At 40.9% G+C, this 576,716-nt stretch overlaps 2 protein-coding genes across 5 annotated transcripts; both read right to left on the bottom strand.

The window, feature by feature from the left end:
• Positions 1–108,464: 108,464 nt before the first annotated feature.
• PPARGC1A (PPARG coactivator 1 alpha) lies at positions 108,465–480,048 on the bottom strand. Of its 4 annotated transcripts, XM_055797048.1 has the most exons (14): positions 173,380–173,473; positions 170,864–170,898; positions 169,123–169,302; positions 139,517–139,711; positions 138,439–138,561; positions 137,341–137,545; positions 133,218–133,263; positions 133,036–133,109; positions 124,269–125,181; positions 123,602–123,706; positions 123,345–123,465; positions 114,527–114,648; positions 114,021–114,172; positions 108,465–111,104 (listed from the first exon to the last, which is right to left on the bottom strand). In XM_055797048.1, exons 1-14 carry the CDS (start codon positions 173,471–173,473, stop codon positions 111,001–111,003), a joined length of 2,469 nt encoding a protein of 822 aa, XP_055653023.1. In that variant the 3' UTR covers positions 108,465–111,000. The 4 variants fall into 4 exon arrangements, with proteins under 4 accessions (XP_055653023.1, XP_055653020.1, XP_055653022.1 ...); XM_055797045.1 differs by lacking the exons at positions 170,864–170,898; positions 173,380–173,473 and adding an exon at positions 479,886–480,048; XM_055797047.1 differs by lacking the exons at positions 170,864–170,898; positions 173,380–173,473 and adding an exon at positions 235,381–235,631.
• A 14,418-nt stretch (positions 480,049–494,466) lies between these two features.
• Positions 494,467–540,661, bottom strand: DHX15 (DEAH-box helicase 15). Its single transcript, XM_055794631.1, has 14 exons — positions 540,429–540,661; positions 534,087–534,435; positions 529,494–529,687; positions 528,373–528,532; positions 527,743–527,961; positions 515,727–515,894; positions 511,656–511,742; positions 510,251–510,400; positions 509,978–510,086; positions 508,612–508,803; positions 505,517–505,639; positions 503,057–503,247; positions 496,262–496,431; positions 494,467–495,032 (listed from the first exon to the last, which is right to left on the bottom strand). The coding sequence occupies exons 1-14, from the start codon at positions 540,494–540,496 to the stop codon at positions 494,915–494,917; spliced, it is 2,298 nt and encodes a 765-aa protein (XP_055650606.1). The 5' UTR covers positions 540,497–540,661; the 3' UTR covers positions 494,467–494,914.
• Positions 540,662–576,716: the final 36,055 nt, after the last annotated feature.

Genomic DNA, 576,716 nt, shown 5'->3' with positions numbered 1-576,716 from the left:
TAATAAAATTACTACAGTTGCATAGAGTGTTAGGATAAATTTTTTGGAGAGATTCTAGATAGATTAAAGTTTCTTTTTAATAATTTGTTAGTTGAACACTGTATATAACTGTACACATAATTATTCTATTCTTGATGAGCTCTGTATTTTACCACTTTATTCCTATTAGTAAAATAATCCATTTACTTTCTTGATTCTGTCCCGAGGGTTTGGTTAGACCTTGTTGGAACTCAAGAGACCATAGAAATAGGGTGTTGGTTGTTGGTTTTTTTTACATTTGAGCACAAGTTTCACCTTACATTATATTTTTAGCTTTTAAGTGCATTTTTTTGATTCACTTTAGAAGATGAATTAAGTTATGCCCAGGAAATATATTTACAGTTGCTAAGTATTTCCCCAACAAGGGAAAAAAAAACAACAACTGGTTTTGGTCCATTTAGCTGTCAGTAAATTTTGATGCTGTCACCAGAATAATATTGATGTACTTATGATATTGATATATTTGAAAAGTATATGTTCTTTGGACCTTGTGGCTTTTTAAATATGCTTCCCAAGATTAGTTAAGTGTTTCCTATGATGATATATAATACAATTGATGTTATAAAGTACTTTACCAGGTCCTCTGGGGACCTACAATGACTTTTAGCACCAGTGTTTTCTAACTATGCACTGTCTCTGTGCTGTTTACTCTTTTTAAAATCAGAAGAGGGAAAACAGCCCAGGAAGAGCTGCGTACACTGGGAATCACATTACATCCATGTTCATTGTACTCTTGAAGGCAAAGGTAGGATTTTGTTTGGTACATGCAGAATTAGTTGCCAATTATTTATTTAAAACTTGGAATGCGTACCAGAGAGATTGAAGGCCTTGGCTAGTAACATATTCCCCAGCAAAGAAAACACATAAAATAAGTATGTTTGGAATTATATTCAGTGCCTTGAATAGAAATTGAATATGCCCTAGTTTAGTCCTGATCTTTGATTCCCAGAGCTGTCCAATTCCAAGAGGAACAGAAGATTGCCCACATATCAGGCTAATAGCTATCCTTTAGGTATTCAAGTTATTTACTGATGAAAGAATTCATAAATTCCTCATTAATGACAATATTTTAGGGCCTACATTTTTAATGTTAGATCTGATCTTCCACTGGGATCCAATGGCTTTGACCTGTTAGAAGCCCAATCATCTCCATCAGTTTGGTGGAGCAATGCACTTGGATTGCTCGTAAGTATCTATTTATCCAGATAAGAATGCCCCAAACTGAGCAATATAGATTAGCTTCAAAAAAAATACATGCAGTACTTACCTTGTTAACTTCTTAATGTCATCCTCATTTTTGTGCCGACATAACTCAGACAAATCAGAGGACTTCAATAGTATTTTCTTAATTCAAAAAACTTCAAAATAGGATTCAAAAAACCATTATATTAGCTAAATTAGCCTTTGTCAGGGACACGTTACTTACAGATTATTCTTCTGCACAGTCAGTAATGGGACATTTACTGTGTTCCTTGGGAAACTTTCTAACGATTTAGTGAATTTTACCATTAATATACTTGTTCAGTTTGCCCAGGTTAATTTTTTCTCTGCACAATTTCACTGTTACACTCAGTTGTATCTTCCTGCATTTGACTAAAAATTATTTTTTTTCTATCCTTTATACATACTTCTAAGAAATCCTTTGGAAATCCTTTTAAAAACAGTTTTAAAATCCTTTTAAAGTAACAGATGAGCCTTAAGCACTTAAGTCTTTTGCATACCTTAGCTGGGTGTTTTCATAAAATTTTCTGTGTTAGACAGATCTGGTACTCACTGAATATGTTCTGTTCTCCTTTTCAAATTGTTTCTTGTTTGCAGCTAGAAGATGCATTAATTTCAGTTCAGAGCAGTCATCAATAAAAAGTCATTATTCTTATGAAGTTCCTTTTACCTGTGTATCTCGGTGTTTATGACAAATATTATACAATCAATTCCTTCTGTGCCTGACTGGCAAAGATGTGTAATACTTCACTTGTAAAGCTGTGAAACAAAGCACCTCTTAGAACTACAGCCTTCTACTCTGACTTGAAATTGTTCAGTTTGAAAACCTTTGACAATCAGGTCACATGGTTTTCAAGCTGCGTATTGAAAAAGGCAGGTCAAAGAAAAAAAATTTCCAATTTGGTTCCATTCATCTGTTGTACTCCCACACACAAAATCAAGTAGGCATAATGCTTACACTTTTAAAAGTGTTTATAACCCATTGACTTCAATAGGACATAAACACATTCATGAAGTAAAAGTACATTTCAGATCAGAACCTTCGCTACTAAATGCCTGACTGCATAGACCCCTAGTATATTCACTGGGTACATACTATACCAATTCACACATTACTGCCACATGAATAAAGTTATAATATTGCTTTTTAGCAGAAATGTGAGTATAACTTCTTTTCTGGTCTTAGATAGGAATTGAAAGGGACCAAGCCCAAAGTCTCATTAGAATTGTTTCTTTTCATTCATGACATAAGTGACCCAGAAGTGTGAAAGCAAGCATTCAGAACGCAGTGGTCAGGCTTTCAGGGGTGACTATATCAGTCCTCGGTGAATGACAAGCGTAAGTCTCACCACTTCTAGGTGACAAACAAGAGAAATTAGAGTGATCCTCCATCTCTTACTTTAAGCAAGCATCCCTCACCACTGTAATTGATGCCCCCTGGTTATTATCTACCCCTTATTTTAAGAGCTATCCCTTAATTCATTCAGCTGTATTAGGGGTACAACAAAGGCTGAATGAATTAATCAAAACTTTGCAGATGTTGCTTACTTTCACTGCAATAATTCAGTCTGCAAAAAAGCTAGGGTCTTTTGACAATATAAATCAAACCATAAAAATGACAACAATTGTCTTTCTGAGCTGTCCTGAAGAATTAAACAAAAAACGATACAAATACAAAGCCCTGCTCTGAGCTCACAGTTCCTTCAATTTCTTCCCTGTATCAATGGAGGTCTGTCCATAGTGGAGCAGGCTAGAAAGTGTCTGGTCATCTGTTAGGTCACAGGCTTGTATGTCATATGGTTTTGGATTGTGGGCCATCACTGAAGAGCCTTAGCTGCAGTGTGATGACGAGCTGTCCTGAGAAGCTGAGGCATTTGGGGGAGAGTCCAGGCTTTACAAGTGAGCTCAGGTAACAGCAGTTATGCAGCACCTCTGAATCCAGAAGACACTAACAGATGTACTTGCAGAAACTACAGATATGCTATCAGCTGCTACATAAATGGAAGAAGACAGTTTTGAGACACATTTCCAGAATAGCAGCCAGCATCCTACACAGTAAACTATTTGGTTCTAAAGATTATTTTGTTCTGTGGATTTATCACAGGCTGAATACTGGCTGTATGGGTATTTAGTGTCCACTGGCCTCCTCCATATAGGTACAGAGCAGACAGTGAGCACGGTCTCAGGTAGCATTTAAACATTATTTATGTGTTTTTAATTGACTGAATTACAGCCCAGTACATGGCTTATGGCCATGACAGCAACCCTGAGGGAACAGTTCTTCAACAAATCAAGATACAACCTGCTAGCTGTCTCATAAAGATAGGGACACCCGCTCCTTTATTCATTCTGTGCCTCTGAAGACATTATTAGAAAAACATTATTCCTCCCTTTTGTAGATGTGCACAGCAGAAGTCAAACAAGACGCGAGCTAGCTTTGTCATTCCTAAACCAACAGAAACACACAAACAAGCAAAACCACTTACCAGGCTGATATCACAAAACCTTCAATTTGGCAGGACAAGGCAAATAACAGGAACCAAAGATGCCATCTTCAGAAAACATACCAAAAAGGTTGTCTTTTAAGCATGCCTTTATAGTCTCCAGTTCATTCACTTCACCTCTCCGTTTTCCTAAACCATACATGAACATGTGCCCCCAATCTTACTGGTTTGTTTCACTTCTGTATTAATATAATTACAATGATTGATTATTATTTTAGTAACTTAACCTTGCAGGTGTCTTAACACTATGTCCAGTACCAAAACAACACTGTGACTTGGCCTTCTTATGCTCCAGTATAACAGAAAACCTTTTTATAGTCTTTTCCCTAATTAACAGAAAGTAAAATTGCCCTTTGTGGGTAAAAACCTACATGTACTGTCTTTCCCACAATTCATTCACTTCTGCCATGTAAGAAACTTCTAATGAACCAGGCCTCTCAAGGGCCTGGTTAACTTCTACTTGCAAAACTGTATTGCTGAAAACCATAATATGGTCAACAACTCCCTAAAAAGAAGAGGTTTTGCACTTTCTGGAATGAGAGAAGAAACGGTTTTGGGAATGAGAGAAGAAATGGTTTTGCATGGATCAGTAAAGATAGTAATAATTGCCATAAGGCTTACTGTAATTTATGCAGAAGTTTCTCAATTGCTCATAGTGGACTGTCAGATGTAAGACAGCATGCAAATGGAGCAGATCATAAAAATATATTTATTTCTAATTTCTAGCCTAGTTCCTAAGAACAAAACTCTTGAAACCTTCCTTTATTGCTAAGAAATGTAGGCATTGAGAAAACAACATGATTGCTAGAAAAGTAACAGAAGTGCATATTCTATTATTCATACTTTTTTACAGAGCTGCAACAAGGTCAATAATACAGTTTTCCAAGATTTATACACAGCTATATCTTGGTGTACAAAAGGTTCATAAATTGCTGTCTTCTTTCAGTTTAGACAATTAAAATTTTGGTCGAAAAAGTGTATCTTTTTCTGGGGCCACTGGTGCCTTAAGCCATGGAAATACAGAAGTTTCTTGTACTTGTTGGTTACCATGCAGTTAAAGGTAAACAAGCCATTGTCTGTTTAATTAATTTCAAGACAGTAACAAAAATACACTAGGAATATTTGGAAAAGTAAAAATCATACTGAAATGATGTACTTTAAACTTTGCCAGTTATGGTAGCTATTATCCTACATTTTTTGCAAAGAAAATTAAATACTTGCTGAGAGGTGATTGTCTAGCTCCTTTACTGTGCACCTTAGTAGAGTACAGTATAAATTATATCGAATACAGCATTTAAAACACTGTTCCATTTTCTGTCACCTTCCCAACGGCATCCAGTTTTCCAAGACACAGTTCACTTAGGTAATTTTGAACACATAGAGGTACTGAAACACATCCTTCCAAGATGGCTACCTGCTACCTGGCATTTGAAAGGATCTTAAAATGTTTTTTAACTACTCATATTTATCTATATGCATTAGATGTGGGACTCATCTCATCTAATTTTAATGGTGCTAAATCATACAATGTCTAAGCTAGTTGTCTAATGCAATCATCTCAGGGGAAAGAGAAGTGCTTTCAGGGAACTGTTCATCTCTCATGCTTAGATAGTGCCTACCATGGTTTTGAAGTGAAAAGGAAAATATGGAGTAAAGATTATATTGGTGTGGTGTTCTAACATCTCCTGATACTGATCTGTGACAGTTTTACAGCATCTCTGCACTTTTTCCTCAGCCATGTTGTGGTCTTCTCAGAATCCTGCTTCACTCACAGCAAGAGCCTGTTTTCTTTGCCCTTGCAGCACAGGTTGCATTCACAGGTCTGTAAACTCAGTACCTTGCTTAGGGACTCATGCTCTTGATATGTAAAAATAGAAAGGCAGATACCTGATGCAAGTGGTCTGAACTATTCTGGATGGACTGACTGCAGGGGTTCTGGACATCTCTCATGAACGCCTTGCCGAGGTATGTAAAAGTGGTGAGAAAAGTCAGGTGTTCCTGTTCAGTTCCCCAGGTTTTTATAATGGTCTGCTAGCAAGGGTGAATGAGAAGACACTGACTGTGAAAAAAAAAAAAAAAAAGGAAAGAAAACCATGCTGCACACCTGCCAGTGACCCGTCTACCGTCTTTTCTTAAAATGCATTAAGGCATGACAGTAGACATCCCTCTTTCTTTTTCTTTTAGGAAAATACATTGCTACTTCACCTGTTTCTCATCTTATTTTACTTATCTTTAAGAATTATGTCTTGGAGGGATTTTCTGTGCTATTCAGATCTTGACTGCTGAAGATCAGTGGCTTTAACATTTGCCTGTCAATGGCAGATGTTTTTGTAATCCCATGTTCCATACTCAGAGTGCTGGACGTTACAGCCTTGACATTTGGCCTAAGATTGAGGATTTGCTATTAGTATTTCCCCAGGAAACTGACACTTGACAGACAGGCTACATAATCCATGCTTGGATATGTTTCTTAGTGAATTGATCTCCATTTCAAATTGACGTGGGCAAAGACACAAGTGTAGTAGATCGCCATCTATTCCCTACCCACAGTGTATTTTAATAAAATGCAACATGCATCGCAGCATAAGCTATGAAGCATATAAATCTGCAACATGCAGTTCGAAACTTGCTTACAAAATACCATGAATGCCTTCCACATTTCCCTAGTGTTTATTTACTTATGCAGGAAGCCTAGAAAAATATTTTGATGTATTGCATGCCGTAATTTTTAACATTACTCAAAATGTTTCAAAAGATTTTTAGTGAAAGTTAACCCACATCAATCATGACCTTGACATGAAAAATTACTGCCAACCTTTAAATAAAAAAAGGAGCAAGAGCTCTAATACTCCTTACTGATGCTGTATTGTTGAAAACATTCAAAGTGTTATGCATGTACTCTGTCTACAGTGGAACTATATAAAAGGAAGCCAACCTTTTATTACCATGGCAAACATAATTAAAGATCTTTTATCTTTTCAACTTATAGGATCCCAGAATGTGCACTTTATATAGTAAGAATTATATTTAGTAACTATTGTATTAGTAACTATAGTAACTCTTTCTACTTTAGATTAACATAGATGCCAATGAATTCCCTGGGAGCTTTTCAAAGCTAGTAAAAACACGCATTCAAGCTATGACTACGTACCATATGTTGCTCCTTCCCCACTGTATTTCCAACTGAAGTTGTACCTGTTTTCCAAACAAAAGTTGAAACTAGACTAAGCACGTTGACCTGCTTTTCTAGTATTATCATTGTGAAGAAACAAGAAGGAACTACATGCCAAGACCTGGTTGTCCCACAGGATCTGAATACAGAAAACTTTCTATTTGGTAAGCACAAACAGCATTGCCTCCGGCTCGGTGCCAAAAACTCATTAACAGGCCTCACAAAGATGGCATATATCCTGTAATTTCTCTGAAAAAAAGTTAACTTGATCAGAAGTCACAGAGTTACATGGTCATATCAAATTCCCTATGTCTATGGAGAGTTTTGGTCAGTCTGATGTCCTTGGCTGCAGAATTAAATATGATTTAAATGAGGAAATGATTCTTTTCTCTGTTATGGAAAATTTCAGCCTTGAAATATTTTAGCTACATTCCTCTAGACTGGATACTTTATAAAACCTTGTTATTACAAATCCAGCTTATTTCAAAGCCTTGATCCGCAAAGCCTCTTTATATACAGATTTCTGATAGTTTTTGCAACACATCTAAATCATATCATCTAATTTATTTGAAGTTCTGACTGTGCTTCTCAGTCTCTTACAGCATTTCAACAAGTTGTGCAAACCATGAAATTTTATGAAAATATTGCATCTACCTGAGGATGTGAAAACTGCTCTTCTCCATCCAACTTGTTATTCTACTCTCACAGTGGTCAGATTCACCTATAAACATCCTATCACACCTTTAAATCATGCAGTTCAGTATATCATAGGGAAATAGAGGAAGGCAATTTCCTTCTGCTCACAGTGGTAGTTTTACATGCTTAACTTGAACTCTTACTGTCAAATGAACTAGAAGCATTTTAACTGTGCTAGTAAAAGACCTAGAAATGGCTAGGATTCTTGAAATAGCTACCCCAGGACAGAAATAAATTCTACTTGTAATTTAAAAAAATTAGTTTCCAGAAAATATGAATAACGATTGCAAATAAGAAAATAAAAGCAGATGCAATTAATCAAGTTCTTTTTTGTGATCTCTTCTTACTGCCTGAAACATAAATGTAAATTTAGTATTTGTCAGCTGTAGTTAATGAGAAGCTGAAGACTGAGTTTGTAGCTATGAAACTTCAATACAACCAGTAAATGAAAAATCTCTAAAGGAAAAAAACCTTATGAAGAAGAAGATGAGATCTGTGTGTACACTTGTTTCTCCTTGTCTTATTTCTCACCAGCAGCTGCTGGTTCAGCTCAGTGACAGCTCCTTCCCAGCATCTTAAAGAACTGGGCAACCTTGCAGCTCTCTTTCTTGAAGGAAATAAAGGTGCCTGATAGCACAGACACAAACAGCTCTCAGTTGCTCATAGAGTTGATCTCCTTTGCTTTAAAGCAAAAGCATCTCATGAGTTTAAGTTTTCCCATTTGTCTGCTTTTGTGGAAGATGCTTGTGCTGGTTTTGGCCTGGCTAGACTTAATTTTCTTCCCAGTGGCCAGTTCGAGGCCATGTTCTGGATCTGTGCTGGAGCCAGCGCTGGTGGCTCAGGGAGGTGCCGGTGGCTGCTGAGCAGCGCTGACCCAGAGCCGAGGCCGTGTCTGCCCCTCACCCCCCAGCAGCGAGCAGGCTGGGGGGCACCAGCAGCTGGGAGGGGGCACGGCCGGGACAGCTGACCCCGGCTGGCCAAAGGGACATTCCGTACCGTATGGCGCCATGCTCAGCGGGTAGAGCTGGGGAAGGAGGAGGAAGGGGGCACGTTGGGCGTGATGGCGTTTGCCTTCCCCAGTCACGGTTACCCGTGCTGGAGCCCTGCCCTCCTGGGGGCGGCTGGACCTGCCCGCCGGTGGGGAGGGGGAATGAATCCCCCTGGTTTGCTTTGGTTGTGTGCATGGCTTTTGCTTTACATATTAAACTGTCTTTGTCTCAACCCACAAGTTTTCTCATTTTTACTCTTCTGAGCCTCAACCCCATCCCACTGGGGGCAGTGGGTGAGCGGTTGTGCGGGGCTTAGCTGCCAGCCAGGGTTAAACCACGACAATACTGAAGGCATCTCCTCTTCTGCCTATTTTCAGTAATTGCCTCATAATAGCAAGGAGCACTTCAGGAGAATCTATTGGCCATGTTAGATTATGTCTGACCACTAGACTGATGCTCTGAAGACTTTAACTCATGGGATCCTGTGCCATAATTTTTCTTCCACTTCATTTACAATATTCCTATTTTTAGCATCAACGTGAGACAGACCCAATTATACCTGAAGTTCAGAAGCATATAATAGGTGTCTGAATTTGACTCTTGAGTTATTCTAATCATCTTTTTCACAGTTTAACATCATTTACACAATGCTATTTGGTTTTAAACACCCTGGGCTCAAAGTCATGTGCTTAAAATTATGGTTTTTCAAAAAAACCCATAAATTACTAGGAAATGTATTATAGTTAAGGACCTGTGATATACTACTTTTAGCAAATATAGAGTAACACATTAGATCATATTTTTAGTGGTTGTATTTTCCATTAATATTTTTTTTTCTGAATGCTGGGAACAGTAATTCAGAGTGAACATGCACTCCATAGCTGTGGAAATTTGAAAAAGCTGCTGTAAATTTGAGTTTTCCATTCCTGCTGTATTTAAGTTAATTTTGATCTGTGTTTTGTTGCATCTCCATTGGCTCCTGTCTTCCAACAGCAATTCCCAGCCTCCTTGCAGCTGTGCTCCACTTGACTGTGTCCATTATGTTCCAACTGCAAATACATGGGGACATGGAACACTGTTTTTTCTCTGACATGTCTTTCCATGTGAACAATCAGCAATGAGATTGAATTTTACAGCATTATTTGACAAACCCTAAGCATCTGCCTGAAATCCACTCTCCTCAGAACAGGTCTATCAACCTTTGTCTGGGATTCCCCAAAGGATCTTCAGATGCACGGTGAAGTAAGCCTGATGCCATTATAAAGTAACTGATGTTTTGCAGACTGGTTGGATTTATTTTATTGCATATGCATAAAACAGCTGTGCAGTGCAAATACAGTTAGTGTCTCAGAAGCCTCTCTGCAAATTTGCAGACACCTGGTAACCCTGTAAGTTAGAATGCTACTATGCATACACAGCAGAGCTAGCCAGGCTACTAGATGTCAACAAATCCCACAAGTTCACTGCAGATGTGCTGATCAGTAAGGAGTTACAGGCATTCAACAGCCAGATTCATCTTACTATGTCTGTTCAGTAGCAAACAAATTCACAATGATGTGATAGCATCATGAGTAAAAATTATTCTGTAAAAATGAAAAATATCTTCTCATCCTTTGCAGACAAGTTTTCATCTGGAAGAGGATATGTCCCAGTCATGTGGTAACTCTGGTTAAATGAATGAAAATAAATAAATAATAACAAAAAACACCCCATCAAAGTGCAGATACATTCAATCACCTTTAGTTAGGCAGGCTAATGGGGAGCTGGGACAACCTGGAGGTGGGGAAATGGTCCCACCAATTCACGTTTAATGTAAGACTTACAGACAGCACATTTTACAAGAATTTTCATCCTAAAAATATTTTTAGCCCAGAGCATTTTGGACCCCTTCAGATAGGTGTAACCTTGAAGCGCTTAACCGAGCCATATAGAATGATATCTAAAACATCCTTCGAGACACTAAAATGTCACTGCTTGTTTGAAGTACAGATGTGGAAGAGAAAACATCACTATTATTATCCTCCCAGAACCTCATGGTAAATTTTGACTTGCATATGTGTATATATGTACTGTACGCGTGTATCCCATTAATGTCAGTAGCACATCAGAGTTGCAACCTGCTGTATATGTGAGAGGAAACTTTTGTTACTAGAGAAGAAAAGATAAAGAATTGTTTCTGATAAGCTTTGCTCATTGTTCCCAGAGCTGCATAATTAGTTTTAAATGTTCTAGTTACAATCTTGCTGTGGATTTGTGTGTTTAACTCCTGGTGATCAAAACAGGACATGAAGAGCAGAACTAAGCTTTTGCTCTATGTGGGAAGCAATATATGAAACTGCCCACTGAAATCACTGAGAGTATTTTCTCTTTGCTGGGTCAGGGTTTTCTCCCGTGTCTGGCTAAGCACTCAATAGATTCATTTTCAGAGATTCTATTCCCTATTCCTTGGTAGGTAAAGTATTTTCAAGAAAAAAGCAAAAAGAGTACTAACCCAAATAAATGCATAATTTTGATATCCTACTTTGTCGTGGCATAAAAGGAGAAAGAAAGGGTTTATGTTCCTACTGTAGTTTCAATTCCAAATCTAATGTAAATACAAAATTAATTGTAAATCCATTGATCTTTTCTGTTGCAAATTTTACAACATTTTTAATATTGATTCAGCTATATGCTGCAAAGTGTCTTTCATTAAAAAATCCATAAACAGTTGAGGAAGGGGTTGACGTGATGTCTTAGTGTTTGCTAAAATTTAAATCCCTTTTGTATACAGCCAAGTGAAATCCAAAGTGGGCAAAGTGACGTAAACCACGTCCTTCTCTGATCTCCAAGATTTTATGACATGCGCGCTTTTACAATTCTAACTCCGTGGTTACATTTCAATTGAGTTCTCCCTCACTGTGTTGCTGTCTTAAGTATTTTTCACTTTTCTAATGTCAATAGCTCTTCTGTTGAGAGGACTCAACAGGAAGTGGATGCAGGGAGTATGAGCTCTGATGAGATCCTTTAATCCACCCCTAATCCCACTCAATTAAAACTCCATTGACGACAGAAAAATCATTAAGTGTTGAAGAACAGGAAAATGAGCGAAAACAACCCTGCATGAGAAATTAGATGCACAGCTTTTAACAGGGGTGTCCTGCTCCTTCCCCAGCACACCTCTTTTCTGTGCCATCCCTAGCAAGCCAAGCTCTTAACACTTACAGCTGAGCAGGTAAAAATGTATAATCTAGTTGGCAATTTAAGTGATGCAGCTCTCACTGTTCACGGAGAGTTATGCACAGAATACCTAACATCACACGTCCCGCTGCTGGGGGAGTTGAAGGGATTCAATGACTGCTCTCTTCTTCTGTAAACTATAAACACATAACGCTAGTAAACTGCATCCCCATTATACCTATGCACTGCTGCTTACTTGTATATTTCTGTAATTAATTTTCAGAGAGGCAGTTTGCAAAGATAGGAGAAAAACTGTAAGTAAAATCGAGGAAAAAATCATCATTCTGTTTATACATAAGTTTTAATTGCATTCTTCTTGTTTTCTAATGTGAAACACAGAGGGTAGTTATTGTTCGATATCTTTACATTTAGCATGTCTATTTTCTGCTTTACGTCTTTTCTAATGAAGGGGAGGGGGGGGGGGGGGGAATGAAGCCACAAAAGCAATATTTGATGTTACCTCTCCCCTTTGCATGTCCTTCTCCTCTGATACCTTCAAGTGTTTTTTAGGTCGTAGAGAAATAAGCATAGTAGAGCATGTACAAAGAGCTAAGGAGCAGCAGGTCTGAATGGTATTTTCCACTGGGCAATGTGGGAACCATATGCTATAAATGTTGAGTACAGTTTACGTGGCTTGGAGTAGCATTAAATCCATTTACACTGCATGAGCCCCCTCTTCCCAGAGTGCACACATGGGTCATGGAGCCAAAAGCAGTACAGCAGCCAGCTGGACTTTGTTGATGGTTCTGGTGATGGCCAGAGGAAAGCCTTTGGAAAAAGTCTTTTTGCATGTCTGTGCTGAGAATCTACAGCACTGCAGTCTTGATTTCTCATGAAACCCCAGCCTTCATTTTCTTCCTTTCTTGGCCTGAAATAGCCCTGTTAGGAATCTCAGTCAATCTCACAGGCAGAAGACCCAAATAATTGTAGACTTCTTGGGCTCATTTTGTTCCCCTTGTGTGATTTTACACTGGAAGGAAGTATGTAGACTTTCATCTTTCTTCTTCACTAACTTAAAAAAGGAATGGCCTGGTACTTTTCCAGGCAATCTGTGTGCACCTATAAACCGAAATGCAGCTCATAAACATTAAACATGTTGAAACAATACACTTGCTGTTTGCAATCACATTATAAACAACTTAGATGTAAGACACAATTTGTAGACATCTGTAATGTCACTGCATAGGGAAACCCAACCTCCACACCTAAAAGACAGAGTAATTATCACCACATATATATATTTTGCCTTGCATATAAGCTTTTGACCAATATGTATATCATCCATATGATGTTGCTTTTAATAAGTACTTCTTCATCAAATAGTGCTGGTATTTAACCTCTGACCACCTTTACACTCCTTTCATGCCTCTTCTCCCTGTTTCTCTGGTACATTGTCACTGCTGTCTACTTCAAACTGCAGATTGCCAGAACTTCGCTACGTGCTTAAGTGCCTTGTTCAACGCCTTGTATTCTAATTCCTATTTAGTGCCCCTAGGCATTGCAGCACAACTAAAAACTCATAGGTCCTGACCCTTCAGATACCTTCTAGTACAAGTAATACCCACTAAACCTGGTAAGCATGTCCAAGAGCGGGCTGATGATTTGTGCAACTGGCAAACAGAGGCTCAAGAGATTCTTTAGAGGTTTCACTTGATAAACTGGAGGATGTTGCCATGCTTGTATTCCCTGACATTCATTTTGATATAACAAAAAGCTTTTGAAAGATAGGCATTTTCCAGGAATTGAAGTACCTTGCAACTTGCTTGTAGATCTCCTTTGGACAGCTTGGAGTCATCCCGTTTGCTCATCAGCCACCAGAGCCACGGTCAGCTGCCAGTAATCAGCTTCAGCTGCAAAATTACAGGATCTGCACATCTTCCACAACTCCTCCGAGTTCTATTCTTAGAAATACACTATGATCTACACTCAGTGGGTCTGGTGCCAGAGATAATTTTAGAGGGGGACTTGGCTGGTTTCTGCTGTCTCCTTTTTTGCTATATTTTGATACAGGTAACGTAAGGTCAGAGTCAAGACCTTGCGGAACAATTTCTCTATCGTATTACACTGCAGACCTGTTGTTTTTAGCACTTAGTCAGTGCTGTTGCAGAGCAGTCCACTAGCAGACACTCTCTGTCAGTTTATTTTGTGTATTGAGAAATAAAAAACAAGACAGCTCTGCTGGGTGTTTGCAGGAGAAAAGGCTACATAGTTTTACTAGCCTTATGAATAATATTCTAGAGTCTAACTGATTTAGTCAGACAGAATTTAGTTGCACAGTCCTCCTCAGGAGTCAGAGAACACACATGGGGAACAGGACGCTCAAATGGGTGCCTGAGGTGTTGGTTCCCTTATCAGCTGTATTACAGACAGCCTGATTCCCCTCCTCTGTTTTCCCATTTAGATAGGGGTGAAGCTCCTGATCAGCTGTATGAAGATACTGAGGTCTATGGGTAGTCAAACTACTATGATCAGATAAATTGTGGTCAGACTTTAGCCTCTGAAAGAGCCATTTGCCTGTTGGCATGAGGTTATTACTGTTGACCTGTAAAATACCCACATAATCCAACTTTTCAATAAATACAAATTTCAATACTGTTCTAGAGCAAGCCTAGATCTCCAAAAAGAGATGTGTTCATCCATCTGATATCTACTGTTCTTGGACACTAGGATCCATGCACCGATTACAACGCTCTTATCCTGCATTCCTCTAGGAACATGAATTACGAATGTGAAGCCACATATGCTACTTTGCAACCATGGATAGATAAGGACTTTAAACATCTAAGCAACACCAAGGAAAACAGTACAAGCTGTAGGCTCCTCAATGGCTTTGCCATTAGTCATGTGTATGAAGCAAAGTGTTTGATATACTGCCCTGGGGGGCAGTCCAGGAGTGTCTGCAGTGTGGGAAAGCCACAGTCTGCCCCTGCCCAACAGCTACCAGGGATGCCACCACTGCTGCCCAGAGCCATGCCTCAGCAAAAGGAAAACAAGCTTCTGCAGGTTTTCTGTCCTCTCTTCCTTTCTCCATTAGCCTGCACAGAGAAAGCACTGGCTCTCAGGCAGCTTTTCCCACCAGCTATTGCACTCGAGGAAAAAGAGATTTCAAAGTACTTGACTGAGCATGCAGTATGAGTCTCTATCTAGCCCTATGTAATACAGGGTAACAGGCTGGTATCTTCCTCCCAGCTGATGTTTTTTAAAGCACAGTTTTGCCAGAGTCAGCATTTCTGGTGTCAGGCATTTGTGTCCAGTCCAAGCCAGAAAAGCACCTACAAAATTGCTTGACTGTGGGAAACGTGGGTCGAGGCAAAAGAGGTGTGTACTTGTAAGACAGGTAGTAAAGTAAATCAGTAGGCTGTACAAAAGCCAGAACAAACAGAAAAATCAAATACTAATCAGAAAACTGAAATTCAGGTCTCGTCTGGTGTCTTCATGGAAGAAAGCAGAACCTATTCCAGAGACAGTCGATCAGGCGCATTTGACCCTGTATTTGCTGAGTGCGGGAAGACACAGTACAGCACTAGTAGCTGATGCGCAGGATAATGGCAGACTTCTAAAGTCACAGGTATTTTCTCCCTGTCACTGTAGATGTAAGACTGGAAGTGATCTGGACAAAATCTGTGAGATGCTACCATTCACTCAGTGAATTTAAAATGGTTTGAATCGTTCCCAAGATACACTCACTTCGTGAGAATAGAAATACTGGGTCACTTTTGCCTGTGTTTTGTTCTCATTTCTTGCAATTAACACCACAAGCCTCACAGGCACTGTACCCACCAAGCAGTAAGGAAGTGAGACCACAGCCTTGACCTAGCACTGACATCATGAGTGATATATAGTCCTATATACCTACCTCAGTTTCAAAACTTTGTTTAATTCAGGTGAAATACGGGAAGGTAACACTGCTGTACCTGTATTTGCTAATTTCCACTAGTTTGAAGAATTTGTCTTGTGAAATTTAACTTGAAGAGAGAGCAGAAGCCTTGGAGAAAGGTTCAACTCAAAGTAGTGGGAAAGATCTTGTTTCTTCAAGAATACTTAATGAAAAATAAATTCCATTGAAAACATGAATGTTCCTAAGAACTTCTAAAATGGAAAAAAAAATTAATGTCTGCAATTCAAGAGGTCACTGCCAAATGTCACTAGTTCATGTAGAAACATCCAGAGCAGAGGTTTTTTAGAGACTGCTAGACAATTTTCGTGCAGATTCCCAGCTGAAAGTTTTATAGAAAAGTCACTGAAAATACTTATTTTGCATTGTTGTATAGTGTCATTATTTTGAAAATATTCGTTTTGTTTGGACTTGAAATATCAGGGTTTGGTGATATAAAAACAAAATACATCAATGGGCTTTGGATATTCTATTTGTATACTAATTTGGAAAACCCACCTTCTTTTTTATTTCTTTTTTCTTCTGAAACTCACATTCTTCTGGGAAAACTAATGCAAGTCAAAAAAATTTTGCCAAAAAAAAGAATTTTTTTTAAAGTAAACTCTTAGAAAATACATTTCTTATTTTTTTTTTTTTCCTGGAAAAGTAACTGTATTTACTATCAATAGGATTTCAATGCTGTCCAGCTAGTAGGGAAAGAAATTACAAGCATCTTGCCAATATGTAGTCAGATACAAAGAATAAGGAAGGATTAAAAAAAATTAAAAAAATAAAGAAACATATATATATATAAACAAATTTTTGAACAGAGAATAGCTGCATTATTTGTTCTTACGGATTGTTGTATCTTGCTTCTTTATGAGTTGTTGAATGACAACTTAATTTGTACGTGGGAGAGCAAAGAGTATAATGTGATGATTTATCTCCAAATGAAGCTAGAGCAGTAGCATACACAAAATGAATCAGCCTCCTTCACAGACCGATATTTAAAAGTCTTCCAGTAAAAAGTAGTTTAGTATTTTTAAAAAAATAGTTGTAGCCAGCTGAAATTAATTTCTCTTGTCCTTTTAATATTCTTTTTACATGGGAAGCTAATGTACCACTTGCCACTTGATAGGGCAGTATATGGGTGTGTTTAAGTTTGAGCGAAGGGGGTATTTTAATATGCAAGTCTAATGGTGCTGTTGGATTTTTAAGAATCAGAATGATCTATATTGCTTCCTAGAGTCTGTATATTGTGTTATTCAGAGATATGTTGTGTCTTGTTAAATTTTTTCAATAATATAGAACAAGAACACAATAGCTTCAGTAAATCAAACTAAAATGAGTGATTAAGTACCTGATTTAATACTGCATATTAATTTTAGTTTAGATAGTCCTTGCTTTGTTGTATAATACAATTGCATTCAAGACTACATCATTTGCATGCTACAGCAAGGTGCATTATAAAAATAATCTTAAATTATCAAGACCTGAAAGAGAACAATTGTTAGGATACAGTGTCCATATATCAAAGACAAGCCTTTAGTGAGGCTGCTCCTTGATTCTTATTTAAGAGCATGTACTTCATTGCCTTAGCAATCCTTCCTTTTTTCCTAAAATCCAATCACAGTGGCATCCCTTCAGGTTTCTAAAGGCTTAGCCTCTACTGCTCCTTCTGCAAGCTCTCGGTAACCTCTTACTTAGCAAATTTTAAATTTTCCTGCATCTTTCTCAAAACTACAGGTGTAGTGTATCACATCCTTCCGAAGGATTCAGAGCTAAAAGGAGAATTTCATTCTAAATTACTGCTTTAATGTACTGTAGATCTACCCATCTCTCTGCAGGGTCTTGCTATCTCCATTCAAGCGATTCTTCCACCTCTCCAGGCTTTTATCTTGGCTGCTAGTTGTTCATTGCTCCATCTGAAATCTGCAGCTGGCTTTGGAAGCAAGGCAAACAGTTCAGAGGTAAACACACAGTGTATTAGTTATATTGGGTGTAATTAAAACAAAAATGGACAATTAAGAAAGGTGATGTCTTTCTGAGAGCCTTGTGGCCATCTCATCACGTGAAGCCCGTCCCATGTGTATGATTCTGCCTCCCTGTGATCCTGCCGCTGCTGCATATGGCTAATATGAACAGGGCATGACAGCAAACACAGCAGCCATCAAGAAGAGTTTCAGCACTGTTGAAAGGAACCTGATCTGTGCTTTTTCTAAGCCATCTAAGTATTTTTTTACTGTAGATCTTTTAAGCTGCATCTTGGCTTTTCCCCATGCTGAAAAAGCCGGTATGTCAAAGCCCCTTGCTGTTGAGAAGGGCTCCTGAAGCCTGAGGGTCCCTCCAGTGCCTCAAGGGATAGCCATTCAGCTTGGTAAGAACTGCTACCCTCCACTTGCCACCTCAGGATGATCCTTGAGATCTTCCTCAAGATGCAATAGAAAGGCAAATGCATTGGGTTGTTAAGATGAGAAGAGGAAGGGCCTTACTGGTCCAACCTGAGAGCATGGAAAGGTAAGTTAGCACACATGTGCCTGTCTCCATGTGCAGGAAAAAGGTATCAATGAGTACCAGGAATGGCTATGGTGACCAGCTCAGTGCAAGGCAGTGCATAATGGTACAAGCTGGAAATAATGGACAAACGTGTGGGAGGGGGTAAACACTAAGGAAAGTACTGCAAAGAAAGATACAGGGGTGACTACAGAGGTATATAGTTTGATGTTTATTAAGCTATGTAAATCTTAACTAGTCAGTAACAAACTATTTTTTTAATTATATGCTATTATCATATGCTTAAATCATTAGAGTAGTACTGAGTGTACTAACAGATCAGGAGCAAATTCATGTTCATTGTAACTCTTCTTCCTCTGCATATGACCACCCTATTCTCTGTCCTCTTGGTAAATACATATTCCAAAAGAATCACAGAAAGGAGAACAAATCTGCATTCACAGAAATACATGTCTTGTCACACTAGGGGAGAGCATTGCTTCATGCTCTTTGGTGATCTGTTTCTTATAAACACAAGGATGTTAACACAAAAACAGCAATGACCTTGTTCAACTGTTGATTGTATTCTATTAAAGACAACAATCTGTACTGACCCCCACAGATCAACAACTTCAGGTCTGAAGCATCAGGCTTCATTACCCCTGTAACTCCTTGGTAGTAAGGCTGCAGAATTGTTCCTGTCTGTGTGGACACCTAATCCCTTTTTAATCCTCCCAAAGGGCTTGCTTCAGCCATTTCCATGGCAGTGACTCCACCAGCGGTTGGTGACACACTGCACAAAAGTGCTTCCTCTTCTGCCGCAGTTTGCTGACAGTGATGCTCACTTGGGGCTTGCCAGTTTACAAATCAGAGGAGGAAGGTCTCCAATTTGTGGAGATCTCCAGGTCCTAGTGTGTTGAATTGGAGTTATGGGGTGTTAAGCCTACCTGTAAATCAGCCTTTAAGTGGAACGTCCATTCTTTGATAAAATATTAAAAGCCTGTAATTAGTGCATAAATTGTAGGAAGTGTTACAGTTCCTCCAGTCAAACAACATAAACTCTCAGAATTCATCCATAACTATGCACAGCTAGACATACTTAGATGTTTCTTGCACTTTCTATTTATGTATCTATGTTTCTGTAATGACAATTATTAAAGAAATATCATCTAGCAGTGGATACTATTGAGTCTTTTTCATGGAAGCAGCTACATCCCTGTAAAGAAGCAGCCAATTTGGCTAAGAGAAAACTCTCTCATTAGCTTGTTTTCAGTTCTTCTTGCTTGAGAAACTTCCTTTGTTCTCATCAATGTGACTTTGAAATGAAACTAAATGGAAAGAAGCTGGCTGACACTGAAATTTCTCTTACACACTACTCCAAGTCTTCATAGCAGAATTTTTAAAGACTGCATTCTTAGGAGTCAACGGTGTAGTTGAATGGTTTCATACAGATGCCAGGTGTCCAAAATACCATAAATTTAAAGATCACACCTTAAAAACATTTAAGCCCCCAAACCCACTAAAATTATGTAGTGGGTTTTACCTTGAAGTAACCTTTTCATGAAACTTATCCCACATGACTTTTGTCAAGTTGAACTTTATTTTCCCACTTTCTAGCCTCTCAAGATTCTATTATATAGTCATCTGCACTGGTATTCATCTTGTCTCCTAATTTAATAAAACCTGTGAACTCAATCAGCAGGCTACTTTTCTGCTCCCACACCTCTAATAAAAATGTTGAATTAGTCTATATCCAACAAAGATCCTTGTATCACACTCCTCGTACCTCCTACACTCTTACCTTTCATAATGTCTCAGAAAAAGGCTGCATGCTTCTCTTTACTAGGTATGGAAAACTGAACTGGAGACGCCTATGAGCGAATACCTTAACTAGCCTACATTACGGAGGGAAGGAACAAAAGAGCTAGAATTGGTTTCCCTCTTTTTTCTGGCTGTTATAAATAAGCCTCTTCTTATTTATGTGTATTTTTCAGTCCTTATTTTCCTATACCTTGTTTCCAGCAAACTCACTGGAGATCATTCAGAGCCTGTGTTTCTCTCATGTTTATATATTAATCATTTTATATGACAGTGGGAAATATCTGAGCAACAATAAGAGCAGATTGTAAAACAACTATATTAAAGATAAAGGACCAAATTCTAATCCAGTTATATTAATGAGCTGTGCACTCCCATCCAGCAGGACTCCCTTTCAGCTTGGTATACTGCCTAGAGACTTTAGCAAGAGAATAAATGGCGTGAAGTTTCCTCTTGGTTCATGTAAGCCTCTACAAGTATAAGTGCAAGACACCTCGCAATAGACAATAATGCCAGAGAGAACAGGCAGCACCTCAAAAAAGTCTCATTTGAAGACTACTTGCTGAAGGCAGGGAACAGGCTCCATCTCCTATGGCAAAACTCCTGGGAACTGAATGGCCCAGGCTAAAGCTGCCTTCTTTCTCCAACAGATTCTCTAAGGAAAACTGAAGGTAGCATGACCTGCCTCTCCAAGGACATACTAGTTCCTCCGGGGAGCCAGGGATGTGTCTGGTGGAAGAAAGTCATACCCCAGCAGGGGGGGTTTGCATGCTCTCTCCTAAACTGTAAGTTAAAATCCATCAGTCATTTTAAATGTGTCATACACAGAGCTCTAGCCTACAGCATTTGAATAAACAGCGTGATACTGGTTTTGTATTATTTTTCTTTCATCTACTAAATAGCATTGGAGTGCATAAGAGAGACTACAGTAATAGGCTCTGGATAATAACTTAAACTGAAAGAGTTAGTCTTTACCCATATTGCAGTGTTTGTCCTTACAATACTGCAGCACCATGGCATTTTACAGCAAAACATGAGGGAAAAAGTGATAATGAACAAATATGGTTGCATCATGTTAGGAAACAATAAGCTAAACGCCAATCTTCAAGCATTTCTAAGTGATATCCGTGTGTTTATACTATTAGTTCAACCAACATTACTCTGCTTTGTACTAAAATAACAACAAGAACAGAACCGTTTGTTCAGCCTGACTGCTGGAAAAGGAAAATGACGTGTGTAGAACTGCAGGAAATTATGTTGACTGATAACAAATATAATTATTTCTGAATTATTATGATTGTGTCACAATCATTCCAGGAATGCAAAAGATTTATTTTTTTCCCCACTCCTCCCTTCCCCCCTACAGCACAACTCCTTATCTTCCCTCTTTGTTCTTACCTTCTGCAGCAGTTGCAACACTGGCACTGTGCCCCAGCACATGAAAGCTATAGTATTGTGGATTAGCAGAGTTTTTCGCTGGAATAAGATGGATGCAGAAACGCTCTGTTTAACAAAGGCCCCACTTAATCTTTGCCCAGTCTTCTTTCCCCTGCTCTTTGAAGCTCCGGTGGGGTGTACTGTGTCGTGGGGCAGCATAAAGGGTAGCTACCTTCTAAGAGGGGTTACAGGCTGCGGAAGCAGTTCAGTTTTAAGAAACAATACACATCAAACAGAAAAATATGTCAGATGTCACTGTAAAAAGGCTAGTGATTCATGGTTGAGGTGTTGGTAGGAAGAAAAGGTTCATGAAGTGGATTCTAACAGGAACAGAACAATAATTGGAGAAGGCCTCAAAACTGGCGAGATATTGAAGAAGATTATAGCTGATCAAGTACATTATAGAGCAAGTGAAGAGAAAGGAGATTATTTGTGAAAATTAGACCTAGATGAGGAGAAAAGTACTGAAATGAAATACTAAATTAGAATTGATTTACAACAGTCTGTTAAATAATATTGGAAATTGGAAAAGTTTACCTGAAATGGGGGAATAGTTCAGCTGCTGAATTCCGGGTTTGCATGAATTAAACCATGGGAAATCATTTGGATAAGAAGCTAACATCACCCAAGACTGTTCCAGCTGTGTCAGTGAGGAAAAAAGGTGGCAGCTTCAGTTGTGAAAACCCACAGGCTACAATACAGAAAGCCTCCAGCCCACTGTATTCGAACAAGCTCTTAGCAGCACCTAGACTAGCTACCAGAGCCCGGGAAATACCCGAAGGGGAAGAAATATCCAAAAAGCATTGCTAAACTTTTGATACATTCATCTGCAGTGGCTAAGTGGCAACAGATAGGACAGTTTACAGAGAATAATTACAGAGTATGTCAAAGCAGGGCACAGACTTCTGTACGGAAAAGATCATTAGTCAGTAGCAGGGGCCAATGTCCCATGACATGACAGTTCTAGTAGTCCCCAGCCACCCTTTCGTTGGGCTATGAGCCATAGGAGCTGGAGGATGGGAGGCAGATTTGTTTATTCTATTGCTGTGCTGCAGAAGGCTGGCAGTAAGCTGCTGGCACTGCAGGCTGGTCACTCAGAGCCGTGAAAAGTCTTTCTGAAAAATGCAGTCATGACTGTCTGCCTCACACAATGTAACCAGTCACATCTCATCAGAGATGTCTGATGTCCTAATGATGTCTGCAGCTCTTATTGACTGTGCACGAGTGAAAAGACTGTCTCAGACAAGGAGACTTTGTCCCAAGCACTAGCTCTGGACTAAGCCTGCTTAAACAGGGTTTAAACAAACTCAGGTTAACTGTAGCTGAAGATTGCTGTTTTGAAGAAGCCTGTGTTTATCCCAGGTGCTTTGGTGTCACATCTATGTCTTTGCTTTGACTGCCAGGTTCTGGAAACCCTGGATCATAGCAGCAGCTCCTAATCGGGCTTTTCAACTTGGTGAATCTCTGGTTGAGCTAATCCTGCAAAAGGAGGGTTTCAGGCAAAGCACGAGACAAAAGTGCAGCCACCGGCTCTTTGAGACCCTGTCTTTTGTGGAAAAATTATAGATTTCTAGATTTGCCTGGAATGTAAACTTGCTTTGTAATAGCTAGCCCAGAAGGCTATGTCCTACAAAACTCCCCTGTCTTACCCTTCAGACTGCCACGTGGAAGGGAAGAAACCACGGTCTGATTCTCCGTGTCACACAGCACACGGGGACTAGTGGAGTAACACAGACATCTGCATAGCTTTATTCTATGAATCCATGAGGCCTCTGACCAGGCTTCACATCCATTCCTCTATTTATAATGCTTCACTCTAAATGTCCTGGGTACCTCCTGCATTTGCTATCTTTATAAAGATACACAGCAGATCTACTTCTTCCTCCCCTCCCTTGATAACAGTGAAGCCTACAGTATCATCCCCAAATTGCCCTGCTGCTTTGACCCCTTAGGGTACATTTTAGAATGTACGTATCTTGCAGTACATGAGATGAAGACGGCATTGCCAGGATGAAGAAGTTATTAGAAGTTAAAGAATATGAAACATTCTGAAACAAGTATAGCCTTTTGCTCCAGAAAGTGATGGATTAGAACTATTTTAGCTGCAACCTGCCAGAGAAGAAATTATCACAAGGTCTTATATAGGGAAACTGCCTGTAAGCAACATTAAAGGAGATGGGTCGGTAACTCCTCAAATAACAGTGTCTTAAAATAATGAAATGGAAAAGAAGAAATTTGAGACATCCAAAATCTGGAAGCTTATCTATGTAGATAAACAACTGTTACTAGCTACCTGTTAAGCCAGCAAATGTTTAATTTCAGTAACCTTGAGTGAAGGCCTGTGTAAGAAGTACAATCAGACAATAGACCCAAAGGAAGAGATAAGAAAAAATATAAAAAGATTATCAAGGAGAAAGGCTAGTAGGGGATTTTGTCTGCTAAAAAACACATAATGTTCTTAATGGCGAGAATCAGACATAAAGGATACTGGAACACACTAAAGACAAGAAAGCTGAGCTTTACAAACTGTACTATGCAAACGAACTCATTAATAAATATTTAATTACAAATATATATACACATACATGCATTTTGCAGAGATATGAAAAGCTTTATACCTTGAATCACATTCTAATCATACTTCCGCTTTCTGAAATCTGCACGCTTTGATGTTGGCAATGCAATTACACTATTTGTGTTCTATTTATCTATACTGCATAAAACCATGTTAGATATATATTATGTTACAGTCAAGGCTTTGATACCCAGCAGTACTTCCCCTTTTAAATTATTACCATTCCTTTTTACTCATCAGGAGCCTCATCATAGCTACCTGCCTCTAAGAGACCAGATTTATGCAAAACGTCTTTATGCTTTATATTGATGTCCCAGGCAATTCAAAAGGGCTAAAGTGGGGCATCTGCCTGTGCGCACCTGGCAATAGTTTGCTGAAAAGAGCAAAAAACATAAAGAAACCTTGTTCTAGACCCCATCAGAAGATCCAAGTACAGGATTGGGAAGAGACTGGTCCAGGCTTCCTTTCCCAGCTGTGAAACACACTGAGCAGGCAGCCGGGGCTGCATTGCTGTCTAGTAATGAAAGCCCTGGGCTACTGCAGCATATTTTGATGGATCAGCCATCTCTAAACTAGATCACGAGCTCAGTCCATTTCTGGACTCTTTTCAGGAAGCCTAGAGTCAGTATTTCCTACCACCTAGATATTTCTAAATATTTCTAAGGATTCCACTGGTTACTGGAAAACACTAGGTATTTTACAGTTTACTGTATTATTTAGGTTTACTGGAATTTACAGCATCTGAATATGACCCTATCTGATCAATCCTCGAAGTGCAGAAAGAGTACAGAAGGAAAGAGATAAAAAAGTGGGCATTTTGTTTGTCCAGATTCCATCAGCCATTGCTCAGGTGGTGACATCAGGGAGCAAAAGGATCATAAGGACCCCTCTGCTATATTTCCTTTTGTGCACATGGACATTTCTGCTACGTGCAACAGCCACAAAGGGTGAAGGGTACTTCTGATCTTAGTACATATATCTGTGTTCATGTAATTCTACATGTTTGTATATATTATACACATTTTATATCATGTATGTAGTAAACATGTAATGTATACCGCATAATAATCCTACTACTGACATGTATGTGTATATTAAGATAGATATATAAAATATATATCTCTCAAGAATGGTAGTAGTATTACTAGAGTGCATAGGAGTCAATTTTTTCAGTTTTAGACTAAAGAAATACGCAGAGAAAAGACAACTGTGAAGTGCCCGAAAGGAACACATAGCATGAGGGACACTCAGGCCATAGCATCATAAGCATAACAATAGCAGTTAAGCTTGTCGGGGTTTTTTTGCCAGGTGAATTTTAACCTGGATTGATTCCTTCATCTGGTTCAAAACCTAGCATAAGTACCTGTGCTGACAGCAGAGGGGAGAGAAGGCATGGGGTAGGAATGAGCAGTCTAGGAAGGAATGTATACTAGCTTTGCTGGTTCAAACAGCATGTGAAATTCTGGCCTCAGCAGCAGCAAGCATCTGGGAGTGCCGTGCAGACAGGTTATAAGAAACCACTTCTGTTATTATATTGCTGCATACAACCAGAGCCATATGTGCATATCAGGGCATTATAAATAATGCATTCTTTCAATTTTGTTACCAAAACAAACAGGCCATTGTTAAAACACCCTGCCAGAAACTCTCTTGTTTCCACTGAAAATATTCCTTGGACTTTCAAGTTGCAACTGTCAGCCTCATAAAGCAAAAGGCAAAGGTCTCAGACAACTTGTTAAGAACAAGATGTTAGTGGAAAATTCAGGGTAAAACATATTTTAAAGACTCACCTGTTCAAATCATACTTTTCTTCTATTTCAGTGTTTTACTATTAGCCCACTGGCTAATAATAACTTCCTGCATGCTTATTGGAAGATGGATGTGTTTTATTTGCCTGTTTAAGTCCCAGAAATCTGCCCTATTTCAACCACATATGAAGACAAAATATATTGGTTGGTGAGGTATGAACAGGTTGCAGCGAGGGCACAGTCTGCTGGGATGAGACATTTATTCTTCCCATAAGAGGATATATCCAGTACCTTCCAAGTTTCCACAGGTGCTTCTGCTGTAATGAAGACAGATATTTCAATTTATCCTAGTTTTAAGGAGGGGAAAATAGAAGTATTATGGTTAAAGACCCTTTCTGGCATTTGTGTATTAGTTTTGGACAAAGCCCTTAAGTCTTTGCTTAGGGCTAAATCATCATAAATGGATATGCCCATGGATGGGGATGGGGGGGAAGGATAAGTTTATTTAAATAGAACACTGGCCACAGAGGACACAGAGAGGAAGGGCAGGGATGAACATAAAACTCACCATCCCTCCTTCCCTTGAAGCACAATGTGTTGTGAAGCTTTGGAGGTGGCCACCCAAATTACCACTGGCAGTATGAGCTCCTCCGTACAGAGGAACTGTGGGGGTGGTAGAGGAGTCTCCCCCTTTCTCATCGCCACCTCTGCAGGTGTACAAGGTTTCCTCCTCTGGTGTGCATAGCTAGCAGCAATTTGAACACTGTCCTATGTTATTCACAGGGCCAGAGCCCCCAGATCAAATTCCTCAGATAGGTCATAGATGCTTTGTTACCGTTTATTTATACTACAGCATAAGTAATGGTGTCTCTTTGCCTGAGGTATTTATTTGGTCCCTATCATTGCTGTGTCCAAGTTCCTCCCAGTCTTAAAATGTGTTTATTCTCACAACAGCACTGTGAGGGCAGTGCTATCACCCCATCTTGGAGGTAGGAAGCCAGGACACAGGACAGTTAAGGCCTGGGCAAAGGTATGCAAACATCTGACTTCCACTGATTCCAGTAGCATTTAGACATCTAAACAGAACAGGGTGACCAGGCCTGAAGTCAGCCCACCACCCCTTAGTAAAAGATGGAGCAGGGGACTCAAGCCAGCTCCCACCACCCAGCAGATGCCTGTCTTTTCCATGAGAAATGTATCCAGTGAAACAGGGGACTCACACTGCATAACAAAACCACTACCTGCCCTGAGGGGTAAATATTGTGGTCCCTTATTGCTGTGTAGATGAGTTTCAGAGATAAAAGTGGAGGAACACTAAAGTAATGTGAAAAAAGAAGTAACTGTGGGGTTAAGAGTTAATCACTTCTTCCCACAGCCTCAGAAATGTCTTTCTAAAGTTACACCTTCTAGAGGCAACTTTTCCCCTGGTGGGTATCCTGGTAGGAGAGTCACATATGAGTGATGGAGTTTTCCTGCTGTGCTGTGGCTTTTCCTGCTCAGGATAGTCTGTGGTTCTGAATTTTTCTTGCCTAATGATTACAGAATTTGGTCTTTTAATTGGTTTCTGTATATTAATTGGATCTGAAAAGCTAAGGTATTTATCTTTGTAAAGCAGTTCTGAATGCTGAATAACCAACTATTTTTCATAAGGCATTTTACTATACTGCCTGAAAGGGAACGCAGATTTATACAATAAATACAACTGCTCCAAAAGAGAGGAGATTTATCTTAGCAACTGGCAAAGTCTCTCTAGGATTCATCCCCAGTGCCAGCCTATCAGTCAGTGTATCTTTCTTCCAAGGCTTAAATGCAATAAAGCATACTCTTTTATAAATTATAAAAGTTTTATTTTGTCAGAGACATGAGGAATTCCTTCAAGTGAGAGGTTTTATCCCTTAATGGATCATGTTAATTGCAGTAATATTAATAATTTACCTTATATCCTAATCAGAATTGTAGCCAAATTATTAGGCGTGTCCTTGACCATAAACGAGCAAGGGCAAGGGCAATTTAGGGTGACAAGGCTAGCACAATCTCTAGACCCGTATAAATAAATAAATAAAAATCTTACCAAGAAACAGCAGAATCTTAACAATTGCCGAGCCAGCAGGACGGCTGAAATCGTCTCGAGTTCACCCTTTATGGCCCAGGAAAAATACATTGTTAAGCAATTTTGTTGTTCCTACCAGCAGACCTTGAAGTGGGAATTAACGAGTGGTGGTATTCTCTCACACCCAATCCCCTGTACATTTGCATTCATTTGCATATGAATGCCCGGCTAATTGTTTTGAAGTAACAATTAAGAGAACAATAGAGGAAAGAAAAGGGACTCCAGGCAGCAACTGACACCTGGGAGTCTGTATTAAGAAAAGCTTTTACATATTTGAATTAAAAACAGACAAAGGAACAGAAACAGGCAGGCATAAAATTCATTACCGAAAAAAAAGTAGCGCACCACATCCATGCATGCTGTCACGCTCCAGAATATGTTTCACACTCATCCAGCCAAGAGATGTACAATATACTGGATGGTAGAGACGGTATTTCCTTCTTGTGTGCATTTTAGGAAAAGGTTGCTTTCTCACATTCCCCATGTGCCTAAACTGAAGAGTTTGAGTTCAGAGGGAACGGAGCATTTTGCCAATTCGGCATCAAAGTGGATTAGCCTTTCCTAAGAAGTTCAGGTATGCACAGATGCAGCAGTGCCTTTAAACCATTTGCCTGCGGTTAGAACTGGATCCATTGGAATATGATAATAGAAGTTTAATTTCTGTTATAACACTATTGGTGCCATCTGAAATTATTACTCATGCTACATTTCCAGTAGGGATCCAATTACCCGATTGTTCCTGCAACGTGTTTTGTTAGGCTCACTCCTCCCTCCTGGTAATGACGACGTAGCTCTTTTTATCTGGAGCAATTTTTGTTGCTAACTGCATGACCAGCAAACGCTTGGGCTCTGCTGTCCCCTCCTGCAAAGAGAAGCATACTTTGGGAAGTGGGATAGAAATGGAGGAGGCACAGTTTTGCTCAGTAATAACCCGAACTACTGAGAGATGTATTGACTGCCACTGATTTTTAAAAGCACTTTTGAAACCAATAGGATCATCTGTGCCCTCCTGTAGAGAAAAATGCCAGCACACAGCAGAAGGGAAGGAAGCTTGAAGCTGTGAGGAAGGCCACATGGGTCAAAGAAATGGGGGTGATGGGGTTGGACACTGGGGAATGGAACAAAACTGTGGATGAAGAAGCTACAAGCTGTGGGTTTGCTGGGGGAGGCAGACACAAGTTCCTGAAAAAAGTTGGGAGCTCAGCCTAGGGGCTGCTTTCACAGGATGGTATTTTCTAACCTAAAACTCTTTCAAAAAGGTTTTTTTTTGATGGAGCAAAGAGGAGGCAAATTGTATACTGTGTACACTTCAGGAAATTAAAAAAAAAAGGGGAAAAAAAAGGAAAAAAAAAAGATAGGTTCACTAGGAAAACCCAGGCTTGTGACCACCTATTCCTGATCCAGGTGGGACCATAATCGCTAAGGATGCCTGGAAGATATTCTTAGTGCAAAGATGAAAACTGTAATATGACCATAAATTACATTTCTTGAGATGTAAAATTACTAGCCCTGGGATAGTTATGAACAAGGTTATATGCTGCAGATAATAGCATCTTGGTACTCTGACGCTCATGGGTGGCAAAATGTTCCAGAATGCACCATGCCTTTTTAAGTGAAAGGTCTTATTATTCAGAGTAATCAAAACTTACTCTCTTGCAATTAAATAGTTTATTTTAAATGGAAGAAACGTACAATTACAGAAGCAGGCTATCTATCTTTTTTATTGTCCTTCCTTGAATATCTGTAATTTCTGCTTTATTTTGATAAAAATGATTGTGAGGTACATACATTATAAACTGTATATGTCACACCACAGCTAAGGCATGTGAATGTAGAGCATTATATTTGAAGATGATCCTAATCATGAGATGAAATATTCATAACATATTCTTCAGTATTGTCATGTTCGAGTTGTCTGAATTGCTGGAAAAATAAATGTCGTATCTATATAGGACTGCAATGGCTTTTCTCCTACCTGATCACAAAGATAAGTAAGATAGACCCATAGAAAGACTGATAGAACTTTCAGTATAAAGGAGTTGAAAATATGCAATAATCCATCTCTACATTATTTGTCAAAATGCTGTGCAGTAAGGCAATTCTTTCTCTTCCTGTTGTTTTACTTTTCCTGTTTTTCCATTCTTTTCATGTACTTCTAATACATTAAACAGAATGTTATGGATTGAAAAATAAAGGTCTCTGTTATGGATGAATTATTTTTTTCCATCAAGTTGTCTGAAGGTTAGACAGTCAACACCTACAAATTACACAGATGTGTCATATTCCTAAATGAATTGTATTATGCTGGCACACCTATGAATACTAAAAGAGATCGGCCACAAATCTCAGTATAAAATGCACCCCTTTAATTTGTCTGGGGGTATAGTGAAATACAAGAACATTCTTCCACTCTAAAAAGCAACAAGTTGTGGGTGTTGTTCTTTAGCAATTAGTTGCATTTGGTCTCCATTATTTATTTCTTTGTTGAATTAGCAGCTCTCTTTCCAAATATGAGAATAAAGGACTCACTACATATTGGTGACATTATTACACTGCTTTCTTATTGAAAGCCATCCACATGTGTGCTGTGGAGTGAGGGAGGAATGTGCTAGCAAGAACAAGGATGACTCTACTGCCCAGTTTGAAGGCAACTGTTACCTCAAAACGTAGTGCTACCTGTATGCTTTTAAAAGTTCCCTTTCAACCATAATCCCATATCAATTTCAGTGAACAATGTGGTGGGAAGGAGAAAACTACTTGCCATTTTATAGCAGCAACAAATGTTAACACATTGTGCAAGGGAACCAACTCTGGAACTCTTGATTGAGGAGCTAAGGCATCTGGCAAGGCGCTGATCGGCCAAGACTGCAATGGGGACAAAGGGAAGCAATTAGCTTAATAGCTTCAACAGTCATTTTCCTACAAGCCTGGTGAGAGCCATGGTGGAAGAGGTTTGCACCAACTTCAAGGACATTGGCTGTTGGGACTGATTTAGCGGAGGAAAGACAGAAAGACAGGGGAATGCTGACATGTGTGAACTAGCAAGTGCAGGATTCAGCCACTTCTTTTGACATTATGGGAAGATAAGATGAATAGGTTGAAAAAAAGATTTTAAGGGCACTTCCTGGGACAGGTGAGTAGTGGAACATTTGGAAGCAGCACAGTTAAAGGGTGTTTAGGAATTGAGAAAGCAGCGAAAGACTGGTGCTTAGGTAGGGCAGGAAGAACGTAAATACAGATAAAACTGTTATTCAGTGTCTAGCACAGCTGGGCCCAAACCTTTAGGCACTTCTATAATACAAACAATAAGTAGTAATAACAGCTTACCATAGAAATCATCATACCATAAAATGTTAGTTTTAAACACATCATGCCATTATGACTGGGATTTCTTCTAATCCATAGTTATTTCAGAACAGTATACATTTATTTGATCATTTTATGCATTACGATTGTTAATTTAGTATTCAGCATACTAGAAAGTGCCCTATTATTTCATATTTATCAGTGAAAACTAACCTAAGGTGTCACAAGTTGTAATTTTGTGGTGGACCTAGTGAAAAGTAGATTCTATTTTCAACATTAAGCTCCAATGGCAGTTCAGTAGTAAAATAATTAGAATGTATACATGAAAACTGAAATAAAATGATACCCAGTGGGCCAGTGCTAATGCATATGGTAGTATAGTAGGAATACATAAAGAAAGATTATACACTAGGTAGTCCAAAGAGATTCTAGTCAATCTACCATGAACAAGAATCATAACTGCCATAAACCACAGCAAAATGTGCACCTAGTCAGGGGTCACTTTGTAGCACAAAGAGGACAAAGATAATGAAGTGTGGTCAAATCATAGAACCCACCCTGCAGGGCTTCGATTAGGGCATTTGCTAATTCTTTAATCTTTAATTGTGCATGTGTAAGGTATATGCTCTGCCAAGACAATTCAAAGTTGCATTTTCTTCTGAGTGAATGTGTGAATCAATATTAGTGATTGAGTAAGACAAGCTCATCTGTTCACTCTGTCTTGAAACATGACTTATGTGGTGAGACTACATCTAGTGGGAGGGCAACTGAAATACTTATAGCCAAATGAGTGAGAGCTTGCCAAACAGGTTTTCTGATCTGTAACAAAAGCATCTGGACAAGTGTTAGTGCTAAAATTGTCATTTAGTTTGGGATCAAAGAGGTCTGCATTTACCATGGCTTCTGCTGTTTTGTTTGCCTCGACTGAGTTGTTAAGTGAAAATCAGCTGCGTCCATATGCCTCCTTGTTGTGGAGCCACAGAAGCAACAGTTTCATGTTCTAGGAGAAACATTTCTAAACACCTGCGGGTTGCTGCTTGCACATTTCAAGGAGAAAGGAGGCTATAACGCAAGACTTTTAAGATAGTGGGTTTGTGCCCAAAGTTTGTGAAGCTGGTATTTCCTGCTCTTACTCAAACCAATTTCTGTTCAACACTGTTTATGCCAGCATTTCATATCCCACAGAGAAATATGCAACCATGCAGAGCAAAGGCTCAGCCAGCCTCTGAACTGTTTCAGGTTCTTACATTTTGAAGAACTGTTACTTTCTCTCAGCTGATGGATGCTGCTTGCATTTTGCTTTGCTAAATCCAAGCTGTGCCCTGGTTTACATAGAGAGAGTGTAGAGCATTCCCCAAAAACCAAAGAGAAAGGAGAGTCAAACTCAGAATCTGAGAGTATATAGGCAAGAGAAGAATTACAAAACTTCATTAGGTACAGTAGATTAAATGTTAACACAGCATATGGAACTCGGTCACTTTACATTTATTGACATTTATTTGTCCATTCCATTTACATCTTTAAGGTCACCCACTTGAACCATGGCACATGGAAGAATCTGTCCTCTGAAGGCACACTTTCTACTATTGATGCTGGTGTAGTTTATTTTTTTGCTTAGAAAAGAAGACATGACTGATGATTGTGAATTAAATGTAACCCAGTGAGTTGTCAGTGACAGATATGCATTACGTGCACTAGTACTAGTCCAGATGTCATTGCCACACTCTAGTATTCTCCCTTTAGCGGCTTACAGCCCATAATTAAGGTTTAACTTTTTTTTTTTAACACTTTCAGATCCCAAAGACCCACATAATAAAGTGAGTTATTTGTATAATAAAGTTAGGTATTTGAGAAGAAAGGGGGTGCAGTGACACATGCTCATAAGTATGCAATGATTTTGAAAAAAAATATGTTTCTTAATAAACAGAACCAGTCATTTCGATAAGTATAGCAAAAAAAGGAAAAGAATGCCACCTCCTAAGACATGTTAGACTATCATTTGTTTTCTTTTCAAAGTGTTTATGTGGTGAAAATCTAAGAGCAATCTATAGCCACAAGCACGACATTCTGCTGCATTCACTTCAGATTTTTTCACCTTATTTTAATTCAGTTTCTTGATTCTATAGTATTAACCCCTATGTTTCTCAAATTGCACACAGCATTTTAACAACATGACTCCCACTGACTTTAATGAATCTTGATGCTGAAGATTATGTAGTTGACTGATGACTGTAGTCTACATGTACAGTATGCAGTCACAGATCATTACACTGCCTTGTCTCTCTTGCGAGCTGTAAGCAGTAGCTATAGTCTCTAGGCAATCAACCTAATTTGCAATGGGTTTAACAAAAAATATCATGAAACTGGAAGGAAGCATTATGCTTCCCCACCCCATGCTGAAAGGAGAAGGCTTGATTTGGTATTATCTGATAAGAGCAAAACTGCCTTCCCTCAAGAAAAATGACAGTTCTTGTTTGCTTTTTAATTGAGGAAGAGCTGAACTTTTTGCCAACCTGGCTCACGAGGTCACCAGCAAATTCCTCTTTCTGTGATTGCACATTGACATTTGTCAGGTTAAAAGTTTTCAATTGCAGTCTAATCCACTATAGAAAGGTAATGTCTTAAGAGAAAATGTGTCGGAGTTGTATGGGTCCTGAGACTTTCCTGTCAAAAATGGATAGGAAACTGGTGTCAAATGCTTTGTCTGCCTGCCTCCACTGTCACCTTGGAGAAGAATGGAGAAGCAACGGGTACTCCTGGAAAGCAACCCCACGTTCTCAGGCACACAAAAAAAGCCTGGCATGTGTGACTCTCCTGGGACTCTGGGAGAGTGCTGTATAAAAATGATGATTCTTCCCTTTTTCTTTCCTTCATGTGGCCTATTTTTTTCTGCCATGGTCTTGAAAAGAAAGTCTGGCTGGCAACACTACTGCTCTGTTGTCGTCTTTGTTCTCCAAGGAAACAGCTTCTGACAGGAGAGGCAAAGTTGCAAGTAATGAATGAGGGCTGCAGTCATTTGGGACTGGTGCACTAAATGCACAGGATGAAGCCAGAACAAGTGTCCTGCTTGATCTTGACACTTTTGCCTTGTCATGGCTTAGTTACTTCAGTAAAAGCACCTGCAGATTTGTTTGTCTCACAATCACTAGCCCTTGTTCTCATGGGGGACTCCAACTTACCAGATGTCTGCTAGAAATAAAATACAGCAGAGAGGAAACAGTCTAGGAGGTTCCTGGAGTGTGTGGAAGACAACTCCCTGACACAGCTGGTCAGTGAGCCAGCTAAGGAAGGTGTCTGCTGGACTTGTTTTCGAACAGAGAATGACTTGTGGGTGATGTGATGGTTGGAAGCCATCTTGGGCCTGTCATGAAATGTCAGTTTTTGATTCTCAGAGAATAAGGAGGAGGGCCAGCAAAACTGCCACCTAGGACTACTGGAGGGGAGGCTTTAGCCTGTTTAATAGAGTCCCTTCGGAGTCAGTCCTGAAGGGCAAAGGAGGCCAGCAAGGCTGGGCATTCTTCAAGAAGGAAATCCTAAAAGGTGCAGGAACAGGCTGTCCCTATGTGCTGAAAGATGAGCCAGCGGGGAAGATGACCGGCCTGGCTGAACAGAGAGCTTTGGCTGGAACTCAGGAAAAAAAAGAGAGTTTATGACCTTTGGAAGATGGGGCAGGCAACTCACAAGGACTACAAGGATGCCATGAGGTTATGCAGGGAGAAAATTAGAAGGGCCAAAGCCCAACTAGAACTTAATCAGGCCACTGCCATAGAAGACAATACATTTTTGTGTCTATAAATACTTTAGCAAAAACAGGAGTGCTAAGGAGAATCTCCATCCTTTATTGGATGGAGGGGGGGGGGGGGGGACAGGACACATAGTGACAAAGGATGAGGAAAGGGCTCAAGTTCTTAATGCTTTCTTGCCTCAGTCTTTAATAGTATGACCAGTTGTTCTTCAGGTGCCCAGGCTGCTGAGCTGGAATACAGAGATGGGGAGCAGAATGAAGCCCCCATAATCCAAGAGGAAATGGTCAGTGACCTGCTAGACCACTTAGACACACACAAGTCTATGGGGCCAGATGGCATCCACCCAAGGGGACTGAGGGGGATGGTGGAAGCACTCTCTGAGTCACTTTCAATCCTTTATCAGCAGTCCTGGCTAACCAGGGAAGTACCAGCTGACTGAAAGTTAGCAAATGTGATGCCCATCTACAAGAAGGGCTGGAAGGAGGATCTGGGGAACTACAGGCCTGTCAGCCTGACCTTGGTGCTGGGAAAGGTTGTGGAGCAGATCATCCTGAGTGCCATCACACAGCACATACAGGACAACCAGGTGATCAGGCCCAGCCAGACTGGGTTTATAAAACGCAGGTCCTGCCTGCCTGACCTGATCTCCCTCTATGACAAGGCGATCCACTGTAGAGGCATGAAGCTGGGCTAATTAACATTGATAATACACAACTGTGGGCTGGCTTCAGGGGCAGCGTATTGGCTGATGTAGACAAGGTGCAGCTGTGGCTGCTTCTGTTAAGAGGTTAGGCAGCCAATGAAGAGAGGAGGAAGAAGCGGAGAAAAGAGAGAGCATGTGCCTGGGGTGAGGAGAGACAAGAAGAAGGCAGCAGAGGGACTGACATGAAGGGTATGTTGGTATGAGATGGTAAAAAGACTACTGCAGCTGGCTAGTTTGGAGAGTGCTGTGACAATCCACCTAGTGGATGAGGCAAAGGCTGTAGATGTTGTCTACCTAGACTTTAGTAAAGCCTTTGACACCATTTCCCACAGCATTCTCCTGGAGAAACTGGTGGCTCATGGCTTGAATGGGTGTACTCTTCGCTGAGTAAAAAACTGTCTGGATGGCCAAGCCCAAAGACTTGTAAACAGAGTTAAACCCAGTTGGCAGCCAGTCATAAGTGGTGTTCCCCAGGGCTCAGTATTGGCACAACTCTTGTTTAATGTCTTTACCTGGACAAGGAAATTCAGTTCACCCTCAATAAGCTTGCAGATGACGCCAAGCTGGCTGGGAGTGTTGATCTGCTTGAGGGTAGGAAGGCTCTGCAGAGGGATTTGGACAGGCTGGATCAATGGGTTGAGGCCAGTTTGTATGCGATTCAACTCAACAAGGTGAAGTGCCAGGGCCTGCGCTTGAGTCACAATAATTCCATGCAGGCTTGGGGAAGAGTGACTAGAAAGCTGCCTGACAAAAAGGACCTGGAAGTGTTGGCCAACAGCTGGCTGAACATGAGCCAATAGTGTGCTCAGTTGGCCAAGAAGGCCAACAGCATCCTGGCTTGTATCTCAAATCATGTGGCCAGCAGGACAAGGGAAGTGATTGCCCCCCTGTACTTGGCACTGGTGGGGCTGCACTTCAAATACTGTGTTCAGTTTTGGGCCTCTCACAAGAAAGACATTGAGGTCGTGGAGCGTGTCCAGAGAAGAGCAACAAAGCTGGTGAAGGGTCTAGGGCACAAGTCTTAAGAGGACCAGCTGAGGGAACTGGGGTTGTTTAGCCTGGAAAAAAAGGACATTCGGGGGAGACCTTATTGCATTCTACAACTACTTGAAAGATGGTTGTGGCAAGATGGGTTCCCGTCTCCTTTCCCAAGTAACAAGTGATAGGATGAGAGGAAAAGACCTCAAGTTGTGCCAGGGGAGGTTTAGATTGGATATTAGGCAAAAATTCTTCACTGAAAACGTTTTCAAGGATTTGAACAGCCTGCACAGGGAAGTGGTTGAGTTGTGTTGATGTGACGCTTAGATGATGCTAAGATTTCCTTAGATGGGACATGGTTTAGTGGTGGACTTGGCAGTGCTAGGTTAACAGCTGAACTTGATGATCTTAATGGTCTTTTCCAACCTAAAGAGTTCTGTGATTCCATGGTGCTGTTAGAGAATCACATTTTTGTATTTGTCCTTCTTTTTGTCCAACTCTTCTCAAATAATCTTTCTTGAGATTATAATTGAAGTCTTTTCCTTCCAATTCATTCTAGTCTCACATTAGCTTCACAAACAGGAATGAAACTAGAGGAGTCATGAGCACGTTTTTCTTGTGCAGCAGTATTAACAATTAATTTAATTTTTAAATAAGTATTGTAAGGAAGTTAGCAAATCAGTGATATTATTGTTTCTAACAAATGATATGTGAGAAATGTATGTTTCTGTTGTACAAAACAGAAAGGTCTTTAATTGGGACATTGCAAGTAGGGTTTAACTTTGGTTTCAGCCAATAGAATACTACCAAAATAATCCAAAATACACAACATGAATGGATGTGCTATTACTGGACATTATACAGAAATTTGCAGAAAAGGACTAAATAATAAAATTCTTATCTATTTGTAATGTAAAAGGGCAGGTAGGTAGTAGATACGTATATGGTCATATCCTCAACGCATGTAAAATGCTAATTCTTCTAGTTTGTATAAAAATAATGAGTAATGATTATAATAAGCTGCTAATGAGAATGTGATTAAACTTTGTTCCTGTAAATAGTATTATGTAGTTAATTGGATGCTATTTAATCATTAACATCTAGACACATTCACCAAAAAAAGGTAAACATCTGCAGGCAGGTATAGGTATGGTGTATGTATGTCTAACCTGATCACATTTCAGAGCATTCTTCAGTCATCAGAGTGTGTCAGACAGCACTGTGATAGGTAAGTGCAATTACACACAGACATTACACATACTTTAAAAATTGGGCATGATGCACAGAGTAAAGGAACTGAAGCGCACACAGGAAGTCTGTGATGGAGCACTGAACTCAAATCATCTATCCTGGGCTTCTGTCTGGAGCTCTAGTATTCTGAAGAACCTATCAGTCTGGGAAATACCTAGAAATACTTATGAAATTGCAGTATTTATAAATCTATAAATTGAGTTTAGATCTTGCACAATGTAATTTGTTTCAGCTATTCTAAAAATTGTCTTGTTTATAATGATTGAAAAAAATAAGAAGAAAATTCTTACCAATGAGGGTAAGCAGCTGTTAACATTGACCACGGGCTTATAAGAAATGGATTAGAAAATGAGTGAGACTATTTTATCCAATACCCTGTACAACATAGAACTTCCCTAGATTGCTTTTAGGGAAAAAAACAGTAATACTAAAGACCAAGACAACAACCTTGACTCCAAGACTATCTGTAAAACCTTTCTGTTAAATTGGTTTAAGTGTATGCTTGGGTCAACTTACCAGCCTCCTAGAGATGCTTTTGTGGACATCACCCCTTCTTCATCTTTTGTCTCTGGAGTCTCAGGGATATGCTCCAGTCATTTGGCTGCCTTCAGCATTGCCTTTCTGTAGTGTTCTGTTACACCTAGGCAGAAGCCTACCTCGTGCTCAACCTTTCAGATCTGATGTATCGCTTCCCTCTGTCTGTCAGGACTCTGTTACAGTCAGCTTTGCAAAACGCCACCTCCTCCTCAGGTATCATGTTGAAGCTCCAGCTGTTGCATGAGTACCTTAGCACCTCAATTGCTTGTAATTTTATTTATTCTTTCAAGTACCCACTTCAGGTTCTTTTACAAGTCCCATGATGCATCACTGTGGTCTGTTTTAAGAGTTCAGCAGTATCTGAAGGGCATAGGCAGAATGTGAACGCTTACTGAAAATTATACAAATTCTTCTTCACATCTGCTGGCCTGGGCATTTTCTTACAGTTTCACAGTCCTCAGAGCCCTGAAAAAAAACCGTCAGAAAATATGTGGTAAAAGACAATCTCAGTTCTTCTCACCTTAGTTTGACTGTTTGTACTTTAATATTCTCTTATTACTATTTGCTAAGAAGTTGCTTTAGTTTAACTCCATGGACCCAGATTGCCTCAGCAACCCCTTCTTCTATGACAATCATATCATAAGCTATACTTTTTACCTCTAAAAGTCCATTTTCAGCCCATGTCAGGCCTAGCTTGATGCCCATATGCCCAAAACACCTGCCAATAGCTATGGCAAAGATTGTCAAGAAGCTAGATGGCTCACCAGCTTAGCATGCCAGAACCTGTTCCTGACATCACAAGCAGTTTAACCATGAATAAATCACAGCAGCATGTCTCCAGTAAGTGGCAATGGATACTGACTTCTTCTAAGTGCTCTGCTCAGTGGTTTTGGCTTAGAGCAGATCCTTGGTTTACCTGAAGACTTTCTAACTATTTTTTGGCTGCTGATTCACTCTGTGCTAGTTTCAATGAGCATAATAATACCTCGTTTGCAGCCTTGTCAGTTCTTCCTTCAGCAACCTCATCACAGCTGATAGTACTTTGCATTTCAGTAGTTCCCCCAGCTGCAAATAGGGATGCATTTCTACTTTGACTTTGCCCTCAGGGTGCATGTCCTTAGGTTTAAATTCTTCTCAGACCCCAAGACAAATGCTCTGGTTTTCTCTGGATGTTGTAAATCGGTCATGTGATGAGCTCTGTGCCTTGCTCTGTCTTGTTTCTCAGCAGCCACCGGTATCCCTTTGTGTCCCCAGCTATATGCTCCAAATAATAATGTTGCCTGTTTCAGGAATTTTCATATTGACAGCCTGCATGTGTCCAGTGGCCTTAGGAAGCTTTTGCTAAATATCATCAGTCCTTTGTCACATTTCTGAAGTCTGACATTAGCACTTACATGTGATGCTGGAGCTGTGCTGCAGTTGGCTCCACAATTCAGCTGGCTTATTGAACAGCAATAGGCTGGTGATTATTTAGTAACCCAACCAATATGACAGCTTTCAGTTGGCAGCCTTCTTCTGCAGTGTATTCATATATTTGAATCAGCACATACCTTTGAATTTGCCAAAGTCACTTTGCAGACAGCCTTCTCTGTATTGGAAATCATTGTTCTCCGTCACTGTGTGTGCTGCCATTTTCATTTTCTCTGGTAATGGTGAGATTAGGACATGACCTTTTTTCCCCACTTCTCTTAAATGACTGCTCAAAAGGCTGAGCATTCTTATTTGTCTATTTTGAGTTGCTTTACAGACAGTTTATGCTGCTTGTAGATCCTTGCACACTATATCCTTTCTCTTTTTTTTTTTTTCCTTTGAGGTTATATGAACCTCTCTGTTCTGTGTTATCAGCTGTCACTGTTCCATGCTCTTCAGAGAAAGTCCTCTAGGATTCAGACCTTACCCTCCCACCACTGTCACCCAAAGACTCGACCAGCAGCAGGAGGATCTGTTTTTCCTTCAGAGACATGAGTAGCTCTCATCTGCAGAACCAGAGTTCCCAACTCTGCAATATAAATGTTTCTCTTCCTTGAGGTTTCTCAGATTCAGGTGTAAAAAGAACTTCTACAGTATCACTCCATACACATACCAAAATTTACCACTGATTAATTTTTAATGTATTTTTCCAGCCAGACAGTGCTATTCCAACATGCTGACCTCTGTGTGGAGGCTCAATTCTCATTTCCAATATTTTCATTCTTGTGCAAGGGCTTTTGTAGAAGGCAGTGATTTTATGGGAGGACATTTCTAGTACTACTTTCATGCTGCCTCTTTGGTTTGCTTTTTAGCTGATGTTTATGCTTATGTTTGCCTGCAAACCAGACGGTTTCTCACTGTGAGACTCAGTGGCCTGACTGTTGCCAACATGTCTCACATACTGCCTGCTGAGTTGAAACATGAGAGGCCTCCATGTTTTAAAGCTTTCCTGCCTCACCATGATAAGTCATGTCCACAGTGATGCTGCAAACACAATCAGCGCTTCAGGCCAGGCTTCCCTGTGACACCCCCACAATTGCTTGCACCAACTGCTTTAAATCTTTCCTCCCATCACACTTAGCCCAAGCAAGATGCTGACAAGTGAATTTGTCTGTAATGCTACTCCATATATAGTTAGCTTAATCAGGAGCTGGGTGACACAAAGCTATTTGGCCGAAAAGATCCAGTAGTATCAAAATGCAAGTACCAGAATGGAGAGAGTAGAAATCTGTTTTATGTCTCTAGCTTCTATAAAATAAAATTAAAAGACTTATTTTAGTCATACTCGCAAGGAGGTCACAGTGTGTGCATATTTGTGTCTATCAGTTTGTATCTCTCTGCTAATAGCTTCTGACCTCATTAGTTGGTTTCAGCCAAATTTGACTGAAGGGTACCTTTACCCTTCATTCTCTAAAATAATTAAATCTGCATTTTATTAATAATTAATTAATATAATTAGGTGATAATTAATGAAATAATAAACCTGTAAGTTTTATGAAATTATATAACCACACAAATTAAAAACCCCATGCAAGTGTTCCCCACATGAGAAAGAAAAATTGCCATGTGAGCATGCTTATCCTTAACATGCCTTAGACACTGACAAATCTATGTAAAAGATACAGTTTATAAATACTCCCAGGAGTATTGTTTAAATATTGTCCTCTTCATTTCAGTGCGCTTTCCAGGTTTGTCTACATGAGGGAGTTGTGGACTACTTGGACAAGTTAACATATTAGTGATCATACACAGCTGTTAACGATGTAGAAGAGACAAGTGCCACAATCAGAGCACGTAAAAGCTAATTGCCGATACAGCTGAAGGACTGCTGTATTATATCTGCACTCTTCAGACCACCTTAGAGCATCTGAAAAAGGATTCATGTTGTCTGCTTGCCTAATAGAAAGTTGATGCAGTGACAAGGGATATCTTTTTCAGTGCTCTTATACTCCTATTCCCACTGACTGTAACTAACTGACACAAAATCAAAGGGGTTTTGTTTATGCCAAAGAGTTTTTGTCTATTCAGGCTGTTAAACCATGCTTAATGTCAGTGTAACTTCACTCATCTTCTAGCACAATGCCATTATCTAGAAAAGGCTGCTTTCCTACTAGTATTTACAGTGGATAATAATCCTCAGTAACTCACCTCATATAAAACCAGACTGTGAATGGAACATATTTAATAAAAAAAAAACCAACCCTGTCCTTGCACCTCAAAGAGTATTTGGTGATGAGATTCCCACTGTCTATTTTGAAGAATAAGACTTGGTCACAGCAGCTACAAATGTAGACTATATTATTTCGTGCCTGCGTAGCTGCTGAATCTGCTTTGATTTTCCATTCCTTGCCTCAGAATAAAGTACTAGAATTTAACCTTCATCATATGATTGTCTGTACTTCTCATAGTAATTAGGTGACCTTCCAGAACAGTGAACAAAACTTTCAGGCTGAGAGATTAGTTCTGAGAGGTGTGAACTGTTCTGTTCACCCAATCCATGTTAAGTCTGAAGCCTTGCAGACAGTTTACACTTCAGTCTCATTAACTATTTCACTGCTGGTCACTTTAAATGAAAACACTTGCTAATACAATTAAACCCCAAACCTAGCTTCTACCAAATGACTGAGTATCCCAGACCCACCAGCTCTCTCTTACCTACAGCACCTATAATGCAATAGTTCGCTACCAGGACAGGAATCTGTAGCATGCTGAAGTGGAAGACCAAAAATGTGGGGAAAACAGATAATAAATTACATTTCATAGTAAAATAAATAAAGCAGGGGCCTCTGGCCTGATGTTATTATTAATGCTCATACTCAGTTCAGGAAATACCTTTCTTAAATGTAAAGGAAGCTGTTGCAGGATTTTTAGGCTGACTCCACAGGAATGGAAGAGAAGCCAGGTATACTGCAGCACACAAGTCTGGCTGGAAAAAGCATATGTTGAGCCCTTATCTTAGCCAAGCAGATTAGCACCAAGATAGAGCCAAATTACTTTCACACTTAATTCATATTTACAGCTATTCAGAAAAGCAAGAAGGTGACTGTTCCCCTTATTTCTGGGTACATTTAACTCTTGGAAATACTCAGCACTTACAGCAGTAGTCCCTCTGTTACTTTTTATGCCTTATGTACAAAGGCTTGTCTCCGCTTCTAAGTTTTGCCAGGGTAAAGTCAAAAAGGAATGCAAAACATCTGAAATAGCTCCTCATGTATCCTCTCTTACTCAGTAACACTTTTGACTGCAGATTAAACAACCTCCAAAGTTGTTTCTCAGCAGCGCTGCGGTGTCCGCCTGTCACCCGTCTGAAGCCTGAGCCACCCAAGTGCCGAGTCCCCCAGGAACAAATGCCTGGGACCCAGCCTGAAGTGTTTGGAGGTGCCCACCCCTCTGCCACGCCAGCCAGGAACTGGGGTGTGTATGGAGGGCGGGGGGCGGGGGGGGGGGGGTTGCAGAGAGACAACTTGATACTAACCATGCAAACATTCCTTCCAGGTTGAAGAGTATGGTGCTTATGGCTGTGATAAGGTCAGGTTTAGCCAGTTCTCAGGCGGAAAGAACTGGACAGAATGAGCTTGCTGAAATCTAAACACTGCCTTATGAAATTTCTGCTGGCACTGCTGAAGCTAGTCAGCGTTATATAGTTCCTGGATCACCAGGGACTTTACGATCTGTCTTAGTCTATTTGTGTGCTAACAATAACTCTAGCTGCTAGTTGCATGAGTTCTGCTCTTCGCAGGAAACAGTAAACTGTGCCTGAAAATCAGTATGTAGAATACAGTGTAAGGGAAGGGAAGAAAAGAGGGCCACACACAAAAATGACAAAAGGAGGTAGAAGATTAATAAAACTTAACTGGTTTCCAAATACAAAGAAATAAAACTACTAAAATAAAACTGAAATGAGTTTCTTAAAAAACATTCTTATTTCAGATCTGTTGCAAGGTTATATTTGCTGACAAGTCTGTAGCTTGTTATTTTGTTATTTTCACACTTTCAGGTTTCCATCACTTTACATCAATCTGGTGAAAGCTTATTAAACTCTTATTTGAATTTTTGTATCTCTTTCTGCCTAAACCTTTACAGTGACTCACATAAAAGTAAAGTAATTTTTAAAATCCATATATAAAAGCTAGAGTAGTAGCCCAAGTTTTAGCAATGCATTTTGAGTTTATCAAGCCTTGCTAAGTGAATGATTGGGAAATAAAATGTTATTTCTCTCCTGAATATTTAGATTAAGTGAGTGTATTTCATGGCTTCTGTGGAAGAAACAGGACTTCACTGACACTCCAGCCTGAGAAGTCTCCTTTGCACTAGGGTTTTTCTGAAGATAAATTATTTTAATTAACTATTCCTATATAACTCAGCCGCTTGTCAAACTTTGTTCTTCTCAAGTCTTCTTCATCAAATCTCAGTGGAACAGATATTTCGTCATCCTGTATATCCATATTAGTTGTGTTGTGCTCAGAGTGAGTAAATGCATTAGTTGGTTTGGTGAAATATCAGTCTATCCACACTTTATTATCTGAATGAGATACATCAGTTCAGCACAGGTAACTTGTATTCATGTACACATTCTGTCATGAGGAATTGTTTGAAGAAATTTGGCTTGTTTTCAGTAATGGGGTTGGCTTGGGCAAAGGTGTCTCAGTTTTTTGTCCAGTTTTTCTTCAACCACTGCATGATTTAGTACTTCATCTGCTGAATGTGCCAAAATACTTGAGTGTTTTTGAAATTAAGATTCCATGGAACTGTTTCTCCGTCAAAGAATAATTTCTTTGTTTCTTCAACTTCCTTCACTAAAATCTTAGCAACATCAGCAGTGACTCACTCAGACTTTGCCATTTGTCTAGCAGCATTGTAATGATGTTGCAATATGGGATAAATCATATTCTTTGACATATTCTACCAACTCATGAAAAGTCATCCAAGTTCCGTTATCTAAATCCAATCAGTTGGGATGGTAAATTGGGGGAGATGCCAATTATTTGAGGTGGTCACTGTAGTGATTTCCAGCAGCTTGTCTGATTTCCAAGAACCTAAATTTTTCAGTATTAACAAGATTCACGGTTCATGTTGAAAAGGCCTATCCCTGCTTTTCTTCACAGTCCTGCAGGAAATCTGTAGATTTACATTCACTTTCTTTTTTTCTTTTCTTTTTGTCATTTGGGCTGCTATTCTAACAGGTTTCAAAATTATTATTTGTATTTGTCATGTTTGGCCACTACATCAAACAGACTTTGCTTGTTCCATAATAGCTTCATAGCATTCCAGCTCTGGACAGTTTAAAAATGTGACATGGCTACCTTTATGTGTGACATTATCTGGTGTCTTCAACAAGTTAGTTAGAGTTCTTCAGAGGCAAATGGACCGTCCTTCCAAAAGGACATACATGAGCATCTGGTTTTGTGAATTTCTTACAAGTTGTCTAATATTTCATCACAGGTTCTTTTTAGCTCCTGCTCTTAAACTGGCATAGAGGTAGCCTGGTTGATGCTGGCTGTCACTTCTAAATTGCTACAAGGTCAAGATTCTCATGTTCTCTGTCCTGTAAGGCTGTTCTGGATAGAAAACCTACTGACTATATATTGATCATTTTCTCGTAGTATTCATCTAAAATATAACACTAAAGCTTCAACAGCAAGCACCAGAGATGTCCAAAAGCTGTTAGCAGAATTGTGTAGAATTCTGTGCAGTGGGCATTTTCCACACAAAGAGTTTCCTAGCTTTGAAAAACAGATTAAAAAATTCCCCATTTAAGAGCAATTGGATGTAATTCTTCACATTAAATACATTTGCACGGGTCTGCTATTTGGTGTAACTGTCACAAGTTTAGAAGATGACAATTTTTACCAGAATGCTTTGATTTTTTGAAATATCCTATGTACAATTAAATTACCAGATTAGATTGCTTCTCAGGGTTTTTAAAACAGATTTTCAAAAAAGTGGAAATAAAGATCTTAAATGAAATGGTTATATTTTCCAGAAATGTTCTATATTAAACCTGGTTAAAAAACCACCAACAGACTGACACATGGGTTTTATTGGTAAACTGTGCTTTTGGCTAAACATATTTTTCTGTGGTAGTGTCACTACACTACAATATAATGCTGTCTTGCTAAAAATTAATACCATTCCTACAGTAATGAAGGAATTTAAGTGCTGCTTAAATCACAGCTATTTCTGTCTCGTGTAGAATCACATAGAACCATAGAATGGTTGAGGTGGGAAGGCATCAAGTGCAACTCCCTGCTCTGACCAGAATCAGGTGGAACAGGCTTACAAGGGCTGTGCCCACTTGAATTTTGAGTATCTCCAGGAACACAGACTCCATGACATCTCTGGACAACTTCTTCCAGTGTTTGACCACGCTTACGGTAAAAATATTTTTTTTTTCTTCTGTTTCTCTGGACCCATGGATGTGTGTATGTACCATTTAAATGTTCTCTAAACTGATCCTCCGCTAAAGGTAAGTCTTCCTTGCTCCATACGTTCTCTCTGGTCTCAAGGCCCTGGGATTGCTGGAGGCCAGTCTTGGCAGCAAAGACAGAGGGAAGGAAGGCACTGAATATCTCAGCCTTCTTCCTGTCCCCTGTCCCCAGGTCCCCTGCCCCAATCAGCACACATTCCCTCATGCTCCTTTTGCAGCTGATAGACCTGTGGAAACCATTCTTGTAGCCCTTCACATCCCTCGCCAGATCCTACTCTGAATGGGCTTTTGTTTATCTAACCTCATCCCTGCACACATGAACAGTGTGTCTATACACCTCTCCAGTCAACTCCCTAAAGGCAGCTGCAGTACATGGGCTACATATCTGTCCTGTGAGACTTAACCAGCTGTTTTAAGTCTAGTTTTCTTGATACACTTGACCCTTGAGACTCCTATGATGTCACTTCCAAATACAGAGGAGGAATATCATTTTTTCTTTTCAAAAGGATGGAAAAGTATCTCTAAATTATCTGAGGGAGCTGGCCACCAAAACAGTTAAGACATTTTGTGGAGGACAATGTGTCTTCCAGTAAGATTCAGGGAATTTCACAGTTTCTACTAAAACTAGTGAGAGCCTGGAGAGGAGTATTTTCTTGGAAAATGTGAGCAGCTCATTTGTCAATGAAAACTGAGGGCTCTTGAAAAACTGAATTTATTGTGAATGTGATGCCCTGAAATTAAGAATCGTAACTACCAACTTCAAGAGACTGGCAGCAAAGTGTGTTCCTTTCACAGTGTAAAGTATAGCACTTGGACAAGCTGCACTTCTACGGAATGTAAAAAGAGCCTCTTGCAGCACCTTACCTCTGAGGTCACTTGTTCTTTTCATCTAAAGATGCCACCCTACAAGCTTGGGAAATCCTGTGTCACAAAATATCTGTGGGTTGGCCAGAGACTTTAAATCATGGTTTGCAATTTGGGATGTTAGCCAATATGAATGAGACCATTCCCTTTATATAAACAATTTGGTATTTTTTCCTGTCCATTATGCCGATGCTAAATATAACATACTAATGGGTTCTGTAGGCTTGCAGTGGATTTCCTCTTGAGGTTCAATATTTTCAGTATTAATTTATTTTTTATGTGTTCCCACTCCTATTCCTAGCAGCACAGCATGTGTCCTCACTCTCATAAAGGAAGGAAGGAAAAAAAGGAAAAAGAAAAAGAACAAGGAAAAGAACAAAAACAAGAACAAGAACAAGAAAAAAGGAAAAAAAAAAAACAAGAACAAGAGAAAGGAAAAGAGAAAGAAAAGGAAAAGGGGAAAAGGAAAAGAGAAAAAGATTGAAAACCACAATTTATCTTCTATTTGAAAAAAACATCTGCAGAATAAAATGAGCCTCTTGATGCCGGAATTGTCATCAGTGATGACTTTGACAAAATGAGCAATACATAATTTGCGAGCTCCCTTGCGAAGCTGAAACAGATTGTCAAATAAAACACTGGAGGAGATGCATATGTGGTGAGTAGACCGGTTTTGAATATGAACACATGCAGGTGGTCATTTAGTAGTGGTTCTAAGAGGCAGGACATCCCTAATTTGGAGGGTCATTTGCATTTGGAAATGCTCACTGATAAATAGTGATGTATTCCCTATAGTAATGCAGGACTGGTACTGCCAAAACTACAGCTATTTCTGTTCCAGGGTAACTTGAACAAACCAGACAGCCCAAGGCAAAGCAGAGAGTGGTTTACACTCCAACAAACCTGCCGTTAGTGGTGGGTTTGCAGAATACAGATTAGTGAGATTTGAAAAAGTGCTTTCTAAAAACTAGAAAACCAGAACTTCTCTCTCTGGTAAGAAATGATGGATTTCTTGTAAGGCAGGCACTGCAGTTGTATTGACTTAAATGCTGTGTAAAATAGGCAACCTTCAAAAATGTTTTATCACAACCTCCAATTTTGAGTACAGCCACTACTCTGAATTTTCAAATTACTCACTCCACTGTCAGTCATTTGACAGAAGCTGCAACATGCAAATATATATGTTCCTGTATCTTTCTTATTTCTCTTCTTGACTATGTGTCTGTGTATACTGCTAGATCAGGAAAGACACTATTTAAAGAATACGTAAAATCTTTAAAGAAATTTTGCCTTATGTTTAAATTTACGCTACTTTGAAGAAGGGTGGTATATGATCATTTTGACTTACATTCTATTCCATTCATAGTACTTGCCTGTGTCAGCCAAATTAATTAAAATATTTCATTAAGGAATTGTTAATCTACACATCAAGAAAGATTTCTTTGAGATGCTATTCCTGCAAAAACCTTTTCTTTGTATGTTTGAAGCTCCCCACTAGATGTTCTGATTGCCTTCAACACCAATGAGGTTAAATGACATTGTGATGTTTTTGGGACCGAGGACATTCTTCCAGTTTGGACAGAGGATGATATCAGAAGGCCTTACTTCTGACTAGGATCTTCAGATACTAGTGTGCTATAAATAACTAATGATGATGTCAGCTTGGGGGCACTTAGCAATGTGTAAAACCATGTTGCTCCTTCAGCAATAGTTCTGTAATCTCAGCCTTTTAGCGTATTACTTCTAAAAGAACATAACTTCCTCTGGAAGCTTCATTTCCATTTAACCAGCCTTGTCCTTTTTTCAGATATACTCCCCTTGACATGTGTAAAGGAAATGTGATCCAATACCCCAATGAAATCTTGTTCAGAATTGTTAATTACCTTTGATCAGACTCCTTCCTCCATACCTTGGTTATTAGTGTAGACTGGAAAAAATAACAGCCAAATCTGTTATCCCAGCAATTATTGAGAAACGAAAGTGACAATTTGCTTACTTGCCTGAAAGATCAAACAGTAAAACCCTAATTTCAGTCACTTGACACTGGATTATATATATTGAACCTGGCAAGCACACTTTATGCAATGTCCAAGCAAAAATGACCTCGGGCTTCCATGGACTAAAGCAGAGCATCCTCAGAATAACTCTGCCTACTGACTGCCTGGCTTTTAGGGGATGCCTTCTTTTTTCCTTTTTTTATTCTTAAAGTCCATGATAACTATACACATATATAATATACATACACACACATAATCAATTTTTTTTAAAAGGTGAAATAATGAATATATCATACATCATACAAGTACAGTGTAGTGTGTCTTGACACTGACTGTTTAATAGCTCATCCTTAGAGACAGTGGAAAACTACAGTAATTGAAGAAGGAAGTATATTCGACTCTTGAGTATGACTTTTTATGAACACTATATAGTTCATAGTACACCAGGGATCTTTTAAATGCAGAACATTGGTGTACAGTACGTTTACCTCTTTGACAAATGATTATTTTACCACATACTCAGATAGGCAGCTTTTACTACTGCAAATGAACAAATACAAAAATCTGCAGAAAATTCTCATTCCCCTTTTTCATGTGTCCCCCTTTCTTGGATCTATTCTCCATGTTGTCTTTCAAGTAAAAAAACCCCAAAACAACAAAACCCCAAAACAAAAGCTTCAGGTCTAGTGTGAGTTGATTTAGTTTGCTAAGGTCAGCATCATCAGATTTTCTTTGGCGTTACAGTAAGGTGGTTGTTTTATGGACACCTGCCTTGCCTTTACTGCTATGCACTCTGAAACTCAAGCATGCACCACTCACAGTGAATTCACTAAAGAGTTAACTAACCTGATCCTACAACTCCTGCTTATGGGAGAGATTCTTAGTTCATTGAATCTACATAAATATCAAACCATTTTTTACTAAAAAGGGCTGTGCACAGCTCTATACAGCTAGGTGAATGCTAAAAAATACAAATACAGTGCCTCAGTAAGAAACAGAAACCCGAATACATTAAAGAGGTCCTCTGCAGAAAAATGGATCATCAGTACTGCTTAAGCTTTGCACAATGCAGTTTCTTTTAAAGCCAAGTGATCCACAAGGCTATACATACACAACTAAAAAAAGTTCTCTGGCGATTATCTCGTATGGAAATCATAGTATACTCCATTAATTACCTTCTCTGAGGAAAAGAAAGGTGAAATTTGTTATAGAATCAGACCACAAGACAGAAAATCCCAGGCATCCATTATATAATTTACTCCTGACATAGCACATTAAAATCTGAGAAAGGAAGACCATTTTACTGTGAAGTCAGCAAAATGCCACAGAACTGAAAACCTGCTGCCTGCATGCCACTAACTGTATCTACAGTGAATAACTACTCTAACGATCACATTGGCATTAATGCTATAAGAATTTTACGGTGGCTTGTGCCTTCACTTCAGCCTCATATAGGCATTTCTGTTGCTCCAGCAGACGTTTTAAGCTTTGACATCTTGGTGAAATATTAAACCTCCTATTTACACCGTCAAGCCTTTTCAGTCTGTGACCTGGTATGCCAAAGGCACACCTGTTGAATGAACATGCCCTCCTGCTAGCCTTTCCAGAATCTGTTTGCCAACTAGAGAGCAAACATACCAGGCAAGAGTTTCCAGGAGATGGCTGGTGGTAATCTGTGGCTTCAGGCACAGCTCTGAGCTGGCAGAGCTGCCTAGCCTGGGCTGTCCCACCAGTGACCTGGGGAGCAGCATGACTCCCTGCTTGTAGGAGAGAGTAATTTCTAAACCCCAGCAGTGGCCACGCTACTTCACCCAGCAAACAGAAGGATGAAATCAAAGTCCTGCCCTTTCCCCTCTTTCAGGTGAGAAGGAAAGGTGAATCTGGCTTGCCTCTAAATGCATGGCAGGGAAATGTCAAATTCTATATTTGCCATTGATTTCAATGAGAAATTAGTCAGTTATTTGTTTATAGTCCCTGGTGTCAAAGTCCTAATGCTCAAAGAGGGGATCACAAGAGGTGACGACCTGCACTGCCTTCTTACACAGTCTAAATCAAGGTGTAGCCCTGTGTCAGAAAGGGGAACACCATTTGGCTCACTGTGCACTATTAATTCATTTCTGCAGTGGCATCTGGTGAGCAGCAGTGGAATGGATTTAATGATTCTTGCCATCTTTATAAACTGCCCAAGAACGTGCTGCGTGCTTTGGTCACCCGTTGAGTTTTGGTCTCAGAGCCTTTGCTGTCCTAAGCCTGTGTTTTTCCCACTCATGGTTGGCTGCACAACATGGAGCAGCTCAGACAGACGTATTCAGCTGGGTATTTACTTAATTTACTTTCTCATACAACCTCTGATTTTAGTAAAATTATGAATAAATTAGAAAGCTACCACATGGCTTGCCCACCAGGACAGCTCAGGTTCTCCTATTTCAAATCCAATGATCTGTTTCTGTGCTAAAGTTCACACTGAGGCATCAGTATCTGATAACTGGTCAGCTCAAAGTTCAAAGATCAAAATGCGACTGTGTGTGGGTCTGTTTTGAGAACAAATGCAGTATAGTAATGGGGACAGTATATCCTAAAACAACAAAGAGAATATTTGTTTTCAGCGTGCTATTTGCTGAGTGGGGTTTTATCCAAATCCATAAAAAAGCACAGCTAACAGCACTGCTGTGGCTATGAACACCCTTATGCAATTGTACTTCATTACGTGTTAGCCCTAAGAGGCCTCAGTAGGCTAAACAAGTACAGCTATACTGGGGGATGAAAGGATCAGAGATCAATTTATAGGAAAAACAAACTCTCCCTATACCTCCTCCTTCTCAGAAGCAGGTCATTAGCTGCTGCATAAGGCAGTTCAGCTGGGAAGCCAGCTAACATCAGCATTGTGGTATACACCCCACTTAGTACATCTCACAGATCATAATCTCAGCAACCAAAATTCATGATTTCACAGCAGCAGGTAAGGCTTTCCTTGCTTTTGACTAGTAGACTGGTGTTAAAAAAAATGCTTCTGATTATGAAGTTATTTGTTCTTTACCACAGAGAGGCATGATTTGCATCAGCAAAACTCTCCTTAGCTCAAGAATCTACCAATAACTTCCCAAAGTCCACACTGGCCTTTATCACAGAATGGTCAGGGTTGGAAGGGACCTCTGGAGATCATCTGGCCCAACCCTCTGCTAAAACAGGTTCAACAGGATTGTGTCCAGGTGGCATCTGAATGTCTTCAGAGAAGGAGACTCCATAACCTTTCTGGGCATCCTGTTCCAGTGCTCAGTAACCCTCAAAGTAAAGAAGTTTTTCCTCGGAGTCAGATGGAACTGCTTGCGTTGCAGTTTGTGCCCGTTGCTCCTTGTCCTGTCGCTGGGCACTGCTGAAAAGACTCTGACCCCCTCCTTTTAGCACTCACATTTAAGATATTTGTAGACGTAGATAAGTTCCCCTCTGAGTCTTTCCCAGGCTAAACAGGCCCAGCTCTCTCAGCCTTTCCTCACAAGGGAGGTGCTCCAGTCCCCTGATCATCTTCACAGCCCTCTGCTGGACCCTTTCCAGTAGTTCCCTGTCTCTTTTGAACTGGGGAGCCCAGCACTGGACACAGCACTCCAGATGTGGCCTCATCAGGGCAGAGTAGAGGGGGAGGATCACCTCCCTCGACCTGCTGGCCATGCTTCTCCTAATGCACCCCAGGATACCGCTGGCCTTCTTGGCCACAAGAGAACACTGCTGGCTCATGGGCAACTTGGTGTCCACCAGAACTCCCAAGTCCTTCTCTGCAAAAGCTGCCTCCCAGCAGGTCAGCCCCAGCCTGTACTGGTGCTTGGGGTTACTCCTCCCTGGGTGAAGGACCTTACACTTGCCTTTGTGGAACTCCATTAGGATCCTCTCCACCCAACTCTCCAGCCTGCCCAGGTCTTGCTGAACGGCAGCGCAACCTCCTGTTGTGTCAGCCACTCCTCTCAGTTTTGTGTCACCAGCAAACTTGCTGAGGGTACGCTCTGTCCCTTCATCCAGGTCACTGATGGATAAGTTGAACAGGACGGGACCCAGTACTGACCCTGGGGAACACTGCTCGAGCTACAGGCCTCCAGCTGGACTCTACACCATTGACCACAACCCTCTGAGCTCTGCCATTCAGCCAGTTCTCAATCCACCTCACTGTCCACCCATCTAACCCACGCTGCCTGAGCTTCCCTGTGAGGGTGTTGTGGGAGGCTGTGTCAAAAGCCTTGCTGAGGTCAAGGTAGACAACATCCACTGCTCTCCCCTTGCCTATGATGAGCCAATCATTCCATCATAGAAGGCTAATCGGTTGGTTTCCCCTTGGTGAATCCATGTTGAATACTCCTGATAACATCCTTTACTTCCACATATTTTGAGATGGCATCCAGGATGAGCTGTTCCATCACCTTTCCAGGGATGGAGGTGAGACTGACCAGTCTGTACTTTCCTGGGTTCTCCTTCTTGCCCTTGTAACAGACTGGAGTGACATCGGCTTTCCTCCAGTCCTCAGGAACCTCTCCTGTTCTCCATGACCTTTCAAAGATGATGGAGACTGGCTTGGCAATAGTATCTGCCAGCTCCCTCAGCACTCAGGGGCACATCCCATGGAGGCCCATGGATTTGTGGGTGTCACATTTGCTTAAGATCTCTAACCCAATTCTCCTCAACCAGGGGAAAGTCTTCCTTTCCCCAGACTTTCTCTCTTCCCTCCAGGGTCTGGGATTCCTGAGGGTTTGCCTGGGCAGTAAAGACTGAAGCAAAGGAGGCATTCAGTAACTCCACCTTCTCTGTGTCCTTCATCACCAGGGCACCCACCTCATTCAGCAGCAAGCCCACATTTTCCCCAGTCATCTTATTCCCACTGCTGGACTTGAAGAAGCCCTTCTTGCTGTCCTTGACATCCCTTGCCAGACTTAATTCCAAACGGACCTTATGAGCCTTCCTCATCATCTCCGTGCATGTTCTGATAACATCCCTATATTTCTCTCAAATGGCCTGTCCATTTTACCTCACTCTGTAAACTTCCTTCTTCTGTTTGAGTTTTGCCAGAAGCTCCTTGGTCAACCATGCAGATCTCCTGCCCCCTGTGCTTGATTTCTTACCCATAGGGATGTACCTATACAGCTTTCTTCTGCTTACCTTTAGTAGGAAGAAAAGTCCATAAGTTCAGAATAATACAGGAGCTGGATGGCTCAGAAGTGACCTTCTTGTTCCCATACAAAGAAACACACCTTAAACTTTTATCATGAGTTTGGAGCTTCCTGCTTTTTAAAGAGTTCAGTATCTCAATGTGTTTTTCAACAGACACTGTTTCTTTGCTGAGTTTTTCCTTGGTGTGTATCTAAATAAGGTAGTCTTTTCTGCTTCTACAAGATATAATTTCTTTTTTGGGATTACAGAGTCATTGTTGGCAAAAAAGAAAAGGAAAGAGTCAGAAAAGAGAGAGATGCCAAATGCTAGTAAGCATCTAACTGCAGCACTCTCTGCCAACAATAAAGGTATATTTTACTTCAGAGTTCTGGGAGAAAGTTATTTTTGAAATATCCTTTTACAGCATGGCCTGCAGTGAAAGCCTTCTGAATTTATCACCCCAAATTTTTTTTACAGAGCTGTTTCTACCTGAAATTCTTAAAAACAGCTCAGTAACAAGCTATCAAGGTTGTTCATGTTAACAGCATACATAAAAATTCTTGAATGGATACTTGAAAGAGATGTATCCAATTTAGCAGCTTGTGTTCAGTGTTTAAAAGGCAAGGTCCATGTTAGGAACCAGAGCTTTCCTTGTGTCCTTTCCCCTCATCTGCTACCTTCAGGAGAATACGCCATGAAAGCGTAAGAAAAGCATACCTTATGCTCAGAATAAATTATTTCTTCCCTTGGTAATAATCCAGGCTGGTCAGAAGAATATGTCCTATTGTCCTTTGATTTCTGGAACTTGCCCAAGAAAATAACCACATATAGTGGCTCCAAATGCATTACATACGATTCAGGGAAGTCTTATCAAAACCAATTGAAGATATTCACATAAGGCTTAAAATCTTGGTGCTAGTCCCATTCATTCAAAACCTTATAACAGAGTTGTCGTTGCTTCGTACTGGAAATTAAGTGAGCTTTAAGGCATCTCCCTTACTCAGTGAATGTGGACAAATTCACAATAGCTGAAAGGCTGAAAAATCAGTGTTACCGTGTATTCCATCAGCACGACACATAATGGTGATTGACCTACTTCAGTTCTCTTGTGAATATGAATGAAGCATTCTAAAATCCTTAAAAATCCTGCCAAACATATCTGTGACAGGGCACATCCCTTTCATTCTGTGCCAGGATAGCAACCTTGATCCTCAGGTCTCATAAAATAGCCTCCAAGACTTTTTATATGCAAGTTTTCTGCATCCCCATGAGTCAATATAATCTTTTCTCAACCATCACATTTTATCAATATTAGTAATTTTTATTTAAAAATATTTAAATAATGTCTGGAAATAACAGTAATGATTTTTGAGCAGCTACAAGAAATGGAGGAATATGAGACAGGCTGCAGTATTTACCTCTAAGAAAATATCTTATAATAAATGAGTGTTAATACTCTAAAACATGGTTATTCTGAAACAAAATTGATATGAAAATATGTTAAAATCAGCAGCTCTCCTACTTCTATATCTCAGAGTTGCCTTTTGAAATCATTCCTCGTGGGAAGCTATTATGCTGCAGAAACCTTCCTGAAAGCTGCTCCCACACGAGAGCAAGAGCTAAAGATGTTGTGTAATACAACAGTGCAATTACAACAGCAAAAAACAAACAGACTCCAGCACTCTCCCATGTATTGTACCCCTGGTGCTCTCTGTTCTGTGCCATGGTCAGTTACTTTTTGCTGGTATTTCTTGACTCCTTCCTGTTTTCAAGACAAATACGCTTGCAAAACCAACAAATAACCCTACATGGGATAACCCCACAGCAAGGGTTCACCACAGCTATAGCCAACATGTCATTCATCTGAGCTGCCCAGCAGAGTGTCTTGGTTCTGCCTGTCAATGTCCAACTTTATCCTGGAAGCAAAGAAATCTTTCTGAAACCACCATCTTCGCCAATTTTGTTAGAAAGCCTCTGCATGTAGCTTGTGAGACAGTGGGGAAGGGGTCTTGATGTGGGGGACTTTTCCCATCAGAATTCCTGCACTGAAGTACATTAAAAGCTTTTTTTAGCCAATGACTTCTGCCAAGATTCGTTTTGGTTTGTTGTCTGCTGAAAATACAAAAAGTAGAAATATATATTTTTAGTCAAAAAGAGAACTAATTGGCTGCTTTAATGCAAAATCAAACACCTTTTATAATTGCTTTATGTACACATAAAAGTTCCCTGCTAGCTGTGCCAGTGAAGCCTGTGTTTTATCTGCATCATCTGCTTCTTTTGAGATCAGAGGATTTCTGACTCAAACCACATACCCTCTGTCTCAGTATCTCTCTGTACGTATATTACTATTTCCTCTTTCATATAATCTTACAATCTTCTAGAGATGTTATAATTGTACCTTAAGCATCTACATTATCTGAGTGGAAAAACCTCGTAAAAAGATGGGGGAGGGTGGAAATGTTTTGTTTCAAAACCGTGTTTGCACAAAGCTCAGTTAATTCGTATCTCTGAAGGCTTCCTGTCTCTAACCTTCATATATGGGCATCTTGGTCTATTTATCCCTTCTGAAATAACACAGCGGGCTTCCATTATTGTAGCTTGTAAGCACTTAAGACTCCTTATTTATTCCTAGGAGGAGGGAGAGCCTTATTATGTATAATGCATTATTATGATTAACATCTGGAAGGTGAATGCTGTATGTTCTGCCAGTCTCATTCTTTATAATCCTAGTTGTAAACGTGCTAGATGTACACCTTTATATTTCCTTTCTTGGGAGTGCCAGCTTATCCTTCTTGCAACTGAAGAACTAAGCATTGTTTGACCCAAGCATCTGTGAAGAGCTGTTTGGATAAAAGATCCACAACTCACATAGAGAAAGCAAATATTCCTTCAGTGCAGTTGTACTAGCAACCAAGTATTTTCTAATTAGCCATTTTCTGTTTATAATAAGGAAAACAACAATTTGGCTCCACCTCCTGGTTTCTAGGCTACCAAAAGAGGTTAAAATTTGGCATTCTGTAGCGGCTGGTCACAAGGTGGCAGTGATCACAAGATGGCAGCAACTAAACTGATTTACAGGGTGACCAGAGATGACTGGAGTTGATCTTAGCACATGGTATTAGGAGGAAAAGGAGTTTTACAGTGCACAGAATTAAATTTTATTAGCTGGACAAGTCCTAGGATCTATGTCACGTCAAAACGGGAGTGAGCAAGCCAGGTGGAGTATCAAGGCATTGCCCAAGCCTGCAGGGATGCAATTAAGAAGGCCAAAGCTCAGCTGAAGTCGAAACTAGTAAGTGATCTGAAATGCAAGAGGAAAAAGGCTTCTAGAGCATACTATTAGAAAAAGTAAAGCCAAAGAAAATATGAACACGCTGTGGGGCTGAGTCCCTAGGGACAGCAAAAAGGATGAGATAGTGTTTTGCCTGCTTCAGCTTTAACTGATAAAGCCTGCACATACATCTCCTGGCTTTTTAAGTCTTGTGAGAGACCGCAGGAATGAGGCATTACATGAAATAGAGAAAGGTAGGCTTAGCAACCACTTTAGCAAACTGGATGTTTATGGGATGGGATGCTGCAGATGCCAATGGTGCTGTGGGAGCTGGCCAATGTCGTTGCAAGCTCACTCTCTACCATCTTCAAGAGGCTGTGGCACTCAGAGGAGGTTCCTGGTGTCTGGAATAAGGCAAACACCACGTGTCTCTCACAAGGGCGAGAAGGAGGAACTGAGAAACAACAGAGTAGTCACCTTAATCTTGGTTTCCAGGAAAGCAGTGGGAGCAAAATCTCTTGGAAGCTATGTCCAAACACACAGAGGACCAGAAGGTGAGTGGGAACAGCCCACGTGGATTTACCGAGGGCAGCTCATGCCTGACCAACCCCAAAAGGACTAAATGCCCTGTATGTGGTATTGCACAGATGTGGTTGGAGGGCTGGAGCAGTTGAAACCATTTCAGCTAAAGGACAGTGCGCCAGGGTACAGTGTCTACAAAGCAGGAAGTGCCTTAGACTTCCTTGCCTTGTAGTCGACTAGGACTGTAAAGGCAGTGACTCTGATGGGAATCTATGGCTGCCAGTCTGGCAAACCCCATAAAATGTGGATTAGAAAATGGTTTAAAATGGAGCTGGTACTTGGTTGTGCTTAGTTTAGCTGCTTCTATTTTGTTTCAAAAAGAATTGTAAAGTGGTTCTGAAGCTTTGGTAAATTTATTCCAGTTTTTGGGATGTGATGTATCCAGGCAAAGAAGCAACATCTAAGCACTTCACATATCCCTCTACACTTGTAAGATTTTCAGTTGTTATCCCCATACATTTTCAAACGTGTGCAATAGGTTTCATATCCACACCTGAATTAACTGCAATGAAGTTGAAGTGGGTAACCCCAGCCTTGCCATTTGGTGGTTATCCCCAACGAAAAGAAGGAATTTTACACTTTTAAGCAAAACAAAAGGGAAGGGCTGAGCTGGTTGTTCCTTTCCCTGCAAAGACTTCTTTTGGAGATCTTTTCAGCCTGAATGACTTCCACTGATTAATATGCCTTAGCAGATACCTCTGGTTCCTCATTCATAGCCTATTGGTATACCTGTGCCCCTCCAGGCCTACTGTTGTGATTAAATGTTCTGTGTGGATGTACAGCTGTAATGTTGCTGGAAAGCCTGAAAACACATGGTTGTTTTCCACTATTTCCACTGTTTTCTTTAATTAAAGTTAAGTACTTTAGCATTTTCAGATTTTCATCCAAGTGGACACTATGTAACTTTTCATTTCTTATCAAAAGTCACTTTCCAAATCTATTATTGCAAATTTGTAGGCTTTGGTTAATCTAAAATGCAGTTAGGAAAAAGTTCCGTTCAGACAGATCTTTAACAATTCCCAACTTATGAAGGGAATTAACTCTATTAACAATATGCAATCTAACACTTTTCTGGCTCTCCAAATGATGGAACAAGGCTGTTATTTTTAGTATTTTCATGTGGCTGTGCCCAAAATATTCCTGTAGAAATTAGGGAACGATTTGCAATAATATCAATACTGTAAATGCAATAATACATTATAATCTTCCATTTCTAGATCTTCGTCCCTGCCCAGCATCCCACAGCAAATTACAATCGATAGAAGGCTAAACTTAGCACTGTTATGTCTGCCAAGTGATGGCCAGACACAGGGGCAGACCTATCCAAATTAGGGACTCTCCAATCTAGTGGTACAACTCTGTGTGTGTTCATCCTTCGCATTCCTGCAGGAGCAGCTCAAAACAGAGCTGTCAGCTGACTCAGCCCTGCTCTTGCTTGATGCCAAGGAGAGTTTTGACACTGATTTCAGAGGGAACATACTTGAAATTTAACATATAAAAAAAATTAAAAAATTCAAGGTTGGACTTTCTGAGAAACAGCAGCGTATTCTGTTCTCAACCAGAGCCAAGAACTTGCTATATATTAGAGGTCTCAAGCCACAAAACAACACATAAATGACTTGAAGTCATTACGTATGTAACCTCAAATTCCTAAGGAGATGAAAAATAGGTGGGATTGGCCACTCTCTGAAGGAATTTCTGTACCAGGACCCAATATGACTAATTTTGCTAGTGCCTAGATCTCAGAGAGGTATTTTTCAGGTGGCTTACAAAAACTACTGCCAGTTCACGACCCAAATTAATAAAACCCATGGAAATTTGCTCTTTCCTAATGGTTATGCCCTACAGGCCCTGTCTGTACACTTAACTAGTGTAAATCAGTATCATCTTTGAAGCCAATAAGGTCTATAATGATTTATACTAGCTAAGAGTTTGGGTTATGATCGGTAGTACCTAAAAGGCATTCATTTTAAAAATGCCAAAGATTTAATATTTTGCGTGACAGAAGTGTCTTTTCTGTTCTTGCACAAGAAACTTTAGAATAGGGAGAGAGCAATGGAAACCTCCATTACACTATCTATCCCTTACATGAAATTTCAGTGTCATCTTCTATCAGAGGTGTCACTGCTACTCCGCTGAAGAAGTTCAGGATCCATTCACCTTCAAAAACAGCCTGTACCCAGCAGGATGCTTACACTACACAAAATGAAAGTGTGTTTAACTAATTGCTTTGCTATACACAAGAATCCAATACAAGGATTATAAAAAGGGGTCTTTTGTATACTGAGCAGGGCTAGGGAAGGTAAGAAACATGACAGCAGCATTCATAAATGTCTAAAGGCACTGAAGACCTTCATCAGTGAATTTAGTTAACAAACAACATAGTAAATAATTCCTGTAGATGTAAAGAATGCAGCTCTCTTTCCAAGTCAGGCTCATAAACCATGGAACTGCTGAGTTGTATTTCTGCACTATTTAAAGGACAATGGCATGGGGCCTTCCAGTCTGCAGAAGAAAAACAAGAATAGATGTGAGTGTGGAAAAGAAAAGGAGCAAAGCAGCTCTTCTGCATGTTGAACCATGTCCCAGGCCTACTGAAACTACCAGAGGACTACCAAGCACCTGAGCTTCTGTGGAAAGGGCAGAGAGGAAGGCTCTATCCTCACTGTTCCCAGTATTAAAATTTTAAAATCTTGGAAGAAAAAGGAGTTGGGACCTATTTTTCTCTATCCTGACCTCACAGGCACATTTATATGCTATGAGAGGATAAAATGCCTATATTCAGTTAGTATTACTTCATACCAATTTTTTACAACTAGAAGTAATTTTACAAAATTCAATGCCATGGCAGCAAACGGCTAGCATAGGACCATGATTTCTTTGTTGGAAAGTGCTGGTTGCTTCCCCATCAACAGATTCAGCACCTTGCAGTGTTCGGGTCCAGTGTTAACATGAATTGTGGATGAAAATATTGACTCAGCTCCAACAAGTTTCCAGTTGCATTGGAGAAGGATCTCTTATAGCTGCCAGAAGAAATCCCAGGAGAGCCAGGAAGCAGTTTTGATAAATTAGTGAAGTCAGTTTTCAGCATTTCTGTTTTAACTTGAAAAAGGTTCGCTGCCATATGCATTTGTACTTTGGCAGTGCTTGCTGACAGAACAGAGGCTGTCTTGGCACATCACTTGTAGGAGCAAAATAGATTTGGCTGTCATTTCCATAATAAGCATAATTCATATTGCAGCGTCTAAAAACATATGGAAAGGGAGGATGTCAATATGAGACGAATATGCCGTAAAAGAGCTTGTAGGAACCTCCCAATCAAATAGATACAGGGCCAGATGAAGTTATAATATAAACAACTCCTCCTCCTCCCATTGTAATGGCATTTGTTTTGTGTTCATTTAATGAATAGGTTAACCGAACATGCTACTTTGAACATGTAGGGCCCAGTTTGTCTGTTCACACAAGCCTCATACCTGTGCAATGCAATTAACCTCAGCAATTCATACCAAAGGCAGTTCTATAAAACATTAATAGAGGAGGCTTCTGTGCAGATAAGGCATGACTTTTGTTTACCTCTAGTGTGTGCGTGTGGTATTTTGCCTGGAACTGTTAGCAGTTTCAGCTGAGCTGTCCAGCAGCTATCGTTAGGAAATCAAGAAGCCCAAGTTTGTGCAACCTGCTTCTGACTGCTGGTAGGCAGCTGATTCTTCATATTGCATAAATCAAGATTGCTCTGCACCCAGATTGTTTGGAGGAAGAACAAAGTGAGCAAAGTATGAAAGAGTTCTTAACTGCCTACAAAGTACTGTTTAGATAAATTTTTAATATAAGTAAGTATATGGTCCTTTTATATATTTTATGGGAGCTTTACAGATCTAAATCTCGTTTATATTAGTGTAAACAACTTATGTTAATTGCTACACGGATATAAATAATTGCACTGATACAAAGAGCCTAAACCCATGATCTCGTGGCTGGTAGCAGCATGGAGCCAGGCTCATACAAGTTTAGAGTGACACAGAACTTCTTGCAAAATGCACTTGCACCTAGTTGAGAGCCTGTAAGTATAAACAGATCAGAGTACAAATGAGAATCATATATAATTTACAATTTCTTCATTGTCTTTTAACTGTTTCTACTCTTTAATCTAACCGATTTTGCAGTGTGCAAGGATTTATAATATAAATAAATGGGCACAGATGACATTTCATAGCACTGATGTCTGGAATACTAACATTATGTATTTCAATAAAACAGAATAGCTGGTCTTCAAAAAGCACTGGTAGATAAATAAAATGTGATCCCCGTATCCCAATCTCAAAATGTTAGAAATGTTACTCAGCTTTTACATGCAGGCTAGAAATCAAACAAGTTGGACTTGTGCTATAACTGTGCTATAAATTCTTTCATTTTTAAGTTTATACATGGAGCATGCTAAGTACAAGGAATAGCTGGAAGGAAAGCAAAAATATCACATTTCAAAAGTCAGTGAATTAGGAAACTTGGGCCCACTTTCAGAAGTGAATTAAACTTTTGGACACAGACCACCTACCTACCTGCTGTACTAGCTAATTATATCTTTCATGGTCTTCATGCTACATTTAGAGGTGTTTCCATTGCTAAAGGTACAGAGGGGTACTTAGAACAATTTTTAAAACACCTTGTTATTAAAAGCCCTTGACATCTTCAACATTTAAATCCCTTTAAAGGTCTGACACACGTTGCCCAAGTCACTTCAGAAGCTGTAACAAGCTCCCAAACTATGTAGGGCTTTTTCTATAACAGGTGTTCTAACCTTTATTTTTCAGCTGTAGCCTCTAGGCTCCCTGTAAACCATAAAGGAATAAACGTTACACTGGGCTTCTCAGTGCCAACAGGATGTCCAAGCCATAGCTTATATCAAGGAGAATGTAAAAGTTAAGGTGTAGCTGCAAGTGTAGTTTGGTGTCTAATTCTGGGATGAGAGGAAGTGATAATCTCTGATCCCAACCCTCAGATCTAGGCCCTTTCTTTGAATTAAGTATATAATTCCTCTCTGCAAATTTAGAGTAACCATTTCACAACTCCACCACTAGTGCAAAGAGGCAACCTCGTAGTTTCCTCCCTTTCTTTCTCTCACTCAATTAGCACGTTGCAGGTGAATGAAAGTGTAATTACAACAGTTACAAACAGAAATGAAGAATGTCAGGATAGTCTAGCCAGGCAGAGATGAATGACATGAAGGTTTTTTTCAGACAGCCTTACATCAGAAAAAGCAATTTTGTCAAACTCAAATTTTCAGTCTAAACTGGAACTAAAATATTGTTTGAATTATCAGTGTTTCTATGCAGTGGAAACTGTGAGTTTTGATCAAGTCTATTAAGACCTTGTTTTTAAGATCTGTCCTCTACAAGAGCCATTATATCTTCCAAAAGCATTGTGTAGAATTTGAATAAGAACCACTCATTGATTAAAAAAGCCACATTCTTCCTGCAACACCTTAATGATATTTGAAGGTTTCCACGCAAGCTCTCAAACAGCCTAGTCTTCATTAATATGTAAGAACTTTTGATCTCAGAGATATATTATTTTAGGTCAGAGGAAAAAAGAACTCTATCAAACAGAAAAATACATGAATTATTACTGTAATAAAGACATACAGAACTTATCTAAAAAAAGTGGGTTCTGTAAACCTTTCTTAAAAGCAGAAGGAATGAACTAGAGAAACAAAAGTAAAGTTTTGAGGATAATATTTGCTGTGTTAGACAAAATTAGTTTTAACTTTGCATAACTCTATAATGCATAAGTTTTAGATTTGATTTTACAACATTCAGCAAAGGGACTACTTATCATCATCTTGACATAGAATAACAGTGGCAAGAAGAAATAATAGAAACTATGTAAAACCTGCTGCAAGTGGATACATGCTTCATAAATGCCACAGATATGAAAAACAGAAGTGCTTGGAGAACTTTCGCAGAGCCCTGAATCAAAAGGCACTGCAATGAGAATTGATGCTCTGTTTACAGTTCTGGTTTTGTTTATCTACGTAGTAAAACGATGTGAACCACGGTCCTTGGCATACATACTCCTCACAGAGTACTAATATGAGCTAATGATACTACCAGTAGGAAGCTAGAAATTCACTCCGATCAAAATCTCAGCTTCACAAAAGATGTAACTCTCATGCTCGAGTGTGAATCAAAATAAATTTCCAATTTTAGCCATTTAAAAATCTTAGTCTCCTTTGATGAATATAAAATAAATCAATATGACAGGAAATGTAATTCTAACAGGCCTGACCAAATAGCACAATGATGGGTGTGAGAAAAAGCAAACTTCATATTCAATATATCTGATGGATCATGATCTCAGCTACAAGATATCGTTAGGCTATGGTTAGTGACTATCAGAACTTTTAAGAACTTAAGAACTTTTTAAAAGTCTACATAATTCAGTTAGCCACTACTGACCCAGCTCCCGGTGATCAGCAAGGGACTAACCATCAGATGTAAGGCCAGCTCTGCTTCAACTGGCTGTACCTCAAATCCATACAAGTTTGCAGGCAGATATTGTATGATATCTGCCAGCACCTGTGCCAAAATTCCCTCTTCCAAACACCAGGCCATTCTGCTCTTTTCCTCCTCTCTTTTTTAGTGCAAGAAGGAGGGACAAACCCAGAAGGGGAGATGAGCTATGTGCAGACCGGTTCCTGTTAGACCTCTGCATTGCAAATTAATTGTTTTGGTGCAGCCATACACTCTTATATAGAGAACAGTAGGGCACCCTGAGGTCAGTCTCCAAATTGAGGTCAATTGCTCTCCTGTGGGGCAACCTGAGGTCAATCTCACAAGTGCCTTTAAAACATCCACACTGACTTGCTCTTTGTAAAAGCAATATTCTTTTTTGTTGCCAGCAGTGGATGTCTACCTCCTGGCCACCCACTTTATTTTCTGAAAAAATCAGTTCTTTCATATTTCTTGGAACGAGTAATATTGTTTCACTGTCGTGCCCAACACTAATGCTGAGAAAATAAGTTAGATTAAACACAAGTCAATTACAGAAGAGTAAGTTTTAATATTGCCAGTCACAGCAGCCTTCTGGGGTTTTTCCTTAGTAAATTAAAAGGCTTTCCTTTTCATCTAGAACCATCTTATCACTCACTTCACTATCAGAAAAACACTCTAAAGATAATAATGAGAGATTCTTTTAAAGGAAAATATATCTAGTTTAATGTCATCTCAATTTTAAGAGGGAGGATTGTTCTATTTTGTTAGTTATTTGGGTTCATGGTTTTTGTTGCATACAGTGGTGATAACAGCAAAATTTATATAAGGTGAGTTGCCTGAGAATTGTGATTTCACTTGCTATGCTCACCTAAGACTGTCTCAAAATAAAGCCTGTCTTCTTTACATCTGTGCCTCTTACATGGCTTGTGTTTTGTGTGATGTTTTTTTGGAAACTGGCAATCCGCTCCTGCTGTCTCCTAACCCCTTACGCCCAGACTCTGTGCTTTCTTCAGGACTCAGCAATGTTACTCATTTTTGTTATGTCACCCATTTGTTCAGCAGGTAATTTACTACCATCCTTTAAGAATCAGGATACCATTTCAGGTTTAACTTCTAACATTTAAGGCACTTAAACTGCCAGATCCAATTTACTTAGAGCTACTGATTGATGTCTACTTTCTCTCTTGACTTGAAACTCAGCTCTGGATTGCTTCTTGTCTGTGCCCACAACGTCCTGCATGCAGCGTGGATGTGAGCATTTCCCAAATGCAGTAGTATCCTTAAATGGATCCCCAGCTTTTACTGTATTTGTTTCAAATGGAGAAACTGAAAATGTTCTCAGCAGCCTCATCATCTCTAAATGTGTGGATTTCCTTTCTCAGTTTCAGTTCATTTTCAAAATATAACAAGGCATTGATTTTGCAAGCCTGTTTTGTGGCAGTCCCAAGACAGTGTAATCAGACGTTCTTCTATCGTGTAATCAGAGGGGAGGATACGACCTAATTCAGCTTCTTTGCATTATGCATTATGATACCTGACCACATACCTGAGACCGCTGCCTTCTTCACAGCAAGATAAGGCATCGGAGCAGTCACGCAGCTCCGGAGGAGGGTCCTGCCAGCCTGGTACTCTGCCTCTGGCAGTGCTGCAGACGGAGGCACCCCAGACAGGGTGCCATGCAGAGAGAGCACAGTCAGCTCTCCCCCAGCAGTCTCTCAGTGCTTATATTTCTCACCTGGGGGGAATCCTGCACCTGTTGTAGTTTTTCTGTTTTGTCACCCACAAGACATCCCCACCCAAGTGCTTCCCCTGTCTCCTCTTGAAGCTTCTTAAGCACGCAGCATCCTTCAGTGGGGAGCTTTATTAGTCTATTGCCTATGACTGAAAACAAGTCATGGACCCTTGATTTCTGTACTGGAAGAGGCAGTGAGCAGTCAGTTCCCAGCGCCACCTTTCCTACAGCATTCATGACTTCCAAGACATTTCTTCCCCTACACTCAGGTCCTCTCTTTTCCAGTCAGAAGAAACCCATTTCATTTCACCTTTCCTGGTACAGACGCTGCCACGTGACTCTGATCACTCCCTATTCCCCTCTTTAGATCTTTCTCTGTCCTACCATACACTTCTGGAACAATGGGACAAGAAGGGTACACAGTATTCAGGGTATAGTTGGACCATAGCTACAGAGCTGTAATGCTGTTTTCCTGTTTTGCTTTCCATTCCTTTCCTAATTTCCCCCTAAAACTCAGTTTGTTTTTCTGACAGTTGCTGAGCACTGAGCTGATGTTTTTCTGGAGCTCTCTGTCAGAAGACCCAAGGTCTCACTCATGACTTGTCACTCTTGACACTCTCGGCAGATCAGAGGAAATTATGTAGAATGTAAATGTAGGATTATTATTTCCCATCTGCACCACTTTATCTATATTGAATTTTACCTGCCATTTTACTTCCGAGTCTCTTAATCCCATTCTGCATTTTTTTATAGCCAGCCTAGGGACGGACTCCTTCCGCTCAGCCAGTTTTGTCACCTTGCTGTTTGCTGTGCTTTCCAGGTCACTTACAGACATGCTGTATAGCACAGGTCCTAGAAGAGCCCTTTCATTTTGAAAACCATTTAGTCCTACCTTCTGTTTATGTTTCTAAGCCTATTATTTATCCAAGTTAGGACCTTCTCTCTTATGCCGTGGCAGCTTCATTTCCTTAAAATCCTATGGTGAGGGACCTTGCCAAAAGTCTTTTGGAAATCCAGGTGGATTATAGCAACAGGTTCATCCTTAATTACTTCCTCGTTGTCCCCTCAAAAGGCTTCCATTTTGTTTGAAGGCCAGAACTAGACTTTAAAGAAAGTATGTTTTATCTTTTCCAGTAAGTCATATTTATCCAGATTTCCACTAATTCTATCTTTTACAATGGCTTCTATTAACTTACCAAGTGCAGACATCGGGCTCACAGACTTGGAAATCTTCCCTAGAAACCACTTTAAAAAAAAATTGCTGCATTCACCACTCTTCCCTCCTTAGGAATGAATGAAACCTTAAGAGAAAGGTTACATGCCACCATCAATAATTCAACTATTTCATCCTTTAATTCTCTTAAGACTCTTGGGTGAATATCTTACGGTCTCAGTGATTTCTTAGTGTTTATTCTATCTCTTTATTCGTTTACTTCTTTCACAGCTTCTTCTGTTTCAGACAATCTCTTGCTGAGTCCTCTCAAAGGGTTTGGGGCTCCCCCCAGTCTTCCTACAGTGAGCATCAGAGCAAAACATTTACCATCTCCGCCACAGCCTTGCCCTCGCTGAGCTCTCCTTAAATAACCCCATCACCAGCTGACCTGCAGAGCTGGCAGTGTTTCCTTCTGCTCTTCTGGGAGAAGGATTTAGACCTGCCTTGCTGTATAGTGAAGCACGTTGCCTAAAGGACCTATGCCTCTTTGCTATAAAAAGTGGTTGCTTGGGCAACGATTTCAGAAAGAGAAAGATGGTCTCAAGTTAAGACAATGGAACAATGGTGTGGGAAGCTGGATTTATGTTACTGCCACATGTACTGGGGTAGTGATTTATTTAAGTCTTCTGTTTGCATTATTTGTTCACTCCTGATTTTCTGAGTGACTGATTTGATACCTCTGGTATACAAGTAGTGCAGTGCAATTTTGAATATATAAAGTAGCACACCAAAAATTCAGACCTCATCACCTCAAACTGACATATTAGATGGCTGGAGGTTGTTGTTTTCAGCTCTCCATGTCTCAGTTCAGCATCTGCAAAATGGAATAATACTACTCCTCACCTTAGAGGGGATTTATGCATGTAAATTCATTAAAGTTTGTAAAATGTTCAGGTACTACAGCAACAGGCATCATAGAAAAACCTGGAAGGGACAGAGTAATTATCTTCCTAGCAGGGTTTGTATACTGTGCAGTAAATAAGGCAACGGGGACATATTGAGCAATGGGAAGAGAACTAAAATTGAATATTTGCTTTTGAGCTAAGCTCCTTCTGTCCTGTGCACAGACTGAAGCACAAATAGTTTAGAATAAAACTCAAATGTGACCATGTAATTAGACAATGTCATAATGCTCACACCCATTGGGGCTCATTTAAGCCCATACAAGGCAATTCTTAAGGATTGGCAAAGATACGAGCAATTAAAAATAGGTTTTTACATTAGATAAAAGGTCAGGAAACTGTAATGAAAGGCAGTCTGATTCTCTTCTGCTACTCCACTGAACTGCAATTTGAAGGGGTAATAAATATTGCATACTATTTTCAAAAGCACTTTAGAGATTTGAGAGCCTAAACTCTATGAGTGTCACTGCAACCTAAGCTGCTATTACTCCAGCTAGAGGAAATTCTGCTAGTTCCAGAAGTGGAAGCATTAGGATAATATGTCTGCATGGCACTCCATGCAGAAAGAAAACACCACGAGGGGAAATACTTACGAAACTAGCCTTTACCAATGTTTCTGGGTTAGTATTGTTGCATACTGTGCCATCTGAACATATACAGCTAAGATATTGAGACAAATCTGATTGATATGATTGAGTTTAACAGAATTTGGTGCTTATTTGTGGCCAGCTTTTGCTAATTTTACTCAAACTGATTAGCATCCTACTCCAAAAGCTTTCCTGCTAAAATCTGTGGGGCTGCTAACAGTAAATGCACTGAATTTAAGGGGTTCAGAATCTCTCCGTTACAGAGAGAGGGAGCAAGCATATGGAGGAATTACAGGGAATTATATTCTTTAATTGTTCTGATTTAATTGAGCCAAGCAAATTCTTTTTCTAAGACTGAGTAACTGTGGGAACCTTAATTTCCATACAGAAAAGTAAGAATTCTTTAAGTTAAAGTCTTACAGGAAATGTCTATTTATAGGTATGATGTTGTGGTTGACAGTAAAGCTTCCAGCAATTACCACAAGGCCTAACTTTCACCCGTAATAAACAACTTAATCTACCTTGAAACGATGAAGGACTCAGCTGACCCCACCAGGATTTCATTCTGCTGTCCAAGGCAGGCAGGTATTTTAAGACTGTAGCACCCAGCGACTTCTACCAGCAATCTGAGCAACAGACAACATTTGTATTTTTTTAAAAATTCGCTATAAATAATAGTTTTCTGTTTTTCAGAATTACGCCCATGATCAACTTACTTTTGCTATTGTGTTGCAACATATTTAATGTTTAAGACTTTAAAAACCTACAGCAAATACAAAATAACTGATCATCATAATAACCATCGTTACAGTGATGGAATCCACACATTTTTTTTTCTACAGGGTTACATTTGTTCTACTAGTATGCACATGTAGTTGTTTTTTATGGTGGAATCCGATTTGGGCATTCATTATTGACACACACAATCATTTTAAGTGCAGTTAAGTACACCATCTGGCTTTTCTTTCTGTCTATGCCTGTGTAGCCATACACAGTTATCTGCTATTCCAGGAGTGTCTGGCTTCTATTATAGCTGCACCAGTTGCACTACAATCAGCTGAGTAGGCATTTCCCTTATGAACCCTGATTTTCAATGTTTAACAACTAATTCGAAATTGCATCAAGCTCAAACATGGCATGCACATTTGCAGACCAGATGTGTTTTTGTTTATCCTTTTATTTTTAAATGCCAAAAAATGGCAGCGTTTAAAGAGTCCATGCAAATAATATAACATTTATGACCAGCAAAGCAGAACTGCTCTCAGTTTGGGGATATGGTCACAAGATGTTTGAAAGTGGGTCTTACTTAGTCTTTTGGTCATCATTTGTATCTCCCCTTAGCTAACCACTACTAGTACACAGCATGTACTGCAAGCCACATTTAATGATGGGGCTTAAGCACATCTATGACAAACCACTGGCATTCGGCATAGAGGGAAATTGTGCTGATTTACCCTGCAGCTAGACAGGCTAGACTCTATTAATCCCAGTGTAGAAGTAAAAATAGTCTTTATATTTCTCACTAAATCTGAGAAACCCAAGGAGTGAGATAGAGGAGCCCTCCAGAGACAAATTCTGAGAGAGTTCAAATTCATAAGAGGACATAAAAAGGAAAGAAGGAGAAGAGAAAGGAATGAATTAAAACCATTTTCATTTAAGTTTTTCATTTAAATGCATTTTGTCAGTTTTTCTGACAGTCTGAGCTTTATGTTGGGAAGATCCAGTCCCACAACATCTTATCTCTAAGTTAGGGGCTCTAGACCAAAGGTCTATTGAAGAATCCAGAATTATCAGGCATATCCCTACTTCATCTGCAAGTTCTCCAGGCATTTATTTTCCCAGATATGCTTGTAAGTGCCTGTCCTGGGGCAATGAATACTTATCTCCCACCAAAAGCTCCACCGCAATCTGAAGCACCAGCTACACACCAGGTCTCCTTAGAAAGTCCTATTTGCAAAGCAGCCTGCTGGTTAGAGCATTCAGCCAGGTTGCTGCATGCAGCAGCTGTGAGGGATGCAGTCCACACTGCCTCCGGTAAGCGCATGACGGCTCTTTCAGCTGAACCTTGAAGTTCTCAAAGAGTTTGAAGAGACTGCTTTGTGCGTTCCCCACTAATTAGAGATGTATGTGTGAAAACCGTTTCATACTGTGGAAGGTATTGAGCCTGGGTGTCTCACTTCCTCAGCAAGTGCTCTGATGTCTAGTACAATTTGATGAAACTACCTGTCCCTGCTGGAATGTTACAAGAGAAGAGAAAGCTGGGATCAGTTCTTTGAAGAAATTGTTACAGAACACTGCTGTCAGGAGAGGATTCCAGTTTTATGATCCCCAGTGGCAGAAGGTACTTGCCCATCACTTGGAGTGAAGCAGTGGGTACTAGAGGAGGGAAGGGGTCACACTCTCAGGTGTCACCTCCTACTTGCTGCAGCTTAACATGTTTAAGAACGAAAAGGAATTTAGATCCTTATGAGGGGACTTTGTTTCTACTCACAAGTCAGGCACTTAAAAATTAGACTGTTAGTATCTATAGATATTTACATTATAGAAAATATACAAATAAAACTTTACTAATTCAAGCAACCTAGTATTTTCTTCTGTAACAAAAGGTTTTGTGTTACCACACCGCACTTTAGATATTTGGTGTTTTAAAGCAGTAGAAACAAATATAGCATGGCTCCAATATTAAACCAGTGCTAATTTTTGGCTATTGAAAAGGCTGACTTTAAATATAACATATACCTCTGCCTTGCTATTTTTCTCCACTCCTTCAAAGCTCCTTGGCCCCCAGAAGCTCTTCTAAACAACTATTGTTTGCTCTTTTTCCAGTTTCCTGCTATTTTCACCTTTGCCTTCTTCCATTCCCTGGCTCCAGTGTGTTCTGCTCCATCTTCAGCCAAGGGCTGCAGGCCCAAGTGTTGACCCAGTTCCCATGAAGCAGGTCCTATGCTGGGTGATTTGTGCGTGACCAGTGTTTAGACTGGTAAGCAATACTATAAGTCTCAGATCTGAGGCAGTACATTAATGTAAGATGGGAAATGTTCTAAGAACAATTTTCTTGAAAATTTATCTTCAGCAGGGGAAAAAAAAAGGTGATTAATCTGAAACACATAAGTAGTTCTAATGAAGTCAGTAGGGCTACTCATTGACATGAAAAAAATACATAAACAAGTCTTCATAGGACAAGAGTATTTATATGAAGAAAATTACTTCCTCACCTCATTCCACAGGCACCCAGGACCTGTACTGGCTCCTGTGATGGCTTCTTCTCACATCAGCTGTTCAGCCAACCACTTACTCTCCAGCTGGTCTGCTTAGATCATCCTATAAACTCTGGTGCTCTCCCTCCACGCATGTTCAAGGTGCCAGGAAGGTCCTTTTTCATTTCCACATTGGTCAGATATTTCTACTATAAAACATGTTCTGAGAGATTATTAATAGTCCTTGACATTGATCTGAAACCAGATGAAAAACTAGCAACCTAATATATTCATGTTAACTGAGATCAGAAGTAAGAAAGGGGAACGTGAGTTTATACTCCAGTGATCCACTCTCTATCTTCTGTGCTTTATGCATCTGGATTATTTTAGCTTTATTTATGGGTTAATCTTTTTCAATATAATCAGTGTTAGCTCCTCAAGGACACAGCCATTATGTGAAGTTTAAACATGTATAAATCCTTTATTTTTCTTTTAGTGTCATTTTACATTGTTTATTGAAAAAGAATACATCGCATTATGTTTTACAGAACACGTGCAATATATAATATATTTCACATCAGTATGTTATTGTAGAAGACATAACGTGTATTAAAATATATGGTGTGTATTATTATAGTGGCTAAAGCCAGTTCAGTTTGGGTGTGAGGCCTGCACATCAGAATGGGAGCTACCAACAGCCTCCGTGGTAACCCCACCTCCATAGTATATGTCTGACTGCTGCAGCCAACAAATGTTATTGAGATGATGACTATTCTCATTTTTTTAGCAATTCTATGGGTGCCCAAAGATGTATAGGTTAGGAGTGACGATCTATTTTGCACCAAAAAGGTGTAAGAGCATGACGAATTGGAGCAGCTGCTACAGTTGGCTTTGGAACACCTGAATTAAGATCCTGCACAGATGTCCTCAGTGGCTTGGCAAACCAGTGGATCTCTTCTCTGCTTCACTGGCCCAAGGAAAGTGTGAAACTCATCCTTGGGTTTTCCACCAAAGCAAAGACCTTTTCTAGCTCCTGCTTCCTTCAGCCTTCTTCCCATTGAGCCCTGTTTTCCGCACATCCTCAGAGGCTAGAATTTATTTCAAAGATGAAGGGGTTGTAGGTCATCAAGGGGTAGCAAGCACCCCAGCGCAAACTCACTCCTGAAGTGCTTTCTGGTGCCTGCATAATTAACCTGAATGCTCCTTTAGGTAAGGAAATGCCAAGAGTTTCTCTTGCAGAAAAAGTGGAAAAGATGGGTGAGAGAGAATCATGAGCATCCAGAAAGCAGCAATTCTCATTAAGTCCATGAGATTGTTCATCTTCCACTCACAGGAGACTTCACTGTTATATAATATAGTATAATGTGGGGTGCTTAGGGAAAGACTGGTAGATGTACAGGAATAAAGCCTCCTCCTGATGTTATTAAGCAGAGTTAAAACAGAGGAGTTAGAGAAAACAAAGAGTGTGGAAATCAGGAAAAATTAAGAAACTGAGCAAACTAAAAAAGCTGAGGCATGGAAGAACTGCAAAAGACCTGGTATCAGAAAAGATGGATGGATAAACGGTCTATGCTGTTGCCTGGCTTAAATCTTTCCCCCACACCATGGTGGTTGTTATAAACCCCCATCCTTGGAGCCTAACTGCATAGTTTACTGTATAAGGAACATTGATGCCTATTACCATGAATTCTATTCCTTCAGCCTCTGCCTGACTTCTGGCTGTTGCACAACTATGCCTTGCACTCTGTCAAGTAGCCAGAGACCCTCTTAATACAGAGAAAAAACTGTGGTACAAACCACACAAGCATTCAAAATTGATCAGCATTTTTAGAACTGGTAGGGCATTTCCTGCAGTGAAAAATAACTTCTATATCTATATCCCGATCATATAAGTGAGTAGTTTCTGCCATTTTTGACTGACTTTGCAGAGAGAATTTAATTCTGAGCTCTCTATACATAAATATTTTCATTGGCAAATGAATTAATTTTGAAGTTGTTGCATACTCTATTTAGAAACACTTTTTATTTGGAAAAGCAGTATAAGAATTGAACAAAAGTGTCAAATCTACGTCTGAAAAGGATACACCTGGGCTTTTAGTCACAATCTGGTAAGTGAGCCAAGAGACATCCCAATTCCTTCTCCAACTATCAACCATTTCCTTAGCTAATTTTCAAAAGTCTTTGCAATATACAAAATTGTATGAAAAAAAGTTCACATTTCTGGGCTGCGGCAACATCTTCTCCTTGAAAATTGCATTACTTATTCATGTCTATCTTTTTACAATAAATAAGAAAAAAAGTATATAGCCATAACAATACACTTCAGAGAATGAAATTATTTCTTCCTGACATGGAAACACTGTTTTCTTTTGAATTAATTTGAGCAAAAAGACAGCAACAAGACTACTTAGCGGGGTAAAAAATCCCATACTTATGTCTATATTCTTTTGAAAACCCTTTATTTTTCACTTCTATGAACAGTTTAAGACTATTTTAGACACATAGGTTAATGATTTAGGTAAATAAAATGTTACTACGATGTCCTCACCTACAAATCTCTCTTTATCACCTTCTGTAATGCCCCACTTTCTGACCATTTCTTCATAGAATTAGACTGCAAAATGGTTACTATTCAAATATAGAAAGAGCATAAATGACCTCAGGGAAAACACAGTTCTTGCTGTGGCAAAGACCACAATGATAGTTACTCCCTAAATTAATATGAATCATTTGGACCCATTCAGTTGTACCACCTCTACTTCATAATTACTGGAACAGGACAACAGACTAGAACTGAAGAAGAGTCAAACTGATAATGGAAAAGAACAACTCTGGGAGAGGTAACACACAGAGGCCAATGAGTTGCTAATGCTCCATGCTATCCTGTGTAAAAAGTTTCCTCAAACACTGTGCTTTAAGGAGTGATAATGATTGCTGGAGGTTACTGGATGTTGTATCACTGTCTCCAGATTTCAGCCCTGCCTCCCCGCCCCCCGAAAAGAATGCTAGATGTGAAAGTGCAAAATAGACTTAAAAAAATAAACCCAAACCCCCGTGTCTTTAAAAATAAATAGGAAAGCTTTCAGTAACTCATCATTGTTACAAATGCATGTATAAAATGAATAGGACCAAGAGCCAGCTATCCCAGCTCCCAAACCTGTGTTACCTGAATTTGGACATCATATATAATTTCCCCCCAAAAGGTCGGTTTAATCCTCCATTTAATTTCATTCAAGTGAGAACATGTACATTTTCTGTGATCAACTTGGATTTCATCATGTTGGTTTCACACACGTGTATGGGTTTTCAGCTGAGCTCACATGGACACAGTAACAGATAAGCTTATCACTGAGAACAAAAGAAAACTCATATTGAGTATTACAGGATAGCCAAAGGAAGGAGTTGTCAGGTTTATTATTATAACGCTTTGTATCAGAAATTTGGTTCAAAGGGTGTTGTGCATCCAGTCCAGCCAATGTGGGAGCAGAACCGTACACTCTACCCTCTGTGCCAATTAGAAAAAGCTCATTTATCAAATGAATTGCTCTTCCATGCTATACATGAGGACTGAGATGGAGGCAATGAAATATTCACAGAAATGCAGACAACTTGTGAAAACTCCTTTTTTTTTTTTTTTAAATCCTGCAGTCCCGTTTTGAAAAGGAGCAAGAAATGTAAACCATGCTATTGTGTGACTCCTGTGCAAATTAGCTCTATGCGGGTCCAAAATAGAACAGATTTATGCTAACAACAGGCTGAGGGAGATTACTTGCAAACAACAAAGGCAGCCTGGCCAGCAGTTTAGGCCTTCTCTTGTTAAGAAAATTTTCCCATCTGTAACTAAATCAATTAGTTATACCAGTGCAAACCCCTGATAGAGACGTGCTGCACCAGCATGAATTGGGGCTTAAAGCCATTTAGGTTAATTCAATAAATCCTTGTCAGCGTTGCTTTGAAGCAAAGGATATCATAGAAGCAAAAGTTTATTTGGGGTAAGGAGACTGACTGACATGTAGGTAGGTATCAAGCTGTCATTCTTCCGGCTACAAGCATGTGCAGCTGAGAGAATGTATGTGGCAGGTCTGATTTGGATCTTGTCTCGAGGCTGTGTAATGAAGAATGACGCTCTTTCCCTTGCAGTCCTTTCTGCTCAATAACTGATCTTAAAGTAATTTTCAAATGCTTTAATCTTGAGGTCTAACAAGACAATTATATGTGCTGACCTTTAACACACCACACCTCCTGGAATAACACCAGACTGTCATCTCCATCTCGTTCCAGCCCTCCCCTTTTCCCATGGCAGCGTGGCCAAGTCTACCGCTTTCTCCCTCGTTAGCAGAAGCACAGCGGCGCCTGAGGGAAGGCACGATGCAATCCCCAGAACTGTTACAGGAGGTGGGCTCTTCCACGCTACTAGCTTGCTTGCTCAGAGAAGTGCCCTGGGGAGGTCATCAGTGATGCTACAGGAAGAGAGAGCAGCTACAACAGAGGCACGCTGCCACCTTCCCTTCATTAGCGCTGACACTGGTCACCAGCTGGGGCTGGGAGGTAGGCAGCAGGGCGTCAGAACCGGTGCAAGAGGTCTCATTTTCTCCTTGTAAGCTCTTTTGTGCTGCCTTGCCAGATGTAGAAGAGAGTTTGTTTAAATTGACTGCTTTTTCAGATTCTCTAAATACCTGCTGTTCTAGGGGGAAAAAAATAAATTAATAGAATATAGAAAATTACCGGGTCATAATTTACCGATGTCACTTGTAATCAGCCATATATTAAACTTTTCAGTTGGTTCTCACAGAATCAGTTCTTGCTCCCTGGGCCTCATAAAACACTGTCTGCAGAAAAATAGGTGTATTTGAAAGCAAAAAACAGTTCTGAACTTTTAAAGCACAAAAGTTCTGTCAGGTACTTTGTTACAGATCAGTCCTCTGCATATTGCCTACATCAAATGCTTTCTACTACCCCGGAATATAGGACTGGAAGCCACCTGAGACACAATTCGTGCCCCTGCTATCACGGGCTCTCTATATAATAATTTTTCATATTAAATCAATCTCCAGGCTGAAAATAATAGATTTTTTGTGCTACCAGGCAGTTCTGGACCAGAGCTCCCTCATTTATTGACCTGGCGGTTAGGAACTCAATTCTGATTCACACGACAAAACATACCTGTGTTAAATAAATTCTACTTTGGATCTATTTGTTGTCACAGTAACATTTTCCAAAAGTTTAAATAGTCTTTATCTCCATTTTAACTGTCCTTTCTCCTCCGCCCCCATACATTTATGGCAATTGAGGCTTTCTGGGACTTTGTTTTGCTCAGCAAAACTAGCCAGGAAGTTTTTGTGTCTTCTGGTAAGACAAGAGCTCTGTGCTCCAAAATTTTCCTCATAGTCTTCCCATGTGCCTCTACCACTTTACATCAATCTTTCTTGTGCATGTTTGACCAGGGCTGAGCGCAGGCCTCTCTGTGACGTGGCCTCCAAATATGTACTGGCCATTTTGCAATTACTTCACCTGAAATAGCTTCCAACTTTTTTTTTTTTTCCCCATCGTCTACTTTACAGAGTGATCCTGTTGCACTGGCACCAGTGAGAAGACAGTAATCTGTGGCACAGGAACAGGAATGCATGCCTTGTGGATGTGGGGAGAAAGGCACAGAAAGTTGCTTTACTGCCAAACAAAATGCAGAAGAGATTTAATTTTCCTGTTCACCTATAAGCAGACAGCAACCCCAAGTCTTTTTATTCTCTTCAGGTGTTTCCAGAATTTAGGCTACTAGTTCTTGGCAGAAATTCTTGTTGGGCTGTGACAGCATGACCTTGAACTTTGTAAGATTAAATTTCAGCCGTTTCTTTTTACTTCTGTCCTCACTGATCCAGCTGTTCCTGCATGGTATTTTGATCCTCCTCTACAAAAGCAATGCCACCCAGCTTTGCGGCACTAGCATAATTTATCAGTTCACTCCCATTTTTGATCCTCAGGTTAGAAGTAAAAATACTAAACAAATACGGAACCTTTTCTCAGCCACTGGAACACTCCAGCAGTAGCCTCACTCCTGTCTGCTGTTACCTTTTCAACACTCATCAGGGTCATGTTACCTTTAGTCAACTGCTTGCCTCCCTTAACACAAGTCATCTCCATCCTGTAGTTTGACTGATTATTAGTCAGTGGGAATGTACAAAAAAATGAGTTGGTTAGCTACCAGTAGTTAGATTGATGTTAATAGTATACAATTTTTAAACAACTTTTAAAGTTTAAAATAATAAAAATGAGGAAATTAAAAAAAATAGTTATATCTTAGAAGGACAATAAATGCAGCTTCAGCCAAGGGAGAGTATGCCAGCTTCATTTGATACTGCTCTTCAGCGGAGAAATGTTTTTTTCTTTTTTTTGTCGCCCCACCCCCCCCACACCCCACTCCTCCCCACCCAAAAATAAGACCAAAAAATTAATGTCATCTGCCTGGACTTCAGTAAAGGACTTCATACTGTGTCACACAGCTAGTAAAGACTTGTTAGCATTTGCAGTTTAGGCAGGGTAAGGGAGGAGGGAGTTAGCATAACTTCATACCAGTTAAAAATAACTGTTGAGACTGAGAGTGACTACTTGGTTGAGTGATGCCATTTACCGCAGCTTTAAATTACTGTGGAATCGTTTAAGCATTAGTTAACTGGCTGCCATGAATCCCATGATGGATCTTGTAAGTCAGAGTTAAGTAATGGTTTACCATAGCTTGGTTAATGGTTATACAAGCTGTTCATATCTGATTAGGTTTTTTCCTTTCCATTACTGTAATTGTGTGATAATTAACTTCATACCTTTATTTCTGTCTCTTTTTTTTAAATGTAAGTATTTTGTGATTTTAGGATTAACAGTTTTTTCCTGGGAAAAACTCTTCTATTCCACCATGTCAATGAATTAGCTGTTTCTGCAGAGTTTATATTCTCAATTTTTCAACCCCAAACAATGAGTAAAACTTTTCCAATGGCAGAAAGTACAATGAAAGAATAGAGAGATGGTGCTTGATTGATTGGAATTGCCAAGCAGCAATGAACGTTTAATATAATATAGTACTAAATGTTAACTTAAAAGACAATAATTCCTTGAAAGAAAATCATATTTACTGAGACATCAAGCATTAAAAAAGATTGTGTGATACAACTGGGAATATTAATAAACACAAAATGAACAAACACAAAAGTGTAAAATGTAGGACATTAAATATGCTACTGATTCCATTTAGTCTGGTGGTATCATGAACCACCAGACCTTCAGTCACATCAAGTGTACTTCACTCTGCACTTTGAATCAGTCTTCTTAGGAAGGGACAGAACGCGATACCCTCACTGTGCAATATGGACTCAGAGACAGAATGGCGGGCTCTGGGTGGAATGAACCAGCAGAAATCACAAACTACTACAGAGTAACGTTTTCCTGCATGAACCCATGCATAAACCCTGAGTTTGTCCCTTGGAAAAAAAAGGAACAAAAAAGGGAAGAAAAGGTTGCATTTATATTGCTGAACATACATCTTCATGGGCTGACACTGAGATATATTTCAGAACTAATGTCTAAAAACGGGTTCTTATGACATAACCAAAGAAACAGAGTCAGAAATAGGAAAGCTTTCACGTTTTAAAGTTGTTTCCTAATTTTATGTGAACTGTAATTCTGGGAAATTGTCATCCAGAAAGCTAGGTACAGTTCTAGACACCCACAGCCAAGAAAATGAAGTCATATAGCAACAAGTGCAGAAAAGCGTCATTGTCATCATCAGGGGAATGGGGTAAGACTGAGAGGGTTCATCCTCATCAGCCTACCAAAGTGAGGTCTTTATATGTTTGTGGTAAAGCAATGGCATATAGTAAAAAATCACATGGAATTATTAATTAAAAATGTAAATGAAATTTCAAACGTATGCATTCACAAATGGCTGCACCAATCCATCAAGAAAAGAGTTAAATATTTCAAGCAGTCTCTTATTCCATGAAGAGCAGTTTCACCTGCCATTAGTAGAAGTCAAATTTACTACCATGGGAAAGTATAAAGAGCAAGCCTGTGAACAGAGGCCGATATTCATATTCATTTGGGGATTTTTAGTGCAAAATTCAGATAAAAAATATGAATAAATGCAAATTTCATCTGGTGTGCATTTATCCAGGGGTGAAATTTCATGCGTAAGCCCCCTCCTTTTCTGCCCACTGAAAAAAAAAAAAAAAGACGGTGAAGCTTTAGTCTGGCAGGTCTAATGTGCTCCTCCAGCTCAAGGATCTGAGCAGCCGTTTGAGTTTTTTTTAACAAGCTGCCTACAAGTGATCATACCATGTGATGCTAAGCTGTGTGGATCCAGGAGCCGCACCAGCTGTATCATCCAGGTTGCGTGGCGTGGTGATAATCCGACCACCCCAGCACTCCCCTGAGAGGCAGTTCCAGCAAGCCACTTTCACAAGCAGGCTATGAACTTGAACAATGATGCCGAGTAAGAAAATATTTCAAATACTCATTACAGAAAGATCACCAAACCTCAATTCTGGCCCAGTATGTAGGGGAAACGGCAGTAGCTACACTTTTGCTGTATTGCAGATGACACAGTGTAACTCATTGAAATAGGGCGAGGCAATCTCACAATTCACTACCAACAGAAAGGGAAGATCCTCCCTAAACATCCGCACCCACTCCTTCTGTCTCAATGCTCCTGGTTGCCTGTGCCCACCATTTACCAGCAGAGCTTGTCTGAACTGACCCAGTTCACTGGCTCAAGAAAAAACGTCAGCAGAAATGTAGTTATCAGCCTGTTTAGTTAGTGGATAAATCAGCCCACAGAAAAGGCCAAATCCCACCCGAACTAGTGCAAGGAAGATGGCAGGATGAACGCAGATGGGTACAGCAGAGGGAAAAGGAAACAAAGAGAGGACAGGAGGGAGCTTTTTTGTAGCACCAGGCAGTTAGGCTCACATCCGTAGGCATCACTGTAAGCTAAAACCATACTAATGATTTATCTTAAACTATTCATTTCAGCATTGAAAGCAATTCCTGGTTCTATAAAAACCTACCATGGTATTAGGTGGATTTCAAGCAATTCTTTTGGTCACTGGTTGAACTTTCAGGATTACTTTAAAAGAATCTGTGAGGTCTGCAAATGTCAGAAGCTCAGGACTTCAAAACTCGGCAGATCTGAAAGCTGGACAGCTGCAGTACAGTTCATTGCCATACATTACCAAGGGAGAAGCAAATTCTATTTTTAGTTCACCTTGTGCAAGAAGTGAAGTCATTACAAAGATGAAAGAATTGATCTTTACTAAAAATAGTATGCAAATGAGGCCATACTTTCTACAGGCTTATCTTTTCCCTTCACATTCATAGGCATGGTCAGTAGCAACCACTTTTCCTGAAAATAGACATGGCATAGACACAACTGTCATTTACATTACATCTGATGAGCAAAAAGGAAAAAAAAAAAAAAAAAAAAAAAAGAAGAAAACCCCAAACCCAAAGTGGTATACGATGTAAAATAGAAAATGCAATGCATACAAAACTATTTAAATGGAAGATAAAATACATCTGTGGCTACCAGTAGTCTCTTACTTCACTGACCAAGGTCAAACTAAACATTCAGAAAAGAAAAGATTCCTTCAGCCACGACGAGGAGTTCCCTGGTCTCCAGTGTTTTGTATCAAAATACTCAAGTTAAATGCCTACATGGTCTCTTATCTTCTTTCTTGTCCCCTTCTACCTGAGGATGAGTAGCCAACAACATGGAGTTTTGCAACTTTTGCATTTTCAGCTTTTGATTGTCCATCTTTTAAAAGCGTTTGAGAAAATAAAGCATATTTTTAGAGGAAGTTAGTGTCAGGATGGAGAATAATTGTATTTAGATTCATCTTGATTATACAAATTAGAATGGTCTTGTTGCAAACATCTACTAATAAAACAGGGTTTGGCATAGAAATATTGACACACACTTGTCTATAGTTCTGCTAGCAGCACCATTATAATAAGAGACTAGGATACAATGCAAAAATGAAAACGAACATTCAGCATAGAGAAATTCTGTTGTGTTGGTTGGCTGCTGAATAGCTGCTTCAGAGATTGACAGAACAAGATGGGGTTTTTAAATGGGACAAAGACTTAATTCAATAGAGAAGCAATACAATACAAAAAAATTGGAATTCTATTCATTTACATACAAGCTATTAAGTGGGTGAAAAATGATTCTTTTTTCCTTTAATTTACAGCTTGACAGAGAAATTTTGATTTTGCAGCGTTTAGGCAAGTTGCTACCATAATGTAGTTTTGCTCTGAGATTCAGAATTTTGCCCACTTCGTTTAGAAAGAAAAAAAACCTGACTGAAATCGTGATCTATTTTGTGCCCTAGCTTTATGTATCCTCCACCACCATTCTTTCCGAACTCAGTTGAGTCAAGAAATGAGTCATGGCTGTGTCGCGTGGCTCAGCTAGGTCTGAGGACATCTCATTCCCAGAAAGAAGCACAAACTGCCCTTGACAATCATGAGGCAAAGGGAGAAAAATACAGAGGAAACCCTTCATCCCACCAGTGTTTCACTGAGAAGACCTCCTGAGAAATCAATATACACATACGTACAATGAAGAACTTCAGTATTCTCCAGAGTTTTCTATTTCTTGTGGGACTTTCTTTTACATTTGCATTCAGGTATCTTGAGACATTTCTTCTGATAGTTTGACCATTCCCATTCTCTATATTCTGACTTAAGTTATTTATAGCAGATTCTATGTACTAACGAAATCGTATTTTGCTTCTGATGTCAATAGCAGAGGAGTCGGGTCTTCAGTGAAGAGAACCACTCTAAATTCACTTCCTTGAATTGTCACCAGTGCTGATACATATAATGCTGAGCTAGATTAGAAGAAGGGATTGAAATAAGTAGGAGGAAGAAATATACAGAAAATTATGTATTTCTAGGACTAGGAAGCAGGCAATTTTCATTTTCAATGAGAGTGCCATGAAAGAAATGGATGTTGTCACTGGTATAAATGTAGCGCACAGTCCCTCGCAAGGTTTCAGGTCTTTGTGAGAGAGATCTGCATGATCAAATAGAGGACTTCAGTGATTTTCCAGGTATAAATTTATGCCCTTCACACTTACATTCAAGCTTACAACATTATCAAAAGAGATAAAGCAGCAGCAAAGGAAACAGGATTAACCATGAAAGTCATTAGATTTTAAATTGCTGAAGTAAATAAACTTCCTGCACAGTGACCCAGAATATCTAACTTTTCTTTAGGAACCATTAACACAGAAAACTTATCCGTCATTTTAATACTTTATTCCATCAGGTCCAGATGCCTATAGCTCTGAAGCTCTGATTTAGAGACTTGTGTGTCTCCATGTGCATATATATATATATAAAACAGATTTGTATTTTTTATATATATAAATCTGCAAGGGTGTCACTGTGTCATTGCATTCAGTCTGGAGGAGAAGACCAGCAGCCTATTCCAGGGGAAAAAGGAGGAATAGTAGGTTGCCCCTGAGCCTGACAAACCAGCAGTCACTGCCCAGCGTGATGGTGGATGAATATGCACCCTTGCCATTGTGCACTGCTCACAGACGGTCTTAACCCAACCACGAACCCCTCGTTGGGTGACATGATGCACAAGGAGCCACACACATACATCACATAGCCCGATACATCCAAGCTCATGTTTTGTGTTACCAAATAGGCAGTCTCATGTCCTGGAATTCAACTTTGGAGGTATGAGAAGGCGTAGTGAGGAAGTCCAGCATTTTTCTACATGTCCAGCTGGCACATGCAGGCTCTCTCTAGTTTCTGATTCCAGGTGAGTCAGTCTTTTTCTGAATGAGCATTCCCTGAGCTCAGGAGCATAACAGTCATTCTCTCACAGCCACTCCTATATTAGTAAAATGTTATTGCATTTCCATTTTTATTTCTATCCCCTGTGGACTTTCAGTTCCCTGCAAGCATATGAAAACATTAAGAATAATAAAGCTTAGTTCTTATATATCATTTCCCATGTTTAAGCATAGAAACTAATGATGCTCTAAGTCCCTACAACAGAGCTTTTTAGAGAGTAGTAAGGCAAGAACACCTTATTGGAGAACCAAGAAGGTGTGAAATGACATTTAGTTAAGAGACTGTATTGTAGATTAAAGAGACATAAAATTCTGGTTTTCAGCTAAGAGCAGAATCTAAATGACAACCCCATGTTTTGGGGAAGAAAACAGCACTAATTTGATATAGATAAGTGTAACTATAAAATCAATCTACTAGGTACTAATAGCAACAGTGCAGTTGAGCCAGTAGTTGGAATAATGCAGAAGTCACGAAAGACCTAATGTTTATATTGTGAACTTAGTTAAGAAATGAGCTCAAATAGTTTTTACGAAGCTCATCCAGTCACTTCATTGGATTCCACCAGGCTGCTGTGGTATACCTACAAGCTGGGTCTCTGAACTTGTAAGCTTTCCTTTGTTCCTGGGTTGCCTCCAGCCATCATTTCTGGGTCTAACTCGTTCAATACTCAATACATTATGTGTTTCTTGCTTTACCTGTAGATAGGAATCATAGAATAGAATCATAGATTCTATGATCATAGATGATTCTATGATTATGTTTCTTGCTTTAAAATATCCTTTCCTATACCCTCATTCTTGAGAGCAATTGCTTTAAAACATCTTTTCTTCATTCTTGAGAGCAATTTCACTGTTAGTCTAACACCTTCAAGCTAGTTGAAGCAAATAGCACTCACTACATGATCTTTGTTTATTTCACACAGACCAAGAGATGTACAGTTTTATGTAAAACAAACATCTCCATCTCCACCCTTTGCCTTGGCATCCCAAAGGTCTTACTGACCTTTTCAGTTCCAGGTCCCTCCTGCTGGACTGCATTACACAGCTCAGAGTGAGTCCCTGAAATGCTGCACTTTCTTGATTTCACTTTCTCCAGTCCTGTTAGCTTGGCAGACCTTAATTTCAGTGCAAAATCTCTTCCTGTGTGACTCCCTGCTTGTCAAGCCTTTCTTTACTTAGCCCTGTCTTTATACTTTCCTTGGTTTTTTTGTTTGTTTCAAGGGGTTTCTGGTCCTTAAAACTCTACTTTTTCATACACAGACAACTAGAGAATACTTGTTTCCCTGTAATGAATTCATTGCACAATTTTGGTTGGAGAAAAGCTAACTGGTTTTAGTACAAGTTTTAATGCTCTTGTTCAGACCCCATATTCTGCCTCCTTGAGTCCAAGGAGTAGGTAGACAAAAGTATCTTAAACAAGGGTGTAAAAATATAGCAAGACCACAGACCTGAGAAAAATTCATAAATGGTGCATAGACAAATTCCGAAATGAAAGTAACACTATTAACCAGCGTGGTCGTTCAGAAACCTTAGCTGTTCTGCGGTCCTAGGCATTCAATTGTTTTCTTTCACTGGATTTTTGTTCATTGACAAAATGATGATTAATGACAGCCTGGCCAATAGTGTATTTACACTCCAGAAGATGAAGTGCTACAACATTTAGCAAAAGAGAACAAAACAAAAACACTGACATATGGGTTGTTAAAATGGTATTTTATTCAACAATTCTAAAACTTTAACAAGAAGTACATCCTCTGATTCTAATGGATAGTCAGATGGTTGAAACAATTAAACTGGCTTTCCTGTTTAAAAATGAAAGAGCTTGGTGCAGCAGAAATCATTAGGATTTAAAGTAAGTAGAACCTTCTCTGTTCCAGAATTCAAAGGACAAAGAAGGTGTTTTTCAAGCTGCTAGAATAGCATGGGTTGTTAATACCTATAAAGACAGTCATCAGCCTTCCCATTACCTTCTGAGCTAAAACACGTGTTTCCCATCTAGTTTGAGACAAAGTTTCGTGAGTTTCTATTTTTCTGGGAACTTAAGATAACTCTTCTAGAACTCAATTTAATTTTGACATCCTATTCATCTTCCTGCTTATTTCCCATCACTGACCCTGATCTTATTTAAAAACCTCTGAGAATGTCAGCAACCTCAGGGTTTGGGGTTTTCTGACAAATTACTCTGGAATGTGTTTAATGCCTTAAAATTGTCATTGATTGAAACTAGCAATTCTAAATGAGCAATTGAAAACCAATTTTCCTCTGTTTTTTTTTTTCTATTTCTCCCCAGCCACATGTTTGTCACTCCTGGGCTGATTTCAAGACAGACAGGCCAACAGTTGTTAGGAACACATCTTCCTTTAGCCTAGTGCCTGATTCAGCCTCTCTCAGGTTATAAAATCAGTGGAGGACACTTCTAGGCCGCAATGGGCCAACTGGGACAACTGAAAAGACTGGGCATAATTCTGGATTATTCCTTTCTATAAGTTTGTCAGGTCACTTTCTGAACACATACAAAATTTGGCATCTACCACGCTGGCCTCCTATGACAATGAAATCCACAGTTTAACTGTTCACAGCATACTGAAATACCTCCTCTTTTGGGTCTGAGACATCCTAAACAGTTAGATTCTATGCCCTTTACTTCTTGTATTATAGTAGTCAGTAAATAATAATTTTCTGTCTGCCTCCTCTTTGCATTTATGTTTTCTTCATGTCCATCACATCTGTCTGTCAGGTTATGTCTTTTCCAGGCTGAAGTGTTCTTGTCCATTTTAGTCATTTTTCATGTGGAAGCTGGTTCTCTCATCATCCTTTTTCTTTCCAGCCTTTTTAATGCTATATGCTTTTCGAGACTGAAGTGAGAGAACTGTATATAATATTAAAGTTGTGGTCACAATAGTTTAAACAACAATATAATGATGTTTACTGCTGCTATCTTCTTCTTAGTGCTTCCTGCCATTCACCAGGAATGGCATTCTTGACCAGTACAGAGCATTGAGCTAACATTATGAATATAATGTCTAGATCTTTTTTCCAAACACGTGTCAAATTGTATTTATAAATTTAATATCTGTCATTTTACTGCTCAGTAGCTTGGCTTTGTAGAATTCCTTGGCAAGAGTCTGCTGTTGTTTTGGTTTTCCTTAAAGTGAGTAGCTTAGCATCCCCAGCAAATTCAAGACAATTTCTAGACTTTTTTTACATGCGTTGTGATTCATAGACCCTAGAAATTTTCTCATTTTGCCACAGATTCACTTGTGAACTCCCATTGTTCCTTATTTCTCTGTTTCTCAGTCTATGGAAAGTCACATAAAAGGTGCGTGCATGTAAGACTGGTCTTAGGAAAGTCAAAGCTCACCAGGAGTTGATGCTTACAAAGGATATTGAGGGCAACAAGAAGAGTTCCTACTGCTGCATTTGTCATTAAAATAATAAAAGGCTAAATAAAAATATGAATTTTCCATTTTTAAAATATTCACTTTCTGTTCAAGCTAGGTTTTTGAATATACATACCTCATAGCCACTATTACACTAGCATATTGATAGCAAAATTTTGAACCAGCCCTTCTGGTAGTAAAGAGCTGCTTTTCTCCTCTGGGAGTCCTGGCTGTCTCTCTATTAAACAATCATTCATTACGTCAAAAAACTTAACCTTGGCATCATATTGTGTCTGTGACATCTTAATTTACATCCTAATTTACAAGTATCCTATCATAATAGCCTCTTTGATCATGCTGTTTGTCACAATGAGGTATTATAACCAACCTGAACAGGTGGCTGTTGTCAACAGGTAGTGCTGTCATTTCTCCATGTAGGTACAGAATTATGGGCTGTACAGAGTCCATACTATCTGTCGAGACTCTTAAATTATTCATAAAATTTAACGCTCTGAATGCTGTCACATGTTGCACCAACTACTTCCCCTCCAAGAAATGCTTTATCTTTCCTGCAAATTTTGCTATTACATAGCCTAGAGAACAAGTCTTATAAGGAGGTGCTGAGGGAACTGGGGTTGTTTAGCCTGGAGAAAAGGACACTCAGGGGAGACCTTATTTCTCTCTACAACTACCTGAAAGGAGGTTGTAGGCAGCTGGGGGTAGGTCTCTCCTCCCAGATAACTAGGCACAGGACAAGAGGAAATGGCTTCAAGTTGCACCAGGGGAGGCTTAGACTGGGTATTAGGAAATATTTCTTTACTGAAAGGGTGGCCAAGCATTGGGACAGGCTGCTCAGGAAGGTGGTTGAGTCTCCATCCCTGGAGGTATTGAAAAGATGTGGTGCTTAGGCACATGGTTCAGTGATGGACCTGGCAGTGTTAGGTTTGTGGTTGGACCTGACAATCTTAAAAGGTCTTTTCCAACCTAAATGACTTTACAATTCTAACTGATCATCATTCTTCCACCAAGTTCACGATGTACCAAATCGTTGTTTAAAGCCAGATACTCCTGTTTTTATAGACTTCTAGAATCTGTAAAGCGGTACCAGTCCTTATTCTAATTGCCACTTTTCCTGGTTTGTTTAAATAGGAGCTAATTTGATCACCCTGTCATTATTAGCTGTTTTAAGTTTTGTCAGCTTCTGATACGTTCTGTCTTTGAGGATGCAGCATCTATATGATTTCAGCTGAAAGGACATATCATCCAGAAACCTATGATCTTCTACAGATTTTAGCATTCTTTTAGTCTTTATTTTAATAACATCCCTGTCTTCCTTCTAATTTTAAAGGCCATTTCTCTCTTTCCTTTTTTTTAGAAATGAAGTCATTACTATGCCCAAAATCCCAGTTATTTAGTGGATATATGCAGAATGACAACATTGCTTACCTAAGGTGAGCCCCTGTGCTAACATGGTTCCCAATTAGAACATACACCACGACTAACTTAGAAACAGAGCTGCAAAGGAGTAGCCACGTAGTCTCTGCCTTCCCTCATTCAAGTAAGTAATCATATACTGCCAAAAGAAGGCTGAAAAGAAACATTCAAAATGGTGGAGACACAAATAAAAAAAATAGCAAACAGGATAATATTTACTTGTAAGCTTCATACAAAATCCTTGTACCTTTTATGCAGTCAAAAGCTTCAAATAGACTTTTCTACTTAGATAGCTCATGGGTTTTTTTGGCAGGGCAAGAGTGCTTAATCTGAAGTGCTGGGAGACATGTGAGCTGTACTATTACAGCTTTAAGGTTCTTTCGCCTCATGGAAACCCGACCAAAAAAAGAAATGCATCTAAATCACTCCTGAACTTCAATAAAGGTTTGCTTCTATTTTGCTTCTTACAATGTGCAAGAAATGCTTTTGTCTGGACTGTTTTATCTATCCCAGATATCCACCTTTGAACAGAATATCTCAGATCTGCATGAATTCCTACATTCTCTTCATAATTTGTATAGACTTTTCTCATGGTATTAGGTAGCAAAAGCAAAAGAGAGAATGCAAAAGCATCAGAGAGAAGATCTTATTAGGAGCTAAACTTTAATCCTTTGTAAATAGTTAACTGCAGAGCTCTGTGTATTATTTTGACAGATACATGCGCTATGCCTCAAAGCCACCGTTACTTGAAAAATAGCAACATAAATCCATCTATCTGCATACTTCCCATATTATTTACAGCTTAATACAATACCCAGATGCATTCTGTGAAGTAGGTCGATGCTGTAGCTAAGGTTTATTATTACAGACATACTACACAGACATAGCCTAGCTATCTTTCATCTAGGGAAGACTCAGCAGAAAAATGTGTGTGCAGGGTTTCAAGAAAACAGAGAACCTGAAGATGTATTTTGGCAATAAGATGGCATTGATGCAGCTAGACCGCTAGACAGACTCTGCAGTTAAAGGTACACTGGATAGGTCATATCTTAGTGCCAGTGCAGATAAACACTAAGAAATGAAAAAAAAAATAAAATTAGGAGAAAGCAAGATTAACTAGTGTGGTGCCTCTTAACCTTTTTTTTTTTTTCTTTTCCTTTTTTTTTTTTCCTGTTATACATGCATTGATTCTCAGAAACACCCAAGGACTGTCTTGCAGTCCACTAATGATGTCTGTCACCAAGCAATTACAAGAATTACTTGTATGGACCACAGACATCATATGGACCCGTGGCTAAATAGCAGTGCAGTAATGGTTTATCTGCTGAATCAGATATTAGTCCAAGGTCTGAAGCTTCATCTTTGGCCAATGCTTTCTGTTCTTCATGTTTATATGTCCTTCAAAGCTGTTAAAGGCAGGTTTTCCACCCTTTTTATTTCCTCTTACTTTTTCCTCTTGCAGTGAAAGGGCTGGCCCTTTCAGCATGGGCAGCAGATTTCTGTGTCCTTAAAGTGACTCATTGCATCAGAAACTTCCTCAGTAATGCCACAAGATGCAAAAAAGCAATCGTTCTCAAAGGCAAACACAACATATCAATAAATGGAGGAAAGGAGAGGCTGTAAAGGGACATCGCCTGAAGTACATTAAAGGATGTGCACAGATACATGGTATCAATAAGTGATAAAGGGGAGAAAGAGGGGCTTCTTCAGCTATTGTGTACCAGCTGATCCAATGAGCCAGGGTTTAGACCTTTCCTTTATACATTTAATAAATGAACAGATCAGTCCTTTTTTTGTGTAGTTGTTTTTGTGTAGGCAAACCCTAGCAATGTTGCAGCTAAAAAATTTGCATCACATGAAGACAGCCGAGGGCAAGCCAGAACAAAGCTGGAAGTACTGGGAAGTTCGAAGGAAATAATAAAATGGAATATTTCTTTTTTTATATTCACTCGGGGCCAAATGGAATGATATTTTACGCACATAAATTCTTTGATAAGTCAATGTCTTAATAAAACTAAACCATCTGATGCTTGTATTTCCTCCCAAGCTTGGTATATACTATACTGACACTTGAAATCTTAACATCAAGGACTTTAAAGGTGGATTGACAACCAAGGCAGGGATCTTTCTAAAGATTAGCGACCTTTCCTCCAAACCTTCCCTTTCCCAAAATAACCTAGAGCACTGACAAAAGCAGAACTCTGCTTTGTGCAAGAAAATTTTGTGAATCAGTTCTAATGCAAGTCCTACACCATTTGGAAGTAGCTATGTAGCCAGTGCTATATAGCCAGCCGCAAGACTAAAATCCTTGGGTGGGAAAGTGTGCTTGTCAACAGGAAAATTCCTCAAAGGTCAGCTAAAATGCTATTATGTGAAGTGCACTTGTGACAGAAGCTAGCTGCTCTGATTTGGCAAGATATTTCCAAATATGAATATTTATCCCTAAAGGTTCTATTCTAAGCCTATAAGGTCTCTTAGGTCATAAGCCATGGCTTTCCTTTTGGCAGAAGCAAGGAGAAAGGAGAAAAGAAATGCCTGAAATACATTTTTTTAAGTTCCTATAATGTATTTAGGAGCAAACATTAATAATTATCACTATGAGGCTTGGGAGAAAACATTTTTAAATGCCACTAAGCACACCACTGCAGGATGTAATTCCGTTCTGTCTTACGCCATTCAACTCTTGCATCAACAGAATGAAATTACTCTTACACCAGAGTGAGAGTGCAACTACCCCTTTGTTCTCTAAAAAATCCTCCCTATAGGGACAGTTTCTTTTCTGAAACCTCCATAATCAAGCAAATTGGTATGTCCATTTGCGTACGTATCATGGGTGATCTGTTTATCAAGAAATGAAAGAACATTTCCTTCCAACTTCTGTTTTCCTTGTGATTGATATTAATTAGGTTTTCTGCAAGGCACTGCTTATCTTGAACTGAACCCAAAGCAGATGAATATGTTGCTGTGCAGTAAGATTTTCTTTTCTTGAAATGAAGAATGGGATGAAGATGCTTATCTGAGATCAAACAGGCTTCAGGTAGAGTTTACATCAGCAGCACTTTGAAACTCATTGTTAGAGTATAGTTGGTATCAATAAGGAATGAGAATGGTACCTTGTATTTTAACTGCATTTATTAACTTATTTCCAGCAACTAAAAAGAGAGAGCTGCCGTGTACCTTCAGTCACAGTCTTTTCTTCCTGAGATGAAAGAGGCAAGTATAGTTCATAATGAAAATTAATGGAATCCCTGAGAATAGCTAAAAAAAACCCACCCCACTTTCAAAAATAAAAGCTTGTGAATTTCCTCTGAGGTCTAATGTTAGTACACAGAGTTGAACAAAAGTTTTCAGTGCAAAGGCTGATTAGCTTTCTCTGCTACCTGCTATGCCTCCCATCTGTATGTCACCATGAAGTGCTACGTGGGGATGCCCCGACCAGCTGGAGCTCAGGAGGTAAGCCCGATTGCACCAGCTCAGGTACTGAAAGCAGTGCAGTCATGCCTGTGCATCCCGCTGCCAAGCAACCATGACCTGTTTCTCAAACTGGAGGACCACACTAACAGTCTTCCAGTACTTGATAGAGGCTGTTTATACCTAATAATATAGGAGAGACTTATTCTGACCCTTACGTTTCAGGAAGGCTCTAGGTACAGATGCTAAATCTCTCTTTTCCATGGGACTAGCCAATATCCTCTGCTGGTGTATTGTGAAATAGATCCAGTGACTTAATTTAATTCTCTCTTTACACCACACTGATGTAGGCTCTTTCTTCTCTTCAGCTCCCCTATAATCCCCTGCTTAGTGGTTCTGCAGCTCTCTTCACCCCTCGCTGAGCTCGCTCTGCTGCTCATGCGACCCACCCAGCTATCGCCCTCTCCTCCCTGCGCTATGGCGCAAGCCTTGATATTCTCAAATCACCTCTCTGCTAGAGCTGCACCACTCATACCACTGGCAAAACAGTTTACTCTGTTTTGTACAAGTGCAGCTTATCCCAGTAGCGACACATTTAAATCCCAGGACAACTAAACCCTTCAATACTGTGGTCATGTATGACATGTAACTGAATAGATGTATTACCCAGCAGGCATTTCTCCTGCTCCAGGATTCAGAGAGGAAAGCTTTTGCCAGCTTCCAGCATCATTGCTTTTCTTCTTCATCATCTTTTTTCCCTCGTCTCTTTTTAGCAGCGTCCATTTGTTCCCTGTACCAGTATTTTCACCATCACTCTGCCAGTTATGGTAGTTACTAGCTTCTTAATAAAAGAGAATAGCTGCAAATTAGGGCTGCCATCTGGCTTTTATTATAAGAGAATGAGGTTTTTCCCATCCCTTATTTTTCTTATACTAAAGAAATGCTGAAATAAAGAAACAATATGGTTGAAGGTTTTTTGTCACATAGTCCCAAAAAGGGCCACCCCACTTTACCACTGAAAGCAGTGATTTAGTTTCCATGCTAAATCAGTCTTCAACTTCTCCTAAGCAGAGACAGCCAATTGTGCCTAATTGTGTGTGGTAGTTCAACGATATGGACTGCTGTTCATTGGGGATTGAGCTGCTCATTTTAGTTAGGACCACAAATTGAACTCAAAGCAAGGTCCCAAAGAATAAAGCATAGAGTTTTATACATTAAGTCATTCCTCCTTTCTTACTTGGCCCGTGAAATGAATCAGGGAAAGATTATTTTCTGGGTAAATTGGTAGTAAAACCCTGATGCAGACAGTTCCACGATTTGATTGCAGCCTGACTTCCACTTATTGAATATCACATCAAGCAGTGGTTCAAGGGTTTCATATGACAGCTTTAAAATCTGCAAAGTTTTCAAAGGTACTTACTACATTGTGATCAGGTCACAGATCTAAATGTCAGTATTGTATGGCTGATTTGCACATTTCAAAACGATTTAGTAATTTTTTCATTTTATCTGCATGCATGAAGTGATTTGGAATACAGAAACAATTTGGAATCATATTTAGTTTGTAACAGTTCAATTAACTTAAGTGCTGAAACATGCTTCTTTCTTAGTAACTAGTTTAATTGGTTACTATTGCAAGAACAGGTTTTGAAAGAATGCCTAAAAAGCCAGAGGCAAACTAAAGCCCACTCTAGAGAATCCATGCTCCCGCATAGGCATGTGTGAAAAAGAAATAGCAAACAGTCTTTGGGGTCACAGCATAGTGTATGATTGCCAGTGGGAAAAGGACATGTAGCCTGAGCAAGAAATGGGCTGCGCAGCAACTGCTTTTCTCTGACACAGTTACCAGTATAGCCTCCAGTTCCCTTTGGCTAATTCTATTGCTGTTCAATAAGCAAGAGTTGGTAAAGCACAACAAGGTTAGAAAATCTTAATGGTTTGTTATATGATGTGTGTATATATATATATATTTAAACCTTGGTTTGAGCGGTAAGTACAAAGATAAGGTAAAATAATACAGAAGTGTAATTTACAGGATGTTAACATGTGCCAATGGTAAGAAGTGTTCGTCTAATTAATTTAAGGAAACACCTGCTTTTCTTTTGAAAGTCTGACTTTTATTTTGCTAGAGCCAGAAATCTATTTTTTTAAAGGACTTGCGCTCTGAAGCTTTTTTGCTTAGGTTTAAAAATAAAAAGGACATGTCCCTTCAGAGATAGTAAATCATCATGTACATTAATTCTGTTCTGTCACAGATGAATAAGGAAAAAAATATGCATGGAATTTTGCACCTCTATATGACTGCAAAGGAATGCCTGGGATTTTGGTGAGATTTTAAAATTTTATTTAGCTTTCTCTCATAAATCTGCATCATAGCCCAGTGCAATGAAAAAGCTAAGGCTTATACTGGATTCTGGGCTGAAGAGAGGACTTGAGACTGCATTTATGTATTTTTAACTCTTTCAGCCATGAGCTTTTTTTCTGCAGTAATCCAGCTGCAGTCTGCTCAGAGCACTGACTCTTGTGCCCACATTGCCGAATGCACAAGCAAGGAGCGATGTCATCCCTCTCTAAGATACTGGAAAGGAAATTTTGGGAGAAAGCGTAATGCCTTCACCGGGTCTCTGCTTACTGACACTAAAATTTCTTTGCTTCTTTAAGAATGGGCAAGCAACTGAGTGCAACTTATTCAGCACATAGAGGACATATACATACATTTATGAAGTAAATGAGCTCATGTTGTTCATAACAGGTAATGATAAACACACCTACTGCTAGGGACTGAGGCGTGGTACACCCCAAGAGCAGATGCCATTACATCCGATTTCATCCATCCAAATTTTAGGGCTCTAAATCAGCCTCTGTGTTTCCTCCATGGTTAATGAAGAGAAATTAGCACCTCAAGTGGCAACCATTCCCTCCTAACCACTGTACAAGCTACGTGGGCTATGAGGGTCAGGAAACGGCACAAGTTCACTGACTGGGAGCAAATCCAGGTACCCAACAAGACTAATTCTTGTACAGCTAAGGCCAGGTGAAACACAGCCAGTTGTACAGGCTATACACTCTAGAAGTTTGCTGCCATTCGTTCCTTCAAATGAGCAAGCATATTATGATAAAAAAAAATAATGAATATTGTTACCATAACCGAAAGTTCTGCATACCTGAGGCTTGCAGATAGCATGTTAATAGCCAAAAATGACATAATGTTGTAAAGATGTAATATTTAATAATAAATGATACAAGCTATGCTCAGATTTCTAGAAAATAAGCTTGGAAAATCAGGATTACATCATATATATTGTTAATTCACTGCCAAGGCCAATACATTTGTTACATGGGAATTAAATTTGCTTAATTCAGTTTCTTGAATTAAGCAACTTTATTGTGAATAGGTATTAGCTGTAGGTTGCATTTTGATGAACTTAACTGAAATAGCAGTAACATAATTTTGAATATTGCTTTAAACATTATTTCACTTTTCATTCATTTAAGAAAAATGTATCATTGACAGACAATTTTCAGTTTGCCTCCTCTAGCTTTCCAGTTTTCCCACACCAGGGACTCAAAAACAACGGAGGAAAAAGGGTCTCTTTTAAAGTTTTAAGTTTACAATTTTTTCACTGGGAAGAAGCGTACTCAGGAAATCAGTGGATTGAGTGCCTCAAGGTGTCTTTTTTGACCATGAGACCGAGAGAAGCAGTGCCTGTGGTAAGCGGGGCTGCGGGGCTGTGGAGGAGCAGAGCCCTACGCAATGGTGGGGGCTTCTCCTGGGGAGACCTTTGTGTAACTGTCAACATTGATATACCCAAATCCACAAGCTAACAGTGGAGATTTTAACCCATTGGTGGTATCGGTTCAGTTCCTGGCTTAAGGCACAAAACAAAGCCAGGACTCTGACCCAGGAGCTGTGACCCAAGCTGGACCAGACTGTGAAATCTGCCTGTTCTTGAGGAGAAATAACGCCACCTGCTCCATCAGGGGCTGTGTTACAAGACAGGGCAAAAGACAAGAATTAGATGAGAGCAGCAAAGTGCCTGTAGGCAGATCTGGGCCTATACCAGGATGAATAAGAAGCTCTCGTGCCCCCAAAGGTGGAGATGGTTGTCATATGGGAAAAGCAGAACCAAGGAGCCACTAAGGGAGAAACAAGCAGAGGCAGCACTGCAGGGGTTTCAGCCTGTGGTCCAGGAACCCCTCAGGTTACTTTCAACGGATCCCTGAGGGATGATGAGGGAAGGCAAGTACTGCATTTAATGACAGAGGTGTCCACACCTCCACTGGAAAATGCTTAGGGACTGAAGGCTGGCAAAAACTGAAAAAGCTGGTTTCAGTGAATTGTGTTTCCAGCAGCCTGCTTTTGCCCATAACTGAACCCAAGTTTTGGTTGTGCTCCTCGGCCTAATATTTGGCCTTTGTTTGCTTATGTAAATCAGGATGTTTAGTGCAAATTAGCATTATTGAAAAACAATTGCCATCCAAATTAACATTCTGCCTTTCATTTTACACCAAACCTGCTGGGCTTTTTTAGATAAACCCTGAATCAACTTAGCTGTAGTGTTTATGACTAAATGGATTCATTTTTTGGCAAAGTACCCCTGTTTCTCCAATAGCATAATGCCAGTAGCAATTCATATCTATCACACCATCCTCGAGGGTCAGCTGGGGTTGTTCCTGCGAAAGATATTATGCAGCTCCTTCCAGAATTTGTTCTCCCTGTTCAAGCTGGGAATATTTTCAGTGTACAGATATATACACAGTTTATATATACATATATATATATAATGCTAGTATATACCACTAGACACCAGTAGTTTTATTTTTAATTACTGTGTTAATTGCCTCCATTTGTATATCTGCATTGTATCTACATATTGTTGGAAGGGAGCACCACATAATAAGGAGAAGAACAAAGAGAGGGAAAGTAAAACAATGTATGGCTGCAAAAGGATGCCAAAAATTAATCCACAAGAGGTTTTTAATTTCAGATATTCAGCTGAATGGGCTGGCTGGAGGCTCTGTTCTGCCTTGTTATGATTGTTACAAAGTTCAACAAGGTGGCAGGAGAAGCCCTTTCTTACATATGCCCCAGGGAAATAGGTAAAAAAAAAATATATATATATATATTATGTATTTTCAAAGTAATATGACAAAAAAGGTGATACTGTAACTCTACAGACTTCTGATGAACATTTTATCCTCAAAGAGCACTTAATTAACAAAGGAACATCTCTCTAGCAAAGTAACCCAAAGCCTGGAGAAACAATATGAGCATTTGCAAAGACTTTGTAGTATCACCAGAGAGGTCTAAATATGAAAACTGTAAAGCATGAACATCTTTGGAACAAACTTGTCTTTGGGATCTCAGATAAAGTACTTTCCCAGACCTTGGGTTTCCAGTGATTTCATCAAGGGTGTGATTTCATCAAAAGCTAAAGGAAGGCGAGTGCAAAGCTGAAGTGATAAAAACACAAAGAAGAGATAGTAAAGCCATTGAAGGGTGCAGCAGGGGTGTCTTCAAATCTTTAAATACCTTTTCCCTTAATAATAGACATTCAGTAGAACTAAGCAATTATTTCCCTTTACAGATCCAAGTAGAAAGATTTCTTAAACGGGAGTACAGAGGTCTGTTTAAATAAATAGGATAGTGCCACATGTTGTAAATACAAAGTCAGATATAATAAAAAGAAATGACATTTGCTACTTACCCCTGAAGAGCAATGGCAGTAACACTCAAAAATACAGTGGGGTTTTTGAATGCTGAGCCTGTATACAACACAGTACAAACTCAGACTTCAGAGTAACTGTTGGTATAGGTGTCCTGGGCACTCCTGCAGAAACCAACATGCCCCCATCATTTTCTGCAAAGCTGTAGCAATTTAAGGTGATCTGGGAAGGCTGTGCTGAGAAGCCACCTGGTGTTGTTCCATCTAACATTAGCTATTTCAGCCTACAGATGCTATTGAAATGTACTAAAGTATGCTGTAATAAAAAAATAAATAAATAAATGCATTCTTCAATACAGGAGCTGGAACAAATCCTCACAGTGCCATCACTGTGAGCTGAATGTGGTGAAGGAGACTGTTTCCTGGTTTATGACCAGGGATTGAAAATGACATTTAAAATACTGCAGCCAGCTTTGAATTTACTCATAGAACGAACATATGGAAACAGAGGAAAAAAAAATCAAGGCCCTGTTCAGTTGCCAGATAAGGCCCTTATAAATGAAGAAACAGGTTTGTAGGAGTTTATTAGCTAAAAGCATCTATTACCAGTTCACATATATTGGACTGGCTGATAACCCAACCCAGGTTTAAGGAAATGACAACTTCCTTCAAGCTGAAGTGGTCCCTGATCATAGGTGCATGGTGCCAAGCCTGGGACTCTTTGGATCCCCAGGCTGGTTTCTACTCCCAGGAAGGAGCCAAAGTGGCATGGGAGCCCGTTGTACCCTACAGTCTTGGGGACACAGGGTACCTGCAGAGCAATTTCATTAGATGCTAGTTCAGAGAAAGCAAAAAACAGGTACTGCTGCTTTTCATCTTTTAACTGTTTGCTGACTTATTAGGTTAAACTCAGAGGGTCTGAGTCTGCTCGTTACCAACAGCTTATAAAGCACACAAATCTGTTTCGGCATAACAGCTTAAGGAGCTATTTTTTCTTTTTTTAGGCAGCCCTGAATTCATTTACTATGACTGCAAAGATATAGAAAACAGGTTTGAGGCGAATGATTAGAAATGCTCAAATTACCATGAGCTAAGCAGGTGCTGCCTATCTCCTGACCAGTTTACAAACAGCGCTGTGAAAACCAGTGAGCTGTCACGACCACAGAACAGAAGGCATTCATTCCCTTTGACTCCATGCATGGTGGTGACCCAGGCAGGAAGGCTCGTTGTAGTAATGTCAACCAGGGTGCAAGTGGAATCAGAGCTTTCTGCTGGCCGCAGGAACTCTTCCACAACATAAGGATGTAGATATAGCATACAGTCTTGTTTGGAGAGAAAACTGTTACTGGAGTTTATGTTTTATTGCAACAGATGAGTTAGTGAGAAATCCCACATGAGGAGTCTACATGAATATACATGTTTTATGTATTGGGCTATTGATATGTATATATCCATATACACATGCATATAAACATGCTTATCTGGTATATATGCAGGTGTGTGCATTTGTTGGCGGAAGGATAGCAGGTAACCTGCCAGCAGGTTACTGAAGACTAAACATACCTTACAAAGTAAAATGTTAAACAGGTCTTACAGCCCTGGTAAAATCAAAGATCCATATGACTTCTAGTTTGACCAGAGGAATAGTTTCCTTGGCATTACCCAAACCTGTGCGAGCAAAATGGAGCAGTGAAAATACTGCGCAATGTTTCTCTCTGCACACAAGAAACAAATACTTCCAAGGGCTAGATACTGCCCTTGGCAGTATAAAGTAATAAAGGCAGACATAACCAGGAGAAAGAGAAAACATTTCCTATTCATCCAAGAAAAGCTACTCTAACAGGACTTGACAATCCATTTTCCCATATTCAGAGGTACTTGAATGGACATTAGTTCTGTAGCAAAGGACATAAACTCTGGAGCTGACCATACCCTCACCTTACTATGTTTTTGTTATCATCGAAAGCTATGACTGATTCTTCTAGAGATTTACCACTAACCAGCATAACAGCAAATGGATTTACATGCTCTCTATTACTCTGCATTTTTCATAGATCTTCAGATTATTGCCCTGTCCAGTTAAACCTGATTTTCTTTTTCTCTATCTTTAGCATTTTGGAGTGCTGAACATCTTCATTTCATGTCTTGTAGCACCATCCCATGCACAATGTGGCACAGAAAAAAACAACCCTAAATCTAAATAAGAATAACGAAATCCCATAATTAACATGTCTATTACAGAGTGAAGATAGCATCTGTGTGTTAGATGCAATAAACACAAACAAGTCAGAATAATCTCCAGTCTCATATTAAGATGCGAATCATCTATTTATTGCTTTGAGTATAAATGTTCCATTGCTATTTGCACAATGATTAAGAGTAGTTTTCAGAAAATAAATCTGTTTCTTAATAGTGCAAAGAATGAGAAGGATGGAGAATAAATGGGAGTTTAAGGGGATGCTAAAGTTCTCCCATGAGCTTAGATGAGATTTATGTGCAATGTGAATAAAAAATGCATATGACAGCACAGGATTCACTTTGTTGTTGGTTCCTATTCCATTTGTCTAGCCTAACTGTATTCTTTGCCTCCCAGACATATAGTAGGTCTGGCGTTGTTGAGCAAGTGAGGGAATAAACTGCCAGTCAGCAGCTATTCGTGGCAGCTTAACCTCATCCGATCTTATCAGACCCAACGTTGTAGAGCAAGGCCAGTGCCACGAGATTTGGAGTAAAAGCATAAATAGCTACCTGCAAAGCTTCTTCTGCTAGGAAGGGACATCCTAGGAGGCTCGCTATGGAGCAGTCATATTATTGCTATGCCTTTTCCATTGCTAAATGAATACGTAGGTTTTTCAGCTACGTATCAGCTTTCATACAATGTCAGCAGCTTAGTAACAGCACAAGCAAGAGCTGGTGGGATTGTGATATATGTCTGATAAGCAGCTTCAGAGCTATGAGGCTTCATGCTCGACGCTTCATGTCCATTCCCTGTCCACTCTCATTAAGGTTTCCACAAAAATCTCACTACGGTTGTCCAGCTGTAAATACGCAAAGGTCTGAATCTGAAACTTACTAGTTTCACCATACTGTGAACGTCTGGATAGCTAGGAAATAGTACCAGGAGCCATCCAAGCGGAGGATTCCCCTGGGTCTTTTTCCCCCTCATTTCCTGAGGGGATGAGACTCAGGCACTTCTGCCTGCTGCCCGTGTTGTTTCCACCCCACGTTCCCGTTACCTGCACGCTCCTCCTGCCTGCGTTGTTTCCTCCTGGCTCCCATTCCCCAGTAACTTCTGACCATGTTGGTCCATTTCGGCGAAATCTGGTAGCACGGTGGAAGCCGTCAGCACGCTGCCATCTAGCATACCGCGTGTTTTTCATGGAACCAGGGGGAGAGGTGGAGGCAGAGACAGTCCCCATGGCCGCTGCTGCGGAGGGAAAGGCTGCAGACCCGCCGTGGGGAGATCATTACCAACCAGCCAGTCTGCACAGGACAGTGCTGCAGTAAATCAGCCCGTGCATGATCTACTGCTCAAGGAACTATTTGCGGAAGAAAAATGGTATTTGTTAGCTGCAGAATTATGCCAGCTGTTGAGTTGGCGTACGGCAGCTGTTACATGCAGCGCTATGGCCACCCTCCCACCCGGGGGCCGGTGCACCCCACCAGGCCCCTGGCACCCCACAAAGTGTCTCACGGCTGCCTTGCGCTCACTGAAAAGGCGCATAGCTCTCTGTCATGGTTTGCATAGCTGTCATGTACGGGAGGGCGAAGCGGTGGCTGCAGCTGTGACATTGCTAGTGGGGCAAAGCTGAAGGGTCTGGGAAATGTCAGTAGAAATATCAGCTGCATTGGTTGTCGCACAGTGCCATTTGCTGCTTTTACCCCCAACAACCTTCTCTAGCTCCATGTAAGTACATAATTGCATTAGAGACTGCTAATGATCTAGCCATAGAAGGCAGCTTATTCATTGCCACGTATATGGAGCAGAAACTCGTACCATGTAAGTCCACCTCATTTATAGGAAAACAAGAAGTTTCATAGGGTGTCTTCTACCACAGTCATGCTGATATACAAACCATACCACAACATTTTGTCCTGCTTGAGACAACATTTGTCAAAACGAGCAGTTTGAAAGATGCCAAGACGTTCCTGAATGCTGAGACACACGGCAGCAGTGCAGGAGTATCTGAAGTGTGGTTCTCAAACCACACACATCCTCACCTATTCAAATGCAGCCCCTGTGTCCAAACCATCCTATCTGACAGATTAGGAAAATGCTTTTGTGGGGCTGCTGGGTGATCCAGGTCACTGCACAAGGAAAGAGGACGGCAGGGGCTGCTGCCGCTAGCTCTGCCGTGATGTTGTAGGACAGAGATGCATATTCAGGCCTCCCCATCCTCTCCAGAGCATGAGAATGCACATCGTCTACCACGCCCCACGACACATCTCCAGCAACTCAAACTTCTGCAGCTTGGTTGACAAGCTTGACCAACAGGGCCATAGTAGCACACAAGCAACTTCAAAGCAGTGCACAGATCCTGCCTGGACCATCAAATCCCTCCTGCTGAGACCAGGCAGGACTAGATGTCACTGCTCTGCCATTGGTGCTGCCAGCAGTGGTCCCAGCAGCTCTGGGACAGCCTTGGCCAAGAACTTGTTTTCCAGAGAGCAGGAGCCAAGAACAACTAGATCTTTTTTCCCTTACGGTTCAGAAAGGCTGTGGCTCCAGGTTTTACAACCGTACCACACACCTTTCTTCCTTTGACCACACAACAAAGTATAATCCATTGCAAAACGTGGATTCCCTGCTCACCCTTCCCAGCCAGAAAGCGCAGAGCACCTGCAGGTAGGTTCAGCCCATACTACAAGTGAACCCCTCACCTCGCAGCGAGGAACTGCATCCCAGATTCTCACCAAGAGTTTGGACAGGCAACAGCAAAGCATCCCACTCACACAGCTGTCCCGCGGTGGGAGCCAAATCCCACCCAGGGTTTGTCAGCAGGCTGTCACAGGGCAATTCTGTGAAGCTATGGCTGGAGGTTCCTGAGGAAGCCGTCACACTGTTTTCACCCAAAATGTCAGCATTGCAGAAGGAGCAATGGCAGCACTGCAGCACTGCAGGGAAGTTTTTTACCCTCTGACAAACAGGATACGTAAATAGATGGGCTTCTATCTGAATTCCATTGTGTGCAGATTTGTACCAAAGAATTGTGATGTGCATCATTATGTCTCATTATGTGATTGCAAGTAACCTTTTGTGTAGCAGACACAATCCACGTAACACGCTGTGTGACCAGTTTACAAAACCGGGCTCCTTCAGAAGGGCGAGTAATTAATCATTATTCAGCAACAGCACTCACCACTCCACTACTTGCTGGCAGGAGTGTATAACCGAGGGCATGCCTAGCTATGACAATACATTATTCATGCAACAGAAAACAGTTAGCTGTGGTATTGTTCCAATAAATAGTTAAAAAGAAAGCACTCTCTTAGTTTTCAAGTGTGTGGCTAATTATTTTTTTTAAATAAATTTACTGCCAACACATTGCATGAGTAAGCACAGGCCCGAGTTGCAAGTGCAGTAGGAAAGAATTAGTCTAAGGTACCAATGTGCGTTTCTCATAATGCCAAAGTCAATAATCCGAGGACAACGAGAAGATCTCTCGAATGCCTTGTCCTGAAGGTATAGCACAGTAACTTTATGGCTGTGGTAATTTTATTACTTTATCAAGCACTAATTTAATAGAGGATGGAATGCACATTGTCAAAAATAAATTGTAGCAAGTATTTCATTTGATTAAGAGTCCTAATAGTAATTTACATAGTGGGGTCTTTAGGACATGGTTTTCTGCACACTTAGCTTTGGCTTTCATTTACATTACATCTCGCTGACTATCATGATGCAAATATGGCAAATGAGATTATTTACATTCGATCACTGTCCACTATTTACACAAGCCAGGGTTAATGCAAAAGGCTGAAGAGGGCTGGAGTTTTGTCCCCGATCCTGGAGAGGCTGGAATTGTACCTGTTTTCTGTTCAGCTGCCTTTATCACAGAGCAGCTCAGTTCCTCTCTACTAGCAAATACCATAAGAAAATAGTCAGTATGCAAGCACAAACCCTTCGATCATTTTGTACTTCACCATGCATGCATTCCAAACCGGTACCTTTCATCTCAGATCTCACCGCGTACCACACCTGTGTGTGTAACTTTTCCAAATGAGGCCATTAGTGAATTTTATTTTTAATTGTTTTCCTTGATACGGGAGGTTTCCCCCTCCCCCCCTTCATTCCATTTGAATGGAAGTCAGGTCCAGTCACATCGTTACGGTTATAGATTTTTTTTATAAAAGAGAATCAGAAATGCCTTTGTAAAACTATGATTTCAGAAGCGTGTTGAAAGGAAGCTGCAGTAATTCAGAGGAACCTCAAAAGCTAAACGTGTTTGGAGGAATGTTTTCAGCTGCAGAATAAATATTTGTAACTTCACCAAAATTTGTCACTGAAAAAAAGCAAACTCTCATTTTGCTTTGGATTCATAGCCTGCTAAGATTTTTGGGTTAAGGTCATTTCACTAAAAAAGCATGAGTTGAGGAATGAACACCGATCAAGTGCAACATTTACAGTTTCTGTACATATTCCATCCAGCTGCAGTTACCCTAATTGCATTGCACAGACACCAGCCATTCAGCAGAGCACATCGTGCAGCAAGAGATGAGTTGGCTTTCTCTTTTTTTCAGCAGAGTGGTGCAAGGAGAGCACAGCAATGGGAAGCGCAGAGGATATATTCACTTCCTTTCGTGGAGGATTTCATTTTCTTCTTTGCAGAGAAGACTAGTCTCCTTTGCCCCGAAGTATTAACAAATATACCAGCTTCCAATGAAGACAGGCTGCCCTATGTCTATCAATAGAATCTATATAGAATCTTTTCCCTTAGGGATTAATTCAACTTTTGATTCAATCTTTCTGAGCTTTAAATTATGATGTTACAAACCTCCAAGGAACTACTGTACTATTTGTGACCTTCTTTATTACTTTCTGCTGTTTGATAAAGTAGAGAAAATTGATTTATAGTTTAGTTTGCTTGTGAACATGGAATATCAATGGTGAGAGCGTGATTCACGGAAAATCGGAGAAAGTTGGCATTGCTTAAAGTTCAGTATAGCAGTTTATTAACTAATGGTGAAGGACAATAGAATAACTGCACATTAATCTTGAATGAGATTCTGGAAGTGTAACATGAAATAATACTGATGAGCTAAGGCATCTTGCAAGAACTGGAATTAAAGTTTTCAAAACATTTTCTGCAAGGAAGAAATTTGTCCATTGCTTCCACCTCTCTTCTCTAAACCTCCCCCTCTTCCACTTATGACCTGACCTGACGGGTGTTTCTGTGTTTTCTGTAAGCCTTAAAGGTTAAAGGTGGCAGGCAAGGCCAAAGTTTTCCAAATGAGCCTAAAATTAGGCTTTGGTGTCTGTATTTGGATTCTTAGGCCCCAATCCAGGAGTCTATTTTTATTCAAAGCAGCCGAGCACTTGACTTCAATGGATCTAAAACCACTTGCGCTTAAGTGCCTTGCTGAATCAGGACAGACTTAAGCACAAATGTAAATGCTGTGCTGAATTGGGGCTCTAAATATGTGGCTTGATTTTAAAAGTGCTGAGAGCCAGCAGGTCTAATTGAAGTCGATGGGAGCTACGAGATGCTCAGCATTTCTGAAAATCAGGCCACTCATTGAGGCGCCTGAATCTGATTTCAGGTGCTCGGCTGGCAGCGTTCACCGTGGGGAAAATGGTAGCCCAGGAGAACAGGCAGTGGAAGGGATGATTTCTTAATAAATGAGATCCTTATTTTATGCAATACACCTTAATAACACAAAATAAGGGGATGGGGGTCAAAAAGCAATACTTTCCTAGACATCAAATGAGAGAGTTTTTTTGCAAGCATCAAAGTGCAATGCAAAAAATACGAAATGAATAAACCAAATTAAAAAGCGTAGTAACTGGAGAAATATCAGGCAAAACTCATGCCTTGTGGAAAAGCAGCAACTGATGAAGTATACCAGAGATGGATTTGGCTACTACCTTTTGAGCATTAATTTGATCAGGAGCCGTGAATTAACAACGTAAATCCCGTGTAGCGGACTTTGCTTTACCACCACTGCAAGTGTCAAGCCCAACAGTTTGGATAGTGGCTGGTAGAAATGCAAAAGCTAAACATTTTTGCAAGTAAAAAAAATATCATTATAGACTATAAAATAAACAGCAACGTTAAGAACACAGATGAGATGGAGGCTAGTCATCTTGAGAAAGGCCATTTTTTCAAGTGAATTCAGTAGTTCTCTGCTCAAAGATGACAACCAGGCTGTCCTATGGTGCTCCTCGCATCACGCCTCGGGTACCTGAGGCACACATCAAGACGAGAAGACTCTCAAGTCAAACAGCATTGTGCTGTTAACCCCCAGAGAAGGTTGTTGACACATCAGGATAGGTGTAGAGCTGTATGCTGGCTACCTGTGAACGAACCCTGGGCAACCCAAAGAAAAGCAATTCCTTCCCTCATGTGAAGGAGAGGGCTATGTACACCCTTTGCCAGCCCTTTGCCTACCTGTCGCCTGCCCAGTGGCAACGCCGGTGTGGAAGCCCACCATGCTTCACCCTGTACTGTCCAGGAAGGATTCAGAAAACCCATGCTGGTCCAGCTTCCTACCTGTCTGATCTTCCTTGCCTGTCTGCCGAGACAGAGAGGCTGGTGAAGGACTCTCATGATGGTGCTTTGTCCTAGTACAGGTATTTATCATCTTAGGATGGAAGACACCAACCATATTGGGGATTTGCCAGTCCCTAGCACGTGCACAATTTGGATCCAAGCATGGCCACGTATGAAAGCACTTATATTCCCCACCCCCTCCTAACTCAAGCCAGCAACTCTTAAAACTCCACTGAGCATTTTTCAAAATTTTTCCTACAAGGTTTATGTTGGCCCTTCACCAGCCTTGGGTACTCATGGCAGAAAGGCAGACAGTACCATTCTACCATTAAATATATTAAAACTAGTGGTTCTGCCCCCTGCCCAAAGTGCAGTAACGCATGCGTGCTCTGGACTACTATCTGAAATCGATTACAACCATTAGAAAGAGTAATAGAAAACCCAGTACACAACCAGTGGCAGACGGGGGGAAACCTGTCACTTGTGATAAAAAAGAGAAACAGAAATGGATTTGAAACATTCGTTTCCCTTTATTTGCTCAGTGAGGCTGATGTGTACTGCACATTAAAAAAAAAAATAAATCACAGGAATTTTCATACAATGAATTAAACCACAAAAGTACATGTAGAATTGGCAGGTGGAAAATAGCCCAGCTTGGGCTTAACTAATATCTACCTTTCCCTGTTCAGCATAGTCCAACCAATAGCTTTACATGTTCACCTACTGTACAAATCTTACAGTAGCTCCATCAGGTCAGTGGTTCACATTATTGAAAATGTCTGTCACATAGGTACAAATTTAGAATCATCACATTATATTACATGGCTATTCTAGGTCATTTATAGATCAGATCTTATGCTACAGTGATTGAAGTTCTCATTACAGCCATCAAAAAGGACACATAATCATTACCTACTGTAAGCTTACATCTAAAGGGATGAAAAGGTGTGGTTAGTTTTTGGGTTTGTTTTGGGGTTTTTTTGTTGTTGGTTTTTTTTTTTCAACTGACCCAAGTATTATACCCCAGAGGCACAAACTTTCCTCTCAGTGCTGCTCATGGTGGTAGCAGCCCAACAGCTTCTCAGAGTAGTTTAGCACAGGTATTTTTCTTCAATTTTAGGCTCCCTCCATTAGAATTTGGATTTGGATTTTACATCCTATAGGAATTACTTTGTTACAGCTCTAGGAAAGACCATAGTTTCTAAGTACCAGTTCTGTTACCTGTATTGCGGATGTGGTACTTACCACAGCATGAAAGCAACAGTACAATCCTCATCTAAAAGACACACAGACCTATGCTGCAATTTGCCTCCGGTGACAATGTGGTACATGTGCTAATTTGAAATGTTCTTGGGGGAGAAAAGAAGGAAAGGAAACATCGAGTTTATATTTTGATGGGTTACCTACTACAGTGTCTACAAAGGATACAAATAGCTTTATTCAGCAACCTTAGTTCTATTAATTTCATATGTAATTTGTAAATCCACAAAGGAAAGCCATCTTCAAGATGAGAATGTTTGTCAGGCCAGTGAAAAAAAAAAATTACTGATGTCATTATGCCTGCTTAGTGAAAAATAAATAATTCCCCCCACCCACCCCCCAAGCCCCACACCAATTTATTCATGTCAGCAATCTAGGGCAAAAGAGAATGTATTTAAAATTTAATCACAGAAATTTAAAGGCAAAATAGGCAATGCATCTGGTCCTTGAACACATAATATGATATACTAAATATTGATTTCTTAAAAATAATTTATTGCTTTTAATATTTTTCTTTACAACAGAAGATACTCAAAATCCAGAAAGGAAAATTGTAAACTTTTAGTTTGGCATTCACACAAAGTTAAAATACCTGCATTTTTAACCTACAGAGCAACAACAAGAATTATGCAGATTAAAGAATGTTACAGTTGTAACACAGAACCTCCGAAAAAGTTCTTTTTCTTTTTTTTTTTCCTTTTTTTTTTTTATTATTATTATTGCTATCTATCTACTGAGAAATAAGAAGCCAAAAAATCAAGCAAGCATCTGACAGGACAGACAGTGGAATCTCTCAGAACACAATATGCTGGTGATAAAATGAATGCAGCCATCAAAATCAACTGCACTGGCATGGGGGTAGAATCAGTTTTCTAAGATTGGGAGCGGGAAAGGAGATTAAATAGTTAGGTGTGCCATACCTTTAAAAGGAGTCATGAATGCCAAACAGTAATAGAATACCAAATCTATACATTCACAAGCAAATTCCAAACTTTGCTGATTCAGTCTAGAGACTCTGAGTTCAGATGAAATTCTGATGCTCAGAATAGCAGTAGTTTACTCTTGTGGTTTTTTCTTTCCTGAAGTTTCTATTTAATTTAGCAGAAGCAATGTCATCAGCAACAATGTCATGGGCACATCTGAGGCCATGCTAGTGCATAGTAAAAAAAGAAAAAAACCGAAACAACCCAATGCTTCTGCAAAAGCTGAATTTCCAAACGAAGCACTTACTCCAAACTGACAACCGTCATGCATCCTAGGTATAAAATTTCCACTGGCCTTTTTATTATTTTAGTCATCTCATAATTTATAATAAATAGGATAATTGTAACTGATAAATATGTCTCTTTAGTAAACAAAGGAATGAAGGATTGGTATTTATACAGGATGCATAACTGTAAAAAATATAGATAAATACCATCATTAAACTCTGCCAATGAAAAGATTACTGGCTTCAAGAACAGTGTTTAGACACAGAATTACTGTAAAAATCATACTGTACTTAGTACCTCAGCATATTTTTATCAAATTAAAATCACAAAAATTAAAACAAAACAGCATTTTAAAAAGATTTTTGACCTCTAGTTCCAAAACTACTGTTGATACATAAAATAAAAACATTTCTTAATGATTACCCATTTGAGAGACTTTACATAAAATTATGGTATCTCCTAGAAAAATTTAGATGAGAAAATTTCATTCCCCTAACAAATTCAGTGTATAAAACTGCAAAAGAAAATCAAGCAATGAGAAAAATGTGGAAAAATACTGCAGAAGTGGTTAATACCTTTTGGGCTAGGATAATTCTTGACAAAATTCTTATATAAGCTCATCAAAGAAGGGATGAATGTGTGTAAAGCATTTTTGCACTCAGACACACACGCACACACATATACACATGCACACCCTCACCCACACGCTTTTCTCTCTTTTTTTTTTACAATCAAATATATATAAGCGTAACTTCAGCTTTCTACATATGTTAGTGTACAATAGTTGTTTCACCTCATATAATTACATTTGAGTATTCTTGATTAAGAAAAATTCAGCAGTTTTTGAAAAGAAGGCTGCATTTACAGTGCATAGCTGTAACAAAAAAGAACATCGTCATACAGTATGTACATAAATAAAAATACTCCATTTAACATTTTTAAATACTCAACTACTTTAGAGAATGTAGCAAATGAACTATCTGTGCACACACCCAGATAGTTATATCCAACTCTCATTAATAATGTAACACCACGTCCGCTCATTAGAATAGATCGCTGAACAAGCTGCACATTTGACCATTAACAAGGCTTTGAAAATTTTTCTGTGGAAGATCAACGTTGTAGACATTTACATGGGTGTCAGAATTAAAAGATGAAACTTCAAAATGTTAGGGAAGCTTGAACCTTTCATTTTCTCTTCTGCAAGGACCAAAAAAAAAACAAACCCCACAAAAAAATCCCAAAGAAAAGAAAAATCTTAAAACAAAGCTAAAACAGATTGTAGGCTTCTGGGACCTGTGGTTGCTTCTGGATTGTCGTATTATGACTGTGCTGCAAGAAGAAGCTTTGTTTAAACAAAAAAATAATAATGCAGTGTCTGTTTCCCAGACATCAGCAGCCATAGTTCTCAAGTTTGGTTTTGGTTTTTTTTTTGTTTTGTTCTTTTTTTGTTAAAATGCAATATGTACAGATTTTGCAGTTCATCGTTGTAGGTGTATCTCTGTGGAACTGCTGCCATGTCTCGTGATTTGCATTGAACTCACAAGGAATGCCCGGCTCCCCCGCCACCGATCACCCGCGAAAGCAAAGCTGACACCCACGGATACGCGTGTGCTTACTGGACAGCCATCCTGCCCCTCCACTTGTCGAGCAGCTGTGTTCATGTAAACCATGGTTTTGAACAGAGAGTGTAAAGTAGGAGAAGTCCCTAAGTATGACTTTTTAATTGTCCATTATTGAAGGACACGATGTCCGTGAGGTATTCGCCATCCCTCCATTTTCCTCGGGTGTGATGCATGTTACCTGCGCAGGCTCCGCTGTGCCTCTTTAAGTAAACTATCAAAATCCATGGAGTCATACTTGCTTTTAGTGGAAGCAGGATCAAAATCATCTGAGTTTGAATCTGAAACCCAAAGGATGCATATTTAAATAAGAGGCAAGAAACACTAGTCAGTACTTACATTATTTTCTCTACAACAGTACGAACAAAGAACTAAAGACACAATCCACTTACAATTACAACTTTATGGGATGATAAAAGCCCAGAAATGGTCATCAGAGAAGCTTTAGGTATAGGTAAGAATTTTCTGGTAAGAAGCAGGACTTAACAAAAGCAGTACACACCATCAGCAGTGGGGGAGAACCATAAAGTGCATATACATACAGCCCCGGTAAACTCAAAAGAGTTCCTCCAAGGACTTGGGCACTGACATACTGCTATGTATAGGTTTCGAAGTAGTCCAGATAACCTTGACAGATGCTTTACACAAAACTCCACCATTGTTTTGCAACATGCAATATCCAAGACTTACTGCTCCTGAGAAAGGTAACAGGGGGACGGTTCTGCAGAAAGCCAGGGCAGCCTGTAGGCAGCTCGCAGGGGACACTGCTACTTCTGTCTGCCCTGCTCTGGGGTCTTGTATGAGTCACTACACCTCCTGGAATCTCTTTTAGCTTCCTCTCTGATTTTGAGGGGGCTTGCTTGTTTAGAGTGTGAGCAATTCCGGGCAGGGCCTCTGCACTGCCGTACAGGCAGTCTCAGGTGGGCTCCTCAGCTTTTTGCAGCATATCTGACAAGTCATAGCAGCAATAACGGTCCAGCGTCTGTGACATGCGATACCTGCTCTGGCTTTGCTAGTTGCCCAGACACGGCCGTCAGTCTGTTCCTAGTGCAGAGGAGGGATTGCTCATCTGTGGCCATACAGCTCCAGTACGGCAATTATTGACATGGCTGCAAGCACTGAATTTCCTTTTGGAGTCATCCCTGCTTAGCGCTGACTCTCCCTGGCTCCTGTGTCACAACTCCTTTATGAGAGTGCCCTTTTCTTGCCATTTCTTGTGTTGAATTAATCAGAACTCCCCATCTACCAGTATAAGACACACTGTGCATTAAATGTTCATTACAAGTTCTGTTAAGACAATATCTTCTCACAGAGGAGAGGTGTTAAACTTCTGACTACTATTTTCAAGTGTTTTCTTTCTTCTGTACTCAACCCAAGGCTGATTAATTCTCTCTGTCCTTGTACTAGCTCATGAATTTTAAAGTTCATCCTGCCATTTCCTTATGTAGCTCTATCAGATACTTTGCAAAATACAGGGAATTCAGTCTAAAGTACAGAAGCTCAAGCTGTCAGCAGGACAAAGTGAAAATAGTCTGTTCACAGATACTCTGGGAATCCCACTCAGTATAGAGAGACCTGCCAGGGAATACTCCCAGTGATGAATAATGTTCAAGAGGGTTCCCTTCAGACAACTTATTTTAAACCCAGATCTTCTGAGATACAGAGATGACCTTGGCTTCTACTGCTGAAGATAAGTCAAATCAAGTCAAGACTTCAATCTGTTTTTACTGTTTTTATCCGCCTACATTTCTTCAAATGCCTTGCTACCTTTTATATTTTCAACATCAACCCTGTATCTCTTCAGCAATCAATTGCCTTTTCTTAGCTTTACATTATCTGTTTAGCCACTGAAGTGAATTATAGCATATTCATTGTGAACAATGCGTATCATCTTTATCATTTATTCTGAAAAGACATCAATTGGTTAGAAAAAATATATCTGTATTCACTTCCTGCATTGTACAAAGCCGAGGGCAGCACATACAAGATTTCATTAGCACTGTGTTACGGGGTTATGAGAGATTTTAATGACTGTGGTCATTTATTCATAAAAAACCACAATATCTGATTAATATAGATTCAACAGCAAAATGTCCCTTGCTATGTTATTCAGAAAAGAGTATCTCCCATACCTTTAGTCTATTTATACAGGTATTAAGAAAGGTTTAACATTTAATGAATACTTTACATTTTAAAAGGTAATTAAATAAGAGGTGAGTTTATAATATATTATAATATTACAGAGGATGTTTTGGTAGTCTGAATGGTCTCTTTATGCACATACTTAACATCAGTGTTCCTGCTGTAAGACTTCAAAAACCTCCAAACATCCTTTCAAGAGGAAGCACCACACTGACCCAGAGCACGGGACAGAACCCCACATTTTTGCCTAGACAGGACTAGGACAGACCCAGATGTGTTATTGAAGCCAGTATCACATGCACGCTTGAGACTGGAGTTACCAGAGCATACTGGGGTCTGGAGACTGGTATGTATAGTGCTCCACATCAGTGGGACAGCAAACACCAAGACATTTGCTAACTTCACAGGCTGGAGCCTCTTACATCACGACTGGAAGTCCCTGCAAGGGCACACCTTCATACATAGATGCTTATGCGCAATTTGAGAACCACCAGTTGGAGATCTGTGGCCGTTTGCTATACTAAAGGTCAGATCTGGTCACAAGCCCTTCTGGCTTTCAAACATGAGAAACTATTAATTGTGTTTAAGGAGTGTCTCTAGCAAGTTCACACATCTGCAGCACAACTCATAGGAAATAAGAAACATAATGAATTTTTTGGGGTATCTACTTTGTTCACCACTCATATAAACAGATCAGGTTATTAGAACCAAACAGTCATAGCATAGCAATGAATGGTAAAGCATGCAGGAGGTTTCTGTGGTGCTATCATTTCAATATGGAAATGTATTATTGACTAGAAGGCACTTATTTTTTCTAATGATGTAAATGGGCTTTAAAAGAATTTTCAGAGTCTGAAATGCCTGAAAGAAGCCAGCTCAGGTTAGAGCTCAGATCAGTAGACTTTTAAATTTCTTTCAAGTGAAAAACACTTCCTTTAACCCCTCCAATCATTTAAATAATATAAACAGCAAACAAAAAAGAAGCAAACCCTGAATTCTCCTAAGTTACAAGGTTCCAGTTATGTACTTTAATTCGCATAAAGTAAAATACCTACCTAGGTCTGCATAGTTAGACTTGCAAAATTGCTTGCGTCCACAGAAGTACAGTTCAAAGTCAGGTTCATTTGACCTGCGTAAAGTGTATCCATTTTCAAGAGCAGCAAAGGCATCACAAGTATAGCGGTAGGTGATGAAACCATAGTTGTCTCTGCAATTGAAAAATACAGTTGTGGACAAGAGCCGAGAAGAGTTAACGCACATTAGTGTAACCCCTTCCTGAAAGCAAAAACTTGCAGGAGATCCAGCAGTGGAAATGCCAGAAGTACCGCATCCATTTATCAGCATGATTGTCCTGTCATGCAGCTAAATACTTATTTCTGGGACAGGAAATCTCAACTAGCAAGATTAATAAATAAGGATGAAAGAAAATAAATAAGGTTTTGAATTCAGCATGTCATCTGTCACAGCACTTACACTGGTAACGCACATACCAGTGATCTTGCTGCCATATTTTTTTACATACAGCAGCTCCCAAACAAGAAGTAGTCTCAAAAGTTCTTACCCATCATCCCGCAAATTTACTGTGCACTCCTCAATTTCACCAAAAACTTCAAACCGGTCCCTCAGTTCTGTTCGGGTTGTGTCAGGTCTTATTTTACCCAAATAAATCACACGACGTTCTTCCTGTTTAGAAACAGCAACAGGGAAGGCATATTTTTAAGAAATGTGTAACACAGATGAACCTATACATATATGCATGCAAATACACACACATGGATGTGCAGAGGATGCATAATTACAGGAATAGTCTCTCGTGGAAGACCTACTGCATCTTGCTAGTAAGTGAAATAGTTCTCTCCGGAAAGCATCTGAAGTATTTATATGATGCTACATTTGTCAGGTGGTGTGCTCCTGGAAAGTTTCCCTGCTTGCTGTCACTGTTGTGCTGCACACTGTGGCAGACAGCTCCCTTTGTATCCTACTGCACCTTCTTCCCTTTCACGCTGTCTGCCACTTCCCCTTCAAGACTGTAAACTTCCCAGCCAGGAGCTCCCTTTCTCTTGGCATCTATACAATACTGGGCAAAACCCATCTTAGTTGTGGAGTAGTATAAAGTAACACAGTAATTCCATAAATGTTACCATAGGCATAACAAAATGTATTACAAACATAGCATTATAAACTCAGATAACTCAGGAGCTGATTCATCCTGCAATCAGCTGTTGACCATAATCCATACCTTAAAATAGAAGGAAAACTGTTAGGGGTCCAGAAGATGACTTTTATTAAAATAAATATTTCTGGGGGGAAGCAGGACAATAAAATAAATCCTGTGGTCACTATTACCTTTCGGTTTCCTCGGGGGAAAAAAAAAAAAGTGACTGAAGTCCCTTGATTTTACAGGCTAGCTTGTCATTTGCATGTTCATTTGACACTTGAGCAAAGCATCAAAGATAGTTTTAAAACGATCAAGTCATGGTCATAATCCTTCCTTCCTGAGTGGAAACACTCAGCAGAATGACAGACGGACTAGGAAACCCTGGGAGAGTCACTTTATGAATTTTTGGCTGAACGCTTTATCAAGGGTAGAGCCATTTAGTGAGCTACAAGCAAAGCAAAAGGCAAAAGGAGATCTTCAAAACACTGACCTTAAGGTAATCAGGGCAAAAGAAGCACCAGGTGCACATGGCTTGGGTGCTCAGCCTTCCTGTCTCAGATTGCCTCCAGCCTGAAGAACCCTGGCACTACCGGCCGTCCTGCTCATTCCTTACACACCCGCACACTTGTCCCATAAATCAAACTAGCACCGCCACATTCTCAGCTGGGGTAAATCTGTCAGTCAGTGGAGCAATGTCAGTTTAAACCATCAGCTTTGGCACCTGAGACTTGCACAGGATTTAGGTCCCAAATGCCAAAGGAGCTATACTGACTGCTGAGAATTCATGACTATGGTAACCTGAAGGTGCCTAAAGGCTAATGGCACCTCAACTGCGCGATGCAGAAGGCTCTAGAGACCTAAATATAGACTTGCATTCCTGCTCAGAAACACCCTAGCCTGAAGAGACAGGTAGCTTATAGTGTTACGATTCAGATACAGCACAAAATGCATCTTTTCCGTAAGTCCCCACAGAGGCATAAGGCAATAGTCATTCATGGACAATAGGACTGAGATCAGGCCAAAACACATGCAGAAACAGAAATGATGCTGATGCCTCTTTTCTACTTGCTTGAGCATTCATTTGAGGCAAAGGGACCATCAGAACACCTACTTATGGGGTCCAAAATCTTAGCTCCCTGATCCCAGGAAAGCACTCTGCTCCCTGGAACTGTTTAATGCAAAATAAAAATTCAGCAAAACCCTGAAATTATATATATCTGCCTCCCAACAGAAACGCCTTCTCAATAGCATGCTCAGTCAACTATTTTCATTGACCCTTCCTGGCCTCATAAATCTCAGGGGCTCAGACCCAGTTAATCTAAGCTCCTGAGAAATGAAAGTGAGTTTAAAGCTCCTGAAAACAGAGATCCAGTAATCAAACACTCCTACCCAAAAGCCCTACCCACTAAGGTATGGCATAAGAAGTGACCACTGGAATCACCTGAGTCCCTTATAGCTCCCTGGTCAGCCCAGCTGAGTCCCTGATTGCTCTACCAAGGTCTGTATGTGCTCTCCTTAAACAATGGGATCAGGTATCTCATTTAGACACTTGAAACTACTGCCTCTTTTGATTATATAGAGAACCAAGGTGACTGCCTTGGTAGTCCTCTATAACCCTGCTGGGACAGACACTTTAATTTTTAAATGTTATGCCTTCCAAAGCATGTGGTCCAAAAGCTGCTCTTGCTCTCTGCCATAGCAGTGCAGTTTGGAGAAGTCAGCATGGCTAAAAGAAGGACAATTGTGCTCATGGGGGGCCATAAATTTCGTGAAGAGGGGTACTTTACAGACAGCTGCTGCTTTTTATCTCTGTCTCTACTGTGTCCCAGTGTAAAGCTCTGACCCTCTTGACAGAGGAGTTTGGGTAGGGCTTCTGCAAACCAGGGACTGCAGAGTGCAAGCAACAGAAATCTGCATTTCTTCCATTTTCCCCATTCTAATTCTGCTTACTGTCAGTATGGTTGGGTGCCATAAACTTCAAAACCAGGAAAATCTGCATATGCAAAGTAATTACTTTTTCTGACTGCTTTACCAAATCAAGGATTTAACCGCACTGAAACACTTATAAGAAACAATTCCATTGATACTTGCTATTGAACCTAAATGACTGACCAGATGGAGCAGAACATAACATAGCAGACTGTCTAATACACTTTAGCTGAGATAATACATCTCGACTGAAAAAACATAATGTTTCACTCGCTGACATGGAGATTGTTATATTACAGTGTGAGGGAAATAACTATTGCATGCTCTTCCGTAAGCCTGTGTGCATGCCTTCACAATTTTTCCTTCTTCTATCCCTCTAATAACCTTTATATCTCTAATATGCCTTTAAGATAACTGTAATAAAACAAAAATGAACAATAAAAAAAAAAAGGCTGTTAAACTATCATTAAGGGAATAAGTTAAACCTGCAAAATTAAGGGAATTCAAATTTAAAGCTGAAATGCACCATATGTCCTCCAGTGTGCACGCATGAGGAGATGTGTTCAAATATTGCTTTCAAGCAGTGCCATGATGGTGTAAGATACTGGAGAACACAGGTTTCATACAGCATTGCCTTCGTCCTGGTTTCCTGGTTAGCTTTGGTTTATTTAAAGCAACTATGAAGAATGTATTTGTATTCACAGGGACACCTGCTTTTTATTCCCATCAATAATAAAAGCTATACAAGCCTAACAAGATTACAACATACCTCTAAATGTTAAAGACCTTTATTTTATAATAAGTTACATGCATAAGTCCATATGTGCATATTAAGTATGCTTTTTACTGCACTTGTTAGAGGAGATGATATATGACTTGCAAACCTACAGAATGGCAGAGAAAAGCTTTTGTTTTCAATTTAATGTGGGCAGAGGGAACCTGAAGGAAATTCCTGAAGATACTGTTCATACTTCCCTCCCAAAAGTACAGAAGATTTATTTTACATCATAAGCTTTAAGTGTAGTTTATTGCTTTGCCAGGTAAAAAAATGAAGAAAGAAGAGTCCAGCCAGCTCCCTCAGGCCCAACATGTCTGTCTTCTTTCAGTTTATCTAAAGCTCCTTCTTCATAATCTTGCTTTTTCTTCCTTGTAGTAAAAACATTTGAATAAGCAGATGTGGCAGAAAATCTCAGACTGTAAAACAATATTTCAAGTTTCAAACGAAAATACTAAAGCATTAGAATGCCAAAACTTGAGATAACAAAACCAGGATATGCCTTACACATCTAAGGGTCAATAAAGGTATCGCTCATCCTGCAAAACAAAACATTCACTGATGCTAAGGATCTTTCTGTCTTGAACCCCCCCCACACTTTGTTTTCCCATCCTGTATTTCACAAGGAACTAAAGCACAGATGAACAGCTTTATTAGTTTTCATATGGTTTTTTGTACTAGGCTTCTTCACCCAACACCTGTTTCTTTGCCTGCCCGTGGTGCTGCTAAGCAGGGTCTGTGGGAACTGAAGGCAGCCACTCCAGAGGTGACACCGCATAGTGCTGCTGCCCTCGTTACACCTACCACTTTCTGTCTGAACATCTGTGGTGCATACCTGGTTCTCTAAAAGCCAGGTAACATTTCATGTGAAGCTGAGAGAAGAAATCCGGGGTACTTTAAAGGTGGGGTCTGCCATGGACTTGTCAAAGTTTCTTCTGCTTCCACCAGCACAGGCAGATGGTTGGGTGCAAGCCCTGTGCCTGTGTTGCCTTCCATGGCAAGTGACTTCTTTCCTCTTCCAGTAGAAAGCCATGAAGACTTTTATCCTTAGAGCTGGAGGCGACATACCATTGTGAAAGTGCAATGGGAATGGCTAGACAGAGTTTCAAAAATAGAAATGCTATGGATGGAAAAAGCCATTACAGCTTAATATTCCGACGTAATAATAATAAGAAAATTTTTCTTCAGATTCTGTATTAAAGAAGAGTAAGTAAGTATGACCTGTCAGCAAGTATGCATGGCAAAACTGAAAAAAAAAAAAAAAAGAAAGAAAGAACATCACACAAAATTGTCAAATGCTGCTGTGCAGCCATCTGAAGAACAGTTCAGCCACACTCCATGGTGACCGCTAGAAAAATGGTGGACCAGTAAACCTCAAGATTTAGGTAATCCATTTGATCCATTTTCAGCAACTCATACAGCAAAGTTAGAGTGTCTAGGATCAAGGCCATCACGACGAACAACGGCAAAACAATCCAGACTAAATATACAACGTGCACTGGACCCTTCATTAGTGGAAATGCACTCCATTATAGGCTGACTCTGGTTTTAGACTTTAGAGAAGCCAGGCACTCACTTATGAAACCACCTTTCTCCTGCCTTCCTGTTGTAGAACAATTTATTTTCTCTGAAACCATGCATTTCTTTCCGCTGCAGTGGCCTCACAGCACATTCATCTTCTTACGTCTGTAAGCTCTATGGGACAGGAACTCTTGATACTTGTCTCATGGAGGCTGTCAGCACTTAAAAATGAAAAGTAGTAATATTAACAGTAATGTTATACTCGGGTACAAAAGCTTGTTATACCTGCTGGCAGCAGCCAGTGCACACGGTAAGTGAGCTGCAGAGAGGATGTGACAGTCAGTCAGCATCATGGCCAGAGCGGCAGAGTAGCAAGAGATCCAGAACACAGACAGTTTAACCTCCCAGCCCTGGTGCACCGCGTCAATGGTGAACCATGAACAGGTGACTCCAGAGTTGAAATGTGCGAACTGTATTTCTGACACCATGCCTTGGAAAGTATTTGCCACAGGGTCTAATGAGCTGCTGGAATAAAAGCCCACATAACTGAAATTTTCTGGGGTGTATCAGAAGGAAAAAGGGGTTCTCAGTCTTCCTGGCAGTTCATTGGGATCTACGTTGGTTGGGGGTAGGACCCCAACTTCTACAAAGCCCTCATCAGATCCTGTCCTGCAGTTGCTCCTCCAGTTTCATGATGAATTGTTACTGCTATGATCTGGTTGGCATTATAAAGTTAAGTAAGTCTCAGTGGCAGACCATCCTTACATTCAGTGAGGACCCATTCTAAAGCAAAATGGGGAGCCAGTGAAATAAATCAAGTCAAGATCAAACTAAACTATGCTAACAATTGCCCAGTTAGCAAAGGCATCATGATCAAGAGTATAAATAAATGAATGAATGAATGACAAGTAACTCTCCAACTGAAAAGTATCTTGTGGGCTCAGCCCATATTTTTCAAGCGTGACTGCTCAAAATTAAGACCCCAATCCACAAAAAAAAGGCACTGAATCTCCAGTAACTGGAAAGGGGAAAAGAAGAAAAGGATGAGAAGAATATCACAGTACCTTTTCAAGTCAAGCCACCTTGATAAAGCTGTAAGTCTGGATAGGAATTCAGGAATCCATACAGGGAAATGCTAGCCCAGGCTTCTAGCTGCTCTGAAGCTACTGCAGAGAAGGTGCACACTGTGTGCAAGACTGAAGGGCCAGCCATTTAAACACGCCTCTGCTACACAGCGTGAGCACAGGCTTCTAAAACAAGCCTCCTCAGCATTCTGCCAGTATGTCTTCACATCTGCCAAAATACAAGCTGCCTGCACAATGAGAGAGCATTTCTTCACATATGGTTTTGACAGATTAAAATACGTGCGATTTTTTTCTCATTTCTTTTTCCTAGGTTTCCCACTTTTGTTGTCACATGGAGGCCAGTTCTAGATATTGAACCTATAATACTTGATGGCTTTTAGCTTAGTCATAACTCCCGTTCCCTTTCCAATATGCATCCTTTCTACAACTACCTCCTGAGATCGTAACGCGGTGCTTCTAATGAGGAAAAGCCACCTGCCCTGTGTAACACCTGAGCCATTAGTAACTGCCCAGTCTTTGGGGTATTCTTTTTAACAGTATCTGGAGGTACGTGGCCATGAATCAGTTCTGGCAGCATGAGAATGGTCTGGAAAGAAACTAAAAAACTCCCCAATGCAGAGAGCAAAGAAATCTAAATTTATGGGACTGTAGAAAGAGTTCAAGGAAAGAGAGGAGATTCTTGTGGCTGAACAATAAATGAGCTGAGTCCATCAAGAAAGGAGTAACACAGAAGAGACCCATAAGCCAAAAGGGGTAAGAAAAGGAGCAGAAAATGCTAGAAATAATACACGTTTTATCACTGACCTCATGCGATCAGGGCTTCCCCTTCTCTGCTGTCCCCTAACCCCTAACCCCTAATTATTTGCACAGGGAATACACTGGCATGATTCAATACAAATCTTTAAAGTGCTGATAAACTTTGGATACAGGAGTTAATAGGATTTCATCTACATTTCCTGCAGCTCTTACATAGGTGACCGGATTTTAAGTTTTTGCTATGTTCTGTTTATTGTTATTTATTTTTTAGTTCTGGTTTATGTATGTTTATTAATAAATGATTTCATTAATGAAGTTAATTAACATGACAATGCTCACTTTAGAAAGAAAATAAATTCAACCTTGGCTTTGAAACGCCTAACATTTTTTATGTAGGAAGTTATAATGCAGCATATCTGGAGTGTTTTCAGTTTCTTTTATTTCCTTTCTCTTTTTCTCTTGATTAGCTACTTGCCAAATATTTGTTTGTTTTAAACTAAATCCAATTTTCTACCTCCTCAGCAGGACTCATGTTTATTTATACTGGTAAGGTACAGTAATTGAGAAGTAGCAAGATACACCCATGACAGAGGTCTACTTGAATCCCTAATTTGTGTTAGATCTGAGAGAGAACAGTCAGTGTAAGTTATGATTGCTGGAAGGTAGTGTTCATCTCTAAGCATATGGAAGCCAGATATTTTAAAACAAACTGCAACAATTGACTTAAATATAGCCCTGTCTGAAGCCAAGCAGAATCATTCCGTTGCCTTCACTGAATTTCAGATCAGCACAGCAGAGCATGTTATAGCTCTAAATCTCATGCTTTTACAAAATACACCTATCACCCACACTTTGTAGATCGGGTACCTGAAGCAGAGAAAAGTTAAATGATTTGACAAAGCTTACTACGAATAACAGCAGCAGAGACAAAAATCAGAAAATAAAGGTGTCTATTCCCTCCCAGAACTTTTCATTGCTGTAGACTACACCAGTCTACTCCCAGTTCTATAGGTGTAAGTATTAGGAGAAATGCTGCCGAGTCTGAGACAAATCACCTTTTACTACAAAGTCCACTAAAGGCAGTGGAAAAAAAGATCTATTCATTTTGGTGAGGCCTGGACAGAGCACTAAAGCAAAATCTGGAAACGAAGATGAAATGTCCCAGTCTGCACCAGTTCATGCAAGAGCCAGAGCACAGCCAGAACAGCAGTGAAGGTAAAATTGAAATACACAGAAAACCAAGTGGGAAGTGTTAAGGTGAGCCACCAAACGGGCTTAGCAACTACAAGAGAAGTCCAGATTCATAGCAGCTCCCAACTTATCAAAACTATCGCACAGTTGTCAACAGTGAGCTAAAAAGGTGCAAAAGCTGCCTGTCTGTTGAATAGCCATTCTTCTGTCATACTGCTACAACAGCCAAGTGAGTTGCTCATCCCCACATGGGTATTTCCTTCACCTCAGGTGTTTCACACAGAACACTGATGAACAAAATAATTAAGTAATACATATTCATTACAAAAGGGCCAGTGTTAAGTCACATTTTTATATTGCATCATGTCTTCAGACTATTTATTTTGCTAAAAATAACTTAAAAATTAACCAAGTCATAGGCAGAGAAAAAAAAAATTAAACTCATGCTTTTGGATCCCAGTTTTGAATTCTGTTATCTGCACCCTCTGTATAGACAGTTACAGCTACTATGAAAGTCCTGTGATGGGTATGTAAGCTGACTCCTTACATTGCTTATGTAAAAAAAACAGGAATATAGAAAAGGGACATTGATTATTGGCACTCTGGTAGGTGATATACAGTATAAAATGCAGGTTCACTGATAGATCTGTGTAGGAAATAGACTGGTTCACTTTTAATTGTCCGAGATGAAACCTTCTTCTAGTAAGCCCTTTGTATCTTTTCACTATGAAAAACTTGAAGAGTTGCAATTTATAGAAACTGAAAAAATTAGAATTGTAATATAAACCCACAAATTGTTATGAAAACACATATTTGCCTAAAATTCTAAATACTAAGAAACACATGTAAGCAGTCTTTTGTTTTTAATTTTATAAAAGAAAATAAAAGTCTGAGATCTAGCTGTAGAAATCTATGAAAAGAAACAGAAATCTTTCAAAATGAAAGTTATCTTCACAGTGCTTACAATTGCTTTCTGCCTCTGTCTCTCCCTTTGTTTGGCCCTTTCAGATTCCCGTTTTTCATACTCTTTGCGGTATTCTTCCCTCTTCAGCCTTTCATGCTGATATTCCTCATAGCTGTCATATCTAGGAAACATAACTTAGTCATTAAATCAAGCACCTGCATTTGTGAATGTAAAATTAGTAATACAATTTCTAGAATGCTTCATTATCTCTTGAGAACCAGCTGCAAAGCAAATCAAATGCAGGCGAAACACACTACCTGGGTCTGCGACTGTACGGTGATCTGGATCGTGATCTTGCACCTAAGGGAGAACTTCTGTATGCTCGGTGTCTACAGTGGCTGGACTCGTAATAGCAACAAGATCTGCAGGAAGAAACACATTCACCTCTGTCATTCAGTTTGAATCTACTTGCACCATTTTTTACCTCTTCCCCGAACTTACAATTTCTTCTAAGCTACCAGTGAGATTTTCCAGTGACAGTTTGCGATCTCCTAGTCAACTAAGGGACCTCAAGTGATTTTCCCCCATGCCCTTTTGTAACGTTCCTTATTGAAGCTAACACAGAGCAGAGAGTCAGCCACTGTCAACCTCATCTGATAGGGACCGCAGCTAGATTGGCACCAGGCAGCTCGCAGATAATGGGAAAGGTTAGTTGTGTACATCTCTCACCAATTGCTCTGCTGCAGGCTGACCTGACTGGACTCAGAAAGTGTAAGCTTGGCAAATTTAAAGGATAACGGCAACAAGTGTTTCTGTTGCAACCCCGTAACCTTCAGAGTTAATCAGCTCAGGGGCAATGGAATGAGTTGTACTGGATGAAGTTATTTCTTGGGGTTTTCTATCTTTCCTTTAAGCTGCTTCATGTTTTTGCTGTTTTCCGTTTTACTAACCATGACGATGACACATGAATTTGCTGTACCATACCTTGAAGAGGATCTACTACAGGGCGACCTTGATCTCGATCGGGAATATGGAGAACGGGAACAAGACCTGTGTTGAGGAAAGGACCTTGATCTAGAGCGTGTCCTTTGGGATCTTTGAGAAAATAAGGATTTGGGTGGAGACACTGAATCTCTGCATGGAGAGTTAAAAGAAGAGCAAGAAGGCGATACATCAAATAATGAATAGGCTTGTGTCCCATCCCAAGGGTAGCATAGTTTATCACTTTCATCTTCACTGTCATCAAAGAGACCATCCATTGCTAGTCCTGAATTTATAAACATAGGTAGTTTGGAGAATTGTTCGTTACTGTAATCACTGTCCCTTAGTTCTCTGGTCTTATCTGCTTCTTCATCAAAAACAGCTTGGCTGGGGTGACCAAAATGCTTATTCAGTTCAGCCCGAATTTCCTGGTCTTGGAGCTGTTTTCTGTTATTACCATGGGATCCCTGCTTACTTGTCTGTAAAGTCTCTTTCTTGAAATACTGGTCTTGTTCTAAAGAAGAACAAATCTGACACTGCCACCCAGGTGAAGAATCCTTAAATTCTAGTTGTCTGGAGTCCTGAAGTTCCTGGGATATTTTAATGTGTATTTCCGATTTTGAATTCACAGATTGACAGTAGTCATGGTCACCAAACAGCCGCAAACTGGGCCGTTTTGTCTTTCTTTCCTCATGTCCACTGGACAGTACTGTAGTCTTGCTAAGCTGTGCATACAGCTCAGACTGTTCTGGACCCTTCTTGATTGGGTTATTTCCTTGAGAACTGTAAGACTCACTATAGCGGGGCTTTTTTGAAAGTGGTACAACAGTCTTGCATGATGACTTTGGCTTAGGTGAAGTCCTAAAAGGATTATCCTGGTTGGCTTTATGAGGAGGGGTCGTAGGTGGAGTTAGGCCTAAGGGGAAAAAAAAAGGAGGAACAGAGTATTTTTAAGCACACACACAACGTTTATAAAAAGCAGCTCATGTGCTTCTTTGAAAGAAATACAAAGCAAGACCCGTTCTATGTCACTTCAATCTAACACTACTAATATCAGGAATAAAGAGTATTTAGGGTGCAAGACACCGAAGGTCTGGTAACAACAACAGCAACAATACTAACGCACTGCCATTAATCTTCAGCATCGTTTCTGCCCCTCCCCTTCCTCCATGACATCTGCCTCTCTCTCTGTAGATTTTGATAGAAAAGATCAAGAGATAAAAAACAAAAGACTTTTTTGTTAAAAATCAAAAAGACTTTGATATAAAAATCAAAAGTCTGGCACCGTCAAAAACACGAGGAAATTAGCAGACAAAAACCTGAATAAAAGCAAGCCCAAGAAAAATAAATGAGTGCCACCAAAGGAACCTCGGTAGGATGCAGAACTTCAATGCAAGGAAGTACAGCAACCCTACAACTCGACCGCAATGACTTTTTGTCTCCACAGTTCATTAACTTAGTAAACCATTGCTAATGTATGTATTATACATTCTTGTAAGCATAACTAATACATTTTGCCTGAAATGTGTTTCTGCAACTGAAACTCAAGTGAACAATAGGGCAACTGCAACTGTAATGAACCACTGCATTTGGTACTAAGTATTAGCGAGAGTCACGAAGCAGGGAGTCAAAACGAAACAGACAGTATTCTAAGATTAACACTAACTACCAGAATTGTTCACTTAACTGCAATAGATTCTATCACTATGGTGAGACAAAATTGCTGGATGGACTACAGCCCATTCCAGCATGGGGAACTGAAGCAGCATCTTCCAATTATTTTTATAAGGTTAGAATATAACTCTTAATATTTTCTGTAGAAATCATAGAATTTCTTTAGACTTTACAAAAGGATAACCCAGGACATCCAGGCACAGTAACAGCAAACATCAGCCACTGTTCAGGAAATAATTACTCTTCAGGAAGGTACTTAGTATGCTATGTTTGAAAAATTTGTTTCCATTCAGTTGACCCCAGTGTAATTTATAAGTATATATGCTTAAAAATTAATAAATTAGATGGAGATTAGGGAGCTCTCCTAGATAATCCAGACCTTCCTTAAGCACTCCAGAGCCTGATGCTGCCCCAGATTTCTTCTAGTCCAAGCAATGAGCTTTCCATTACTTCCATAGCAAGAATGAAAAGAGAGGGCAGACACACTTACAGGAAATGTGTATTTCAAACATGACTACAGAGTTTTGTTTTGTATTTTTAACCATGCAACAGAGCTCAGCAGATCAATGCAAATGGAACATGTTTTATAGTGTTTTGCTGTAAAGAACAAAAAGTGTCCATCAATGCATAGTGCTCCCTAAGGAGCATAAATGGAGACTGGGAGTCCCATTGCATTAGCTGCAATGAATTTGTTCCAGAAAAAAATAAGATAGGAGTACCAAGGCATGAATACTTGACATGAGAGAGAAGCTTGATTTTGTCTGAACGATTGGAAAAAATGGTTATGAGCTACAGGGGGCTATGTGAAAACTTTACCTAATGCCACAAAAGTCAGGGAAACTGAGGCAAAGATAATGATACCTACTCTAGTTACCTCAAATCTGAAAATAATAGTGAAAATGTTTTGTGCAAAGTCATCACTGTTAAACTATTTCCTTTAATTTGCGTCTGCAATTCTTTTCTTCCTTCCCAAAAATTCACTTGAGTCAGCAGTATGTGTTTCACACCTTATCTACCTGCTCCCCAACAAGTATTTTTGAATAGCAAATGAACTTTTGGCAAAATTAAGAGAACAGCCCTCTTCAAATTCTGCGGTAATAATTTCCAGGCTAAAACTTCAGGCTCAGATTCAGCAGAGATGTCAGTAAGCAAAGACTGTTTTCTAGATAAAAAATTTTGTAACTGTCACTTTTACTCTAGAAATTACACAGCCCATGAGAAGCTTTGGTGGTAGTTACTGATTTTTTGGATGTAGTTGTTACGAAAGAATGTACCAGAAATACAACCACACCACAATGAAAATGCATATTTAAGAATTTCAGGCAACCCCCCCCCCCAGAGATAATCCAGTATTCAAAATAAAATACTGTTTCCATTTCCACTTTTTTCAAGCTAGCCCCAGCAGGAAGCAAGCTAAACACTGAGCACAATGATTCCCAGAAGCCTGAGAAGGAGTCCAACAATCTTTAGAGGAGGGGAAAAAAAACCCTACCAAAAAAACCCCCGTGCAAAAGTACAGACTGAGCTAAATTTACTGGCACTTCTTCTGCTGGCAGAACTGTGCTGGGGACAGCCTAAGAAAGGGCTTCCTCGTGGCATTTTGGCTTTTTTCCTGGTTTTCAGCAGAAGCAGGAAGTGCACAGGCAAGTAGAAACAGATAAAAGTTGGAAAATGTTCATTTAACTTTTGAACAAACCTCCACCGGGGGATGGAGGAGGGAGCAAAGTTTTGAATTCATGTCACCACTGCGGAGTCCACCTTCAGCATGTCCCATGACCAATCTCCAAACCATGAACTTTGAGAAAACCAGTTGGCTGCACACATGCTCATCTTCACACTAATCCCTGGTAATCTTCACTGAGGGCCATGATCCCACATCAACAGCGTTACAGTAATCTATAACCATTGGATTATTTCATACGTGCTGGTTTCTCCACCAATGTGTACATTTTAACGTTGACAGTACAAGGTATATTCTGTGCTCTCTCTTGAACTTAGCAGGTTTTGACAGATTTATGGAAGGACAGATGGCCATTACGGGCTGAAGGCTGACAAGAGGCAGTTCAGAGCATTGTTAACACACTTGCACAAACTCTCAGCAGTGCAGCGCTGTGCAGAATGTAATTCAGACTATAGCTTTTTTATTGCTGCCTATTTTCTTTTGTCAAAAGAGCCTGCTGTGCACAGCAACAAATGGCTGCCATTACCCAGAATGTAATGGGTGTCAGACAAATCACGTAACACAAACAATCAAGAGTATGTAGGTCATATTTCAACAGAGCACAACCTTAGCAATATTTATGATTACTGCATTGAAATGTGCTCTATAATAAACAAGTACCTCTACATCACTCACACTTATGTACTTCTGCACAGCAAATCTGTTAGAAGTGGTACATACTCTGCAATCATTCCCCTTAAACAGTCTTTTTTCTTTTTAAAGTAAAAGCCAAGTATTTTTTCATGACATGCTATAAAACCATTTTCTTTGTAGGGACTTTTCTTTAATTGAATGGCTTCGGTAAATGGTACGTTTGCACTTTGCCTTGCTCTGTCTATATACTAAGAACTCACTCAGTGATCTTCGGTTTCAAAATAGCGTACAACAATTTGCCAGCACTGCTGCCGAAGCAGCACCACACTCCCCATGTCTGTGCAACAAGAGGTGTTTGCATGTGTGCCGTCTCTGCCACCTTGGCTGAGCGACTTCTTTCAAGAGAGAGTGAAACTACTTTTGATACATTCCAGAACTCCACTAAAAAAAAACCAAACCCTTAGTAACTCATTTAGCTCAGCTAGATTGATAAGCAGAAATTAGGGGAGTGCCTTTGCATAAAATGTGACATCTTGACTTTTTAGGACTGATTTGCAATGCTGTTTTACATAGACACAGATCTTCCTAAAACTCTACCGTTACCGTTTGCATTTAAATGTTTGATGACATTTGCTGTGCTTTGAGGGGGCTGAGAATTAGTGCCTTTTGGGGAACGCAGCTCTGGAACCTTTCTACATGTACACTGGGCTTTTGAGAGGCATTGAAAATGAATTCTTTTATACCTTTTAAGTTTAAAAATGGATTGTCAAGGGAAACATTATTTAAGGCCACTTAAAACACTGAACACAAGATAAGAGCTCAATTCAGTAAAAGAATCAGAAGAGCTTTTGTGTGGCACAAGATTGCAGAAGCCAGGAAAATATAATAAAATTAAATAGCCATCATATAATAAACAACTACAGGCTTGTTGAGTATTCAGTTTAATCCTGTTGTCAGTGCTGCAGAGAATAAACACAGACGCCTGAAAATATCAAATAATTTACTAGATTGTATTCCCTCTGGACAACTCCATCTCACATCTCATTTTATCAGAAATCATTCTGAGGTCAAACAAGTTCTTACATCACAGATTTTAAGTATTAGTTCTGACAACTAAGAGGTAACCCAGATCTAGAGGTGGGCAAATAGCAGGGTATAAGTATCCTCAAGGATGCTCATGAATTCCAAATCATTATTCAAGCTGATCGTGTTCATACAGCCTTTTCTGTCATCTTTTTGGAGGAATCAAATTTTGAACCCAAGAAAGACCGGTGAGGAGTTTTACACTTAGGTAAATTACCGGGATCTATGTGCAAATGAGAGACTTTCTACCAAGTTAGTCGTAGATAAGAGGGTGGAAATAACCTTCCAGTTACTGACTGAGCCTTAAGCGTGTAAACTCACTTCATGCGCTTACATGATGGCTTTGGCTATTTAGGAGTGAAGGTTTAAAAAGACACCGAGAGAACAGAGCGTGCTGAATTTCAAACATTTAGGAGCCATGCCATCTTATTTCTGGCATGTAGAAGTTCAGCAGAAAGTCTAAGACAATCACTGAAGCGCCCTCAATCACCAAGAGAAACAGCCACCTACAGAGGGTGAGTTATCTTCCTAGTGCCTGTGCCTGCAGGTGCCCCCTCAGCCTGACTGGTAACGAAGAGGAAAGAGGCCTTCCAGTGACACAGAAGCATCCCATGTTCCTGGAAGACATTAGAGACACCCAAGCCCATGGCCTCTTAGCAAGGTGCTGGTAATGCTGCTAGCTGTGGAAACAAAGGCAGAAGGACCTCTTGCTAGCCTTTTACACAGAATGAGACTCTCCTTACACAGAAATTTCATCCACTACGTTATCATCACCTAGGACTCCCTCCATATCATGATGTTCTGGTCCATTTTTCCTAGAATAGCACTAGAAATCAGCTGCAGGAGTTGGGATTTTAGATAGCAATGGACTTATCCCTCTATCACAGGCCACTTACTTAAAGTGCATGGCAAAGTGTTGTGTGGCTTGGAAACACTTCCAAATAAATATTTGTTCCTTGTAATTTGACAAATCAATGTTTTGACAGTTTTAGGGAGGACACAGTTACGATCACAACTACTAACAAATCCGTTGTAAAGCAAGATACAGCATCGGCAAGTGAACGGTTTCAGTTTGACTTTAGATACATGAATCCAAAATGTGAGTGTGACGAAGATTGATGGCTCATGTGGGAAATGCTTTTATTTATTTATTTATTTTCCTGCTCTATAGTTAATTCATCAGTGAGGGAACCAATGTTGTTTTCAGCAGAGAGATCAAGGGAGATGCTATTTATATTAAAATACTTTGTGCTTCGATAGTGCGAGCAGCACTGCTAATGGTCTTTTCAATTCAGCAGTGAGATCAAGGCAACTCCTATTTAAATTATAATAAATAGTGCTTGTACAGTGCAAGCTGCCCTATATAAGGACAATGAGCAATGTGGTTATCTGGATATAATTTGGAGTTGCCAGGGTCTCACTAAAGAACTCCAAGGTATTATTAATCACTATTGCCACTATTTTTTTTCCACTTTTTTTTTTTTTTTTTTTAACTGAAGCGGGTTCCGATTCTGCCATGATTTACTCACATATGCTGTAAGTTCTTCAGTACTCCAGGTTGTTTCTGTTATGTACCTGCCTGCTTCCAGCACAAACAAACTCACGACACAAGACACTACTACAATACAAATGAGTTAAAAAGACATGCACAATCAGTCATGTTGTTATAGATTTATATATATATATATATATGAAAATAAAAATAAAATCTACGTGTATGTGAAGGCCGAGATTAATACAGCCGCCAAGTGATGAAATACAATCCCCTGAAACCTCCCCACCAGGCACTGTGAAGACCAGAGCAAGTACAACATAAAGTCCGAGATCCACCATCATGTACGCTGCTTGGTAACAGTGCCCCAACTCCCTGGCCACACATGCTTCACCAACTCTTATTCTTCCTGATTATTATCAGTTTATTTTCTAGCTAGAACTAGACTCTACTTACTTTCAGAAGGAAAAATATCATGATTTCATAGTAGAAGGTTCATGTCCACATATTTGTCCAGTTGTGCTGTTTCACAGCTTCTGATGCATTTTTTAATGCACTAGTTCTCCTGGTTATATTGCCTAAGACAACTACAGAGTTGTTTTGTGTCCTCTGTGCACGCTGATGGAGTGGAATAAATTTGGTAATACCAAGGCCATTCCTGTTGCCATTATGGAGGCAACACTAGAGGACCATCCAGGGGTCAGACTGACTACCCGTTTCTGTCTAGTCAGCTAATGGGAAGAGCAGGCTGCTGACTTTCTGGCTGGGATAAAACACTGTTCCCTTCAGTGATTTCAACGGCTGCTTGTACCACTCTGCTGTAGTCACCTCATCTACCCCTTTCTGTTGGCAGCACTAAGCACTGACTTACCAGTGTGCTTACAAATGGGCACCCTCATACAGATCTGCTCTCCAGTAACGATAAAAGAGGCTTCTCCGTGCTGCAGGCCTGCTGGCACTGAACAGGATTATCCTGCTGCACAGACTGAATTTTGCCGTGTTTGTTCTGGTTTTTCAAGCAGGTGCATTGGAAGGTGCATCCTTTTGTCATGAGAAGAATTATAAAGATTGCAGGTTTTCAGGGTGTGTCAGAGAAAAGGGTGCGTGTTTTAATGCTGAACTAATGAAGAAGTTTCTGAAAAAAGTGAAATGATGGTTGTAGGGAGGTGAAAGTCCAAAGTACATACACTTGAGCATGCCCTTGTGTAAAGCTGCCACTGGGTTTAGGGGCGGCAAGCTGATTTATGGTACTGGAAGACATACTTTGCAATGCCCCCCAAAACACTAGAGATCACATAATTTACAATCCGCTGTTACCCCGAGAGAAACACATGCCAAGTACATCTCTTGTTTTTCAGTATTACACAATGGAGAAAGAAAACAGTCTTGGCAATAGCTCAGGTGGAGCTCAACGTGTGCTCTTGTGCTCAGTTCTGGACACTTCAGGAAAACAGAGGCAAAACAGAGTTCAGAGGAAAGCAATAAACCAGATCTGAGTCTGAAGGAATTGACTTTAGCGGAAAGAAGAGCAGACAAATTAAATGAGTGCAATGGGTGATGCATGAACTAAACCAACACTTGATAAAAAAATCTACAAATCTTTAAAAGGTACAACCACCGGGGATCTGGACGAAGGAGGAGGAGGATAAAGGGAGGTTGTGTGAAGTGTGCTAACAGAAGAAATAAAGAGAAAGCAAGAATATAAAACGAACACCAATTTTAAAAATTACCTCTAAGCTATGGAATAGTTTTTCAGTGGTAGAGGAGAAAGCTGTTATTTGTGACATATTAATCTAGAATTGACAAAGCACTGAAACATGCAGTCACGTACAGCCCTAGACCGGCCTGGAGACAGACTAGATGACATAACTTTTCCATCTGTAACATCTATTACACTGTGCTGTGGGGTTTGTCTTTGAAAGATGGTGCTCAGCAGTACACAAATCTGTGGGGAAATGGGGAAGTATAACAGATAAATGGTTTCATTCATATTTTCCCAGAAATTATGCTTTCTTGTGTAGGTTTGGAGCCATATTTTCAAACACATTCCTTCTCAGGTAACTGGATAAAAAGTCAATGCTAAACTGCACTGAAGTTAACCTGCTGGAGACCTCTGTGAGACCTTGGTGCACATGTGGTATATTAAAATGAACAAACACACACACAAGCCATGCTTAAAGGAAGAACCAGCACTCCCCATTTCTCACCTGCAGTTCCAGAGAGTTCCACACTTAAGGTTTGTTCAATAGTCTTGTTCTCAAATGGGGAACCCTTGGGATCACTGGAAGACAGGGCACATTTATAAAAACAAGCTGAAATGGAGTTGCTGTAGCCAAAATCTATTGAACCCCCCTCCCTTTTATAAATGTTTGCACTTTTTAGTACTTACTTTGGTGACTCGGGCGTCAATGGAAGTGATAAACTTGTTGGTTTGGCTAAAGGGGAAAAGAAAACAATTACAGAATATTTAAACACTGCATAACATATACTAAAAACATTTTTTATTTTGGTGCTGGAACCCCATGTTAGCCAGTTAGGGCTGAGCTCTGATAGTTCAATAGCCATTGCAGTGTATCTTCAATAGATAAATAAGGAGACTCATCCTGATTCCTTATTACTGGTACCAAAAGGGCACCTAAATTTCAACAATGATTTACATCAATCACTGTACCTCTGAAATACAGTATACAACCCAAATGCCAAGAACCTTTCAGAAAACTGGTACATGTTCAAAATCAATGGAGAACTCTACAGGATTCTCTGTGAAAATGTTATTTCTCTTAGAGTTAATTTAGACTACAGTTCACGTTTTATTTGGAAACAGAAGCAGCAGAGTAACTACAAAGTAACAGAACGTTATGAATATTCAGTTAATTTTACTTCTACAATATACAATTTTATATGTAGCACTGAGAATAGGTTGTTTCTACGAGGCCACAGTCCAACCAGTTATAGTCCAAATTTCTGCAAATTATCCTGTAAACTATGACAAGCCATGGACAAAGTCACAGATGGTAAAAATGGAGTTGAAATTCTCAGCACCACAATCCCAACATACACAAAAAACAAAGCTCTAGCTATAAAACTACAAGTCTTTGTAGCTTTTATTCACGCAAACTTGCTTTTTCCCAAAGCAAGCCAAGAACTAGGATACTGTAATACAACTAAGGTTCTTTTAATTGCCAGTAAAATGTTTAAAAATTAAAAATAATATTACTTGCAAATTTTACTTTTCAGAAGTTAGATTGATGTTTAAACGCAGAGAGCATTGTACCAAGAACAACAGCAGGGGATCTCTTCTGCAGATTAATTACTTAAGACAAAATGTTCCCCTTGAACACTCCTGCACTGCAGATCTTTTGTCCAGAGTGTCACTACTGCGTATTTCGTATTCATTCCAGGCTTGGAGCTCCCATCAACATTAAAGGATTTTATATGCAAATTGATTACTTTTATAAGCTCTAGAGCATTACCGAAGTAATATTACTTTTAAAAAAAAATTAACTCAATTCTCAAGAGCTGCATATTGTTTCGCCTCCTCTCCATATGAAAGTTAGAATTGGAAGCTCAGGTGTTCACCTCGGGTTCACCTTCCTCAGAAGTCACCGTCGGAGTGAGGAGATGCACCTCAAAGGGTTATTTGTCTGATCCAGCACTGCCGCTGATTTGCGCATAAACCAGGTGCGGTGAGACCGACGGTAACCTGACATATCTTTGTGTGTATTATACATATATCTAGGTATACTGTTTGCCAGTGGCTACCTAGAGGTAAAACTGGCTTTAAAAGACCCTGGACCTTACAGCAAGGCTCTGGAATAAAATTTTATGCAGAGGCTTCCACTTTTTTTTTTTTTTTTTTTTTTTTTAAGGATAAAAATCTATATGCTCTTAACCAATTTAGGCTTTCTAAGGAAGCTGAATGTGTAAGAGCTATTTAAGCCTCTAAAAAGTCTCATTCTAGCTCTCATTAGTCCCACAGAATAGTCCCACATAAGAATGTATATATAAAATTCTGAAGCACTGAGGCACACTGCAAATCTGCCAGACATGGGCACAGAACCAAGGTGCTATCTCACACCCGTACGTATTCATTTTAGGCAGATATCACTGAGCTCTCCCACTGAGAAATTCGCATACCAAAACACCCATCAGTTTTCTTATTGCTAGGCAAGGGCTTGACCAAACAGTATTCCTGCGAAGGATTTTGTCTCACATACAGCTATTGGAAGTGTAAATATTTAGCCAAGACACTATGATTTTCCACGGTGCCTGTTTATTAGAGTTTTAAGGTCTACTGCGGTGTGTTTTTTTCTTATTAAAAAGGGTTCACATGAAGTTGCTTGTCCCTGTAAATTGAAAACATTCAGGTTCAAAAGAACCAAGTTTCCTCACAGGCAAATTTCAGTGCAAAACCACAGATGATCTTTGGCATGAATGGGTTTATGGACAGTCCCATGGGTTTGCAATATGTTTGCAACAGTAACCCTAAAGGAAAATACCATTTGACTAATCCTTTGTGAGCTCTCCTTAACTTTGAAAGAAAGTATTAGATCCTGATTATTTTTTAAAACAGATGGAGCCAATTTTCTTGTACTTCTTATTAAATGTATGAACAAATGTCTGCAGGTCTGCAAATATCAGTTAAATCTGCAAGGTTGATTCTGCATGAATTGACTGTCCAAGCTGAAAGCATTATATTCCTGTATTTGTATTATATGCAAATCCATTGATATTGAAGTCATATATTGGTGTATGAGGCAAATTTGATGAAAAAACATTTCAGAAGTCTGTAAATTAAACTGCAGGAATTAAAGAAGAGAGTAATTTCTCCCTGCCTGAAATTTCACCTGCAACACCACTGAAGTCACAGTCATCTGCTAAACACTGGTAAGTTAGCTTTACGTCCCTTTGGACTTTCCTAACCTCTCCTTCTGTGCCCTGCTTTTTTGCACAGAATCTACACAATTGCCTCAGCTGGCGGCAAAATGCAGCTCTGATCCGAATAGGAAGATTTTATAATCTGTATTTATGTGTGTGCAAATGAACCTAAGTCTGTATAGAACAAGCATGTGCATACAGCATGTATACATGATATACCTTATCATGTATCACCTTAACACCCAACAGTGTTAATAAAGCCCCCTGTAACTTCTGGCAGGTCTACATATCAGTACCATTGCAGTAAGAGACCCAAGTTTTACAAGCGCACATTCAGTCTGGATTTTTTTTGTGAAGCAGGCTGCTGAAGCCATCCAGCCATCCAGAAAGAGTGGCAGCTGACATCCAAGAAGCTCTAGGGGCAGCCGGATTTCTTTCTTACAAGAGACATTGTTCAGAGACTCTGAGACCATAATGGGGAAAACTATACTTAGGATGTCAGAATGTATAGCAGCAAGAAGGGTATTTAGCGGTGGGAAGGGAAGATTATTTTTGTTAAATTTGCTTATACTTCCTAGTGAAGAGTGAAAAATTAGATCTGATGGGGGCTGAAAATGCAGGGAAGGGGGAGTGGAAAAGAAAAAAAACCCACATATACAGTTTACAGTTGTTGCTTCAAAAATACCAGAACACCACATTTAGGGTCACATCCTGATCTCTGTTGCAGCCAGATAACTTCCATTGACTTAAGCAGAGCCATCCAGGATACGCACTATGTGTGACTGAGATAGGCACCTGGCCTGCTAGATGCCAGGCCAATGTACATACATAGATGTATTTTAAAGTAACAGGAACTTTGAAAAAAGCTCCCTTTGGGCTCATAAGCTTTTACAGCTTTCCTTTACGTTGGAAAAACAGGCAGGGGAAGAGAGGGACAGAAAGTGGGGGGGGGGGGGGCTTTAAGCTCTTGCATTTCTGTCACAGAAGGTACTTGTAATATAGACCAGTTCTTTATGCATTGGGGGATACTAAAAGTCAACACAAGTGTTTAGTTTTGGCCATAAAGAATCTAAAAAGAGAGAGAAAGATCAGGATGGCAGCTAAACTTTCAACTATTTACAAAACAAAATTACAAACCAGCATCCCAGCTTTAACAGGAATGACACATTTATTGCTTTCTCTGTAGCAGTGAGAGCACTATTTATTGTCTCTTAAGGACTATGTGGCAGGTTAACAATGCCTTCAGTTTTACGCTAGCAAAAAAGAAAGAAGCTCACTAATGAACTGGCCTGCCCAGCTTATTTAAGGGAATAATGATTTCTTAGTGGTACAGTACTCTGTGAATAAGTATCTCCAGCTAGCTTGGTATATTAACATGTGGAATTTGTTAAACATATTTTTCCCCGAGATTCTTTTTCTGAGGCTTGGGGCAACAGAGACAGGATTAAATTTTTTAAAAAGCTAAATCTAGCTAACTAATTCTAACTTCATTATTCTCCCTACACAGAAAAGATGCTGGATTTACAACAGTAATCCACAGAACAGACGAGGTATCAAGGTATCACAGCTGCAGTATTTCAGCTTCCCTGTGTTACTGCTGGTACCAAAGCTGTGTTCTGCGGTCGCACACCTACCTTGCAGATGATTTGTCTGAGACTGCAGATGGAGCTTCCTTTTGGAGGTGCATTTCTCTTTGCTGCTGTTCCTGTTCTCTGCTGGTTTGGTCTGAGGAGGGTCATCATTTGTAGTCAGATACTTGAGAAGTTCAGAGCAGGGACGTCTTTGAGGCTTTTGCTGTTGACAAATGCTCTTCGCTTTATTGCTCCATGAATTCTCAGCCTTAAAATCAGGGTGTAATAAAATAAAATAAAATAAAACAAAATAAAGCTAAAATTAGTGAGCTGAACCTTATCAGAATGGATACAGGTTTTCTGAAGAGATGAGATTTTCAATGAAGTGTTCAGTCTAAGTGTACTAGATCTATGAGCTGTGAATAATTGTTTGCAGAACAAGGAAAGAAAATTACATTTAAAATTCCTAAATTACATTTATGCAGCTTTTTATTTCATTTCTCCTACATTTCAATGTTCTCACTCAGCAACATGTAACTAACAAGACCCTACAGCGCCTTTACTGTGAACAGAAATATAAGCTGGTTTAAACCTTAATTTGCTGCTGATTGCTTGAGCCCAGTATTCACAACTCTCTTAAGTACCCCTAAACGCTCCGTTTTCAGTTACAGTGAACGGCAAGACAAACATTGTTTAATACTGTCTGCTAACAGAATTATGCCAGAGCCCCCATTCTATCCAATTAATGGCTAATATACAACTTTTGCCAAGAACCCAGTGTCATTTTTCTTAGCTCAGACAGCTGGTAAAATGACAGTCCTGCATCCTGGAGTCACTCACAAACAACACCAGCCCATCAGCAAATTTTATTGGACCCCCTACTACTCTGTGTATCAATAAAGTAAGCGAGAGCAACAGACGGTGGGACTGCAACTGAACTCTGCCAAGAGAAAAAGCACAAATTAAATATTCAGAGCATAAAGGAGCTCAGGTGATTTTCTGAACTCAGTCTATAATCTGTTTTTTAAAAAAAAAAAGTTGCAAGATAGCAGGCAGATTAACACAACACATACAGATCCACTGCTTGCTTGGTTGCTGAAACCATAAAAGATCTTGTTACAATTTTTCTTTTTTTACTTATTACAAAGATGAAGTTTGTACCTTAACAACCACAGGGCTTGTTCTGATCCTGTGATTAGTGTTTGCATGGTTCTGTGTGCTGAGACCACTGCATTCATTGTAATTCAGCTGAGTGTTGGCTGGAGCCAGCAAGAGCTTCTTAAGCTACAAACATACCAGGGGAAGGGAGGTGGAAGGAAAAGAGTAAAGTTATGCATCTTTATGGATTAAAATGACTTACCTACATTTTTGCATAGTTACATAAAGTTAGCTACATCAATTTCAGCAAGAAAAGTACAATAAAACAGAAAGAAGAGGTCGATACTCCCCAGAGCAAACAGATTTCATTTTCTTCTGGCTTGGCAGTGTATTCTGTTCCCTTTACTGCAGTATACTGCAGGACAAGCAGAAATGACAGGGGTCTTGGATTTCTGAATCCATGGGATATGAAATTTGTGGCGATCTGTTTGACAGAAGAGGCCTCTGAACTAAACAGAGCTGTTAAAGTTAACAGACTAATGGATACAGTGTCAAGATGCGGGTATCTGGCTCTGCTCCTGTTGAAGCCAGTGATAAGGGGCTTTCAGCAGAAACAGAATCACATCTTAGAATGGTTTTACTGAGAAAAATGCATAAAAGGTTTCACCCACATCCTCACCCAAGGTTCAGTCTTGTCCTAATTAGCACGAAGATGGTGCTTACTGGTCAATGTTAAAGGCACAAAATTAGCCTCATATCCCACCACACTCAATGGGCCTTTCTTATAATCACCAAAAGTGACAGATATCTAAATATACTTACAAAAAGAGCCCTGAGAAATGAAATATGAATTTAAAACCATTACCCTGACTTATTTGTATGGAACGATAAGCAAAAGTGTCATCCACTAGCACAAGAATCTCAAGAACAATCTCTTCAACACACTTTTTAATAAATCGGCTTATTAGTCATCCTATTGGTTGCGTTTTTCCCCCCCCCCCCCTTAATTTTCAGTTCTTTACTTAGTTTTCCTTTCTAGTCTAAATGAAAAGTCCAGACCTTACTGTGACTACATCATACCCATGCAGCGGGTAGCCAGAGGCACATCCAATTCCTGTTAAACAGTAGGAAGGGTTCTTACTAGAGACGGCTCTTCTGCCTCCTGAGTTGGAGGGGTGCCGTCGGGCACTGGGGAAGGGCTAGCGGCATTTTCGTTGGTCACATCTCCATCTGTCAGCGCATCAAATGAAGGCAATCCATCCTCATCCACAGGGATGCTGTCCAGTGTTTCAGTGAGAACGGCTAGCAAGTTTGCCTCACTCTCTTCATCTATCTTCTGCGGGAGGGGACAAAGCAAAAAGTGGAACCAGGTAAGAAGAGAAAAGGAACAAAATGATGCCTCTGTATGCGAAAAAGCAGTCCAAACATAGTTACAGCAGCCCTTGAAACAGTAACCTGCAAGAGAATCTCAGATGTACCCAAGTGCAATAAAACAATCCATGATTCTCTGCAGTGAAATCTCTGTGCACTTGCAGCGTATTGCTCTAGTTTACTTTTCTTCCACATTTTTTTTTTAATCAAGTGTTAACAACGATAAGTAATCACATAGGAATTGTATTACAGGATGTGCCTAAGATGCTGACACCTAATGAGGGTGTCAGACCAGGCTGTCTCTTTCTTTCCCTTTTCAACACTGAACACCACCTAATTGACCTGACAAAACTACAAGACTCAGAGAATAAGACAGCTAATCAGAAGAGCAATACGAATCACCAGTGAAACCTGGAAAACCTTGCTCACCTACGCAGCCCGCTGTAAGCAAGGAAGGGTTTCCCTCCCATATTTCTGGAAAACCTTGCTCCAAACCCAAATGAACAACTCCTCATTCCTGAGCATTTTGGCGTAAGACTAGCCATCAGGACTCATACTGTAAATGGCAGGCTCTTTGGGTTTCTTTTAAATAAATGTATTAGGTAGACTGCCTTTGAAGTTGTCCTTTCGAGCTATGTCGTTTGAGTGCTCAACACGACTATTGTATACGCATTTATCTAATTCAAACCGCAATTATAAAAAGTAGATTAATTCCTAATCAGATGTGGGTGTAATGTTAATTTATATTAGATATCTTATTTCAGCAACAAGACTTCTTTTTGTCAAATTGAGTAAATTTAAATGCCTTACGATTTTTTAATGAAATATAGTCCCTACTGTATATTAAGGTACAGATTTTTTTGGAGTACTGAGAGTTCTGAGGAATAGAATTATGTAAAAATCATTATATTTATTTTTCAGAAAGATTGGAAATTGATCTTGACAGATCAATTATCTAGGATTCCTAGGCTGATCCTAGTGCTATTAAAGTAAATGAAAAGCCCTTCACTGATTCTAGGGATATCAAATTGGAGTTTTTCCACCAGCTTCACAGTGGCTCATCACGCTGCAGGCTCACACTGTGAAGAGATATCAGCTAAGTTCAAACCTCACAATTTAGAAGGGAACCAGCAAGGAATACACCAGTAAGACAAACAAACAAACAAAAAAGAAGTTTAAAGAGTCAACAACAAAACACTGCCAGTTACACCTCACAAAAAAACCCCCACAAAACACCATAAAACCAAGCGAATCTGGGCATCCCCTTAGCATGACTTTTTTCAGTAATAACTTTTACCTACCAGAATTCGAACAGAGATGCTCATAAACCACACAGATAATTGCTCCTGCCAGGCCTCTCTGCCAAATCACACCTCACAGCTTCTTACAGAAAAACTGTCTGCAAGCTAGGAAGCTACAGCAGAGCGTAAACTGTTCTGGTGCTTACAGCATCATCCCCAAGAAACAAACACTCAGGCAAAGCTAATGCTAAGGAGAAGCATTTACTTAAAAGGCCAAAAGGGGCTTAGCCACTGAGAAAACGAGTCTAAGTTCTGGTACCTGGTGATTTCCACCACACCAAGCAGACACGTGCACAGTGCCATGATAACTCAGTGTGCAGAGGAGAGAAATAAGCAGAGGGGAGCCACATCATGAATAAAACCATGCTCCAAATCCAGCTTTTCACAGCCAGTTATTGAGAGGAAAACAGGAAAATTACAGGTCACTTGTAGAAAAGTACAAAAAAGCATTATTGGGCAAAAAAAAAAGCACTTTGCAATGTAACAAAGCACGAACTTTTTTTTCAAATGGCATTTCAAGCCCCTTGTGGGTGTTAGGATAAATAGTGGCGAGAGCTAGCCCTCAGCCCCAGGGCGGTCATGGTGGAGTCTGGCTGCCTGACCCCCAGCCACATACCAGGAACTCTTCCAGCAGGTCTAGCTGGTAGGGTGCACCACTGAGCCTTGCAGCTTACAAAGCTGACAAGAAAGCTGGAAGTGTTAGTATTTCTAATGGGGAATGCCTTCTTTAATAATAGCATGCCAGAAGAAACCCTGATATTTGCTGTTAGCTGCTCAGCTCTTGTGCTTTAAACAGACATTCAAGTGCGCTGACATTCAGGAAGAGAAAGTTGAGTGGACACCGGTCCTCATCACAGCAATTTCAATTAGTTTTGTACAAGTTTCAACATTCAAACACCCCAGAGAAAGCAGAGGATGTGACAAAGAGGACTCTGTTAAACAATTAATGTCACTTTCCATTATTGCTTCAGTCCCAATTTACAGAGCAAATAAATCAAAGTCACCACAGATGAAGCACACTAGCTGGCTAACACATGTCTATTCACAAACGACATGGCAGCAGGAACACATTAGTCAAGAAAATGACATTGCTAGATAACCTTTTAAAGGTTTAACTATGCTATTGCTCATAATTGTTCTAAATTACTGTTTATAAAGAAACACAATTATTAGATACAGCAGAAATGGTGCTGAGGGGAGATGTGGAGGGAGGGATGGTCGCGTACATCAGCGTCGCAGCAATAATCACTGAAGCAGCAGCTTTCTGCTTTGCTATTGCAACCTGAGTCTTGGTGTTGACAGCACTGGGGAGAAGCAACGCCATGGCCAAATGCAGAGTTTCACGGTTTCAGCACTGTCACCGCAGAAGTTCACATTTCAGACTAGCATCCAACCTGCTCATTGCACAGGCTCGGTGAATCAGGAGGAGCTAAGCACCTTCAGTCTCCGCCGAGGTCAGAAGGATGCGCCATGTGCTCTCCGCAACTCAATCTACTGTGTCCCTAACTTCCAAGCAGGTCACATTGAAAGGGTTTGCTTCCATCTAAAGGTGTGGAGATCCTAAGTATTTAGACCACCTAAATGAACTACAGTGTGTAAGAAAAAGGGATAGAGGATAGTCTCAAACGTAAAGCCATACAGCAAATACATGCAATTATTAAACACTTACAAAAACAATTCGTAATGACTGCATCTTGCTTACTAACAGGTCTTCTTAATGCAGAAGCAGTTACGCGTCACTTCCTGGCCACACTGAATGAACTTCTTAACATCCTTGTTTTTTAGTTTAACATCAAGACATCAGGGCCAGAGGGCTTTTTTTGACGCCTGTACATTTTCAACCAGCTGAAGGAGGCAAGGAACCCAAGTATGTCACTGAACACATACGCTCCCACAATTCTGACAGCAAAAATTTCTAGCGTATCCAGAATTGCATTAGCTTTGAAAGGAAATAAGATTTGGCATTGGTGTCACTGTGCATGGGAAAACACATCAGGGAAAGCTGACTCGTGCTGTGAACTACCAGAACACCAACCAATCCTCAGAAATGAGTGCTCTAGGATCCTAAAGACCATGATAAGTTTCTAACTATGCTCTTCTCTGCTTTTACATGTTTTGCTCTAATGCTTTAATATTTCTACAGCACTAAAAATAATTCTCTGTCTGCAAACACTTTATTAGTTGTGTAACAATCTTATTCTAATTGGGTTTCTGCCTTCAGTAAAATATCTCCAGAGGTATTCTCTCTTTGGCCAGTGAAAAGCTATATGAAATGAGTTGATAATTTACCCACACAAAGGTATTTAAATCCTCTACCCCTGATAATTCTTTCTCTTTTGCTTGTTCTGCCTATTGATGGAGCCAGGTTCACCTCGTGTTTAGCATTTTATGTCTGTAATACCTGTTACTTGTCAGCAATCCCATTACAGAGGTCAAAGACTGAGCTGTAATGGAGATTCAGGCACCTTGTCTTTCACACGCGTTCCTTTAGGGTGCATACATTGAGCAATGTTGTGATTTTACCATGGAATTTGCTCCCTTTAAAAGTCATGCCAAATTTTGAAATCACCTTTATTACTGTCACCAATCCCTTCTTGAAAACCTTGCAGATAGCGTGCAAATGTCCTGACTTGGGACTCTCTTGCGGCTCTCCCACAGTCAGCATGGGTATGCTGATTCACTACGGCAAAGTGTCAAGCCCATCATTCAGAAAATGTTTTCCAAACCTTAATAGCATCGCTGATGTCTTCCCTCTGGTTGATTCCCTTCTGCCTTTCATTTGCAATTAATACATGCACAGCTTTTGCTTACTGTATCTCTAGGAGTGAAATCAGCTAATGAATGATGATGCTTTAAACTTTCTTTACTGATAATTTGAACAGTGCAGGGCCCTGTTGTGATTCATACTGAAAGATTCGGGTCTGACTGCAGTATTAATCCACAGCCCCACGAAACTGGTAGCAGTGGCAGCTTGCCACATCTTTGTAAAAAGCCCAGGAAACTTTGGGACAGATCCACAGCTGGTAGAAGCTGTCACCGCTCCAGCAGCCCAGCTTGGTAAGCAATTCAGAGCAGCCAGGTGTACACCTGAACTCACGAGGGATCACCATTTTCACATATTGACTCATTTCTCCTCAGTAGCCTAAGAGCTATTCATAGCACAATTAGCAAGAAAATAAAAGATTTTCCTCTAGCTGAAAATATCTGAGTGATCTAAAAATACTAATACATTATGGCACTACTTTCAAAAGCACAAGAATGACTTGTAAGCACATCTGGGACTTCCAACAGGATTTAATTCCTTAATGATACATTTTGGAATAAAAACATTCTTAAGATTCATACCACTAGGAGAAATGAGGGGTACAGATCTGCCCCTTTTTGCACACAGGGATGCAGAGGCACCTGCTCACCAACACCACCCCAGCCCTGAGCACCTCCTGCCAACAGACACACAGTAGGGGCAGATGGCAGCTCAGCCCTGGCCCCACAAACCAAGCTTTGCCACCTCAGGACAAGGAGCCACAGGCTGGGCAGAAGCACAGGGAAGGCAGGAGGAAGGAAGGAACCAGGATACAGGCTGGTCTTCCTGCTCCTGCCAGTGAAAAATGAGAGCTGAGGTCAGGGATGGTGAAAGGGAAGAATTACAGCCCCAATTTTCCCTCTTCTGGAGCAGAAGGAGCTGCCTGCCACGGCACTGGCACAGACAGTGCTGTCATGGTGATTTTGCTGCCTTCTCAATGTGCTGTCCAAGGCAAGTTCCTCCTTCTCCTCAACTCAGTGCTGGTTGTAACTGGCAGTATTTTCTCCCAGGGCCAAAGAGGAATCAGTGGTTCAAGTGGAGAACCACTTGTTCTACTCTACCTGCTCACAACCCATCCCATTATGTATTTTGAGAAGCATTTCAGCCTTTATTTTACTGTTCAACTGCTTTGCAAATCCTTAGGCGTCCTGGGCTGTCTTACAATAAAAATCCACATGATGCATTTGCATTAGAACATTTTTCCAAGGTCTGTTAGTCTGGTCCCCAAGAGACACTCCCATAATTGAAATGCTTAAGTCCAGAGCTATCAATTATCTTTAAAAACAAAATGGAGTCCCACTAGGAGAAAATTACAGCCAGGTTTCTTTATATGTAGTGGAAATATGGGGATTAATTATCACCACCCCTGTGAAAATGCCTTTAGGGTATGGAAAGGAAACTAGAGACCTTATCTTCTTGAAGGAGACAGCTATAGTCATCCTCCTCAAACGTACCTCTAGGCAAAGTCTACTTGAATCTGGAGCTTGCCTTCTGATTTGAGTAGTCCCATTGCCCAACACATGGACTACATATATATCTCATCTGTAGGATCAGCCACGTGTCTGTATTTATGTAAAAGCTTCACTCGCTGGATTTCTGGAGATACTGTGCAGCCCTGAAGCAGTATGCTCTGCCATCCCACTCACCCCCAAAATGATGTTAAATAAATAGCATAATTATACAAAATGCAGGTACTGCAATGCTTAAACTTCCAGAGCTACATCTCTGGAGCTGAACAGACTCCCAGCATCACTCCTAGGGACATTACAGCACTGCAGAAAAGACCTGCATAAGGTCTGCAGGCTGAAGGAGACAGGAGCACCTGCAGAATCCCTTTCCCCGCTCCCTCCTCCAGGTTATAACAACATGAAAGTAACAATATTTATTACTATTCATATACCCAACATGGTGTATATTTCTGATCTCAAAAAGTTCTCATTTAATCTTGGTAACTGAACTTAGGTTACTTTCTGAAAGACAGACACACTCACCAGACATTGTAAAACTTCTGTTGAGTTACTGGGATTAAAGCATCACAACACAAAACCACAGCAAGGACCATCTGCAAACAGGTTTATTTAAAAATTTAAAAATCTTTAAGATTGTGCCCTTAACCATGCTAAGCAATGCTGCCAGAGCTCCTGCGAGATGGACTGTCTTTTCAGGTAAAAATGTAACCTTTCTGCTCTAAGCTAAACATGTCAGTTTAAAAGAGCCTACTAAATATTCTTCTACCACAAAGTCACTTTTTTTATTGCTTCTAACGAGTTGCTGCAGTTCAGAAGCTTCCATTACAGCCTGGCAATTAAGTTTCTAATAAACTGAAGAGCTATTAATTGACTTACTCATCTCACAAACCAAGGCAACCAGCTAGCAACCTGTAACCCGTTTTACATCTTCTGACCAAAATTCATTCATGTTTTGCAAGCCATTCCAACTTCATTTGTGTAAACTGCATCCTTCCCCTCTATGTTAGTAATCTTTGATTCTGGGGAAAACACAAAACAAAGAAACATCTGAGAGCACACTATCGTGACATTGACTGTGTTAAGGGGACCAACGATACAATATTGTGCTGGAATCAGTGCACTGGTGGTAGACCCAGTATCAAGAATTTATGATAATTGAAACCACCGAATTTTTGGAAATGCAGTCAATTTGACTCAGTATCAAAAGGTCACTCTATTCAATTTATACTTGATGCTGAGCACAATATTGAGAAAACACCTGAAAGCAAATCATCTTATCAGCAGTTTGGGCCTCAACATTTAATGACTACATAGGCTAATTTGCTGATTACTAAATGCATTACCTATGTTTTAGACTGCATTAGCTCACCAGAGGGGCTTTTCAACTTGTACGGGACCTGACGCTGTAAATGCATTACCAGAAGCTGCACATCTGCAACACTGAAGCATGCCATGGCCATACGATCATTCTGTCCTGCCCAGTGCCAGGGGAGACCAAACAGTCTTCACTGGTGGAGGACTGCAGCAGGAGAAGACCTGGCGTGTCTTGTCCAGTCTACGGTGGGCTAAGTTTGGGCAGAGCTCTACATCAAAGCACACAACTCCACCTCTGTCTCTGGTGGGGAAAAACATGAGCAAGGAAGGGCCAGAAGTGCAAAGGGGAGGACAAACCTGATGAAGTGCCACAGAAAAAAGAAAGGCTGGAGTTTTCCTTCGCTGTGCAAGATGGGAAGAGAAGCAAAGGGGAAGGTGAAGTTTGCTTGCCAGCAGCACTGATGGGGAAGCACAGGTAAGCAGAGGAGCAAGTGAGCTGCTGCTGGGGAGGGGGCACACAGGACAGGCAGCCCGACCCACAGGAGTAGCTCAATGCCCTGCGTGTGAGGTTAAGCAGGCTGCCTTCCAAACCCAGCAGCCAGCAGCTTCCCCCCACCCCCCTGCCTCCACCCCCCGGAACAGCACACGGTGCCTCTTACCCATCCTCCCTTCTCAGTTTACAGGCAATAGTCCATGCGTGTGATAAGGGCCTGAGCAACAACCAGACAGAGATTTTTAATTATTATTATGCACCTAAAATATACAGGAGGGTAGAGAGTCACAGCTCCTGACCAAGAGTCTCAACCCAGACAAGCTCTGACAGGGAATGGGTATCGCAGAAAGAGGGGAAGGGCGGGGGGGAAGGCTGCAGAATAACGTAGGGGAGACATTTGGGACTCTCCCTATGGCACAGCGTTCATTGACAATGTCAGCAGTATTTCAGTCCAAATATTCAACCACTGCTTGCTCAGATTTATTTATTTACTTGATTTATGGTACATGCCCACACTAATCTCTCTATACACCAACATAGAATTTTTCAACATTCATATACCTTTGTTAGGCAGCATGGCATGTTCTGGGGGAAAAAAAAAAAAAAAAAAAAAAAAGAGCCACATCTATTTTGCAGTGATTATTTCACACATGTAATTGATGCAAAAACATCTTTCTCCTCTTGATTATGACAGACATCTCCAAGAAATGCACTTGCATGGTAGTATAGACCCTTCCTTTCCTATGAAGCATAATCTTGTTGGTTTTGCTCATTCTCTATTTCAGTGTTGCATTTGCTTTAGTTTTAATTATATTGGATGTGTCAGGATGTCTATCATAATCCCTACTTCTTTCTAGAGATATATGACTCTACACAAATATAAATTTCAGGTAAAATTATATACAATAGAGCAGAGAGGAGTCCACATACATTTTTTTAATTTTGTTCAATTATGTGGAGACTGGTTTTTGTGCAAATGGAACACACACACACAAATTCCTTTTTAAACCTCAAAATAAGACACTTCTATCTGGTGCTTTTACTACTAGAAAATTGGAATTTAATTTGACCAGGAAATTAGCATTTGTAAAGTATCAACTTCATTAAATGCTTTTTATGACGTTTTAATTTTTCAGTGTGTTCAGCTTCATCAAACGTACCACCATGCCTGCTGAACAGGTACAACAAAACCCAAGTCATGTCTCACAGGAAGAAAAACACTGGTTTTCCTCAGACCTGCAGCATGAATGGATCAGTACATCATTAATACATCTGGGCTTCCCATCAATTTTTATTGTGATTTAACTGGATGGCTGCCATCTGGTCTAAGCTGGCTAAAAGAGTTTACTCAGACACAACACAAAAACTTGTTTACAAGACTAGATTCATTTACTCTATGTTTTACCTATGCTGTATACTCCTGTCTTTAAGTGTCAAAGAAATGGCTCCAACATCCTCCTGGTATGTGCCAACAGAAGTGTTGAGTGACACACATACCATAAATGGTTTAGCTGGAGAAAAATAAAGAAAGATAGTAGACATCAACCCTAAAAAACCTGAGGAACTCACCGTGAAGAGGCAACCCCCCCCCCCCCCCCCCCCCCCCCCCTTTAGATAAGTGCACTCTACTCTTAGCAGGTTAAAACAGTTTCAAAAAACCTCAGTGGTGTTCCCATATCTAAGAAGATGCTAAGCTGCGAGAACACCACAGGTACCTGTACTGTGAGCATCCTAGGATGAAAGCCATGAAAGGCTACTTTAAAAGGAAGCACCAGGTGAGAATGTGGACATGCCACAGTAAGGAAGGTGCTAAGAGGTATAGGTAGGTATAGCAATGATCACAGGTGCATTTTGCCAGGCTTTTCAGTTCGCTTCTACAGTCCCCTGAAAACAAAAAATAAGCTTGTCCCAGCAGGCAAATAAGCCCTCACCTCAAAAAGCAGCAATTGAATAGTGCATCCTGGTAAACCCCTACAACCACTGAGGACACTCTTCAGGATGAGGAATGTGTCTGAATTTTCTGCTGGTTAATCATCTGTATTTGTCTAGATCTGTCATAATACCCTTAACTGTGTATTTCCTTGATTTGTCACTAGGTACTAAGACTTTAATGTTCTTTCAATGCAATTTTGTGTATGTGAATAGAATCCTAAACTAGAGATGGTGATTTTAAAACAGAAAACAATAATAAAAAAAATAAAGATTACAGAAAAACTATTTGTTTCAAAGCAGTCTCTAGAGCATGTCTACTGTTGGTTTGTTTCTGTTTCCTGGAACTCACTAGTCTTCTCAGATAATGTTGATAAAACAGGGTTGACAGTAAAATGTAGAACTAATTTACTAGTTTACACTAAGGCTACCCTGTTCACTTACCCTCAGCCTAGCAGAGTTACATAGTGCAGGCATACTGTGGTGCACACTGCAATTGCCTCTCTTCTATTTATTTCTTAGTCAAAACTAAACATATTGCTCATTCTCTGCTAGTCTTTTAAAAGTGTGTGTTCCTGACCACCAGCTCTCCATCTGTATGATGTAAAAAAATTACATTTCCCTTTGCAAAGCACTGATGTTAACCAGTCCCTTTTTCATTCTAAATGTTGAAAGTCAACTTGGGCTTTTTTTTTTTGCCCTCTTTAAGAATGACCCATAACTGGCAGTCAAGTCCAGCTGTACTTACCAATGCACTAAATATAATCAGGCCATAAGTTCCTTTAAGGCAGGAACTGTCTTTTTGTTATGTGTTCACAGAACCCCTTTCCAAAAGGTGTCCTGATTTACAACTGGGCGTTGAGATGCTGCCACAGCACCTGTAATAAATAATGTAGGGTATTTCAACTTAATCCTGCTAGTAACCAAAAGAAAAAGAACCTGGGCCCAGATGTTCAGCTGCTGTAAATCAAGGCCTCTCCACAGGTTTTAATGTAGCTATGCAGATTTACAGTAGCTGAGGACCTGGTCCTCTGCTCTTTGGGTCTGTTGCTGCTGAATCTGAGAGTCTATCTACTGTATCTGTACCAACCTGTCCCAGGCCTAACAGCAGTCCAGCCAGAGGCCAGTAAGGGCTGACTCTTTCTCCTTATCAAGTGAGTTTTACAGCTGAGCACCACATTGCTATGACTAAGAACATGAGTTTAGAAGTGGCTTGGGTTCATCTTGCCTACCTCCCCACTGGAAATGCACTGATGTATTTGTTCATGTCAAGCACTTCTTCAATTTAAAAGTTATCCCCACTGAAGTTAACACAAGTTATAATTTCAGCCTATGCAGGTGCCAGATGCATAGCCAAAACCCCACAGGGTGTACCTAACCCCAGGAATAAGAAGTAAATTGCAGCCGTTTGAATACTGAGCCAGAGGTGGGACCCTGCAGATCACTGGCTTCAACACAGCCCACGTTTTCCTGGCTCAGATGGCCTCCCTTTATACAGAGGTGTTCTGCCCTGCTCTATGGCACCCAGAATGAGGGGGAAGAGAGGGAGCTGTGTGACTGGAAACAGCCCAAGACAGAAGAGCTGCACTCCTGATCCAGCGGGCTGGGAAGGGAAACCCTGTTTTAAGTGACACACTTGTGGGGCAGAAGGCTGGAGCTACCTTTACTCCAGGCAGCACGACCTCTCATCCTGCCTATTTTAGAGGACAGGATACTGCACCCAGGTCTTGCTCAGCTAGCTGAGAGGAGTGGGTGGGACCACTCGTGTTTAGGTAGCAATAAAATCCTGTTTTGTAAACCTACGTAAAGATTACACACACACCACCAGACAGAAAGGGAGGGGAAGGAAAGGAGAAAGGAATGGGAAGCGGGGAGAGAGAAGAAAGTAAACACAGTTGCTCTTCATTCTATACATTCAAGGGGGGAACCATACAGTATTTCCAGTAAAAAAAAAGCTATCCATAAGTACATAACATTGCAAAGTTTTATCCAGCTGAAGCACAAGCCACCAGTGTGCAATGAGCACTGCAGTATTTTACAGCTGCATATGGCCATGCCCCCTGTTTCGCCAGCAAAGGGAGCCCCAAACCCCGAACGCGTAACACTGACCCCAGCCTGACTTCCCTTGGATTAGAGCAGCACCAAGCGTCACGCAGCAAAGTCAATGGAGTTAAACCAGGACAGATTAAGTGTAAGTGAGAAGCAAATCAGGCCTTTTATGTCTGCCCTTTCTTCCCTGAGATAAACCAAGTATGTTCCTTCTCCCTCAGACGCATTGATAGCAATAGCCTAAACTGCCCCGATTGGGTTTCACCAGTGGCAACGCAGAAATATTTCCATTAGGCTGGGTCTATAAAAATCCTCCTTTCACTCTGCACTTCTACGATTTCCAAACAGCAAAGCCTGACATTTTGGTCTCTGACAAGCAACGCTTAATAGTGGGACATTTGAAGAAAAAAAAAAAATCTATATGAAGAAAGCTCTTAAGACAAGATAGGCTGAGCTTTGCACCACAAATGGTTTGTTTTAGCTATCTCTCTGCCTCCTGTAAGACGGAAATCAGACAGCTTACTGGCTTAGCTTGTTAGGCCAGGTTAAAGGGATGCAACGCTGAAAGGCTCTTACAGAAGCTTACCCTTGGACTAAAAATAGCAGGCACTAGAGAATTATCTTAAATACTACCAAACTTGTTCTGCACTGTGAATGCAGATAACTGTAATATGTTTCCATTTTTGGTAGTTTTAGAGCTTTTTAAAGTTATGCTCGCTTTAGCTGACTATTTAATTAGTTTCTGATTCTATTTGCCACTTTTCCTCTCAGAGATATAGCCTGAGGGGTACTTTGCCTATGAATCCTTTGTATTTAGCAGTGTTGCTATTGTTAACATCTAATGAGCTGTTGGATTTGCCAAACACCCGGTATAGGTACAAACGCTTCTTTGAAATAGAAATGTTTAACACACAGCAAATAGCAAATCAAAAGATACTCTAACGCAGCGTCCTCACTCTCTCATTGCATGTCTCATCAAAAGACAGTAAAAATAAAAATCTGCTTTATTACATTTAATTCTGAAATTCCAAAATGCGTATCCAAGCAAGCCATTTTTAGCTAACCGCATGGGACTTTAGAAGAAAAACAAATGATTTTTGGTACCATAAGAAGACTTGCACATATGGGCAAGGCTCCATGGTCTGACACGGTCCCCTTGCCAGCTGAACTGTGGAGCTATCAGTGGTTTCTTTGGGGTAAAACTGTTAAGACCCTACAGTCTTTAATGAAGCTCCCTCACCTTTGAAACATACAAAATGAGCTTTTTTTTTTTTTTTTTTCTTTATGAGGCTACAAGTATTTACTTTTAAGTGGTCTTAAGCAGGATACCCGTTCATCTGCTCCTCACTGAAAACCATGAGAAGATATCAAAACAAAGAAACTCCAAAGCAAAGCAAAAATGTTCTCTGTCCTCACATACTTTTCACTTGTGCTACAGTCAGTCAGAAAGACATCACCCCAGAAATCAGTTATGTGGTGTAACATCCCTGCTGCTGTTGTTGCCTCAGCTCTCTGCTCTTCTGCAGACACCACCATCGTGGGTACTTGCTGTATGAGCTCAGATCAGGAATGTCACAGCGTGTAAGCAGCAAGTGCCTTCTCACACTGATTCCTGCCCGCTGCCTTCCACACGATGTCCTAAGTACTACACCAGTTTTGACACCTGGATGATTGCCCTAACAAGAGTAGCAAATGGAAACTGATTCAGGCAGGTATTTTAGCATGCCTTCTAGTATTTTTCCTGCCCTGGTTTTACTGCAACTTTTTTTGTATGTCACGTTTAAAAAATCCACCTTGAGTAAGGCCAACATTAGATACAAATGCTGGGCAAAGTCAAGCTAAAACACAGTCATGCCGCTGAAGATAAGTTCCTCCTCTTATTGGGCAGGCGTCATATCCGACTGCTCTGGAGCTGGCAGAGCCTGTCCTTTCAGACACAATTTTTACTTGACCCTCTTTTCAGGGTGAGAAACGTTTTCACTCTTAAATAATGGTGGAATTCACAAATTCCCTCAGCGGACACATACCCAGTGCTTTTAAAAGCTCATGCATAGTGGCATAACCTAGCCACATGTCTTGTGACTGCCATTAAAACCCTCCATATGTCTTCATTTGGGAAGCAAGTTTTCTTTTTGAGTCAGGAGTTAAGTTCACAGCCTCTCTGTCAAATAAACAACATGTCTGTTGTCATCTGGCTGCTGAGCAAGCCCTGTCTTTGAAAATAGGCACTCTGTGATTTTGGCCATCTATTTCTCAGCCCTTCCTTCCAGTCACGCAGCAAAAATTAATGCTCCATCTTCATTATGATGATTAACATTACTACCCACTTCCTGCAATTTAAATTTCTCCTGGTGAAGTGTTAGTCTAGCACTACCAAGACAACAGCCCTATTGCACTGAATGACTCTAGTCACAGCATAAGGGGAAAGTACCTGTAGCAGGTACGCACACATCAAAAAGACAAGACCAAAAAAGGAGGACTATAATCCCTGCTTTATAACAGAGGATTTGATGCGCAGAGATTAATCAGCTTCTCCAGGACAGAGAGTGCCCATGGGCATGGTGGAGTGCTGGGCTCCAACAAACACCAGCCTCCTCTTCCAAGCAGGAGACCACATTTCACCAGTGCCAACAGTGCACACAGTCCTTGTCCCAAAGCACTTGCGGCTGAACTTCCAGTTGACAGAAGAGAACTGAACAATGTTTGTCAAGTGTTCTGGGGTCACAGCAATGTTACTAACAGGAGGTTCACTTTATGCATTCATGGAACTTGGTGATTTTGGCATTTTTTTGTACAGAAGTCATCCCCATCATATTTGCTTACTTATTACTGGCATTCCAGAATGGAGTCTTCCAGAGAAAAGTTAACACAGAGACAGTAATGAACAGGGACACACAGGCTGGTGTGTCAGATGTACCTCCATACCAGAAAGCCACAGGATACCTGTACGATGTGGCAGATGTTAGGGAGAATGTCAGTGCACTACACCAAAACAGACAAGTTTGGACCAGTGGGAAGGAACACAGTCATGACCAAGTTCAAAGGTGAGCACTGAGGCCATTTGGCTTAACGTGACAGGCTGGGCCACCAGGTATAATATAACAACAACTCAGCAAGCATCTTGGAAAAACAAAGTCCACAACACATACTGTTTGAGTGCGGCCCTCTCTTTGCATAACTTTCAAAAGATAAAAACCAGAAAGCATCCAAAGCTGTGCGGGTAAGTCATTACCTGTACAGATAGTCACACATTGCCCCAAGGAAAGATAAGCAGGAGAAAGTGAACTGAAGCTTCATCTCAAAGATTCCCAGATTAGTATAAAACAAGTAGGAAAACATTTTACTTCAGAATTTGGATGGTACTTGGAAAAAAAAATATTCACAAAAGCAACCCCTGCTGGTCTCCATCAGGCTGCCATGCTGGCAGCTTTATTGCTCATAGGCCCCAAGGAGCAGAGCCCATGGGAGGGCAATGCACGGGGCGTCTGCAGTGTCCAACCACCTGCCAAGCAGAAAAAAAAAAAGAGAAAAAAAGCTGTTGTGTTGCTGCCCCCCATTCCTACTGTATACGTTTTCTGTTCTTTTCTTTGCTAGTGAAAAGACTACACTTCCTAGCTATAGTAATAGCTCAAGATCAGGGATCTGCTGTTAGCGACCTTCTGAGCTGAAGTGACAGCCTGAGATGTGGCACTCGTTTGCAGACTTTCATATGTAAGACTGTGTCATCTACCACAGCCTGCAAAGGTCATTACAAAGTCTGTAGGAAGTCAAGACAGCAGTGATGGAGGAAGAAAGTGTCTTTGGCACAGGCTCAGGGATAAAATACTTTCTCAAAGACATTTGTGGGATATCAGGCAGAGTGAATTGGAATTAGGATGAGGGATCGTGCCATTAAAGACAGCAACAGATTAAGTCCTGATGATTTTCCTTGTGTATAAGGTGGGAGAAGACAGGCTAGATACTGTGTGTTTATTGAAGCACGAAGGTTAGCGATAAGATATAATCTAACCAAATCATGGAATGATATTTGGAAAGATACTCAAGAGTTACAGTGCCTGAATTAGCAGGTGTGTCTAATACCTATAGGCAAAATTATGCCCTGATGCAAAACAAGTATTGGATTCCAGAGAGGGAGATCATCAGGAGAAGGGGCCCTGATCCTTCATTAGTTGAGTAGCTCTCAGGACCAGAAATGACACCTGCATGTATCCAAAGGTATAAGTATTCAAGAATTAGGAGGTAGACATCTCCAGGAATTTTGGAGTGTACAAATTTGGCACTAGGAGATGCATTTTCTTTGAAGATAAACAATTCGGATGGATTCAGACATTTAAATAGCAGTCATCAATATCTTCTAGGTTTTCATTCCAAGTCTATGAGTGTTTTGACTCCTTTGCTATTGAAAACAAGCATGTTATTATGCCACACTATTGCCCTGCCATCTTCCTGCATACAAAGCTAACTTGCTAAGGCCTCTCCCATGGAAAGTTTTGGCTAACAAGTTATTAGTTTCAAAGTTAAAAAAGATACCATTTTAGAACCGAATAGAGCACTTGGAATGAAAACTGAAGCCATGCAAAATTTGACCGATTTCTCATCTTAAAGCCTCTCAAGAGAAGCTTGGCTAACTTGTGCATGGCTCTTGCATGAAATACAGAAGTTTGCCGTGAAATCTGTTTTTCTTTTTTGAGGTCATCCATGCTCAGCTCTTAGATTTGATTCTCTAGGGGGCAACAGTGATGAGGACTAACGTCGACTATCTCCAAATCCCTGCAACTTTGCTTTTCACAATGATTTAAAAAAAAATAAATACTCTTTTTTTTTTTTTTTTTTTTTTTTTAAATTAGGGAATATACCACTATTGCTAGGGAGGAATTTTAAAGAAGTAACAGTATATGGCTAGTCTTGATCAGAAATGACTAGAGAATATAATGCAGTCTGGACAATACATTTGAGGGACATCTTTATAAGAGCTCTTTTAAAGACTGATTTTAGGGAGGAATTGGGAAAACCTAGCCTCTCTGTTAAAAGGGCAATGAATTCTACTATAGGATCTCTTCTTTTGCTGACTCAGTGAAGACACATTTGTCATTCAAAGACAAATTAGAAAAGGGCATGGATCGTGCTACATAGATGCTTAGTCTCAGTTATCAGCCAGGTACAGGCAGCTTCCAACGCATCTACCTCCAAGTGCATCTGAAAAAAAAAAGGCAATCTCTTCTGGTGGATGTGGACAGAACATCTTTGTCAAAATTTCAGTTTGAGCAAATACTGCAAAGCGGTTTAGTGCAGGGAGGATTTGTCCCTGCAGAAATTGACACAAATTCCTTTAGGACAGGGGCAGCCACCCCAACCACATAGCTGGGATTGCCAGCAGATAGAATTAGGAAAACTGGAAGATAACACTGTGGCCTAATGTAAACTCTTAAATCTGCTGTAAACATAGCGGTAACACTGGCACACAACAAAACTGGTATCTGTCACTGCACTCCCAGAAGCAGGTGTAGGGAAGGACAAGAGACATGACTGGGGTTTTGTTCATCCTTTGAATTTGGGTTGGGGAAAAAAGCAAGCTGACAGAAGCTGTGGCAAACAGCTAACATTACAGTGGTGGAGGGCAAGCTGGAGTGATTGCGTAGGACAGAGTAACGGGAGATCAAGTGGAAGGGTCCAGTTTGAGGTTCCTGCTATGTGTGTGGTGCAACTTGGAATAACAGGCTCGACAAGGCAGCATTCCTGGTTCTCTCAAGTTAAGACTGACAGAAAAGCCCTGAATCCACAAAAGCCATGCTGGGAAAAGTTTGTGGCATGCTTGCTGGGCCACGGCAGACATACATACACATGTTTCACAAACACGAATTAGGAAATAGGAACTATCATAAGCTGAAGTTTAGGGATAGGTCTTTTACCTTCTAAAGGGTCTAAAAATCAAAGTTTCACGAGTCTGATCTTGTGAGAGATCCAGAAAGAGAACAACCACCTCTGTGCAGCACAGGGCTGCCCCTAACAAGCTCTTTTGTGTCCAGATGGGGTCCACAGAGAGACAGTTCAAGTGCATCTGGACTGTGTTCACAAAGCTGCAAGTGCTGAGAGTGGAGTGCATGGTGGTGCTGATGGGAGAATTAGGCCTCCATGGCCTATTAGCTCTGACCATACCGGATTTGAACTGACTTGGTGTGGAGACCCTGACATGATTCCTGCTCCCTAATACCGTGGGGAAGTTCCCCAGGCAGCCACAGCAGAGCGCAGATTCCTGGACACCATTTGGGTCTGTACAGGGGACAGCCAAATAATACTTCCCAACTCAGATCTGAAAACATAATACAGAGACATCACCTAACTCCGCAGGAACCTGCTTGGTACATTACCGTCACCTCTAGCCAGAGCTCATAGCCCGGTAGGATCCCAGCTCTTCCAGATTTACTCCAGGTCCCTCCATCACTTTCTCTGTGATCCTGCAGGAAAGGTTCGCTCTCTCTCAGAACAGAGCCTAGCAGAAACATCAATATTGAGTGAAAGCCAATAAATCCACCCCAGCACCCATCAGCACTATGCAGAGGCACACTTACGGCCTTGCAAGAGCTCTGCCTGATCTGGCAGTAAGAGCACTGTATCAGAGCTAACAAGCCCTATCTGACTGGTTAAAAAGGGAGCAGAGCATCTTCCCAGTTACAGTATTCCTTAGCTTCCTAGTCTTCTGGGGGTTGTTTTTTTATGTTGTAAATTTAATTCTTCTGCTTAGGTCTGGAGATAACCAAGTCTTCATGCTGGGATACTACTTAAGGCAGCTTCTCCCCAGGTTTGGTAGTTCTAAATCACGTTGACGCAGCTGCAACTTCAAGCTAGCATCTCCTAGCTGTGTGGTAGGTTAGAACTTTATTCCCTGGGCTGGGCAAGCTCAGCAGTCTGTAACCATCTCGAGCTGGCTGGGAGGAAGAGGAGGCTGGTTAGACAGCAGTGTTCCCAGGACTCTGAAGGAAGAATAACTTCTCTTCACTCACAAGCCCCAAGGACCAGCTCTTTTCTTCTTTCACCACCTGTGCTCCTTCCAAGGACTCCAAAGTGCACACCATAACACAGATATGGAGACAAGGAACCAGGCATACCAGCTACTAAAAGGCCACATGGAAGTACTGCAATTAACTCATGGGATGAGATTTTCAGGAGGGTTAGATATCCAGTGACAATATTTATAAAGTAAATGCACAAGGAAGTAATGTGCCGCCAGAACTGTGACAAAAAGATTGCATAGAAAGTTATGCATTATGGATGATTCAGCAATACCGTAGATAGCACAGGCTCCAGCAAAAAAGAGTGAAATCATCCCTATCTTCCCATTTGTTGGCAGAATTTTAACAAGGGGCTCCTGGGAGCTCTTGGGGACCCCTCCATGGCTCAACAGACAAATTAACTCATCAAAGGGAAGGTAGGGATGATTAACTAACAAGAGCCCCCTCCAGCCCATCAACTGACACATGGTTATTTACCCAGATGGTGTTCACCTACCTGAAACTGGTAATGACATTCTCAGATCAGATTTACAAAATACCATAGACAATAAGGTGCTGCAAGACTGACATGATAGGAGTTATTGGTCTATGATGCTCTAGACTGTGCCAGAGGCAGCAGAGCCGTTTTGTAATGTTAGCCTCTGTTTTGTAATGTTATCCTCTCTGCCCAAGAGATTTCCTGTTGCAAATGGGAGGCTCGGTCTCCAGAGAGGCATCTGACCTGACCCTTCCTATATGAGAGTGGGATCAACAGCAAAGAAAATGACAAGGGATGGCAACATTCCCATCACATACAAGCAGAAGCAGTTTGACACCTTTTCACTGGAAATGGATGAATGTCTCTGTAGTGTTAAGAACCATGCAATTTTTTCTTATGCCTTAGAAAAAATACCCACAAGTTTTTTCTGGCTTTTCTCCAGGTGCAGCTGAGGTGACAATTGGTAATGTTTTGGCTGGTATCTTCATACTAGTGTGAAGAGTGCTGGTTGGGCTTTTAAGGACAGTAAATACAATCAAGAAAATCCACACTAGTCCCGGAAGGGGGGAAAAAGTAAAGCAAACACAAAACCAGATAAAGAATTTCAAATGTGCATCACTTTCCCCCAGATAGGTAGAAATAAAAGCCTATTGCTCCCTTTGTGCATGCCTGGAGTGTCAAATGCTGTACAGGGCACATCCAACCAGATGTCAATAAGCATGCACTTAGGTTTTTGTTTATTAATATAATTGCGTATGTATCCCTTTTAACCTGACAACTTTAAGATTTTACTAGTCCAACAACAGCCTATGAAAATGAACAAGCTAAGGACCTGTGGAAGTTAAGACTAGCCCAAGAGGTAGGTTTCCTTATATGAAAATTTGACATGAAAACTGAGGCTAGACTGAGAACACTCTTGACTGCCACCCGTCTTCCTCTGAAAACTGGCATTTGGCCATGATGGGCTTCTTGCTATACACAGACACTCCTGGAGATTCCATGGTTGCTTAAGACTCCAGTTAAGATTTTCCAAATCAGGAACTCATTACCCATTCTAATACAGTGTCATTTTAAGGGGGGAGAAGCAGCAGCAGAGGAACACAGAAATAATTCCTCAACTTCTGTTGTAATTAGCCCTGCCTAAGCAGGTGAGGTTGGACCAAATAGCTTCCTGAGGTCCCTTCCCACTTCAACCATTCTGTGATTCTGTGAAGCCTTCCTCCGCTCCAAGTTCGTTTTTCACCCTTTACCAGCCACACTGTTACCTGCACTACCCGGCTGCCCACACCTCACCAACAAGCCCTCCTCAAGTGTGGACAATAGACCCAAGGTCCTCTTCGCTCACTCTCAAGCCACAGGGCCTGGAAGAGTGGAGCACGTTATAGTTAGATGCAGCTAGTCAACTGATGCAGATTTAATTAAAAAAAAAATATCCTGAATACTACAAGATTTTTAAGACTCTTATCATACCTGCTTTTCACTTCGGGCCACTGACTGCTCTGTGGAAATGTGCAAGCCCACAGCATTCTCACCAAAGTCAAAATCCCAGTGAGAAGTCTCACTTCCATAATGTTTATTACCTGCACTCTCTGATGCAGCTCCTGAATCATTATGTCACAGTTTGAACAGCAATTTGGGAGAACAATAATTGTTGTCATTTTTTTAACGAAGGTTTAGAAATCCTTTCAGAAACAATTTTGAGTTCCCTCCAGGAGAACTACCATTCCAGAAGAAAACTCCCATTGTTTCTTCTAGCAGCTCACAGGGAAGCGGAATTTTCCTCTGACCAAACCAATCCTCCAGATAACCATTATCACCACCTCCTTGCAAGGAATCTCTTGGGTGAGAAACACGTTTTCCACCCAATTTCTCTATTTTCACACAAGCGTGTCTCCTGTAGGAGAGATTTGCAGTCTGTCAGACCACTTGATGGACTACCCCTCCAAATCCCTATAAAGATTTAATATTGCTGAGCCCTCAAGGATCAGATGTGGCAGCAGAGAGAAGAGTAGAGATGTAGGAAGTTCTCTCTGCCTGTTTGACACCTCTAACCCTGTAACGTGCTTGGAAGGGCTGATCCTTTTGAACTTTGTGCGATGAGCTAGATGGCTGTGACCAGTTCAGGCAACTCAAAGCTGTCATAAATCAACAAGTCAACAACACTTGCCCAAGGCTGCCACCATGGCTTCTCACAGAAAATACTCTGTTCTTCTGATTACCGTCTTAGTGATTAGAAGAACCCATTATGGACCAGCACCCCATTGTGTTACTCACAGTAAAGCACAAAAGCACAGATGTGTGTGAGGAAATGGAAGTATTATTCCAGTGCATTACACAGCTCAGGCTTCACGACAACACCAAAATCTCAATAGGTTTTGGTTTTGTGCTTTCATAAACAAAACCCCGTGATTACTGCATGTGGTAAAAAGGAAACTCCAATCATGGGCCTTTAGACTCATCACCACCACAAAGTGCTAATTAATGTCTCAATCATTATGAAGCAACGCTGTTGCTCTGTTGTGTCAGAATGGAAAACTCGGCCAAAGCCACCAGCTACTCATTGCAAAGGGGGCTGATTTCCACCGAGATCTGAAACCAGCCTCCACAGCTGAGCATGCAGGCATACACAGTCAGATCGCTGTGTGTGCCAAGGATGCAGTCTGGCATTTGCAAACACAGGCACCAAGATCCCGTATGCACTTGCACAAAACTATTGAAATAAAAAAGAGACGCTGGAGAAAAAAAAAGTCCCCAAAAGCTGGTAGGGGGTAGGGGACACTTCTCCAGAAAGGATGCAAATTTCTGGTGCATCTGAGTATTAAGCATGGTAGTATAGCAAGAGCTACAGTGGATAAGTTTTTACAGATAAACATACACACGCTCTTCCTTATGTTTTTTCCTGTTCATGGGAAAAAACCCAAACTATTCAATACCACAACTTTCTCCCTGCAACAAATTTGCTCTGTGCAATTTCCTCCTCCTGACCTATACATGCACAATAGGTTAGCCACACTATGAAAAAACAATTCCTAAATTAAGCCCTGCTATGATTTTATACTTCTGTAATGGCACGGACCCGAGTTAATGTTAAGTGGGATGGGGCAGCAGGGGAAGAGCATGCCAGGGTTAAGATGGAGCGTTTAGTAGCAATTAGCAATGATGCACAGTGCAAAAATAGCAACAATAAAAAAAAAAAAAAGGTTACACTAGAAATAAAACCATTAAGGGAAATAAATTTAACAGTTTAGCCAATTAGCATTTGTCTAAGAAAGGCAAACTTTCGGTTGCTGTTGTTAAGCAAACGGGAAAGAAAAAAACAGAATAATCTTATCAGAAATATTTACTTCCCACTAGCAATGACTCTGGGAGTGTTTTTCTAACAAAAGCCAGAGCCACTGTCCCACTTTTTTGTGACCCTCTCTGCAGTTCTAGGGAGAAAATATTTAGTTCAACATTATCGTAAGCTAGAATATGGCTCTATTTATGTGACAAGTTGACAACATACAATTTCATGCTTGTTGAACTGATCTGTGTTATATATTCACTGCGAATATTATGAAGCCTCACCATTATAAATATGAAACAGTATACACTTATTCAAAATAACTCCAGCAGTAGCAATTTATAGCTCAGTTGTTTGTGTGCTTATGAAGTCCAAATGCCACCTTAAGAAGCTGCATCTCACTAAAACAGATGTGGAGTGTGACTGTGACCAAAGTGGATTTAAGATGACCTCTGTGGAAGGAGGCTATTACATTTTTGTCTGTATGGCAGCTGACACCAGTTTGTATTTAGATACGTAGCCAGTGGGAACACAGTGTAACATGGTGTCCTCAAGGGCTGGTTTTAACGTGGGCCAAGACATTTGTCTAATGACCTAATTAGCCTACTACTCTTCTAGTGAGTGTTAGTCTTCCCTCTTGCAAAAAGGACAGGCACTCTGCAGAGCACAGCCACAGTATCTCAAGCCATGGCTGCTTCAGGTGAAATATCTCCTTAATGGGACTGTGAAGGGGATCAGTTGCATTTTCTTGATTGTGTGCCTGGGGAATGGTCTTGGTGGCCTCATATATCAAACAATAAACCCTCAAAGCAATTGGGTTTCGCTCATTTGGGACTTCTTTCCTGCCTGAAGGTTTCAACCAACATGCAAGGTTCCCGCATTAAAACAGAGACGTGTTTATACAGTTTGTAGTTTGCCTAGGCAGGAAAGTAAAGGGAGCAGCAGCACACCTTGCTAACACTAGATACAGAGCATTTGCATACACTCTTACCAATTACATAGCAGCCGCTTTGAGTAAAATAAATTCCACTTACTGCTAGAGCCCTTTTAAATGTCAGCATAGCTAGTCATAGATGATAGTTTACATACATCGTATACCCATAGATGTGATGTTATTGCACCGGTCTCCTATTTAGTAGATGCAGAAACCTGAGTCAGGCCAGAGACACTGGAAAAGGTAATGCATTCAAACACACAAGAAATGTGACATTGCTCCATTAGGAATATAAAAATTCTGCCACTTTCACCCATCCTCTGGTATTTTCTTCCCCTGAAACTTAGGGTCTTTCTCCCCCTCTCACAAGTGCTTTTTATAACACATTACTACCTTTTATTGTTCTTATAAAGTTTCCCATCCCGAATCTGCATCTTTTGCCTTTTATGTTTATTGTTGTATTAAACGCACAATGTTGTCTGTTTCCCTACTAAATCTATCCTGTAACCACATACTGTACATTCATTTCTCTAGGACCTCAGTAACTCTTATCTGTTTGCTTTTATGATCTCTTATGAACTGCTAGGAATAGCAATTTGCAGCGCTGTTTGTAAAGTCATCTCAGCCTGAACTCAGCCTTCCCCCTTTTTGCCATACAGTGATACTCTGCAGTGAAATCCCATTTGCCATAGAAGCATTTCATTACAGGATGCATTTTAGAGGGACAAGTTCCCAAGTACCCTACGTGTGCTTATCATGTAAAACATTCAATGTTTATGAATCTGAATTTCAAAAAACCTGCTTATTAGAGCTGGAAACTACATGTTGATACGAGACGGTCCAGTGCTAGCTTTGGATTCACCAATATGCTGCCTGCTCTACGTTACTGCCCAGAGCTATTTAGCTTGTGCTCTCAGAGTCCTCAGACATGCTGCTATGCCATTCACACAATCTCAGTTCTTTTAAGCACTTTGATAAGCTTTATTCTGCCATTATACCATCTAGAACATTAAACACAATGTTTAAGTTGTATGTTAAATCACAATCAGTTCCTATTAACTGTTCCAAGCTCCTCATTTTTATCAACAGTTACTTTATTAAATCCTTAATAATATAGATGGAATAGTTAGTTAATTTGTGTGTTGAGCCATGGATGTTAATTTGTAAACATAATAACATACTGCAATCATTTGCATAATAGCATTTTAATCTTTTTAGTAAAAGCTGTAATTCCCTACAAAGTACGCTGCAGTAGAAACTAAGTGACTATTGGTAATAATAAAAAAGGCCTTAAAATTCTGATCCTATTATAGTGTTGGAACATACCCAAACTGCTACCATAATCTCTGAAATGTTACTGTTCTCTGATTTAGGTGTCTGTGTCAAGAATAAAAATGAAGTATAACTGGTAGCAGTAGACTATTTCCTAAATGTAATTTAGTATTCACTAAGCACCAGCACTTTGCAAATAGCTCTGAGGCTTTCCTTCAAAGTTCAGAGCTCTAGTTATGCATATTGTGTGAGGTACACCATGCAGCTCACCTCCAGCCTCTGTTGTGCTGAATAGATGGCTATGATAAATCATGCTGATTTGGCACTGAAGGGCATCAGCCATCAAGGATTTGACTACTATGTCTTTTTTTCCCTGAGATTGTATCTCCTTGAACTGCCTGCCCTGGGCTACTAGTTTTGGAGAAAATTAAAAAGTGGAAAAAATGTTAGGGAAGCCAGTACAGAAAGTCTGTATAGGCTCAGCTCTCTGGAAACCCATTAACACCAGTCACAAGACTGGCAAAGAAAACATTGGTGGTTGTTTAAAAGTCAGGCCAAGTCATTTTACGCAAGATCTGGTAATTCATTAATCAATCTGGCTGCAAACCTTGAATGAATAACCTGAAATGCTGAAAGAGACTGGCAGCACCACAGAACATGAGGGATTTTATAATCTGAACCATTACAAATTACCCTGGTGATGTTTAAGGCTCCCCTCTATCCTCACCATCTTCCTGATGCAAACCTTTCCAAATAAATAAGAAATCATTTATCTCCACGAATTTCCCTGCTGCCAGGGGCAAGATAGTACGCATTTCATTGTTCGTCTCTTTCTCTTCCCACATTCTCATTGCTTGTAATACAGCGGGGTTTGGCAGCCTACAATAAAACATAGTAGCCTACTTAGGCTTTCCAAATATGTGGCACATAGCACAGTCTTGAAAAGTAACCTGGGCTACACCTACGCAAAACAATTAAAAATAAAGTCATCAAATATGGTGAGCATCTCTCTGCAATACAGAATTATGAAAATAAATGACATCCACAGAAGGGCAAGAAATGTGGGGTTTCTGAAGCCTTTTTAGGTTCAAAAAAGTTTTTGAAGGTTAAAAAAAGTCAAGTATGAGAATACCAGATGAATCTTTATGATTTTACAAACATTCATTATACTTTAACAGGTTATTGCCTACCTGTGGGCTACATTTTCTCTTAGCATCAGTTGAGCTATTTGTAAGCAGTGCCAACAAAGAGCTCTATCCACCATAGGCATCTTCTTTCTTCATAATGCTAGGCACGGGTCATAAATAATTTTAAAAATTACTAACCTTACATGATAAGGTATGGTATATTTGAAGAAGCCTCAGGGGACAACAGTTTTCATGCACAAAAAGTCTTTTCACTTGTGCCACGTTAAGCTGTATGGTTGTTCATGTTTTCATGTAGCGTTGGCTTTGAGAATGAAAAACAAGTAATTCTGATTTTCGAAAAGCAGCCAAATCGATTTTTTAGATATACAATTTTTTAAAGTCTAGTTCTTCACAAATGCAAATCATGAAAGTGAATGATGTAGTGAGCCATCTAAATAACTGGTCCTGGGTGACTTGTTAACTATTTACTTGCATGAACTTCTGTCAAGACAGTGCCCTGAGGGGCAAGAACTCCTTCGTTTTATCTTTCCAGTACTCAGAACAACAGGCAAAGAAAACTAGGTGAAAAACAGAAGTGACCAAGCTGTGAATAGAAAGAAATCAACCAATTCATAATATGCGCACATACACACATTGGTAAGAAGAGCATCCGCGATGGGGCAGACAGCACCTGCTTGATTCAGGACTAGTATCGGTAACATTGGCATGGGAGTAAACTAACACAGTGATGAATTAGGTGCATCTACAAAATACTGGTGTGTTTTAATACTAGGGTGAAAGCCAGTATCTCATCACACCTAAGCGGATGAAAGCAGGGATTTATACTCAACAGTTACATACTATCTAGACTAATTGGACCTTTATCTCACTTGGCTCCTGTTGCTACCATCGCTATTAATAATTTCTAGTCCGTGAGACTCCCAGTGCCACTGGAAGTGTCTAAGCTTGTGGGTACTCAGCTCAAATGAGCTTCCAGGAATGTGATTTGCAGAAAGGTTGAAAATTCACTCTCTCAAACACAAGCTCTTCTTTACAAAAATGCACCAGAGACACCCAGGAACTTTGTAAAGGGCTTTTGAACACTGGCCCTCACCTAGACAATGCCACTACCTCAAAGGGGAGTGAGTGTGCTTCATTCAAGGTTAGGTCCGTCAATTAACATCATACAGCTTGTGCAATTAATGCTGCTCTGGTACATCTCGGCATTTGCTTGCCATTCTGGTTCTTTCCCTTCCACCCCAAAACAGACCGTATTTCTATTTCTGTATGACAAGGCCTCATCTGGAAGCTTAAGTTAGATGAAAGATAAAACATATGACTCCTACGATGACAAAATGGGAGGGGGGGGGAGGGGAAAAAAGTTACTTTCTTTAAAAAGAAAAGCCAATGCAGATCAATATGGAAAAATCTAGAGATTACCAAATAGGAAACTACACAAAACTTCCATTCTCTCAGCTAAAACAAATAGTTCCTCACAGAGTATGTAAGACAGTCTCTGGAGGAAGAAGACAACTTCTTCTGTTCTTGAGCACCCCCAGTCGTCACATTACAGAGCAGCAGAGGTGAAAAACCGTGCAAGGTATCCAGCTGCACAATGAAGAATGGGGACAGGGTTAATGTATGGGAGGAGAGAATAACTGTTTCATTCCCATGTTCCTAAGCCAAGCAACCAAGAAATGTAAATATAACAAACTATGAAGCTGAAAATAGTCTAATTTTGTACTGCAGTATTGCAAAGTGCTATTAGAGCACAATTTGTCCCTACAGGTAAGTGTGGGCCAAGCTGTGCTGTCAGAGACAGTGATGCACCCTGCAACTGAAGCTGATGAGCGCGAGGAAATCCAAGCATTTGCAAAGAGGACAAGAGAATCTGTCTGTTAGGAAAGCAGCAGCATATTTCAATTCCCAGTTATTATTTCTGACCTATTAGTTGCTGCCTAGATGCATTCTCCAAGCTGCATACCACCTATTTCTTCACACTGGGGCTGCTCATCCTCAGATGCACCCAGATATGCCTCTGAGAGGTCACATAATGACCATGTCACCATCTCCCAGTAAGGTTAAATACAAGACTATCTGGTTGTCTTGCTGTTTGCCACATGCTTTGATTTTCAGAATGGGAATTGTCTCATATAGGAAGTGACAATTCCTATACAAGGTGTGTAGGCGAATTGTCACTACCTATCCAAGACAATTTGGTACTCGGCAGCTGTGGCCACCAGTGCAGCCAGGCAGTTATGCGCAGGGCAAGCAATGAGCCTGTGATCAAGTTCCACTCGTTTTACTGGAATGACCTATGTGCTTAGAGTCAGTAGATGCTTAATTATACTACTTATCTGGAACTTACACTTTGAAAGTCTGCATCTTCAAATTTTTTTTCCAAAAGGAAAATGCCTTTGCATTTGGCTTTTGATGAGCCGGGAAAAAGAAATCTCCTCAGTTATAAAAAAGGTAAAGCCACTCTCTACCACACTAGCTGCAAATGTGTCCCCTGCCCCCCTGCCTCCCTGCTACTTACCATCCAAACCTACACACCAACACGTCCTACTCTGCCCGAGGCAGTACAACTGCAATTCAAGAACAAGATGGAGTTTGGAAACTTTGTAAAACAAGGCACAGAACATTACACAACTTGTGAAAATAGAGGGTCTAAGTACATAGCTTTGCAAGGCTAATTTCATTTTGATTTGAATAAAATTAATTCCAAGTTACTTGGGTGTAAATTATAGAAACTGAATAGAGAGGACTGGTTTCTGCTATCAGTTACACCAGTATAAATCCAGAATAACTTAATCTGCATCAGGGAGATCACTGTGGGTTTAGACCTGTATATAAAAACGTTTATTTTTGTTCAGGACATCTTAGGCAACCAGTTTTACTATACTGATTCAGTTAATCTTTTCCAGCTTTTAAACTCCACCGTGATAATTCGGGGCTTCCCCAAGCCAGCGGGCAGCTGTACTTCCTGGACCTGCAGTACCTGCCCTGTGAGAGGTAGTACCCATAGCTTGCTGTTGCACAAGGTCTTCCTGCCAGCTAACTGTCCAACTTCCCAGTCAGCGGATGATCTATAGCATCTCCAATCATCAAGGAGGGAAGGAGGTTAGGGTTCAGGAGGAGCATGGCTGTCCAGTAACCACAAGGCAGAGAATCGTGAAGCTTTACACAAAAAATGAGACTGGAGATAAAGCGACAGTAACCCTCCTCTCGTACACCCTGATCCTCACAGCAGAATTGTAAAGAAAACATTTAAATCTCTCCTACCACCCTTCAACTTTTACTTTAAGACTGCTCTCCACCAGGAGATCGATGAAACATCCCAAATGATGTGCTGGTTCCTGAGCTACTGACAGCCTTTGCTGCCTTCTCTGCCACATCAACCCTTCTTCTCCCCTATACATCAACTACAAGGACCTCTCAATTTGTGTGCAAGTGCCTTGTAAGGCTCTGAGTGGTAAAAAGCTTTACTAGAAATGCTACAGCTACTCATCAGCTTGCTGCTGTGCTGCACTCCACTTCTTGCCGGGGAATGCAAGCAGAAGACAACAAACACGTTTCAACTTTTGTTTGTCTTTGTAGCTGACAACTGTGCAACTCCTTGCTGTGACGCCACAGGGCAGTGTGCTCTAGGCACTCTTTAGCTGTTTCCTTTCAAAAATCAAAAGGTCCGTTTAATTCCTTTCAAAGCTTTTCCCCCCTGCTCTCTCCAGATCGCAGGCCTGGTTTTGATCATGAGGATGAAGGGCGCCAGTCTGAACCTGTAACACACATCACCACATTTGTTGTCTCTGAACAGGGGAAAAATAGTAAAACTGTTGTCCACCCGGCTACAAAAAATTGGAAAAAAAGCAAGCAAGGGCTTTGCAATGTGCACTTGCATCTCCTTGCCTTACCTCGAATATATTGGCGGGTTCGTTGCTGTACTGATTAGAGATGATCTCTGACTGGTCGCTGTACCACTTCAGTCCCCCCAGAAAGCTGTCTGCGTCCAGGTCGTTCACATCTAGTTCAGAGAGGTCAAGTTCTGGGAGATCTGGGCAAAGCGGCTGGTCTTCGCCAACCAAAGCAGCACACTGCAGGAAACAGCAACACAGAAATAGTTCCATTAATTACAAGGAATCTATTAACTTTAATATCATGTGATAAGAATTAAGCCTCTATTAAGCTATAGCACAGGGTCACTAGAATTGACTTTGTTTTCTGGAAGAAAACCCCACTAAGTATTAGAACATTGTTAGCTCTATACAGGTATGCAAAGGGGAGGAGGAAACAGGAGGGCATAAGCTGCCTTCTCTATCACATCCCTGTCCAGGGGCAACAAGTTTCGCTCTCCGTATACTCTTTGATAAAGATCATGTTCAAAGCTTTATTACATCCAATAGCAGAGGCCAAAGCATGCCCTTATTCTCCTGTTTCAGAGAGAACCAGTGCAGGTAGAAGTTACAGATGAATACCTCTGGGCAAGGTCTGTCACGCATTTCCTGATGCATTCAGGTTACAGAGGCACAGCCTGTTACAGCCTTCAGCCCTGGAGGCTAGCTCAAGCTGGAGATAGTCACACTTTCACTTCTACAGATCCTCACTGTAATCCTTGAGGTCAGTCATGATGGTGGCTACCATATGGGCCTAAAAAAGTACGGGTCAGTGCTGCTGCTGTGCTCTTCCCCGATGCACCTGATGCACAGACCACAGCCACCCAGTTACACGTTAGGGTCCTGGCAACAGAAGTGCATTCTGAAATATCCCTATATTCACCATTTGCATGACAAGCATAGTTAGTTCACACAGCCTTTGACCCTCTTGGTGTAAAGCGCATGTATTGTCCCAGCCAGTTTCCTAAATGTCCCCAGACAGCGGCTGCAGTGAGTGACCCAAATGGGTTTTCCTCTTCTGGCAGCCTCTGATTCAGTAATCCTAATGTAGAGTGTCTGTGAAACATTTTGGCTGAGGCAGTAAACAAAGTCTAGTCTGCATGGATCCTCTGCAGCAGCGCAAAATGTTTTTGTCTCCACGACTTACGAGAAGAGTAGTGATAAATACCAATAAACCTGGAGTAAGTGTCCTTTTATATGCTAGCATGAAGCTAGATAGGATATTGACTGACCTACTAATCAAGAAAAAATTAATAGCACACATCCACTTTAGCGCAGCAATTGAAATGTTAGAGTATCCACCAAAACCATTTCCTAATTATGGAAAACACGTAGTAACAGCTTGGCAAATACCAGAGTCCCGTACGTCAATGCTGCTCGATCAAGCAATTCCTCCTGCTCTGTACCACATACCTTTGTAACTCGTCTTCATACATCTACGTTGATACGGGTACATTGCAAAACGCACACAAAAGCTGCAAAGGCACCAGGCCGTGAATGGTTAAAAGCCACTTAAAATCAACTGAGTCTAAGGGCTGCCACCCTATCTAACACTGTGTTAAGGATGGCCAACAGCAGGTCCTCCTCAACTCCTGTCAGTTGACTGGGTGGCCTGAAAGATTTCCCAACTTCTGTTTGGACTGAAGTCAACCCAGAAAATGCCACTTTCTGAAGACAGGTGTCTGTAGTGCGCTAACACAGTGCCCACAGATGTGAATTGCTCAGTACCGGCTATGTCACTCTCCCAAGGACCGCCTTTCACAATAATGCAAGCGAGGGCTGCTGAAGGTGCATTTCATTGAGGTTTTTGTCCCTGGGAATCTCGGCGCGTCTGCAGTGTGCAGGCTGGATGCAGCAGCACAGCCATGAGCAAAGATTTTGTCTGTTGGCACAAAGACTCGGTGCAGCTGGTGTGAGCTATAATTTACCAGGCAACTTCTACATCTACCAGGACACCAAGAGATAATCACGGAATAGGCCAAGGGGCAAGGGAGCTGAGAGGCTGCAAAATGAGGCTCTGAAATAGCAGTTGCTTTTCTTCCTATTATTTAAGGGGCTGCAGAACTTTAAGAAGTCAAAACCCCACTTAAGTAATTTTCACTGCGCACAATTTTTTACCATTATTTTGGGCACAGGGGACAAAAAAAAAAAAAAAAAAGAAAAACCAAACAGGAAAAAAATTAGAGAGTTCCCTCTTTTTTAGTGCGAGAGACAACGTTCCGGCAGCAATCTTATAATGCAGAGATGACCTTTTTTGATGCTTGGCCGAAATCTCTGATCTTATTAAAGGATAATCTAGTTTTTGACTGAAAAGGTAGATTCTCAGCATCACTCTCAGTTTGTGTTGTGGAGGTCAGTAGCTTATAACTGATGCCATAGACTTCTGAAGTATCCTGCTGATCTGTTACTGCTTTCGTTTGTAAAAATAGCTTCACTCTGTGAACCACCTACTTAAACATGTTTACTTTTGGTAATCTGCATTTTTAAGTTCCTACAGTGGGCTTTTGAAACAACATAAACAATGGTATTAAAAAAAAAATATCCTGCTCACTGCAGTTTTCATTTGCCTATAGCGACTGCAATGTCACCTAAAAAAAATGTAATTGCTGAAATGAAGTATATATGCTCTTGCCAATGTTGACATGATAATAAAATCAATGTTTCTGAATATGACATTATGCTTCTAATCTGAGACACATTAGTAGCAAGTGTTCCTGTTATTAATTTATATTTGGCCTTTGGATGATGCCAGATTTAACACTCCACGTCCTAAAACTGTCCTCATCTGACATGCTGATATTTACTGTTTGCCTATACATCTGTAACAGGTGCACCTGCATTGCTAGCACACATTTTACTGTCTTCCCACTGTTATTTGATATGATAGTTATTCCATAAGTATAGCCTTAATTTTACAGTAACATTTAGGAGGATAAAGCAGTCACTAAACACAAAAGGCTAATTACTGTGCGTTATTTCACTCCAACAGAGTTTTTTTCTCTTAGTTCAGGCACAAACAATAAATTAGCTTAACTGCACCGATGATAATGAATCATTATAATTAAGTATAATTCTCCATTAACCTTTTGGATGTTTTAGTGCCTTTGAAGGTAAATTAAAACAAAATAAACAACAACAAAAAAAAGATGACTGGACTTGTGCCATATTAATTATATTAATGAAAATATAATCTGTGTTTTATTTTTAACAAGTTTTTCGAACAGCCAAGGGGGTGAACTCAGGAAAGAAAGAGAGACTTGACAGAACGTGTGTCATGTGGATTCTCTCTATCAGTCTTTGCAACCTTACTGTACATCACCTTCATTAAGCTGTGAAGCACTGGGGACGCTGATCAGCTACAGTGATACAGGCCTTTATTAAGCAACATGCCATTCTGTCATTATGTGAGCATGACTATAATACCTTTTACGTTGACAGAAAACATTAATGATTCAAAAAATGAAAGCTGCCTCCAGTACCTGCCGCCTGCGGTATTTTAGATCGGTAAAGGTGATCCCCTGAGCCAAAGCAGCACGCAGATGCTAGTATTGCTACAGGAAGTGCAATGCCGGAGCACACTGGTAAAATCCTACCCACAGTTAATCCATCCACCACACAATTAATATTAAGATCAAACCTCTTTTTTTTCCTCTGCACTATGAAAAAGTCATTGACATAAATTATCTATTCTGTTACTAGCTTGAAATTACTGCAGGAACTCTAGTGATTAAAATAAATCTTCAGTATTTCCATATAAGCTGGTTCCTCAATCAGCTCCTAGCAGCATTAGGAATAATACATGATGGAAAAATGAAGCGACGGCAGCTGAGACCCATGCTACAAGCCAGACAACAACCCACAGGATACTCCAGCTACTCAGAAACAATTAGGACTTTGGAGCCAGAAAGTCATCCACTTACAGCCTTGACTCATAATAGCTACAGGACATATGAATTATCCATATCTATTTCACTTTACCAAGAAATCAAAACAAGATAAGAGCAATTACAATATGCAAACAGAAATCAGTGGATACAATGGTAAGCTGCAAATATTTAAAACACAACAAAAAGACTTGAGAATCCCAACTCATGCTCCACCAGACAGGAAAAATATACTGGAGAACACAGTAACGTTTTTGCTTTAGATGGGTAGCTCTCTACTGCACGAACATCTTATTTAAAAAGCATCGCCTGTAACCTGTTTTTCCCTCCCCCATTGCCCGAGGGGAGCGTTTTAAGCACTTATTCCAAGCTCGCAGCCAGAGGATTAGTTCCTTTGAGCAGGTCTGTATTTGGGATTCCTCTCCATGGGGTCCAAAGAAAGTTTGCCTCGCTTCACAAGTTGCCCGAACTTTCAGGTAACGCTCCATTTTGCTGAATGCAAACATGCAGAAATCCTCAAACCTCACTTTATACTCCAGAGATTACCAGGGAGCTGCTTGCCTTTTATTTTTTTTTTTTTCCCTTTATGAATCGTAGCCAGCAGAAGCTGTGGATTTGATGTATTGCCGTCTATTTTTACACAAGCAGCAGCAGCAGCGACAGCAGCAGCAGCAGTTCACAGAGTCCTGCATAAACTCTATTCTCATGGTTCATCCTGTTGTCTCTGCTGTACAGTGGGATTTAACCATTTGTTGGACTACTCGGATTGACTGCGAACCCTGCTCTATGGGACATTAGCTACAACGTCATTATTCCAATACCACAAGAAGCAGGGAAACGTCTCCTTCCAGAAATCTCTTTTAAAAGCATCTAAAGCCAAACAACAGGGTATTCGTTCTTGTGTGCGTGTTTGAATTCTGCAGCTGATAAACCTTTTGACAGAGTACAGTGAAACAAGCAATTAAAAGATGAAGCCACTGGTTAATTTAAACTTCTTTTATATATATATATATATATATATAATGCTAATCTTATTCTAAATAAACATGGCATTTTTCCAACCAGGCCACTAAACACCACTGGAAAGACTTCAGACACCGATTCATATCAATACCTTAAGCATAAATATTGCATATGACGGGAAAGCGAGCCAGAGGCACATGAAAATAGTTTCCAACTGCAGGAGATACTGATGACAGCAGCTCAGCTTTGATTTGCTCAAGGCATCGCAGAGTAACCTTAAAATAGCAAACTTACTGGAGTTAAGATAAGATTCGGACTTGTTTGCAAAGTATGCCGCCTCGGCCGTCCTGCCGGTCCCCTGACAAGCCCACCGTCCCCGCCGGCCGCCTGCACCCCATGCGCCGCCCACCCCTCACCTCGAGATCACTCCATACAGAGTCCTGGTTGCACATGTCCCACGCCATCCAGCTGCGGAGCGACGGCAGGAAAGCTGGCAAACTACAGTCCAGAGGCAGGCAGGCAGCAGACACTCATGCAGGCAACGAGACCCTCTCTGAGAGTGAACCGAAGGCACCTGTCTTACTACTGTTCCCCGTCACATGACAAAGCTATTAAAAAGTAGGCTGGGCTGTCACTCATCCAGCCTTCTAGTGCCGCTGCTCCAGCCCGTGACGTCACCCAGGGGCAGACCCAGCCTGAAGTGAAGTAAATCTTTGCAAAACCCGCTCAGACCTCGGCGGCCGCGGCACCACGCTGCGATTCAAAGCAGATTTCCACGCCACACCCCCGAAACTCTGCTCCTGCCGTAGCGTAGCTCCTATCCCTCCCCATCCTTTTTAATTTCTTGGCTTGTTTTCTTTTTATACCCCCCCCAACCCCCACCCCCCCAGCAAACAACAGGCAGAGCTGTGCTTATTATAAAGAAAACGTGAAGTAACTCCAAGCCGAGCTACAGCCTGCGTGCTCCGAGGAGCCCCAGCCTAACCTTTGCAGTGCCCTCACCGGCTCCCCAGCACTCCTTCCTTTGGAGAGGCTATCCCAGAGTTTGGCAAAAGTTATACCACCTTCCAACATTTTTTTTTTTTTTTCTTTCCCCACTCTGAGATTTTGTACCTCGCCAAGTATTTTGGTTAGGTTAAAGGTTTCTCATGGATAATTGTAACTCAGGTTAGTTTTTCCACCCCAAAAGCAGCAGCAAAACACCCCCCAGGCATTTCTCTGGAATGGAGTAAACAACTATAAAAAAACATTCATACAGTTATCTCACCTGCTACAAGGAGGGAGCCTGATCCCCTTCCGAGCTAGATTACAGTATTTCTCAGCTGCTCTTTAACCACTTCTCTGACTCTGTGTATTCCCCCTAGAAACAAGGGTTGTTACAAGCAACTGCCACAGTCCTGCCCACAAGTGCTCAGACCCCCACCGCCTTTTCCTGCCGGCACCATTGCCTCGGGGTGCCTTGTGTATAAACACCATGGACCAACCCCCCTGACCTGGACCCTGCATATTCTCGTTGAATGTAAGAAAAAAACTCTTGTCGTGTGAAAACCGGCCAGACTCTTAACAGAAGTGTCTCCTTGCTGAAGCTCTTCCCAGGCAACTGGGGCTACTGCAGGTGCAACCAGTTTATGATGCCCCTTTGCACTGCATACACAACAAACTCCAGGTACCAAACTGAGCTGCAGAACATTGCCCACAACAGGCAAAAGCCCCACAAATAAAGGTCTTGTTTAACTGTCCCCACCTGCCTGCTTATTGTCTTAAGTTGCAGGGTTTTTTAATTAACTGGGTGCAAAAAAGTCTAGTGAAATGTAAGCGCTGGCTCCACTGCACTGGGCTACCAGTCAAAGTCACAAAACTATAATTGATCATCCTTCTTGTCATGAAATATTCATTCTCATTGTTATTTGCAAACTTGAGTATTCTAAAGGCTAAATGAATTCAATTACTATACAAGGCTATGGTGATTTGGTGAGAGAAAAGATAAATAAAAAGAAGTACAATTCTTGAAATAGCCTTTTTCCTGCAGACATTGGAATCTTCAGAAATGGTAGGAGGTCTCAGATACATCCTTAGCTTATTTGCGTTCCCTTGTAATTCATTATTTCAAGTTCTGATAAAATGTAGTTTTCCCAGCTTGTGCTTAAGTTGCAAATCACATCGCACTGTCATATTTTCAGCAAGCATAGATGACAAAAATGGCATTGTTTTTACTTTACTTAATTAAAAAAAAAACCCACAGCAAAAAACCAAATGACTACAGAAAGCCTTTCCTACAAATGATTAAATTAACGGTATTGCTTCGCTCTCATGACAAAAAAAAACTCATTTCCTTCCCAATTATATGCTGATTTAATGATAAAACTTCAGCAAATTATTAAGATCTGGGGCAAAGATGAGTACCTCTGCCCCCCGAACAGTCAACTGTGAAATAATGCTGGGCACCTGCCTGCCTGGAGTAGTGTCGGTTCTTATTAATTATTATCTGTGGATCCATGGTTGGTGGAATATTCTCCTTCAATACCTACTTATAATTGTGTTCATTGACTGTGCCGAATCCATCATCTCTTTTTTTTGAAGTTTCATTCACACCTTTTATAGAAATGTATTTACACTGGAACATTTCATATTGCTGTTTTGGGTATTTTGACCTGCTCATGTTGTTTCTATTTTCTACATTTCCACTTCACTGCTTTCCCTTCAAATTAGCAAGTTAACTGATAAATATAAACTGTGACCTTAGTGGTGCTCTCACCATACAAGCTCTAGAGATTGGAGAACTGTCTTAGTGCGCTACAGACAGTGCAAGCAATAGGTAATAATAACTAAGTCCCCCAGAGCTTTTCTATGGCCCTGTCCACATTATGGCTTGAACTTTGCTGGCAGTTCCAGCGTGACCTGGAAGGGATGCCAAGCACGATTTCAACTACAAAAGACTGCAAGGTTTCAACAAGGGTTCCCCATTGCTTGGCAAGTATTTCTTTTTTTCTTTTTTTTAAATCAAAGTGCCTAACCCCAGACATTGTATAAATTTACTCACTAGGATCTTTCTTTCACATGTTTTAATGTGTTTTTTTGAGCGCAGTGCCTGTAAGAGGAGGAAAGTGAGGAAGGCAGGCAGTTGCAGCGGTGGTGTAGTTTGGAAATGGTGCAGCCTCAGCATATGTAAATGAAGCCTGTGAAACCCAGCCAGCACCTAGGCTGCTCTTCTCAAAGGAAACCTTGTCTTCTGAACATTCCCTAGTAGCTTTAGCAATGATCTCCCCTCGTGTTTTGACAACACAAAAGAATTGCACAAACATCTTTTGTGGGGCAGTATCTGAGCGCGCACACACGTTATTTGGTTCCACAACAAACACACACAAAGAAAACCCTCTTTCAGCCGGTAAAGTCTGTGGGTCCGTTTGACCCAATCTGCCCCGCTGAAATGTCCGCCATCAGACCACTTCCCCCATCACTGCACTTCCTCTGTTTTCAGGGTACTTTGTACCTAGTCTCAGCGATTCCCAAATTTTGCCTTTTCTTCCTCAAGGGCCATAATTCAAGAAAGTTCCAGCAAGCCTTCCAACACCATTTGGGCACAAATTCCCAAATCCGAACACATCTTTTAACAGGGCTGGAAGGTATGGCTGCCTGCAACAACAGGGAATAGAATTCAAAGACTGAAGCCTTCAAGTCCTCCGTTCTTGACTTTTTCCTGGATTCAACGTTCATTTTATCTCTTCCTCCTCTTTTTTCACCCACATTTTCTAACTGCGGTCATGGTTTTTTCCCCTGTGATTTCAATTTCTCAAAGAAGCTACTGATTTTGGAGCCCCCATGATTTTGAAATCCAAAACCTAGTCCCTTCACCACGGCACAGAGGAAGGAATTTTTTTCCTTGCCCCCAAGACTGTGTATGGTATGTGCTGATTTTCAGCAAAGTTTGCTACTTTTCCCATGGAGTAAAGACAACCAAACTCATATATAAAAAATAGTGCTGGAGTTTCAGCAAGCTGAGGTTTGCAAACCAGTTCTTATACCAGTTCAACCCCTTCTGCTCAGCCCTCCAAGACTGAACAGCCTTACAGCAGCAGATCAGCCGACTGCTGTATATGGAAGAGCCAGCTGCACTCCAAAGGTGTGTTAGCGTGAATGGTGTTCTATATAAAGTATATGTACCCTATTAATTTTTTATTAGAAATCTTCTTTCTCTGCATCTTTACTCTTATTTTTTGCACAGCCCTGTATTTGTTTTCCAGTCCATTCTCTCTGTTCCGTGTATATCCTATTTGTTTGCTGATTTTGTTTTTCCTTCTCAGCTTCTTTTCCTTATTTATCCAGTTCATCCTACCCAGAATACACCCTCAATAGCATAAGCCAGTGAGTCAAACTCCTTGAACTTCTGGGTTCATTGGTGCAGCAATTCTACAATGGAATAAAGCAGTGTGCCCTCTTCAATTTTGCCAGGGCAGTTATGAACTAAGATTTTGGGGTTTTTAACAGAGAAAAACCACAATGGTGCTCTGTACTAGCTCTCGAAAAAACTCAAGAGATCTGGGCCAAATTAATTCCTGGCCCAGCTCTGGGCCGCAGGCTGCTGTCTGAGGAGCTGTATATTAGAGTCCAAAATAACTTTCTCCGAACAGTGACGCATTACTGACATTACTGACACCAGGCTGAATTCTGCCACACCTGCCTCCGCAGACTGAGGGCTCAAATAAGCAGCACAGAATGCCAGGGGAAATGGCTTCCTTGTTCACATGCAAATGGACCTGACTGTGAATATTCACTATTAGTGCAGATTAGCTGATTATCAGTGTTAACCAGGCTCACAGACATGCAACACGCTTTGTAACTCCGTGCTTGTTGTAAAAGCTTGTAAGAGTGCTTAAGTGAAGCAGGAGTACAGGTACCCGCTACAAGAAATCTTCCTAAATTTTCCTCATACCTCCCTGAACATCTCCCTCTTCACAAGCATATTTCACTTACTCATTATTAAAGCAGGAAAGCAAAGTCACTCCAGCTGGTTACATAAAAAAATACATTTGTCACTTGTTTCCCCCCAACATTTGGAGCATATGTTCTCCAGGACCCACATTTGCTATGATTTGCAGGAAAATCCAGCTTGTCAGGCCTGTTAAAAGCAGCATGAACAATGTCTTTCACTCGGGTTCGCAGAGAGACTAATCTGTAAAAGAGCATCTACATTTAAATTTATGACCCCTATATGTTTCAGAAACCATACCATGTGAACACATCATTTTCATGGGGAGGCTTTAGTGTTGTTTGAGCACAGATGCCCAGGCAAACCAAGGAAACAGATTCCTGTTTTGCAACTTCTTGCACATTGGCAGAGCAGACAGAACCACATCAAAATCACAGACCGTTGCAGATCATCATCATCTCTCCTTTACTCACCTCACTGCTGATAGCTCCTTGGAACAAAAGAAATCATAAAAGTTCTTCCCTCCTCCTCCTCTCCCCCCTTACCCTTCCACACATTCAAGTCCCTGGAGAGAGACCAAAACTTGCTCATGTCTGAGATTATTAGACCTAGGGAATAGCTTCTGGTTCAGCAGCTGGGGGCATCCCTCACCACACTCAAGCTGTGCCCTTCCTCTCCCCCTCACAGCCTTGCTGCGATGCTCACACCCCTTCTGGGGATGGGCAATTGTCTTCTCCAGCCTCAGCTGCAGAGATTGGAACGTGGGGAAGCTTCAGGGATGCACCTTGTACTTGTAACTCTCTGCAGGGCTCTGGAAAACCCCGCCCAGATCCTTCTCGTTACCCCTATTACCATCCACCTTGCACCATCTTCCCTGGGGCACCTAGAGTATTACCCTGGAGCCCTTGTTTCCCAACTCATTCATAATTAATACCAATCTAATTTTTATCGACTTTTCCTGAGAGGGATCTGAAGAAGATGATCCCAGGAAAAAACACCATGGATTCAATAACTTAAGGCACAGAACAGATTCCCTGATGCAACTGTAAGCAATTTGGTGGGAGCCAAGGCTGTTCCAAAGCTACCATTCTTTTCTGAGGCTGCCATCGGCTGTCACACTGCATGTGGGACTTGCCTTGCCACCTGGCTGTTTAGCCACCAAGCCATGACCTCCCAGCTTGGAGGGAAGCTGTCGTGCCCAGGCTGCCACAGCAGCGCAGGAGAACACGCTGCCTGCCAGATCCACGCCAAGGCTCACAGTAGCTAGTGGAAGAAAAAAAAAAAATCTATAATCTCCATAACCTAGCCTAACTGCTCTCTAAAATGGCTGGGAAGGCGATTGCAGTGGAGCACACACAAGTCTGCAGCGCAGCACTGGCGAGAAGAGTAACCTTTAAATACTTTAAAATCAAATCTTGTTTTACACAAAACCGCTATGGTAAAGTCGATGTGAATGAAACACCTCTGAGTGAAGGAACAGAGGGAAAGGCAGTGGACAGCTTTAGTGCCTCCTAGCAATTTTTTTTAATAAACTAGAGATGACAGACAGCCTTACCAACACATCTCTCATCTTCAAATAAGACTTTCTTCAGACAGAGCTCTGTGGAACTGAGTCAGCTTTTTTTCTTGGGCCTAGCTTTTGGCATTTTTCATATTAAAACAACGTATAATGTGGAAATAATTCTGAACTGTAGTAATCTGATGGGATATTAGCAACACAGACCACAGATTTGCTGTGCTACAAATTTAGACAAACAAAATAAAATGAAGGTATCACACAAAAGAACCTGAGTTGTTGTTTTGTGGGTCTTTTTTTTAATCTGCTTATGCTCCAAGTCACCCTTTATAGGGTTATGCCTGGCTGCAGAGGAGGGCAAGCTCCTGCAGAGACTGCTGTCGGTGGGCAGCAGAGCTTCACGTGGGCAGCAGCCAGCACTCACTGCTTGGCCTCTGATGGTCCCGGACTGCTGCAAAATGTCCCCTTCCCCAGCTGCCCACAGCGCCTGCACCCCGTTTTCCTGAGTCAGCCAAGGACAGGCCAAGAGGAGATGGGGTCATCTCACCGCAACAGCCAATGCAGTCTCACACAGACACGCTCCTGAAGGATCAGCTTCGCTTGACCTCTTAACTAGTAGTTCCTGCCAGCCAAAATTAAGCCCTGAAGTTATTTTTAGCCAGAACCCTTCATGAATTGCAGTTAACTTGCAATATGCAAACTAGTGACTAGTGCTAGAGGAATCCCTATGGGTTTTGTGGTTCCACTCTCTGCTCAAAAGTCCAATTATTCATTTTTCTTGGAGCTGCAATATTCATCTAAAAAAGTTGCACAAATGGCAAGAGATGTCATCCTCCCTCCATCCCCAATTCAGATAACTGAAATAAAGGAAGATAAGCATTTAGCCCAGGGGTTATTAGCTGTACAAAGTGCAGCTGTAAACCTTTGGAGGCTGACCCTCCTCCAGCGATGCTTTAGAGGAGAAATTTGTCAGTACTTACACCATTGACTCAGAGCCAAACAAACTAGTGCAGAGATAGAACAGGAGAACTGCTAGCCGGGTTTGGGCTGAGCTACTCTTTTATTGTTATTTTATTTTATCGTACCAAATCATTTTCCTGCAATACCTGTACAAGAAAATGCAGTACAGTAAAAGGGGAGTTAAAAGTGGCTGGAAGGGGTGACTGCTCTAAATCTTTTGGAAAGGAATGGGAATTTTTAAATGGATTTAGGCAGGCTTTGAATCAGACCTTATCACAGAAGATGGGACCGAGACAGTTCAAAGCAGAAACTCCTCTATACATTTCCACCTTTTTTTTATTTTCGTACTACTCAGGCATCCCTAGCTTTCCCCTGTGAATGGAACAGCGATAAAAGTGCTGAGATTGCATCAGCTATCACCATTTTGGATATCTTTGTTCCCAAGAAATTTAGTATTTGGCTGAACATCCTTTGCCCTGGGGCACTGGTTAGTCTCATAATTATTTTGTAAGTGGGTACCAGTGAAGATTCATACCTCCTCCCAAAAAGGGCTATGACTATACTTTCATTACTTCTTCATGCCAATCAACAGAGAAGACAAGTTTGCTACTTTCATGTTCGTCCCTAACAGAGCTCTACCATTGTAAAATTCCCTGACATCTGACAATTAAACATTATTTGTTGTCTCTGCTCTGTTGAACTCCACATGCAGAACAGCAAGCCAGGGTAACGCGTTTAACTAAAAACATTGAAAGGACTGTGTAGGATTCACACTGAAATAAAGACTTTGCTGGAGTGCACCTTTCCCTTTTGCCTGTTGCAGGCTCCCCTTTCCTCTCTGAGGAACAAAGCACCAAGTAAAAATAGGAAACTGCCTGAACAGAAGATTATTTTAATTTATGTAGCAAGTTACTATGCAAAAAAACCCTCTGAAAAAAACAGCAAACCAACACCAAAGAGCACTTCATCATAATATTATTACCAATTTATTAAACTGAGATTGCATAGACTGGAGAAATGAGTGTGACACATCCCCAGGGTTTTCTGGAGGTAGACCTCCAGCTGTTTCATTCTCACATGCAGTCCTGTTTACAAAGACGTGGAAAAATGTTTGTGCTTCAGTTCAATGCAACGTAATTTTACATTGTTTGCAGGTTTTCTTTAAGGCAGGGTTAGGAGTGGGCACAGCAAGCTGAAGATGCGTGCTTTGGGGAGAGAGGGCTACCATCTTCCAGGGAGAGGTGGTAACGCACGGCAGTTGTTAATTTATATCCTGGACAATGCTATAAATCGAAGCATCGCTGACAATTCCTGCCCAGTAAACATGCTCAATTTCATCTCCTGTAAAAAGGCGAGCAGGCACTAAATAGCAACACATTTTGATTTTCATTTAGCCACTTTAATGATAGGTGATGTTAGCGGAAAAGATCATTTATCTTCAGATTTATTTTATATGAGATAAAAGGCCTTGCCAATTTTTTAAAATTCATTTACACAAGTGAATAAATCTTCCCAAACAATAAGTGGGAAAGTCATATTTCTTTAACTTTGCTAAAATCTGAAAATGCTGATCTTGGAATGAAATAGACAGCACTGGCATTTTAATCAAGAACATAGGCTCCTCTTCTAAATAAGAGGCACAGCTTTACTTCAGAAAAAAAACAACCATCTCCAATTCAGAGAACAGCCTTTCTAATGCATTTTGTCAAAAATCTCTGACAAATCAGGAGAGACACGTTTAATTTTTATATCACCTTCATTTTTAGATCAGTCCCAATGTGAAGGCTACCTAAAAATAGACCGAACCTAACCTTTCAAATATCTATACTGCTGCATACCAGAAACACAAGCTTTCAGTGCCTCTCACAGCTTTCAGAGCCTTGTGCTGTGCCTGTCCTCTCCTCTAGCACTCCATCCCATGTTGCATATTGTGCCCAAGCACAAGACAAGCTGCAAGTTGCAATGTGCAGTGCATTGCAATATGTGATAGGCGTTCATTCAGGACATGCAGCAAGATCATCAGAGCCAGCCTTCCCTTTTGGCTGTTTCAGTTTGCCACAAAAAGGACACCAGCAACACTGAACCTAGTAAGTGGGGATGTGAAAATGAATCTGTGCCAGCTGACCCAGCAGCTCTGCTCAGAAAAAGCAAGCTGTCTGGTTTGCAACATACCACTCTTAAAAATATGATGGGGAACAATAAGCTCCTTTGTCTTACTGTTTGAAGGCTTGCAGACACACTTGTACCGGTTTAAGATGAGACTTTCCAACACTGCACTGAACTCTGAGTGACTGGTGTGAAATTACAAGACAGCAGAATACCTGGTAACTCTTTCTTTGCATTGCACTTTCTAAATTGTGATTCTGCTTGGCCTTAACAGTATAGGTCAAATTCATCCCAAGCACAATCCCAGCAACTTCAGGTCAGTGGTACCTGAAAAATCAATAACATTTAAGTTGATGAAGTTATAACAAGGGTGATTTTGACCCAGGCTGTAGTAATGCTTACTTTTATTGTACATATTCTTCACTGGGTATTATGCTTCAGTGAATGTATTTTCATGTTCTCTACTGCTAAACACGTCGCTTAGCAGGTCCTGAAGCCACACCGGGAGCTGGAACAGGAGAAATCTGTACTGAACCAGGTTGTGGGGCTGCCCTGGAGGCTTTGAGTGACTGTGACTTTTGCTTACACGAAATAGAAAATCACCTTTGTACCAGTTGTTAGCTAGCTACTCCTAGCAGGAACGAGCTTGAAAGGGCTTGCTTTTCTTTGTTGACTGTCATGCTCTGCACCGGCAGAGTCAAAAGTTTATCAAGGCATTTTACTCTGTAAAAAAATAAACAAAATAACTTATACTGATCAAACAATGAAACAGAACAGCAACAGACTAAATGAGTTCTTTCAAAGAATTTTGGATGGAAAATGTCTTACCTGCTGACAGGGAGGCAAGAATAGCAAAACAAAGGCAGAGGAATAAAAACTATTCAATAAAATATCAATTTCATTATCGCCACCTATTCAACTTAATTTTCTTGGCATCCATATCCCTAACGCAGGTTTGTGATAGATCGTACAATCATTTTTTAATTAAGCCCTACTGTGCTTTGTATTAAGAACAAGGCAGTAGACATTATGGCACAATATATCTACCAAAATATTTAATGCTTATCCTTTTCATTGTGGTATTTAAAAGTTGTTCTCTAAGGAGGTGGTATCAGTATTTAACAACATTCTTGACAGCAAGTATAAAAACCAGAAAGCTTCATACTTAATCTAGCCATGTCAAAACTGAAACCCCTTAAAATAATTGCTTTCTGAATATATGGTATTTCCATTGCATTATTTTATTATTACCCAGCTTTCAACATCTTCAGATTCAAAACTTGTTCCCTTTCCTACATACTGATGAGATACAAAGTAGCAGAAGGATAGAAAATTGACATTTGACCAGTACAGTTGAATGGTACATGAAACACGTTACATGAGATATTTAATAAGAAGCTGTAGAAGACTGGAAGTTTCCTGGGGTGGTAGTATTCGGGTTTTAGGTCTTTTTTGGGTATATTACAGCTCTGCAGCTTGTGATGGGGCAGATCATGTAAAAGAATAGCAGCTCTTTTTCCAGTAGAGTACTGGCACTTTTCTAGAGGGCTACATTCACTTTAATTACTAAAATGTACCCACCTTCTTCTTCCAAGGAAGAAAAGACTGTTGTTGCATATATAATGTGGTTTTAGTTTTTTAATGCCAGAAATGAATCAGTAAACACAGTTACATTATGGTATACTATTTCTTATTCTGTACCCATAGTAACCAAATTAATCTCAAGGCGCTGCTGGCATTAATTCAATCTGAAGCTCATATTTTGGATTTCACATAGGTGCCTTCATCCTATTCTTCTTCTCAACTAATAAAATGTTAATATATGGCAATATATTTATTTCTGGTTCAGTTCAAGTTGAGGAGTGCAGTACTTTGCAGAAACCTAATTAATATCAATCATATATTACAACACTGTGTGGTTTAGTTTACAAAAAAACCCACCACCACAGCACTAGCACATGAGGATGAAATAGATGACCCAAGAATTCATTTCTAGCTGTAACTTCTCTGCCTCTAGGATAGGGATGGCCAGTTTTTCCTTACCCTTCAATGTTAATTTAAAAAAATCCATAATATACAGCCCAGAACTACACTAAATACCTAAAATATCCTAAAAAAAATGAGAGGAAGGAGATCTTGGAGCATGAGATACCGCTAACTTCCTCTGTACCACCATAAGTTGGGTGTGCACTGGCAAGAAGTTAGATCCCGTGGTGACCCAACAGTGCTGTCTTCAGCAACACCCACTGGGATGGTTTTTCCACTGGGACATACCAGCCCCAGTGAAAAAAAATCCAATTGTTAGTGAAAGTGCATATCCACAGCTCCGGAGTTACACCTGAACTGCTCAGGAGACATAAGCAGCTCAACAAGTGTGGTGTGGCCATCCTATCCTGGAACACGGCAAAAAGAAATGCAGTTCTTTTCTCAGGGCTTAATTTAGGCAAGCCGAGACTCCAGGCATACTACTAATCCAAAGCCTCAAAATCTGATGTACCCCACACAGTTAGAGAGGCTTTGCAGAAAGGTTCAAGGGCAGTTTACATTTCTTAGAGCCTTTTTTTCCCCAGCTGCTGGCAGTCCCATTGATTCCCAGGAGCACTAGCGTCCCCAGGTATTCTGGTGCTTTCAAAATGCCCACCTACAAGAAATTATTGCACTGAACCATGCCCAGCTGAATCCAACCACTGCCAGAGCAGTAGGGCCAGATTCTGTCATTCTTATTCACCACATACAATAAGCAGTCCCATCAAAAGCGTAAACTGGCTTGAGGAGTTAAGGTGATATTTGTGAACGAGCAAAGGAAGCATGGGTGAGCTGTGACTCACCCGGTGAAGAGGCTCGCTCCTAAAAGAGACACCATTATGCTAGCACTGCTCTGCATGGAAGCTCAGGCCTCAAGCTGTATACGGGTCATACAGCTGTAGCAAAGCTTGACTTTGGCTTACAAAGATCCCATGTTCTGGCAAAAGTCACAGGGACTTTTGAGCAAGCCTACAGCCTGGTTGCACTGGCAGCCCCATGCCCACCACTGGACGACACAGAAGACTCAGTGGGTCCATTCGGCAGGCACACCACTCAAAGCTGTATGAAACGATGCACAAGCCCAGGACTTTGCAAAAGCACCCTACCCCATCTCAAACAAACCTGCACACCCCAGAACTGCATCGAGCGTCTGGGGTTCACAAAGCCCTCCTGATCATTTCAGGTTCTGTGCCAGTAACAGAGCAGTAGAGCTCTCAGGGGCCCTAGCGTGCCCCTAGGCATTTATGCAGGGCTCCCACTGGCCTTGAGCACCGCCTGTATACTGCATCCAAGGGCACAATATAGTCCTTCACTTGTTACCAACTGCTACAGAACAAGAATTCCTAGAATGGCTCAAACACATACCAATTCAAAAATGGGTACTTTCAGACTTCTTCTTCTCTATTCCAAATTATGTGCTTTGCCAGCTTCAAAAAAACAGATGGAAAATTCGTCCCTAAATGTGCACCCTTGTGATCATTCCAAAAGGAAAGCAGCACCAAGTAGCTTAAAACGTTTGCTAGAAAAACTCTTTTCCATATCATGCAAATAGCAGACAAAAATAACTGCTAGGCAATTGATATACATACAAATATTGGTTATTTTAAACAGTAATTTGTTATTGAGGACATCTCACTGAAATATTATAATATTCAATTTCCTCTGCATTTGCATGGAAAAGGAGCTGGAGAGCGCATGATCATTCATTTAACTATTACATAAATACGTCTATCATAAGATCACACGGCTTTCAAGCCAGAGTTCAAACACATGTTTAATGCATGAGAGTATGATGAAGAAACTTGTGAACTCACGGGTCTCGTAGCCCAACCTCAATCAGATATGAGCCTGGTGTAAATATGTACAGCATCATGTGCTTTCCAATAGGACTGTGTCTCCAGGGAGCAGTCTGACATCAGCAAAGGAGACAGGTGGTTCCCTTTCTAACCCAGGGGCGGGGAAGGAGTTAAGACACTGTGTAAATATAGCGATATTTTTCCCTTGGTGTTTTGCTATGGTTTACATCCTTTAATGAAACTTCAGTGCATGAACAATTCTCATAACATCTTTGCTACAAATCAGCGAGTGGATGTCACGTCCTAAGATATATATAACCCTAAAGGTAGTGGTAAGTGATACCGTTTGGCAGCCTTGGTTTAGAAGTGCTTAAGATTTTTGCCTTTTGGTTTGCTAAGAAAGGAGTTGCAAGAAGCCACAAAAACCCGGTTTCCTTGCTCTAAATGTATCCCTTTCCTATGGCAGGTCACTGTTCCTAATAATGCCCGTTAAGAATGACAAACAACAGTCAATCATAGGCACAGAGCAGGTCACAACTGCTTTTAGCTAGCTTAACTTTGTAAACTCTTAACAGGGTGAGATACGCTAAACCCTGCACAGTCCACGGTGGTTTGATTCTGAATCTCACATTACAGGAATTCACATATACACTAGCATGCATATAGAATAACCCAATTCGGACTTTCTTTTCTATCTGTACATAGATACTTTTTTACACAGTGACAGCCACTGCCTATTTTCTTTTGTTGCATTTCCTTAGAAACACAAATCTTGTTCCTTGGCAGCAGTTGCTGTAAGTGCTGTACCACATGCCCAAACTAGTTCTCACTCACAGCTTTAATTCACAGTAAGTGGCACGAAAGGAGGTCAACACTTCTCAGAAACCACTTTCAGTTCTTTGCCGCTTCAGTATCTATTCTATAAAGCCATCCGCCCTAACAGAAAGAAAGCTGTTTCTCATATTGCGTCCCTTGCTTTTTTATTATTGTCATCTTTATGGAATGGGCTGCAGAATATATGATGGAATAAAAGAAGATTATTCCTGGAATCACATTCCTGGTCTTCCTTTTGCAAGATCCTTAAACCATATGTGAAAAAAAAAAAAAAATGCTTTCCCCAACAGAACCAAAATGTCCCTTTTTTTTCCCATGCAAAAAGACTTTATATAAATGGCATCTTGCAACACAGTGTAAATCATTGTGTCTTACTTTCAGTTCAATTTGCTTGCTTACAGAAATATTATTGTTTTTATCAACCTAACCAACACATCATGGTGGTTGAAAATCAAACAACCTTCTTTTTGCCATGATGCATCGCTGGCATGAGGAATGGCCTTGCTGACAATATTTTGCTGTCACATTTGCCTCTACAGCTTCACTGCCTTCTCTGTGATCAATGAAAACAGATTTTGATCTCATCTATTTCATTTCAGACCATATTCTGCCCTGAGGCACATGAGTACAACCTATCATAGTTATAGTGGCAATTGGGGCAGAATTTGTTCCTTTCCTGACAATTCAGTATGTGATTCATGAACCAGAATTGAATCCAACTCTCCTTTCCTAGGGCTCCACCGGTTCTTTGGCATTAGCATTGGTAAAAAAGCAGAAGAGATGAATTTATGTTGGTCATATCAGCAGAACTGGCTGGGTAGTCAATAATCAGACTGCTCAGCAAGATGTTACCAGACCAAAAGTTTGTTACTGTATTTTATTTACACAGCTTATTCTGTAGTCTCTTTTCTTTCTTCACTTATCCCTCTGTTGTTTAACTAATGGGATCGTAAGACTTGAAAAACACCTCCTAGTCTTGAACATTTCTAATTGGCAAAATAAAGTAAACAGAAAAAAAAATCCTCTCCACAGCCACCACCTTAAAAAACACAAACCCATACTGTAGAGGCATGAAGCTGGGTTAATTAGCATTGATAATATACAACTGTGGGCTGGCTTCAGGGGCGGCGGGTTGGCTGATGTAGATAAGGTGCAGCTGTGGCTGGTTCTGTTAAGTGGTTGAGAGCCAACGAAGAGGCAGCAGCCGGGGAAGAGAGGGGAAAGAAGCAGAGAGAAGAAAGAATGCATGCTCTTGGTGAGGAGAAGGCAGCAGAGGGACTGGCATGAAGAGTATGTTGGTATGAAATGGTAAAAGACCTTGTTACAGCTTAATAGTTTGGAGAGTGCTGCAACACCATACCACTAGATGTGGCATACTTAACCTATTTGCAGGGTATGCAGTTGCAGGCAATAACCGGATGATCAAGTTTCCCATTAATCCCCAAGACAATGGACCACTTTTGAAAATACAGACTCCATTTATATTCACACATCCCTCTGTGGGCCAACACCTGCATGCATTCTTTCATACAACTCACTGCACAGGCGATGTGAGAATGTTTCAGCACACGAGGTACGGAACGGAGGCACACAAATGCCACCTGAGATGTGCAGCACTCTGCTGATCAGTGTATGTTGTGGGGCACTCTCTGTGCACAGCCTACAGGAGGAGGTGAGTCTGGTTGAGACTATCCAGGGAGCTTTGGCACTTCAGAGCCAGCACTGGAAGCTCATGTTTTGGATTCCGTAGGTCCCAAGTGTCTCACTCGAGATAACAGGCATTGCATGCGTATATTGTATTGTGACTTTCTGTAGGACTGAGACCCCCAGCAAAAGCAAGGCTGACATCACTTTGAAAACTACATCCAAGACATCTAATGAATGGCATACAGGAGACTAATCCACAGTAGATTTGGCATATGGTAAAAGTAAAACTCCTTAATATAACAAAAGCACTCATCAACATATTGCATATTAGGCCTGCAAAGCGCCAATTATCTGATGAAGAGGAGTAATACCAGACAGTTCCAGTTCCCTCAGTTATTTAACTGTTTACATCAATGGAAGTTAAGGGAAACAATGCTACAGAACCACATGTGAAAACACACATGAAAGATCTGAGCCAAGGTTTGAGTTCAGATATGAAGGTAAGAGGAGAAAAAACTATTAAACGATAAAATGATGACAGTACAGCTCAGGACCTCTGAATCCTGCTACATAGTGCAACCATACTGGCTATGAGAAAAATTTTTGGAAGCAAATTATTTTCATTTCCCTTACCATTTACAAAAAATGCATTCAAAGCAAAACACAGAGCGTGATCATGCCCTTCTGCAACCCCATCAACAACAGTCTTACCACAGATTCCAGTGAAGCAGGATTTTCCTTTCCTGTGGGCTGGGCTCTGAGCCTTTAACTCAGTAACACTTTATTCACCAACTAGCTCAGCGAGATTAGCAGTGGTTTCAAGTATTATTCATTCCAAGCAAAGGGTCTACAAACATCCTCTTGCTCTGTATTGCCAGACCAAAGAAGATAGGAATAATTTGGGGCACATTTCCAAAGTCCCAGAGAGAGACTGAGTATCTTCCGGAGGGTTTTATCTGGAGTGAGGGACCTCCTTGGGTTTGAAAATCTTCCTTGTAAGGAAGTATAAATACTTTCTTTTGTAGGTAGCACGACCTAAAAAAGGATTTGCAAACAAGCTTGAAGAGGGAAGTGAGCTTGAGTGTTTATCAGATTTTTCTTTATTTTCTGCAGCATCTCAGAGTTTCTCAAAAATTTCAAAGATCTGTGAATCTTATAAGGTCCATCTTGTCCAAGTGCAATGTGTCTAGTTCCAATTTCTTTTATTTCCTAGCACGCTTATATTATACACTACACTTATTACTACAAACATCTGAATGCCCACACAGTGCTTTAAACAAAGCTGTAAATATCCCCTGGATCACCATCAACAAAAAGCTGCTCCTCCTAAGAGGAAAAAAAGCCAGCACAACTTTTTGAGCCACTATTTGCTGTTTTGTAAAACTGCAAGAAAACTTCTGCCTTAAGGGCCAAGCCTGCTCTTTCAGCGGTGAACGAGGGACCAAGAGGGGTCTGTGCACTACACCGGCGTCGTTCTTGGAAGCAGTGCATAGGAGGGATGAGCCTGCCAGAAGTGCTGATTCACTGCAGCTACTGAAGAGGTTGCTTAGTAGCTAAACTGGGGGGGAGAGAGACAGCATCTGGGTGGGTGCAAATGAACAGAAGGGAAGGCCAAAGTTGTTGCAGAGACTGGATCCCTGAGATCCCTGCTTAATACATGCGTGCTAGTTCATTTATTGAAACAAAACCTGTTAATACAGCTCTAGCCATAGGGGGAAAAAATACTTGCAAATGCACAGAAGTCATGTAAATCAGAACTGCTGCTCTATTTTACAAGAAATTTTCTCCATTAATTAATTTCATGACTTAGAGCAAATGTGCATGGTTGGAAACAGGGGACCCTGCTGATACCAATCTCACGGCATAGGATACTTTCGTTTTTCTGTATGAGAAACATAGCAGATGTACTCCATGGCCCAAATCCAGGTGCAGACTAGGTGCTTTTGTGGCCAGAGCACTGCTTTCTAACCTCGTTACGTCTACTAGTAACTTTTTCTGGTTCGGAGTTGCAACATATCATATGAAAAAACCCCAGGATTTGAAAATCCAAATTCTAAGAGCTGTCATATTTATAATTAGAACGATCTGATACGACTGGCATTAGTGTGAGGTAGGAACATATCACAGAGGGCCAAGCAGACAAACCAAACTATTTCTCACCCTTAAAAAAGGGATTCTTCCAAGTAGAAATGTCAGTAGAGTCACAAGGACTTTGTGCAAATGTAGCACCTCTTCATTCTCATACCTACTCTTAGAAAGTCCAGCACTGCTACTTAACGTAGCCCAGCAGACCACACCACTTCGCCAGAGCCCTGACAACAGCCCTGGCCCCCTGTGCTAAACCCAGATCCTCCTCTAAGTAGCAAATTAGGTTTCCGGAGGTGCAGGTTGTTTTGGAGGTACCTGTAACACCCCCAAACCATACATAAAGAGAGCACATTTGATAATATTACACATAAAAAAGAGATGCCCCCACACCGAGAAAAATCAGGTTTGATGAAGTACATTGTCACAGAATCACTAGATGCAGAGTTGGTTGCAAGTGTAACCTTTCTATGTATAGATGAAAGTATTTTTCAGGTTGTCTCCCCCCATATTGGAGAAAGAGGAGAAGGAAGGGAAGAAAGGAGGGAAGGAGGAAAGGAGAGTGGGTACACTATCGTGGTTACTGAATCAGCACACAAACCAGCAGCAGACGAAATGAGAACGGCTGTAAGGAACCTGTCAGCACCAGCATGTTCAGTGAAACACCAAAAAAGAGCCTGAAAGACAAGACATATTCTGCATGCAGATACTAACTTTTTTATTATTATTATTACTGTTTTTTGGAAGAGGATTTATGATGTCAGATTTTGGTTGTCTCTTAATACCTACACCTGGCTAAATACAAATGAAATTAATTGTACAGCTCCAATCCTTCCACATTTTGCACATGGTGATTTGTTGAAATAAACCCTATCACAAGGTGTCAAAAAGGAAGGTAAAACATAACATGCAATATTTTTTGAGAGACATCAACTGTAATTATATGAAACCTAACAATGCTGCTGCAGGGAGAGGTGGATGGAGTTGCACAGCAGGGTGCCCGGCCCCCCATGCAGATGGCAAAGCTTGACCTGGGCGAGTACAGTGGGAAGGACACAGGGGCTCACACGTATCAAATAATAATAGTAATATGTCTCTTCCCTCTCCCATCCAGTCACTGAAATCAGCATGGCAGTGGCATGGAGTTGAAAATGCTATGGTCATGGATTAGGCTAGAGCTTCCTACATGACCTGACATGGCAACCATCATCCTTCATCCGTCCTACTTCCACACGACAACCCTCATCCCTCTTATGTCCTAGACTAAGTCACTGTTCTTTAAAGTTTTACTAGCATAGTATGGCCAGTCACCATTCCAACAAATTTAGTTTTTCTTGAAAATCAGTACAAGCTGTGTCCATAATGTAGGCCTGGTACTAATGCACACCAGTGGCTAGCACTGTCTCACTGCTGTATGAAAAGAAGAGGTGGAGACACTCCTCCAATAAAATAGGAAAATTTTCAGAAGGCTAGGTCTGAGAAACAAAGTGTGATATTCATTTCAGAGTTAGGGCAGTAGTAGTGTACCTGCTCACAGTCATTACCCTCCTTACTCCAATGCCCAGATTCTGGCAAAGTTTCCTGTTTTAATGCTCTAGGAAATGAAAAATGGTGCTGTCCTTTATGCCTATACTACACCTATAAAAGCACATCTCCAGGAAAGTAGTATTTTCCCTATTGCTTTCTGCTGGTGACAGTCATATTATTAATGCATTTGGCTCCCCTTCCTGGAGTCAGGTGTGGCCACAACAGGAGGGGAGACCTCCAAACCAGTCACAGTTGTGCTAAAAAAGCATCAGGTCCTTTTCAACACAAAATCCACAATTTCATAAAATGGGTCAGTGCTGAAGAAAAATCCCTTTTCTTGGTATTAAAAGGGCAATTTGCTTTCTGGTATTTTACCTGGCCCCATATTATCACAAGCGTGATAAATTAATGGCTATAACTATGTTATAGCATTGAAAGGTTCCAATCTTTTAGATTTTGCCCTTCTTTCAAATTACTAGGCTGTACACTGGCATTAACACTCAGAAAGATATTGTCCCTTTGAGAAAGTAAACTAGTACACCAGCTTTCCTGGGTAAACTAGGGGTAAACTATGAAATGTGAACAGATGTCTTTCAAAGTATGAAGAATGACAACCAATTTTTACAAATACACTTTAGAAAACTCTTTGTAAGGTTTTTGTTGCTTTGGTTTTCGATATTAACATTTGGGTTTGCACCCGATACTAATCCCTCCCATATTTCTCAGCTCTTGTGTAAAAAACACAGCACAGTCCTACAGCTGCGGCATTTCGAAGTCTGCACAACATGCTGTACATGCCACTGCTTGACATTTTATTGACAACAAAGGCCCGCAGCACAGCAGCGTTTTTAGAGATGGGATTAACATAATGAACTCCATCTCCATGGGTTTTTCATGGCATTTCTTATATATAAGAGTGAAAAAGACCCACACCAGAAACAAACATTTTTTCTACTCTTTTAGGACACAGTCCCCTCTGAAATAATGGGATTGTACAGTCCTAAAGGAAAGAAAAACATGTAAGTAAAGGAGCACTTTTGTACTTAGAAGGAGAATGTAACTGCTGAAGAACTAGGAAAAATAAGATACTGACATTTCTGTAAGGCAAGAAGAGCCCAAGTGTGGGGCCTGCACTGCTACTACGTCATTATAGCTGATAGCGTAAGCTCCATCACGAGATGGTAACATGAACACCACAGAGCCTTCCACATGGAATCTCCTACCACCCAGGGGCAGGCTGAAACTGTCCATCTGCAGCATCGCAAAATGTCAAGGTTTTAAAAATCCTAAAAATACATGAACAAAATCCAGCAGATCCTGCTTATCTCAGTCCCAAGTCAAATGGTTCTTGTGCATGGGTAGCACGCACAAGCACAGCCACTGAACGCAGCCTGGGTTTGCCAGACATCCAGCCCATGTTTGCAGGATGGTCCTAAGTGCAGGGAAGAGAGTAGTGCCCTGAGCAGGAGTCAGCAATTTTTGCAATGCTCTGATCTTCCCCTCTTAAAGCTTCAAGAAAACTCTTCAATGGAAAGTGCTTGGCAGAGTTTCCATCTGTTCTTGGCTGGACTCGCTAGCTGAGTCTGAAGCACACAGAGCTCTGTTTTATTTTTTTCCTGGTACATAAGTAAAACTCCACAATATTCATGGTTTTTACGCAATGAAACAGAACAGTCATACAGCCATCAGTCCAGCCTAAATGTAGCTGCTACCAAATCAAGTTTAGAGAATTAGCAATTACAGTTTCTGCATTTTGTAACTTTCCTCTCTTTTCTTCTGGTCCTGCATCCAAGCCTGTCTTTTTGTAGTCTTCTACAATCACCTAAAAAACTACCTAGGTATCTACATCAATAACTTATTCACTCTTTTGAGGATGACAATTGAAGAAAATGGTGATTTGGTATGACCTCGAACAACAGTTTAATGAAAGTAATGTTGCAAAGGTACCTTAGTAAGAGATTAAAGCAGAACCAAGCAGTAAAAAAATCACAATGGCCAGCAACTGCAGCAATAACCTGTCTGCAGCTGAATTGTTTGCTTTAAGTTAACACAGTATATCCACTTAGATATTAAAGGTGCAAACTCAACATGCCAAATGTTTACAAAAATGGGGGAAATGTCCTGGGTCACTATGGAAGTAGAAGGTATTCAGCAACTTTCCTAAAAGTACCCTGGCAACTTCCAGGGTCGTAATTCAGTTTCTCTGGGAAGCTCTGAGGTGCCTTCTGAAAACCAAAGACATTTGTAGCCCATGTCCAATCCCTCCACCCTGGTTCACAACCTTTGCTTGAGGAAGACAAGTAATCTACATTGTGGAAGGAGGCTGCATTCATTTTCCTGACATACTTCTCTGTGACCTGAACCCACAGTTATTTAAGAGTGGGAAGCACGGACAATTCATTCTTAATGCTAGCTCAGTCCTGGCCTCTCCTGGGCACTGGCTGAAAATAATACTAAATGCTGCTGAATCATTTACAGTAGCTTTATGATGTGGATTATCATTCAGAGAGGACTGACCTGAACCCATCACACTCATTTCATGCAGCAACACAGACTGGACTCCAACCAGAGTCCAACTAATGCCACCCACGTTGGCATCAACACAAATCATGCATTCATGTAGGAGGCTCATATGCAGAATAAAGTTGCTTTAAATTTATTCTTGTATTAAACCTTCAGTAATTGCCATGTCCTTGCCTCTTCTGTTGGCATTGGCAGTGCTTTAAAACTATAAGCTGCCCAGACACATATGCAGTTTTTTATTTCAAGCAGCTTCCCAACTCTTTTTTTCAGAAGGATGCTAGCCATTATGAGAAAATATTTTGTTAATCAATGCTTCCAGAAGTCACACAGATTTCTAATGCCTTTGCTAAAATAACAGCCCTTTATTCTGCTTCTTCCTCCAGACTCAGATTCTGGTCACAAGGCATGGGAACAATCTACCTCCTCTTGGACACATGAGATCTTGTGCCACAGCACAATGCAAAAATGTGAGCTTCTCAGTCATGCAGGACCTGGTCATATGGCTGCCCAGTGAATTCCTTCTCTTTCCACCATCATAAAAGGGAGTACGAGATGCTGTTGCCATTTATATTCTACTGATTACACAAGCTATTTTCAATGGCAGGACTCTGGTGCTGCATTCCATCTCACAGGCTGAAAAGATTGAGCTTTTTTAGTGGATTCTGTTAAAACGGATGTTTGTTCCAATAGGACAAATTCATCAGGTAGGGAGCTTTTATAATGAGTCATTTTAAGGTAATCTTTGTACGCATCCTTTTCAAATAGTTGGAACTCTTTGAACAATAAAAAGAGTGCAAAAACAATAGTGGCTGTGAGAGGAGAAGAAATGTTAAAAAAATGGTTTTGTTAAATGTTAACCCAGAAAACTAAACTCTGAGGTTAGACTGGATTTTTCTACATTTATTCCCATCCTTAATGATTTCTTGCTACAGATGTGCTTTTAAACTAAGGGAAACAAAGGTTTTAATTGCAGGACACTTCCATTTTTACTCATGAACTGTCATTATCAATCATTTATGTTTTCTAGCGAACTCCCACACTAAATAAAAAAAAAGAATATAAGAATAAATCTTTTAAAAGGAATCTATTTGCTGCACATCAATCCCTGCAGGCCATGTGCTCGTAAGTCAATAGTTTAAAATGAAAACATCTGATCAAGGTAATACACCTGTTAAAAGAGCATAAAATTCCAAACCCAATGGTGAAATATAAAGATTATGAAGGCTCTTAAAGGAGCCATCAAAGTAAACTATTACACAGATACATCTGCTTCACACCAGCACCCATCAGTGCCACTCACGATAAATGAGTATTAGGACAAACATTTCACAAAGCCTCTCAGAAAATAGGTTTTTCCAAACATAAGTAATTCAGCTCAAGAAAAGAAGAAAGTAATGGCTTAGCCTTCCGTGTACTTTCTAATAATAAAGGATCTCCAAGCAATGCAAAATATTAATGATCTGAGCTCATCACAAATCTGTGCTTTATCAATTTATCAGTCATGTTTTACATGACTTTACATGTTTTACGGACCATCTATGATACACATAGGCAGGGTGAACTGACCAGCATGCCTGAGCACCTTGAGACCTGGGCTCAAGTACTGAACAAAACCCACAGGGAATTAGATTAGTACTACCAATGTTACTACAACTATTACTACTATTGCACACTTGAGTTTTTATCTTGTTTCCTGCCCCGGTGGCTCTACCTTTTAACAGTTTTACTGGAGTAGGAAGCACAGCCTCACACCAGCACTGACATTTTTGCAGCCCCTGCCCCGAAACAATACAAATTCCACGTGCCAACACACTCGCTTGTAGAACCAAGCCCCCCCCCCCCCCCCTTTTTTTTTTTTTTTTTTTTTTTTTAATTTAGACAAAGAGTGCTCAGGAGCCCATGTGAGGGATTTTTGAGCCCTCTTCCAAAAGCTTTTGGGGCTTTCGAGTCTCTCTTGTAATTAGTCTCAGCCATGTTTTGTAGTCCTTAATCCTTGTGATTGCAGTTCGGTTTGGCCCAGAATTTAAAAAGTAGGGAAGGATTGGTACCAAACACATGTTCCTGCTCCAGTCTTTCTCAGCCTTTCATCTTTTTTCCCTGAGGCTGAGGTTTTTCAGACATAAGAGGAACAGAAATATGGTCGCGCATGTAAGGCTGGGGAGGGGCACGATTTCTCCTTCGCACAACACTTCTCTGTTGGGCTTCCTCCCAGTTCCTGACCAAGCCAGCAGCCAAACCCCGTCTGGCTTCACAGCCCCTGGGAAAGACTTTCACAGCCCCGACAAGCTGATTTCATACTTCCTCATCTTCCCTTTGGGCACAGGGAAACCCATCGCGACGCCTAAGGGCTCTGCCGCCCTGCTCCCTGCCCTCAGGCGCGGCCGCGGGGCGGCACGGGGGGGCGCAGGCAGGCCCTGGCGGGGCAGCGAGCGCTTCCCGCCCAGCCGGCGGGCGGGCCGTGAGGAGCCGCGCCACCGCCCTCATCCCGCCAGCCTCTCACTTTTTGCTCCGGAGGTCGCTGGTGTAGCGTTGCCCTCCGGGATACCGCACAAGTTAAGGCTGCTCATGTGAGCAGAGTTTCCTGGTGTGAAATTTAAATTCTTCACACCTTTGATACCTCGTGAGGAAGAGACACGGTGGCCCTGGCCCCCTCAGCCTGCCCAAGGCCGCAGCCCTGGGGCTGGCACGCCGCACTTCACCAGCAGCCCAAGCTTTTTCGCCCCCCGTCCTCACACATAGCATTTAACACATCTGTCAAAGTCGTTTAACAGTCAGGGCCACTGTCACGCTTTATATAACACCACATTTCTGGCATTGTTTTTGAAATGCCCCATGCAGGTGTCAGCCTGTTTAAAGGGTACAGTATGTGTGCTCGCCTCGCCTTCCCCACCAGCGTGTGAATTGTTACCTCTTGGGAAGTATAGCCTTGGTGCTGCTGACATTTATGTTGAACAGTGAGGTCTATTTTGCCAGCTATGACTTCAGCACCATTCTCAGTAACTTTAAAGACCAACCATAACAAAACAAAAAGGCTTCTGAATTTTATTACCACGCGCTGCCACAGGAAATACGAAATACAGGCACCTGTCACAACTGACCCTTCATTAAAAAAAAAAAAAAAAAAAAAAGGAGAAAAAACCCCAAGCAAAATAAAAAAAAAATCAATCACAGCCTGCAGAACTGCTCCGAACTGTAAGGCCACATTAAAACAGAGGAATGATTAAAAAATAGTCTTGTCTGAAGTATGGCACCCAAGGTAAGCTCGGTGACAGAGCGCTCCCAGGCAGGGCAGGGCAGGACACCGGCTGGGGGTGTCGCTCACAAAGAGACAGAGCTGCCCTGGAAAGAGTGGGTTAACATTAGCCACGTGTTACACTCACCCATGCCTTAAATAATCATCACATGGCTCCTGTAATCTGTTCCATGCTGTCAGCACTGGGTTAGTCATAATAATATCAGATAAGAGCTGTTCAAAGTGACATACTAACCAACATGAGAGCCACATGACTTTCTGGCTACATGGCTGCCCTTCACCTGAACTTTGGCTTGGATAGTTTTACACTAGCACGAGGTACGCTGGTGTTGCAGGCTGTTTCCCTGCACCTGCGGTGGAAAGCCTGCCCCGTAAAGCACCCAGCTGCCTGTGTTCTGCAGAGGGGAGGTTTGGCTACTGGAGGGACCCTCTGGACATCCCCCTCCATTTTTTATAAACTGGCTCCAGGCTGAGGGAAGCAATTCTGGCAGGGGGCACGTGGGGTGACTTAATTTTTGATCAGTGCTTCCTGGCTCTCCCCTGCTTTTGGTGCTGCAGCGAGGTGTGAGCTTCCCTGGGCTAAACAGAGGAGCAGAGAGGCAGAGGAGAGGCAAGGCAGGAGGAGAGACCTTAGCTAGGGAGCAGGAGGGGGAGCAAGGGCCAAGGAGAGGTACATGGAGGGGAGCAGGTGGCATGAGGAAAGGCAGCAGAGCTGGGAGGCTCTGTGGCAGGGAGGGCAAAAAGGAAAGGGGCAAATTGCAGTGGTCAAAAGAAGGAAAAGAAGTATTAGAAACCGAAAAATTGGTGTGAGTAATTGAGCTACATAAGAAAGGGACAGGGTGATGCTGAAAACAATGAAAATGTAAGAGAAGTGAAGAGCTCTAGCTACAGATGCCTAGGCTATTCTGAACCCACTCACAAGGTGCCCATGGCCAACCCCAGGGACAGGGAACAACCTCCTCTGTACCCTATGAACCACAGCTTGTACCTACCACTTAAGAGGCCAGGTCAGCTCAGGGGGAGTTAATGGGATCTCCCCATATAGTTGTCTGCCGTTTTCTTTTTCAGGCGAGCACTGCTTTCTCTTTTTGTTTGTGAGTGTAAAGCTTCCAGCACAATGATGCCTTGGCGTTCCAGGATGCTAAATAAATACAAATAATTAGTTACACCAAGCCCAGTCCAGCAGCAGGCTATGAGCTGGTGCTGAGCAAACCGGGGAAATGGTACAAATGCCCTGCTTAAACAAGAGGTGAAGGAAGAGCTGTAACAGACATCCTTGACAAGTAACATGATACATGTTACCCGGCCAGGGCTCCAGCGGTACATGTCCTACAGCTCTGCTCTTGGGCTCCGCTAGTGTGTGCCTCATCAGTAAGGCAAAGCTCCGGCAGCTGCCAGCCTGGCCGCACAGTGCACAGCAGCTCTCTAGAGAAGGCAAGAGGGACAACTGGACCGCCAAGAAATGAGAAGAACTGTGCAAGGCTAGTGCAGAGTAGGAGAGGGCAAGGAGAGGAAAAGGAAATGTCGAAAGGGACTACTGTGTAAAGGAAGGGAATTAAATGGAAAATAAGTGAAACAAAGGCGAAAAACATGGAAGGGAAACATAGCATTAGAGAGAAGTTAAAAGAAAATTGAAAAACAGCAACAAAATTTATTTTGCTTTATTTTTCTTGAATTATCTCTGTTCTCATAAACTGCACCACTCTTCATCTGTACCTCCTAAAACAGCAGGTTTTGCCCCCTGAGGAGGAGATCTGGATTTTGAATCTTGCTGCTAAGAGTCTGGCTAACATTAACCTCTGTAACATTCAACTGCCACTGGGCACCTAACATATCCCCATATTAGCCCCCCATTAAGCCAAAAAAGGATGGTGTTGAACAGGCTCAGTGAAGCCAGGGAATTCAAAATGTAAGGGGAAAAAGGACAAGTGTTTGCAACCCTTCTGACAGCAGTCAGCTCGGGCCAGCTGCAGAGGCTGCTCACCCAGACGTTGTCCTGAGGACAACAGAGAGGGGTGACTGGATCAGGCCCCGGCTTGCCAAGAATGATGATCAGTCTCTCACTCAGCAAGACACCCTCAGCAAAGAGAGAAAAGCTGCACGACAGAAAGACATTCCTTCCCTGGCACTTGCGAATCTCTTGGGTATTACATTAAAGGAGGAGAGGAAAGGGGCGCTCACGTTAAGAATTACATACAGAGCTTTGCTGAGTTGCCTACAGTCAATGGACATAAACTGGCACCCCTTTGGCTCAGTTGAAACCTGAATCACTTTATGGACATATCTGTGTAATTTTCTTCACTGCAAAGGGAACAGAAAACAAGTATGTTCTTAAGTCCCTAAATTAAGGATAAATCTAGGAGCACAAATTTATTTCCTAAAATTAGGTGGCCCCTGTTCCTGCACTGCTCTTGTGAAGAATCGCCTCCAGGATATATCCAGATACTGTGGGGAGACTACCCGGTGTCATCTCAAGAGTCAGCACCCTTTTCTCCTACCTAACTGCAGCCTGAGTGTGTTTTTCTCTTCTACTGACACACATCAAAACCAGTGTTACACAACAGTGAAACGGCTGAAAACAGCTCCCTGCTTTTTTAGGACCTCTAACCCTAGGCAGGGCTCTGGGATGCACTCACATCTCCCTCCATGAGAGGCAGAAGGCATGTTAGCCCTCTTCTCTGACAGAGCTGTGCAGAATTCTGTTCCAAACTATGCCATTTATTATTCATTATTATTTAATGGGACCAAAGAATGCAATATGTGTAACCAAGAAATATGCCAAGTAATATTCTTCCCTTTAATGGCTAGATCAAAGGGAAGTTTATGAAGCTGGTGCTGGCTCAGTCAGTAGTGGCATTCACCCCAGACCCTCTGCAGCACACCTTGCTCAAGCACACAGTTTTAAAACCTTTAAAATCATGGACCAAAAGGTATGCTAGGCATCTTAAGTTCCCTTGCCTTCATGAGGTTTTTTCCCCTTTCCACAGAAATGGTTTTGGAAGACATTCCTCTAAGCCAGCTTGCAGTAACTGCTTAACATAGCATCTCGGGTACTCAAAAAGCAAACAGTCCTTGGAGAACACTCTTCCTTTTCTCACTGTAAATGCATGGAGTGGGTGATGGAAAGGCTCTTAGACCTGCCAGAAAAGGGATGATTTTCTGATTCTTCTCCTTTCTCCTTTAGTCACCAGCTGCTTTATCAACAAGCAGATACACCCCCCTCCCCTTCCCACCTCGCCCCCAGTAAGATTTGTAAATGTCTCTGGAAAAGTTGTAAAACTAGCTCTAGCAGGATACGCATTCACACTAATGCTGAAGACTCTCAACTGTGATAATTTAGCAGATCATTAATCCCACTCTCTAAAGGAGGCTGTAAAGCAGAACTAAATATGCAAATCCTCTTGTGCTTTAAAGTTGCATCTGTCTGTCCGTCCACCCAACTATCTATCTATTGTAGTGGAATTCTCCTAAGATCATGCTGCATTCTAATCCATTAATGTAGCTCAACTGAAGCATACAAGATTAAATAAAATAAAAAAAGATGTAAAAGTAACATCGAGGCCTCAGTACAGTGGGCAATCTTGCAGACTTTTATGATCTCCACCACACGTGCAGAAAGGGGGTGCGCACAGCCCTGAGGGTTAGTAAATTAGCCTTTTATCACCACCCACTGACATTCAAGCACCGATTACTGTAAGGCACAAGTGCAAATGAGGTGGGTGGCCTCATTCAAGTCCACTGCACTGCAACGCAACGCAACCTGGCATGACCTCCGATTCCTACTCAGGACAGCGAACACTGTGGTGTCAGGGGTATACCCAAAGGGTATTCTGGCATGGCTGCAGGTGGTGTGCTTGTGCAGTAACTACCCGCACAGTGCCTGGGGCTAGACATTTTGCTCACATGAGCAATAAACTCTCTCAGTCAAACGTAACTAAGTGTATGATTTACCATTTGCAGCTATTCTAGCATGGTACTATTCCTGCTTTAACTTAAATTCTTTTAGGTTTTTCTTCTGGCTTTAAATCAGAATCCTAAATGAACATTTAAAAATGTAATGATCTTTGCTCCTTAAAAATTGCAGTATCAACGTCTATGGGGCACCTTCACAGCGAGCACTGCAGTGATTTTTAAGATGCAGCACAAATTAGAGTGCTAACAAATGCAAAGTAACGTTGCGGGTGAAAACTCAACAAGCAGTCCTGGACCCTACCCCACCATACGTATGCAAAGTCCAGGTGGAAGGAATGTCCATCTCCTGAGCAGTTCTGCGGAGCAAAATACATTAAAAAGAATATGCAAAGCTCACAGAACCTAACCCAGTGGAAAATACCAGCTCCTGCTTGAACCATAGGAGTTCTGGAAGGCAAGAGATGCCTTATTTCTGTTCAGGGGAAAAAGGGGCACTGTGCAGATGGGGAAGACCCAGCTTCAGCAGTTTGTGTCAGGGAATAACAGATTTATTCTTGGTTGGAAAGCCCTGTGGGGAGTTTCAGCAATCTCAAGGCTGGAACTAACACTATCTCTCCAGCAGCCACAGGACTCCACTCCTGTCTGGAAGTGCAGCTGATGCTCCCATATGGGATTTAGCTGCTGGCAGAGAAACTCTCCGATTTGCTACAGAAATCTCCACTCTCCTCCCTCAGTCACTTCAGCGTACTGTGAGGAGAGCTACTCATCTAGGGAGACCTAATGGGCTGTGTCTGCCTCTTACACCTTTAAAATTTTCCTATTCCCTCACTGAAAAGCTCATGCCCAGAATATTCCTCCAAGAGGTTTGTGGTCTAAAAGACTACTTGGTCTTACAAGCAGATTCCTTTCTAAGGACCACTTCCGGCCTCCCATCATCCCGGTAGAAACTGTCACGGGCCTACAGGGAGCTTGCCACCGGACTTTACACATCAGAATCCAACAGGATGATAGCTGAGACCAGCAGATATAGTCCGATGTCTTGAACAGGGTGGAAATTACCTACACATGCATAGGACATTTGTGTGTACATGTAAGCACACAAGAACTTGTGTATTTTCTTGTATTTACTCAGAAACCTGCAAGCACTCCAGAAACTAATCAATCCAAAATCTTATCTAGACTTTTTCCTTCTCTCCAGCCTGCTCCAGGCAATTTCCTCTTCTCGAAGGCCGTGCCAAGATCCCCTGGGCCCAGCTGAAGTATTTGGGCTAGACCAGGAACATGATTTGCTGTGCCCACTGGATGGTCCAGTGACCACTGGGTGATGGGAGCAGAGCAACACTCGATTCATTTCATGTCAGACATGAAACTGCACACAAAAAAATGTGGATAGATACTGTTTCTGCTATTGAAACCAGAGACGAAAGTAATACACAAGTACCATCCTTTGCCATATTGACACTTCCATCTAGTGTAGGGGGACCTGGCTTTTGGTAGAAGAGTTTGATGGGACAGGAGAAGAAAAAAGGCATATATAAATTTATACATACCTATAAACACACACAAGAGATGCAACTAGGTTTACAAGTAAGAAAAAGAATAGTAGAAGCAAGCACTGTAATTAGTTTTGAAATTAATTTCAAGACAGAGCATGACAATAATGCTAAAACAGCTCCTTAACCTCTCTCCTAACAATGTGGCTACTCTCTTCAGGTAATCCCATGCGTGTCTCACAGGTCAAAAAGCACTGGGGTTTGTCACTCAGCACCAATGTGTTAACTTACATGGAGTTATGTATTTTTGCACATTGCACTACATATACATAAAGAAAAAAATAGTATTTGTTTACTAAATACTTTGTACCTCAATCATGTCAAAATGGAGAAAGGGGCTGGGGGGTGTGGGGTGTGAAGAGAGATGGAGATGGTGGGGAAAGGGGGATAGGGATGGGGGGAAAGCAGGAGACGGAGAGAGGGCAGGAGGGAGAGTGATAGGGAGATGGAGAGAGAGAGAAGGGGAGATGGAGAGACAGAGGAAGGAAGGAGAGAGAGACAGGAAAGGGGAAAGGGGAAGGGGAGGAAGAGGAAGGGGAAGGGGAAGGGGAAGGAAGGGGAAGGGGAAGGGGAAGGGGAAGGGGAAGGGGAAGGGGAAGGGGAAGGGGAAGGGGAAGGGGAAGGGGAAGGGGAAGGGGAAGGGGAAGGGGAAGGGGAAGGGGAAGGGGAAGGGGAAGGGGAAGGAAGGGAAGGGAAAGGGAAGGAAGAGAAGGGGAAAGGGAAGGGGAAAGGAAAAGATAAAAAAATCTGATACTTATGTATGCATATCTTTTCTTCTGCCAACTGAAATGAACTGGCAATAGAAATTAAACCAAAGTTGCAAATATTGAATGCCTAAATATTATTATAGTGTCCCATGTGCCTAGGTCTATTCCAATATGAAACAGCTCAGAAATTAAAAATAGGAACAATAGGGACTTTAACAAATGAAATCCTCACTCACAATGCATACAGACACATTAAGCTATTTATTTTTATGATATGTGTCAGCCGTGCATTGAGACTTTCACAAATGCTCTGAATGTGTCCCATGCTCTATTACATGCACTGGGTATTCAGAAGAACAAGAGTTTGCTAACCAGGCACCATCATAACCACAAGAAATTATAGGGTGCTTTTTTTTCTGCAATAGTTTAACATGATTTTAATTATATATGAAGAAAAATTTGAATAATTAGCTTTATAAAAAACTGCCATTTGCTTCACTAAGTGTTTAGATCTTTTCCTTAGTAAATGAATCACATCCATCCAAATTTCAGGCTCAGAACAATGAGCTGCTCAAGATTACAATGCAACCTATTCTGAAAGCATCTTCTCATTGCTGAAGACAAGGAGTTTACAAAGGGGATGGTAGAAGTTGCCAAGCAGTCTTACTCTGTCTGCTGTCTACAGGATCATTCCCAAATTCAGCTTTTTGCTGTTTGTGAGCCACAAGCATTTTTTTGAGGAAGCTTTTTACAGACTACTACAACATACTACAGAATGCTGCATGCAGTATGGCTGAAAGAGAAGTAGAAGAGCTAATAATTCTGCTCTTACAACACCAGCATAGAATGTGCCCCTGCAAAGGGAAAGATTAGCATTAATTGTCTGTTGTCAAATTCATAATTTTCCCCAATTTATTAGCAGTTTTGTGCATTGCAGCACCACCAGACTAAGTTTGTGAGTACTGCAATACACCAGTCTTTATTCTCCCTTTGGCAAATTAATGCAGATATTTTGCCTTATGATAATTCCTAATTAATATGAGGTTTAGGAAAAAGTTCCACTCGTTTGGAACTCCAGTGCTACTACTAATAATTTGAAATTCAACTCTTAAGATTTTTTTTTAAAAAAAAAAGAAAGAAAAAAAAAAGGAAAGACATGCAGCTCTCTTTACCACATTCCATTTATTGCAAGAATATTTAATATTAGTAAATTGGTCCCTTTGGGAATCTAAATGTAGGCACATATAATAATACGTGTTGAAAACCATAATTCTATCATAATCACTTCTTATTTTGGGTTGTTGGTTTTAGGGTTTATTTGGGGGGTGGGAGATGCTAGTTCAAAAAGGCGGCTTCCGCACTGAAAAAGATTTGGGTATTTACATAAACAATTTCTGTTTGGAGTGCAAGCTCATTCATGCACAAATAACCCTTTCATATATGAAATTCTTACATATAAAGCTAGACAGTTAAATAAACTTCTGCACTACAGATTCACTTCAGGTAATCTGTACAATTTTCTGCACAAAAGACCAGCAGGTCAGCCTGAAAACCACTTGTGAATGATTTAAAATATAGGAAAAATAATACAAGCCTGTACATCAAAGCCCAGGGCTATATTTTAAAAGGGTACTTGGTGTAGGTGACTCGTGCACAGTATGTTCTTACATCTTCCAAGTTTTTTAAACAGTGGTAGGGACAGGCAATTTTAATTCATTCTGAGTCTGTAACTTCAGTAAGTGGAAAAAAATTACAAGGCGGACTCCACAGTCAGCAAAAGCTTCCCACATAGCGCACTCCAGTGAGCAGGAAAGAAGGGTATGCGCAGGGGAACGGCAGCCGAGAAGAGGCTTAACCTGATTTCCTAGTTTGTATTTCCAGCCCTGCTGACGCACGCTCAAGAAGGTCGCTTGCATGTGATCTGCCGAGGTGTCGCTGCAGGGACCTCAGCGCTGGCAATTGCCTGCCACCCTGTTCCCGCACCCTTCCCAGCAGGAGGGAGCATCTCAGACCCTTGGCCATCAGCAGGGGCCGCAAAGCACTTCCGAAGCAAGAGTGGAGGGGCAGCAGCCGGCCCGCCTTGACTCTTCAGAGGCACTCTGCATTCACATTTTAAAATAAGGAGGCTCTTCACAAGAGAAAAGGGGGAGAGGGGAGAGTATTGTCTTCCTTTAAAAGGATAGTACATTAGTGACGATATTTTTTTGTTAGATCCCCATTTGTCTAGTTGGGGAATTTATGGACTTTTAAAAATAGATTTTGCCAAACAATTGTGTGGGCAACTGCTGACTTGCAGTCTGCAAGATATCTTTCCGTCAGCCTTGGGAAGATTAAAGCAGGTTCTATTTTCATCATGAGGGAACTAAGGATGTAGGCACAAAGGAGAAATTCACTTTTTGTCCACATCAAGCTGAGCCTCTTGCCAGACGATGCAGCGTTCACTGCAACAATTGCCAACACAATGTGTTGCCTTCTATAGCCCCTTCAGGTTGAAGAATAGCCTTGTACTGCTACACAGAGAGAGCAGAAGTATTTCCTAGTCCCTGGGCTTCCAGTTTAATGCTAGGACAATTTCTTTCCTAATTTTGCATGCCAGGAAGCTGACAGAAAAATAACATTGGTGTACAAAGAAGGAAAATGTCCCTGTATCACAGACATGTGAGGAAGGAAATAGAGATGAAAATAAAACATCCTCTGAAAGATCACAGCATTACTTACTCTTGCATCTTATTTTAAGTCCTGATTCTAATCTCAGTGGCTCAGAGAGAAAAGCAAGTCACAGTCTGGTATCCATCCCTCTTAGATGGAAGAGGGGGAAAGGAGTGCTGCCAGCATATCTGTACAAGACAAACCTTGCACCAAATAGGGCTACAGGGACCTGGGAATGAAAATCATCTTCTCAGTCGTCAAATCCAAGCCCCTGGTGTCACAGGCTACAATGTGGTGCAGATCCTCTTGGAAGGCAATCACCAGCCTCTGTAAGGGATCTCCCCCACTAACCTCAGCAGCAGGCTCTTCCAGAACCTCACCCTGTTCATGGTCTGATGAACTTCTTCCTCTAAGTTTCAGTCTACTTTTACTCGTGGATAGTTTATATCCTTTATTATTATCCTTTATTATCCTATATTATCCTATAATATTATCAATTATCCTTTATTGATATAATAATATATCAATTATTATTGTGGCAACACTGTCTTGTAGCTTGAACAGTCCTTCCCCTCCCTGGTGTTTACCCCGCTGAAGTATTTATGGTAAGCCATCCGATCCTCTCTCTGTCTTTGTTTTGCTAGGCTACCCAAGCCAAGCTCTTTAAGTCTCCTCTCACAAGACAGGCTCTCCATTCCTCTGATCTTCTCGGTACCCATTCTAAACTGAATTTATCATTTGTGCACACAGATGACCTGAATTGTACAAAAATGTATTTTTGATGGGGTCATATCACTAAATATGCCATGGAAATAGCATAAGTAGAAGATAAATGGGACATAATCTATCCTGTTATTCTTGGATACATAGAATGGTAAGTGTCCTTGGCACTTACTGACTCAAAATAAAGACATAAATATATGAAAATATAAATATTTAGACAAATACAGGAAGGTTTTCTTTCACTTTGCAATGGAAAAAATAATTTTACCCTGAACCTAAATGTGACTTCAGAGGAAAATTTTACTAAGCAACCTATGGAACTTAAACCACAGCTGTGCTCCCGTGAAATACCATCCTCCTGTTTATAACAAAGGGTGGGCTCTGTGCTGCGGTTCTTCTTTCAAGCCATGATAAATACCTGCACGATGTGCAAAATGTAAAGGCAAACTTGAGGAGAAGGCCAGTATCTCCCTGTTAGCTGCTGTATCTTTTCCGGCTTGATCTGACCAGTTCTGCTGATGCCGGAGAAGCAGGCGCAAAGACCAAAAGCAGAGCAGCTCACTGACTTTCTGATGAGGCAACTGAACCTCCCCACTTGCAAGCAGATGCAGTGACCCATAGGCAATGGGTAAATATAAGAGCCCATTGCTAAGGGCCCCCAGCACAAAATTAAACTAAACCAAACCAAACCAAGCTGTGCGTACAGGTAGCGATTCCATCTGGGTATGCCAACAGTCAGCAGGCTTTCAGCAACACCCCACATACGGCTGCTAACACTAATGCCAGTTAATTAGCAGTGGCATTAAACAAGAAAAGAGACACTGACCAGGACACTGGGGTTAACCTTAGCCTATGAGAGCTGTGCCGTGTGATCTTCTATTCCATCTGTTATCGACATACTTCAGGAGATTAATCCAATACTCACTATTCTGAATGAGCAGATACCATTTTGTTACTCCATATCATACTTCACAAGTCTCAAATGTTCAGTATCTGATTGACAGCTTGAAGAGGTACCACAAGGTTAAATGACAGCCTATCAATTCTTGAAGGGCAAGCAATCCTTTTCGAGACATTCAGAGGTTTTTTTTTTCCTTTTAGCATTTTTCCATTGTTTGCCTAACCTAAACATCAAGCATACACCAGAGTTTAAGGACATGTCGCTGTAACAGGAACCATCAGTCAGCAGTGAAAAAAATCTCAGAGATGTAACATATGCCTATCCTGAAAACACACACAAATTTCAGTACTCATACAACATACCACTGCAGGATCTGCAACTGCTGTTGGCTATACCACAGGTGTTTGCACCCGCTCATGAACTCAAGCGATAGCCCTCCCATCAGTACTAGAAAGGACTTAACTTTGCAGGCACCACCTGCCACAAAGGCACCTTGCTTCTCTAACCCTGATATAAAGCTTTACACCAGATCAAGGACAGCATGAGAAAACTGATAGCTTTACTAGCCACAGCTATGCAAGGGGAAGGTGAAGCTGTGAATATCCCCATGCTGGAGGAGCCGCTCTACTGGACCGTGAGCAAGGGCAGCCAGACAGAAACATACAGCCAGGCACATGCAGCACTACTTTTCTTTATAGGAGTAGACAAGTGATTTCCTGGCATATGTGCAAACCGCCTGAGAAAGTACTGGTAGGAACATATGAACGTTGCCTGGTAGCTGGCAAAGCACATGAGTGTGGGATCCTCGCTGGAAGGAAGGCTGGATGGTGCCCCTGGTCCACCCCAGTGAGAGTCACTGCCATCTGGCAGGCATGCTGAGTGCTGCTCCACGACTCATCCTGCCCGGCACCCAGACTGCATAGGGTAGGAGCCAGACAAACATCAATGGCAGCTTTTTATTGGCCATTGGAAATAGGGCCAGTTAGTATCAGCGAGTCATTAATCTGGTGTTATGCTGTAGGTCAAAAAGTCCTTCTGTTTAGACCTTATTGTCAATGTCTTCCGCTTCCTCGGCATCATGATTTACTGTTTGGAGCGATGTAACTTCATGTCACTGTCACTTTCACTGCATGTGTTCTGCTCTTTGCCTCTGAGACATCTTGACACCTTGATATACAAACCAGAGACTCAAAGATGGTTGTAAATACTGCACTAAGATCCATTCCTACAAAGTTGAAGATAATCTAACACAACTAATTACATACGTACAAGGAAGAGATTGACTTGAGAAATACATAAAGAAAATATATTGCATTAATAAATTAAGAGCAGCAACCTGTCTAAAGTTCAGCTGTATTGACTGCTAGAACATCTGAATGATTGCTATAATTACTGTAGATACCAGTGCCAGTTTACAATATGGCCTCTTGTGCTTGTATTGTCTTTCCCATCTTTGCAGCAGTATTACAGCTCCAAATGCAACTGTTGCTGAATTTAAGCCCTGGAATGAATGCCTGGAAGGCAAGCGCCGTATTTTATACCTCCATGCTTTTGGTGCTTAATTGGATCCTAAACTAAATATGCTGAATATATACTTAATTAAATGTGCTAAAGAAATATTCTAGGTGCATTTAGAAAAGATTTGTTTGGTCAACTAAGATGTTTTGCAACTGTAATTGCATTATTGTTATTGGCATTTCTAAATCACTTTCTGCATTTCCTTCAGAATAAATGTCTCAGTAGCTCACCAGTATAATGTATTGCTATGCTACAAAACTGGAGGAACACATTATATATTCATGTACACTTGGCTTTAACCACTTACAATATAACAATGAAGTAAGGATTATTGTGCAGTAAGTTTGCTGAATCATCATTCTTTTAAATCATAAATATACTCAGCATATATCACATCCACCCAGTAAGAAACTGGGTAAACAGAACTCACTTATATTTTGAAATTGAATCAACAGTCAAAACTGAATTAACCAGTCAAATAATAGCATTTCAAAAATACAAACTACAGTTCATTGTGGTATAACGCAGCCTATTTCTCTTGCAGTACAGGGAAGAGAGAGAAGGATTTAATATCACGCATGTTTCTAACACCTATACATTCATTCAAAACCAGGTTTTGATAGTGGTCTTAAATACCTAAAATTATAAAAAAAATAGAAAGTCCCTTTATGTTATATTTTCTGAAGCATCATCCACACTGCAGCAGAGCAGGGGAAATCCAAATCCATTTTATCAGCTTGTAAATGTGATGTTTATTATCTAAGTGATAGTACGTTCTGTCAAACTGTATTCAGGACATTTACCTAGTCAAAAATCATGATCAAAAACAAAACCAAGGAACACAGGACACTGTAACAAAAAAATGAAATGGTCTTTAGAACAAACTGACTCTACCGAATGTGGACAGCAAAAAAACCCAAACAAACAAACCAAACCCACGTCTAATTTTTCCACTCTAGCAGTTTAGTAACGTACAGGGATTTTCACTGTTTCTGTGTGTTGCAGTTTTGTTAATAGGCAAGTCCCAGGCATATGCTTGTATAACACAAAACATACTTGGTTTTAGCGTTAATAATTTCTTTAATTACTTTTTTAGCAATTGTGCCATACTTGCAATTTTCACTTACTATGTCTTTCGTATTTTATATTTTTTAACCTCTTGAGAACCTTCCCTTCAATATTTAGGGTATTTCATGTAGCAGAAATACCAGTAGCTACTGTATAAACTAGCTGATGTAATTCAAGTTCAGAAGACTGCTTGATGCTGTAGATCTCCTGGCCACAGATCTGATTTTGTGTGGTGTCTGGGGGAGGGGGCAGGCCATGCCCCAGCCTAGCAAAGCTTGTAAGCACATACTTAACTTTTAAGCATATGATTACTTTAAATTACTTCAATAGGATTATTCAGACACTTGAATTAAACGCTCTTCTGATTTGAGCCCTTATGCATGGCACAGTCTGTCTCCGCAGGGACTCCCAAACTGCAGAGGGGAGGTGGGAATGGAGGGTGAGGCACCTGTAGGCATTTCCAGGACCTCATACAGCACCCAGGTGAAATAAAGAAAAGATCTCTTTCAACGTCATTTGGGAAGTGCAGCTGCTTTCCAATGCTGAGATGGGCACCTCTTAGAGAACCGGGGTGGAATTTTTTTTAAAGCCTATTAAAAAATGTATTGATAGAAAGTAATCTTTTTTTAAGAAATAGACTTATTGATCAGAAATCTCTCTTCAACTCGCGTTTTCTCCAGACAAAAAACATTCTTCTGTAAAAGCCCCTCACTTTATTGTTTGGTACCTGATGGTTTTCAATAATTTTGGGATGGGGAGGTGGTATTTTGCCAAGGAAAGGCAAAAAAAGCCCTTCTTCCATTAAGAGGAAAACCTTACCCATGCTCTGATTTTCAGGACTTGGAAGTATAAAAAACCTCATCAAACCTCTTTTTTTTTTCTTCTTCTTCTTTTTCTTTCTCCCCACCTTAAGACAGAGTAACAACTCTAAACTATTTCCTGTGCAGCTTTTGTTTCCTGATCCCACACAGCAGCTCCATTACACAGCTCCACTTGCACAGACCTCGGCAGCCCAGGCAGGCTGGATAGAGCTAGGGAGAGGAGCTGCCCTTTAAATAAAGAGCACAGCTGCGCGTAGGTTGTTTGGGGATTTAAGTGTCAACCCCTCTAACTACATTAATGGGAATTTAAAGTGTAAAGAGATACCACTGATACAGAGGAAAAAAAAAAAATTTGATCTGACGTTTACTCAGCATCAGAACCAGTGCAGAACAATAGCATGTACTTTGTAGCTTTCACAGATATAACGCAATGTAAACCCCCTTTATCTTAATATACTGCATTTTTCATAGTGAGAATTATCATGTTGAAAATTATTCTGAAAAACAAAGACAGACATGACACCAATGCTACTCAAGGCAATTTAAAATCAGGCCTTATTTGGCTGTGTTAATGTTTTAAAGCAGAGGGTACAAAGAGGTTTGTTATTTTTGTACTAATAAAGATCCCAGAAGCCTGCAAGGATTTGTAGGCTACTTCAGTATCTAGGGAATGTGCCAAAGGACCATGCGTTGTATTCCCAACAATGAGAGAGAAGCACAGAGTTTTGCTGCAGTCTTGGTACTTTCACTATGTGTCACTGTGCATCAGCGTTAGCAGAAGAACCGAGAGCATGGCTAATGAGAGAGAAAGTAAAAATGGTGACATATGATTTTTCCTGAAACATCACATCTCTCTTTTCCATATATTAGGAAAAGGTTATGTTCCTTTTGCTCATAATTATAAAACAAGAATGTTAATACCACAGTGGTTCAGCATAAATCAATTTCCAACCGCTAAATGTATTAGGGAGTACTTGTAATATATTATCCAAAATGGGAAACAAATCCAAGGCTAGGATTTTTTGCTGATACTTTCTAATGGTATTGAAAACGCTAGATAACATTTTTGTTTCTCTTAAGAATTGCTGCTTTTTTCACACCTGAAAACCTTTGAAAATACATTTTCTTATCTGCAGTGAATAATAAACAAAACTGATTTATACAACTAGAAATGTGTTCAAAATTAATCAAAATTACTTATGATGGAATAAATGTATCAAACTGATTTTTTTAATGTCAAGGGGTGGTATTTTAAAGCGTATCTTAGATTAACAGTTGTTATAACTACTGTTGTTATTGTTATGATTAGTAAGTATTATTATAATGTAAATAGTGATGCAACAAAAGCAGAAATCCTTGAAGCTGCCTCATTTAGGGTCTGAACCAATGCCTACTAAAGTTAAAGGGATCTCAACAAATATTTCAGATACATTATTAAGAATGAACCAAAAGACTAAGGTGATTAAGTTTCAATTCTATAAAGCTATTTTTAAGAGTACTGATATATTTCTATCACATGAAAATATATCTGTATTTCTAGTTCATCTTGAATGCAGCAGTCCAAACATAATCCCTGTAATTAGCAGATAGTCCAGCATGCTGGTTAGGCTTTCCCCTCCGAAGCAGATAAAGTCATTTGTAAGAAAGAGAGAAAAAGAAGGGGGGAGAAAATACATTTTTCTATAGGATGTAATGTTTTACTGTAATACTTTCATTTATATGTGGATATTTAAAAATATGTTTTAAAAGACAGCTGATTTTTCTGTTGAAATGCAGACCTAAAGATATTTTTATCTTGATGCACAGGAGTTGCACAGAAATCTCAGGACCTCTAATGAGAGGATACCTAACCAGTCTGTTGCAGGGATTTGTCCAAAACCCAAAATTGCTGTACCACATGGCCCAACATTGGCAGTATCTGTTGAGCAGAGCAACTGGAAGAAAAAACAGGATCCTTTGCAATATGAAGAAGTCTCCCTTCACTGTCTGATCAGAGAGGCAATGATAATGCCACTGCATTGATTGAAGGGGACGTTTCACACACCATGCGGTCACTCAGAATGAACAGCAAGCGAGAAGCTCCTTTTTTTGACAACAAACAAGGCAGGCAAGTGAGTGGACACCTGGTCATTTAAAATGCACCAGGATTTGAATGGTGGGCCTGTTCGCCAAATTGCTGCTGCTGTTCTGAGCCAGAAGAAGTAAAATGTGTTTCCCTTATACATTTCAGCTGTTGTGCTGTATCAGAAGGCACTCTGGGCTGGAATGTGAAAACAAGCCCAAATCATCATCCTGGATTGTTTTCCCAGAGCTCCTACCAGCTTTCACATTGCAAAAACCCATCTGACAAATACTGCCATTAGTGCATTACCTTCAAATTAGGACTATTAAAGTTCTGTCCCAGCCTGATATAAAATAACAAGTATTTTTTTAAATTGCATAAAGCACAATGTTAATTCCAGCAATTGCATGGTTAGTGCCATGGGCAGATGACAGAGTTTGTGGGTATGGTAAGTACTTCCAACCTGTAACTAAAGCCCAGCACGTATTGATATCGGAGAAAGGCTTGCCATTTTTCTTTGTCTGCCCCAATTCTCATCAACAGTATACATCACCCCGTACAAGGTGCCTCCTGCCTTTTTTTAGCAATTTTCTGGATTAATCCTAAAGGTGACTACATGAGAAGTGCCTGATAGGTATCTCCCCACTGCACAACCTTCTCATTACTCTCTCCTTATCTTCCCAATCAGAACCATAGCATGACGTTTTGGTGCCCTCGGCATCATCCACCCAGTGCTTGATCTCTCTGTGCTGCTCTCATCTTCTGCAGCACCTCTCGCTGGGCCCTACGGCATCGCCTTCTGCGCTCTCGGTGCCCCACTCAACCTACACTTGATGTGGCTCTGCCTCTGCTCACCAACAGCTGGTCTCGGGAAAGCTCAGAAAGTCCCGGTTAAACCTTTTCCCATTCACAGGCACTGCTCACACACTGTGCGCAGAGAAAGCCCCTTTATTATTCACCTTCATGTCCTACAAGTGAATATCCAAATGCAGTGGCATTCATCAGAGGGAGTTACTGGAAACGTTTACACTAATGATGCTCCTGTCTAAATTGGTTACTAATCTTATATTATGGTTAAACTACCAGAAGGATTTCTGAAACGGCATATTATTTTTGCTAGTTAGTGTTTTTTATCAGACAGATAATGGGGAGAAAAGAAATAAATAAACTAAGGGAGGTAAAATTACATCATCTTACTATTTCAGCATGATAAACAAAATGATACTCACTTCCCTCCCCAGAGTGCTGTGAGGTTTATTCCATTAAGGTCTGTCACGTGCTTGGATGAAAGACCCTGTAAGTGCATGGTGTTATTAGTAAAAATTAAATAGAAGACTAGATTTTAATTGTTAGGATAAACAGTCTAAGTTCTGCTTGGCTAAATGCACTTGGGAGAGGAACCCAGGACCACTATCGTGCCAGTGTTGCACACCCTTATCAGATCTGACATCTCTTAGCCTCCAAAAGATCAGGTTTGCTCAGGTTCACACCTACCAAAGCTAAAATTCATCATCGCTATCCTTCCCCCAACCCTGGGACAGAAACACAGCACACAGGCACAGCACACAGAGCCTCTGTTCCCCCCAAGCACAGGGTGCACAGTCCCCTCTGTCACTGAGCTTGTGGCTGCCCTTGCCCCCTACATCCAGAAGGAAATTGCTGTTTCGTGGTCTTTCTGCCTTTCACCACAATGGACAGAGGAAAAAAAAAATAATCGCCCCATCAATGTCTCACCAGAGATAAAAGAAAGAGACATAAAAAGCATTTGTGTAACACTGCGCTGATCAATCAGAATTAGAGATATAACTGCCCTTAATATCATGTGTGAGTAAAGGTCTAAAATATTTTTGCATTGATCATTCATGATTAAAACTAATGTCATCTGGTAGCTCTGGTGTTGGTTGGTTGGTGTTTTTTTTACCTTTGCTGTCAAGTGAAGCCTGTGCTGGGCACAGCCATCTGGGGCTTTACATCTTCCCAAGCATGCTGTGCAGTCTGATGGCATCTCTTGCGTAAAAGGCATAGACTGACAGGGATTCAAAGGAGACGCAACTGCTGCAGTGAAGAAACTCCTTTCACATCAGGGAAAAAGGTGGGGACGGATAAAGCTGTGAAAAATAGCATTTCTGGTGGGTAGAAGAGGAACACTAGCAAAGACAGAAGGCCCTTCACAAACAGGCTCTTCTGCTTTTGGGGAGCGATGATTTTGCCAGCTTTAAATGTCCTTTAAAAGAGGGCAGGCAACCCGTGCCTACAGAACTGCTCCCAAAGACTGCGCGCAACGCGGAGCCTCCAGGGTGTAGCTAAGGCATAATAGCTAGTTCCCACTCATGTATTTTGTTTGAAGGGAAAACTACTTTCACTGTGCTGAGCGTTAACAACCCAACCGCCGCAAAGGTAACAAGCTTTTCCCACCAGGGATAAGCTTGGAGATGTTTTAAAAATGGAAGTTTTGAATTATAGTGGCCTCTTGCTAGTGGGTACTACTTAGTGAAAAGCAGCATTTCCAAGGCTGACGGTTTGGGCTTTCATACAAAAGTCCCCCACTAGAAACTGGGTCTTGAAACACCATTAAAACAACTGGAAGCAAGAACATCAAGGGTGATGGTTTGCCACCTTCCAACCTCTCTCCCCCGACCCATAGCAACAGGCTGAATTCAAACAAACAAACAAACACACAGGAAAGAGTCTGTGGAGATTTTACATCAGCCTCCTCCAATAATCCCCATCCAGTGATTCTCGGGATGGATGGCTTTCAGCCACACTGCTTCCTGACTGAGGGGGAGGGAGGCTGGGCTGGAGCAGGGAAGCCTGCTCTGAAACACCCAGGCTGGGCTACTGGTAACTCAGGAAGATGGGCGCTTCCCCTTAGGTTTATGCATGGACCAGCACCAACCTTACCAGCATGCCAAGCTACTTGGATAGCTTGGTTTTAGGGGAGAGATCGCCATGTATACCCATTTGTCATAGAACAGCTACAGATTCACTGCAGTCTGCAAGCAAGCCCTCGTTCTGCAGCTACAATGTGGTTAGGTGTGCGCTGAGGAGGGGCTGAGGCATCCTGCAATGGTGGCACCATCTCCTGCTTCTCAGAAACCGCCTTCCAGCACTAAGCAGCCTGAATTGGGAGTATGGACTGAATTGGAACCATGCAATTTTTAATGAGTCTACTTATTGAATTTTTAATTTGCAGATTATTGACTGTACGGACTGTAATGGCTTTGAACAACAGGGTGAGTGTGTATGCCAGACATCTGAAGTAATTCTATGTGAAAAGAGATGGCAAATTGCTGGAGCCTTTAATTACACTATTATTTAATAGTATTAAGGAAGGGCCTGAAAAAACAGAATACTCTACCCCAGCACATTTATCTACATCTCAATAAAATGAAATTATATTTGTGTGAGGGGAGGGGAGGGGTGGCTCTGAATATATATACTTGTGTATAACATTTCTGAATGGGCTCGGTATGAAAGGACAGGGCATAAAGAAGTGATGGATTCAGTCCGTGGGATTTTAACACTTTTTGCTTCTATGATCCTATAACCCCCCAACACCAAGAAGGCATTAAACAAAAAGTAATTAGCTTTCTGTCCTGCTTTTTTTTACACATATGAAGACGGTTAAAAGAATGATGCTGTCACCGATCCCTACATCTGTCTGCATGTTGTATGCTTTATAGATGTAGGGCCCGATGCCACAGAAATGGGGACACCCAGGGTTTTTTTGGCAGGCCCTTGGCAGCATGTTCAGCACAAAAATCCATTCTCAGCAAAGAAGCAGCAGCCATGGGCTGGCCTCTTCGCCATAGCCAGCCCAGGTCATGCCAGGCATTCCTTCCCTCTCTGGCAGCAGGGTACCACTCTTCCTTCGTGATTTTATTTGGAAACAAAAAGAAACAACATTCTGTCATCAAACATCAGTAAGGTATAATTATTATAGCTACGTTTTACCTACCACAGTGAACATTATTACTATGTGAAGACCACAAATACCAAGCCTCCAGGAATGTCACACAAGAATGTCATAACTAAGCCTACGTCTAAAATAAACACTTGGGAAAACTCTTCTCAAAATCACTCTGTCTACCTACATGCAAATGCATGTTATTAAGGGCTGCTCTTTGAAAGATTTGAGAAATAACTTGTGCAAAAAACAAGGATTGTTGTTGCGGGGGAAAAAACAACAACCATGCAGAGGGCTAATATTTTGCCATGACTTCTCTCCAACTGGTGGTGTTGGAAGGAGCCCTGAATAACGGCAGGCCACAGCTCAGCCGAAACACTGCAGCTGCTCAGGACGTGCTGCCATCAGAAACAAGTCCGAGGCCCAGCTCTTCTCTCCTTCAAACTGACTATACACCTGACTTGTATTTCTGCTGCCCCTTGCCAACAGCTGCGTCTCAGGCAGGGAATTCAAAGCTCTGTGATAAAAAAAGCACCTTTGCTAAAATGTAAATACACTGTGCCCAACAAATTAATCTGAGTAGGTGTCAGTGGCTGCTTTAGATAGATATAGTTTTACTCACTTCTGGCCAGCTCGTGCATTGAGGTCTAGTGTTAAAAAAGAAGAGACAGCGAATATATACCCTGTCGGAAACAGAAATGGCACGCAGCAGGACAGAGCTTGTCAGTGGAGGGATGAGCCAAGGAAGGGAATTTTACAAATTCTTTTCAATGTCAGGTCCTTAACACTGCAGCAGCAATTCTGTGTACTGAAGTTTTGTTTCATGCCCTATATATATTCCCTTTTCATGGAGAGAAAGCTGGGGACTGAGCTTACTATTCTTGGAGTGCTGTCGTGGATGGGTGGAATACTAAGAGAACGACATCTGAAAATGTACACTCACAACGTCTTATCAGTATTGGACATACATAATTTTTTCTTGCGAAGTTTTTGCTATGAAATTGGTTGTCACAGAAATTCGCGTGCTTCTCCTTGCTGTTTTTTTTTAAAAAAACCCGCTACATTACTGTATTTTTTGATGTCTTATTTTAATGTTCCTTAAAGATAAAGCCAACCGTCTATACTAAAATTTCATGCACCCTTTTCTTTGGTTGAACAGAACTGCATTCTCACTACACAGTAAAATTTCACATACATTCAATAACTCAGTAGACTCCACTCAGATGAAAATATTCACCTGTAAGCACGAAACATTTCTGCCTTAATTGAATGTAAATGCAACCTTCCTCAGCACACGCTCTCTCAGGCAAAAGAAAGTGCGTGCGCCATGGCTGTAAAGCACCACCGTTTCATCTGCTACCACGGGAAGGAAGGATGGTTTAGTTGAATAACTGAAGCACTGGCCCTTGCTTTGGTCTGCTCTAGGACAACTAAATTCTAAGGTTGAAGAAGGTTTCTCTCAGCCAAAGTTTTTGATAAATTATAATTGGTCAGAATTATAAAACTGGCACTTATCTACTTGATATAGAGACTTCATGTAATGCTTTATGAGAACAGGATATATGGACATTTGAAGTGTTTGTGGCTAAACACAAGTTGGCAACTACCACCGATAGTCCACCAAACATACTGTTCTTTTAATAATCTCAATTTTTAAGCTGAAGTGTAATTCACTACAGATTTTCCAGAGCCCACTATAAATGAGACAATGGCAGCGTTACTCTGCAGTTTTGTTTGAAAACAAGAACTATTATTGACTGTTTGTGGAAATGCTGAACAATGAACCAATATTTCCATCGATAGCGTTTAATCTCTTGAGTAAGGTTGTCAACCAAACCTTTATGTGCTCTTTGCAAGGCTTGCATTGGAGCAATTGGAGCACAGCAGAGAACTGCCGTGGCTGGAGCAGAGTTCTAGAGGAAGAGCAGCAGAAGAAACCACCCAAAAATTCCCTATTTAGTATGCTGAGGGTCTGAAAATGAGGATTGTTTTGAACATTGTGTGTATGAATGCTTTGCATGAAGGCTGCCTGGGATTATGTCAGCTTTGATAAAGATGAAGCAGAGCTCAGAAAAGATGTACAGGCTTCAGCCACAGAAAAGCAATACACAGACACCTTCCAGAAAAGTTCCAAGGTAAAGGGCTTGCAGTACAGCTGGCCACCACCAGGTCCCAGGATGATAATGATGGTGATAATAGTAACAACAACAACACTACTACTGAATTAATTCTTTAATACAGACTAGATAATAAAGTAACTAAAGCCACCTAACATGTAAGTGGGAGAATTGTTTTCGCTTTAAGTGAAGAAGGGAGAGCTACTTCTGCATCAAGACATAGCAACTTTGATTTCAGAAAATAGGTACATTCGACGCAGCAGTCAGCGAAGTAACTGAGAGAAACTGAAAGAATTAAGCACAATGGAAAGACACGGTGCTTTATTAATAACGCTCACCTTTAAAGAAGCATGATAGGCCCATGGCATTTAATATCAGTGCTTATCAGAAGCATCTCATGAGATTTCAGCTCTTTTAATGTACGTCTCACAAAAGAAACACTACTAAAGAGTGCTGACTTCAATGTTTTCCTACTGCTAACAGCTGCCTTTCAGGGAAGATCCCGTGAAGCTTTCCTCTTCCACATTTAACTGACTGTGGATTTCCACGTTTAATTGAATGGGATTCAATAGCAGGAGCAGAGAGAGTTCAAATTGTCCCTCTGGGGATTCGCTCACCAGAAATTACTCATTCATGCCATGACATTTTGAGGGAATATCATAATGTCGTTTTGGACACAATGTCATAACTTAGAGGAACAGAAGAATAAGATGGAAACATCAATTACGATAAAAGAAAGGGTGTAAAAATCACGCTTTGCCCTGTGTCCTTCCTTTCACAGGGAAGCCTAGTTCAAAAGAGACTGCTCTGTATCTGCAGTCCCTACGTATATTCATGAATGGGTCAGTACCATCAGCCGTGACAGGTCACCTGCAGGCCATATCCTGCTGACCCACATTCATCCCAGCCAGTCCAAAATACTACGTGGCAGGATGGAGGAGAGACATGCTGTGGAGACCGGTGTAGCAGGAGAGTGGTATCTCCAGGATCTGGCCCTTTCCCACAGCACAGCATGGTAAAAAGGGACTGACATAGATATGGTGGGTACACTTGTCTGATCGTACTACAGAGGGGAGCAGAATGCAAAACCTTCATATGCACATGTATGTACATGAATATGTATATGTATATGCACATGTGTACGCATAGACGTAGATATATAAAGGGTCCACAGTCATTCTGGCGATTCTGCGTCATGTGCTGACACTGAATTACATTAGCAATACAGTGTAATGTTTTTTAAAAACATGCAAAGTAAGTGTGAAAAATAGGGCAGATGCAGAACTGTCATGGAAAGGCTGGGTGTTTGAGGCATTTAATATGGGGATACACCACCTTACAGACAATCCACCAGTCATGTATGTCCTGTGTGAGAACAATGACTTGAACCCCCTTCCAAAAACACCCCTTGCACGGCTGATGAGACACAAGCTGGGAGGTAAAAGGGGACAGAATTTCCTAGTGGATTACGGCTTGAGGAGAAAGTTGACTCGACCCTAGCCTGCATGCATTAAAAGCCTGTATTGTAATCCTTTCCCTTGGTCTTCAACCTGCTATCTGACTTACATTAATTAAATATAAATGCAAATAAGAATGAGTTACTTTCATCACAAATAAATATGTTAAAATGAATCCATCTGTTTTTGTGGTCATCAAACTTCAAGGAACAAGGCTCTAAGTTTGTAAAAACATAAACCAGTGCTAAAGGACACCTTTACGTTCAATGCCCAATTTTAAGCTACTTCTTACTCTTTATACATTATTTCACTTACTGTGGTAAATTTTCACTTTTCATGCATTACACTACAGCTGCTATACCAACATTAAAAAGGCGCTAAACTTTTTACCACAGTGCACTGAATGGCATCAGTTACCATGTTTTCAGTAAATATTTGTAGAATGGCTTTTTCCAGGTCAGATGGGCTGCCCAGACCCACTGCCACCCACCCCAACTGCCCCACTGGCAAGTTAAGTGGTGGAGACAGCCAGAGGACAACGTGCTCCCAACCTCCATGAGCAGCTCTTTACAAAGACTTAACGGGGATAGTAAACTTCCTAAACCTAAATAGGGCTTCATCACCGTGATATTATAATTATTCAGTTTTTCAGTTACTGCTGCAACTTTATTTCATTTAGCAGTAGGCTTTTTAGATTACAGTCCATTTATTATCAACATTTTTTTTGCACAGAAGGTTACAACGGTTTATTAATCCATCAATGGACTCCCTAAAAATATGATCAATGATGCTGCATGAAATGTCATTCTTTATACACTTTAGGAGGTTTGGCAATTAGCACTTCAAAACATTATGACTGTATTGAAGGTTTAAAAAATACTTGTAAAAAAAATACAGAACCATATCCCTGAAGAGTTCTGCTGAATTAGAACAAAATGCTGTAAATCTTACTACCTGACAACACTACTTTTATGAAATTGTTAAAAAATGCATGTTATTTGCAATTTATTTTTTTTTCTTTAAGTATTAGAGCCAGCATTTGATTAATGAGACTGTGTCTACAGCAACTCCATACTGCTGTGGTTCCTCAGAGCCTCATTTCAGATGTACCTTAAAGCCTGGGAAGGACTGCTATTTTCCAAAGCATCTTATTAAAAGAAAACAATCTGACAGAGCTGCTTGCTCAATACAGTGTAGCTATGAATCGGGTGAAGTTATGAAACGCATTATAGTTCGCTTTTTTTGGACGAAGAGAGGCTCTTCAATTCTAAAAGTGTAAACGGGTGAAGATTGAATCATGGCAGTGAAAGTGTCATAAATACATGTCTCATCACTCACCGCACAGTGTGCAGATACAGCAGCAACACCTTACTACAAGCTGAGAGGGAGTTAATGCCATACACCCTCTTGCACTACATTCACGTTACATTCAAAGGACAGAACACTTTTCTGAGCCTTGTTTTAAGAATACTGCTTACTGTAGCAGCGTACCAAATATTTTGGTTGATATTTAAATAATTCATGAATGCTAAACTCATCTCTTTTTTTAATAGAAGAATAAAACCGTCATATTCAGAAGCTGACCTTTTTACTCGGCTATATAAACCCATTAACAATACGGAAAAACATATCCCAAACATAAAAAGCTTTGAAATATCAATTTAAAGGCTACTTTCTGCTATATCCTTTATTGTAAATGTTACCAAGAAAAAAGCAGAAACCAAAAATCAATTTTTAATATATTTCTTCCTACCACAGGGCATCGGAAACATTAACAGTTTCTGCATCTACATGGCTACTCTTTACAAGCTTTGCTCTTACCACAAGTACCTTTAAAGCATGATTAAGGTATGTTTGCATATACATTTGAAGTACTTCTGGATGTAAATTAATTAACAATAATGCAGTACACACAAACAACTTTCCCATTGTTTCATTACCCAGAATAACATTTTGACATTTACATAGCTGCTGTAACTTAGGCAAGAGAAAATGTTGCACATTTTTTATTAGTTAACTGGATTCCCAGTTTGATGTAGGAACCAGACTTCTGGAGTTAAGTTTTGAAGCCACTGCTGTTCTGCAGAACTCAGCTCTAGTACAGACATTTTTTGAGAAAGTTTTCTGCCTCTAAACTTTCAGTGGTCCAGGAACACTGATTAGGTCTTAAAACTTCCACTGACAATAGGCATCACGATAAAATTATCGTGCGGTAGCTCCACTGAAGTGAATGCTATATAAGCAAGGGTTATGAACAGCCTTATGCAATCCAAGTGTGGAAATGCTCCCTTTCTTCTTCTTCCTTGCTTCCAAAACCTCTCCTCTTTCCATCATAAATCTGTACACGTACACTTCTGCATAATTTCCACACTCCATTTTTTAATGACATTTTACCCTACTGCTCCCAGCCACTCCAGTTTCCAGGCTTTCCTTGCCACTATTACTCAGCCTACTCTGTCATGTTTATGGAGATGATGGTGGAAATTTCCTCAGTAATCAAAAAAGAGCAGTAGGTGCCTTTGCAAGCCTGCAGAGAGGAAGGTCTGGATTAGGGATCTAATTAATTAGGGATCAGGAACCTAAATTATGTAGATCTCTCTATATTCACAATGTAGATATTTACTTCCAGAGGACTGGTTCACTCTGTGCCTAAATCAGGCGGGTGAGATATAATCTAGATATTTTCCTTTAGGTTCACATAACATTCTATCATAGGTTTCATGATTATTACCAGATCAAGGTCCTGCTCAGCAATACAACATATATGTGTATATTATTATTCTACTAATAAAATGATACTACATGCCAATCAGTAACATGTACTTCAGCCTAGAAGCAGCACACTAAACTAGAAAGCAGAAAAAAGACGACTGGAGAACACTGAGACATTGCGAAACCACTGCAGAAAATTAAACTATGTTTGCTTGGGCTTCAGGTTTTTCTTACACTCTTTTATCTACTTTTAAATACCACCAACCTTTTCAGATTGTCCCATGCTTAGAAGTGTTAGTCAATCTACTTGATAGCTTGTGGCAAAGACTGACCCTGGTATTATTGGAAGAATCTATGGGAAGATACCAGTATTTCAGAAATATACAGTAGCACTGTTACAGTAATACTGCAACATTACAGAAGTATTACAAAAATTCTCCCTGTGCCTGGAAACACATTATTTAAACTCCACAGTGCTGCACACCCAAAGCCTCTTCTCCAATCAACTGTAACAGACTTGGCTCCACAAAGGCAAACTGGATAAATATTACTCTTAACATATTAAAAGGAATAAATGATAAAACCAGCTTTTCATATCACACGAAAGCCATCAATGCATGTCATGTCATTTTAAAGTGATCTTTTAAGTGTTAAAATAAACAGCAGAAACGTACAAGGCCACGAAAAATTTTTTTGTTCCCTTTTAGAGAAGGAAGGTAATCCAAGGGATTTAGAAATAATTGTACAGCTTCAGCACCGAATAATTGCAGTAAGTAAAAGCTTATTTAAACTATTTTAACCTGGAGCTTTACATCTGTCAGGTCAGGGCTGTCAGGTGCAAACTCCACTCGCAGGGTATCACAGACGCTTTCTAAATACCCCTGCATATCATATACATTGCTGCAATGCCTTGGTGCATCAGGATGAGTTAAGAACAGTCTTGTCCCTAGATTTAATGATAATCAGTATGTCATTAAAATGTGATTTCATTTTGGGTATGACCACTGTCAAGCTACAGGCATGGTAATATTCCTGTGGGAAACCCTGTTGAGCCCCCTTAAGAGAGACCTATCTCAGCCAGTAAGGAAGGAGCACAGCCTTCTTAAAACAATGTGGCAAATGTAGGGTCTCTCAAGAGGAAAAGATTTAATTCACTTTTTCATGTTAGTCGTTGCTACCTATTGATGTCCTAAACCTGCTGCTGAATACTAGGGAATTCACAGTAAGCAACCATAAGGTAAAGCTTTTACCGGCATGTATCTAAGCATTAATTGAAATGCCTCAAGGCAGAGTAAAAATGCTTCTGAAACATTTACATGAGATGAACAGAGCTCGGGTAAGAAAGAAAAAAAGGGTATTCTCAACAGTTTCCTTTATAGATATCTGCATCAATTAGTCTTTAAATACAATGAATTTTTGACTTAAGCTCTCAGAATTAAAGCCTGTTGCAAAGATCTCCAAGGTCTCGAGAAAACGTGGCTCAATGAAATACCCTGGAACTATTTTTATCAAAACAGCACTTACAGGATTGGTCTTCTAATAGCAGGCTTAGAAGACACTGGGTTTGGTTGCTTTTGGTTTGGTTCTTTTTTTCTTTTGAAGGCTCTCAGGGAGTATTTGTCAGGGAGACTTTGAGGCTACATAATTTAGGTACATCATGCTCCTGTGTACAGCACACACTACCAAACACACAATTATGACCAAATCTTAATCCTCCTTCCACTGTATCTTCTGAATAATAACCTGTGTCATTACAGAAAACCATTTTTTACTGCAAGTGAGGTTGTATGCCAGAGTAACTTCCCCTTATCCCACTCCTGCTGCAATCCTGGTGAGCCATGTTGAGCCCTGGGTAACATGGTAGAAACAGCATGGAGAGCCTGGCCCTCGCGTGCCCGGTGGGGCACAGGCCAGGGAATCTGCAGGGAAAGATGGCGAAGGACTGGATGGAAAGCACTAACACACACCCCTTCCAAGCAAGGTCTGGGGAGGAAATTCTAATTTTGGAGAAAATTTTAATTTTTTTCTTGCAGAAGTGATGTGTCACCCCGCAAAGTGCGATAGCTGCTGTCTGCTGATAACTCTGTGACAGGCAGTAGTTGGGAGCATCAAGCTTTTGGCAGCCTGGGATAAGTTGGCATCACCCACAGGCTTTTTGAGTTTGATTTTCTGGTTACTCCCTGTCACTTCTCTAGTCACTAGCATGTGCAACACATATCCACATGTCCATGGTGCAGCTGATGGGAACAGCACTGCCTGGGGGAGGCTTGATGGGGCTGTAAGCTGCAAGGCCCAAACTGATAAAACTCTTTGGGAGCGAACTTCTGATTGCACTTAGTGCAGGGAGACTTTGTGCAGGTCCTGGCACCAGGGGTCCCAGCAGGGTCCTCCACCCCTGGGGAAACAGGGTTCTGAAGCTGTAATCTGACTTAAAAGCTCCCAGCAGGGAACGCATCCCGCTCCCAAGCAAGTCGCCAGAAACTCTAGTGATCCGACTCCTGAGAAAGCATGGCCAATTTCCCCTCTGAATTTGTTGGGATCATCTTTTAACCCTGGCATCTCAGCTTGCCTTTTTCGCCTATATTAAGGACCTATCTGCTATTAAAGGTATCGTCTTCACGTAATACCTTGTAGACCATCATCCCATCATCTCACATCCTCCTCTTGGACAAAGTAAGTAGATTGAACTTCTTAAGTCTGTAATTGTAGGGCCTATTTTCCAGAGATTGAGTGAATTTGCTACTGGCTTTAATGCTGTCGGGATTTACTCTCAGTGCTTCAGCTGGGGTAACTTCTGTGCTCAGGTCAGAAGAAAATGTAACTAAACCATTGCTGAGTTGTTCCCATTCCAAACATCTCCTCCAAATCTTTCACTGTCCACTTAATATTTTTCAATCTGCTTTAATTAAGGCTTAGCAATCAGAAGACAAAATCTTTGAAGTTTAACATTTCAATAGCGTGTGAAAATGTTAAATGCTAAGTCCTTTTGTATAAGCCTTATTCTGTTTGTTAACAATTTTCCAATATATGAAACAGCTTGTTCAAAGCAGATAAAGAAAAAAAGATTGGTGTGGATAATACCTTGTGGCTAGCACGTTCCTTAAATTCAGTTATTTACCAAATGTTATGCTGGTGACAGTAGAGTGCTTGGCAAAAGCCAGACAGTAAATCATATAAAATTATACTCCCATGCAACCTTAAATTTTGCATTTTAATTGTCTTTAAACAGATCGTGCCAGTGTTATAGCCTAAAATATGTAATACAGTTCTAGATAACAGAAAATAAACTGAGAGATCAGAAAATAGCAATAAGAACTATGGAGGGATGTTTCCTCCCAGTGCAGTTCATTTTATGCCTCTGAAATTGCAAGTAAGCAAAATAGAGGCATACCACTACCACAGGCTGGACGGTTACTTCAGTACCACTCATATCTAGAGTGGTTGCTAGTGGGGAAGCACTCACAGGAATCTGTGTAATGAGTATCTTCGTGGCTGAAGAACTGGAAATCAAAGACTTACAGGCATGTGACAAGTAAGTCAAGGATCTGAGAAGCCTAGGACTGCTTTATTTCCCCCGAGAGCTGGGCAGAGAGCTGTAAGAACATACTGTACCTATAGTATATAGAAGTACAACACACTAAATATGGATTTATAATGGTATTTTTGGACATAACTTAAAAGGACTCTTTCACGTTTTGGTCTGTTTTTGTTGTTGGCAAGAAGGTCCTTGTGCAATCCTGCCCTGGTCCCTGTGAAATGTATGCTACCCAGTCTAGTTTCCATCATCTGAGTGCTCTCATAACCGACTGAACTTGATACCTAGGAAAAAATAAGCAGTCAGAAGTCTCAATACAGATACTATAATATGTATCCTAATAGCTTTACTACTGAGAGACTGTTGTTTGTTTTTATTGTTCATAAAATTTGTATTGATAACTACTTAAGCTATATAAATGATTCCCACATATGACATTCCTGATAATCTATAACAAGCCATCAAGTCTACTGTTTGTGGTAGGACCCACCCATGAAATCAGGCAACTTTGTCCATAATTTTGAAAGTAATACTATTGTAAATATTGCAGTAAAGTATGCGATATAAATGCAAGTGTACCGTAATATCCACAGCGTATGTATTAATGCAACCATTAAACAGAATAGTACTGCCACAATATTAATACATTTTAGATTATAGTAGCAGAACTAATACACATTAGGTTACATCATTTTCCTACAGTAATTACTGGAATACTACATTATCCATAAGAAACTGCCATCTGCCTTCAAGAACTCGATTTCTCTGCCATTTCAGAGCAGCAGGAGCACAGCTGCCCTCTCTGGAGACAGAGCTCCTGCTGAGGAACAGCACCAGGCATTTCAGGAACAGCAGAGGTTCACAGGTCAGTGTTTTGGTGGTGCTGACTCCTTGGAGCTGCGTAGGTACCACTGACATGGGAAGTTCTTCAGGAAACATTTGCTGCAGGTGCAGTCTTACCTGGGAGCTGCAGATGCCTGGCACTTCTAGGTTCTCTAGATTTTGTTCTCAAGTCAAAAAAACCCTAATAAAGATGCTGCGGGACAGAACAAGAGGACCTTTGCTTTGTGATGGTGAGAGGCAAAGGTGTTTTCTGATTAATTTACGTGATTAACGCCAATCTTGATCAATGAAGATGACAAAAGGCCATAAACTCCTCCTGAGATAGTCAAGGCTTTTCAGCTTACAGAAAACAACATAAATATTCATTTGGCTTATAATGTAAACTGAAAATCCTCATTTGACCAGTTTTGAGGGCCAGAAGTAATCCTTATTCCTTCAGAATTCCTGTTCTCAGGAAAAACGCAATGCCAGACTGTTGCCACAGGCCAGCCCTTGCAGGACACTGAACTGAGCATCTTCAGCCATCAAACATGGTCTTCATTTCTCACTGCATGAAAGAGAGAATCTCAGTCCCGCAGAGAGTACATCAACAATGCTATCTGCCCGCTAATTAAATCTATCTCTGAAGTTCCCCGACTACTGGAAAAGTAACAACTGTTTTTCAAGAAATTTTATAGGAAAAATACTCTGCTCAATAAAAAAGATTTTCTCCTTGCAGAAAATGTGCAGAACATGGAAAGACACTGGCATGAGCCACACAAAAATCTAGGAAGGTAATATTGGTAAGAAATGTGCTTCCTGATCTGGAGACCCAGGTTCTCCATCCCAGCATCTCACATTCCCACATGTGATTCCTGTTATTTTATGTCCCTCAGTTACAAGACATCTAAATCAGTAGCACAGGACTTTCCAGTGCATGCAAAACCCTGCATATTAAAAAAATGGACATGTGCAAATACCATTAATTTCTAATACAGTAATTTTTCTTTTGTGTCTCAGAAAATCTTTCTACTTCCATTTTCTAGATCAGCTCTTTTTAAATGGGCACTGCATCCCCACAGCAGGAATGTACTGGGGCGGGGGCCTGCCCAGGCTCTAGCTGAGCTGAGGAGAAAGGCTTATGGTGGAAGACTAGGCTTTGCTACATCCATGATTTACTCCCTGCACTGACATGCCCTTCTCTGCTTCCAGCAGGACTCTGAAACACATCTCGTTCCTTCCTCCTCCAAAAAGGCAGCCAGCAGAAGGAGCTGAGTTGAGGACTGGGCCGAGCATGTTGTGGAGCTTGTTTGCCCATTCCTTCTCTTCTCAGTGCTCCTTGCTAAGTACTATGGAGTGCTTACTGGATCCCAGACACATCCTAAGGATGCCACTTGGCTGGGAAACTGCTGGGACAAAGCACAAGGAGGCAACAGTGAGGAAGTGAGTGGGATAGGAAGGAAGGAGCACAACCAAGCAAATCCCTCTGGAGTCAGGCAGCATCTCTCTGCTCCATACCTGCTCTATCTCCCACTGCAAGACTGGTTTTCAAAGCAGAGGGAAAAGCAGGAGAGTACGGCAAGAGAGAGAAAGACAGTCAAGTAAAGCAGCTCTGAACAGTACCTGCTTCAAGAGAATTTTGCCCCAACTAATACTGGCAAGCCCATAAAGCCACAGGTAAGTCCCAAAATGCAAGTTGTGTCCTTTACATCAATGAACAATTCACTGGCTGGAACTTAGTTGACAGCAACACATCCCAATATTCAGGGATAGCCAATGTCTCCAAATAAAAGATGTGCTTGAACTAGAGTAGCTCCCTACCAAGGCACAGGAAGTCTCAGGATGCTACAAAACGGTACACAGACTGCTCCCTGCTCCAGACGGCTGACGGGGAAAGCCCACATCCCTCCCATTGCACAGTGCTGCAAGGATGCCCATGGGTAGTGCCCCTGTGCAGACCAAGCCCACACCTGCTGCCTCTACTCTTGGGATGCGGGGAGAGGCACACACCTGTACCCAGCTTAGCAGGCTTCAGCTCACCCCCCGAACTCCCCACAATGTGGAACTGCTTGTTTGAGGATCAGAAAACCCCGAACAACTTACACCATACCACATCCACAGCACACAAAAATTCTGCTTCTCCAAGTCCTCCTGAAGAAAGAAAAATTCAGAGGAGAGAGAGCGTGTGCCCCTTTAACAGAGAGATATAATTAACCATTCCAACAATTTATCAAGGTTTCTCAGGCATTTCCAATCACAACAATTTTAAATCAAGGTTGCATGCTTTATTTCTGAAATAAACACTCTTGTTCAAACAAGAATTATTTCAGGAAAGTTTGATAGTATATGTTATAAAATGAGGTCAGACTAGATTATCACAGTATTCCCTTCTGGCATTATAATCTATGAATCTATAAAAAAGAGAGGATTTAATTGATGAAGTTTAGCCCCATTAGCCCCTCATTACCAGATGACATTGTCATCGTTAATCTCTGACTCCGAATGACTATAGATCCAAATTCAACCTTTTCTCTCTAATTTTATATACATTTTATATCTATGATATACACACATGGTTTCAAGGGATTATAAAATCCACCCTTTACCTTTCCCCTGCATTAAGTACAAGGAAAACATTAGATTTCAGAATTATCCTGTTTGCAGGGCACTGACACTTTTTCTTTTGCTCAAAAGGAGTTTTTTTCAGTAGATTTTCAAGGTGAAGGAAAGGAACATTGATTCAGACCAGACAAAGATGTCCAGGGATTGCTATGATGAAGATCTGAGGCTGTGTGGAAAATGACATGCAAAAGTCATACACAAGTAGTTGACATAAATGTACTTTCTTTTTAGCTCAGTGACAACCTTACACAGACATCCTCATCTGGATATGGAGATGATCGTAATGCTGTTACCAGGGAATAATGATTTATGAAAAGTCCTGCTGAAGCCTGGTTTTGGATATCAAGTAAATTCTGAGCAGCAATTTTCTTATATCCATTTATAATCCCCCCACACCCCCCCAAGTTTGCAAAAGAAAACAGGAATAATGGAAACCTTCAGACAGTCCATTAATTTTACACCCCCTTATATCAAGTCATTCCAATTCATTTCTCAGGCATTTACTTTACTTTTAAACTATTTCTCCTGTCCAAATTTTGTCCTCAGACAAGAAACTGGACTGAAGTGGAGCAGCTATTTGATATAGCTTCATTACAGGCAATGAAGGAAAACAATCTGTTGAGTTCACTTCTGTTTGGACTGGCCTGCCACTGAAGAACAATTGTGATTTAAGGATACCTGCAACATGTGGAGTATATAAATAGAGAAAATGCAGATGAAATATTGAGTTGACAGAACTCAATGGCAAAACTGTTAATTTTACTTCTTTCCAAGCATACAGCCTCTCTCCCACCCCATCTCTCAATTTCATAGTGCGATTTTTATTTTTAGCATCTAAGAGTGAATAAGTTTGAACGCAATAACACATTTCTTCAATGTTAAAACCAATGTTTATGGAGACAATTCTTTCAGGTATAGATGTCCCTGTCTTTGGCCCTTGGAAATAGGTTGAACCTTCCTGATGCTCGGCAGCACTCAGCGCTGGGCACCCCATGCCCACAGCTGCCCAGGGGTTAATAAGGGAACAAGGCAGCTCTTCAGCAGTTTGCTCCCAAGTGCATTCACCAACCAGAGGACACACACCAAAAGCCTTGTCTCTGTTCTTCTCTTTTTCAAATTAGAAATAGTCTTTCTTTCTTGAATGGGCAGCTGAAGAATGAATCTGCGTGCAGTTTGCTTCTCAGAAAAACAAAGTAAAGAAAGGTATTTATAGCTCAAATCTAAAGTAAACCATACCTGAGAAGCCAGATTAGACAAAAGTCCTTTTTTATCTGAGGTTTTTGGTACAGATTAGGGAGGATTAAGACAGTATCCTTCTCTCACTGTCATGCGAACGACTGCAGCAAAGTGCAAGTTTTAGCAGGCTCCCCATTAACATGAAAGACCAGCAATGTTTAAAGGTAGGCACAGAAGTTTTTCTACCAGCCTGTGTCACTTCCCCAGAGCTGACAACAGAGAGAGAGTTCAAAACAAGTAGTTTGGGTTAATAGTGTACTTGCATGTAAATACATAAAAGCTTCACTGCTGTAAAGCTAATTTAAAAAAGGACATTTCTCTTTATAGTTCCCCTGAGTATAATAGAAGCTATGATATTCTTTCTACCATAATGTACGTTTCATTAAAGAGCTGGAGCTATAATTGTCTACATCAGTACGTAGCGGCAGACTGGATGAATTGTCCACATAAATTGCTTAATACAACTCTGAGCCCTGTTCCAGAGCACTGGTGACTCCTGCAACTGCATCACAGAGACCCACCTGAGGTTATGCCACTGCCTGCAGCTCTCTGCAGGGCTTTGGACAGACCCAAAACAACCCCAAACCCCATAAAACCACCTGGTGCTGAACTCCACACTCCACAAACAACACTGCATTAAACATTTAAACCCATTCACTACATTCCACAGTGGACACGATTACGTGCCAGTAATATGGAAGATTTATGTGACAATTATGTATATGAAGCGATATGCAGGCTATTATCATTCTGAATAAATCAATAAAGTCAACTGAAAAATTAAACTGAGCATGTATGGAACATTTGACAGCAAATACATTTCGGTCTCTTAAGCGCTGTCATTTTCATTGCAATTTACTGCCTACCCTATAAGAGGGTTAAATCAGAAAAGTGAATAAAGCAAGAGAAGAGGTCTCAGAAAAGGAACTACAGCGCATTGAATCGCAATTTACCAGTAAATCAGCACGGCAGAAGGAAATTTTTGTCATAACAGGGCTGTAACATTTTTTTTAAAGCCAGTTTTGTCTTGAACTTGAAGCTAACGTTCATTAATGGCAATTTTAGGACTGTACTAAAATATAAAATATACTACAAATGTAGAGGTGTAATTTCATTGGTTTAAGGTTTCTGTGCATTATTCCTCATAAAATATGAATGCTGTTATCGACTCCGTAGGTAGGATGCAAAGTATCACCTTTTTAAGCTGAAGAGGAAAGAGGGAAATCTCTGAGACAACAGCCATTTTCCAACCTAGCGTGTAGACTCAGCATTCTCCCAACAGAGTTTTTTTGATCTTAATCACATTTTGACTTTCAACAAGATATATTTGCATGAAGGATTTAAGTTTGCCCATTTTTCATCCTGCAGCAAAATACAGAGTAGTTTCATTTAGAACGTACGGTCTCTGAAATCATTCACAAAGGCAGCAATATATGGTGTGCACTCATACACAGTACTTATATATATATAGGAATATTATCTTAAAGAAGTACCTCTTAGCACACACATGAAAGTTTGCACTTGTTAGTCCACAGTGTTTTAAGCCAGAGAGCAGTAACACAGCGAGCAGCGTATGTAGCATATCCATGTGTACCAGGATATTAAATGCTGCTTCGTGAGTGCCTTTACAAGCCTCCGTATTCCCTGCCCTCTTTTGTGGAAGTTATCGCTGTATTAGATGTTGTTGAACATATTTGATATGAAAGCATTGTCTGTTTGCTACCAGTATCTAACGAGAATCTCCCCTAGAGTTGCCAGCAAGGTGCTGATTAATTAACTGAAGTAGTGAAGCTGAATAGTACAACAGCTGTTTAGAGAATTGTCATTAACTCGGTCTCTTTCCCCATCTATTCATTTCCTTGCAGCGCTACCACTAAACTGTAAATTTGGGAAACTTTCCCTTGCTCCTACCTTCACTCGTCCACGTTCCATACTGAAGGAAGGGGTGGCTGGTCAAGGCTTATTTAGAAAAAGAGAAGGGAAGCCAAGGAGGAGGGAGAAGAAAATAAACTTCCTGAAAGTCACAGCTCTGCTGTCACTTGTCAATGGCAGCTGACAATAGATGGTCCTCCAGGCAGAATGTCAAGACAGGAATCACATCTCTCCTCTGCTGATTGAGAAGTTCAGCAGTCTGACAGCCTTTCCCCGGGACTGCTGGTGTCCCATGGAGGCAGCGCGGCTCTCCCAGCCGGCAGCAGCGCGGATAAGGGCGGCTAAGCAGCTGCAGCCCACTCCCACGGTGTAATGACACTTGGCAGAGTATCCCAACCTGTGGACCTCAGCTGCCCCACTGCATAAAGATGATTATTCAGGAGAGTATAATCTGTATTAAGCGGCAGACGGAGGGGTGGGGGGAAGTGTTGATAGGACACGCATTTCTCATTAAAACATGCTGGATAGGCTTTCTGCACTTTGGAGGAGCTGCAGATTTCAAAGGAGAAGGTGCGATGAATATTTCTTTCATTATAGCCTGGGCAAAATTAATGCAAGGCAAAGTTTGGCACGGTCTCCTTGGCCTGATCACCTGATCACCTGAGCAAGCTCAGCTTATTCCACTTGACGTGCTCTGCTGTGACACACTGGAGATCAAAACATTAACACCAGCTGCATCTCTAACTGCTACTCTCTGCAATTTAATTTAATATTATGCTTCTTCACATGGGCCTCGCTTTATTATGCTTGAGAATTATGAAAACTGGAAATTACACATGTGATTAAACACCATCTAATCACTCCGTGTACTAAATAAGCCAAAATGCATCGGGAAATAGATCAGGTACAATTTTGGTGTGAAACAAATGAATGAAGGAATGTATTGCATTGATATAGATGGAGCATCTGCCTCGTGATAAAATTAAGTCTTGTGACAGAAATAAATCACTGTAGGGGAGAACGCAAACCATTATCCAATAGGATTTTGTCTTTTCTTCTTATGTGATGGGACTTATTGGATTCCCTGATGTTAGACAGCCAAGTGCATCCATGATATGATGATAAATCAGGAAGACTACACGATCTGAAATTTAACAGCACTTATTTCTGAGATGTTAAGATAAAGGAAAAAAAATACTTTGATTTCTGCAAGTAACTATTAAATTGGGAATCTCCTTTTCTGATAATCTGATATTCCGTTACTGTGTCATATCATCAAACAATGCCAGCAACCAGCAGCGGGTAAAATAGATTTCGGACTAAGATGAATACAGGAACCACTTATCTTTCTTTTTTCTTTTCCAGTATTCACAGTTTTATCTAAAGAACACCATATAAAGGTTACTGTTGACATAAAAATGTACTGTTCTTATTACATTTTCGTTTTTGCATGAATATATACTTAAATGGAGGCAAAAAGTGTTTTCTGTTGCTACTTTCTACATTTGAATGAAAAAAATCCATATGCTACGTTAAAAATACAGAATAAATAATGGAACTTCAGCATGTATAGTGGTTGATAAATGTGATTCACAAAACATATCTTCATGTTTTAATAGCTTTCCATTGTTAGAAGTATGCTATTAATTAGTAGAAAAATGGATTCATCTATCCAGGATGTACTTGTGTTTCTTGCTTTTAACCCTTTTTTCTCTATCACAACTTTTGGCTACTACCTCAAAACATCAGCAAGTGCTGGAAGGGATGTAATTGAGGGAATATTTCTAAGCAAGATTTCTGTAGGTGCATTCTTGAGCAATCCTATGGCACTGTCACTTCAACAAAACAAGAACCACAATTACGTAAATGATGAGGTCACGATTAAAATTCAAACAAACAGATGAAGGTAAGGAGTATCAATAACAGCACTGCTAAGCACAGCACTGACTCAGCTGCCTTTGGTGGAAATACTGCAACAACTGAAACATGATGGTCTTGCAGGCAGGCAGCTACTGCACCCTTTGATCCCGGTGTCCATACGTGACTGTCACCGTAAAGCCACTTTCAAGCCACTTTCTCCGAGCTGCCTCCCTGCAGCCTGCCCTGCGGTAAGCTGTGTGGGGGAGTGGCTGAGGAGGGAGAGAGGGTGGAGGGGAGAAAGCACTGAATGTTGATCACTTGTAATTATGGTAATCTCCTTCAAAAGCTTTAACTGCTCTAAACTCTGGCTGTCTTCAGACAGACCTAACTCCATGCGACACCACCATAAAAGCTGTTAAAGAAATGTAAACTACTCCGGCTGGGTGTCAGCCTTTAATGAGCGTGTGGTGCACAAACATGGGGCACTCCACACAAGGGAAGGAGATACCATAACTCTATCACAACCTGACGGGAGCGGTACCATTGGAAAAGCCCGGCTCTGCCACAACACAGAGTGAGCTCAAAATCACACAGCTGAAGCAAGGAAAAGCCAAGTTGTTTCTAATTACTTCTCCCACCTGTTTGGGAAACACCGTGCAGCACGGGTGAAAGCTAGTTATTATTTGACACCCTCCGGCTGAAAAGGACATGATAACTGGCACTTGCTGATGTCCCTCTGGGAAGGGAACTGCGTCAGAGCAGGCAGTTAAGCATCCCACCACACTGTACGTTAAGAAGCCCTGATATTCTCAGTTCTTTGCAAAAGAGACATGAAGGAAGGAGCGAAGACAGAGGATAAAACTTTGTGGGCCAAATAAAAAAGTTGTCTGGAGCCACGTGTCACAGGGGGGATATGGGGGCTGAGATAAATGAGACAGCAAGGCAAACCAGCCAGCACAGGACTGGGAGGGGTGAGATGCCTCTGCAAGGTGCACACCAGCCATCCAACGTTGGCTTAGGCTGGGCAGGAGGAGGATGCATACAGGAGGAAAGTCTTGCCCATTTCTCTAGCACTCACGTAAGGTAAAGAGTAGGCTACAAGGCTGCCCTGCATCCATCCTGTCAGAAGACCAATCTAGTCTCCCAGACAACAACCCAGCACACAGTCCCAGACATCCACTGGTGACAAAAGCAGGCTGTTTAGACCAAGTACCATAGCTAAAAGCCACGATTATTACTTTGAAGAAGAAATGGACTTCATCTAGCCGTGTCTGCAACCTTTTCTCATACCTTTTCAGCGATATTTTAGCAGGCAAGTTTGACAGTTGTGTTTAGAAAGATCAAGTTTTAAGTGACTAGACTGCAGTAGTCCATCACATTTGTATCACTATGGATGTAAACTTTACAATAACTTCATCAGGTAACTCTTATTTCCACTCTGAAATATGGCCTAGCCCAAAAAGACGAAACATTTAGCATTACACCACCAAAGCCAACAAGAGTTTTGGGGCTGAGGGAGCAAGAGCAATGCCTGATGTACCTGTAATTATCTGTCAAAACCACATGCAACTCCCAGAAATACCGTTCGTGTTGTTCTAACACAGATGTTGAAATCAAGTGCTAAAAAAGGCAGGAAATGCAGAGCTTGAATAGATACTTCAACCAGACTTGCGTCTCTGTGCTTGTGCCTTATAAAAAAATTCTCTAAATAAATAAAATAAAAAAATAATAATAAAAAAGAACCTTATTATCATCCAGTGTTTCACACAGAAAAAAACACAACAGTGTACCAGAAAACACTGAGATTTTACCTAATGTTTGCTTAAAATTATTCCATCTCAGGGTTGGGGGTTGCATGTGTTTTGATTGCAGTTCTTCAGCTTTCTCCATGGACTACACCTCTGCTGCCACCCCCAGTGGCTGCATCACAGTGATCCCTGGTGAAAGCCCTCACCCAGGCAGCTGTGGGGAGCTGGACTGTCTGTGGGGCTGGCTGCCATGGCATTTGGTCCCTGAGGTTCCCTCCCACTCTGTCTCCCCTTACCGTGAGGAAATTTCCATGAATGCAAAGCCAGCTGACTTAGTCACCTCAGAGCCAGAATGGGGCAGGTAGTGTCGACCATCAAAGAGTTTGGACTTTCACGTCACGTGGAGACCTGGGCAGGACATTACAGGCACAAGCAGCCTACAAGCCCTACACTGCCAGAGTAACGCAGTTCCAAGACCACTCTTACCTACACTATATTTAGGCTGCTAGCGCAGGAGCAAAGATGTGTTTTCTTGCAGACTCTTCATTTAGATAGCTTAGAGTAAGCTCAGCTGGAAGACCAGATGGCGAGATGGGCCACGGTGGAAAATGGTGTGAGATAACCTTTTTTATCCACTATGATCAATATATCAGTGGAAAAATCTGAAGAACAAGAGCAGAGATGAATACATGCATAGCAAATTGCATTTTAAATTATTTCCACAGAAAGTTTAAGACTAAATTTGTTTTAACACCCATCTATAAAATCAGGGCATAAAGCAACCAGTATTTTATCACCAAGAGCATTCAAGTTTGGTTGCCCTTCAGAAATGAGGAAGATCAGACTATAATAGCTTTATATGTGAAAACAGTCTTTGATTGACAGAATCTAATCATCTGAAGGGCAGCAAACCCACATTAGGAAAGCAGAATTCTCTGTTCAAGTTCTGGCTTGCAACATCTATTAGCATCTTAACATTCACTTGTACAAGTTTTTGCTAACTGAACATATTATTATTCTGTTACTGTGGTAGAAAAATAGCGACCTTTCTTTCCATGATAAAAATATGAGGGTACTTTTCCTGTAGTTTATATATCTTATACCATAGGTCATTTTTAAAGGCTTTTCTTTTTTAGGTCCCACCATTTATCTTTTCATTCTGAGAAAAAGCTAGTTTATTTAGCACAATAAGACCTTCACACAACTTTCCGGTATCAATTATTACAGTGACATGGCAACTCCCGTGTGAAAGGTTTCCTGCAATGTGTCTTGTGCAGACAAATAAACACAAGGGAAAAAAAAAAAAGACAAAGTACACATAACCTCCTTGCTGTCTATCTTACAAAAATACCTGCGAGCAAAGAGAATTAATTGGAAGTTTGATCACAGAAAGAAAGCCTTGTGCTGGCAACCCAACATTAACATTCTAAAACTTCAAACCAAAAAAATCTGAAGGAAAAAACATGGTGAAGCATGTTTTGCAAAACAGATTTGGGGTAGGGTGTAGGGGGCACAAAATGCTATACATGAGTGTTTTGCTAAATGTGCAATATTACAAACATTTGACTGGCACTAAGATAATACAATTCTCCATAAAAATAATGAGCAGCTCTGAATAGATAAGTAGGCCATTACCAAGACAAACACCAAAACTACTCCTAGTACAGTATCCTTGGTGTATTACTTCTTCACCTGAATATCACAGCAAGAGAAGAAAGAGCCTTTGTGTACACAGAATCTTGTGTACGTGAGTACACAGAATCTTGTGTACATGAAGAGGTGTTGAGAGTAGGGAGAGGATGTTTCTCATGGTGCGTATTTCTGCTGTTGGCTTTGTCCTGATGTCCCCTTCAGAGCACAACTGAGTACAAGTGGCCTGTCCTGCAAGAACAAAGGATTTAGCTTGACTGCACAGAAATGAGACTCTGTTTTAAATCCAGCGATTACCCTAGGATATCAGCCCTTCCAGGATGACACGTTGCATACATAAGGATTTATCCAGAAGAAATTAGAGGAAGGTGTGGGCATCTGCCATAGCCCAAGTTGAAGAAAGCACAGAGATCCCTGCCACAGGAGAACGCAAGAAGACAGCACATCATTGCTTTTGTGAAATAGCCCCTGGGACATCGCAGATTTGGGGCAACAACTTGAAACTCTAAGCACACCTGGAGCTCGAGCAACTGGGCTGGCTTTGTGGCATACATTTCATGTGAAACATGCTGCAAACTGTACCTTTTAGAACAATTATTGCCTTTTTAAGGACAATTATGTATTATGTATGATGTATAATTTATTCCGGAGGTTACTGGTTTATAAGAGTTGTAGGCAAACTGCCAAGTTATCGTCTGAACTGTAGTTATGAGTAATAACAAGGGTTATAATTTACATTCGTACTCTGTTTTTAAGTTAATGAGCTATCCAGCAAGAAACCCAGTACTTGGCTTTTTGTTTCTGTGCTTTCTTACTATTTCTTATATTTAAGAATACAGCTTGGTTATATAATTTGCCTCTTAGCTATGTGGCACCCTAAATACCTTTTACTGAACTGTCAGGGTAGTGACCGTTTGCCTTAACAGAGAAGCCACTATGTGCACACCCATGACTCTTACACACAGACGCTGACATTTGTACTTGCTCTGGTTAAAGAGGAAATACTACCAGGACAATAGGATTATACCTTCTTCTCCTGGGGAAAAAAAAAAAAATATCTTTGGGATCTTTCCACTTGTACCTGGCCACCAGCCACCAGGACAAGGTGCTTCAATGCAGCATTTCATACAGAGTGCAGCTGCTCAAGTAGCACGACACCCAGTTGCAGCACTGGGGATAAGCCACATCCTGGCATGTGACTAATGAAAGTACAACCTTCTGGCCTAGGGGCAAGAATGCCAGTGATTGAGCCACGCTGCCACGCACACTCAGTTTTCCCCAGCTGACCAGATAGCTCATTTATATTAAAAACCTGGATTAAATTTAGAGCAGTGAGAGACTGAGATAGCCCACTTGGTGTGCAGTCTTTTTCTTTCTGGTGAAAGAGCAATAAGGAAGAGTTGAACACCAAGAAGGAGACAAATTAAGGAAGAAATGGACTCGGTGAGCTCTGGAGCTACCAGGAAGTCCTGGCAAAAATATTAAGAGACAGAACTGATGTGAAGGACAAGGACAGAAGGGCAGAAAATACAGAGAGGCTTGTTGTTAAGAGGGCCACTTATGTCTGTCACCAGAGAGTAATATTTATAAATCCTGAGCCTGGCCTTGGTGAATGTAAGCCTGGCAGGATCACCAAGCTTAATTTGCCCTTCATACCCATGGCACTGCTAATGGTAGCCCAGTGGGCACCTCTGCTTCCCATAAGAAACTTGTAATCACTTCCCCTTCCCTAGAAGAAGTAATGAACTATTAAGTCCTTGGCACGTAGAAAAGAAACAATAATTAGATGATGCCATGCCTGGACTTTTTTGTTAGTCATCTTCCAGTCATGGTTGTTAAGTGCTACTCTGGTGCCAAGTATTAATTATTTGAAAATTGGTGCTTGGTGATGGACCAAGTCTTTTCTCATCGTAACTCAGTACCACCAGCGTAATGGCATGGAAGAAATAAGCCCAAACTTTAGTCAAGAAAAGGAGAGTGGAAGTAAGCATGGCAGAATTTTCACTGGAAGTTTTGCTGATCCACTTGCTTTTTACCCCAGTGCCTCATTCCCGTCTCTGAGGCCTCGCCTCACCCTCCCAAACCAAGGACCCTCTGAGACCAGGAGAGCCCACTGCAAAGTGCAGCTCTTCCCAACTGAAGACCTAAACATGGCTCTGCAGGCACCACCTTCATCCATGGACTGCTCCAGGACTTCCCTTCCAAGCCCGGTGAAGCCACCTTCTCTAAGCTGAAGGTGAGAGCTGTGCTCACGTTAAAGCAAGAAAACAACTGTTTTAATAACTACCTCAGGGGAAGAGACAGATGAATATCAGAGGTGGGATTCACCTCTCCACCACAACAGCCTTTCTTCTACAGCTTCTGCAGCACCATGGCAGCCCTGTGGGCCTGTGGCAAACCTGAGAGTGATGCTCAGGCAGCAAGAATGGCCACCCTGGCCTCAATCCTCCCTTCATTTTACATTTTCACAACTCAAAGTGGATGGAGGAAGCTGGATGCTTTCTTCTGCAACTGGAGTTAGTTCCAGAATAAATCTCTTTCAAACAATTACTGGATTACCCACTGTCCTTTTTGTCTAGCAAAAGCCTTAAGAGATTTGCTTGTCACTGTTGCTGTATTTCCACAGGACAAAATATTCTTTTTCTAAGCAACCTTCTACAAGCAAAGATTTTAGAGTCCTACAACCTGGGCACAAGAAAAGGGGGGAAAAGGATTGCCTTGAGGAACTGAAGGCTCACAGAACTTCCACTAGAAGACAAGGTCAAGGGCTTAAGGTTTAAAGCACTCACTAAAAAGATGTGAGGTCCAGAACATTTTTCTCTGCTTGCTACATTCTGAACACACACCCTAAGGCTCTGGAAGTGTCTTGCTCTCAAGACTCTTACCAATACTGTCCCACATGGGCAAACATCATTAAATACTCACTAGAAACCTGGAAAACAATTCCAGACTGGAACCCCAACTCGTATGCTATGCTTGAAAAATGGCATGGAGATGAGAGTCACCTACCGCAGAGCCACCTGATCCTCTGGATTCATTATCATGCTGGGAGATGCAGGAGCTGGCCAGACTGCCACAGCTCAGTCCTGCTGTGCCAGGACTTACTCCTGCTCACTGTGGGTGCTGCTGTGAGCATCCTCCATGGAGTTATTTACAAGAGGATACTTACAATATGTCCATGAATAAGCACATGAAAGGTATAGTGGACAGTCAATATCAGGCTAACATGTGTTTCTCTCTAAGTGAACCTCAGCTGCTTCAAAAGAAAGGAGGAAGCTTCTACATGATGGAAAGATGAATGAAACCTGAGAGCAGTAAGGAGAAGGAAATCATGGGGGTGAGGGAGGGGAAGGTGGATTTTGCAAACCGCAGCCAGCTGTCCTTACACCAGAGAAACCCTGAAGCTACTTCCATTTATTTGGTGTCCTGAGCAGTAATCACTTGAGAAGCAGAGTGTCATAAATACCTTCCCCAATGGTCCTCCCACCCTGTGCTGGTTAATGCTGGAGCAGCAGAGAATCTTGCCCTGTACTTCTGGTGTTTATTTTTAAAAGGTAATAGCAACAGAAATACACAAACCATTTGTGTTGGTGAAAAAAGGCTTACAAATTTGTTAACAGGTGCTTTTTAAACATAAAGGTAGAAAGATTTCCAGCTTAGAAAGAGATAAATACATAAAATTAATATTAAACTGAACTGCTTAGCTTTTGTTCCGCAGCACACAAGAAGCCAGTATTCACACATACATGCCTGGAATATATGATACTGCAAATGAAATACAAAAAGTGATAGAAATTCTTCCCATGATATTTGTGTAGTGGGGATGTGTTAGAACTGGTCTTATCCTGAGTCTGTTTAGCTACAAAAGCAATGCAGTTCATTAGTCACTCTTCCATGCTACTCAGATATGGGAATTTTTATGTAACTTACAGCATTCCTCTTTAGATAGTTTTAGCAGGAGCCCACCTACATATTAATGTCCCCCCATTGATGCTCTTTATTAACCTTTATAAAACCATTGTCCTAAACCAGCTTCAGTGCCTGACTGCAACATCTGGCCCTCATCACCCATGAAAGCAGGACCAGCTACAGAGCGATGCTGCTCGCCCAGAAACCTATTTCCAACTGCCACAGAACATTGTGCCAGTTTCCAGCCTGAGCAACTCCACAGGACCTTGCCTTTCATTACCCAGGCTGTTCAGATCAAGGCCTTTGTTCTTACATGACTAGTTTAAGTTAGCTTGGGGGTCAAAGAAAGAAAGTACTTAAGAGAATGGCTTTAAAACCTCACAAGGAAGCAGGTTTGGTTTCTTTAATTAAGAGTGCCCTGAAACTGCAGCTCAGACTTTGCTGGAAGGAAGAAATGCAACCGAGGGGTAAACACAGACTTTACATTGAGTCTGTTGGAGCCACTGAAGCTTTTCGCGACTGATGCTCAGCCTCAGCAAAGACACTAGGAAACGGGGCTAGCTTTATAAACCGCCCCTTGCTGCTGTCCTTCCAGGGGAAGGGCCTGAGCCACTCCGAGCAATGAAAGACATTAGTGAAGAAAAACACAGGAAGGTGAATGTTTTCTAAGTGCTAGTACTGGCTCGGTGATGGAAGGCAGGCACCTGCTCTCTGGATCTCCGTGGTACCCACCCAGCACCCTTGGCTGCTGCTGGTACTGTTTACCCATGACAGCACGTACAGCTGTACTTCAGCCTGTCCCTGGCTGCAAGCCTGGCTGTGGGCTCGTATTTTGGACAATGATAAAACATGCTGCCCTGGTCTTACAGAGTAGCAGCTTCTTCAGCAATACTTTTAGACTACCCCAGAGTTCTGATTTTGACAATATTGTGCAACTGTGTTTGAGCTGCCATGGTAAGTATCTGAAATTAAACCATATTCAGGTTCTCTCCCTCCCCATCGCAGTACAGCTCTGTATCGATGCCTCTATAGATGTAGAACAAAACAAGACTCAGCAAAGTGTTTAAAATGTCACGGGTTACTTTTTTCATATTTCTACACAGATCTTAATGCTTTGCAAGATGTAACCAGGCTTCTCCCTCACCCTGATTTATGAAAACTTCAATTTAAAAAGAGGGGAAGGAAATCATGCCTTATGCTGCCCTTAAATGTCAGTCAACTTTAAGAGTAGTGAACAGGTCCCTACTTTTCAAATGTCAGTAAGACTTCTCATAAAAAAAACATGGGCGAGATGTCTGTATAGTTCACATGCCGTATGATCTCATTTTCAAATGCTTCTGATCTTTCCTTTTTCCCCTAGTTTGGCTGGCAGAGTAAACCAATTCGCAGTGCCCTCCCATCTGCAGCTCCATCACAGAAACAGTCGTGTGCCCCCTGATATCTTGATCTTTTAACACCGTCTTTTTTTCCTCTCCCCCCCCCTCCATTTTAAACAATACCTTCAAGTTAGCTTTAACACCTCAGAAAATAGTGCCATAAAAATAAACAAAAGACCCAGGACTAAAATTGAACATAAAAGTTGTTGGAGATATTGTTTCTTGACAAATAGCCTCTCCAAACATCATAAATTGTCCAAAACCTCTTAAACCTTTGCTCTACATCACCCACGTAGGACTGCAAAGGGAATACAGCCAAGGAACTGCAGGCTAATTGAAAAATCATTCACTTGAGATACAGTAAGTATCGTGCTCCAGTTCTATGAAAGTATACAGAAACCTGACACAAGTGGCATCCTCCATGAACTAAGCAACTGACTGATCAGCAAACTCAAAAGGAAAATAATCTGTTTTTTCCTCCCTTGCATTGCTGAATTTGCATTTAATAATTCATCTGAGATAAAAAAAAAAAAAAAAAGCCTTCGAGATACATTGGGTGGCACCAATTCCTTCTCAGCCTCCAGGACTGCCACCTCTTGAAAACTACAGTATTGACTGGTAAAGCTGGTGGTATAAGGACCCAGGAGCTGCTATTTCTAAACCCCTATTATTCAAAGATCGTTATCACCGTTTTCCATTAGCAGAAGTAAGTAAAAGCTTTGCTGTATAACTGACAATGTTACTTTGGGGGAAGGGGAAAGAAGGCTCAATATTGTACTGCAAGAAGCATCCTATTGATCCTGACTTTTTATAAGATTTTTGTGCCTTTTTTCTTGAGGCCATTTAGCACTGACTTTGCCTATAATTAATTTTACAGTCAGTGGGAGCTTCTGGATTTTACAGGTTCAGTACAAATGGAAACACCTGTAGAAGGTGTTATTTACCTTATATTTTAATATTCTGCACTCTCTGTCCTCCCAAATCCCATTTACCAGGTTCAGCATATCCCTCTATACTACAAAAACATGTCAGACACTCACATTTCAAGCTCTGTCCTTCTGCTGGGTTTATGATGCAGTGAAAATAGTCTGTCATGTCATGATTCCCAAAAGTCTGCTCCAAGCACTAACAGAATTTACCTTCAGATCTTTTGTGCCTCAGTAACTGAATTTTTCACTGTCACCAGTTGCCTTACCCGTATACTCCCTCTGAAGCAGTAGGTGAGCACACATGTGCTTGGGCATGTGTTTCTCTGCCTCGTATTGGGATAGTGTAAGTGTAATTGTATTCAGAGAAATACATCACACTGTCCATTTTGGAATCCCTATGAAAATAACATCAGGGACATTGATATCATCTTCAGAAGATCCTTCCATTATCTCTTTTGTATGATCATGGCATGGGTCATCCTCCCTATCTACAGCGACAAGCTGCTAACATGACAAGACAAAATATCCCTTTTCTGAAGGTTCAGAATCAACTACTGATGAGGTAATTCCAGTTAAAGCTCTGTATGCTCCGTGACTTGCACTTTAAAATAAATATAAAAAATGTCCAACAAATCTCTAATAAATAGCCAGGAAAAAAATATCTGTTTGGACAATCTCTGGTGAAAGAACATGCTCAATACAGACACGGTGCAAGCGAACAAACAACAGAAGCCTCAACAGGGAAATTACGTTAAAAGCGGCGATTTATATCATGGAACATCATACCGCTTTCTTCTCATTGTACAGTCATTGGGTACAGTGGGAGTCAGGAAAGGAGACAAATGAAAAGGGAAGCAGAGGGAGGAACTGGATGGATGAGGGATATGTAACACATGGTCTAGCAAGGGAGACCAACCAGCCAGATGACAGCCATGTCCAGAATGCAGGATCAAGGACAGGGTTTCACTCCACTTTCAAATCAACTCTCTTTCCAGGTAAACGAATAAAAAGCCACTGAGCTTTTCATAGTCTACGGCAACAAGGATAGCCCCACAGCTCCCGTAAGAAAACCCTTGTGAAGCTCAGATGTATTCATTGTTTATTTAGACAATCTGAAGTTTTCCAATTTGAAATATTTCTAGAGATCCAGCAGTTGCCAGCTCTGTAATTAGCCAGAGTGCTTGAAACACTGCTTTCCAATCTGTGGTCCACAGATCCCTCTCAAGCTCCATTTCTAAGGGGTTTAAGCAAGATTACTACCAAAGTGAGACTACTAGTTGTGGTCTCAAGCTTTCTATACAGATGTTAATACATCCAGTAGAAGTATTTCACAGGTCTTCATACCAAGGATGCCTGAAAACTATCAAGGCCTAAAATTCACGCATTTGTTTACTCATTCATTTTGATTTGCAGATACTCAAACAAGTCTGTCCAAACACAGCACCTATGAAGCTGGTGCTCCCAGACTCCAAAGAATTCCCCACAGGACACAGGGGTTTAATGGCACTGGCTCTAAGAGCCTGGGATTCGTTTGTTGCACCAGATGCCAGACGAAGTATTGGGCCGATAAAATAGTATTTATTATTGTAAGTGTTGAATGTTGAAACAATAGCAGCTGGGGCACGTTTGGGCCTCCGAAAAAGCAACAGATGTCTACAACTGGAAAGCCAAAAATACAGGCCATTTTTTAAATAGCAAAGTCTAGCTTTCTGTGCACTACTTTGCATAAGTGAATTATACATCAACTTTTGTAACCCGTTTTGAAATCTATGGATGCAAAACCAGACACATGCCAAATTTTAAACTGTGTATTTCACGATAAGCAATCATCACCACCTTACACAGGAGAAACCCTGAGAAACAAAAAAAAAAGAGGATGGATGCCCTAACCTCCTAGCCGTGTTCTAGCTTACCTGTGCCTTACTGCACCAGGGCCCTGAGGATATTCCTTCTGAGTGGGAGACACACGACTCCCAGGGAGAGACAGAAGAATCTGTCCCTGCTGTCTCCAGGCTGCCCAGCTCTCATACTCAGCCACCGAGACAAACATACTCTGTATTTCTACTTTTTTTCCTTCTGTTGTCATTAAAAAAGAAGAAAAATCAATACAATTAAATACAAAAACACAGAGAAGGAAATTACAAAATATAATGCTAAATATTTAAATAGTTAGAGCTGACCACTAAGATCTTTAAGGTTTTATTGTTCCTAGTTCCCAGTGTAAATAGATCAGTTACTTGCAAAAAGACAAGTAACCGAAGGGTCTTAACTTGGCAATGCAAACTGATAACTACAAATAAAACAACAGCTATAATGGAATAATATCCTGATAATGCTTTCCCCGATCCATGTTTTTTAAGCTGCAGCAGTTTCTAACCTGACTATTTAGATGGAAATAATAAACAAAAAGTTGTGGCTTAATGTCTTAATTAAGAAACCACTTTGCTTGGGCGGTCTCTTACCCCAAGGGACCTGAAGGAGTTAAACACCTCTGTGTCCCCCACCTTCCCAGGCAAGTACTGTAATGGGCTACATGGAGCATAATGCAAGGACAGAGAAACACTGCCAAATATTTGTTATGCCTAACATTTATGTACATTTATCTAATCTCCAATATAATACAGGCTGACAGTATAAACAGGCCTGCTGAAGCTAATCTGTGCATGTTCCTAGTGTATGTAAATAGTCTTTTTCTTCAGTTTGTTTCCTTAAAGTATGGAGCCTGCAATTATCTCTCACAGCTACAAAGGCATTGGCATGTTACTTAGTACTTTTAATAATGATAAATCAGTCCTGGTGACAAGGGAGTTTAAACCTTAAGCTGCAGCCTAAGATTTTCCAATAGACCCCAATAGAGATCTTTTGTCCTACAGGCTCACTCATTTTTAACCTCTCCACTTGTTCTGTCCTGGTCCCCCCTAAAACACAGGACTCCCTACTGTGGTCACTTGTGAAATCACTTTCTGAAGACTTGTTTTTCAGGTACTAAACGAAATAAATTAATCCCACCATTAGAAAGACCAAATGTGAAAACTGGGACTTGAGGAGAGGAAAAAAAACGACAAAAAACAAAACAGAATGTAAAAGAGAATCTACAAGACACATCGCTGCATTTCATTAACATTAAACTTGAAATAAACATCTGCGAAACTGTTGATACAGTCGATTGCACATCATCATCTTCATGTCATGGTTAGATGATCATATTTTGGGAGTACAACAGAAATCTAACTAGAATTGGAGATTCTCAGATTAAACAGCCTTTTCCTTCCACCCCTCTTCTGATCATTTCTCATGTTTTGACGACAATAAAATGCCACCCAGATTTTCCTGGGACATTTTTTGTCTAATCTTCTCTGTTTAACTTAGTTTGATGTGCCTGTAATACCTATTTAAAACTGTCTCTCCCTGTGTCTAATGCCTCAGCCTTTAACAGATGGATATTTTCTCCTGTGCATAGTTACAGGCAAAGCAGCTAAGAAAAATACAGTGCAGATGGTACAGGATGAAGTAGCAGTTGAAGCAGTGGTTCAGCAAAAACAAAGGAGAGCAAAACTAAATAGTCACAAAATGCTTAAAAAAAAAAAAGGAAGTCTTGGGATTAGGATGCTTAAGGTGACACACACAGCTCTTGCTGTCGGTCCAAGCAAAGATTTGGTTAGACTTAACTATTTAGGCTATGTCTAAACGTCGAAGGTCAACCTCGGAGGTTGGCAACCAGGTCTGAGCTTCATAGCACAGCCCTGGCATGCGCCCTCCAGCTGCAAGCTCGCAGCTATTTCACGGTGCCTTGATGCGCCAAACCTCTGCTCATGGCTGTATAGAAACACGCCTCACTGATTTTTGTGCCAAGACACAGTAAGACTCCTTTCCGATAATTGTGCCAACTGCAGTACAACTTGCACGTCCCTCAGAAAAATGGTGGCAGTAGAGCTGGGGGTTGGCTGGTCCTCAAGGGATGCGACCAGCCTCACACGGCAAAGCAGGCAGGTTCTGCTCTGCACTCACCCCTCAGCCATGTGTACACCCCGCGTCTGCACCTGGGCAGACCTTCTCCTGGGAGGGTGGGAAGACAGTAGGTTTAAAAGCGGAATAGGAGTGAGGATTAACAGAGCAGAGCATTAATAAACCAGAGCAAAGAACCAAGGGCCGCATAATATTTGCCCACAACTAATCTAACACATCTAATTTGACTTACAGGAGTGGCTACTGCTTCAGTTGCAGTCTTTCTACGGAAATGTTGTAATACGTGCAAATACCTGTTAGACTGTCAGCCTCCTGAAGGCTCGCCATCTGTGGTCTGTTCTTTTAAATATTCATGGCCTGCTTGCTCCAAACACACATGCTAGTCCAAATAACATTCATGTGATTGATGTAATCTCCAAAATTAAAGGCATCCATTCACTGTGGCATGTGCTACATCTAACTTTTACCCAGGATGTGTCTATTTGCTCTCTCTCACACGAATTTCAGCAGGAGATAAAACTGAAAGCAATAAATAGCTAGAGATGGAGCCCTGAAGAGCTCAGGACTGGTAATGTAATGTCCTGCCAGGATACTGACCTTTTATTTTTCTAATGAAAACACAATAAAATGGCACTAAAAAATGTGACATGGTCATTTTTAAAGCATTTAATATCTCCAATCTCAATCACTAGCTGTACCACCCAGTGTTTTGAAAATTCACCGGTAATCACCCCCAGTGCCTTGTCAACCCTTCCCACACAGGCTCACAGCTTTCTGGCTCCCCGTGGGAATGGCAGCCCTAGGTGTCACAGCCCAGATGCACCCAGGGAGCCTACGCAGCACTGATCAGAAGTCTCTTCAGGTGGCTGGGAACAACATCCCTGCTGCAAGGGGGGAAGCTGAGCCCCATCCCCCTTCCACACTACACTTCCTTTAGGAGGCTTCCCCTGCAGGCTGCCCTGCTGGCGCTACAGGCGCAGGAGGGAGCGGCCTTAAGACCATTACTTCGTTTTATCCAAATGGCCACAAAGCCATCGGATCATGGTAATTGTTTCAGCTTGAACACAAGTGAGGAACCTCAAGCTGAAAGTTTGTGCAGCTGGTCGCTGGTCCCCAGTCCCCGTACCAACTCCAGTCCTAGCTTTCAAGACCTGCATTTCTTGCACAGCCGCAGGTCGGGAATGTGTTATCTGAGTTTATTTCTTTGTTAAATCAGCTGCTGTGTGCTTACATAATCACAATAGCAGCACTATCATTATCAAGCTGAATTTCATGTGGTACGCAGGGAATTTTATGGCTGTTTTAATAAACATTATGCTGGTTGGAACTTCCATAAAATATACCATTTTTCAAGTTAAATATCCCCTTCTTAAGTGCCAGACTGCTAAGAAAGGCAGGCAGACAGAAGCCTCGCTACAAATCTGATTGCCAGGAAGGGTCCACCACCGCCCACGGGAAAGGCAGGTGAGAATTCACTCAAGCCATAGAGGAAACACAAACATCCAGAGCTGTGCTATGGAGGAGCTCTGGGCCACCCCGGTCACACCTGGGACCAGCCCCTTTCCATGCGTTATCCTTCTGTCCCTTTGTCCCTGGTTGGCTTCCTGCACGGAGCGAGTGGCTCATCATCTCACTAACAATCCCAGCAACAAGGCCAACTGGCAAGGGTTAATCCTGATGAAAATGCTGAAGCCACACTGCCTCTAAATCACACCAGCTAAATTTAGTTTGAATATTTATTCCAATACAAAGGTAAAGCAGCAAAGAATGTGATACCTTTCTGTCATGAAGCTTTCCAGGCATCCCTCATCATTAATTTCTGACAGTATTTAAATGTCCTTTCTTCTCCAGCTAAGTGATATTATATATAAAGCTCACTTGATACTTACAGATTTATAGGTTCATGCATAATGACATTTTTTTTCAAAGTTTGACAAAACCCTTCATTATCTCTAGACTTAACCAGGCCCTTCCCAATAGAGCAGATTCACCCCAGCTGCGTAATTCATTCTTCATGTTCTAGTCTGAAACTGACAAATGGAAAACAGAAGAAAGGATGGTGGAAAAGAGCCCTTCTGGACATCACTGGGAGCACTCCCTCCTGTAGTAAGGTAGAAGAAAGAAAGTAAGATAAGGCAAGCAGATTTTATGCACTCCTGCAGAAAAATCTCAGCCCACAAGCACACTGCAATTTAGTACTACAGGAGTTGTCTCCTACTGAACAGTTATTGGAGATAGAGTTGCCACATATGGTATTTCCAAAAAGCCCCAAAACCCCAACAATCCAGGTTCTGATTATCCTCCCGAGACACAAATAATTCTTGTTTCCTTTAATAGAAAGTGAGATTAAAAATCAAGAGAGGTATTCATGTCATGGAGGAAGATTATCCCATTAAATGCGAAAACTCAGTAAAATGCTGTAAGAAAACAGTATAATAGAAGAGGTAAGTATAGCGTGTTGGGCTTGCATTGAAAGGGAGGCTTGTAAAATAAAACCAGCATTGCACAAAGATCTGATTAGTTCCCCGGTTTTTATCCTTAGCAACCAAGGCACAGGCATGGCCAAGGCAATGTTTTCCCAACTGCAGTCTCAAGACACTGTCTTTTAAATACTGGACTTTGCTATCATCATTCACCGAGATGGCTTTTTATGAATGACTGAAAAAAGTCCGATCATATGCAATGAGATAATTGGCATATACTAATGTAGAGGTCATGGGGGAAATTTCAAAGAGGGTCTATGCACTGGTCAGGGTACAAACGGCTGGGCTGTAGCTGCAGGTGTGGCACTGTCATTAAGAGACACAACATTTATTCTTGTAAGGGCATTAACGTAGTTTACTTGCACAAAATGCTTCATGCTGGATGAAGCCCCAGCCCACGTGAGACAGCCAGTGCCAGGGGCACATCATGGCACACCAGCACAAGCACCAAACCTGCCCTTACGGAAAGGAGGGGGCTACAGACCCCATAGACTCCCTGCTAAATCCTTCCTTCATCTTTTCGTCATGTAGCACACAGAGATCAAAATTAATTTCTTTAATACATTTAAAAAAAAATAAAATAGGGGATTTAAGTTAGACAGAGCCCGTTCCCCCAGTCCTGGTGTGCGGTGCCGTGGGCTGCAAGGTTGCCACCACTGAAACCAACCGCCTCCACCACCGAGACTAACCACTTCCACCGCGATGCTCCTGGGGCCACACTCCTCCAGTGCAGCTCAGGGAGCACTCGGTTTAGTGGGGATTAACCTTCCCCCTACCATCAGCGTGGAGTTTGCCCACTTCTTGGACACAGCAAGTCAGAGGAGTCCTGACACTTTTCATTAACTCCCCACAGTTCTCCATCTCCTTTCCAAGAAGCTAGTGCAGCGTGTGGGGTCGGATATACCGACCAGATGTTTTGCTGCCTTGGCATGTGAGCTGCTCAGCAGAAAACCACAGCCTTTGTCTGGTATCAAATCCCAGCATTACTGATGGAAAAGTTCTGGTAAATATTTTTAAAAGGAGGATGTTGTCTTAATAAAAATCAAGTAATTATCAGTTGGGTAGCATTCTTTTATCTTTGCATCAAGAAATGAGCAGTTAACTGTCCCTTTTCCCACTTTGTTTCCTAGTTTACTATTTTCTTTAGTACTTTTTTCGTGATGAGAGGGAAAGGGAAGGCAAATCCCAAAGAACTGGTTGGATTAGTGGACTGACTAACCTACTAATAGCCAAAATACTTTCTGTGGGGTTGGCAATTCCGGGGACTTAACCCTTCAATATTTTCATGAAGTTTTTCTATGAGGCATTACAAATTTACTTATCAGAACTATCTATCAATTTTCAGGCAGCTGCAGACTCCAAATATAACCTGTGGTTTTCAACCTATACAGTCATGATTCAGGGATTATCAGTGCAAGAGGTTGTGTTAAATCAGTGAGCCTTAAGTACAATGAACAATAAATGATGAAAATCCAACTGAAAGAAACACTGCATATTTCCTTTGCAGTGGCACCAGTATTTACAACCTCAGCTTAGTGTAGCCAAGGCTTCTTTCTGGTGGGTCCTTTTATTCCATGGTCCTCAATAAAATGCATTCCTCACTTTACTGCATACCAGGCAAAATCTGTTTGCTGATCTTCAGGGTATTATGCAAAGCATTTGGGGAGAATGACAGGAGAGAGAGAATTGAATTTTGAGGCATTTGTTTGATCTATAGCTTTGATGATTTAGGCTGATTTATATGATGGGTTTGGGTTGTGTGTGTTATGGTTTGCATTTTATGCAGTATTTTTCTATGGCTGGATTCAGCAATGTTCAGTGTCCTGCATCTCTTAGTATGACATACAGATTTCAAACAAATAAAAACCCCCAGCATTTAGCACCTGCTCTCTGGCAACCCATACTAGAATTTAAATAAGAATTGCGCTGTTAGGAAATCTGGCTGCATTTGAGGGCAGAGACTACTTCAAAATCTGGTCTTAAGCTTGGGTTTATGTGATTTTTTTAAGCATCAAAACAACATTCTGCATCCCATCCAGGGAATCCAAAAGAAGACAGAGTAGTTTTCCACACGTGCCTGCTATGTGGTCTCAGGCATCACTCTCCTATGAATAGAGAATGAAAAGTCTTGGCCCATCTATTTTAAACAGCTGATAAATAAAGAAGGGGCATAATAATAATAAAAAAAATGCTTTCAGGGTTGATTCTTGACTCTCTTGCAAAGAAACCTCATATCTTATTTTTCACATTTATTTTTATAGTTTTTTCTTCTTTTGGATTCTGTTCCTTAAACATAAGTAAGCAGCAAAATGCTCTTTTGTTCCTTAAAAATAAGTAGGAATCAAAATGTTCTTTCGGTCAAAAGCTATTGTTAGCATTTTACAAATCTGAACAGATGGGATGGAGGAATCTCTTGTTCTGAGAACTGTTTTAGCGCTGGATCGCTGATAAGGAACATCTCCATTCAAAGAACGGCAATGCTAAGGCGACGCCAGGCTTCATTACTAAATTCCATGTTTATCTTAAGAGGTTCCCACATAGTCATATCCCAGCAGAAGCACATCCCTCATGTTGCTAAAAACAGCAAAACAGAGAAAAACCTGCTAATCACGTGAAAATGAGAAGCATCAGTCTCTGCAACCTAGTTCTACAAGGCTTTTTGCAAAAGAAAGAAGTCACCAGAGTAAACATCTGTGATCAAACACTAATTTAGCACCAACAGAAAATTGACTTCAAATCATCTCTTTGTCACTGTAATTGATTAAAAGTCAAATGAAAATTGATAACATGATTTTCTATGTGAGAATGTGTATGTGGCACACTCTCAAGAGCTCTACTGGCTTCATATATTGACTTTTTTCCAAATAAAGCCTTTCAAGAGTACATTAGTCAGTCCACTAATAAACTTAAAATGCAGACCAATTACGCCAACACAAGGCATTAATACACTCTCAAAACTGTCAAATTTTGGTGCAAAACCAAAATTCTGAAGAGAACTCTGAACCCAAATAAAGCAACAAAATGCACGAACTATTCCATTACCATTGGGGTTTTTTATTATAAAGGAAGCTCACTGCTTTTCCCTTATTTTACTTCTAATTTAAAACTTTCTCAACATTTTATTAACTCTTCTCCAGTCTCAATGTCACATACTATTGCTCTTCACCAGTCTAAAGGCTTTTTTTAAGTGTAGTTACAGATGTACATATCTTTTTTTCTTTAACAGATTATTTTCTGCATCACAGAGCAAATGCCACTCTGTATCGACCCCTGAAAAGAATGTAGCCAACAGAGTACTAAAATGTTATTTCATCTACTCTATGGACACTGATTTTTTTATTATCACATGTAAATCCAACAAAAAAAGATATTCTGCCACAGAATGTCCGTTTGCTTTATTATCACATATTCCAAACTGGACTGAAACTAGGAGCATAAATGTCTTGCAAACAGCATGAATTCCACTAATTCACATGTCCGTTTCCTTCTCTGTCGATGGGAATATGCAGAGGTATGAGAAATGGAGACAAAAGCATATCAGAGATGTCTTATTTAAAAAGTAAAGAAAGCAAACTTCACCCCTAATCCAACCGTAAGACAAAACCCAAAATCTTCACAAACAAACTCTTTAAAAGAAACATTTTCAAGACTTTCCAAATGCCTTCATATTACAGTCAAGTTCTGTCATATCACCACAGCCATCCCACTAGACAAGGATCTAGGTGCAGGTCAAGCAACAGAAACCTATGGCAGAGAGCATTACCAGGTACCACCCCTCTTCATCTCAGAAGAGGAGGGAGGACAGACAGAGGAATAAAATCTCCAAGTGCAGATAAGAATTTTGGCTGCTAGCGCTGATCAGGAGATGAGGAATCCACAATGAAAAAGGTCCCATACCAGATGGCAGCAGTAAAGCAGTGAACAGCTGGGAAAGAGTTGAAACAGGAGAAGGAGGCTTTCACAGCTTTTGAGGTCGACTGGCCAAACTTAGAAGAAACAGAGATGTGTAGAGAGAGCTAACATGGTGCTGCTGAGTGCAATGGTCAGCTACAGTCTTTGAATGATGCTGTCCTTGCAGCAAGAGCTATTTTTACTTTAATCCTAATAAGGTGGCAAGAAATAAGACCATTTGATACCAGAGGGGAAAAAAAAGAAAAAAAAAAAAAAAAAAAGAGAAAAAAGAGAAAAGAGAAGAAAAGGAAAGAGAAGAGAAGAGAAGAGAAGAGAAGAGAAGAGAAGAGAAGAGAAGAGAAGAGGAGAAGAGAGAAGAGAGAAGAGAGAAGAGAGAAGAGAGAAGAGAAAAGAAGAGAGAAAAGAAAGGAAAAGAAAGGAAAAGAAAAGAAAAGAAAAGAAAAGAAAAGAAAAGAAAAGAAAAGAAAAGAAAAGAAAAGAAAAGAAAAGAAAAGAAAAGAAAAGAAAAGAAAAGAAAAGAAAAGAAAAGAAAAGAAAAGAAAAGAGAAAAGAAAAGAGAAAAGAAACGAGAAAAGAAAAAAGAAAAGAAAAAAGAAAAGAAAAAAGAAAAGAAAAGAAAAGAAAAGAAAAGAAAAGAAAAGAAAAGAAAAGAAAAGAAAAGAAAAGAAAAGAAAAGAAAAGAAAAGAGGAAAAAGATTGCTTGTCATTAACATTGTGGGGTTTTGCACAGTTAAGGTTCCAGCAAAGGCTCTCTGGAATGGCTCTCTGGGTTGATGCAGTGCACATCATCGGCAGAGATCCAGTCTGTGACAAGTGGCAGCACAACATTATCATTTTAAACTCTCCTTTACCATGATGCCTACAAAACAACTGGCAGGAGTTAAGCTGCTAGTGAACTGATAACCACCATCCATCATGCTTCCCAGCATCCTTACTGCTTCCCAACATGCTTACTGCTTCCCTGCTTGTTTACAACTTCCTCATGCTTCCGTATCATCCCCTCCACTTTTTGCCCCCTCCTGCTACCCAGGACAAAGGCTGCCTGCAGAGCTTATGTGTGTGCAGCAAGGACCACAGAGGCATTTGGTCCCTGGGGTGCCTCAGTACGACTGCAGCCCAAATCTCCAACAGGAGCTCGAGGAGGAACTCAGAGAGACTGAGTGGGTGGGCAGACCTCCCACAGCACCTCTGCCAAGCACTGATTCCCATGTAGCCTCCACTACCTGCTGCAGCGAGTCTCCTCAACAGCTACACCACAGCACTTGCCACACTTGCAGTATTTCCACATTTTAGGCATGGCTTTATGAGAAATCAGATGCAGATATTTTATGGAAGCATGCACATATATATTAACCAAAAAAAAAAAAAGAAAAAAAAAGAAAAAAGCAGGGGGTTGGTCGGGTTGTCATTTAAACTGATGCTGAAGCCAACACTGTTTTGGGCTGGGTGGTTTTTCCCACCAAAGACATGCTGTCCCCAGATTGCAACACGCCACCAGAACCTGCAAAAGGCTTATGAAGGCTGAAGAAACTGTTGTGAGGAAGACAAAGATTTTGCAGTCTGTACAGCTAAGGCTTGAGGCAACCAAAAAATAGTTAAATTTTAGTGCCTTAAAGGCTGGAGCATCCATGGCTACAAAGCATATCCCCTTTACTTGTCACTTCCAAGCAGGGCCAGCAGGAATTGGAGTTTATAGTATGTCCTGGACACCTCATCCCTCACCTCTGCAACCAGCTGTCCTACCCTCTGCTCCCAATACCCGCGCAGGCAAATAAGCGCATTAGCTGATCATTTCAGTAGTAAAGCACAGTTTGCACATGCAAATTTTATCACTTGTCTATACAAGTAGTGCAATCCACACAGACTATAATTCCTGTGTCCGCTTTTACATTTGTGCCATCGTTTACCTTGGCTCGTAACAATTATTATTCAGCATTTCAAGTGCCATCTGTGCTGCTGATAAGTAAATGCCTTCAAGTATATTGGAAACAGATTTTCTGAAGTTTTACCTTGTACTGAGCACAGTCAGCATCAGAAAGATGTTCTCTATGGAAGCTGACATGTATTTAGCTGTTTTTTCATAGGGATTGGTGTATTTAAATTTAAAATGTGTACATCTAAGCTACCAAACAGAAAACAGGCACAGATAATGAAGGGAAATCACTGCATCCCAAAAAGCACTTGCTTTCTAGGGGTCAAATTCAAATCCACACACATGGGAAGCATTCACTTGCACCAGGAGTGAATTTAGTCTTGTAATAGTGTCCTGGTTTCTGCTGGGATAGAGTTAATTTTCTTCCTAATAACTGGTACGGTGCTGTGTTTTGGATTTAGTATGAGAATAATGTTGATAAGACACTGATGTTTTAGTTGTTGCTAAGTAGTGCTTACTCTTAAGGATTTTTCCATTCTCTGTTTCACTGCTCTGCCAGTGAGTGGGTGCACAAGAAGCTGGGAGGGAGCACAGCCAGGACAGCTGACCCGAGCTAGCCAAAGGGATATTCCGTACCATAGAGCGTCATCCTCAGTATATAAACTGGGGGGACTTGGCCAGGAGGGACCAATTGCTGCCTGGGAACTGGCTGGGCACCAGTCAGCAGGTGGGGAGCAATTGTATTGTGTACATCACTCATTCTTCTTGGGTTTTATTCCTCTCTCCCTTTTTCATGTTCATATTAATTACTATCATCATCATCATCATATTTCAATTATTGAACTGTTCCAGTCTACACCCATGAGTTTTACCTTTTTTTCTGAGTCTCCCCGCCTTCCCACTGTGTGTGGGGGGTGGTAGGGAGAGTGAGCAAAGTGGCTGTGTGGTACTTAGTTGCCAGCTGGAGTTAACCCATAACAAATAGTTAACTGTATCTTGAGACAAAACCCTACTAAATAATAAAAAATATACATAAGTTCAATGCCCAAATGCCTTAACAGTTCTTGACATCTACATCAGTCGCCATTAAAATTGAAATGTGAAATATAATGACTGATATCCACAAGACACATGAAGCTGACTATTCTAAGATGCTCGGTGACAGTTTAAACTAGTTGAAGTGACACATGGGAACAGATCCAGACTAACACGTCTCTGCCCACTGTCTTAGTGTAAATGTCAGCATGGAAGTAGAGTCTGTGAAAAAATATCTTAAAAAGATTTTTTTTCCCCCTTTAAAAATCAATCATTAACAACTGTTTGCTAATAAGTCATGTTTCCTTTCCAAATGAAATCATAGTTGGTCATAGCCAGCAATTCCCTCATTCTTAGAGGGATAAAGCCACACAAGCACATAAAAAAACCCAAACCCAAAACACCAAGTTGCAGACATCGGTAAATACCATGCCATGGGGGTTTTTTTAACAAACTGTAGGGAAACTAGAACCATACAGACAGCTCTAGTGTATTTCAAGTCACCAAAAAGATAGACCATGGTAAAGGAACAAAGTGGGAATTTCTTTTGGCTTCCTCCCCTGATGCTGGATAGCATTACTGACTGCAATGGTACGATTTCTATGACAGTCACGTCTGACTGTGCAAGGCACTGCCAAAGTCACTCGGACAAACCCAGCAACGCATGGATTGGGCACCTGAAAAGTTTAGTGGATGAGAAGGGTTAATGTAGCCCCAACACCAAAGCCAACGATGTCCAATGTGGGACCTAGTCAGATTTGATGCTATCAGGAGCCTGCGAAAGGCTTGAAATAAGAAGCAATGTCAGGGTGAAATATTTCAACCTACCCCTCCTGCCAGGATGCCTTTCCCAGCAGAGATCCACCACCTCCGACACATCCCAGCCTCTGCCCCAGGACGGAGCTGGGAGCCGAGGGGCTGCAGGGAGGCCCCCGGTATGTCCTCCGCTGTCTTCCTTCTCCTCACTCACCTCGAGCCAGAGCTCCGCACAGTTTAATTACAAACCATAGACATGTGCAATTCTATTAGGCAGCCTAAAGTGCTGGCATTAGATAAGCTTGTGCTCTGAATCCAGTTACTAAGACACTGCCAACAAGCTCGGAGATTCGGAGCCTCTTTTCTATGCAGGTCCGTTTGGCCTGGAAATAGCATACATATACACTGACTTGAGTTTAACAAAGAATGTTAATTTGGGTCAGTGAACTACCACTAATTGAATTCTAATAGATGTCACCATAACTGAAGTGCTCCAGCTCTCTCAAGCAAAATGGCAGCAGACTGAAGCAGGCACTTCTCCGGCACCGGGGGAGAGAAAGTCTGTCCTTCAGCTGCCTGATTCCTTCCCTTTCCAGTTTAACTACAGCTCAGACATAATAAAAAGTAAATGAGATGCTGGCTTGACAGCTCCCTCAAAAGATCTTCAAGAGCAGGTTTTAGTTTTTAATTGCTTGCTCTCTCCTGAACAAACCTTGAACTACTCCATGCACAGGCATAGTTGCAAGGATTTTGAATACCGAGCTAATACACTTTAAAAGCGTAACAGACTAGTACCTAGCCCCCTCTTCCCAAGACCACTGATTTGAAACACGCCGTTTTGAACTCTTTTTGCCTGAAGCCAGCATTGTTGTGGTGGCTGGGAGCCGTAACCCCAAAGCACAATTTTTTCCCAGACTTGCGGAGCCCGGTGGCATGGGGATGCCGTCAGACTGCACACAGCCGAACACCCAGCCACACGGAAGGAGGACAGCTGCATTCAGAAGGAAAAGGGGAGTTTATTTTAGCTGAAGTAAGCTTAGTGTGATTCACACTAGCTTAGCCATGGCAAGGCTCCTTCTTAGCTCATCTAAACGTAAGAGATTTACAGTCAACAGACCATGAGGGTGCTGGTTCGTGCCTTGGTTAAGATGCGAGCACAGAACACAAGGCGAATTTTCCACCAGCTTGCATCCTGTATAGTTACTCATCCCTACACAAAATGGATGTGGAACTGCTGCTGAAGAACAATGGTGGCATTCTGCACAGCTGTGAGTAGTGACACAAAGGGGCAGGGTGGTGGAAAATATCAGGCCCAGAGAATCCTGCTTTCTAGGTAAGTCTGTGGTAGCAGCTGGCCCCTATGTATCAGACCACGCTGGTGATGCTCACCAAAGATACTAAGCAACTGCTGGGATCCAAATGTAAAAAACTCCAAAACTGAAGTGTCAACTTAAATTCACTTTGCATGGTCATATGGGACAGGCAGTTACACATCCAAGCATGTAGCTGGACCTCTAGATAGTCAAGTGAGTGTAGGAACTTCCCCTTGCCAAACAAGCACAGAAAATATTTGAAGGGGTGAGAGGGGAGGAATATGAAAAACACTAATTTTTTATTTGCCAAGCAGAAAAGAAAAATCAATAATAGCAGATTCAAGACACCCAAGTTCAAACAGGTACTACAAAATCTCAGAAAATTGCCCCTTCTAATTCCTCTAGCTTTTAGCCAGACATTACCATGTAACACTGCAGAAAGAAAGAGAGCAGAGAGGTAAATCTGGCCGATGCACCCTCGATTTGGCCCAGCAGGTAAAAGCACCAAACTGACATTCTGAAGGACACACACACACACACACACAGAGAACATGGGTAACAAAAAAGCCCTCCTGGTAGGGTGAATAGTGCTTTAAAGTTATACTGGGTTTGTGTAGCAAGGTTTTGGCAGTGGGGGCTACAAGGGTGGCTTCTGTGAGAAGCTGCTAGAAGCTTCCCCTGTGTCCGACAGAGCCCATGCCAGCCAGCTCCAAGACAAACCCACCACCGGCCAAAGCCGAGCCCATCAGTGACGGTGCTGGCGCCTCTGGGATAAGGACTTAAGAAGGGAAAAGACCTGCTGCGGAACAGTAGCTGAGGAGTGAGACTGTGTGAGAGCAACAGCCCTGCAGACACCAGACGGGACCCAGGCTGGAGCAGCGCGGGAAGAACTGCAGCCCATGGGAAGGACTCGCCATTGGAGCAGTTTGTGCAGGACCGTCTCCCACGGGAGGGACCCCACGCCGGAGCAGGGGCAGAGTGCGAGGAGCCCCCCCTGAGGGGGCAGGAGCGGCAGCGACAACGTGTGATGGAGCGACCACAACCCCCATTCCCCATCCCCCTGCACTGCTTGGGGGGGAAAGAGGCACAGAAAATCAGGAGTGAAGTTGAGACTATGAAGATGGGAGGGGTCGGGGGAAAGGTGTTTTAGGATTTGGGTTTATTTCTTATTATCTTACTCTGATTTGATTGATAATAAATTAAACTGATTTCCCCAAATTAAGTCTGTTTTGGCCGTGATGGTAATTGGTGAGTGATCTCTCCCTGTCCTTACCTCGCTGCAGGGGAGGAACAGAGGGGCTTGGTGGGCATCTGGCATCCAGCCAGACCCAACCCACCACCAAGGCGGTGCCTGAAATGGCTGACTCATTCCTAATTAGAGACACATCCATTTGGCAAGACACATGCAACCTCTTGACACCTGGGGAATGGCCTGAGTTTATGCAGTTTGCATCAGGGGTAACAGACCTGGATACTGCAAAGACTTTTGGTTCCCTGGAGGGCTAGGTGAGCGAGCTTCATGCAACAGCCACCTTCAAGCCCCATTCTCCTCAGCATCTATCGGTCTGGGGATCACTTTAGCATAAACACTTAGGGCTGGCAAGTACTGAGAGTGCAGACCCTTCCATCACACCAGGTACAGCATGCTACTGGCCACTCTGTGATCAAGAAGGACCTTCGGAAAGTAACACTGTGTTGGCTTCTAAGGAGCCACCTAAGATGCCCCTACACACAACCTGCGACGTGCCTCCATCGTGAGACACATGTATACCTATAAGTAAGTAAATTCAAACACTGTGTCCACCCTCATAATATTGCCTAGAGTTAGCATGACAGATAACAAATAAAACCCAATATTCTCCCCTGATTCCGCTATGCCCTTCTGAAATGCTGCCATTTAAAATATATTCACCAAAGAATGTGGACATGATGGGCAACATCAGAGTTGTTATGAAAACTAACCCAAGCCTTTCCTACGTCGATGACTTTCCTGTATTATTTATCCTGTCCCATCTTGTCCTTCCTTTGTCATCCACCTTCTTCATCTCTACCTTTTGGTCAGACTCCACAACCATCAGTTCGGCACCGTGTGTCCTCCTTTTCTATTACTGATTTATACACCCTCTAGTTAAACTTCCCTGTCCATGTAAAAATGAATAGCCCTCAAATAACTACAGATAATGTAATATACTTTTTAATGAATAGGTCATATATATTTGTCTATTCCAGTAAAAAAGAACTCACAGCCCTTTACACAACTGTCGCACACAAAGAGCTCTCATACAGTCGGTGTCCACTGTGAGTCAGTGGGCTCATCTCTGCATTACTGCAGTAAAGGTAAAGACAGACGTAAAACAGAGATCTTGATCATCTGCAGCTTAAAAAAAAAAAAATGCTCTGGCAGTTTTCATCAGAGGAACAGTTTTAAGCAGTGCCCTACTGCACAAATGCTGGCTTCCGTTAACTTTTACTGCCATTTCAAGGGGACCTGTAATATTTTGTCCTGAACTGTTGCATACCACTGCAGAGTTCAGTTGAATAGCTGTCATATTCTGCACCAACAAAGGAGGTATCTCTGTGGAGAATAAAATAATCCTTATGGTGTAGTTTCTCTATTAATTTATTTAATTTGTAAAGCTCTTTGGGACTCTCTAAGATGAAAGAAGCTACATAAATGTAAAATATATCACCATTATTGCTGTTTTCTAACCAGCATCTTCCATTTTGTAGTTGGTATTTTTCTCCCATAGTGTATGACCTTGTATTTTATCTAAATTAAATCTCATCTTGTTAATTTTTGCACAGTTCCTTAAACTCTCAATATCCTTTTGTTATCTCGCTCTCTCTGCCTTCCAGTGTGTTTATGATCCCTCTTAATTTGGCATCATCTGCAAATTGTATTGCTCTGTATATATTGTTTAGGAAAGTATTAAACAATACTGTGATCAGCGCTGACCCTTGTGAAACCTCCCCTGATATTTTTCCTAAATTGATGTTGTAACATTTATAATTAGGTACAAGAGGACACAAGAAGAAGTAACAGGCAGCAATTAAGGAAAGGAAAATATAAGCTATCAGTAAAAACTCTGACAGTGAAATCTATGAGAATGTACAATAGCTTCCCAAAGGAAGGGTTGAAAGTCCCAATGCTTACTAAAAAATACATTAATAGTAAATAAACCACTAAATAATAATAATGCTTAGCACATGGTGTATATACTGCTTGACACGTTCAAACCTACTCACCAAAAATAGCTAGTTTGGGGAAACAGTGAAAATTCTAGAAGACAAAGCACCCAAGTATATTTTCTTTTTCTTTTTGCATATGTAACAGCCTCTCCCCAACCAGCGTGACTCAGGGACAAAGCATTCCTGCAAATAAACCTGCGCTACCAAGGGGATATGCATATGCCTGAGAAGAGGACAAGATGACCTAGCACTTTTCATTTTCTCTGTTGCTGTACCCTGTACATCCCACTATACGCTCTCTATGGGATAAGCTCTCAGTCACCAAACCCCACCTTTAAAAATCCTTGTTCTCCTGATTTTTTTTTGTTCTTTTTCTTTTTTGATAAAATAAACATAGAGGGTAAATTCAACCTGCTGGCAAAAGATAGGACTAACTCCCTTGTGAAGACAGCCTTGAGAATCAACATTTTGAGACTCCACGACTGCCAGGAAGGCTTCTCTCAGAAGTGTTAGTTAATCCACTTATTCTCTCTAGCCACAGAGGAAAGAATGAAAGCAGGGCGAGTCTCAAACCTGTGCCAGTATTTGGGAGAGATCTCAGGACCAAATCCATTGGGATGAGAGGACCATCTGCTGATGGATACACTACACCAACACGTGGTCCTTCCTACCTTTGACTAAAGCGGTTAAGGGAGATCTTGGACAAAAGGTAACTGCTAGGAGCTTGGGAGCATAAAAATGTCTGCTACAGACAGGATCCTCCAGAGGTGGATGAGGACTCTTACATCTCAGCCCTTTCACCTGAAATGATCATCTTGTTCATGAGCAGCACCAACCCTAGAAAGCACAGCTCACCCATGTGATCCACCAGCCAGTCTGCATATGCACTCAGAAGAGACAACCACCCCTTTGAACAAAATTCTCACTCCCATATTCTGCAGCTGGAAACAGCTGGAAACAACAATCCTCCTCTCCAATAAAAGTCTTGCATTTAGTTAGTCAATATTTCAGTTATCCCACTTCCTACCCCATCACAGCTTTTGGGTTGGGAGTGCAAGCAACCCCAATGCTCCACCAACCTAAGGGTAGTTAAGAATGTGCTGAAGATTAAGTGTATCACTAGTCCAACCCACCTCCACTGGATTGCTTACAGGCTTAAAGTTAAGCATATGGTCCAGTGTTTGCCAGTGCTCTCAAACACCTAAAAGCTCATAGCCTGAGCACTTACTGTCTCCATAGGTTTTGGCAGCCACTTGGTGACTTGATACCTGCGTTGCACCACCTGATGCCAATGGAGTTCATTGCTGGCTCTTACCAGAAAAGCCTCAGTTTCACAAATAAGTAAAACCGTATCAGCAAGTGTTGTGTATTTCCAGGTCTTTCAAAGATTTAGTAGTCAATATCTATAAAGCAGGAACCACGCTCTAGGTCCTGGTTATGCACAGGGAGAAATAAGCAGAACACAGGTAGGAACAGAGAGACCTGGAGCCACAGCAAGTGAAGAGGGAAAGATGGAGAAAGAAAGGACAACCTGGCATGGCAGAGAGCTACATACCAGGATTCGTTTCCAGAATTAAAGAACAGAAAGGACACTGAACACTCCAAGTACTGCCAATCTCAGATGGAAAAAGAAAAAAACAAAAATGTTTTTTTTCTTTTTTAAAAAAGACTTTTTTTGTGGGTTTTTTGTCTTGTTTAAAAAAAAGGAAAAAAAAAAAGAAAAGGCTGGAGTCATGTTCTCACTGCTACAGCTAAAGAAAATGTGCATGAAGCTCTTCAAAAATAGGCAAAAGAGGGAATGTAGAGGTGGCTGGTCCAGGTATGCTGACGGAAGGAAAAAGCTAGAAAGTGGTGGAACTAGAAGCCAGAGGAAAAAAGCTGAACAGCTGAAAAAGGGAAGTATTTCGAGGAATGCCACTGACCTACCATGTTGCTTAGCACTCCTCAGAAACTGTCTTTGCTAAAACAGGGTTGGCATAAGCATATGCCATTTAACCCTAGAAACTACAGGCACACAAGCGACAGCACCAGATGAACACTGTCAAACACAGGGGTTTCCAATAACACCGGAGGTGCTTTCAGAAGCCACGTTATATTTTGATTTCCAGAGAACGAGCTGAGAGATGGAAGATTTCAGTGCTCTGGAAGACTGGTACGAGCAGCCGCAGACATCCAACCTCACTGACCTCTGCTGCTGGAGTTCACGCCAGGTGAGGAATAGGTCCCAGTCATTGAAGAAAAAGGACAGTCATTACAACACCTTGAAATCCTGCTATACTTGCAAGTCTGTAAGGCCGGGCTAGGCATAACGACTGGGTACAATGCCCTGTCTGCAGTAGAAAACAAGCCAGCAAATTCCAGGTAGTGGTTACAGTTCCAGACCTTTTGCAGTGCTTCCAGTGCTGCCATCTTGTGTTTCCACCTGCGCTTCCCCACTTAAAATCCTGCTCTATTTAACTCCGAATAGCTCTCTTCTCTGGTCATGTAACTGGCTTTGCTAACGTTTCAGAAGTCACTTACTGTGCACGTCTTTTAAAAAGAATACATTTTTTTTTCACCTCCATGTGAAAGAGGTTCCCTAGAAGTACGTGTGATAAATGCACTGAATTTAAGAATTAAAGCCACATTAGAAGGCATTGATTTTCTTTACAGTAAGATGAGCCTCTTTGGGAGCTGGATGGAGGTAGCGAACTGAGCAGACACAGTATGATTCTGGCGAGGCGGAGCATTTGGGGAATTGCTCCCGCAATAGGAAAAATTTGTTTTAATTAGGTTGGTTGGTGGTTCCCAAAGCAACGTGCTGTGAGTGGGAAGGAGAAATGAGGATGGGACTGTAAACAGCTTGTTGTGCGCTCAGCCTCTGAGTCACAGCACGGAGAGGGAACTTGCACTCCTGGCTCTGCTGCCAGAAGAGTCTTAGGAGTGTGAGGAGGGGCGAGGCAGGTGATGCATAGACATCCTTTCCCTTTTACTTTACTCCTGAATTGCTTATAAAAGCAGATGAGGTTTTGCTCTCCTGGACAAGGGAAAAGATTCAAGGAAGAAGATAATAACAAGCAATTAGGGCAGAAAAAATATCCAAGAACAAAACTGACCAAAAATAATAAAATTAAAAAGTGAGTGAGAGAGATTTTGTCATTCTGTCTTAGATTATGTTGAGGAGACTGAACTCAATTTTATTGAGAAATCAATTCTAATTTGGCACTCCACACGCTATCTGGCAGAGGATGCCGGTAACAGTCTCCATTGAAATCTGCCAGCTAATTTACTTCTGCTGACTTTACACTAGCAAACAGAAGCAGGAAAAACTAGTGTCGTAGGGATGACATTTCCCACTAAATATCTCATACTAATATGTATTCTGAGTCCTCCCACGCTTGCTTTAGAAACCCATCACCTTGCAAAGGAAGACAAAAAATAATAAACACCTCCCCCAGACAAAATGGCCCGAGCACTAGGCTAAAGGTCCAGCACGCACCCTGCAGACCGGGCTTGCATGTTGCGAGCTGGAAGGAAGGGCTTGGGGACAGATCAGCTGCTACGAGAGTTTAACATCATCTGTCCTCCAATTAAACAGACCGTGGAAGTCCAGTACCAGCAACTTTTATAGATGCTACGTCCTGCTATTGATTGTCAAAAGGAAAAAAAAAGCTTTTAAAGGATTGTGAATTATTGAAGAAAATGTGTCTGTAGATATTTCAGAAATGTACTGCATAAAATTTATCATGGGTTATGTGTCTAGGAGCACAAAATGTGCCATTTAATGCTATGCTTTACTGACCTTTAAGCAGCGGCAGCTATCCTAACTGTATTCACAGCTTATGTGTATTCACTCAGCATTTATATAAAACATCGTTTATTTTTACGAGGTTTGTGCCACTGAAGATTTTACTTGTGCTGAGAAAACTATTGCTGAGTGGGTTGTTCACATTGTTTCCAAACATTAATATAACCAAGAAGTGTGATGTTCTCAACCCGCATGCTTAGTAGTACATCCTTACTTCATTTTATGAAGTAATTCTTATTTGAGGACAGAATTAAAAAGAAAGGGGGAAAAAAAAAGGAAAAAGAAAATGGGGGGGGGGGGGAAGGAAAAGGAAAATGTTTTTATTCTTTTGATTACTTATTGCCTTTGCCTTCGCTTCTGATGAAACCTGAGTGATCCCACCTGCCTGGCACAATTGCATTTTCTTTGTCAGGGAAGGTTTCTTTCTTCAGTTAAGTAAGTAATATCCATACAAAAGCCCCAAATTTAGAAGTGCACAATGACTTACATTTCCTCACTCCATTTATAAACCAGGTTCAGTGCTCCATAAGGACCTGATTTCACCCCCTCCCTCTCAGCAACATTCTTTAAGTCTTTACAAAGATCCATTTTCCCTTTCTTATTCCCAAAAGCCTGCTAAAACTAGGGCAAGATGGCCTAAAATTACTATTTTCCTCAAAGTCCCAGAAAACCTAAGGCCACCGGCACCTCTCCCTTATAGCAGAGCTGTAGCTGGACGAGCTGCGCGCGAGCAATGCTGGGAGCGCCCAAGCACCCCCTCACCTCCGCCTCTGCAGGACCTCTGCCTCACCCGTCCAAGGACACGCTCCCACTGAGTCTCAAGACCTGGTTCATCAGAAAGCTATGGACTTTTGACCCAAGCAGGCATTTTGTGGCTCCAGAAAACTGATGCTGAAAAGACTGAACTTTATCTCTAAGAAAAGAAATAGGGTAAAAAATGAATATAACGACATTGTTCTAAATAATTGATGTTGCAATCTAACGCTATTTCCTTTTGTATTACTGCAATCTTCTTAAAAAGATATTCTCAAGCTGTTTATTATAGCAATAACTATAATTTTTCCTTCTCTTGTAGCAACAGTGCTTCACCCATAATGTCGCCTACAGATAACGTATTAAAGATATAAATAAAATAACACAGTATAGGTGGTACAGCAACATGTAGGCTGTTAACCAGCAAAACAAAATGGGGTTTAGAGTTGGATTAGCTACAGCTGGTTATTTCAGTGTCTGCTGTCTTCTGATTTACCCATCGTCAGTTTTCTGTCTGTCTCTACCTGGATTTGCTTTGACATTACGATAATGCTGTGAATAAAACCTAAACACATTCACTCTTTTATTTTATTCACCTCACAGGGAAGAAGAACGAAGATGAAACAAACAGCTTTGAATGACCAGAATACAGAAAACCAGCCCCCAAATTTAAACATCCTCTTGCCTCTCATTTTTTTGTCATAGCTCTGAAGTTCTTCCAGAAAGCTGTAATTTCCTTAAATATAAAAGTCCATTTGAAAAAAATTCTCTGTCTCTTCTAGGATGGACTAAAAATAACCATGAGTGCAATTATTACCCTCTAACCTCTAGCTTCGGTTCAACTGCATATGCTGTCCTCAGGAAAATCTCCAGCAGCAATCAGTGCTGTTATTTGTGTTACAGGAGCATCTCTAAACCCTTGCCAAGATTAGGTCCCAGTGAGGTAATTTCTTACACAAGTCTAACGTAACAGATAGTCCCTGCCTCAAAGATTTTAAATGGAACAGAGATTGTCCTAAACATATGAGACAGACAATGAAGGGGTGGGAATGGGGGAGCTTCATTGGCATGGCGGGTACATGTGGCACAGTGAAAATCCAGGTTAGAACGTGTAGAAATCATGCTGGATGTCATGGCTTAATCCCCTCTTCTTAAAAGTGTCAGCAGCAGCCCTGTGAAAGCAGGATGCTCGCACAGCTGAAAGAAGCAGGACTGGAAAAACGACCAAAACTAATTTAGAGAGGGTTAGACATAAGGACAACATTTTTTCAATGAAGGTGATGAGACACTGGCACAGATTGCCCAGAGAAGCTGTGGATGCCCCATTCCTGGAAGTACTAAGGCCAGGTTAGATGGGGCTTTGAGCAACCTGGTCTAGTGACAGGTGTCTGTGCCCATGGTGGGGCATTGGACTGGATGGTCTTTAAAGGTCCCTTCCAACCCAAACCATTCTATGATTCTCAGCAGACGACCTCTCCCAGAGGCTGCTGCCCCATCCTGTATGCCGTGACGTGCCCTTCGAGGGAGCCCAGGCTGCAAGGGAGGAGATGAGGTGGTGTCCAGCAGCAGGTGGCAGGGCATGCTTGTGCCCTTGTGCCGGGGGTTAGGAAGCCCAAGATGCCACTATGCTATTGAACAGGAAGGATCTCCAAAACAGCATTTGCAGGCTGTCCAAAATCAGAAGAAAATCAACGACTCTTGGAACACGGCAAAGAATAAACCAAATCTGTCATAAGGACGGGCATGAAATAGGCCAGAATGCTGAAAAATGTTTCCTGTATTTTTAGGAAAAACAGACCTGCAGCGTGCCCTTTCCAACCCTGCTTTAGCACTGCTCAGGAGTGTGCCTTCCAACAAAGCACCTTTCTTCCCATTGCTACCGTTCATCCCCCCAAAATACGAGCCATATCTCTCCTGACATCCACCACAACCATCCCCAGACCTAGGGTGATCACCTTGACCTGCTCTAAATAACCACTGATGTTCGCCACTGCCAAGGGCTTTCTCCATCAAGACAGTTCTGGACTTAAGCCACATTTTCACGTGTTTATGCCCATGCTTCAGCCTCAGCAGGAAGGTACTCCCGGCTGATGAGGATGAGACCATTCGCGTAGCATACGTGACTAGTATTTCTAGGATCAGCTCCCTGAAATGCTGCGAACGGCACCACCTCCACAAGGCAGTGGTACAGGCAGCCTAGCAATGTTCCCTACCTGGAGACACTATCCCCATTAAACTTTTGTATCTGCAATACTGAAGTGTATTTTAAGACAAATGCTGCTCTAATTTGCTGTAGGCACTGAAGACCAATGTGCATTTCAGTGAAGGAAGTTATATGTTTTAATTGGTTTATGAAGACAAAGCATATGCCATGACACAGTTAAATGATTAACAGATTCCTACGAATGCCTTTGGCATAGAATATCTATACATTCATTAGCTGGAACAATTCATCTTCTTGATAAAACTAAAATTAGTTATACAGCAGGTTTACTTTTTATGATTAATAAATGATAAAAATCTAAATTATCCATCTGAAATGACTGCTTTCTTAGTTATTAATCTCACATTTATCAGCTTCTATAATTCCCGTTATTAGTTGAAAAATTCATTTCCCAAATATTTTTAATTTCCTATTAAAAAATCAAAATGTGGAATATGAAGTATCACTTCCTTCACTACATTATTTTGGCATGAATTCTAAATCAAGATATTAAAAGATGTACTGTTTGATGACTTTACCATAAAAACCAAACAGATACAATACACAACTGTGCCTACATTATAAGCATTAAATATATATATATATTAAAATAGCTCAGTAATAAAATAGCTCTAACAAAAGATGTATCAGCTCATTTGGATTTTCCAGCTCTATCTAGTTACTCTGCCAAGAAGCAAAATCCATCTCATTTTGCAGAAAACCAGCTTAGGGCAAAGCAGAGCGGATAATATGGTAAAAGTTCAAAAGTACATCACTGTCTGTGTCCTGGAGATGGGGTTGACACATCACAGGTTCAGCTAGAGGGAAGGGGTTGAGAACAGATCCTCCTGTTGGTTATTTAAAATGTTGAAGGCCTTCTGTCCTCTAATTAAAGTGATCAAGGAAATCTACAACAGCTTGCATAAAACCGCTGTGCAGCATTCCTACTGAAGACCAAGGGCTGAGCAGGACATCTTAGTTTAGTCATGTCATTTCCAGTGTCAACCAGTGACCATTCCTAATTCCAGTAGTATTAGAAAAGAGGATTCTTCTCAGAATCAGAAAAGCTAAGTTTACCATTTTCTAGTATCTGACAAAAGGTGGGTGGGGAGAAGGAAGAATGAAGTGGAGGCATCTGGAGGGGTCCCCAGCTACTTGTCACTTTGGTGGTGGCTGAGCCATGCCAGGTGGCATTTTACACCCCGGAGCTCCAGCCCCGGGGGTGGATGAGGGCTGGGGGGTGCAGCTGGTGGCACACTGGGATCTGCTGGAAGGAGGAGCAGATGCCAATGGTACTTTGCTGACCAACTGCTCTCCTTCCTAGCTCAGGGTGAGATTCAGGGCTTGTGACAATCCCCCAGCATAACAGAAAGGATAAGCCAATACCCACAGCAAGGTGAGTGCTGAATTCCGTGCCATACAGTCGTGGGACATAGGATCGAGAGAGACATATGATTCATCAGTCAGAAGTATTTAAAAAAAACAACAACCCAGCAGCACTTTTTGTAAGAACATGCATGAATTCCAGAAGTTTCATGAACTCTGAGCTACATGTTGGCCACACATCCCCACCCGAAATATGTTGGAACATATTTTAAAGATCAGTCATACAACTAAAAATACGTGTTTTCGTTTGAAAATAATTTGTCCACCTCTTTCAAGCATGCCTGACAGCAATTTTCTATACAAACAAGGGACTAAATCAGCAAAGAGATGTAAACAGGCTAAACTCTGCCTGGGATAACCTGGGCAGAGGGAGGTGAACATTTCTTTTAATGTGCCAACTACCTGCCTCCAGAGCTGAAATATAATTGCCCTGAGTGTGACTCTAAGCAGACCAGTCATGGTGTGACACCTTCGGGGAACATTTGAATCGTGATAACACGAGAGAGGTGGGTACATGATGGCAACCAGTGCTTTCATATGAACTAGTAAATACGTTTTAAATGTAAAACATTTACGTCTGAGAAATACCCTCTTTATCCAGATGTCCCCTTAAAGATTTTGAGAGAATAATAAATAGATGAGGAGAAGCGATTCACACAGCACAGTCAAAAATGTAATTTGCTTATTTCTGTCAGTTGTCAAATAAGCCCTTTGCCAAAAATATAAAGTTTTAGAAGAGCTGAGTAGGTACCGAATGAAATCTCCAGCGGACCATGAGCCAGGGAGCCCACAGGTTTCCATCAGCAAATCAGTAGCTCATTGCTCTCTGCAGCTTGCTGAGGAGGGGAAGCGGAGAGGGAGGTGCTGAGCTCTGCTCCCTGGGGTCCAGGGAGAGGACACATGGGAGTGGTTCAAAGCTGCACAAGGGGATGTTAAGACTGGACATTAGGAAGGATTTCTTTACTGAGAAGGTGGTCAGACACTGGAACAGGCTCCCCAAAGAGGTGGGCAATGCCCCAAGCCTGTCAGTGTTTCAGAGGCATTTGGACGATGCCCTTGACAACATGCTTTAACATCTGGTCAGCTCTGAACTGGCCAGCCAGTTGGACCAGATGATCGTTGTAGGTCCCTCCCAACTGAAATACTGTATTGTATTCTATTCTATTCTAATTCTAAGTCTACTCTGTTTTTATCAGGCCAGACAGTTAACACAGGCTCTCTTAGGCACAGACTTAAGTGGTTCATTACACAGGGATGGACTTCCTCCTGCCTGCCCAGGCTTTACAGAAACACAGCCACCCATCCATAGACAGTGCTAGAACAGTATTGGTATTAAAGGATGAAAGCATTAAAGGTGGCTTTGGGTGCTCATTCGACTAGTGTAGTGGAGGAACACAAAGTTTGAACAATCATAAGACCAGATCCTATTACCCAATGAAAAAAGATGGCTAGCTAAATAATGTTATTTTCAGATCCAGATGTCCACACATCAGTACACTCCATACGCTTAACTCAGGGTAGCACAACATTAATTTAGCAGGTTAAAAAGAAGCTAAGAAGTCTCCTGAGGAACCCAAAAGATAGAGTTTATATCATTTATATGAATACACACATGCACATTTTTTAATACAAATATGTCACAGAACCAGTAATCTTCAAATGAAATGCCCTTTTTTACTATCAAACGTCTTTAATGTTAGAAAAAACATAAACCCAGCTTATAAATAAAACCGCATAAACACTTTGGTACTGGCAATAAATTGAGAATAATTGACCTTGTCCTATCAAAGGATGAGTGTATCTTTAGATCTTAAGTGCTGTGAACGGTTATGAACAGGCTTAAAGTACTGAGCAGCAGCAAGCTAGGCACAGCATGCACAGTACATTTCACAGGGTATTAAATAACTGAGGTTGGTAGAACCTCTCCCTTGGTTTAGTCTGAAGACGTTTGATTTCTAAAACTACAGTCCATACAATATCACACATCGGTCCTATTTCTCTTTACACTAATTAGGTATTTTGTTATCAAAAAGACACTTCGTACTATCCTGGTGCATCTATGTCTCTTTTCTTACTGCTACAGGCCTGATCCCAGCTATCAAAAGGACTGACACTGTTCTGCCTTGTGAGGGAATATTCCCCTCTGCTGCACTTGATGAGGAGCATGAAGGAGAGAACGCTTCCTCAGGCATGATGAAAATAAGGCACAGCGTTTTGTGCTCACAGTACAGGGCCTAACCCTCCAACCCGAGGACGGACTAATCACTGCCCGCACTCTGACCGGCACATCCCTCCTGAGCGCCAGTGCCAACAGCGCTCCACTGCGAAGAGCTGAACAGAGGTCAGAGAGTGTCCGTACACCACCACAGATGGCTGAACACCAGCGCTGGAGTCTAAGAACCTCAAGATATAATTGCATTGCCATTCATTAACAGCCTGCACTCTACGAATAAGCTGCATCTCCTCCCAAATACTCCTAGATAACAGTTTCCTGTGTTAGTATCACGCTTTCAAGCACCATGTATATTTATTCACTCTACGAAATCAACAGTCAAAACAGCAACTGTAGGCAGAACTGGTAAAGAATTTCTCACTTGATATGCCTCTGCTCAGTTACCAATTATTTTCTGAAGCCTCCAGGATTTCCTTTGTAACAGTGACGCAGGGGATGGTGGTCCAGCCAGCCTGCCCACACCTGGGGAACCTGCTGCAGGGCCACGAAGCCTGCAGCCATGGACCTCATACTGTACCTTAAATATTGAAATTGGCAACAAAATATGTTTGTAAAGTTAAAAATTAATCCAGTGTTAGATCTTTTTATGATTGTCTTGAAAGTACTACACTCGGGGGAACAGTAAAAAACGTTTCCAGAAGTTATCAGTCTAAGATAACTGAATTGTGTCTGTTCCTCCCTTACACAAAACAAGAAAAGAAAAAAGAAAGAGAAGAGAATAAAACTTCATCAACTTTGCTATTTGAAGGAATTCAGTGTTCACAGTAAATGCAGTACAATGGTGCTATTGGATATACTACAAGTCAAAGTTTCCAATAGTTTCACATCCAGTATCATGGAGGAACACAGGGAAGACTTGTGGAATAATAGAGTAAGTATTAGATTACATTCCATTCCTGGATCACCAGGTCTTTAATAGTCCTGTTTTGGCTACCACCAATACAGAAGGACAGTGCCATTGTCACTGTGATCAGTCAAAACAAATACTTATTAAAACATAAATCTGCAGGCTTTTTCAGTTTCAATTCCACAATCACAGAATAGCATTCATGCCCTCATGAAAGGAGGAAGAAACAAAATCTGAAAATTTTGACTTAAAAAAGCTTAAGATTTTGCATTGTTTTAGTAGATTTACAAGGGCTATTTTATTAAATTATTGAGGTAGGAATTGGAAATTTTACAAGGTTTAAGAATGGCTACTCTAGATAGAAGAAGAAGTAACACTGAAATCTCACAGAGTACATCAGGCAGGGTTTTATAAACCACCCTTTCCAAAACATTTTATTTTCAGCACTACCATACCTTGAAGATGTGAACACACTGCATGCACATGCCCACACAGATGGATGGATACATGCCTGCATGTAGAATCCATATATATATATTCTTTTCCAATTAATATTAACTCAATGGAACCATGCTGTAAAGGAGTAGATAGGTTGTTGTATGTCTTGCACTTTACACCATGTGTTGCTGTGTTCCCAGCTTAATTGAAGCCTGATAAGCTCTCATTTCAGCCAAATTACTCCCACTCCCCACAAATGTATATGAGAATTGAAAAATAAATGGAAATGGCAAGACATGTCTGCTTTTATTATTCTGTAGGAAACGATCATCAAACTGCTGAAGGCTCTGACAAAATGCCTATTTTTCATCAACCGCATGCCTGTCTTGATGAAAGATCCCAGATGATTCTGGAATGACTTAAAACATTTCTTGCTGTATACCCACCACCACCGCCTCCCCCTTCCCCCCTGCCCCTGCAATACAGGCAGTGTATTTTGGGCTATACAGTAACTCAGCACATCAAGGACAAAGCTTAAAGTAAGCGTGAGGCAGAGGCCGTATTCTGATTGAGCCATCAATTAGGAAGAAAATTGTGGCTTTCAAGATCTCAGTATGTCAGCAGAGGGATTCACGGCTCCTACAAGTTGCTAGGATTGGTGCACTGCTCCTTTCTCAGGACATTTTGGATTACTATTTACACTCATTTGCAGAAGAAAAATTCCCTTTTAAATCAACTGGAGTTACTCTGGTGTCTCTGAGAGCACAACTTTCCCTGGATGTGTAAATGCGAAGGAAAATCCATTTGTATCTATAAATATGCAGGACTTTTTTCTTTAAATATTGACACCCACACCCTTATAGATTTCCTAACCTTTAGTCTATCAGCACAGTCGCGGTCACCCAAATGTGTGCCTGGCCTGTGGTAAAACTGTGCCAGCTTTGTGACAGCTATAGATCTGTCGGATGTCAGAAGCTGTTCCCAAGGAAACATCAGGAAAAGGGATTATAGGAGGTTTTGAAAACCTGTTCTGAAGGTCTGCTAAGAGGAGCAAGGAAGCCCACCGTTCTTCACGAAAAATCAAAAATAGATGTAGACCACTACAGCAAAGTCTGAGATGATGAGAAGAATAGAAGATAAAAAGTTAAAGCTAAGTGATAAAAACAGAATTATAATTATTTTAGCACTGCCTTTTTTTTTTTTTTTTACTTAATAGAAAACCAACTCCTTTTGGAGAAAAAATGCAATCCATTTTCCAAACTGTATATCCCCTTAAAGGAAATACTGTAAGCTTCTTTCTTCTTTTACTTGCAACCTGATGTTTATTCATGTGCATGGGGCTACTGCACAGACCTCTCACAGCATGACAAGTGCGCTGGCTGAAAGGTAGGATAGATGATGACTATCGCCAGAATTTTTAAAGCAGGATGCTCAAGCTTGGCTGCTTAACCTATATTTAGCCTGCTAAATAAGCGGCCTGATTTTTTGAAGTGCGAAGTCAGAATTGCCACGTCCCTCACTACGAGAGGGAGACTTGCACAGCTGGCCACTCCATTGCATTTGCTGTACGGCACTGGGACCACTCTCCTGCTCCATGGCTCCCTGTGTGTGCCACCACGGGTCAGCAGGTCCCACAGCCCACCGACCCCATAGAGCTGACGTGGGGGAGAGGTGCTGACCACACAGCAGCTCCAAGGTGCGTTAGTTAGTTCTCAAAGGCAGTTCTCAGCTGTCACAACCTCCAGCTGCAAGAAAGCACCACAGCCTGCCTCCCACCCCAGGACCACACGACAGGTACCCACCACCACCATGCAGCCTGAGGCACAGGTCTCACATGTTAAAGCCAAAGAAAAGTGAAATGTCTGTTGGCTTCCCAGGATACTCAGCACTTCGGAAAATCAGGACACTTATTTAGGAGGCTAAATATGGATATAAGGGCCTAGTGCTAAAAAAACTTGGCCCATTTAAGGAGAAAGGATGTACACCATCACCTTGGAGCTCCCCAGCAGACAGGACTGAAGAGGAGCTCTAGCTCTGCAGAGCTCACGCTAAATCAGCTCCTTTCAAGACTGACGCTCTGCCCTACCCTGGGACTTCTAAAGACCTTGCAGTGCAAAGAAATATGATGAGTTACAGAGTGAGAACTGGATGACCCTTTCCCAACAGCTTCTCTGAAAATCTCACTCAGATCTAACAGGGTTGCAGACCCAGAGCAAAACATCTACAGTCACCATCCCTGTGCTCTAGCCAAGGAAGCCAACTGAGCTAGCACTTCTGCCTGGGAAGGAGAAGGGTAGTAGCAGACCCATGCAGGGTTAACCAGGGGACACTGTCTCCTCAGAGATAAAAAGTCCCACCTTTATCCATATTGGGGTTGTAGGTATGGCACCTACAGCACATGTGACTTCTTCTCTCACCACACTGCCACTGCTATCCGGTATGGGTGCAACACTCCCTCACCCAAAAAGGAGGCAGAAGTTGCTGACTCGAAATTAATTCTGGCCATGGCATGCTTGGTTTCCAGCCAGGTACTACAGGAAAATTGCTTCCGTGTTTTCCCAACTTACTCTTCACTCATCTGACCTGGCAGAAACAGCACAAACCACAGAAGCAGAAGAACAGATTTCCAGGTCACTTAATTGGTGTACAGACTAGCTGCAGATGCCTCCACAGCCCCAGCTCTCCTCCTGTCTTTCCCTCATCTCCTCCAGGTCTTCCACTCCTTCACCCACTTGTGGAGCCCAGTTCTTCAGGGCAGTGGTGGTCTCCCACGCTGTGTCTGCACAGTGACCAGCTCCTCTCCATCACCTCCACACACCTGCTTCCACAGCGACATAAGAGAGGAGGGATCATTTGGCTTCTATATTCACGACATCCCGATTTTATACTTCATTTTGTCAGTGATATGGGCAGAAAATCAGAAAGGCACCATGATACAAGCCACAAGCAGTATTACATGGAGTATCACTCTCCTCTGAAAAGAGATTTGTATTTCCTTCTCTAGAGCAAAGTTATGGGGAGGGGACCAAACTAAACCAGCTATTCTTCTGGGGGAAGGGAGCATGCCTTCTAGCGTTTAGACTGCTGCAGTAACACTTACCAAGCTGGGACTCTTGCACAGCTTTACCTCATAGGAACAAATCAAATCACCACTTTACTAAATTTTGTATAATGCCATCACAAAAAAAAAATAATAATAAAAAAAAATAATAATCATCATCATCTTAAAAAAATCTCTTGCAAGAAGCAGCGAAGGTGGAAAAAAGAAATAATTTGGTGACACATCTCTTGAATATTGTTGAATGATTAATTAAAATGCAATAGAGCAGAAAAAAGTGCATAGACGATGCTTAGGATGTAATGTAAAGAGCAATCACAACCACTCAGTGGGGCTTAGCAGGTCTGAAATGGTATCTAATTCTGCAAACTCCAGAAAGGTACTGCATAATGTAAACATTATTGCTCTGCACACTTTAATGAAAGCTGCCTGCCTTTGGATTGAATTGCATACACATCTATTGTGAGTCCAGCATAATAAAACAAGCATTGTGCATTTAAAGATGTTGCCTCATTAAAAGAAGCTAAAAGAAATCCCTTGTTATAGTTACTATGACACAATTAAGTAACAGGGTGACAGGTGGTGTATTATATTTTCTAATGAAATAAACTTGCATACATACAGACACGAGCCACGTATTTCCTTTGATATTACAGCATGCACCTGCAACTTGTTATTGCAAGGACCTTAATTAAGCAAGTGTGCATTTAGTAATGTCTGCAGATTTATAATAAAACTATTTACTTGTCCTACAATTTGGAATAGATGGCTTTGGAATCTCCCAACTATTCTTTCCAAGAAAATAAGATAATGATAACTGCTCTCATAGGAATATGCTTTCAGGCATTGCTACAAATAAACAAATATGTTTCACCCATGCTTAGGTTAAAAAGTTCAGAGATTTTTAGCGCTGAGATTTAATCCGCTTGCAAGCATATGTCTTTGTATCACTAACCTGCCAGCTAGCCTCCCGTCGCAGCCCTTTTATCCAGTTTTCTTCTAAGTCCTTATTCTCTCTCGTGGATGTTTCATCCATAGCTGATGGAGCTTGCACAAACTCGATTGGCCACTGGCTGTTACACTCTCTTTGTAAGCCTTTACCGAGGCAGCAGCAAGTGCAGTTCAGAGACAGACTGTCATGAAGAAAATGTCACACCACGGGGGGAGGGGGGGGGGGGGGGAGGCGAGGGGGGAGAGGGGAAGGGAGGGGAAGGAAAGGGTCGACACGAAGGATCCACACGTGAAAAGATTTGGGGAAGTGTGACTGCGGTCTGACGCGTTCCCACTGGTCCAGCAAATGCATCGTTGCAGCCAGGGAGTTCGCAGGGTAACGACAGAGGGTTGGTGACACTGTGGAACAGCCCTAATTAGATGTAAAGTATAGCAGAACTGCTAATACTATCCAAAGTATTCTCATACACCTTTTCCAGAAGCGTTTTTTTCACATATGACAATAATTGTCTCATTTAGTGTCATTATAATTAAGAATGCGTCAGGGGTGTGGATTCAAGCAAAGGAAATACAAATAGCTGCTGGGTCTGTTTAAAAGAAAATATTTCAGTGTATCTGTTTGAAAAGTGCTTCCTGAACCACTCTGCAGCCAATAAACATGAATAATAATAAAGGCCATTTTGATAGAAATGGGTTCATTACCATACTCGCTGCTGAGCTCTTTCAGAGCTCAGGTTCAGCAATGCAGAAATGGGTTCAGCAGGACACAAGTATTTCAACCCCAAACCAGAAAAAATTAGTCCCGATGTAAGACATTCAGAACAAAAAATTGCTTGAGCTTGTTCTCTGTGCATCGCACCTAGAGATGCCTGCCACATACCCTGAGCATGGCCAGGCTTTCTTTATGATGTTCTTTATCACTCCTTAACTGAACACCACCATCCTTCATCCCGCTGAGAGACAGTTTAGTCTCCCCATCAACTTTTAAAATATCATCTGGCTTTTTTTACCAAATTAAAAAAAAATAAAAACCAGACAAAGTCTAGCCTGCTACTTCATTATAACATTTATCACAGATTAGCTGAGAATGCTGAACTCATTGCATTTAGTGGTGGTTTCACGGTTTCAGGCAGCGATAAGGAACAAACTCGTGTGGAAGTACTGCTTCAGTACAAACGCAGAAGATTCATTTTTAAGCATTCTTTTAGCTGAAACAACTCCTTCCTGTAAAAATATTATACTGTGATATCTTTAAAATTCATAAAGTTTATGACTATTAGGATAAGATATTTTTTTAAAGTGTTCACTATTTGCCATTCATACTGTTTATTTACTAAGCAGACAAAAAAAAAAAAAAAACCAGATTAATTTTTAGGTTCATTCTTTCTCCTGGTGATTTTCATTTGCAGACCCCCAGCCATCCTCCCTGGGCTTAGTCAGATCTCTGCACAGGGCTGCTGAAATACAAACAAAAGTCCCTTCCACTGCACCCTTCTTCTAGACTGATGGAAAACATTTCCATTTTCCTCAGGTTTCACAAACACCTACTGTCACAAATTTTGGGCCTTCCACAGCTTGACAACGTCCTCACCATAAAACTACATGTGCCAAAGTGGTACTCAGTGTAAGCCACTCCACATCGTGGCTACATCATAAGCCTCCCTCCTGCAGCTCCGGATTTCTCCTCCGTGGGGTTTTTTTCCTCCCCTTTCTCCTTTTAGTTAAATAATCAGAGGAGCTTGGGCTGTGCAGGTCTCTGCTGTTTTCAGTGTGACTTTAGGACTTGCGTTACATACTAGGAATGTGCATGAACACTGGCTCCTCTTACATATATGGATATTTTATTTTTAGACTCAGGGAGCACAAGGTAAAGCAGTACAAATGCCAGAAGGAGCCAGATGCTTGCACGAAAATAGAGGGGCACATGAGGCTGGCAACTAAAAGAGATGCAAAGGGACTTTGTGTTCAGAAATTACTTACTTGAATTCCACTTTCCAGGTGACCTTTTTGTTTTCTTTTTTTTTTTTTTTTTTTTACTGAAACAAACAGAAGCAGCAGGCAAAGGTAATCCAAAGCCACTGACTTGGCTGGGTGGAATGCACCCCATCACTAATGCTACCCATCCACTGGCTGGCAGCAAAGGAGTGCCTGAACCACATTAGCAGGGTGACAAAGGGCCAGTGGTACTGCCAATACTGAATCCTACCTCCCAGATGATAACAAAATATAACAATGCCGATGACAAATCCTTGAGATGAGATAAGCTTGCTTTTTAAGAGCGCTGTCATTTGCAAAAGGCAGCATCTAGGCAACAGCTGGTCTGAATTTGGAGGGGTACAATAAAAAAATTTAAAAACAAAGCAGGAGGAATTCTTGTCTTACTCTGCATATGGCAAAGACAGATGCAAACCAACATACTGACATATTCGTACTGGGCCAGGAGCATAATTCTAAATCTAAGATGGATAGCACACAGAAAGGGCTTGGTGATAATTGTAAATATTAGCAATGCTTCCAATCTAAGCTGCTCTGGATTGCAATGAATTATTTTGCGACTTTCCCTTGTCTTTTTCGCCACCATGAAACAGCCCAAATTGTGTATGAGCTGCAAGAATATGAAGACATTTATTGATGGAAATCAAACTACTTTTTTTCACCCACAGTGTCTTTGATATGCTAGAGCCTGAAGCAAAGAAAACATAATAAAAACAATATATAGATGAGAACTTCAATTTTCCCCTACGTATGAATCTGTCACTTATTTGCTAAGAATTAAATCTAACTCCACACAGTTAAAGAAGCTCCATACATCATTCCCTGTAATCCAGTACTCAGCTCAAATGTACCCTGCTTGAAGTTCATACAACATACTTGATTTTACATTGCTCTAAACAGAACATCTCTGGATACTGCAGCTATGAGTCTAAAAGGCTTTCACTGCGATTCCATCTCCAGTAGTGAGAAAAGTGCTAGTGTGAGAACAGATTTATCAGCACAAGGTAACAAGGATGCTTCAGAATTCCACCCTGAGGATCAGATTCAACTGTAACAATAGGCTAATTTTTTTCTCTAATATACCCACAATTTATTATTATGATACTAACATACAGCTGCCAGCAATGTGAAGAAACAAAGTGAGAAAAACACAGGGGTTTTTTGAATACTGAACTGCTACCCAAGCACATCCCGATTTTTCAAAACACTTGAACTGTGAAATGGGTGCTCCTTCTCGGTAAGGACTGGCTTCTCACACTCACGCAACCCCCACATGCCCATCCACCCCAGCACAGTAGCGTTACCTACATTGGATATGGTCAGGATACATCTCCACCTTGGCAAGGCTGCCTGGAGCTTCTCATCTGCCATCTGCTCTCCAGTGGCATGATCAGGAATGACGAGGCAGGCAAGGGTTTGGGAGCCTGCCGGTGACCTCAGAGCTAGGAAGGGTCTTCAGGGGAGCACTGAACTCCACCCTGAGGAGACACAGCATCATGCTGGATACCAGCAGACTAACTGATATGGTGGTTGGAGGGATGCAAGAATAAATAAAAGCTACTTTACTTTCCCCACCTCCATCAAAAGCTATGGTGAGGGCAGCTCAGACACACCACAGCATGGGCCTGTCACGTTTCAACATATTTTTTTCAAAGCTTTGTGTTCTCCTAACAGTCCTAGATGTATATGTCCACCCTTCACTTCCTTCTCCCTAATGAAGCATTGTACTGTAATCTCTATTCCCAGTTCCACAGGAATTAACCACTGAAGTCTAGTATCTGTTACACATCAAATTCCTGCTACAGTTTTGTTTTATGCCCGTGTGTACCCATCAGAGCCTCTCAATAACCTTTGTTTCTGAGTTTTCTCATCAGAGGATGATGGTGTGAACTAGCAAACTCACTATGAGATCTCTGGGATCTCTCCATGCAGAACATCTTTATGCATTTCTGCCTCCTGGATTGCAAGTCTTTAGCACATAGCGTGTTTTCAGTGCCAGACTCGTGGCTGGCACCTTAACTCATGAAGGCATGAAATTTATACCAAAAAAGGTCCCTCTAGCACTTTCTCAAAGACTTAAGAGGAAGAGCTTATAAATGTCTTCAAGTACAACCCAGATCAAGGAGCACTGCATCATAATACATGAAAGGGAAAAATCTGAAGTACCTTTTAACTTTTAATTATAGTGTTATTGAGGGTAAAATTTACATTGTCCCTGAACCAAATCCAAGCCATAGTTAGATAATTTCCTACACAGTCTATGTGAAAACTATTCACACGATGCTTCTTATTCCTGAACCAGGCTCCCCTTTAGGAGCCTGTATCCACAAGGCAGAGGTGGGAAGGAGCTGTCCACAGGGAACTGATGTAAAACTTGCTGTACTCAGGATATGTCCCAAACACAGTGAGGCAAGGGCAGTTTCTGGTGATGACACTCATCTCACCTCCTTCGTGGAAAATAAGTGTCACCTGCCCATACTTGAGTCATGTCCCTTTAGTAAAGGAGAGAGAAGGAAGGCACCTGCAGAAGACAGGTCATATGACTTAGCCCAGGTACTCACCTTAGGCTGACACACACCATGAAGGCATCACCCTCCTGGTGGAGTCCCTGCACAACTAACTGTAGCACCTGGCAAGCTGACGGCATGGCAGATCCGTGCAGTTTAGACATACCTGCTCTCATATGTATTGCTGCATGTGCCATTTAAATCGATTACCTGTTGACAAGCCATAAATAAAGTTACCATCAGAGCAACACAATGTGCGACATTCCACAGGCTGAAGCAGAGCTGTATCTTCCCTACCTTAACCTAAGTGTCCTTTGAGTAGAGGAGCTTGCTTTGTCTTGCTAACCAGTCAAGGAGGAGCTTGTTTCTCCGTCTTGCCTGTCTTGCAACTTTTAAGCTCCTGCCTGAAAGAATTACTCATTTATTAGTGCCAGACTGTCATCTCTCTGAAAGTAGAGCCACGAGATCTTAACAGACTGGATGTACACAGCTGTTAAATTTATTAGTTAAGAAAAACAGCAAATGACAAGTGAATAAAGCACTCCTTGGGACGTTCGGACTACGGATTTTGTATAAATCAATAGCAAGTGCTATAAAATGTCAGAAAATACCAAATGAGGAGAAAAGAATCAATAGATACCTTCTGAATTAAATGAGTGATGAATATTCCTTACCAACCAAAATAAATTAAACTACAAACCCACCTATGTTAAAGCAATATCCAACCTTTTACTTGAAACCCTGAAGGAAGGTACTTCAGGGTTGATGCTGGAAGCTCTGTCCCTAAACAGCACCACCGGGGAAGAGGGGGACAGAAAGGTGGAGCAGGAAGAGAACAACTGAATTGCTTTGGCACAAGTTGAGAATGAACTATTAACTCAATCATGTTCCTCTTCATCCTGAATTGCCTTCATTTTCTGGGCTTGAGTCAAAAAGACAGTGGCCATCTTTCCCTAACATGTTCACACCATCTCCGACTCTGATCTGGATCCCTACATATACGATACCAATACTAAAACCAGGAATGGTTAAAAGTACACTAAATCCCTTACAACCAAGTGAGGATGCATTCTGTATATTCCAGAGGTCCTTCCGCCACCTTGTTAGGAACCAGCATGGGATAGTGGCCTGAACAGTTAAAAGAGTTTATAGATATTTTGCCTTTGTGGTTCTGGATCCCACGTTCTGTAGCATGCTAGGCCAGGCACCCCACGGGAACACCACTGTACAGTCATGATGGTAAAACAGAAAACAGAAGACTTGGGTTCACAAAGCTCTGTAACAGCTGTGGATCTGCCTTTAATGCCACTTCACCAAGGTATGTATTTCTGCTTTTAACAGGCCCCTGTTCTATTATAGACACTTGTGTCACACACAGCCACTCGCCAATTACTGCCTGCCTCATATGCATGATGTTTTTCTTTTAACAATGAAAGATGTCCATACATTCTAGGATGCAGGCAGAAGAAATCTGAGAACACGTATAACGGAAATACACTTATATATGTCTTCCAGCCTCCTGTTGAAGACTGTATACAGTACTCACTCCCCTTTGCAAAAGTAGGTCAAAGAAGGGCAATGAAAATAGAACATGGAAAATCCCTCCAATGAAAAGTGACATAAAAAAAATGGGTTGGTTTTGGTTTTTTCCTTTTAATTTAAGGAAGAAAAATTATTAGCACAGGACATGATACCATTTTTCCAAAGCAGGAAATGGTAAAAAGGCAGCGGGTCCATTCTTTCTGACTCTCAAAACAACAAGTAAGGGCATACAACAAAAGCCGAAGGTGGTAGATTCAAACCAACAAAATCAAATGCTTTTTGCGAAAAATGTAATTAGAAAGCGGAACTCAGTGCTGAAAGAAGCGCCTGAGGGAAAGAATGTATCAACTTTCTCTAAGTGTCACTGCAGCTGTAATAGTAAGAAATTCAAGCTTAAAGATATGTGCTTCACAGTATATGCCAGCCTGCAAAGCTGGAGATTCATGACAGACATAATGCAGGACTGGCACATCTGACCATTCTGACGCTCACCTAACCATTCTCCACCCTTTGCTGGAAACATCTGGTGCCGGTCACTTTCAGAGACCAGGCTCCATCCAGTCTAGATGCATTAGAGCACTGAAGATGTAGCAATTCCCATGGTGATGATCATGGCTGGACCCTGTTGCTTTACCTAGGTAGGCAGCTATCATTCTTGATGTCAGCTGTATTGAGGAAAAGATGTCAACTCAGAGTCTGAGCATTCCCAGGGTTTACAATAGTTACAGCTAGCTTTATTGCACTTAAAATCTTCAGTCCATACACACCGAAAGGCAAACGTCAGAAATGAATCTTACTTCTTTGTATCTTTTTCACCTAAATGCCATCTCCATTTATTATCTGCCAGTTGCATCTTTTCAATCTGCAAACCAGACAGATCCCAAAAACTCAGGTACTGCCAAAAGAAGATGAACACAGGCCTGTGCAATTGCCTTCAAGTCCACAATCCTGCTCTGGCAGGACCCAAAAAACTCCCATCAGGAACAGCAGAGCTAATGCGATCGACTCTCCTACTCCAGAGACCAGAAAGTAATGCTTTACAATTGTGCAGACAGGAACCCTCCATCATCAGAGGGGAATGGGAATATGTGCCATCCATCACTCTGCAGTGGACTTCGGAACATCTGCCCTTCCTTTGCATGGGCAGGATGGATTAAGCTGAAGATGCTGCCTCATTCCTCAGTAAACCAGAACTAGTACAGGAAATAAAAAAAAGAGGATGTGTGCACGCACTGCTACATTGAGGACACTTCCCAGATTTTTTTCATAGGACTAGCAAAGCACTTCTGTCATAAAGACTTAGGAAAGTCTGATCAAATGTAGCAGCACTCCACTCTCCACTCCTGCCACCCCAGCGTGGCCACAGTTCCCAGCTAATGCAGCAAAATACCCTGAATCTCATTCCGTCCTTTCCTGACCTCTCTCAGGAGATTTATCCCACCACTGGTACCATTTCTGGGCAATGCTAATATTCCCTACTGTACTGGGTTTGCATGGCAAGGTTTTGACAGTGGGGGCTACAAGGGTGGCTTCTGTGAGAAGCTGCTAGAAGCTTCCCCTGTGTCCGACAGAGCCCATGCCAGCCAGCTCCAAGACAAACCCACCACCGGCCAAAGCCGAGCCCATCAGTGACGGTGCTGGCGCCTCTGGGATAAGGACTTAAGAAGGGAAAAGACCTGCTGCGGAACAGTAGCTGAGGAGTGAGACTGTGTGAGAGCAACAGCCCTGCAGACACCAGACGGGACCCAGGCTGGAGCAGCGCGGGAAGAACTGCAGCCCATGGGAAGGACTCGCCATTGGAGCAGTTTGTGCAGGACCGTCTCCCACGGGAGGGACCCCACGCCGGAGCAGGGGCAGAGTGCGAGGAGCCCCCCCTGAGGGGGCAGGAGCGGCAGCGACAACGTGTGATGGAGCGACCACAACCCCCATTCCCCATCCCCCTGCACTGCTTGGGGGGAAGGAAGTAGAGAATTTGGGAGTGAAGTTGAGCCCAGGAAGAAGAGAGGGGTGGGGGGAAGGTGTTTGTAAGATTTGGGTTTACTCCTCATTATACTACTCTGATTTGATAGGTAATAAATTAAGCTAATTTCCAAGTCTAGTCTGTTTTGGCCTGTGACAGTAATGGGTAAGCGATCTCTCCCTGTCCTTACCTCAACCTACAAGCCTTTTGTTATATTTTCATATTTTCTCTCCCCCTGTCCCGCTGAGGAGGGAGTGATAGAGGGGCTTGGTGGGCACCTGGTGTCCAGCCAGGGTCAACTCACTACACCCACCAAGATTATTATAGTTGGCTTCACGCACTTGCTCTGTTAATCCCTTGTGACATCTGTTCGAGTGCTGGACCTAAACTAGTCCAAATCCTTTGCTGAAGCCTCCTTACTCATTCCAAAGCAACTAGAGGAAGACTTTTGAGGATGATTTCTGAGCAGCTCGAGTAAGAGATCTATTTCGTTAAAGCCATATCTATTGTTTGTTATTGCAATAAGCCTTCTCAGTGGAAACCAAACTGAAAGCGTGTCAGTTTGCTGGTGCCGTTTGCTGTTTCAGACAGTGTCATGAGCCATACAGTCTGCTGGTATTTGTGCTTCGGTTTCACTGCATGACTCCATTCACTCAGGATCTTTATGAAAGTAATACATTCCAACCTAATCTACAACTAAATTAATGTCAGAAGTAAGACAGTGCCCCAAGTGATCAATAAGTGGGTTTTTCCCTATAGAAATATTAGAAGCAACTCACATCAATAAGACTCAAATTTATGGGGCAATTCAGCTCTTCCATTTACAGCTTGAATAACTGGCTTTTGTATAGGATATTACATTACTAAATAACATGTACTAAAAGGAGCTTCTGTGTTGCAGTCCCTGACCTGCAACAGCCACAGATTTCAGGGACCACCAGCAGATGTAGTGAGGGACCCGAGATGTCCACCTCAACCAAGACCCTTTCAAAACCAGCACAAAAATATTTCTAAATGCATTAGAGGCATCTAAATACATCATACTCAGACCCACTTCGGGATTTAAATGAAGAGTGCTGGTACTGTGACCTTTGGAAGACAAATGAATGACACCTGTTTTGATCTTAAGACCATATATATGCTCACCTTTAAAATTATATATCAGAAACAATACCCTGTTGCATATTATTGGTCTTATCAACTGAGTCATATAAAACTAAGCTAGAAAAAGAATGATGTCTATAAGAAAAGAACAATCCTTCAGTAGGAGGACTATTGGGTCTCTCTCATTTCTAATTTTTATGACTCCACACAAAATAGAAGACCTGAGTGCAAGGATCTGCATAGCTAGTAAGAAGAGAGCAAAGGAAAACTAATTTGGTTTTTTTTCCCCCACAATATAATTTTAGCTCATACAGCTACTGAAAATAGAGAATCAGAAAATGCTACAGCAAACAATTAATTACCAAAACCCCTCTCTAAATCCTTCTTATGAAGTCACTGCTCATCCTTGCGGAGTTAACAAGGGCACTGCCTGCATTTAACAATGAAATAATTACTGGCTGTGGTGAAGAGTAGCACAGGTTGGTGTGCTTGGTGCTCAGTGGAGGCTCACTGGGACCTGCAAAGTGCTAGTCTTGGCTTGTGCAGGCTCTGACACTCCAAGGGCAACAAGGAAACCCAACCCTTCCAAAGGAGGACAACCCCTCCTTGGCTACCCGGCACCTGCCATGGGATCCACAGTGGAAACGGCTAAGAGTTTCCCAAAAAACGGTCTTTGATCCCTAAGTTTATTTTCCTGGGAGCAAATATCAATATAGCATCAATGGCTGAGTATTCAAGCTTTATTTTGATCAGATCAACATATCCTGCTTTATTCTCTGGGGTAGGTTCACCATTTTCACCTGCCTCCCCCCTGGAGTGCATGGAGCTCCATGGGAGTTACAGCACAGCTATTTTACTGCCCTCTTGCCCAAACCCTTGGCTGAGTTTTGACTGCTCTTGAATTCTTTGAAAATGATTCTTTAAAATAAAAGTTACAGAAAGGAAAAAAGGTGTCTGGCTACAACACAACCACTTCCTGTTTAACAAACAAACTTGCAGGACTCAGTAAGGTTACCAACAGCTATTTTTCATTTCCCATTAATAAAAGAGCAATGACTGCTGTGCCACATTCAAGGCAGAGCTTTGTTTTTTGCACATTCTATCCCTCTCTCTCATTTATTATGCTGCTTTTATTTAGGCATTATGATAAAAAGCAGGCATTCCTGCAAACTAATAATCTTCAGTTCCTCCACCCGATCAATGCCGATGTGGTGGAGAACTTCCAACTGTCTTCAGATTAATTTCTCACATATCATCACGGACACTTGAGCAACAAATAGCCTGCTCTATTCCTGATAATAGAAGATTAGTAACACTAACAATGTACAAAACAGAGAAAGGGAAAATGGTGTAAATCTTTCAAGTAATATATTGCATCAAATCTTGAGGCAGGTTTCCCAGTGACAGGTGCAAGTTCTTGCAGCCTTTGTGTACTGCTGTAGGAGACACCCACATTTTGTGAGAAGCGAAGAAAGCAACATCAAATTCATTGTCATTTTCCTCTCATGCCCTCTTTAGAGTGGAACTGGAATGGAATCTGCCCGCTTTTCTTTCCGAAGTAGGCCTCCGTGCAAGTACTGCCAGAAAATCTCCATGTGACACCAGCCCTCAACGTGATGATTATTGTAAAAGTGTCACGGTCTGCCAGGAATTTGGCCGCACTTGAAAATTACTCCTTTTTTACTTATTTGAGGATGCAAATGCTCCAAAAACAAATGCAAAAGAATCCTGGCTTTTCCCTTTTCCTCCCAAAGGGAAATTGAGCTAGCAGTGAGAGCACTGACTGGTCTACATGGTTTCTTTGCTTACCCCTTTCACAGTAATACATGTAAAAACAAGTGGCCATAACAGAAGTATTCATCTTAACCACGCAAAGCTTTCCCAGGCTCATCATAAATACATCTGGAGCCTTCTAGTTTTAGCATGCACTACCCTTAAATTGTAGTGCTATTAAGAACTATTATTAAAGGCATGTTTTCAAATTACACTAACAGTAGAAGGACAGACTAATGTTCCCCATGCCAAGGAAGTTACCAATATCATCCCAAATGACAGAGGATAAAAATTCTGAAGTCAAAACCACAAGACCTGTGTGGACTTCAGTGAGTTTGCTCTGATTTCTTAATTTGCCTAAATCAGACATGCTGCCTATTTACAGCTAGAGGTAACGCTAGGGTGCTTGCTACCCTGCCCCTTTCTTCAGCCATGGGGTCTCCTCTTTCACCTTGCAAGTGGATGTCACTAATACAAACTGTCTTCCAGCTCATGTGTCAGGGTGGCTCAGATCCCCTGCCTAAAATATAGCACCTCATGCTGCAACTGTTTTCAGGGCTGTACCTGGATTTGTTATACAGGAATATTGCCAGCTCTTTCTAACTGATTTGGTTATCTTCTGGACATGCTCACCACACTGTATGGCTTCAGGAGTGCTGGGAAACCATCAAAACAAGGGTGTGAACATAAGCACATATTGAATGTGGGATATCAGGGTCTTTAGCAAGGTTTCTTAATTTTGTTTTGTCACAAAAAAGACAGCACTGGTCAATCTCCATGGTAAGCTAGGGCACCGAGCAGGCTGGCAAAGGAGAGAATGTAAGTACCGGTCATCTTCACTGCAATAAGGAGAGAGCATAAGTACTGGTCATCTTCACTGCATAAGACCTTATAGCTTCCTCTTCACACAGCAGAAAATAGCTGCATTACAGATGGAAGAAGAAAGACTGAGACTGTTTATTCCACACATTCCAGCAACCCTCAGACCCATGGCTTCAATCTCCCTAAGGCACAAGTACAACATCATCTTCCTTGCTCTTCTTCATCTATGTGAATCTGAGCAGAAAAACATTCCTGAAAAAAAAAAAGCCAGTGGATATTCCTCTGTTCTTCACTTTTATCTACTCCTCTCATTCCTTTCTTTATTTGAAATGCCTTGGTTTGTTTTTTCCTGGGTGAATTCAGCTTGTCCTTACCTTCTAGCCCTGTTCCTTTTGTCCTCTTTTTTTGTACCTTTTCCTCCAAAGGCAGAAGACTTACAGTAAGGACCCAGAGCAAGCTGAGATCACACATACATGCATTTTGACAGCAAACTGGCCTCATTTTGATGGTCAGCACTTTCTGATGCTACTTCAGGAAGAGCACGTCGGCTGTAGCTGGGCCCCTGGCACAGTGACAGTATTAAGATGTAACCAGCCACTTCCTATGGCCTTATTGCAAACATCCTCTGCTACTGACCACTAACCTGCTGAACCATTCCTCGAAACCCATTTTCTTCACAGTTTCTTTTACTTCTTCCTGAGTCCCTTCCAACCTCCTCATCTCTCTTTACCCCCCACAGACAGATACCCTCCTTCCCTCATCTTCTCCCAAAACACCTTTTAAAAGAAGAAAACTAACAGAAAATGAAGGTAGTTTTCATCTACTTTCTAAAAATCATCACTTTATTTGTTTTGCCTGCATGCTTCCTTCCAACTTCTCCCAATCTATTTTGTCTGTATAAATAGATCATTTTTAAGCAGAGACTACTTCCTACTACTACAGGGAACCATTCAATAGGGTCATCATTCCAAATGTGGTTTGTAGGAGCTGCAGTAACATGATACGTTCACTGCAACTACAAGAAGACAAGCAGGCAGGGCTACAGGGACTAGGTGGAGAAAGGATGGGGCGAAAGGATAGCATCTAGTTCAACTACTAGGTTTTCATAAACCCTTTGAAAGTAAGGATTTTCCCCACAGAAAAACCCTGCTGTCCATCATCTGTCAACTGATAACTCCGCTTACAATAATTACGTGACTCTATCATAAAGTTACCCCTTGACACGTAAGGGGCTCTGAGGAGCCCTAAGGTGGCATAATGGGGAAAAACCCCACAAGGAGAGCAGGTGTGCAGCACGTTCAGGTTCACTAAGCTGATCCAGCCTTGGTGGTGAGCTAGCATGTATTCCCAACTTCTATCACGAACCACATTCATAAATGTTACAGATGCTACCACGGATGCCACACGTGGAGTAGCTGTAAGAAGAACTATTAGTTAAAAAATAGATGTTTTACTATTGAAAAGCCCCGCAGGTACTCACGTTTTAGCAATAGGCTCAGCGCAGGGAGCCTGAATACCCACAGCCATCAGAGCAGTTGTGTGACACATTAGCATTAAGTGGATTTGGCGTAAGAAGTCAAAACAATGTGTGTGGCTAGCAGGTACCGCGGCTGTCAGGAGGCAGCCCGGTGAAGCGCCAATGTAAGGAAGTTTGTCAGCTGTGCAGCAGCGGTGACAGTGACCAGCAGCAGGAGGGAGCAGACAAGGAGGGGAACTAAATGCTCACATCTGGTCCGTGCTGGCAGCAGTGGGGATGGAGGGCTGCAGGAATGGAAGGATTTCATTTTGGGGCTGCTCGAGTCTCTGGGACGTAACGTCAGTGGCGCCAGCCTGGGGAAGGATACTGCCCACACAGAATGACCTTCCTGCCTGAGATTGACAATTCAGGGACTTTCCTTTTGTTCTCATTTACTTGCAAATAATGGTTTCCTTGTATGCCTACCAAACAATATTTACGCAGGACTGGATATATAGCTCTCATTAGAGCAAATGCTACTACCTAAATTGGGCTATTTGTGACTCTGCACCTCGAGTTTCACTCATCCCTGGTCTGAAGTGCACTAAAAGCACATTATTACTGCTTAAGATGCAAACTACTGTGCTGAAAAATATCACTTTTTACCTCCAGTGAAAGAAGTTAAAAATTAATGATTAGTTGAAACTAAGGTGAACAGTAAACAGAAACTCCTTGTGACCATGTGGAAGCTATTCCCAATCTGTAATGAGGTTATACTTACTACTTGGATTAATTACTCTTTTTCTTCTATCTTAATTTATTTTATGCTTTAGGAAACCAACATGTCCACTAACCGCTCTGTATGTGATAAAGAAACACAATAAAAGCAATTTCTCTCCTAACCCCCCCAAAAAACCATTCTCAGTAATGCATTTTTGAATCCAGCATACCTTCTCCTAATGAGGTTTCAGCATGCCATAAATAACACTAATGAGACTTTGTCTTGCCCATGTAATATATTTCCTTAATATAGCTTTAGATTTTCTTATGTTGCATGGAAAACTAACAGTCACGGAAAGAAATGTCGTCCAATAGCACATTAAAACCAAAAGTACAATTAAATATAAATGAATTCAGTAATTTAATTGCACTATTGTCATTTTTAAAAATTCACAAGAAAAGTAATGGTGTCATTTTTTCTATTGGTAAATAATAAAAGTGCTGAGGGAATCAGATAATATTTAAATAAACATTATTGTGACTATACAAGATACAAAGATACCTTTTATTGCCAGGTAAATTCTGTGCTTGCTAACGAAGAGAGAGTTTGAAGCATGTACCTTTGCAAGCTGAGGGGCCAGTCCTATAAATGTTACAGAAACAGTCCCAGGTAAGGGAGGTAAGATTTGATTCTGGTTTTATGGAGCCAATACCCTAAGTGCATATCTCCAGCCTCAGAATGCAGATACTTTAAATATCATCTGCAAAATGCAGCCATTTAAGCAGAGGTTTACAGTGAAACAATCTCTTAGTTTGACAAGCAGTGCATATTTATGCAATCTGCAGCTCCCATCATTCTACAAGCAGGCTGGTAGAATTGTCTGGGTAGATTTTTTTCCCCTCTAAAAACATCAGCTCATGTTGGGTTTTTTTCCCCTAACTAAAATAAAATAATAAAAAAATCCCAAATATAGTTTTGCAGAAAAATTAAATTATTATTTGGAGCAGTACTGAAATGTTATGCCTGTCACCTCTGTCACATCTTTCCCCTCAGAAAGCAATGTAAGGTTTGTGCAAATTTTCAGTGGGAGCACGTGGAAAGCTTTACCACTGATTTTCATGAAAATGGGTAACTAGTAGCTCTTTCTTAGGATTCCACCTTTAATGGTAGAATTCAGCAAACATCTTGGACTAAGCTGGGCAATGATGCAGTGACAACAGGGGGAGATGAAAGAGTAGCAAACTCTGCCACGGAAATTAAATTACAATAAATATATCGGTGCTGATGGTGATATGGACAAAAGCAGTCACGGGTATAAAAATGGAAATAATCAAATCCGAAGTGGAAGCAAAACTCAATTTCCGAAATTCCTTCAAGTCAGGAGAACAAGATGATCACAGCTTCCGACTTCTGAAAGAACTGGCACACCAAATTATAGGTTGGGCATCTGAACAAATAATTAAGCTAGGGTGGAACTACATGGCTGAAGATTAGCAGATAAAATGACTTACGTACTTCAGAAAGAGGAAAGTGATTCATGCAAATATAGGCCTATTCATCTGATCTTACTAGCATGTAAGGCTTTAGAACAACTTTTCAATGAGGGAATACCTAAAAGAGGTGCAGACAAATGGCAAATGGCATGAAAATCAACATGGATTTATCAAGAGCAGACTAAACCAAACTACTAGCTTCCTCAAGTATGATTAATTTGCAAGACAACATAGCAACCTTACCTCTCTGGACTCTGGCAAAGTATTTATTATCTACATGGGAACCCTTAGTTAAAATGGAGAAGATGGGTTTGAGAGAATAACTGTAAGGGAAGCAAGAAGCCAGTCAAAGGGAAGGGCAAGAAGGCTCATGCGAGACCTTCTCTGGAAGCCAGAGCACAGCTCCGGCTACCGGCTCCTGGGATGGATACAGACCTTAACGGGTGCAGGAGAGGATTGCTAGGAGAACATTATTGTACAGAAAAGAAATATAGTAGAAAGTAGTCAAGTATTATTTAGCCTGGAAGCAAGAAGGCTTGTAAGCTTCACAATGCAGCACTCAGGAACGGACTTCCATCAAAAATAATATGGGTGAAAAATGTAAATGGCTTTAACATGGATTTTGATGAGCACTTTCTAGAAGACAGTTCTAGAAATTGCAGTGTACGGGATTCAGCGTTCATCTCTATGTTCCTATTTCCAAGCAGGCAAATTAATTCTGTATCACCTATATCCTCTTTTGTACAAATTGGGCATTTTTCTCAAAGTAAGGGAACTTTCCTGAGTTAGACTGAGACACGCTTAATGTACTGATTCCTCTTTATACCTGACAGTTTTTCTGCTTTTCTTCTAGCTAAATCTGGTGATCTAATAAAAGAAAATTAAGCCTCCACACAAACGTTTCCTCATTTTTTGCTTTTCCCCAGTTTACTGAAAGAAAAGAAAAAAAAAAAAACAACAACAAAAATTGAAAAATTAACTGTTTATGGCTAACCTATGTGGCCTATTTTGATGCGCATGCATAAAAACAACCCTACAAACCCTTGCATTTTGCATGACTCCTCAAAATTCAGAAAGTTTAATGAAATCACAACAAAACGCGGAGAACTCAAACCCTGAGGATTTACTGTTACGTTTCTTTCTAAACTTCTCTAGTGACTAAGCTCAGATTACACAGTTATGAATCAGCAGCCTTGCCAGAGAAGTGTGCAAGTCCCATGTGTTATTTCTTAAGAAGGAAATTTACTCCTGATAAAACCAGATCCTCCTGATTGCTTGCTCAACACCACATTTTAATTCTACAGGTATAGGCAAGAGTCAGGGTATTAGAAAAAAAGCCAGGTTTTTCTTAAATTAACATTCCCCCCCTCCCCCCCCCCAAAAAAAAAAAAAATAGATCGTCAGAACACAAAGTTATATACAAGTGATACTAGACACATTTTTTCCAGACTCCATAGCATGCTGCCTATGGGTACCTCCAGCATAGTGAGCAGGACTCTGTGATCATAAAGTCACAGTAAAATGCTAAATTTAACACATAAGATCAAACAGCAACCTACAAAATCATGTATGAGGGAGAAGTAAACTCCAAGGGCAGCTAACAGAAATTACAAGGGGAACAAGGATGATCAATATCAGGATTTTGATTCTAGCTCTAGACAGATAAAAAGATCATTCCCCAATGTCCCTTTCTGGCAGGCAATATTAGCAGAAGTGATGGCAAATATTGTCATTTCATATCCAGACAACTGGCATTACTATGTCCAAGTATCATCTTGGAGATGCATGCCTAGACATACATTGGGCCACAAATCTGACTGAAACATCTCTGAACTTCCCTACTTAGAGATGCAGCTGCACTTTGTCAAACTGTTTGGACTCGCTTCCAACTGAAATCTGACTCAGGATAATGGTCCTTATATTTCAGTGAGGTTATTTATGATGCGTGTCTTTTCTTCCCCCCCATAAGATACTGTCTTTCAGCTATTTTTTATTCTTGCATGGCTGCTGTCTTTCAAAGATCCAGTAAGCGCTGAAAAGAGATTGATGAGTTTTACCACTTCCTTTGCTGGAACTGGCTTGCTACTGCTTAGCTACAGCCAGACACAGGACATCCCAATAACGCCAGCAGCCTGGAAGAAATTTGCCTCCACGTTGCATACGTGCATTTAACAAGAAGTCAATGACAGAAACAAGAGGGTTTGATTTTCCTTTTATGTATACAGCTTTTCTTATGAAAGGGCTACACTGGTACAAAATGCCCATAAGGGACCCCGTTAGCCTGGGGCTCTGCACAGCTGAAAATCTTGTACCGATATAGAAGGTTCAGAGAGCAAAGCGGCGCTGTGGATCACACAGGAAACCAGAAAGCAGGATAAGTGCTGAGTTTCATTGGGTTAATGCTTACAACAGCCAAAGCACTCGAAAGTTAAAGGTCCTCTTCACGCTTTTAAGAAGGCTGTTTTTTGGTTGCGCTCACATCTCTACTTCGGTAACTTCAAACCCAGCCAACTCCAACACCAGCGCTGCTCCAGCAGTCCAGCTTGCACACCCAGCAGCAGGCCAGCACACAGTGACACCCCACAGCCACAGCAATGAGGGGTTTGCAACTTTAGGCCACAGCATTCCCGCAAACCTGCACCTCCCAGGTGAAGTGCCTTGGAGTTTGACCTGTCTTGCACATCATCCCTAGACATACCACTCATATAAAAACTGACAAAATCTCTTTTTCAATTCAGAGGTGGATACTGCTTCAGCAGCCATCAGCAAATACGACGTGGGTGGTCAACAGCACTCTGTCCCCATAAACACATGCATTTTCACGTGGCAGATTAAATGGAAGTCATGCCAACATAGTATTTCACTCGGTTCTGTTTCCTAGCATGCCAGGAATACTGGCTCTTAACACAGAAACTACCCACTTGGGGTAAAGATATCTAGTCATCCTTATCCTGCTCTCGCTAGATGTATCTTCTGTAGCAGCAGTGATAACCTACCAGGGGTGCAACCCTCTACAGTCAATGTATGCCTCTGTCAGGTATTCATTTATGATGGATTGCATTGCATGCTGCTTTAACTTAAACAGATGCATACAGTACATATTTTTACTTAATATGGCTGTAACTTTGTCATGAAATAGTTCAGATTCTTTTAAGTTTAGTAACAGGATTGTTAGATAATACTTCCTTCAGGAACGACTGCGGTAGATTTATTCCTGTAGCGGTATTTGTGAACATGTCCTCCCTATGTCTTTGGCCACCAGATATTCCCTTTCCTGTAGGAAAAAGATCTGTAATGAAATGTTTTAAGAAACTGAGAAGTTCACCATACCCCTTAGTACACTAGTAAAAGACCTCCTCATATTTTCATTACAAATAAGACATTATCTGTGACAACGAACTTAATATATAGACAAATGTGAAAACATACTAGGTTTCTTGTGCCAGACTCTGGGTAAATTTAGGAGGAGTCCTGTGGATTCACTGAAAAAAGAACAGACAGTGCTGCACTTCCAGAATTTTAACAACAGGTTTATTCTTCTGCTTTGGCACTCAGTTGTCTGCTATTTCAGACAAATATGCAGATCTAAAATTACCTACATCCTTAAAACAAAATGTGTCAGAAAGTTGCAGGAGAAACAACCATACTGAGAAAAGTAACTTCTGAGAAGAGAAGAACAGCCTCAGAGCTCAGAACTGAGCTTTGACTTGATCACCGGTCACCAAAGAATGCAAATGCCATCTGAGCAAACAAAACCCTTTGAATCCATACAAACTTAGGGGAAGTCTTTTAAGAATGTTCTTGCGATATTTATATATTCTCTGCTTCCATTTTTCTTGGGAATATCATAAATAGTCTCTTTCAAGTTATTCAGTAATCCAAGGAAACAACAGAAATTCAGATCAACAAAGATATGCGGGTAAAAAGGGAATAAACCCAGGTATTTTAGAACTTGAGGAGAGAGGGGAGAATCTTAGAAAGGTCCTAGCATCAGACACTTTATGATAAAAGTCTTTATTTTTTCATTCATAAACGTTCTTCCTCTCCACCAATGGTTCCGGTTAAGGAATTATAAACTGAAGGTCCTTAGTTGTTCCTCAAGACTCTCACAGCACTAAATTTTTTCATCTCTAAAATGGAAGTGCCCATCTCTCATTTCAGTTGTTTCATGTAAGCATAATATATAAATAAACCACCAAATCAAGAGCAGTATTTTCAAGAATCAGTCCAGTTTTTGAGCCACACCTGGTATCCACATCTTTAAGAAAAATTAAATCAGCACATCTCTAGTATTTCTGTTAGTTGTGCTTGTGACGCATCACAAACATGCCCTTATCTGAACGTGAAATGCCTGTTATCCAATAGACATGTATTTTATCATGTTGGATCAGAGCCTGCTCTGTGAAGTAGAACCCCCATTTTGTAAGAGCACATTTCTGCTTGCTACAGATAACAGAGAAATCACAAATTCTGTTTTTTAACTGTGCTCCAGCAAGTAGCTCCATTGCCTCTTAATGGTCCTCCACAGAGAAACCAACAGGCAGGGCTAATTCTTGGGATTTTTCTTACAGAAGGCAAAAGAAGATGGAAAAATGTAGAAGAGAATCAGCCTAAGGGCACAAGAAAGGCTTCTAACCAGAGGACGTTAACTTTGCACTCTCAAAAAGAAAGAAAAGGAAGTCATGGGTCCAAGGCAAGGGCTGACTGGCATCTTTTTAGGATCTTGTAATGCTTGAACGTGCAGAGTAAGAAATTACTTGGCTAAATCTATTTTCCTTTTCATTTTGCTCATGCGGTCCATGAAGGGGACCATCACGCCAGGGCTGAAGCGGGCAGTGCTAGAAAGATGGGCACCCAGGTTACAAGAGCTCTTTTGCATGAGAAGGGCACCAGCAACATCAGTCTAGGATACACCCAAGAGCCCTTGTGCTAGACAACACAATAACAAAAAAGTGCTGGGAATGGCAAACTTCTTAGGATTTTCTTCCTGCAATTACTTTATGCAAATTCTTTATGTTCCTACCCTGAAAATAAGAAATCCATCCTCTGGTTTAACCGAATCATTAAATTTTGCTTTGTACTTTATGACACCAAATTTCTTTTGGTCCTTCATGATAACAGTTGATATCTTAACAGGGAAGAATTTCTAAAACTCTACGTACTCGTCTGTTCAGTGCCAATCAATCAACTACACATCCACAGGGCTCTAAAACTAACATTTTACAAATTCTAGTTATTAGTACTTGCATTTAGTTTCAGTGTACTTAGAAATAATTAATCTTTTCAACAACACTTTGATTTAAGCATGTTGTATTATTCACCCTATTTTGCAGACTGGAAATGAAATTGCCATAGTCTCCAAGGATGCCACAGGCAAAGCTGGGGATGACGTTGGAGTAGCTACTGCTCACCCACCCACCACCTGACTTATAAAAACCAGAAATCTGACTGCCCACTCTCTTGAATCTTAAATTTTGCACCCATCCTGCAAGCGACCATACATTATGCAAAGCAGGCAAGAACTAAGCTCTGGACTTTTAATTTTCTTCCATCTGGGGACCAGTCCTGCTTTTCCACAATCTCAATGCAAATCAGAAGTATATCCATTGGAGTCATTAGCATTGCATCAGTCAAATCACCGCCAGCAATATCAAAACTGCAATGTTTTATTTTAATAATGAGGAAACATGAGCATTTTAGAATGAGGCTATCACTGTGTGTGGACAACCAAAGGAAGACCTCCCAAGGATTTTTAGTGGAGATAGTGGACTGTCATCTACCAGTGCCAGAGTCAGGCTTTTTCTTTAAAAAAAAATAAATATCTGAGGGTATAGAAATATAATCAACTCAAATTAAGTATCAATTTCTAAAAATGTAGAATTAAGTTAAGCATTTACAACTGTAAATCACTGTTATTTAGTAATAATCAGCACCATATGTTACATGGCAATAGACAGAAATGTTGATAGATTGGAGATGAAGAAATGTGCCTCCAGAAAGCTGGATATGGCACTCCCACTGAATGCAAGTTCATGTCCTACATTTGAAGTAAAACGATAGAAGAAAGCGAGGTCTAAGCCAGAACAGACTGCTTCTTATAGTCTTCTCTAAGCAAAACCAGAACTACAACAACCAAATATAAAATCCAGACAAACTTCCAAGAGGTCAGGCAAAGTACCACGGATTTATATCAGCTTAACCGAGACCAGAATTTTGCATCATGCCTATGATGTACTCTTACAGGAGTCCTGAGGGAGAGGTAGGTGACAATGTCCAGTCATGAAATGGTGGTATGTAGGTGTAAATTGGCAAACTCCATCGGGCTACACAACTTGCCAATTAGGCCAAAAGTAAAACACAGGTCACTGAGACATTTTTCAAGACTATGATGTCTCATGTATTCAGAGAAGGCTTCTTACCCTGCCTAATTCTAGATGATTGCAATTATTTTCTGTTACAGTTCTTACATACCTCTGTGAATGTCTGCTTTCCAAAAGCAGATAGCACTTTGTTGAAAAATACCACTTACAGGCAGCTCTTGTGAAATCACACAATGCTGCACAAAGCTTGGGCCAAATACTAAGGGTGATTTAAGTGCTCCTCTTTGAACCATACAAACAGCAGCACATAAAATCCTAGATACTTCCAAGGTGTCTGCTTTTGTAGGAGAGGAATAGGGAAATCAGTCTTTTGGTTGAACCATGTAACCCAGAATCATGAAACAGAGGCTCTCAATGTGTTATCAGCAGTTAGATAATACAGTGCTAGGTGCTATATTTTCCATAGAAAGAATACTCAGTATTTATAGTGACTGTGGGAAACTCATAGAAGAAAATGTTTTCAGGAGCACCCAAGGAATGTACTTCCAGTTACATCCAATCTTCAGCAAATATTTTGTTTACCTTTAGGCTAAAATACAGAGAAACGTTTTTGCAATCACCTGCATGACTTAGCTTCCTCTACCTTAGTCTTTCTACCTCTGCACAAAAGCAGGATACCACTATATGGCCATCAAGATGTTTAATTCATTCCTGCCTGAAAAGGACCTTGCATGGAGGACACTGGGGAAGTACACAGAAGCCTCATAAAGCAAGGGGTAGGTGAAGAAACAGAGCTGCTTATGCATTCATTTCACTGCCTGAAAACTAGTGTTAAGGGACAACAGTCATGTCAAACACACATCAAGAGTTGTTACGAAACGTCAGGAGGCAAAACCAAGCACTCACCGTGGGGATTAACGTATGTCCCAAATTCCAGCTCAATGACAGCATCTGCAAAACCAGACTGTGTCACAGATTCTTCCCACTTCATACACTCATAAGTTACATATGCACACACATATGTACATACGTGTGCATATATATGAATTACGTACACAGTCTTGTGCTCAGTTTATGTAAGTAAAAAATGAGCTGAGCATTAATTTGCAGGGGACACACCACCCTTTTCCTGCTGCCTCTCATGCAGACTTGTCACGGAGCAGGTTAGCGCTAGAGAAACCAGCACAAAATACATTTTGCCTCTGAGCATTCAGCGACTCTCATCTCTTTCTGGAATTAGAGTTATGACCATCTCAAATATCCAGATGAGAGGCCAAGGAAAACGTTTTAAAGTAACATAAAGAGTTATCACTACTTACACATTCCAGACTTCTGTTCAGCTGCAAATACATTAATGCAAGCAAGAAAGAAGAGTGTGATGTGGGAAAGGAGGCTGTCTACAATTTATCACTGCTGTGCAGACATGCCCTGAGAAGACAGCTGTGCTGAAAACCCAAATATAGGAACATCTATATTAGCAGCAGTTATTTCTGATTTGGTCTGAGGGACTTTCCAAACTCAAGGGGCTCACAATGAAGGACTGGCCAGCCATGAAGAGCCTGCAGTAAAGCTGAAAGGACATGTAAATTGCTCTGATATCCCAACAGACTTCTGCTGTTTCAGGGATGCTATTCTAATCCCAAGAAGCAAGGAAGAGCCCCATTTTCTGCTTTGCTTACTGATGCACCATGTTCCTACTTGGGCTTTTTCAGGGGCTTTTAATCTGCCAAATATGGACATCTCCTCTATTCTGATATCACAGCTGAGAATTCAAATAAGGAATGATTTCACAAATGGCACAATTGCCTAAAAAAGCTGAGTCTGAACTGGATCAGATCCTCAGCTGGGGAAAATCAGTGCATCACTGTAAAGATCCAAGCACAGGATGAGTTAAAATTCATATAACAATAAGAGTATATTCTGTATTTTATTAGGGCATTAATAAAGGCAGGCATACAAAAATTATAGTTTTCTAAAAGGTCAAAAGACAGCTCTCTGCTCCTTAGAATATATTTTGCACAATATTCAAAAATGATGCATAATTTGGGGAAATAACTCAACCATAATTTTGCAGTGGTATCTTCTTTGATGCCTAAAGAGTACCTTTGAGCTGGTTGTGAATTAAACATTTAACAATAAAAAATGAAAAAGCCTGTCAATACTGTCTGAACTAGCTACGTGAACAAAAGCTGCAGAAATTCACCCTCTGAACTTGCACTTTACTCCCACTATTAAGTGTTTCACAGTTCTCCTTCAAGGTTTACTTATGCACAAGTAATCAATTTAAAACAGTTTTTCTGAAGTCAGGTTCTTCTGTCTTGCAACTTTCTAACTTTAAGTCCTTACTCTTAAGTCTCTGTATTATGAAATGATTTTATACATACATATAAAATAAGGCAGGTGAGAAAACTTGCAGAATTTTTCAAACCAAGTCCTTCACTGTGTGTTCAACTTTGTGTCTCTCCTATCTGCTTTACAGAACTTTTCTCCAGCTCCAAAACCAACATATTTTCTCCTGTCTAGTTTTAGAACCTTCCTCCACCAGAAATGGAGTGTCTCTTCCTGGCTGATCACAGGAGCAACTCTAGCCTACCGCTCCAAGGCCCAACATTCAGCCTTAGAAGCAGAAAAAAGAAAGACATACACTTACCAGAAGTGAAAGAACAAACCAAAAGTAGGCTCTAATCTCACTATCTCCGGTTGTTCCCAGCCTGTGGTTTAATTTACTGCTGGGTTAGCAGGGTGTTCCACAATGCCTCTCATAATTACTTTCTCGAGGCTCTAATTCAACTGCCATTACCCACTGCAGAAGTTAGAGAATTGTATCACAGCTCTGCTAAGATCCAACTAAATCACTCAACCGAGAAACTGGCCAGCCCCCACAGCCGATTCCCTTGCTAAGGTGAATCAGGACCTTGCTGATCCATCTCCTAACAGACTCTTCCTCCTGCCCATCCCAGATACCTTGCCTAAGGTACAAGCTTAAGGAATCATTTTTGCAATGAAGGAAATATTTACGTTTAGTTTTTAATGTGGACTGAAGAGCTATACAAGCAAAGCAACCCGGTGGACCTCCCTTTCACATCCATGGCTGACCAGCTGGGTTCATGGCTCACAGCTGGCCAAATGATCTAGATAATTAAAGACGAAAAAACCCTCTCTTTGTTGTTCAGGGATTTCAGTCTGCTTCATCAAGAACATTATGTCCTTGATCCATCTCTGCTCTTTTTTGGCTTTGTTGTTTTCTGGGGTTTTTTTAACTGCCAGACTTAAAGGCCATTACAACTCTGTGATGGAAACTGCCTGTCAGCCATCATGGACCACACCTACATAAAAGAAATTTCGGGACAAGAGACTCTCTAATGAATTCTCAGTAGAGTTCCCTTCAGTCACAAAAGGCTATACACAGTATAGGGCACAGGTTTACGGGCAGCTCCAAAATGCCCACTATGAGACAGGGGAGCAGCAAAGCAGCAAGTGCTCTCTGCGTTCAAATAGCCCATCACTCTGCGTGCTCCACCTGGTTAACTTTAAGCATGTGTATCACTGTACCTACAGTACACACTCTAATAGGCTTCACATCCTGCATATGAGGGCCTGGTCATGCAATCAGACCCACCACGGCCTCCACAGATCACTTGAATTTGGCGGTGCATCTGTGTCAACACCAGTGTCTGCTGAACCACCTACTTGTTGGGGAGGGACTCCAAAAGGCAGCAGTATGAACTGATTTATCTCTGCAGTCTGCTCTGGCTTTCATAAAATCACAAAATGGTCAGGGTTGGAAGGGACCTCTGGAGATCATCTAGTCCAAGCCCCTGCTAAAGCAGGTTCTCCTAGAGCAGGCTGCACAGGATCACATCCAGGTGGGTTTTGAAAGTCTCCAGAAAAGGGAAACTCCACAACCTCTCTGGGCAGCCTGTCCCAGCACTCTGTCACCCTCAGAGTAAAGAAGGGTTTTTATTCATGTTCAGAAGGAACTGCCTGTGCTGCAGTTTGTGCCCGTTGCCCCTCGTCCTATCGCTGGGCACTGCTGAAAAGAGCCTGGCCCCAGCCTCTTGACACTTGCTCTTAAGATATTTGTAGACATTGAAAAGATCCCCTCTTAGTCTTCTCTTCTCATAGACTCATAGAATCATTTAGGCTGGAAAAAAACTTCGAGATCATCAGATGCAACCACTGAACCAAGACTGCCAAGATCATCACTAAACCATGTCACTAAGGACCACACCGATGCCTTTTTTAAACACCTCCAGGGATGGCGATTCTACCACCCCCCTGGGCAGCCTGTTCCACTGCTTGAACATCCTTTCAGTGAAGAAAATTATCCTAATATCCAATCTAAACGCCCCTGGCATAACTCTTGTCCTATCACTTGTTATCTGGGAGAAGAGACCGGCCCCCACCTGCCTACAACCTCCTTTCAGCTAGGTGTAGAGGGCATTAAGATCCCCTCTGAGCCTCCACCTCTCTAAACTAAATCACCCCAGTTCCCTCAGCCATTCCTCATAAATTGTTCTCTAGACCCTTCACCAGCTTTGTTGCCTTTCTCTGGACACCCTCCAGCACCTTTATATCCCTCTTGAAGTGAGGGGCCTGAAACTGAACACAAGATTTGAGCTGCGGCCTCACCAGTGCCAAGTGTGGGGGGACATTCACTTTCCTTGTCCTGCTGGCCACATGATTTCTGATACAAGCTGGGATGCTCTATCAGAAGGCCACTGGGGCACACTGCTGGCTCATGTTCAGCTGGCTGTCGGCCAGCACTCCCAGGTCCTTTTTCACCAGGCAGCTTTCCAGCTGCTCTTTCACTAGCCTGTAGTGCTGCATGGGGTTGTTGTGACCCAAGTGCAGGACCCGGCACTTCAACCTGGTGAACCTCAGACAGTTGGCCTTGGCCCATCTGTCCAGCCTGTCCATTTCCCTCTGCAGAGCCAGCCTACCCTCAAGCACAGCAACACTCCCATCCAACTTGGTGTCATCAGCAAACTTACTGAGGGTGCACTCAATCCCTCATCCAGATTGTCAATACATATATTAAAGAGGACTGGCCCCAACACTGAGCCATAGGGTACACCACTTGTGACTGGCCACCAGCTGGATGTAACTCCATTTACTACCACTCTGGGCTTGGCTGTCCAGCCAGCTTTTTATGCAGCATAGATTATACCTGTCCAAGCCATGGGCAGCCAGTTTCTCCAGGAGAATGCTGTGGGAGACTGTGTCAAAGGCTTTATTAAGGTCCAGGCAGACAACGTCCACAGCCTTTCCCTCATGCACTAGGAGAGTCATCTTGTTGTAGATCAGATTTGCCAAGCAGGACCTGCCTTTCATAACCCCATGCTGGCTGTGCCTGGTCCCTGAGTTGTCCTGCACATGTCATGTGATGGCACTCAGGATGATCTGCTCTATAACCTTCCCCGGCACCAAGGTCAGGTTGACAGGCCTGTAATTTCCCAGATCCTCCTTCCTGCCTTTCTTGTAGATGGGCATCACACTGGCTAACCTCCAGTCTTCCGAGACCTCTCCAGTTTGCCAGGACTGCTGATAAATGAAGGAGAGCAGCTTGGTGAGCTCCTCTGCCAGCTCCCTCAGTACCCTCAGGTGGATCCCATCCAGCCCCATAGACCTGTGCACATCTAAGCGGAGCAGCAGGTCACTGACTGTTCCTCCTGGTCTGTGGGGACTTCATGCTGCTCCTTGTCATCCCTGTCTTCCAGCTCAGGGGCCTGGTTACCCAGAGGGAAGCTGGTCTTATTATTAAAAACCAGGGAACAGAAAGCATTAAGTACCTCGGCCTTTTCCTCACCCTTTTGTGGCAATGTTCCACACGACATCCAAAAAAGCAGGGGTCCTCGAACTTTTTAACCAGCGGGGCCGGTGCGCGGATGCAGTGGCAGGCAGTCATCTGCGGCTGCTTGGTTTCCCCCCCCCAATCCCTGGCGGGGCGGGGGGGGGGGGGCGGCGGCAGGGGGGTCTGTAAATACCGGGGGCCGGATTGAGGACCCTGGGGGGCCGTATCCGGCCCGCCGGCCGTAGTTTGAGGACCCCTGCAATAAAGGATGCAAATTACCCTTGACCCTCCTTTTGTTTCTGTTGCATTTATACAAACATTTTTTTTTATCTTTTACAGTATTGGCCAGCCTGAGTTCTAGCTGGGCTTTCACCTCTCTAATCTTCAGTTTGCATAACCATGACATCCTTATAGTCCTCCAGTGTTCCCTGCCCCTTCTTACCAAGATGGTAAACTCTCCTTTTTCCCCTGAGGTCCAGGGAAACTGTGTTTAGCTGAGCAGCCTGTACTTTCCTGGTTTCTTATTCTTGCCTTTTTTGAAGGCTGGACTGACATCAGTTTTCCTCCAGTCGTCAGGAATCTCTCCTGCTCTCCATGACCTTTCAAAGATAATGGAGACTGGCTTGGCAATAACACCTACCAGCTCCCTCAGCACTCAGAGGTGTAGAGGCATGAAGCTGGGTTAATTAGCATCGATAACATACAGCTGTGGGCTGGCTTCAGGGGCGGTGGGTTGGCCGATGTAGATAAGGTGCAGCTGTGGCTGGTTCTGTTAAGTGGTTGAGAGCCAACGAAGAGGCAGCAGCCGTGGAAGAGGAGAGACTAGGAGAAGGCAGCAGAGGGGCTGGCATGAAGAGCATGTGGTAGTAAATGACCTTGTTGCAGCTTGATTGTTTGGAGACGCAGGGGCACATCCCATCGGGGCCCATGGATCTGTGGGTGTCACATTTGCTTAAGTGATCTCTAACCCAATCCTCCTTGACAAAGGGAAAGTCTCCCTTTCTGCAGACTTTCTCTCTTGCCTCCAGGGTCTGGGATTCCTGAGGGCTTGCCTTAGCTGTAAAGACTGAAGCGAAGGAGGCATTCAGTAACTCCACCTTCTCTGTGTCCCTCATCACCAGGGCACCCACCTCATTCAGCAGTAGGCCCACGTTTTCCCTAGTCATCCTTCTCCTATCAATGGACTTGAAGAAGCCCTTCTTGCTCTCCTTGACATCCCTTGCCAGACTTAATTCCAAACGGACCTTAGCCTAATCTCCCTGCACGTTCTGACAAAATCTCTGTATTCCTCTCAAGCTGCCTATCCCTTTTTCCACATGCTCTAAACTTCCTTCTTCTGTTTTGAGTTTTCCCAGAAGCTCCTTGGTCAACCGTGCAGGTCTCCAGCCCTCTTTGCTTGATTTCTTACCCAAAGGGATGCACTGATCTCAAGCTTGGAGGAAGTGATGCTTGAATATTAGCCTTCTCTGTTGGACCTCTGCACCTTCTAGAGCCCCTAACCTACGGGATTCCTCGGAGCAGGTCCCTGAAGAGGCCAAAATTAGCTCTCCTGAAGTCCAGGGTTGCAATCCTACACATGGCCCTGCTTCCTCCATCCAGGATCCTGAACTCTATCATCTCTTGGTCACTGCAGCCAAGGTTGCCCCCAACCTTCACATCCCCAACTAGTCCTTCCTTGTTTGTTAGTACAAGATCCAGGAGCACACCTCACCTAGATGCTTCCTCCGCTACCTGTGTTATCATCAATGCTCTGCAGGAACCTCCTGGACTATATGTGTCTTTCCAGCAGATATTAGCCTGCCCCTTAAATATTTACCCCTAAGCTCTCAACTCGTTCTGCATCTGACCCTAGGCAGAGCTTGATACGTTCCAGTTGCTCTCTCCCATAAAGAGCAACTACACCACCTCTCCTTGCTGGCCTGTCTTTCCTAAAAAGTACAGAGCCATCCATCACAGCATTCCAGTCATTTGTGCCATCCCACCATGTCTCCGTAATCGCAGTGAGATCATGGCTGTGCGTCTGCACGCAGATCTCTGGTTCTTCCTGGATATTCCCACGCTCTGTGCATTGGTGTATGGGCATTTCAGAGAGGTGATTGAGCATGCAGGTTTCCACCATAGCAATGCACACCCTTGAGGTGGCTGGCCTGCTGGTACTCATCTTGGGAGGTGGCTAAGGAACATATATCGCTGCCCTGGTTGGCCTGGCTTAATCCCCAGCTGGATGCAACGGTGTGAGCATCGCCCCTTTGGAGCCCTCCCCCTGAGTCCTTCAGGTTAAAGCCCAGCTCACCAGGTTGGCTAGCCTGCTGCCAAAGACTCCCTTGCCTCGTCTAGACAGATAGATCCCATCCCTCCGTAACAGGCTATAGCCAAGGAATGTCCTGTTGCCACAGAAGCCAACATCCTCACGATGGCACCAGCCATGAAGCCAGAAGCTGATGTGCATTATGTGTCTATTTCTGGCTGCACCCTCTCCTCTTACTGGTAACATGGAGGAAAAAGTAACGTGGGCAATAGAATTTTTCACTTGCACCCCTAGGTCTTTATAGTCTCCTGATTATGCCCAGGTTCTGGCTTGCAGTGTCATTTGTGCCCACATGAAAGAGTAGCAGTGGATAGTAGTCTGTGCTCGTGACTAGCTGTGGTACCCGCTTGGCGACACCTCGGACCGTGGCTCCTGTGACTGCCTGCCAGGCTAGCAGACGGGCACCGCAGGGCCCCTTAACAGTCACTCTGCTTAACACCCAGCAGCCCATGCAACTTTCAAGACAGGCCCCAGCTTACTGCATTTTGGGAGGACGCAAGCTTATGGCACAAAACTGAATATACTTGATGATTTAGCAAAACCCTCTTCACACATTTTGACTGCAGAAGCAATGTTTAACAACGTACGCTCTTGGCAGCAAACAGAAAAAAACCTGTGCACACTAAAAGGAAAAGAGAAATTTCAATTATGGAGTAACAGGGGGGGAAAAAACTGATTTATGAATTTCAGCGTGAAAAGTGGCTTGTAGCCCAACGACTTTGCCAGGACAACATACCCTGTAGCATATCTCCATAGTTAAGTAGTGCAGAATTGTCAAGAAATACAGCGCTGCTAACAACGCTGTCACACAGACGCTGTTTAGTCAGCAACTGCGCTTATATGACACTCCACACTCGGTGAATGCTTAGGTTCCCAAATGAAGTGTGATACCTTGCTAATGCAAAAGACAGCCTAAACCACATTACCCCCACGCACATCCTACTGACCTTATATGCGGTGCCTTTCACGATTAACCTTCTTGCAATTGAAAGATTTACCATAATCCCACTTAGCTATTTTCAAAGTGTACAAACTCCGTACGTCGGCACTGTGGCTGCAGCTGACTTCACAATTTCTTCCAGTTTTCAGAAGGCAAACAATATGGTTTCTAACGCACTCTGCTTCTGTCTCTACCACTTGACCTCCCTAATTTAGAGCACGAGCCCCCAATGTGGCAGTGATGCTGTCTTTGTTGAGCTGTTGCTCTGTGATAGCTAATACATGCATACATTACTGCTGACATTTAAAAACATTCCTAACAGTTTGTGTGAGTACATGTTAAACAGATGCTATGGGATTTTTTATCCATTATCAGTCATCTCTGAAGACTGCAGTAAAGTGACAGGTTGTTTGAGACTCTTCGGTCTAACAGTGAGAGATTTATTTTTAATAGAATATTGATATTATGGCACAAAGTGCCATTTGGTATTTACCTTTTTTTCCCTCCTAGAGCTGCAGTTTAGGGGTTTTTTAAGCTTTTGCAACCCTCTGTTATATCTACTACTCTATTTTTTATGAAAAAAGTTAGAGACTTTTATGAACTCTCTGATTAAAGTACCTCCATCTGAATGCAGATTAAAACTTCCAACACCTGAGAGCATTAAACCAATGAATATTTATATAGAAAAACAGCAGATGAATGCACTTTAAATCTTCAATGCAAGTCTAGTCATGGGTTTATCTTATTTTAGGGCTTACTTTTTATTAAAATGAACTCTTGCATATTTACACTACAGAAATAAATGTTATTTGCAAGCACAATACAGTAAGGATCTTACAAATGGATGGCCTCGGTGAAAAGTAAATTTACTCCTCAAACTGATTGACTTGTTTATCAAGTATATATTTAAGAGATTTTCATTGTATGCTGCTGGCATAGGTTGGTGCAGAGTGGGTGCAGTCATTTTAACTTCTTCTGATTTCACACTTGTGTAAGTCAAGCAGTGCCCATGGTGTTACGCTAATCACACCACCAGTGTAAATCACAGGAAAACCCACAGTGCTCTTTTGGCAAGAAGGGCCATAGCATACGGCTTCCCACGTCATACTCTATCCTGCACAGCACCCTTCAACTTCAATATTTCTTTTTTATGGCAGTCACTCGCTGCACTTGGTTGCTACAACTAAAACCAACTCATACTCTACCTTGAAGGACCATCTGTCCTGCCAGAAAACAACTAAGGTGAGCAAAAGCTAGCCCCTGAGCAAATTCTTCCCAGGAATGGTACAGGACTGCCAGGTCACCCCAAACCCTGAGACCTCCCTCAGCACTGACTCCAAACTGGCCTCACTCAACACCTGTAGTAGAAGTCAACATCATCATTGACCTGAGGCCTGTGGCAAGCCAAAAATGTCTACAGAAAAGGCATAGTAGTGCAAATGATGGTAAAAAATTACTTCTGCACAGGAAGAACCTCTGGGTCTCCCTGCATCCTTTCAGTGGCCAAAATCCCCCTCCCTTACTCAAAGATTCTGAGTGGGAAGAAACACATGGTTTCAAGGAGCTGCAGCACCACTGGGAATGAAATTTTGATGCAGCCCAAGTATCTTTTAGCCAGTAAACCTCTCTTCTCTCCAGATCTAGAGTTTTGTAAAAAGATTTGTTGCACTGTCTCCAAACCTATGCTGTTCTATTTTGGTTTTAAGTGTAACCTTAGAAATAAATGTTTACAAATCAGCTCATTGTGTCTTTGTTTTGAAGCTTAAAGCCTCACTTAGATTGCTGCCTTTTTGACATTTTGCATAGGAAATATGTTTGCATGTTCACAGCGCTATTGAAACAGCAATTAGATCACCATATTCCAGCTGTTACAAGGTTTTGTAATGCATTTCCCAATAAGCATTTTCAAGAAAACAGAAATATTTTAGTATGTCAAGCAGATACGTTGAGGTTTTTTGTTCAGCTGCTTTTTTTTTTTTCTGTATCTTATGCCTTTCTGCATGTTACCATAGTTTTTTATGTTCCTCTATTTCACTTTTTTTAATGCCACCTACATAAAAAGGGTCAGGTTTTCAAAAGCAGTGAGTGGTTTGAGGAGTTCTGATTTTGGGGACCTGGAGAACAGAGCCAGGCTAATTTTCAGAAAATGGAACGTTTTTTATTAGGCTACCAAGCACCACAACTGCGATGGCCCTTAAAACACTTGCTATGATTTCTCTGATCATCTTCAAACAGGAGCATTTTTACCATTTCCAGGAACTATCTACCTACCTAGCTTCCTTCCTCCCTTCCTCCTCAATTTTCCCACTTCGAAAAAGTAAAAATACATTGCTCTTCCCCTGCCTGCTAACATTAAATGTCCAACTCCCCTGACACTGGAATGATTTCCAGCGATGCAGTGGAACAAGTGCATTACACACAAAGGCAAACAGCACTCAGGCACGAGGGAGAAAGGCAACAGCACCTGAAGCTCAGCAGCCAAGTAGATCAGAGAGAGCCCCAGTTGTGAAAACCTTGGTCACCTTCTCTGAAGTAACTCAGTTCACGCCAGTCAATAACCAGGCTCATGATACACAACAGGCAGCAGAAACTGCCCTGGCTGAAGAGGAAGATCTGCAACCTTTAGTTTTATGTTTAGTATCAGATAACAATCAAGGATTTTATTTTTTTTTTTCTTCTTGCTTGGTGGCTAATCCTTTCTGGTATATATAACTAAACCCAAGAAATCCTTCTTTGAATTTATTTTATTTTTGCTGTTTCCTGACCTCATGTGTCACATTTTTTGCTTTCTTACTTTCTTATGCAAGAATTACTATGAAGGTTTTTCCTACTTGTTGCCTCATGCAATAAAAAGAAAAGCAAAGTCTCCCGTTATACGACTGCAAAATATCTAGTTCTGTCTAAAGCCAATAAATTGCAGCCGAGCTGGCTGATTTATCTTCTGTGTTTTGATTGATCACTTTGAATTTGGCATACGCTAAGGAGATCGATACATTGACTTATTTTTTTGGGTGTTGTATATCATTATCAGGGTGTAACTGGATTCTTTTTCCAGATTGTAAAAATTCAGAGGAGAACTACTGAGAGGAGCAAAGAGCTTTTCCTAGGGATCAGGGAGCTAGGGTGGGAAACAGTTCTCCTCAATTGATTACACTATTTCAGAGCTGGTTGTCAACTATTTGCTTGACGGCAGTTGTAGACCACTGTGTCCCAACGGATTTGCCATTTCTTCTAGTAATTTTAATAATAAAATAATAGCAGGACAATGAAGACTTGCAAACCTCTTGGGAGGCTTTCCCTTACCTCCAGGTAACTCCCACGCTTGCACAGATGGTCGCTGTGATTCTGCCAGACAGGAGGCTGGTACACACAACCCACAGAAGAGCAAAACCTGGGTATGCACAGGCCAGTTAGTGGCTGCCTGCTGCTTCGAAGGGCTTCCCATTGCTCCATCCCATTCAACGTCTCTCAATTAGAAGTGCAAATGTGTGAGAGCTGCAGCAGAAGAGGTTATTTTAATTTTCCCTCTCATCTTCTACGAAAATGAGCCATTATAAATTCTGCAGCTGCCTGTCTATCACTGATGGGACATCACCAAGTTGGGGCTATTTCAACCTCCCTCAGGTTTCAAAATAATTATGCATGATTTTGTCACATCTAGATGAGTTTATTTGCAATCCCCTGGTGTCGTGCATGTCCAACGCAACCTTGCATAGCACTCCAGTGCTGATAACCTGAATATACTCCTTGTAAAAAGGGTTTGCTCTTCACATATTTCACCCAGTCTGAAACGACTACCTTGGTTGCCAGTTAAACAAAAGTATTGATTTTAAAATTGCTCTTTTAACCTACAAGGTACTACATGGCCTCTGTCCAGCATCTCTTAACTTTTTTTTATGTTCTTGGATGTACACTTGAACCTGCTGAGGGAAATCTGTCACTCGTCTTAAGTTTCACTGGCAAGTGTTAGGGAGTAACAGCTTTTCCTCAGAGGAATTTTGTCCTCTTTGGAAAAGCATGAAGTAACAATAAAAAAAAGTTAAAGCAGACTAAAAGTACACTTTTTACAGTAGGTTATAAGGCTCTCTTTTTATTGCTCTGTCTTACTGTCTAACGAACTCTGACAATTTCTACATTCCATATCAGTTTATTACCAATTAGTTATGTTATGTAAAATACCCTAAGATACACTGTATGAATGATAATATAACCTAGCAAATGCATGGTAGTGGGGAGACCACAACTATTGCATCCTAATTCTCTCTGTATAATGAAAGGAATTAAAATGGTTCCTATAGCTGTCAGGTTCTTCAGGTCATTTTGTCAATACCTTGATTATCAGAGGAAAAGTGGGGAAAATTATTTTTTTTTAGAAAAAAAACCAAACCCCAAAGTAACCCATGTGTCATTTTAACCTCATAAGCACCAATACTTTTTAGCCTTACTAACACAAAAGACTAGGCATGAAAATATTGAGACCATCTTCTGCCTTCACCTATCTTATTCCCTTAGATAATTTAACTCATCTTCTACAACATGATTACCTGAGATCTACTGAGACAACACTTTGCGTCATCTCAACAATAGTTCATGAATGCTGGGAGCAGAATACAGCATTCTCTTGGTTAAAAAGAGATGAGAAACCCAGACTTGCTTATCAAACCCAGGCAAAGAGGAGCCACATAAAATTTATCTGAGACAGTGTAGTTCAACTCCTTCCCTCCCCTGGCCCGCACCTGTATGTACTCCTGCAATTTTACTTTTCTGAGTTGTATTATTTACTTTAAAAGAACTGGGAAGGAGGCAGAGATCTATCCGGAAGATGCCCATAGAGAAGCTTAACAATCCCAAAAAAGGGCCTTAAACTCTGGAAGAAATTGCCAGGACCGGGTTCTAGCAAAAAGCTGCATCATAACCCAGGACAGTCTATACAACTGGCTGACTAATGGTGTATTTTACCCATTTTACATTATGCAAGTCTCAAGAATGAAAATGTGACCCATGGAATTTGTACATCCCCAGTCATTGATGCATTGATTCTTGGAACAACTGTGACAAGAAAGCATCATCTGGTGACTAATGCAATCTTCTGGAAAGAAAGCAAGCTGCTGCTGCTTAACACCCCTTTCTATAATCTCTCCATAGCAAGACAGGCTGTTGGTTTTTCTTGGGATGTGTCATTACAGGAACTAGAAGATGCTGAGACAAGAGCGTTAGACATTTCAAGATGGAAAAGACATTAGAGGACCAGAGACATTTGACAGAAAATATGTATGTTGTTCTTGTGGGCTGCTACATCAACATTCCACCAGCAAGACAGCCTCTAAAAGGTAACTATTTCCTTTCAAATTTCCAATTAATACAACCTTGTGTAGAGGGATAAGTTGTGTGGATGCTGTCCATGAATTACCAGCGAAAGACCTGATGGGTCGATGGATACAACAGAGGAGCAGACGGACTGATAGATGTGAATGCTGAGCTCCTATTCCAACAAAGCCAGTTACAAGCAAATATAAAAACAAAGTACGCGAACATTTCCAAAGCCTTAAAATGGAGGAGGTGAATCACACAGGGCTCACAGCTGTCATAACAAATTAGACTGTCCCAAAATCGAGGAGATCATTTGATAGCCAATTACCTGAAATAATGAAAAAGGGATAAGAAGTGAAGTCACCTAGGGGAACAAAACAAAAGCCATTTCTAATATCCCTGACATTCCTCTCTTTCTGAGATCTCCTCTCCTGTTTCCCTTCTGCATTAAGTTCAAGCAATTCATCTTCGCTTCAAAAGCTGTGCAGTTTTGACCCTGCCCGTGCATTGATGTCCCGGTTGCTGGTACGTTTTCCCATTGCCTTGCCTAGCCCGCATTCTCGATCAATGTCCCTTCACATCTCCCTGCTGCATCTTCTTCCCCTCCTTCACGAGCAGCATACCCTCCCTCCTTGTGTGCCACGCTCCTCCCAAAGTCCTTCAATGAAATACAGCATGAAGCTTTTTCAGAACATCCCAGAAACAGACAGAAATCCAGGAAAAAAACCTGAGCCGTCATTTAGACCGAATCTTTACCTAATCAGCTTGTAAAGATACAGGATGACCTCCTGCTGTGGGGTACTGAGCTCAGCGCCTGCCAGAATTAGGTCCTTTAACTGAAGCTCATCATGTGCTAGTAGATAGGAAAAGAGAGTTTTGAGGTCTGAGGGGCTTACGAATGTAAATGTCTCACTATTTATTAACCAGTACGCTTATCTTCTGAAACAATATATAGAAAAGCAAATGTTTCAGCCAGATCTGAAACACTTCAGAGAAGAAGGAACAATTCAGTTTAGTACTTTCCTGAAATGACCACTGTACAGAATGAAAAATTCCAATAGAAGACTGTTACAAGAAGGCATTTGCTAATAATGCTTCTTATTCACTTATTTAGAGAAAAATTTTACTGTTATGAGAGTTTTAAAGAGATGTGGAACCAAAGTCATATGAATGCAGAGGCTGGAACGTGGCATTAATTTCAGTTTGCTGGTTTACTGCACCTTGTAAGCACCTACAAGAAAGCTGTATTTCTGCACTCATGATTAGAAAACCCATTAAGGAAAAGTCATTTAGGATGAACACCCCGCACTCATAGCCATAGGTGTCTTCTTCAGCTAAATTAAAAACCATAGCCTTGCCAGGTCATAAAAATCATCAAAATTTTAGTTACAAATTATGCCACAGTGTCAGCATCTTTTCCACAGATTTAGCATTGTTTGAAGATAAACTGAAACAGATCGGCATGATACTTAATTGAGCTCTCAAGAGCATCATTGATAAAAGAGCATTAGTAGACTTTGGCAAAGACTAACTACGGCTACTAAGATGCTGTAGAGCAACTCCTCTAAACGGAGTGGATCAAATTTTCTCTGGTGCCCTAAGGCTTTTTCTGTTGCTCTTGCAGCATAAAGAGGCTTAAAGACAGCAGACCTCAACCTCAGGGATATTTCCTGCGTAACAAGATTTCTCAGGCAATAAATAACTGCAACTACCTCTCTTCCACAGCATATTAAGTACGTGAAGGTAAGGATGATGCTTTACTCTGTGTGTTTCCTACCAACAGCTCCTAAGGTCAGGGCAAAAGCAAAATTCCGATCATCTGAAGAGCTCTAGTCACTGGCCAAGCAAAAGAACTAGCCAAATCACAAGAAAATCAGAAACAACTTAGGGGCACGCTTGTCGCTGCCTGTCTTTGCATACAAAGGGACGGACAAACTAAAGCTGCAGTCACAACCTATAGTCAAACCTCTCTTGTCTGGACAGGTTATGTTGCCAGATGCTACTGTGATCCTAGGCCCTCTGGGGCAGAACCGAACCATCAAGAACTGTTCAAGCTCCTAAAAAAGGGTGCAAATGACCCCAGTGATGTTATTGCTTTCAACAGCACAAAGGCTAAACACGACGATGAATACCTCATTTTTTTCCTACAAGATATGGTATTTTGATTTTTCCACGAAGAACAGTTAAGTCATACAATAGACAGAAAAGATGTTTTATGTATTCAATAGAAATTTACCTGCACCTAAATCTATTTCTGCATGGTTTACAGAAAATCTGATGGTACAATATTAGTGCTCGGTTGTAATTCATTGATTACTAGCAGAATGAATCTCTTTCAAGAAAGCCTTTGGAAATGCTGATGACTAGAGAGTATTGGTATAAACCAGTTTCACAGATAATAGAAAAACAGTTACTCATAAAAAGCATGACAGATACAGAATATTCTTACTGTAGATGGAAAAAAAATTGTGCATTATGATCCGTAAATCGATAAATATCCAACAAATCAGCAACACAAACAAGATGAGAGGACTTTATTTCATCTTCAATCAGAGAGTAAGAAATATACTGGCCAAGGTAGTTTTAGCAGTAAAATAGTTACGATGCTAATTTTCTACTCATCCAGAAATGCCAATCCTTTGCATTTCAAAACTTTTTTTTTCCCCCTCCTCCTTTGTGATCACGTTTGTATCTGCAGAGCTTCTAAGCCCAGGATGCAAGCTGTGAAATATGTTAAGCTGGTGCTGGTTTTGTTTTTTATTAAAACAGATAAATGACAATATAATACTTCAAAAATCAATATGCTCTTTTGCATTTAAAATAACTTAGGAAAATATTTTAAAACCACAATACCAGCAAAAAATGGGCTGGATTCAGGTGACAGAAAGCAAATATAGAGGTGTAGTAAAGACTTCAGCCATTGCACAGAAAAAGGAAAAGTCTCCCACTTGCAAAGCAAGACAATATGGATCTTGACATACGATATCACTCAGGCAATTGCACAGCCTTCATTTTTTCAGTATCCAAAAGCATTTTATAGAAAGGAAATCCCCCTTTTTTTGTCTATATGTACTGGTACAGGGTGAGTGACTGCAGAGAAATCATATAGAATATTTTTGTCCCTAATATTTATACATCTGAACTCCATGAGCTCTGATTGTCTTTGACATTGCCAGACTGTCCAGTATCATACAATCCCTGGCTTTTGTGTGGTATTCTTCACAGAAGGATCTCAGAAGTGTTACTTTTGCCCCCACGGAGCCCCTAGAAATCTGCAGTGAGCCTGAGTTTTCTGTTCTGTTTTTGTTACTGGTATTAGCTATATGGAAACAGAGAGGCAGAGAAAGCAAGTTGGACAACAGGGTCCTTTTGCCTGGTTCACACCATTATGCTGTAATCACCCGTACCTCTCTCCCATCTCCATGTTAATATTTTTCAAGTGCTCACATAAGTGCTCTGTAAGACCCCAGACCCACACAGGAACATTGACCAAATGGACAAGTGTGTGTGTTCATTGGGGGTTTTTTTTAGATCCTTCTGTGTATGGGCTATGGCATTTCCTATATAAAACAAAGTGCAGAATGGGTGTGAAATGTCATTTCTCACGGGTGTACACACACATACACACCACCTCCAAAAAGCACGCAGACAGATTTTTATGCAGTGGTAAAAATGCAGCATAGTGAAGAGCCCTTTTACTATTTATCTGCTGTGTCTCTAAGTGTCTACACTTGTGTTCTGCCTCTTGCTAAGGGCATAAGATCAGTGGCTATAAGGGCCAAACTCTTGCCCGATAAATGTGGTGTTTCCCAAGCACTGCATGCCTGTGTCAGCACAGTGGATGTGAACTCTGATTTGCGAGCTGCAGAGAGGAGGAAATTCCTGCTGGGACCCCCAGAGCAGATCTCTCTCTGAAATTCTGGCTCCTCTGTGTACTCTTCCTACATGGTTAGGACCTACCCAGACCATGGTGCAGGTACCTGCTCCTGTGGGAAAAGCCGACACTGGCACAGCAGCCTGCGAGGAGCATTGCTTCACCTGACACAGAGAAAACAAGCACTCTGTGCGAGGTGATTGCCCACACACACGGTGGCTGCCTACAACCGTGCTGAAACAGATTCAATACCCTTCCTCCTAATGAGTCATGAAGTGGGAAGGGGAGTGAGGAGCGGGCTACTTCTGGGATAAAGCATTTTTCAGTGGAAGGTTTTGATTTGGTCTGTTCATTAGTATGGACAGAACAACAGACAAACTGAAAAGAAAGTTTATCTATTTCTATATTTGATGCATTAGACTAGGGGTTTGGTTATAAATTTACATCAGAGAAAAGAAGAATGCCAGGAAGCTATGCAGAAAGATTTTAAAAATATTAGACAGCACACAAAATAGGTCTGTTCCAGGAGTGGTAGAAAGCAGGAAAGAATTTTAATGGATGCTTGTAAGAGAAGTCTGCATATGGTGCTCAACACAAAAAGCCTGGACCACAGCCTCAGAGCTGACTGGTCCATGAGAGCCCCCTCAATGCTTCCAGCCTGATTCAAGAGGACCAAAATAAAAGTACAGAGAGCCATATGCCATCTAACATCGCTTCATTATTTTTTAGGTAAAATCAGAAACACTGGGGATCTAGATCTTCTGCCAGCTGTGAGTTGTAAGCAGAAGATGTTCTTCCTTTTGAGTGGTCTCCCAGCTGCCAACAGCCCACACTGGCAGAAGTGAAGGGCCCCTGACTCACTTGTTTCCAGTTCTTCCATATACCCATTTGTCAAGAAGTGGCAAATTAATCACCATGCTCCTTGCCCAAAGCCAATCCTGGATTCCTTGTCCTCCAAAGTCCCTTTCCATCCCCACTCTCTGAGCGGTCTCCCAGCAATTAAGTAGGGAAGGCTCTCCATCACAAATCTACTGTCATTTAGGAGGTGACTTGTCAGCACACGCTGGCACCCTGTGCTCCATGCGGACCACTGCACCCCTGTGCAGGTGCAGCACCAGGACAGGCTTACACGTCTGGAGCTTCCACTTCGTGAAAGCAAACTTTCATTTGCTGCAGATAGAGCTACGGGAAGATAAAAACTTTCCTGCTGAAGCATGCCCCCACAGAAACTCACTGTCCCCCACACCTCCACCTCCAGACTGCTCCAGCCACCCTGAAAACCTTCTTCCTACCACAGAGCAGGCAGTGCGTCTGGCCCCAGTCAGGCACCACTGCAGGCTGCCTGCATCTCCGCCTCGCAGCAAGGGCAGCCCAACCAGCACCTGCTGCTCCCTACTGGGAGGGAAATGAGGTATTCCTCTGAAGTCCTGGATGGCACGGGCATGTGCCACATGCACTGGGGAGCTGGGTTATCTCCCTCTCCTCTGTGACTTAACCTGGAGCACACCATGACTTCCTTACACTTAGCGAGGCACCACCACTACTCTTTTGTCACTCCCTGCAGCCCTTCAGTTGTCTTCCAATTAGACGCTAATCACTCCTTGCCCCGTTTTACCCCCCAGGGACATGCCATCTTCTTCTGTGATTAACTCCAACGAGTCGTCAGGGAGGAATGGTCACAAAATCGCCACCTACCTCAACCGGCAAGCTCCTAACCGAACAGCTTTGCAGGGGGCACTGCTAATGACCATCACCAGGTTTATTGTGGCTTGGCCTTGAATCAGCTCAGCAGAAAGGACTCACAAAAAACAGTATCCATCACTCCTGAAAACTGCCTGGCACAGTGTGATAAGTTCAACTGCGGACCACATGCATTTTCTGGCTTTGAACAAATGGCCCAAGTCATTTCTCTATAAATTCAAAATGTATATTAGAACATGGAAATGTATTTTAAGTGGGTTTCGCATTATTTCACCCTAACCGCTGGAGATTAAACCTGCCACTTCCTATTTCAGTCTTTTGCCATATAACGAGACATGAAGAGAGTTCATTGTCCTTTGTCACCGTTGAGTCACCTGGACCAGAAAGAAAGAAACAACCTGTGTCTGAGCTGGGATTTGGAGGGGGAAGGGATGGAGGCGGGAGGAGGGCGTATCGGGAAACAGCTTTTTAATTGTGCTTCCTGAAAAATGCTGCTGTAGAGAAAATGACTGACAGAGAAAGGAGGCTGGTCTGAAGGCATCCACCATGCTGCAACCCACTCAGGGAGCTGAGGAAATAAGAGGCATTTTTGTACTCTGAGTGGCCTAAACAAATAAATTACAGCCTTGATAACCTTTTATTTCAGTGCTGTGCCATTTGTGCTACTCCAGTTGGATTGTGTCATTCCCAGGATAAATCCTCAATTGCAAGGGCTTTACAATTGAGCTATAAAAATTTCCTCTGGGCAGAAACCTGGCAAAATGTAGCACAATGAAAAAAAGCAAAAGGAATCAGCCTAAAAATAGAAGTGAGTAAAAGAACTTGGGAGCCTTTGGGTGGACAACAATTTGTCAAACTTTTCTCCCTTGCACTCCGGTAGGCAAAAAAGAGCAGGGGGAGTGGGGGCTGTGAGTGGGGGTGTAGGCTGGAGGGACACAATAGCTCACCTGCAGTTTCTGAGACGCATCTTCACTGCTAAGGTTTGGGGAAATGAGGGAGGGAGGGCTCGAAGGGAGGATGATGAGGCAGGCTGAAAGTTGTGGCATGCTGCTCAGCCCCAGGCGATTCTCCTATCCTAAGGCCATCCCAGACCCTGAGTTACCTTCCTAAACTTAAGCTCAGCCTGCCTAAATCCCACCTACATTCCTGCTCCTATTGCTTCCTACTGGCTGCCCCCACATTTGAACCTTACTGTGGTTCTCTCTATCCCTGCTGAGATGCCTTCAGAGACACCCTGCTTGGAAGCACTAGGCATGAGGTTGAGTCTGTGCTTTATTACCTCATAAAAGCTTAGTTTCTCTCCATAGCTTAGTTTTTATGTGCAAATTAAAATAACTTTTGTTTAAGTTTGCTGCTACCAGAACAACATAGGCATGGCTGGGAGAGCAGGCTCACAACTAGTGGGAAGCTAGTCCACTGAGCGTTCACCGCACGACAGTACCCAAGGCAACGCCTTAATTACCTGTATTTACAGAGGGAAACAATGCCTCAAATATAACAGAACAGGCTGCAGCACTGACGAATGATGGCAAGCCAAAACCAAAAGAGCCAACCCTGTAAAAGCCCGTTCCCCTTGCAAAGTTGGGCAGAGTCCTTGAAAAGGGAGGGCTGCTCAGAAAATTCAATGTAGCCCCAAAGCATCACATGTACCGCGGTGCCACACAGTCACGAAGGGGCTGAAGGTGACTCTGTCAAGCTTTGCTGATATCCCTCCTATTTTTAAAACTGCCAACGGAGCTCAAGTTGGCTTCTGATCTCTGGTTCCGTGCTCCCTGGGAACTGTCCATGCAGCAGGGACAGATACGCTGGCACCAGCTCTGTCCATGCGAAAGGCAGCAAGGCACAGGCCAAACCCAGTGCCACGGCCATCTAGACATGTTGTCACATCGTTAGGCTCAGACTAATTTTCAGGACAGCTTCTCAGTGTGGCCATAGCCCAATGGTAATGCAGTTCTAGGGTGACAAGCGGAGCTGCAGCAAGAGGAGATGGCCTGACAGTGTACGCTACCTTCTGTGCTGTTTTTTAGCTTGTTTTGGCATACTGCATGAAAAAAATAAGGAGCAGAGCTACAGACAGTGTTTAAAAATAAACAAATTTTCAGCGACGAAGCCTCTGTAATACTGCAAGCCCAAGGTAATGCTTTTTATACAGGGCAAAACAACATTCAAATTTAAAACACGTTTCAGTCCTAAGAACTTAAGGTGTCATTAGCATATGCAAAGAATACAAAACAAACAAACGCATTTTCTTATCTTCCAAGCATTCCTCTAATATTATAATGTTTCATACACGTGAGCAGCAAAACATTTAGATGGTGGCCACCAGAGTTAATGGCATCAGGTACTGATGAAATGTCTCTGCATGCCCCAAAGTTATGCAAAATAAAGAACTACTGATTTGAATTGCATCCAACTCTGCAACTCTCTATCTTCAGGGCAATCCAAAAGTAGATTTGTCTGAATGTTTTTCATTAAATGCCATCGTGCCATACTAGATAAGAGATTCTATTTGGACTAGCAGCCACTTCCAATTTTCGCCCCAAAATAAAAGAGGGTTTATCAATTCCAATCAGTCTTATCCAGAATTAGTTGTCAAGTTTCAATAGCTGGCATGGATCTGACAACATAAATTCAGGACCGGTGTCAAATGACTAATACAGCCTTGTAGAAGAGGCCTGAACATATAGTCCTGCCGGGATTGACCAACCACATTTAAAATATCAGCACTTTTAGGTTATAATAGCTCCTATTAACAACAGTTGGTTGACATTAGATATATTCAGGCTAAGCATCAACTAAAAATTTGCTTATCTGTTTGAAAATCTGGGAAGCAGGTATGGGTTCTCACACGGGCAGAGAGTAATACACATGAAATAATTGCTGTGGTGTCCTGGGACTGCATCACTTTGACTAATAGACACTGCTATTATTCTGTCTTCTTTAAGGCAAGACCGTACATATATATGTGTGTCCCTGTCATGCTATGCTGCATTTCTTAACGATCATCTTTCATTTTTAAAATAGCATCATTTAGAGGCCCTAGAGAAAGCCAGGTGCCCATTATATTGGGTATTACGCAAACAAAATGTAATAAAATAATTGTCCCATAGAATTCGCAGTGCAAACAGCCATGAAAGGTACCTGCCTCATCCTCTTTATGGGAAACTGAGGCACCACTACATTCAGGGCATTGCCCAAGGTCACAAAACCAGCCACTCACATCTAAATCCAGGGCCATAAAGCTACACTAGTAGTAAGTGCTGACATCCAAGAGAACTCATTAAACTCATTAAGGACTCATAAACGAGCTGAAATAAGTGCCAACCAGTTTAAATGTTAAATAGGTCATCGCTAACTCTGATCAAAATGCTTTATTCTTCATTGTATCTGAGAGTGATTTAAATTAGAAATACAGACTTATTCCTGGGAGCAAGAACACATGGTTCCCTACCCAGCTGCTCTAACCGCTGTTTGTCTTTACACCCCGCTGGCTGTCTGCCCAGGTCTGGCAAAGTTTTGGGCAGCACACCTCAGCTCAGTGGGGGTGAGAAGGGTGGGGAAGGTGCCCTGCTCATCCCCCACCTGCTCCCCAAGGCCAACCTGCAAGCCCACCACCACAGCCACACTCCTGAGGGTGGGCATACTGGTGGGAAACTCCACAAGAAAAAAAAAGACAACTCAAATCCTCAAACGCCTCACCACGGTCAAACCTTCTGATCACTTGGCTACACTGCTGAAGGGGAGATACTTTTTTTTCAGCTGTTCTCTAAAGGAAAAAAAGCCAGTCCAGGTTGATTTGTCCAAGGAAATGTGCCTTGAGGAGAGAGCAAAGGGCTGTAGATCTTGAGTGGATTGAGACCCTTCCCTGCATCTATCAGTAAATAGCCTGAAAGGCAAAATTAAGGAAAAAATTATTTTCCTCTTTATCTCCTATTGCAGCAAGCAGCTGAGTACACAGACATGTTTCTTCTCAGGAGGCTGACAGGTTTTGGTTCCCACTGTCAAGTGACCAGCTTGCTCCAAGCAACACCAAGGAAGCCTGCATGCCTAACAGACACCTCTGGGTTCAACTCCAGAGGCCTTAGAGATGTCCATACTGCCTTCTTGTCCATCGTCAGCTCCACTGCGGTCAATAGGAGTTAAGAGCATTAAGGACCTGACACCCCCATCACTTACCAAGGGTCCTTGGCAATTCTTCAGGCCAGTTAACTCAGAACACAACCCTCTGTGAGCCAGCCAGGACAGGCTGTCCAAAAATAGCAGTCAACCACTAGCCTCAGTTGCACCGTTGCCTGTGTGTGACGAGCTTAGTTTCTGGCTGTCTGGTCAGATCTCCCGTTGTTCACTTCATCGTACGTATTTCTCATTCATTAATATAACAACAACAAGCTCCCAGTAATAGGATCTTGCCACTAGAAGATGATTTCTTGCTTTCAAAAATAAATGTCTCAGTTTCAACCTCACATTGTTTTTATAATACAGTAGGTGATCTTCATCCTGTCAGGTTTTATTTTCATCTCACTGACATTATTTCTTAATTAAAAGAAAAGATAAATAGATGGATTCAACCAGGTGCGATGGCTGATATGAAGCACAGTTCCTCAGGAAAATAAAAAGAATCAAGTCAGAGAAGAAGGGAGTATGCCTGGCAGTCATTTCGTGTAGCCAGCCATGAGCAGTGGTAGGTGGCCTTAACTGGCTCTCCTGTTTGTTTGTTCTGCAGTTTTGCAACGTCTTCCAGCTGTCATTTCTTTTTCTTTATCGTTGTATTTATTTTTTAATGATTCTCTGCTGAGGAGTTTCAGCTAAGAGAACAGAGAAGCAGCGGCAGCAAAGCACCGTCTCCCTCCTCCCGACGCACGGGGCAAGTGAGGATTTTGCATTTCATACATCATTTACAGCTTGCGGATGTGAGGCTGCCACCAAGCCCGCCCCAGCTCAGGCAGCATCCCACCACCAGAAACTGCAGCTGGCAGCCAGGATTCAGAATTCCACTGAAAAAACTGTGGGGAGAAGTACTTCATAAAGATTAACCACACTTGGAAAGTCTCAGTCACTGCAGAAATGAAACTCTTTTGTTCAGTATGAATATTCTCTTTCACACCAAGTAGTCCAGTATATGCCAAAATGTTCTGTGTATTAAAGGGGATGTAAAATGCATAATGCTTTGCTCCCCCAGAAATAACTTATTTTTGGAATGTCTGTTTGAGCTGTACCTCTTCACCCTGGGGACCAATACAAGCACTGAAGAGTGCAGTATCCTTTGAAGAAGACTGACGAAGCATTAGAAAAGTGCTGTTCAGTTGGAGAGACAGAGGCCAGCAACAAAACCAACCAAAGAATTAAAAAAAAAAAAAAGAAAGAAAAAAAAAAAAGAAAAAAAGCATTTACAGAGTTTGCTCTAAAGGAGAGATGTTAATGAGCAGCTGAAGAATACTAACAATACAGGGTGAAGTTTAACTGTTTTTCTTATTTGAATAAAAGAAGAGGTTCTCTGGTTTCTGGGAGCCAGGACTGGGGGCGTGGGTGCTCATGACAGGAGGCAGTGGAACAGCCAACTGAAACTCTAATTTTCTTTGAGTTGGCTGAGCTCCTTCGCTAGGGAACCAGACTGAAGATGCACTACAGGAAGAAAAAATGGGTCAGATAAAGAGAGTTTAGGAAAAAGAATCTGCTCAGGCACAAGAGGGTAAGGAAAGAAAAGAGCCTGTCCAGGAAACCACAACGTTTCACAGACCTGGTGATTATTTTGCTTTAATTCAGGCCACAGAAATGTTTCATCCTCTATATAATCATAAAGTCTTGAAATGATATGTCCTGCAAGGCAAATCTACTAAATAATGCAGAGTTCCCAATGGAAAAGAAACCGCCTTCCATCTACAGAGGGATTTTTAAGGCGCCACGTCAGAGGTCCGAGCTTTTAATTGTATCTTGCATTTAAACTTAACAATAGGCCTATTGTTTTCTTTCGATAGCTTAAGCAAAAAGCCGCAATGATTTAAAAGCATTCAAAATGAATGCAGGATAACAAGAAAGGCAAAATCAGAGGCAACAGCATTTTTGAATTGCATATCCTTAACTCTAGCATCTTACTGTGTAGGCAGGATCTCACCCTTGGATGGTGGGTCACATACAGCCTTAGAGCAGGACTGCTTAGGTTAATAGTTGAAAAATTGAGCAGATCAGTGACTGTGTGGGAAACACACTGGTTAAAGACAAGGAGCATCCTACGCACACTCGGTACAACATGGAAGACAACTCATCTGATTTCTTGGTGGTAGCTGGAAACATGCGATGCCATCATTCAGTGGTGGAAGCACCGCTGACAGCTATTGCTGGGGATCCCCACATGCTCGGGCAATGTTTTCTGTAGGGTTGTACAGAGCGTCACTGTCCTGGCACATGACCAGTTTTACCTGGGAGCTCAAGAATTAATTATGAGGCACAAAATGAAGCGAGATCATTTGTCAAGGTTTCTCCTTGCTGCAGCATTGCCACCAGACACAACAGGCTTCCCAACATCGCTTCTTTCATGTGGTTTTCTTCAAGCTGCGAACACTGAACTTGGGCTCCCCATCAGAGACGTGCCAGTTCAGCCCTTTCCTTCCCTGAAGGCTTGCAAAGAGCTGTGTTCCCAGCCTCTGCACAGAGAGGAATGATCACTCCAGCCACCAAGTCTGGCAGTCACAGCAGATGCTGCACAGGGATAGCTGCTGAGATTCAAGCAAGCCCCTCAGGACTGTGAGTTACATCAGGGTATTTTGGACTCCCAGGATCCAGAGCCCAAGAGATCAGTCAGCGCCACCTTCCTCTCCGAACCACATACAGCGATGGAGTGCAGAAGGAACATTTTTCAACAAGCCAGTAATAAACTGGCCACAATCAGAATTCTTCTGTTTGAGATTATATATACATATATCTGTACAGAAACCCTTAATAAGATCAATACTCTTATTGAGCAAGTTTTCCTCAGTATGTGCTTAGCTTTCCAATAAAACGATGCATATAAAGCATGTTGAGTAAAGCACTGACTCTGTGCCCTCAGTATGTATTTTGGATATTCAGTACCCCTTCAAACATCTTCCTTCTACCTGGCAGGTCAAGCTACAGCATCTCTCTTCATTCCCACATGTGAGTCACCCAACAAGAACCACCTCCTGGGTGAGGAGATGTACATTTACATTTTGTCACCCTCCAGCTTAAACGAAATGGCACCGTAAATGTAGCTGGCACTAGGCAACCTGTCACGAAACGCTCACGCGTTTGCCTTGCTCCGTTTTATCTGCAGAGGTGATCGAGTGCAAACTAAACTTCTTTCGGTAAATCTCATTTCTCCCTAGGAACAGTGTTCCTTTTCTTTGGTTCTTCTTAGATCTGACCTAGGAAATATCTGGGCTGTTTGTTTATATAATTTTGCTCGTCAGGCAAGGCCAGCCAGCCTCCGATGCCAGAGCTCCTGTCTGCCTGCCAATCTCACTTCTCTTTCACAGACACTTCATCCCATTGGAATCAATAGGTAAGAATCAATGAAGTGCAAACGCTGTGCTTTACCCTGGCTGCTTCAGACTGCCTTCCTCCAGCCCTGGAAATGCTGCAGCTCTCTCTTCACAGCCTACACAAAGCAGTTCAAGGGAAGAGAAAGAAAGGACCTGGGTGACTGATGGGCTGGAAAGGCAGGGGGGCTTGCTCAGCTCCCAGCCGGCAGCAACGGACACAAGGTATCATTTTATTGCCAGTATCCCACTGCTTCAGGAACCCGCAGTGCACTGCGATAGCCTCTCACCCAGCTGGCTTTGCAAAACGCCAGCAAGAGCAAGGGCAGTCTGCGTGTACTTTCAGAGAAAAGCAAAGCCTGGAAACTGCTTCTCTGACCTCAGCAGACTTCAACCGCTGTCCCAGCCAGACGGTTTACACCAGTCACCCTTTCACCGCTGCCATGAAGCCAAAAGCCATACTCATTCATCACTACATTTTTAAACCCAGCCCCTTCCTTAGTCTCTTTTGACAAGACTGCTGCCACTAACAGCTTCACCTTCTGCAACCGGGACCCCACAAATCACTACTGGCAGAGCAGGAGCTCGGTAAAACCACCCAGCTGCACCATTCCCTCTCTAAACTGGCCATCAACTGTACAGATACCTAAACGAGCCAGTCTTTCCATCTGAGATTTCTAGAGAAACCGGCACCCACATACCACCCCAGGCACGCAGGATGTGACCGACGGTGGCGGCAGCCATAGCAAGGCTGTGGGTAGCACTCCTTGCCTTAGTTGCCACAAGGCTTATCGATTTGAATGCTCCTATTATTCCAGTACTTGTTTAGCTTCAGCATATTCTGGTTTATTTCAAACAATAATATAATTTGTATGGGCATGATGCATTTCACTTCACTGAGAAGTTAGGGTCTCTAGAGACTCACACTAAAATCATACTGATATTGTCAGCAATGTAATTGCCACACAGTCTCCATAGACTTCTATTGAAATTGCTTTCCTCTCCTAATCTCAAGTAGTACGAACAACATCCCAGCAGAGACTCCAAAGACTTGCAATGGAGTCATGTTCCCATCATAAATGGTCTCATAATGATCCTCTTCAGACATTCTTTGAAACTGCCAAGAGACTGGTGCTGCACAGTATTTATTTTCCACGACGTTCTGTAAAGGACATTAATGTTCTTTCCCTTGAATCCTGGAGCTCACATCCTATTAAAAACTTTATGAGAAGTAACTACTGATTCACTGCAGCCCCCCGCAGAGACTTCAGTATATATATATATTATTATTTCACAAGCTTCACTACTGAGTTGCAAAAAAATTAGGAAACATACCCTTTACCCAACAGACTGGAGAGGATCCCAAGGATCTGTTTTGTTCTATGAAGTCATGATGAGAAAAAGGGAGAAGGGAAATGTTTTCTTTCACCCAGAAAACAAGACTGCATCCTTGGGAGCCATGTTGGTCCATGCACGACAGCCCTAACACAAGGGTTAGCACACTTAGTGATACAAGTTGCTGGATTTGTACAGTGGAGGTTGTAAAGGTTATTTTCCTCATTTTCCCTGGTTATACGTTATAGTCATCAGGCCAAGTTCACCTGAAGCAGTGACATGCTGAGAATGGGGATTTATACCCACCTGCACGTGGGAGGAGGCTTAAACTGCAGGATGAAGGACAGATCCTAAACCTGGCACACCCCCCTCTATCTCTGACACCTCTTCAACTCAGAGAATAAGTAATCAAAGTTTCTGAAGTTCTGGAGCAAGTTCTCTCCCAACAGGCAAGCTGAACATATGCTCAGGTTGCAAAAATGCAGATTTTGCAAGAAGCTTTTGAAGTCCTTGGTCTCAACGAGCTTTGAATGGGAGTATCAGCAAGGTTCTCAGTCCTCTCCTGGGGCGTTTCAGATTTGAGAGGGGACACACATAGTTCACGGAGAAAGAAGCACCAGAGGTGAGCAGAGGCTTAAGGGCCAGAACTCCTAGATTCCTTTCTCATCTCTCTTGGTCCTAGGAGTCACGTGGTGCTAGCACTCGATGGCTTTCGGAAAGCCATCTTAGATGAGGTGCCCCAGACTCCCCACCTACAAAAGGAGGGTAATGCTACTTACCCGTTTCAAGGATAACCATCTACTGCATACGACACAGGAGATTAAGCTTTAATTGCATAAAGAAGGAAACTAAGAACACAGAACAAATTATTCAACCTCCTGGGATATCCAGCTACTCCTGTACACCAGAAAATGGAAGAAAACCCCTTCAATTCAGTCTGCACTTACCCCAGCTATTTTACTCTGGCGGTCATGTGCTGAAAATCTCATATAAATGTCATCTCCAGCCTTTGGCTGCATTTGCCATGATATGAGATGGTACAGAGGCATTTCATACTAAACCAAAGATTTCTGAGTTTAAAATAAAGGCTGATCATCTCCTTGTAAAAAAACCACCGGCATCAAAATCTATTGCATATACATCACAGACAAGGGATGCCCCCTGAGTCAAAGGATCTACTTGGAGAGTTGTAAGGACAGGATTTTTTTCTTTTTCTTGCTACACAACTTAGGAAACTCATGAATATACAGCTGCATGTAAATGTAAGATATAATTACTATTAATAGCAATTATTTGAGCACTGGGGAGAAATGGATCAACGGTCTCATCTTGGTACCCGTCAGTACCTGATCTTTACCATGAAAACTTATGAGCCAATCTACACAGTGAATTAACAGAGTCCCAATCTATACACATCTTCGCTAGAGAAAGAGCCCTGATCGGCTGCCATTTCACAGTGCAGATCTTAAAATTAGCAAGCATTCTAGTTTTATGGCTGAGTAAGATCTACTGTTCAGCATTATATGTTTATATAATATTGAATATTGTAACTCTGGCTTACACTGGTCCATTGTAGGGTAAAAGTAATAGTAGCCACATACAAAATTTAACAATCTTAAGGGTTTGGTACAAGCCAGTTTGAAATATTAGATTATGTCACAAAATAGTTCATTGTTTTATTTTTCATGCCTAGTCAAAATTGCATCTTTTGTACCTGTTAATGAACCCTGCCTAAAGTAGACATTTACATTCAAACTATTTACCTGATGCATAACGCTTTATGAAAAAATCAGCTCTGAACTATACCGCTAGAATTTTATTACAGATTTTTGGTGCAAACAATAAAATCTTTCTACAGCTAATGAACTGCCCAACAAAGCAAGTTAGTTAGTTAATAAAAATAAATGCTTTTAAAAACAATTAGGAGATTAGGAAAATACGGTTTTCAATAAAGACTTGTTTGTACATTTTATATTAATTGACATACATTACTTTCAGATTTTCTGCAGTTCTAACAGTATAGAAATAAGCATCAGGAATACTGACTTTCAGGACAACTAATTTATATTAGAATTTTTATATGTATAAGAATAAAGAAATGCTTCATTATTTCATCCAGTAAGACATACAGAACATCTGTTAGCAACTCAGAAGATAGAAAAGCACCTAGTAATGGACCTACCCTGGCAGTAAACACTCTCCTCTTAGTCTTTAAGGTTTGACCTTTACTTTTTACCCTTTGAAAGACTACATTGAAAACATAGTGGGAGGGCTCAAATGAAGGCAGTGTTCGCCTTCCTGGGGTAAGGGTCTCCACTGACCATTCACATTTATAAATAGGTGTACCAGTGGGTGGGTGCTGCCGGTTTCTTCTCCTGTAGCCTCCTGCACTCACCTCAGAAGCTCTCCTGGTCCTTTCACTTACTCCTCTGTTAACAAGGATCGCGCCAAAGTGGTGTGCTCATGTGCACGTGTGTGTGAATGTATGTATGATACACAAGAAAGCTTTTTGTGGTCATGGCCTCTCTGCAAGTACTTGAAGCAATTTATGCTTATAGACCAGTTACTAACACACATACTTAATGCCCGAAGAGCAAGAAGGTTGAACTTTCGTTCTAATTCTCTGTAACAGATTAGACTGAAATCTGTTCATCAAAATATCTGGACAATAAAAGTCAAGAGAGATAGTTTTTCACAGTTTCTAGACAGACCAGACCATGAGATGATGCCATGCGATCTCCATTACCCCACAGGCTATCGCATTTCACACAGATGCTCTACATTCAATCCAAAATTTCAACGAAATTACAATAGTTCAGCTCGCAGATGACCAGACTTAGAACACTCAATAAAGAGAAACTAAAACTCCATCAAATACCAAAGACCCTGCAAATAGGAGGAAATCGGTCAAGATCCTGGCAGCAGAAAAACAACCCAGGAAAGGTGGCCAGGCATTCACATCTGTTGGACCTGACGGATTTCTTCCCACCTCCACATGATGATAAACAAGACAATGTCCAGTGAGCATTGGTACCCTCCTGCTTCAGAGCCCCACCTCCAAGCGTGGAACGCATCAGGCTTTAGAGGTAAACAGTTATTAAACAAAGAATAAATCCAGTTAACTGTGGGAGGGGGGAAAAAATGCTGCTCCTTGCAGGTGACTTGCTAGAGTCCTGACACACAAGACTTTATTACGATCACTTTCCTGAGGTGGGACTTTAAAGGTGATAGATGTGCTGAAAGCAGTAAAGGCAACCCAGTTCTGCCCAAAGCATGCAAAGGAAAAAGGGTAAGAGGTGCCCTGAGCACAGAGCTGAAGGAAAACACTCACCGTGACTCCAAAGGGCCATTGAAATTCTCCTACAGGTGAAAGTAACTTCTTCCAAAGGACACTCAACTTCATCACAGAAAGCACAAGCCATGGTAAATCCCACCCTGCACCTCATAGCAAACGCAGCATTTAACTTCCCTCATTGCTCACAATAAATGTTGTCCTGGTTTCAGCTGGGATAGAGCTAATTTTCTTCTTAGTAGCTGGTGCAGTGCTGTGTTCTGCATTTGGTGTGAGAACCATGTTGACGGTACACTGATGGTTTGGTTGTTGCTGGGTAGTGTTGATACTCAGTCAAGGACTTCTCAGTTCCTCATGCCTTGCCAGCGAGAGGGCTGGAGGGGCACAAGAAATTGGTCTCGAACTAGCCAAAGGGATATTCCATACCACAGAACATCATGCTGAGTATGTACCTGGGTGGAGTTGGCCAGGGTCTGTGGATCACTGCTCAGGGACTGGTTTGGCATCAGTCAGGGGGTGGTGAACAACTGTATTGTGCATCACCTGTTCTTCTCCCTTCCCTTTGGCGTATATTCCTCTCTCCTTCTCCCTCCTTTTCATCATCATCATCATTATTATCATCATTATTATTAGGTTTTTTCCTCCTATTTCAGTTTACTTATCAAATTGTTCTTATCTCAACCCATGAGTTTTAAATTCCTTTCCAATTCTCCTCCTTATCTCTTGGCATGGGAAGGGGAGTGAGCGAGTGGCTGTGTGGTACTTAGTTTCTGGATGGGGTTAAGCCATGACAAATGTGTGTTATTCAGGGCTGAATTTTTCAGATTTCAAATTCGAGCCACTGGATTTTTCTGTGCCTTTGCCAGCCAGACCGAAAAGCTGCCACCCCTGATTTCCAGCTAGCATTACTTTCCAGGGCATGTTTCCCCATCCTTTTTCCTGCTATACACACGCTGTTCCTCATCCTTACTTGGAGATCAATTACGTGCACATAGCTCAAATTTATACGCAGCTTACCCTGAAGAGACCAGCAGCTTTGCACAGTCAAGGACTGCAAGTCCAGACGTGACTTAGATGAGGCTGAAGGTGATTTGCAGGGCAAAATCCAGTGGACAACTACCACTGACTTCTAAAGGACCAGGATTTATCTAGGCTAGTAGTCTTAATAGAAAACTCTCAAGAGTGGGAATTTCAACCTGTGTCTTGGGAAATTTTCAGCTCAGGTAATTATGCTCTGCCCTCTTAAAATTCCTTTAAATTTTCACTTGGAGAAGTTAACATCCACATCCCTTCATTATGGACCTGCAAAGATATGAAGCTACAAAGGACTATCCCAGAAGCAGCTGCACCTCAGTGATGTGCAATGGATCTCCCCCTGGGCAGGTCACAAAGCACTCTGATCTCAGAGGGAGGAGATGTTAGTTCAGAGACAGAGGAACCTGCAGTGATGCTCTTGAAAAAGAAACTGCAATAAAGTTAACAAGAGATCTGTGAACACTACAACAAAACACAGAAAAGCAAAATATAAGTTCTTTCCTTGGAAAGACAAGTGTTAAAGGTTTCCCTTCCCATTAACAAAGCAAAAACCTACAGGTTGTTAGTATTTGCACAGTAACCTTCAGAAATCTTCCCAAAGAACAGGAGATTAGCACCACTCGCACATGCGTTGCTCAGCTGTAACACAGCAGCACCCGATGTACTCGTCTATGAAATTACAGCACTCTGTATGTACACAATCGATGCGTAAGTGCAGTTCTTCTTCAAGGGCAGTAAAACCTGTGAGTTGCACAACTAGCAAAGTGAGAAATGCAGCGATGTAAAAACATGCAAAGACTTCGTGTTGCTTTTTAAGAATTAGTGGTTTATAGTATAAATTTATTGATGCTTAGAACTGTTTTGAACTGATAAAATATTTCTCTAAGTGCTGCATATTTTCATTTTAAACATCTTTTCTCAGGGTAGTTAAAAGTATCCTGTAAGGAAAGACGCTCTCCAGTGCAAAACCAACCACATCATTTAATACAATCGTCAAGGAATGTCTATATTAATTATTATTAAGCATACAAAGCAGATTGCATTTTAATATTCATAAATGTTACACTTCTTTGCTGGACTGCTACTAAAAAGTTCAAGCAGAAAATGGGACCATTTTAAAATGGACAGAAATAAAAACTGGAAATATTGCATATTTTTATTCTATCCTTGGTGTTAAATTTATCTTTAACAAAATAAAAATATCACTTCTAACCGTCCTATGTATCCTTCAGAGAAAGCTATTCTTGCAGCACAGCAAAATCTCCTGAATTCCTTTGCTGATTTTCTCACATACATCATTTGTCACATCCTCAGTCTGGCATCAAAGACTGGTGGCAGGTATGTCCTGGAGATGTCCCTTTCTCTCCCTCCCCAATGACAGTGCCTAACAGCTGGCTTATCATAAACAGCTGTCTCATAGATGGTTAAAGGCACGTGCAGTTAATGCTATCCTAAAAGAGTAAACCCTCTTCCCATGCTATGAATCTACAAGAATAAAGGCTTTTTACTATTTGATGTTTGTTACCTGGAGAAGTCCACCATAACTTGTTTAAATAAAATAATAATAATAATAATTAAAAAAAACCACAATATGCCAAATAAAAATTATTTCCATTTCAACAACTTTGGTTTCCACAGTTCCCTAAAGGTGGTTTTGTCAGGCAAAAGTAAAACATGCCCTTAGGACACGACAATAGTCCACTTCCTATCTGGGTACAGAGACAGTTCAGGCAGGTTTGAGGCTGCAGCAAAATCAGATCCAAAAGAAATGCTAACTTGGGCAGAGCCCCCCATATATGTTTCTGAGCTGCTGCTCTACTATCACTTTCATCTTCTGCAGCTGCTTGAGTGTTCTGGTCTGAGATGAGAGTAGGAACCTTAAATTCAGAGAGACAGGAATCACTTTTGGCATTTTGGCATTTTTCCCTTTTCCTCATCCCTTCTGTTGGGTGCGGGGGGGTGGGGAGCAAGTTGATATGAGAGTCAATTCTACTTTTGCAGCCAGGATTCAGAATTCATATTTGTCTCTGGAGCTTGATTCAACAGAGTATCTTGAAGCGAGAAGCCTCTAGTGTATAAGCGTTTTAAAAGATGTGCTCAGTGGTTTTATATTTATTTTTTATTGCTGCCTTAGAAGAAATTCCTGCCAAGATATCACAGTTTTTAAGAAAATGCAATAGCTTCCCTTAGTAACACTCACTCCAGTGACATCTGCTCTCATACCCAACGTTATCCTCCCAAAACAGAAAAGGGAATAAAAGCCCGTAAGACATATCTCAAATAACAAAGCTCATAAGCAACCCAAGTTCAAGTCCCATAGGGCAGAATGCAGGTGGCATAAACACGAGCATAAGTGATATATTTACGGTATCACATACACTGCAGGGCCAGGAAGAAAAGCAATTCACCTGAGGGACAGGCAAGCGCTCAGGAATACACCACATCCACTATATGAACTCGCACCATCTTGCTCCTTGCTGTACCTTCTGACACTGCCTGAAGACACAGCAAGTAAGGCCCACTCTCAGGAGATGGTCTACAGAAACATCAGCATCGCTCCTGATGCGCACCTGTGACCCAACCCATTACAACCCAGTCCTTCCCACATCTCCACTGCTGTAATACAGCCCCATCCTCTTCACGCGGCGAGGAGCAAAGCCCTATCTTCCTACCCTGCGGTAAGGCCCCCCAGTCAACCCTTCCGTTGTGTCAGTAATGGTCACTATTGATAATAAATCCACTAGAGGTGAGGATGCCATTGCCAACGAGCCTTACCTCTAACCAGAACCCTGGAAAAATAGACTTCGACTCCCTTCAATCCTTTTTACTCAACTGAGCCACCTCCCTGGTTAGCAAATAAAGATGAAGAGCATTCAGTTCTGTGGGGGTATGCACCAGGAGAAATAAATTTGTTGCCACTAGAGCAACTCTGCCCCTTATTGAATACTGGAGCACTATTAGACACGTTGCTAGCATCCATGATAAATATAGTGCTCCTAAATTTAAAAGACCCATTTAAAATATTCCTAGACACAGTGAACATTTAACAAGTTTATACTGAATAGCGTAAAAGAAAACAGAACAATTTGGTTTTCAAACACCCAGCACTGATACTATTGACATTTAGCTCCCCCCCAGCCTTAACCTTATCTTCTTTGTCCTTGTCTTTCCCATTATTCTTCCTTTCTTTGTTTACTTGCTCTTACTTTTCTTGTCCTGTCATTTACACAGTAACATTATTTTAACGAGTACATTTGAACAGGAACTATACCAATTACTACATCATCCATTTTTGCTTAGCCTTTATAAAGAAAGGGTGAGGAGGGAAAGGAAAAGATTAAATCCAATGCAATAGTTTCACGTTCTTTGCAAAGTGCCACTGCATCTCAAGTTAAGCCTGCTCTGCAGTGGATGTGTAAAATATATTCAGTGCCATATAAGTAATGACATATCAATTAACTGTGTCACAAGGTCTAAAAATATGCAAATTACTGTACTTCAATTAGAAAAATCTACATCCTTGGAGAATATTGTAAATCAGGAAATTTGGGAGACATTAAGAGTAATCAGTGAAGGAAAGCATGCACTTTCCCCCGTATCCTATTTTTATACATACATAATGAAATAATTATAGCTTCACTGTATTTATGCCTCTGCAAAAATATTAAAATCTTAAGATCTTTACAATGATAAATTTAATCCACGTTACGTTTGCAGACAACATTAATTATATGAAAAAGAAATCTATTATCATTCAATATAACTAAGTTGAAACTAATTTGGGCATGTAAATTAGACATATGACTTTCCCATAGTACCAGTATATTAGAAAACAGAAATGCAGGAGAGATATATAGATTAATTAAAGAGGTTGCATATGTGAAAAAGGCAAGTATGTTTCACTTGATTCTATAACCAAAAATACATATTGACAAAAAAAACATATAGACACATTTTGAGAAAGAGATAAAGAAGATTTTTATGTTTTAACAGCAGCTTTTCAATGATTATTTTTCTGCTAGGAATTCTACATCACACCCAAAGCCTATCAGTGCAGGGTGTACACCTGCAAATGTGTACGGCAGTGTCAGTTTTCAAAGACTAGGTCACTCACCACTGTAGCAGCCGCGGTGGTATCTTTTGTTTGAAATTCAATTTGCATCTGTTTCAGAGATGCCATAAGAATGCATATAAGGAGCAGGCACATGACTCAGATCTGCAGTGGCTCTATTCCCCACAAGCCACTGTAGCCTTCAAAGGACTGTACAGTCCAGCAGGAGACATTTCACCATACTGCTCCAGAAGAGGAGGAAAGGGCTGCCCTTACCTACTCTGGGCTTCTACATGCTGGAGAGCCTATTCAGTAGCACATTCATTATCTCTTGGGTCACCAGAGAGTTTCTCCATCTCCTGAAAGTGCTGCTGATGACTACCAGGTGATGAGGCCCCTCTGAAGCATTCAGTGTCTTTTGGGATAAATGCTCAATTCCACTGTGTCTGGTTCACCTCCCAGTGGGATAAACGCTCAATTCCACTGTGTCTGGTTCACCTCCCAGAGAAGCCGCCATGATTCATCCACCAGCTGGCGGGTGCTAGGAGAGCAGGCTGGGAGTCTGCAGGACATGGCTGCGACACATCTGGGAGGTGCAGTTACCCAAGCACATGGGCTTCCTTGCAGCCACGAGCATACAGGGAACACACACAAATGCAGCCAAATTCATGCATCTATGAATTGCAGAAGTGAAGCAGTCCAATATTTCATCATTAAAAGTGTCATTTTAAAAAGCCAAAATTATGGTCTTGCACTTGCATTATCTGAGGGGCACCCAGTGGCCAGTGCAATTAATCACAGGCAACCAGGAAGGATCAGCAGTATGAAGGACACAAAACCAGCACGGAGTCCTCTAAGCACCTTTGACTTGGGAGCTGAGGCCACCAAACCCTGACAAAAGGTGCTCAGAGTACTGCAGACGGTGCTTCCCCTACCAGTTTGCAAACATCAGAGGACTACAAAGCTCTAGAAGGCTCGAGACCATGTGGACTTATTCCTGGGGTTTTCTGCAAGTCACCCAGGACTCAGTCCTGCTCTTCATGAAGATGACACCTTTCCCCGTTGACTTCGGAGAACGCAGGGTCAGGCCCTTGATGGAGCCCATCTTAAACAGCTGCCACTGACCTGTGCACACTGCCCAGTATTACAACAGTAACATATACGTGCATCTGTCTGGACTGCACTCCTCCATTTAATAAAATCATAGCTATACGTGGATTAAAAAAAAAATGTATATAGGCCAGTTTTACTTAAGCGAAGGAGATTTCCGATAAACATGCAAATAGGAATTTAAACAGCAATTTAAAAACCACAAATCCAATTCTCATTACTTATGCAAACTATCATGGTCTTGTCATGCTTTATTTCTCTGCCTTATCATTTTATCTATGGTATTTCCCCTCTGTCGCTGTATTTTCCTTTTTTCCTGTCATCTACATTTTCTGGGTGTGCTTTTAATGTCCTCGCCTCCATATTTTAACCTTTCAGGTAATATAGTATTTACAGCAGCAGGCAGGGAACAGGCATTCATATGTAACTAAAGGCACCTTCTGTAGTTCCTGGCACATAATTGCAGGGAATAGAAAACTTAAAAGATAATATCAGACAAGTAGTTTATCATATGAAGCTAAGGGCATTATAGGCTACAAGCAGAAAACAGCTAGACAGACAGATTTACAGTCATATTTATACATCTTAAAACTTTAAAAAGCTAGTAGTGATTATTTATAAGGAATAGCTACATCTCATTTAAAAAAAAAAAAGAAAAATACTTCTTTTATTTAGTTCAATCTGTGTTAGATTTATTTGCCATATATCTGTTTGTCCTTATAGTTGAGGAAAATACCAGAATATCCATCCTTCCTGAACTGTAGGACAGCTATCAGATAAGGATCAGAACAAATTCTAAAAAAAACTCTCACGAGTTATGATTAACTCTATGTAAAAAGAGGACAGGCAAGGGGAAAAAATACGAGGAAGAGAAAACCATAATCACCATCTACAATTTGGGGTGGGGGGGTGGGGGGGGTGGCAGGGGGCACCACAAAATAAAACCAGAGACAGAAGTACAGAAGTATATGCTGTAAATATAGCATACATTTTATTACCGCCTATGTGCTGCTACATCCCAAGACCTTGCAATTTAGTTGCCTATTATTTGCCTTTAAACATTAGCAAAAGAGATCTACCATTTTTGAAAGGTAATTATACTGTAATGCAGATGGCAGTAAAACAATTACACAAGATAAGCCCTTGCAATGATCTTTACAAAGCAAACCAAAAGTAGTACTGAATCATAAAAGACCCAACGTGGAGAAGGCTGCATTGCAGCACTACCGCTCTGCTACGAGTTCCCCTGCAAAAGTGGCAGAGCAATATTGCAAATAGCATAAGAAGCAGACACAGTGAAGGTTAAGCACTTCATAAGTTTAAAGGATTCTTAATCCCAGACTAATCCTTTACAGTCTCTTATTTGGTGTAGATCCCAAAATACTCCAAGTGCTACAGAAACGCTTGTTTGAGGGGTTTTTTTCCTCCCGTATAGAGTTTAACTTTTACACCCTCCTGCTATCCACAAGCTCTGTTGGCACACTGTATTTTGAACAAGATTATCCTGCCTCCCAAAAGTTGTTGAGACATGGTGAATGCAACTGCTGAGGAATCATTAATTACTATATTTAATAGACAGCTCTGGAGATGAAATGAACTATAACAAATAGTTTGTTTGACTGTCACATCAATGCACTTGGTATTTTTATGACTTGTTAGTGACTCAGTAGAGATTTCAGATGGCAAAAGGTGCCTCGTCAACCCACGCTGATTGAGACTGCCAGTTCCAAACAGATCGTTCTTGTTTTAAACCTTGACCAGCCATCCAACAAATCAGGGCACTCGCTGGTGATACATTATGGACAGAAGCTAGCATCAGACATGCAAGGAAAAGAGGACATGCAGGAGATAGGATCTGATCTTTGCTATTTTCCAGTGCATAAAATAACAGCCTGTCATCTACCTTTTGCAGGTCATTTTTATCAAGTTGCAGGCCAAAATGAAATTTGACCTCCATTTTCCAGCTAGCCTGGAGATGATAAATTTAATGCAGACAGTGTAAATGAATGGTACGCTACCAGGGAAAAGTCGAATTGGTGAGAATTATTAGTGGTGAAGCGTTTGCCCCTATATTTTTCATTCTGTTTTTCCCCTACAGTTTTTTGTCATCCTTTTTGTGTATTTTTCTTCCTCTTTCACCGCGGTCTGACCCCTTTTCCACCTGGAAGGATAACATTTACTGCAGCCATGCCCTGGTCACCACAAGCACTTTTCTCCTTCTGGATAATTAAGACTGCAGGGCAGCAGGGCCTGATTCTGCAAACTCACCCAAAGGAGTGAAAAGGACTATTTTTATGTAGCAAGAGGGTAAGCCAGGGTAAAGCCAGCAGATTCTTGCATAGGGCCTTATAGCACCACACTCATTATTTCTCTGTTCCTCAAGGAAAAACTTGAAAACAAAATGTATGCAGTTATGCCCACTGATGACAATCTCGTGAGCCCACACCTATCTTTACTCACAGGCAGCATCAGTGCTTGGTATAACCTCTTCAGAGCAATCTGCTTGCCATTGCAGGTAAGTAGAGGGAAGGTCCCTTGCAGAACATTTGGCTACAACCAGGGCTGGAAAATAAAAACTTCATCAGTTTGCAACAGATCATTTTAAATCTTGACTAGCCTTCCAACAAAGGCAGTTCCTGCTTGGCAGCAGACAGCAAGTCTTTAGGCTGACAGTTCTCTTCCATTAATTGCTTTGATGGTGGAAAGAAATGAAGACTAATAGTGGACCTGGTGGACCACCCCAGCTGGCTGCAGTTCCCATGCAGTCAGCTGTCCTACAGAGTCTTACAGTTATCTTGGATATCTCTCTCGATGCTATTTGAAAATAGTGACTTACTGCCAATGTAAATCTGATAGTCCCTTGTTTAAGAAAATGTGGGTTTATTATTAAAGCAAGATGCCTCACTAGAGAAAATTTAGTACCGCAGAGAACGGCAACGGATATATTTCATTATTATTATTGTATACAGGTTGCACTGGTTGTAAGAGGAACATCTGCGCTCCTAATTTTATTATAACTTCCAGTATTTACGATATCCAGTCAGGCAAGCAGCATGCACCATGTGTGCATCTGAAAGATGGGGACGAGAATGGATACATGACAAACTCTGAAAACCCAGCCGAAACTCTGCACAGCTCCACCTATTTGCACCGGAGAAGGAGCAGCTACTACAATGAGGTCATAAAAAAAACAACAGAAACTACAGCTGACCTCACTGGGCCAGAGTCCTTGTATTTCCATCGGTCTCACCCTCTGGATTTCACCCTCAGCGAGGAGACGAGGTTGAGCACAAATACTAAAACTATCAGACTGCAATTCAAAGCTGGCAGTGGATCTTCTACATTACTAAGTGCTGAACAGTGGAATGGCCCCAGGAGTGTAATCCTGAATTAAACTACATGAATTCAAGTACCCATAAGCAAAAGATGTATAACTGAAGCAGAGGGAATTAGAACTAGTTCCTTCTTTTGAAGGAACCAGATGCTTTACAGGCATTTTGTAGTACCTCTCTACCACGGTGACAGATGCCTTAGTGATTCCTATAATTGGTGATGATGACGGTGGTAAAGGTATGCTACTTTTATCCCACTGGACTGACAAACATTAGCTTTGAATCTTCAGAATCTGGAAAAACAGAGAAAGCTAGATACCAGTTCTGTGACAAGCAAACTTATCAAGGGAAGAAGTCTGACCTGCCATCCATGGAAAAAGAACAACATAAAAAAAATCCTTTCCTGCTACTGCAGAGAAATGAGAAGTTACTCTGGGAGGGAGGAAAAAAATCCTGCAAGTACTGTTTTAACAAGTCCTTGTGGTTGGCCTAGCCCTCCATGTGCTGTCACAGCAATGTATCATACAGCTGTTTACACACCCACTGATCTGAAATAATTCCTCTCCTCTCACACCCCAAAGGAGGCAAGGCAGGTCAGAAAATTTTACATTTCAGACAGCCATCAGGAAACTTTTTCCCACAAGTACACATACTGCCCTCCATTTATTTACCAACAAAACCCGCAGCCTGTGTGCTTCCCAGCACGCTCCCGTCTAACACTCCTCATCCAAAGGATGCCCGGGAGCTGGGGCAGATATAGATGAGAGGAACGGTCAGCCATGCTCCTATCCAAATCCTTGCAACATCTCCTTTTGCCACTGTCAGAGGCAGACTATGAGGCTAGGTGGCCCACAAATCTGACCTTACAGAGCATTTCTTGTGCTCCTATGTAGAGGCCAAACCTGCCCGGGGGAAACTCCCATTGGGTCTTTTAACCCAAACACTACATTCACAGGAATATTTTGCAGTCACGTATTACAGTCTGCAACCTGATTTTCAAAATGTAATTGTTTGCTAGAGAGATCTTAAACCGCAATCATTCAGATAAAATACCAGCCAAAGAAAAACTAGACCCATACTAAAACAGAAGATGAACTGAGCAAGTAGAGCAAACCCCACCTAGGTAAAGGCGCTGGGACTGCTGGAAAGAGGGAGGAGAGCACCCAGGCAAGGACCAGGGCCAAGCCCTTGTCTGCTGCTGCACTGACACCTCTGTGGCGAGGTCTGCTGGGTTACCCCCACCACAGTAAGAGGGCAGTTCCGCCAGAGTGCTCATTCCTTTAGAAACGAAAAGGGAAAGAACACCATATGCTGGAAAAGAAAGAGGGGGTAACAAAGAAATTAGGAGGCAATACATAGGAAAGGAGACGAGCGGATCTGTAATAAAGTTGGGTGGCTCAAACTGTGCTCTGACCATGCCTTTGCTGCCAGCGAAGGTCCCACGGTGCTGAGGATGAAGGAGGAACAAGGTCTCCCGGAGGCACACAGGGTCTCGACCTGCGTCCACGAGGCAAAGGATCCCCAAGCAGCGCTGCGGCGCAGGTAAGGGCAGCAGCGTGGAGGCAGCCCCACTGCCAGAGCTGTGCTGTTGCTGGTGTTGCTGCCTCTGCGGGAGGAGGGCGGGAGCTGCTGTAATAAGCTATCTTGTCAAAAAGCACGGTTTTGCCAGGACAAGCTATTTCCAGCAGTCCACCCAGGACTGCTTTGCTGTTGCAGTGTGTGGGTATAGCTGCATCAGCAGCCTGCTCCTAATGGAGACAGAGCTCCAAGGCTGCTTTCCACATGGAAAAGGGCGGAACGGAGGGCAGCCAGCTTGCCGCTTCACCTCCTCCTACTCCCAGACCCAGCAATGCAAAGGAGCCAGCTTCCCAGCCATTTTCTGATGTTTCTGGCAGAGACAGGTCATACTAGAGAGGCCATATGGCTGCGCAGACATATGGATCAGGATTTCAGGCACTGTCTGGCACAGAAAGAGCGAGCAAAAAGTGTCTGTACAACATCTAATTCACCCGTGGAACTGGATGGTGCAGGATATTGCTCAGGGAAAAAAAAAATCAGTAAGATGGAGAACTGATGCGTTTCAGTGCAGATCAATTTGAGGAGAATCACAGAGGGCTCATCAAAACTGCAGAATTGTTTTGCAGCTGAAAGGAAAAAAGACCAGAGAATCACGAAGCTGCTGGCCTTGACAATCGCTGGTTAAAATCTACCACCGCACAGAAGGCAAGAGGCTGTTCCACTGTCACTGTTCCCATTTGCCTATGTATTTTGAGATCTTTTTTAAAAAATGCATTCTAGATATGTGCTGCACTGTGAGCTTTACTAATAGCAGCTCCACAGATCTAACAAGCTCTGTTCAACAGGTGGAAGTACAGTATGTCCAACACCCTTTCCCATGCAGACTGTCATTGTCATCTGCCTGATGCAGCCCTACAGTCCAACAGCAACAAACCACATGCAGATAAAATTAGCTGTGATCTCCATATTGTATGATCCATCAGAAGTCTGCTATCATCACAGAACAGCTGGAACAATTTGTGGCTAAACACTTCAGCAACAGACTACAGCCTTGCTTATATCAGGATTTTCCAAATACAGACTAGATCAAAACCTCCTGATCCGGATATTAAAAAAATATTTCTGAACAGAGAGGTTGCAAATTTAGCTTCCTCTGCCCATGAAAAGAAGTAAATAGATACTTTACTCCATGTCCTTTAACTTCTATGGTCTTTATGGAGAATTTTTTTCAGCAAGTTGAGACATGTTCATCTACAGAAAAATGAGTATTTTGAGATAGAAATGGAAAGAAGGGCAGGCTAACACCTCCCTTTGAATGTTTATGAATCTTGAATGTTTATGAATCTTTCTAATGATACACTACTGAAACTCCAGACAAAGATGGTAGCACCCACACAGATACTAATACCACACTTAGAAATTTCAAGTGTTTCTTGTATAACAAAAAATAGCAAATTTTTCACCTGACAGTATTTTGCAGCTAACAAGGGGCACCAGATGAACCACTGCAAAATGCTGCCCCAGTAGCAGTGAGCTCTCCCTTTCTGAGTCCGAACGGCATCATCCCAGAGCATCCGTGGTGCCGCAGCTTCCACTCGCCTCCCAGACAGACCCCCGCAACATTTGCTGTCTGGAACCGGTGAGCATTAAAAAAGACTGCCAGGGTTGGTCAAAACCCCCAGGAAACTGTGAGGCTGGCTCCTGGAATGGTGCTAGGACAACTTTACAAGTGTAAAATCCAGTAAGATTGAGACTCAGATAGATACAGCAGGAAACAGGAGACTGATCTTGCTGGGGGCTAAGTGCCCTCTAAACATAACAACTTCCAGAGGACTGGCCCCTTGCGAGAAGGGCATCACTTCACAAGATCAACCTCCTCGGCAGGATTTGTGGGTGCTACTATTCTTGGCTCTCTCATGGCTTCATGTATAATTTTGTGCAAGTGAGTTAACCTTGTTGTGGATAAATTCACGCTCTGTGCTTTTCCCTCTCTCCCCTGAAAAGAGTTTTCTAATCTTTGGAAAAGTCAATATGGGTTGTAAGGCACCTCCTCATAACTGCAGGAAAAATGAAGGGCATGATTCTGCCATCCTTCCTCGTCAAGCATCCCCAGTGCTTTCAGCTGTGTTAGTAAACTCTACTGGCCGCAAATAAATGCTACAAGGTAGGACCTTTAGCAGAGGGAAAAAAGGGTACTAAATGTCAATGCTAGAAACTCTCCACATCTTAAAGAAACAAGAAATATTTAGAAATTGAATTATGCATTGAGTAAAACAAATCTTAAAAATATCTAAAAGTCACATTCCCATTAAAATACTGCATCACACACACAAAAATCACTCTCAAAAAAAATGCTCTTCAGGCTATAAAATCAAGCCTCCAACATTAGGCAATGAAAGAATTATGGTTGCTGATGCAAACTTAATTTGGTATCCTTTGCATATACATTATCATACAGCCTAATTTTTTTAACATTTTTTTAAGTGAAGTTCTTCACAGCACAGGATGGATGGTGTTGAATTAATAAAGCAACTATTCAATATTTTGTCTTATCATTGTTCAGGGTACAGCCTTACGGCTTGTTTCCTGCTAACTATTCAAGTAGTGCTCTGAAGACAAAATTATTAATTTCCTTATGGACTTTTCTATAGCACTCATCACTAAAATAAGTGAGGGCTTCACAGACACTTCACTAATCTTCACCAAATCCCTGCGAGTTGAGGGAACTATTATTCTGTTTTATACATGGGGAGCTTAGGCACAGATAAATTAAAGCCAGAAGTACCCACTAATTTAGGAAAGCCTGCCTTAAGATGTCCAGGCCATGATTTTTTCAGAGTCTTTAACATTATGCAGTGCTTTGTATCTTCAAAGCATGAGTCTCACTGCTTTCAGTCACAGCTATGCTCTTCTGCAAAACAGGCCCTAGGGCTGAGGTTTGGCTTCCAGAAAAATGTGAAACAAGCAATTAGCGATCGTCCTTAAAAAGTCTGATTTAAAGGGCTTAGCATCACAGGAAAATGTGTGACAGAATGAGAGACAGAACCCAATTTCAGGGGCCCAGTAACTAACCAGAAGGCTGGCCAGCTCCCCACCATTGCTGCCGTTCACCACCAACCTCTTCCAAGGGACAACACAGCCTGCTGACAACAATCCCAGCTTGTCCACCTACCATCACCTGCCTTGCACAATCAGTGAGGCTTAAATCCTGGGGGAACAATGTGGCATCACAGGTGCAAGACTATTACAATGTGTAACAGGCAAATCACTATTGCATGAATAACCTCAGTTCCCCTATTTCTTAATAATTCAAAAGTTTATTGGTTTAGTGCAGATTTTTACATGCATTTTCCTTTATTTCCCCCTGCCCCCCAAAAAAAGCAGAAAACACAAGAACTGCAGCATCGTGTGGCTATCGCCCCACTTACTCAACAAAGAGTTTTAAGTTATACCACAGAGACTTTTGCAGCTTGTAGAGTAACTGACAGCAATAATATATTATCCTCACTGATGTGGACAAACACTTGAAAATGGATGAGAAACACCCTGACCAGCAGAATGTAGAGGTATTTGGGAACAGCAGAAGACAGATGAGTGTGAACTTCCCAGTTTACATTCCTTACGATTCTCAAAGTGATCCCTGTCTCCTTGCTAGGACTAACTACCCTCTTTGTCCTCCCTCTCCAAACACCAATCTTTTCACATCCAGTTACCTGTCTTTTCCCTTCTGCCTTCCTAGACTCATGTGTTTTACCTGACCAGACCCTGTTATGTCCTCCCAAGCCACTGGGTGATCTCTGTCCTCTCTCTCTTTTAACACTTAGCCCAGTCCCAGCAACTCCCAGTTCCAGCTACTCACATGTTCCTCTCCAGTGCTTTTTAACACGTTCACAGAACCCACCCTGCCCTTGCCCAAATGATATCTTCCCCATCCCCAGTCTCCTTTCTCTATGTTCCTCTTAGATAAACGGTAGTCCCCCATTCACCAGCACAACCCTACTGGGCTCCCAATTCCCATTTCATAACTCTCTCTTTGGATACAGGATTCCCTGTTCTCACCCAACATCCTCAGTTATTAGTCTTACCCCTCCAATATTTTTAAGCTCTTCAAGTCAGTCCCAGCCAGCATCATCACCCAACTCCCTGTTAAATCTCTCTTTTTCATTCCAGTCCAATTCTGTCAAACTCCATGGCCAAGTACCCCATCTCCCCATTTCTTCCTCCACCCATTTACTGAGGTCTAGACTTTCCCTCTTCTGCACTTCCATCGGTTTTATTTTCTGCACTACCTCACATAGCCAGCTTGTCTCTTCTCAACTCTGAAACCCAGGGCCAGCCAGGCTTGGAGCAGCCCAAATAGATAAGATGCATCTGAGACCCACTTGCCCTTCCCCAGTTACTCACTTGCAACACCTTATGTAGACACTATGGCTTCTACCAAGCCCAAGCATAGGCAGGGAGATTCAACTATAACATTAAAAAACCCCTAATAATTCTTTAAAGGACATATCCCAGTCTTTTTCTCCTTTAAGATTCATAAACTGCTGAAAAATGGGGCTTGTTTTCATGAGCGCAAAAGGAGCATCCTCAACAAAGGACTACCTCCCTGCCAGTTATCAAACTGCTACTCTGAAGCACAAGCTGTTTGAGAAGTCTGAAGTGTTTCTTAAGAGCAGAACAGCATGCTTTTCAGCACTTCATTTTCAGAAAGTTGATAACTTTATATAGTACTTGCAAGAATATTCTGCTGGAAAGTTTTCTAGTAAAATGGTTGAAGTTTTAAGGAGTGGAAAAGGGGATCCTTGAGAAGGACATGCTACGCAGCCATAAAAACAAGCCGCCACGTCACACCCTCACCCTCCTTGTAATAAATCCAATAACTTCTCATTTCAAGCAGGAGAAGCAAAGCTGGGAAAGGAGCCAGAGATATACTTTGATGTAAATTGGGGAAAGAGTATTCTAGGGTTGGGATATCTTATTGGATGAAGTCCTCTGTCTCCCATTTTCTTGAAGATGTCTTGAAAGTCAGCGATGCTAATTCCGCTCATTTTACCTACAGATGCAGGATGGCAGGCAGCAGCATTTGCCGTTTTGACTGAAGCAACTAATATTCAGGATCAGGCTGCAGTTTCCATTCAAAAATATATTGCTTAGGGAATTGGGTATGGCTTGAAGGCAATCCTGTTTCATCAAGGGTAGTGTAGAAGATACTCGCTAACAAAAACAAAGAACAAAACATTTTCCTACTTCTGTAGCCCAAGACCCTGCTTTGGGCCTTCGATTATACTAAAAGTTGTTTTGTTTCGGTGGGCTGAGGTGTTTTAACCTTTCCCTCAGAACTGCATTTCAAATGCTGCTCCAGCTGCCCTGCCCTTCCACCACTGTCTTCTGTTGTGCCTGAGATGCTTCTGCCCATGTCAGCTCAGGCACTTGTGAGCACACACATGCGTGCACACTTCTGTCATGCCAGACCAGCAAAACAACACACAGTCATTTCAACTTGCACTTGGCTGCAAAACACTACGTATGTTTAAGGAGGTTCTGACTCAGACTATGCAAAGGACCTTCAGAAAAAATTCTTTTCCTTGGTTGAAAAAAGGGGTCACCACCTCTGCCAGCTCCCTCCAGGTTTTATCACAAGCCTGGGATAAAATAACATCGGTCTGGGCCCTGTTCAGCCGTACGTAACCCAGCCATATCCAACCAGGCAATAAACTACATGACTCACCCAAGTTTCTTGTCTGATCCTCTACCCAAAAGATGCGTGTGTTGTACGTACATACACTTACGCCATAGACATGCTGCTATGTGCTTGTTTTAGAGATAGTTACACCAAAGAAATGCACACAAGAGAAAAAAAACCCAAAAACCATAAAATCTGCTTAATAGCAAATTCCAGCGGTTTAAACTGTCTTTTTTTTTAAAAAAAAAAAAAAAAAAAAAAAAAAGCAGCAAAGGGCTCAGTTCTATTTAAACATGTAGATGATACATACATTAAATAAAGAAATACAACCATGCTGTGAACAGGCTCCCAGCTATCTGGCTGCAGTGAACTGCCTTCGGATGCTAGTGGTGCTCAGCTGGCCCCGGGCAGGAACCTCAACTTCGCTGCAACCTCCAGCCTCGGTGTGTGTTGTTAGTGCTTGTGTAATCCAGCCTGCTTAAAACAAAAGCTGTCGAGGGTTAGAGGCGGAGAAGCAACTGCGGTGACATTGTGGTCTTTTTCTTGAAGCATAAAAAGGGTCGCATTTTATCAGGCAGCACAACGACATCAGGAGGTTAACAAAAGAAGCAGGGAGAGGGCAGGTGCAGGTGGGCATGTGAAACGGCATCGGTTTGCTTCTGAGCTTCCTTAACTTAGCACCTCACAAGGCATTTTGGTTTGAAAAATTTAGTCAATTAAGAATTCCTCTTTGGACAGAGTTGACCTGTGCTTCAGAGTATCTAGTAGCAGGGTGGAGAAAACACTGACGTACAGCCTAGAAACTTCATTTTAGTGGGTTTCTTACCAAGAAAATACAAAATACAGGCATGGAGAGTTATGTGACTGAACATAAAAAGGAGCAGCTCACTGAGCACTGTAGCTATCTAGAAAACACACATAAAAATTCAGAGAAGAACTGAATGTGAAGCAATAGCACAATTTACTTACAATCTGGAATATCAGCAGGATTTTAGTTTGTTGTTTGTGGGTTGCTGGGGTATATGGTACATTACAGTAGAGCATCAGCACTAATTCTACATGGCAGCTCCTCAGAATACCATCTGCTTCCCCGGTAACTGTTAATATAGTTGTAATTATCTACTTCTAAGCACTTTATTGGGAATATCATTTGCAAATTAATCAACTACAGACCGGTAAAACAAATGACATGCTTGTCTGAAAACAACAGCATTATTTCAAATTATTTTCCTAAGGGTTGGGAAATATCAGCCACAGCGAAAGCTGGGAACAGGGCAAGGAAAGGTCTGTGTTCAGCTTAAAAACATTGATACCAGCCACATCCACCATGAATTTGTGGGTACTTGAACAGATGACTGGTATTCAGGAGCAGGAAATCTGCGCTGTAAGATGCACCCCCATTTGTGAATCCCTTTCTGATTGCTCCATATAACCCAAGTTCCTCCAGGACTTTACTCTCTCTGCCTTGGCATCTTCCTTTGATCCAGGCTACTCCAGCCTCCCTGCCCTTGATCTCTTCCCTCTCTACAGTACTTTGCCACCTTTGCACAACTCATACTGCTTACTACTGGCTTCTATCTCATTGCTTGCTTTCTTCAGTGAGGGTTTCTTAGCCCTGGGTACCCCAGTGTAAGTTTAAGCAACTCAGAGGCGGACATCATCTTATAATGTCCAATATGAGATCTATGATATAAGGCCAGTGCAGGAGGATTTACTCCTCCAGATCCCACTTACATACGCATCATGCTGCAAAACTGAAGGCTGCCTAATGACTGTAAAGCATCAGGCTGAGCTGCACCTTCTTACAGAATGAAGTAGCTTTAATTATTTGAAAGAGGGTTGTATGAGGAATGATGAGACGCAACACAAAAGCTCTGTCCCCACCGAAGTTTCCAATAAGCTATTAGGAAAACGAATTTGGAGGACCACAATAAGCAACGAGGCTGCTATCAGTTTACTCATGCAGATACCATAAATAGCCCTTCCATGATAATGTTGTTGAGCAAGTGATTTTTAAAATCACTTAACTTGTAATTCTTGAAATATTAGAAGCCTTGCAAAGTTAATACAATATTCTAGCTCAGTGAGCAAACCATACGTAAGGCATGTTTTCCGTGGCATCTGTTTGCAATGTCCTTTGTTTGGCAGTAGGTCTAAGTGAAGCAGTCTAATGGCAGACAGTGGGGTGAGCTGATCGATAATTGTGGAGTACCATTTCTACATTCATGGTTGAAAGCTCACAAATAAAAGCAAACAGGTTATCTGCCCTGTGATATGAGTGTCCTCAGATCACCGTATTCCAGCACCTCAGTACTTTTCTTATGCTTTTCCCATCAGTGCCTCTGTCATCTATTAATGTGATGATCAAGGTTAAAAGCAAAAAGAAAGTACATCATTTGGGGGGGAAAATTAAATTAATTTCTTCAGAGTGATAACTTCTGTGTATTGCTTCAATACGCATAGAACGAGCTCCTCAAGCAAAATTCCTGCTTTTTGACTTAGAAATATGGATCTATTTTATGTTTCTTTGGCTGTACGCTATTCAAGGACCCAGATGTAACTTCATTAAATAACAGTTCATAGTAGTAAGAGTTTACATTCTTTAAAAAATTGCAGTCCTTGAACAGAAACCCACTCAAGAATCCAAGCGGCAGACAGACAACTCTGCTGGTAAAACTTGGCAACAAAAATAGTTTCTCTTCCTTCTCATTGCTGTTAAGTGAGCAACAGAGTTGTCACCTATCATCAAGGCTGAACACCTACTACTAACTGCTGCTTTTGTGCATAATGAACCTTTCTTTAAGGGTTACAGACACTTAACTCCAACAGCAGACACGTCATAGTAACTGTAATAAAATTGTATTCTACCTGGGCCAGTCCATTCATAATGAACTGGAACTTTGTCTATGATTCATCACCTCTGCTTTAAGTATTTCATTAAACTTTATAAAATAACCTGGGAAACTGGCATGAATTTCCATCCAAACTTTCAAATGTTTACATTATTTTACAGACATACTTACAAAATTTTCTTCACAGAAGGATACTTCCAATAGTATGATAAACAGCTTCGGGATGAAACCTAATTGTCTCTTAACAAATGTTGTAACCTCTCTGTAGATAGCAGGTTTCTGTGAATGTGTGGCTAAAGCAAAATTTTTCCCAGAGCCATGAATAGATGTCTCTAACACTACCATCTGCAAAGAACATTTTTTTTTTTTTCTTTAGCAAAAAAGGATATTTAGAGTATGTGTTCGTTATAGCATATAAAATTTGGCTGGTTTGGGGCACCGCATTGCACTCAACAGGATAAAACAGCAAGGAGTTAGATCTTCATTGTTTTCAAGGGCACAAATTAGTTTCAGTAGGCACAAATTAGTATCTGGCCCATGAAAAGTTTGTCACATATTCCTGAGACTGAGGCTGTAAGCTTTGAGCACACACTGCTGGATAGTAACATTTGTAAGATAAAGACCTCTGTGCAGAAGTCTAAAGCTTACATATGAAACCTGCTCATTACATGAGAATCAGCAACTTCAGTGATACCTCCCTTTCTTGCATTAAATACATTTTCCCAACTATTGTGCACCACAACCTCCTATTCTCTCATCCTAAATGAACTTTACTGCTTACTACATCCTCACTTATCCTCTACTTAGTGCTCCACTGAGACATTAAACAGCACTGTATGCCAGGAATCAATTCTTGACCTTCTTTCTCCTACACAGAGTAGCACAACAGTTCAGAAAACACCTCCCTAGGGAGTCAAAATTTGATACAAACTTGGTGATCCTTCTTCAGATGCATTTACTCATAGGAAGCAGGTTATTTCATAATCTAAACATCGTTCTCAAACAACCCAACTTTCCAATTTCTAATTAAAATTTTCAACCTAAATGGGCAACGGAGATAAAGGAGAAGGTGGTCCCATTTTCTTATTATTTCTAAAGCATCACTAAAAATAAACAAGCACAAGTAATTGGAAGAAATGTGAGAACAGCACTGGAGGATCTGACACCAGCAAAGCAGAGGAATTCAGAGCTAAGATAAATGCTCTAACCTTAACCTACCTTCATGGTGCCTAGTCATCTGCAGGGATCTTTGAACAATGAGTGCTTCTGCATATCAAGCGAACAGAAATGCCCTGAGTGGGCGCAATAAGGCAAATTAAAGCTGCAAGGGCAGCTTGAGCTCAGAGTGCTCAGGGGTTTGTCCATTGAACACTTGTCTTTGAAATCCCTTTCTCGTGCAGGGTTAATTTTGCATCGGAATGTAATGGTCTGCTGTGGGAACATTGTCGGATACAGGCCTAGAAGGAGCTGAGAGGACGGCAGATTGTCCGGTCTGCCTTGGCTGATCCGTCTTGCACCTGTTTCCACACCTTTTGCTTGCAAGAAGCACCATTGTGCTTTGTGATTTACTGCACTGAGCTCACAGGGGGAGTTCAGGTGGAAGAAAGAGGCACATCATTTCCAAGCTTAACTTAAATCAGTCCTAAAAAATCCTTGTACTAGTTCTCTCTAATATTTCTTTGCTAGTAGCAGGGTTTTTCTGCTGCATAGGAGATCTCTTCTGTTCTGTAGAGCTTCTGCTCACTTTATAGCAATCCCTTGAAGGCCCCCTGAGGTTGCTCTTTGTGAAGAAAGACATATTCTGAGGGGGCACAGACATCTTCGCTAGCTCTCACACTGCAGCTTACCCATTTCCTTGCTCCACTGTGGTTCTAACCTTCTTTCAGATTAAGAGCAATTTACATCTCTTTAACTAGACATATTGGTGTTATTACCATTGCAGTCCTATTGATTGCAATGCTGCACTTAGCATTGCTGTTCCAATTTTATCATCCTTAGTCATTCTTGCATGACTGTGTATTTATGTACAAGTTCTATTATTTAAATTAGTATATAACATTAGAAAGGAAGCATGGCAGAAATAAAACAAACTGAAAAGCACAAAAGAATGATGCCAAAATGCTGAAAATAATGCCCTCCTTTTCTTGGATATATCAGCACTCAGTTATTTGGATTTCTTTTAAAGGGAACACTGTTATTGGTTATCTTGAGACATTAGTTATGAAACAATGTAATCAACCTTGAAAACAGGGAAGCGATTATTTAAAAATTTAATAATCTGCTCTACAGTACAACACAAAAAGGCAAAGAAAATGTTCCAAGTAGGTGTATCTGTAAAGTGCTACAAAGACTTGTGACAGCCAGTGTTTACCACTAAAAGACAAACGCTGCTGAAAATAAAAACCAGCTGTTTCTACCATATGATTGCAGTAACTACAAAATCATGAATGTATAGTCTCCAAAAATAGTCCAGAACTTCTGTGGACTCTGCAAAGGGAGCAATAACATATCATGACATCAATCAAACTCCACCACCCCATTAGGCATTTTGTGTACAACACATGAGAGCGAAGACAATCCTTACTCCAAGTCACAGGACAGAGGTTTTAGCTAGTACCTGAAATATGGCAAAACAGATAAGGCCTGCCTCCACCATCAGCTCAACTCTCGCCATCCCCACCATTCTGATTCTTCCTTTTAGAATAAAATTCACACCAAAACTGTATGCTGCAGAAGGACACTGCACCTTCCCAGGGACCACAGTTCTGGCATGGTCACTGCTACCTTTCAACCGCCCTGCAAAACAGAAGAAAAAAGCTACTGATGGTCATAAGCGCTCCCAAGTTTACTGACTAACCAGAATTACGGTACCTGTGTAGCTCCACATGCCAAGGTTATCTCAGTAATGCCCGCTATGAAGGTAACTCAGTACACCCATAATTCCATGACCCCATTAAAAATACATACCTAGTGTTCCCCTTAGGCCCACAGTGACTTATCTTAAAATGGTGTCAGTCAGTCTAATGAGAGACAGAAATACTTTGCCTTTTGGAAAAAAAAAAAGATCAAATGGTCTCTGAATATTTGATAACCCAAATAAGAACATGCAGATATAGCACATAAAAATTCAGTTACTGCTGTAATCAATAAGCAGGCCATTCAGCAAATCTACTTTCATTAATTAAGAGAAGGAAGTGTTATTTCTTAAGACAGATGCAAAATGACAGTCACGTGTTATTACTTCATGCTAACATCTTGATCCAATCTGGGTAAAAATAGTATGTCTCATCTCTTTTAAACAAACAAAAACCCCACTTACGGTATACCACTTGGTGGTCTCAGTCTGACAGTACTTTAGTTTTAATAAAAATGTGCTTTCCCAGCCAACCAGGCCAGCCAAAGTCAGTCCATGCCCAGTCTCAAGACCAGCTTTGGCTTTAAAGCCCTGCTGCTCCTTTCAGTGTAGGTGGTAACAAAAAAAGCTTAAGTATGCTGTTGCTGAATGCTCATAGTGGGGCTGGGGACCCAACAAATGCTCAGCCTTTTCATTTACAGCCAGAAGGGAGACCAATAGCTCATCCTTTTTAAGTCGTAATACGGGGTCTTGTGAGCCACTGAGATACGAGAACTGGAAAGAGAAACTGAGGAGGCATGAAGAAGGTTAACTACCGCTTCCCTGTGTACTTAAAAACCAAGTTAGCCACTAAAGACCTGAGAGTGCCCATTTAAGCCACCATGGAAAGGCATTAATGAATATGTATGACTATAAAAGTATAAGAGACCAGAGTTTCCTCCTCATGCTGTCCATCACTCTACCTATTTTCTCTTTCTCAAAGTACAGGTTTATCACAGAACCATAAGGATCCACCACTACAAAGCATCTTCACCAAGCTACGACAAAAACCCTGAACAATCATCCAGTGACATATTCAGCCTGTCCTAGTGTCCACCACATCCTTGCAATGCTCTTGCCCTGAACGGGGGCTAGCGGTGGCTCATGCCCTTCAGCAGCAAGCTCCTTCTCTCAGACTCAGTGCACACACCTCTGTGGAGGCTGTTTGTACCTCTTGGCATGAAAAATTATGAGCTGCCCAGACCCAAGCACGTCCCACCACCCCTGCCCAAGCTTGCCAGAACCATGTGTAGGACTGTGGGGAGCAAAGTGTGCTAGCTGCAACTAGTGGAAAAGACAATACGACCAACACCTTATTTCACCACTGTCAGCTTTGGGGAGAAAGGCCTGCTCTGATAAGAAGACAAAATGTCTTCAGAGCAAAAACATTTCAGCCCCCACTCATGCCTGTAAACATACCCTTTCAATTCCTTCCAGGCAAAACAAAACAAAACAAATAACCACTAACTCCCCGCAAAGGAAAGGATTCATAACCACAATTTCCCCCCCCCCCCCCCCCCCCCAATCAAACAGCTTAACAGGGAGAGCATTTAAACACTGAGGGCACACAATCAGGAGTGGAACTCAAACAGATCTAACCTAGATGCTCATGACAGACCAAAATCTGGCCTGACACAGGAATGACGGAGGTTCACAGTTTAATAGTTTGGTAATTCAGAAGGACAGCAAAGAGCTGATCCATATAATCCAATGAATGTCAGGATCACGATTTAAAATTCAGTTCAACACATAAAAAAAAGATCATGTAAGGGCAGAAGAAGCAGAGGAGTACGTTCTACACAAATCTAGTACAGGTTAGCACCTTAGCTGTATAATTCTCCACTAAGCCATTCATACTCTAAGAGATTCATCAAAAATAAAACACAGGAGGACTACAGAGGATGTTCATTAGTTTACGACATAAACAGGACAAACATCTGCAGGCACAATGCAGGACAAAGCTGTCCAGAGCTTGTCTTGATTTTAAAAAGCCACTCATGTCTATGCAAGAGACAGCAAGGTTAGTTAATAAAAATACAACTTGTCATACAGCAGTTCAAAATGAGTGATGTATGACAAAACAGATTTGATGAATTGAGTTAGTAATCTTCACAAAGTTATTTGGCATTCATAACAACTCAGAATTTATATTCTCACTGTCTGATGGGGGGCAGCTCACATTATTAACAAAATACCAACAACTGATTCAGCCTCTAAGTCAATTCTGTTTACAGTTCATCATTACACTATAACAAAGCAGCACTGGCAGAGACACAAGAAAAAGACTTCATCTTCATAAAGATCATATTTTACATACAAGCACAGACAGGCATATACACATTTTTTTAATAAAGGAAGGAGGTGCTACAAATTAAGAAAGATCAGACATGTAAAATTGAGAATTGTGTAATTTTACACTAATTCAAACTGGTCATCAAAGTGTGCACTGTGGAAATACAGTTCAGACACTGAAGAAAATGGACTCTTCTCCATGCCATTGCATTCTCATGTAACCCAGTACAGGGTCCCTAGAAAGCTGTTCTCTGGGACATCTACAGACATCCAACAGCAGTGAGAGACGAAGTATTTGGCTGTAAAGGTAAGTCACTGGGTTTTCTAGCCACAACCTTTTAACATGTTAGTAAGACAGCAGGTATTAAAGTAGGAGAAAATGCATAACAGGATCCAATTCTATAACCTTTCACTAGTTAGTCATATCCAAAAACTTCTCAGAGGAAGGCTAACACTTTAAGAGTCGAATTAGCTAAGGAAATATGATTAAATTGTGGGTTGCCACTGAAACAGCTACTTTCATTGCACAGACAGTAGCTACAAGGGACTGGCATATGCATCTGTTAATATTCAGTGAAGCACCTGGGTTTGGATTTTTTCTTTTACAAGAATCACAAAACAAAATCCACTAATAAATGAGTAGAATTTAAAATGTAATATTAATCTTACTTCTAACTGTAACTTGGATACTCTAACAATTCTTCTTCTGCAAGGAATCAATTGAGGATTTACATAAGCGATGGTCTTGGCAACCCCTCCCAGAACAGTCTACCAAAGGTACTCTTCACAGACTATGAGGAGATCATGATGCCCTTGGAAGTTTCTCTAATTAACAATAAACTGCTTTTACAATTGAAAATGCATCCTCAAAGCCTGGTGACATTATGGATACATCAATTCCTGATCCACATGCTTCATTGTATGCAATGTCTTTGGAAATCAAGGGCAACAACAACCTGGAAAATATTTTTCAACATTTGGACTGTTGCCACCAAATCAATAATGGTGGAACAAAATGAATTACAAGATTCCACAGCTTCAATCACAGAAGAAGTAGAGAGTAAGCCAAAAAGAGAAACCACAACTTACATTGAGAGACTAGTTGGACTGAATTGTATGCAGACTTGTCTCTAATTAAATGAGACTAAGGGCAAAAGTGAGGCAAAACCATTTGATAGCTTGCACAGAATTGGTCAACACAAAAGGGTACTCAGCTCATGAAATATTTAAGTAATCTCTCTTGATCAGGCCAGAGGATTGACATGACCCCACACCTGAAGGACAGGCAATGTCACAAGGAATGGAGAAGGTTAACTCTTTAAGATTATTATGACTTTCCTGAAAAAGCTTTTCCACGGGACTCAGTTTTTCAACACTTCAGGAACACAGGTTTGAAATTATTTAGGGATGATTCAAATTGGAGAAGGCTGTGAAATACAGATATGTGAAACACAGCAGTTTTCTCAAAAAGAAATGATGTGCAATACTTTGATAATGTCTGCACTAAACATTTCTGCCTTGCCAAGCCTCCGCTCCATCAGCAGCCAGCTCCTCTTACTTGCTCTCCACTAGCTTCTCTTCGGCAACAACAAATGTTGAATAAGCAAGACTACTATTTGGGTTGGGGAGCAACCCACAAGTGGGAGATCCGTTGGGGAGCAAGAGCCGTGTACAGAACACAGTGTTGTCTAGCAGGGAACTAGACAGCTTCCTCTTATCACAAGCATAGCCTTAAAAAAGACCAATCCAGCAAAATGGATTTCCAAAATGGCTGAATTTGTTCTCCAAGAATCTTAACCCCCATCCCCAGAACCACATACTCTAACTTTCGTTGTATGGCCAGCTTTAGCACCAGATTTATCTTTAAAATACTGCATTTTCCCAGTGATCTCTAAAATTGTTTCAGTGGTGTTGGTGAGGATATAATGCTCCTTGTTTTACTATTGATGCTGCTTCTGTAAACCAAATCTATGTCTGGAATAAGAAAGCCCAGCATCAGTGCTGAATGTATCCTTCTGGGAATGATGACTTGTGCTTACACCTGTATGACTGCTGGGTACACTAGAGAACATTACATTAAACTTTCATGGCTGATGCTTAAGTCAAAGAAACCACAGCGAGTTACAACATAATCTACTGCTTTTGTAAATGCACAGTGAGCCAGGCAAGCAAGCACACATTAACATTTACAAACACAGACTCCAAATGCATATAAGTGATAGTGAGGCATTTGAAATACACTTCCAACAACAATGGACAAGGACACTAATTTTAACCTTGCATTATTGAGTCTTAATTTCCCACCACAATCTGCCATCCTTTGCTTCCATTTTCTCCCCACAAAAAGGATAAACTGCCTAAATAAGGTTGATAGCTTTAAAATCGAAAGTAACAAGCAGAATAGTACTTAGCAGACTAAGTACCAAATACAGGAATCTCAAAACATCCTTTGCTCTTCTTTCCAGCTGCATTCATTAAAGGATACAGCTAGCTCCAATACAGGAAATTATAGACCTTCTGTGAGAAATGTATGTCAGGTGCCAAAAGCATTTAAATTCTATCTTTTTCCAATTCATGAAGCTCATTGTAGCATTGTATTGTTGCATTATTAGATTTATGCATTTAGCAAGCAAGCATATTATAAGAGTGGCTGTAAGTAATTACTCTTTTCTAACAGTAGGAACCACAGTATTGTCCATGGCATGTTCATTTTTATGAGAAAAATAGTCTGTTTTTTAAAAGAGGCTTCAATGTTTAAATAAACATCCAAATATGTCATTTATTAATAAACCATAGTCCTAACCCGTAGGAAGAGCAAGGCAGATAGAAACTGGGGATAAGTGACATAATTTGTCCGTTACAGGGTACTGACTATGAGACCCCATCCAGAAAAGGCTGTTTATAGACTCACATCACATTCATTTGGGGATTAAGTCTTTGTAGGACACATTTTTAAATGTGATTTTGAAAACAAGGAAATTCAAAGCTAGTTTCATATTCTTTGTAACTTTTTGATCTGTTCTCTTCAAAGTGTCACCGTATGTATAGAACGTTCCGTCAGGAAATTATGGTGATGGAACACTTGATTAGCCTAGCTGCTTAATGGCTGTACCAGTTTGCAAAACTTTCCACGCGGAGTCTTGCAGAGAACATGCTCAAATGCAAAATCTTGCTTTGCAGCCATCTACCAAATGCTCCCCGTTGGAAGTGTCTTTCTGCACTGGGAATGCTGGCGTTCACTAGACAGAGCTCTGACCCTTGTAGGTGGCTCCGTTTCCTGAAGTTTTTCAACACATTAATCTAGTCTTTCCTCAGACAGTTTCTTACAGATCAGCAAGCGCTTTGCATAAGCAAGATCTCTGGAAGATGGTCTTACATGTACTATATGAGTCTGAGTACCTAATACAGCTGCTTCTTACATTCAGGGCTCTCTGCAAACGCTTTAAAGATAGCACCATCCATATATGATGTTTTTTCTCCTCGCTGCACAAAGCTGAATAAACTTTATGAGTTAATGTATTTGTGCATGTTATAACTAGTTCCCAGGGAAATTCTTCATAAATTTCCTAGTTTAATTACAAACCTTAAAACCGCTTACTAATATGTGGCCCTTGTGGTATTTCATACACAGGAAGGGACTCTGTTCAATTATAGAAAAAATAATGTCTTCTTCAGCCTAAATACTGAAACCCTCGCTCACACTTCTCATGCAAGAATCTCACTGGAAGTATGTAACTGTGGGCTATGCAAGCATGCAAGGACTGAGTTTACCTAGGCTTGACTCCGTAAGACATTACAGCTTATCAGCTCAGTAGAACAGCAGCATAACACAAAATGGGCCAGAACTGCAGCCACATGGCATTTATCACTCAGTGCTACAAACACTGAAGCGTACAGAAACTCTGCCATGATTTCAATCAACAGATGAACAAATCCAATGAGCAGACGAAACGGATCCTAAAGTCTATAAAGACTACCGTGGCCTGCTGGAATGGAAGCCACCACTGAAACATATGGCATGATTATTAGCGTTTTACACAGAAGAAATCCTCAGAGGACACAACTGAGTAAATGTTTCTTTTTCCATTTAATTATCTGATGCTTCACTCTGCAGTCACCAGCAAAGAGCACCAAGAAAGTAAGACACCCCAGTAACTATCCTGTTGGCAAGGCTAAAGAAGAGCAAAAAGTTGTGTTTTATGAGACACCCTGCTTTTACAGATGCTGCTGAAACATTATTCCTAAGTACCTGGGCAGTTTATAAATCAACCCTTCCAAAAGCGTATTTTTACACAATCACAAAACAAATTAAACTATCTGAAATTCATGCTGCTAATTAAAATAGGCCCTGTAGGAGGGCAAAGTAGCTACAAGGCTGAGGTAAACATGATGCTTTTTTACTGAACAGCAGCTGATTAATTTTATACCTTATTTACATATATTTGCTAGTATCACCAAGATCTGGTAAAAACCACGATTTTGTACTCATCAGTTAAAGACTCCCAACTGACAGGGGTCCTTCAGTTTTAGGACACCAGCAAGCTCTCTTGTTTTTATAGAAAGCCAGTAGCATGACACTTCCATTCTAAAAAAATCCTCCAGCATAGGAAATGAGGAGCAAGAAATATGCAGACCTCGGTGTATCTGGATGAAAACATTTTATGCCAGAATCATAATGTTGGAATTATGAGTTGTAAGACACCAGGAAGGGTTTGTAAAGAGTTAAATGTACATTATATTACATGGTCTCCTAACAGAAAAGTGCTGTTCAAGAAATAAACTGATCACTTACTATGGTGCCAGGCGCAAGTTTAAAAGTCACTTTTATTCATAAATTATCATTTTAATTTTAATGGATGATACAGTTTCATTTCAACCAGCTGTTCAAGATAATTTTTTTCTCCTGACAATACAACTCAGAAAAAACTCAATACCTAACATCCTAGTTGCCTAAAAAGTCAATCTAAATACACCTCAAGACAAGTGATAATCTTGTCATGGTTGATTACACAACTTGTACCACAACCTTACGAGTTTATGGAAGCCCATGGAACTGATTAAGCTTACTTGGCCTAAAAAATAAGCTACAAATACACAGAGCTCTCCCTTCAGTGCCTTTGTAACAAGAACCAAAGTGAAAACTTAAAACCTGGACAACGCAGACCTCCCCACCTCACATTGGCAGTCAGCAAGCAAGGCACCGCTGCATTTCAAGGTCTTGCAAGTACAAGGTCTCATTAGATACAATATCCTTAATAACCTAGCAGCAAGCCACTCTCAAGATTGTCTTTCACCCTATATACCATATTGCAATTGAGAGCAGTCAGGGTGCCCTTGTTTTCTCTCAGATGAGCAAAATGAATTGGTCCCAGGGAAGGCTTCTTGAGCGTAGACCCTTGACCATGAAATTTTCTTAGTGATGTGGTCTGCAACCTACGGCTCAGCCTTTCCACATTACTTAATTATTTCATTTTCCTTTCTTGTCTGGACAGAAGCATTTCTCTATCAGACTGAAGTCTGGCATGGAGGTTGCAGTCTGCTCACTGGTCATTTTTTTAAGAGCTGAATGAAGTGCAACAACACTTGAGTGTTGTCCAGAACCACTGTGCAGAAGAATATCTGTTACCTCTTCATGCCTTAGACTGCAACAGGCTGCACGGACTACACCACTCTCTTTTGCTCACTTACTGGCTTATTTGCAGACATCAGTGGTTTGCTTTTGTCCCCTGTGGGCTGCCCCTTCTCGTGGCTCCACTGGCTGGCAGAGTCCCTTCAGGATGCAGCTGGCAGCGGTGAGGCGTGGTTGTAATAACACTGCCTCTGCATGGGTCAGGAACCCAAATGGACTAGTTGGGATGGGCAAACCCCAATATTTGCTTTTGGAGAGCCCCAGGTATAGTGCCCAGTCAACATATGCCTGCTCGGAACAAGCTGTGTGACAACGAAGAGTCCGGACACTGAGCTATGGAGTTATGGTCTGCAGCCTCTCCTGTTCCTGTGAAGCAGAAGAGCAGAGCTCCAAAGCACAGGCTGCTCCCGTAAGATTCTTTACTCTTTGCACCAAGAACAGTATTGGATTTTTGATTTAGGTCTAATGTAAACCTGCAAAACCAACTGTCTTCTTTTTACAGTGAGATGAAATTCACTTTTCCTTCTTAAGAACGAATAAATGGTAATTGAGAAATACTGTTTCTGACCCTATAATAAAAAGTACACTTAACCAAGAATTTAAGTTAAAGCCGAAGCTATTTGCACACATGCCAACAGGACTGTATTCCAAGATGTCTCTTTCAACAGCTAAAGATAGATCTAAGCCAGAAATTCGTACAGAGATAACACAACGCAAAATTCAAAGTTTGCACAGAGGCAACACAAAATGCAAAGGTTTTTGCCTTCTGCGTTCAGGCCAGGCTCATTCCCGGTCACATCCCTGCCACCCGCACTGCTCTCCCTCTCCCTCCCGACACTCCTGGCACACACTGTGGCTTTGTCCAGCAGTGATCTGTAGCTGGGATGCAAAGACTGCCTTTGCAAGCAAAATAAAAGGAAGATCTAATGGCAGGAGGTTGAAGCCACACAAAACCAAACTAGGTTGTGTGGGTAATCAGCTGCTGGAGCGATCACCATGGCTGCAGTATGATGCCTGTGATGAGCAGTTTCCGTATCAGACATTTTCACTGAGAGTCTCTATTGCACCAGTGAAATGGTTCTGGTGAGCTCAAGTGGTGTGGCTATGATACGGATCAAACCAGATGGCCACAGTGGTCCTTCCAGGCATTACCAACATGGAACAACACGCAAACTTTCCTCTACCATAACTCCCAATTGTTTGTGCATAGCAAGAACCAGGCCCTCAGCAAAGAGAAGACAGTGCCAGAAACCCGTAGCAGTTTATCAAATATGGATTTTGCCTTTCTCCTTCGCTGGATTCCTGTAACAAGCAGAAATTCCCGTGGATGTGCAGTGGAGGTGACATGACTGCCTGGCAATGGGCCTCATGCACTAGGACAGGGTGCCGGGGATGCTGACGGCTCCATAAGGCCACGCAGCACCTGCGCCAGCCACCCCCAGGGCTCCAACCCCCCGCAGCCAGCCCCAGGCTGCACCTCACCCCCTGGTATTCAGTTACATCCTGTTGCCTCTGAAGCGAGGCCAAAGTTATTCTACAGAATAAAAACCAGTTAAAGTTGGAAACAAACCTTACGAAGTTCAGCAGCTGGATCACATTACGTGTTAAGCAGCCTCCAAGCCAGCACAAGAGGCTGCTCCAACTTTTCCCATGGTCAGCCCCGTCAGGTGGAGGTTTTTACTCCACTGAGGAGCAGGTTGTGAACGCACGCCAAGATCAAATGATGTTCCACTCCGTGCTGCGATGGCGGTGCAATCCTCATAAATAAAGCAAACGGCTTTCTTACTTCAGGACAGATCACATAAACAGGACTTGCATCATGTGAACAGAGATTGTAGTGTGGTGTGACAGGAAGACTATTAATTTCAGGACCTTCTGGAATGTGACATTTCAGTACAGTACACTGAGTCCATCTCCTCCTGATGCCACACAACCAAACATCTCTTAGCTTTACATCGCCCTGGTTCAGCTGCCACAGTGGAAGCACGTAGTAGGGCTGGATTTCAAATTATGTAAAGGTGGCCTCCCATCCACATAAAACTTCCAGTGCATCTTCAGAAACTCTGTTTTACACCCAGGTTTTAACTGTGACCTTCCTATCCCTAGCAGCCCGTGACAGTGCAGCATGAGGAGGGCACAATGCTGCCCACACCACCTGCACTACTCAGCTCACACAGTCAAGCCACGAGGCATCTGGAGAAACCTGCTCAGCCAACTTCAGAGCATCAAAAGGTACTTGGCCGAACAGAGGAAGAGGCTTTTCAGGGGCAGTGCTTGTCAACTTGAACTACGCCAAGCACTGTCTGGCCAGCTGGCCCCAGGTGGCCAGCAGTTTGCCACCGGGAAACTCCACACGCACAACCAGGTGGAACTGTGGCTGGGTCTCGCTCCCAGGCGCTACAAACCAGCCAACAGAAGGGCCTTCAAACCAAACTGCATGGTTAAAGCAAACCTGAAAGGGACAGAGGCCATAGCCCCCCATCAATGTGATCACAGATTTTGCCTAAAACAGTGCAATTCAAATCTTCTGTGCCTTTTCACAGCCACCATCCCTCTAAAATCCCCCATCCAGAGTACTCGGTGAAGGTATGCCGAGTTACAGATGAGCTTTCAGACGAGAAAGAGCACGCTCAGAAGGCGCGTGTTGTCAGTCTTTCACTTCAGACTACACTGCATTCACTGCAAACCATTTTAAGGGGATGTCACCCTACTGGAAATCTATGGGATGGTGATTGCCCCAATTAATCTTCCTGACTCCAGCATAGATTAACTTTTAAGATCAGTTCTCAATATAGGCAATTACAGTTCACCAATTAGGCAATAACACACAACAATGCATTTCTGAGCAGTTAAAGCACGGACCAGCATCACAAAGCACGGTCCTTCAGGACAACTGATTTCAACTGAACTATGAGCACAATTATCTTTTGGCTGCTACTTATTATTGCTCCTATTAAATGGAATTTGTAAATACAGATAAAGAAGCCAACTAAACCTGTACCTTGATCAGACTTTGTGCCTCACCCTGAGCAACTTAGTCAGAGAAAATCCCACTGTAACCTTATCCACAACTGCAATGTTGCTAAGATTAATATTTCAGAATCAGAGTTTTGCCTGAAAAAAGGAGTACAAGAAGCATATTATGGGTAGACATACGCTATCATTGACAGCCAAATGGAAAGCTCAAACAAATTTTGTAAATCCACTTCATAGAGACATCAAAAATGCCAAGTCATGTTCCCATACCTCTGAAATCCATATAGCTTTACCTCTATAGACTGATTATCACAGCTGCATTTCTAAGCCCTGATGCAAAGTCTGCTTCCCAAAATAAAACCCAGTTGTGACTACTGGGATTTAAGTGACCTTTGGGGAATACAGAGGACAGGATAATAGCTAGATTTTCACCCTTCAGATCTGATGAGTGGCAATCACACAATCACTCACTCCCTGTCCCCACCAAAGCACACCAGCAGGACCAAGCCACTACACGTTTTCTAATCTGTGTGAACTGGGGGTTCACATTTCTGACACTGGACTTTAGAAAGCTATAACTCAAAATAAATTTCTGAAATTTGGGGGGATCTCTCTAATAAGAATATGCAAAAAAGAGAAATATACAGAGATGCCAGTTGTACTGCCTTCTTTGCTTTTCTGTGTCTTTTTTCAGCAGCTGGCACAGGATGCTGTGTAACCAGGAGCCAGTATAACACAGTGCTCCAGCAGCCTGATTATCATTCCAAAAACTTCTCTCCTCTTTAGCATTGCATCCTCATATTAAAAATAATGTTCCTGTGCTTAGCTTTCTTATTTTTAGTGTACTAGAAACACATAATCTGTGAGCTGTATGTATATTCAATAGCACTGTCAAATAAATTATTATTATGGCATGTGTACTTTTCCCCTCCTTTTCTGATTTATAATGGATTTTAGCATTGTTAAAACTGCAGTTAGTCTGTCTACATTCTCATAATTCTTCTCTCAGTCAAATGAAACTACAGTCTTGCAAATTTTAAACCAAATTACTCCTAAAACGTGTAGAAATAGGAATTTTAATAAGATTTCTATGTTGCAAACATTTTAGCTCAGAAATATTTGGAGTCAGTCTCAGAACAGGATTAGCTTCTGCATATTTTCTTTTAATTTTACATATAAATGAAATACAGGATCTCTCATCATAATTAAATTTGAACTATTCAAGATTATGACTGTGAAAGTACCCTGCACGCACATCTACACAGATTACTCAAAAGTCAGTCGATTCTGTAGCCTACAAACAGAACATGCCAACCCCAAAGTCTTTACAGTTCTTCACACTCTTCCTTTCAGAAAAGCTAAAATACAAGTGAGGCAACTGCTTGGCTAGAGAGCAACTCATCACACAAGCTTCTGCTTCAAGGCTCAGGATTATGTACTTCACACGCTAGCAGGTAAACTAGAAGTATGCTGTGTTTTGACGGATATTAAGATACATTAAATTAAAGATGATGATGTGACTGATTAGGATAAGCAAGGAATTGTAAGCCTGGGATTTTTCCTGCATCGTTGAGGTCAATAATAGCTTTGCCATTGATTTTAATGAGATGAAGACTAGCACTAGGCATAGTGCATGATGAACCGCAATAAATGAGTGGAAAGGGAGCAAAGGCAGAAGCTTGGGTGCAACAAAGGGATTAGGAGAGAAATTGATAGCAAAATCAGAAGCAACCACTCCATGTCACCAACGGCTGCCCTGCAGATAACCAAAACCATTCTTTTGTCTTGACTTGGTGCTTCACATTTGCCTTTATGTGCACCTGGCTGAACACAAAGAACCGTATGTTCACCGTGATGCTACGTACTTTATTGTTTGGACACTGTTACAGCTTGCATGGCTTCACTTCTTTTCTTCCAAATCTAATTCCCAGTCTCTCTCCTTTCCCTTATGTATGTATCTTGTACAAAAAAAAAAAAAAATCCTAAAGGCCAGGTAATTCCTTCTGTATGACCTCAAATATAAAAACACCAAAAATGCTTCACCCATTCTAGAAGCTTCAACAATTGCACCTCCATGATTACTTTTCCTGCTAACATTGCTTAGCACTGGATCCAGATGTTTTTCTACTCTTTCTGCTAGATGCAAACCAATCTCATATACTGCAGAATTTCACACAAATGAGTGTCCAAATGGAAACAAGTCAATCAACCTAGGATTAATGCTTCTGTATCACAACAGACAGTACTCACCTAAACAGACACTTTATTGTACCTAAGTTTAAGTGTCTGTTACTGCCATTCTAATTATTCAGGTTTTCACTGGCACTAGAAATGGGCAATCAGGTTCTAAGAAAATTAGTACCCCAGCAAGTCACCCATTTGATTGAAGCAAGTCCCTCACTCAGCAACAGACAGACTGCATTAGTCCGAATCAACTGCAACGGGAGGCAGTTACCAAACCAAAACATGTTTCATAAGATGACCTCTCCATCTAAAAGGTGTATTTTAGGCAGCCTCCTATAAACCTTCCACTGCCTACAGCAAACAATTTTCACCCAGATTGGGAAGTGCCCCTGTAGGAGAATCCTGCCTAGTACATGACACGTTAGCATCTAATAATAGTTACAGTGCTGAACTATGAGCTTCAGCCGCAGCAACTCGCATATTGTGACAAGGAAATAAAGTTCCCTATTATGGAAATCCTGTGTTGTATTTAATTATGTAATTATATTTTATTGTATTAGTGAGTGGTTGGGCACAGTAGCAACTGCTGGGATTTCTGCAAATTAGGAGCACAAAATTCATTCTTTCCAACAGCTGATTACTTTTTATGATTCTATGGGGTTTTTTTCTAAGCCATGGAAATTGTTCTATTTTTGGCCTATTTCTTGTAGACACTCTTCAGCAACAGTGATCCCTTCTCTTGACATATAATCCACAAGCACACAAAGAATTCCATCTTAGCAGAGTTGCTGGGCCAAATTAATCGCTATCATAAACTCTTATAATTTATGCAAATGCAGGGTGGCAATGTTTACCTCTAAGATGACTTTGACCCACACCAAACTACCGTACCTGGGGGTTTGTTTCATTTTTACAGCTGAGGCAAGCGTTCACAGCAGAAAGTACAAATTTCTAAGTATCAAAGACAAACTCCTACTGAAGAAACTGGTACTGCGTCTCCACGCCCTAATGGCAGTCAAGTAGCACACGCCACCTTCCCCTCTTTCAGCCTGGGGCAGGCTTTTCCATCAGTGGCTTGAGCTAACACCTACCAGCAGAGATGACAAGAGAATGCAGGCAGAGGTGGGCAGTAACTCCCTGTTAGCTTACCCGCTGCACACACAGAGACACAGCGCCTTCTCCTTCAGCCAACACAGCCATGGCAGAAATGGGAAATTAATTTCAGCCAGGAACCTTTCAGGAGCAGGGCGCAGGGAACAACAGAGATGTTAGCGCTGTTTGAATCCAGGAGGGAAAACGGGAACTGAAACTGACACACAACCTACAGTAAACTTACACAGCCCCGCTCCATGCCACTTACAGAAATGAAATTCCTCTGACTTCAGGGACAAGCACATGCTTCAGGGCTACAGGACAGCTACAGAAATATGATTTAATAATAAACATGAATACGTTTTTATATATATACAAAGCAAAACACTAACTTGGTAAAACTACATAAACAGTCAATAATCTTTTATTCATTCTTTTTGTTTTTGTGCTTTGGCATACAGTCTGTGTTATCATGGACTCTAAAAATGAAAAATGAAATGTAGAAATTTTTGTAGAATACAACACGCAGAGTCTTTTTGCTGAAATTCTTCATAAATGTGAACAGAAGTGGAGGGATGCAGTGGAACACGGCTTTATAAGAAAAGTCTGTCTTCACAGTGAGAGACACTGACCAGCTAGAGAAGATCATGACCAGCATTTTCAGCATGGAAATGAATGGGACATTCTTAATGCTCAGAAGCTGTGAAATCCTGGCAGCTACTTATGGGCTTCCATGTGGCTACAGAAGCTTATTTCAATCACCCACCATCTTTCCTTTAGAGACCTCCCAAACACACAGTGTTTGGCACTGTGCACATTTTCTGTATGTATTTTTTACTACATCTGGTGACAACATGGACAAGGTTCAAGTACATACAAGTAGTTTAATAATAACAACTACTTCCCCATCAAACTCATTTCCACAAAAAGAAAAATGCTGTTAATTATTCTGCTTCTCTCTCTCACTTTCTTTGTCCTGGTTTGGTTACTCTGAAGTAAGTTTCACAATTAAATTCTTGGCTCCTTGTTTCCATTTTCACCACCAGAATGGGTTACTGAATCACTTTTACACTGCTTAAAAAAACCATGTTAATCTGGACATGCTATGCCTATCAGATCATTGTAATTCAAGTTAAGATTGGGTATGTTTTTCATTATAGCAGCCTAACAATCACTTAAAATAACAAAACCAGCAACTTTACCTGCTCTAATACAGATTTTATACAGCCGTAACACATGTTCAGCTCATGTTTGACTTCAGCCTAGCATTCAGCAAGCAATTCACCTGCTGACATTTATTTTTGTTAAGCAATCTAGCAGTAGGTGCCTGGAGTTGCTTTTCTTTATCTACATGACACGATGGTATAGACAGACATTACTGGATTAGGAAATATTTCTATTCCTTCAATGAAGTTAGAGGGTCAGTGTCTAAAATGAGTCATTACAGATCTCTACTAGGAGATACCTACCAACTGAAAACTAGCGATAGAAAATATGCGATTATTCTGCAGTATGTGATTACAGCATATTCTTCACATAACTTATTTCGTAAGTGCTACCAACATTTTTACAAACTAAAAAACACTAAAAGAGGTACCTAAACCAGAAAATATGCTACAAGAAGCAAACCCACGATGGGATTATACTGCGGATTTTCCATCTAGAGGTTTTTGGTGTGAAAAAGGGGAAGCATGCAGGGATTTTACTTAAAACTCTGTGATTAAAACAAACAAAGCAAACAAGTAATAAAGATCTCAGGTCTCTTTTAAAACAAGGCAAAAGAGCAGTTTCTCTATTAAAAATCATAAATTTGCATTAGCAGGAGAAAAAATATTACATAGCATGTGACAAGCCTTGCTATAACCGTATTTTGACATCCTTATTTCAGTTAAATAGTCCCACTAACTCTAAAAAGCATCTTAAAAGGTAGTAAGGGGCATCATTTAATGTCAAGTAGACAAGAATCCCAACGGGAAGGACATGGAGCCTGACTACCTGTTAAAAGAACACTGACTGTGGACAGGCACTACCGATACCATTTAAATGTTCAAAGTCAGTATGGCTTACTCTGCTATCTCATTACTAACATACGATAAGACATGCAAAGAAAGATGTGAGATCAGCTGTTTATATCTCATGTCGCAGGCACTTCACTCAAATCTCTGAACAGATTTATTATTTACTTGCCTGTTAATAAAACTAGCAGCTTTACCAGTCGGTACTTTTTCCCTGAGCTTTTCAACTCCGCTGAGATTTGGAGGCAATTAACATTCACCAGTAACAGAGCAATCAACACAGGGATATCTAATGGGACTGGACAGAATCCAAAAACAGGTATTAGGATAATAGTGAGTCACTGACATAAGGTTATGATGTTAATTTCAGAGGGGAGAGCAACAGTGAGTTTTCAATAGCAATGTCTGTGATTGCTGTCACATTAACATAACTTTCTTTTCTATATGGCTGTCTTCTGAATCTGAAACATGTTCAAAACTGAACGTGGCTGACAACACCCAGAATTAACTCTCTGTTGCCTACTGCTAAAAAGCCTGCCCAACCAAACTACCTACACAACAGTTTCCAAATGCTTTTTTTCAATGAACAAATAAAAGTAGTAATTTTAAAATGCCAGGAATTGCTAGAAGCTGTGCACCTACGTTTATGCATGGTACATTCAGTTAATCCAGACATCTTTAGATTAAAAAGCAAGGGATATTCCTGGAAGCAGCAACCATATGAGGTACGGCTGCTATCTAACCAGTTCTCTGACTAAGCAGGTTTAAGCTGCAGGTTGGATACCATAAAGGGCTTGGGCACCTCGAGTTAGGCATTGCAAGACATGTATTTTTAGGAATTTGGTCCCAAAAGGGAATCTGAAACGCAGAGGAAGACACATGAGACCAAAGGGCATACAGAAGCCAACCTCAGGAGTGCACTGGAGTGTAAGAAACCTCGGAAATCTCATACAGCCCAAGAAAAAAAACTTACCATTGAGTGGATTCAAAGTCTTATCCCTTCCAAAATTCCCCAAGACAGGGCATCAGGTGGTTGTCTCCATCCACACAGCCCAGAACCCTCTCCTGAGAGCAGCAACAGCAGCTCCGTACAGGATCATCAAGCAGAGGTGTTGTCAGAAGCTGTTACACCATGCACTGGTGATTATGGCAACAGAAAGGTGAGACACCTGGATCCAAATCTCGTCCCAGACTGAGAGCCCAGATTCAAGCATACGTCTCCTATGAGACCATCATGCCAGCAGGGCACAGGTGACATTGCTGATGGATGAGTACTTTCCTTTGGAAGCTGTGTCACTGGGGATCTAGTCACTCCGGATCTGGAGCACCAGGAACAGTAACATAAAAGACACGATTAGGGGTAAAGGGGCATTTTGGATCTTCCAGATGGGCACAGTTAGAACTAAGTGGCCTTGAGGAGGTGCAGACCTACACGTCCATGTCTGTTCTGACTGGGTACATTTCACAGAAGTTAAAAGACAAACCCAAGAGACCTCAAACAGCAGTATTAAACAGAATTGTTATTTTTCACAGATTAGTAGGTCTCAGAAAAAGGCACTGTACAAATGTAGCCTCTTCTACAAACATATGGCATTTTCTATCAGCACCATATGTAGCTCCTGTACTTAGCGAAAGAGCATCCATTCTCATAATATGTATACTGTATTTATTAAGTTATACTATGCCTTCCATAAACATCCACCGTTTTTACAATGTTATGTTCTCTATACAAAAGCCACTAGAATTTGCCAAGTAAAAGCTAATAAAAGCATGGAAAGGAACTCAGTGTTTGGCTTATAGGGTTCATTTCACTTCATCCTGCATCCAAATGCAGACATCAGGGGTGGGACACATCAGACGTTTCACTTTGCCAACAAACCAAGAACAGCATATATAAACTAACTAAAATGACAAAAATATTTAGCTTCTCACCATGAAAGGCTGGCACAATAGCATATAAAACATAAGGATTACACAGCTTTACCCTCCTAGTCTGAAGGATCATTTAAAAATTAAAGAAGTCTACATGGCATTAGACACGCTTCCAATTGAAGTTCTCCATATTTTCACAAAGGCCTAACATGCAGTCAGTTCACTGAAGGACCAGACTCCTAATGCTAAATGAAAACAGGAATTAAGACTCCTGGTTCTGGGAGTTATGTTTCTCTGGTGACCTAAGCTCCACTGAAGCGAACAGCCCCAGGACTCCCCTGCCGGTCGGAGCACAGCCCTCCCCAGCCTTACAGACAGATTTCCATTCCCATTCCCAATACTGGCAAACCCCCTGCTTCCCCTCCAGCCCTGCCATCCCAGCACAAGCTGGACAAGAGAGGTGAGGCTTTCACTCTCGCTGAAGCTCAAGAAGCTGACAGCCAGGATGATTCTTTCTTCATGTGGAGCCTCTTGCTGATTACCCAACCTTACTGGCAGGTTTTGGAGACGCCATCAATCTCACAGCATCCTCCAATTTCTTTCTTGGGGGACTATGCATAGTCTGTTGTAAGAAACACCAAAATATTTTAGGCAGGTGCACAAAGCTGAAGTTGTATTGGAGACCCACCCTTACGTAAATGAGAAGGACACGTTTGGGTTCCCAGAGAATCCTGTATCCCACTGGTCAGACAGCATGCTCTAGGTCAGGCACTAAATGGACATTTCACATCTCTCATGACAATTTTTGCCACCTCACCCGTATCTTGTTTTCTTTACTAAATGTGTCCTTTCTTGACTGACACTTGAGCAAGAGAAATTGCTCAGGTGCCTATTTATTTTCCATTGTTATTCCTATCTCTTTACTGACCTACATATCATCAAAGTTGGGCTTTAGGATTTCATCCTTCTGTGTTCCTCCCTCCTCCAAAAGGGCATCCCTATACTTGGAATCATTCTTGAATAGCTCTGTTTGCAGCAACTCTTCCACACAAAATACAGCATCTAAACATAAATTATTCAAGAAGTGTCCAGAAAATACTATTGTCAGCCTTGGAGGAAAAAAGTCACATTAAATATACTCTGTCTTAATACCCTTCCACTGGCATCTGTTGCTGGTCTGAGACATGGTACTAGGTTTATAGAGACCTTTGATTTGCAGTATTGGCTATTATGTGCTTCCATTAATCTCAACCAACAACTTACCCAATATTGTGTTTCAAGCAGGCGCTCAGGCTGCTCTGAGTTGGGCTATCACACACAGGCTCCGGAGGGGAGAAAGCGCAATTTGTATTTTCTTCGCACAGTAACAGGTAAATTAACTACCCACTACCTATTTCTCTCTCTCTGCTGCAACAGTTAAAATTTTTTCTACTACAGCCACAGGACTAGAAGATTAAAGAGCTAAGTGCAGTCATCCGCTTCTTCAGCATGGTCCCGCCACGCGTCTCAATCACTGGCTTCCCCCAAAGCCACAGTGGTAGAGATTAAAGTGCTTCTGGTCCATGGTAATCCAATCAGAGCTAGAAGGGCTTTAATCTCTGCCATGCTGTAGACAAACATTTTGGCAAAATGCCTTCCTTACAGTATTCCAAATTCCACCTGGGATGCAGTCTCACTTTGACAGGGATTGGGGCTGTGTAGGATTACCACCCCACCCAAAAAGATGACAATTCCTGCCTTTTCCCTTGGATTAAAAAAGAAAACACCTAACTGCATATCCTGATACATGGATAATAAACTGCTCCTAAGTTGCACACCAGGAAACAATGCAAATTCTCTGGACAAACGAAGATGGAGAGAATGCACTTTCCAATAGAAGCTGGAGACAAAGGGGGTTTTATTGTTCACAGTCCCAAAGGATTCAACATTTAGGTCAATCGTCCCCTCCTAATACAAGGAAGGAAACCTCTATAACCCAGCCCTATAGAGTCAGTCCATTTTTTTAAAATGAGGTGACAACTGATTGAAATTCTGGAGCAAAAGCAAGTCTCTCCAGCCCAGGGAATCTGCATTATGCCCACAGGCTAGCACAAGACTGTTCAAATTCTGCCTTGTCATATAGATAGGATATGGCATGATCTTCCTTGAAATGTTAGATTTATGTGCATCTGTTTGTGTCAACCACATTACTTATAAGCAGTGAAGGAAATTTTAGCCAGAAAGGCTGACACAGTCATCCCGGAAAAAAATGTTTTTTAAAAAAAAAGTTTTTTCAGTGGGATGGGGTTCTGCAGTATTGACTGTTTCACAGGGTTCTTTGGGTGGCAATCACTGATGAGACAAAGGATTTTCACTGTCACCTTAATAATCATGTACTATCGCTACCTTCACATTATCATTCCCTTGGACTTAGGCTTGTTCAGTGAGTAGGAAGGGATCATCATGCCTGCCTCTCACTACAGAAGGAGAAGCACTGAATTAGTCTGTGGTTTTCACTAAAGGAGCAAAGGGGAAAATCTGGGGAGGGAATCAATAGGGGGGAAGGGGAAAAAAGAAGGAGAGAGAAAGAGGGATGAAGGAATATTATTTTGAAGTCAGTGTGTAAATCTTTAGCTGTACAGCTCCCACTTGCATTAAAGGGATTTGCACAGCTAAAACCTCATGCATCAAGTTGACAATATAGCCATAAAGATGTGAAATCTGAAGGGGGTTTTGTTATGGTTTGGGATTTTTAGAATTTATTTATTTGGAAAATAGGTTTTTAAATTTTTATAACAAAAGGTGAAAGCATGAACAGCAACATGATTCCATTAGGCCCACATTGCCAGGGCCTGGACACCTAAAAGGATTTATCCATCCAGCGACTAGATATGTGTCCCACCTGCTCTCTGCCAATAAGCTATTTGCAACATTTGTGCTAAATCTATACAATTGACCAGGGGTAAAATGTTCTCATAGCCCCAGACCAACCCCCTTTGCAAGGAACCTTGATGGCAGGGGGCCTAAGAGAAATAATCTAAAAGACATTTTTGCCTTATCCACTGACATGTTCCAGTGAGGATGCAATGGCTGGAAACTCCCCATGCCGCCCACACTCTCTGCATAAGTTGTGCATCCTCACATCAACTGTCTAAATACAAAAATATAAATTTTTGTCCCCCAAGCCCAGCCCTGGCAGTAGACAGGGCCTATAAATACAGGGGGAAAAAATGCTACTGTGCTTAAGGGCAGTGGAGCCATAGTTGGGCTATAGAAATCCGAACTCGGATGCTCAGTGTGGTTCCAGAAGAGCGTGGCAGCTGGGATGCTTGCTCCCTTCTCTCCATCTGGCTGATGGTTGGTCCCCCGACTGTGCCAAGCTGCTGGATACAGGCAGAGTGATCATGTCAGAGCAGTAATTATTGAGGGAGACTGCAGAGAACTGTGCACCATAGTTAGCCACAGCACTGCTGCTTCACCAGGTACAGAGGAGGACACTGCACATAGGAACACGGCCGTGGAGACCTTTCTTTCTCTGTAGTAGTGGAGGAGGAGATCTAGCTCACCACATTTACTGGGAGCACTGCTACACCACAGGCTTATCATTAGTAACACGTTGCACCAAAAGACCAAAACTGAACTTCATACTCTCTGAGAAAGCAGGGGCAATCAAAAGTTTCTGACAAGATTTTAAAACCTGTGGTAGGTTATAATAATTTTCTGCTTTCAAGTTACTAAGTCACATTTTTTTAGGTACCAAAAAGGCAGAAATATTGGCCAGCATTATGCTGGTAAGATCGTGCTAATGACTCACATACTACTTGTACTCTTCACACCTGCTGTCCCTGCTTCTTGATTATCATTGACATTAATAATCCCGAGAACAACTGCATCAATAGCATATTTTTTCTGATACACTCAAATGTCAAGCAGTATTTCCCTCATATCTGTTATCAGCAGATTGAGAAGTGACCAGACATGTCTCAATCCCACTGAAGCCAATGGAGTTACACCAGTTTTGAATAAATGAGACTCTCACCCTAAGTACTTAGACTATAGTATAAGTGCATCCCCAAAGCACAGAAGTCACAGAATCACAGAATTGTCGGGGTTGGAAGGGACCTCTGGAGGTCATCTAGTCCAACCCCTTGCTAAAGCAGGTTCTCCTAGAGCAGGTTGCACAGAGGAGCAACCAAGTGGGTTTTGAATGTCTCCAGAGAAGGACAGTCCACAACCTCTCTGGGCAGCCTGTTCCAGTGCTCTGTCACCCTCAATGTAAAGAAGTTAGTCCTGTAAAAATAAAGAAATAGTCCTCCTGTACAATTTTCCTGTTGTCATCCAGTGTATTACTGTATCTTACACTGTATCTCCCATGGCATAAAAAGCCACCACATCAGTGAACCTATATTGCTTGCCAAACTTCCAGCAATAATTTGCTCTAAACAATAACTTTCTTGTAACTTATTAATTGGCATGCTTTGCCACTTTTATCTCTCAACTGACAGCATGCAATTTCACCTAACAATTTACTTTTAAAAGAATGATAACATTTACTATCATGATGAAGAGCTTATTGACAATGAGGATTTTCTACCCAAGTCAATAAAATACAGATTACTGTTTAAAAATTAAAAGTTCAAAGGAATTGCTTAAGAAGCAAAAACTGTAATAGAAACTTATCAAAGCTAAATAAGCAATAAATAGGACAGTATGAAATCTGTCAGAGCAACTTAGCATCCCCATTCTATCTGTGCTTCATTTTATTAGCTAATCAAAGTGTCATATTATTTCTACTGGCATCTATTTACTGCCATGTAATTTTGATAAGGGCACCATCTGTATTTATAAAAGCATTATCTTAATAGCTGTCTAGCAATCTACAAACATAGGTGATATTTAACTTTTCTAAGGGGATCAATTTTAAACCAGGCAAAAGGACTGATATAAGTCAATATGCTCTGTTAACACACCGAGGGCCCTATTTGGATCTCCCCCTGCCATGTGCCGTTGCAACAGCCTTACACTTCAACCAAGGAAGGAGGTGAATTTGTTTGACACGCTGCACGCTCTTCTCTGCTTTATTAAGATGTACAGGCATGAATTTTGTTTAGCAGGGCTTAGAGCTGCCCTGACTTTAAATCCCTGGCAAAAAAAGGAATTGTCACAGAGAACTATTTTGCCACAAAGAAAGTTTGTTTAAGTGATAGTGCTAATTTAGATTCTCTATGAGTCAGGATTTTTCCCCTGTTGAAGGATTCCCTAGATGACTTCAGGCTGTAATTTTTTATATTAAGAAGAGCTTTTTTCTACCTTTTGCACTGCAGTGGGCCTATCTGTGGAGCAAGGGGCTCCCAGACCCACCTCAGGTCGAGTCCCATCCCAGAAGTGCAACACAACCCTTCAGGTGCTTACCTCCTCCTGGCTCCCAACTCTCCCACACGACAGCACAGCTGCCCAGCTTCAGCACAGGAAGTTCAGGTAACTTCTAACTACAGCCTCCACTAGGGGTTATTCCCATGGGTCAGGAGATACTACTGCAATTCCCTCCTTCCAGAACTGGACCCAGACCTCAGCTTCCCCACGTTCTGGTGAAGTTTTCACTCAACGGTACCACTACAGTTTTGAGATGCAATGCATGGTACTTTGTGCTTTGGGTGGTTTCAGAGGGATGTATGAGTCAAGTTGTGGGCCACTGTAAGCAGCTTTGGTACCCTCTTCTTCACCTTGGCTCTTTCTGCCATCACACAGGGGCAACTCTGCGGCTGCTCAGCTCTGCACAGCACCCAGGGATGCCAGCTGCAGGCTCATGGCTTGTTTGGCACCTTCCTGCTAAGGCATTGCCAGCATTACAGCTCAAAGCTCTCTCTGAGCATCTCTTAGCTACGGGCAGCAGCAGGACTTAAACATCTCCTTTTTAAGCAGCTACTGAAGCAGGGACTTTCTGAAATGCTTCTATGTAGAACAGTGCACCTAAACTCTGAAACCTCACACGAGATTTAGCTACAGAAGTCTCTCTGAATTTTGCTCGTTAGTTCTAGCTCTAACTCTTCAGTCAGTGTGATAGTGAACTAGTAATTTCTGCAGGATTAAATCCTTTGGGGTCTCAAATAAATACATTGTCTAAAAGCATAGTTAAGGGGGAAAAAGGAAAGGAGGAAAATGCAGTCCATCTTCCGCTACATGACAAGTAGATGTCAAATATTCTTAGACTGATTTTAGTACAATCATTTCTAATACATTTCAGTGTTAATTGCAATCTCCTATTTGACATAATAATTACACATAACTGAATAACTATAAAATTGCTGCCTTATATTGCAAATTAGTAATTATAGTAGTAAACATTAACAACATGCCATATATAAAATAGTGATTTGTATACTGAAATGAATTAGAAATAATTGCAATGTGTGATAATTAAAATTATGCAAACATTAGCTATTTAATTGTTAGGTAGATTTTTTTTTCCATTTATATTCTCCTTTTAGAGGTTCAGATCATTATCTGATTTTTTTTTTTGAATGTATAACTCGAAGGCTTTTTTTAAAATCCAGGAGGGAATGAAGACATGTCCTCATTGAGCCCAAATGGGGATCTGAGTCAATGCTCATATACACGGCTATCCAAGCAGGGCTATGAAGAGAAAACCTTTAAGAAGATTTCCCCAAAGAGGAATCCTCTCCCTGGCCAATCTGCAGGATGGGCCATTACCCTTATAGCTCAGAAGCTGGTAACCAGAATTAGTCACTAGGATTAGTAACCACAGCAACCTTGAAGACACCTTCTTGTCACTGCGACCTCTTAGGACTTCTGTGGAGAAAACTACTTGGAACGGGCTCCACAATATCCGCCTCAGGCTGCAGCTGGCTTCTTGTGGGCCTGTTTTACCCTTTTCCTGCGGCGCGACTTGGTTGAGCAATGATGGGTGTCCACCTCAGACCCTTCCTCTCTTCCCAGGTTCTGTACCTCTTTTGATCTGTGGTATATGTGTTCCTTGCTAAGGAAGGACCACTTTCTCCCTGTTGATCATCATGACATGTCCTGATACAGGTGCCTAACTTCCGATACTGTGCTTTACAATTTTTTTTCTTAGATTTCAGCTTAGATGTAGATTTGGTAAAAATGTAACAAGTGAGAACTGGAAGGGAACATAGAGAAGTTGGGCCAAGGCTAAAAACTAACACTTAGCACAACCTTCAAATGATGACATTAATGCCCGATACTGATCAGTACTGAAGACCTGTAATTCCTGTTAGCTACACTGGGAGTTATAAGGACCGTTTAGGCTGAAGCTTCCTCAGCAGTAAATCAGGAGGAACTTCCATCCTGGCAAAATTTCCAGCTATTTGCAACAGTTTCCTATGCATTTTTGTATCCCGTACCTTTGTCCTCTTCTCCTCCAGTGCTCATCTCCCTCCTAGCTTCATTTCTGCAGTGCTGTAGAGGCCCTAATGGAGAGGAGGGGGTTGAGACACAAAAGTTGCTGTGGTGTGCAAGCAAGGAACAAATTAGGTTGCTAAAATGATGTGATAGCCATACATTTTTCTGCTAAAGAACACCTTCAATATTCGTGTAGGACTAAAGCACTAATCGGAAAACAGTCCAGACCCATTATCGGCAACAGAGCAGTGAGAGGGTACAGCCCCTTTATGAAATTGTTTTCTTTGATAAAGGGAGTTTCTTAGTGCTGTAAATCTAACTCACATGAGTGATCATATAGCCACAGGTACAACACTCATTATTAACTAACTAAAGAGTATGCACCAAATCAATTAAAAACAATCTTTAAAAGAAGGTACATAATTTAATTGTACCTAGGTACAGCTCTGCTCTAATTTATCTTCTGGCCACTTTCAAGGGATTTTACTTAGATGTTTAATCTAACATTCATTGCAAAGGGTAATTCTCATGAAATTGCTATGGCATCTCCTGTATCAGTTAATGCAAATGCTTCAGTGCCTCAGCAATGGAGAGGCGCTTTTTCAATAAAGACACACATCAAAGTGCAGTATGAAGTGCTCTCTTTGTTCAAGTTATTTCAAAAGCCGCAAAATGTTTCACAGTTACGAGACATTCAGACTCTAACACCAGCTACATTTAGATGACAAATCACATTCCAAATAGTGGATGTACATCGCATGTCCATGATGCGACGAGGAATATGGGCTGCAGACATGTTTTGCATATAAAAGCATGCCCACATTCATGAACTTGCAAAGAAACACTAGATAGGAGGATGCCTGCATTATCAACCGATGCGCAGCATCAGGATGTGCCACTGACTTTTTTTTATTTTTTTTTAGAAAGAGCATGTATTCTTGGCTCTTAAATTCAGATTTAAGTCACTCAAATAAGCAGCCCAGTCGTTAACGGTCACGTAGCTGACAGGATCCATCAACGTTACTATTTGTGTATGTGTACAGACTGAATTTTAGCAGGTACCAAAGCAAAGAAAGACCACATGTACCACATGTGAGCAGAAGCTCAGCTTTTGCATCCATCTATAAAATCAGTGAGAGGAGAACTGCTTCCTGGTGAAGGAATATCGACCCCAAAAGGCAAGGTGAGAGCTGCAGAAAAAGGCCCTCACAGCCTGGGATACCTGTAAGAGACCGCAACATAAGATCCATATTTCTGGGCCATGGGCAGATGAAATGCAAAGGACCTGTACAGTAAGATGTCAAACCCTGAGCCTGCTCTCATTACTACTTCAAAACTCCCTAAGTCCCTTCACACCAGAATTGCTTCCAATTTAGACCGATTTTATTGTTAGGCACCACATGCCCCGTTTGGGAATGCAGTAAGCTGGGGCTGATAGGTCCCAAGGCTATGCAAGGTATACGCACAGCAGCTGAGGCCAAAAAAACCCAAAGATGTGTAGCTCCATTACCATCTCCCCTTCCTGAGGAAGACCACAATTGTTTTGCAGGAAACAGAAACTTGACTATTATTATCTGCTGTTCAAAGAGGTGAAGGGGTGAGGTTTCCTCAATAACGTCCCACTTGGCATGGACTTCCACTTTGGGCTGTTGCAGCAGGGGTTGCAAGGAGGCAAAAGAAGAGGGGAGAAGGGGCACAAAACCTACCCGCAGCCCTGATGGAGGACTCTGAAATAGCACCTCAGTGACAGGCAGCAGAGGGGGTTTCAAGGCAATCTTGCTGATACCTGCACATACATTTTCTCCATCTGCCAATTTTCTCTGGAGAAGGAGATAATCTGATCCCTTACTCTCGTACTCCTCATTATTAAAAGCAACCGGGGTGGGTTTTGTTTGGTTTGATTTTAATTAAGACCCCTACCAATATTGCTGTCCATCATCTCGGAAAATGGCTCAGGAGGACATCTACTTACCTTTACAGTTATTTTTCACCTTTACTCTTGCGCTGAATGTATAAAACTTCACAGTGGGTATAGATTCCCATATTTACAGAATACCTATGTAAGCAGCTATAAATCTTTTTACTTAGAAGCTCTCTGTTCAGGTTACCATTACCATCCATCTGACTAATAAATGTACTTATAAATGTGCATGTTTTCACATCTCTCTCACCAATATGGTGTCACTGTGCTTGCTAATCAGGATACAATTATTCAAGATCGGCACTGCAAGGCTGTGCTTTCTTCCTTGACACAGAGAACTCTGTACCTGCTAGCCTGCCTGCTTTTTTTTATCTAAAAATACTCTTACATTTTTTCATTCTCTTGACATGAAATGAAATGCTTATGTTACAGGGAAGATTGGAATACGTTACTCTGTTAAATAAATAAAACCCGTACACAAACTCACAATATAAATATCACCCTACTAGGGAAAAGACATTTATGGTCATGTTTGCATAGTCCAAACGCCAACTCATCAGTAATTTGAAATCATTACCAATCTTTAGTTTGTACAATGGAGTAAGTAAAAATGTTAATTTAAATATCTTTCCACACAGCAAAACTCTACTGACATCAGCATATTACTAAAACCAATTTTCTTACATCAACTCACATCTTCGCCTAATTCTGCAGCATAGCTCTTGGGAGTTGCTACAAGGTCTGTGTAAACTGAAAATCTAAATAACATTATGACGCCTGTTACAGAACTAATTTATAATCTAATACCCTAGTTGAATTTAATATCCTACTTATTTATTCAAGCAAAATATCTGGAAAAGATATGTCACATCGTAATGCATTTGTTATGAAAATGGGAAAAATAAAGAGGAACTTTAAGTACGCATAATAATAATCGGTATGGACAGGTACAAGCAAGAACTGTTGCCTGCCCATCACATGAACAAAAAGCCACAGTGCCTTAGTAATTGGACTGTTTGTTTCAGAATTCAATTCCAGTATTTTACATCAGATCTGCAAGCTGAAAATGCTCCTTCTATTAATGCTATTAGGTTCACAGTACAGCAGCATATAACTGGTGGACAAACTGCTGCCTCCTCATCAACCACTTTTAACAACTCCTTTTTTTTTAATTGGACCGAAGAATTGAGCTTTACAGCGGTATTTGTGAACATGTGACTTCAATATAAACACAGTCACACATGCATACTAACTTTCAAGTTAATGAAAATAGACTACATCAGTGAATATCAAATTTACCTCTTAATTTGCCTTTTCTAACCCCTTCCAAGTGAATACATCTCTCAGACATAGTTTTGTAAAAATATTTAAGATGACAGCAGGAGAGAAAAACAAATAGGCTAAAATCATTCACAAAACATTTTGCTATTGAAGTGTCACTGCTGGATAAGCCCTGTTAGCTATTCTGGCAGAAACAGCATTTTATAAAAACTTAGTAGACCTGAATAGCATATTTATATGGCAGAGCTGAATGCCCAGAAAAAGGACAGCATCCATTTTTAGCCAACTTAATACCCACCATGGAGGCCTGCATAAATCATGTTACAGTAAACGCATAACCTTACTGCTTGACTTGAGTTGTGCTGCAGTCCAAGCTTTCAGCCTCCACCTGGCATTCAGCAGACCAGAGACAGCCTCTGACCATCATGCTCTGGCGACTGCCAGGGGTCACATAAATAGAATCACTGGCATACACCACAAAACCAAATATATATACACACATGTATTTAAAAAAAAATAATAATATATAGGTTTAACCCTGTTGAGTAGTCAAATTCCTGTACTTAGACACACAATTCACTCCGGGTGAAAAGTTTTACTGAGGCTGCTATGAAAATGTAATTGCCTCATTCACCCAATTTGTTTCAGCGTGTGCTTAGGTGCACCCAGTTACAGAGTGGGTGAAACTCCCCGGTTTGGAATTCCAGGCCACAAAGGCAGGAGCTGGTCAACTCTGCTACCCTTGATGGTGTCATGACGGTGTTAACGGTGTTTGATGGCACAGGATATGCCTGGCTGAGTTTAACAATCACACCTCACTTGAAATAGTATTTACTCACAGTAAAAACTCTGAAAAGAGGAAAGGCTGCTGTCCCAGACAAGTCACAGAGTGACAATTAGACAATTCCTCCTCCATTTTCTCCAAAAACCTGCAGTTGCTTATATAGAAACACACACTCAACACAACTGCTGATTAGAGAGATGCCACCTCCTACTCCCTACGAGTATGTCCCTCAGGTTTCTCTTAAAAACTAGCTTACCATTACCTTCCTTCAGGAGGTCAAAGGCTTGTCAAGTACTTGTCCTCCTATGATGTTCCCTCACATCCTCCTCCCCCAGTCCCTAAAGGTCACAGGCCCCATACTGCTGCCTCCCTGAAGCCAAGAAGCAGCCAGCCTCACGGCAGCGGGAGCTCCCCTCCGCCACTCCTGTGCTCACATACCCTGTGGCAGATTTTGTGTTGGCTAAGAAAAGAAAGAGAAGGCCAAAAAGTGCGGTCTCCAGGATCACAGCAATCACGCAACAGAGGCATGGGCAAGGGTGCAGGGAAGTGCAACAGCCATCAGCACTGCCCTTCTGTAGTTACCCTGGAGAAGGACTCTTCCCCCAGCAAAGCTGGACTCTGCCAGCCTTCTCCTCTTCCCTTGTCTCCTGTACTGCTTCAGAGACAGCAAAGCAGAAAAAAGAAGTTTGCCTAAACACAAGCAGGAAAGCAGCAGAGCACTGACAAGGGAGGGCTTTGCAGTCCCACCATCCTTTAGGCATGTAATGTTGCGACAAGGGCCGTTCCAAGTGGACTGCCCAAAAATGATTCTAGACATCTCACTTTATCTGCTTTACTCACTCTAAAAATACATATTTGAGGGGGGAAAAATCATAATATGAGATTAACTTCCCTTATACTTATTAAAAAAGAACATTATGCATGGACTGCATTTGAGTTCAGTTAGCCATATCAGACTCAATGTAAAATCTTTTTCCGTAAGTCCGATAAAAATAACCCCCACATTATTAAGTTACTAGACATACTAGAGTGTCAAGCACATCTGGGGATATGGGGGAAAAGGGGAGGAAAGCCTATTTTTTTTTTATTTGTTTTGGATTTCTTTACCATCTTTCTGCTGTTTGCATTTCTGAAGACTAGCAGGGCAGAAGCAGTCCCCAGCACACATGAAATAAGCTATATGGGGAATCCCCATAAGCTGCCTTTAGGCAACTTTAGCTTCTTTTTTTCACCACAGGTACAGCACAGGAGGGACTCATAAAATGGAAGATGCCCCGCTCTTGGTTCTTCAGGCAAGCAATAAACTTCCCCCGGCCATGTGCAGCATGAAGGCTCCTCTTCTTTCTTGCAACAAAAGGCTAAAACCTGTCTGCATTTTTCTCCACTGATTCTTCACTAGGGGAAATAATTTTGGACAGCAGCATGGCCAGCTGCTCTTAATTATAAATCAGGTCTCCAGCATATGTGCACAGTACATAGGGCCACTCTAACAGTCGGGAAGATAAAGCTGTACATGCAAGCCAGCCCTCCAAGGAGCAAACGGTGGCGTACGAGTTGAAGGCATGCGGCTCTGCACCCACGAAGCCAGCCCTCGATGAGCTCAGCTCCGGTGCCCCTGTCAGCCCTTCCCTGTGGGAAATGCTCCCAAATTTAGAGCTGCTGGAGGACAGGAGCACTCCAAACCTTCACTGCTTTACACCTCCTTGCCAGCTTTTTCTCATTTGCTTTTAAGACATTCATTAATAGCCAGATTTGCTAGGGTTTTTCTTTTAAGTAAAAACAAACAGGCGAATATGTCCCAAGGGCCAAATGCATCCCATTAAGTGCTACACTATGGCCTGCGGCCACTTCCTTCCCCAATCTCTCATCTCTTTCAAATATTTAAAGATTGCAGAAAGGCAGGGACCTCAGGAGAACCATCTTGCCCAATCCCTTGCACCAACATACCAATCACAGCATTATTTCAATAGAGAGTAGCCAGTAATAACTGAGTCCAGTTTTTTTCATCAATGAGTGCCTTGAGCAGTTAAGGCTCGGACTCCAATCAATCAGACTGATTTGCAGTAAGTGATGCTGAGGGCCAAGAAACTCCCACCAAAGCTAAAGGATCGCCTTGAAATCCTATCACATCTTCAGATTTTCAGATGTGGACTTACAAAAGAATTCAATCAATGAGTCTGAGTTCACAGCTGAAATCACTTCTTTTCTGCTGGCTTTATGAATGTTTTCACTCCTTTTACCTTTCTCCTCCCCCAATGGCTGATAAGGTAAAAAGTTTGTTATCATTTTTAAGAGAGAGACTTGTGATTCTATCTACTGTACTCTGGTACACCTGCATCTAAGTTCCAAGTATTAGGGGGTATGCTTATTACGCTTTTTATTTCTCAGGGTTTTTCTCCTCATTCCGCCTTAGGAGCAGGCATGAATGCAAACTTGAGGCACGCTCCTTTTTGTTAGCAACTTGGCCAGATGATCCCTACAGTTCAAAAAATAGGCATCCATTTAGACAATGAGCAAAACAGTCAAGGACAGTGCAGCAGGAAGTGTAAGAGAGAGGAGGAAAGATAACCAAAGGGAAAAGGGCATTGAAGAAGAACACAAAATGAAGAAAGGATGTGATATTCTAAATATGGAATAAGCATTCACAGCTAAATGGCAAGCAGAAAGCACTGGCTAATGCAGCTGAGGTTCTAGCTTGGTAACTACCGTGTTCGCTCCATATGTTCAGCGAGCACCGACCTAAGCCATCTGTTTCTTGTGTCTGTGGTAAAGGGAGCCAAAACCTACCTGATTTCTCACACCTGCTCTCAACCCCCTTCCCTCCCCAAAGGGCAAACACTTACAAAGAAAATAAAGCACTCCTCCTTGGTGGACACAAACCTCTGGAGCATGTGTGTGTCTGTGCTTGGGTCTTGTGCGGGGGGAAGAGTTCACTCCCCTGCATTTCATAACATGCCAGAAAAATATATGACATCTTCTCATAACTACAGGGCATATTTTCCAAGTCAGGCATGTGCAATTGGGCAAGCCTAACTTATGCATGCAAATACCAGATGTGCATGCACAGATATCTGACCTGTACACGCACACACAGATAATTAGTATTTCACAACTCTGATGATACTGGGGCACAGGTTTATCTTCAAAAGTCGGCTCTCACTTGTGGAATTTTACATCCTGATTGCAAGGAAATGATGTTCATTTATGTTATTCAGCTACATAATAGTATTCAGCTGGAGTCGAAAGCAGTTAGCCAAAGCAAAAATGACCCAATCTTTCAAAACAGATAGGAGCAATGTATGGTAAGGAGAAGATTTTAATCAACCTATATCCATCTGCTATATTAACAGAACTGCCATTTATACGACATCCTACCTAAAAACAGTCTCAGGAATGATTATTTTTAGTATTTGAGAATTAGATCCTGAAAGAGGGAAATTTAAGTGGTGCATTGAGCGTTTTATGAACATGCAGTGACAAGTAAGATTGCTGTACACGAGCAAACCTGAAAAGTGAAATGAAATGAGCAAGGAAATAACAGAACTGAAAAGCACAGTCATACAAGGTGTGGATGGATCCTTACATCTTTTGTCCTGTGATGGTTTGGCTGCCATTGACTGATCTCACCAGCCACTGAAGGAAGCAAATGATGAAAAAACTTGAAACAATCCTCAAAGGTGCTAAGAAAGGAATAGCAGATTTGGGCTCTGACCTGGCAGAGCCATGGAGCCAAGGTCCTTTTGAAAATCCTTATTTAGAAATCTAAAGATGTGGCCTGATTTCAGAAAGTACTGAGCACCTGGAAGTTCCCATTGACTCCAGTATAAGTAACTGCAAGAACAGAGCATATCCTTTCAACTGCTAACCACTTCATGAAGCATGTGTTGAGTAGGGTATGTGCTAAGTATCTCATAAGATCAAGTCCATCTGGCTAGGAAATAAACCAATTGCTACATCATTTACCCCTCCTTTCTCAATGTAAGTTCAAAATAAAACCAAAATTACAAGTTCTGCTCCATAAATGGTACTGACTTCTGAAGCCTTAATGACATCTAATGTATGAGCAATCAATACATTTACACACATAAAATGCATCCCTTAAATTCTTCACAGTAAGCTTAATTTATGTGCTGTCATTGTTTGAACATTTTCCAAGGTTTTCCTTCATGAATACTGTAGGCTGTCCTGAATCCCAGGACTGGACAGCACAGCTCAGGTCAAGAGTTTTGGAATAGAATCAGCAAATCCAGTTTGCTTAAAATAAGAAAGTAGGTTATTTTTTTCCCTAAAGGAAAACAAGTGTGGGCCCTTTTCAGAATGAGAAATGTTTAAGGATCCTGTCCATTTTTTTTTCTTTTTCTGAATTTGGATATCTACGCCATTTAAAACAAACAACCTGGTATATTCATATTCACTAATGGCTGCTGTTCCCGGGGGGGAACCCACTGTCAGAGCACTAACAATATATTGCTATCCCAAAATGCAAGTCAGCTTTGAATGCTTAAATGGCTTGATACCACCTGAGCACTACGTAATCAGCCTTTTGCATTAAGTGGACACCTGAGTGTTACTGAACTGCCCTGTTCTATAAAAACTTTTTTATTTTTGCACCACTGATTTGCAATAGAAAAGACTCTTGCTTATGCCTACGCTGCTACATGTACAGGAACGTGTGTTCAGACACATGTAGAGTAAGTCAAAATCAGAAGGTAATCCCAAAAGTTCTTTTGTGCAACTAAACCTGGATACATCTCAGTTTTTGTTGTTTTGCTTCATTGTGTTTGTTTGTGTCTTTTTTTAATACAGGTTCTGAAAGCAGAACGTGTTTCTGGGTTTGACTTTATTTTTTAGTAAAGAGTATGCTTTAGCAAAATATGTTTCTGGTTTTGACTTTACTTTTTAGTTGGGAAAAAAAAAGCCTGACAGTAACTTCTGCTTTAAAAACACCACTCTTCACCTACACCTTAGCAATCTGTAGAATAAAGAAGATTAAAAGAGACAGGTTTACAGGATCCTGAAAATTAGAGATTTTACATCAGCCAGTTATCCTTCTCCTGACCACTAGACCAGTTACACCAGTTTCCCACAAGCTATTCTTACTGGTTATGCACCTGTGGGACTACCTGAAGAGTGCACAAGCAACCAAAGACAGGGCCAAAGAGTTCTGGCACCACCTAACCACCCTGCTGGTGCCTAGCCACCACTGGGACTCTTCCAAGCCTAGGTCTGGCTTTTTGCTCCTTACACACTTACAGGAGGACAAGGGACACAGCAAGGAATTAAACGAGGGAGTCAATGAAGAACGTTTGTCAGGTGCTACCTACAGAGGACCAAGGCAGATTGGAAGCAGAGACATCACACTGCTGGTACAAATGTAGGTCAGCTGCCTATCAACAGGCATTTTTTTATTTTTTTTTTGCCTGCCTCCTTAGATAAAAAGAGTGTTTATCACAAATAACACTCAGGTACCATAGTTAATATGAAGCTGGAAGAGCCACATCCCGCTTGTCAGCATGCAGAAGCCAGCGAAAATGAACAAACAAACCTGAAACTCCTAGACTACTGACCCCTCACTCAACAGACTGATTTCTAATAGTCATACGAATTAAATTTTACCCAGTGAGAAAATACTACAGGTTTAGCATTGTTACAGACAACCATCCAGTAACATGACTGAGTACCCATTTCGCATTAATCTCAACCAACCACAACTAAAATTGTTACTTCAGCAGGAAATATTGTACAGGTGACATCGCGGCACACAGATGTCAAGGAAGGTGCAGAGCTTCCTGGTGGCTATCGTCACCCATCCCCCACTACCAGGCTTCACTCCAGCCACAATGAGTGACACAGTCACTTTGAGATTGCTGTCCACTCCACTACTTTCAACTGAACAATTAAATTCTAATAACCTTTGATTTATTCTTTTAAATGGCAGCTATTATAAATTTTAATGTAACTCAGTTATTTTGGTCTGTTAATAAATCCCTTCATAGTTAGAAACATTTTAATCTGAAGGTTGCTCTTACTAGAAAGAGCATTTGCCATTCTTTTGCCATCTGTTCAAGTCTACCTACACACAGGATACATATTATTCACTGCTGTATTTGCTGACACAATAATCTCCATAAATTTTGAGAATCTGAGAGACATAGGATCTGAAGACTGAATATTTAACCATTCCTTGATATCAAGTATTGAAGTACAGACACAACTACTGAATCTGTCAGTACAAAGGGTTTTTTCATTCAAACAAATGCAGACTTCTGTCAAATTTCACTATTAATAATGTTTAGGAATAATTCACATGTTTTCAGAGAAAGTTACCAAATCATGTTAAGGTAGTTCTGTTTGCCAGAATCAACGTGTGAGACAGGTATTTGAGAGCTCCCTTTCATTCAACTAATGAATGAAATCCCTTTTCACTATTTTGTTTTGCTGTGATGTGTTTTCAAATAACAGCTGCATTTACAACCTAAAAACTTGTCATCAACTCTTTGATATAAGCTACCCTTCACTTAAAGGCTGGCAAACTGACATACCTCCTTTAATTTTGAAACTCTGTTGTCACATACAGAAAAGCAACGGGAAACTGTTCTTACACACTTGTAAAAGCAGCCGGTGATTGACATGCAATGTACTCTCTCCTGTTATATGGCATCACAGAATTATGAGCCCCGCAATTAGCTGGAAGCACATATCCATCTTCATTTTGTATTACTCTGTAGGCAAAATAGTGTCTCTGAAATTTTCATTAGCATTATCAGCTGCAAATGATGGTACACTGTCAAAGTTTAAATCACATTATTCAAGTATGGTTTTTATTTTTTCCGGTTTTTTTGTTTGTTGTTTTTTTTTTTTTTTGCTTCTATTCCTGTATTGGAAAAAAAAGCTATATTTGATTATATAGTAAAAAAAAGTTATCAAAAATGTTTTGCCATTTTCATGATTTGAGGCACCAAACAAACAAACAAAACATGTATTTTTGTCTCAAACAAAAATACATGCCTTCCACCAAATCTTTGCTTTCTCAACTGAAAGAAAAGTGATTGCAATACTTACAGCTTTTGTCCTATCAAGACGTGTCAGTGTAGCCATAGGTGAGGTTTGGTGAACAATATTAAATGCTGCTACAACCAAAATTTTCATATAACTAAAGTAACTTCCCTGTCCTTTAATTATCAGGCTCCCTCCTGCAATCACTACACAGGCAGGCATGCAACTTAAAAAATAAATAAATCATTTTTTAAATATAAAAATGGGTAGACTCAGCCACTGTCCCTGCTCTACCAAATCCTGTGCTGGGCCAATAAACTCACTGTTGTGCCTCATATAGCTGGTGATAAGCTTACAGTAAGTAAACCTTTAATACAAAAAATCTGCAATGTATATCAATCCCAGATGCAATTTTTAGCAGTCTATAGTTATTAAGACAACACTCTCCAAATATTTAATTTTGGATTTCAGTAGAAAATTAAGGACATTTTAGCAAATATATTTGATAAGGGAATTGATAAAGAAAATATTTCAAAAGCATTGCAGACATGTAAAATAGAGCTGTTTGGGATCAATACGTATGATTTGGGTTTAAAACCATTGGAACGTTCACTGAAAGGAGGGACACTAAGGAAAGAGTTTGAATGCAGCTACATAGAATTCCCTGCAATTATGTTATTGCTCCTAATACCTCCCTTAATTTATTTCCATTCCTGCAGATAGATTTTCTAGTTTTCAAAACTGTCTAGCTGGAGTACTTACAGTGATGTCCACAACAGGCTTTTTGTTTGTTTGGGGGTTGTGTTGTGGTGTTTTTTTGAAGGAGTCTTCCACTTCGTAGTTCCTCATTTCACCTCTGAAACTCTTGCTGAACTGGATCTGACACTTGGAAAGCACAAGTTTTGCTTTCCAGTCTGAGCACAGTTAAGTCTCATCTCCATCTACAAACCCCTTTCCAGCTCAGCACAGCACATCAAAGCTGGAGCTGGAATCCACCACTACATTTATGCTGCTGAGCTTTTAATAAAAATTTCAGAGAACAAATGTAAGGTATGTGGAAACTTCAGGGCCTGTCAGAAGATGGCTCACAACTGTGTTTCAAAGCCCTTCCAGTACACAGTGTTCACTGAAATATCTGCAATAGAATGCACTTATGTATACAAGCACTTACTATTCATGATCCCTTTGACAAACCTTTCCAGAAATTTTCCTTAATTTTATACATATCCTTATGTAGTTTACAAATAGAAGAGCAGAGGTTTTAATAGGCAAGATCTCAGACAGGAATCCCTATTACTTACTTTTTCAAGCATGCAAGCCTGACGCACTTCTAGGACAACACAAAAGGACAACTTTTGGATGTCTGCATGTTTATACACAATCACACAACAGTTTGGGTTGGAAGGGACCTTTAAGGGTCAGCTAGTCCAACCCTCTGCAATGAGCAGGGACATCTTCAACTAGATCTGGTTGCTCAGAGCCCCGTCCAGCCTGGCCCTGAACGTTCCCAGGGATGGGGCATCTACCACCTCTCTGGGCAACCTGTTCCAGTGTTTCACCACCCTCATTGTAAAAACTTTCTTCCTTATATCTAGTCTGAATCTGCCCTCTTTTAGCTTAAAACCCCTTGTCCTTTTGCAGGCAAAGTGAGGGAAAGTGGGAGGTGGGAGCCCTCTCTGTTGTAGACAGGAGGAGAGTGGGAAGGAGCGAGCAAATCCATTCTGACCTCTGAGTTTATTCCCCTTCATTTATTTCAGTTTCAGTTTGCTCTGAGTGATGTGTGAGGTAGGTCAGGACAGGGAAATAACCTAGGAGGCAGACATACGAGAAAGCACCTTAGGGCTGAGGAGAGCTGCACTTCCCCCTGGCCAGACTGGGATGTAACCCTGAGCTGGGGGCTTGGCATCGTCTCCAAGCGAGCGTATTCCGAGCCCAGTTCATCTGACTCTTAGAAAAGCTATCACTGACAAAGCTGTTAGGGTAAAGAGGACAGACATGAAATGAATTGATACTTTAACTGGTGGGCCACGTTCTTGCCTCTCTACATCAAATCTATGTATCCAAAATGCAACAGATTCCACCTACCTGCTACACAACAAGCCCCACTGATTGCTAAGTCAGTAAGATTCTTTCCACCTCTGACTTTATAGCCTGCTCACAGGGCTAAGTACAAAATCCTGCACTAAGGGACATCCTGTGGATTTCTATCACTCTGGGGACAACGTGTTCAAAAAACAATGAGCAGAATAAGTTTCTTTACGCAACTTTTTTCTCATCTATTGTGCATATAGTATAGATAATAGTCTCAATTTAATGTAATCCAGATATAATTTCATACTTTATTAATGCAATTCGACCCATGACACTGATTGAGCAACCCTCACCACAATTAACTCTCTGAAAACCCAGTGCATTGAGAAAACACTCAGCACAGAACCACAGACTGTGTGAGAGAAGGAGCTCAGCACCCTCCAGGAAGATCTTGAGCCATTTTCAGTGTTTTCAGTTGAGGTTTTCAGTGCTACCCACCCTACTGCAGGGACTCTCTTAAAGGTGTTTGTGTACACCACATACGCTCCTCTCCAGTTAAGCAGCAGTTATCATAATCGGGGAAACTGAGGCCTACGCCTTCATTGCTTGTGGTACAAAATACAGTCACTGTATGCGCTAACTTTAGCAATTTTGTATTTAAGAAAATTTACTTGAAATGGTTATGTCTCAGAATAAAAACACACCAGCAGGAAGCACCTGGATTCGAGAACAGGCTTCTGTTTATGATGCCCCACACAAGTCATTGCTCCAGTTTCTATTGTTAAGACGGGAATAATTACACATCCCTCCTTGAAAACTGTAATATAAAAATAAAACCATTAACACACTGATAAGTCAAACTGTACAGTGATGGATAAAAACCTAGATAAATAAGTTAATTCAAGTAGGATGCTACCCTCCTCTCACCATTCTTACATGATAAAGAAAGGTGAGCAAGGAATCTCACCCGGGATTTCTTGTACCACTATCTCCTACAGCTTCTACCATTAATCTCTGCTCAAAACTGAACAATTCCAGTTTTTTAATTTCTCTCTGTTGGAAGTCTTTCCACAGATCTAGTTACTTCTAAAACATCTTTTCATTTCTGCTATACAGCTGACTATTTTGAAGCACACAGTTTTGACTAAAACTGCTGTTTTACACAGTTATCATCAGAGATCAGCACACTTCCAGGAGGAATGTACCAACTAAACATAAATAACTGATGAAACGGCATACCTACACCCTATAGTTCCTTCTAATGTAGAGTATTGCTGTGTATTTCGTACCCGAAGTTTTCAACACTCAAATGCCACCTTTCCAGCAAAATATAGCATATTCCACAAAATACCACATTAATTATGTTCTTTTATGTTCCAGCTATTAATGAAATCACTAGTAATTTTCTCTCAGGCTGAATAATCAGAATAGGGCATGTGGGAGAGTAAGGTCAGCACACAGCCATAATTTAGGATTAAAAAGAACAAATATGTAATACTTGCCTGCCAGAGATTGCTGAGTATCCATAGATCTGGAGAGAATAAGAAAAAGTGGGAGTCCTCTAAACCTTTAAAGTTTACAAATTAGATTTTGCATTTACAAAACAGTACTGAACATTAAGCTTTTGTGTTTGTGAAAGTTTCCTCATCCATATGGCAGCTTATGAGTTCGTTATCATCTGTATTTGATAACTGTCAGACTTCTTGATTTATGCATGCACACACAGACACATTTACACACACACACACGTGTACTCCTGTATGTATACATGCATTTTTGCATGTGTAAAGAAGTATGCATGGAAATACCCACTGAAATCTCCACTCCAGGTCTGAATACAAGGAATAGAAAAAATCAGTCACTATAAATTTGGATATCCATCACTTGAAACTGCATATTTACACATTCAGTAGTACGATTAAAAATGGTTCATGAAATAATTGTTCATTAGTAGGTCTTAAATTAGGGGAAGTCTGAAATTATGACTACTTTAGGCCAATGAGGGGAGAAGGATGAAATCTGTAGTTTGTGAATACTGCAGAACAGCTCAAGGCTGCTTTGAAAATATGACACATTTCACGCTTCTTATTGTAATACTTTCTGTTCATATTCAATGTAGCAAGTCTCCTACCCAGCTTTGTTTGCTTATTTGTCAATTTAGGGTATTTTATGCATTGTTATTATTTATTATTTCATCCATTTATTGAATAAATTCAACTTCTACAAAGCTCGTATCAGAAATCACTGAGGTTTTAATGAAGTGTAGTTTGAAAATATAAGGATTTTTGTGTGAATTAAAACCTAAAAACCTAAAGGCAGAAGCTATAAAACATACCAGTTGTCTATGTTTCAGGAACTGTTTCTGGATTTGCAAAAATCTGTATCCATTTTCTGTGGTTTTCATGCACACACAATCCCTTAAAATAAACCCAATGAAACAATCTTTCATGCTAGCATGCTATTGATGTATAAAAACTCTTCTCAGCTTCCATTTTGGAAACTACAGTACCATGTCTCTATTTTCTATTCCTGCATCAATTTAAGAGTCAAGGTAGCTCATAAAAGTCTGACTTCTTAATTTATTCATCAGCATGGAGAAAAAAATCTGGTGGTAGAATAATGAGTAGATGTTATATCTGATACACTATAAAAACCTTGACGTCATGAGCACACAGCACTTGAGCATACCAAAAATATGTTCTGAATAATACCCTCTCCCAATGTTGTACAAGGACAGCACACAACCACTGGGTTAAAAACTACTAATTTAAAATAGTGTAGCAAAACCGGCAATGGAAGCTTGTAAACCAATATGGGTGGTTAGTGCAGTGTTCCTGGTCCATCTGGAAAGCAGGTTGGGTGAACAGAGGCTGTATTATGACAGCCACCTTCTTGACCTGAAGAAGCACCATCTTGTACCATCTGAGGTTAAACACTTATTCTGTGTGATTATTCTTCTTATGCAATTAAGAGAAACCAAGCTCCTCCACAATGTTTGGTCCTGCTGCATTAACACTCACTTTGTGAGTTAATACGTTAGTGTGTTAATATAAGCGCTGAAGATTTTTTCTTAGATGCGGTTAGTTCAGACAAGTAACTGGTGACCAGGCTTTAGACAGTACAGCAAAGGTTTCAACATGACAAAGGAAAGAACAGACAACTGTCTCTCCAAAAAATATTTCTCCTTCAGTGCCACAGACTTAAGCTAAAAGTAGGATTAGGTAGAGTTTTGCTTCAAAGATAAAATAACTTCTTTTGTGGGAAGAGGCTGCCTAATTATTTTGGAGTAGGCAGAATTCTAAAAAGCGACAAGGGAATTGCAGCATAGGGCACGTAACAATGTAAGAACCAAGTCGTTATCCATGTTTTTTAATATTAATCATGAAGTAATGGTTTTCCATACAAAGTGAACACGATACGTGTTGTGCAAATGCACTGAGAAGAAAATTATGGGAAATATAATGGTAATTTTATAACTAAGAAAGGTGTTCTAGCTGCAAGGTAAAAAAGTTATTTTGAGGTGGGCAAAGAAAGGGAGGCATTGCTCATAGAAATTAGCTGCCACAGAGAGTGTCTAAATGGAAGAACTATCAATCCAGATCATGATGTGGCAGTTTCTAATGAGAAAGGCAAGACGCAAAAATAACATCTCAGTATAACTATTAAGCCAGAATAGATGCTGTTTACTGTATTAATGTTGCCTTTACTGGTGTAAAAAAAAACAAAACCAGGATTGTATTAGGCCATCGCGCTCCCATCTTTTCAATTACAGAGATAGAACAATCTCAGATTCCAAAGCTAACTACAAATCAAAATTGTGTTATGTTATCTGCTGAGACACAAATGGAAAATAAATACTGTTAACTGTCACTTTCCATTAGGTAACAGAAATTCAATTACATTTCAAACAAGCCTCCATGTCAACAGAATAAATCTGTTTCATAAATGAGCAGGTAACCATTTTTGATTCTAACTTCCCAAAGGGAAAAAATCAATTTTAATCACAATTGTTCATTTTTTTCACCATATGAATGTTTTGGAGCAAAGTACATCATTTGACCTAATAAATACCGTTGTATAGCACCAATATTTAGGGAGAAGGGGCAAGGAAAGGAGTGGAATTATGAAATTCATCTGCTGATACGCTGTGCTGTTTTGAAACTGAAGGCTCACACTGTCCAGCTGACCTATGGACCATCAGCTTCCCTAGCCACCTTACTGCATCAGAAGATCAGAAACCCAAGCAAGCATCAGCAACTGCTGCCATAATCAAAGAGTTTTATCACAAGGTAACAGACACTATAAAAAGCAATGTGTTTTATCAGGGTGATTACATTGCGAGAGATTGAGGCAAGCAGTGAAGTTTTTTTGAAAGAAAGGGCTCCATTGTCTTCTCAGATATGGACAAAAATATATGTAGGCTAGGTGAAGCATTCTACAGAAATACAGGATTTTGTTTTATGGATTCAAGAGCACCTTCTCATTTGGGAGACCACCAGGCCAGTGACAGGAAATTAAGAAATCTGAAACTGGCATCTATATTTGAGATCCCTTTGTAAATCCTTATACCAGATTTCGCAAATAACGATTTTGTTTTACGTGCACAAAAGCCTCAGCTTGACAGAAGCCTGCACTGATGCAGAGCAGAAGGAAGACTCGGCCTTTCAGTCTTGAGCACCAGACCTTCTCTCTTTTCTAAAGCACAGGAGGCAATGAAAATTGGCTTGATACAAAGAGCAAGAGCACTGTGATTGGAATTTCACATCCTGTCCTCCCCATGTAAGTGAGAAGAAGAACAAAACCACCATTGGCTTGATGTAGGAACGTACTGCCCCTGCACTCCCCTTCGACTGGGAGGGGAAGCCAGAACCGGAATTCCAATGTGTTTGGCAGCTGTGTGCACCCACAAGCAGTATTAGTTACAACAGAGACAGCGGACATCCTCAGCTACCAAACTGCCAGCTTGGCCAAGTGTCACATTCAGTTAAGAGAATGAAGAAAAAAGCTCTCAATACCATAAACTTATTTCTTTCTGCGGAAACTTACTGTGGAGCACACACAAGGCACAAAATATGTGTGTCTTGTAACACAGTGGAAGTTTCAGGAAGTAAGTGAAATTCAGCCATTAAGTAGCAGTGGTCAAAGTGTAATTGAATTGGATCCCCTCTCGGGGTCATCATATCAAAAGACAGTGCACTAAACTTGAAGCAGGAGAGGGGCTTTTTTTTCTAAATGACGAAATTAGTTATAGGGCCTAAAGGGGAGAGTTAGGAAATTAAAATCCATAGAAATCTATTAAAAATACTTCATTAGAGTCACAGCAGGCTTATATATCCCAAAACAAACCAAAAAATTCCCAAGAAGTAAAAAGGCAAGAACAAAATTGTATGGTTAAATAATAAAGCACCAAAAAAACCCCAATAAAAAACCAAAAACAAAAAAAAAAAAAAAAAAAAAAAAACACATGAGAAGAGAAGCCAATAGGCAAAACCAAATCTCATCATATGAAGTGTAAAAAAAGTGATTACAAGGGTGAGGAAAGGCCCATAACAGCCAAATACACCATACAAGTAAGAGGTTCTGGAAGTACAGCTTCCAGCAGGACCTGGTCACCTGTTAGGCCACCAGGGTATCAACAGTTGAGCTAAACAAAGCAAATTGCCAGGACGCCAAAATCTTTCTTGGAATCACTATCCATCGCAATTAATAATACTTGGGGTGGGCAACTCTTCATCCTACTGGTATTGTCAGAGATAGGATGATTAAAGAGGGTGAAATTTGACAAATCCAACTGTCTGCTGCCTTCAGGACCCAGACCCTTCCTCAGTCGCAAAACCTTTTGCTAAGTTGACCCCATTTATAGCACATCTGTCATCATATGACTCTCACAGCAGAAATAGAGACAGTATTCGAAGGTCAAAGAAAAGAAAAAGATCCTGGTTTGAATGTTCTAATACCTACAATATGCTCTGTTCTAATACTTACGATATGCTCTGTATATCGCATAAAGTTTCATTTTGTAGTTTCATCATTTCTAAGAATATAAGAACAGCTGGGCTAGTTCAGAACCAGGATGAGCTCTTACCTGTCTTAAAACTGTGTCCTCAGCATTCCGTCTAGGGAAACCAGAACTGGGCAGAATATATGATACCTCCCCCACTCCAAAGTAGCTCTCCCCACCATCGCTATTTCCAGTTGACGGAATTTCCTGTTCTGATGCCATTTGCCTGTTTTGTTACCCTTCACAGATGTCTCTTCCATATGCTTGCTCAGTATAACCTTGAACCAATGTAAACCTTTTGTATACAAAATCTCCTCTGTCAAGTTTTCACTGTATGTTTCCAGAACAGTATCTTAAGCTTAGCAGCTTCCGACCCCAAAGGTGGGCTGTGAAACACTGAAGAAGTTCTGAAAGAAGCTGGGATCAAGAGAATAGAGCTCGTAACACAAACACATCATTATATTTTCAGCCTCAAGGATAAAGGTGAGAAGTTGTGCGCAATCCACGCAATCAGAGGTGCACAATTTTTACTCTTCAACCAGAAAGAGCATTGGTTATTGTCTACAACCGAAGCCGTCACAAAACACGCATGGAGTGTAACAGACTTCCTCAGAAGGGTGGCCTCATCCTACCAGAAGTACCCCCAGAACCCATCTGTAGCAGTCTGTGTGAAGAAGCAAGGGAGCAAAGGAAGATTGTACAGACTTTCTAAAAGCTTCTTGGTATGAATTTACTTAGAAGACTTGGACACACAGCCATGAAGGCCAAATATTCTGGAGGGGTGGGGAAGGCCTCCAAAGGAATTCAGAGAACCTAAGGTTACGTTCTGGTTTCAAAGGCCACTTCACTTCATTGACCATAGGGGACACCTTGGAGACGAGCCCTGAAAACTACTGTGAGTCTCTGTGAGTATTCACAATGTGACTCACACATTTACACGTGCATTCCTGCCATGGACTAAAATGCTAACTAAATGGTTGGAAATAGGAACAAGGAGGAAAAAATAACCAGTGCAGGAAGAAAGCATGTCCAAAGGATCAATACTATGAATGGTGTAGTTATTCATATTTACTAATAACTGAAAGCTGACATGCTATAAGTAGTAAGACTGTGAAATTTGCTGACTACAGAGAACTATTTAGGGTAGTCAAGACTACAAAGGATTGTGAGGAACTCCAGAAGGACCTTTAAAAAACTAGGTAATTGGACAACCTGACAACAGATGAAATTCACTGTGAAAAAAGTGCAGAGTAGGGTACACTAGAAGGAACAAATTTAAAGCCACTTGTACATACTGATGGGTTCTGAATTACTTATAACCTCTCAGGAAAAAAAGATGCAAGATTCATCATGGGCACTTCAATGAAGATGTTTGCTCAATACACATGAGGGGTCAAAAAATGTGAGCAGGATGTTACGATGTATTGAGAAGGGAATACAGAATATGAAAAATATTAATATACTGCCATTTATATTGCCATCACCGTAAATTAATGACATATACTCCCCTTGAATACATTACCTCTGTCAAGAAGGACATGAAAAAAAGTCCAAAGGACACCAAGGATAAAAATCCTTCTGCTTCACAGGAGTAGAGGGTCCCTAACTAAAGCAGCTGAAAAAGAAAGTTTCTGAGCAGACAGATTATTCCATTGTCATTCATTCCAGCCTCCACCCTCCGAAGGAGCGCAGAATACCCAACAACAGAAACAAGATACCAGGCCAGGGAGACCTTGGCCTTTGTTCACAGAACAGTGTTCACGCTTTTAATTAGAATGTTTGAAACGAATTATCTAGTTTTCAGAGAACACAGCAACAGAGGCAGGTGATTTAGTGGCCAAGGACACAGGTAAGGTTGAGGTTCTCCATGCCTTCTTTGCCCCAGTCTTCACCAACAATGTCCGCCAGGCCCCAGCACTGAGAGGCGGGGCAGAGGCAGGGTGGGAAGGGGGGATGACCAGCAGTAGGTGAGGATTGAGTTGGGAGATTTCAGGAGAACTCAGCCCATGGGTGTCCATGAGACCTGACGGGCTGCATCCAAGGCTGCTCACAGCACTGGCTGCTGCCCTTGTAAGGCCACACCGTCGCCCTGGAAAGGTCTTGGGGAGCAGGAGAGGTCTCCAAGAACCGGAGGAAGGCAAATCTTGCACCTGTCTTCAGACAGACCCAGCAGGAATCTCCTGAAATGCAACAAGGACAAATGCCCTGTCTTGCACTTGCGAAGGAACACACAATACAGGCTGGGGCTGGCTGGGAAGCAGCCCCGTGGCAAGTCCTGATGTATTGATGTATAGCAGGCTGAACATAAGCCAGCAGTGTGCCTTGGCAGCAAAGGCAGCCAGCAGCTTTCTCAGTTCTGTAAAAGCTGTACAGCCAGCAGAGCAAAGGGGCAATCCCCACTCCGCTCAGCGCTCCTCAGACCACATCCAGAATATCACGGCCCCAACCAAAAATACAAGAAACACATCACTAAACTGAGGTGATTTCAGGAGAGGGCCCTGAGACTGGTTGGGGTCTGAAGCACCTGCCCTGTGAGGAGAGGCTGAAGAAACAAGGCATGTTCAGCCTAGAGAAGAGACTGTTTCGTGGGCACCAAACAACAGTCCCCTAGCACCTGCGGGGAGGGTCACTGAGGAGATGAAGTCAGGGTCTTCACAGCAGAGCATGATGCAAAAAAAGGCAATGGGGCGGAGGTGAAATAAAAGAGTTTCAGACTGGAGGTACAATAAAAACATCTCCCTGTAAGGACAGTCCAGCAGTGGAATGGGCTGCCCTAAGAGGTTGTTCAGTCTCCATCCTCAGAGGCTTTGAAGATCCAAGTAGTTCAACTCCTCAGCAACCTGGTCTGACCTGGCCACACTGTGTGAGGTTGGACAAGAGATCTCCTGAAAACTCCTTCAGACTGAATTATCCTATGATTCTGTAAGTAGTTCTTTTTCTGTCATAATTTCAATGTGGTGAAGGAGCCCATTTACCATATTGCATCCAAGTGCCTGGAAACTCAAGAAAATGACATTTCTATATAGCACCAAACCCCATGGATTTGAAACAACAGCAGCAGGCAGAATTCTGGACAGGCCATTTCCCCACCTCAAGTTTCCATCTGTTCTCTTCCATCTACTTCAGTTTTATATCGCCCTCATTAATCACAGCACCTCAACCATCCTGTTTCACCGCATTTCAGAACCATGATTATCTTTACGACGAAGAAATGAGTAAATTCACTGCCATGTGTTATTGCTTGCTTTCCCTAACTTTTCTTGCTGTGGATTGTTAAGTTTTGCATTGTCAAATGCTGGTACCTTGTATATGATCACAGCACAGGCTCGTCAATAAAGTGGAAATATTGATAATATAGTCAAATAATGCTCTAGATTACGAGACACAGGATAGAAAAATCAAAAAATCTAGAAAATTCAAAATTTTATTCACACATTTCCCTTATTTTATTCCACTGCAGTGCACTACTTTATCAGTAATAGCTTAAATATGAAATGTCATCTTTAATTTTTAATTTCTTTAGCACTTTAATGGTTTTCAAGCTTTGTCATACGTATCATGACACTGAAACAGAATTTCTTTTTTTATTTAATACATTCTCTTTTTTTAAAAACCTAGTATTATTAGAAAAGAAACACTGTTCCATAGAATATCCGAGTAGTAAACATTGCCCCTATTTTACTTTCTTTCCTATAATTCAGCTACATTCAAAACTCTAAAGTTTCCACCTATTTCAAACAAATTCTGGACAGTTAAAATCTATGACAAAGTGTACAAATGTGGATTTGTAAAAAATCCACGAATTTGATCTGACTTGCAGAAGTAGTGACAACAAAGCTGCGCAAGTGCTCAGTTTCCTAGAAAACAAGTCTCCATTGGCACAAAGTTGTCTTTGCTCACCCATTGTCTTCTATGTCTTCCTCCCCTATCAGGGCAATTCATAAACCAAAGAAAACATTTGGCTTACACACCTATGCACGAGTGGTTTGAGATGGGGTCCCAAATCCCTTGAGCACACCAAAAGTATGCCCTTAGGCGCAAACCTTATTTTCAAAAAAGTTAGAACTTCTCCGTTTTCATCCCTGAACACTTCTGTTGCCTGTGCTTGCCTGAAGAATATTAGGATCAGCTGCACAACCTGTCCTCACCAGCATTGATGCTGTACCACTTCCTAAAAAAATATTTTCTTTTTTTGAGGGTTGAACTATCTACTTACTCTCTTATTTTCTTCTTTTTTTTTTTATTTTCCTCTCCATGTTTTGTTGCTTATTCTGTCTTCCCTTTGACTTTTTGCTTCCAATTCTCACTTTAAATACTTTCCCAACTTCTATTTCCTACAAACATAGGCAATAAGTAATGTCATTAATACTAGCACACAAAGAATTACCACGTTTCTGGTATTAATGTCGCAGGTATCTTGGCAGGTGAAATTCCACTACATTACAATCAGTTCACTTAATGAAGGTTTTATCCACTGGCATGAGACATAAAAATGTTATGCTTGTTGTCAGGGTTGGGGTTTTTTGTAATTAAATTAGATATTGAAAAATATCACAAGGGCTAGATAGTTCACTCCACAGATGAATCTAGCTAGGGAACCAGGATCTGACGTCAATGGTATAAAATTTCTAAATATAAGAATACATTTTGAGGGGGGGAGAGGGGGGCGGGGAACAGGGTGAACAACACAACACAACATGACACATTCTCAGCTGACAATCAGTAAAATGACAACACTACTGACAATGTGAGAGTAAGAAAGACCAAAAGCAGTACAAAGATGGGAACCAACATAAACAGATATCCCCAAAGATTTTAAGGAGCAAGACTTGGAAGCTGACAGCATTTAAAAAGCCACTCGAATTTGACTTGATTTGTCAATCTATTACTCTTTTAGAATCTGTCCCCCAATACATAGCATGGCTCTGCAACGGTGAACACAGTAATTCCTCAATGGTTTGACTCCTCTGATATGTATAACCCCAGGCTAATTTTCTAAATGGGTGATACTACTCCTTTCCCAATGGAAATCTAAAGTTAATTTCAACCTAGGAATAATTTATGTTAAAATTACTGAACCCATGACATACCAAGTTTGAAGTTCTTAACAATCCTAGTACAAATTGAACTGCTGCTGAATAAATAAATTATATGCACAAGCACACAAAGATGACAGATATGCACATACATACACATTTATGCATACTGATCATGAGAATGACACAAAAAAACCTTGTATCTGCAATGGACCTGTCACCTGACTCAACAGCAAAACTGATCTGAAATGATTAAATCTCGAGTTCAAGAAAGACCAAATTCAGATCTACTTATTTCCTTGTTCAAGAATAGGATGTTCCCACAAATTTTTAAGTAATGGCAAATCATTCAACTGAGGTACGCAAATAATGTGTTCAGTTTGATAAGTAACAAAAAGTATCTTCTTCAGTCATAACTTTTTTTTCAGGTTAAACCAGAAATATTCAAAGAATTTTGATAATGAAAAGTCAGAAAATAATCTTCAGACTGAGAATGAAAGAGTCTGTTTGCCCTAAAATAAAGTATCTAAATTTTTTCAGTGCTGGACTGTGTTTTGGTTTTGATATCTTACAAGCTTTTTGGCAATTTTAAGCAACTATTAAAAAGCTTGTAAGATATCAAAACCAAAACACATTCCAGCACTGAAAAATTTTAGATACCTCACTTTGAAAATTACTAAGCTAGACATTTCCTTAACTCTTCTGGAACTTTTAAAGGCTAAGTAGATAAATAATAAAAACCTAATGTATGGCTTAGCCTTTCTGTGTCAGTTTGATTAGAAGAAAAGTTGTAGCAAAAAAAATATCACAGAGGGTTAACCAACGATTGAGTGGATTTTACTTAGTGGTACTCACATAAAAATATATTAGTCTTTCTCCCACTCACAGCTGAGAAAAACAGAAATTTAAATCACAATTACCTCTGTCCATGGGGCTCAATTAAGAATCTTTTGTTTTCATGCTAAAACTAGCATTAGAAGATACAGAGCGGATAACAGCATTTACAGGGGGGTTTATGCTACTGAGTTGTAAACGTTTAATTAGGGTTGTACAATTCTCTCTGCCTGCAGACCTAGACTCATGTCAGTTCTATGCACCCAAGCAGACAGAGTAAAAGAAGGAACACAATCCATCTAAGCACCCACACGCTGCATTTGGTTCGGTCTTGTAACTGGAAGACACAAGGATGGTTTTACATACTGCTAATGCCACAAAGTAATACATTTTCCTCCAATTTAAAGTGTAGGAGAAAACTAATTAAAAAACACTTCTAGATATTGAAGCCTGGCTGATATCTTAGTTATGACAAGTGGACCTGAAATAGTCAAATCTTCGATCTTAAGGAAGCTGCTGATTAATTTGGGAAGATGGAACGCTCACTCACACATTTCTCTTCCAAGTGATTTTTGCCATACCCATCAGTTACTTTTCTTTATTACATCTTAAAGATAAACATTTTGTGCATTTCTATCAACCACCGTGATTCTGAAAGTTATACTCTTTTTGATACATTAATTGGCTATCATGAAAAATGGAGCAGAAAATATTATTCATAGAAGTGCTACTCTGCTGTGCATCGCAACCTCAAAGCACTTCACAGGCATTCCTTACTCTCCACAGCATCCCTTCCCTGTCAAGCAGGTAAATACTGGTTGCCCCAGTCTGCAGGCAGAAAAGGAGGAACAAAAGAAATAAAGGCATAAACTGCAAAAGGGTTGCATTAAAGTGGGCTGTTCCAGTGGCTGATTAACATAGCATCTTCTGGGCGGAGGTTTTGGATGCTGCACTGCTCTGGCTGCCATTATTTTCAACATCTGAAGTTGTCTCTGCAGGTTAGCAAACGCTTTTTGGTACCTTGGTTTAGGTCAGCTAACAGCACACAGCACTATTAAAACTTTAAGACCACCTTGTCCCTAATCCCAAGCAGTGGTCATTATGTCATTTGTTTTGTAGAGCAAAAGATAGAAATGACCTCAGACTTTCTAGCCAATTATTTATGCACAAGGTGTAGTATCATGATTGGAAATTATGCAGAACAGATTAAATTGACCACATTTTATTATGGAAGAAAATTACAAGCACGATTTCCAAAACATGGTTATCTAAAAACAGTCTTCCAATTCCTTACTGAGACACCTGACTTTCCAAACTGCCAAGCAGGCAGGAGTTTCCCAAATCAAACCCCAAATAAATTCTTTCCACCTGTCTCTATGAAAGGATGCCCTAAGTGATGCCGGTACGGTAAGAAAAAACGGGTAATGAAAGCACAAAGATCTCAAAAAATACGCTTTGACATGAGCAATTAATCTGCCTTTAAAAACTTGCCTGTAAAGATGTGGCTTATATAATTTAGGATGTTGAAAAACATGAATTTGTGTCGGGGCCACGTGCTGTACAATATACCTTAATTTCTTCTGTCACAAAGAGTATCATTTACTTGAATTACAGTTGATGGCAGAAGATGCCAGTTCCCATTAACTAAAAAAAGAATTCACCAGCAGATATTACTTTATGCTCACGTATTTCTGTAGGAAAGCTCTTAGCCACCTGGTGCTAGGAGTCAGAATTTGTCAACCCAAGGTGTTCATGCAAAAATGTATTAGTGACTAATCACCTGAGACCAGCTAGGGTTAATTTACCAGAACAGCTTCTAATCTCCACTTCTTTCTTCTCTCAGTGGTAAATGGACCAGTAGAGACAGCACAGTAAAAACATGCTCCTGCTCTGTGGAAAAAAATACTTCTTTTTACTATGTCCATCTATCACAACCTTTCACCTTCCAAGGCTGTTATGAAGGCCACATCACTCAACAAACCGTCCTTTGTATGTAAGACAGCGTCTCAGCTGAATGCAGCGGATTTTGGAAAGGCAAGCAGCCAAGTAGGGGAATGGGAGATTTACCAAGGAGGTAAAGCAGTGGGGAGAGGAACTAAAGAACGGCAGCCATGTTTTAATAGCCATTATGGGGCAACAAGCCAGTCCTAAGAATGGCTTGCAGGACAAGCAAAGAGGCAGCAGAAGAATGCAAGAAAAGATGGCTTGGTAGGAAAAAGGCAAGTAAATGCCACTGAGCAGTGCTCAAAGGAATTCATGTTTACAGGCAATGCCTGTATCATTGTACCTACATGTTTTCAGCAGCAGTTAGCTCCCACTGGAAAGGCAGGTGAACTGCTTCTGAAAACCAGTAGGGGAAAAAAAAAAAAAAAAATCTACTGAATGACTGTACAAGAAAGGGCCGGGGGGGGGGGGGGGGGGGGGGGCGGCGCAAATTCTAGGACAGAAAATGGGGAGCTAACTTTTTTCCCCACAAAGCCTGATGGAGATAACTACTGCTGATTTAAAAGTGCTAAGACTGTAGGCTGGATGGAAGAAACTCCTACAAATATCCATTGCGTCTTCTCCAGCCCTGATCATAAGGAGAAGGAATGAAGTCCTGAGCCTGAATCTGCAGAAGAGAATGGCAATAGCCTAAGAACATATGTACCTTTAAAACAGATTTGCCCTAAACATGGTGGGGGAAACTATACTAGATACAAGATTTTTAAACCCACACAGATTACAGAGTTGTCCAGTCTCAGCTGTCTCCCTCGCCTACAAGGACAGCCACTTTCCTTTCTTGAATCCAGCATCAAGAGTTGCAATTCTTTGCTCTCTGATAAGGGGTTTTCAGAGAAGAGATAAAATACAAACCTATGTATTCTGAAATGTATTTTAGCCACTCAGGTAAGAAGCTACCTCAATTAAGACACAACCAGGTACATAAAGAGAAAAAATCCAGCTGTAGCTGGAAGGGTTCTGGTGCCATTAGAAGAACACCACCACTAACTTGTAACAGCAGTCCCCTTCACATGATGCCCCTGGAGAATGACATTACTGCATTTCATTGGATCTTAATTGTTTTTTAATGCACTTCACTACCCAATAGTTTCCAAAATGCAAAGCCATATTAATGAATTACTATAGCTTTCTTAATGCTCCTTATGTCCAGTCACTGAAAAATAAAGCGTATCAGTAAAACAAAGCACACTAGTAAAAATAAGAAGGGTCTGCAGGGTTCTACTGGAAGTCAAAGCTGGGCTAAGCTCTCTACTTGGCAGAAATTCACCTTACTTCCAAATCCTTTTATTTATAATTAAAGCAATTTCCTTACTACACCTTTGCTAAGCATGTTAGTAACTCGACTATCCAAGAATTACCTGGCATTTTGAAAATCACTTCTTTCATTAGCTAGCCTGTTTTTGTTGTTGTTTTAAAAAATTCCCTTACGTGCTGTAAAAGAAACTAATTTAAGCCAAAGAATCCTTTATATTCTAAGGAACTAATTACTTGAAGGAGGGAGGACAGGCAACCTAACAGCCTCTATTCATATCCTAAATGTGAAATAAAGTTTCTAACATGTTTTCCACTTATTAAAGTTCTAATATCATATAGAGATATCCAATGTCTTCTTCGTGAGTCCACCAACAAAATGTTCAGCACCAGTGCTTTGCTAAGCAACAGTCATAGACATTTTACGTCGAGAACAGTAATCTATGAGAAGCTGCTACCTTGTATTTCATTGAAACGTGAAGAGAAACAGCAGTACTTAAGTTGCACATGTACCACAGCAGTAACCACAGGGACGTTCTAACATTTGGAAAACCAAGTTTCATTTCTTTTTAATAAAACAGTTTGGGATATTAGCCAAGGAACCCTGAATCTAAATCCAAGGAGTTCTGAATATACACTCCCATAAACTCTGACTTAATCCCATAGAAATGGAGATACCAAATGCAATTTACTTGTGTGCAGAGCACTGTTACAAGGCAGATGCAACATTTACATCCTACTCCAACCTCCAAGGTAGTAAAGAAATGTGTACTCGATGCCATGAATAGTAAATGACCACTGTAATACATGGTACCAGTACTATGTATTGATATTTCTATGCTTTTGGCAGCTCCTTTGCTTCTTAAAAGCCACCTTTTGAGTATTACTGCATGCTTTTCAGACCCTGTTCATCTCTTCCAAGATTACTGATGCTCCTATGCCCAACTGAACACGTGCGGCTGCACCAAGAGGGAAGTAGCAGGAGCCGTAATGGGGCACGGGAAAGGGTGCTAGGAGTCCTCTTGGAAGTGAAAGGAGAACAGCTGCCCACCTCCTTTAAAATCACTTAGGACGTGGCTGAGCCCTTCCAAACTGTGCTCTTCCTTCTCTTCCAGCAAGGATAAGCAGAACAAAAGGCATTTAATATGATGAGTAACACAAAACCCTGACCATCCCTACCCTGCATACTGTCTTGCAATACTTTTCACATCAATATACTAATACTCTCATACTTTGTGTTACTATGATACCTCACTTAGTGTCAGTATTATGAAAACCCTGAAAATGATTTCTTATCACTGCCACATGAAATAGGGCAGAGGCAGCATTCAGGTGATACACAGGCTGTGTTTAGGTTCCCTGCAGAAGAGGCATTTCCCCCACAGAAGCCACAGTTCCTTTAGGAAAATGAAATGGGAAATATTTTTAGCTTGTAAAATGAATTCTGTAACAAGAGTGAGAATACATGAGGGAAGTTTTACATTTCATTTACAAGTCAGTCTGCAACTCTCCACCCCAGACTGAGCTCAGACCCCTCAACTCCACCGGCAGAGGCATGGCCTGAATCCTGTGCTCCCTTTCCTTGGGAGGCAGATTCTGGAAGTTTTCCAGAGGTAGTCTGAATGTAGCACCATACACTTTTGCCAGTGATAGATACTTGTATCTGAAATACACAGTGAAGAACCATCTAGTTTATAGATTCTTCCAGCATATATTTCCTCCATTTTTCTCAAAGGCGTGAAGTCACCTGGCATCAATGCCAGGCTATTAATATGCAACATGATCTTACTTTTTTAATTTTTGTGTTTGCATGGCAGATCAGTTCTGAATCACTGTTACATTGGCTACTGGAAGTGTAAATACAGCTTAGGGCTAACGACAGCACAAGTGAGGATTACTATCCCGCTTCATCCCAAAGCAGATAGCCCAGTGCCAATCTAAGGTCCAAATATGCATGTTTGACACATGCATGGGCAAAACACGGGACCATCCAGCATCCAAAAGCACATGCGTAAATTTTGGCATGACTGGGGCTACCACCATTACCTTAAAAAGCTGGTCCCAGAGCTCACAGATGGTGACTGTGGAGGTGTCTAATTGACATATACTGTGGATGAGTAGAGACAGGTAGTGCTGCAAGACAAAAATCAAGACATCTTTACTCATCCTTGCCAAGGTGCCTCAGCTCTGAACTAAGAAAGGATGAGCGCAGTCAGTCTTGGCTGTCTTCTGAGCAGACTAACAAGCTCAACAATTAGTGCGCATATAGTGAAAAGTCTTTGTACTAGTATCAAGCTGAATATACTCTTGATACTTATAGGACACTTTAAAATATCGTAATACTTTTATCTATTTGAAAATGGATGGAGGAAGCTGTGATGCTTATTAGAGTAGAACAGTATCTAACCTTTCAATCTAGAGGTTTTTTCCCGCCAAGTGAAAAGTCAGAAATGTGAACTTTAATGGAGAAACTAATACATTCAGAGCAAAATCTATACATTCATCCTGCATGCCATTCACAATGGCAACACAAGGAGGTTTGAGCAGCACTAAAACATGCCCCCTCACATCCCTTTACCCCAGCCTCCCCTCCTACATAGGATTCTTTCATCTTGATTTAAACATCAACATGGATCATACCGGCTATGGAAAAGTCTGCCTGAGAATGGAAAAGGTCTGGCACAACTTCACAGAATCACAGAACAGTCTGGGTTGAAAGGGACCTTTAAAGGTCATCTAGTCCAAGCCCCTGCAATAAGCAGGGACGTCTTCAAATAGATCACGTTGCTCAGAGCCCCGTCCAGCCTGGCCTTGAATGCTCCCATGGGGCATCTACCACCTCTCTGGGCAACCTGTTTCGCCACCCTCATTGTAAAAACTTTCTTCCTTATATCAAATCTAAATCTACCCTCTTTTAATTAAAAAACATTATCCCTTGTCCTATTGCAACAGGCCCTACTAAAAACTCTTTCTAAGCCCACTTTAAGTATCAAAAGGCTGCTATAACATCTCCCTACAGTCTCACTTCCCCAGGCTGAAAACCCCAGCTCCCTCAGCCTTTCCTCATCAGAGAGGTGTTCCATCCCTCTGATCATTTTTGCGGCCCCTTCCATGCTCCAGTGTAGAAACGTTCAGACATCATTTAACATGAAATGAACAATCAAACTGGTTGTACAGCAAGCTGTAAGATGAGGTGTTTTCAACTGCAGAGGATGGTGCATAGTTTTTTACATGACTTAACATGGCTTTTTACAAGGCCCATTATACAACACCTTTTTATCAAACAAAATAATTGCAGAAGGTAGTACAACCAGTAAGTTTCCACTGACTTGGAGACCTCAACTGGCACGAGATCAGAGGACTGCTTTCCAAAAGATATGACAAGATATACAAAAACAGAAACAGACAAGCTAGTCCATTTGGCCATGTTAACTCACAACATGAACACAAGCACTGAAGAATCCTGCTTACTAAAGGTGGATTTAACCATATGCCTAAGCAATTTTCTAAACTGGGGCCTATGCTGTTTCTTAAAAACCTGAGACATTCTAAAAAGAAAGTCTCTTTCATTTCAGCTGATTCCATGCCACTAAAAAGTCTCTTCAACCGCCCATGAAATAGTGAATTAGGATGTGTGCTGCCATACCAACAAAAAAGTACCACCATTTCCTTTTTAATGGCATATCAAATATACTGCACCAATATTTTGCTTCCTGTAGACATCAAGATTTACACGGGGGTTTTTTTAGTTATATTAATAGTAATAGTGCTAAAATCTTAAGAACTAAGTAGCATTATATTTAATTATCCTTCTATAATTACACTGATTAAATACAGCGTAAGGAACCATAAAGATAGATAAAACATTATGGCTAAAAAACTTCTCAAAAATGACCATAAAATGATTATTAAGCCTGAGGTGAGAAAATTAATATCACAAGCATGATTTTATAGGGTTTTCTTATACCGCTTCCCCTTCTTAGAGTATCTCATCTGCAGTAGCAGCAGAATTTCCTCCCAGCAGTAATGAAAATGAGAACTAACTATAAAAAATGTTGCAACTTGAAAGGGAGGTCAGTTTAGCCCTCCATATGAAGGGAGAGTATTTGTGTGCTTGATGCTTCAGGCAAATGCCAATAAAACGTATTAAAACACCTCCAAGCTCTGAGCACATGGCTTACGCTTGGGTATATTTGTTTTCCTCTTGTTTTCTTTTCCTTTCTCTTCTTTTACAAATACACTGCATGACTTCACAGCAATGAAGCAAGAATCAACACAATATGTTGCATTTATTTTGTGAGTAATGATCTAACAAGAGAGATCCAAGGATTTTCATACTAGATGACCAATACTATTACAAAGATTAAAGAATCCCAATAGAAGTTCTGACCAAGAACCAATATTAAGGCAAAAAGCCAATATTGGAAATCTACAATATCTTCAAACCCAGAAAAGAGTAGCTTATAAGGTTATGACCATGAACAAGAAAAATAAAAGAGATCTTTCTGAGCTACCCTATCCCTACCTATGGGACAAATAATTTCAAGTAATAATTTTCCTGATTCTTTGAATTATATGTTTAATTAATTTTATTACACATAATTACCAAAATGTATCATAATTATCTGACACATTTCAAGAAATATGGTCTAATTTTACTTAATTATATGATTAATTAACTATGGTAAGTAATTGCTAAACTTCAAGAAGATTACATTTCTCCTTTTCTTCCAAAATTCGGAAATCATCCTGAAGTGCTCCTGTGTGTGACTGCTTCATGCAAAGAGCTCATGGTCATCAAACATACATTTGTTCTGCAGGAAAGAAGCCCACAACCTCCTACTTCTATTCTTTTTTTCTGTGTTTTATTCACTGGCTTGTTCTTGGTTCTTAGAAATAGCTACAAATGTTTTTTCCATAATGGTTGGCTTTGATACAGACACTTCTGACTGTGTTAAAAACCATCATGCTCCCTGGGAAGTCTGCTATTTCATTTCCCAGCTCACTTGCTTGGCTCAGATGCCTATAACACATTGAGGGGATGCCCCTGAAGATACAAGACTGCTGCAGCCTTTCACCTGCATCTCAGGTGAAAAGCAGGAACAGCCACGGTGCATCACTCTCCAGTAAATGTGGGTTGGCAGAAAGTACCCGTATGAGGCCATTAGAGCAGGAATGAATTGAAGACAACTTGCAATCTTTCAAATTTATCCCAGAGGCCAAATCAGTCACCAGCTGGGTCACAAAACTAGAACATCAACATCTCTGCTGTACATCACCATTTCTGTTGTTGCACTTAGCTGCTAGCCATTAACATGAACCAGGGTGCATATTTTGGATGTACACATGAAGAGAGGTCAGAATTGCAACAGGGAGAAAAATAACTAAATCTTAATCCATGATAACCTAGATGAAAATGAGTAACAGCACATACTGTATCACAGCCCCCAGTAGATATAAATATACTTTTTGCGAGTTGTACACCCCACCCAAGACTAACCAATCAAGACATACCAATCAGGAATAACCTAGAAAAGTTTTTTGTAATTCAAGAACTAGTTGAAAAATATTCCAAGGATAGGTAATTTATAACAGTAACAAAAGCCTTAACTTGTGATATTTTAATACAAATTGCCTATATTTCTGATGTTAGAATTATTTTACAAAATCATTTTATCTCAACTGAAAATGCATAAATATAACCAGACCTCAATCAACAAAATGTATTCCTGCATTTTGAAGAAAATAACAAGTCAGTTATTAAAACGAGCTTTCCCATTTTTCACTAGGTTTATGCCACTATTTAATACCTGGCACACAATCTCTGGATTTTAGTTGCATGCTAGACACTCCTCATCCAACTAGCGCTGCCAAGAACCGAAGCATAGACTGTCTAATGCAGCAGGATCTCACTGTAAGCCAGTCCCAAATGACACTTAAAAAAAAAAAAAAAAAAACAAAAAAAAAAACATAAAAAAGAGGTTGGGTGCTTGCTAATTTCCCTCTAATAACAAACTCCTGTTTCCTTTGCAAACTGATGAGGTGTCTATTTTGCAGGTCACACACTGTAGCCTAATCAGGGAGCAAGATAAGCAAATGGGCATGAGGAGCTGCAGCGCCCGGCTGGCTACCCACGCCAGTGCCCTGTCATGTCAGTGACAGCTAAGGCTCTGCATTAAATGGCTCCATGTACAAAACTGCCTACGAGCATTCTACTTGGAGACCATACCCTATTTTTTTTCATGCATTCTTAAAGGTAAGGACAAAGATTTCCAAACTTCCTTGATGATTTTTTACTAAGGTTCTGAAGAAAAACGGGGGGGGGGGGGGGGGGTGGGGTGGGTGGGGGGGGGGGGGGGGTGGGGGGGGGGGGGTGGGGGGGGGTGGACACGGAATGCAGATAAAGGATAAATTATATAAATTATGGAAGCCAATACAATTGTCAAGCTTATACCAGCCACGGCTAAATATCAAAAACCAGAAAAATAATCAACCTCACCACAGATCAGGTACAAGAAACAGAGCTTTCCTACATCGTGTATCTGTGACTGTTCTTCTCTTGCCCTCAATCTGGATCAGCCTCTGGCACCCCTGGACAATCGTCCTCTCCTATAGCTAGAACTCCCTACTCTCATGTCCAGGTATGAGGACGTGCCTTTTCCTACGCCCCCACCTTCAGAAGAAGTGGATTCAGAAGAGCCATCACATGCAGCCTTCTGGAGAAAGCTTCATACTACAACAGTGACTACTTCTTCCAGAATTCAGAGGGGTGGTTTAGAACTACATCTGCCTTACCAGATGGGTGCTCTGGATCTTGAACATGGACTCAGAATCTCTTGGGAAGGTGGAACAACTAACAGTCCACCTTGGCCATTGTAGTATGTGTCCCTTAACGCAGAATTCTTTCCCACTGCGGCACATCCGAATTCGCAGTAAACATCACTAACCTCTCCTTACACCTCCTCATTCTGCCTGTGAGGTGAAAAACTACCTATCAGGGACCTTTTGTCATCTGTATTAGCTGGTAATCTAACGGCTATACTGCTCTTCGGGAATGTGGGAGATCTTAGGCACATGTGAGGATACGATGTTAATATACGAAGAGTATCAGTCTGGGAAAAAGGGGGACCAAATAATAGAAAAGGGGAAGCCCACATTCATTTATACATTTCAGGACCTCAGTTCTACCATGCATTCTCTCAACAGTTATACTGCTTCTAAAAATTACTTAGAAGGCTGCAGTCAGGTGTATCATAGAACTGCTCCTATTTTAAAGCCTTTTCATAATGCCTACTCTTTTCTTAATACGTAAATGATACATATTTATTTCTGGATTTATTTCTGTTCTGTTTCAACAGTTATCCAGATATCAGGAACTGCCATTATTGGTATTTTGTTTAAGTATGTAGACACATGTTCTGCCAGGTGACATTTTCTGATAAACATATTTCAAGCTATTTCACATCTGAAAATATGCACACAAAAATAAGAAGGAGCAACGAAGGCATGATTATACCCAAGTTCACACATAAACGTTCACACACACAGTATCATGACCTTCAGGAGGCAAGAGGTGTGAATATATCCACCTATTTACCTTGTAGCCAAAGACCCCACCACCACTTTCCCTAAAAATTAAAGACCTCTCCTGGATTCCTCTGCTTCTTTTCCCATGAGCCATTCTCAATAAAGGCAACAGACGCTGGTATGCTGACCCGCTGCTGTAGGCACTCAGCCCAATGCAGAAGAACACCTGGACAGGCAGATCAGAGATGTGCACCATCCTACCAGTTTACTTCATTCAGCACACCAACCTGGCTTACCAATGTGAGGAAAAGATACTTGTCTTTAATAATTTGCCTCCTTTCAGTTTTGGTCATGCACCAGATTTCTGGATGTCTAGAACACCTACAACACAACAAATCAGACCTCTCTCAGACTGGACAGCAAGTCAGACTGTGCATCTTCTAAAGTCCACCACATCATGCAGATCAGCCACAACACCTGGAGGACACCCACCAAAGGATACAGGTGACAATGGTGCCAGGCTTGCCAATGCTGGGAGGCCCACCCAAACCACACCCTGGAACAATCCTTTGCAACTGGGGCAGACAAAGTGTAAAAAACACATGCCAACCTATATATATACACGTTTAAACTCTCCGTTCTGGTACTAGGCCTCCTTAAGAACCCATCAGCAGTATAAAACATAAAGCTCAGCTTAAGATTTCTTCCCAAATTTAAATGACTTCCTGGATTTCTTCTACTCTTGCTTTCTCCCATCCTCTAAAACTAGAGAATTTGTTCTTATAAATTTTTATGTTCACTAAGGTAAGGGTTTGTGCCTAAATTCTTAGGGAGGGTCCTTCATCTTAGCTTTTTTTTATTTCGTTTTTTAGGGGGTTTTGCTGGGTTTGGTTTTATGGGTTTGGGGTTTTTTTACAATCCTTTCTTCAGCTGCTGTACAACTTTAGGGCATCTAATTCTCTTTCCTAAAATAATCACTTGACATAAATATTTCAAAACACGTTGAGATAAATGCATGTTTCATTACAGTTAGATTACAATAGAACGTCTATAGAAGCATTTCTTGACACAAAATGAACCTTTGTGATTAATGCTAACAAAACATTCCATATAATAATAAGGTGCCATAATGATTTCAATGTTATTTTAAAGTGTTACTAAACCATCAACTGCTCTGAAAACACAGTGAGGCCTTGCAGTGGAATTCAGATTTAAACACACACTTTTTATAACACTTAACATATTGCACTATATGAATCACAGTAAATAAGCCCAATAGGAATGTTTACTGAGGCAAAAACAAAGAAGATCTGCAGAAGGAACTAGTTTATCATAAACAATACAAATATTTACTCTATTATTTAATGTGTGCCCAGCATGTCTATCCTTAATGCAGCATTAGCTGACATCAGGCATATGCCATATGCGCAAATAATTAATTCAAATTATGTTTTCTTCCAGTGTGTTGTCTCAGAAATGAGCTGAATTAATGTAAAGATATATTCAACAGCAAATACTGAGACGATCTCTCTATGTAACAATCCAGCCGTCTTTGTGAGTACACAGTTTTTAATACTTCACGTTTATGGTTATTCCAGTGCCAAGGGCTGATGGTATGTGAAATGCTCCTAAAGTGTTCCTTATGTAATCACCAGGATGACTAACACAGTGATTTAAAAACTGACTTGGCTAAACATTACTTTTTCGTAAGATAAAGCTTCGAAGTCTTCAGAACACATTCACTTTCTTTAAACCAAAAAAAACACCTCAAGATTAAACATGTTTTCAAAGCGTACAGCGGATTATCTACAGTAGTTTCCCATAGTGCAGGGACAGATCAACTATCCATATAAACCCAGGTGGCCTGCAATGGAGAGACTGGCAGATTACTTCTAACACAGAAACCGCAGCCCATGAAAGCATTCCTGTAGGTGTTTACACTGCACCTCTCTACTGTGAGTTACTGCACTGTAACGTTGTTTGCACGGCATTTCAGATGCAATTTGCTTAAGGAAAAAAAGTTACGCTTAGGTCCGAAGTACTAGATAAAAAAAGTTATAACTACTTAGCTACCCTTGAAAGGTACACATTCTATATCATTCCTGTAAATCTTTATCCACGTCTTCCCTGAGAGCTGTGTGTTACCGTGTTGCTCCTATGCTCTTACGTGTAGATGGTGCTACTGCCTACTGTCCATGCCTACTGGCTCTCCTCTTCTCATCAGCTGTCCAGCTGACCACGGAAGAAGAACTGACTGCTGGAAAGGGATTTCTCCATCCCAAAATCAGCCTGGAGAAATGCCATATATGGCTGCTGAAAAGCGGCTTGCCTTGACCACAATGGCAGTCCAGGTAAAACTAATTCAGCCCACTCGAAAAGCTCCCAGGAAAGGAACTGGTGAGATAAGGTAAAGCCGACAGCCTTGTTAAGCATTTGCAAAACCTCAAACGTAACGGACCCCACCTGGTCTTTTATGTCTCCCTCATACAAAAATGTGTTTACTGGTCATATTTCCTAAAGCTCAGTCCTATTGATCTCCAAGCTGTTCACGTTCCCCACACAACTGGGACCCCTCAATTGAGGCTATGTATTCATTCATTTAAATACAACAAATTTATAATGACACATTAGTTCTGCTGAAGGACTGAACCCCGCAACACTTCAGTTCCATGCAGACACTAAGGAGAGGTACACTCCGGCTCTCTGCACATACCTGGCTCTGATTTGGGCCAAGAAAGATCTGTCTAGGCACCTCACAGACGGGGACCATCGGTACCTTAGGATCCGTAAGCTACTTCTCTCAACTCCTGTGAGGTGCCTAGAAGCACTTGTAGATGCCCCTTACAAATCTGGCCTTTAATATCTGTCTGTTTCCAGAGATGCGCTGGGCTTCCCGGCAGCAGCTCACAGCTCATCCATTCAGTGGGGCTCCCGGCGGCTGCCCAGGTACAGCCTGGCACGAAGGGGGCTGGGATTTGTAACACGCTTTCTCTGCCGCAAGAAGAGAACAGACTGGCAGCAGGGCAGACAGTCCCAACCTGACTGGTACAGTATAGCAAAGAACATGCTCTACCCTTATTTTGGCATTACAATATGAAATATGAAGGGAAAATACAAGAGTTAGTTACATGTAGTTCAGCTAGGCAAGGACTAAAGTAGGCACAGTGAATGGCTTTAAAATGTCTTCAAACATCTAAATAGCGTAAACAGCAATAGATGAGAAATATGATCATGCCCAAAACCAAGCTAAACAGATACAGAAAAAATTGAGTAGAAATTCCTTACTTTGCATTTACAAATGCTTTAAATGTTAAGCTCCTGGTCACAGCATGAAAAACTAAATCAAAAGGAAAATCTTGTATTTTATTATGTTGCATATTAGCAACCAACACAGTATCATGCTCAAATGAAAACCCCTACTAGAAACATACACAGCAGTACGCCAAGACCTATGACACTGTTTTCTGCACACAGTTCCAAAATACAAATATTAGCATAAAATTTTGAAGGTGTAACTAGTTCCCAGTTTTACCATGCTCAGCCCCATGCCTTGGAGACACACTTATCCATTTATTGTTTGAAAAGCTGCCAAGACTAATTCAGAAAATTTATTTTAGACTTTTATTTTACTGTCAACACAGTAAAAATAAAGAGTGACCTTCCACATGAAAGCAGAGGGGCTGGTCTCACATACATGTCAGTTCTTGGAGCTACAAGCTGCTTCTTGGTTTTCTTCATTAGTTTGTGTTTTAAACCACTATACGCTATGTTTTAGTGATCAAACCTGGAATATGAGGTAAGAACCTGCAAGCACAAGAACCACTTTGCAAAGTCCATCACAGCTTGAAACCCATTTTGTCAGGCCAGACATGATCTATCCAACTCCATGAATATAGCAGGACGGTGTTTGAGACCAAAGGTACGCTGATGTTTCCACACTAAATTTTTCTCAAAGATAGTACATGCTTAAGCTGACCAGAAGGTAGTTATATCTGGTTACATATGTAGGTTAGTTCTAACATATATATTTTAGAACAAATCTTTTTTACAGAAATATAGGAATTTTATGGTATGAAAGCCTACAATGACAAATTTCTTTCACACATGATCAAACAAAAAGAAGAAATGTGTATGATATTCCTTATCCAGAGCACAAGGGGTTATCATAGACAACAGCAAAGAAAAGTCACGCTGGAACTATGAAAAATACCTTGACGGTGTCCTTTTAAAGTCATAACTTATTATGGGAAATCAGCATTCACAAGCATAAATTTGTTTCTGTATAATTCACTGCCCAGTGACATTTGATTCCTTCCTAACAAATCTGTATTTAGGAGGAAAGTCATAAAATTGAAACAATGGCAATGACTGAGTAATTCATGGCTTGGTGCTCTATTAGCAATTAATAAATTCACCTAGCAATATCCAGAAACCAGTCATCTGCCACTTTTTATTTCATTCATTTTCTGTAACTTGCATTTTCTCTGGGGCAATCACACATAGTACCTTTACCCTGCTTGCAGAAAACTAGTAATTCCTCATTGTACTTCAGTGTTTCAGGCATCCTCTTTACTGCATTATTAAATGCACATGAAATAAATACATCTCGTAATGTAGTGGAGAGCACAGTACTTAACAAAGGCTCCTCAACTGTTTCACAAATAGCTATCAAGTTTCTGATGCTCAATGTGTTCATTTATATTTCATCATCTAGGATGGAATTTAATTTGCTTGGGAGTATGTTAGCCCTACAAAAGCTCCAAAAAGAAGTTCATCAAACCCAAAGGAGAGTCTTTGAATTATATTCATAGTAGGAGATACACAGTGAGTGGACCCTGACAACATCCCTCTTTTGCCACTTAATGACTTGAGCCACTAAGAGACCTGGTGGAATGCAAAAATACTCCAAACTAGAGAGATTCATGAAGGGATCACTTTATCATTTGGACCCTTCCTCCCTTCACAGCAAGCCAAAGGTCCTACTGATCCAAACTGATAGTGAGACAGAAGGAAAGGCAGTTTCTTGAAGCAGGCAGGTGCTAAGCCACTTTGGGCTTTGCAAGTTGCAGAAAACTCGCAGTACCCTACCACTAGCTGCACTATGCATTTAATACACAAATATAATGATAAATCATATGCAGTCTTCAGCAATCAAGGCATTGTCCCAGTAAGAACCAGGCATTAGAAGCAGTGTGAGCCATAAGATCCTTCCTCCTTACTTCCTCTCAGGTTCTAAGGGCTGATGAAGATACTCGAGCCAGTTTGCATTCCCTAGCATCTAAGGAAAAGACAAAAAATTCTGTCCACAAGCCACCCCTCCTCCTACGCCTGCTCCTACGAGAGAATAGTTCTGGGCCCAAAAATGCAACATTCCACACAATTCCTATTTCCCCCTAACTCTCTATGCAGGCTAAGCTAATGCATCCCATCTTACGCTTTATCGTTTCTTTCCTTTCCATGTATGCCTTAATATTAACAGAAATTGTGGTGCATGGAAGGGAACTCTACTAGTGAGTATATGGGCTCTGGAACAGTAAAAACTCAATATTCAAGCAGAAATAAAGAACAATCAAATAAACCAACCAATTCTGGCATCTGGCTGTGTTCTAGTATCCACTGGAATGTCCTCCTAGGAGCAACTCTCACTTCAACATCACTTCAACAAAGACAGAGCCAGACTAGTTTATATAGGCTGTAGAGAATCAATCCCCCATGCCAGTGTTGCCATCTGCCTGACTGCTGTAGGATTTTATGCAACAGTACCAACAGCAGCACAATTCCCAAACAGTTCAGGGGGCATTTTCAGGGAGTCAGAGAGGGCTATTGGTTACAACATGGTACCACTCAGATGGTAAAAAGCTGCCTCATGGTGTACACTGCTATAATTCCCCAAAAAATAAAGCATTAACTTGATTCATTAAGTGATCGTGCACACAGATGGCGTATTTCCATTTAACATCAATGTCCTTCCTATAACAACCTATCAGCACCCTCCAGGACGGTCCACATGGACTGGCATTGCTCAATTTAACTGTATTGCTACTGAGATACAGTGGGAAGGCAGGAGCCACCTCGTATTTGAAAGTGGCTACCGCAGTTCATATCGACTGCTTAGCATTTCTTGAGAAATCTGCAAAAGGTTCAAAACTTCAATGAAAACTTCCTTGAAAAAGAGATCAATGATTTGCTATGCTGCAAAATTTAATTCAATTCCTGTTTATAACAATAAGATAAAGGAGAATAATGTTTGATTTTGTCTGCCACACTGTTTTTAAATCTTCCTACCAGTATTACCTAGTTTCACTTTTTCTAGGGCTTTTGCCACATTACTTCTGACAATACCTCTGAAGGCACGTAACCCCTGACATTTCTAATAGGGTAACTGAGAGAAAAGTTTTCCCAATACCATTCTGTACTAGTTTTATTACACAGATCTTCTTTTCCCTCCTTTTTTTCCTACCTTCACCACATGAAAGATGGGAAGCAGAGAGTTTTACGCCAATATTTTCATGCACATTGTTATCCAAAAATTCACCTTAAACATCATGAGGCTCTTCTTTAATAAGCAGTATTACATCAGGTATGTCTCCTTTTTTTTTTGCATGGTAACAAAGAAAAGCAGGAAATCCACAGTTTTACTGAAACTTAAATCAGTCTCAACCTAGATCTGCAAAAAGGTGTCTTTTTCAGTGTCTTCAGCCAAATTAAGCTCAATTCTGTGGACAGTGAAATTGCTGGAGTTAAATCACATAACTAGTTGTGGTACCACTGGCTGTGTTAATGGTACAAAACTGAATTTCAACTTCCAGAGCTGTACTTTTGAATTCTGACATCAACAGAATGGTTGACAGCAGCTCGTCAGTAACCTGGTTGGTTGGTTTGGTTTTTTTACATCTCTCTCCTCCTCTCACTTCAGATTCTATGTTACTCTTTCATTGTTAAAATTTTCATTCTTACTGGTTAGGTTTCTGTGAGACAATTACTTTATAACCAGTCCTTCACAATAATTTTTCGTGACTCTTCTCCAGGAGAAGGATAACTTCTAATGTCAGTGTGAATATGATTCTGTATATCTCTAGCACCGAATTTATAGCACACACATGGAAAATCTTGTAAACTGCTCTTCTCTTGATAGACTGTGCAGTAAACTGTATAGTATTTTAATTAATTTCTTAATTACAAACCTAAAGTGTGGTAGTTGAAATCTCACATGCTTGCACAGCAAATATTGTTGCTTTAGCCTGACTAACACAAGGCAGATCAAGGCAGAAATGCTCAAAATAAGTAGGAACCAGCTGGAAAGATAGATACTGGCTCTCGCCTGCTTTTACTCACTTCCTATTTTTTCCTTTCTCTGATAATTACCAGATTACTTTTTCCAAGCCTTATATTCTGACCTTCTACAAACGTTGAAAGCCTGGAATACTGCAACAGAGGAATTAGTACCAAAGAAAGACATTCAGCTGACTTAGTGGTTGTATTTCATGATAAAAACATAATCATTTGTGTCTTTGTTGTAACTAATTGATCCAAGTAATTGCTGTCACAGGGCAGGCGCACGTCAAGTCGGATGTCCAGGTGCTGTTAGCACCTAGTCATGCAGAAATTTCCATTTCTGTAACATGACCACAGAGTAAACACATCTTTCTCTTGGAATTAACTCATCCAAACATGAGTTCCTATTGCTAATCTTTACTCTTCTAACCTTGCACAGTATTGACTTAAAAACCTAACAGCCATCTTACAGTGATGAGACTATCCATAAGGCGGCACAGAACACCAGTCTATTACCTCAGGCCAAGTGTCTACCTAATCTTATTTCCAACAGTGCCCAAATGTGGGTGCCCTTTAGAAGAATATATGGACTTTCCTCCCTTCCTCTGAATGTTTTGCAGGATTTGCAGTTGCAGTTCAGAGCACTTCCTAAACTTGATGGAGTTGCTTTATTTATTAAATCCCAATAGATCTCCTAACTTCTCTCGTTAAACATCATCTTTGCTTTGCTCACTCCATTTTCTTTGGTTTACATTCCAATCTCACTGCTTGTGCTTCCCCAAAAAATATTTTAATTCATTAAAGTCCATATTAGTCATTCAATTATTATTTTCTTTTAACTCCCTCTATCAAACGTCTGTCTTATGCAAATCAAATTAAGAGGAAAAAGTCACAAAATGGTTGAGGTTGGAAGGGAACTCCAGAAGTCATGTTTCAACCCCCCTGCTCAAGCAGGGTCACTTAAGAGTCAGTTGCCCAGGACCTTGTCCAGACAGCTTTTGAATATTTCCAATGATGGCGACTACAACCTCCCTGCACAACCTGTGCCAGTATTCAGTCACCCTCACAGTGAAGAAGTGCTTCCTGATGGCCAGAGGGAACCTCCTGTGTTTCAGTTTGTGCCCACTGCCTCTTGCCCTGTCACTGGGCACGACTGAAAAGAGCCTGGCTCCACCTTCTTTGCACCCCTCCTTCAGGTATTGGTCTACATTGATAGGGTTCCCCCCCCCCCCCCCCGAGCCTTCTCTTCTCCAGGCTGAACAGTCCCAGCTCTCTCAGCCTTTCCTTGCAGGAGAGATGCTCCAGTCCCTTCACCATCTTTGTAGCCCTTCAGTGGACTCTCTTCATTATGTTCATGTTTCTTTTCTGCTGGAGAGCCCAGAACTGGACACAGTACTCTAGGTGTGGCCTCACCATTTTAAGAGCCGATGAGATTCTCACACTGTTCGGCAACATCCCAATCACTTCTTGAAGACCATTTCAAGCTTTGCTGAAAGTAAGGTAAAGTGTAGGATTTGGAAGATGTTCTCTCAAATTACTGAGGGCTCTTCCCTAATCCCTCATGTGCCCAACAGCTTGGACCTTGACAAATCTCAGCCAAAGTATTTTAGGAGGATGAGAGCGCAATGCTTGTGGCTGACTTAAGGGCACATGTCAGTCACTACAGGCGTGGCTGAGCGCTGCACTCACATGTTTCCCAGGTACCCACAAAGAGGTGACCCAAGCATGGGACCAGCATAGAGCTAAAGCAAGTCTCTCACGCTTTCTACAGCATACAGAACTGACGGAGCCTGAAGACCATAGGTCACATCTTCTCAAAACTGTCACAAAGCTGGGTCTTAATATATAGTAAGTTGACATGCCAACCACTGCAATACTCAGGACTACTGAAAGAGGTTCCAGCTGCAGAGAGCCGCTCCTGCTACTGCATTTAACAGGGCAGAAGTAGGACTACCTAGTCAGCAGCACAGACCTGCCGCTGAGAACTGCACTGTTTGTTAGCTCACAAACCTAGGCCCTGCGTTAGCTGCCACTCTCTCCTTGCTGCCAGTCTTCATCTGCCTTACATTTCCCAACCACATTTAAAACACGCACCATGCCCATCCAAGCAGGGCCCATTACCTAAGCTCTGAAAAGTTCTATGACTAGCTAAATACTTCATTTTCAGATGGCTAAAATGAGGTGAGAGTCTGCCACTCCTTCTACTTCGTTAAAGCCTTTTGTCAGTTTCCTTCTGCTCTTACATAAAACACATGCCTGCTATTAACAACTTGCAACCAGAGCAAAAGCAGAAGGCACCAAGATTTTGCAGACAGGAGTTTTGCATGAATTAAGAAAGAATCAGACTCCAGCATAGCCGTACACCTGAGAGCTCACATCAGGCAGCTGGCTGGGGCTGTTCCATTACAGACCGATGCAGCACACACCGGGGCTTGCCCTCAACACACTTGCTGCAGAAGCAGGCAGTAGGGATGCAGAGGTACCTTACACAGCAGGACCACACCTATTTTGCTGCATTCAGAATATTCTGAATCTTACCTTTACAGCACAAGCTTTCTGTGCAGCTCTATCAACAGAAGGTTATTACCCACAGCAAGCAGAGTTCTGTCAGTTTTCTTTTTAAGTATCCTTCCTAGCCAGATTGTCTCTCAAGCTCTAATGATGCCTTGCATTTGATGCTAAGTGTAGTATTGCTGGGTGGTACTATAGTTGTATATGCCACATATATTGGATTTTTTAAAAATTAAAAAAAAAAAAGAAAAAAAGAGAAAAGAAAAAGAAAAAGCTGTAATAATGGTGCAGTCTCCTGAGAATACATTTATTTCTGCAGTATAAAATAAAATTAAATTCTTCAATCTCAAAAACTATTAAAAGGTTGTATTTAAAATGCATGAAGCATTAAAAAGACATCAAAATTAAAATAATCTCATAAATCTCTTCATTTAAAAGACTTATTAGAATACAGATAGAGGCAGAAAACAGCTGCCCTGCAGACTAAAGCAGTAAATTATGACTATTTTAACTTTTTTTTCATTTTCATCATTGAAATTTTCCTCACAGAATTATTGCAGTAGTATAAAAAGACCAACTGCCCCTATATTTAACATGTGAATAGTAAATTATTTTTCAGTGGACTTCACAACAGATAAGCTATATATTCTTTCAAATGTCAGCAGACTATGGGATCGTTTCCAGACAAAGGAGGTGGGGAGTGTTTTTACAAATCAGTATTGCATGCAAAACTATAGAATTAATCAGCAACTCATTCTCTTCGACACAACAGCAGCGGGACACTGCAGCAATTGTGGCTCCAACACTTCAAACTCCTCCTGCATACTCTTGGCTATTATTTTTAACAGAAGCCCGAAGTTAGTTTTTTAGATATTTAAGGATCAGCAGGCTGACTTGTAAAGTGCTGAGCATGTAACAGCTCCAGGAAGTTTGCTTATTTAGAAAGCTTAACATGGTCTTAAGAACCTACATTTAGTCAAGATTTAGGCTTCTCTTAAAAACAAAGAAGTGCCTTCCTCTCGTTGGGTAGTACTGAGAATGGTACAAGATTCGAGGGCAAAAGAGGAAAAATCTGCCACGTGAGACAGGAAAATAAATGTTTTGTTTAATTAGCAATCAGCAATATTCACCTTTTTAAAAATGACTGACAAATTACATTTTTCAGCAAATGCCCTCACTACTCGGACCATCATTTGTCAGTCTTGATGATACCAGAGCATTCCTTGGAGTACAATTAAATGATCACGCTGATTGCTCCTCAAAGTAGCTCAATCCAGGGAGAAGGCAAAGAAAAAACCTGAGGGAAGGAGATTTCACACCATTTACCCTTCATCTCATCCGTCCTCCAGTAGTATGATCTTTGCACAGCCAGGCTGTTGATATTCAAGAAGATTACAGCAGGAAATGCTAAGAATGCACAAAACTAGGGAAATGAGTAACTACAACGACGAAGCTACCAAGGGGGAAGGGAGGGGAAGAAGTTAAATCAAGAGGATAAAGAGTGCTCCCACATAGCCATTTGCTGGTTTTGCTTCACTGCAAATTATATCATATGATATTATAAACCACTTTTCTTGACAGCAGTGTGCATTACTGTGCACTTTAACTTCCTTCCTGCTTACAAGAGATAAGATTAGTAAATGTTTGCTTTATTAACAACAAGTTGAAATGCTATTAAACCAACTTAATTGATGGTACAGTTACATGGAGCCTGCTTCTTGTTTATATTTTTCAAAACTTACACCTGCAACAGAAGTTGACTTCTCTGCAGAAAAAACCCACATCTGCTGTTTTAATGACGTATACCTTCTTCCAACACCTACGCCTGCTCAGATTGTGCAAAGCTCCTTAGCTAAAACTCTGATGAGGATAATGGAAGTGCTGAAGGATAAAAACTCCATGTATTTTATTCATCTTTCTCACTGCTAGATTACCATTATGTTTGGTCAGTGAGTTTTGTCTTTTGGGCTTCAAATAAAGCAAGTAGTCAACCAGAAGGCACAGTTCTAAACCCAGTGGGTTAGTGCATCATCAATAAAAAAACACTTCTGCCCTCCTTTTACTTTAGCCTAAGGTTAGCTTCCTCATGAGTGGATCTGGATGCTTCTGTAACCTTCCCTGCAAAATGCTTATGCAGAAGAACACTGTGTGTTGTACAGCTGCTTCAGTAAACTGCTGATAATGGCAAGCTTAAATGTACACCACGAAGAACACACCAAGTCTCTACCCAAAGAAGAGGAACTCTCTACTGGGAACAGAAAAACTTTTAATTGAACTGCCAGCCTAAACTGTAAAGGATGATGGTGCTGCTCATCTGACAGGGTTCTTGTTCCAGTTTGTTGCTTCCCTCATCCTACGCCTGAACCAAACTAATCATTGTTATTTACAGCAAATAAAAACAATTTAGAGGTTAATCTATTTTTTTAAAAAATAAACTGCAAAGCAAGTCAATTATACAAATCTCTAAGTGTAATTCCCACTTAATATAAAAAGCAGATAAATTGCAAGCCAGGTCTTATTTAGTTAGCAATACCTTGACAAGCAACATTATTATACCCTTAATTTATTGTGTCTTCGATTGATCAATTTCTCATCTGACTGTTACAAGAACGTAACAACAGGTACACGGTTGTCAAGATTGTCATGTACACAAGACAGGAAAAGCCAAAATGAAATTCAGTCTTTTCTGAATAAAATCCATCAAAACCTATTTTTTATTTACAGCTAATGATCATATGCAAGTTAATACAGTCTGCGGAAAAGCAGTCAGTAATTATGCTTCCTTACAGCATTTTCTCTTTTAACAACTTTGACATAATATATTTTGATGTCTGCTGGAATCACATCAAAATTGTAGTCATATGACTGTAGGCTCCATTATGCTAGACAACGCGATGAGGGGGCTGACTGGTCCATAAGAAATTTATTCTGTTTACACGATATTATTATATATTTCAATCACATGGTTGCCTGCCTGGTACAGTTCCAGAGTGAAAGATGAGTTTGTATTTTGGGCTTCAAATGTTAGGAGAAAAAAAGTCATAGTAGTATTTCTTATGACTTATGAGATCAAGCAACAGAAATCACTTGATGTAGCAAACAGTAAGTTTGAAGGATTTACAGAGCTAGATCCTCTGTAACCCGAGATAGCCTCATTCACATCAACAAAAAATACTGCCCAAGAACCTGATGCTCTGTTATCTCATACACTACCCAAGGTTCTGCAGAAACTCAACTTCAGTGTGAGCAAAACGCCTCCATTCCTCTTTGTTATGAAGGAGAAAGCCAGAACTGGATAGCAATGTCCAATCCTTAGCATACACTAAAAATGAAATACACTTTCTTTGTGGGCCTGTGAAGCCACCTTTTCATCCACTTGCATACTCAGCTCCAGTGAATGGGAAACCCATCAGAGTAGAAATGGTCACAGTCGTGAGGGCTCAGCAAGATAATTCATTGGCATAAAGAATTACTTTTCTTCTTTTTAAACTAAAATACAAAATGCAGTTGTACCATAGAAATAGTACTACATGTATACACACAAGAAAAAATCTCTCTCTTTATATACATATATATATATACACACACACACAGAGCTAAACACACACTTACATACATATACACATGCTTTTATATACATCCAGCGAAGTGTAATCCACAAAAGACTGAAGGATGGCGGTCCCCATTGTCAGGCTTATGCTGCAGCAAGACAAGCTGTCTGTAAAAGGGAATGTGAAGATATTTGCTAACATCACACAGACTTTCTGTAAGGCACAACTGTGCAAACAGTTTAAGGTCTGCACACTGTTAAACCCTTATCCCTGAAGATGCTGGGAGCATTCCAATTAATTTTAGACTAGTAACTTGAATACATTAGGTAAGCAATCATCACAACATCCTGCAGAGTGCTTCACACAGCTCCGTGTCATATAAAGTGAAAGCTCACGCTTAAATACAAGGTGCAAGAAACACTCAAGGTAAGCTGATCTTCAGCTATCAGTTATCAGGGTCTGGAGGTGTGCACCTAGAAAACCAGAGAAATAGTACAGAACAGACCTGCGTTCCCAGTCCAGCCCCATACTGCCTCCCGTGGACCGTGGTTCTGGTGATGAGGGTCACTAAGGCTGCTCAGAGAAGTGTTTGCACTCCATGCTCCTACATGGGGACAGTGAGTGCGGCCACCTGCAGTCCCTGCAAGGCACCCATGACCACCCTTTCGGACAGAATCGACAGAATGGGTCATTCAGAAGGAAGTACCACGTACCAGCTATGATCTTCAGGGAATTCGCAGTGGTATATATTTTCTAGCATATTCTTCCTCTCAGTGGGGTTCTCTACTGCATTGCTTGAAACCGCGGCATACAAAACCAGTATTTCAACTAACATGCTGTAACCATGTACCCAGACAGGCTGTTTGCAGGATTTTTTTTTACCTTCACTTTTCTGTCTAATGGGACCTTGTATTGCCTGATGGCTTGACTTTTCTAATTTTAGTATTCTTAGGAGGAACCACATTAGGAAAAACACACTGGAGGGCCAATCTGGGAAGACAGGAAGATCGCAGATGGTGTTAGTTGTCATACCGTCACTTCAGTGTCATGACAACACACAGCAGCTGAGGGCCTGCTCCACTCCATTTCATCACATTGAATATTATGTTACATTTTAATGCATATTTACTGGACTCATGTTTGTCCCCCAGCTTCAGCAGTGAAGCTTTGATTTAACTTAATACATCTGCAAGGCTGAAAATCCTGGTTATCCAAACTCCTGATTATCTTCTGGCTTAGGACACTCCCACGAGACCCTCAGATAACCATGTTTTCCCTGTATAACACAGCAGTCCTATAACCACATTATAATGCAGTTTTGTCTCACCTATAAAGGTCAGGGCCATAATACAATTTAGCAGTGAGGGTAAAATATGATTTACTTCCGTCCACAGGCAAGACCAAATCATGTTATAATGCTGAGGGTAGGGGAAAAACTATCAGGTTACAGCACAATCCTCCAAAGTCATTTTGCCTGTTACAACCATAAACTCTGCGTTAGCACCTGATAGCAGAGGGAGCACAGTACTTAAGCAGGCTATCACAGTTCCTGGGAAAAATATAACTCTGCATGCTGTTAAGGGAAACAGTAATTTCTACTGCTGAGAGTGCACAGAGTGGCCAAGACCTCTACCGGCCTCATCTACTGAAATCAATGAAGCCAGAAGAGGCAGGGAGGTCATTAATTAATTGTTTCTGTGTAATAGTTCATGATCTCGTAACTACCAACATAAATATTTATTTCGCTCCTGGCCACTCCAACCCAGACCACCGAGACCTCTTACAGAGCATGCGCTACAAGATCACAGAGGACCCTCCTGGAGCACTCAGCACTTCAGCTGCTTTTAATTGGTAGAAGGTCCCAGGGGGCCACTGCCAGCTAAGCCTAAGCTCCAGGTGCCTCCAATCTACCCAAGACTCGGACTCAAACAACACAACGCAAAGAAATCAATTCCCATGCAGCCTCTCTGCTTTGTCATACCAAGCAATTCCCAGTCGTGGCCAGTATCGAACTGCATATTCTTACCTACCATTCCCCTTCAAAGAGTTTTCAAAGGAATAAGGCAGCAAATTCTGAATCTGAAACCACCCTTATGTACCAAATGGTCTTCTGTCTGCTTTCATACAGATAGGAGCCATGACCTTACCTTTATGGCCAGCATGTCAGGCCATGTTCTTCCCATTATGTGTGCTTTTTTTAAAAAACATTTACCTCTGTACCCAATCTGCGATCTCAGTTCAGTTGCCGAAGCAAAGGCATCCAATAATGTCAACACAAGGCTGGACCCAACACAGTATCGACGTGATGCCCCCAGCCTTCTGGTGGGTCCTGGCATGTATCAAACAGCATTAGCCTCCTCAGTTCAGGCAACTGAACAATGCCTTAGCGTTTCCTTTAAAAATTAGCTTTTGCAGTGCGGTTTTAGAATTCTGCAAGATCTTAACAGAGAAGGAGACAAAAAAAAAAAAAAACATTAATACTTTTAAATGGTACTCCATTGACCTAGGAACAAGGCTGAAGCAAAGACAAATTAAGAAAAATTACAACCCCAGATTTCAAAATGGGAGGAAAATTTCCTTCTCTGCCCTAAGACCTCACTACAATATCTTCCTTGACCTTTTTCAAAGTGCTGCACTAAGGTACGTTGAAGTATAAAAGTGAATTACAAATACCACCCCAAAAAACCAACAAACTCACTCTTGCTGTTGAATCTCAAAAATCTGTTAGAATAAGTGCTATGGAACATGATGATGTGGAGAACGGTCCAACCATGTGGGCAACCACTTGCAATTCAGGAGGCTGTAAATCCATTCTGCTACCAGTTTGTAATCCCAAGTCAGTTATTTAACTTATCTGTGCGAAGTTCCTCATCAGTAAATGACAACTATTCAGATTTGCACAGCACTTTGATCAATGGTTGGCTGCATCACATTTTCAAACTATAGGGACCCATCCTGCAAGATCTGCCCAGGTCACAGGGACTATGTAATTAAATAGATATGAACAGAGCTACTCGGGCTCCTCTAGGTGTGCAAAAATAGCTCTTAGTTTTTAGTTTTCTTTTTCTTTTGTAAAAAGCTTGCTTGTTCCCTAACAATCATTATTTTTAGTTGCTTATTATTCATTCTAAAATACCTAAACCAACAAAGAATCAGAAGGATCTTAACAAAATTTACTTAAGATTTAATTCTAACAAAGTTCTGCCTACACACAAAAAAGTAACTGACAGTGAATGTTTGGTAACTTTGACATGAAAAAAAGGGGAGAGATAAAATGCTTTTATGCAAATTTGATTTCCCTATAATAATCTAGAACTATTCTGCTAGAAGGAATTATCTCCGCAGGCTGGCAGCTGCAGTAGGCAGTGAATTAAAAATGGCTCTGTATATGGGAAAATCTGTTCTATAATCAGTGCTATTCTTAGAGAGGACATCAATCTCACCAGCTCCCACGATGCTCTCTTTGAGTGAATGACATACCAGTATGATGTAGAAACTCCCATTACATCACTGACACTGATTTCCTAAGCACAAGGAATATACTACTAACATGCAGGGAAATTGTTTCAGGAGTGACTGTATGAGTTTGTATTTTCCCTTTAAAAAATCTGCAGCAATAAGTGACCTTATAAAAAAAAAAAAATCAACAATGATTCATCCAACTGCACTTGAAATGAACTGCACATTCTCACTGCAAGGTTCCAGTTTCTGCTTGCTGTTTTTATACAATAAGCTCCGTTCCCAGGTCACAAGACATCAAGATAGCAGATACTGCATGAGTTTTCTTTGAACACTAAAAAGGCACATGCTGCAGGAAAGTATTTTAAGAAGTAAGCAACCATTGCAGCTCTACACATAAGATGTCACTGTTACTAATGATGCAGCAGTGTGACAAAAAAAAAAAAAACCAACAAAAAAACCCAACACAACCCCACATGCATCTATGCCACATAGATTGTATTTCAGACTGAACTTGCATGCTCAATGTAGGACTCGGTCTCATTGTCAAATCAAAGGGAGTTATATTGTAAATAAATAACACCTCCTATGCACAAAACGATGATTCCCAGCTACATCTGACTCTAGCATTTCCTCAGTAATCTTTGTCCTCATGCTTCACACGTACAGTAATCCTTCTTCTGCTGTGTCACATGCACTGTAAACCATCTCGGCTTGAGTGATGGATTTGAAAATTAAACAACCTAGGGGGCTCACTGTTTTTAAAAATCATTTTATATATCATTTTAAAATAACTTTAGGTAACCTGACATGAATGCTAAGCCACTGGATCTATTAATTCAGGATTTACTCTCCTAAGTTACAGTTTTCCCTGAAAAACTGACTTGCAGAAATTTACAAATGGAGCTAAAAAAAAAAAAAATAATCGAAAAAATGCCATAACCTCTCCAATTCATGGGAGTCCTTCAGATATTCTTAGCTTTGACACTTGCAGAAGGCACAACAACTTCCAAAACAGAAGGTGCCTTTTTGTTGAGATGTCATTTCCTCAAAGACTGAAGACAGCACACCTTAACCAGAGAAAGAAAATTTGATGTTACTCATCAGCACTAAAAAAGGCTTTAAAAATCGTGCCCCCTCCCCTTATATCATCAAATTGTGTTTGCATCACCTAAACACATCACCCTACTGAGAGTTATTCCACTGCTTTGTTCTGGGGGTTTGTCATTATGACAACCTGGGCTTTCTGCTGGTACAAGCACACATACCTCCACCCCTAACTCTCAGATGCCCGATGAGGTGGGGTTCCCTGTTGTATTGTGTAGGGATAATACTGAATGCACTGTGCTTCCCTGGGAACTCCAAACCTGACAACTCTGTGGGGTTAATCTTAAAGGCAGCTGCATCCATTTTCCTCATTTCTCTCCATGGATAAACTGCAAATTGCATTTGAAAACAAGTTATTTCTAACCTTTCAGCTGGCAGCCAGTATCTCGGTAAAAAAGGACATAATTTATGACACTGATGATGTGTGGCTGCTTTCCAGAGACTGTAAACCAGTTTCCAGCCTGCTTCCATGCTAATTTAACAATCAAAGAGTTTGACTATTTAAATAAATGTTAAACAAAATGCAAGAGTTTGAGTGAAGTTGGTCCCTGGATTGTTCTCTCACAGCTCGGTGGTTCCTAGCCACTCTGGCAACACATTAAGTAGCAGCTGTATTTTATTCCCCACACTTGGAAAGCTACACTCCTCTTTCCCTCTGATCCTTAGGTCTCTAAATCGCCAAAAAAGCCTTTGTGAAAGAGAGGAAGCGCCATGTCAGTCAGAAAGCATGGAGCAGGACTTACCCATGTGGAAGAAGTGAGAGTCTGAACCCAGATACGCAAAAATACAGCACAAGTAGTTAACAGTTTTCTAACTTCAGCTACTATCCACTGGATGTTAAGGGCTACATCTTTATTTCCAGACTGAAGAACTCCCTCTCTGTAGAAGCCCTCTCCTGATGAAAAGAAGGACAGACCCGGAGAAATTACTTTCTAAATATACAGACAGAGGGGCATCCACACCAAGACAGATTTTGTAGGTTATTGAGGTTATTCCTAAGCTTTTAATTTATGCAGTACTAATGGCCAACTTCTGTACTCATTTTTGTCACTGGGGGTACTTCTCAAATAAATTCTGGTCTAAATGCAGACATAAAAGCCTACTGCCAGTGCTGGCCCTGTGTTTCCTCCTTTATTTCTTAGTCTTGGCAGTTAGTTGCAGCTTAAACAACAGTCAAACCTGTATTTAGGGGGAGGGGGAAGTGGGGGGAGAAAGCGCTTCAGTGGGTGACTGAAGAGAGAAATTATAGCATATACTACCTAACCAACCTTCGTCTAAGAAGTTCTAGCAAAGATTTCATCCAGTTCTTCCAGTGGGGGGCTACAAAATAAAGGCATCCCTTTGCTGACAAATAAAATGGAGATCAGCAATCTGCTTGTTTTCCTGTGTATTAAGGTTTCAGTGGTTCAAAAACAGCAGACCACAGTTTTAGCCATCCAGCTAGAAGTGGCTTGCTGATGCCTCCCTCTCAACTATATGCTTGATGTTTACATTACATGAGGAAACGCTCAGTGATCCAGCTGCTGTTTGTCTCAAAGTTCATGACTGTACCAGCTAAAGTGGCACTAGACAAACTAAACTTACAAACCTTTGCCACCTACAGCTACTTCACACTCACAGCCCAAAAAATGCAGGGGCGGCCGTTCCACGGTGGAGGAACAGTGACACCTAGTGCCCAGCGCCCCGCGGGCTCCGCGCACCAGCCAGCTGCGCGGGGACACCGCACATCTGGGCGCCAAGCGCCTGTCCTCCAGCACGGCACCGTTGCTCTACATAACTTCTGCTTGTGACATTCTGAATGGCTCACGTTCAGGGTGAAAGGAGAAGAAAGGAGGCGTTATCTCCATGCAAGCATCCGCAGAAATCCAGAGTGGCACAGTAAAGGCAGCCTGCATGCAAAAACGGGTCTTTGAACCAGGCAATTTACAGACACCCATGTTCCAACAGTGTAGCTGTATCTGGGTAAAATATCTTTAAAAACATAAAGGTTACAAAGGGACCTTGATATTTTATATTTGTATGAAGTGCTCAATCTATATTTCATGTTGGAAATGTCACCGGTCTTTGTGACTGAATTACACCCTTGGACTTTATGGAAGACTGCAGATTGCACCATTGTGTGTATGCCCAGGTCTCCAAAATTACAAGATGACAATAATTTGCCGGAAACCAGAAATCCTTTACGTTAAAGTAGAATCTTCCAATAAAATAATATACCTTTGAATAGGATCTGTACCACAGATAATTATGCTATATTTAAAAAGGTTAAGATATGATATGCACTCTTTTTAATTAAAGTTTAACATACATTAACATTTTGAGATGAAAACCTGCCATTCTGAGAACAGTTTTGAATTCTGCTTTGATTTCTTTTTTTTTTTTTCCAGAGCACTGAAGCTATCATATAACTGAATAAAAAGGACTAACAATGTCAGATTCTTTGGTAATTAATTTTGTGTCCTACTGCAGATGTATGAAATTCTATCAGTATTATCTTGACAGGCATGTCAACTCTTCTGAAAAATTCCTATCCATTATTTTATAAGCTTTATTGCAATTTTGCATCTTTTTATTAGATACGCAAACGGTACAATACAAGCAGTACTTTATGAAATTAAACACAGTCTGAAGTTCATTATTGGTACTAGGAAATAAAAATAGCATTGTCAGTATAAAGAGAGCATAAACTGTAAGATAATTGGGTCAGGTTCTGAACAGTATCTTTATTGCATCAGATCTACAACACTCTATTGCCCAATTGCTACCTTCTTTGCAGCTTCACAATTCATACTATATGAATTGCAAGCGTCTAGGAGAGATATCATAACTCCCATAATATTGCCAAGGGAAAAAAAATCTGAGAACTTCAAGGAGTCAGGAAAATAAAAGAACAAAACACTCCTATCATTCGTAAATGATTAAGTAGGCATTCCTGCTATCCTAATACATGGTACTAGGTATTACGGCAATCTAATCAAAATTGGTCAGCAGGACTGAAGCATATCTTTAGCTTGATCGTTACAGTAAGAGAAAAATACAGTAACTCCTGAAAAGCTTGATCTGTCTCTGTATATTGCATTTTTCCCTTAAAATTGAAAATCTTGCCCTCTTTTTTTTTTTTTGTCTTAGTAATAACAGTAGAAACATCTTTTCCTTTCTTTTCTTTGTTCTCTACTTCAACAAAGATACTAGCAATTAGCAGAGAAGAGAAAGGGAGTAAAAACTTATAATTGCCAAACTAAAAGCCTATAGATGCACCAACTGATAGAGCTCAGAATTCATCATGGAAAAGAAACGCTATTTCTCTTAATAACCTCATATGTGAGAATAATGTATTTGACAAGTGATCTGCATGACCAGCCGATTTCTACTCTCTGGTACATCAGTGTGGATGAGGGAAAATCCAGACAAATACCTTTGACTAGCAGGCTCTCCATGGCCTTTTTCCCCATGAAATGAAGAACCTAAGTATACGCTTTAGCTTTAAGGTTCAAGCTGTACAGACAATTTCATTAGAGCCATCCCATCTAAACCTGTGCTGAATGGCCTTGTCAGAGGATTCCAGCATCAAGACCGAGGAGCAGAAATAAAACAAGACATATCTGGATGTCTCTGGGATTCTTAAGTGCTACCAGCACTATTTCCGTGCAAGCAAATGAAAGGTTGTAGGTAACAAACCTGATGCTACAAAAACAGATGGTTTGGATTGCCAGCACACAAAGACTACTTCATCCAGTGAAGCTACTCTCAAGTCAGAAAATTACATCTGAAAATAAAAATCAAGACACAGTGTCAGTTTTAGCACCCAACCCCATCTGAGTATGTCACAAATGCAAGGGAGATTTGCCATAAAAACATAACTTGAGTATCATCTCTCATCATTCAATACAATTTTTCAACTCTTTCAAAACTGCATTGAAAAATCTATATAATGTGTGCTTAGATTAATGAACTGTTTGAATCTGGATCAATATGCACTCAAAGATTTGAACTGTTGACACCTGCTGGATACAGCTATAAGAATGCTTCATTCAGCTTATAGCCAATCAGTACTTTGTAACGACAGGGGTTCCACTTAATAAACAAGCAATCTAATATATGACCTGTGTAGATTAATTTCCTGAGAGCAAGTAAATAATCTGGATTCAAAATTTCCATGATTATACATATAATTACAGTCTCACTTACCAATTAACACATTGATTTAAACCTTCTTGGGATTATGTACTTAAGTATAAAATAGGTGATTCAACCATCACTCAAATGCATCACTAAGCATCTCTTTAAGACGGCAAAATCATGAGCCGCAGCACAGTACGCATCTGATTTCTTTTGTGGAAGAAAAATGTATTATGGTAATAGAGATTATAAGAGATAAATCATAATTATGTGTACTATGGCTAGCTGGGGCTATTATGCAATAGCTGGCCCACACCAATAAGCATCATGAAACTGCTCTTCTTTTGTAGTGGGAGCAAAGCCTTTTATATACTGTAGTTCATTTAAGTCTCCCACTGTCCTTTACTTAATAATAAAGCTGAGTATGTGTTTGGACTTTTTTTTTTTTTTTAATTTCACACACACACACACACAGAGCAACTTGGCCATAGTTACCAGTTGTCTAATAAATATATAAACAGACAGAGACTTATGATGTTTTAGTCTTACACTTTTAACAAGGGCAATAATTAATGCAGATTTATATTATACAGTAGTTCTTGACAAAATTGCCTGTTATAAACATTAATATAGCTTTCTATACAGCAGCACTGCAATACATGAAGACAAATGAAATCACTACACAACTCCCTTGCAGATCTTATTAAGTTAAAATATTAATTCAGGGTGCCAAATGAAAGTGAGAATGAGTATCCAAGAGACTATGCTAGTAAGGTATATTTCCTGTCACATTTTGTTTTTAATATTAAGACCTTTTTATCCACTGTTCAGCTGAGTATCTGTCATTTCACGCCTATACCTTGAGGGGAAAAAGAAGTCACATCTGGAAGCAAATCATTATGTTCTTCCATTTTTCCCTTATCTCTGTTTTGTGAGTAATCCTTTCACACAGCAAATTAGAATATATAACAAACAGCCAAATTTCAACACATCATATTGCTTGCAGTTTTAAAACTATAGAACAGAGATAAGTAACTTCCAGAACCAAATCTGAAAATGTGATAAACTAAATGTACAATAGTTATAGAACTACAAAAAATGAAATCACAGCTTTAAAATGCTGTGAATTTTATTATTCAAAATAAATGTATGATTTTCATACAGAGCTTTTGATACTATGCACATTTCATATGACTATCACTGAATCGCAAATAACTGATTGCTAAAAACAAGTCAAAACAATGTTTAAATCATTCTTTTCTATCTTAAGATACTTCCAAACAGTGCATCAGTAGTTAAAGTTGTAACATAACGCAAGATTTCCTATTACGTACTTTTTTTGCAATACACAAATAAATACTGCAGTAGATATAAGCACATTCTTCTAGAACATACACATATACAAAGCAGCCACAAAATTGTCCTCTGTGTCAACCACTGTAATCCAGCCTGGAGAGACTCAGAAGGTGTTGTCAGCAGCTGTTCAGTAAAATTGGAAACTGCAACCAGTAAAAAAACAATTCACAATAGCAATAATGTATAGTTTCCTCAGGCATTAACTATCAGATAATGACCAGTGGTAGCTTTAAACTATATATTATAGCTTAGGTATGGTATGATGCTCACAGCAGTTCCATAGCTAGGAAGTAAGTAATGCAATCTGGCCATAAACACTCACACTGTTACAAAGCTCACTTGAATGCATGGATTTCTCCCTCTCCAACGTTATCCCACCAGGCAGCTTTATAATGATCTAAAAAACACATACGTTGACTAGCAGTGCTGCACTGAAACAGAAAACATCACATCCAGTATGCTGAAACAATTTTTAAGACCACACACGTTGTATGAATGTTGGCACACTCACTCCCCATATGCCCTCAAAAGAAAGAATACCCCTTATACTGTACTCTGAACGTATTTCACTGTTCAGCCACTCTGCAGAATTCCTCACTACTGCTTCCCCAGCTCTACAACTGCCCGTAACTGCAGCCCCTCAAAAAGAGCACTTTACCTCAGTAAGGATCTGATCCACTTCTAATAAAAACTGTGAGACACTGGGTCTTTCCCACTTCTAATAAAAACTGTGAGACACTGGGTCTTTCCACTGACTGAAAAGGTTAATACATCAACACTGAAGCACCTGTAAAGGCCCTAATTGGATGAACTGAGCATGAACAAATCTCCTGGTTACTATCACAGGAGCCAAAAAGAGTTAAAAAAAAAAAAAAAAAAAAAAAAAAAGATATTACACTACTTTGGACACTGGCCTGAAATCGAAGAGGTCCAGATTGAATTTCCTAGCTCTGCCAGACAGTACTATGCCTACAGCCGTGCCACTCTCTGCAGAGATAATCAGGCCAATTCTGAACTGTAAAGTCCCATACATCCACCTGGTGTAATTAGTACGCTGAACAACACTAAGCTGCCTCCACAAGTGAGCACCAGCCCAGACACGTCAGCAAGCATTTCAGCATGCCATGCAGACATATTCAACCCACGACATCAATCTATTCTGTCCACACCAATAGAACAGAAACATCATAAATACACATGCCCTGGTATTTGGGAGGACCTCAGCTACCAGGAGTTTAAAATACCTACGTAAGCTCAGAGGCACAAAATTTGAGTTAAAGCAGGGTAAGTGCAAATTCCTAGAAAAACAAATTCTTCAGAGCACAGATTCACAAGGCCTGTAAGCACAGAGTGGAGCAGCAAATCCCGATTTTGCCAACTTAAAAGTCAGGATGAGCACTCAACTTACTGAAAACACATCCCTATGCAGGGGATTCAGCACATTTCTAGATCCTTCCCATAAACTCTCCAACCCTTAATGGTTAACAAAGGAAAACAGAAGGCTCAGCTCTCTTCTCTACCTATAGGCACAAGTTTCACCTGCAAAATAATTATTTATTCTGATAGCTGGTCACCTTAGCCACCCTGCTGCAAATTTCTAAAAACAAAAAAGACCTTCCTAAAATGAAAGTTTTAGGGCTTGCAATACAGTTGTGCCTCAGTAACAGTGTAAAGACAGGGGGAAAGGGACTCAGCTAGATTTTTGCACATTCAGACCAACAAAAAAAACTTTTTCTAAGATCCTGAATTAGTCAGACCTGTAAGACCTTTAGTTCTTCTGATACAAATTAGGGGACAGCAGATCAGCCACCAAAGAGAGAAATCTTTTGCATTCATTACAACAGGTTTTAAGTAAGTATGGGCAAATATTAACCATGCAGCCAGAATCTCTTAACTCTGAACAAGACAACAGAAGACACAGGACAGAGGAGTCTCCCCACCAACGTGAGTAACTGTCCTCCATCTTCCAGGCATTACATCTGAACATCTTTGGTGATAAGGAACAAAAGACATTCACGGAGAAGCAAAATATAACTGACATTTTTGTTTACATCTGTAAGACCAAGACATAAAGGTCCTTATTATCATTGTTTTGCATTCTCTTGAATGGAAGATGTCTTCAACAGCTTTAAGAACTCAAACAGACAACGGCACATTTTTGAATCTGCTATATCAATACAGTCATTGTAAAGAGACAGCTCTCTTCACTTTGAAGCTAAAACACCATGTTGAGGAACAGAGGCCAAGCATTAAGGCAACAAGGAAGAAGAACGCTTTAGATTATTGAGGCTGTAATCTTTCACTCCACTCTTCTCCTCAGACAACAGATGCTCTTGTCATCAGGTGCCAAGCAGCATTACCTCCACACGCCACCATTAGCTCTCCTGGTCCACAGCATGTAAGTGTTCAAGTAGCAACCCAGTCCTGAAATAAGCCTCTGCCTCCCCTCTGCTAGGCTCCCGCAAGAAGTGTAATGCTCTTCTCTAGGGCTTCTGTACATGCTGAGGAGAGCAGGAAATAGCTAGTTTGACATAAACCGAGAATCAAGTTATGTTCATGTAGTTCTTCAGACAGATAATGTCTCAAGGTGACAGGGATAAATGACTGGTCAAGATTTCTTAAAAAATGAAAACTTAAAATGAGAGAGGCTACCAGCCATAATGCTGTGCAATAGCTACCGAGTAATCAATCTTCCAGTAACCCTCCTTGTTTACCCTATAAATCCTTATTCCATATTTAAAAGTCTCCAGTTACTGAATTCCATGGAGATCTGTGATTCCTCAAGATTAGACTCCTCTCAAGATGCCAAGAACTGGACAAATGACTTAGATGTATGTTGTTCAACTGTGCGCTGTTCCTGAAGGACACCCCTTGCATTTATACTCCCTGCTTATCTCACACAGACTGATAATCTTGCACACCTTAATGGTTACTACTTTGTGAATGCTCAATGTTTGCTTTTTTTGTGGCTTCCACTGTCTGAACTTCCCCTCATTTTCAGCTGCGCTCTCTGAACAGGGGAAACCAACAACCAGCAGCCATTTACTCTCTCCATTGTTATTTACAAGATGTGGCTGCACAACTTCAGAATTTTGTTTCTATTGGCCCAGCAGTATGGCTTTATAAATGGCCCCATAAGGTTGTCTGCTCTATGAGTATTTTAATAGAGTGCTCCCGGAATGCTCAGAGTCTTAATCACAACCAACTTGACAAATAATGGGCCACACTGTCAAAACAACTCATCTCCCATTTGGGTACATATGTGGGAATAAAAGTAGCTGCTGGATGCTAAACGCTTTTGCAAATCCAGCCATTTAATTTAGGTGCCCAAATGGGAGCTGAGCTCTTTTAAAACCTGGCCAAATATATTCTTGAAAGGAAGAAATACAGTGAAGCTGTGTAAAGTTCATCCTTTCTTCCAGAAGGAAAGGTCTGGCTTCTGCATGCCTATGAATTTATGAGGAAAAATCCTTTCTCACCATCTGTGATTACAGGTCATGAACATTTCCAAAGCTCACACTGATACTTCTAACTACCTCTTTACAAGAATTACAGAATTACCTATTCAAATATAATCAAATAGAATGGCACAGTCAGTCTACAAAGTACACGTACAAATATACAAGCCACATTTGCACTAAAACGTCTCTTAACATTTCTCTCGCCTGCCTCTGGGGCTTTTTACATCCCTCAGGCCTTCCACACAATACTGTAATGCTTAACTTTTTTTTTTTTCCCACACCACTTATCATAAACCAGTTCAAAATGGTAAGCGTAGTAAGAGACAAATAAGGAAACAAGGAAATTACAACAGAGAAAAGCAGAATGCCTCAGTGGTGAAAAACGCAAGCAAAATGAGTCATTGCTCTAGCTGCTGGACCACATAGCCCACTTCTCCAAAAATGTAGTCATTAAAAAGGCTTTTGACAGCTGACAAACAGAATTCAGTGTGCCCAACAGTTGTACCAAAATTTCTGTATACATAAAACTTACTTATCCAATATAAAGCATCAGTAGTTCAAACCACAGCTCATATATACCTTACCATTTTGTTCTCCTACTGTTACAGGAAATCATGGGGGGGTTCTTGTTCTGGATTATTCCAGATTATTCCCATAAACTGAGTCTCTAAGGAACAATCAATTAATTTCCCATTTTGTTTTTTGAAACAAGATGCCAAGTTTCAGTACGATTTGGAACGTAACACTGTTCTCGTTATAAACCGGAAGCAATTTCACCAGTCAGGATAACTTCTAAAGTTGAGCAAGCCAGTGGGGTGCTTCAGATGCAGCCAGAGCAGGAGGAAAGCTACCAAAAAAATGTGTTGTATGAAATAAGGAAGCTAAAAAGGAGAAGGACTCTAGTAGCAAAGAACATTCCTATGCTGGATCAGGCAGCCAATTTGTTCCCTTAAAAGCATGTATTAATACTTTTTGTGTATTTGCAAAAAGTATGTTCGCTCCCACAGCCTTCTTCACAATCATCTTACAGTCTCTTCTTACATCAACTACAGTTACCACCTATTTCTGAGCACATGGCTGACTCCTCAGATGACCCAAATTCTATTGCTGATATTCAAGAAGCTGTTAATTCTTTTCGTCTGGCAAAGCCCCAGTTCCCAAACAGCTTCCTACTGATTATTGTAACACCTCTATTGACAAAACGACACAGAAGAAGTTAGCTTGCATAACGACTCCTCAACCCACCCAGCCAGGCACCTATCCTCCGGCACAGCCCTGATGCACAGCATGGCCAGTCACGTGCCAATACAGTGGAACGCCAGAAATGCTGAGTACATCTCCACTCCAAATGTTACAGTAGCCTCATGGCATTGCTTATAATTCCAGGTACAGAAATAATTAAAAGAGCTTCCTACATTATTAATACTTTTAAAAATTAAATTAATTTAATGAGAAAGCTCATCTGAATCTGAGTTTCTTGGAATTGTTTTTGTTTTATTTTGTAATAAACATTTGGCAATAACCTAAATATTAGTAATCTCCCAGTGGGAAGAGACAGGACTTAATTGCTGCTCTGCTACCATGGAATGCATTTCCATAGGATTGTTTTTCACTGTACAGCAGTTTCTCATCAAAAAATTCTGCTGCATGCCAGTCATTGCTACTGGTATCAGTTGTTCCATCCACAGGGGACAGACAGCTCAAAGGACTACTGAGACCTTTGACTTCCCGGTCAGTAGTTCTGCAAACAGGGCCAGGCAGCTAAAAATCATCTTTAAGTAGATCTGATCTGTCTTTCTGTCCTGTTTTTTTTGTAAAATGTCATCAGTATTTGAGAGAGAATGGAGGTTTCAAATTGGCTTTTGAAACAGACAATCTACGGATTGAATACAGTCTCTAATTTCTCACAGCAGTTCCCCCAGAAGAACAATTTAAAACCAAGGAGAAACCACAGTACTACTTCCCCAACAGCTGCTGTATGGACACAGACTTTATAAGTAATCCCATTTAACTCTTGTAGTTCCAAAATTACGGGAGGAAAAAAAAAAACACCTATGTATGGATGATGACGTATCATCATCTGCTGTAGCAGATTCAGAAGGTTCTTGCTTCTTCTGCCCCCTAGCATAGAGCTTTTGTGGCAATGGGGTCTTTTGGCAAAAATCCTCTGATACACTGAAGTTAGGAATGTGTAAATGAATGTAACCACTGCCTCTGCCAGAAGGCTGAACAACTAGAAAACTGCTTGGTGCTGAAATTTTGGACTTGGCATTCAAATAAAATCTCCACAAGAAGCATTTTTTCCACTAAATCACAAACCAAGCCATTTTAAAATAAGCATTTGAAATTAACTCTGAGTCCCTGTTGTCAACTCAGTCAATACCCCAAGTCCCTGTTGTCAACTCAGTCAATACCCCAATATTTGGTGTGTTTCTTAAAGCCACAGCTTTGTAACAAAAAAGTAGAAAATTAATTTCACAGGTAGGTTTCAATTAGCCTTAGTTTTTAATTGTCATTGAAGTTGCAAGCTTTCGAATGCCCCTTACTGCCGAAAATCTAATGACCTCTCTTTCTGCAGAAAGAGGGACACAGCTTTTGTAGAAGGAAACATGCCTCTCATACATTAAGCGTTCTCTGAAGAAATCACTGAGCATGCAGGCATGAGAGATGATTGTGATAAGGTCTACTTGAATTGAAGAAAATTCCCTCATTGACACTGCTATGGATAAAGATTGGAAGCGACCTGATGGTGGGGCAGAGACAAGGTAGAAGTAAAAGTTTAGTTTTTTCAAAGGGATTCAGTGAAATCCTGCAGGGACCTATTCTAGATCCATAGCCATTGCTGTCCAACGTATTACCAAATGATCCAGGAAAAGGCTGAAATGACCCTTATTTTGCAGTGAACCATCAAGGTTTGTAGATGTCACCAAGTTATTCAAGCAAGTAAAAAGAAAAGCTATTTGACAAGAATTATATATGACTAACATCATCATGACAAAATGGCAGATGAAATCCTTTCTTAATAATGGCTTAAAACAACTCTACATGATATACACATGGATGGGATCTGAAATAGCTGACACCATGCATGTAAAATTTTGGGGTTATAGTAGAAACCTTTATGAAATCTAAGCTCAGTACTCAGCACTAGTCAAACATGCAAACACAATCTTAAAAATTTTGGGGAAAGAAAAAAATAAAAGAACATTATGTCACAACCTGAGAGGTTCATGTGCACCTTGAACACTCTGCACAGACAGATACAGACAAGACCAAAAACCAAGGAAGGACAAGCAGCTTGATGAAAAGCATGGAACTGCTGCCATGTAAGAAATTGGTTAAAAAGATTAGGGATCTTCAGCCTGGCAAAGAAGTAACTGGACAGTTTATGATAAATGCCATAGATGTCTATAAAATCACAAGTAAAGAAGTAAATAAAGCATGATTTTTCAGCATTACCTCCAAAACAGAGATAATCAAATGAAATTAGCAGGTGGAAGGCTCAGAAACAGGTTTTTTTTCCTACAAGACATAGCCAAGCTGTGTCATCCATTGCCAGAAATGAGGTTTATACCAAAAGTGTTCATGGGTTAAAAGTTCAATTGGACCAACACACCGCGGGGGGGGGGGGGGGGGGGGGAGCAAACAAACAAACAAAAAAAACAACCAACAAAAAGCATGCAGAACTATTCAATTTAAAAAAACCTACAGTTAAGGAAGTCCCACACAACTGGAAATCAGCATTTACAGGTGTAGTACCAGAATGAGTTTTTACACTCCTTCCACCAGTGACCTTTGCCATGTGTTATCAGCTGAAACAAGATACTGGCTACAAAAAGCTCTAGCTGAAGCCTTCATGGTCTTCCCTATGTCTCTTACTGAAGGAGTACATTTCACAGAAACAGACACCCTCTTGCAAACTCCTGCAATTCAACTAGCACCCCATCATACATGTCAATACCATACCCGTTCTAGCTACTTCACCCTCTGATCAATACCATAGCTAAGTTCCACTGAACAGGCAGAGCTGCTGGAAGAAAAAGCAGAGAAGAGGCACGACAGAAGTAATTTCATTCTTTCCTTACTGGCAGTATTACATAAACATAACATGAAATAGCTGCTTTTCCTAGGGGTTTTCCTTCCTCTTCCCACTCTACACCCTTTGACTATGAAAACACTGCAAATAAGATTAAACTTCCCTTCTACGGCAACAGTACATTTGCAGTACTTAGGATGTGATGTGATAGAAGTTCAGTTAGTGTCAGATTCAGTGCAGGTGTCGTTTTTCTTTAGATTACAGTATTGCAGCCTTCTCCCTCAAAATCCTTACGGCAAGATTTTGAAATGACATCACAGGTTGCAAAAGCAGAAGAAACTTCTCATAAATTTCTACTACCCAGGCACTATAATAAGAGCTTTTTTTGCCATCTACCTCATTTCTTTGCCAATGGAATGCAGAATCATCATTAGTCTTTCCAGCATGCAGCAAATTAAGTTCCAGTGAATTGTCTCTTCCAGTTTCAGGTGTGTGCAGATAAGCTGTTTTCCCTTGCAGTCCTCCTAAGGGGCATACTTACCTTTTTACTGAACAACTACAATCGGTGCAGATTTTAAGAACTTCTGCCAGAAGATGCACAATATTAGTGCCATTTTAAAGAATACTATTTAATCACCAGATATCAGGGCAGTGCAGAGGTGGTGCATAGGAATTAGTTATTAAAAACACGGTCTTACACTAACATACCCTGATGGAGGCTGACTTTGGGCTTTTCCTTAAATACAAACTCAGCATTCAAAGGTGCTTTGTATCACTGTAAGTCTAGATATTAGTGGCATATAAGACATATCGGACAGCTTTTTGTTGCTCACAAGACACAGAAGCATATTCTCCATGCACCTGCTGACAAAAGAAATCTTACACTGACTGGGGAGGGGCAGGCAGGTAATAAATATGTATTTGTAAATTAGATCTCAAGATCTTTATACAAGGCTGTATAAACCTTTATTCTGACTCTGCACAGCTACTTGTCTGTTACCTTTGTGACTCCGAAACTCAACACTATTCCTTCTGTGATCTCAAAGTGGTAAAAGACATCACAACCCACCTGGCTCTATACTGTCAGTGCACCTTCATCTCTCATTCCCCTCAGCATCCTATATGGGTAGCATACAGCAAACCTTCACAACTGCTTCTGGTATTTCCCAATATTGTATAAAGTGACAAAGAGAAGCTTTTCCTAGTACGTCAGGCTCAGGATAAATTTTTTACAACTATCTGAAGTGATTCAGGAATCTAAAAAGGCTTTCCAATAGTGGCTTAGACTTCCAGGAGCTTAACTCTCATGAGAAATAAAGCGAGACTGGCGGGTCCCAAAACTCCTAGACATTTTTGAGAACGCGGCCATTTCTCCAGGTATCACCTCTCTTCATTGTCTTCATGTATTTTTCGTCTGTTCATTCTCCTTCTTTCTGCTATTCTCTTGTTTAACCAACATAATCATCTCTTCATGCTTTTAAGGGAGACTCATCTCTTCACACATTTACCCTTTCCTGTATAACACCTTGAAACCTGTGTATATACCAAAAAGGAAAGATGATATTTTGGGTTCAAAGGCTTCCTCCTCCACTGCAATAATATTCTAGAAGCCATTGTTATGTTGGGCCTAGAGGAGTGAAGGAGAAAGATTCATGGAGTGGTAATTCACATTCCCAGCTCACAAGTTACACGCTATCTTAATCTCGGTGCTCTGACGACATGGGAAGACATGCTCCCTCTGCCTGAAAGCCTTGTGCTGCACACGGGATCCACCTCACGGATGAATGCCAGCTGTAATGCCACAGTTATCTTCCCCCCTTCGCTGCAGTAGGACAGAGCACATTTACGTTACTGTGAAGAACTTGGAGGCAGAGGCTGCAAAGGGATACACTGGTCCAGCAGTATGGTAGCTATGCTGGCTGCACCCCACTTGCTTTGAATCTCCACAGAGACCCCAGGCTGGCTCCACTTCCATACTATTTCAAGAACTGCCACACTTTGCTCTCACTACACTTCAATTTTTAAGGGCAGCAGAACACAATAAAGCACAAGGCTATTATCCCCAGGTCGTTGCAAAGCCCAGCAATCTCCAAACAATCACAGGTTCAGATAATAGAGGCCCATTTCTGCAGGCTATAAAAGTATGAAGGAGGGGTCTCCTGAGCCAGCACACAACTCACAGCCAGTTGGCAAAATCTCCTAGTCACTGACAGACAGATTCTTTCCCTGAGGCCAGCTGGCTCAAAAGGAGGCAACAACAGTGGCACTCCAGGGCTTCAACACGGACAATCGTGTAAGGGAGAGATGGAAAAGACCTTGCAGGTCACCAAGTTCATTTATCTGCCAATGCAGGGAAAGATTTATGTGCTAAGAGTATAACCAGTACACCAACACTTGAAGACTTGTATTTTCACATCAAACCTTAGTGATCAGCTCTGACATTTAGGTAACTGAGGCATCTAGGCTAGACAGATTCAGATCACCAAGGTCTGACTCATCAGAATATGGAAATAAGCATCACCTCCAAATTAATACACCAATCAGGCATCACCTAATTGAGCACTTTGCTTAGTTCAGAAGGAAATTACAAAGCAGAAGATCATCAAGAGACTTAAGTGGAGAGATCTTTTTCCAACAAAACAGAAAATAAACAAAAGGCAGAATACAGCATCTAGGATAGTATAGTGCTACATCACTACAAAGACTTGATGTTTATGCTCACAATGCTACTGCCAAGCACCATTTGCTCAGATTATAATGCCCTCTATCCACATATTTTGTCTCTAATGCCTAGGAAAAGTTTGATCTGTTTTCACTGCCACATAGTACTTGCCACTTCTTCAAAGAGACATAGGTTTCAGCCTTCTCTGGACTGTCTTACCAGCTTCTGCTTTGCTGGTTCAATCATCTCCTGCACCAAATAATACTGGTCATAACAGTACTGAGGTACCTCAGTTACATATACTGAAATAATTCTTCTGTCTGTATACTCTCCTTTGGCATTCAAAAAGGCAACTGATTTTAGGATTAGGGCACACGTTGGAATGCATGGTGATGCTCCCATGTTACACAGACCATGCCTGTAATGGGATATTTAAAACTGACAGACTACAATTCTGACCCCTCAAATATGGCCAACTTCTGTTTTTCTCAGCCTAAAAGGCTAAGTTGTCCTTCCTCCCTAACATATGCTTTATCACCTGTTGTTCTGCCGGGGAGTTACTGCCCTGCTGCTCCCAAGAGCTGCCCATTGACACATTTACAGTACTGCTGTAATGGGCATTCCTCTGAACTTGCATCCCTTGTGCAGAAAGTACAGCCTCTTCTCACAAGTTCACTGTACCTCCAGGGAAAAAAAAAAAAAAAAGAAAAAAAAAAAGAGACGTCAGATTCACAAAAAGTGGTGTGTATTAGAGGCAATTCCATGACTTTTTTAAGAGCATCAAAGGGACACAATCAGGAAACAGGGACAATGATGCTGCCAAGATGTCATGATCAGCAAAAACAAAAGTCAAACGCCAGTCAAGCACTGCTTCTCAAAGAAGAAACATCAACTGGTTACAAAATCAACTGGATTATAAAATAAGCTAGCTCGTGGTTCTACCCTCTACTATCTTCAGACTGTGCTTTTCAGCAGAAAGACCGTTGCATTTGCAGCTGGATGCACAGGTAACATGGAGAATTGTTAAGGAGAATTCTTAGGCACAGACTCTTTGAAGCAGCACAAAGTGGTCCATGCAAACTACTGCATTTAACAACACAGCAACAGAGAGATCTGCACAGAACTGAGCACTGGCAGTATGCCTCCACCTTCATAAAAACTACCCAGGCTATACCAGTTCCTCCTGCAAAGGGATGCCTTGGAGTCTGCAGATACAGAGTGAGTAACTTGTAAGATAAGGAAAAATTACAAAGATTCACTATCCATGCTATATTCCCTTCTACTGTTTATTGCATTCAGATCACAGGGAGGCTGTCGAACAAGTCCCTGTCATACTATTGTGAGCTGTGCCCTTCCTGCCACCCATACTATTTGTTCATAGGTTCCACATGAAGGGCTAGTTTACATATATATTCCTGCTCCCACAGAAGAGAACAACATTGTATCTGCACATGAAGCTTTTCCTCTTCAAAAGTTTAAAGCCGGGAAAGGACATGATAAACAGCAGTAAATATTAGTGGCAAGATCAGAACTAAATGGCAGCAGTACCCCCTCTAAAATTACAAACTTGATCTTACAAAAGAAAGTCAGATTGCATTCATTCTTTTTAAAAGTGGTGTACCACACACTTAGAATAAAAATGCAAGCAATCTTTTGTAGAGCCACTGGTCTTATCACAAAGAAAATAATATATCATCATTCCTCATATTAAAAAATAAAATCATTTGCAGGTATTTCTTCACTATTCAGGGCTACCAGCTCTTCTTTGAGAAGTTTAATATAACCCGAGACAAACCTCAGGAGTCCAATCTGAATCAAGCGTCCTGTGTGCAGCAACTCTTAACGCTATAGAGTGAAACCACTACACACATCAGCAAAACTTGCTGTACATCTCAGTCAGGGCACTGCCTTTCAAACTTTATGACGTTTTCCAGAAATTCCTGAACACTATCAACTGGGTTCTCCCACTTCACCCAGACCATAAAGAAAGAATGGTTCTCACTGAAATTTCTCACTTCTAAGCCCCTGTTTAGTGAACATGACAAAAGAAATTAAAAAGCTGCACTTTTAAAAGCTATAGTACCTTCATCTACAGAAACAAGCTGTGCTCAAAAACTGCTTAGGTTGTATCATTTCCAAACCACCCACAAGCTCCATGGAATTTGATACAGCAGATATGCATAATACTTGCTGCACTTGAGACTGCTATAGGAGATATGCCTGCTGAATCAGCCTTCAAAAGCCAGACTAATCATAAGCCTTGGGTAGCACGAAACTGTTCTCATGAGAGCACAACGAATTGAGTGTGCACAAGGAAGTCTGCTTCACTAATGGATCCAAGGCATAAGGCTTCGCAAAATCACCAGAAGATGATCCATGTGAGGACAGTGGAAGAACTTTGGGTAGGCAGGAAAGGCAAATCAACTGACAGCAGAATAATCTTCTCAGCTGGACAAGGCACAGGGAGCAGCTGCTCCATCAACCACCCCACTGAACTCATTTCCCAGCAGTGGTTAGAGAAGCAGTTCTGTGAGTCAAAATTTTATAGGCATCAGCAGCAGAAGAAATCTGGCTGTTCCTCTTTCAATAGCAAAACAAGCAGGAGGAGAATGGTACACGGCTACAGTACTGAAATCAAGCATTTGAAGACCTGGACACCAGAGCATCCCTTTTGCCAACTTGCAAACTGCTTCACCTGCCGACATGCAAGCCCATATTTCAAATCACTTGGTATGGTGGGAAGTGTTACGAAGTCAGAAAACCAGACTGTGATCATTAACAAAGACCCTTCTGTAACTTCAGAGAGTGTTTCTGCCAACACTCCCAGCATGTAGTCAGGTAGTGGTAACAATCAGCTGTTAATCTCTCACATGCTGGTTATAGCGTGTCTTAAGGTAAACATGCCTACCTGGCACAACAGTTCCCAGTTCAACTACTCGCTATGATGAAGCCATTTGCTATCACACCGGTAAAGACAAAATTTATGTCACCTTCACCCATCTGGAAGCAATGCATTTAAACAAGCGCATTAAAATTCAACCACTGGCTGAGGGTCGATCACCCTATGGACACATCTCTTTTTTTATTTAGGCTACTAAGGGAGCCTAAACAACTCCGTACAGACTACTGGTCAATGATGCCTAAGATGCATTCCACCTCAAGTAGACACACTTCATCAAATTCAGCTGCCTAAAAAGCCCTCCAACAGGAACACAAAAACTTTTCATTTTCCAGGGTATGTTTTACATGCACAGACATATCCAATATAACACTTTCACAATGTTTTGGGGAAAACCAGGGACAGCTGTATGAGTGCTTATTGATGTGACATGAGGGTGTAGCAAAAGAATTCAGCAAGTTTCCTAAACAATGTACTGATTCAAATGGTCCCAACAGAAATTAACCATCCAATATTGTGTAAAAGACAAAAGCATCTTCTGATACAGACCAAATAAAAAGCACTACACTTCCTCTCCTCTAGACAAAAGCCAAAAGAAGCCAGAAACAATGGTGGATGTGCAAAAGCAAACAGCGGATTTGCATCTTTTTTCTTTCTCATGTATGAAGGAGGATTAAATACTTTTCTTCTGATTAAGTTTTATTTATCCAACAAAAATTCAGATTTACCACCAAGACTGACATTTCCCAGCTGCTTACAATAAACAACTATGTTTTATTTCAATATATTTTTGTCTATTTTGATGAGCACCTTGTTTACCTGTTAAAGCTTTGCATCTCACCTTATACTACTCTCAAACACCAGGTACGAGCACAACACACTCCAGAACTGTCACATGGAAGCCTGGGGCTTGCCTGTCAAAGGTAGCCTGGTAGAATGCTAACACACCGGCTGCTCTCCAGCAAACAGGTGACGCCTGTGTTCCCTAGTTCCACTGGCTGTGAACGCACTAGCTATACAGCATGCTGCTCTGGTCAGGATGGCAGCCAAAGGCCCGATTTCCCAGATCATACACATATACCTACGCAAGGACTTCACTCTCTCACTGTCAAGTTTCTCCTGCTGGAGACATGGGACACCTTCTTACTTTGCTACGAAGGAAAATGAAACCAGACCATACGTTTTTTTCCTTTGAAAATTATTCTAGTTTATCATCATGCTCCACCACTGTATTACTGGCAATAATCGTACAAGCTTTGAGGCCATCATATAGAAACCAGACACAACTGTCACAGCTCCTGTGTAAGGAACAGTACACAGCTTCATTGCTCCAGGGACAGATTTCTTAAGGCTCCAGCTCTTCCTTACTCCACAGGAAACAAACATGCATTGATATGAGGAGCAACACTAAAGACCTCTCCTTTGTACTGTCAGGTGCGAGAGCTGGAAAATCCATTTTTCTCAGTATCCATATTTGCTCAATAAGATGGCAGGGTGCAGAGTGGCTTCTTCTCTCCATTCTGCTTCTCCATCCTGTCACACATACAGCCCAAAAAATCGTTCTGTCTTCCCCCTCTGCTTGCAAAGAGCAAGTTACAAGATTACTTTCATTTTTTGTCTCCTTATAGATACACTGAATAGATGGCTTCCCATCATGGCCCTGCATGTTTATTCTAGTAAATTATTCAACTTATTCTGTGTGGGGCAAATTAATTTCTACAGCAATCCAGCTGCTACTCCATCTACAGCACATATACTTGCTGGAACAGATGAATTCTGCCATGCAACGTCATCTCTGGTTTTCTTCAGCATCTGCACAGAATTTTTATTCAGATAAAACTACTATTATCCCCTTGACTCCCCCACTCCCTGCCACAACTGATGTTTCTTGGACATATTATTGTGCTTATTCTTGGGAGTAAAAAAATTTTCAAAAAAGTTGATAAATTCTGTGAATCTAAAACCCACATTTTCCAGATCTTCTCCACTTGATTTGCTTATACCTAATTTTCACAGATATTCACTGTTAAACTTCCAAACACATAGGTTGCAATACAGCAAATCCTAAAAGAGAATGGATTTGAAAGGACTATTCTGGAAGCAGGAAATGAAAAGTAAGGTCCAATCTGCAATGCTCTGTCACTGTCAATTAGCCACATGGGATCTACTTATCTGTACATGTAACCAACCGCTTAACTGTCTGCACTGACCTCCTGAGTAGTAAACAAAGTTACCTAAATGTCACCAAACTATCTGCTGTCAAACACAAGACAATATTTTCACCATTTTCTAGTATCAGAATTTCCCAAAATTAACTTGGTTCTTTGGGTAACACTACATGGTAAGGTTCAGAATGCAGAGAGTTTACCTGATATAAACACAAACAAAATCAGGATCATTGTACCTAATGGGGGGGGAGCATGCCAACAAGTATTTTGTATACTATCAGATTGGGGTTGCAGTTTATGTCTGAAATGGAATCAAATACATTGAGGTCCTTCCCTTGTTACTTGTTTGTATACAAAAAATTTTCCAAAAGTCACAATGATTTTATGTTTTGCAACGTATTTTATGACCCGAGGTGACTTTCTGGTGTCTGATTTAACAGAGACTGCTTTCCTGGGAGCCAGACAGAATTTCTTCAGTACGCAATTGTTGGTTGGTATATATAAGGCATGTTCTGTAAAGTCAGATACGTTGATTCAAAAGAACATGGAAGCATAAGTTCAAGTTGCAATGGGATATACTACACTGAAAATCACGGTTTGTTGAATGCTCTGACTCATTGCTCTGAAGCTCAAGTATGTTGTCTAACCACAAACAAATCATTATTGTGGTTACTGAAGTAATACTTTTCTGGGAGTAGAGGACCTCAAGCTGTTATTTCACCTGTTGTCCTATGACATCTATCCAGCTCCGCTTGACTTACTGAGGCATTCATTATGTTGATACAAGTCTTAGTCCTACCATTGGTACAAGTAGGCACTGATTCAGTCACAGCTCTCACAACTCTATCAGATGCCTCTGCTAAAAGAGGCTCGTGCAGCTGTGACATGTTCCCCAAGCAACCCCACTTTTGCCAAAGAGAAAACTGGTTTAAGAGGCACCAGGTCCTGGGGAGAACGGGTCTCTGCCCTATCTGTTTTCCCAGCAGGATCAGCACATTAGTACATACAGAGATTAGTGACAATTGTTTCAATGTCTCCTTGCACCTCCCCACCTGCCTGCACTCACCCATGGTATCTTCTAGTGTATTTGCAGGGTAAGCTCTATCAGGCAGATACCATGCTTCATCGGCATTCACACATAGCCTATTTTAACAGGACACCTATGTAAGGCTGTGTCTGCTACTGCAACAATGAAGAAAGGAGTACCACTAAACAGAGTTGTGATCTTCCTGGAAGCGGACACTTTGCATTCTCCTACTCCAGGGGTGACATCACTGATGGAACTCTATGTCCACTTTAAAGCCTTCATCTGTGTCCTTTCCCTTCGTTCTTAGCCCTTCTGCATACCATCTTAGTGCTTAACACAAACCAGTCCTATACACTCTCCTATTTTGCTCTAGGTTACATATCTAAACCTATCTGAAATGCAACAATGCAGGCATTGTATAAGATGTATTTCAGTATTTTCAAAAAAAACCAAAAAACCCCCAAAACATAAGTCACCCATCTCCATGTTTTTAATACCCTTCTCTCCACAGGGACAGCAGGACTCACTCTCTCTGTGGGAAAATCACTCCTGCTGTTGGACACCAGCAGCAGTTCTGGCATCTGACACTAATAGCATTATCAATTTATGACTTTAGAAGCAGTACCAGCATCTAGTAGTAGTGTCTCTAATATTACAGATGGCCCACTTGTCTGTTTTTTCCACATGGCCCTCCATGTCTTTTCTTACATCCTTACTAGTGTTTCATGAGGGCACTAATCTTCTCTCAAGTAACATGGCTTTCAAAAGACTCTCTTCGGCTACAATTACCACAGTAAAAAAGCTAAACCAACATAGAAAGCCTATTAAATTGCTCTTCCCCCTCCCCCACCATGAAGATAGGCAGTTACCTCCCCTCTGAGTTAAGAGGTCTCAACGAGCAAGTCATGGTAACTCACTTTCTTCTTCCACCTCCTAGCTCTGCAGTAGTACTACACAAATCATGCACTTACCAGTCATGCTGCAAGGTCCTCTGGGCACCTACTGTTTCTTTCTGAACTGTGAGATGTCAAGGGAGGATAAAAACAGAAATGTTATGAAGGCTATGAAAAACTGAAAGGTTTCAGATCCCTGAACAACCGCATCAGCAACAGCGCAAGTGAGAAACCTTGTGCTCTCATCTGCATCAACAGACAAGAGAGAGAGCACGGTGATCAAAACAGCACCTCTGCTCCAGCCCCAGTGACCTGTAGCCACGGCTGCCAGCATTCCCCCACATCACCACTTCAGTAATCAAATCTCCAGCTGTAGGAGGAAGATAAGAAGCTGGAAGTGGAAGCACCCTCCTTTTGGGTGAGAGGCAAGAGGACCCTCTACAGATAGTGACAGCTAGGCAAAGAAAGCATTTCCTATGGGACCACATCTCGTTACACAGTTTTGTGCGATGGCAGGCATCCTTGCAACATTTCTCTCTTGTCCCTGCACAAGAAGCCACACCTGTAAGGCCGAGCCAGGTAACTTCCAGTCTCAACAGATATATTCCAACCAATAAGGAACAGATTTTGATTTAGAGTCTGAAAAACTTTTTAAAAAAAAATGTGCGGTATTTCATTCAAATAGCTCCACTATGCACCCACAAGTGAAGGAACTCTAATTCTCAGTACATGCAGTGGGGTAGGTCCTCAGCAGAAGTCAACCACCTCATCTACATCAACTGTACTCGGTCCTAACCACGAAATCTGAAACTCATTGCAAACTATCTACTAGTTCTGCTACCTTAAAATAAACGACTTTCCTTTTTAACTCTCTAATAACTGTGACCTTTATTTTAAAAGATGTTACTGAATGGAAAACATTGTAATTATTGCTAATTTTACTCAAAATATTTAAAATTACTGCTCTCCTTCAAAAAAATATTTAGCACAGCATTTAATGGAAAAACTATAAAACCACCTACTCACAAAAAAGTAGGTATGTTCTACAGACTGGTCAACAGATTTAACTCAACTATGTTTATGATTTTTTTTACTTCAAGATTTGTGTATATATGTGGAAATCACTGATGAAAGAATTGCATTTATGTTGCACTGAAGTCTACGTCATGCTGTGATAAAAACGTGTACTTCTCTATACATCAGAGAACAAGAATAATTGACTACTAAATGGGCAATGTTAGATTTATGATTTTTTATTTATTAATTTACTTGTTCAGGAATTTTTAACATAGGTCGTTGACTTAAAAGATATTACATTAGTAAGTACAACACCCAGCCAAACAAGGGTCTAGATCTCACTAATAGGCTTCAAAAATACCAAATTTACTGAGCTAAGTGGTCTTGCAAGTGTATTTTAAATTATTTTGTTTAAGTTTTTATTTCTAAAGGTAAATGGAACCAACCTTTAGACACTTCAAAGAAGCCTAGACTTTTTGAAAGTACCACATCTCTGCCCACTGCAAATCAAGCCCTTTAATGAATCTCAAGGTGGGGTGGAAGCATAATAAAAGCACCAAAATTAAGAGACATTTTGAAAATGCTTTCTACCATTTTAAACATGCAGACGAAAAAAAAAAACCAAACCACCACCCAGTTATTAACTATCCCCTCTGTGAAGCACTGACTAATGAATTAGGTAGTCTAGACAGTACCTGAGAGCTTCTCAACTTCCTCATAAACATCTACATGGAAAATGCAGATAATGCTTCTTATTTCTAATACTTTTTCATACAAAGTGAATGGCATTAAATAGTCTCAACTGATTTAAACAGATAATAAAGAGATACGATGCAATATGTAGACTGCTTGCAGACGGAGTCAACAGAGACAACTTTGGCACTCTGGAGATGTATAGTTCTGGTTTTGCCAACCAATCTCCTGAGCCACCTTTTGTATGTGTCACTCTAAATTTCCTTCGTAAATATTCCTAAAGGGAAGAGATAATGAGAAATGGAGGAACAGGAGGAAGTGTAAACCTACAAACCCTGGAGCGTCCTTTCATTTTTGAAAAAGGTGATACAGTCTGGTTTTGAGGATCATGATAAAAATACTGTCCTGCTTTCACATTTGCAGTGGATTTGCTGATGGAGAAACATGTCTGCTTTTTAAATAATGAAAATGTCTTAAACATGTTCCTGTCATTGAAAATCACTTCTTGCAGGAGCCATTATCAAAATCTACGTACATGTCAAGTGCTAGATGTACTAAGAGGAGGAAAAAGAACATAAAAGCACAAGCTACTCTGGAAATAATAAACTAAATTTTTTTAAGTCTTTTAAACTGAAACACATTTACTTACATTAATCCAACACATTCACTCTGTAAACAAGAGAGAAAACTGAAAAATATGGAAGCATGAGATACCTTGAATTAAAACCAAATTGTAATATTAGCATCGGGAGCAAACTCCTGTCTGCCAGGTTAACTCAGAAAACACTCCATCTGTCCACAATACTTCATATATACACCTATTTAAAAGGGGGTCTCCCCAAAAAAGACAGTGTAAAAGTGTGAAAATGTGTATGGAAAAAGTGGACATAAAGCAACTGAAGCTGAAAACTTCAGCATCCCGTACTGATGATATGATAAAGCAGCAGAGAAGGTAAGCAGAGCGAGGGTAAATTGTGAAGGTGCAAGCACGCATTTGCAGGCCAAAGTTTTAGGAAAAGTGAGCAAAGGGCTCAGCTTTATCTTTGGCCAGTCTTAATTACAAAGTGGGGTTCCTCAGTTGTGAAGTGTATTTTGTAACAAATCGGGTAGGTTCATGAAGAACAGGCAATCCTGGGAAGAAAATACGACAGAGCTAAACCAAGTCAGTGATTTGCCAAGGGCAGAGAACATATCAACTTCTATGATTTCATTAGTCTCATGTTAGAGCCTGCCCTGATCCAGAAGCCAAGAAATTATGTGACTTGTCTTTTCTTATTTCAATTTCTAACATTCCTGATCGCACAGCAAAGTGAAAAAGCAAACCCAACAGTTCAAAATCCTGAAAACAAATAAAAAGGTCCTCTAAAATCATTAGAGGCATCACGATTTTAAGCAAGCTGATTTTAAACCTCTGACACAGAATTCTTAAAAGCCAACCATGGCCAATGTTTATCTGCTTTCTGAATGAATCATGGCTATTTATGAAGACACTGAAAGCTGTTTTGAATAACAGGAAAAAGAGCCAACAGTGAGGGCAACACAAAAGACCCAACCACCAATGAATCATTTGAAGATATCCCCAATGCACATAATTACCATCCCCATTAAGCAACAGTCACTGCAATTAAGTATTGTTTGGCTTAAATCAGTTACCTGGAATGTCTTCTGATCAGGCCTGTTTCAATTAAGTGGCACTTACTTACTACCTTAATCATGCAGTATCAGTTCAAAGCAGCATAGTACAGCTTCACCTTGAAAGCGATCAGACTAACATTTGGCAACCAAAAGCAAGAGCCCTTGAGTTTCCAAATGACAGAAAACTGATATATAAGTATAAAGGATTATTGCATTGTCTTCTCTCATTTGCTTTTATTTCTACAATTCTACTCACATAATTCTTAAAGCTGCTACCAGTTGAAGATCTGTTTAAAAACAAAAGAGAGATTAAGCACATACTAAACGTCACATTGTGCTGCTCCTTAACAGGAAGATGCTGGGGAGAACATTAAATACAGAAACAGCAGGACAATGCTTAAAATTATCATTAGAATTTCATTTTTAAACATGGAAATTTCTGCACTTTCTCTCCTGCCACACAACTGGCTATAAATTACTCAGTTTTAATCATGTTTTGCTACACTGAGTTAACTTTGAGTTAGATGCTTTTATGATGCATACCTCTTCTGTTTCAGAGTATTAAGCACTTTTTGCTCATTTGAAACTTTGCACTACAAAAGCAGTCACACCTCTTACATTAAGAATTTCATTAAAGCAGATATATATAAAACTTATTTTAGAAAATGTTACGTGGATGGAATTTTTACTGCTTGACAGTAGGGTTTTCTGACAGACAAATACATCTAAGTTAATATAAAATTAGGTATTCCAATGTGTACTTATTTTTTGATTTTAAGTTAGATTTTAAAAAAACAACAGCAACAACAAAAACAAAACAACCCAAAACCCACACCTATGAACAACCCTTTTCCCTTCACATAATGCAATTCCTAAACTTTTCAACCTGAATTTCAGACACCAGCTTTAAATCTTTTGTGACAGAGACTTCTTAAGCCTTCTCCTAAGAATAAAATTTTCAGAATCCCCCTCATTTCGTGCTGCTACTCAATCAGTTTAAAAGTACACATACACTACATAGGAAGTACAGTGCTGAACAGAGATATCCATCTGGATAGCAGACAAAATGGAAGATACACTGACATGCTTGCCTACCTGTAGTAACTAGTCCACTAGAAGACTGAAGTGCCACCTAGTTCTGTTGCCTTTGTTATCTGAGCTAGTTAATTTCAAACTGCCTCAAAAATTCCTACACAGCACTACATATTTTAGAAGAGCTTACCTGAAGTCTTACTGAAAGGCACCTTGCTTCTCACACCTATGTGCCTTCAAAAAATAAGACTCAGCACCTTTGACAAATGTCACCCTAATTCCCCTGGACTCAGCTCTAAATACAGTCGTCACTGCCAAACCAAAACTCTCGGTGGTCGCTGCAAGTTTGCAGGGAATTACTTCAGGCTGTGCTTTATCTCACACAGGTTTAGCACAGATATCAGGACAGGCCTGTTCCAGTCTTCAATCTCAGCTTAGAAAAATCTGCAAGCAAAATACACATCATCAAATCTTTTTTTTTTTTTTTTTTCTAGGGGAACACACGGGCATTAAAGCTCAAGAGTCTGCATGGAGTTCAGTGCCCTGCACTGTGGAACTACATAAAAGACTGAGCATGCTAGGCTTATTTTTAAAAACTTATACAACAGGCCTTCAAAGCCCTGCCTGTGATTAACAAACATCGTAAGAATGTGTTATTAAAAAGAGACACATCAGTTACAGTAATCAATTTCTGTGACTACTGGTAATTCTCTGCATAATCCAGCCAAGAAAGGTTTCCATACAGCTTTCCCCGCGATACGGTTGCAAGCTGTCTTCATGCACTAAATGCTATAGAGATACACATGTCAAGAGACATTGATTCTTGTTGTTTCAGATTCAGTTGCTCAAAAAGCCCAAAACTTCAGTAAATGCTAAACAATTAGCCACTGAAAGTCAGCCCTATTTAAGATGTCTGAGGCTTACCGTCAAAAACCTGAACACTCAAAATCATTGCTTCCTTGAAGGGGACGGGGGGGGGACAGGGGGGAATAAAAATCACAGCCTCAATACACACCTACAGAAAAGTGCATTCGTTTATCTACAGCTCTTCAGTGAGGAAAAATCCAGACCTACTGAAAATCAGTAGCTCCCACTGTTTTCACCTCAAATCTTCCCTAGAAAAGGCACTTAATTCTTACTCACTTAGTACCTCTCCCTATTTAGTGCTTTTACAGCAAATGTAGGCTGAATTCAGTCTCTTGAGGCTGCAGCTGACCCAGGCTACCAGCCCTACAGACCTCTAGTTGCTCACCATCACTTCCTGATGATCACCCAGCATGACAGCACATCAGTACCGTACCGTACTGTACCCATGCTTTCAAAATAAAGGCAGGTTTGCTTGTAGTTAAGATTCCTAAGAGTAGAATTTTTTCGACATTCATATTAATTCAGGTCATTTTGAAAGAACCAGGTTAGGGAGAAATTGCATGTGCAGTTAGTTAAGCTTGCAAATTCAGATGAAGGGCCTGCTGTCACAAAGGCCACACTAACACAATGGGGCAGTAACAGCCAGTGACTGGCACAGTAACTGCCTTAGCAGATCTGACCGCCGACTTACACCACACTGAAACCACTATGGGCCATGACTGATGCTAAAATACATGGATTTGCCTTTTTCTTGCTTGCTTGCTCTTGAGCCTGTGCTGCTCCTCCTTTGTGCCACGGCCAACGTCTGTGTAGCTATAAGGTGAGCCATGTGCAAGAGGTGAATGAACTTCAACATGGAACACTTGCACCAGCATAAACGCAGGAGGCGAGATGGGAGATGGGGCCACCAAGGCCATCTCTTTCAGAAGCAGTCCTGGCTGAAAGAGTTTGAAGAGAATGAACTACTGCGTATCAGAGAACTAATGCATCCAGTTCATTTTCAGTTATACAGTAATAAATTCAGCCCTGACATAAACTGACTTCTCAAAATTGGATCAGAAGTTAGTATATTTCTTCTTTTTTTTTTTTCCCCCCTCTTCTTTTTGTGTTGAACTAAGGGGCCAAGAATATTCTAAAGCTTTATTTTGTGGCAGGGTGGGAGGGTGTCCCTTGTCTAGACCAATTCTGAGGACTTGAATAACTAGAAATGTACTATCTAGAAAAAGATGGAAGTATTTTAAAGCTACATGGGGCATACAACTTGCTGACACACAGACACATTAATATTATGCATCATGCATAAAGTATTCCTCCCACATAATACTTTTATTACTGTCTCTTTGGTGCAGGCACTAAAAGTGTAACCATGTGAAAACACAGGTACAGTCTCTACAGATCCAAAGTTATTAAAAAATGCTCATTTACACACTATGAATGTAAAAGTTCCTGCTCCTCCCAAGAAAGGTATATTAAGTAACATATTGCTACATGCATGTATAACTTAACTAGTAGACTGGCATCTCATCACTAAAAATACCCAGTAATTTTAACTCAAATATATGATGACACCAATTGTTCAGTAATTACACATCTGTAGAAGACTTTCTGCAAGGCAGCTGATTTATTACAGCATGACTTCCAGATCACAAAATTAAGAAGATACTACAGAAGAGCACATTAAGTGCATTAAAAGGGGAGATATTACAAAATACAATAAGGAATTAGCATAGATGTTTCTCCTGAGTTTTAGCAAGGATTGGTGCCAGGCTTTACACTAATCAGCATTTAATCAGATAAAATGATGATAAAGTTAGTAGACAGAAGTAAGATTGGCAGAAGTCACAAAGATGAAGGAGGCTCATTTAATGAAGTATGTTTGGATAAAACAAAGTACTAAGGTGCAGATGAATGAACAGAAAATTTAATGTGCATACAGAACAGTAGACCATATCCTGGATAATCATGACTTGGTTAAGACAGCAGGTATTGAAATGCACAGGTTACACCATGTGAACTCTCATCGTGAAACTGCAGCTAAGAAGAATTGATTTGAACCTTGAATATAAAGAAGAGAAGCAGGTAAGTGAATTCTTCTCTGTAGTACTGAGAGCACTGGAGAGACAAATAGTGAAACATTGTCCCATGCTTCCGGCATCTGATTTTTCCTGAAGAGACACCAAAAAATGGGAAGGAAAACAGAAAATCATGCAAATGTACTTGAAGTCTGCAAAAAATGTCCTCCAGTAAGAGTCTTAAAGAGGTCACTCTGATCAGTTTAACAAAAAGAAGACATAGCAGTGTTTTGAGTAAAAGTGTTTTTCTGAGGGAGAAACAAAAAGATACTGAAGGGCTTCCAAACCTACCAGGTCAAGTCATATAGGGAACCTCTGCCTAGAAAATTAATTTTGAACAACTCTAATGAAAAACAGGGCTTCCTAAAGAATGTAAAGAATGAGAATGATTAACCACTGCAGGAAGTATCAAAAGCTTTACTGGATACTTGATGCCTTCCTTCAAATAAATACTTAAATTTTGGAAAGCATTTTTGTCAAATAGAAGTCAAACACTAACCACAGTTTTCAAGAGGTAACTGGATAATCAGTAATGGCTGAATCACCTGGTCAAACTCTGTGGCTCACACTGTGGCTTTACAAAATCATATTATTCTCAAAACCAAATCTTCTCTCTTTCTTCTACACATGCAAATGTGAAACATAGAAATCACAAAATTACAAATACCATCAGTTCTTAAGATAATTCCTGAAAAGTCATCTTTAATTTGCTGTATATTTTACTGCTCAGGACAACTAAGGAATTTATCACCTTAGCTACCTTGGTTGTATCTTTTCATTCAGACAACGTTATCTCCTTGTCTCCCACACAAGAGCCATGCTATTATCAAAGTCTTTCTCACTAAACAATTATTTCCTTTTATGATTTCTTCTGGCTGGTCAAAGATAAGGGCTTACAGTGAGCTTGATTAGTGTTGCAAACAAATATGAGTAATACTAGAGTAGACATAACTAAGCTTAAGTAATCAGCACTATTAATAACCTTTTGATTTCTAATCAAATACAGCTCTGACTTTTGCTGCCACTTTGCTTTACATCTTCTAAACTACAAAACAATTAATATTTTTCTAAAATATTTCTCAATATGCCAGCCCTTTTATTCTTTTGTTTGCTTTTTGTCTTATACTTTGTAATTCTTCACTAAAAAGAACAAAACCACAAAACCCCCTAAACAACAAATCTTCTATTAAAAAAAAAAAAGGATCTACACTTTATACTGCCTTCCCTGGTGAAAAGATTTAATTATATACCATAGTATGAAAATTTTCATTTTTTTAATCTAATAACATCCCTGAAGACAGCAAAATCACATTTACTGATATTTGCATTAAAAAAAAAATCCTCACTTGAGACATGCAACTGGGGCAAAAACCAGTACACAGTGTTAATATCTGACAAAATAATATGCAAAAATAGGAACCTAATATGGCAAGGCCTTAGAAACTTGCACTACAGGCAGCACTGCCACATCCATTCTTCATCCTGGGCAACTACTAATCCAAAGGCAGACAGTCATGCTGCTTAAGCAGTGGGCAATGCCCCTTACAGAAGACACCCAAAACCACTGCCCAGCTTCCTGTGCTTTTAAAACAGGAGAAGTACATCATCTCTTCATTCTCTGCAAATCCCAGATAAGCAACATCTTCTTCCAAACATGCAAAGCTTTTCATTGAGGCTCTCTAAGAGGGAATGCATTCAAAGTACCAAGTATGTCCTACAGTTGACAGGATAGTTCAATCTACTCATAGGAGAAGAAAAGTTCAGTCATTTCATGAATACATACATTTGTGATCTCCACAAGTGTGGGTTGTTTTTTTTTTATATAATAGTCTTCCTGTGATTATTCAAAATACTCATTTTTTCACATGGGGAAAAAATGCAAAATATATGCATAAACAATCTTTTTCTGTTTACATCTGTAAACTTACAGTTTACTAGCTTACAGTTGCAGTACTCTTAGAAAAGTTGAATCTGCTAAGTGATTTTATAGTCCATTTAGACATGAAGGTTTAGTGATAATTCTGCAGACACTTCTGTACATCTAGGGTTTTAGCATGCAACACACTGCACAGCCCTAGCATACCCACAGTGTGCACAAGGAACATCATCCTTCTTTCAGGATGCTCTAATGAATAGCCTTCCATTTCATGTGATACTTATTTGAAACAAAAGTAACAAAAATTAGACAAGTTGCTGCTGTTGATTTTTTCATCCTTCTCCTTTTATTTTATATAAGAATCAAGAATAGAAAGAGTAAAATAACCCCAGGAAACTAAAATAGTTTCTTCACACAAAAAGTTGCCTTTTCCATAACTGTTGTGTCTACCAGCAGACTTGAAAACAGACAGACATCAGTGTTAAAGGTACAAATCACTGTGCTAAACACAAAATGGAAAAGAATGTCTGCTGAAACACGGCAAATATTTCCCAGAGTTTTCACCTAGAGAATTCCTTTCAAAGACAAAAGTCAAAGATGAAAAAAAATAAAAAATTGATGAGATGTGTGAAGTATTGGCCCATACAGATCTGAAAAGACTGTAAGCTGCCTTACAAAACGGCCAAATAGCAATATTAATACACAATATGCACTGATAAACTAGTCATTTTGTTTGCCAGTTTTGTCTCAACTTTATTAGTTATCCAGTTAAGAGTACGTATTTCTTCTTTTCATTTTTAACATGGTTTTAGGAAGTAATGAGGCAATAGGGAGGCTCTTTTTGCCATGGGTATGCCCAAAATTTTCCTTATAATGCTGTGTGTGTTGATAATCTGTTCAACTTCATGCTCATAAAAAAATTTATTTTATAAAGGCATCCTGTAACCCCATATTAAAAAAGAAAAAAAAAGAACCAATTCATAAACCTCCCTTAATTAACTTTATTTCCCAAAAAAGCCACACATCTGTTTTCACAGCTGGAAATGATTCAACCATTGGTAACCAAAGAAAAGCTCCAGTGTGTTAAAATACTCTAGCCAAAACCTGGCGCTCCAGCAAAGACAGCTACTATGCCAGCACAATCTCAGCAGCTGTTAGGACAACCTTTATTTACACTGAAAGGGCATGAGAAACCCTGATGCTATTACTACTAAACCAGCAAATCTTATTGGAAAGACACCACTGGTTGAAAACGGACAATGCAAAAGCACAACACGCATTTTACTGATCAAGCAGATTATAATTATGTGAGAACAGTGATGTACAATAATCCACTCTCTACCCACTTTTCTACACCAGATTCTGCAGGGCTCAGCTTCTGGAAAAAAAAAATCCTTTGTAAATTATTTTAATACAACTGTTATTATGAGTGTCAGAAAAATCAATTAACAATGCTGCCCTAAGTCTTCAGAAAAAAAAGGACTTAGATAAATAGAAAAAGATTATGCTATTTCTTTTACAGCATTATTTTTATTCTGAAAGTGACATCAAAGAGCCACAACCCCCTCCTTTCCTGCCCCCCCCCCCCCCTTTCTTTTGGCTTTGACATCACACCAAGAGAAAAGTATTCCTTTCACGGTTTCTTGTATAGCTGGAGCATCCAAGCTGCACACTTATCACTTTCTATCCTTGAATATGAATTATTTTAATCCTCCAGCAATTAACAGTCTTTTGGATGAAAATAAAAAAGGCTAGAAGTGCAACCTTACCTTTGTTGTGTTAATTTATTTGGTCAGTAGTTCATTTACTCATTGTTTCACATGGCTTAAATATTTAAGTGTGTGCATGTCCTACTTACAATCTTTCTTTTTTTACCATTGCATGTTTTCAGCCATCTTTTTTTTTTCTTTTTTTAAACCTTGCTTATGATCCAAAAGGAGTTTCCTGTCCTTAAGTATCTTTCATGCATGGCTTTCTGTCACTGCACATAATTTTGCATTTTAACGCACTACCTATTCATTTCATCACAAGGCTTTTTGCTTCGGAGAAGAGGAATCATCTTCTATTTGGAAATCCATTTAACAAAGAAAGACACTGAACTGCCAATGAACAATACTGTAAACATTACCAAGTTTCCTTGATCTCCTCATTGCTTTCTTGCTCCCACTGCCATAATTACCATCAATATTCCTAATGTACTGAAGTATGGGAAGTACTTGACAAACAAAAAGGAAAGAAAAGTTCCCTGTCCTTAAGATATAGCTGTCTAAGGCCCCAATCCAGCACACCACACACTCATTTTAAAATTGTAAGTAGCTCCCTTGACTTCAAGTGTTTACAGTTGAGCAATTAAGTGGTCTGTTGGATCCAGGCCTAAGCAAACTATGACCATATAGAGACAGCAGACAAAATATAGTAAGAAGCTTCATGAATAAAAAGACAAAAGTTTACCAGATACATCAAGTCACAATATACTGTTGGACTTCAGAAAAAAAAAAACAAACCTTGAAAACAAGCATCTGAAGTGAGTTACCTCCTTAGACTGAGTTTTTGCAATCCAAATACACCTCTGACATTGTGAATTGCTCAGCCCAGGGACCACATGACGACTGTGGATATGTTTTATGAAGCCACAGAAACATTTCTAAAACCAAGTTCCAGCAACCCTTCAGGAATAATTACTACAAACAGACGCCCATTTTAAGCTTCAAAAATCCTCATCGCAAATAGACTCATATTCATACAACATTCACCTCCTGTCACAGTCCAAGACAGTTTGTTCAGAAAGTAAAATAGCCAAACAAACAAGACTTTTAGTCAAAATGAGAAAACAAGTGAATTTCCACAATGAAGAGCTGACTCAAAAATAAAATTACAAGAAAGTTCCATCCTAAGCAACTGGTTCCATGGTCTCAAAAGACGACTAAGGCTGAATACAGCACGCTGAATTGCTAGATATGCTATTCCCATTCTATCATTTTTTCCCCTCTTTATTACCTGACTTGTAATGTTTGTTAGTGGAGCAAATAAGAAAAGATATCATTATATTTTTTTCATTATTAGAAGAATAAAAAGTTACTATCTGACCTACAGACAGATCAACGTATAGCAGCAGATACCAACCTAGAGTAAAAAGTAACAGACAAATACAGTGAAATGCAACATTCAGGGTGACGACTGGGTTTTGGTCAGCTTGTTCCATGGTCTTCCAGACACAAGTGAGTTTATCAATTTTTAATAATTAGGCAACAAGTGGTTTCAAGAGACCGGGAGAAGAAAGCTTACATGATCTTTCCACATGGGTTCATGTTTTCACCAAGTAAAAGGCAAAAGTACGGGGATAGCAAACAAGTGCTGGTCCGGAGAAGCAACCCAGAAAGCATCAAATCTAGCATCTGTTGTAAACAGAAAGAGATGGTGCAAAAACAGGAAACAGAAAAGATAAATTATGCAAAGATTTTAAAAGGACAACAAGAAATTTAAAGTCAAAAGCCCTAAATGAGGCAAAGTATGGGCTTTGATTTGGTGGGGACAGAAGGTGGGGGCAACCAAGAATCAATGGATGCAATGGGATTACCAGGGAAGACTGAGAAAAAGGCTGAATTCAGGTTGACAGGAGGTGATATAGGTGGTGGCTTTATGGTCAAAGCTTTAGGGGATCAGAAATAAACATACATGCAAACCAGTATGTAGAAAATCATCAGAATTCAGACAGACTCCTTGAAAGGAAGGGGTTGGATATGTTGCTTGGATTATGTCCTTTAGTGATATGAAGCAAGTTCTGCAAGGGGAAGAAAATGAGTAGGATTCTGGACTGTTTCTCACATTCGTTTTGGCTGTGGACTGGTATTTTTCCAAGCATGAATAACTGTATAACACAGAAACATACCACAGCAACTGACAGTGAAAACTTGTTTTGTGAAATTTAAACTAGTAAACTCATTAAAGCACAAGATATTACCTCCCCCCTCCAGTACAGACTTACAGCACTCACTCATTCAAGAAACTGTAATAATGTCCCTTCCTCTTCTGTATCCTTCTAATAACCAGGACCACAGGTTCATCAGTTTAATCACAAGTTCAAAAGTGTCAGAAGAATTCACACCACCTTCAGCAGGCTTCGGATACAGCCTAAACCACATACTTTTCATTCTTCTCTCCTCTACAATTTCAGTCTTGATCTACTAATTCCAGAATACTGTGAAGCTCTCTAATCATCGTCATCATCAGCGTGATTTGTAGCTCAGTGCCCCCCTTCTGGAACATTTATACAGGTGAATATACATGAGTAAAGCTTCAGACAAGGACTACAGAGGCAATCTGCAGCTTTAAAAAATGCATATATTATGTGGCACATATTTTGTGAGGGGGACGGTTAAATATTCTATAAACAATTACTAAATTGTCAATGGAATTCAATAAATGTTGTTTTAAAAAAAACTAATTATTTGTTACAATAACCAGCTACTATTGCCATTTTGTATGTGAAGGTTTGTAAACTGCTTCCATTTGAGAAGTAATTGATTCCATTTTTATCATTTCCTCAAGTTTATGTCGTTGTTCACATCCAAAGAGATGATAACATCTATTTGCAGCAAATTATACATTATAATTCCTCATTCAAAAGCTGTAATGGAAAACAAAATGCTAATTTATGCTGTAAACGGAAGTACAGAATCATAATCACTCATTGTTAACATTAGGAACTAAATTGCTCTTGCAAATAATAAAATGGGTTAAAAATGTGGAGGGCTTTTGTGAGCCAAAGTACCAGTGCCTCTTACTCACTCATGTGTTATATTACAAGTGATCAAACAAACCTTTTCTCCTCATGCCAACACAAACTAACCCCTTTTGAGGGAAAGAATAATGGTCCTATGATTGCAAAACAAGGATGTATGTCAGGTGACCGTTCTACCCAGGAGTCTCCAACCAGCTTCTCAAATACAGGCTTTCATGCGCTCTCTGCTAGGTAAACTCAACTACGTGCAGAGGCTGTCTACAATACACAAGCAAGCAATACAGAACTAAATGTAAGACCAGAAGAGCCAGACAGCTGACCCTGAGGACCTGACACCTACACTATACCCTCTGTACCACGCACTTTAAGGTGCACTTTGTTTGATTATTTAACTTCATCCTAGCTCTGGTCTCATCTCATCAGTTGAATGCCTATTTGTAGCTCAAATGCACTAAGGGTATTCCTGGAACACATCTCCCAGTTCAGTGCTATCCAAAAGGAATTCCGTTTGTTTGCAACAAATCCAATCTACAACGCTAACCAAAGCCCAGCAGAGTCAGGATGAAAGCGGCATGCTCCTGCTCCCAAGAAAAGTGCTAGTGTAGACACATCATTTCAGGTCCCAGTGAATTCATATGAAACCAGGAGTGCCCAATTTCTCCTTCCAAAATTAGGACCACAGTGTCACAAGTGCTACATCCAGCGCAAGGGTCACTCGGCTACTAATCTCTCTTCACCTTAATTTTACCTTTGGAGTAGAGACAGTAACACACGACTACTTAGCAGAAGAGGAATCTCAATTGCCACTTATAGACAACACAGTCTAAGAAAAAAAAACGCTGTAAAATTACTGGGTTTCTGTCCTTTTTAGCAATTTTACAGTCCTATAGGTTTTAAATGTACAAGGAGATATGCTCGCACAGCAAACAGACACATCAGAGGAAATGAAAAAACCACGACACATTAGGACTGTGCACCTGCTCTTCCACGTTTCATTAAGCCTCTACACCTAAATGTACGTCAGGTTCTCTCCTACGTGCATCCGTTGTGCTGGTATCCCTCAGTGATACCTTCTGGTCATGGCGAGACAAACTGGATCGCAAGCATCCACACTGCCTCAGGAAAAAACATTTAAAAGACCATTAACTTTTGGTAAATTAGATCAGATTATAATAATCTAAATGATAAATGCCAGATTTTTTTAACATGCATATATTTGTAAATAAACTGCCATTTGTAAACAAGCCTCTCCTAGCTTACATTATGTACCTCAAATCCCTGTAAAATAGCAGATTTGCCAGCTTTTTTCAGTTATTAGTATTAAAAAAATACAATTATGTAATCAAAAATTGAAAATTGCCTTTTAGGTGACCAACAGAAAGTTCCACTGCTTCATGTAGTAAATCATTTTACTGCTGCCCTTTTATATTTAATACCCTTCTGCAGTACACATTTATCTCTACACTAGCAAAGTGTACTCATTGATTTCCTATGGTCTCTCTGGAAGAAGGTTCTGCTTCCCTGATGATGAGTACAAAGGGTGGATGACCCCATTCTCATTCCAATGCAAACCCTGCACTTTTACATTTCTGCTTAGACCACATGAACATTTGACCAGCTAAGAACTCCCTGCCCTCTTCCTACAGAACACATTGCTAGAACTACTGACATTTTTGCCTGAACACAACTGTATTTTTGAAAATCCCGTCTTATGTATAAAGCACTAAAATGCCTTAGTTCATCGCAGCCATAACTGTAACTTACAACTTACACATGGACTTTTCTTCTAAACTAAGACACAAAAATAACATCTTGCCCATTTTCTGCATGCGATTTAAATTCACACTTACTGTGCTCTACTGTACCACTATTTAGCTGTTTTGCCCTGGGGCGCGAGGAGATGGTGTGTACCCAGTTTAAACTGTGCTTTTTTTGCCACATGAGACTGTCATCAGAAAACACTTCTCAAAGTTACTGTGTTGAATGATCAAATACAATATTAATCTCTGAAAGAAAGAGAATCATGTTTAACTTTTTTTTAGTCTATTACCTATTTTATTAAACTACATCCTCCTCATTATCCTTCTGTGTATCTCTTGCTGGGATGCTAAGAAAAGAGGTCTCTTCAGTTTCACTTTCATTTTTGCTATGTTCCATTTTCACAGCTTTGTGTGCCAGCATACAATACCCCTCGAGTATAGAAAAGTCAGGAAAGATTCAAATCCAGGATTAACTGGGGTTTTTTAATTACCAAGTATTTTATGTTAATACTAAACCAGGATTGATGTTTTTTCTCAACTAATTTAGTATTGACAGTGTCCTTTTAATTTTCAGAGATGTCACAAGCTTTGTTAAAATATAGCTGAAGCTGAATAATGGTTTTATTCCAGTGGTTTTCACAGCCAAATAATGTAGAACAACCAACCGAGTCTTTTTCCATTAAAAAAAAAAAAGTCTACAAAAATCATGAAGTGCACTGCCCAATCTTGTGCAGATCGCTATAGGGTCTCTCATTCAACATTCTCACACACATACTTAGTAAATGCTATACATGTGCAGTGCATTAACACAAACTCATCCAGCATATTTCCAAACCTGCATAGACTCCAAGTTCTACTATTCAAATAACTAAAAAACCAACAACAAAAAATATCCAGAAGTGATGGGAACAAAAATAAGTTAAAAAGTCTCACGGGCTGTGGGCCAAACTGAAACGGCCATTGGACTTACTCTAGTTAGAAGAAGAAGATGCGTAGAAGCAATATACTACACAGTCCAGCTCCCCAAAAATACTGGCAGAAAGCTCTGACTGCATTGGGGTACTTCTGTCCCTGGGGCATACATAAAGACAAAGAGCCAAGCCACAAAGTTGGCTCTTAGCTTAATCTTTCACCGACGTGCTTATATCCACAGAATACCATGAATGTACTGCCATGTTTGAAAACACAGGACAAAGAGATGATGCCAGGTAACAAGACCTCAGCTGAGTGTTGCAGGGAGAAAAAAAAAAAAAATCTCTGAAACAATGGCCATGATCAGGCAGCATACTCTCATGTTACTTCTACACTGCAGGGATTTTCTTGAGGTCAAATTAAAATAAGCATCCAGATAGGTATACCTTAATCATAGGATTTCATTCACGGACTACATTTCAAATTGCTTTCAAGCATTTCCCAACCATATAGATTAGTAACACAACAACGTATCCAGTTCTGGACTAGAGAGTGAAAAATAATTAATACAAATAATGCTGCCAGTTCAGCATGGACAGGTTATGCCCAAGAATATTACTGCTCTTGCAAGGCTGAATACCCTCTTTGCAGTACTTAGAAATAGCTGTTCTTTCCTCATGACTACTAATTAAGGAACAGATGTAAAGAGAATTTCAGTAAGCCAGAGGATACACTCAGGACATTTCCGGCAAACACATATTCACAAAATAAAGAACTAAAAGTAGAATATTTGTTGACAGTCTAAAAATGCAGATCACAGAATGAATCAACAGGAAATCTTCTGGATATTCCTCTGCCTCAGGTTTACACACATTGGCAAGACAATGCAGGTAAGTTGCTGCAACAACAATTCATAGTTGTCAGGATTTAAGTCTACAAGTTTGTCTAGTCTAGAATTTAGCATAATGCTTAAGTCCCTGTACTAAAATAACTGCAAAAAAAGACAGCAAACTTCAGGAGAATGGTCAGTCTTCTCGGAGTTCTCCTTAGTAATAAAAAGTCTTATTTATATAGAGCCTTACTCTCTAGAAGACTGCCTCAGAAACTGATTCAAAACAGACTTCATAAAGTTTCCAGGCATCATTTTTCCAATACAAGCTTTCCTCTGATGCACTTTGGAATTTAATATACAATGGAAAAAGCTCCTTCCAAGAATATTACCAACAAACCACGCATATGATCTTGTGCTTAAAAATGAACTGCAATAATGCATCAAAAATATAAAAGTTCAAATGTATCTCTCAACCTTCCTGCATTATAAAGCAAATCTTCTACCTCTGCTTTCAAAACTGTCAGATAGTATTTTATGCTTCTAGAAGAAATCACTGTTCTCTTTAACCTGACTGGTTCCATTACTAAGTCTTATTTTGATTACCTATACTCTCATTAAATTCTTGAGAAGGCAGGAAAAGATTCTTTTAGTAAGCTATGGCTGAACCGCTACTGATATTATACAAGGGATCCTTTTACCTCATACTAGATGTTGAGAGTGCATCATATTGATCTAGGAATAAAAAACCTATTTTTCCGGTAGTCAACCCATCTTCTCATCTCAGCACTTTGTTTCAAAGTTTTTCTGTTTGCTGTATTGTTTTAAACAGAGTATACAAAACAAATTCTATTTCAGCTACGTTGCTATATTTAGCAAGAAGAAATGGTTTGCAAGCTTTTTTTTTTTTTCCCCTGGATGCAATTCAGGTAAAAACAAACACACAAATATGGCTGACTGTCAAATTTAAGCCAACTCTGCCTTTTTAAGTGTTAAAACTTGTAAGAAAAATCTATTTGCAGCAAAATCCCATATTCATTTTGATTTCATATTCAGACTAACATCTACTGCTAATCCTCGGCTGGTGAATTTGACTGATGCAAATGCTAACGTAATACGCAAAAGATGAAAATAGAAAGGAGCCTTGAGCACCAGAAAGAATACGTATCTTAAAAATTCTTCTCATCTTTACCCTGGAAGGTCTTGCAAGTTCATCTGTTCCCATTGTAATGCTATATAATGATTACACCTTCTTCCAAACTCCTTTTCTAATCATGCATATTTAATTCAACTTTGTGTATATATCCTACAGTTTATATAGTCCTTCTATAAATAGACCTTCTGCATCCTGAATTGCCTCCCCCGTTTTCCCTCAGATACAGTTCAACATTGGTATTTAGTACAGATCAACTCTGGATTTGTCAGTAATTCTTCCTGCTTCCATTGTGATACGGGCTTCTCTCCTGAAAAGCAATGTAAGGGAACCTATCATTTCACAATGCCATTCTTTCATACAACTGTTTCGCTACAGAATGAAACTAACTTTAGATAAAGGAACTGGTTTAAACCTGATTTTATTGTCTGCGTTCCTAACCATTTTCCTCCTCCGATGGTTTCAAAGGAGTCCTCATAGAGGGGGGAAGAAGAGAAAGAAAAAAAAAAAGAAAAAAAAAGCCTGCCTTTTATACCAGCCATAAGCCCTTCTAAAATCCCAGTTACTTGCGCGGACTCGGTATTCCGCAGGGTAACGTGCGTTCTGTGCTCATGCAAACGCACCGGCAGCGGTGCGTGCAGCCGGTGCGCACGGAGCGCGGCGGGCCCAGCAGCACCGGCCGGGCAGCCACCCCGCGCCGTAAGCGCGGAGCAAACTTGAGCCGCAGCCACCGCCGGGCAGCCGGGCGCGCCGTGCCGCTGGGGAGCGGCTCCGTGAATGCGGGCGGCCCCCCGGCGGCTCCCAGCCGCTGCCCGGCCCGGCCCCGCCAGCACCGCACTGCCGGCGGCCGCCACCCGCGCACCTGCCCCTCCCGGCGCGGGGCCGCCGGCGGCACCTGACGACTTCATCGCGCCAGAGGCGCTCCGGCGCGCTCGGGAGAGCACTGAGCGGCGGCTCGGGGCTCGATACGTGCCTCTGCTCCCCGCACGGACCCTCCGCCCCCCTCCTCAGCGCAAGCGAGCCTGGCTCGCTCCCCGCTAGGAAGCCTCCCCCCACGACTGGGGCGGCAAACTCGGCAGGCGGCTTCACCCAGCACGAGGTGCGGTGCCTTCCGAGATGGGCCCGGCAAGTACCCGCTCGCACCCGGGCCACCAGAGATCAGTATTTATTTATTCGGTGCTGCCGGGGGCCACCCGGCTGCCAGGGCTCCGGTGTCCCGCCGCGACGGCCCGACCCCCGGCGCCGCTGCCGGCGGGGCGCCGCTCGGCGCCGTTAACTCCTGGAGGCAGGGCGGAGGCGCGGCTTCTCGACCGCTCGTTGTGAGGGGTAACCTCAAACTGGCGACTGCTACTTTGGGGATGTCAGTGTCCTGGACACCGGTGCTGCGGGGCCTTCCGTGAGCTTAGCGGGCACTGCTCCCCGCAGGAGGGACCGGGAGGCGACCCCCGCCCCCCCCCGAGCCCCGGGCCGCCTGGGGGGCCGCGGGCGGGTCTCCGCCGCCTCCACAGCGCGGCGGTGCCTTTCCCCCAGGTCGCAGCCCGCTGCCGCCCGCTGCCCAACTTTTCCTGTCACGCCGGCACCAGCAACCCCCTTCCACACGCACGCACACACACCGATGTAGTTTATAAATGACAGTTGCCTGTAGACTTTCACCAGACAAGCAGCGGGGGCAGCAGACTACAACAGTTATTTAATTAAAGACGCTTTAGAGGCTCCCAGAATAGCTCTCTACCTCCGAGGCGCGATTTCTGGTTTCTCCCCGCTCTCCCCCACCGCCCCGCTGCCGCCCCCCGCGGCCCGAGCCACGGCGCGGGCGGGAGGGACCGACCCGGGCGCAGGGGCCGGCGTTACCCGGCTACGCGCTCTGCATTGCACAGTCATCAAAGTTAAGTACGGGGGGGGGGGGGGGGCGCGGAATCAGAAGGAGAGACGGGTAAGCCGAACTATTTTCACCTAGGCAGGATCCGAAATTACGAGGCTGAACGCACATGCAGCCATTGCTGAGGGAGAGGGGCACGGGCGGGAGCCAGTCCCCGTCGCTCCCAGCCTGTCAGCCGCACGCCGCTCCCCCCCGCCTCGGCCAACTCGTCTGGCCGCCCTCAGCGGGGACCCGCCGAGCGCCGGGGGCGGCGGCGAGCGCGGCCGAGGGGGGGCTCGGGGCCGCTTCGCTCGAGTTGCCTTGTGGTGCCCCGAGTTGCTCCCGCGTAACGCGCAGCGCTCGGCGCAGCACGGCTCCCGCTCCTCGGCCCTCCTCCCGCTCCTCTTGCTCACGGGAGGGGTGGAGGCGGAGGGAAGGGGGCCGCAAGGCACACGGAGAAAAGGCCCTTTTCTCTCGTTCCTTTCCCGAGTGCCCCCCACGCGCTGAACAGGCACACTTCCAGACCCTTCCCGCACACACCGACACCACCTCCGCCTCCCCCGAGGCGCCCGGCGGGAGCAGCGGCAGCGAGCGCGCCCCGCGGCACCGGCCGCCGCTTACCTGGTTGTAGGAGGTCTCCCAGGAGGAGGTGTAGTTGTAAAAGAAGGAGGAGAAGCAAGCGTCTTCCGACAGCCCGCAGCCAGCCATCCTCTGGGCGCAAAACCTCTTCGGGAAGGCACGCAGCAGCCTTCGCAAACTCTTGCCTCTTGCGCGATCGCCGCCGCCGCCGGTGCTGCCGCCGCGGAGTGTGCCGACAGCTTCGCCCTGGCGGCGGCTCGCGCGGTGCGTGCGAGAGGGAGCGTGCGGGAGCGAGCGCGGCTGGAGGTAGGCGAGGGCAACGCGTGTGCGTGCGTGTGTGTGTGTGTGCGCGGCTGTTTGTGGAGGCACCGAGGCGCCGGAGCCGGCGTCACGTGCGCGCGCTCACCCCGCTGCCGCCGGGGCCGGGCTGTGCTACCGACCCCGGCACTGAATCACCAGCGCCAGGCGCCCTCTCCATCCCCACCCATGCCCGTCCCCGCTCGGCAGCGCAGCCTGCGCAGGGAGACAAGGGGGCGCTTGCAAGGCCTGCGACGGCACCGCGGCGGGGAAGGAGCGGGCAAGTGGCGACGCGCGTCCTCCCCCGCCGCGCCGGGGCAGCGCCGCCACGGGCGGGCCCGCCCTCCACGGCCGCGGCCCGGCCTCCCCCGCCCCGCCCCGCCCCGCGCCGTGCCGAGCCAAGCCGTGCCGCACCGCGCCTGAAAAGTTGGAGCCGGGTTTCCAGCGTGTGACCCGCGGCCCGTGAGGGGTGTACGGGAACAGGCGACACCCGGCACCGCAGCCCGGTCCCGGGCCGCCCCGCGGCGGCCGCCTGAGGGGGCGGGGCGCCACCTCCCACCGGCGGGAAACTTCGCCTCAGAGTCCTCAGCGGGTCCCCGTCTCGTCAGGCGCCGTTTCCCTCGCTTTCTCCTTTTTTGGGTTGTTTTTTTCCCCCCTCAGCACCCCGTTTTCAAGGAGCAGGAGAAAGGCGGAAGGTTATTTTTTTATATTTGTTTTTAAGTGTGTCAGTGAGCTCCCTCCTGCCCGTGCCCTGCCTCCAGCCGCCCGCGCCTGCCGCCGCCCTGGCCACAACGCCGCCCTGCAAAGGCGGCCCAGGTCGGCAGTGCCGGCCCGCAAGCCCTCCTCAGGTTGTTCATCGGGCATAGCGAAGCCGCACTGAATGTAATGATTTTAAAATGTTTGCCAAGCAATCAGCAGAAATAAATTGGATTATGTTGACCATGTTCCTAGGCTATTGCTTACAATGATTGCACACCCAGCACCCTGAGCACAGTCCTCTGACAAGGGGAACGTTTTCCTCATCGACTAACACGGATACCACAAAACTCAAAGCAAATAACGTAGGTGTCAATTCTTTTTCAGACTAATTGTTCTGTTTCTTGTAAGAATTATATGTTTTTCATTTTAAAAAATATTGGTTTTGCTTGCAAGTCATAACTGGGAGGGCCAGTGGTTTGTTGAGCAGCACCCAGCACAGTCATAACATCCCATAGTCATCAATGGAAAAGGCTAGAGAGTTTTCTGGCACAGCTCTGATCAAAGGCCAACTGAAGCTCCTCACTCCCCCTCACCTGGTATTTGAATGAAACCACTATTTAGTAATACCCATTAAATCCTTTGACCATTCTGTTTGTCAAGGAAATCTTATTTTCTTTAGTCTTTGAATGCAGAATGAGCATGGAATGCCATGAAACACACCTGAGTGTAGCAGAAACTCAGCTTTTTGATGTGAGTTGACTTTATTTGAATGAAGACTAGCCAAGAATACCTGAATTCATCATCCAGAGGGACCTCTCTGACAGGCAGCTCTCTTCTATACGAGGTCAAAGAGCCTTTCATCCTGCCCTAAACCAGGTAACAATACAGCAGGAAGGATCCCAGCAACAGACTATGGAAACTACATCAGAAACAAGGTGGTCACTATGTCCACAATGGTTTGTTTCTCGAATTTCTTCAGTGTTTTCCTTCAGAGACTTCAGCCCATTAAGACTGTTCATCAGTGGCCCACAAAACTTCATGTGGTTTAACAATTTATTTCAACTTTCCAGACAATAGAGTTCTCACTATAGAATTCTCTGTTTTGAACCAAAATTCCTACGTTTTGAACCGAAAATCGTACAGTTTGAACTCTCCTTTCTGTTTCTCTCCCCCCCTTTTCTCCTTTTGTTTCTCTCCCCCCGCTGCCCCCCCCCCCCCCCCCGCCCCATACCTGACGTATTTATACACTTCAGTAAGTGACATTTACCTACTTCCTCTCTTCTAATGACAGACAGACATACTATCTGCCCCTCCAATGCAATGTTCTTTAAAAGTCTTAAAACAGATTATGGGTTCTTAAATGTTTGGGGGTTTTCTTATCTTTTTCCTTCAAATATTGTTCCTCATCCTGCTGTTAACCATTTGCTCTAGCTCAAAATCTCTTCATTTGATGTTCAGAGAGTTGCCGCTGGGGGACCATCACTGGTAGGAGGTTAAGCTTAATTGCACAGTGATCAGTTACTAATAGAGATCCAGCTGTAGTCTTTTCTTATAGCTGTGAACTACTCTGAACCTATTCAAGGCCTCTGCAGAGCACACTTATGCTGCCAACAAAACAACATCTGAGAACTTACTTACAGTGTTATGTATTGCTCCTCCAGACCCTTTGTAGATGTTTTCAGTTAACCAGCCATTACTGAAATGGCTAGTAATCTGTTTGTCTATTGCATGATTTAGCACACTAACATCATTGTTACTGTGATGTCGGTGATGAAGCAAAAAAGCTTTGTATGATACTTCTATTACTATAAGTATGTAACCAAACATAATAAAATTCACAAATACCCATTGTCTAATACCCCATCCCAGTGTGCTAACAGCTCCACAGAGAAGGTGCTAAAGCATATTCAGTCCTGTGGGCAGGAAGGAGTAAAGTGGAGGTAAAATAAAATAAACTGTTGTAAGGAACTTGGAACGAATGGATTGGTGAGGGGTGGAGGAAACAGAAAAATCCAGGAAATGTTTGAATAACAAAAGTAACCTCAGGATAACCATTAATATACCATCTGTGCTGAAAGAAAAAGGCCTGGTGCAGGTGGAACAGAGAAAATTACTCAAATCTCTTCAGAGATGCACGCAGCATACTACTGCACAGTTAGGATGTGCCAGAGTACTAAGTAAAAGCAAAGCAGCTAGAAAGGCGTCTTGTTAAATACAATCTAGAATTTAATTTAGTTTGCTCTTTGCTTCCATGTTTTCAACTTAAAAGAATTTCAATGTCCATTAAATAAACAAGAAACTGTTTTGGTTTGTTTTTTTGGGGGGAGGGCGAAGGGCTGACTTTTTTATCATGTTGTGATTTGGAAGCAAAAGTAGTATTTCTTTAAAATGAAAAACACATAAAAATGCAAAGCCTGTCTGGTATGGGAATAAGGTGAATCTGGGTGTAGTTTTCAAACTGAGACTGGTCCTGTCTTCTCACAGACAGCATAACCCCCATTCCCCTGAGGCTAGTACACAGAGACAAGATGAAGGCCATGGACTGCTCTTTGAGCCAACAATAGATCTGGTATCACCAAATGCCAGGTTTGGGGAGAGACATCTTGAGGAGTAGAGTGCACCCCACTGTTCCAGGCAAAAGCCAGAGCATCATGAAACATTCTTTCTTTTCTTTACATAGTTCTCTCTTGAGAAATTCTCTGAAAAGCAAGGCTTCTAGAGGTCTTCGGTTTGAGAAGCATATGGAGAATTTGAGACAGAAAAGAGATTCATCTTCAACTTACATGTTCCATGTAAGCAGACAGATTTGTATCAGAGTGGTCCCAGGGGGATCAGAATTTGACTCCGCTGCAGCCTCTAAATTTAAGATGCTGCAACACAAAGTGGTATTCCATGGCTGTACAATTTGTTCAGGCAGTTTAGTTGTCCCTCCAATAATCAGTGTAGCATCTCAACTGAGTGCTGTGGTTCCCACTATTTTTAAAGCTTGCTATCATAAATACCTCAAAATGTTTTGTGGGTACTATTCTTTTATCCACCATAGACACTTGTTTTTTCTCAGGTTTTCAGCATTAGCAGACATCTAACATCCTTACTTTACTAGATTTTGTTAGCTGAAAATCCCTTCTCACAGGGGAAAAGCCTATATCAGATATTCTAAAATAAAGTTAGAAGCTGTCCCTGTATCTTATTTGCATGTGGAAAAAGAAGACTATTTCTACTTAGCCTATTCATAAGTACATAAAAGCCTTTTAAAGTCAATTAAGACAGTCCATAAAAATTAAAGAGGAAAGGCTTTAAAAGTCCAGCTTCCTTAGCACCTTCCATCAAATTATTTCATTTTGCTTTATGAACACCTCTGGAGCTAGGCATTACATCCTTTTAATATTTGAGGAGATCAACAGTTTAAGTACCAGACTCTTGGAAAAGTCAAGCAACATTGTTAGACAATGTTTATAAAAGCTATTAGCCCCGGAGGAGCAAAAACCCACTTACAGCAGAAATATGTGGAGATTCCAGAGTGTTTAGGTTTCTATTTAACTTTCAAGATTACTTGTGTCTATAATACAAAAATGTAAGATTAGACATAACTGACAATGAAACCACCAGTGGATGAGAACACTGCAACCATGGTCACCTTCAAAACATCATTTCAGTGTTCTGCTTTTTTTTTATTGAATTCTCACTGTATTCTAGCTAAAATCCCGATGTCCTTTTTCATGTCTTCCCACGGCTAGACCAGTTCCAAGCTACCCGAGAGACCTGGAGATCCCAGAACAAATTCCACACCTTGGATTCACCAACCTCAACTGCAAGAGCTATGTGTGCAGATTTTCCAGTATTAGCATAACAGATCGAGATTAACCAAAATACAGTTTTTCTGAAGTATCCCAGATAGCACTCCCAAACTTCAATTACACACCACCATTCAAAAAATACAAGGTTCTGCTAAAAGAAAACTGCATTCAGAAAACTGAACATTGGTGATCAGAAAACTGACACTTTCCATCCACTGAATGGTGGTGGTATAGGAAGTTATGTCCAGTATACTTCTCATGATTGCATATACCACTGTAATACTGGAACCCTTTCAAGCAGTGCACTAAATTAGGTGACTAATACCTCCCTGTTCTCCCTCTCATCAAAAAGGCAGCGGTATTGTGTTGCAGTCTTTGCTGTGTACGGTGAAAGAAGAAACTCTCAAATAAATGGTCCTTGCAATGAAAGTAGAAGGTTGATGAGATTCTAGATGAGTATTAGTTACTGTTGCAATTCGTTATACCGTCTTACACTTACCGCTACTGCACGCTTACTGCACAGACAAGCTTTACCCTTATTTCAGAAAGTTCGGTTACACCACAGAAATAGCTGGCACTGGCTTTGGCCCTCATGGTCTTCACCCCAGAGTTGAGTCCAGGCTGTTAAGAGTCTTGGAAAAAAAACCAAAACTACCCACCCACCCCCCACCCCCCCCCAAAAAAAAAAAAAAACAAAAAACCAAAACCAAGACCTGGAACAGAACTCATTCTTGTAAGTTTGTTAGATGGTGAAGATTCCATACACCATTGTGCTTCATCCAAAAGAAAAAAAGATAATTGAAGCTAGATGACTGACCCCTAAGATAGGATGGCAGCTCCATGAAAAAGAGGACAGTAGAAAAGTATTTTTTTTTTTTAAATACTGCTATGTGAGACCATCAGAAATGAATACCAAGGCTCTCTAAAGCCATCTAAATGCAAAGACCAATGGCAAATATACAATTTCAGAGGAAACGGTACATTTTCCAAAATGTTTTGATCTTGCTGTCAGTCTGTTATTTGCCTTGCCCGAGTTCAGATTCAGTTGCTTGCTCTTCATCCATGAGCTAATCCCATCTAAGCATTGGGTCATCTCGATAATTGAAGTTACGTGAAATAGGCAACTGAATGAAGTAAAGCTGATTATTTAAAAAAGAATGAAAAAAAGTGCCAGGAGTTTAAAAGCTAGATTACATGAATTTTTGCTCATCTCAAAAATGCAGGAAATTATTTTCCTTGAATTCTGCAAGATCAAGTGTGCCACTGATTAAAACTTTGTCTACTGAAGTGGAAGAGCAGAACACTGATGAGTTTGATTGTCCTGCAAGCAAGATATTTTCAATGAGACTGTTAACAAAATGAAACCACTATGATAATTTAATTCCTAGTTCAGGCCTTCCAGCAGCTTTTCAACGTGAGTAATCTCCATCAGTTCAATACCCCCAAAATTATAAATAACCACCAGTGAATACATGCCATTCAAATGTAGACAGGCATGAACTTATGAGGTAGTTTATAACTTTTATAGTCTCACCACCAATTAACAATGTAAATAAATTACTAAAGCCCTATCAGATTATAATTTCCCCAAAATGACATTTCTGTGATTATGTTTCCGTGACTTCTGTGATTATAGTTATGAAGTAACTATATGAAGTAACTAATCAAAGGGGAGGTGGGGAATCCTAGAATAACCCAAATTAGCAGGAATCATAATGGTTGGCTTGTCATGAGTCTCTGCCTCTAGTGTTAAGTATCTTTACATCTGAGCAAAAGCCCACAGCTATTCTGCCTGTTTCTGGATACATTCAGATCATTAGCAAAATACTGAGTGATATAAACAGAGCAGACTCACCACTATTTTATCCATCATTTTAAAGATGTCATCTAAGAACGAATGTACTGAAAGATATGATGAGATCTCTTGTCATTGCTCAGATAATGAAAAAGAGGCTTCACCGTTCAGCGCATTATGCAAAGCTGATTGATAAAGAGTAGCACCTCATCATCACAAAGTATATTGCAGACATGCAAAATATTCGGCTACTCCTCTGGCACTATACGCTGTACTGTGTGGGGAGGAACACGGAGGAGAAAGGAAGACAGACCCCCAATCATACGCTGTAGAACTCAGGGAAACTGCATTTAACCATCTTTTGCGAAATTCCAAGAAGCCTTGAAACAGAAAAAGGTCTTAAAATAAAAAGATTAGTCAGGATGAGTTTGGTACAATGCTCTGGGTGATGCTCTGTTTGTGTTGAGAAAGGAATGTACTCTGAATAATTAGAAAAGATAAGGTGGGCACCTGAAGGAGATCAGGAGACCATCAAGTCAGGAATTTGTTGAACAAAGAAAACTGAAAGGTCTACTCCACCTAGATCCCACCTATTGTGAATGGAATGATTGGGTGTCAAAATCAAATGAGTATGTATGCAAAGATGCTGTGTAACCTCTCACAAAACTGTATAAAATACCTAACTTTTCACTGAAAACTTTGGAGCTAGTTTGTCCAGCGCGAATCGGCTAGCTCCCCAACGTTGCACGAAATAAATACCTTTGCGCTTAAAGACAAAATTCATCTCTGAGCAGTTACTCTGTGCCGTTTTGGCACCAGCGTTGATCAATACAGAATTCCATTTTTACAGAAGAAATGCCGCAAAGAGGCAGCAAACATTCAGAAATAATTGACAGATTATTTCAGAGGGATTTGACAGATCATTAACTTTTGATTTCTTCAGTGACATCATCCTATTTGATCCAATTAATAAAAATAACCCTCACTAAGAGAAAACCTAGGTAGGCATTTTTTTGTACCGAACATGGTATTGCAGCTTTTGTAAGCACATGTTCTTTCTGTTTACATATCGTCCAAAATCAAGGGAATGAACAATCATTTCTCTTAAACCAGATTGAATTGCATGCAATGGAAGGCAATTAGAATGTCTCTGCAAATGTTTACTTTTTAACGTTGAAGTTTCAGAAGTAGCAAGAACAAAGATTTGCTGCTGACTTTGTTGCTAATTTAGGAAGTTCTGTTCCGAGTCTAGAGTCTAGACAACCCAGCACTGATAAAGTTGTTTTTATAATCAGTTTGATCAAGAGACTGCTAAAAAAAGCAAATTAATTTCTGAGACCTCACAGTACCTAATGGGAGATCTAAACATTAGTCTCATATCAAGCCAGCAGACTACAAACTGTTGGATTCTTAAGCTTTACTTGCAAAAATAACATTCATAGCAGACAATCGTGTGAAGAACAAACATGATTAGGAAGATCATGAAGTAGGCCATTACCATTTCATATAATTAAATATTTTCCTATTTGCTTTTCCTTTCGTAACTCTCCTCCAGAAACAAGCAGGATTTCTCCAGGCTGCAGAAAAATCACCGCTCTATCACCACATTACTGTTTAACTTTGTATTTGACAATGCTCAAGAATGCAGAGAACATATGAATCGAGACATACGAATCAAGAGTTTGGATTTACATAGCAGCGAGTCCAACTAGGAGCTTTAGAACAAAACCGTATGAAGCACAGCCCTGATCTAACATCCAAAATGAAATAAATAAATCTAATGTTCTTGTTTCCATTCTTGAATGGATTTTTCTTTAACACCGGTTTGCTTATAGGGAGCAGCTGTTCATTGTCCATAAATTTACTCAAACTGAGATGTCTGTTTTCAACAAACAGGGTACATACCATTGTGAACATCAAGACTGGAATTTAAAATTCTTCCCAGTTCTTACCTTTGATTTCTGCTCTTAATTTTTTTTAAAAAAAAAGTACGTAAAAGTAGCAGTAATTGAAGTTTAATTCCATTATATTACGTAACCCAGAAACCTGTTGGAACAGAGCTGTCAATACCCTCTTGGACAGCTAGCTGCTCATTGAAACATTTTGTGAATCGCATTGCTTTTAACCTGCTGCTGCTGTACAAACTGTAAGCCTTTCAGGAAGTGTTCACCGGGCATTAATTTTTTAAAAAGAACAATACTATCCCTGTCACAGTAAAAGGCTTGTCAGTTGTTTGTTATTCAACATGCAAAACGAAAGCACCTCAAAGATACCATTCTAAGGTTTGAAAGGTGGAATTTCATTTGTAATTCCTTAAAATCACACATGAATTTTGATAGTCAACGTTAGCATCTTCATGAAGCTGGAAAGTTTGTGGTTTTGAGGATAAAACTGGTTACTTACTAACAGAAGCAGAAGCGGTTTCGCTACACGGCTGAATATTTAAATAGACAAAGCAGTCAGGAAATAGGTCCACCAGCCACCCCCCTCCACTATGGAGCCCAGTAAGTGCTCGATGCTTCCAGCAGCATAAACAATAAACACATAAAGCAATGAGGCTGGGACCATTAATGCCATATGCTTACAAAATAAACACTGCATTCAAATGGAAGGCAAGAGTCTACTTTAGCTAAAAGAATAAGACCAACCCAAAATAATAAATGTTTAAGAGCCACAGGAAATATTTATTTCAACATTAATTTGTGCTGTGTTTTATTTTTCTATACAACATAACTACTGCATAGCTTTCATAGCTGAAAAAACTTAAAAGAATCACTCAGAGCCAAGATGTACACAAATGAAAGTTATTTTATCATGTCCAACATACATTCAGCGTTCCTAAGAAGCTAGCATATCTGAGTTGAAACTGCAAAATTAGAACAACTCCAATCAGCAGAACTAGTCTATTACCGCTGCAACAGGAATGTTGTTTTACCGCTGTTACCATAGTTAGTTAAATCCCTTGATACTGGAAGCTGGGATCTCCTTGATGCCAGCCACTTATCTCAAACCCATCAGTGCAAATTAGAGGCAGCCCAAACTTGTCATTTGCGAAAGGAAAAGTGAAAAGAGGAACAAAGGCTCTCATATAATGATTTCATCCTGGTTTTAAAGCTGCTCATTTCAAGCTCAAAAATATTTGTATTACTGGGGACCAATGCCCAGTTCTGTATCAGAACAGTTCTGGGAAGCATACCACAAAAGCAAGCTAGCAGTGTAAGATGTATTAGTAGAAAAATGAACTAGGTTGACCAAGTAGATCATTTTTCCCTCTCTGCTTCACATAAATCTTATGTCACATACATAGTCCTGAAGTTAAATAATTTCAAAAGGTCAACAGAGTACTGATACAAGATTACACTTCTAATAGTAAAAGATGTTTATTATTAAAACCTTCAGCTGTTCTAAAAGCAAGACAAATGGCTATTCCTTACCAATTACAGTAAGTGATTCATGTACTTTAGAATACTAAACTCTCTGCTTCCTAGTATTATGGTGTGGTATGGCTTTTTATTGCTAAATTGTCAGAAAATGAAGAAAACTACAGCAATCTGATTACAAATTAATAATTGTAGCTTGACCAGACGGGAGGAAAATTTTTTGCCCTTTGACTTTTGTTCAGGTATATTTTTAAATGACATATTGAAAGCTAATTTCAGCACTTTTGCTTTAAGCTGCATTTCTTACAGCAAATAATTAGCAGTTTCCAATATGCGCTGTGTAGCAGTGCTGGTTGAAAATTACACATCACAAACTGATGCTTTTTCATGAGCCCCAACCCAAAAAGGGACAGAAGGTGATCAGAAATCACGGTGTCGCTCTGTCACGCAAAGCTGACCGAACCGCTACGGAGCACACCAGCAGTGCCGGCCCTGCACCCACAGCTCTGTAACTTCAGTGAGCAGACACCGGTCCAAGTGAACACATTCCTGTAACCCCCAAAGGAACACCAGCGCGCCTCCTGCGCTGGCGTACATACCCATCTCCCAAACGCTAAAGTTCGGGGAGTTTTATGACATCAAGACACGGCAAAGCATGAAGTCACCGTTCATTCTTTTCTCAGACAAAAATCCTGAATGCTATAAAATCCCTACAAATCTAAATACAGTATAACTGGTCACTTCGTTACGTCTCCGTAATGTTAACAGGTAAATCACTAAACACAGCTTTATGTACTCAGTCATCAGTAACTATATCTAACAAACCTAAACATACTTATTACCTCACATCATTAGCCCTTTACTGCTTTGAGGTATTATATAGAAGCACAATTAAGATGGAAGACTCTCTTCTTTTCAAAAAATATACTCCTTCCACTTAGTACTGTTTTCCTATCATCTAATCCATTCTGTATTTTCAAAAGTCCCGCGCTATAAATAGCTTATTTTATACAAACCACGTATTTTTAAAAACCACCAGAATTTCTCTGCTAAAAAAAAAAATAAATCACTAAGTAAACAAAGCATTGTGTCTCCTTTTAGATTGTTCTAAAGCAGATAACCAACTAATCCTAAGGGAGCAATTTCTCAGTGCTCCGAAACAAGCATGCCTACACCCTAGTTTGAATGCTCTGAAGGAACATCAGTAAGGCAGGGAACATGGCAGAACAGCAAACAGCTGAAGTTGGTTGGGGCAGCTGATGTACTGGATTCAGGATCCCTTGCTCCACAGACAGCAGAAAAGAGCCACAGGGTCTTAGAGTCAGCTGTGGCACTTGACAGAGCAAAATGCGTGGGAAGCTCAATTTTTAACACCGGCAAACTCTCGCACATTTTGCGATTTTCAACTTTTCCTCCCATTTATTGCAGCGTAAGCAGCCAAAACCAAAGCTCTGGTGATGAGCAGGCTGCGGGTGTTTGTAACTGCTTTAAGGAGGAGGCAGTGACCTTCACACCCTCATAGAACAGCCTCATTCCTCCCTCTCCTCGGTCTCTTTTTGTCTCTCTAGGCAACGGGTTTTTGTTTTTCTACCAGAAAAATGGGAATAAGGTTTTACCTTTCAAGTAATTTATGAAAAAACAGGGCTGTTCTCAAAACCAAGTTACTCTGCATGCATCTGTTGTATCCCTGAGGTAACCGTAGTTAAGAGGGTCCCTGACAGTATTTCTTTAGGACCTAGAAAATGTCTTTCTCCCAAGAAGCCACACTGTCCTGTTACTCCTTCAGAGTGGGCCAGTTACTTCTTAAGATAACTTGCTCCCTTCCTGCTGCTCTATGGCTCTAAAGTTACATTTAAAAAAAAAAAAAAAAAAGTGAAATTCACACTCGCTCTGAGGTATCCACAGTGACCCGAGTCTCCGTGTTCCTGCCCCAAACCCTTAAATGCCCTCAGCTGTCAGAAATCCGTGTTGCATAGTCAAACAGTGATCGCGTGCTGCCTGCACAAAGACGCTCCCACCCTAGGGCCATTCTCCACTACGTGATCGCTAGTGAAGGAACAACTGTGTATTTTGCACGCGCACAGCCTGGTATGAGAAAAACGCCTTAGTCCTAAACTTAAAGCATTGCAAGCACTTTGCTTGTCACCTCTTCAGTAAGAGAAGCATTTTCCCGGGAATCACGATGACATACACCAGTGTCATGGAAGCATCAAATCCACTAGATTCCTCGGAAGTCTGAGCTTTGGTACCTTGTCCAGGCACTAGCCCCCAGGTTCCTTCGTGGTCCCAACAGCCAAGCTGCTTCCCATAGCTTGCATTCCCACTGCTGCGAGGGGAGAGGGCACTGGGCCTGCTCTGCACCCCCACCCCCCCCCCCCACCCACCCCCAGCAGCTGGGACACCTGACAGCCTTCCAATTAAGCCAGTGACACCAGTGTACCCCAGTGCCTTTAGGTGGATTGCACAGGTGTCACCAGCTTAATTGGAACATGGCAGGTCTGCACAGCTGTCAGAGGACATTAATTTGGCCTGTAGTATTTGCATTCCTGGTAGCAAAGCTAGAGGAGTGTGAAAGAGCCCAGTCAGCTGTCATACCCACAAACTGGGCTTGGGCCATGACAATTAAAGAAGGGGGAGGAAAAAAAAAAAAAAAAAAAAAAGAGAAAAAGGAAACCAGGCCAAAGTCTCTCCCGCCTCAAGTTCCACTCACAGCCATCTGCTGCCCCATTCGCAAGTACCAAAGCAATGGCAGTTCACGCCAGCTGGTTCTGGGGTCCGCAAGGGATTTCATGCTGAGAGTGGGCTGTTTGTGGACCTTGCCATAACTAGCGAAAGTGGTACAGAAGGTGGCTCTACACCATTTAGCAGAAGGCTGCACGCAACTACTAGACAAATCCTTACCTGGGGAGCAACCTTTTTTTTCAGCATTGCACAAAGTAGCCCCCCCTGCCCCCCAAAAGGAGGATAAGCAAGCCATCAGGAAGCCCCAACATAATGAACTTGAATTACCGTAGAGCAGGAATTTTTAAAACCTATGTATGTTTCTGAATACTAGTTTGAAATCAAATTGCTTATGATGTTCAGGACGCCTATGTTCTAAATAGCAACTCCTGCAACTGCAGTCAGAAAACTCAATCCAATTCAACATTTTATGAGGAGTCAACCTTCCTCCTTCCTACTGACAATTATTCCACAGGGCATGAAAGTCCAGACCCACCCCACGATGCCCGAGGTGGGGGGGATCCCCCACTCCCTCAATTGCTTATCAAACTTGAGGCAGACTCAAACCCCACTTTGTATTTAAACTCACGTTTTCCTTCACAAGACTGTTTTCATTGCTAACAAAATAGTTTTCGAAAGTTCTTTACTCCCCATTGTAAGTGCCAGTTTAGAAAAGTGTTGGAGTTAAAAGAAAATACTCAAACTACTTGGTTCCACATACTTTTATAGCCAACTGCTATGATTTAAATAGGATACTCCAAACGTCAGCGCTTAATATTATTAGTCTGGGGTTAGTTGCCAGCTCTCCAAACATAACCTATTCTCGCTCCAGCCTCACAGCATGACAGCACATAGCTCCCATTCCAAGGGGAACCTGTTTCAGCAAGAACCGCTCCAGCTCCTCTTTGCCAGAGGGACCAAGTCTCAGGATACCCCAGGGAAAGGAAAAACTGAAATCCGACCAAGTATGTTAACCTGTAGAATCACACAACAGTTTGGGTTGGAAGGGACCTTTAAGGGTCAGCTAGTCCAACCCCCTTGACTCAAGCAGGGACATCTTCAACTAGATCTGGTTGCTCAGAGCCCCGTCCAGCCTGGCCCTGAACGTTCCCAGGGATGGGGCATCTACCACCTCTCTGGGCAACCTGTTCCAGTGGCTCAACTACCCTCAGTAAAGCATTTGTTCCTTATGTCCAACACAAACCTACCCTCTGCTAGACGGAAAGCATTACCCCTTCTCATATCGCTGCAGGCCCTTGTAGAGAGTCCCTCTCCAGCTTTCATGTAGGCCCCCGTTAGGTACTGGAAGGCTGCTGAAGTGTCTTCTCCCCAGAGCCCTCTCTTCTCCAGGCTGAACAACTCCAACTCTCTCAGTCTGTCCTCATAGAAGAGGTGCTCCAGCCTTCTCTCTGATCAACTCCTACTATAAATTCCACACAGGATTAGCTTTCCCAAACTGAAAATGCTGTCAAGTCACATTTTACTAAAAATCACTACAAAATTACAAAGGTGCCATCTAATTTGACCTCAGTGTCACCTATGCTATTATTTATGTCGATCTTAAACTGTATCCGAACATGGCCCAGCAGGGTCACTTCTAACTGGCCACAGACACTTCACTTTACAGGACACAGCACTACAGTTCTGCCCAAGAAATATCTAGGCATATGTCTGAAGAAAGCATTCTCCAAAAACATCTGCATGCATTTAGTTTTCAAAACAATTTCCTACATAATTTAAACAAGTTTGCAAGGGATCAACATTGTATGCATTCTATTGATGTCATCGTAATTGTGCTGCTTAAGCATCCACGCTCTTAATATTTTAATATTAAACTACTGCCACGACAATAAAACAGCAGTTTAATGGGAGACTAAATGGCTTCTCATGTTTTGATCAAAACAATAGAAATACTGACATACTGTGGCACAAAATTAGTATAAATAGACTTTATTGAAGTCAGTACCTTTGTACTGAAGCCGAAGATTGTGTCTACATAAGCACAAGTTGTAACATTTCACAACTTCTAAAAGGAATGTCAACAATTACAACGATCATGCATACCATGGTCGATAATCACATTTTTAGAAGCATTTTCAACCATTTCTAAAGAAATGCTTATAACATTGTTATATATAGAACTACTTTCAATAAACTGCAAAACATTGATCAGCTTTTCCAGTATGAGCTACAGTGTCAACACAAAAGGGAGGCATAAATGTTTAATTTATGAAATCAGAATGGAATATTTACTGTAAAGAAAAATTAAAAAGCTTTCAAATAAAGGCCATTATTGAACCAAAGTGAAGAGCACAACTTGAACTTTGAAACATTTCATCTCTTAAAGCTGTCCTCTGAATAACTTCAGTTCAAAGCATAAATTCAGTACTGTGAGTATTCCTTGGACTGAAGTTTGGCAATGATGCGATCCAACTGTCTCTTTGCTTCGCACTGTGGAAAATTGCTCATGTCATAATACTGAGGGGCAATTTTCACCAGCCTGTCAAAAAAGGAAAAGTTTGTTACCAATACTCAAACTTTTAAGATGCATCCTACAGAAATTCTGCAACTGAACCAAGGGAAACAAAGATTATCCATTATTTTGAGCTCGTTCTGCAGTTCTAACATTAATGAAGGTTTACACACACATTTAAATCTCAGTCCCATCCCATGCAAACACCCAAGTCCAAAGCAAAAAAGCACACACTTGAGTCTTGCACGATGCTCCCATCCAGCCTCACATCCCTTAGAGGCCCTCACTGTGGCTTCAGTACATGCTGTAAGAACCCATACGGAGCTGCTGCTAAATGTCAAAGTCCCCAAGCCACAGAAGTCCACCTAAATATCCGCCTGTGTAAGACTACAGTTCAGCCTTAACTGTTGCAAGCTTAAAAATGCAACCAAGGCCATAGGATCCTGCATTAAGCTATACAGCACTTGCTGAGAAAAGGATTTCTAAGGAAGGATTCAAACATTTTTCCACGGAAATACTACGGACAATATGTATGCTATGTTTTCCAGCTTAGAAATCTTTAAACTCTTTCCACACAACAGCACAATTCTATCATCAATTGAAGAGCCTCCCACGTCCCCAAAGCTTACAGCTTGGCAGTTTAAGTACAGCTATTAAGACAGGCAAGCCTATTCAGATCTCTGCTTGTTTGCAGAGGATCAGGCTTCTAATTTCCTTGATATACACTCTATTGATGAATAAATATTATGACAAGACAGGCTGTACTAGTACTACCACCTCTTTCCTTCATGTTTTAAGAAAGTGTTAAATCCTGTTCAGATCCTTCTGGAAAAGTTTGACATTTGCCGAGAGTGGTACTAGATCCTGAGAACAAAAGGCATCTACTGGTACCTCTTAACTTGGGTACACAAGCGGGTGCTAGTACATATCCCCAAACACCGCATCTCCAAGCTGCTCATCCCCAACAGGCTTACCAAAGTAACAGGGTTTAGGTCAAGCATCTCTCTGTGCACTGCATACAGAGCCTGAGCATCCAAGTTTGACACTCAGTTCCCACAGACAGAAACAAGTATCCATGAAGAAAACCTTTAGTTACAAGATCTCAAGTCCATGCCATTGCCATGCCCCAAATGATTTTGATAATATCAGCATCAGGAAAAGTGAAAGGAACTTTTTTTTAAATTGAGGTTAAAAAAAAAAAAAAAAAAAGAAGTGCTTCACAGTAGGTCATGATTGTTTTAAAACTTTTGGCTTACCATTCTGGTTTTATGTCTGTACATGTCCGGATGTAATTCTTTGTTGTGAGGACAAACTCATTATAGAGCACCCATTCTGGTTTATGATCGAGGACAGTGGAGGGATGCAACTGCACCACCTGGTTATCTTTCACTGTTAAGTAATGCCCTGTTCGTTCCAAATGTGCCACCTAAGTAAAAAGACATTCTTTCGTTACCACAGGCAATTTTTAAATGAAGTGATTGCAAGCTGACTGTTAAGTGTTCTATACAAAATACACTATCCCGACTTTTAAACCTCATCTAAATTTGGTACATTACTTGACCACTTCAACAATTCAGGGTTCTTTTTTATAGTCACAATCAAGATGCCAGATGTTTTTGCTAACTGCCATGCTAAGTGTATATTCTAATACACAATTCAAGCAACATATAAAAACACCTGTCACGCAAAGAGAAGAACCATTATTAGAAAAACAGCAATGCAAACAGATTATTGGAAGAGAATATTTATTGGACAAGTTTGTAAGACCACACAAAGTCACAGGTATCTGCTTCAGGCACTTCATTGCTGCAGCCACTGTGGGACCTGTAAGCCACAACGTTACCCTTTCAAGTTTTTATTACTGCAGTGTTTCAGTAGTAATTTAACTGATGCACGTATTATTCTGCAAATCCTCTCACACAGTGGGCCTGAAAAAAATATGTCAGTCCAGTAAGAACAGGAAGTTTAGTATGTCAGAAATAAGAACAGTCTTGTTACAGCATGAGCTTCAGAGCTGGAAAATGTAGGTTCAGCAACACACTTGTGCTATGACCTTGGCGAAAATCGATTAACCTCTCTCTGACTAAGCTTCTTGCTCTATGAAAGGGAATAATGCCTACCTCGCTGAGATACTCCGATACCTAGCTCATTAAGATTTGGTAAAGCAGACAGTTATCCTTAGACAGATATCCTCTGTAAGAACAGTTAATCTAACAGAACAGGTGACTAAAATTAACCTTTTGATACTGGTAATTCAAGATGACCTCAGTACTTAATTCATTACATATACACACACACGTGTACTGTAAAAAGATTAAGCAAGATGGACAATGGCTGAAAGATGTCTGAAAAGATACATTTTTATTAATCATCCTTAGCTGTTTTCCTTTAATATAGGCACTTTGTTTTCTTAATTCCTCATCTTTTTTGGTTTTTGCCCAGTCAAAATTAAATTCTATCTATTAGATTAAAATCCCAGGATTTCTAAAGCAGTAGTTACCTCAAATTTTAAGTCAGAATATCTCCTTAGTAACAAATATTTTGAGTGTGCTTCTCTTATGACATAAATATCCAGAAGATGTTTTAGGAGTGGAACAAAGTATTTAAAGTCTGCGAATCTTTTCGCCCAAGATTTTTGAGATTACACTGCTACTTTATTTCAAGTCTGGGGAGCCAACACAGGCTCTTCTAAATGGAGATTAACAGTGCGCTGTCTGTAACGATTTAGGCTTAATTTCACCCAACTCAATCCAATGTTTGCAAAATTAAATAGCAGTATAGCTGCAAACCAGACTAGACTAGAAACTCATCTGTCACAGACCTAGCACAATCACAGCTCACAGCACATATGTTGCTGTGGGATTATGCTTGCTTTGTTTTTGGGTTTTTTTTTTTAAAAAAAGGAATTGGGGGGGATGGTGGTTTTTTCCCCTCCAAAAAATCAATTTCATTTTTCAGATCAAAATAAAAGCATGCCATACAAAAATATTTGCGTGCTTTATCAATTTCTGTTCTTCCTATAAAAGGACAGAAGAATTAATTTATTTAGGGTTCAGTCTAAAAAACAGTATGCTGTTAAATTTAAAATCAGTACAATTTACTTGCAGTACCTCAGCCTCACTCGGATGTATTACAATAGAAGAGTCTTCTCATCTAGCTTTCCCAAATACATACAATTTCCTTTTCCACGTCATCTATAATGATAGTAGGAAGCTGTATTTCATAGTTCAGAATTATGCAAAGTAAACACGTAAAAAGATTCTGAAGTAACTAATTAAGCATACGCAAAGAAAGTAAGTGCTACAGAAAAGTACAGTTAGCTCTTAATTTCCAGGGAAGGACAGCAGCTGGAGTAACACCAATTAAGAAAAAAACATTTCCTTAGAACATGGATATCAGGGATATTTAAGTCACATTTAAGTGGTTACATACTACTTTAACTTCTTTCAGTCCTGGGCTACCCTTAGCACCGAGCACAATATTCATCCTGTTTACACATTTTATTAAGTATGCTTGTTAGTGCATAGACTAGTACAGAATTTCAGGTTCAGTAATGGCAACACTATCGCAAAACACATGCAGTGAAGCAATGGCTCCATAGCAAGCAATGATGATCTAACTCTCAGCTATTACCTTTTCCTGCTCCCCCCTGGCCTGAGCTGTTTCAGCACAGCTGACCAAGCCGATGCTGCTTCTTTTCTAAAGGTATAATTGGTTTGCAGGATCAATATGCTAAAAGCATTTAGAACGGGCTCAGGCAAGCACTAAGGCTGACAAAAGGGAATGAACAAGGACACATGGGAGGCAGCATATACACATGCTACTCTGAACCCTCAGCAAGCACCCAGTTCCGGCGCCTGTGAAATACAATATAGTGGTGGTTGGGCCAGACATCCTTCAGAGGTCCCTTCCAACCCCACCATCCCATGATTCTGTGATGTTTTTCAGAGCATGAAGAACATGAAAGTATGAAGACACAAAGCATGTCTAGGAAATGGGTTCATTTTTTCAATCAATATTGGTAGTATGAGAGATACTAGGGAACACGCTTGAACCCTCAGGTCGATCATGTCCATCTATTATGTATTTGTGTAAAACGTTTGTGAATTAGGCTACCTGAACAAAGAATGGGGTTGTAAATGGAGAGAAAAGTCACTGACACTACTGACTGCACACCATAAGGAGCTATACAAACGTGACTAAAAGGATCAATAGAGAGCCAAGACAGCTGATGTGTCTCTGCAACAGGTTACCTTGCAGACTGGGAAAGCCCACCTGCTGATGATTTAGAGACAACTGCAATGCTTTTATGAACATGAAAACCCACACTGCATGGTGGCCACCATGGCACATGCCACCAGAGGAAAAAGTTTCAGTTCCAAGTTCTCCTAACAGAGGTTTCAAGGATGTCACACAGTTTCATTAAGAATGACACGCTCTCCTCTGAAGTCTTAAGTATACCTGTGCTTATTTATCATGTATCACACATCCTTGAACCTCGAGGACCCAAACCATGGCTCTCTGGTGTAGCCGCAAGAAGGAGATTTTAATTAGCAGTCCTGTTGTCTGACATGTAACTTCCTGTACAGCACAAGTCATTTAATTTCATCCTCTGTAGTGGCCCTGTGTGCGACTAAGCCACATCTTCCAAATAAAGGTTCCAAAGCTTCATTTGAAGACACCACAGGACCTTTAAATTCTAACTTAAATTTTCAACTATCAATTCTTGTTCTGCCTTCACTACTGGAAATACAATGATAAAAACTTAAGTTCTTTAAGTTCAAGACAGATGGCAATATCAGTTACAAAAAAAATCACTAGAAGGAAGATGACCCATCTTTGGCATTTGCTTGCTTTTTCCAATGCAATTTTAAGTTTTCTTACCTTACTTCTCGTAGTTTAATTATTTTTTACTATACAGTTGTTTCAGCTACATGTCTATTAACACTTTAAAAATGTCTGAATGTTTAAAAATTGTAAGCTTAGTTTCTCTATATAGTTCAATAAAAAATATTCTATACCTAGTTCTTGAGTTTTGTTGCCAAATTAAGATTTGTATAGGTGTACAATTTTCCAGTCCCTATCCCTTAAGACAGGATATGTCTAAGTATTGTGAAAGCAGTATTTCTCTGATGTATTTTATTTTCAATGAGCAGTTCCTTAGTGATTTTGCAAGTGTCACTCTTGCTCTATTTTATAAATACTTCACATATTCTGATGTGTGATATAGAAACAGTTACTGAAAAAAAGCCAGTAAGTTTTCCATTATAAGAACTGGAAGAAACTGAGGACACAGCACAAAAATTTTATAAGATACTTCTTGTCAGTATCTAACCTCCAGAAGTTCTTCTACACACAGAACTGTTCAGTTTTAAACAATTCTACTATTCCCTTTGCTTATCTATAGCAAATTTACTGGAGTTCAAGTTTGTATTTATATATGAACGGTAAAGAAATGATTTGTCACTGCACATTTATCAGGCCCTGACACACAGCTGAAGGCAGTTTACAGTACTCAGTACTAATTATATAATTAGTACTATTTCAGTAGTTAATATAGGCCTGCACTGCAACTTCAACCATGTCTTGACCAGTACAGAAATTTCCACAGGAAGATTTTATGATTGTTTTTAGTACACCCTGCAATTACCAAAGTATAAAACAATGCAGTCGTCAAGAACTATTTCAGAACAATGGCTTCTGCTGTTTTTTCTACTAGAGTTCAAAGAATCCACTTCTGCCATGTGTTGCTCACAGGCCTTGGGACATTACACGCAGAGACTATCTAATGTACTTGCACATACTTTGCAAGTGCTCAGACAGAATTCCACACATGTTCTGTACTAAGAGGACAAAGAACCATGCATGTATTTCATTACTCAGGTTTTCTGAACAAGAGCCCCCAAGCGCCAAAGCCTAAGTATCTGCTTAGAGAGGGTACAATTTGCATACAGACTACATTTTTAAATACTTCAGCTTCTGGTACATAATATAGCTTTTAAGTATTTAGAAGTTTTCTACTGAAGGTTACTCAAAACAACATGGAATTCATGACAGAAGGTTCAGAGTTCAAGGTCAAACAGGTATCACACTATCACGGAGGTTAGTCAAAAAAACTCAAAATAAAATGGGCTCAAACACATCAAAGGAAAAGAGAAGCTGTTGAAATGGCTTCCAGTCCAAATGCTTTCAACAGGTCTACCACAGCTATCTCTTGATTCAGCCCAAAATTGTTAGGCATTGTGGGTGAGGGGGGTGGGTAAATCACCTGTTGATCATGGAAGCCCAAGGAGACTTCAATTTTCATCTCTGTGAGCCGACTACTCTGTTCACAGTAAAAATATAAAGCCAGATCTTTAGCTCCCGAGCAGCAGACCAAAAAGCTACCTGTACCAACAGTGCAGTTCCACATCCACAGCAGGAAAATACCTATTAGAGGAAGAGTCTCATGCCGAGTAACATAAAGCAAACCGACAGTGCACAAACACATCCAAGGACATGACCTCCTATAGGTCCAAGCAAATTAAGGAAGCCATAGGGTACACGGCCAAACAAAAGTGCAACTGTGGTAATCTGACCTGCTTCAACCAGCTGGCACCCACCAATGACTGCTGGGCAGAACTGTTCTTTGTCTTTCTAACCATTTACAGAATTAAGGGTGTAGATGGGAATGTGTACTAAAGCAAGATGAAGAAATCATGCCCCAGAAGCAAGGGCTCAACACAACGACTAGTCTGCTTGTCTGAGGAGCTACAGCAAATCTTTAGAACCATTTTAATATTTAAAAGCAGCAACAGCCTTAATCTGCTATTTACATTACAGTGAAATGCAGTTGCTGACACTGATACTCTCGTTTTCCGAAAACCCAGAAACGTGTTTCTGTCACAGACTGGCTGGCTTAGCCCCAGGGAAGGCACTGTTTCCTTAGCAGAGGGCAGGGCCGTTTCAACGCACATGGTTACCCAAGTCTGCGTTCCAGTCAGGATGTGTTAAGTGCACGCCTGTCAAACTGCTTGCCATTCTAACCTGCACAGCGCTGACCAGTGGTTCCCTTTTCAACTGGTACACTTTTGTGCTCAAATACCCCTAGAGCACAGCCCAAGTGAAAAATTGAGCAATGCCATGGGCACTGCTCAGCCTCTTTAGGATAACAGGGTTGCGTTCTCCAGAAGTGAGACATTAGGCTCTAGCAAAGGCGTTACTGAGATGCATCAGAATGCATGTTGGCTGGGAAAAACATTATCACAACAGTCCAGAGTCCATGAGAAGACTCACTCCCATTAGAGTTTCCGTACCACTAGGTTTGCAAAAGGACTCTTCCAGCCTCAAGGATGAATGCTGAAGAGAAAAAACCCCACAGTACGAAGAGACTATGCTCAAAAAACCCAACCAAACCCCCTCCAAAAAAATTCCAAAGGAAAAAAATGCAGCCTGCATTCTAGCTTAGACACATGCTTAACGTGAAAACCAAAGCACCAGGAGGTAGCAATGGAGACTGGCTTCCATACCACCCTGGTTCAAGGGGCAGATGAGTTACAAACAGCATACATCTTGAGATTTCAGACCTGCTCTAGAATTCATAACTCATACGATTTAAAATATAAATATACATATTAAATATATAAACTATAAAACATGCAAAAGAAAATATTCTCCTTCTATAAGGATAACTTGTAATTAATACTTAAATGCAGCTATACTTCTACTTGTATCAGAATACGAATCATATAAAAACTACATGTTCTGCAGTTACTTTGAAAAGTTTTATGAAGTTACTTCCTCAGCTATTCAGAAGTTAGTATTTAGTTCCTGACTGGTCATGCCAGAAACAGTATTTTGATACTATAAGACTGCCTACAACTTCTCTTCCAAATAAGATTTGACTAAAGAATGTACTACTTGACTAGTAACTAAGCAACCTGACAAAGACTAAGTGGTAATGTAGTTAGCCATATATAATTTAAGTAACATTCAGAAAATTTTAGCAACCACACTAACATTAAAAGCAATGTAAACACTGAACTATGCTTCCTATAAGAACACGCACATACCTGCATGAAATACCCAGTAACTAATGCCTTTCTTATGTTGATGTAATAGTCTCGGCTGGTAAAGTCTGTGCTTCTACGAGGCAAATTAAATCTATCCATGATTCGTGACAGCTGTTGGCGTACGTTGTCTGCAGACATCAGGGACCTGTAGTTAATGAAGTTGTCATAACACCACTGAACCGACTCATGATCTGCAACATGAAAAAACATGAATCAAAAATGAGTATTTCATCCAATTAGAACAAGCAAATAAAAGAGCTACTAACCGATTGATCAGTCAGATGAACCAGAAAAAGAGATATCCATAAACTTTTATAAATTACAACAGCTCTTAGTTTATTCAGTTGATTTCTTGCATTAGATAACTTGCCAAAATTGTTTTCTATTCAGGAAGCGTGGGGTCAGAAGAAAAGTAGTTTTTTTCCCCCCTCACCAACATATATACACACAATCATTGATGTTTTTTGCTGAAATACCACACCAATGGATTTTGCGTATTTCAAAAAACCATGCCCTGAAACTGGAAAAATCATCTTCCAAACTTGCAGTTTAAAATGTAACTGACTAAGAAACCCTGCACAATCTTTAACAGTAGCATGCAAAGAATACACACAAGAAGATTATACTGTATTTTTGAGAAACCAAACCCTCCTTAACTGTTACTTGAATGCTTAATTTGAGAGCTATACAAACTAATCTAATACTATGCATGACACCTCACAGAAGTTTAAGTAAATGTAGGTGACTGGTAAAACACAGCATCAGTAACAGACATCTATACTCTTAAGTTACTGTTTCTACTACTGATAGCTCTAATAAGAAATCTGTTAAGATAGTAAGCCTAAGCCATTCTGTCAGGATAAGACCCTGCATGTTTAACTCCAGGAAACCCAGTTCTCCCTACCAATTCTGTTACTTTCCAAGTGATGCTCTATTAATCTCATTTTAATAATCCAACAAAACCAGCCTTAAAAAATTAAAACTTAATGCATATCTTGTACAGACAGAAACTATTCTTAGTTTGCATTGGGAAGGAAGGTTACGTAATTTGAAGAAAGTTTAAGTTCAGCATTTTATTTTACAGACTGTATTTAAAATGAAGTATGAACGCAGAAGCTCTTATACATTATACAGTAGAATCATAATTGAAGTACCATAGCATGTTACTTTCTGTGCCATTTGAAATGTGCGTTTTAGATGACTCATAACTGTTTCACATCGTTCTAGATACAAACAGTAGCAGCATTTTGTCTTCTGATCCTGAATCCCAGAAAACCTACTCATGTCACAGTGAAAGTGAGCAAAGATTATTCCCCAAACAATTCCACCCCTCAGTAACCTCACCATGAAAGCTGTGGCTTTCAGAAACATGCACAAACAAAATGTCTGCAAGACATACTAAAAAGCCAACAGAAAAAACCAGCCAACAGAAGTCTCCGATTCACAGCTTTTTAGACGTTTTTCAGCTATTGTTTTTTAAACAGTTTTGAAGACTTTTGTCTGCAGTTTTACTCTGAAGATACTCTTATTTTGGTTTTCCACATAATGATACAGTTTTAAAATGTTTCAATGTAACATTTCTATATCAAAGCTGCAACAGAAAGGGGCCCCAACTTGTGCTTCTTTTTACTCAGGGTAAAAAGGCTGTTGCTTTTTTGTTTGCTTACAGGAAAATGCAACAGGAGGACCTGATTCACCTGGTTGGCAGTTAAGAGTAATCTTTTTCACTTACCACCAGGATAAGTCACTTAAAAATGACTGCCACTTATGCAGTCATTTTTCAATAGAACCCCTAGCTTTACGTGTTTCATTCCTGCCTTTTTCAAGCTGCTAAAACGCACTTCAGCTATGCTGACGAGGACTGTACATTTTCCCTAAAATCCATACACATAAATGAGGTAAATGAAAGAAAGTATCGTATGGCCCTAAGTTCTCGATGCAATACCCCTTTGCCTCTCAGTTCATCCCAAGGCCTTATTACAGAATTCCTAACTGTATTAAAAAGTTAGGAATAAAAAGGGTTTGGTTCTAGGAACTTATCCTTCTCCAAATTCACAGTATTTTCTGCACTGCCTTCTCTGAAAAATTACTAAGCAATTACGCAGGTTCTTCTATAATTAATGGCAAAAAGCAAACTTCCAATATTTCTTAATTATAAGAATGCTTGCTTCCTTCTGTCCAAGGTTACCCAGCATTGATTTAAAAGCCTGGCTTGTCTCAATACTCATCAGTTTATTACATGATCTCTTGGCTGGTTTTTTGGTTTTGTTTCCCCCCTAGAGCAAAGCAGCACTTGAATAACGCTTTTACATACTTTTAACAAAAAAAAATATTTTAAGATTACAATAGAATAGCTCAAAAAAACAAGCTCAAGCCTTTCAACTGTCCTTGGAACCAAGGAACGAAAGCTGGCAGCACAAAGTATTACAAATAATTTTGCTAAAACAGGCACATACTCACTTTGTTTGAAAGCATGGTAGACATTCAGCAACGTCAAATGATCTCCATCTATGTGGGCAAACCTCATCTTGGCTTCATCTGCTGCTTTCTTTGCTTCCGTGGGGCGAACAAAACACTGTGGGACTAAACAAGGTTGGTATGGGCCCAACACAAACGCCCATATCGATGAGTCACGCATTCACAGATAGAGGAACAAGGCCTAGCTAGGTCAGTTCACAGAGCATAGGGCAGGGCAGGATGGCCTCCAACTGCATCTTGGACTGTTTACTACCTTGATTTGGTACATCAACACCTAACCACATCTGTAAGACAAGAGGGTTTCAAAGCTACAGAGTACCTGATTATTTTAATAGAACTATATGTAGGCATCAAAATCTCTAGTCTGAAGGCCATCAATATTGCCTATGTATACTGGAAGGCTAAACAGATCTTAGTTCAAGACCCAGTGCTGATAGCTCTACCAAGAGCTAGTACCCCACGTAACAAAAATTGCAAATCTGCTTTCTCAGAAAGCCTTTATGGACTGAGTTAGGAAGGAAGTTCTGAAACTGTACTGCACTAGCACAGTCTAAACACACACAAGTTTTATCACAAGTCTGCTACTAGACAGAACACACTAGTAAAGTGAAGTCCTCTTCCCCAGATGGTATTGTTATCAGCACTGGTATACAGAAACATGTGAATGAAGGTATTAAATCTAAACGTTGTGATGGTAGCGGTAGTGGTGGAAGGTTAAACCGTCCTTTGGCACTACTTGAAATAAAAAAAAATTAAAAAACTGCAATGTGATGACCTTTCTCTGTCATTATATTTCTTACATATATCTGACTCAGTCTGACTATTTCAAAAAATTGTGTTTTAACATTCCCTCTCCAAATACAGTCTACCAAAGATCACAAATAGTATTGCAGCCAACTTAAAGGTCTGTCAACATTCTTAGATGTTTGTAATATCAAAACTAATTCACAAGATGTTTGAAGTAGTTACAAGAGATCTTCACTTTATAGAGATCTACAGGAGAAAAAAGTCAGTTTGGTTTTAAGTAGATGTAATTTAATTGGTTAAATTTCAATAAAACTAATGCTAAGTAAGATGCTACACATCCTTTGTCTATTTCCAGCTGCTTGAGACTACATTAGTCTTCTCATAACCAATCAAAGCCCAATCTCACAAGAGCATCTCTTTGTATCCCATCCGTCCCTAACAGATGAGGGCCTTCTTGTGGTGTGGTTTTGCTTTATTTTATTCTTAAATTCCCATAAAAGCCCCAGAACACCACATTTCAAAAACAGAGCTGAATACTAGCTGAAACTTGAGAAAAATACACACTGCAACAGTGAATCACATGGTAACAAATTAAGATCAATGCATTAAAGAAAATGAAAATGCAGGTGCAAAATAAACACCCTGTATTTTGGGTCTTGTGTTTGAAAACAGAGATAATATAAAGTGTATTTTAATTTCCAAGAGACTAATCAAAGCAAATTCCAAATTGTTCTATCACTGGCTTAACTCACTTTTTTGAATAAGCAACAGCACTTTCTACCCCACAGCAAGATACCATGGCGCTTGTAAAATGAAGTACAATCATTTAATCTGCTCATTAATTCAATGCTATTCTTGCCTCTTTTCTGGTACCTAGTTTGCCATTCAGTCCAAACTATTCACACCCCACGAATTGCTATCCAGAGCCTGAAAATCTTTATGTGGACTTAAGGCACCATAACATACAGCCGTGCCACTGGTTTTAAAAAAAGTGTTCAAGTTTACTTTGGGAAATAGTCCTCACAAATATGAGGACTATGGTTTTAAGGGCAGAGTTTTCATTACAGGCCATACATCAACCATCTTCAATCCACCCCACCCCAAAAAAAGTTACTTATGACATTAACTGTGCCTTAAAACAAAAAAGCATCATGGCCTGAGAAAAGGTAAATAGAAAAAGGAGCAAGACAAATCAGTTTGGGACCCCAGACAAAAATACTAGACTTACTGTTCTGTAGTATAGACTGGGGGAAGAGGGGGGGGAAGGGAAGAGAAAGACAGGCACCAACCTACCACCACCTCCGCAATTAAGTCTACCATTTAATTAAAAAAAAAATTAAGATTCTGCCCTGCCCATCTGCTCTGAGTCTGAACAATCATAACTCTGCAACAAACATTATAGCTTGTTCTTAAAAACTTTCACATAAATATACTGTAAGACTAAACTGAAGCAACAGATTTTACACTTAGCCAAAACATTTTTTTTCTCTATTCAACCAAGTTAAGCATGTAACCAGTACATCTGCATTGTGAAAAGCCTGGTAAAATAGCACACCCAAAGGAGTAGCTATGAGTAAGAACATCCCCATTTGATAATAGACTAAATCCTGCTGTTTGTCCTATGACAGTATAGGAACTATAAAACCAAGTCAGTTCTTCCTAACCGGGAAATGAAATGCAAGGCTTGCTTGGTAACCTTTTTCCTCTCCTCAAGCAGCACTGCTCTGACGCAGTGCTATTCACATTAACACAGCAGCAAAGTACAGCTGTGCACACAAATTAATTCTTACAAATATACATCCTCCCCCAAAGTTTCTTTCTTCCCTTTAAAAGAAAGGACTGTTTTACAGGTTTTGCCACTTAATGACTGAAAAATGTATCATTCCTTTTGGAAGTACTGGGGTTTATCAAAGTGCAGAAGAATGCACAATACAAAATAGATTTTACTGCCTTAAAAACAGAGTGGTTGAGCTGACATTTCTGGTCCTGACTATGAGCCTAAAAAAAATTATTCCACTAGTCTGATTTCAACACCACCACCACCCCCAGCAACTTGAATATATATATGTACATATATCACACTTTTAACTAAAGTTAGGAGCAAACTGTCTGACATTTTTATGCATGTTAATTTCTTAATGTTACTATTCATAAGCTTCAAGGCCTGTACATAAACCCATAATGATTCATTAAACCCCCACATGAAGTTTTAAAAACAATGCTAGTTTTATTAAAGATATATTTATATTTATGTTTTTGATGTGGAAAACTCCAATTTTCCCCAAACTGAAGATCTGCATTTTGGTTAGTATCTCTTTCCCTGCTATTACCTGACAACATGGCAGTAATAGATAGGACCTCATTAGAACAGTTGTAGTCACAACTTGCAATAACCATTTTAGCCAGCTGTGGGTCCAGTGGAAATTCAGCCATCATGGATCCCAACTCAGTCAAGTCTCCATCATCATTTAAAGCAGCAAGGTAATTCAAAAGCTCTAAGGCTCTCATCAGAGTTTCAGGAGCTGAAAGGAAATATATTTATATAGGCACATTAATCAAACTGCTATGAATTAGCAAAAAATGAGGAAGCACAGAGTATTATAAGCCATCTTATTTTTGTGTTCTCAGTTTAGCTGATTTCCTAACACAAAATTGTTACCAAATTGTTATATACATCTGAATGTGAATGTACTGGGCAACAGGGGTGGGAAACGCACTTAAGACAGTTCTTAATGGAATAAAAAACTTTGAGTATTTGAAGATTACTGCTTTTCAAAATCCAGACAGCAGTGGCATTGTGACATATTCAGTATCATTGTAATATCACATCCTCCCATGCACTGATGCATTCCCTTGTTCCATACAAAACCAGATTGATACAGTTCTAAAATCTCGGTCATGTCAACTTTAGATATCTATAGACCTTCACAAAACTGAGCCTCTAAGAACGTTCTCTTAATCCTGCATTCCTCACAGCAAGTGTATATTTTACCCACAAAGCAAAACAGAAGGAAATCCAAAAGCCTTCCTGCTAAGCTATTATATATGCTGCACAGCACAAAGAATGCAACTGTTCTGCAGAGCTATTTAAGTGGTTTTTGTTTTGATTTGGGTTTTGTTGGTGGTTTGGTGTTTTTGAGGGGGAGAGGAACAACAACCAATTTTAGTATATTTATATATGGCTGATCTACATTTCTAATTAGCAATATAACCCAGTTTTTTTTAAAGTATGTAAGAACATTTAACTCTGTTAGAAGGGAGATGCACATTACCTTTATAGTTTGAGCCAAAACCATGTATTCAACTTCAAAAACGCTAGCTAATTTCTTTACAGTTTTTAACTGATGCACAATCAGAATGTGTAATCAAGGTGATAAACAAAAAACCCCACACCTTATCAAGTACTAGATTTTCTAATGCCCATAATTTTGTCTTATCCTCTGCAGGTAAGAGGCATTCAGTAGATTCCTTGGGTCCATTAAAGGCTGTTAATGTAGACAGAAACATAAAAAGCTTGCTCCAGTAAGACACAGAGCACTAAATTTTAAGATAAACAAAAGACATTCCTATCAATTACAATATAAAGAGTGAAAACCCAAAGACTTTATTCCATGTTATTATATAAAATATTCACCAACATAAAGATTTCAGGAGTCAAAATGTAACACTTAGACAAGATAAAATAGAAGCAGATACCTGGAGGATCCATAAAATCAAAGTGCACCAAATCATCTATACCAAGCTTCTTGAGCTGCAATACTACAGATCCTAAGTTAGACCTCAGAATTTCAGGGTATGTGTTGTCCTGGGGCCGGGGACAGAAGAAAAACAGAAAATTCAGAACACTTATTCTTCCAAACACAAACTACACAAGCATTCAAATTCTGATTTTGTTCGGCAGCACGGCACTCAACTACCTGTATTGATCAGATATTCTTAGATATGCAATCTAAAAAAAAGTTATCTTACCTGCATTTCGGTTTTGTAAGCCTTCTCTGTATAAAGCCTGAAGCACTTGCCTGGTCTAGTACGACCAGCACGGCCAGCTCGCTGCTGAGCAGAAGCTTTACTAATTGCAGTCACCAAGAGAGACTCCACTCTGATACGAGGATTGTATACCTATTTGTAAGTGGAATCAGAGCAGGAAAGGAAAAGAATGAACACCACTCAGGAATAAAGACAACTATCTAAAAAAAAACCCCAAACCAACAAAAAAATACCCTGTTTTAAACTTCTTTTCAAATACAGTTTCTGACTAGGAAATCACAAGTTGTATGTATTTGAAAGGAGAAAAAAAAAAAATTGCTACAATAGCCTCTGGATCAGTGACAGAGCACTTCAAACACAAGCGCCTAGAGAACAGCATTTAAGTTTTATTCATTTGTTAACTCCTGCCAGGCTCCCTGTCCTCCTTAAATGTGTGTATTTTTAGATAAGATTTTCATGGCACGAGGAATGTGTCCAATTTGTTCTACAGAGTGCTAAATGCACTCTTGATGCTCAAATAATTCCATGGAAAAAAAGTTGTCTTGATACAATTATAAGCTTGAATAATCATGTTCTAGAGGTCAGAAAAATCTAGCATTAAGGTTGAACAGAACTGTAAAAATCAGATCAATGACAAAGCAAGACTGTATTTCAAGGGTACATGCAGACTGTCATAGTACAAAATATATGCTGGAATATACTGTAAAACATCCACTGCAGTCATACATAAACAGCAGCCTTGCCAACTCAACAGGACTCATGGAAAAAAGCATACCGTAAAAAAGTAAAGCAGTAGTCAGATAGTAGTTTCAGTTGACCATGTTCTTTGGTCCATATTTTAACACCCTCCTGGTGTGAATAGGTACAGAACATGTACAAAAACTGTATTTCTTATTACAGAGGGTATAAGAACGACTTGTGAAAAAAACTCAGTCTACGTGGTGATTGAAACTTGTGTACAAAGATGCATTTATTGTACTCATGTTCTGTTATATCATTTTCCAAAAGTTTAAAAGGCTATATAACTTACTTCCGCATTTTGTTGGTTTTACTTGAGCATTCTCAAGCACAGATACACAGCACAAAACCTCCCTTCTGAAAGTAACTAGGAAATCCATATTCTAGACCCAACTCTCAAAATCCTTACATTTTCTTTTTTTTTTAAAATAAAATTATTCTGTACCACACTGTTTCCAACTGCTCTAGATATCTAAAGTTTGCAGATTAAGTGCAAACCTATCAGAAGTTAACAACAAAACAACCAAGCTCAAGATTTCAACTGGGGAAAAAACCAACCTATCAGTGTTTACGAAGGGCAGTTACCTGAGCAAACCACATTCCAGTATCTTCCCTACTATAAAGAACCAGAAAACAAAATAGTATTTACCTTCTGTTTTGCAAAGCCAGGATCAATCACAAACACAACACCATCTATTGTTAATGAAGTCTCAGCAATATTAGTGGACACAACAACCTGTGAAAAAATAAAACTGTAAATGAAACTACTTTGTCCTGAAAATCAAGAGCTCTGATTAAGTCTCTGCACCAAGAATTTTCAGCAAACTCTCCTTCGCTTCGTCAGTAACTACCAAAGCTGACTCCAACATTTTTACAGGACAATCTGAAATCAGCCAGATGAACTTCTATTGAAGTCAGAGCAATTTTTTCCCCTCAGTTTCTGCTCCCTATGTCTCTATTAAAAACAAATACTAGTTTTGAGTAGAAGAAACAGAAGAGCAAATATTTTACTTAAACACAATTCAAAATTTCTCTCACATCTCTGGCACAAAGTAGCATCATCTGTTAATTCAGCTTTTAACATTTTTTAAAAAAAATTAAAAAGCCTAAAGAGGCTAAATAGTTAAATAATATTAAATCGAACATTAGGTAACTAATTATTTAAAAATCATCATTACTGTAATTTTTTTACTTTGTTTGGAATAAAGCAGTTAGCAATACATTCCAGCTGAAATCCTGAACAAAAATATATTTAATTTCAACTTTGGTTTTTTAAGTTACCAGATACTTAAACATCTGTACATATTTTTAAGCCTACATTCTGAAGTTTCTGTGAACTTTCCGAATTCTCATGCAAAAATTAAAGCAAAGGTGGTAACAGAGTTCTGAGGCTTGATTCATCATCATTGAAATTTTATGCCCAGAGATGCAGCGTAACAGTCTGTAACATCAGTTCTCATCCCAATAGTGACCACATTAAATCACACATTAATAGCAAGTTCCATCAAATACCTCAGGAAAGACCCAAAACCCATTCAGCGTTTCATCAAAACTACTTACCTTTCACCTCTTAAAATTTCAGAGCATTCTGTCATCATTGTTTTCAGTTTAGGAGTTAGAATCCGAGACCCCTAACGTTCTGTTCAGAACTATAATGAAGACAGCGGCTGGATCAGATTGATAACCCTGCTGATTTCTCTTCTTCCTGGCTGACTATGTTGCCAGCCAGCTGCTTATTACTCTCAGCTTGTTTCTGCTTAAGCAGACTTAAGGTCTGAGCTTGCCCAAATACTTCGGTGGAAAAAATTTTGAAATGATGGTGTTCCAGCCTGAAACTATGTGCTTCGAACTTCTCAAACAACAACAACAAAAAAATCCTGTACACCTTTTATTCACAAGTAACCTACACAGATTAATCAGAGATAAAAGCCACCAACAGAAATGCAATTAATTGCTGACACATAAGCACAATACATATTAATTTAAAAGTTGCAGGTCATTAAATATGCAAATTAGACTAGCACTCCCATGTTCAAAGGGTAGCCAATCCACATTCAGCTTGCTGTCAAGAGTATGCCTTATGTAAAAGGTCTCTGCTTTCCCCTATCTACTAAAGTACAGAAATGTCCATACCCAGCCTCTTCAAATACCAGTTACAGAGCAGTGTCAAAAGGTTTTGGTCCTGTTTTTCATCACCAGTTTCTGTTAGGACACTTCAATACCAACAACTCAATACTGTTACTATGCTTTGTCCACGAAGGTTCAGCAATCTAACCCGTACTTGAATTTACTGAACTTCTACTTGAAATCACACAGAACTTTCCAAAGGTAGAAGGAAAAAAGTTATTTACACAGTGGATTCTGTTGCAGTACAGATCTTATTTGTTAATGTCATATTACTTAAAATCCATAATTAAAGAATGTAAAATCCCAAGAAAAAATGTGAGGAAATTATGCTGTATTTTTCCAGTCTAAAAATCAAAGTGCAAGGTCACTTGGAAGTCAAACAAATAGAAGTAGCACTATGTAAAATAACAAATTGTACCTAATTAGCTTTAACTGCAGTTAGTTTTGCAATTACTGAAATGGTTACATTAAAGATGTTTTTAAATATCAGATTAAGAGCTTATACACCAGAGTCTGAAATTAAAGAAGTTACTTTGAAGAGTAAGATATACATAGTATCTATATAAAAAAAATTGACTAGTTAATACATATGCACTATAGATATATGCTTGATACTCCTGAATCAGAAAATAGAACACAGATTGGGAAAAAGGGATAAAATAAGAACAGAGAGTAGAAAGGCTCCTTAAGTCATCTCTATCTGCCTCCATCGTATAAATGAAAAAACTGTAACTAGCGAAAGCAATTTTTTACCTTTATCTTAAGCTTTCTTGCAATAATAGATGTGCTAGACAAGATCAGCTAAGAGGACAAAAACGTGCTAAGTTACCAAGCTGTAATCAGTACTAGCTGTTACCATTATTATTTCCGTAGGATGCCACACAGCTTCCAGTATCTTACTTTCCTTTCGCCAAGTTAAAGCTTGGGAGATACCAATTCAGATACTGCAAGCTCTTCAGTTAGTGTTTATGACCATTAGAGCCTTTGACATGATTCAGACCTCCTGCAAGCTCTCTCTCCTCAGCAATTCTAAACCCTGGGTCCAACACCCATAGGACAGTGTGAAAGCAGACATTTTGTAAGATAGCGGAAGCACAGCAACACACAGTCCTACTTTACATATCCTGATCACTGAGACTAACTGAAACCAGAAGAACATTTAAACAAATTTATATCACACAGACACACTTTTACTCATTGCTATTTGTTATGGAGATAAAAACCCAAACACAGAAGCCATAACATTTCAGCTAAAGCAGACCAAGAAGAAACATAGTCTTAAAAAACAACAGACAACAAAAAAACTCCATACATATAATGGCTTTGTAGGCCTGAATCTATTGCTTATTTATTTTGTGCCTACAATTGATATCTTTCAAGCATGGAAATTTTTCTTGTGGTAAAACAGCTGCTACATTGAGAATGTCTTCCTCTTCACACACTGGTACTGGCTTTGTGAGCTCAACATAGTGAAAGCTACACACCGCACCTGTTAGCCTCTTTTCAAAAAAGCCAGAAAATGCCTATTTTGAAGTGCACAGTTTTAAACATGAAAGAAAATTCAATGAAATACACAACTATCACTTGTTCACCACTGAAAAGCAATTCAAGTCATTTGCTAATACAATCTTGTTGCAGCATTAGTTTCATGATTTCAGATCAAATGCTTTCTGCAATCAACTTCAATAGGAAGGATCATTTCACTACATTTATTAAGTGATTTATTCTTCCAGAACGCCAGAAAGTTGTCACTAGTATTCTACATGCATTGTACTGCACAAAAGAGCAAATAATCAAGGAACATACCCTGCCTAGAGCAGATAGTATGATTCAGCTCTGACCTTCAAAATCTTAACTGTGTGAGCACTAGTTCTGCTTAACTTGAGGAAGCTCCATTACAAGAATTCTTCCAAATGTTCAGTTTTAGAAACTATGTGGTTATTTCTCTATGTGGTTTATGCGAGCCTTCAGGAATCGAGCTATTAATTTTATGAAAAACATTTACCAGTGCCATTTCAAGTTTTTCAGTTTCTCAATCCATTCTGCCCGCTGAAAGAACAACAGTTCCTTGCTCACTACTACAGAAAACATGAATCTCTAACTTCAATGCCCTTGTTTTAACTTGCACCTTCTCACAAACCTCGAGAAACAGACAAAACCTGCCTGATAACATCTATTGAAGAGAGAGTCCATTTGGTTTCCAAAAAAAGCATGTGTCAGAGTAACTACTTAGGGGAAACAAATCCCATCCCTCCACATAAATCACATGATTGTCAAACAGTATTTAATCTGACTTATTGTATTTCTCATAAGAAACTTAAAAGACAAATGCCACTGCCATTCAGTCCCATTGTTACTAGAACACTCTGGCCTTACGGACGGAAGACATTTTGAATTGCACTGAGAAACAACCTGCAAATTATCTACAAAATTTAATGTGGTAAAATATTGCATTAAGGCTTCATCAAAAAAAAAATCCAACCTTCTACTTGTTGCTGTCCAGATATAATTAAAACAGCTGAAACTCATTTAATTGCCCATTTAACTGAATAGCTAGTTACTGAACAGCATACTAAGACAGTGTACTATTTACCTTTCTTCCTATGGCTCCATTTTGTTTTTTTGGTGGGGGAGGTTCAAAAATCCTTTGCTGTTGCTGCGGAGGAAGGGTGGAATACAATGGAATGATTTTGATGTCACCAACTTCAGGGCCTAAATCATCAATTTCACGTTTTATCCTCTTGCAGGCTTCATCAATCTCCTGAAAAACAAAGATATGGGTTAACAGAACTCCATGGAAAAAGGCAGTACGTTTTATTTTAGCGTGCCTTATGACAGTTATATTAAGTCGCCACCCTGGAGAACAATTACTGCAGCTTCTCCTTTAAAAAATAAAAATAATAAAAAAATCAAGGTGCTTACTGAATATGCAATCGAATTTCCACAATACTTCAAAAGATGCTTCAGCTTCTATACTCTAATGAACAACCTAATTTGCATTCAACATCCTTTTTCTTTTAGTCATGTTTCCTAATTAATTCTCTACAAATTGTACTAAAATTGAAATCTCTCACCCTGGAATATTAAACTGCACTCATGACCTTTTCAATTTTCACAATCTAAAAGAAATTGATGTGCAAGATACTTAAAATAAGCCAATTAAGCTTTAATGTCACGTATCACTAATGCAATTATATGGAAGATTTGCTTCATTGTACCTAATGAGAACAAACACCTTTACAGTATAAACATAGATGCTCAAAACCAAACCTCTCAATCCAGTGTTTCAGATTTTACTTTAAAATTAACTGAAAACCTGTTTAAGCTTAAGTCAGTGAAATACGCTGACGATGAGAAAGATTTTTCATGCCTTTTTTACCTTAGTATTTTCTACAGTATTTGCTAGCCTACTTTCTAACTTATGATACAAAAAAGTTATCACTGCAGACCAATCGCTTATAGTTCAATTTATTTTTAAAACAATTACGTTTAAGTCAGCTGGATGACCTATAGTTATTACAAGATGTAATGAAAATTAAAGCGCATAGAAATTTAGGTTAATAAATAACAGAATTCATTAACTTCAACTTAAAAATTACAACAGAGCTTCCACTGGTGTAACTAAGAGGCACACTTCCCAACTATTGATATTTCAGCTAAACCACTGATGGGAGAACGAAGTTGTCATGACAAGAAGCAACAGTAGGCAAAAGCAAAAAATGGCTACAGCATACTTGGAAAAACAGGCCAGGCCTCCCTTACCACAAATAATTCACCAGCCTGAAGCTAAAGTGATGCTAAAGACCCTCAAGAAAATATACAGAACAGGTTGATCTAAAGGCTTTATAAAATTACTGCTTTAAAAACTGTAATTAGAAGATCAGAAGGAGACCCCTTTTTAGAAGCCATAAATTCAGACAGAACCTGGAACAATCCGGGTCTTTTTCATTTGTTCTTAAAGAGACTTGGAAGGTTTCAGTATAACTGCACGGAGTACATTTTAAAGAAGCATAGACAATACAATACTCATGTTCTGTACTGATCAGCATATATAATTAATGTAAGCATGGCAAAATGAGGGCTCTTCCTCATTAATGTCAGAGGCCTTTAATAGTAAGCCTAATGCTTTCTGGCATTATCTTGCCAATTTGAAGGAACTGCAGATATTTACAAAACACCTTTTGAAGAAAGGTGCACTCTGCCAACAAATCCAACACATCCTTCATTAAATATTAAGAGGCATACAAGACACTGAGTTGGAATGCCCCCTACTGGTTTATTAACAGAGAATTAATTTCTTCACACAGCTGTCAATACCTGATGTTCTGCTGATAAGCACCTTATGTACAGTAATAGCCTCCCAGTGAGAAGTAAAAACCTAACAATTGACAGATCATACACAGTAGCTCACCAAATGAATACTTTAGCAGTGGTGGTTACATAAAAAGACACCACGTTAGAAGTAAATAGCTGACTAATTAGGCAGTGACACCGTCTCTCAAATTTGCACCCCAAGTCTTGACAAACTGTCCTAGTTTCAGTTATCTTTCTTCTTAGTAGTTAGTACAGCGCTGTGCTTTGGCTCTGATGTGAGAACCATGTTGATAGGACACTGATGTTGTTAGTTGTTGCTGGGTGATGTTTATACTAAATCAAGGACTTTTAGGTTTCTTGGGCCCTGCCAGCCAGAGGGCTGGAGGGGCACGGGAATCTGGAGGGGGCACAGCCAGGACAGATGACCCAAACTGGCTGAAGAGGTATTCCATACCATATGACATCATGCCGACTACATAAACTGGGGGAAGAAGGAGGAAGGGGGGGAACAGACAGACATCTGGCATTAGGGCATTTGTCTTCCTGAGTAACTGTTACACATGATGGAGCCCTGCTTTCCTGAAGATAGCTGAACACCTGCCTGCCAGTGGGAAGGGGTGAATGAATTCCTTGCTTTGCTTGCATGCACGACTTCTGCTTTACCTATTAAATTGTTCTTATCTCAACCCTCCGGTTTTACATTCCTTTCAGATTCTCCTCCCCATCCCTCTGGGTGAGGGGGAGCGAGCAAGCGGCTGCATGGGGCTTGGTTGTAGACCAGGTTAAACCACAACACAAGCCGATACTTGGGCCTGATAAATACTTAACACAAAATACTGTATCTTACAAAGAAAAAAAAAAAAACAACCACCACACAAAAAAAACAACAGTCAAACCCACAAACAAAAATATAAACACAGCACAGACCTTAGCTCCTGATCTGAAGGTCACTACACTGTTTCATGAAATTTGAGCAGATTACAGTGTGTAATTGGGAAAGCTCTGATGCTGGACAGGATGTTTAATCTCCAGCAGTCATGACGAGAGACTCCACGACAGTTTTATACTTAAGAGACAGTAGAATACAAGCAAGCAGTGATAAATGAAAGCACTACACTCTTCAGGCCACATGTGTTCACAGCCACCTATCATCTTTCAGAAGAGATGAAAGTTTTGTTTTTCCCTAGAGTTTCTCAATGTAGTTTCAAAGTATCCCTAATCAGGACTCAACAAAATACTACAACACAGAGATGACAAGTGCACGTACAACCATTACTCTTTACAGATTTGCAGAGGTAACTATGGACCTTTTATCACAAACTGCTCAAAGTAGTATGCAAGTCACCAAGGACCATTGCCACTCATCTAAAAGACAGTAAAAGAATTCTTTAGCACTGAACTGTTTTTAATTAAAATAAATAAATAAATAGAAGAAGGGTAGTTTCCTCTTGTTTACCATACTGGCAGAAAACAGTACCTCTACTTCAACTGTATCCACAACCACCCTCCAATTCCAGCAGACAACTGAAACCGGTATCCCAAAGTACGTAGTCTAGAAGGAATATGTGTAGTAAGAATAGTTGGAAAGTATTAAGGATTCATTTAAGCGTTAAAGATTCATTTATATCACATGACAACATTTAAGTCTGGAGATACAAGAGATACAGTTGGAGGCACAATCCTAACTTTAATCCTCTGAAGATTCAGCAAGACTAATTCAATAGTCCCAGTTACTCAAGTATGAAAGACTTCTTTTAAGAGCCACACACATTTAAGTATTTGCACACCATCTACTCCAAATCCATTAAAAAATTCCTTGAAGATGGATTATTTCATCAACCCACATGTAGGAGGAGGTTCTTCTTATTGGAGGGAAAAAGAGGGAAGATAGAGTGACTTGTCTTGCATTTAGATTATGCCTGCAAAAAAACCTCAGGAACCCAGACCATCCCACCAACTACCTCAGACAGTGGGTAACATGTCTGTTGCTTCCAGTACCCTAGGATCAAAGAAGCCACAGTTAAACCCATGACTGCACAGTGCATCAGCACGAAGACCTGATTCAGAAATAATCAAAGAAAGTAGGCCTAACGTGTAAAAAGTGTGAGGCTTAGGCAACGCTTAAGTTATTAGCTTGAACTTGATCTGCAAGTGCCACAAATGCAACATATGCATACTTCACAGCATCCAGTTATCAGAATTGTCCCGGGCGGTCTATTACATACTTTAAAGTTTCTAAAAACTTCTTGCTTGATCCAATCAAAATGAATTAACAATATACATACACTATCTATAGTTCAGCTGCGACACTATGAAAACTAGAATCAAGTAGCTGTTAAGAACTCCATAGTACTATACTTTGAATATTGATGTGGAATCCTCAACATACTTCCACACCCTCAACAGCATAAGCAGTTCTCCTTGGAAAAGCTCCAAGACAGACAAGAATCAACAAAGAGAACTTATTTCTTTTTAAGGATATACTAGTGATCAAGGAGGTAACGGGGTGGTAAGTAGTTTTTTCAGCCAGGAAAACTAAACACCTAAACAATCCACTGAGAGAGTCAATAATTTGTATTTTCTACCCTCAGCTAAATAAAGACAGTTTACAAAAAAAAAAAAAAAAAACCAACAAGCAGTAACCAGGAAAATAATTCAGTCAAGATTACTATTATTAAATCAAATTTAAGCCAACTTAAATGGTATTCCTTCCAAGAAACGGCACCAATTTCTTGGAAGGAATTGGTGGTTCTACACACAATCCTGATCAGGCTGCTTGGTTTTCAAACAACTGGTAGACAACAGGCAATATTTAGAATACCCATCAAATTACGTGGATTTTGTTCAGGAGCTTAGGTATGAGAAAGTTAATTCAGAGCCACCAAAACGCTTCAGGATTTCAACAGGAACTTCCACTGTGCCACAGCTTTCAGCAAGACTTAAGTCTTTATGGGAATCAATACTTTGCAGCATCCTTGTTTAGAAAGCAAAGCAAGAACAGGGTGCACAGTTTCCCCCTGATTTATTAGAAACAGTAGCGCAGCCATGTCTGCTTTCATATAACAGGAAGTAGGTTACTTATGCCTCCTGAATTTGACAGGATTTTTTACTCCATCTTAACCCATTTTTCCAAACAAAAGGCAGCCTGATGATCAGTGTCTAAAAACACCCTTTGGATGCAGTAATTTTTATTCCTCTCACTGAAGCTGTGTTTCTGTGCACCCAGAAATGCAAAGATCCATCAGATCAGAGGGAAACTCTGAGTTCAAAGCCAGTTGACAAAAGGAGTCCTGAATTGTCAGAATCCCAAGATTGCTGCTTATATACCATTTCAGCATCCTCTGGATGGGGACACCAACACCTACTACCCATATAAAACTCTCAAAATTTTAAAAACACAGCCTTTATTTCCCCCTTCTCATGGCAGTTCAATACATCTACACGTGAAATAACTGGTTATATTAAACGATTCAAGCTCACAAAGCAGAACTTTTGCTCCAGCTCCAGAGAAATAAGAGTGAGAAAACTTCAACTAAGCATGTGTAACTACATATACAAGTAGTCAAAAGCTAAAAAGGCAGTCCTGAGTCTCACACACTCACTCATGAACAGCACTAAATACTACAGCAACAGTACACAAAATATGTACACACTTTTAAAAAGGTTATACATCTCACAGTATCAAAGAAAACAAAAGAGCTACAGGTGTTTTTCAGGCATAAAGGAGGTGTATTTAATGCTTCAGGTTGTGGTCAAAATTAAGTACCCCAAAATACTTTTACCCATTCAGCAAGACAAACATGTTTGATGTCACCTGGAGATACTTAACAACTAAAATTGCTGGATACTAACCATGGAAACTGACCTGGCTGCAATTATTCTTTGTACTGAATGCTGCTCTCTGGTCAGCAGCCGCTTACTCCTTTGCAACAGTTAAACTAACCACAGAAAACACTAGCTGCAGGTTAGTTTCTTTAATGCTCGAGACTGTCTTTTCAGAGTCTGACCCTTTGTTTTGCATCTTTCTCATACTGCCTAGTACTGCTTGCATCACTCATGCCAGAACATGCAGAAAAACTACTTCACCTAGAACAAGACACAGAGGGTAGAGCTGAATTCCTACCCCTCTCATTTGTAAAACTAATTCACTGTAACAGTGCTAAAGGTTTTTTATCCCTCATCGCAGAAAGTAAATATAAAACCTTTCACATCGCTCAAAGGACAGCAAGGGAAGGGAACAAAAGGAACGTCTCCCAAGAAGCCTGTTTTTTTAATCTGACAGGTGTTATCTGAAAAGACGCGATGAAGAAGTGTCAGTACTTGAAACTAAGAAGGACAGAACTGATAGTTTTCCTATGGCTCAACTTCAGTAGTACCACTTACAGGACTAATGCCTAAATCCCACCCCCCACTTGATTTGTATCAGGAAATACCAAAAAGACTGAAAACGCAAACAGGACTTAGCAATACTAAGTAATATTTAGCAATACTATATTTTTTTTTCCTAGACCTTACTTTTGAAAGCCTTCTCACAGAAATTCTTCTAGGTATTACTTTAAATTTAAAGACAGTCTGTGCCAGTTTAATTTAGAAACATGTTGGTTCCTCAGGTTCTGAGTCAGAACACAGAGCAAAGAGACTCAGAAATAAATGAACCACAGACCAATACCTCACCAGCTGCCTCCAACACATCTCCACTGCTTATCATCTCACTACTCCAATACTTAATATTCCCTAGTTCTGCATCAAAAACTCAGGATTTGAACATATCATTAGCAGTTCATCTAAAAGGAGCTGTATAAAATTAACCACAGAAGAGACCAATTTTGCTTCTTATCATGCACAGCACTTTTATCTGCTGTTGAAAATAAAGTCTTTATTACACTCTTCAAACTGAATGCTCAGTAGAAATTCAGTTCCATTTCTTTCCCTGATAGTATTTCTGCAGTTAAATAAGGTGTTGTACTGAAAGGTTACTGTAAGAATAGAAACAGAAAAGGATTACAGGAGCAGCTGCATATATTATTGAGTTAGTGTACCACATTTTAAGAAGCAAGTTTGTACTGAACAAATATAGTCAAGATTCCTACATAAAGTTCCATGGAATGGTAGTTAAAAACCCAGACAAAAAGAAACCCAGGAAGACTATCAGCAATTAAGTTCACAGCATCACAGAAAACCAAATTGGAAGGTATCTCAAGGATCATTTGCTCTAACCTTTTTTGGCAAAAGCACCATCTAGACAAGGTGGCCCAGCACCCTGTCCAGCTGAATCTTAAAGACATCCAACATTGGGGAATACACCACTTCCCTGGGGAGACTGGCCCAATGGCTGATTGTTCTCATTATGAAAAAGTTTCCTCCTGTGTCCAATCAAAATCTCTGCAGAAGTAACTTGTACCCATTATCTGTCTTTTCCATGTGACTCCTTGTAGAAAGGGAGCCTCCATTTCAATTTTAGCCACCCTTACAATACTGGAACATGGTGATGTCTCCTCTAAGCCTTCTTTTCTCAAGGCGGAACAAACCCAGTTCTCTCAGCCTTTCCTCATTTGGCAGGCTTCCCAGTCCTTTGATCATCTTTGTGGCCCTAAGTTATGGAGTTAAATTGCTACTGCTAAGCTAACAATCCAATAACCTGAATTTCCTTCCCTTTTGTTTGTGTGCAGGACCCATCTGTGCTGCCATGGATGAGACTTGAAATTACACTGATACTAAAGAGCAGTTACCGAACAATCAACCACAAGTCACCCTGAACCATGAAAGTACTTCAAATGCCAGCATTCATTCTGGTTCAGAGGCCAAACAGGTATATGTAAACATCCATTTAACTTGCTGCTCAGGCTCCACTCAAATCTTAAGATCTCATTATCTTTAGAAAAACTGTTTCTACAAAAACATGACGACTAGTGATGTCATTTTAAGCATATTTAACACACCAATTCAAGCACCTGGCACGAAAAACAGAACTCAGTGATTTGGTAAACATGGTCCTTGGGAATATTATTTCAGAAATCCTTTCTTCAGTTGACCCTTTACTTAGAGCACTTGCAAAGAATCTCAAGAGGTGAGCAAAACTTCAAGACTGCTTCAGTTAGAACATACTCTGAACTCTTTTAAATAGGAGATGACAGCTGAGTCAAGTAAGCACTAACTGTTAAACCCTGAAGGAAACAAATGCCAAAAGAAGTATAAGGCTATTTTACCTTGTGTAAAATGAGTACGTGGCAAAAAAACAAATGCATAAATAAAAAGCACTTCCCAATTCAGAAATATTTGGCAGACACCTTAAGCTTCTCCCTTCTCTTTCAAGCCGCTATCACAGACAGGGGCACTGCCAGCCACATCTGGCTTTGATGACATGAACCTTCTAGAAATTTTCCCTTTCTTCCTCCAGGAAAGAAAACGAAGTGCTATAAGCTGAAATAAGGAAACAACAGTAAAAAGAATAAGCCCTTTCTAGGCCTGCATCATGTCAGGTGATGCTCTCAATACAAATTCAGAAAAAAAATTGCAGAATGACAAACTTAAACAAAAAAAGTTGTCCATGCAACAGGTCATCACTTGACCGTAACCAAGTCAAGTCAAAACTGACCTAGTCTCCTATTCTCTCTTGAGAATACATAGCATGATTCCTATACTCAGCAACTTTTTGACCTGGTCTATTTGAAATACTTCATAGTGACATTATCTCAAATGAAGAGGAAAAAAAAAAAACTTGTTCCCTTTAGCACCTGAACACAGTATTACCACTCCTGAATTTCAGTTTATACTCAACACTTTCTATGCAAGCCTGAACAAGACAACTTGTACACTTGCTGACTTAACCTCATCCAATCAACATCACTGAGCCTAAAAAGTTATTGTTTATTTAAATTTCCTCATAAGAAAGTCTCTGCTACTTTCTTTCACAGTTCCACAGCTTAAACAGCCTGTGATGAAAAGATTGCATCTTTAAAATAAATCCTCATTTACAAAACATTCTACCAAAACCTCAAAAACGTTTTGCAACTCTTTCCTACACCAACATCACTTTAAACCTTTCCGGCACATTGACACCAGAACTTCACAGCAAGATTTTTCAGTGTATTTATCTACAATCAAAAACAACAACGCTCATCTGTACTTCAAATCTCCAGATGCAGCCTGAATTCTTCCTCCAAAATGTTTAAGGATGCATTTGGCTTTATGAAGAAAAGGGTACTGGAGTGGCAGCAAATACACTCCACGTTTCTAAATGCCATTACTAAGATGTGTAAGACAGATCTATACTGTTTGTCATAATTTCTACCTCCCCCACCCCACAAATTTAGTCTGTAAGAATTTTACACGTACTCTCAGATTACTGATCTTAATGGACTGTGATATCTAATGCTGTTTTAGAACTCCAGTAGACAATAAGCCAGCCACCTCTGAGATCTGCATGTGAGCCAGTCTTGAGATATTTAGAGCCAAGTTTAACAAATGTTTGTCTACCCAACTAAATTACTGAATCTGTAATCCCAACAACTGAGAGCAAGTTCGACAAAACCCACTGTCTCAGAAAGACATGTTGACTGAAATGTAATTAGATTTTTTCCTTGTGAACAGAACTCCCTGTCAGTTTCCAATTTCGCCTGTGACTGACTTAAGGCCACCTGGCGTACAGTTATCCACTTTATCTCACATTGTACCTTTTTTGAGTATTGGCACAAAACATGAACATTATTTCTTCTTGAATTTCCCTAATATACCAGGGTGATTTTTTTGTTTGTTTTTAAAAAATCAACAGATAAGCTCTCCTGCTTACAGGGACTGTGGAACAAGTCCTGTTTCAAAATACTTATTCCTAATAGATGCTTTAAAAAACATCCTCTTTTGTTACTAACAGACTGAAAAGTAGCTCATGCTACATAATCACATACTTTTGCTCCTTTCAGCACTCCGGAAGTTTTTATTGAACACTTATTTCTGCACCATTAACAACAATTTTATCTTCATCTAGTAACAGGCTTATACAATTAAGATTCCTTTGGTTTCCAAATGTATTTAAACTTCTTTTTTATTTTGGGGCCTAACAACACAGAATCTTCTCTAGTATCTTCAGGTTCCATCATCAACTCTGTCTTACCTAATCTGTACTGATTATATGGGCAATAAGATGGGTAGCAGTTAAAATTACTTCACGTTCAGCGGGAATTGAAGGCAGTAGCCAGTAAGGATGCTAATGCTGCCTCAGACCACTGCAATTACTGCTCATCTGAAGCCTCTTAAACTCAAACCAGTTCACATGTGCATTCAGGGGGAGGGGGGGGCATCCAGCCAAGAAATCCCATGCTCTATCATGCTCATATTGTTTTCCAGAATCCGAAAGAATTCCAAAGCATTTATGCCCAGTGAAAACCAATGGCAAGATTCGAGCTACTAAGCCTACTGAACCCAAACCACAAAGCAGTAGTGGTACCTAGTGCACACTTTCCAGTTCTTGAGATTACAGTAGGTCCTATCACTTTAGATTCAACAGTAATACACATGTAGACTGCATTATGAGGCTCAAACATGGGCTTCAACAGAGGCCCCAAAACACCATGAATCAAAATGGATGTTAACACTTCAAAGCTTCTTTACAGAAGGTAAACCAGACCTCAATTTCATGCTAACTAGCTAAATTCAGACTAGCTCCAGGCAGAGCCACCCCACTGCCCCTGAACAGTATCATCCAGATACATGGACTGGAGAGCCCTAGGCAAAAAAAACAGACAACGGTGGCTTATCAATGCAAGTTTTAAGTGATTCACTAAGGCAATACAGGGATATTGCTACATACATTTACGCATAATTATGTCTGTACACGTGACCAACGTGTGCATGATTTTATTTAAAACTTGTAATACATTACATCCTGTAAATTAACCCAGTAGAAATGAAAGAACCTGTTCATACAAAAAAATAGACTATCTCTGTAGCACTGGCCAGTACTAGGCCAGTTCTGTCTAGAGCCATTTGCCAAACATGAGTGGTGCTTAAGAGCTGGTATGAAGGCAGTTGTCCCCCCTGCTATAACAATTATGGGAGTTGGGGGACAAGTTATTTAGAACAATACATAGCAACTGATGTAGCAAGGACAACGTTTATAACTGATAATTAGAGTATTTTTCCCTAGCTGTAGTTTAACACACAGCAATACTCCAAACAAAAGAAGGAGAAATCGAAAGGCCAGAGTAGCTGCTTTTACAATGACAGTAAATTGTTTTGGTTTTCTTAAGGGACAAGATGACCTGCCAGAAGAAGTTTTAATCAAATGTCCTTTAAAACTCATCTAAAAGGTAACACATCTTTATGACTGGCAAATCTACTCAAGAAGCCTGTGCACCTTCAGCATCACAAGTTATTTGTACTATTTTTCCCCCTTGGCATAATTAAGATTGTATATGCCTAAAGACACTGAATTGTTCCACATCCTTTTAAGGGTAATTCTTCGAGAGGAGTGACTGCAAGAAGAATGAGTCAAAAAAAACCACCTCTGGCTAGCTGCGTTTCTTCCCACTACTAGAAATATTGTTTCTCCCCATTACTAGAAATATTATGTTCACACAGTCAAGTATACTTTCACAATATCTATGGGGTTTTTTACCTCTTCTCCATCTCAGTCTATTAATAAGGCCACTCAGAAGAGCCTCAAAGGAACAGATTAGAAAAAAAAATCACCCCAGTTTATTTCAAGCAGACAATTTAAGATTTCCAGAAAATTCTCATTTCCTGACGTTGTTTACCTTAAGTGCTTTTGTACAATCCTCTTTTGCAAGGCACTGAGTCCATTTCTTAAATGTAACTCCCTGTATTTGCAGTACAGAAATACTAACATAATACTCAAAGCTATTCACAGAAAACAAAACCCAAACATGTCATTAAAACTACTACTGATAGCTAAGTAGCAGAACTAAAGTGTTATTTTTCAGACAGGTTGTACAATACACATCCAGAAGTGCAGTGAACTACGTTTTCAGTAAAAACATGGATGGTATCAGGTACCCAGAACTTCTGAATTCACATCAGTACAAACCTAGGGTTCATACTCTAGGCTTCTATTTTAGAAGTATATGAGCGAGATCAGAACTTTCATTTTAGAGTGGCCTTGCATAGCATATGCATATTACAGATACATACTATGCCCAAGGACCTGAAGCATATGACAGGTAGAAAGCCTCAGGTCATTCAAATGATAAACTAGAAAAGCAAACTAAACATTTCAGTCCACCCAAGCCACTTAAAACAGTTTCTGTATGAAACACTGGATTAAAAAAGGAAGAAAGTACCTCCTGTCCGGTAAGAAAGAGTAAGAGATCTCCTTCCTCTTCTTCACACATGTGAATTTGGATCACTGTTCGAATGGCAGCCTCAAGGTAGTCCCTTTCTGGTTCTGGAGTATAGAATATCTCCACAGGATGGGTGCGACCCGGGATAGTTAAGAGAGGACAGTTATCAAAATAGATCTGAAACTTGCCAGCATCTAAAGTAGCACTCATAACTATAACCTGTAGGTTTGGAGGACAAAAAAAAACGTTACTCAAGGTTAGTAAGAATTTGTGAAGTGTTACACATACAACATATAGTAGTAAGAAACTAAACTCAATTGTTGACTGATTTAAGCATGCTTGATCACCTGAATACAGCACCCTTATTACAAAGGTCAAAAAAAATTCCTAGTCAAATACAGAAAGGTTTAGCTACAACTATTTCTAACTTTCCTAGCATTTTCTGCAACAAAAGCTGCATTAAAAATTTCCTAGTGTTATCTTTCCAATACAGATCATCATTAGATCAAATAACAGTTGATCTACTTTAGTTGATTATACAAGTCAGCTAATGGTAAGCAAATACACAGTACCAAATTTGGTATGCCTGCAACTAGAAAGGACATGCTGTTGGATTTCATCATTACCGACCTTCAAATCAGATCTCTGTCTTACAACTTCCTTCAAAACTCCCATCAAAATATCAGTAGCCAGTGTTCTCTCATGGGCCTCATCAAGAATTATAACACCATAGCGCTCCAGCAAAGGATCATTCATTGCTTCACGAAGTAACATACCATCAGTCATGTACCTGAACACAAGCAGAAACAATTTCAACACAAATTTTATTTAATAGTCTGCTACAGAATCCTCTTCCATATCATTCACTAAGTTGCTTGAACTAAGCTTTTAATCAAGTTTTAAATAAATATCAATCAACCATTCTGAACAAGGTAACAAGCCCATTTTAAGTTTTCAAATAAAAGAGAAATTACTGCAAGCTGTAAGTGAAATCGGGAGGGGGGGGGGGGGGCACGGCTAGTGCTTCAGAATTAAAAAAGGGTGGAGGGAAACAAGGTTTTTAACAACATTTATTAACTGGTTTCTAGACTATTACTGGCAGATTTCCAGGTTCTACAGAGACAGGAAAATAAAGGCAAAAACACCCTCTTGAAATCCTAGACATACAATTTCTACAGTTGTTTCACCCCTTTTCTGTTTGCAGATTATCTGTTCATTCTCTTACTTTTCTGTCTCAGTTAAAATTTCTTTTTATACATTAACTTCATTCCCAGCCTTCAACTAATTCTATGAGCAAAACAGAAGACATCTTTTGATATAAAGGCATTATTCCTTGAACCACACCATGTATGTGGAATCCTTTTTAAGTGAGCATTCTGAATGTCATCTGCAAATGATGTATTAAGTGGGCCTGGTTCCACCTACACAGCACAAGCATCTACAACAGCCAACAACTAAAACACTAAGGATTGTGTCCCAGAGTCAGGTATAATTTTCACAGGGTGCAGTGATTTCTTTAGGAGGAATGATTCATTTTCAATTTTACTCAAACCCCACACTTGAGGTTTCTCTCAGCTCATGCTGTGGCTCCTGTCTCCCTTCTCCACTCAAAACACAGAAAGTGCCTGTCCGTAGATTCACTCCACTCCTCATTACTCCTTTCATAACTTTGCTCACTCTTCACTACCCTGCAAATCCCCCCGACCTCCACGCAGGCTGTGTTATACCTTTATCCAAGTTGCCATACTTACTTCAAAATGGTTTTTGCACTACTGCAGTCTTCAAATCGAATAGAGTAACCAACCTCCTGGCCCAGCATGACATCCATCTCATCAGCAACACGCTGTGCCACACTCATTGCAGCTACTCTTCTAGGCTGAGTACATGCCACTCCCCTTTTTGGTCCAGGCAATGAGCGCATGTAGTCAACGCACCATTGAGGGATCTGTCAAGAATAAAATTCAGCTTTAAAACACGCTTCAAAAGGCTGAATGTAATCTGTAACTTTTGTATCATAACAAATAAATTTAGTCATAACTTCACTGAGATGCTAACTGCATGCACAAAAATATCCAAAGCATGAGAGCAGATAGACTACTTAGTTAAACCCAATGCCACTAATTAAAGCACACTCACATTAAATATGTGCATAGCCATCTTTGAAGTTATCAAGGAAATGCATAGGTTCACAATACATTTAAGCACTGTTAGATCAGTACCTTACATAGATTGTTTGGCAGCCAACATGCTCCAAAGCAACCCAAATTAAAGTTAACACTCAAAAAATGAGATCCATAGTACAGTTTACAGTTTTACAGTAAGCAAATCATATTTTGTAGCTTTAAAAAGTAATGCTTATTATATCTTAAGCAAAAAATTATTTTCACGATATAAAAATTGTTTTAGCCTGGAATCACAACAAATAAAAAAATAAAATTAATAATTAGTTATGTTCATTTAGTTAACTATTGTTCTTTTGAAATTTTATCAACCAGATATGAAAGCCCTGTTTTCATTCCTATGTTAGCATTCATTTTATCTGTCAGTCAGCTGTTTTCTGCTCATATCAGGAATCTGGAAACAGTAAGAATAATCCAAAATACGAAGCTTTAGAAATTCTTTTGATTAAGGTCAGTAACAGTGTGATGAAGATACAATATATTTCATATGTTATCAGTATGGCATTTTATGAGATCTCCAGGCACAACTAGTTCCAAGTCTACAGACAAAAAAAAAAAGATCCACTCTTCCTTGGTAACTACTTTTCAAGTACTCTTGAAAGCTCACATTTACAGAGGAAAAAAACCCGAGACTGGTTATAAATTGTACCAATGAGGAACAATAAGAAAAGCAGTATAATTTAAACTAGAAATTTTTTTCTTCGAGAACACTGTATTTCAACAGCAAAATGGACATAAGTGAACACTAAAACCTTACGCAAAACTGAAAATAGCAGTTCTTGAACACTGATAGCAGCAATATGAAACCCTGTCCTGTAACATACACACACTCCCCTAATATGCAGTGTAGAGAAAGGAATCGGCTTCCCAAGCCCCTAATAAAAACACAGCTCCAGGCATATTAAGTGAAGCTCCTTGACTTTAAACACAGCAAGTTCTGAAATAAACTTTAAAACAGCAGGTCTGTCAGGCCACAGCCACATGAAATAAAAATAATTCAGAAGTGGTTTTCCAGTAAACAGCAAAACCTACAGCACTGGTGTCAAATGTAAGAAAAGGGCTACACAGACTTAGAACTCAATGTGTTGATTTAGATGACCATCAGAGTACTTTTCACATCCAGCTTTAAAAGACATACAAACGGTAGAAAAAAAATGGAGTATGGCACAACCCTTTTTTACTTCAGTTACAACCGTGAACATACTGAACGCTTCTTATAAAACCTAAGATGAAGTTAGCTCAACTCCACTGACACACAAAACCCTACAAATCACCAAAACCTTTGACTTTCCTTAAAAAAAAAAAAAGCAGCCATTTTATCAGTATCAAAAGCATGAGGAATAGTTTTAGTTAGCACCATTTAACCTCAAGGACTTTCTCAATTAAGAGAAATTTTCAAATATAATCTCCGTAAATATCAGGAAGTAGGGACTACACATATACTGTGTCAGAGCTAAGATCAAAGATAAATGCACCAAGGGCTGTTAAAGACTATTCCGAAGTCAAAGGAAAGTCAAGTTTCTGAAGGGATAAAGAGCAAGATACAGAAGAGCAGTGTCCAGGCTGTTCTGAGTCACTTCAATTTATTGAAAACTTTCTCTGTTGAAAGTTACATGGTAGAATTCTTGGAATTTTCATTAACTGAAAAGGTGTCAGACTTCTACCCATATCAATTCCCTTGTGGCCTGCAGCAGGAGATTAAACCATACTCAGAATCACCTTGCTTCTGAATCACCCCTTCACCCGCCATGAAAACTTGCTGACAAAGTGGCACCCCTTACCTTACATCAACAACCATCCTACCCTTTATAGTTAAGGCTTTCAAGTGAAAGCAGGTGCTACTCTACTATTGCATCTACAGAAGAAATTTAAATTATTATACCAGCACCACATATGATCCCAAATTTAAAAGAGAGCACATGCTGCATTTATAGCAAGTACTTAAGCTCTTTCTGAAAGCATTTTAGTGCACCTGTTCCACCATGGAACATATCTGGGGAGCATTTAAAGAAAATAGTTAACTTAGAAAGTTAAGTTTGAATTACAAATCAAGCCATTGCAAATACAAGACTTCAAAATTAATAGTCTTGGCTTCCAACACACTACTTCAGTGCTTTGGGTTTAAGTCTATGTGGAACAAGACTTAGGAGATAAAAATTTTCTCAATCATTTCCGTTCTCAAAGCCATGTGTTTCCAAAACTGTGCACTCAAAAAGACTAAAGGGAAAACATGCACATTATCAGGGAAGGGACTTCACAGGCAGCAGCTCATTCTCAAAAATATTATCTATTACTATATAGCCTTCTACTATCACCATGAAAGGCAAGATAAACATTCTGGAAGAACAATTCATTATATATTTCAAATAATGCCAACTTTATACCAATAAAAGCAATCATAAATGGTTCAGGTACACCTTCAGTTTAAGTGGTTATGAAACCCTCTAATGCTCATCTTGCCCTGCTCAATATATATATATAAAAATATATAAATATTTATAAGAAAAACAACCGCTCCCCCACTGGTTTTAACACAGCACTTGATCACAAAAAGGGTATGACACACACACGCACAACACAAGGTTTTCATTAAGTGGCAGCAGGATCATTTTCAGCAATATGTTCCTACAGAGACACTCAACTGTTTCAACACATATCTGCAATCTCATAGAGTGAATTCAGAAGCAGCTGTGAAGCTTCCAAGACTGCTTATATGCTTGTGGTAGTTTAAATCCCATTTTTAGGAAGATGCCTTGGGTTTCTTAAATCCTTTCTGAAAGTTAAGGGGTAAGGTAGTAAGACAACTCAGGAAAAGCTTATGTGTGTGGAATGGCATGATAGTAAGATATATTTGAAGTTTAATTCACAATTATTAAGAACACATATTCTTTAAATCTTCAAATCGTGCAATGAGAAATGTTGTTTTCATATAGGTAAGTACAGATTTTTTTCACGTGAACGTTCAGAATACTCTCTCTTCCATGTAACTATATCATAAAACTTTTCTGAAGAACTCTATAAAATCCTGGTCTCAGTTTACACATTAAAAAAGCAATACAGATAATGCCATAAGGTACCTTCCAATCAAGACCCTGGTTTCTAAAATTTTTGCAGCAAGAATTCTTCAAATATTTCAGGCACAACTATAAAGGGTATCCAATGTACTACTTATGTCCTTCACTTTTTCTCAACATCCAAATTTATGACTGAAAATTAATTTTTGTAAGACTTACAGTAAGTTATCTATAACCCATTTTATGAAGACTAAAATGTCCTTCATTTTTATTTTCTGACAAGACAGAAGGTATTTTTTGGGTTCAGAACAAAGAACTTTTTTACATCACTTTTCCACACAGATTTGAAACACCAAATCAGAGAACAGATAAAAGTTTTCAGCAAGTTTGTCATGCTATAGATATGCAGTGGTATTCCTTAGATCTTCCCTGTTTACTGGTCCCCAAAATTCTTCTTAAAGAGTTAAAGCTCTTCTTAAAGAGTTAAAGGCTCAGCAGATCTGTTACCACTATTTCCAGTGCTAAGGAAGATTTTTAAAGCCATCAATCTACAGAACAATTGTGACTTTTATCTGCAGCCCTGGGAAACTATGACCTCCGAGAAGTTTCAGTACAAAGGAAACACCAGTCTCTTTCTCTCAAGTTTGACTGTCACCAAAACATGATCCAATTGGATCATGTCAGAATTGTATCTGACATTTCAATACCCTTTAAGTTCCTATCTGTAGCAGAAAGTTTCCTATAAGACTAACAAGTCCCTACTTCTGTAACATTTTACCTACTTTTCAGCTGCTATCTACACAAACAGCTAAAACTATTTGGAACCACTGCTTCAGTTTGTAGATTAGTACACTTCTGTCTAGGCATTAAAATCTCTTCCTTCACCAAAAAGGTTAACTACCAATCATAAAGCCTAATAGAAACAGGCCAGAGAACAGGACTGGTTTGTGAAAGGGGAAGGTGTTAAAGATTCTTCTCAGTTTTGTATTCATTAAGCAAGTAAAACATTCATCAAATTAGTTTTGGTCACTGTCTGTGAGGTGTCCTTACACAATGAATTTCAAGAAACCAAAGCAAGTTTCACTGCCTCCATACCTAGCAACAGTTCTGACCTTTCAAAAACTGCAGTATTATATAGATAAGAACTCACCTGTGTTGTTTTACCAGACCCAGTCTCTCCAACCAGCACAAATGACTGATGCCTAATCAAAATATCTGTAAATCTTTCTTTATATTCCCAGACAGGAAGTTGTAGCCTTTTTTTCAGGATGTCATAATATCGTGGTGTATGTGGTAGATTTGTGAAAGGGTTAATACTGTGTGGAATCATTGCTGGTTTTATAGTTGGTAACCCAGCAGCTGCATAATATGTAGAGTTAGATGTAGGTCGCATATCTTTTTCTTTGTCCCTTTCTCTGTCACGATCTCTATCTCTGTCACGATCTCTGTCACGATCTTTAGAACGGTCATCACGGTCCCTGTCCCGGTCCCGATCTTTCCTAAAATGAGTTAAGAAACACAGCAGAAAATGAGACACTTCAGTATTTCAACGCAGAGTAGAATTTAAATACAACGCATCTGTAAAGGTATCTAGTACAAAGTGTATACAAACCAAGTCTTTTAAGAAGCCCTGTAAACAGCTGCTACTGGATGCTTAAGCGTCGACGTGTGCATGATACGTACGGAATATAAATACACGGTTATACTCACTGTACACAAGCACTGCCACAGTTCCCCTCATTAGAGGCAACACTGAAGAAAGCTATCACATGAAGGGAGCATCATCTTAACCCTCTTCATTTAATGACTATAAAGCATCAGCTGTGTGTTCTAGACTTTTCACACAATTCTTCTTATCCCTACTTGCTGCTGCTACAGAAACATAAGAGAACACTAAATAGACATCTTGCCTACCTAACAAGGGAATTATGCTAACCCACAAAAACTAACTCATGATGATAAGCAGGCCCTGAAAGAAAAGTTCGTTTGGTTTCTTAACATCCCACAAGTACTTTGAACTTTTTTTTTTTGTTCTAAGTCCTCCATACAATTCTGACACACAAGTTGCTGAGTCTGAAACCTAAGACTTAAAACCAGCCACCCAGTTCACAGAATCATTTAGATTGGAAAAGACCCTTAAGATCGAGTGCAGCCATTAGCCTAACACTACCAAGCGGTACCACCTTCTCGAGTATCACCTCCTACCACACACTTAAAACAACCAGCATTTACGTATTCCCATTTGTTCCAAATATTAAGTCAAAAAAAGTTCACTGCACTTGCAAAAGAACAATAATTTTCACCATAGTTATCTACTCAAACCTCAACCTCCATCCTCAGTGACAGTTTCTGAATTGCAAATCCACCTACTTGTTCTTGCACACAATCTCACTCTCCCAACACACACCTGAAACGCTTGTAAAGAAACCCCCAGTTTGATCCAAACAACTATAGCTACATGCTTTTAATAAAACCCCCAAACTTACCCTAATTCAGCATTTTGACATATGCACCACTTTACAGAAACACATCACATTTTAAACCAGTGTAAGTCAAAAGATTAGTAGCATCTTTGCCAGGAAAACAGATCTTTTCAGCTTTTGTGCATTACATTAACTGAAATCCCATCAAAAAGGCAAAACAACAAACTAAGCCAACACCAGTTTTATAGTAAATGCTCATATGAACCTTTTTAGGAAGAGTCGTTAAGGGAAAACAAAACCTTCCTCTTGTCTTTACCAGCACTCAGGCATGCATGAAAGAGTAGAGAGCAGAAATCGGTTGGCCAACACTCCTCTCCACAGCTTTCTTTTTAACATACGGCTGGCATTCAAATGTAACTGGTTAAGTAATAAGCCAATTCCTACCTACGGAGAAGATGCAGTAACCAAGATTATATTAGTACTGGTTCTATAAATTTAAAATCAAAACATGGTGCACACTGGAAACAACCACCACTCTTGTTCTTGCATACACAAATAAACTGCATGCTGTATTTTTGGTTTTGTCCCTCAACAGTTCAATCTATTAGGGCTTCAGAGACTGCTGCAGTAAGTTGGGTTTTTTAAGATTACTTATTATCAGCAAGTCTGTGTTTAAAGGAAGAAACATACAAAACATACCATTTACTGTCACCTACCTAACTCACTTGTATATAGATTTTCCTAAAGCTTGGGACACTAGACTGTCTGAAAATTAAGGTCCTTTCAGACCATTTGCATGAATCTGAGATACCATAGCTTCAACATTACTTCTGATATGATCAAATGTTGTATAAGCTAGAAATCTCTTCTTAGTGGACAACGGCAAGCAGGTATTGCAGAACCCAACAGGTTCATACTGTCTGGTATGGAAGTTTACCCCCTTTACAAACAGAAGGAACTAGCCTCTATTATGCTACATGCTATCAGACTCTTCGACCATTGAGAGTATCAGACAGGAATAAAGCTTTGGACTTGTAGTTAATGAGCTACTCACAATCTGATTTTAAATATCTGCAGGTACTAGGATAAACAGGTGGCTGGTCAGACAATAACAAAGGCATAAAAGCAATTTAAGAATGGTAAAGTCGGGGTGAAACGCAAAAGCCCGTTAACAGCACACACTTCAATGAAAGAAAGAGTAAGACATACTACTAATTGAGGGATTTTTGGGGTGGGGGTTTTTTGGTTTGTTTGGTTTTTTTTTTTTTTTTTTACAGGGGGGTGGAGTGTGGTGGTATGTGTGTGCTTCTGAAGGATTTTTATTCTTTACTGCTATCTAGTCAAAGTGTAAAAAATCCACATCAATAAAACTATTCCATAATCATTTATTTAAGCAGTATTATGTCAGAACCTTCTACATCAGAGCTCATAAAGCATACCTTCAGGTATACTTAAGCCTCTCATAAACCAATGCCACTGCTAAAACAGACCCACACTGTTGCCAACCCTTCTTGCATGCTGGTATAAGCATTTCAACAGTCTTGTGAAGAACAAGCCCTCCTTAGACTCCCTCCACCAATGCTAATTCTAACTCAGGTCAGTTCTCTGATCTAGTCTCCCAAACACTCACTTGCAGTACAAGGGAGAGGGCAGCACGTCTTCTGTGTTGGTAGCAGTCTGTGTGGGCTTAAAGCATGGATAAAAATACAACCTCAAGAACAAGACAGTAGATTAAATGGACTAGAAATACAATCCAGAATGGAAGGTCCTGTTAATCCCCCATTTCTGAGTTCCTTCATTGAACTCTTAGAGCTGTTTAATCATACAAGTAGAAAACAAACCCATCCAGTTTTATCTACGTTTCAGAAGTAAAGCACTACTTACATGTTCATCAGAGTTGTGTCTGCCTCTCCTTTTATAACAGAAAGAGAGAAGCAGGGGCAACCAGATCTCAGCATAGAAAAAATAGAACATGTCCTCACAAGCTTACTCTCTAACATCATTTTATAGTAGTATTTGTTTGTTTTTCCCTAAAAATGCTTGCCACTCTCCCGTTATTACTGAAACTTCGCAAACATATCCAGACTCCTTTGGCCAACAAGAGAAAAGAGGAATGACACATACGCTGCCATACAAATTTACTATATTTCTAAAGATGCAGCTTGGTAGTCCTTCATTTATAAATTGTCAAATTCGATGTGCTTTTCATTATTGCACAAAGAAAAATTATCTCAAACCCAGAAATTAACAATAAAAGGATTAGAATTTAATCACATTTGTCTTGTGCCTGAATCCCGTAACAGCCTAAATTATCAGAAGGGTGTTAGGGGGTTTTTTGCTGTTTTTCAAGCAAAGTAGTCTGGGCTGATTTCACTTCCTTATGTCCACACATATATACACACGTGGATACAAAAGAAATGTTGTAGCACTCACTAAATCCAAGCACAAAAAGCATATAAAAATGAAAATGGAAACAAAGGGCACAAGGTAAAGCCACTGATCATCACAGTGAAAGTTACACACATCTAATAGAACATCAGTGCTTTTTTTCCTCCATTACTAGATACAGCAATTGTTGATGCAAGAAAGCCAATGCAGCTAAAGGATGGTTTCTGTTCTGTTCTATTAAAAAAATGAAGTACCATGAGTCTGAACTATACATCCCACTAACAAGAACTGAAATTAAGTATGTGTGGGAAAAAAATAACAGATTTTAAGTAGTATGTATGCAATTCACACACTGTAACCAAAAACCTTGCATACGATTCCCATCTTTCAAAAAAGTTTTTGCTTCATAAATTATACAAGATCACAAGAACACAGATGTGCTGATGCTTATGGTTACACCAACAATTACAAGCCTGTTGGCCTGGCATCGTTGCCATGTAGAGCCACACATACCATGACAGGCTTCAATTAAAAAGGAACTCAAACCATACAGGGTAACGTGATACAACGTTCATATTTGGTCAGGTGGTCCAGTTTGAATGCAAGACAAATCACTGTTCAGTTTATGAAGTGCTAACCATCCAAAGGGCCAATTCAGCTTAACCCACCTCCAAAACCAACTAAACTGCATTAAGGCGCTCTCAACACAGAGCAAGACATGTACATACATGCTATTTACACAATTCTCTCTGTGCATCTTACTTAGAGCCTTCCATAAGCTGTACACCCAAACTACCCTAAAATAATTCATGACAATGTAACATTAGTATGGCTTGTGCTACATGAATTAAAATTTCAAGTAAAATCAGAAATAATCATGTTCAAAAATTATGCTTATAGTGACTTGGTTTAAGTCTTATGCCACTTAATGCTTTTACTGGCAGAGGAGGAGGGGACAAAGAAGGGCCACAAGACCAGCACTTGTATAGATTTTAGGTGCCATAAAAGTCAAAGACTTCTGGTTAGAAAGTTTTACTACTGGTGGAAACTCATTACAGTACATACAAAATGGTAAGACTAAGGGTTCAGGATGCCAGGAAATAATCAGTAAAAACAATGCCAAATAAAACCATACCAAAACCATAAAACCCATCAACATACAAACAAGGAAATACTGACCTGTGATTATTTTACAGCCAACCCTAACAGTTGTACCACATTTAAATAGTGCCTAGTTTTGGCATGATCATTTGAAAGTTCTACATAAAAGCTGCACATGTACAACTTTTCTGTATACCCAGAAGAGCTATTTCAACTTTTGGCAAATCATGCAAAAAGGTATTTAACGAGATAAATACTCGATACATTTACTTAGAAAAAAAAAATAAGATTACAGTGATCCTACATACAGCAAATAAATGTTCAATAATAAACTTTCATTTTTGTTTAGCAGGGGAAAATGCATCAAACCCTAGAGGCTAAAAGCTGAAGTTATACAAGCTCACCTTTAAAAAAAAAACGGGCAAGTTTTGCAAAGACTATCAGTGAACACTGACTGCTGCGGTAGACTTTTAGTTATTGCAAGCTTTGAGAACAAGATGAAGTATTTTCCTTAGATAAATACTCTAGCCCAAAACAATGCTGTTGGACTTCAGAAATGGATTAATTCACGGAAGTCTTTTGTGCTCCATCAAGAAGGCCAAACTAGATAAACACTGTGTTTGTGTTCCTTGAGACTTCAGAAATTTACTTTAAAAAGCCACCCGCCCTCCCCCCACCCAATTAGTGGGTAGGAGATTATGCAAAGGCGGCTCTAAAACAACTACGTCTAAAAGGACATGAGCGTATAGTCTGTGCTCCTGCAATTTCATTAACGGCAATGAAAATCTGCTAAAGCTTGTGCAGTACAGTCCTAAAACTTTAACCTTTGCAAAACTAAGGAAAAAATCTAATCCCTCCCCTGACCTCTACCTCAAAACTCACCTCACCGTCGATTCTTACTTCAAGTAAAGCATATCCCTGCCGGTTACTGTAAGACGTTAACAAAAGAATAACGTCCCTACCAGGGCAGGCACTAATTATACAGGCGGAACAAATCTCAAACTGACCTCTAGGACCACATTTAACAGACAAAACTGGAAGGAAACAAACAAAAAAGGAACGAGGTCGGGGGGTGGGGGATAAATAACGAAAAGAGCCGCAGACAAAGCCGGGCGCGGGGGAGTGGGCCTAGCAGCGCGCCGCCCCCGGTCCGCCGCGACGGGAGCCCAGCCCGCCCCGGCGGCTCCCTCCCCTCCCCTCCCCCCCCCAACACCGCCACACGAGGCTCTCCCCGCCCGCTCCCCACCTCCGCGCTGCCGCCATCCGCCTCCCCCGCCCCCACCAAGGGGCCCGGCAGAAAGGCCGATCGCGGGCCTAGGCCTAGCGCCGCAGGGAGCTGCCGAGGCTCCCGTGCCTGCCCAGTCGAGGCGGCGCCGCCGGGGGTTCGCCGCGCAAATGCGGCTGCTGTAACTCTCTCCTTCCCCCCACGCATGGCGGCCGCCCCGCTCCCCGGGGAGGCCCAGCTCCGCGAGGAGCGGCCACGGCCTAAGATAGGGAGCGGATGGCGCGGGAGCCGCTGCGATCCCCCATCCGCCGCAGGCCGCGCTCCTCGGGCCGCGCCGGGCCGCGCCGCCCCTTACCCGTCGGTGGTGCGTTTCTTGCTGGAGCTGTAGTCGTCCCCCAGATCTAGGCGGTGGCGCTTGGACATGGCGGCGGCGAGCGGCCGCTCGGTGCGGCGGGCGGGCGGGCGGCGGGCCGGCCGAGGCTGGGTGCGGCGGGGCGCGCTCTCCGCTCCTCGAGCAGCAGCAAGAGCAGCGGCGCCGCGAGGCCAGGCGCAGCGACTAAAATGGCGGCCGGAAGGAAGCGCCGGGGCTGCGCGCGGCGGGGTGACGGCGGGGGGGGGGGAAGAGAGTGGAGTGCGCGCGCGGGTCCGCCGGCAAAAGCCTTCCCTCGGCGCGCGCCCTCAGCGGCCGGCCCCGCCCCGCGCGCTCCAACGGCCGCGTGGGGCCCGCCATGGCGGCGGCGGCGGCGGCCGCGGGGGTGGGGGCACGCGGCGCGGGCGGGCCCCGCGCGGGGCGGGCTGGGCTGGGCTGTGGCGGGGCCGCCCTGTCAGGGCGCGGCCGTCGCCGTCGGTGCCCGGTAAGAAAAAGCTGTTTCCGCAGCCCGCTCCGTCCGCCCGGGCACGCGTGCCTCGGGACGGCCGTTGTCGCGGGGGGAGCTGAAGCGTGGGTAGCTGGCCTTGTAAACCTCTGGTTTAGGTCGTCAAAGGCTGCCCGGGCTGTGTCAGCCTTGCGTGTGTGGAAAGAGGCAATCTTTCACAAGTCCTTCATAGGAGTAGAAGTACGAGAAAACCCGGGATGTCAAAGCTATGTGCTGTAAAAGCACATACAGCCTTTAACTACGCAAACGTTAAGAATAAGCGTTCATGGCAGTTTATTTCATGAGGAAAAAAAATTCCCTTTCAGAGACCCAGAAACACAGTTAGTACTTTTTGGCACTTGCTCTTGCAGTTTGTGTACGTGTCTGTCCAGAATACTAGTACAAGGGAAGCCCGTGTTCATAGCACAAACTCTGGTAGACCTGTTTAGTTGTACTGCATCAAAAGTCGTCTAAGTATGAGCATGGCTACAATGACATTTAGTAACAATTCCTGAAGCAAAACGAGATATGAAGTCAAGCGCCATTTCCTCACTACAGTTAAGTTTTCTTGAACGGTTACAGCTGTAATTAGTCATTTTTCACCTTTCCAACCAGCGTAACTGCCAGTAGAAGCCTGCAAGTTTAAGCCTGGTGTGGAAGTTGGGTCCTCAGAGTTGTTTCTTGTGCCCCTAAGCTGTTCCCCATCTCTTACCACCCCCGGCACCTTGTAAGAACTGGGTTAACCACCCACGCAAACAACATGTGTCCTCTGACTGAAGGCACAGATGAGCCTGGGCAGAAGAAGACAAAGTCAGGCAGACAGTGAGATGCCTGTAACAACCGTGTCTTCAAGTCAGAAGCACGCTTGGCGCTCACTGAGCAGCCTCTGTGCTCACACAACTTCCTTCAGCCATTTCTGCCCCTTCCCAGCGCTAAGTCTCAGCAGATGCCTCACCTTCCAGCGCAGTCACTTGATACTTCAGCACAGCTCATAAAAGCCAGTCTCTTAAGGGCTTCTGGAAGAGCAAGAGGGACTGTTCTTGATACTTCTGACAGCTATTTGGAGAACATGAACCACTGGACATTCTGTTCTCTATTCCTCCCCTTTCCATTCCCAGTCTTATCTCATGCTCCTTCAGCCCTATGTGGTGGTTTAAATTCATATCATAGACAAGTAATTTTAAGATAGAATTAAAAGTACTAACATCGTATTGGTATCTCTCTTCATCTAGGTACATTTATTGAAAAACATGCACTTCGCAAGACTTGCTCCTTGTCACTCTTCACAGCTCGTCTGCCAGAGAGTACCACAACCTTTGCTCAGCTACTTGAATGAGCACTTGCTCCCTAAGCATTTTGGTCAAAGGAATTGGGTTAGTTCAGATGTTTCAAATAATAAATTTTTGTTAACTTTATCTGACTGTGAAAGCAAGGGAGTATTCACACAAATGGCTCAGCTAACAAATACGAAAGTGGTCAGGAAAGATTATCTAGCAGCAGTGGCTTGTTCCACAAGTACAGCCAGCTCAGCAAGTGGGTGTTTGTCCATAGCTTCATGTTCCAAATTTTTCTGGGATTACATCAGTATAACTACTAAAATATTTCATGTAGACAAGTCCTTAGAGTATGTTCTTTAACAGAAGCGCATTCCTGTCCCTAATTTTAGATAATATAACAAAATGGCACCCACAGCTCAAGTGGAGTTCTAGACACTAGTGTAATAAAAAGAACATTTTCCTGCTTGGAGTTATCAACTGCAATAAATATTCCTGCAAAACTGGATTTTGAGCTTTTCCTGTGAAGCTGAAAGTAATTTCTGAAGTTATATTACAAAAAAACACTGGAATATCTATGTAACAGGTTGCCAGAGGATGTGTTTGTTACAGGATGTCTCTATCCCAAATAGCAAGCTTATTTTTTTTGATGCTGTTGTAGTGTACACAGAGCTGTTTTCTCAGAATGCAGCCAAGGGAATCCCCAAGTGTATTTTAAATTATGTCTGTCTTAAACAAAAGCTAGTGATTATTGAAGTAGAGTGTTTGAATAGCACACACTTAGCTTCTCAGAGAAGGGAGACAAAAAAAAATAATGGCTAGGTCTCCCTGGAAAGTGGGAAAACAGAAGAAGAACATAAAAGCATTACATGCATTAGCTGGGACGAGCAGCTACTGTTGTGCAGTTCTCAGAAGGCAGCAAGTGTCCATTAAGGGGGGCCGGGAGAGCTCTTGGGCTATACATTCCCGATCTTGATTGCTCCTCCCTATGCACAGCAGCATACAGCTACATGGTCTTGCTCGAGGTTACCATATGGCCAACACCAGGGAAGTTTCTGCTTTAGGGGGTAGGGGAAAAAAAGCAGGTGTGTCAGCAGGCATGAGATCTTAGGCTATACCTTTTGCAAATGCAAAAAAGAAGGGGAGAAAATTTTATGTTAGTTGGGGTGAGCAGCTGTTTGAGTGCTATGCCTGAGACTAATATCCCACATACTAGTTCACTATTAACAATACCTTGCAAACTCCTTAACTCATCCTCCATCCAACCGTGCTTTGAGCTATACGACTGCATAATAAATGATCTGGTCCCATCCCAAAGAGTTTACAATGTAAGGCCTTCATCCTGCAAGCACACACATGCCTTATTTTACTAATGCAAATAATCCTTTTAACTTCAAAGGGATTACTACAAGTAGCAAAACTAAGCATGTAGGTAAGTGTTCACAGGATCACAGCCTTAATATAAGATGAGACAAGAGAAAAAAAGATTGGTAAGCACAAATTGACATAATGACAAAGTGATAAGCATTACGTCAAAAGCCTTAAGGATGAAAGGAATGTGTAAAATAGGGCATATTTAAGCATATTTTCTGCCTTTTCAAAGGCATTTATTAAATAAGAGGTTTTTGTACACCACCCCCCAAGTCTTTATACATCTATAAAAATGAAAATCTTAGATTACTGAAACAGGAGACATTTATGTGAGTCGCCATTTGCCTGTCAACTCTTCTACTCCCTATTTCTTACCCTACTTTCAAAAAGTATACTCATTGGTATCAAAATCCTCTTAGTCAATTTCCAGTTAATGTTTTTTTGCTTTTGGTATGGGCATACTTACTATGCTATTTGGGTTGGAAGGAGTATTAACATTGAAAACTGAAACAATGGCTTAGGAGAATAACATTATCTATAAACTATTAATTTTTTTTCCCAGTTGTGCATTGCCTTCTGCCCAAAAGAATACGCATGGGTCTCAGACAAGCCATAATTCAAAGACCAACCTTGGATCACATGTGGTTTCTGCCAGAGAAGTCTAGTGTCACAGTTTAGGATATCATTGCTGGTAGGTAATTGCTTCACTCCTATGCTAGGGATTACCACATCTATAAAGGGCAGAAAAATGAGATCTATCCAATCTGTCATCTTAGTTGAAAGACCTTCTTCACTGGCTTAACTAAAACAGGGGATGGTGAAGTGAAACCAGAAACTGCTGCTGCAATGGAGGCCATATTGATGAGCAGACTTGTAAGACAGACAGTCAGAGGAGGTTAAATCTCCTAAAGCTTGTGTGTTAGAGCCCTAGAACCTCTGTAGTACATATTTCTTTTATGGATGGATGGCTTGTGGTATACCCTAAGCAACCGTCTATGTGGTCCCAATGCTGAGGCCACACTTGCACTGACAATATTTTTTTTTAATAGTTTGCTTGTTAAAAACAAGCCTAACTCCTATTTTTTATAAATCTACAAAATGTGATATTTAATAATTTCCTGCAAACTAATCTAAAAATATCAAAACAAAGTATTTCTGATAATTATCATTGCAATCACTGTTTTAAAATTATATATATATATATATATAAAAATTATATACGTATATATGATGAGTAATACCCTTTGGAAAGTACACAGAAGCTTTGAACACAAATGCTCATCACAGGCAAGCTCTCATTCTAGCCTGCCCCACCAAGCCCATGCAAATAAATGTATATTATCCTCATGTTCTGTCATATTATCGGAGAAAGAAAACTTGAGACAAGAACCCACGATCAGGGTATGTTTAAAAATGTCGGACTTCCACATTTTTCAAATTTAAAAATATGAAGTTGAGTACATGAACTGATCTCAGTTTCTGCAGTGAAGAAAAGAAGCAGCTTCCCTGTAATTACATAAGCTAAACTTTGCAACACTTCAAATATATATAAATCAACACTTTGAATTGCTCTGGGAAATATGCTGTAGGAAGCCGGCATGGCAACAGCAGTATTGCCATGACAGCAAACTTTATCAGCCATACAGACACTATCTGAATTTTATGAATGGTTATTAAACATTATCCCATATAGAACACACCATTGTAACTAAGTCTTCAGGTCAGAAGGGCCTGAATGATTTTGGTAAAGTTTCCTTTAAAAAAAAAAAAAAAAAGAAAAGATATATATAGAGAGAGACTGCAGATTTTGTGTCTACTAGAACACTAACCAGAGTGACAAATCACTTTTTAAAACAAACCCCATTCTCCAGAAGGAAAAGCATTGTTGTAGACAGCCAGCTGCTATTCTGAGCCCCTTGGTCACCCGCTATGGCCTTACAATCACCTTTAGTCCCATTGGAAAAACCTGGCAAGAGCACGTATTCATTATGTGTTTTGAATATATTTCTTTGAATCAAGAAATAGTATAAAAGCAAAACGTCACCCCTGAGTAAATTAGGTTATACATCTAATTTACATTCATTATGCACAGAAGTCATACATTCTCGTAACTTCTAGGTCTTTGTGGTTAAAGTGGCGTTGTTATAAAGCTTCTGCATTTGGAAACATATGAAACTACAGGCTAATGTTGTACGTGAAGGCAGTTTATCTTTTAAGCTCCTTACAATCTAACTGCTTTCTATGCCAAGTTTGAAATCTTGTGAGAAGCTCCTTAAATATAAGATGTTTTTAGGGAGTAGTAATTATTTCATGGGGAACTGTTTAAAGTCAGAGAATGCCAGAATTTCAAGCTTGTCATTTGATCTTGTGCTAGAATATTGGAAGAAGAGTAAATGCAAGTTTTTCAGTTGGCACTTCTTTTGCAAAGATCTGATTCTTTCTTGCATTTTCTTCACAAATTTTTCACATCAGCGGAAGGAAAAAATGTACTATGTTGGTATATATTTTTCATTCCTTTTGTGTTGAGTACAATCACCTCTTATTCACTATTGCATTAGCTCCTTAAGATTTTTTTTTAAGTCTTGTCTTTAACACCATCTGTAAAACATTCATATTCGTGCCTAAGATTATTCATGCTGGATCTATCAGTGGTACATCTTCACTCTGAGCATCTGCTTAAGTATTAGGAAATTTATTTGCTTAATTTCTGCTACCTATATAGAGCATACACAGTTTCAACAACTAAGATTACAAAAAAGCTAGGGAGCAGTGAAACAGGTGATCTAATAACCCTTACCTCATGGGCTACTAACATCTAAAGTGGTAAATACTAATCCTTATCTTCATAGTGAGTTCCAGACTACATAACAAAATAATAGCAGTAGAGAATTATACACACTAAAAATCCATCATATCCAAGAAATACTTTGTAGCAAATCACTTAACAATCATACCTTGCCCAGGTAGGCCCAATTTTTTAACAATTGGCTGCCCTTATTCTTTTCCCAGATGATCAAGACTTTTTTTCCCCAGTTGTGCTGGAAGTCCACTTGCAGAAAAATCCTCAGCAGCCATGAAAACACTGGAAGTGGATGTAAACTTCTGCAGCTGTGTAACCACCCCCTTGACAACTTATTACAAGAAAGCCTCAGCCTTGAAGTGATGTTATTAGTGTGTGTCATTCTTCTATCCCCACCTCACAGATGGGAGCAACAACCTTAGTATAAACTGAAAACCAGTACAAGAGTCCTAAAGGAGCTGAAAGAAGACATTGGCTAAGTTTTGGTGTTTGATAGTGTGGGATTTTTTTTGGCGGCGGTCTGGTAGTGGAATTAATGCACTATTATATTACATTGCATACTCTGTAATGATAGCCTTCTCTCTAATGAGCAAGGCTGTTCCCAAAGGGAAAGGAGAGGGTGCTGCTAGAGCTTCTCCTTCTTGGGGGAAAAAAAAAAAGAAAAAAAAAAGAGTGACCTTCTTTGCAGAGACAGAGCAACTTGTCTCTCAGCTGAAAACCAGAAGAATGCTATACATGCGGCATTTTTGAAAATTATAATAGCCATATCTAGGTTAATATATAAAACTCTTATGTGCCCTTTGGCTCATTTTTTTATTTTGAGTAGTGGTGACCTTGTCTTCCACACAATTCTGCCTTTGCAAAGGTGAGCCGTATGTATGGCCACTTTCTTGTCTTATAAATAGGCCTGCCCTAGGCACATAGAATAGTTATGTGCAGGTTGCATTTAGTATGTAAGTACTGCTTTCTGCTTAGATCTGGAAAGTACTGGGAAAGAGGATGGTGAGGAGCATGCTGTTGCCATAGTCTTGCCCAGGCCCTTTGGACCTGGTCTGCAAAGCAGCAGCTTGCTTTCAGACTTCATTTTCTTCGGCCCCATCTTGCATCATGTTGATGAACATTTCCTTGTCATAGGAGATACCTCCAGAAAAGAGAATGGCTGGGACTCATTTGTGCTTGTTAGGTGTTATGCAGCCTAAATAGAGCAGCGCTGGTTCAAACTTCCTTTTGTCTTCTACAGATGTGTAATACTACTATATTGTATATAGCATCGTGTGTAACATTTTCACATGCTATATCAATGTGTAACACTACTATTATAGCAGTACTGTACTATTACTGTAATACTACTGTAATAAGAAGGGAGGCAGAATTAAGGTTAGCACAAGTAAAGAAGTGCTTTCTTCTGCAATAACATTTTTTTGAAGTACCTTCTGTCTACACAATGGTACATGAAATAGGTAACACACAGCCCAGTCTTATGTTATATTTAACGTGCAGCAAGTAGTTCCACAGGAGTAAATTAGGTTTTTCAAGATCGTGCTGCAGCACTACCGAAGGATTCCCTGACCTTCCCAATCCTGACTGCTCAGTCCCATCTCTGCAGTACCCTCTCCCTCACAATGACATGGTTGTTTTGGGTAATCACGCAGTGCATCATGCTGTGAAACGGATATGGCTGAAAAAATAGCCCAGCAACAACATAAAAGCAGTTTCTTAGCCTGTTTGATTTCCCAGCAAGGACAACAGGAGTAGCACGGGGACACAGACAAGCAACTGGAGACAGGACACTGTCAGCTGCCAGATTGCCTGAAAAAATCTATGATGTAACAGCTTGACACTGCTCATGGTGAATAAAGTTCGATACTTGAATGTATCTTGGGAGGACTAGGACCAAAGAATTGCGTATTTTCTTGTAAAAGCTATTTCTTAATATGCATTTTTCCATACCAGATGACTGATCCTACATTAAAGTGACATCCTGATTGATTTGGATAGATTTACATGATTAATATTAGCTGTTCTTAGAAAAAATGCTTACTCATCATTTTTTGCAGAACTATTCAGCTATTTGACATTAGCCTTATTTTTCCATAGATTCCAGTGGAAATTAATACCTTGGAGCAAATTTATAGTGGAGAATCCCAGAGAATTTTCTTTCCTTTAAAAGAAGGCAGTGCTGCTTAGCACCTTGTGTGGGAGAGTGATGGGGTAAGAACTGAATCTTCAGTACAAATATTCTCTGAAAAGCGTTCGTGTTCTATGAAAAGCATGCAGTATCCTACAGTGAAGCATGTTAGTCTCTAGAACAGTAAAGTAGAAGAAAACATTTCCAAGTCCTCCAAGATGTAGCTGAAACACCGTGGACCTTACGGAAGACATTAAATCAAATGAGACTCTTACGTGCTCATCTTTTTAACAGTCTGCCTATTTGGCCACTTAAAAATAAATCTAAAATAACTAGAACAAGACTCGAGCAGCTCTGTTGCCTGTCTACTAATAGACATTCATACAACAGAAAGCTCTAATATCCCTCCTACACATCCTTTAACTCTAAAGTTCTCCCATAGGTGTATTTTTTATAAGCTTTCTGATCTACTTTTGTCAAATAAGCCGCATTAACAAAGAGCTGATTTTTGGACTGTTTTAAGTTCACCTTTCTCATTAGGACAGAAATTAGTTAGGGAGCGCTTTCATAAATTGCTTTCTTGGAAAATTAGGGTGGCAGGAAAGCATTAACAGTCCAGCAGAGGGACATTGCTAGGGTAACAATGTCTTGTAATCCCCAGGATGGATCTAGAAGAGTTTTGCTGCTGTGTGCTTTAAGAATATCACTGAATGATGACCAGTACAGATTCTGCAGGTGATATATGGTAGCCTATTTATATAAAAAATATTATAATATATTATTATTTATTTGTAACTACCGCATCTTCCATCTCTATTCTGATTGAGAGTAAGTGTCACCCCTGGCTAATGCCATGTTGATTGATACTATTGAATTAAAATGGTCTCAGTAGTTAATACTAAGAAATAGCTAAGAGACACATTCATAATCTGCTTTGTCATACCTTAACAAATCACTTGTCTATACTAACTCCACAATAGTTAAGATTGAGATTGGTGTCAGTGCTTTCAAAAACATCTGCTGACTTGATCTGAAAACTGTGCTGTTTCATAGATATATGCTGTTTTTGAGATATAGCTTGTCCTATGCACTCTTGCATTCACAAAATCATCCAGTTCTGCTCCTGCCTATTATCTGGATGCTCCCTGGAGGAATACTACTTCTTCAGGTTTATCTCAGTTCAAACACTGTGTTCCCCTGGGGGGAAGGAAAAAGAGCAGGGTGTATGAAAGATGAGAATGCCAAGGGAAAAAACAGTAGTGGTAAAGGGACAGAAGAGCCTAAGAGCTGACAGTTACAAGAGAAAGGAAAGCAGAAACAGAAAAAGATGAAGAAAAATTCAGCTCTCTGAACAGCCTCTTCTCAGACTTTCTAAGGGGATAAAGTTTTGAAGTGAAGATGGAAGAGTCACAGAAGTAAGACTGAAAGATCAATCATTTAAGGGGAAGGAAGGGTACCACCTTCTTTTGGTTTTAAACCCCCATCAAACATTTGACATGCAAGCTTGTGTGTCTTCACCAGCCCATTGGTATGAAACTGCAAACCTCAGGCCTATTTCTTACGCGCTGTTCCCCCTTTATCCTAATGCTCTAAAATACATACAGCTTGTGGCTACACAGCTCTGCTTGTCCCCAGCAGTCTTCCTCTGTGCTGCACGCATGCACAGGCTTGCATGGGCTGTGTCTGTGATCCCACACACCAACATTTACTTTCAATTAAAAATAATTCGCAAATTACAAACGTTGAGAAATCAACTCTAAACCGCAAAGAAGAGAGAAGCAGAGCTAATATTTCATTGGAGAAAAAAAAAGAATATAGAACAAGTTAAGAGAGAAGGCTGCAGGTGAAACTTTGGTCAGGGAAAGCACGAAGTGGCCATATGCTCTAGGTACAATGTCACAGATCTCCCAGGAGATGAGCCCAGATGCTAGGTAGAATGCAACAGCGACTTTGTCATTGAGGCAGGTGAGAATAAGTAAGAAAGAAGAAACAGGAAGAGAAAAAATCCTAGTGTTAAATACCACATAAATCTAATTACCCTACTCTGAGTCAAGATCAGAACTAAGCGTTAGCCTAAATTCTGACTTTGCTGTTGTTCAGTGAATGCAGCTTTCTGAGTTTCATCTTGTTTTCTTTCAAGATGCCTGTGATGCAATACACCCCAGTCTGCACTTAGGTTACTCTTAGTGGCTCTTCCTTCCTGCCCATTTCTCAATGCAGTGTGTACCATACACAGTTATCAGCACTGGGCTGCTGTTCCATATTTTTTATCTCTTCTGTCAGCTTTCACTTCGATTCAAATAGATCCGCTGCTTTGCCAGCAGTTTTTTAAACCAGGTCTGCGCTGGAATATTAACAAGGGCTTCTAATTTTGAAGAGGAGATAAGTAAGGGTTTCTTTATCAGTTATTACAGTGTTCTTACACCTTCAACATTAAGACTCCCTCCCAGTGTGTATTCTATATTTCTGGGTAGGTCTTTTTGTTACCCTCTCTTCTTAGTCTGGAGGAGGAGTAGAGGCAATGTATTCATGCTACCAGATAAAATTCCTACAGGAATGATCATCCTCAAACCTGTAAGCAGCCCCAGTACAGTCAAGAAGCAAAGCCAAGACTGTACCAAAAGTTGTGTATTCTACAATAGCTTTCTAAGAACCAAAGGTCTTTATGGTTCAAAGTCCTAATACAGGAAAACTACTGCAAGAACTCAGCAGCCAAGAGTATTAGATAGCATCTGTTTTCTTAAGTCAGCTGTGAAGAAGGTGGTTCATTGAGATACTGTTGGCGAGGTGCACTGGCTGGCGCATATCTGGAGTGTGTGTCCAACTTTGAACAGGTTGTGGAGAAACTGGAGAGGGCCCATCTGACATCCACCAAGACAGCTGGGTATCAGGGAGGAGCAGTAGGTCATTGGCCATCTGTGACATCTGTGAACGATGAGGGAGCTGGGCTTGTTCAGTCTGGCAAAGAGGAGCTAAGCAGTGATCTATTAGCAGCCTACAATGCTTGAAGGGGAGTCTCAAAGGTCACAGAGCAAACTCTTCTTCCTAGTAATGGACAATGCAACAAGGGGCGATGGGCACAAATTTCAATTAGGGAGATTTGGACTCGCTGGGAGATGTGGACTCACCAGGAGGACTGTGCAGCAGTGGAGCAGGTTCATACTGTTGTTTACCCAGGGAGACACTGAAATGTCCACCTTCGGGGCTTTTGAAGACTCACATGGGTAAAACTGTAACTGACCTGATCTAGCACTGTCGAAGTCCCAAATCACACGGGAGGTTAGACCAAATAATTTCTGAAGGTCCCTTCTAACCGATATTTTCATGACTCTGTGAACTGAAAGTAAAACAAAAAGTCAGCAGTGCTTCAAGACCAGTTCAGTAATGGCAGAGTGAATTAAGCATCATCATCAAATTATTGCTTGGCTGATGTTGCTGACATTTGAGGTAAAGTAACTATATTAAAATTGCATAATTCAGAATCTTCAATGACAGTTTCAGTAAGAGTCCCAGTAATGTAAAGTACATGGATTTTAAATCATGTTACCCTTTCAACTATAGAAATTTAAATTGCTGTGGAGTATTAGCAGATAACTTACATCATAGATGTTCAGGCCAAGTTTAATTCATACATGAACTGCACTATTTCTCAGTTTTATCATGCTGGCACTTTTTCTTAAAGCTAAATTCACTTTTAAATAAAAGCACCAAACAGACTGAAAAATTTATCTCCCTCTAAAAATGAGGCTTTCCAAAGAAATTCTCCAAAAGTGAATGGAAAGTAAAAAGCAGCCAAGGGGGAGAAAAAGGAAAACACTGATTAATGAGATTTGTTTGTTCTGGGGTGTGATCAAACAGGCCAGCACCACAGTCAATGATAAAAGAAGGCAAAGTGCTGTGCAGACTGTTATATTCATCTGCTTAAAATTCACATGGTCTGAGTGCTAGAATAATTTGCTCCACACCATCTGGCAGACATAAGAAGTAAGAATATGTAGTGGGGGGAGGGCATGAGGAAATTTTCTGCATTTTCTATAGCATGTAGAAATACTGTATTGGAGTTTGCAACTTAAATCAATACATTAAATGCACAGGTAAACTGTAAACAATCCAACAAAGCTGTATTTTAAACCATGTAGAAACAAACTTACTACATTAGTATAATCCTACTCGTTGTACTTTATATTTGGAACCAGAATATAATACAAACTGTGAAATGCAATGCAGCAAGTCAGTACAAGTATTACTCACTGAACAGTATGAATTGTACAATGTCATCCATGCCCAAACCAGAGAGGATGACTGTTGTAGCTCTCAGCTAAACCTCTTAGCTTCACTTATAAGCTCAGCTTTTAAAACCTCCTGCTCGCAACTGTGAAAACCTCCAGCGTTGGTCAAGAAGAGAGATACCACAGAAGCAAATATTCCTACAAGATTCAAGCTGCTGTGGGATAGAGATATGTAGAATGAACTCAAGGAAATATGAAAGCCACTTTTCTAAACGTGTTTCTATGTTCTCTCTACAGAGAGCATAGTATTCTCATACATTTTACTTTCATAGTTTGGTGTGTAAGCTATGCAGTTTTTTCAGCTTTGGTTAAGAACCGAGCTTGCTATCAGCTGGAATGATGGCTGTTTAAGAAATGTATGCAAAAACTGCCCTGGATGCAATCTGGCACATCATGCGTGGTACACAAGTCTTGAATCAACCATGATGTCCAGGTGAACCTGAAGGACAGAAAAGTGTCTTGTTTACTCCCATAATTTTTCCCTCAGCTATTTTTTTATTTACACTGTAGAAACCATGTTATTTCTATATTTTTAATTATAATGATTGTGTGACTGCGCACAAATTTATTCCTATAGAATAGAATGTTACTTATCAGAGTGAGCAGTTCCCAAAGTTTGTCCCTACCTTTTATCGCCAAATCATTCTTGGAGAGCACAGAAGCTCATATTGTGTATGGATATGTACCTATTGCTCCCAGATAGGTGTTTAAAAACCTGCAGCTAATCAGACAGAGAGCAGTAGCTGAGCAGCTGTTTCCTCTAATGTGAAAGAGCTGTGGTGCTGAGACCTTGACAGGCGGGCTCAGGAGGATTCAGCTGGGACAGTTTTGGATGCTCCTGGTCTGCCAACTTCTCCATTCTGCCTAGGAAGCTGCTCATATTCTTTGTGTCCTTTGCCACCCCTCCACCCCACATGTATTGTAGCTGCTGTTTTGAGTATGGCACAGACACACATCCCATCCTGCTTTCTCTGCCCTTGAAAGTGTAATCACAGAAGAGCGAGGAGGGCAGCACTCTCAAATGACTAAAGCCAAGTCTCCTGAATCTCATAACAGACAGCTTTAAGAATTCCCTCTTCCAGAAGTACAGAAGTTTTGACCAACAAAATACATAAATTCAATCATTATATCAATTTTATTATTATAATAATACAATATATACAATTATAATACAAGTTTATTGGCTGAGCTATGAATGTGGGAGCTGATGATGTCAGGTTACAGTGCCTGAGAAAGGGTTAACCCTTATGTACATCTCAGTCCCAAGGGTGTTGCTCTGCTACACATCTTAGATGACCAGAGTGTTTCTGCTTCTCCAGGCTGTTGCAAAGGATACCTAATTACAGTAATACTGCTGTCCCAGTGCTATTACAGCATTGCAAGGCAGTCATAAAGGCTGAGAAAGCATTCTCCTTCTAAGCTTCTGTTGTTAAGTGGCTTATAATGTTTCCAAAATGTGACCTTTAGAGCTGGAATTTATTGTGCTTGCATTCTACCCAAAACTAATTTAATTAGGAAGTTCAAAGAAAACCTGTTTATCAAGTTCTGAGTCATCTAAGTGGTAAAGAAGTATTTTTATATTGCTAAAATAATTCTTCAAGTGCAGGAGAAAATGGTACAAAAATAGATATTTTTTTCACTTTAGGCATGCCACATGCTGAAAAATAATCTCATTTCATGCAAAACCTTTTCAGATTTCTCTGCGTTGCTTGCAGTCAGTTTTCTCTCTCAGAACGACCTCTGATGGTAATTCCCACATGTTGGCTATTATTGTCTCAGTTCAGTGTTTGCATCTTCAGTCTTGCTAGAGCTGTGACAACAGCAACTGGTGGCCAAATAGCATTCTTACAGTGAACAGCATTCGCTTCAGTTTAGGGTGTGGAAGAATGTCAATATCTTTGCGGGGTCTGCCTGTTTGTTCTTATTAGAAAGCCAGCATAAGTTTTTCCTGTAGAGAGATGAAATTCCGGTGCTTAGTAAACCTCCCTGTAAGAGTTAGATCAAGACAATCATGCAAGAAACTCTTAATTCATGTAACTATGCTGTGACTTTCACCACTGGTCAAGTGGGTTTTTTATAACATTTTACTGGCTTGTGTCAGCACTGTACTGATACGGACTTGTGTGTTTAGGCACTAGGAGTATTTTGCCTTCAAGGAAGGGAAAGGAGGAGGGAAAATGGGACTGGGAAGAGACTGAGTTCTGCAGTGTCACAAGGCATGACCAGCTTGACAGTTGGGGTGAAGGACCAAGAGGCAGACAGAGGATGGGAGCAGTAACTCCTGATGGCCTGAACAAGACAGGGCAGTGCAAACGAGCCTAAACATCACTTCTAGTGATGGACAGAAAGCCAAGGAAGACAGGGAGACTTACAGGAGTGGGATGACTGGTAACAGATGTCCTGGAGACAAGGAACCATGAGGGTGATACACTGTGGAGACAGGACGAAGCCTAGTTACTTACCATATTTTAATCTGCCATAGTTACTAATAGTTTCTAGGCTAATATACTATTTCCATCAGACTTACTAAAGAAGATCCTAGGGCCTGAAGAGCTCACTATGGCAAGACTTACTACATTTGTTCGTAAAATGTGATTCCTTATACTACTGAGCATCTGGGGACTGGTGTACAACCACTGCAGGAGAAACACTCTTATGTGGGATAGATACAGTAGGAATTTCACCCAGTCCCTCTGTGAAAGCAAATGCCAACTAGCAGATAGGCCAGCCAGCATTCTAAAAAAAAAATGCTGGATATCTTTACCTCATGGGAGAGGATGGAGTTTGGAAAAATGAAGAAACAGGTATGTAGGTATAGATCAAAAAGAGGAATCAGAAAACCAAGGAAACAAAAAAGAAAGAGTAAAGAAAGAATTATAAGGTAGAAGGATTTTTCTATCAAGGAAAAAAAGAACTGAGAAGGCCAAGAAGAGACAACAGAAACATTAAAGATGACAAAATGGGTCAGGGAAAGAAGATTTAGAACCTCAGGCTGCTGTGTTTTGTGTAGCTCTGTGTCTATGATATGCAAATAGACTGTTTTGCATATATAAGAATAATTACAAACATCAGTTTAAAAAAGAAATTAGTATCAATTAGAAGTATTAGATAATAGCTTTTTTGAATTAAGTCCTGTGTTTATCTACAAGAAAAGCTTTCCTCAGATGCAGCTATGCCTATATTACCCTACCCCAGCCTGAGAAGGATGCATCTCCTGGGAATAACTGGTTCGGCCTCCGGCGCTCAAGCAATTTGCAGCCTCTTTGATGAACCTGCAAATTATTCCATAGTATAATAATAACACAGTTTAGAGGCAGAAAAATTTCGAATACAAGGTTCTGTGGATGGGTCTAATGGCTTGTGTACACGCAAACGTTGCTCCAGAACAAGGTAAGGTACAAACTTAAAAAAGGAACAGCTCTTTCACGATAATGCCTAGTGTAAAAACACCAGCTGTAGCTGAAGCAACTCCTTTTCCAATTCTCAGTTTAATGTGCTTCCAGTCTGTTCAGTATAATGATTCCTGTACTGGTCCCTTCACACAGAAGCTCTTGGAGATGACATTTTAGTCATGGTTCAGTTGAGCTAGTTTTAGCTGGTGACCTTTTGGGTGGAAAGCTCAGTGTCCAAAATGTCCAAACACCTACCTCAGCATATATCCCCACACCTGGCCAGCTAGCTTTGTTTGCAAACGCTCGCAGTCCCTGAGTAAAGAGAGTAGGAGGACCAGAAAACTGGTATGATTTGAGGGAGCAAATGAAGCCCAATAGAGAAGGAGATGCAAGTAGCAGATCTCAGCAGTTTCGCTACCGAAGGTTTGCATGTTTTTCACTTGTACTAAATGATAAGGTAGGTCTTGAAACTCATCTGTTAAATAGATGGAGGTAAATAGTGTCTTAATTCACACTGAAAGCACATCCAGATTCCTGATATTTAAAGAAAAACAAAAAAGTGATAAAGCACGTAAGTTACATGGTGATTGCTTGGTACCTGGATGCTAATTGTAAGTAGATGAAGAAAATGAACAGTTAAGGATGAAACACACCATATGTCCTTCTGGTAACAGCACAGTCAGGTACCACATAAACAATTGTCTTAACACCCCCTGTTGAGGTCTCATATTGAAGGCCATTGCGTGCTTTACCCCCAACTTTGTATTTCCTGGAATTTACTTTTTTCCCCACAGTTTTAGCCATACTAGCATGGAACTTTGTTCTTTGGAGCTATTTATAATCTATTTAACAAAGACTGAATTATTTTGTATTTAAATAATATCATGACCAACATGCATCAGGACTCAAGGTCTGTCTTTGGAATACTTTTAAAAGGTATTTTTAAGGATAGAAGATATATTTATCTATCCATTTAACATAGACATACCATGTAAGTATGGTTACACTATTCACAGTTTACTAGTAGGTTTGATAGAGTTTCATGATGTGCAAGTATGTCATCCAGTTTCTTTTCAACAGAAGCCCCCCAAAATTAAATAATGCTTTCCTCTTTCCTCACCATTGTTAACTTATTTACTATCTTTAGCTAGTTACAAGCTTATAGCATTGCTGGTATTTTTGTCATTCTTACTATACTTTATAAAATTATCATTCGCTCCTATGGATTTTTTCCCTGTTTTTTGCTTCTCTTGTCAACTTACTGTGCTTGTAACATTCACCCTGTTTGTATTACCGCTTCCCATTTGTTACGACTCCCGAGGTAATTTCTAATACATGCAACTAGTGTGTATGATTTTTAATTGCAAAAGTTTTTTTATCACTGAATCAGGATGGCTTTTAGCAGAATATTTCCTTGATTATGAAACTGATTTCTTTGGTCCAATCCTGAACTATACACCTGCATTTAGAAGGCCAGTAGTAAGTTGTAAAGAAAACCTCACTTACATCAACAAAAATATTACAAATATTTTATCCAACATTAAATATAAGACAAACATATTTGCCTGTTTTGTACAATGTAGCCACATCCTGTTGCATCAGAATGCTACAATTAGAGAAATAAATTTATGGGTGAGAATATTTAATTGCATGTTAAATACAGTTTGTGTTATTCTAAGTGTAAAATATGAAACCAAGTATTAAGAATCATTAGTGTTATGTGACAATTAAAGTCTATATGTAACTGAGGATTTCTTATCTGCAAGTTTACTGTAGAGAGCTCATTGGATTTCTAAAACAAATCATCAAGGACTGGACAAATGATATTTACACTCTTAATTATCCAGTGAGATTAGTGTTTGAGGTCTGTGTAAGTAGGTCACAAACATAGCAATGAAAATTAATTGTTCTACAGGACAGCAATGGTTCATATACTTTCTAGTCATAATTCTAGGAGTATTTTAAAGATAAGCCTCCTTAAATAATTTATTTTTAAGAAGATCTATTAACAACATTAAAAGGATACTTTAAAAACAGAACAAAACACCACTCTCAGTGGAAGCAATTTCCCTCTGCATTTATCCAGTTCTACTTTGCAGTACAATTCCATTTTCAGAGATACGCAGAATCAGCACTCCATCACATGTGCTGTCTGTCAAAAATGTATGTCCTCAACTGAATTTTTTTCTTTTTCAAGTATAGCTGATGGGAAGGGATAGTGTGTCACCAAGAAAAGATTCTGAGCCTATTTTTTAAATCAGCTGTTACACCAATTTCAGTAGAAATATGCTGGACTTGGCCACATTTATGTCCACATACATGCAATTCTTTTTCACCATGTTTCAGAGTTCATTACTTTGCAATGTTCTTGCTCTCAGACACTTCTTACAACAGTGCTGGCACAACACAATGCTCTGCAAATGTCAGCAAAGACTTCTGCCACATGCTGTAGCTGCTGACTTTCTGGCTTTTTTTTTTTTTTTTTTTCATTCCCCCACATACACATTTAGGCTCAAAATCATGCTATTTTAAGGCATTACCAACCTGTGTGGGTTTATTCTTTCATTACACCCATTTGTTTTATTTATTACATTAGTTCTATTTCCACAGTCATAGCTGCACTACTGTATCAGCATTTCCCACTTCAGTTGTTTCCAGTACATTAAAAATCAGTCGTAAATATTGTTTCATGATCAAATTTGGCATAACTTGTTTTACAGGTCAAGCAAACACATTTTTCTTTCACAGATTAAAAGCAAAATCTGTTTGATGGTATTCAAGCCATTTCATTAGTTGAAAAACATTTAAATTTATTAATTTGGAAACACTGTGCCAAGTTCTGCTGTTATTTATACCATTGTTAATCCAGAGTAACCCAACCAGTAGATTAGTCTGAATTTATACCTGTTTTTATAAAAAGTCAAAAATTTACCCCTTTTAGCTTAAATAAATGGGGGGGGGGGGGGGGGGGAGGGGGGAAGGAAAGAAAATAAACAGACTGATTAGAAGGAGTTGCCTGCTCATTGAATGGTCAAAATCAGTTGGTGTATAATGCTTTGTGGCTGCAATATTTGCCCCAGGAAGGCAGGCGACTGCAAATGCAGTTTGCAGTGATAGTTCTGTATTTCCGGTTCAGCTGGGTATTTAATTTATTTGTATTTGAATTATTAAATAGCAAGAGGAAATTGGAGTCCCAACGAGCAAGGCTGCTGTCCTGGTTTCAGCTGGAATAGAGTTAATTTTCTTCTTAGTAGTTAGTACAGCGCTGTGCTTTGGCTCTGATGTGAGAACCATGTTGATAGGACACTGATGTTGTTAGTTGTTGCTGGGTGATGTTTATACTAAATCAAGGACTTTTAGGTTTCTTGGGCCCTGCCAGCCAGAGGGCTGGAGGGGCACGGGAATCTGGAGGGGGCACAGCCAGGACAGGTGACCCAAGCTAGCCAAAGAGGTATTCCATACCATATGACGTCATGCTGAGTATATAAACTGGGGGAAGAGGAAGGAAGGGGGAGACATCTGGCATTATGGCATTTTTCTTCCCAAATAATCATGACACGTGCTGGAGCCCTGCTCTCCTGGGTATGGCCAAACACCTGCCTGCCCATGGGAAGGGGTGAATGAATTCCTTGCTTTGCTTTGCTTGCATGCGTGGCTTTTGCTTTACCTATTAAATTGTTCTTATCTCAACCCTCGAGTATTACATTCCTTTCTGATTCTGCTCCCCATCCCTCTGGGTGAGGGGGGTGAGCTTGGTTGCCAGCCGGGGTTAAACACCAACAGCTGCCTTTCCCAAGTAAACATTAACCTCTTTCACATATGGTAACATTGGTTAACATACAAAGAGAGCTTCTGCACTGCGTCCAGTCACAAACCATTTAGATCACCAGAAAACCTTGAAGATAAGTATTCTGAACCCTGATAATCTTTCACTGGCACTAAAGGCATTTTACAAGATCAAGACCTGCCATTGAGATGTCTTCTCAAACACATCGTTGCTCACGAACACAATGCTGTAACACCTATGGTGACATTTTAGATTACTTTGGTCTAGGTTGTGCATCTTGAAGCTAGGAATTCTGAATAAAATGGATCAAACACATCACGTTGGAATAGCTCCTCTGTAGCTTTTTAATGTTGCAAATACTGAAGAGCCATTCCCAGGGAGGTCTGAGTCCATTGCACATTACTCAGAGGATTTCAGGATTCCACAGCTGTATAAATCCTTTAATTAAATTTCCTCTGTGCATGTTTTAAGGTAGGCTATAGTGTTCTTGATGTAAGTGGGTTGGTTAACAGTTCTTTCCATCTCCTACCCAAAACCCCAACAGCTTTGCCAGGTGACAGTAGCCACCTCTGCTACCGAGCTGCATTTCTTGGCACCTTTTTGAATTTCTGCACAGTCATATATCTCTCTGACAAGGATATACCTGCTGCCTTCTGTTTGATGGCTGTGCCACTGATGGATTCCTTCTCCAAAATCCAGCAAGGAAACCCTTCCAACCCAAATGAAGATCAATCGCGCTGCAGCTGAAGTTTTGATAAATACTTTTGATCATCCAATAATGACTAATTGCTTCAGGAGAGCACAGTAATTCTGATGACATTCATTTATCAAACAAGGGAGAAGAGAAACTTGGACCTTTACAGCACAGTCAGCCATCCTGCTTTAGCAACTATATTTTATTTTATACAGGGTAGGTCAGCAAAGAGAGTCTCTCCTACCCTGTTCAAATTAATAGGTAAGCCTCTCCAAAACCTGAGTGAGCACAGTGTGAATGTTACTGCAAATGACACTTTTTGTCTACACAGTCTCTGTCCTTATCCAGTTCATTTGATGTCTGAAGGAGGTTATCAAAAGACATTGACAAGAAATGGCCAAAGCACGTTATCAGTTATATAAACTGTTTCCACATCTGCAGCTGGCAAGCTTCTCAGGCTTTTCGCTGTCTTCTGAAACCTGTCTGGCTGAGATAGCCATGAGTACTTCACGTCATGCCCATGGGAAGATGAATCCCAATGTGTGTGCGAGCCAGTAGCTGCACTTCTCTCATATGCTGAAACGACTGTGTCTCAGGTATGGGCCCTCTCGCCAGCTGCCCCTGACTCTGGGAGACATCGCCGAAGTGAAGCCAGAGTTGTCCCTACCTTCTGCTGGAAATGTAGGACCTACCTGCTGATCTGCCTAGTTTTGCCACAAAGCACAGGTCACCCTTCGGCTGCAGTATCCAGGCTGACCTGCGGGTGGAAGTCCTGCAGAAGGAAAAGGGAGGCACAGAGGCAAGTTTCTGAAACACCGAAAACCAAAGAACATTACCAAGACCCACATATGGTGTCGCTCTGGAGGACGTTGTGGAGGGACTACCTTGCTGTCCTCTTCCAGTGACTCACGGTAATTGTGCTTCTATCATCTCTCAAGGTGTTAGTGAAAATGCCTGGTACAGCTTTCCCCTGCCTTAGATGCATGCACTGGTGGCTGAAATTAATGCATCAGTCCACAAACTGCTGCTTTAGTTCATGCTATAGATTACCACTTCATAATGAGCCAAATAACCAGCTAAGGAGCAAATGCACTGCCTGTTCTGTCATACCCATGAACAGAAGACATTGCAGACAGTGGGGTAATGATCTTTAAGTTACCACAGGAAAGCTGAGCAGGACTGGAGAGTCAGAACCCTTGGACACAAGAGGGAACGGGTGATTGTCTCTTTGGTCAGCTTACCGTTGAATTTCATGCTGTCTCCTTGCACATCTTTACATACCCTCCAGTCAGGAAGTCATTTAGCTGAGACCTACAAGATTTTGTGCTATACACAGGTGTGGGTAAAACGCTTTCAATTTTAGGGTGACAGCCATAGAGGCTGGAAGCCTCAGAGACAAACCTACTTTGCTTTGAAGGGAGAAAAGATTGCACTTGACCTCTTCATTTGCACAGAGACTGCCTCTGGAGCCAGCTGGCCATAGCATCTAATACTCCATCTTCATCTAGGCAATCTCCATGGACTTCTGAACTGCCGCCTGTGCTTAGAAAATCTAAGTTAGATTTCAGATGCTGTGGATTGTTGTCACTGTCGAGGTCAAATGCCTAGAAGACAGGAGCATCTATGGCAAGGATGCTTTAAGGTTGTATGCATACATCACACGTAGTGCTATCTTTGTTGGATCTTGATAACATATTGGCCATTTTAAGCAGTAGTTGATGTGAGCTTCACTTGTCCCAAGACAAGTTATCAAATCAAGCTTTATATACATAGGTATATAACTCACTGTCCTGGTTTTAGCTGGGATAGAATTGATTTTCTTCTTAGTAGCTGGTACAGTGCTGTGATTTGGATTTAGTATGAGAATAGTGTTGATTACATGCTGATGTTTTAGTTGTTGCTAAGTAGTGCTTACTCGAAGTCAAAGACTTTTCAGGTTCCCCATGCTCTGCCAACAAGGAGGTGCATAAGAAGCCAGAAGGAAACGGAGCCAGGATGGCTGACAGAGCTAGCCAAAGGGATATTCTGTACCATGTCACATCATGCTCAGTATATAAAGGGGGGGAGTTTGCCAGGAGCCACCGACCACTGCTTAGAGGCTGGCTGGGCATCAGTCAGTGCGGGGTGAGTGAGTGTGTTGTATATTGTACATCACTTAGTTTTCTCCCTTGGGTTTTATTCCTCTTCCCCCTCTCCTCTCCATTACAATTGTTGTTGGGAGGTTTTTTGTTTGGCTGATTTGTTTTTTTGTGTGTTGGTTTTTTTGTGGTTTTTTTTTTTAATTATTATTATTATTTTAACTTTATTTCAATTACTAAACTGTTCTGGTCTCAACCCATAGGTTTCACCTTTTTACAATTCTCCTCAGGGGTGGGGGGGCAATGAGTGAGCAGCTGAGTGATACTTAGTTGCTGGACGGGGTTAAACCACAACACTGGTTACCATTAGTGTAAGAGAGCATGCTGATGAATACATTCAGATTCCAAGACCTGTGGCTTTTTTTTCTAAGGTTGCTGGTTATTGTTCTGGCAAATCTTCGTGGCATTAAGACTACTGCTCCTCAGAAAGCAATCTATAAAAGCTCCAACCTCACCCTTGTAACAAGGTGTTGATGCTATAGGAAGTATAACAAGGACAAAGAAGGGGAAAAAATGCATGCATGAATATTCCTTGTGATAATTCCTATATAATTCACATCATAACAATAGATAAGTAAATAGATAATACTAATTGACCTAGCAAGCCAACAGCAATAGCCTCATCTGCTGGCTCAGAGCAACCGTGGAGCTGTGTGGCTGTTGCTGCCTTTGACACCTCTGTTCTCTGGACAGAGGGACAGACATTACACACCTGGTTCTTAGCTTGGCCAGCGTAACGATTCCAGATAAGCCAGACAGCAAGGCTGAAGAAACCAGTTAAAATTTTGGATGAGAACATGGTGTGAGTGAGGGCTATTTCTTTCTTAGCCTCGCCTTGTTTGCTGACATCAGTTTTACCTTGAAAATCAACTTTTACGTACCAATGGTTACTGCACGCTTAAATGATTCAGTATGTAGGATCTAGACCATCTGGATCCTTGCATATAGACAAATATCCTTTGGTTATGACAAATGAAATGATTATGAAAACCATTGTCCCTGTGTCGTGGTTTAACCTTGGCCAGTAAATAAGCACCACACAGCCACTTGCCACCATGCCAGTGGGATGGGGTGAGAATCAGATGAGGTAGAAGTGAGAAAGAATCTCGTGGGTTGAGATTAAAGCAGTTTAATAATTAAAAATATTTAATAATTATATATATCTTTTAAGTAAGGACAAGAATGAGAAAAAAACACAGAGGAAAATAAACCCCCAAAAGACAAGTGATGCAAATGAAAGCAATTGCTCACCACCAACGAAATGATACCCAACCAGCCCCTGAGCAGTGGCTCCCGCACCAGCCTCCCCACCGATCCCCCAGCTCTACCCGCTGAGCATGGCGCCATACGGTACGGAATGTCCCTTTGGCCAGCCGGGGTCAGCTGTCCCGGCCGTGCCCCCTCCCAGCTGCTGGTGCCCCCCAGCCTGCTCGCTGCTGGGGGGTGAGGGGCAGACACGGCCTCGGCTCTGGGTCAGTGCTGCTCAGCAGTAACGAAACATCTCTGTGTTATCAACATGTCAATGTTTTCAGCACAAAGCCAAAAGATAGCCCCATACCAGCTGCTATGAAGAAATGTAACTCTATCCCCACCAAAACCAGCACACCTTGATGGATTTTTTAGAATCCTTTCTACACACATCTGCCTCATAAGTCTGCTGCATGCACAGAAACACACCGATATTTGTGCATGCCTATTATCATCAGCTTGTTATAAGTGAGCTGCAACTACAAAATACAGTTTTTGCACTGCACAATGTCAATCTTATTTCTGTTTGTTGGGGGTTTTTTAACACTACAGCACGTTAGACTTTTGTTGGCAGACCAAAGTGGGTGCATTTGGATACATTTATTTCTGGTGGATGTGTTAGGAATTTGCACTGGCTGGTACTTCATTCATTTACTGTAATCAAGTAGATAGAAACTGTTCTGAAACACCTACGAAGAAGAAACAAGAGTTTAAGCTAAGGGAAGTCAGCGAGTGCTCTGTAGGTAGAATAGAAAAGTGGTTAACATTTGGCAGTTGTTTTCCTGGTTTTGTGATGACTTTAACATTGTCCTTCCCACTCAAGGGTTTCAGTGTGAAAGGAGAGGAAGAATTTTGCATAGTGTCCTTCTTAAAGGGGTCACAAGTCTAAGGTATAATGGATATGTTTAGTCATGGCTGATGCTAACTGGACAAGAAAGGCGGTGAAGCCAAGGATGGCAATGATGCTATTTCTTTTGGTTGTTTTTTTGTTTGTTTTGTGGATTTTGGTGGGGGTTTTTTTGGTTTTTGTGTTTCGTTTTTTTGCGTGCTGGCATTGGTGTGAAAGAGAAGCAGAAATGGATTGGCTGGACTCTACTTCTTGATAGTGCCAAGCTTTTTGTCACTAACATTGTGGTAGTTAGCTCCTGTTCTGCAACAGCTTTCCTGTTGGAGTAGCAGCTGTAGCTGTGATGAGTCTGTGATATAATGACCAGCGGGTAACAGTGGAATGAGCTTATGAGAGAAGGAGAGGGATTTCCGAGTGTCAGGCTGCTAATAACTACCTCCAAACATCCAGTCTGTGCCAAGCAACTATACCAGGAACATCATGGTTCAGTGCAAACAGCTGAAGAGCTGTTCATCTTTATATCCCCACCTTACAAAGGGAAAGGACGAAGTACAGACTGTGAGACACCGTACCTTATATTCTCAGCCTGTGAGTGGGTTTGCCCAGTCTTTGCATTGTTCTTCTCAATATGTCCTTGTAGAGGCCTCAAGCTCTTCCATGACCTTCTGATTCTGGGATTCAGCATCCTAATTCTTTCCCACCTCTGAAGGCATTTTCTCTTCTTTTTGTTAGTCTGTTCTGGTTTAAAAAACATAAAAACAACTTCAAAAGAAGTTTTTTACCTGTATTTATCCTTCATATTAATATGTATATTGTTCTGCCATAGCACAGACTGTAGTTTGTGCTTCGTGATTTCTGTATTTTCTGTGTACTTGCTTCTAATGTTGAAAAGACTCCACAACTCCCTGGTTTTAACTTTCACATTTAACTAGTCAGGTTCTTTGGTAATAACCTTTCTATTGAACAACACTTCCTGCAGGTGACAGCTTTGCATGCAGGGGTATAACATTCCTTAGCTTTTCATTCAAAACATTATTATTTCCATGTTAGTGTTATCTTCAATGGAATCATTTGCTATTCTGGTCTCAAGGGAGAGTACTCATTATGATGTTCTTCTGATAAATATTTAAAGACATAACTATCAATTTACAGCTCAGTATTTTTTACTACAAGTGGTTTCAGGCAACACACGTGAGATTACCCATTTTCTAAATGCCTTCACAAACAATGCAATTCTAGCCAGTGATGGTAATAACCCCAAACCAATACATACCTGTCTGCAGTGCAAAGAAACGTATCTGTGCCAACCTTAGACCCGTGGTCTTATAATTTCTGGAATTGTCCTTGCAGATTTTTGATTTGGCTATTTTGGATATTTTTTTGTTAAAAATCCATTTGTATTTTTTCTCTGCTTAGGCCCATTTATCCCTGAATAGCATGGTTCTGACCTGTGGTCTAGATTTTTCCATATCAAGGTATCCTGTATAGCAGATGTAACACTTCTTGCTTCAGGTATCAGTCCATTCCACCCCAACAAAATTCCAACAAGATTACTACAGGGACAACATATATGTTGTATAGAACAACCAGTATCGAAAGCTGGTGTTGCTTTTGGAAACTCATTAAATTGTGGCTTCCACCATGACTGGTCACCTTTTCTTAAAGGCTGAAAATCTCCCCTTGAACACGGGTGCACAGTAAAGGCTGTACTGAGCCAGACTACAAATCAAACTAGTCAGCATCCTCTGATGATGATGACCAGCAATGTATGAGTAAGGAGAAATTGCAAGAACAGGAGAAATACAGCATCAAACATTCCTGAGAATACTCTCCAAGCCTTCCACAATCAATAGCCTGTCTCCCAACACAAGCGTAGAGCTTGCATTCTCCACATTTTATTTTATCACGCACCATTGGAACCATATTCACAACATAATGCGATACAATCTCACACAGCTGGCAGTGCAGTCGTCTTTGTGCAGCACACACTCTCCAGACTATGCCGAGTTTATTTTTCTGCTGTTGCATTCCCCTTACTAGCAAGCTTTTGTGAAATGGCTTTTCTTACGAGTATAGCTATGGGTGGAAGGATACTGCTTAGGAATGTTGTGCCCCCAGTCTGCACATAATCGTTCAGCTCCTTGCATGTTCAGTTTACATTTTACGGACCTCTCTTTGTCATGCTTATTTTTGCCCAGATATTGCGTGTTTCTATGGGTTCGAGACCGGTGAATACCATCACCTACTGTAGCAGTCAGATTTCTTTTCAAAACATGTAGCTGGTCTGATAACCTGCTCTGCTAGCTTTTTCAAAAGACTGTTTTCCTCTGGTTTGGCTCTTTGATGGATGGAAGTAAAGGCCTTGGAAGCAAATTTGCAAGGTGTGCTCCTATGCCAGGCTCTGCCTCTTTCTCTTATAGACACAGCTAAAGACAAATAAACAATAACTCTGGATCTTGATACTTCAGGGGAATTGCTGCACTCTGAATCATATCTCTTCAAGGGCCATGCATCCTCTCACTCATTGCTTTCTACTTATTTTCCAGCTACTCCTACTCCCACCTTCAACGTCGTGTACAAATAAACAAGAACAGAAAAATAAAATTCAGGAAGATCTATTACCCTCAGAATATTTTTTAAATAAAGCTATGTAATCTGCCATCTCCAGGCATCTCTAATACTGATCCCTATCAGCAACATTAGTCATTAGCTAACACATTGGTATCCCTATGCAAAAAAAACCCAACAAAAAATCCCAAACCAAACCAGAAAAAGCAGCTTAGTATGGTGGATGGTGGTGCAGAAATCAGCAGATATTTTTTTCCCCCACACTAGATCAGGAAGAAAAAAGTCATGTAACCTATGCATGCCTCAGTTTCCCGTTCTGCAAAATGTGAATTGCAAAACTGAGCTCTACTTGAAAGGTAAAGTGTAAGTTTAATTAATCCATGCAAAGTAATATATAAATACTAATATGAAAAAAGGATACTGCATGCCAGCACTACATAATCTACATTGTTATTAATAGTACCATTCTATTCTCTTGGTAATTTTTTTCTGCTTATTCAGACAGCATCTTTAGTAGAAGAAACCCATCACACCTGTCACTATGTGAATGTATAACAAAAAGAGAGCCCAAGCCTTTCCAAAGCTGTTGCTCATGCTCGGTTGGAGTGAGGAGTAAGGAGTGGCACTCCTTAGTTCTCTGTGTCACCAGCTCCTACTGGCCTGGATGACAGGCTTTCCCACGAAATTCTTTTCCTCCTTCTCCCTCTTCTGCCCTTAACTACAGCTCTCGATATATTTTGCTGTAACTGTAGTTATTCAAAAGACCAATTCTTAAGGTTCCTATGACCAAGTTGTGATGGTAAGATGTCCATGCGTCTACTTACCGAGGGAACATGCTGAGAAGCGGATCTGCAGGATGCAAACATTTGTTTTGAGTAAGACCCTGCATGGGTGCAGTTAGAGGCAACTAAGGCAAAAGTAAACTCTGTTCTGTATTCTGATATGGAAAAGTTTAGGGAAAGAGAGTGATACACAGGAGAGAGCTATGATAAATTATCTTTAAGTTTGCACTCTCACTCTGCATGCTGCATAGCCCTCAGGAGCATAAGTTAATGTTCCAGTAAGATGAAAAAGAGATAGAGTTTTGGGAGCTGGTGCCACCTATATACACACTGAATATCAATGTCATTTATTTCACCTGACATGCTTACACAAATACGTTAAACTTCAAGAAAATTAGCTTTTCATCTTACTCTAGAAAGCTGAATTTAAGCTTTGGAAAGAAACCACAGAGCAATTCTTTATTTGTTAGAAAGCTAGCTGCTTTCTAAAATAAGGTGCTTCTGAGAATAGATGCATTGATCAAAGTTGTTTTGATCAGGGGACCAAAGGCTTTGGTTTTGGCACAGGTTTTCTGTTTATATTTGTTCTTTTGGTTTTTCTTAGCTTGTTTTCCATCCTCCTTTTCCTTCCCCTCTCTCCCAAGTAGAATCAGGGGTTTTTTTCATGCTGATGGGAGATAGCAGATACTCCCCACCTTTTCCTTTTGAACCTGAGCGTCAGGACAAGCCAGCGCTGCTGTGACAGTGCTGCTCAGCCTGGTTCGGCAGGCAACACCAAGCACGGGCTCTTCAGAGCCCGATCACCTTTGCCTTCTCCACGCAACTTGCCAGGACAGTTGCTAGAAGTAGCTCTGAGGATTTGCAGTGTGGTACTGAAGCCTCAATTTTGGACCACTGTTTTAAGTGGAAGTAGGATCAGGTCCTTAATTCTTTTGGAGCTGGACTGTGGTTTCCAGTCTGACTTAACACAGCCCACAAAAGCCAGCTAGTGGTCGGTGCCTTGCATTCTTCATTAGCCTTGGCTGTGGGACTTACAAATGAAGCCCCAGGAGCCTTATTCTCAGTCCCCTGAGCCATCCTGTTCCCACCTAGCTGGCATTTTAAAATTTAAGCACTTTTATTCTCAGAATCAGATGAGATACATGATTAAATAGTCATTTTACAACCACCTTTCAAATAATTGGAGAAATCTCTGGCAGTTAAGTTAATCCTCCTTTCTCTCCCCCTCACTCACTTTGTACGAAAGTAAATTCTGCAATTACTCGCTTAAATCCTCTAATCCCACCTGTCGTGCTTTGAATCTGGCAGATGTCTCGGTCGGTGTGGTCTGTGCCTCCAGCACCAGCGGCTCTCTCCAGGAGCAGGGCGAGGGCAGCCGTGGGCAGCAGGATGGACCCCACGCCTCAGGCTGCCAGCTTTGCAAGGGGGGGTCTGTACAGGGACAGCCGGTAACGGTCCCGGAGAGCTGCCATAAGGGAAAAGTTCTGGTTTTGAGAAACATGCAGTTTGGTCCCCAGGTGGAAATTTTGTCCCAAGCTCCCATTGCCCAGGGACAGAAATAGGATCAAAAGCCTCTGGGAGGGACGGTTGTTGGCTGGAAGGTGGTTTGGCACAGCTGGCCTCGTGGCATCAGGATGTGTAACTGTCCGGAAAATCAAAGCAGACCTTTCCTGGACATGATGGAGGGCTGGTGATCAGAAACCTGCCTTCAGACACGAAGCAGTTAATACAAAGTGTTCATAATTAGACTTCATATTAGCTCTCAATTAAGGCAAACGAGGAGCGTTCACACCTCTCTCAGTGCTATTATTTCAGCCTTGCTGGCTGGCAGACTCCACAAGACAGCAATGTATCCTTGTCATAGGGACCAGCTGTCCCTGCTTAGGTGAAACAGTCCCTTTTTTGTCATTCTGTCCCATTAAAATAATTCATCAACTCCGATGCATTTTAGTAGGGGCTAATGGTGCAACCCTGTTTTCCCTTCAGATGTCCCTATTAATTACTTCTACATATTGTTGTCTGTGTTATATGGTAAAATATTTTGCAACTTTTTCTTAATTCTTGAAAATAGAGAGTGAAACAGCTGAAAAAATATCCACAATAAACAGCCGCCCTGTTTCTAACACAAACCCTTTCTGGAGGTGGTAAATCACCATTGGATTATTTTGTCTCTCTAAATACATTGCAGTTAATTGCTTTTTGGGCAGATGTCTATCACCGCCCTCCGCTGGATGGAGTCCAAACAATCCAGTCATATATCACAGACCCTATGTTGTGAGCACCCTCCTTCCATTTTTTGAACAGCAGGTAAAGAAGCAAAAAGAAAGGTTAGGAATCAGTAACTTAAAAAAAAAACGCTGCTGAGTTGAATACCACATGTTGAAAATATTTTAAGGTAGAGAGTAAAGCTATGTAGGTAATTTGTGGAAGGGTACACAATAATACTGAAGCAGATTGTATGGAAGATTAGACAAAATTTTCAGATCACTGAAATTTTTTTTAGAAGTTAGTGAACTAAATTTGAAGGGACAAATTCTTTTCTGTGCCCATCTAGGAGAGACCCACAACAAAGAAACCTCCATTTGTTGCTTTGAAGACCACTTACACTGCTTTCAATACTTGTGGTTACCTCGTGCCAAGTGCGGGTCACAAAGCATGGGCTGAATCTGGCCCCTTAGGTTAGAATAATGTCTTTATTGCCCTGAAAGAGAGGGCATGGCTTAAAAATCCATTCGATATTTACATGTCTTCCCATTTAGAAAAGTAACATGGAAAGCACACATAATTTTTGTTGATGGTTCTATCTGGAACAAAGTTTTTTAACCTCTTGAGGCTTTCATATGACAGGGTGATTTGGACTCATGCGATGATCATTAGGGACAGAGCCAGCAGTGCAGCTTCGTGGCTGTTCCTTCTGCCACGAGCCAGGTTGTGTGCATACATCACATCAGGCACTACTGTCATAGGGGACTCGTGTCCCCTAAACGTCAGACCAGTATGGAAGCAGCAACCTCATCAGGTGTTTGGAGATGAGCCATCCTCGCTCCATGGGCAGAGCCTTCAGCAGTTGCCATCCACACCATCAACCTTGGGCATGCCTAGGATGCGGCTCACACTTTACTCTCAAACTCACACCCAAGGAAATCTTGGAAAGCTCTGCAGCATGGGGGGAGAAACTGCTGGAGCTCATTCAGACTGGTCCTGTGTCATAGCCTCTCTTTGCTGTTTCAGTAACATTCGTCCTCCTTGCATGAAGTGGTCTACACTTCTAAGGTCTTAGCACTTTCAAAATAAAGTCCACAAAGAACCTGCATCTTTAAGTGTCATTAAATACATTTTAAGCATGGTCTTTAATGATTTTGGAAAAGAAAAAAAGAAGACCAAAAAAAAAGGGAAAAAAAAAGCAGCCAGCACGTGTTTTCCATCCTCATTACTAGAGCTTCCTGTCACTAATGTGGGGATGAATGAAAGTCAGTGACATCAGTATTAAGGTGTGCCACGGATAGATATTTACATTGCTCTCCTCTCTTGGAAAGTGTGTTTCTCAGATATAAGGACCTGAAAGATATGACCTGTGGGACATTTCTGTTATGTCAGGTATTTCAAGCAGACACACGTTAAAACAAGGAAGCTGAATTAATTCCTTAGCCTAGCCAGCATTAATCTCTATTGGACAGGTACCTCAGCTTTCTGTGGTATTCCTGTTGATAAAAGAGGGGCAGAAATCAAGGGGCATAACACTCACAAAGACTGAGCTTGCTTTAACGGGTTTCCCTCAAACCATCTTTCCTCGTAAGGCAGCACGCCCCGCCTCTGGCGGAGGGGGTGGCGGACAGGACAGACATGGCTGGGTTTTCAGCTGGTTTCCTCACATCCCATATGTTTCTCGGCAAGATGGAAGAACTGCGTCATTATTCAGAAAATTGAAAGATGCCCAGATTCATCAGTCAGCTCTTCATGAAAGGCTTTATCATCTGCTGCTAAGGGGGTTCATCTCTAGTGTGATTCTTCGCTCCTTGCAAGAGGATACGTTCTCTCATCTCTCTAATTCCTTTAAATTCAAATGAGTGAGTCCAGTCAGCTCAATAACAGTAAGATAAGAGATCTACACCTATAAGAGTACTCTGAAATCTACCTTTCACGTGACTTCTTGTGCCACACCCTTATGAGAGTCCAATGCTAAGAAACCATGGTGTGAAACTACAGAACTAAGAGGCAAGCTCAATAAACAAAAGCCTGGTTTTCACTCGGTAAATAAACATTCACTGAGGTTCATATCAAAACAACAGTATAGCTGAAATACCTCAAATATCTCAAAAATCATTAATCAAAAAAATTAATAAATCAAAAATCATTTAAAAATACAAAAATCATCAGAATTATAGGAAAGAAACTGAAAATTGAGATGGACTTCCTGAAGCAAATCACACATGCACAGGCTAAGGTAAGGATTTTTTCCAGGCTTATTTATTTTCTGTTTGTCTCCAAGTCATTTCTTCTTGGAAATTGCACATGTAAATGTGCATGCCTAGTTATGTAAGCACAGATACATGCAAACACACCATATATGATTTGGATTTCTCTTTACCACAATTTTTGTTAATTTATGAGAATGAAGCATTTTTCTGTGCTTTACATTCTCAAAATCCCGAAGGACTTTTGAAGCCCTACATTTGTACCAGGGACACTGACCTTGCTCTTGCTAAAACAAGAGAACTTTCCCCATTATCCTCATGGATGGGAAAACTGGCATTTTGCTTGATGGTATTCAACTCATACACAGCCGTGGCTATAGTTTTTAAATTTATTTATTTTATTTACAGGGAAAGTGATACCATTGTAGGCAGGAGATTTTCCATGGTTTTAGTGAAACGCCATAGTCTTTAACTTCCACCTGGACAGCCACCAGAGACAAACAGAAAGGACCTTGGGTTTAGTGTCTCATCTAAAGGATATTATAACGTCTTGGCCTCATTATTCACAGCAGAAAAGGCCTTTGTCATGGTCAGATGGCTTTAATGTGTTTCGTATGCTACATAAATTCAAACTTGATGGCTCATTTATTTGTTGGATTGCAGCGTTATTCAACCTAAATGAAGCCTTGGTATTTACTAATAATTTGGGCTCTGGCTGTTGTTTACTTAAGCAAGCAGTGTCCACTGTCTGCTCTGTTGTCTGTATTAAGTTTGGACTCTACTAATTCAAGGGAATATTATAGAGGGGGCCAAAAAATTGCAGAGAAAATAGCTTTTCATTTGTGGACAATTATTTATCTAAGCCTTGAAAGATTAGTATTTAGTATTCCAATATCGCAATTTCTGACATCAATTTTCTCAGGGTCAGAAACAACTTCTCAGACTTCATCCAAGTCTCAAAGTACCCCCATGAGGAAGTGAGTCATCGTTATCAAGATTTTGAAGAATGGCAAATTGGAGGTAAAAGGAGGTTAGATGGCTTATTCCATGTCAAGAGAAAGACACTAAAACGCATCTGGAATCCAAATCTGCCTTTTAATCTTAGGGCCATATGTCTTGTGAAAAGGGCGGGGGGAAATCCTCTCAACCCCGTGTGTTTGATCTGTCTGTCGGTGCCCCAGGAAAGCCAAGACCCTTGGGCCCAACCAGTCTGTCAGCGTCCCGTTACAGGGGCCCTTCACTGAACGGTCCTGCTGGATTGGGGGATGATTTGACTGCCTTGTTCAGGGAAACGCCAACAGCATAAACAGGACCCCTCAGTGGGTCTTCCCACATTGTTTGAATGTGTTACCCACTGCCAGCAACTGCTAGTGCGCACAAAGGATTAACTCTAACAGTTTATGGAATAACACTCTTTGTTATAAAATTGTGACAAGTTAAGGTTTGTGATTGCCAGTGATAGGGACTGTCTGCAAAAACAAGCTTGAAATGATACACAACCAAACCATATACAACCAAAACCTTAATTACTAATGACAGCTAGAATGAATTAGTTATTTAGCACGCATAAGTCAAAGTTCTTGCCCGATAGGCATCCCTGTGGGGGAGAAGGCAGGTTCAGCCCATTGACTGATCCCAGAAGTTACAATGGAGTCTTTCCTAACTTCTCTCCTCATTCATTCACTTTTTATACTATTCTTTACTCTCAGGTGGAGCTTGAGTGACTCTAGCCACACATTCTTTCATTATTGATTGGTGTAAACTTCTCTCGCTTTCATTTAAAGACAGTTGATAAGAAATGGAAAGTGTGTGCTCGGTGAGGGGCGGTCATGCCTTGGAGGTGGGTCACTTTGGGGTGGAGCTGTGTGTTAGTGTTATAATGAGATTATGATGAGCAAGGTTCATCTAAGGAGAATAGTTTCACCACAGTCGTTGGCCCAGCAACAGACATCTTCTCATATATTTTCCATTTGGCAGCCGCTATGCAGCTTATCAGCTGTATGGTGCCATCAAGTTCCCATTCCTGCAGGGAGCACAGCAGAGCCTGGCCGCAGTGTGTCTCCATCCTGCTCCACCCTCCGCTGCTCCTCCAGGATAGCAGGTTGTGTTGCCTAGGGAACCATGGTGGAGTAGATTCCATGCACGCCAATCGTCCAAAAGTGGCAACCGTACATTTCCCTAAAAAGGTTGTTACAATACTACAACTTCTATTAGGTCTGTAATTTCCCCCCTCCAAGCAATTTCCCCACAGCCACGTTTCCTGTTGTGATGTGACAGTATTCTGTGATGAAGCTACACATGATTATCAAACGATGTAGTCACACCACCCCAGAAGTGTTCAGAACACAGAGATTCTCTTCTGTTTTCTGAAAAATGGGTCTACGTGGCTATAATGAGGAACTATGCAACTACATAGAGAGTGCGTCCTCTATTCTGCCTTATAGAGAGAACTACCTTTTGATGTGATGTTTTTTAAAATCTGAATTTCATAGTGGAATTCTAGCTGAACTCTCCCAGAGCTGATCTTAAAATCTTCACTCAATTGGATATTGTGAGAGTAATCTTGAAATTAAAAATCATCTATTAAATAGAAAGATAAAGTAAGAACCCTACCGTACCATCTTAGATCTAGTAAAAATCATGAACAAATATCCGTAACCAAGGCAAAAGATAGCCATCCTTCCTGCAGAAACATACGACCAGATTTTAGTAAACTGAATAACCACAAGAACTCAATTTGATTAATTGATTCAGAGTGGAACAGGATCAGTATGACTAATTTCAGCTAGGAAATACATAGCGATATATAGTAAAAATAACAAACATTCATTTATGCCACTAATTACACTTTAAAATTACATGCACAGACCCAAATTTTCCATTTCCCTGTGGAAATAAGTGCAGAATAACTAAAATTTTGGAAAAAAATCATGGCTCTGGCACCGAACATGGGCATTCTTGGACCAGTACTCCCAGTCAAGTTTCTAGTATGAAACTGCTGCTTGCTGGACCTCCAGCCAGTTAATAATTTGCCACTCCATCAAATAACTTTTCAAGTGATTTATTAAGCAATTAGGAATCTGCTCAGACAAATCAAGTGGACTTTATCATCACAGTGGTGGTAATTCAGCCCTGTAGCAGAAGGGAAGTTGTACCTGGAAGTACAAAAAAAGTCCCTATTCAATACCTTTCACTTTCCTCTTAAAATTGCAAACCACATTGGCCGTGACGTAGAAATCTGTTTCCTTTTCCCTTCCAGCACAGGGCTGTGCCAGCAGCCAGCCTTGCAGGCGTACTGGGTCTGGCTGGGACGGAGTTAATTTCCCTCATAGCTGCTCCCACGGTGCTGTGGTTTGGATTTGCAATGGAACGGCATTGCTAACGCGGGGATGTTTTAGCTATTGCTGAGCAGTGCTGACACAGCACCAAGGCCTTCTGCTTCTCACCAGCGAGCAGGCTGGGGGTGGGCAAGGGGTTGGGAGGGGGCACAGCGGGGACAGCTGACCCCAGCTGGCCAAGGGGATGTTCCACACCACATGATGTCATGCTCAGCAGGGCATATGATGTCATGCTCAGCAATAAAACTAGAGGTGAAGCTTTTCCAAAGCTGCCATTACTCAGGGACTGCTGAGCACTGGTCTGCTGCTGGGGAGTGACTGCTTTTTCACCACATGCTGTCTTTTCCGTTCTTTTGGGTTTTTCCCCTTCTTCCTCCTGCCCCCTCACTATATCAAACTGCCTTTATCTCAGCCTGCAGGTTTTCTCACTTCTACCCTTTCAATCCTCTCTCCCATCCTGCTGGGGGAGAGCGAGCAGCTGTGTGGGCCTGAGCTGCCCACCAGGGCTAAGCCACCACAGCAGGGCACAAGTCATCATGCAAAATTTTAGAAGCTTCTGGAAACTTCTTGACTCACCCTCCTCTTAAATGAAAAGCTTGTAAAAATTACCTTCTTAGTAGCTCTTGGGTGGCCGTAGTTAGACAAGTTCACCACTGAGAAAATAGCGGCTCTAAGGTCAGACTACTTTGGGGTTGGCTATAGTGTTGGTGTTTCCCTC

Source organism: Falco peregrinus, chromosome 2 (assembly GCF_023634155.1).
Source record: "Falco peregrinus isolate bFalPer1 chromosome 2, bFalPer1.pri, whole genome shotgun sequence".
NCBI classification, from domain to species: Eukaryota; Metazoa; Chordata; class Aves; order Falconiformes; family Falconidae; genus Falco; species Falco peregrinus.
The sequence above is the reverse complement of the archived record's forward strand: the minus strand, read 5'-3'. Positions and strand labels throughout refer to the sequence as shown.

What these genes read in the sequence shown, in the direction of transcription:
- DHX15 (XM_055794631.1), bottom strand. Translation starts at nt 540,496, where the DNA reads ATGTCCAAGCGCCACCGCCTAGATCTGGGGGACGACTACAGCTCCAGC. An exon ending in CTTACAAAACCGAAATGCAG is followed by an intron (nt 510,087 to 510,250) that starts GTAAGATAACTT and finishes CCCCGGCCCCAG; the next exon opens with GACAACACATACCCTGAAAT. An exon ending in ACAGACATAAAACCAGAATG is followed by an intron (nt 495,033 to 496,261) that starts GTAAGCCAAAAG and finishes CTTTTTTGACAG; the next exon opens with GCTGGTGAAAATTGCCCCTC.
- PPARGC1A (XM_055797048.1), bottom strand. Translation starts at nt 173,473, where the DNA reads ATGGAGCGTTACCTGAAAGTTCGGGCAACTTGTGAAGCGAGGCAAACT. An exon ending in GACAGAGGCAGAAAGCAATT is followed by an intron (nt 114,649 to 123,344) that starts GTAAGCACTGTG and finishes GTTTCTAAACAG; the next exon opens with GAAGAACGTCGTGTGATTTA. An exon ending in GTAAATTTGCGGGATGATGG is followed by an intron (nt 114,173 to 114,526) that starts GTAAGAACTTTT and finishes TTTCAATTGCAG; the next exon opens with AGACAACTATGGTTTCATCA.